This window comes from Mustela nivalis (assembly GCF_964662115.1).
Source record: "Mustela nivalis genome assembly, chromosome: 1".
Classification (NCBI taxonomy): domain Eukaryota; kingdom Metazoa; phylum Chordata; class Mammalia; order Carnivora; family Mustelidae; genus Mustela; species Mustela nivalis.
Window position 1 is genome coordinate 158871344 of NC_139020.1, and position 492788 is coordinate 159364131.

The 492788-nt window shown below is 46.9% G+C and overlaps 8 protein-coding genes, 4 long non-coding RNA genes and 1 pseudogene across 28 annotated transcripts; 9 read left to right on the top strand and 4 right to left on the bottom strand.

Annotated features, from left to right (window-relative positions):
- Positions 1-4779: 4779 nt before the first annotated feature.
- TPRA1 (transmembrane protein adipocyte associated 1) lies at positions 4780-23849 on the bottom strand. 6 transcript variants are annotated; one of them, XM_082747068.1, is made up of 12 exons: positions 23588-23849; positions 14313-14452; positions 10473-10614; positions 10205-10337; positions 8441-8527; positions 8267-8339; positions 8076-8155; positions 7439-7549; positions 7218-7278; positions 6942-7044; positions 6754-6834; positions 4780-5460 (listed from the first exon to the last, which is right to left on the bottom strand). In XM_082747068.1, the coding sequence occupies exons 3-12, from the start codon at positions 10595-10597 to the stop codon at positions 5217-5219; spliced, it is 1098 nt and encodes a 365-aa protein (XP_082603194.1). In that variant the 5' UTR covers positions 10598-10614; positions 14313-14452; positions 23588-23849; the 3' UTR covers positions 4780-5216. The 6 variants fall into 6 exon arrangements, with proteins under 6 accessions (XP_082603194.1, XP_082603189.1, XP_082603193.1 ...); XM_082747063.1 differs by lacking the exon at positions 14313-14452 and adding an exon at positions 11126-11215 and having other exon boundaries at positions 23545-23849; XM_082747067.1 differs by lacking the exon at positions 23588-23849 and adding an exon at positions 17474-18179.
- A 191-nt stretch (positions 23850-24040) lies between these two features.
- MCM2 (minichromosome maintenance complex component 2) lies at positions 24041-45933 on the top strand. Its single transcript, XM_082691706.1, has 16 exons — positions 24041-24149; positions 25109-25338; positions 28606-28781; positions 28905-29165; positions 29935-30154; positions 30364-30571; positions 32636-32770; positions 33079-33270; positions 39511-39604; positions 40390-40640; positions 40754-40880; positions 41452-41564; positions 42455-42703; positions 44089-44271; positions 44471-44626; positions 45041-45933. Exons 1-16 carry the CDS (start codon positions 24144-24146, stop codon positions 45149-45151), a joined length of 2712 nt encoding a protein of 903 aa, XP_082547832.1. The 5' UTR covers positions 24041-24143; the 3' UTR covers positions 45152-45933.
- Positions 45934-58229: 12296 nt separating this feature from the next.
- Positions 58230-94510, top strand: PODXL2 (podocalyxin like 2). The gene is made up of 8 exons (XM_082714319.1): positions 58230-58351; positions 64451-64729; positions 79800-80602; positions 81360-81434; positions 90258-90414; positions 90981-91042; positions 93294-93473; positions 93975-94510. Exons 1-8 carry the CDS (start codon positions 58282-58284, stop codon positions 94185-94187), a joined length of 1839 nt encoding a protein of 612 aa, XP_082570445.1. The 5' UTR covers positions 58230-58281; the 3' UTR covers positions 94188-94510.
- A 56-nt stretch (positions 94511-94566) lies between these two features.
- On the top strand, positions 94567-102343 carry ABTB1 (ankyrin repeat and BTB domain containing 1). Of its 8 annotated transcripts, none has more exons than XM_082746949.1 (12): positions 94567-94794; positions 96068-96130; positions 96231-96286; positions 97324-97468; positions 97583-97742; positions 97831-97876; positions 98225-98341; positions 98428-98546; positions 99080-99178; positions 99286-99453; positions 101476-101676; positions 101754-102343. In XM_082746949.1, the coding sequence occupies exons 1-12, from the start codon at positions 94739-94741 to the stop codon at positions 101958-101960; spliced, it is 1437 nt and encodes a 478-aa protein (XP_082603075.1). In that variant the 5' UTR covers positions 94567-94738; the 3' UTR covers positions 101961-102343. The 8 variants fall into 8 exon arrangements, with proteins under 8 accessions (XP_082603075.1, XP_082603076.1, XP_082603077.1 ...); XM_082746950.1 differs by having other exon boundaries at positions 94587-94794; positions 96068-96095; XM_082746953.1 differs by lacking the exon at positions 94567-94794 and adding an exon at positions 95079-95101.
- Positions 102344-108046: 5703 nt separating this feature from the next.
- Positions 108047-333505, bottom strand: MGLL (monoglyceride lipase). Of its 3 annotated transcripts, none has more exons than XM_082747138.1 (8): positions 333485-333505; positions 212293-212437; positions 174867-174973; positions 137889-138025; positions 136440-136550; positions 126538-126627; positions 114475-114690; positions 108047-111131 (listed from the first exon to the last, which is right to left on the bottom strand). In XM_082747138.1, the coding sequence occupies exons 2-8, from the start codon at positions 212415-212417 to the stop codon at positions 111006-111008; spliced, it is 912 nt and encodes a 303-aa protein (XP_082603264.1). In that variant the 5' UTR covers positions 212418-212437; positions 333485-333505; the 3' UTR covers positions 108047-111005. The 3 variants fall into 3 exon arrangements, with proteins under 3 accessions (XP_082603264.1, XP_082603263.1, XP_082603262.1); XM_082747137.1 differs by lacking the exon at positions 333485-333505 and adding an exon at positions 213727-214014; XM_082747136.1 differs by lacking the exon at positions 333485-333505 and adding an exon at positions 212922-213493.
- On the top strand, positions 243319-247390 carry LOC309846203. Its single transcript, XR_014301784.1, has 3 exons — positions 243319-243508; positions 244478-244587; positions 246485-247390. It is a non-coding gene; the product is annotated as an uncharacterized lncRNA (long non-coding RNA).
- On the top strand, positions 255167-257780 carry LOC309846209. Its single transcript, XR_014301791.1, has 3 exons — positions 255167-255388; positions 256440-256595; positions 256847-257780. It is a non-coding gene; the product is annotated as an uncharacterized lncRNA (long non-coding RNA).
- Positions 287030-363344, top strand: KBTBD12 (kelch repeat and BTB domain containing 12). Of its 2 annotated transcripts, XM_082746921.1 has the most exons (8): positions 287030-287388; positions 289387-289441; positions 295438-296598; positions 301286-301556; positions 303678-303828; positions 334478-334675; positions 360667-360849; positions 362991-363344. In XM_082746921.1, exons 3-7 carry the CDS (start codon positions 295529-295531, stop codon positions 360846-360848), a joined length of 1872 nt encoding a protein of 623 aa, XP_082603047.1. In that variant the 5' UTR covers positions 287030-287388; positions 289387-289441; positions 295438-295528; the 3' UTR covers position 360849; positions 362991-363344. The 2 variants fall into 2 exon arrangements, 1 of the variants encoding a protein (XP_082603047.1); XR_014315957.1 differs by lacking the exons at positions 301286-301556; positions 303678-303828; positions 334478-334675; positions 360667-360849; positions 362991-363344 and having other exon boundaries at positions 289387-289450; positions 295443-295507.
- LOC309842345 (large ribosomal subunit protein uL11 pseudogene) lies at positions 348899-349467 on the top strand (annotated as a pseudogene). Its single transcript has one exon. The product of its transcript is annotated as a large ribosomal subunit protein uL11 pseudogene (transcript).
- LOC309872657 lies at positions 359505-408872 on the bottom strand. The gene is made up of 4 exons (XR_014316039.1): positions 408750-408872; positions 404134-404242; positions 386523-386609; positions 359505-359746 (listed from the first exon to the last, which is right to left on the bottom strand). It is a non-coding gene; the product is annotated as an uncharacterized lncRNA (long non-coding RNA).
- A 62-nt stretch (positions 408873-408934) lies between these two features.
- On the top strand, positions 408935-426248 carry SEC61A1 (SEC61 translocon subunit alpha 1). The gene is made up of 12 exons (XM_082747024.1): positions 408935-409238; positions 409509-409576; positions 412456-412521; positions 412611-412689; positions 413629-413760; positions 415619-415728; positions 416019-416172; positions 419797-419957; positions 421608-421805; positions 422082-422273; positions 422683-422759; positions 424188-426248. Exons 1-12 carry the CDS (start codon positions 409232-409234, stop codon positions 424372-424374), a joined length of 1431 nt encoding a protein of 476 aa, XP_082603150.1. The 5' UTR covers positions 408935-409231; the 3' UTR covers positions 424375-426248.
- A 5577-nt stretch (positions 426249-431825) lies between these two features.
- LOC309844429 lies at positions 431826-433587 on the top strand. The gene is made up of 3 exons (XR_014300678.1): positions 431826-432133; positions 432503-432910; positions 433462-433587. It is a non-coding gene; the product is annotated as an uncharacterized lncRNA (long non-coding RNA).
- A 1860-nt stretch (positions 433588-435447) lies between these two features.
- Positions 435448-479342, bottom strand: RUVBL1 (RuvB like AAA ATPase 1). The gene is made up of 11 exons (XM_082747030.1): positions 479094-479342; positions 475119-475205; positions 467585-467717; positions 458761-458912; positions 454874-454963; positions 453916-454065; positions 452126-452189; positions 450368-450566; positions 441390-441492; positions 437037-437128; positions 435448-435812 (listed from the first exon to the last, which is right to left on the bottom strand). The coding sequence occupies exons 1-11, from the start codon at positions 479232-479234 to the stop codon at positions 435653-435655; spliced, it is 1371 nt and encodes a 456-aa protein (XP_082603156.1). The 5' UTR covers positions 479235-479342; the 3' UTR covers positions 435448-435652.
- Positions 479343-492788: the final 13446 nt, after the last annotated feature.

The following is a 492788-nucleotide window of genomic DNA, read 5'->3' on the forward strand; positions in this document are numbered from 1 at the left end:
GGCCAAGTGGAACTGATTTTGCATCCCAGAGCCTCCCGGAGCTCCTAACGAGATCTTGACTGGAGCCTGGCTTTAAACATTCTTTACAGCGGGTGATTGGGTCTTGATTTGCTGGGTGCATTCAGCTGAGTCACTGTCCCCAAACAATATGAGAAATAAAATGCTGGCCACGCTTGGATGGCCAGCAGATACCTCCTGATCCGTGGGGCCAATTACACGGGCCGCTCCCCGCAAGCAGGCCCAGTGCCCCCACCTCCAAAATAGTCCTGCTTAGAAACAGAAGGTGAACAGCCCCAGAGACAGAAAAGCTGTTTAGTGCCAGGCCCTGTGCAGGAATGGGGGGTGGGCATGGTTGGTGCTCTATTACAGGTGGGGAAACTGAGGCATGGAGAGTAAGGGGCCCTGTCAAGGTCACATGTGAGGGAAAGGCAGACTTGGGCCAAGGCCACATGTGAGGGAGAGGCAGACCTGGGCCAAGGTCACATGTGAGGGAGAGGCAGACCTGGGCCAAGGTCACATGTGAGGGAGAGGAAGACCTGGGTCTAGGAACCAGGTTGTCTGCTTGATGTTCAAATGGTGTGCATTCTGGACCCAGCTCTTCCATAAGCACCCCAGGGGGCTCTTGCTACCCTCACAAGTCCCTGCATAACAACTGTCATTCTCCCCCAGGGACAACCAGCCAACGACACGCAGGCCTGCCAATGGCTCTGGCTTTCTCTCTGGACAGCTCCCCTTCACAACCCTGACACCTGCTGCTGCTGGGGGCACGCTGGGGCAGCCCACGTTCCTGGGTCTACCTCTCAGCTCCACTTCCCACGAGACAGTCGCTGGCCCTGTCAGAGCCTCCAAGCCCTCACCTGTAAGATGGGAGTGACAGAGAATGCCCGTCTCGGGGGGGGTCCTTTGCAGGGCTTTAGCAGAATTGCCTGCTGTGAATGACCCGTGACTGAAGAGCAGACCAGCTCTCTGGGAGACAGCAGTCCCCCCAAGATCCGAAAGAGTGTGGCCCCTGCAAGGTCTGGAGGCAGAGCTCCTACCTGCACCCCTGGCTTGACAGGTGCTGCCATGACTTGGCAGGACGGAGTCACATGCTAGCCATCAAGTGCTTCCACCCAGAAGGGACATGTGCCACTTCTCCTGGCATCTCACTGACCATGTCGTGAGTCACCCCGTGGCATTACACGTCTCCCTGAGGGGGATGGATGAGGACAATAATCCTGTCGATGTGTTCAGGAGGAAGAGAAGCAGGACATGTGGGCAATCTGCCAGAGGAACCCCCACTCCACACAGGCACCATGAATCCCAGTCCACACACATACAAGTGGCTTTCTAGAATGTCACTTAGTGTCCTACTTCACCCTATCCTGCTGAGTGGGTGGAAGATTTCACCCCTGTCATTCTTTGGAGCTTTCTGCCTGGTCTGTGGTTCTGGTCAAGTTCCCAGGGTCTGGTGCAGTGCCAGGCTGTCAGGAGAAGAAAGCTCTAGTACCCTTTATCCCAGGCTGAATTGTGTCCTCCCCGCAATTAGGAGAAGTCCTAAGCCTCAGCACCTCAGAATCTGATGGTATTTGGATACAAGGCCTTTGAGAACTGATTAAATTAAAATAAGGCCATCAGGGTGGCCTTGGAAGAAGAGGAAATGTAGGCCCCCAGAGAGGCAGCAGGAATGTGCATGCGCAGAAGAAAGGCCAGCTGAGGATTGAACAAGTGTGCCAGAGAGAGACTGGACTCCAGGGAAGCCGACTCTGCCCACATCTTGATCCCAGACTTCCAGCCTCTGGAGCCAGGAGAAAAAATTATCTTTTTTTAGCCACCCAGTCTGTGGTACTTTGTTGCAGCAACACCAGCAGGCCAATACCCCAATGGTCCTGTGTTCACACCTGTTATCACTGAGGCCTCTGGTGCTCCTGGCTATGGGGACCTGCAGATTTCAGAGTTTGGCTGCGTCCACATCACACTTGGGCCAGGGGACCCCTTGGCAGCAGCCAAGGACCCTGTGCCCAGGGTCTTCCTTCCTATGCTCACAAGAGTGCTGTGTTATCCAGAGCCTGCCCTTATCCATGCTTGGGTCCTCAACATCCAGGGACACATAGACCTCATTCCCAAGGGAATCCCCACCTGTTTCTTTCCACCAGTCCCTGCTGCCTTCTGTAACCCAAGGGATTTGTGACAAAGTCAGGAGGTCATCCACCAGCTGTGGGCTTCCCTGGGCAAGGAAGGATAAGACTAAACTCCCACTGACATGGGAGAGAGAAGAAGGTGAAGATCAGGAAGGAAAAGACACAATTACCATCTCAAAATATTGTCCTGTCTCCTGCAAGTGACCCCTTGGGAAGACATGTTCTGATCCTCACGTTTCCATTAGGGCGAAGTTTGCTATAAACAAGATGGGTTTTCTCCCATGTTAAAGAAGCCTGTTGGTAGCAGCCCACTGCTGGTAGAGCAATACCACCATCCTTAGGGACAGGGATTATCGTTTTGTCTATTTGAGCATCCTTGATGGATGAGGGTGAACTTCCCAATGTCACCTCATCATCCAGAATGGCTGCTGGAGAAGCAGCCATCACATCTGCATTCCGGGAAGCAGGAAGGAAAAAGACAAGAGAACAAAGGAGCAGAGCTCCTAGCTGAGTTAGCTCCCCTTAAACAGTCTGTGCTAAAGAAAGTTTCTCCTATTTCTGCTAACACCCCACTGACCAGACTTTAGTCACATGAGTAACTACAGTGGGGGCAGAGAATATCACCTTATACCCAGGTGCTTCCCTGAACCACAAAACATCAGGGCGAGGTCACTAAGACAGGGAAATTAGGTATTAGGTGGCAATTGGTCATCTGATACCCTAGGACACTATGAGGAACTTGAAGGTCAGAGAGAAGACATGACTTGCCCCCCCCCCCAGTCCACACCCCGTGAGTGGCAGCAGTAGGGATGTAGAACTGGCACTTGGGCCACATACAATGAGCCCCATCACCATACCAAGGTCTCAGAAACCCCTGCATTCTGGTCAGTCTTCGGCATGATGTTTGTTACCATCCAGATACAACACACAGAATGAGGTCCTGGCAGAATAGAAGCGAGCAGGTCTTTTCAGGAAAATCAAAAATATGAATGGCAGACAGTGTCGGTGAGGCCTACTGGTAGAAGTTAACAGTGGTCCAGCCTCTTTGAAGAGCCTGTTGGCTCAGATTAGTTTCAACTATAAGAGAAAAATCCAAAGGGGTTGAAATCGAGTAGCCATTATTTCTCACTCATCCTCAAAAAGTCATCCTAAGGTGCAAAGTCCAAGGCGACTGCAGACGCATCAGCATCAGGACATGGGCTCCTTCTATCTTGCTGCACTTCCGTGAAAGGCTTTCATTACCAAGATGCTCTGTGACTCAAGATGGCTGCTACGATGCCAGCCTAGAAGAAAGGCACAGAGCCTGTCCTCTCCATAAGGAAGTTGCATGCATGCTTGTATTCCATTGGCCAGAACTTAGTCCCATGGCCACACCCACCCACAGGGACGGCTGGAAAATGTAGTCTTGATCCAGGAAGCTCTTTACCCAGCTTTTTAAAAAATCAGGGATTCGATTACAATGGAAGAAAAGGGGGGCACACTGGAGGACTCTGCCAAAAGACTGTAAGACTAATTAAAACTAATTAAGACTTTGTGCTCCAGTAATTCCACGTGCATGAGTTACTGAAAGCATATTTGAAAGGATGTTTGTCACTGAGTTGTCTACTGTCGCAAAATGTATCAGGAACAAAAACCGCCCTGCCACCTGACACGAAGGATCCCGAGATCAAGTGTCAAGTGAAGAACAGACAGACAGAACATCTACATTCCCAGAACAGGGTTAAGCGCATACACAAGTGTGAACACACACAGGAACCTCCAGCCTGCAGCAAAGCTCCTGGCCTTGGCAGTGCTTCTGGGGCAGGGGACAGGGAAAGTGAGGCCAGGGCGGGGAGGAGATTCATGCTCCACTGTGCACCTCCCTGCACAGGGTGAACTTTTCTTATGCATGTTACCTATTAAAAAACAAATTTTAAGATGGGCAGTAGGCTTCAAGCCTCTTTTTGTCTATGGGTGCCTCTCTGTTGACAGGGCTATTTGCTCAGGCATCGCACTGAGCAAACCCAGGCTATCACTCTGGCTTCTCAGATGGCACTGGCCTGTCCAGGCCTCTCTACCCAGCCCCCAATATGTGCCCTGCTTGGAATGCCCAGCAGGCTTCTAAGAAAGCTCTGAGGAGGAACCTCCTGGCCCACTCCTGGCCAGCTTTCTGTCCCGGATCCTGGGGAGCATGGCACTTTGGCCCCACAGTCACAACCTGTGTTGGTAATCCTTACAGCAGGCCTTGCAACACAGGCTTCTTTATCCCCATTTCACAGATGGTGAGCTGAAGCTAGGGGAGAGGAAGCAGCCAGTCCAGGAGAGCAGAGCAGAAGGTGCAGAGAAAGGACAGGACCTGCAGGGCGTACTCCAAACCCCACGCTCCCCAACAGGGTTGGGAAACGGCAACTCACAGAACCATGTTTCCCTTTCCACGATCCTCTTGTCTGCTCGGATGGGGACCCGAGATATGGGGCACTGGGATCCGACTGTCCTCCACTTCTCCAGCAGCCAGTCCAGGGCCTGAGCACTGGCCAGTGTTCCTCCATTGAACAAATGAAGGAGCCCAGAGCCTCCCAGGCGTTGGGACACAGAAGGACCTGCCAGGACCTCTGATCATCACAGGGTCTCACCCCAGCCCTCGGGCTCCTAAGAGGAACCTCTACAGCGACACCTTCTGTTCCTTTTTTTTTTTATTAAAAAATAGATCCAGAAAATATACACACTTCCGTCCACCTGCCGGAGTGGGCTTTGAGGAGGCCAAAGCGCAATGGGGAAGAGGCAGAGGGATGAGAAGAGCCAGACTGGTCCTAGTGCCCAGGCTTTGGAGAAAGGAGGTGCCCCCAGCCAGCCAGACCTGCCCCGGAGAGATCAGAGTCTGGGCCAGCAGAACAGGGAGAGAGCAGGTGGAAGGGGGAGGCAGCCCCCAGCTAGAGCAGAGGTGGCCAAAAGCAACTGGGGGCACAGAGGGCGAGACAGGGCCTGCCTGGGGCTGCTGCCCACACAAGGTCCCATGACCTCGTCCTCCTCCCCACCAGGGATTTGGCACTCCCTAGTCTTCTCTCCAACCTGCCCTCCATGGGCCCCACTAGGCCTTCTGGGCCACAGTGGCCATACTCAGGCATTGATGGCCTTCCAGCGCTCACTGTCTGTGCTGTTGATGCTACCCGTGTGGCAGGGCATGGAAGCAATGTCATCCAGGTAGGCCACCCCACCGGCTGAGTCAAACTGCGTGCTGGCGGCTCCTGCCGCCTCCAGGCCTTCCCGCCGGGCCACAGCGTAGGGCTGGGGCAGGTGCACATCTGGTTCTTCCGTCTCATCTACTTGGCATTTGTAGGAGAAGAGGATCTTGGGCTCCGAGCTGGTGGGGAGGAGAGAGGGGTGGTGGAGCCCCACTGTGTGGTCAGGAGAGGCCTCCTTCTCCAAACAGTAAGCCTTGCTGTCCAATGGCGACCCCAGGAGGTCCCCAAAGCTTGGACTCTGGAGTCCAATGGGACCTGTTTTAAAACTCAGCCTATGTGTGAGCTTGGACAAGGACACGTTTCTCACTTGCTTGTTTCTCACTGTAAAATGGGTACAACTCTGATCTCAAAAGGCTCTTTGCAAAGGGTAAACAAAGGTAAATTCTGGCCCGAGGGGCTCAGCAAACACCAGTGGCAACCTCCACCATGGCAGCTTTTATGACCACCTACTTGGTGCTCTCCTGGGCCATGCTGCTGAGCAAGGAGAGGGCAGGTGGAAGGGGGTCCCTCAATGCTCAGGGTAACTCTGACAGGGAAGAGCTGTACCCAATTTACAAAAAGAAGCCCAAGGCCAGGGAGATAAATGCGTGTGCAAGGTCCCACACAGATCAGGGCTGGGCTGATGAGAGCCAATCCAACCCCTCTCACCCCTCCTCTGATGCCTTGCCCACCCCCCTCCAGTCCCCCGCCACCTCTTCAGATCCAGCTTTTCCACCACATCAGAGGCCCAGGATCCAACCATCAATCCCCCATGTCCTTAGCATCCGGTCTCCCTGACAGGCATCCAAACACAAACAGGCACCTACGTGCACCTCCCCCATTATCCACTCCACACCAGCCTCCCGCAATCCTGCTCCCCTTCCCAGCCACTCCCAGTGAGCATCCAGGAGCGTGGTGATTTGTCTTCTCTGTTCCCTGTCAGAACGTGGCAGCTGCAGCAGTGCCCAGCATCTAATAGGTGCTCAGTGAATGCTTGCTGAAAGAGTGAGCGGAGTCTTCTAAAATGAAAAGCAAGCAAGTGTAGAACACTCCACATAGACACTCTCTTGTGGGGAAAGTGTATATGCCTGTGTGTGTTGCATACAGAATGTGTATATGCATGTATGTGCATGCATGTGTGCATATGCATATATGTGTGTATGCACGCGTGGGTACAGACATATACACACCATCTGTCTCATCCTTCCCAGTGCCTGAACTGGGTGGGAGTAGGGAGCCAGGGGACCCTGAAGCGGATGATGCGCATGCGCAGGGAGCTGGAGGCACAGTTCTGCAGGCAGCCACGCGGGGGCGCCCGTGGCCCTCAAACCACCAGCCGCTGGGTGGTGAGCAGGGCACGAGCTACCACCCCCCACCACTTCCCACGCCCCCTGCCTGCGCCACGCCCGCCCCATCCCGGTGGGAAAACTCACCCAAAGAAGCCTCGCAGGAAGGCCACGTAGATGAGGGGCGCAAAGAAGCTGAAGTAGAGAAATGTGGTGGCATCTACACAGCTGGGGGCGGGGCAGGAGGAGCGGATCAGGGAGGGGCCTTCTCTGAATGGGACCTGGGCTTAGCCTCCCCCTGCCCACCGCTCCCAGTCCCGCCCCGCCCCACCTACCAGAGCCCCTCGATGATGTCCGCACAGAGCAGCGCACTTCCCAGCCCCTGTAGCAGGTTGAGTAAGGCCAGGATGCCCGCGTACACATAGAAGCTCCTTCGTGCTGGGGGGTTGGGGACCGTGAGGCCCTGCCCTTGCCTCCACCCTTCATCCCCAGGAGTCACCTGAGGCCCTTCTGGGCCGCCAAGAAGACCCCTCCCTCTCACCAAGGGCTCTCCAGCAGAAGACCCTCCCCTACACCCAGCACCGACCCAGAGCCACCCACTGGCTGCTTACAAGGCAGGGAGATGCGCTCCTTCAGTGGGGTCTTGGGGAGCACGACCACCAGAGAGTAGACCTGCAGAGACAGAGCACGGCTGAGAAGGATGCTAGGGACACCAAGCCCAGAGCTAAGCCGGGGACCAAGACATCCAGACCCCTGCCTCAGGCTCTGAGACCCATGTAGCCACCCCCAGGGTGCCAGGCCCAGAAAGGGGGAGGGGTCCTCTCCACCTCACCAGGAAGAAGAAGCAGGAGCTGACCAGCCAGAACTGGCGGCCCCCATGCCCATAGATGTTGAAGTCCTCGGCCGACAGGTGGGCGTCAGGGTACAGGATTTCCAGAGTCCCCTGCAGGGGCAGGCAGGGGATGGCCTCAGTCTCCTACCACCCAGAAATCCTGGGGTCTCCCTAATACAAAGCACTCAAGAGCTCTCCACCACAGCAAGCTCAGCTCCCTGGCCGGGCCTGCTCCAGACTGCTCGTGGCCTCGCTCTACTCCCTACCCACTTGGCTCCAACACCCAGAGGAGGCCCTTGCCGTGGAACAGGGAACTGAGCTCGACAGGAGGTAGCCACTGCCAACTCTAAGGAAGGAGTCTCTAGATGTATAACTCTCAGTGTGGTCTGCAAACCTGTATGTTAGGGAACCTGGGCTGCTGTGACAACGGCAGTTCCAGGCATCCTCCCCGCCCCCACCCCAGGCTACTAGACTAGAATGGTCAGTGGGGGGTCAGAACCTGCCTTGTTAACAAGCACCCTAGGTAATTCAAACCTGGACCCAGAGCCAGGGAGCAGAGGATGCTCGGCCCTCAGTGACCCCTGGCCTCCTCCAGGGAGCCCCCCTAGCTGGCCCAGCCCCCTACCTCCCCTTTTACCTGGGTGACCGAGTAAGCCAGGGACAGCACCGTGGTGATGGCCAGCACCCGTTTGATGCTTGACTTGCTCTCCAGGTGACCTGGAAGAAACATGCTGGTCAGGGAGACAGAGCCAGCCGTGGGAGATTGTGGTGGGGTCAGTGCCCGCTAGGGAGGGACAGGGAGAGCGCTGGCCCCAGCAGCACACGCACCAAAGGCAAGGCCCAGGATGACCACACTCAGCTCGATGGCCAACAGGAAGAAGCGGGTAATCTCCCACAGGATCTGGACACAGAGTGGGCAGAGTGTCAGCCTGGGGGCCCAGTCACCCCTCTCCCTAGCGCCCCACACCACCCCCCCACCCTTGTCAGCAGGCCCAGCCACACCTTATCAGCAACAGTTGCAGCATCCGAGGTGCTGACCGTCATGGACACCACGGCTCGGGCGATGCCCACCAGCGCCACCACAAACACCTGGTAGGCAAGAGTGGGGATGCTATGATGGGGTCAGGGAATGAGACCACTGCGAGGCACAGTGCATCGCAGGAGCCTCAGATTCTCTGAGAACGGAAGGATTCCAAACTCAGAGTCAGGAGTGGGATGCAGGGAGGTGGGGTGACCCTCCACGGCCAGTAACCTCCACCTGGCCTTTCCCTCTCCGGCCTCAGTTTCCTGGCTATACCGGCAGCCTTAGAATGGCTAATGGGGTGACATGGAAGAGCCCCACAGCCAGGCTGGAATGCGAGCCCTGCTGCTTCCTGCCTCTGTGACCTCAGCCAAGGACCTGCACCTTTGTGCCTCAGTTTCCTCATCTATGAACTGGAGTGAATCCAGGACCTACTGTATTTGATGGCTCTGAGGAGCAAATGGGTAAATCGATGTAGCGGAAGTGAGCCTGGTAGCCGGTAAGGGCTGGGTACATATTTTCCTTCAGTGCCGTCATATTAGCACTTTTAATACCCAGCCATGGAGGAGAGGAGGCTGCAGGGAAGAGACCTCAGAGACCCTGGGGAACACTGCTGCCCTGATTTGGGGATGGGGTGAGACCCAAGGGAGTCTAGTGACAGGCACAGCTAGAACACCAGGTGCAGCCATTGGAAAGGAAGCTGGTGGGGCAGGGGGGTTGGTGGGGAGCAGGTTGTAAGTCCGGAGCTGCTGGGCTGCCTGGCTCCATGAGCACAAGACTGCTGACAAGGCCACCAGAGAGACCCCAGCTGAGAGGGAGACTAAGACTGTGCCCCCACAGTCTTATGGAGCCCCTGAATCCAGCCAGTCTGAAGCCCCGGGACTTGTCAGTTTCTCCATCAATACATTCCCTCCAGCTTCCATGAGTTTCACTTTGTTTTTCTGATACATGCAAACACAAGAGTCCTGATACATACACAGTCTGTCCTTTGTGCCACGAACCCCGTGTGGAACTCTCGGGGAGGCTGACACCACTCAAGAGGACAGGCTATAGAAGCAGCCAAATGCTGTGTGCCTACTGTATGGCTGGCTGCCAGCGGGCTAAGGCTAAGGGCGTGGTCTTCTTTGGTGCCGCAGGCTAAAGCAGGCCCAGCACACATGATATAGGAAGGAGGGCACCGAGGAACAGAAAGGCCAAGCCACCAGTGCAGGGTCATTTGGCACAGCTGGGGCCTGGAGGCAATCTGCCTGAGCCAATGCTCACCACTGTCTCCTGAGCTCTCTAGAAAGAAGTCCCCAGGAATACGAGGGCAGGGGCAGCACTGAGTCCCCTGGTACTGCTTCATGGAGGCATCAGTGGGTGTTCTGTCTGCGAGCATCTCTTCCCCTGCCTTCTACAAACGGCTCCCCAATTTTCCTCCAAGGGCCACCACCCTCTGCAGTGCACATGGCCTGGCTGAGTTGACGCCACCCTCCCAGTCCCCGAGTGCCCCTTTCCTGCTAGTCACAGAGATTGGCTCAGCGACCAACAGGGGATCCAAGGCAGGCCAGTCAGAGGGAGTCCCAGGTCTATACTAGCACCACCAGGAAAGCGGTCCTCTTCCATTGGCATGGGCAAAGAGACAGGATATCAGCTTACAGCTGCTCTTAGCTAATTTGGACACCGGCAAGGGAGGGTTCAATTCCCCTTTTCACCTACGCCCGTTGGAGTTAGGTTTTTCTGTCACCCGTCGGGAGTGAACTCACCAGGATATAGAAGGTGATAAAAATGGGGCTGGAGGTGACACGGATCTTGGCCCGAGCAAACGGAAGCTTCCAGAGCAGGAAGATGAAGAAGAGCACATTGGGGATGAGCAGCAAGAGGTCCCAGTACCGGACCCTGGCAGATGGGGACAGAAGCCAGCCACCTGGTAAAGTTCTGTCTGCAATCCCCCGTCCCCGCCCCCATCACACACACCACACCCATGCATGCTGCGCACAGGGGAAACCCACTCAGGGCCATAGCCTGCCTCACCTGGAGGTTCCGATATCCTTGTAGAGCAGCAGCAGACAGCGATGTGGCACACTGATGTTGGGTGCCACCGGTGGGGGCAAGGCTGTGCTCCCGTTGGCCCAAATCACCTCTTCCAGGATGTCCATTCTGCCAGCAGCCGGCCCTGGGGGAGTGAGAGCCCCCACGTCAGTAGCGCAGTGGCTGTGTGGCCTTGCATCTCTCGTATCAGGTTCCCAGTAGATCCCAAGAGTGGTTACCTACCATGGGCTGGTGGACCACTCTCCCGCCGACCAGGCAGAAGTTGAGGTGTGGCTCCCCCACATGCCACAACACAAGACCCGGACAGGGGCCCAGTCCGCTGCCTTGGCCTCTGTCTCATGACCCACACACAGTAAAGGCCACTCCCAGTGACTGAGGCTTCCTCTGTGCCAGGCACAAAAAAGCTGGCTACTCGGCATGACCCCAGCTCCTCCCCCTGACCCTGGGGGTCTGGGAGATAGACAGGGAGCAGAGGGGCAAGGTCCCTGTGTCCTTGGAACCGGACTAACGACAGCGTCCACCCTGGGAGGCTGTGGTGGGCACTGAAGTGAGATCTAGCGCCCCCTACAGCCCGCATACACGCAGTCCTCAGAGTCCTCCGCACACAGCCCATTGGAGGAAGGCGGGGTACTGACTGTTTGCAATCCCGCAGCCACTGAGCGCCAGAGTGGGGCACCGTGTGCACCTCAGGCAGACCACACCCCTTGCCATCCTCTGCTGCCTCCCTGGAAAGGGAGACACAAACCAGGGGGACATGCATTGTGCCAGGAAGATGCACAGGAGGTCTCCAAGTGGAAAGGGGGAGGAGAGACATGGCATAAGGGGCCCCCCCTGGCAGAGGGAGCTGTGTCTGCAAAGGCAATGATAGGGAGGATGCCAGGAGACATGGGAGTCAGCAGGGGAACCCACATCCAAGAGCCTCTGAATGAGAGGTGAAGAGTCCAGCCTTGAAGACAGGAGAGCTGGTGGCGTGGGGCCTTAGGAGCCCCCTGGACCAGACAGGCTCCCAGGTCGCTGGACTCTCAGGGACTGGACCAGAGCTGGGTCCACAGTGACAGCAACAGGGACTTCCTTGGGGAACTCAGGGGGGTGCAGGGCAGGCGAGCCTGCCGTGGCCTGGGCATCAGGACATAACAGACACCAGAGTTAAAAATAATGACCAGAAGAGATGAAGCCTTATGACCTGGAATCTCCACTTCTGGGTACATTGTAACTGCCCAGGGCTAGCAATGGCCCAGACGCCCGCCCTCAGCAGTATGCACACGTACGTGGTGCCACTCATACAAGCAGAACAGAAAGAGAAAAAACAGGCCACTCCTATGTCAGCGACATGACAGGGCCTCATGGGTATGGGGCCAAGTGGGGCTAGCTACGAGTGCATGTGTGCGGCCTGAGCCACGCACCAACCCAGGTGAGGGTCACCTTTGTGGAGGATGGAGGGCATAGTGGGGGCGGGGGGGGCATTCCAGCTTCTAGTGCTTGATGGTGGAGTGGGTAACACAGGTGTGCTCACTGTGGCAAAATTCATTGAGTCTATGGTCTGCGACTTTTCTAATACTGATTTACACGTCAGTAAGTTTTAAAAAAAATTAGAAAGAGGTATTCTGTTCACACTCTAACAGCACAGGTCTCCCATTCAGCAAGGAGCAGGCCAGGTCGCTGGGTCCTTGCACCCTGTTGCCATGGGCAAATGCCCTCAAATGCCATGGGCACCCATGTCTATGCTGTCACTAAGGCTACCCCTCAAATGCCATGGGCACCCATGTCTGTGCTGTCACTAAGGCTACCCCTGAGCACCAAGAGGCCCGGGATGAGGGCTGCAGGGGACACAGGGCCTCCCAGCTACTGTTCCAAGCCACGGAACACAAGTGCTGCCTCTGGCTGAAAGGGACAGGAGACCAAAGCAGATGGGCTGAGACCTGGGGCACCGACCCCTCGTCCTTCTCCTCAACAGGCCAGTCTCTGGCTCTGGGGTCACATCCCCACCTGCAACTTGAGGCCAAACCAACAGGGAAAAAGAACATATGCCCAACACACATAGTAGGTCCAAAGAAAGGATGCATTCTTCATGCATTCTTCCACCAGCCAGGTAGCCAGCATGAAAACCATGTTAACGGAGGAGTGGGACCAAACGATGAATGGGTGACACAGTAGAGACTACCAGGGTCCTCAATACCCACCCCTACCCTTTAGTACTGGGGCCCATGGATTTTACCTTACATATGGCTTCCCAGGATGATGGCTATTTTCCGAGCTTCTATTGCCACCATATGGCCTCATGACCAAGTTTTATTGAGTAGTTAATTTAATGAGTTGGTCCATTTTAGGCCAAGCAATCTCCTTTCCTATTGCCTGGAATAGGGATGTGGTGGCAGGAGCAACAGCAGCCACCTTAGACCGCAAAACTGAAACCATGTATTGAGAACAAGAGAGAAAAGAGAAAAAGTGTCTGGGTCCCAGACCAACATGCCTCCAGGCATATCTTGGACAGCTTGAAAACAGACCATCACGCAATATGCAGGAATAATCTACTGTCTTGTTTCCTGACCTTTGTTTCAACAGCTAAGCCAGAATCCCAATGAATATGAAGAGGTACTGCTTTGGACTGGGTTGTCAGACAAGCTGACATTTGCACTAGATCTACATAATTGAGAAGGAACCAGACTTGGGAAAATATGGACAAAAAGCACACCTGGGAGAGAACAGTGAAAGCAAATGCCATGAGGTACAAACAGGCTTGGCCTGGTCAAAGGGCAAGAAGCAGGCCAGTGTGGGTGGTGGGGAGATTAGAAAGGCCAGCAGGGCCAGGTCACACAGGACCATATGGCCACCTACACTGTGACTGCAGTCTGAATGCAATGAGAAGGGTGTTACAAAGGCAGGTGAGAGGGTCCCATGTCCACATGGAGAGGATCCCTCAGAATGCCAAGGAACATGGAATGGAACCGGGGGAGGGAGGCAGGGAGACCAAGGAGCCACTGTACCAGTGCAGGCAGGAGGATGGTGGCTCGACCAGTGGCTGCGGTGGGAGTGGAGTGGAGGGATCTGGGATACCCCTGGGAGGGTCAGCCAACATGAACAGCCCACAGACCCCGAGGGAATGCGGGAAGAGAGCAAGAACTGGTGACTTCTGGCCTGGCTACTGGGTATTTTATACCAGTTAGCCCAATGCTGCTAACGTGTCCCCAACAAACACGGCCCCCTTCTCCCCAGCTATCAAGGTGTAATTTTATTCCAGGACCCCTCCGTGATGCCCTGCTGCATAGGCAGGGGCCCTGCCCCTGGGCCAGAAGCTAAATCTTAACAACAGTAAGCTAATGGCCTTGGGAAAGGGCAGTGTGGAACAGAACTGGACACCTCAGTAGCACACAGGAGTTCTCCAGATTGACATGGGGATGGAGGGGGTGGGGTGCTACGATTTTTCGTGGACAGGGTCCAAGGCTGCCACATGTCCTGCAACACGTGGGACAGCCCACCAAATGAATGATCGTCTTTCCCTTTGCCAACAGTGCCCCGAAGGGAGACTCTGATCCACGTGTGGAGGGGCATTCTCCTTGCTGGTGCCAAGTTTAGGCAACGGCAGGTGATGAAATATGGGGCAAGTCTCCCAAGAAACATTCTCCTCGCTGACAGTCAGACACCCTCCAGGAGGAAAGCCCTTTCTTGGCACCTGCATGGGGCCCTTGAGGGTCTGCTGTGTGAACATGGCCATGCTGAGCATGGGGTGTGCCACTCCCCCCAAGACTTCTGTGACCTGGGAGGATGACTGATAAGTGACCTGAGTTGAAGGAGACAGATTCCACCTCCCCCTGCGCCCCTCACCATTCTCTGTGGAGCAAACTTCAGGTCCCAACAACCCAACACCAGCTCTGGCCTAGGACGGGGTGTCAAGCAGTCCTAGGAGAGGCAGGCCCCAGAGGGCAGGCGAAGCACCCAGTAACTGCTGAGAAGCCGAGAGGTCTCTTGTGGCCAAAAAAAAAAAAAAAAAAAAAAGCCAGTGAGGATGACCAGGGCCAAGCAGCAGGAAGAATCAGATAGAGTCTGATGGGGGAAGCATCACTTGGTTTTGCCTGTCCAGCCCCTCATTTTCCTGACAGGGTAACCTCAGCTCCCCAGGTTTCTGTCCATGAAATTGAGGGACAGCTGACTCAAGCCCTTCACAACGCCCAAGGAGTGTGCTCATGATCTAAGCCTGGCTTATCAGGACACTCCACTGTCCTGGCCAATGAGAATCAGCACAGGACTTGCTGTCATTGCTAGGAACAGATACTTTCCACTCCAAGTGTCATGGTACCAGACAGCTGGACCACTCTGACCCCACATGTGGGTACCCACCTGAGAATAAAGCCAACACAGAGGGATGCAGAGCTGAGAGGCAGATGGAAATCCATACTGGGATAGAGCCTCACATGAGCTCCTGGATCTAGCCAGACCTGAAGCTAGTACTACTCCTGCACTCTTTTTAGGCATAAAATCCCACAAATTCCCTTCTCTACTTACATCTAGTTGAGTCTGATGTCTCTAATTCACTAAGGAGAACCTTCTGGCTGACATGGGTTATGGAGTCAGACAGATTTGGGCTGCACTTCTGGCTCAGCCATTATGTGGCTGTGTGACCTTGAGTGAGTCATTTCTCCTCTCCCCGTGTCACAGGGACAAATAACACCTTCCCAACAAAGTTGTCAGGAGGATCAAACAAGAACAGAGAAGTAAATGCCTAAGAAAGGTCACACCTCGGTAACTGCTGCCTTTTTTTCCCAAGAGGAAGGGTTGGGGGATGTAAAGGGAAGAAGGATTCACTTGGAGGGCAAGGGCCCCTTTGGAAGGTGACTGCTCCACCAGTGCCCCCTGCTGACTCAGTGGCTGCAGCAGACACCCTCCCTGAGCCCTCCCAGCTGCGAGGGAAGGACTTCTGTTATCTCCTTGGACAAAGCTCTGGGCCTCCCAGCTACCTGCCAGGTTGTCTATTTCCAGTGCCCAGGCCCCCAAGTGGTGACTTGCCAAGTGCCCGTCTCTGGGAGCCAGTTTCTCCACCTATAGATGGAAGGCTCTGGGCTCTAGAGCGACGCTTCTCACACCTGAACGTCATGAACGTGCAGATTCTGATGCAGCAGGCCAAGGGCGGGGATGACGGCCCACATTGCTAATATGATCCCAGCTGGTGCCTTTTCTCTGCTGGTCAAAGAAGCACTGTTGGCTTATGAGGCTGTTGGCCTTACCAGAATTATCACTGTGTGTCAAAGCTTGTAAAATAACTGAAGCAACAATAAAAAATAAAACAACAATGCACACTACCCTCAGACACAGGGCTAGATGCTTTACACACTTAGTGACACTCTCAACTATTACACTACCTCTGCGTGAGATGGAACTACTCTTGTGCCCATTGTACAGAGGGGGAAAGGAGAGGCACAAGAGGGTTAAGTCACTGGCCCCATATTCTCCTCCCCACACCTTGGGCAAGCTCCAGGGCTTGGGAGCAGAAGCCTGGGTGGTGACAGAGAAGTAAGGGGTCTGCAGGCTCAGGAAATGGGGGACAGAAGATGGGACAGGGGACAGGAGACAGTGAGAAGGCTGGCTGAGGGCAAGAAGAAGTAGAGCCCAGATTCGAGGGATGGAATTCGCAGAGGAGTTTCCTGGAGGCTGAGTGGCTTAAGGCAAACGCAGGTCTTTCAGGACCAGGGAAACCGGAACAGACTGTTTCTTCCACCTGGGAGGTACTTTCCTGACCTTGTTAACATTCCAGAGGCCATCTTCCCACTCTCCACTTGGGCCTCCAGCTCCTTTCCATCCTCCCTCTGTGGCCAGCCTATGGGGCAGGACCGGCTCCAGTCACACAGTGACTGGTAATGAACCCCTGGAGAAGATCTTCCCTTCTCTGGGCTTCAGCTTTCCCGTCTCTCATCTGTGCAATGGGGTTAACCAGGACTAGATGGAAAACCCCAGAGAAGACAGAAAGCCCTGAGCAAAAAGGGAGAGGCTATACTTCGTAGTTGCTGCAATGCCCCCTCAGTGCTTCTGACCCTTAGCAGACAGGCGAGATTATCGTAACCCTGGAAACAAAACAGATTAAGAAGTTTCCATAGGACAGACGCCAGCCCCTCATCCTTCAGGCTTGCAGGTGTGGGGAGGGGAACGCTGTTCCAGACAGGCCACTCTTGGTAAACTGCCAGGAGCCCAGGCAGGAGTCCCCAGGACGAAGGGAAGCCCCTCCTGATTTGCCCCCTGCCTGCTGCCGTGCCTCATGCCTTCCATCCTCCAGCCCCCTGGCTTCCACCTTGTTCTCCAAGCTGCTAAGCTTCCTCCTACCTCAAGGCTCTTGTTCTGGCCTTTCTGCCGGTCTCATCATTCAGGCCACCTCCTCAAAGCCCTCCTTAACACATCTCCCTCAGCTAGCCCGCCCTGAGGCCTCCATCTGAAGTGGGTCCTGATGTGTTTACTGGCTGCCCACCCCAGGCGTGCTCATGACCCAATCCTCTAGAATAGTCCCTGGTACAGAATAAGTTCTCAACAAAATGTTACGATGGGGACAGATGAACCTCCAGCAGAGTGCAGCCAAGCCCTTCCAGGGGAGTGGGAGAAGGATCACCTGGGAAGACCCTCAGCCCCTCCACTACCACAGATGCAGAAAGCAAAGTACCCCTCCACCCTCCTTCCCCTGGTCCCATGGACGCAGCACTTCTGAGCTTCCCAGAAGGCCCCTGCTGCAACAGCAGCCCTAGCTGCATAACCACCACCTCCTGCCCCTTTCCGGCTGCTGAAGGCCATGGCAAAGTTGGAGGCAGGTCCTGGCTCCTGTCTGTGGACCGAGGCACAGGCCCAAATGCAGGGCCACTGACTCTAGACTCTTCCTGCACAGTCTCAAGCCACTGGGTCCACCATCCCTGCTGGCTGGCCAGCCCTGGCCCTGCGCAGCTGTAGGTGTGCTCACTGCCCCTCACCGAGCGCTCTGCCACCCCTACCCCTCCGGGCCTTCCCATTACCCGTCGCCTCTTCCTGTGAGTCCTCACCCAAGGGGCCCCCTTGGCCCTCTGAAACCTCTCCAAGGGGGTCCTCTGAGGCTTCGCCCTGAGCGGGAAGGGGTCACTCCCGGAAGAAGGAGCGGCGACAGGTGGGCCCCGGTCGAGCCGTGGGGATGGCAGTGGAGGTCCTGGTCAGCTCCCGGCTCTCCCGCAGCTGTCGCGGGTAGTCACTAGATGCACCCGGGCTCTGGGTGCTCCCTGCCGGGTAGGGGCTGTAGGTGCGGCGGAGGCCAGGGGGCGTCCCTGCAGTGGCGGTCCCAGCCGCGAAAGAGGGAGGGGGCGCCCAGCCCCGCCGTAGGGCTTCAGGACGGGCGGCGACGGGGCTCCCCCTCCAGGTGTGGCGGGAAAAGATTCCCTTCTTACCTGAGGGCCCCGGGCCGTGCTCAGGCCCCGCAGCCCGGGCCGCTCATTCGCCACCGAAGAGAGCGCCGACGAGGCGCCGGCCCCGGGAGTCTGGCCTCCAGCGCCCTGGGCAGGCTGTGGGGCCAGGGAGCGTCGCGCAAGAGCCGCTGGCAGCCGGCTCCGCAGAAATGGGGGTCCGGCAGGAAAGGGGAAACGCGGTCAGCGCACCGGGCCCACCGGCCCCCAAAGAGCAAGCAGCCTCTCCGGGCAGCGGCGACCGGAAAGCAGCAGCGACCTTTTCGTTGGGCCAAAACTGCGAAAACAGCCACGGCCCCTACTTATAGCACTCAGGCCCGCCCCCAGACCCCAGTAGCCTATAGAAATGGAGCTCCACCAAAAAGAGGGCGCAAGCCGCGGGAAAAGCCAATTAGATCCCTAAGAGGCGGGGCGACCCGCTGACCTCTTAAAGAGACAGGAAGCTAGCACTGCCGGGGAGGAAAGCAGCGCCGGGGTAGGGACGCTGCTGCGTACCTTGCCCTGAAGGCGGCCAGGATCGCGGACCCGAGAGCCGAGGACGCTGCCGCCTCTTGGCCCCCGCGCCTGCCAGCTGTCAGCAGCTGTCAACGGACCCTCTCGCTCCAGCCTGCGCTCCTCCTCCCGGGCCCGGCGGCGGCCCGACCGTCCAGGGAGGAGCCTCCGCGGACCGCCCCCTCGCGTGCCACCGCCTCGGGCGCCCCGCAGCGGCTGTGGGGCCGGGTGACCTTTGGTCACCTGGCTGAGGAAGGAAGGGTAGGGACAACCCCTCCCCCGGAACGACGCGCTTCCACAGCACGCCACGCCGCCTCCACGTCCACCATCAAAGCGCGCTGGCATCCGGGTTTCAGGCACTCATTTTCACAACCTTGCAGGGTGGTTGTTATTAGTCGCCTTTTCAAAGGAGGAACCTGCGGCTTAGGGACGTTAAATAACTTGCCCAAAGCACACAACTAGGAAGTGGCAGAGCCTGGACGCGGGGGGTTTGAACCGCTCCTCGTCTCATCTCTAACTTCGACGGTTCTTCAGACAACTTCCTCTGGGAAGCCTTCGGCGATTGCCCCATCCTTACGCTTCTGACATCTATGCTGTGTTCCTGGCGGGCTCCTCACGCTGGCCCTGCGTGGCCCTCCCACGTCTGAGACCTCCTCTCCCACCCATTCCCCTCCTCAGTCGGCATGCTCCAGCCCACAGTGCTTTCTGTTTCTCTTCTTTGAATATACCGAAGCTTGTCCTGCCTCCCTCTCTTGCACCCGTCCCATAGGGCTGGCTTCTTGTCACATGACAAGGACTCCTTCCTGACTCCCTAGCTGAAGTAACTGTGCAGTCTCTGTCACATAATGCCCCTCTATTTCCTTCCAAGCACCATCTCTCTAACATGATTATATTCATTTACTTGCTTCCCAGTTCATCAGCCACCCTCCACTAGAATTGTCAGTGTCATGAGGACAAAACCATGTTTGTCACATTCCTTGCAACATCCTGAGGCTGACTTGGCGCCTGGTGCATATTGTAGACACCCACTTATCACAGTAACCCCAAGACACACACCCCGTGATAACACAGCTGCTTGACAGTTGGGCTGGAATGAGATTGGCCCCATTCTTCTAAAACAGGAGATGGAGTCACCACCTCATTACAGTTTGGGATTCGGTTAGTCTGGGACTTTCCCAGCCTGGACCATGGTCAGCTCAGTGTGCACAGTTTCTGTAGGTGCCAAGAGGGGCCATGCTCCAGGGCTGTGTGGGGAGTCAAGGTCAACTTCTAGAGTTGCCAGGAAGCTAAGAGCATCACCACTATTCACAATTAATTGGCAAAAACAAGTCCTAGGCCACTCCTAACCTCCAGGGGGCAGGAAACGTCCCTCCTACCATGTTCCAGGAAGAAGAAATGGAATAACTGTGACCAGCCCAAAAGACTACCCTCCATCTTGTGTGCGTGTGTGTGTTAACACAGTACAGACTTTCCAGGGCAGGGAATTTGCTATTACTATTGCAATGGCCAATTCTGCATTCGGTATTCTGAGTTTGGGACCTCATGTGTAGGGATTTCATCTGTGGTGTAACTGAGGGTATCTATTTCATCCTCTCCCCTTCGGGGCAGAATCGGTCTTATTCACTGCAGTATCCCCTACATATAGGACAAAGTGTGGTGTCAATGAAGTTCAAGAAATGGTGGTTTGAGAAACAAAGATCTGACTCCCAAGTTCAAGCCCTACACAGGGCTCAAGGGTGGCCATGCTCTCTGGGCCATTGCTGCTACAGGGCCAGACTCCATGAAAGCAATGGAAATCTGCAAATAACAGAAACAACACATGGCCCTCAGCTGTCAGAAGAAAAGTCAGGGCAATTATTGTGTAATCATCGAGGACAAAGGAGCAGCCAGCAAGGCTGAATTTTCCCAGAGTTTTGAGGTCTGAGTTCTGAGGTTTCCCAGAGGTGAAGGTCCAGTGAAAGACCCTAAAACTTGTCCCCATCCACCCACCCACCTCAGCCAGAATAGTAAGTACAAAAAACATTATCACCTAGCAGGGGAAATGCAGAGATGAGCGCTATCCATGAAGACCTAAAGCATATGGAGTTGCGGGTAAACCCCATCATATCCCTAATGAATTAATCAGTCTGAACTTAAAACAATACAGAGAGTGGCAGTGGATTGCTATAGACTCAATCAAGGAGTAGCCTCAGTTGCAACTTCCGAGCTGGTGTCCTTACCGGCATCCATTGGCATGGCCTCAAACACCCAGCAGGGGCCTGCGATCTGACCATATGTATCAGAAAGTGTTGGCATTCACAGGGAAAGATAGCCGCTCACATTCACGGTCTTGCCCCAGGCCAGTGGTCCCTCTACCACCTTTGTCATAATATGGTCCAAAGGGCCCTAGCCATCTGGACATTTGAGAGAACATTGCATTGGTTTACTGTATCCATGATATCCTACTACTCTGGCCAGCTGAATGAGAAGTAATAAGTATATGAATACCTCAATGAGACCTAGGTGCTCCAGAAGGTGGAGGATAAGCCCTGTGAAGACATGGTGTCTTGCCACGTCAGTGGAGTCTAGCGGTCCAGGACATACCAAGATGTCCCTTCCAAAGGACAAATGATTGCATCTCACACACCCCATTGCAGGGAATGAGGCACAATGCCAGAACCCACTCTTTGGGTTCTGAAAGCAGTATATTCTACACCTGAGAATTCTGCTCTGACCTATACATCCCTGGTCAATGTAAAAGCTTTCAGCTTTGAGTGAGGCTCACAGCAGGAAGGGGCTGTCCCCTAGGTCACAGGAACCATGGACTCTGTAATATTAGGGCCATATAGGGCAGGTAAATGTGCTGTGTATATTTATGGCAAGCCCTCATGGGAAAACCAGAATGTATACCTCTAGGGTTCTAGAGGCAGGCCAGGCTACCTACACCCAAAAATCATATACAAATTCAAAAAGCAATTCCACTGGGGCACCTGGATGCTCAGTGGGTTAAGCCTTTGCCTTCAGCTCAAGCCATGATCCCAGGGTCCTGGGAACAAGCCCCGCCTTGGGCTCTCTGTTCAGCAGGGAGCCTGCTTTCCCCCCTCTCTCTGTCTGCCTCTCTGCCTACTTGTGATCTCTCTCTGTCAAATAAATAAATAAAATCTTTAAAAAAAAAAATTCCACTAGGCTGCTGGCTTCTCATGGAGATAACTAGGGGACATCAAGTAACCATGAGGCCAGGGCTGTCCCTGATGAACTGGGTTCTATTGGGCTTGCTAAGTTGTAAATTCAGGTGGGCCCAGCAGATTATAAGCGACCCACTGTAGCTCCACATCACCTGCCCCTGTCACACCAGCCACCTCTCCCTCACTCACACCTATGACCTACTGGGAGGCCCCTCATGACCAGTTGACAAAGGGGAAAGGCCAAGTTCAATCAGAGATGAGTTGGCTCCTTATTGGATACAGTGCCTAGACCAGGAGCAGCCAGAGGGAGATCTTGAGGATGAAAGCCACAGGGTGAAGTTCCCCACTGGGGTCCCCAGTTCTCCATTCCATGGGCATGTTCACAGGGTTGGCTGTGTGGCCTCAGGACATGGCAGCTGGGTTCCACGTGACTGAGTAATTTGACAGAGAGAGGGAGACAGAAAGGGAGAGCAAAGCCACAATCCTTTTATAGCTTAAAATGACAAAATGACATCCAGTCACTTCTGCCATGTGCTATTGGTCACACAGATCGATGTTGATCAGTGTGGCAAAAGATTACCCAAAGGTGTGACTATAAGACGGTGATCATCAGGGACCATAACAGGCTTCCCCAACCCTCTTCCACATTTACATTTCTCCTACCCTCCTCCCATTAGTATGTAAACATGCCCAAGTATCATCTCAAAAAACAGCCCTTCCTCAGAGACCTCACATCCCACTCTCCTACTGCTCTGCCATTGCCCAACTTCCCCAGAGTTGTTCATCTTCACCCCCTATTACTTCCCAGCACCTTCCTCCTTAACCCACTCCAGTGTGGTGTTCAACACTGACCCAGAACAGACCTGCTCTCGCCGGGGCCACCAGTGTGGTTCCTGAACCCTACCAAACATGACTCTTGGCAGCTTGTCACCTGCTGACCTCATCTACCATCTTTATATCCACAAAGATTTCATTTTTTTACTATTTATTTGACAGAGAGAGAGAGTGTGTGCACAAGAAGTGAGAGCAGGAGAGGGAGAAGCAGGCTCCCCGCCAAGCAGGGGGTGTGTGAGTTTCCATCCCAAGACCCTGGGACCACGACCCGAGCCAAAGGCAGTCACCTAACCTAACCAACTGAGCCACCCAGACACCCCTCCATCTACCAGCACTGTGAGAGATCTCGAGGCAGAGGCACCCAGCTAAACCACAGCCAAATCCTGGACCCACAGACACTCAGATAATACACAGTCATCGTTTTAAGTTGCTGGATTCCAGGATAATTTGCTATGCGGAAATAGATAACTAATATAATCCCACCCATGATCTCTTCTCCGGCTTCTCCTCAGCAGCTTTCAGTATCCCATCTCCTGACGAGTCCTTTGTTGGTGCTTCCTGTCTTCCAGGGTTTCCCAAGTCTGGGAAACCTCTCTGGGCCTTCTCTTCTCACTGCACTCACTCCCTGGGCGGTCCAGCCACTCTCCAAATGATCAACAACCACCGCCTGAACCCTCTCTCAAGCCCCAGACCTGAACACTGAATGGCCTCCTGGATATCTCTACTCAGGGCCCATGTTTAACACAGCCAGAAACAAACTTCTCCTCTTTCCCCCCAAAACAACACAGTCGGATACAAACTTTTCCTCTTTCCCTCCCGCACTCCCCATCTCAAGTGGTGCCATCATCCACCCCTCTCCCGAGTCAGAATCCTGGTGTCTTGCTGGATGTCTTCCTGCCATTTTGCTGTCCTTAATACCCAACGCCAGTAGATTCTATCTCCTAAATGTTCTTGGATATTTCCAGTGCTCACAATCCCTCCCGCACCTACACGGGATTCCATCCAGAGATGCTGGGTCCGTACAGAAGTACAGGGACTGACGGACATCCAGCCCCACCCTCCTCACCAGGGGCCCTGCCCTAGCCTGAGGTGCTGGTCTAGTTGGAGAAAGAACAGCCGCCACAACTCACAGCTTGGGTCAATCCACCACCACCCAGGAGCAACCTGAGCGATTTCCATCACAAGCTGTTTAACCCAAACTACAGACTTGCTCAGAGATCCCCGCTGTGCCAGGCTCTCTCCATCTTTACAAATGACGTTCTTTCTGTCTGGACCGCCTCTGCATCTCTGCTTTCCTCTGTGAAAACAGCTCCCACTGGAATATCAAACTGTGGCTGACAATCCTGGGGCTGTTTGGGCGCTCTAAGAATTCAGCCTGAGAGCTTCCGGAGTAGTTAAAAGAGACCTGCGGCTGATGAGACCTCAGAAAACAGGCCTCAGCTGCCTCCTCTGTAAAAAGGCCACAGGGCGAGCGAGGTCACGCCGGCAGCAGGCGAGGCTGGTCCCCACCGCCCCCTGGCTGGAGGTCAAAGCCGCGCTGAGGTTCCCGGACTCGCGCGCCAAGGCAGGGAGGGGCGGGGGATCCTGGGAGGCGTGGGCGGGGCCTCTTCCTCTGGCCCGCCCCCCGGGCACGCAGATGAGGCTGACGTCATGACGCAGTGTTTCCTGAGTCGCCTCCCGGGCTCCGGAGGGTCACGTGAGCCGGTTTTCGCGCGAAAACTGGTTGTTGCTGGAGTGCCGGCGGGGAGCGTGGTACTGCTGCGATGGCGGTGAGCGCGCGGGGTTTCCCCGGCGGGCTGCGGGCCTGCGGTGCGGGACTGAGGCGCAGGCGGGGGTGGGGGCCGGCGGCTGGTCCTGGCGAGTCGGCATGTCCGCGGGAGCCGGGGGCGTGGGCGGGCCGGGCGCGCGCCGGGACCCGGGGCCAGGGGCTGCGCGCTTCTAGTCCTCAGGCCCTCACCCTACTCCGCCCGGTCCGGATCGGACCTCCAGATGGGGTTGGGTCCCTGGGCTCTGGTTTGAAGCGGATTTCTCTCCCATACTGCTCCCTTGCGGACCCCCAAACCGCTCGAATCCCGGGGGATTCGGGGAATGCCTCCTCTTCCCTGCCCTCCAAGCTGGGAGCCCCGAATTCCGTAACCCGCGCTCAGTGGCCGACTTGGCTACTATCATTTACTCACTCCGCAAATGTTTGTGGGGCTCCCTCCCTGTGTTTGGCGCTGGGTTTAATACAAGATGGATAAGGCCCCGCATCTTCGGCCACGTATTATTGTAGTGGTTTTTTGTCCCTTTGTTTTATTTATTGTTTTTCCCCTCCACCAGCCTGTACATTCCAGATTTCTTGTGCTTTGGTCACTGTCGTGTTTTGTCTCCTTTTGCAGTGGCTTGCATATTGTGGGTGGGAAGGCATGCTTACAGGAGAGAAAGGCTGGAGGAGTAGAGGGATAGGTACACAGATAAATAAGGTATTCTTAGTGACTTGTCATGGAGAAAACACTGGGAAATGTCAGTGCCTGGAGTTTTTGAGTAAGTGATACTTGAGCTGGTTCCTGTATGTCGAGAAGCCATTGGCTCAGAGAGCTTACAGGAGGGGGTTCCAGGCAGAGGGAACCTGAGATGCAAAGTCCTGAGGCTGGAGGGCTTTGGAGTGTCAGGGGACAGAGTCACAGGTGGAGAGGGCTGCCTTAAAGGATGTTAAGTCAGCCCTCACCTTCTCGGTCCTCTCCTGCAGGAATCATCAGAGTCCTTCACGGTGGCCTCCAGCCCAGCCCAGCGGCTTCGAAGTGATCCTCTCACCTCTAGTCCCGGGCGAAGTTCCCGTCGCACAGATGCCCTGACCTCCAGCCCTGGCCGTGATCTTCCCCCCTTTGAGGATGAGTCTGAGGGACTTCTAGGTACAGAGGGACCCCTGGATGAAGAGGAAGAAGATGGAGAGGAGCTTATCGGAGATGGCATGGAGAGGTATTTGCATGCAAGGCCGAGCATTCAGATAGTTTTGCTGAGCACCCATGGTGTGTCCAGTGACCTTGCTTTGGGTACTGGGGAGGCAGAGGAATCCGTATCCTTGCCTATGAGTGCACCTTGATGCAGGACCTAGGGGGAGGCAAACAGGTCCAAGGAACCATAACATAGGCCTGAGTAACTTGCAGTATAATACATAGTCCTGGGTAAACCTTGGCTCTGTAAGATGTACCCCTCAGGGGACGCAAGGAGTCTCTCCTGTGGTGGACCACATCAGGGATGCTGAGATTGACTTGGAAGAACAGGAAGCAAGCAGCTGAGTGTTACTGTGCAGTTGCAACTTAAAAGCAATGTTGGGGGTGGAGGCTGGTGAATCAAGATTTCAGTGCATTTCAGCAAACATTTATTATGCCTAATCTGTACCAGGCCCTGGGTTAGATTGTTTCACACTTATTAATAAAAATACAAACACTTAGGGGCGCCTGGGTGGCTCAGTGGGTTAAAGCCTTTGCCTTCGGCTCAGGACATGATCCCAGGGTCCTGGGATTGAACCCCGCATAGGGCTCTCTGCTAAGTGGGGAGCCTGCTTCCTCCCCTCTCTCTGCCTGCCTCTCTCACTACTTGTGGTCTCTCTGTCCTGTCAAATAAATAAATAAAATCTTTAAAAAAAAATACAGGGGTGCCTGGGTGGCTCAGTGGGTTAAGCCGCTGCCTTTGGCTCAGGTCATGATCCCAGGGTCCTGGGATCGAGTCCCACATTGGGCTCTCTGCTCGGCAGGGAGCCTGCTTCTTTCTCTCTCTCTTTCAGCCTGCCTCTCTGCCTACTTGTGATCCCTGTCTGTCAAATAAATACATAAAATCTTTTTAAAAAACAAACAAACAAATAAATAAATAAATAAAATACAAACACGTATTAAAGGTTTTGAGACTTGGTGGTAAGGTCATGGAGTAGGCTATGCAAGGGAGCAAGGTTAGAGTTCTGCTGCTCTGCCCCATATTTACAACCAGGATTTGGTAGATATACTACTGGTAGAATTGTTTGAATCCCCACAGCCTTATGAAGACACTCTTTTGGGGCCTTCTTTGACTCTGACTCTGGGGTTCCAAACGTGGGGTGTAGGAGAATACCGTACAGGCTTTCCCACGGTCCAAGGCGGGTTGGTGGTTGTGAAGCGATGGTGATCTCTGTGAGCCACTGGAGAGACTTGCAAGGGCTCCTTGGGCCTTTCGGGTCTTTGCATTAAATATCATCACCCAGGTGATTGTGGATGTGCCATATACCCCACACTCTGGAAGGAATCGGGAGCCTTTGGACAAATCAGCTCCAAAGTGTTAGACGAACATACGTTTTTAATTCTCTTCAGCATACTCTAGGGATGAGATCATTGGCTCGTATTTTAACTCTGTAGTTCACATTCTGAGGAACTCCTAGACTGTTTTCTGAAAGAGAGCCACCATTTTATGTTCCCACAAGTGGTGTATGAGGCTGCAAATTCCTCCAGTTCTTGCTGACACCTGTTATTTTTTGGGTTTTGGTGATAGCTATCCTAGTAGGTGTGATGTGATGTCTCATGGGGGTTTTGGTTTCCATTTCCCTGGTGGTAAATGACGTGGAACATCTTTTTATGTGTTTATTGGCCATTTGTGTATCTTTGGAGAACTGTCTGTTAAGATCTTTCGGCCATTTTATGATTGGATTGCTTGATTTTTTTTTTTTATTATTATCGAGTTGTAAGAGGTTTTAAAATTTTATTCTGGGTACAGTTCCTTTACCAGATACATGATTTGCAAATATTTTCTTTTCACTTTTTTTTTTAATGGTGTCTTTTGAGGCACAGAAGTTTTTTTAAATTTTGATAAAACCTAATTTATTAATTTTTTTTAAGATTTTATTTATTTGACACAGCAAAAGAGGGAACACAAGCAGGGGGATTGGGACAGGGAGAAGCAGGCTTTCCGCGGAACAGGGAACCCGATGGAGGGCTCGATCCCAGAACCCTGGGATCATGACCCAAGCCGAAGGCAGACACTTAACCAACTGAGCCACCCAGGTGCCCCATTTATTAATTTTTTTATGGACTGATTAGAATTTCACTGGGGATGGAGGACATCTCATGTGACTCAAAATTTTCTTAAAGAGTCAGGCAGATACCTTTTAACTGAGAGCATTTAAGAATTCAGAAATGGGTCAGCCCACACATTTACCTGGCTCCTGTAGGATCTGTTTCTGGCATCAACAATATGGAATTACTTATTCTGAATTTATTTAAAAAAAAAAATAGCCTGTCCCCCCAGTCACCATTTACCCTGAAAAATTGGAGAATTCCAGAGGATCATCTTGGGGAGGTAGTGTGGTATTAGGGAACGAGCCTGCAGGTTGTGGTTGGACCACATTTTGACACCGAGCTCTGCTGAGTGGCTCTTGGCAAAAGCCCTATCATCCTCATTTTTCCTCATCTTTCAGATAGAGTAATGATGTCTCCTTCCCAGAGTTGTCCTTGCTCTCAGTGGGTTCTTTGTCCAGACAGCATTCCCCTTCACATACCTGCCCAGGGACATCGTGGAAAACGAGGCCACGAGGCCTTGGAGAGGTGTTGGAGTAGCTGAGAGGGTTAATTGAGTGGCCGGGCGTTTCTGAGAGGCTGGTTTGGCTGATGTTAATAGAAAACCTTCCCAGTACTTCAAGGGGTTTGAGGCAGCATTGTCTTGAGGGTGGGTGGTACAGGGAGAATTTGTTGGGAAGTTGGGGTCAGCTGTCTGAAGGGCCTTTCTGCCTGAAGGTTTTGTGGTTCCTCAAATTCCTATTTCTGACTGGATGCTCAAAGCTGTCTGGAGGTCCCTCTTCCCGTTTTTATGGTGGTAAACACACATAACACAGAATTTACCATCTTAACCATCTTCACGTGTCCAGTTTGAGGGCGTTGAGTTCACTCTTGTTGTGAAACCATCTCCAGCACTTTCTTATGTCCCCAAGCTGAATCTTGCAGTGTTTGTCCTTTGTGTGGCTTAGTTCACTGAATCCATTGTCCTCAAGATTCGCCCACAGTCAGACTTTCTTCCTTTTGAAGACTGAGTGATACTACATTGTATGCACAGAGCACACTTTGTCTCTGTTGGAGATCCTTTTGGAGCCTTTTGTATTTCTAGCTTGGAGACTCTTATGGCCTGGGCAGGCTGGGGTTCCCGAGTCTTCTGGAGCAGGCCCAGTTCCTGGGGCGGCTTTTGTTTTGTTTTTTATACTAACGGTCTGTTTGGGGGCTCCCTCAGGGACTATCGCGCCATCCCGGAACTGGATGTCTACGAGGCTGAGGGCCTGGCCCTGGACGACGAGGATGTGGAGGAGCTGACAGCCAGTCAGAGGGAGGCGGCAGAGCGGGCCATGCGGCAGCGTGACCGAGAGGCCGGCCGGGGCCTGGGCCGCATGCGCCGCGGGCTTCTGTATGGTAGGCTCCAATGTCTGTACCTCCAAGCTTCCAGAGCCTTGGGGCCCTGGAAAGGGAGTTCTGGGGAAGGCAGATGGAAGGTGGTGGGAAAATTTCACTGGAGGGTATCCGTTTGGCCCCCAGACAGCGATGAGGAGGATGAGGAGCGCCCCTCCCGGAAACGACGCCATGTAGAGAGGGCCACAGAGGATGGCGAGGAGGATGAAGACATGATCGAGAGCATAGAGAACCTGGAGGACCTCAAAGGCCACTCTGTGCGTGAGTGGGTGAGCATGGCAGGCCCACGCCTGGAGATCCACCACCGCTTTAAGAACTTCCTACGCACCCATGTGGATGGCCATGGCCACAACGTCTTCAAGGAGCGCATCAGCGACATGTGTAAAGGTGCAGCTCCTGTGTGTCCCCGCTGCCTCTCCACTCGCTGCCGTCCACCTTGCCGATTCTTCCCTGGGGTGGGGTCATTCCCTTGGGCCTTCAACTGCACGTTGACTCGAGATGTGAAGTGCAGGGAATACTGGGCCCCTTGCCCATGGCTGGACAGGAAGTGGCACCTGCAGCCCGAGATGTCCGTCCTCGGGCAAAACACAAAAAGCACTGCATGTCTGTGCTAGGGACGGTGCTATCCAGGAACGACATCCGGACCACAGAAGCATTGTTTGACATACTTAAAATGTGGCAGGTTTAATGTCAAAGTCTGGATTACTACTTCAGGTAGAAAATAGCACATTTCTGTGGGACAGGAATTACATTTAAAAAGAGGCTTGTGAATCTTTCTGCTATTGTCCATGTCGCTCCTTTTTGTCTCGTATCTGATGTGGTTTATTCATGGGTTTCCTCCTCGGCTCTTTTAGGCATTTTGAGTTTGCGGCCCTTCTGTGAGAGGCACCCCGCATGTATCGTTTCACGTAGTGTGACTTCCTACATTGTGCGGTGTTGCATTTTACAGATTGGGAAGTTGAGGCATAGGATGTGTCACTTACTGCCAGAGCCACACAGCTAAAGCAGGGCAGGCTTCAAAGTTGGGGCTGGGGCTTTCAGCTCCAGGTCAAGGATTGGAGGGGGCAGGTAGGCCTGCCTCGTTGCACAGGGAGAGGGATGTCACCTGCCATGTCCCCTGCCAAGCTCTGTGCTCAGTCTCTCTTCCCTCCTGCAGAGAACCGCGAGAGCCTGGTGGTGAACTACGAGGACCTGGCGGCCCGGGAGCATGTCCTGGCGTACTTCCTGCCAGAGGCGCCTGCAGAGCTGCTGCAGATCTTTGACGAGGCTGCACTGGAAGTCGTGCTGGCCATGTACCCAAAGTACGACCGTATCGCCAGCCACATCCACGTGCGCATCTCCCACCTGCCTCTAGTAGAGGAACTGCGCTCGTTGAGGTGAGCCGGGGGCTGGGCAGGAGCTGAGGCCCCGGGGCCAAGGAGCCCCCACTCACCACCGGGCCCTCTGGCTTGGACCAGCTGTGGTGCTGTGGATCTGGTGGTCTCCCAAGTTTTCCTGGACCCATCTCACATCAGACGCTGATCTCTGGAGGCCACAGGTCAGGCTTTGGCCTCCAGTCCTCTGAAGGGCCCTCCTGTCTCCACAGGCAACTGCACCTGAACCAACTGATCCGCACCAGTGGTGTGGTGACCAGCTGCACGGGCGTCCTGCCCCAGCTCAGCATGGTCAAGTACAACTGCAACAAGTGTAACTTCGTGCTAGGGCCCTTCTGTCAGTCCCAGAACCAGGAGGTGAAGCCGGGCTCCTGCCCTGAGTGCCAATCAGCCGGACCTTTCGAAGTCAACATGGAGGAGGTAAGAGGCCGCGCCCGCCAGTGGCTGCCCTTCCTGTCTACCCTGGTCCCGCCCCGTGGCTAAGGCAGGTGCATGAGCTCAGCAGCCAGGGGAAACAAGGTGGGCTTCTGTGCTGGCCACACCCTCAGGTGAACCAGAGCTCCCTGGCCAGCCTGCTTAGTTTGGCCTATGGGCTGTTTTTCAAGAATTCGGGCCAATATTTTTTTTTAATTTGTTTTTTTGTTTTGTTTTGTTTTAACATTTTACTTGTTTGACAGAGAGAGAGGAACCACAAGTAGGCAGAGAGGAGGTGGGGTTGGAGGGAAGCAGGCTCCCTGTTGAGCAGAGAGCCTGATGTGGGGCTCAATTCCAGGACCCTGAGATCATACCTAAGCTGAAGGCAGAGGCTTAAGCCACTGAGCCACTCAGGTGCCCCACGAGCCAATATTTTAAAACGAGGCCATTTTGCTTAAAATGTCGAAGTTAATGGTTTTTATTAAAAAAAAAAAAAAAAGGCAGGGAAGCTCTGGCAAAACTGGGCTCACTTCTCATTCAGCTAGATCCTTAGTAAGGCACCTGCTTTCCCATCCCTCACTCCCATGGGGCTTTCCCTTGGCATTTCTGGTACCTGCCTCTCAGTGGGGGGCTCTAGGTCATAGCTAAGACATTGCTGCACTGGATTCAGGAGGCCCTGCTTAAAGCTGCTGGGCCATTTGCCTTTGTGTTTAAATGATTTCTTCTGTAGAGTTGGGGTCATCGCAGTACCTGCGGGGGGTTGGGGGTTGCCCAGACCCCTTTATTGCCTTGCGGCCGTGAATGCTGGCTGCCACGCTCCCAGCACTCTGCACTTCTGAAAAGTGCCCTAGCTGGGACCTTCTTACCAGAAAGCTCCTGAGAATTCCTGCTTGTGGCAGCCCACAGCCGAAAACAGACCTGCTCAAAAGCTCAGGTGCACCTTGCCCTGAGGAGGATGAGCCGACTCCTTGCCCAGAGTCTTCCCCTGCCTGCTTTGCGCATCCTCAAGAATCCACTTGCCCTGGAAGCTCCTTGAGAAAGCTCTGACACAGGAGCAGGGTTTCAGGCTCTGCTTCTACATGAGGAATACCTACAGCTCAAGTTTCTGGAGTACTTGCAAGGCCCCTAGTGGGTGGGTGATGTATAGTTCAGTTTTCCTCATACCTTTTGAGGCAAGTGGCATTATTGACCCTGAAGTCAACCAGCTAGAAAGAGGCCCAAAAGATTAGAGCTCTGGCATTTGGATCCAGAGCATCTGCTTTTAACTGCTGCATTATGTGGTCTCTTCTCTAGACTATAAATAAAATAAGGGACATTAATTAAATTGCACGGCACGACATTGCCATGTAATGTTTGGCCACAGAGGCCACACTTGGTGGAGCTCACTGTCTTGTTGGGCATTGATTTGAGTGCTTTTGATGTATGGCATGACTTTTTTTTTTTTTTTTTTTTTTTTTTTTTAAGATTTTATTTACTTGAGAGAAAGCATGCATGAGTGGAGGTCGGGGGTGCAAACTGTCTGCCACGCATGGAGCCCCATGTGGGGCTCACGCCCAGGACCCTAAGATCGTGGCCTGAACCAAAGGCAGATGCTTAACTAAGCCCCCCAGGCTTCTCTGTATGACGTGATTTAATCTTCACTGTGAGATTGCTCTTAGAGCGTTAGCATTCTCATTCTGCAAAGAAGATATAGAGTGGGGACATCGCTTCCCCAGCATCACACAGCTGAAGCCACGGAGCTAGGGTTTGAACTCAGGCAGTGTGGCTTTGGCATCCATATGCACTAGCGCTCGGCTACAAGCAGGTGCGTGACTGTCTAGCAGTAAGGATGCACCCACAATGGTAGAGGCGAGAATGGGGACTGTCCATGTGTCAGTCACAGCAGTCTCATCCTCTGCTGGCTTCAGCTCTCCGTTTTCTGGTTCATTGATGGAGATCGGAATTCTGTCCGTTGTCCTTACTCATGGGGCCATGACCAGGGTCAGGTGACGTAGCAAATCCGGGCTTAGAAGAGTGCAAAGTCAACCATACAGAGACAGGTTCCTGTGACCTTCTGTTTGTCCCACGCAGACCATCTATCAGAACTACCAGCGCATCCGAATTCAGGAGAGTCCTGGCAAAGTGGCGGCCGGCCGGCTGCCTCGTTCCAAGGATGCCATCCTCCTTGCCGATCTGGTGGACAGCTGCAAGCCAGGAGATGAGATAGTAAGTGGCCCAGGAGCAGGCCTGGAGGGAGACGAGTTGCTTAGGACATCAGCATGAGCATCTGTGGTGCAGAAAGGGTTGCTGGCCGCGGGAGGAGTAGGCTGAGTTCAGTTCTTCGGTCACTGGGAGGAGAAGAGCCTTGCCTCTTGGGTCGGAATGTAGGGAGGAGTAGTTTTGCTTTGGTCTGGGTTACTCATCTCGTCTGGCAGGAAGGAGTTGAGAAATCAGATGATGGTGGTAGCGGGGAAGAGGACCTTGCCCCTGAGCCTAACCCTGGACTGGCCCTCTGGGTTGTCTCCCTCTCTCAGGAGCTGACTGGCATCTACCACAATAACTACGATGGCTCCCTCAACACGGCCAATGGCTTCCCCGTCTTTGCCACTGTCATCTTGGCCAACCATGTAGCCAAGAAGGACAACAAGGTCGCCGTGGGGGAACTGACAGATGAAGACGTGAAGATGATCACTAGCCTCTCCAAGGACCAGCAGATCGGGGAGAAGGCAGGTGGAAGTCCGGGCAGGGTTGTCATGCTCCCAGAGGAGGCCCCAGAACATGGTGCTGATTCCTGGGTCCTAGGATCTGGGCTCTGTCCATTCTTTCCCTTCCTGGCATCAGCTCGGTAACCGTGCCTTGACCAGGGGGTGCCTGTGCTTTGGGGGAGGAGCTGGAGTGCTGGATTCGTTCCCGACCCCTCAATGGGATGGGGCTGTGATGAGTGGGGCTGTGATGAGTGGGGCTGTGATGAGTGGGTTGGGTCGAGCCCAGGCTCAGAGCTGAAACGGACAGAGCATTAGGAATAATTCGTCTCGTGAGCGTGTCCCTTGGTGTCAGACTCCTACCGACACTGGTTTCTCCAGGAGGAACTCTACCCCAAGGGGGTTTTAGGCTTTTGGGTTTTTGTAATAGTAGATGTTTTTGCCAAAGGTTGGAGAGCTAGGGATTAAAGAGCCAGAGCCTCAGTTCAGGTGACTCGGCAGGGGCTCTGTCTGACTTGATGATCATTCCCTTGAGGGAGGGGCCACATCTGGTGCACTCACCTTTGTCACCTCCACCTGGGCCACTGAGATTTGGGGTTTCAGCAGGAGAACTAGGGGCTTCCCCAGCCTTGGGATGACAAGAACTTCATTGTGCCAGCGTACTCAGTCCTTGAATACCTCATAGGGTGTTCTAGCATCGTGGTGGAAGTCAGACACAGTCCTTCCCTTCCTGGGGCTTATAGTGAATTAGGATCCCCAATAGTAAAGTCTTTTCATGGGATCAGTAACATGGGAAGACAGCCACAGCCCGTGATTGTTTGCTTCCTGTTCTTCCCAGAGGAAAATTAGTACTAACACAATGCACATGATTTTGGACCCCTCACCGGTATTTGAGCCAGTTTCTCCAGGGCTGGTGATCCGGGCCTCGCTGCCTATGACCTGATGTGTGTCAGTTGTGTGCACGTGCGCCAGAGCTGCTAAAGGAGCAGTGTGTTTCTAGAACATTCTGCTAGTGCTCTCTTTACCTCTGCTTCAGTTCTCAGCCACTGCTCTCCCACTCTGTTGAGGAGACAGGAACGGTGGCAGATAGAGTGTGGGAGGTGGGGTGTGCTTGACTTAAGGCTTTGGACAGGGCAGGCCCTATGTGTGCCTTGGGCCCCGGACTTCAGAACTGCCCCCAGCGGCCCTAACATAGAAGGCTCTGCCACACTTCTGATAGCTGCTATTTTGTCTGCCTCCTTGTCCATGAAGCTGACTGTGCCAGGCAGGCATGTCCCGGTGTCATGGTAGTGACTGTTCCAAGTTCAGTTACACTTGGACACTTATACCATGATCCCATCAGGGTTGGAGATGGTGACTTCTAAACAGAGATCCTGGGGCACCTGGGTGGCTCAGTGGGTTAATCGTCTGCCTTTGGCTCAGGTCATGATCTCTGGGTCCTGGGATCAAGCCCTGCACTGGGCTTTCTGCTCAGCAGGGAGCCTGCTTCTCCCTCTTTCTCTCTCTGCCTCTCTGCCTACTTGTGATCTCTCACTCTCTGTCAAATAAATAAAATAAATCCTTTAGAAGGATCTAGAGGGGATCCTTCTAGAGAGGATGAGATCTCTGTGGGACACTTTTCTAAGCCTCATCAAGGAAGGAAGGCTGTGTGATACCAGGGAGGGTTGATCTGTCCTGACCCCTTTAGACCACTCTCAGGGTGGGTATTTTCACTAAGAACTTGGACAAAGACAGGAACCATACTCGGTAGTTTTGGGGACAAACTGAGAGGAGGAGAGTGTTGTCACGAGGGGGCTCATTTGAACTATTTAAGCCACAGGTTTGCAATTTGGTGGCCTGTGGGCCATCTACGGCTTGCTGATGGGTTGGTGGGTGGTTCTGTGTTTCCTTTTCTTTTGGTTTGCTTTTATTTTTGAAGTAATTATCGTCCTCTAGGCATCGAGATGCCACAAAAAAATCTGGAAGCCCTGGTTTGTGACCATCCAAGCATCTGCCATTGCTAGGTCTTTGTTTCTGTCTAGTGATGACTGATGGGAGAGCTGAGGGCAGCTGCCCTTGCCGATAGAACATGCTCCCTGCCATCTGTCCTCGCCACCCCCTGCTCCCTCCTCTGCAGCCTGATGAACTCAGCTTGCCTTCCTGTCCATTTGGTTTTTGTGGGCCCTGGCCACTGACAGGTAGAAATCATAAAGGGGTAAGTGCCCTCCCTGCCTAGCACTTAGATTTTAAAGGATAATCAGTCTGGAGCCAGACTCCTTGGGTTTAGCTTTTGGCTTGATCCTCAGTTTGATCAGGTGAGGTGTAGGTACTCTCCGGATGAGCTGAGGGTAGGCGGTACCCCTGGGTAGAGCTGTCACAAGGGTTACATGGACATATGTGCACGAATGCTGCGCTAAGCGGCTAGTTATTGCACGTCAGTACAAAGTCTAAACTACTGGTACAAACACTGGATGGGCGTGCCGGCCAGGACAGTGGATGTTAAAAACTTTAAGGACTATAGGAGGATTAAAAATAACTTTGGGGCACAGTAGACATTTCCTGTGCATTGTCTGGTCCCAGTGGCTATGCAGGTGGGAACCTGGCCTCCCTTTGTGGCAGGCTATTCTGAGCTGGGGGATAAGGCAGTGCGTGCTGAGAATTAAAGAGCATGGGCTCCAGATTCAGAGGAATATGGGGTCATGTCCTGCCTCTCTCATTTAGGAACAGACAGAGTGACAAAAGCCTTGGTTTATTTCCTCCTTTTTGATGTGGGGGAACCCGGATCATTATGGGGGTTAAGTGGAATACTTCATGGCAGGTGTGTCATTTCTTGGTAGGTCTGGGCTTGAGTTTACCTTTTTTTTTTTTAAAGATTTTGTTTATTTGAGATGGAGAGAGCACGTGGGGGAACAGAGGCAGAGGGAGAAGCAGACTCCCCACTGAGCAGGGAGCCCGACGTGGGGCCTGATCCCAGGACCCTGGTATCACAAGCCAAAGGCAGATGCTTAACCGACTGAACCACGCAGGAACCCCTGACTTTTTCCTTCTTCCTAGGGGGTACCTTCGCCTGTTACTCTCTCGAACCACCTGGTCGGCAACAGGCAGTATGAGCTTTAGCATGGTGGCCTCCTTGTCCTCCAGACTCTAAGGATGCCTGTCTGGATGCAGTGGGTGATTTACAGGAAGGGAGCTGAGCTTGGGCAGCTGGTGCATGACAGGCAGGAAGGGAGCCTGCTGCTCTTGGTCCTGGAGAGAGACATTACCTCACCCTTGCAGGGGTGCCTGCTGTAGGAACAGCTTTGAGAATCGGTCTGGGTAAGGAGAGGTCAGGGACAGGCACCCTTGCACGCCCACAAGACATACAGGAGAATGAGACATCCATGGTGGCTTGTCTCTCCCGACATTCCCAGCACAGGTAGGGGTACAGTGGAAGAGGCCTGCATACTGAGCCCAGAGTATCTACTTGACACCGTGTAGGTAATTTCTAGGTAGTAACCATGGTAACGGTCCTATAATGGAGGTGTCTTGGGTGCCCATTTTATTGATGAATAAACTGAGGCCCAGCTAAGTAAGCCGCCATGTAGCATAACTGCTGATGACAGAACTGGGATCTCCACCCAGGCAGTCTGGTCTGACTTCACTCTGGTGACTACTCTCTGCTCCCTCTCCCTGTTACTGCAGCTCAGGAAGGATGTGTGTGTATGTGTGTGTGTTGGGGGCGGCGGGGTGGGGGGGCTTGAGTGTGTGAGTTCTGTGACCACCTAAGCATGAGTCCTGGTCTGAACATCAAAACTTTATTACAGACACTCGCAGACATACGCATGGAGTGGTTACAGTGAACCCCACGTGTCCTACCCCTGGCTCCACCTTTGGCTGGAGTCGGACCACCCCTGTGTCCTATCTACTCGTGCCCAGTCCCCTCAACAACTGTAGACAGTTGCCCATGTGGCATCTGACCTGCAACTGTGGATCTCTAATGGGCTCTCCCTGTTGCACCGAACCACAGCACTGCAGCCACACTTTAAAAATGTTCGCGGTTCCGTGGTAGCAAGTATTTCGTTGGTGGCCACGTTTCCCTGATTATCCTACTTCTTTCTTTCTTTAAAAGTCTCTTGGTGTCCGTGTCCAAGGAAGGCCCACATATTGGGACCAACCGATCTGCCTCTTCAGTTTGTCTTCAGGTCCCCTCTCCCTCTCCTCTTTTTGTGGAAGAACATAGGTCGTTTGTCCCGTTGAGATTTTCGGTGTGGATGGTGCTGATGAGGTCTTTGTCGAACATGTCCCTGGGCTTCCTGTTTTTCTGTGAATTGTCACCGTGATGCACACACTTAATCAGTCTCCAGGCTGATTTCTTTTTAGGTGGGCTCCGTGGCGAGATGGGCCAGTGGTCTGTGTTCCCACATGTCACCTCACATCTCCTTGTTTCCTTGTGATTTTAGCCGCTGCTGATGATCCTTGGCCAAACCCACTCACATTTATTAGGGCTTGTGAAATGACAGTCTTCTAACTCCAAATCCTCCTTCATTTATTTTTTGAAATGCTTCTACATAGAGAAACTTAGCTTTATTAACTACTGGACTATGCTCAGATAGAGGTCCTATAGTAAAAGGAGGATCGTGCTTGATCCTTTCCCTTCACTGACCAATTTTCAAAATCACGAATGGTTCTCCTGAGGTGACCACTGAGTGTCATCACAGATGAGCAGACTTAAATGTCATCAAAGCTTTGGCGTTACGGTGACCATCCAGGTGATGCCTGGCTAGTTGCCAAGCGTGAAGCCCATCACACCTATTGGTGTGACCCTGGGTCTCTGATACTTTCTTCTTTGTTTTATATAAGACACTGTGGGTTCTTTTTGCCCATTTCCTGCCCCAGACCTGGGATTGGCCATTTCTCCTAATAGCCCCGTGGGGAGTAGAATTTTCTTTCCGTGGGAAATAGTGTTTTGGGAGGCCAGCCTCTATGGGCATCAGGCCCCCATCTCCAGGAATCAATTAATGCAATCCTACCTCCCCTTGGGCTAGGTTTTGTAGGGAACGTTAGGGCCAAGAAAAGAACCAGCCAAAGTGTCCAAGTGGAAACTGACTTCCACCCCTGACTTATTATATAAAGTAACAGCAGCAGGCATGCCTGGCTCAGTACCAGTGGTACTGGCAGATTCTCTTTCCAGAAGGACCTGCTGGTCACTCTCCCCCCTGGTAGCAGCGCCCAGTGGCTGTCCGCAGGATAAACTGCTGAGCCCTGACTCCAGCTCTAAGGACTGGATGTCTCCCACCTACCTTTATGCTTCCAGGGAGCCCCGAGGAAGCAGTTCTTCCCTCTGCCTGCTGGGCAGGTGGGACAACCAGATCCAATACAGTGTGGGGGTGGGTGGGCACCCTCTTGATTTTCAGCACTGACTTTCCTGCTTCCAGGCTCCCTTTCCCCCGAGGCCTGCTGCATTACAAGCCACCTCGGCGTGACCTGTAAGGGGGAAAGGAGGTGCACGCAGTGCTTCTGTGGAGCCCCTCCGTGCAGGTGGCAGAAAGGTTGAGAACAGTAAAAGCGTGCAGGTGGAGATGGAAGCTGCTTCCTACTGGCAGGACATTTCTATGTCTTCGCTGGTTCTGTCTTTAAAAACCACACAGATTTTGAGATTCTCTTTTTTCCTCTTCCCTGCCCTGTCTTTTTCTCTCAGGCACAAGTAGATGTCTCCGTAACTTACCAGTTGAAATGACGACTTCCCAATGGGCCCATTGCCTGAATGTTCTATATTTATCATGTTTGGCTACCACAGCATAGCCATGAGCCAGGTGCTTGTGTAAACCTCTCACTTGGGGCCCACCCAGTCCTCTGAATTGGCTTGTGATACCTGTCTCCCATCTGAGGAGACCGAGGCTCAGGCAGTCACAGAGCCCAGGGGAGGGGTCTTGCTGCATCTGTGTTGTCAAAGCCACCATTGCACTGTTTCGTGGGCCTGGGCCTTCTTTCTGCTACCTTAGGGTAGTCCTTTCTTATGTATGACCAAAAAGGGGGTCCACCTGAGGTTCTGTCAGGCTGTGAAGTTCTGTGATTCTCAGGAAGAGCCAACTCATTGCCTGGCCCAAGGTCAGAGGGCAGAGTTTAGTGCTGGGGCCTGGTGGGACTTTGGCAGCTGTGGTGTGTGCACTCTGGGGCTGGAGACATCCCTGTTCGCTAAGATTGGAGCAGGTGGGGGAGCATACCATGTGTGTGTGTGTTGACGGGGGGGTTGGCCCAGACTCAGAGCAGAGGCACCTCTTCTCACTGGCTCTTCCTCCCTTGCAGATTTTTGCCAGTATTGCTCCTTCCATCTATGGGCACGAAGACATCAAGAGAGGCCTGGCGCTGGCTCTGTTTGGAGGGGAGCCCAAAAATCCAGGTGAGCGGCATTGGGCACCACCCTCCCCTTCTTGCAGGAATCAGACAAGACAGGACACTGGGTGCCTGGGGAGAAAGTACAAGTTAGCAGATGGCCAGACCACATGTGGTTCAGTTGTTGTAGGGAGAGCGTAGCCCATGGCTGTGGCACCTTGGGCTGTTTTAGCTATAAAAATAATATGTTAATATGCAGAGGTAATTACACCCTCTTCTTAAATTGTCAGAAGCCACAGAAAGGTGGAGGTCCCCACTGACCACCATTTCTAGTCCAGTCCCCTCCTGGCAGGTCACTCGTGGACCTTTGTGTGGCCATTCACAAAGACTTACACATGTACTTACACAATGACACAGTTCCGTGGTGTGCATACGTTTCTGCTTATAAGCACAGTGTTTCCTGTGCCTGCGTTAAGTGACTGTGGAAAGTGCGCAGCTTACCTCTCCCTGCCCATGAGCTTGTGTGGGGCGTCCTTTCTGCATTGGCGTGTACTGAGCAGATTCATTCTCCTAAGCAACCGTATCAAGGTCCCCATAGCACAATGTACATAGCTATTCGTCTCGCTGGAGATCAGTCTTTACTAGGGGCATCTTTATGCTTGCTGCCCTGTGCCCCCATCACTCTGGGTTTGGTTCTCGGCAGTGGGATTGCTCATCCTAGGGCCTTGTATCCCTTTCTAGAAGAGTATGTTTTGCCCTCAGCATAAGCAGCCTGAGAAATTAGGGATAACCCGGCTATGTCTTGCACCCCACCCTCCCTTTCATCCCCACTTCCGGCCTTGCCTTCTCCAGGGGGTAAGCACAAGGTGCGAGGTGACATCAATGTGCTCTTGTGTGGAGATCCCGGCACAGCCAAGTCTCAGTTCCTGAAATACATCGAGAAAGTTTCTAGCCGAGCCATCTTCACCACTGGGCAGGGGGCTTCGGCTGTGGGCCTCACGGCGTATGTCCAGCGGCACCCCGTCAGCAGAGAATGGACGTTGGAGGCAGGAGCCCTGGTTTTGGCTGACAGAGGAGTGTGTCTCATCGATGAATTCGACAAGGTGGGTCCTTAGGCTATAGGATTCGGGACGTGTTGGCTTAGTCCTCAGTAGGGGAAACAGGTATAGTGGGATAGCCGTTGGGGCCAAGCATCATGCATTTGAACCTCCTGTAGATGAATGACCAGGACAGAACCAGCATTCACGAGGCCATGGAGCAGCAGAGCATCTCCATTTCCAAGGCCGGCATCGTCACTTCCCTCCAGGCTCGCTGCACCATCATCGCTGCGGCCAACCCCATAGGTACGCCAGGCACGACAGCCGTGGGGGTAGGGGTGTGCCACAGAGAGGCCTCTCCTCAGGGAATAGAAGCTCACAGTGTCCCTTGGCCAGTCCTGACATCTGAGGAAGGAACTGAACACCAGAAAACCTTTCTCTCTCCCATGGTTCTTGCTAGGGGCGCACAGAAGCAAGACTTGGGGTCTTTTGTTGCACCATGTTCTCAGAACCACTTGAACATTTTCTTCAGAAGACAAGAGAAAAATCCAGTGCGTTGTCTCAGTTGGTTGTTGATCCCAGCCAGCATGTGTGGACAGAGAGACTGGTACCTTGCCCACCTTATTCTTGGTTTTTCCTGCTGGGAGTTGATTGGACTTTTAGTCTCAAGGCTGTTTCAGGCCAGTGCTCCAGGAAAGTTGTTTTCCATGTCTTGTCGAGAATACCTGGCAGATAGCAGGCACTAAGCCTTCCTTTCCCAAAGTCATCTTCCTCTCCTGTCGCTGAAGCAGCGTGAGATTGGCGAGAACTTTGTGCTCAGAAGAAGAGCAGGTCGAGGGAGCGTGCACTCTGATGGACAGGTGCCTTTGTGTTGCAGGAGGCCGCTATGACCCCTCGCTTACCTTCTCAGAAAACGTGGACCTCACAGAGCCTATCATTTCCCGCTTCGACGTACTGTGTGTGGTGAGGGACACGGTGGACCCAGTCCAGGTACACCACCCCATGTCCTGGGCCTCATGCAGTGAGTTCCAGGAACCTTAAGTAAGGTGTGAGGGCCTGGGTCGTGTCAGGCGCGGAGATAGGGATGCTGCTCAGATGGTGGCGTTTGACCGAAAGTCAGCCTTGGTTTCTCTTTCCCTCACTGGCCCGTGTCCGCTGCCCTCTGGCATCGCCCACTGTCTGCCACTGGGCCCTGCTGGCCCAACCGTGGGCTCCCACCTGCCTCTCACTGCATCCCTGCTGCAGCTGAGTCCTTGGCTTCTCTTGCTCTGACCCAGAGTACTGCGGTTGGGATGTTGCCTTCCACTCCTATGCCCGTTTAAGTTCTCCAGTTGGAGGCCAGCCTGTCTTCTGAAACACAGAAGGTGAATTAATGCCTTTTTTCCACTTGCTGGCAGCTTCCATTGTAACCAGCAGAGAATGCCCTGGGCCCCAAGAGGCCTCCTGGGCCTGTCTCTCCTCCTTGTTCCCTTCATTTCACCCACCCTGGCCACAGCTGCTGGGCCTCGGCTTGTCATCATACTCTTATCTCTTCCCGGAAATTCCTCCTAGATTGCTGACTGGCTGAGGCACTCTGGCAGCCTCGGCTGGAGGGGTCTCCTCGGGCCCTCCCTCCTGGGCACATTCCTCTCTGTGGCTATTGGGAAAACTGCGCCTGTCCCCTCTGCTCTCCCTGAGAGGCAAGCTTGAGCTTTGTCATGTGCAGCGGTGACCTCCCCCCGCACCCTGTGCTGCCTGGCACGTAGTAGACATCAGATGGTGCTGTTGCGAGAATGTTCTCCTCTGGCACCTGCAGCTTCCACTCCTTCCAGCGAGCCGGCTTTCTCCATGCCGGGTCACAAGACTCACCCTGCAACGTGCCCTCATCTGTCTTGTCTTAGGATGAGATGCTGGCCCGCTTTGTGGTTGGCAGCCATGTCAGACACCACCCCAGCAACAAGGAGGAGGGGCTGGGTGGCAGTGGCACCCAGGAGCCCGCCATGCCCAACACATACGGTGTGGAGCCCCTGCCACAGGAGGTCCTGAAAAAGTACATCATCTATGCCAAGGAGAGGGTCCACCCGAAGCTCAACCAGATGGACCAGGACAAGGTGGCCAAGATGTACAGTGACTTGAGGAAAGAGTCCATGGTGAGGACCCAAGGCTCTGCCGGGCCTAGGGGAGTGGGGCAGGGCGCGCACAGGGGGGAACTCAGCAGAAGCTTCTTTAGCTGTGCGGTCCATTCATCGAAGAATCACTAGAGCTAGAATGCCTGTCCAAAATGATAACATGGATACCTTGACCACTTTGTTTCAGATGGAATGTAGATGTACGTGCATTTGTCTGTCTGGGTATGGGGCCAAGGTCTCCGGAGTGTTGGCCACTGGTTAGGTTCTGTGCTAACTTTGTGAATCTCACCACCTAAACAGGTGGTCTGAAGAAGTATGCATTCTTTTTTTGTTGTTTTTTTGGTTTTGTTTTAAGATTTTATTTATTTATTTGACAGAGCTCACAAGTAGGCAGAGAGGCAGGGAAGCAGGCTCCTCACTGAGCAGAGAGCCCGATGTAGGGCTCGATCCCAGGACCCTGAGATCATGACCTGAGCTGAAGGCAGAGGCTCAACAAACTGAGCCACCCAGGTGCCCCGCTTATGCGTTCTTTTGTCGTGGAGTGAAATTTAATAATAGCAGCTAGCATGCCACTGGAATGCAGAACCCTTTTTTTTTTTTCTTTAAAGATTTATTTGTTTATTTCAGAGAGAGAGAGAGCTTGGGTGAGCGAGGGGAGGGGCAGAGGGAGAGAGTGAATCCCTGTACAGACTCCCTGACATGGGGCTCGATCTCATGACCCTGAGATCATGACCTGAGCTGAAATCAGGAGTGGGCCACTTACCCGACTGAGCCACCCAGGTGCCCTTGGATTGCAGAATTCTTGTGGATTGGTAGGTCTCACCTACCTAACCAAGAGAGCAGCTTCTTTGTTTTTTTTAATTCATTTGTTCGATTTTTTTTTTTTTTAACCTTTCAACTTCATGAGGTCCTTGGAGAGCATTTGGCTTACTTTTTTTACAAACAGCTTTTTTTCTGCACACGTCGCACAGTATGTGCAGCACTCACATGAGATAGAAACAAGCACAACTGGGCGCCTGGGTGGCTCAGTGGGTTAAGCCGCTGCCTTCGGCTCAGGTCATGATCTCAGGGTCCTGGGATCGAGTCCCACATCGGGCTCTCTGCTCAGCAGGGAGCCTGCTTCCTCTCTCTCTCTGCCTGCCTCTCTGCCTACTTGTGATCTCTCTCTGTCAAATAAATAAATAAAATATTTAAAAAAAAAAAAAGAAAAGAAAAGAAACAAGCACAACTGGTCACAGGCCTCTCGGACTCTGGGATGCACACAGTGAGCGGTGGGAGGGAAGGTGCAGGTGGGATGGCGCCAGGCCCCGAGCGTGTGGCCTATGTAGGAGCCGCTGGTAGCGCTACTTCTGTTTTCCTTGCCTCTGTCTCCGGCCTGAGGAGCCCTGACACCGTCCTTCCCCCAGGCCACAGGCAGCATCCCCATCACTGTGCGGCACATTGAGTCCATGATCCGCATGGCAGAAGCCCACGCACGCATCCACCTGCGGGACTACGTGATTGAGGATGACGTCAGCATGGCCATCCGCGTGATGCTGGAGAGCTTCATCGACACGCAGAAGTTCAGCGTCATGCGCAGCATGCGGAAGGTGGGTGGGAGCCTTGGCGAGGGACTGGGGGCATGGCAGCCAAGGTGGGCATCTTGAGGCTCTGGATCTGGTCTCTGCTGTCCTACCTGGCTGCTCGGGCCAGTCGCGGGGTGAGCCGTGGTGGGGACTGGTCATCCTCTGGTAGCCTGGAGGGTCCTCGTGAGAAAGAGCGTCGCTTGACTTCGGCTGTCCTCTGCAGACTTTTGCCCGCTACCTTTCATTCCGGCGTGATAACAACGAGCTGCTGCTCTTCATACTGAAGCAGTTAGTGGCAGAACAGGTGACATACCAGCGCAACCGCTTCGGGGCCCAGCAGGACACTATCGAAGTGCCTGAGAAGGACTTGGTGGACAAGGTAGGGACACAGCTGGGAGGGAGGGCTGCTTCCTGGGGAGCTAGCTGTCTGGCATCCCTGGGGGTGGGAAGTCCTTGCTGCATGGTAAAGCAGGCAGGCCTCGGATGGGAGCGATTCCTTAAATGTTCGCGATGTGCCAAGCCCCGTTCTGTGTAGTTATACCTGACCGTGGTGAGCCCTGTTACTGCCATCCCGTCTCACAGAGGAGATAGACACACGGCAACTGAGGACAGAGCTTGTCCACGTTTACAGGCAGTGGCAGAGCTAAGATTTCAAGCCTCGTGTCTGCCACCAGACCCCGACTCAGTTTACCCCCACCAGGGATGGCCTTCAGACATGCACCAGCGTCATAGGCTTTGCTGCGGACCGGCTAGAGCTCATTTTCATGGCTCTCTTGATGTTTTCTCTTTTTAGGCTCGTCAGATCAACATCCACAACCTGTCTGCTTTTTATGACAGTGAACTCTTCAGGATGAACAGGTTCAGCCATGACCTGAAACGGAAAGTGATCCTTCAGCAGTTCTGAGGCTTGGGGCCATCCACAGCAGCTCGCTGAGATCCTGGTGGGGCCGACTTCACCCGCTCTCAGGCATACAACAGCTGACCACTAAGGGACCCCAGAGGGTGTATGGAGCCCCAGAGGGTGTATGGAGCCCTGCGGCTGAACCACTCAGCTCCCACCACCGCTTCCTGGGCTCAGGCAGGGCTGGGAATGAGGCCCTTTGTTTCTATGGCTCCACTCCCTGCCCTTCATGCTGTCCTATGTGGGCACACTCTTCCAGTGTCCCTCTGTCATGTTCTTGGCAGCCCACCGCCTATGGAAGCTTGGTCTCCGCTTTGTCCCTTAGACCAGAGTCCCTTGTATTTTGGGTTCCGCAGTCCATTTTAGATGACCGAGCATATGAGGGTATTCCGAGAACTTGTTGCCCTCTTGGTGTGAGTTCTGGTCCTGGATGTTTCTATGCTTTGGCCAAAGAGCAAGTTCAAGGTATTTGTAGTGTGTTCCTGAACTCTGTCCCACAGGTTTCTCTGGGCTTCTGTGAGTAGAGAAAATGTAGGCAGAAGAGCATACAACGTGTGACATGGCCCCTTCCCCAGCCCCCAGCTTCCACCCTGGGGCCAGGGATTGCTTGGGTTGGGAGGTAGGAATGAGGCTTGTCCCTGATACCAGTTGTGCCTAGCCAGGACTGGTGGTCACCATTGCTGTGCTCGTTGGTTTTCTTTTACTAGCTAGTCCCCATTCTCTCATTGTACATTCAATTTTGTTTCTGTAGTTTTTATTTTTAATAAAATAAAGTCTAAACAGTGGTGGCTGTTAGTCTGAATTGTGTCTTCGTGTTATCACGCGGGCTTTCCTGCACTCTCCTTGAAGACCTTTCCCATTTTTTGTTTTTGGTGTTTGTTGGAGGTAGATTTGGCTGTAAGAGCTGTCTTATTTGTGGATGTGCAAAAAGCCAAAATGGTGTTGCTTTTCCTAGGGAATTCAGTTGGCAGTTGCTGCCTCTGTGAATCCACAAGAACCAGAGAACAGACTTGTACACCTGAAGGGACTGGAGGAAATCTGGCCCTGCTTCCAAAGGGAGCCCTATTGTTCATCTCGACAGCATCGCCATCTGGCCTCTACCTGGAAACACCCAGCTCCGATCAGCTGCCCTCAGGAGGGGTGGACACCTACCATTCTTAGTGTTTCTTACCTGAGGTGTAGCAGAAATGTCTCCTTACAGCTTCACTCTGGTTCAAATGATCCTTTCTGGAGACTTTCAGGATGAGTCCTTCCTGTGAAAGTCCTGCAGATATTCAATGAACCTCTTGTTTGATTTCCTTATTCCGTTCCTTGCACATCTCCTGGTGAGTCTGATAAGGGGAAGGCCCTGAGGGATGTGGGGTGATCTCAAAGGAAGCAGTCAAGAATTGGGGAACTGAATTGGGGAGGGATGGGATGAGGAAGTGTCCCCTGTAAATGTGAGATCTTTGGGAGGAAGAATGGGAAGGAGCCAGTCCCCAGGAAAAAGCAGTTGGTGTGGCTGAAGCTTGAGGGGTGGCAGGGAAGGGCTGGGGCAGGAGCTGGGCCTTGGAGGGCTTACAGCCTGAAAGAAAAGAGTCTCTATGCAGAGAACACATCTGTCACCAGATGTGTGGGTTCTCTATACCACCTCAATTCACTTCACAGTCCGACATTAGGTGTCCTACAGTTTTTTCCTTTAAAGATTATTTGAGAGAAAGAGAGTGCATGAGCAGAGGGGGAGGGACAGAGGGAGAAGGAGAGGCAAACTCCCCACCGACCAGGGAGCCCCAGACGGACATGGGGCTGGATCCCAGGACCCCTGAGATCATGACCTGAGCCAAAGGCAGACACTGAACCAACTGAGCCACCAAGGCGTCCCTGGGTGTCCTACGATATAAGGCAGCTCGGACACGATCTGGGATCAGCATGCAGACCCCTGAGGGTAAGGGCTCAGTCCTGTAGCACTGCACCCACTTCAGTCACTGGTTGCATGTAGTGGGGCCCCAGGTTTCCCACACTTAGGTTCAACTTGCCTGCAAATCACAGATTCCCACGACCTGCCCCCAGGTTTGATAATTTGCTTTAACAGCTCCCAGAGCCCAGGACAGCAATTAGCTTATTAGGACCGATGTAATTACTACATATTGAGGGATACAAATGATCAGTCAGAGGGAGAGAGACATGGGGTGGGGTGGGATCCCAAAGAGTTCTGCATGCAGGAGCTTCTGTCCCTGTGGAGTTTAGGGAGGTGACACCCTCCTGGCACATGGCTGTGTTCTTGTTTGCCAAGCCAGAAGATCCTCAAACCCCTTTAGTTAGGGGTTTTTCTGGAGGCTTCATTCCCTAGGCATGATGATTAAATCATTGGCCATTTGTAATTAGCTCAGCCTCTAGTCCTCCCCTCCCCAGAGGCCAGGGACTGGGGATGAAGGTTCCAACCCTTCCATCCTAGGGTTGGTTCCCAAGGCATCCTTGGGGCTTTCCGAAAGTCACCTCTTTAAGCTCTTGTGTAATTGAAAGGGTTTGTTAGGAGTAAGTAACAACGTTCTTTCCACCTTTATTACTTGGAGCTTTAGGAGCTAAGATAAAACTGAGATATTAGAACGAAAGATGCTCCTATCCTCCTATCACTTAGTAAATTATAAAGACGTCAGGAGTCGGGGGTGAACACAAAATATGTATACTATACATTGTTCTGTTCTTTAGGAACCAAGATGAGAGATCTGATTGTTTTTTTCATTGAGATATAATTGATGCATAAGATTCTATTGGTTTCAGACGTACAACGTGATTGGATCTCTGTACATGCTGCAGAGTGATCACGGGGAGTCTAGTTAACATCTGTCACCCCACATAGCTACAGATGCTTTTCCTGTGATGGGGAATTTTAAGGACTCTTTTACTCCAAGCAACATTTAAATCCACCATCCAGCACTGTGAGCTATGGTCACAACTTTACAGGACAGTATCACATGGGCCTAATTAGGGCTTGACTCTGAGACTCTGACTGCTGGAGCCAGCCCTTGAGGGGTGATAAGCCGGGGAGTAAAAGGGTTCCATGTATTTTACAGGGGCTCCTCCTGGGCCCTGTCGACTGCAGGGAGAAAGGAGGAAGAGGTCAGCGGAAGGCTCTGGAGCCACCTGCCAATGTCAGTGGTCTGAACTAGGGGGTGGAAGAAGGTGGATGCCGTTTAGCTGGATTTTGCAATTTCAGCAAGATTTATTGATGGATAAGAAGAGGGAGTGGGAGAAAAGAAGAAACGGTAGATAATGATGACCAGGTTTCCTCACTCGATAAACAGATTAAGGTTTAGTGGGTAGCTTCGCTGTGGGTGTGTTGGCTAGAAATGCCTTGTAGACGTCAAGTAGCATTGTGAACTTTGCAGGCAGATTTGAGTCTGGACTGCTGATAGAGTTTCGGGCATGAGCTATAATCATCTGACAGCCATCACAGTGGGACTGGGTATAATCACCCAGCAGAGCACGATGAGAAATGAGCACCGAAGGAGACTTGAGGGCCCATTATCTGAACCAGTGAAGGACACTTAGGAGTAGGCAGAAGGCGGGAGGAAAATGATGTGTTTACGGAAGCCAGAAGAAAGTAATTCAGGAAGGTTGAGGTCACTTGGGGCCAACATAGCTGTACGTTCAGGTGAAATGACAAGCCTGTCCACCGTACCAAGTTTCATTGCATCTAAGATGCCATCTATTATAAAAATCACCATTATTTTATGTGCTGCTAAGACAAAAATGCTAACATTTAGAATGATTAGATGCCATCAACCATAACACATCCCAGCTTAGAAATGCTGGGGAATTGTTTCAAATAGGCATCTTAAGTGGAAATGAGGTATTTATGGTAACATGGAGGCTGGCAGTGACCTTGAGCGGTTTTAATGCACTGTTCATAGAATAAGGGGGGATTAAGTGGTAAAGCAATAGAAGTTGCATAATAAGAAAAGTCTTGGGAAGTTTGGCTCTGAAGGGGGAGCAGGGAAATGGGCAATTGGCAAGATGTATAGGGTCAAAAGAGTTCATGTATTTTAGAACTGGATAATCAAAGTTTGTATTCACACAATAAAAGAGTTTACTAATGGATTAGTCTGAAACATGACTGTGAGTGAAAAAACAAGATGCCAAAGGATATGATCCCAAATATGTAAAATTGAAAAGTATACTGATATTATGTACTGTTAATGGGTGTGCATGTGTTAAAGATAATGCAAAACAGGAGTTCCTGGGTGGCTGTCCGTTAAGTGTCTGACTCTTGATTTCGGCTCAGGTCACTATCTCAGGGTCATGAGATCAAGACCCACACTGGGCTCTATGCTCAGCATGGACTCTGTTTCAGATTCCCTCCTTCTGCCCTACCACTTTCCCCTGAACATTCTTTCTCACACAAAAGAAAAAAAAAAAGATAATATGAAGCATATGCTTATGTTCTTATGTTTTTTTATATAAAAGGCTTATTGAGATAGAATTTACATACCATATGATTTAAAATGTACAATCCAATGGTGTTAACATATTTCAAGTTGTACAACTGTCATCATAATCAATTTTAGAACATTCTAGAATTTTAGAATATTCATCACCTCCCCAAAACCAATACCTAATAGTCAACTCCCCTCCCATTCTCTCCCCAGCCCGAATCAAACACTAATCCACTTTCTGTCTCTATGGTATGCCTATTCTGGACATTTCTTGTAAATGGAATCTTAACAATACACATGGTATTGTGATGGGCTATTTCCACTGAACATAATGTTCTTAATTTCCATCCTTACTGTAGTCTGTATAAGCTCTTCCTTCCTTTTCATGGCTGAATAACATCCCATTGGATGGATACACCACATTTTGTGTACCTGCTCATTGGTTGATAAGCATTTGGGTTGTTTCCACCTTTTCACTATTACAAGTCATGCGACCATGAATATTCCTGTAACATGTTTTTGTATGGACACATGTTCTCCGTTCTCTGGGATCGTACCTAGGACTGGAATTGCTGGGTCATTAGCAACTCTAGGTTTTAATCTTGTGAGGAGCCACCAGCCTGTTTTCCAAACAGCTATGCCATTTTGCATTATCATCTAGGACATGAGGGTTTTGAATTCTCCACATCCTGCCTGACACAAATTGTCTTTTTTGATTTTGTTGTCTCTGTGCAAGTAAAGTGCTTTCTTGTTGTGATTCCGTTTTGCATTTTCCTGAGACTAATGCATATTTCCTAAGCTAGCATATTTTTATGTGCTTATTGGTCCTTGGTATATCTTCTTTGGAGAAATACCTGTTCAGATTTTTGCCCATTTTTAATTGGGTTGTCTCTTTATTATTGAATTGTAAGAGTTATGTGTTCTAGAAACAAGCACCTTACCAGATTTATGAATTCCAAATTTTTCTTAAAAGATTTTATTTATTTATTTGACAGAGAGAGACACAGCAAGAGAGGGAACATGAGCAAGGGGAGTGGGAGAGGGAGAAGCAGGCTTCCTGCTGAGCAGGGAGCCTGATTTGGGGCTCGATCCCAAGACCCCAAGGGACCTGAGCCAAAGGCAGATGCTTAACAGACTGAGCCACCCAGGTGCCCCCTGCTATATTTTCTTTTAATTGTTTTGTAGTTTTAGCTCCTACATTTAGGCCTTTAGTCCATTTGGAGTTTATTTTTGTATGTAGTGTGAGGTAGGGGTCCAATTTCATTCTTTCACATATGGATATCCCTAAGTCCCCGCATGATTTCTGGAGACTATGCTTTCCCCGTTGAATTGCTTTGACACTCTTGTCAAAAATCAAGTGACCGGGACTCCTGGGTGGCTCAGTTGGTTAAGTGACTGCCTTCAGCTCAGGTCATGATCCTGGAGTCCCAGGATCGAGTCCCGCATCGGGCTCCCTGCTCCGCAGGGAGACTGCTTCTCCCTCTGGCCCTCCCTCTTCTCATGCTCTCTCTCTCTCATTCTCTCTCTCTCGAATAAATAAAATCTTAAAATTTTTTTAAAAAATCAAGTGACCATAATGTGAGGGCTTATTTCTAAACTCCTAATTTCATCCAAGGATGTGATTATCCTTGTGCCAATGCCTGCCTCCTTCCATCCTTCCTTCCTTCCTTTTTCTTTTCTTCCTTTCTTTCTTTCTCTTTCTTTCTTTTCTTTCCTCCTTTCCTTTCCTTTCCCCTTCCCATTCTTCCTCCCTCCTCTCCCCTCCTCTCCCTCCCTTTTACTTTTCCTTCTTTCCTTCCTTCCTTTCCTTTTCTTTTCCTTCTTCCTTCCTTCCTTTCTTTCTTGGCAATGTGTATACCCAATGTGAGGTTCAAACTCATGACTCCAAATTCAAGAGCCGCATACTCTACCAACTTAGGCATCCCGGCACCCCTCCTTCTTCCCTCTTTCAATTTTAAGGATCCTGTAATTATATTGGGCCCACCTATATAATCCAGGATACTTTCCCACTTTAAGATCCTTGACGTAGTCACATCTGAAAGTCCCTTTTGCCATGTGAGGTAGTGTATTCACAAACTCTGGTGATCAGGACAGGGGACATCTTTGGAGGGGCATGATTCTGCCTACTACAGAAGTATATAGAAACACATTTGATTTTGTATATTGATTTTGTATCCTGCTAAATGCTTTTATTCTAATAATTTTTTTACTGGATGAATCTTTAGGATTTTCAATATGAAAGATTATGTTATCTCTAAATGGAGATGGTTTACTTCTTCCTTTCTAATCTGGATAACTTTTGTTTGATTTTCTTGCCTAATTGTCTTGGCCAGAACCAGACAATGTTGTACAATATTGAATATAAGCAGCAAGAGTGGACATCTTTGTTTTGTTCCTGATCTTAGCTGAAAAGCATTCAGTCTTTCACCATTCAGTATGATGTTGGCTGGAGGTTCTCATAGGTGTCTTTATCAGGTTGAGAAAAGTCCCTTCTATTTTTCTAGTTTCTTAAGTAATTTTTTTTTTATCATGAAGGGCTGTTGAATTATGTAAAATATATTTTCTGCACCTGTTGGCCCTTATGCTATTGATATGGTATATTGTATTAGTTCATTTTCAGGTCTTTTTCAGATTTCGAATTACCCTTCATTCCTGGGATATATCTCGGTTGGTTATAATGTAAAATTCTTCTATGTTGCTGGATTTGGTTTTCTAGTACTTTGTTGAATATTTTTGCATCTATGATCACAGGAGATACTAGTCTATAGTTGTTATTGTTGTAGTTGTTGTTGTTGTCGTTGTAGTTGTTGTTGTTTTTTCCTTATCATATCTGTGGCTGGTTTTGGTATCAGAGTAATACTGGCCTCATGTGATGAGCTGAGAAGTGTTTTCTCCTCTTCTATTTTTTTGGAAGAGTTTGTGAAAAATTGCTATTGACTCTTCTTTAAATGCTTGGTGTTTATTTTTATGTGGTGATAAAACTCAATAACTTCATTTGTGCATTTTGTTGGCTAATATGTTTCCTGTATTACTTATCATTACTTAGAGTAGCTTTCAAAGATTATTACATTCAGTTCTTCAGTCTGATACTGTGATAGGAAGTACGGATCTAAATTCATGTTTTCAAGTAGTATAATTGACACAACACCATTTACTGAGTGAGTAGCTATTCCCCACTACATTGAAAAGCTTTCTTTATCATGAATTTCCAAGTGTACTGAGGTCTGCTTTTGACTTCTCTGTTTTATTTCATTGATTTATGCATCTGTTCTGGTTTTAATACCACACTATTTTAATTTCTATATTTTATACTATGTTTTGATAAAAATGTGCTTGGCTCTTCTTGGATGTTGTCTGTTCTAGATGAATTTTAAAATCTTCTTTTCAAATTTCCATAAAACAGTCTCAGGGGTTTTTTGTTGTCATTTCATCAAATTTTATTAATCTGACACCTTTATAATACTGAATCATCCTATCCAGGGACAAGATACATTTTTGCCTTTTTGGAAGTATTATATGGAAGTCTAGCATTTTCTTCATTTAGTTCTCTTACATCTAGTTGGGTTTATTCTTGGCTTGTTGTTGTGACTGGGATCTTTTCTCCTCCTATTTTGATTATACATAGGAAATTATTGATTTCTATGTCTTGTATCCAGAAATCTTGCTGAACCCTTTTAAAAAAATTATTTATTTATTAGAGAGAGAGAGCAGGGGGAGGGACAGAGGGACAGAATCCCCAAGCATACTCCCACTAAGTGCAAAGCCTGGCATGGGCTCAATCCCATGAACCATAATATCATGACCTGAGCTGAAACCAAGAGTTGGACACTCAAAAAACTGAGCCACACAGGCACCCATTGCTGAACTCCTAATAAATGTTTTCAATTAGTGATTCTGTTGATTGTCTTGCATTTTCTCAGTACACTTGCAAATAATTAGTTTTACCAAATTTTCCCAAATATTTTTCCCCAATATTTTTAATCCATTTCCTTTATCATGCCTTATTGCATTGTCTCTTACAGAATACTCAATATTTGTGTTGATAATGATTATTCTTTCCTTATTCCTCACTTAAATGAGAATGCCTCTGATGTTTCTTCATTAAGTTTGGTGATAGCTGTAGGTTTCTGGGAGATACCCTTTTTGGAGTTTTTTGTTTGTTTGTTTTTAAAGATTTTATTTTTATTTATTTGACAGAGAGGGGAATCACAAGTAGGCAGAGAGGCATGCCGGGAGAGAGAGAGAGAAGCAGGCTCCCTGCTGAGCAGGGATACAGGGCTTGATCCCAGGACCCTGAGATCATGACCTGAGCCGAAAGCAGAGGCTTTTAATCCACTGAGCCACCAAGGTGCCCCGAGATATCCTTTTTGAATGAAAGAAGTTTCCTTCTAGTTCTGGTTTACTTCTTACATTTTCATTTGCTCCTTATAAAAGGCGTGGGTTTTAAGTCTCATCACATGTTCCTTTTGGGGGCATCTCTTAAGATTTTTTTCTTGACTCACTTTATGCAGAGAACTATATTAGTGACTTTTGCTAATACTCAACCAATCTTAGGTCCCTGGGTTAAGCCCTATTTAATCAAACATATTTTTAATACATTGTTGCAATCAACTTGCTTATATTTTCTTTAAGCAAGTTGCATCTGTGTTAAGGGAGTTGCTTAGTTGGTTTTGGCATTGGGGTTACACAAACCTCATAAAGTGAATTGGGACACTTTCTAACTTTCTAAGAGTTTATACGTTGAAGGTTTGACAGAATACTCTCATTCCAAAAGGAGCTTATGTCTTTTTTTTTTTTAAGATTTTATTTATTTATTTGACAGAAAGAGACACAGCAAGAGAGGGAGCACAAGCAGGGGAAGTGGGAGAGGGAGAAGCAGGCTTCCCACTGAGCAGGGAGCCCAATGTGGGACTCAGTCCCAGGACCCTGGAATCATGACCTGAACCAAAGCAGAGGCTTAGCTACTGAGCCACCTAGGCAGTCCCACTTATGTCTTTTTTAACGATCGATTTTTTTTTAAGATTTTATTTATTTATTTGACAGAGAGAGAGAGAGAGAGAGATCACAAGCAGGCAGAGAGGCAGGCAGAGAGAGAGGGGAGAAGCAGGCTCCCTGCTGAGCAGAGAGCCCGATGTGGGACTTGAACCCAGGACCCTGAGATCATGACCTGAGCCGACGGCAGAGGCTCAACCCACTGAGCCACCCAGGCGCCCCTTAACAGTCAATTTTTTACTGTCTCCCCCCCCACACACTGTTATTTGTTTGTTTAGCTTTTCTACTATTTGAATCAATTTTTTAGTAGTTTGTGTGTTCCTTAAAAGCATTCAATTACACTTTAAATTTTATTGATATATATCAAGTTTTGCTTATAATTTTGAAATCTTATTTCTAGTTTTGTTCCCTTTTTCATTCTTAATGGTATTTACTTATGTCTTCTCTTTTTTATCTTATACTAAAGATTTGACTGTTTTATTTATGTTTTCAAACAACAGGCTTTTAACAATCAGTTCTACTGGGGTTTTTTTGTTATTTTAACAACAATAGAAATTTAATGATTCATGTGTATATGGGGGTGTGTGTTTTTGTGAGTTTAAACCTTCTTAAATTGAATGCTTAGTTCGTTTACATTTAACCTGTGTTTTTTCCCCCTAATAAATACATTTACAACTATAAAGCCTCTCTGAATTGTTGGCTGTATCTTATGGGTTTTGATGTGCAATGTTCTCACATTGTCATTAATGAATGAATAGACTAAAATTTATATTGTGATTTACTCTTTAACCTAAGATTATTTAGACAGGTATGCATTTTGGGTTGCAGTTTCCTCCATCAATTAAATCTCATTTGCTTTTTATCTTTCAAGCAATTCTTCCTCATTTTAGACCACCAATTGATCTCATCTTGTTTTCCAGTGCTGTTTTGGACTTAGGTGTATATATTTAGCTTTCTTCTCATTTCTAGGAGTCAAAAGCAAGAGGGGAAAGCAGGGACATGTATTCAGTGTACCAGCATGATTTCATATCCCTCAATCAACCTTTCTTGCTTGCTTGCTTGCTTGCTTACTTGCATTCAAGGTGGAAGTACTGGACCACATTTGTATCTAATAAAAATGATCCAGAGAAAGGAAAACTGATGCTGTCAGAAAAGGAATACCTTAATATGGAAGTCCTTGAATAGGAGATAAAGAATGCAATGGTGGAGGAGACTGGCCAGTGATAAAGAGAGGATGTTTCATTCATTGTAACAGAGGAAAGAAGGAAATAAATGATGGGTCTAGATGCACCCTACTTTTCTCTTTTCCAAGTCAGATATTCCCAGTTTTAACAATTGGTTTTCATGACATCATTCTGGATTTATCATCTGTTACTTGTTTCTTCCAAAAAATAAAAGTTATTATAAAAAGATAATGCTAACAAAGTTAAAACAGTTTAGAATAATGGAACCATTAATTTCCTTTTTCTGAATACTGTATCATTTTAAGTTCAAAATTGCTTTACACTTTGTAGCCATTACCTATTCATGGGCTTTTTGTATGAACTATTTTTTTAAGCTTTTATTTATTTATTTGACAAAGTAAGAGAGGGGGAAAGAGAACACACACAAGCAGGGGGAGTGGCAGGCAAAGGGAGAGGGAAAGGGAGAAGCAGGATTTCCCCTGAGCAGAGAGCTGACATGGGGCTTGATCCCAGGACCCTGGGATCATGACCTGAGCTAAAGGTAGACACTTATCGGACTGAGTAACCCAGGCGCTCGCATATGAACCGTTTTAGATTAGGTCTCCTTTAACTTGTACTTGCATAGAAAATAGCACCCCAAAATGCAGTCAACATGACTCAATTCAGTCATTCTCCAAGTCCTGTTGGTTGCCTCTGGAGTGTTTTCTCTAATCTGCTATGTCAGCTCTAGGTCAGACTTCTACCATTTGCCACTGAGACTACTACAGCACTCTCTCCACTGGCCATTTTGCTCTTCCTCCCTGCTGCCCTCAGAATTCTCTAAAATACATGCCATGGTTCCTACAGAAGAAAAGGAAGTCTAAACCTACGATGTTCAAAATCTTTTACTACTAGGTTCTCACTTAATTTTCTAGAACACATCATGTTCATTGACTCAAATGGCCTGTGGAGTTTAAATTGACTATGGGCTAAATAAAATGATGTAGTTCTGTTAATTAAATGAGAATATCTTTATCAATGTTCTAATTTTATGGTACAACTTTTTGATATGTACTTAGACCCATCACTTTCTCCTTGTGTTTCTTCATTTATAATGTAAGGACTTACTACAGATTAACCAAGAATTCATCAAGATATTTAGCTCATAAGCCATGTACCTTTCTAACCTTATCTCTTGCCCCATGCTAATCATGAAACTCATTATCCCCCTTAGTATGGTACATCATTTATTACCATACCATGCTCATGTTCTTTCCTTTTCCAGGGACCCATTTCTGCCCTATCCCCTTCCTCCCCAACTCCTATTTCTCCTAACTATTTAGTCCTAGGAAAATCCTTTGGGATTATCTACAATATCTAGTGATAACACCCCTGGATAGAGGGATGGGAATATAATTTGAAAAAGAAGATTCAATATAATAATTTATTTTAAAGCAATGTTTTCTGAGTATACTACATATAAAGTAAAACTCAGGAAATTATTGCTTCTGCAGATGTTTAAATTTCACTCATCCCCAAAGGGTCAGGACTTTTCCTCTGTTCCTTATAGAGGCTGAGCTCTATCCTAACTCAGCAATTACGAATGCACTTTTCTCTCTGCCTGGAAGATTCTCTCCCTAACCCGATTTCCTACCTAATACCCATTCATCCATGCAGGTGCCAACTTAAATGTCGTTTCTCCAGGAAGGCATGTGTGAAGGTCCTTTTCTCTACTGTCTCATATTCCCTTATACATCTTAACAGACCTTACAATTTAATCATGCAATCATATGTGTGTCGTGTTGGTCTTTAGGTTTGTCTTCTCCACTAGACTAAGCTCTAAGGATAAGGGTTGTGGCTGTTTTGTTCACAACTGTGGAGCCCCGCATATGAAAGAACTTTTGTTGCCAAAAGGGACCAAACACTTTACAGAAGTTAAGCAACACTGCTCTGATAACAGGAAGCCCATACGTAACAGTTGAGGCAACTGAGGCACAAAGGATTGCTTGCCCAGATGACGTGCCCTGGAGAAGCCTTCCCTGACCCCACTCCGTCTAAAGTGCTTTGATGTAGGATTAAAGCCACTCTTCGTGTCAACTGCATCAGGGGTCACTCCTGTCTTCTCTGATCAGTGTCCTTCCATGCAAGTGACCCTCCGCTGCCTTTTGGGCGCTCAGGAAATGTTTCCAGGGGAATGGATAACTAGATGGCTCTGGCGTTCCCTCCTCCGTTGAGGCACCTCAGGCAGGTGGCCGCAGCTCCTGAAGTCGCGAGGTGCGAGGCCGAGACCTCCAGGCGGTCGCAGCCGCGGCCCCGCCCCTACAGGCCTCTGCGGTGCTGATTGGCCGGCCGGGCGCCCGGGCCCAAGAAGAGGGGCGGCCGCCCGCGCGCCCGCCTCGTCTTCGCGGGGGCGCGCCCGCGGCACGCGGCCGGGCGGGGCCGGGGGTGAGTGACGGCCACGCGGGCCAATGGGGCGGGCGCGCGCCGCCGCCTCCGCCCGCGCGGCCCCTGACGCCGGCCGAGGCGCCGCGCCGCTGCGGCTGCGGGCGGCGACGGCTGCACCATGGGTTGGCTGCTGCTGGCCGCCCGGCTGCCGCCGCTCCTGCCGCCGTTGCTGCTGCTGCTGGCCGGGGGTGAGTGCGCGCTGCGCGGGCGGGCGGCCGCGGGGCCGGGGCCGGCGGGTGGCGGCAGTGACGGCGGGCCGCGGTGCTGGACAGCTCCCCGGCCGCCAACAAAGGGGCCGGCGCGCGAGGCGCGGGAGCGCGGGGCTCGGCTGGGCTGCTGCGCCGTCCGCGACACGCGCGCTCCCAGGGCGGGGGGCGTGGGGCCACGGCGTGTGCCTCGTGTGAAAGCGGTCCCCGGCGCGGGGGCGTACGTGTGTGTGCGCGCGCACACACACACACACACACACACACACTCTCAGGAGTGTGGTGGCGGGCGCGCTGCACGCGCTCCCTGGGGGCTCTGTTCGGGAGGCGTTTGGAGAGGGCGGGAGCACGAGCGAGAGGAGGACAGACCCTGGCTGCCAGTCCCGCGATAGCCACTCAGGGATGGGGAGGCGGCATTTACAGGTCCCGTGGGGTCACTACAGTGAGCGTGGGCGCCAGTGTCTTGCGGCTCCGAGGGGGAAAGTGCCAAAGAGCCGTACACACAGCTGCTGCGACAATGTGGGGTGTGTGTTTACGCGCGTATGGTGCTACCGGACAGGAGGAGGGGTGTGTCATTGCGAATGGCTGTCTAGACTGTGCTAGGCAACTTTATTAGGAGCTGACAAAGAGGAGGTATGTCAGCACCCAGGTCTCTGCTTGTGACAGTGACACTGCTGGATAGCTCCTGCGCAGCTGCCACGCAGGGATGGGTGTGAGAGACACTCTGAGATGTGGTTTTAGTTCAGCAGTGCCCAAGGGCAGTGTGTGGGTGATGACAGGCTCGGTGTGGGGGGCAGGTGTGAAATAGATGTGCCTGTGTCAGAGCCTGCTGGAAGCTTCCCAGGGGGATACATGGGATTCAGGTGTTTGCTGGCGGGTGGTCACAAGGTATGTGGCAGCCTCCCAGACAGGCCACCACCACTGAATGCGGGTGGGTAGAAGTGCTGTCTGCAGGAGTGGGTCAAATAAGGACATGACTGAACAGCTTCTCCATGTGCCAGACACAGCAGAGAGGGGACGGTATGCAACGAGTGCATATTAAGGGGCAATTGCTAATTGGTGTTGGTAGAGAGACACACCGGAATGAGTGTGTGCACACATGTGTGTATATAGTGTATGTGTTCACTCATCAGATGGCCTTGAGTGATTCCACTTCTGATGGACATGCAGGAGTATAACGTGTGTGTGTGTATGTGGGAGTTGACCAGGGACACTGGCTACTTAGTCACCTCCTGTGAGGTTAACCCCCAAAGACACAGGCACAGGTGTGCATCTTTGTGACGAAGGAGAGGCCTTTGAAGGGTCTCTGCCCGAGAGGAGAGAGCAGTCTTTGCTTGACAGTGGCAGTGAGATGGGCCATTGCCATGGGCCTATAGTGACAGAATCCCAGGGAAAATGACTGGACAGGGAAAGGGATCTCTTGCACCTGAGCTTGTCCTAGGAAGGCTCAGTTCAGCAGGGGGTACTTTTTCTCCACCATCAGTCCAGGGATGGGTAAGGACCTAAGTGTGTGCACAGAAGTATGTCCATTGGTGTTTGTCTCATGTGCTCACACACATCTATGTCTATGTTTGCATAGCTTGAATCATCTCTGGAAGAGGTGAGATTCAACAAATAAATTAAATATTGATTAGTTTGCTCTTTCTTTGTGCAACAGCCATACCAGAACTGGCAAGCAGCGTGTGGCGGGACCCATGTCCAGCTGTGGCTAGGCATGGATGATTGTGGGCAGCTTTACTCCTTCTGTGTTCCCTCCCAACTCCTCCCTCCCGTACACACTTTGTGGTGTACATTATTACTTCCCTCTTGGTGACACATATGTCTCTGGTAGTACGTCTTTTTTTTATACACCTTTCTGTAGAAACCTTTCAAGAGCGCTTGGGCATTGCTTCTCAGATTATCCAGACATGCACACTAGTGTGAGTGTGTATGTGGTAGGGTGATTGTGCTAGACAATTTCTGTTGTAGCTGACACTTACGGGTGTGGGGGCTGTGTGGCAGATGCTGCCGGGCAGCCCCCGTATTGATGTCTGGCAAGGGCTTAGGGAGAGCTGTACTTCAAAGCTGCTGATGAGGAGAAGGATGGGGGTGTAGTGGATGGTGGAAATCAGAAAGGGATGTTTGGATCAGGAGCAGATTGCAGGGGAGATAAAACATGCGGATTACTAAGGCCTTGTTTTTTTTTTTTATCCCCTGAGATAGAAACCTGCTTCCTCTGCCTCTTTTTCTGAGTTTGGGTCAGGTTTTCAGTTCTTTGAGGCTGGTCACCAAATCCTTTTCACATGCCTTCTTTTTCTCTCCCTCTTTCTGTTGGGAGTGATGAAATATCAGAAAATTATAGATGCTAGAAGAGAACAAAAGAAAATCAGGGGCGCCTGGGTGGCACACCTGGTTAAGTGTCCACCTTTTGCTGTCAGCTCAGGTTGTGATTCTGTGACATCAAGCCCTGTGTCGGGCTCCATGTTCAGCATGGCATCTGCTTAAGATTCTCTCTCCCTCTCCTGCTGCCCCCCTCCCCATGTGCTAGTGTGCCCTCTCTCTGAAGATAAGTAAGTCTTTAAATATTTTATTTATTTATTTATTTGACTGACAGAGATCACAAGCAGGCAAAGAGGCAGGCAGAGAGAGAGGGGGAAGCAGGCTCCCTGCTGAGCAGAGAGCCCAATGCAGAGCTTGATCCCAGGACTCTGGGATCATAACCTGAGCAGAAGGCAGAGGCTTTAACCCACTAAGCCACCCAGGCACCCCAAAGATAAGTAAGTCTTTAAAAGGAAAAAAGAATCAGTCACAAAGAGTATAAATCTGAAATTTTAAATCAGATGGAGTCTCAGTTAAGGCAGATTAATTATTAAGTGTAAAAGCAATTATACACAGAATGCTTAGGGCTCAGCTACTATTTTGGTAGGCAAGTTGGAAAATAAGCAAGCTCTTACGGTTACTAAATAATTATCCATTGCTAGGCTTTTGAAAATATCAAGGTCTATATAAAGAAAAAATAACCATCACAGGGACAAAGAAGTTCAAGAAAATGGAACTGTTTACTGGAGAAGAGTGAGGACCCAGATTCCTTTTTTCACAATAGCTTTTTGGCAAGATTATCAAAATTTCTGTTCATTCATATCAGAAGTTTGAGAAAGGAAGAGAAGGAGGGAGGAGGAGGTGGAAGGAGATGGTGGTGTCTCTGCCTGACAGGTGGAGGAGAGAGTTTCAGAGAATGGAGAAACTCGCCTCATTGTGGAAATGGTAGGGAGTGGTCCCAGGGAATTCCACAGACTGCAGTTTCCTGAACAGGGAGCTTCACACAGTATTTGATTTCCAAAAGTGGGAAATCAACAGGACTGCTGGTCAGACTTTCCTTGAGAGGGCTCACACAGTTTCCTCAAGATCCATGCCACTGTGGAGAGAAGGCCCAGGGCCTAGAAGGGAGTGACTTCTCTCCCACCAGGCCCCAGTTCAGCTCCAAGAGAGGTAACACTCCGGTTTTGAAGAGGCAATGCAAGTTTGAGCCTCCAGAGGCTAAAATCCCAAGAATTCCTAAATAAAACTAGTTTGTACTTTTCTAAAGAGGCTGACATAATGTCTTTCCCAAGGTACCCGCTAGAGACTGGTTCATGTAGATACAGATATTCACCCAATGACTTTTTCAAAGATTGGCTGCTCAGGTGACCTAGAGATCTGTAAAATGTTTATTTAATTATTACAAACATTTCTTGTCAATTGACTTTTTTTCTCTGTGGACTGCATGAGTTTTTTTCAGGTAAGTTTATTGCATTTGGCTCCCCCAGTCTTGGGGGTACCACTTCTACAGTTGTATCTGCTGGTTTAAAATTTAGACTACACTTTTCAAACCGTGCTCATTTTTGAGGGGAGAAAGCACTTCTATTAACTGGCTGTGTGATTGTGACCTTTTCACTTATTTCGTCTGTGAAACAAGAAGGTTATTTATTCAAACACCTGTTGTGTTCCTGTCATATTTCAGAGTCTTTCAAGGCACTGGGCCGACCAAGTTGACTCAGACACGAGGCATACAGAGTGAGGGAAGGAGGCCATAGATGGCCAGCTCCAGTTTGAGAGAAAAGTGCAGTGATTGGTTCAGAAGGCTATGGTACTAAGTGTGGTGCCTAGCCTACACTGGGAATACCAGGGAGAGCTTCTCAGAAGCAGGGACTGGAAGCAGAAGCAGGAGCTGGGCGGGTGGGGGCAGGTGGCCCTAGGCATTACCTGTTTTTGGTTAAAGGTTTTTTGAAGCTTGCATGCTGTCCCACATTTCCAACCATTAGTCCTGGTTTTGTTTTGTTTTTGAAGTCTCATAAAATAACTCTGATTTCTATGACTCACATCAACCTTTTATTTTAATATATTTGAAGATACTGACCATTGTCTCTCTTGCATGTTCTTTTTTCGTGGCCAAGAACATCCCAGTTCTCTGTTCTTTATAAAGGATAATAATACTTAGATTTCTGGAATGCAGTCTGCTCATTATGGCACAGTCTGCATGGAGCTGCCCTCCTTTGAGGCCCCTGCCTTCCTGAGGGCTGTGGAATTTTTGCTTTACCAATGAGGAACCTGGGGCCCCTGGTGAAGTAGCTTACCCAGAGCAGATCCCCCAGGGAAGCCAGAACCCAAACCTGTTTCCCTGGCCCAAGCTCTCTCTACTAGACCGTCCTCCTGTGTTTGAGATCAAGACCTGTTTATCCTCATCCACACAACTTTTAACTGTGTTAAACCCCTTTCCCTTGGGGCTCTCCTTTCGGTCAGATGCTGTATTCGCGGTACCGTGTCGCCTGACCATGCACACATAACTCACGGGGTCTCCACCACGCTTCCGGTGCCAAGCTTAGGGCCTATCACAACTGCAGAAGGCAGTTGTGAAGCTTCAGATTCAGACCATGCGGAGCATGGAGCATGAAGCACAAATAGTGTTAGCTCTCACTTTTTATTCTAAACATCATGAAAGTTTTCCATGAACTATTCAGGCCGGGGCCCGGTGTGCAACGGGGGAGAGCAGGATATAACTCTTGATCGTATCACTGAATGTTAGTCTTGGAAAAGAGAACTTGGAGATCATTTTAACCACCTTCCTTATTTTTAAGGATGAGGAGATAGACCCAGAGGTTTTAAGCAATTTTCCAGAAGACATAGAGCAAGTTAGTAGTATTTGTGTGATTAAGCTAGTACTTAAGGTGTGAAGCTGGCCCATAGGGCTGTCTTCCTCTTCTCAGTGAATGGAAGTGAGAGATGCAAGAAAGATGCCCTTTAATTTATTGGGTTTTGTTCGTTTGTTTTATAAATTAGGAAAGAGGGATCCAAGATGCTAAACAAAGATGTTAGGACCAATGCTGGCTGAATCTGACCTGTGGTCTCACCTAGAGACTGTTCAGGAGATCGGATTGCTGACATCCGAATCTCATTCTTTTTTTTTTTTTTTTTAAAGATTTTATTTATTTATTTGACAGAGAGAAATCACAAGTAGATGGAGAGGCAGGCAGAGAGAGAGAGAGAGGGAAGCAGGCTACCTGCTGAGCAGAGAGCCCGATGTGGGACTCGATCCCAGGACCCTGAGATCATAACCTGAGCTGAAGGCAGCAGCTTAACCCACTGAGCCACCCAGGAGCCCCCGAATCTCATTCTTAATGCACTTTTGGAAAATGTTCAGCTTAGGACAGATGCCTGGGGACCGGTACGCACACGAGGTCTTTCAGAGCAGGGACTTGTTCTTCACTGCATCTGTGCCCGCTGCAGCCCAGCACAGCTGTAGGGAAGGTGGCCACTGGTGGCCTTTTCTGAGTGAACAAATACTACCCCCGCTGCTACGGTCAAGCCGGTGCTGAGTCTAATGACGCTCTCCGGCCCATCTCCCTCGGGCTTGCCTTTGGTCCTGCCACCGGGAGGGCTGAACAGCTTGGCCTTTGTGGAGTGAGAACAGCATCTCAGAATCCCCCGGCAGCCCCGGATGTCAGGAGTGTCTCCCCCCAAGTCCCCACAGGCACCCCTGTGTTCTTTGCTGTTGGAGGCGTGTCCTAACCGTATGCCAGTCTTGCCTTTCTGGCCTCTTCTAACCATCCGGCTTTCATGTCTGTGCAGGAGCGTCCCTGGGCACGTGTGCAGCAGGGTCTGATGAGCCTGGCCCAGAGGGCCTCACCTCCACCTCCTTGCTGGATCTCCTGCCGCCCACGGGTCTGGAGCCGCTGGACTCGGAGGAGCCCAGTGAGGCCATGGGACTGGGAGCAGGCCTGGGAGCCCCAGGCTCGGGTTTCCCCAGTGAAGAGAGTGAAGAGTCACGCATTCTGCAGCCGCCACAGTACTTCTGGGAAGAGGAGGAGGCGCTGAATGACTCCAGTCTGGACCTGGGACCCACTGCAGGTAGCTTTTCTTACCTGAGACTGGGTGCACCTCGCAGCTGGGAGGGAGGTTGGCTAGGCCAAATGCCAGAGGACCGTTTCCTTGCTCAAATCCTATCTCTTGTCTCTCCCTGCCAGCTTTTATGTGCCGCCAGAGCCAAGTCTCTGGGACCCCTGGTGTCTTACTGGTCCCCGAGGCTCTTTTTTCTTTAACGTTTGCTGCTGTTTAGGGAGCCCATGTTCTGCTCTCATGTAACACCATAGAATGCAACAGCCTGGGAGGGTAACTTTCCCCCCATGTAAACATGCAAAAACCACTGCTCAGAGGGGTTGAGAGCATCCTTAAATTCATCAGCTGCTCATCTGCTCAGCCATGATCCAAGCCAGGGCTTCCCAAGGTCTAGGGGTTCATCCCCTGCTGTGCTATGTTGTCCCTGTTGAAGGTTCCTGTACCCCTCCTGAGGTCTCTCTGACCCCAGATCAAGGCACCACCCTTCTCTCAGTCATGCCCCAGAGCTAGTTTCCAGAGCATGGCTGATGGACCCATGTGGGCCAGCCACCTGGGGCCAGAGCCCAAGCTGGAATGCATGCAGTTAGGAGCTGGATGCAGACGCGGTGAAGCACATTGGCCATGCTCCTGGCTTCAGCAGCTGTGCACGTTCTTGGCCAGCAGGAGCCTGTTTGTAAATGCCAGATTGCCACATTGTGTGTGTGCCTGCTCGTGCACACGGGGGCAGGCTGTTATAGAACGCAGTTTGAATTTTTTTCTTTAGCATGTATAATATTTTGGGTTTGTGTCCTCTAATTATGAAAATAGTACTTGGAAATTGTAGAAAATACAAAAGATGCAAAGAAGGAAATGAAAGTCACCCGTAACCTCACAACAAAAAGAGAATCACTAGTCATAGTTTGGGATACATCCTTGTAGTCCCTTTTACATGCCAAATTGGGATCATAATATTTTCACTTAAAATATTTAATAAATGTATTTCCACATAATTGAATACTCTTTTTAAATCTGATTGTTAGTGACTATGTAGTATTTCGTCATGTGGCTCATCACAGGTTTAAAACCAGCTCCCTATTGTTGAATATTTAGGTTGTTCCCAGTTTTAATGCTGCTGAAACTATCATCATATATTTTTACACGTCTCTGATTGTCTCCTCATGATACATTTCTAGAATAAAATTCTAGGTGTAAAGATGTATCAATCGGCATCCTAGACGGAAAAAGAAGATATGATCAAACTGAGATAACCCAGAGAGAGTTTATTTATAGAATAAGGAACTTAGAAAGGTATGGGTAAGAGATAGGCCAACCACAGAGGAGTCCAGGGTCCTGGGCAGCAGAGCACTCAGTTTTCCTACACCCAAAGGGATGGAGGGAGAGATGGATGAAAGGAACCAGGAGGGACAGAGAGTGCTGGCAAGCAAGTGATCCTGGCAAGAGCTGTGACCCAGCAGGGGAGAAACCAGGGGAGGAAGTACCTGACCCCCTCTCCTCCTATCTTCTGCCAGGATCCCTGTCAATCTCTCTTCCCCTGCCTCTTTCGGGGAGTCTGGTCAGGAAGCAGGGACACTTGGCCTGTTGTGGTAACTCCCAGGGTCCATCTCTCAGGGCAGAGGACAGGGTAGAGAAGGGTAGAGAGATGATCTGGAGGGGATGGAACATGTCTGGCACAAAGAATAGGAATCTTTCCACGGGCTTTTGTTAAATATTTCCAAACCAGCCTTGAGGAAGATCTTTCCAGGTTGCATACCCACCGGAGGTGGAATGAGGGGCAGGTTGTTGGACCCTCCTCACCACTGCGTTTTGTCATTTAGAAATCTTGGTCAACTTGATAGGGAAATTATAATGGCTTTTGATTGCCAGGGAATGTTAACATGTGTGTGTGTGTGTGTGTATGTATGTATGTATGTATGTACGTATTCTGATCTCTTATGGTCCTCTCCGATTTGAGGCATAGTATAATGAAATCAGGCTCTGGGGTCAGGCAGATCCCAATGTTTCAGCACCAACACCTAACGGCTATGTGATTTTTGGCAAGGAGCAACCTGAGCCTGTTTCCCCATCCAGAAAATAGTATCATAGGGTTGTGAGGTTTAAATGCAGTGGTTCATTGAACACTCCCAGTATAGCACTTGGTACTTCTATGTACTCTGTATTACGTATTATTGCTTTTCCATTTTTTTCTATTGGGGTTTTAATTATTTTTATCACTGTACCAATCCTCACATAAAAGGAATACATTCTCTGATGTGTATAGAAAACATTTTTCCAGTTTATCAATTACTTTTGTTATTATAGTAATTTTTGACATACATTAGTTTTTTTTTTTTCAAAAGTCACAGTCTTTCTTTTGAAATGTTTTTATGTTTTTCTTTGCTTTATGTTTAGAAAAATCCTTTCCCTCCCTGAGATATATGTACCTTTATTTCCTCTATTTTTTTAACATTAAATTTTTACATTTAACTCTTTATTCTAGCAGTAATTTACTTTGGTATGTGGTATAAGATAGGGATTTAGTTCATTTCCCCCATTAAGCTAGCCTGTTACCGCAGCAGAATAGGCTGATAAATCTATCCCCCTGTCGGAAAAGAAGCACTAGACAATTAGATGTGCTTGGGTCTTTCTCTGGAAAGACCCTTGAGAATCTAGTCTAAGACAAGCAGTCATTCCAAGGGCCTTAGCCAAGAAAGCCACAGTGCTGAGCCTAGGACCTTCCTCAGGATCACAGTGGGTTGGCCCTGAGGCTTTGCTGAACTCATTTTCTTTGCCTCTCACTTCCCTTTCCCTCCTTTTCCTCTCTCTCTTCTTCTCCCATTCACCTCTCTGCGTCTCTTAATAGTGAAAATAGAAAGTCATCGAATACGTGTTCTGTCACTGACACTTGGCATCTGTTCTCCTCCTTGTGCTGGCTCTACAGAGTGGTCTGTCTCCTCTTCTCTGCTCTATACCCCGAACAACTGTGAGATGGGGACTCAGGTGCCCTGCACGAAGAACGGGTGAGAGCTCTGGAGGAGGGAGAGTGAGGAAGGCCACTTTTCCCAGGCTTCCACATCTCTTACCTTTCCATGGGGCCCTTACCTTTCCTTGGGTCAGTCTCTTCTCTGTACACCTCCGAGGCAATTTGTGAAAACACAGTACCCACAGGATAAAAGTGAAGCATCTTAGTATTGCAGAAAGTGTTCTTAATGCTCTGGCCCAGCCCCTTGGCCTCATCTCCTTCCCTGCTCCTGCAAGCCTCGGTTCACTAGCCTATTATCACTGGTGAATGCGGGACTGAGGCACAGGGAAGCTAAGTGCTTTAACAAGGTCGCACTTGGTATGAGACAGAGCTGGATCAAGGATCTGTGTGTTCTCAGGCCTGTTCCCTGTGCCTGTGGTGCCCTTCCTCCTGTCCCATCTGCCTGGAGCGCTCTTCTCCATCCCAGCTGCCAGGCAGACTTGTCATCATCCTGCAGCACCTAGCTCAGAAGACATAGCTTCTGAGAGGCCTTTGGATCTCTACCAAGTGGGCAGGACTGCACATGGTTGTGCGCATGGTGCCCTGTCCAGGGGCGCCTTGCCGAGCAGGGGAGCTAGGGCTCAAGTCGGGCCTGCATGCTACTCACGCAGTCAGGCCAGATGGAAGGAGTGCCTTCTTCTAAGTCATCTGCCTAGAGGGGCATCTCCGTGAGCTTAGTGGCCCTGACGTGAAGCTAGTTGTTTCTGCTTCTGCATCCTCACGGTACCTTGATAATATGGCGTGAGGTCATCCCAGAGACAGAGCGTGTTCGAGGTGTGAGGCTCCTTTGTAGGGGGAGGAAGCCCAGAGAGGACAGTATGTGCCAGCCCCCTCTGCCTGCTTCTGCTCCTGACCCTAAAAGTCAGAGGCTTCCGTCTAGTGTTCTCTGGAAGGAAAGAGGGCATTGCCTCTTTGGGTTTGTCCCTCAGGTTAGAGGAGACCCAAGGAAACTTCAAAGGGCCTGCCCGGAGGAAGAGTGTGTCCAGAGGTCAGAGTGACCATGCAAAGGGCTGTCCTAACAGCCCATGGGGACATGGCTGCATCCATGTCCAAGAGCAATGACTGCTGAAAGCCAGGCGGTGGATGGGCCTAATCTCAGACCCTATACCCTTCTATTAATTATGACATCAACCCATACATGAACACCTAGTGTGTGCCAGGCTCCATGCTAGGTGTTTCTGTATACTATCTCATTTAATCTCAACAGAAACAAGTATATATTGTTACTCCCATTTGATCAGTGAACAAACTTGAGGCTCCAGGAGTTTGCATAACAGCCCAGCTACCAAGTGTAAGAACCAGGAATCAAACCCAAGTTTCCAGACTCTATAGTCTTGGCTCTTTCTATGCAACCTATGCCTCTCAGCTCAATTATTTATTAGAGAATAGCAGTAATGTCTTGTATTTTACATAGTAAATATTCCCGTTTTTTTCCTTAGAATATTCTCTGTGATTAGCTCATTTGAACTTTACAACTCTGTGCACTCTGTAGGGTCCACAGGCAGGAGTTGTCACTGCTTCACAGATGCTGAAACCCAGGCCTGGAGAGAGTAAGAGCTTTGCCCAAGGCTACATAGCTTGTGTACAGCAGAGCTGAGTCTGGAATCAGTGGCTCCTGAGCACCTGGGCCTAGTGACCCACTGTAGGAGCACAGAGATAGCGTGTGTTAGAAAGGAAACCAGTGTGCTTTGTTGTCACAAGTACTTTGCTATATTTTTCATTGCTAGTTTGCTGGACCTAGAAGAGCCAGAGCTAGAGCCTTCCTTCTACAGTGACGATCCTGAGGTCCCACAGCAAAAACAGGCACTGGTCTTTCTGCTCGGCTGATGATGAGGGATGTGACCTTGAGCGCATGTTCCTTGTCTGATCTTGGCTTCAATCTCTCCTCTGTAAGTGAGGAATAATAGACTGAAGCCTTCTCCAGATTTAAAACATTACAGTTTTCTGACATTCCAGGTGAGAAGAGTGATCTCAGCAAAGTAGGGGCAAAGAAGTAGAATGTAGATCGGCCCTTTACCAACTAGCATCAAGCCAACTTAAGACCCCATCAAATAATTCAGATAAGATTGTTAATGATTAAGAACACTTTCCCGGGTTACCCACTCATCCCAAAGCTGTCTCTCCTGTCACCCTCCACCCTTTCATTCTCCGATATCCTCAATGAAATTCTCTGCATGCGATTTTAATTTTCCTAGTGAACAAGCTACTAATTAGTGTTCTACAAGAAAAGCAACAACTCTTTAGGGTCGGCAAGTTCTAGACACCCAACTCAAACATGCTGACAGCCCTGTGTAAAAAGAGGGTGTTGATTGGCTCAGTAACTGCATAAGCTAGGCAGGTTGGGATCCAAATATTGAAATAGGGCATAGACAACTGTCTTCCTCCATCAGGCCTAGCATTCCCTGGCTGGCTTCATTCTCAGGCACGTTGTCCCTGTGCGGTGGCTCAGAGAGCACTCCACTCCAGTCACTCCAGTGTCCTTTCTTTCACTCAGCAGCCGCAGCAGAGAGAGAACTGTGCTTCCCCAGCACTTCTGGAAAAGTCTCAGATGGAAACTTGTTTGTCTTTCCTGTGTCATGAGCCTATCTATGACCCAATCCTGAGGCCAGAGGGACTGGGTTCTCTGGTCCGTACTAGCTCTTGAGCACCCCTTGAAGCCAGGGGGTAGCGCCCCATACTCCTGTACCAAGAGGAGGGAAGTACATGCCAAATGATGGTTGGTTGGGCATAAAAGAACATTCATGAGTACTTATATTATTATATATTTCATTTTCACATCATTTTTTTAACTCACAGCAGCCTGATGAAAACTGTAAAAGCAGGCATTGTTAGGATCCCTGTTTTATAACTAAGGAAACCAGCTCGGAGAGGTTTAAACGTGGCACTAAATCACACAGGTAATGGGCTGCAGAGTGAAATCTCAAATTTGAGATTTCTGCTTTAAGATCTGCTACCCCTCCATGTAAAATCATTGATTAGACCCCTTGAATTATTATTGCCTGTGAAGAATTTTGTAGAAAGCAGATCATCAAAGCCAGTCTGCTGGGACCTGGAAATGGCTCCTATGCATTGATACCATACCTGCTGTTGAATGATTTGGGGGTCACAGCACACGCATCAGGCATGTTTGCTAAGAAGACCAGCTGACAGAAGCACTTACACCTAGATGCCCACAAGAAACTGTACTTTTGTTTTACACTAGTAATAAGTATTGTTATGTGAAAATCCGAAAATGCAGAAAAGAGGAAAGTAAAAACCACTCCTAATCCCATCAGCCAGAATTGGCAAATGTTAACATTTTGGCATGTATCTTTCTGGGAATTTTTCCTACATGGGAAATACATAAAATACGCCTTTTTAAAAATGGAATTACAGTGCACAGGTTCTGCTGTTTCACTTTCCAGTGTCTCTCCAAGCCAGCTAAGGGAGCTGTCTGCCCTCACTGTTAAGGCAGGAGTAGTCTCCCAAGCCCGGCCCAGCCACCGCCCTTTCGGACAGTGGCCTGCCGCCTGAGCGCTGGATGGTCCCCAGTCTTGTTCTGCAAACTGCGCCATGATGGGAGTCCTTGAAACCAAGTCCTTACCAGCATCCTCATTGTTTCCTTAGCGTGTATTTCAAGGAGTGAAATGACAGGTTCAGAATGTCTCTTCTTAAAGCTTTTCATATGTATTAAGCTCCCCCACCCCCAATGTGGCCTGATTTCCATTTCCATCAGTAGCAGATGGAGTGCCTGTTTCCTGCATTCATCCAATACTCGGTATTATCTTTAAATATATACGTATATTGTCAGGTTGGCACCCCCAAAACTGTATCATCATGTTTAATTTACATTTCTTTGATGACTACTGAGGTTGACCATTAAAAAGTCATTTTTAATTATACTGAAAGCTTCTCCCCTTGAGCTTCCTTTTTATGCCAGTCTGTTGTGAATTTTGTGAGGGTTTTCGTATCAACACTGAGTTGAATAACTGGCTTGAGTGTTGCACTCAGGGGGGCAATTTTCAGTGATTTGACATTAAGCGAAAGGGACATTTACGTGATCTTCCAAGGCCGCTGGCTTGGTGCCTGCCTTAATTTCACATCTTAAGCAGGGGGAGTCGGTTCATTAATATTTCAGTGGATGCCAGGGGTCATCCATGAGATTATGGCAACCTCGGAAGGCAGAAACAAAGTCTAGTGTGACCTTGATAAGCTGGAGAAAGAGACTTAACAAAACTGATGAAACACAGGAGGGAGAAAATGCAACACGATCTATTTAGGGAACAAAAGCCAGCCCCCAGAGTGAGATTAAAAGAAAAAGAAAAAGCCGGGAGAATCCAAGCTGTCCAAAGGTCTGGAGCTTCATCAGGGTGGCCTCCTGCTGCCTCCAAGCCACAAGATCACCTCCAATGGGGAGAGAGCAGCTTGAGTGCTGTGTTAAATTCAGACCGTGCTGCCTGAGTCCGGAAACCTTACTTTCCAGCTCGCATAAGCTAGCTTGTCGCCCAGGAATCTTGTTCACTTTTCAGCAGCTCACTCAGCAAATATTTACTGTGTACCTACTCTGCTGATTTTGTGACCACTGGAACAACTGTGTGGCGAATCCAGAGTTTTCACAAGACATGAAGAATGACAGGGAGAGGGGGCTGAGAATGAGGGATAATCCCAGTTGTCGAGCCCCAGGCAAAGGAGGCTAAATTGGAACAACTGAGAAAATACGTAGGTTTTTATCCCGAGGAAGATGCTTCCCAGAAGTTTCTCACGTAAATAGACAAAACAGAAATGGGCTAAAGTTGTACAGGAACCACAGCAGTTGGGTTTAAGGAATTTGGGGAGAAAACAAAAGCCACCAACACAGAAATGCCTCTCTAAGGAGGTATATTCTCGAAGAGGGTGGCAGCCCACCTTACCTAGACTTAGCCATCTCCTGTCCAGATGACCTCCCAGGTCCCTTCTTTTTTTTTTTTTTTTTTTTTTTAAAGATTTTATTTGTTTATTTGACAGAGAGAGATTGCAAGTAGTCAGAGGCAGGCAGAGAGAGAGAGAGGAGGAAACAGGCTCCCTGCCAAGCAGAGAGCCTGATGCGGAACTTGATCCCAGGACCCTGAGATCATGACCTGAGCCAAAGGCAGAGGCTTAATCCACTGAGCCACCCAGGCACCCCTCCCAGGTCCCTTCTTGAGCTAGAATCCTAGGTCCTTGAAGGTTGTAGGGCATTCAGTAGAGTCCCATTGTAGGAACACGTGCCCGCGGATTCACCTGCAGTGAGCTGGGGCATGTGGAGTGTGACAGCAGTGTGACTTGAAGATATGGCCTGAGGGAGAAGAGCAGGCCTTCTGGGAGAGCTGATCTGAATGCATTATGTCATTTCACCTCAGCCTCAAGGTCCCAGGGGGTGGTAGGCGGGCCTAGAAGCTGGTTAGCCAGCATTCTAGCCCCTGCCTGTAGAACCTTGAAGCTGCACCTTGAGCCCTTACTTGTCAACTAGTCTGGTGATCCACGCCCAGCTTCTAAGAGATGGGCCATAGCTTGTGGTGCAGATGGAGGGGGAGAGAGGATGCTCCCCTGTCAGTTTGCTCCTCCTCCTGCGTCTGAAGCCGAGTCTGGGCATTGGCCTAATGGAGCAGGTCTGTCTGGAAAGACTGGCTAACCACGCACAAGCCTGGGTTTTACAACTTTACAGCTGTGATAAGTGTAGTTTCACAATTTAGAGCAAGTGTCCTCGCCTCTGTGAGCTTCACTTTTCCTCAACTGTAAAAGGAATTCTGTGTCCTTTGGAAGCCTGGTTTCCTTTGAGGGTGGGGGGTGGTTTGGGAAGATGTCGTTTCCAATGTAAGCCACCAGGGGGTACTACACCTTCACAGAGCTGCTGCCCTGCGTTCAGGGAGGGACGCTGTGGAGGCAGGAGGAAGAGGTTGGTGGAGGTCCCAAGCGTTCCTCTGCAGTCTCACCGATGGAGAGGTGAGACCTTGCGGTGTCCTTGCAGTGCAGTCACTTCCTGACCTCCCATGCTTTGAGGCCAGGCTGGAGCTCCCTCTGGAGGGTCTGAGCTGTGAGGCACCTCTCACCTCTTTTTAGTGTCCCAACTGTCACTATCTTCCTGGGGTTTTGACCGACTTTCCTGCTGTCTTGACTGTGTCTCCTGGGCATCTCTGCTTGTACCAGATGTGGGGGGTGTGGCGAGTGCCCTGCTGGTATGCCTTCGTCCCAGACAGGTTTCAGGGTGTGCGGACCCCTGCCTGTCCTGACTCCAGATGCTGAAATAGATGGGCTAGGAAGCAAAGTCTAGGGCACTAAGCAGAACAGGCTCACGCCATGTGGAGTCATAGTTGTCGGTGACAGCCATGGACAGGGCTCAGGACATACTGCTGTCACTGCACTTGGAGACCAGGGGCTGGGGCAGCCACCTGCCTTGCCAGGCCCTTTGTGCCTTCCCCACTGTGGAGCCATCCTTTCCCGTATCCCTCTCCTTTTCCTGCTCCGTTCCCCTGCTATCCTTCTCTTCCTCCATTGCCAGTTTACCCCGTTATCCTCCTCTCCAAAATGACTGCCCCAGCTTTCTCTCCCAGGCCAGTGTCACAAGTCTCTGGAAGCCTGGTCTCCTTCCCTGGACACCAGAATGGGAAAAGCACATTCTTCCCCGTCCACGGAGACTGTTCGCCTCTCACAGCAACTTTGTTCCTTCCTCCTGGAGCTTTTCGAAGCTCCTAGTTCAGGATGGCCTGCCCTGTCTCCCCTGCCACGTTTCACTTCTCTTCTGGTGGCCCTGGCATTTTCACTAGCCAGTACTTAAAGTGATGTGGGCGCTCTCTCTGTGTAATTCCTTATTTAAAATATAATTTCAAATTTACAGAAGATTTGCAAGAATAATTCCCACACACCCTTCACTCAGATTCCCTCACTGTTAATATTTTACCAAATATGTGTATGTGCTTATGAACATACAATTTCTTTCTGAACCATTTGATAGTAGCTTGCAGACACAGTGCCCCTTTACATACACTGCATACTTCAGTGTCCGTTTCTTAAGAACAGAGACATTCTCTTACAGAATCACCGTACAGTGACCATCAGGAAATCAACACGGACACAAGACTACTGTATGATGACAAACTCTGTTCAAACTTGCCACTCCCCCACCCCCTGGTGTCTGCTGTAGCAAAAGAAAACAAAATTATTTTTTATAGTTCACTGTCCAGTCTAAAATCAGGTACTGTGTTTGTTGTCATGCCTCATTAGTCATTTTTATTCTGGAAAATCCTCCAGTCTTTGTCTTTCATGACCCCAACAGTTTTGAAAGAGATAGGCTAGTTATTTTGTAGACTACCCCTTAGTTTTGTCTCTTGTTTCCCCATGACTCAGGGTCTACATTTTTGGCAGGGATGGCACAGAAGTACTGTTGTATCTTTCTCAGTTAAGCAGACTATGGTTCTCTTCTTGAACTGAACATGGCTTCTTTACTGGTCAGTTCACATTCATGTTTGGATCCCGTCTCATTCCCCACTCTTCTGGCATCCCCATTTTCTTTTCTTTTCTTATTTTTTTTAATGATTTTATTTATTTATTTGACAAACAGGGATCACAAGTAGGCAGAGAGGCAGGCAGAGAGAGAGAGGAAGGGAAGCAGGTTCCCTGCTGAGCAGACAGCCCTATGTGGGGCTCCATCCCAGGACTCTGGGATCATGACCTGAGCTGAAGGCAGAGGCTTTAACCCACTGAGCCACCCAGGCACCCCTAGCACCCCCATTTTTGTCCCCCTTGTGTCTGTCCCCCACCTGCTCACCTTCCACTTCCCACCACACCTCTGGTTCACAGTCTGCGCCTCCACTGGGTCTCCCATTAATTTCTTGTTTCTGTGTAAGAGACCTTTCTGATACTCAGTTCATATCTAGGCTTGTCCTTCCCTACCCTTCCCTCTTCCCTTGATTCATGTTGATTTATTTATCATACAGCCACTTATCCTGTCTGTCAGCCTGTGGAGCAGACTTCCAAAATGGTGCCATTTTTCCCCTTACGATTTTACCATATAAAAATTTAATGATAATAAGAAGGAGGAGGAGATAGAGGAATACTTAAAATCAATCACGCATTTGCTGTGTAGTGTGGGCTGTGTCCAGGTTTTATCTCAGTGCCTCCTGACCACAGCCCTGGGTGCTAGGTACTGTTGTTATCTTATAGAGAAGGAAAACGAGACACAGGAACGTCAAGCGCATGTCCAAGGGCACACTGCTGATTAGCAGTGGGACCAAGATCACACAATAAGAGAAGAAGGAGTAACTCTGGATGCTGGGAGGTGGTTTAAAAAAAAAAGTGGGAAAAAATCCTGCTGAGTCTGCGTTCAGGGTGTGGCGTTTACTGATTTGTCAAGTCTCGGGAAACCATAGAGCTGGAGAAGGCCAAGGCCTGGTGGGTGATGTAAATTTAGGAGTCTTTAGCAGAGGAGGAAATAGATAAAGTCTTTGGAACCCATGAACTCGCTGAGAAAGGATGAGTCAGGGGCTGGCTATCTTGGAGTGATCACACAGTAGGGAGCCTAATGAAGGGCAGTCTGTGCCCTTAGAGGCTCTTTTCTCTCCCTAAGAGGGCAGGTCATGGGTTCAGGAGGCAAGCTGGCAGTCAAGGGTTTACCTAATACATATTGTTAAGGGATTTCTATGCACTTTGCCTCTAGACTAGACCATTTCTGCTACGGGCATGGCTGCCCCCACCTTTAGCCAGAGTGCCCCCTTCTTCCTGTTAGTCAGCCAGTGCACATAGGGTATCAAGTCTACCCTTGATTCGCTTTGATTTATCATCTTTCTTTTCTTTTCTTTTTTTAAAGATTTTATCTATTTATTTGACACAGAGAGAGCACAAGTAGACAGAGCGGCAGGTAGAGGGAGAGGGAGAAGCAGGCTCTCTGCTGAGCAGAGAGCCTGACACGGGGTTGGATCCCAGGACCCTTGGGATCATGACCTGAGCCAAAGGCAGCCGCTTAACTGACTGAGCCACCCAGGTGCTCCTGGGGTCATCTCTTGAACCTGTTCTCTCCTCATTCCAATGTCATCATCTGTGTTTATCTCTCCCAGAACATTGCAGCAAGACCCCAACTCTTTCTCTGCTTTCATTTGTCCCCTCTGTCATCAAATTCTTGCACATTTCTGTCAGGGCAATCTTCTAGCCCTAAAATCTTGTGCCTGTAAGGGGTCGTATATGTCCATTCCCCAGCATCCATATGGTGTGCTATTATATCATCTTCCTGTCAAGTGGCCATCCTGTCCATTCCAATTATGTTTTTATGCATTGTATTTCAATTGTAAACAGATCTATTAAAAAGTGCTTACTTCTATTGAAGTAAAATACTTCTATTCTTTTATAAACTTGTTTTATGGGTGTAATTTCCTCGAGTCTCTCTACAGATGTTAATAAGAAATGTTTCTAAGTTTTCTTTGTTTACTAGATTAACTCTTCTCTCAGAAGTGAGTTGCTTTGCTTTCTCTCCTTCATGCTTCTTCATGAGCGTGGCTTTCCCCTAATATCCTGTGTATTTTGATCATTCTTTGATATTTTTAAAGGTGATACTAGATTGTGCAGTATCAGAGGCTGATGTGGGTCTCCACAGTATTCTGTGGTCTCTGTTCCAGAAACATACCTCTCCCCTGAACACCATGGCTGCTTTGTGTAAGGAATAGGTAAGCTTCCCTACAGAGTGTGTGCAGGGGCTGGGGAGAGGAAGATGTTAAGTTACCAATCACTTCTACTCAAAAAGAGTACACTTAACAAAAGTAGATTGGGTAGAATATTTTAATTATTCATTTAAATAAATATTCATTTATTTGTTTAAATGATATTTGATTATTCAGTTAAAGATTATAATTTAATATATAATATTATATAATTATAATTTAATTATTATAATTATCACTAAGATCATTCAGCTTCAAAAAATTATACTTTTTCTTAATAGGGAATCGGTTTTGCTTTTTGTAATAACTCTCAGAGCTATATAGATCCATGTTCTAATTTGAATGCTTGTTCTCTAGGCCCATTGCACAGCTTCCTTCAAGAGATTTATTTTTATGACTTCCTCTCATGTTTCTTGATTCCATGTCTTCTTTGGATTTCTTGGAGAACTTCCTTAAGTACTTTCTCAGAATCTGTGGATTGAAAAACTTTTAAGTCTTTTGCATATATGAAAATGTCTGTATTTTGTAATCACATTTATACCCACTTTAGTTGGGTATAAAATACCAGGTTCAAAATACAGTCATTTCAGAGTTCTGAATGCATTTTCAATTCAGCTTCCTGCAGTCTAGTGTTATGAATTAGAAGCTTGGAGATAATTTGATTATTACTTTATAGGTTAACCTGTTCTTTCTCTGAGAACTTTTAGGATCTTATCTTGCTCTTTAGAATTCTGAAATATGAGAATGAGGCTAGGTGTGAGTCTTTTATCGCTTACCTCAATTATATGCCCTTTCAATGTAAAGATTCCCACTGTGGGATATGGGAAATTTTCTTCTTTGTTTGGTTATTTATTCTTTCCATTTTAAGGGTTCTTCTCTTTTTGGAATAGTTAGTTAGATATTAGATCTCTTGCACTGGTCATCTGTATTTTTTAACTTTTCTATCTTTTCTTTTTACTTTTGCTCTTGAGGCTTTTCCTAGACTTTTTTTCTTCCAGCTGTTCTATTGAATTTTTATATTTTGACAATTTAATTTCAGTTTCCACAAACCTTTTTTCCTTCTCCTCCTCCTCCTCCTCCTCCTCCTCCTCCTCCTCCTCCTTCTTCTTCTTCTTCTAGAGATTACTTGATTCTCTTATTACCCTGTTCTTATTTTAGGGAGACAATATCTTTTGATCTCTCTGAGATATTAACTGGAATTTAAAAATTATCTTCCATTACCTGAATGTTCTGTGTTCTTGCTGTTCCCATAGTTGCTCTCTCTCCTTAATTCTGCTGGGAAGAGGGCCTCTCTTCTCCAGTATCTTTCCTGGTGTTTGTATTGGCTGAATGGTTAATTTGTTCTTGTGATCTCATCCGCTTTCCATATTCCCAGAAATTTATCTAAACCTTTAAAACTTTAATTTGACAGTTGAGAAGCCATTCTATCATTTGATAGAAATTTTGAAGGAGGAGGCCCTGTTCACTACTTTAAACTGCCTCTCAGGTCTAAAGAGTATTTTAAAATAGCCTTTGATACTTATTTTGCAACAAAATGGCAGCCAATTAAAGTTGCTACCTAGAAATCACTTCTAGTATTTTGAAGAATCTCCCAACCGAACAGGCCCATGAGTTTCCTATGTTGTTACCCTGAAGAGGCCTAGGGTTCACTGCAAAACCAGAACAAGTCCTGCTTGTCCAGGAGGCCTCCTAAGTCCCGCATTTCGAGATATGGTTCCCAGGAATGGCAGGAAGGATAAAATTCCCTGTCATTGCCAACAGTGACCCCCTCCATTCTGGGAGGCTCTGGGCTCAGCTGGTGGGCTCTGTTGAGCTCTCCTGATATCTTTTTTTTATTTCCCAGCCAGGGCCTAAATCTCAGCAAAAGAGCACGGTTTAGGAACAATGGTAATGATCTCTGTGTCTTGTCTGTCTCTGTGATCAGAAGGTTCTCAGACCTCATTGAGGGTTTTACCAAGAGGCCTCCCATTACAACCCACTGGGAAAGAGATAAAGGGACCCTTTTCTAATGGCTTGTCTGGGGTCTTCTTGGCAAAATCCCCAGAAGAGGAAACACAAATGCATTGTAAGAACCATAGAGATGTTAACTTCTTGTCATGGACTGTTAACGAGGGCTATCTCCCAGGGGTGCGATCATAAACACTTTCTTTCTATGTTATACATTCCTGTATTCACAGAATTTTAGTGGCAGATTTGTGTCATTTTCGTCATGAAGGAAAGAAGGACTAGCCTGGCCCTCGTCTCTCCCATAGTCTGCCCCACCCCTGACCCTCACTGTCTAGCTTTATTTCCCACTTCTTTCCAAAAGGACTGGTAATCCGACTCCCTGCTGTCCCCCTGTGGGTCTCATGGTTGCTTTATGTCATCTGCTCTGTGAATACTGAACAGATCAGTGATGGATGATGAAACTAGCAAATGAGGTTTCTGTCTCTGTCCTTAGATTACGTCTTTCCAGACTTGACTGAGAAAGCGGGTCCAATAGAAGACACCAGCCAGGGTCAAGAGGTGCCGAGTCTGCCCTCTCCCTTGCCCAAGATGAACCTGGTGGAGCCACCATGGCATATGGCTCCTGGAGAGGAGGAAGAGGAGGAGGAGGAAGAGGAGGAAGAGGAGGAGGAAGAGAGGGAGAAGGAGGAGATAGAGAAGGAAGAGGAAGAGGAAGAGGAAGAAGAGGAGCTCCTGCCTGTGAACGGATCCCAAGAAGAAGCCCATACTCAGGTCCACAGCTTTTCTCCCACCAGCAGCAGCCAGATGCCAGGGGCTGCCAAACACAGGCATGAAGAATCTGGGGACCAGGCCTCCTCAGGTGTGGAAGTGGGGAGCAGCATGGAGCCCAGCCTGTCACCTCCTGCAGTCACCCCGAGTACAGCGACCCTGGGGGGTCAGGACTTCATCAGCCAGGAGGCAGGGGGCACAATGCTGCCAACCGAGGGGCATGGGGTAGAGTTTGAGGCCCCTCGGGAAGCAAGCGAGGAGGCCACTGTGGGAGCAGTGGGGCTGACTGGGAAGCAGGGGGAGGCGCCGTCCTTGGCATCATTTCCCCAAACAGAAGCTCCCAGTGGCGCTGAGAGCCCAGATGAAGATCCCCTTTACCCTGGAGCCTCAGCATCTTTCCCCCTAGCCCCCCGAGATGTGGAACTAACCCCTTCCTCTGCTACTTTGGGGCAAGAAGACCTTAGCCAGCAGCCCCAAGAAGGACAGGCCGCCGAAGCCCAGTCCAGAATACCCTGGGATTCTACTCAGGTAAAGTGAGAACACATGAAGGCCATTTGGCAGCACCTTTCTCTAAGGGGTCTGGTCATCCCCTGGCTGCACAGTGGGGATGGAAAGGTCTGCCAGGCTGAGGTGGGAGGCCCTTGGATAGCACGTAGAACCCCAGCAGAACTTTTGGGATGCACACCTCACAGCCCTGTACGGGTGTTCTCACCACACTTAACACGCAAAGCTCTTGGAAGAGCTCAGCTTCCCTAGCTTGGCCTCGTTCAGTGCTACTGCTGCCTCCCGTGGCCTTCCCACCGCCTGACCCACCCCCCATCTCCACACCCACCCTGGATGTGCAGTTGCCCTCTGCTCTCCTCCTCACCCCTGCCCAGCACACACACCCGAGGCCAGTGTTCGCACCTGGGAAGGGAGAGAAGGGAAGGGGAGTCCCAAATTGCCAGCCTGTGCATCTGGCCTTCAGGCCTGTTTTCCTTTGGCCTAGGGCACGTGAAACCCCCACAATGTTGCCACTGAAGGCCTGTAGCTCAGGCAAAGCCCTGTCAGGCCCCTCCTCTCATTGAAGACATCTTCAGTGTGATACCTAGAGACATCTGCGTTTGTGAGCCTGTGGCTGGAGCTTGCCACCCTGCAGAGGCTGTTGACCCCCACCTAGCTGTCACAGACCTGCAGCTGGCCTTCCCATCCGGCTTCTCAAAGGGTTTCCATCTGTGCTTTCTCCAGTTGCCTTTCCTTGTCAAGCCTTTGTAACTGTGGCCCTTCTTTTGGTCTCACTGTCCAGGTGATCTGCAAAGACTGGAGCAATCTGGCTGGGAAGAACTACATCATTCTGAACATGACGGAGAACATAGACTGTGTGAGTGCTGAGCCAGGCGGGGGCCACGGAAAAGGATGGGAGGGGGTGTGTGGCCAAACCTGGGCAGAGGGGAGCATGCTGGGTGTGGGGAGGGGCCTAGACTAAACCAGGGGAGGAGCCAGCCCCCACCCAAGTCTAAAAGAGGAGTGCCTTCATATGTTTAAATTCCTAAGGGCTCTTTTATTCTTGCCCTACTCTGTTTAATTTCAAGGAATAGGTTTTTTGTGTGTGTGTGGTTTTTTTTTTTAGATTCTATTTATTTATTTGACAGAGATCACAAGTAGGAAGAGAGGCAGGCAGAGAGAGACAGAGAAGCAGGCTCCCTGCTGCGCAGAGAGCCCGATGCGGGACTCGATGCCAGGACCCTGGGATCATGACTTGAGCCGAAGGCAGAGGCTTTAACCCACTGAGACACCCAGGAGCCCTCAAGGAATAGTTTTGTTCACGTGTGCAATGTCTTATCGCCTGGAACATATTGAAACTGTCTTTAAAAAGTTGCTTTCCTTATTTGTTGGTTTTGGCCTTGGTTTTCTCACTTGCCTTTGCTCCCCAGATGTCTGGTAGGTTCTTTCAGAGCTATTTAAGGAGGGCCATCAACAAGCTGGTATGAAGCTTTGAGCTTGGAGTGGGGTTTATTAACTGACTTCTCAGGAGGGTGGACTGGCTAGGCCATTTGAGTTTTTAATGTCAACATTTTTAGGTCCTTCCTCTTGGGCGACTAGATTCTTTGAAAAAGGAATGTCTGTCCTACTGGGAGCATAAAGGGCTGGTTGTCAGTGTTCTGGGAGGCAGGGTGGGGAGAGGGCTTGGCACCTCAGTGTTAGGGCAAATTCATAGAGCACAGACAAATTCATTTACTCCCTCTTTGACCAAGAGCCCCCTACCACAGTGGTGCCCCATGTCCTCTGGGTCAGAGGGCCTCTCTTTTACCCTCTTTGCAGAATCAATTTCCAGGCTTCTACCAGGGGGCAGGGACATTTGTCAGCTCTACAGTGCTGGGAAGAGGAATTAGGGATCCAGCTGCTTCTTAAACAGCCTCTCAAATAGTTCTCCTATTTTTAGAACCATTTTCATCCTCCCTTCAGAAGGTAACCCATGCTGCCTATTCAAGAGCATGTTGGGGGTTTGACAGGGTACGTGTGATTCCTTCTTAGCTTGTCCCATTTCAGCTGAGGATCTGGCTCTTTGGGGCTTGCTAGATCAGGAAATTCTAACTCATCCATATGCCTCCAGTTCCCAGATTTTGTTGTTCTTGTTTCCTCTTCCATTTTGTTTTGTTTTTGTCTTTGTGCTTTTAGACCTTGAAAAAATTCTTTACTCTCGTTTAGTGGGTTTGGGGAAAAGTGAAAGTATATGCCTGTGTTTAATTCAAAAGTGATCCAGAAGATTGTTTTCTTTTTTTCCCACTATAAATAATAAACAAGTAGATTTTTTAAAAACATGATTGATACATTTGAATCTATTACAGTGACTATTTATTCTTACTGATGCTTTTACATGCCCCATCTCTGGCCAGCGAGAACCTCTTTGAGTTGGCTTCTAAGTTTTTTTGGCCAACTAATTAATGTTTGATAGTTTCCTTGATTTCTGGTGTGACAGGATGTTTGGACTCATTTGTACTTTCCTTCCCCCAGGCATGAAATCAACATTTCTCCAAGCCCTCATTCCTTTTATTGGGAAATGGTACTTAGAGACCACAGTAAGGGTCCTTGAGACCCTTAAATTTTGTATGTGCATATTTGAACAATAAAGTCTAAAGATATTGTCTGTCTTCTTTCCAAGTAACACATACATATATAAAAATGCTTTCATTCTGCTTTCCCTGTTTTTGTCTTGACAGTTTTTCTCATTTACTATTTGATCACTGCCTAATTAGTCATTACTTTTTTTTTTTGATGGATTTTTTTTACCAGGGTAAAAAGATTTAACAAAAATTGATCATCTTAACCATTTTAAGGTACTACAATGGTGTTAAGTATGTCATTGTTATGAAACAAATCTCCAGAATTTCCATCTTGAAAAATATATTCTGTCCCCATTAATCATTCTCCCAGGCCCCTGATAACCACTGTCCTAGAAATTGGGCTACTCTGAGTACGTCTTATAAGTGGACTCAAACAGTATCTGTTCGTCTGCAGCTGCCTTATTCCATTCAGTAGAACATTCTCAAGGTCCATCCATGTTGCAGTGTGTGTCAGAATTTCCTCCTTTTTTAAGTTTGAATAATATTCCATGGTATCTATAGGCCACATTTTGTGTATGTATTTGTCTATCGATGGATATTCAGGTAGCTTCCCCCATTTTGGCTGTTGTGAATAATGCTGCTATGAATGTGAATCCACCAATATCACTTTGAGACCCTGTTTCAATTATTTTGGGTATGTACACCCAGAAGTGAAATTGCTGGATCATATAGTGCCTCTATTTTTTTTATTTTTAGAGAAATCTGTGGTGTTTTCCACAGTGACTACACCATTTCACATTCCCACCAGCAGTGGACCAAGGTTCCAGTTTCTCACATCCTCACCAACACTTGTTTTCTATTTATGTGTGTGTGTCTGTGTGTGTGTGTGTGTTTAAAGATTTTATTTATTTGAGAGAGAGAGTATGGGGAGGATGGGGAAAGGAGAAGCAGGTTCCCTGCTGAGCGGGGAGCCTGATGTGGGGCTTGATCCCAGGACCCTGGGATCCTGACCCGAACTGAAGGCAGAAGCTTGACCAACTGAGCCACCCAGGTGCCCCTATTTTCTGGGGTTTTGTTTTTTTTTGTTTGGTTGGTTTTTTTTTTTTTTTTTTGAGTAGTGGTCATTGTAATGGGTATGAAGTGGAATCTCATTATGGGTTTGATTTTCATTTCTCTGATGATTAGTGGTGTTGAGGATCAGTCATTATTATTATCAGTCAGTGCTTATTTTACTTTATTAATACATTTGTTTCTTTGCTTACATGTCTTTTCACATTCCCATTCCTTTCTTGCAAATTTAATTGCCTTTTCCGTGAAATATACCCTTTAGCAGCTCTTTCTACAAGGATATGTCTGTATCAGCCCTTATTAGTGTAAAGAATGTCCTTAATTTTCTCATGTTCTTTTTTGGTAGCTTTTCATTTTGATATAATTTCAGAAGACTAGTGCAAAGATATCCTTTGTATCTTTCAGCCAGATTCAACAGCTTTTAGCATTTTTCCAGACCATCTGAGAGTAAGTTGAGACACATTTGAGACATAGTTAGGTTTATTTGTTACTGTTTATATTCAGTTTTGGACCTTACCCCCCTCATCCTTGTTGATTCAGTTGTATTTTCGACCGTGTAAAACATCAATGTGGTTCTAAACATCTAAATGACACAAAAATGTGTGCTTAGAGAAATACCCCTCTCCCCCATCACCTCTTGCCCTCCATTCCCACCCACTCCGTCTAGGTAACCAATTTCATTAGTTTCTGCTTATTCTTCCTGGGTTTCTTTTTATAGCAATAAGCAGACAGATATTTCATTTCTTCCATTCTTTCTTTCAGGAAATGTAGCATATATTTATATTTTTATTAGTTTGCTAGGGCTGTCATAACAAAGTACCACCCTGGGTAGCTTAAAAACATAAATTTATTCACTCACTGTTTTGAAGGCTGGAAGTCCAAGATCAAGGTGTCAGGAGAGTTGGTTTCTCCTGAAGCTTCTCTCCTTGCCTTGCAGATGGTCATCCTCCCTCTGTGTTTTTACATCGTGGTCCCTCTGTGTGTGACTGTGTCGTTAATCTCCTCCTCTTGTAAGGACCCCATCTGATCGGATAGGGCCACCCTAATGAGCTCATTTTAACTTAATCACCTCTTGAAAGATCCTGTCTTCAAATACAGTCACAGTCTGAGGCACTGGGGGTTAGACTTCAACATATGAATTATTGGGGGAACGCAACTCCGTTCATACATAACACTTCTCTTTTGTGTTTTGCTTTTCTTGCTTAACAATGTATGCTGGAAATCACTTCATGTTAGTTCATGGAGATTATTCTCAATCATTTTATTTTTACAACTGAATAATAATCTTTACAACTGAATAATAATAACCCCATGAAGTGTATGTATTTTGGATTGTTTATTAAATTTCCTTTGTGGTGGGCATTTGGGTGGTTTCCAGTATCGTGCAGTTATGTATAAGGCTGCTTTGAATGACTGTGTGTGTATGTATTTTTCTGCTGTTGGGATGTACCTTCAGGGTAAATTCCTGGGAGTAGGATTGAATATGCTACCGATTTCCCATTTCTCTCTCATTCTCATTAGAAGTTTATTGGGCCTTATTTTTCTATCTATAAGGTCTCTTAATGCTTTCATGCTTTCTCTTTTTAAAATTTCTCTGATGAGGGATGCCTCGGTGGCTCAGTGGGTTAGCATCCAACTCTTGGTTTTAGCTCTTCAGGGTCCTGGGATGCAGCCTTACATGGGGCTCCATGCTCAGCCGGGAGGCTACTTGAGGATTCTCTCTCTCTCACTCTCTCTCTGTCCCTTCCCCTGCTCACACTTTCTCTCCAAAATATAAATAAACAAATATCTCTGATGCATTCTGAATAATTTCCTAGCTTTATCTTTTAAATTAATAACTCTCTTCAGTAGTGTCTAATCATTTGTCTGATCCATCCATTGAATCTTTAATATAGATAACTGTTTTATATTTTTAGAATTTCTCCTTGGTTCCAAATCCTTCCCTTTGTTCTTCATTTTGTTCCTTTCTATCATTATGGTTTCTATTCCTTCATTTTCTGAATTAGCTTAAGTATATTGATTTCATGATTTCTTTCCTTTTGTTTTAGTAACAGGACATCCTGGAATGTCAGTTCTCCTGTTTATGGCTTTGTACCTTGTTCCCTTGTATAGATCGTTCTTTATTATTGTGATCTCCTCTTCAGCCCCAGGTTGTAAAAGATTTCCACCAGAGTGGTTTCAGGGAAACTTTGGAAGTTCCAGCATTCATAGGTCAGCTTTCATCTTAATTTCTTGGTTTGGATTTTCATATCATGAAGGACATTTGGACTCCAAACCCAGGTAAAGCACAAGCCTGAGTTTTTAAGTGATCTTGGATGACATTTTTCTCCTCCCCATGGACCTGGGCAGATGGGAGAGCCCATGACAGCTCCTCCAGGTGAGCAGGAATGTTTTTGAGTCCAATTTCACTGAAAGGGCAGGTCTTTGGGGCTTCAGGCTCCATCGTGGTACTCTGCTGTAGTTCTTCATTTCATGGGGGCCAAGAATGTGCAACATTTAAAGCCAAGTCTCCAGCTCCTGGGTTCCATTTCTGGGTCTTGCACCCCTGCGAACTGCTGTAGCTTTAGCACCTACTCACTCTTCTGGCTTTGAGTTCCCTCTGTTCCTGCCTATATTTTCCCCCCAGTGTTTGTCTGTGTTTATAGCAAGGTGAAAGAGCAGGACTTTCATCAGTTCTATCTGCTGTAATGCCACAAGTCAAAATGATGGGCTGGGTTACGTGTCCCTTCCTGTTTGCCATCAGGACCATACCAGACACTTCGAGGAGTTACATGTAACTTTAGTGCATTGGATACAACGGCTTGGATGGTAGCAGGAGAGCTGGAACCTTGACTGTGGGAGAAACAGTGTGATATGAGGGAAAGACCATCCACCCAGGAGTCAGCAGGGAAGAGAGCATTGCACTTCAGAAAAGTTCTAATGAATTACAGTGTATGTCCAGAAAAGCACGCAGATCCTAAGCGTTCAGCTTGATGGATAATCACAAAAGAACCACACCTATGTAATCAGCACCCTCACCAAGACGTGGCACACGATCAGCACTGCCAAAAGCCCTTCTCACTCTCCTTTCCAGACACTGTTCCCTCAAAGGAAACCATTTTCTTGGTTTATAACCCCATACACTGATTTTGCATGCTCTTTCACTTTGTATAAAGAGTCATTCAGTAGGCACTATTTTGTGTCTGGCTATTTGCCCTCAGCGTTTTCTTTTTGAGATTCATCTAGATGGCGGCACATAATGAAGTTTGTTCACTGTGCTTCTGTCTAGTGTTCCATTCATGTATCCACTCTAATGTTGCTGGGTCTTGGAGTAGTTCCGCTTCAGGCTATGGGGCGTGGGCTACCGTGGATGTTCTCAGACACATATTTGGTGAGCATCTGGACACTGTTCTCATGGGTGACACTGCGGGGCCATGGTCTCTGCCTCTCTTCACCCTGAACAGATGCTGTCCCGCAACTTCCCAAAGTGTTTGCACAACTTCTTCTGCCTCCAGCAGCACATGACATGTCTGGTTCTCCCCTGTCGCCATCACCCCTTCCCCTTGTCTTCTTCATTTAATTTAATTAATTTTCAAGCTGTATATTGTACTGGTATCACTTTGTGGTTTTATTTTGCATATTCCTGATTCATGAAGTTGAGCACCCTTTCATATGTGTTTTGGCTGACTGCATCCAATTGGGTCATCTTGACTATTTTTAATTGATTTCTGTGAATTATTTCTATATCCTGGATATGAGATGTCTGTGTGTGTGTGTGTGTGTGTGTACACACATCACATATATATCTCATAAATATTTGCTGCTATTCGGTGGGCTGCCCTTTTCCTCTCTCAATGGTACCTTCTGATAAATGGAAGTTCTCAATTTCTAAAAAATAGATCATAAAATAATCTAACTTACCAATTTTTTCCTTCTTGGTTAGTGTTTTTAAGTCCATTTTAGAAATCTTTGCCTACTCAGAGGTCATGAAGATAGCTTTCTTTTTTTTAAGGATTTATTTATTTTAGAGAGAGACAGAGAAAGAGAGAGAGAGAGCACACACAGGGGAGAGGGACAGAGGGAGAGGAAGAGAGAAACTCAGGCAGACCCTGCACTGAGCATGGAGCCCAATATGGGGCTGGATCTCATGATCCTGAGATGTCTGTGTGACCCGAGTTGGATGCTCAACAGAGTGCACCACCCAGGCACCCCTGAAGATAGCTTTCTTTGCTTACCTCTAAACGCTTTAGATCTGGTGTCCATCTGGAATTGACTATAGTGTGATTTTTTTTTCTTTTACACTGGGATAATCAGTTGTCCTGGCACCTGTGACTGAATAAGCACTTCTCTTTTAATCCTCACATTAAGTGCATGGTGTTAGGACCAAAGCTACATCTTCAGAGGGGGAAGCCGAGACTCAGAGAGGTGCAGTGTTGTGCTAAAAGTCACAGAGCTAATGAATGGCAGAACCGGGATCTGAACCCAGATTTCTTTGACTCCAAATTCAGGGCTTTCTCCCCAGGCCTCTGACACTCAGTTCCCATCAACAGAATAAATGGCACGAAATGTATAGTCATCAGATGCTGCCAGAATGGACACTGTGGGTCTGTGGGCTTAAGCCAGGCAGACATCTTGACCCAGAACATGGGTCTGCACACATGGGGGATCACAGGCCTGTGGCATGGGGGAAAGTATTGCCTGTGGTGGGGATGTGTTCCTTTTGTAAGCAGGGAGGCTGCTGGGTACAGAGCCTGCTGCTCAGGCAGATGCAGGTGTGTACCCCATCCCTACACACATATGCACACACGTGCACATGAAGACGGTAAGAACTATTTCGGGAATAGGCGCATGTGACTATCTCCATGTATCGGTTCTCTCCCAAATTCAGAACCAAGTTGACTTTCTGTTCAGCCAGTGAGGGCCAACGTTCACGTTTGCACCTGGCACTTGCCGTGGTAACAAGTCCCCTTGGTGGCCTTTATGCTGGGATGATGACCAGGAAGCCTCGCTAGCTTGGGCTTTACCAGAAAGGAGATGGGAATGTCAGGGCCCCACATGGTCTGATATGATGCCTGGGCCTGGCAGGCAGCCCTGGGTCAAAGTTCTAAGGCCGGGCACTCAAGAGAAAGCGTAACAGCTGGGACAGGTGTGCTGCTAGAAGGTTTGGAGGCCAGGAACTGGGGTCAGTGATTTCCTGGTTACTGGAGGAAGAAGGCTGCTGGAGAGGAGCCTGGGGGTGGGGAGCAGCTGCAGGGCCAGTGGAAGGTCTCTTCCCTGATGGGACTAGGTCGTAGCCTGCCTGGGTTTCTGCCACTCACTGAGTTCCTGGCCAGTACCTGCCTCTTGTTGTTGTTTTTTAAATTACATAATCATATCTACACAAGGTCAGGAAAATCTAAACAGTACAAGCTAGCAGGTGAGAACAAAATCTGCTTATATCCCTCCTCCTGCCCCTGGCCGCTGCTTCCAGGAGTTACCATTTTAACTGCATCTGTTTTAGTTCCTCTGGCCACCAGTGCCACTGTAAGAGTACTCAGACAGCTTTCTTGACTCCCCTGCTTTGGGCTGTATCTCTGCAATGATGGGAGAGAGGTGAGCCTATTACTGCTCCCCACTTCTCCTCCTGGGTTTGGGGTGCATCTTTGGTCTGTTGATGCCTGACCTCCCAGTATGTTCATCCCTTGCGCTATACACTTGAATACTCAGGCCTGATCAGCAGACTTCCGTAGGCCATCACACATGACACAGCCACTTCAAGACTTGTTGCACTGGAATGCATCTGTCCTCAAGTTCAATAGCAAGTATCCCCTGGCAGTCCCCACACCCTCCTCATGTGATTGGCTCAGGCAGGAAGGAGCATCTGGATGCCCAGTGGATATGACATTCCCACAGTTCTGCCCAAAGGCTGGGCTCAGAGCCTCTCGATGGTCTCCAGGTCTATAAGAGCAGTCCCCTCTAGAATAGCCAGATGGCCTTTCCCAGGGTTTGACCACTGGGAGGTTGGAGGTTGGAGTGGGGGCTAGACCTGGAGGTAGGGTGTCAGTAGAGCCCTCTCGCTTACTGGGTTGGGGGCTCTCTTTCTGTCCTTGCAGGAAGTGTTCCGGCAGCACCGAGGGCTGCAGCTCCTGGCCCTGGTGGAGGAGGTGCTGCCCCGCCATGGCAGTGGCCGCCATGGGGACTGGCACATCTCCCTGAGCAAGCCCAGTGAGAAGGAGCAGCATCTTCTGATGACCTTGGTGGGCGAGCAGGGTGAGTGGGGGCAGCACAGGGAAGGGAGGGCCCAGGGAGGCAGCATCAAACCACTTCTTGCGGGCTGCAGGAGGTCTACAGAAACACAGGAAAGCATCCAGAGGTTTTGACCTTGGAACTTAGGATTGCAACAAGAGGTAGTGGTTGGGCCCCTAATGTAGGGTTCAACTGGAGTTGAACTGGAGTTCGGGCAAAGAAGAGGAGGGTGCAAACGTGGGGACCAGGAGGGGAAGAGGTGTGGTTTCAGCACCATGGCAGGAGACAATAGGCACTGCACAGGAGTGGTGGGCTACAGAAGGGGCGTATTCAGAATGCAGAAGTGTGGGGCTGTGGGAGTGACCGCCCGGTGTCCCACCTGTCACATGGTGCCCAGTCACTCACTCCTTTGCAATGAGGCAGCCTGTGGAAAGCGAGCATTGGGGAGAGGGGGAGTGCATACACCATAGGGTCTACATGTGGTCAGGAGCAGGGAAACAAGCCTCTGGAGTCTTAGGCCAGAGGATATCCTAGGGAGTTGGGTGTGCCCCAGTGGCCAAGGCTGTGCTGATGATGGTGTCTTCCCCCAGGGGTGGTGCCCACTCAAGACGTCCTTTCCATGCTGGGTGACATCCGCAGGAATCTGGTGGAGGTAAGAAGGCAGGGACCTACTCTGCTCTCATTCCTTACAGCTCTGGGAGCAGGGCTGCCTTCCCTGAGGGTGGGAGATAACCAGCACGTGGTGCAAAGGAGCAGAAGTCCAGCTCTTGCTCTGCACAGCTCCTCCTTTCAGTCCTCCTAAGACACAGTTTCCGCGGGAGAGATGGAGTGCACGAATGCTTCGGAATGTGTATGCACCACCGCAGTTTGCGAAAGGGCCCGGAGCGGGTGGTGGTCAGGATAGGACTCAGAATGGGACCTCCGAGGGGGATCTGGACTGGTCAGTGGGAGTCTTGTGGGTAAGTGGGAATTGCCCTAGGAATTGGGTAGAGGCCTCGTGGGGTAGGAGAGCATGATGCAGTTTCAGAAACCACAAAAGAAAACACAACAGGTGTGGGCATGCTTCAGAAGCCATCAGTCAGGCACCATCTGGCAGGACAGGGCTCGTGCTCAGGGGACAGTCCCACCATCTTGAGGAGCAGCCCTGACCCAGTGCAGTTGGCCAGCTGCACGGCCGGTCCTAGAGACATGGGCTGAGCAACACTCTGGCCAGCTTGTCCTTCTGCACTGCCAGCCACCCCTGTTGAGCACCCCGGTTGAACAGAGCCGGGGCCTGTGGGTGGGCAACCCCCCTTGGTCCTTCTCCTTGGTCTTCCTGCTCCTTGTTCTACTTTCTTTAATGGGGAGGACCTTGGGTTCCTCTCCTCCTTTCCCCAGGACAGCCACCATGCCAACTGTTCACTGTGAAACCCAGTGACCTGGCATCAGCCCTCTCCCTTCTCCCAGGCTCTGCAGTATTTCACAGCTGGGAAAGATGAGCTGTGCATGACCGTGCACCCCACCTCCTTATCTGTCACACGCAAGGCGGAAAGGTGGTGGTGCTGGTGGTTTGGGGTTTTTTGTGATAAGCACACTGAACACTTACTGAGTGCCAGACTGCGCTGGGTTCTCTGCGCTGGGTTCTCAGCCCTCAGTGCCAGCCCTTGCCTCATGAGGATTAAACAGGGTTCCCTGTTGAGTACCATTGGTGTCCTATTTAAGATGGGAGCTGTAGCCCACAGAAGGGAAGTGATTCGCCTGAGAACGCACAGCCAGAAAGCAGCAGAGCCAGGCTTTGGACCAGGCCTGAAGGATTTAAGAGGCCTTTAAGCACAATGCCACAATGCTGTCCTTACTACCTGGATGGTTACCAAGGGACTTCCCAGCTGTTAAGTTCTGGATTCATGAACACAGGGTGCTGGGATGGGCGGACAGGTGGAAACTTGGGCTGGTCTTCATCTTTTTTTTCCCACAGAAACTTCCTGCCTCTCCCTGCCTCTGGGTGTTCTAGCTTTGCTGGGCACTATTCAGACTGACCTCGTCTGGCAAATTTAGCAATTTCAGTTAGGTGGCTGAACCTAGCAAGAGAAACTGACCTTTGATCATTTAAAAAGTCAGTAAAGAAAAGTACTGGAAATAGACAGGATGTTCACAGACACCCAGGCAGTGATGAGACCTGGCCTCATGTAGAGGAGTTCCAGGCAGAAAGGGTGGCTCCCAGGCCGCTGCATTGGAAGCTAGTAGATAGCCCCCTCACCCTGGCACCTGTCATCCTACGAGGATAGCACCTCCCTTTTCCTGCTCTCTGCTTGAGGTGCTCATTTGTGGAGAGTGCACCTGCCTGGCCCAGTAGGGGTGCAGCAACCTCTAGGCCTGAGAAGAGCAGCCCACCCAGGACAGCTTGCAGTGTAGTGGAGGTACCGGCCAGCCAAATGGGTGGTGGGCCATTGGTCACCACCCACTCTTAGTGGGAAAAGGGGGGAAGCTGGGAGGCTGGTGGTGGCCCAGGATGTGGGCTGTCCCCAGCATCCTGATCTGCACTGTCCATAATGGTGACAGAACACCTCCACACTCAAGGTAGAAGCTGTGTTTCAGGGACCTGAATCATTAAGGGAGGCAGACGTCTGCCCCAACAGGGACAGGATCAGGGCAGAGCCATGGAGGGGATGTAAGGGGAGGTTGGGAATGGAGGCATGGCATCAAGAGGCTTGGGGCTGCCATCCAGTGAACAGATGGCAATTGGGCAGAGACAGGGATGGGAGTCCCAGATGAGCACAGGTCCAGGCCTCTGAGAGTGCATAGTCAGGAGCATGCCAGCTCTTCTCAAAGCCTGCCCCCTGTCCCTGAGCCCCAACCCTACAGCCCCGTGGGGAGCCCTGACACCCAGGACCTCAGCTGGGGAAACTGGCCCCTCCCACCCCCAGATTGGCATCCAGAACTACTCCACTACAAGCAGCTGCCAGGCACGGGCCAGCCAGGTGCGCAGTGACTATGGGACGCTCTTTGTGGTGCTGGTGGTCATCGGTGCCATCTGTGTCATCATCATCGTGCTGGGCCTGCTCTATAACTGCTGGCAGCGCCGGCTGCCCAAGCTCAAACATGTGGTGAGCATGGGGACACATTGGCAGGAGGGCTTGGGCTGGGGGTCCTGCCTATGGAGGAGAGCGTACCCAGAGGGTTCAGTCATCTGAGACTCACTGTCCACACTGCAGGTGGGGTGGCAGTAATTGTCCTGGGATGGGGGTCCGCTCCTGAAGCTGCTTGTCCAGAGCCTCCCCGCAGTTTATCCCTCCTGTCTGCAGGGCACCTGCCCAGTCATAGGGGATAGACGTGCAGTGGGGGCTGTGGGGGCTGTGGGGAGAGATCAGATGGTGTCAGGGAGGCCCCCCGCTTGCTGAGTGCAAAGTCTCATCAGGAGTTTGGTTGTGGGAACAGGACAGAAGGGACAGACATCTTTTGAGGGTCTGCTGGGGGTTCCCTGTGTCCGGTCTCACAGACCAGGGAAGGAACAGTGAATGGTTCCAGGCCTTGTGCTCGGAGCTGTTCGGGCGGGTGGGGGCTTGGGTTGGGGCGCTCGCCCAGCGGCCCTCTCCCAACCGCCACAGTCACACGGCGAGGAGCTGCGCTTCGTAGAGAACGGCTGCCACGACAACCCCACGCTGGACGTGGCCAGCGACAGCCAGTCGGAGATGCAGGAGAAGCAGCCCAGCCTGAACGGCGGCGGGGCCGTCAACGGCCCGGGGGGCTGGAGCGCTCTCATGGGGGGCAAGCGGGACCCCGAGGACTCGGACGTGTTCGAGGAGGACACGCACCTGTGAGGGAGCCCGCCCGCCAGCAGCTCTGGCCCGCTGTGACCCCGCGACCGTGCCCTCGTCCCGTTGGGGCTGCGCCGGGACGAGCCGGGCGGACCCGGAGCGGTCAGCCGCGCCTCCCCTCCCCTCCCGGTCCCGGCCGCTCTCCCGCAGCCCGGCCCTCGGTGCGGGGTCCTCCCGCTTCCCACCGACTCATGGAACAGTCTCGGCACAGCCCTCCCCACTCCCACCTGACGCCCCAAGGGGCCGGTCCCGGAACAGCCCCGCTTCCCCGGCCGCGTCCCGGGACCCCCATTAAACCCGCCCGGAGACCACGCCGGGCCCAGCCAGTTCTCCTGCCGGACTCATTCTTGCTCCGGGGCGGGGCGGGGCGGGGCGGGCGCGCAGGGGGCGGGGCGGCGCGGCCCGGGTTGGTCCTCCGGGCGCCAGGCGCCGCTGCGGAGCGGGGCGGGATCGCGTGTGTTTACATCCGGCCGGGGCGCGTCGCCGCCGCCGCCGCCGCCGCTGCAGCCACCGACGCCTGAGGTCGTTCGGCCGGGGTCCGAGCTGCCCGCATCATGGACACCAGCGACCTCTTCGCCAGCTGCAGAAAGGGGGATGTGGGCCGAGTGCGGTGAGGACCCCGCGGCCCCCCGGGTGCGGGGTGGGAGGGGCGCCGCCGGCCCCGGTGCGTGCGGTGGACCGGCTCCGGACAGGCGCGCGCCTCTGCGCCGCTGCAGCCCCCGCGCCGGACCCACCATAGACGGCCACATCCGGCAAGAGCGCCTGGGCGCCCCAGCAGGGGGCCGAGGCAGCTTTCGGAGCCGGGGTTCTCCAGGACGGAGTGCTGGGGTGTTTTACTCCCTGGGGTCCTGGAGGAGAGGACTGCTACGCGGAGCCGCGGAGAGGAGGGTCGCCCTCTGAGTGCTCGGGACCGGGAGGTCAGACCCCGAGGCGGGCCCGGGGCTCTAAACGTGGCTCTTCGCGCTGATGCGCTCCGGGACTGGCATGCTGGGAACACCTAGGACCTAGAATTAACCTCTGATCCCTGGATTGGAAACTCCAGTTTGGAGTTTGGAAACTCCTAAGTGTAGTTAAAGCAAACCTGCGTAGAAGTCGCCATAGAACAGGGAGTGACGGGGTGCCTGTTTGGGATGTGGGGCATCTCACTTCGTGGGCCCTTCCGTCCCTGTTCCTTGTATCTGACCCACCACTACCTCGCTTGGGCTGGTCTCAGGCTTCCAGACTCCCACAGCGTCCCTGGTCCCCGCCCCCCTGCCCCCCAGCAGCAGCTGTCACCTAGGAGTTAGCTGATCACCCCTGAAGCTGAGTGCAACTCAAGAGCACTCCCCGCCAGCATGGACGTCTACCCCAGGCTTCCTGCCCTCAGTGATGGCTTCATCACCATCCATGATGGCCCCCTTCGCCTCCTACATGCCATTGGCTACCATGTTCCTGACTTCTGGCTTCTAGAATCTGTTCACTTCTTTTCACGCTTCCACACCACCCGGACACCTGCAGCAGCCTTCTTGGTCTCCCTGACTCCAGTCTCCCTGATCCATTCTGCTGGCCCAAGCAGCCAGAGGGCTCTGGCAGAACAGATGCCCGTCATCAGCTCCTCTCTCCCAAATGCCTTCAGGCCAGACTCTCGACCTCCTGGGCTCTGGGGTCCTGCTTCTGAGGCTCAGTGTTTGCCTTTTGAGTTCCCAGCTCTACACCCTGTCTACCTATGTTGGTCCGTTTGCTTCGAATGCCTTTCCTGCTCTGGTCTGCCTGTCATCTGCCCTCACCTAGGGGAGACTTCCCTCAGCCAAAAGGGATGTTTTCTCTCTTTCCCTAGTCTGTGGGTCTTCTCTCACAGACCATGAACGTGTCCTGACTCGAGCTCTGACCTCCTCCCTGCCTAGGTACCTGCTGGAGCAACGGGACGTGGAGGTGAATGTGCGGGACAAGTGGGACAGCACCCCTTTGTGAGTGCCGGCTGGGTGGGTGGTCATGGCAGGTGTGGGGCGGGGGCTTTCAGTCCTGGTAACTCCCTCCTGTACTCCTTTTTCTCTTTTTCTCCCTCAGGTACTATGCCTGCCTGTGTGGGCACGAGGAGCTAGTACTCTATCTTCTGGCCAATGGTGAGAGAGGGGTGCTGAGGCTGTGTGTGTGTGTGTGTGTGTGTGTGTGTGTGTGGATTGCATTTGCAAACAACATCAAGTCCTGTCTTTCCATCACCCCCACACATATCCAATCAGCAAGTCTTGTTGGTTCTACTTTCAGAACCTATTTTCTGCCTTGTCCACTTCCCCATCTCCACTGCCACCACCCAGCCCAACTATAGCACACCTCTCTCCAGCCTCAAAGCCAGCCTTCTCTGGTCTCCTGACTGTCCCTTTTGCCCCACCTATAGTCTGTTCTCCATAATGCAGCCTGGTGGGTCTCCTAAGCCTGATAGGCTTTAAGTTCTCCAAAGATTGCCTTTGTATTTAGCATAAAACTAGAATGCCTTGCCAGTCTTTGTGCTTCTGTTGACCTGCTGTTCCTGCTCTGGCCTCACCTCCTTTGGTTCCCCAAGTGCTCAGTCTTCCAGCCATACTTGCTTCTCCAGTGCTCTGGCACTCCAAGTCTGCCTCTACCTCAGGGTCTTTGCACTTGCTCTTTCTGTTTAGATGGCCCTTTCTCAGATCTTTGCGTGGCTGATTTCCTCATTCCATTCAGGTTTCTGCATGCGGTCACAGCCCCAGTAACCTTCCATGGCCTCACTACGTGACAACCACAACTGCTGTTACCATTTGTCTTACTTGCTTTTTCTTCATAGCACCTGCCATTTATTAACCTGTTTATTGGCCACTGACCCACTAGAATGTCAGCTTAGTTAGAACAGGTACTTGTCTGTTTATGGTTGTCCCTCCAGTGCATAGAACAGGGCAGTCTCTGAGCCTGCTCTATTTTTAGTGTGTGGTGCTCAGATGTGCCTATGTGCCTATGTCCTGGCAGGGGAGAGTATAGTGTCAGAGTGGGCCCAGGGTAATTCGGAAGGGGCTCCACATTACAGGACTAGGCCCTACATGTGGGAAGGTTGCAGGGGGAGAGATGAGGATTTCCTCCAGGCCCTATCCCAGCCACGGTGTGCATGTTCCTGACCCTGCTGACCGGTGAGCCCTGCTACCCCCAGGAGCCCGCTGTGAGGCCAACACCTTTGATGGGGAACGCTGCCTCTATGGAGCACTGAGTGACCCCATTCGCCGGGCCCTGCGTGACTATAAGCAGGTGACAGCCTCCTGCAGGAGGCGGGACTACTACGACGACTTCCTGCAGCGGTGAGATGGGGTGCAGGGCTGGGTGTGCGTGGAGTGGGACAGTGGGATAGGGGCTGCTGTGCTGAGACTGGGGGGAGTCGCACACTGAACACCCCCTGCGCATCCCCCTCCCAGGCTCCTGGAGCAAGGCATCCATAGCGATGTGGTTTTTGTTGTGCATGGGAAGCCCTTCCGGGCACATCGCTGTGTCCTGGGCGTGCGCAGTGCCTACTTTGCCAACATGCTGGACACCAAATGGAAGGGCAAGAACGTCGTGGTCCTGAGGCACCCACTGGTGCGTCCATCCCGGGGGGCATTGAGACAGCAGGGGGCTTGTGCTGGGTCGCCACCTCTGACCTCTCCTCCTGGCTGTCTGCTTACAGATCAACCCCGTGGCCTTTGGGGCCCTGCTGCAGTACCTCTACACAGGTGAATCTCTGGGCCAGGGTGGGCAGGCAGGGACGGTGTTTCTGTCCAGCAGCAGACCCACCTGTAGCCTTGGACCCCCCATTTTATCTCCTGGTACTTATCCCCTGCAGTGTGGGGCAGTTCCACCTGTCTCCTGGATGGGCTAGGAGACAATGAGCCAGGGTGTCTGCTCAGGAAGAGCTTGTCCTGCCTGCAAACTGAGCCCTCTTCCTGTCTGTCCCGGGGCCTGTAGAACTCAGGCAGTGGCTCCCGATAGGAAACCCAAGGCAGCAAGTAGATCCAGGAGTCCCAGTGCTGGGGACAGTGGAGGGCTCTTCTCAGGTCCTGAGCCTCCTGTGTCGCACCTAGGCCGCCTGGACATTGGTGTGGAACATGTTAGCGACTGTGAGCGCCTGGCCAAGCAGTGCCAGCTCTGGGACCTGCTCAGTGACCTGGAGGCCAAGTGCGAGAAGGTGTCCGAGTTCGGTGCGTCCAGGCTTGAGGTCCAGGGCATCAGGTGGGAACTGGCGAGGCCCACCTGGGTCCCTGAAGCTATACCCTCCCCTCCACAGTGGCATCCAAGCCAGGCACATGTGTGAAGGTGCTGACTATCGAGCCCCCCCCAGCAGACCCCCGGCTCCGGGAGGACATGGCCCTGCTGGCCGACTGCGCCCTGCCCCTTGAGCTCCGTGTAAGTGCAAGGCACCCTGGGATGGGGCCCGATGTGGGCATAGCTGTGGTAGACAGGTCCCACTCTCCGGTTCAACCCTTCTGTGACCTGAAGTCAGTCACTTTCCTTTTCTTTTTCTTTCTTTCTTTCCTTCCTTCCTTCCTTCCTTCTTTCCTTCCTTCTTTCTTTCTTTTTTTTTTTAAGATTTTATTTATTTGACAGCACACAGGAACAGTGGGAGAGATAGGAGAGGAAAAAGCAGGCTTCCCCTCTGAGCAGGGAGCCCCATGCATGGCTTGATCCCAGAACCCTGGGATCATGACCCGAGCCAAAGGCAGGCGCTTAACTCACTGAGCCACCCACGCACCCCAGTTGCTTCCCTTTTCTGAGCCTACTTTACTTTTGTTGTTGGTGTTGTACTCGAATCTTCAAATGGGGCAGTAGTCCAGCCCTCAGGGGTTTAGCTAGAACAGGCTTTTGACTGGGGCTGGCTACTCTCCCTTGTCCCCCCCTGCTCTGAGGGTGTCTTTTTTTTCCCATTCCCCCCGACCCAGGGTGATCTCGGGGAGCTGCCCTTCCCTTGCCCTGACGGCTTCAACAGCTGTCCCGATGTCTGCTTCCGGGTGGAAGGTTGCAGCTTTCTCTGCCACAAGGTGCCGTCCCTTCCCCTCTACACCACCGCCCCCTTGCCTTAAGTCCCCGGCCAGCTCTCTGGGCATGGGCCCCAACCCTTGCCCTTCCTGAGCCCAGCCTCCCCCAGGCCTTCTTCTGCGGCCGCAGTGACTACTTCCGGGCCCTGCTGGATGACCACTTCCGAGAGAACGAGGAGTTGGAGGCCTCAGGTGGCCTCCCAGCCATCACCCTCCACGGCATCTCGCCCGACATCTTCACGCACGTGCTCTACTACATCTACAGCGACCACACAGAGGTGCAGGGCTCGGGCAGGCCAGGGGCACTGGTCTGGGGGGTGTGACAGTCAGGACAGGGCCACAGCCGGCTCTTCACAGGGCTTAAAGGGAGGACCCAGGTCCTGCTTGGCTCCATGGGGCTGGTTTTCCAGGAGACTGGAGAGGAAGTGTGGGACATGTCTGAATTTGTCTTTCAGGCAGAGGGGCCTCAGTCGGTTCCAGAGCAGGAAGGAATGGTGGGAGCCACACCATGAGCACATGCCACCTGGGGTCCCTGAGTTCTCCAGTTGGAGGGTGGGTGGGGGAGTAACCCTGAATTACAACAGTGGGGTACCCTGAGCCTCCTGCCTCTAGATAGCAATCCACGCCCAAGGTTCTGGATTTCTGTGCCCTGTTCTTTTGTGTCCCTGGGTCTTCAGCTGCCCCAGAGCATCCCTAACATGTGGGTGACACGGGCAGCCAGAGCTAGTGCTGAAGGGATGTGTGTGTGTGTGTGTGTGTGTGTGTGTGTGTGTGTAAAAGGCCACTGGGACAAACGATAAACAGAGCACCCACATCTGGTAACTTAAAGGAGAGAGAAGTTTGTTTCTCCTTGTCTGAGGTGCGTGCACCAAGTGTGTGCTCTGGGACCCAGGTTGTCCCCTCCATCTTGTCCCCGTGACCCGGCCTAGGGCAGGGGTCTGTAGACCTCCAAGGACCAGGTATAAGTGCTGTGTGCACGAGCATCCTTGCCCCAGCCCGTCCACGCTGCCGTCGCGCCAAGCACCCTCTAGCTGGGGTAGAAGTGAGCCGGTGTGGCTGTGTTCCACTCACACTTCCTTGGGAAAGAGCGGGCTGGACCCGGTCCTCAGCACCTGAGGTGGCGTTCTGCTCTGCATCTGGAGGTTGGGGTGTGGGCTAACTCATGTGTCAGGAGGAAGAGGAAGACGAAGCAAGCAGTTTCCCTTGTCATAGGCCAGGTGGAGGCCACACACGCCAGTTTTGTGGCTCTGGAGAGAACTCACTTGCCAGAGCGCAGGCTGGGACATGTGGCCTGGTCAGGAGGAAGGCGCAGGAGACCGGCTGGGCTGTGATGTTAGCCCTGTGCTTGCCGCATTTAGCGCCCCCATCCCTAAGGCCAGCCGCCACTGCACTCAGACACCCTTTCTGGCCTCCATTCCTCCTGCCTCAACTTCATTCCTCCTGTGGCACAGCTCTTTGGTTCCTGTCATCTGGGGTCCATGACAACCCCCCCCAAATTCCTGAGGGAGCTTTGCCACTGAGGATAGCTGTTAATGGCTATAAGTGTGGACTTGGGCTGCAAACCTGGTTTGATACTGGGGTTAGCCGTCCACAAGTTGTGTGTTACCTCAGATCCAGTTACTCAGCTGCTCTGTGCCTTAGTTTTCCCTGTCTAGAGAGCAGAGGCGCTGATAACTGTTCTCTTTCAAGGGCTCATGGGGAGGGATGTGTGTGTCCCAGGCAAAGTGTCTGGCCTGGTGGAGCAGTGCGTGTGGCCTGGACGTGCGAGCAGAGGTCCTGCCTACCCTGTCTCCAGCCTGTTGCCTGTGCCTATCCGAAGTCTGGATGGGAGCTGAGCCCACTCCCAGTGTGCAGTCCCGGCGTGGGGGTGTGGGAGAAGGTGAAGAGTTACTGCACCGCCTTAGTGGGGGACCCCTGCCTCAGTTTAGAGGAGCACCTTCTGTTTTCTGACAGTCTTTTGAGGTGGGCATGGTTGTGCCTCCCAGAGAGGGGGAAACTGAGGCACACAGAGATGAAGTGACTTGCCTAGGAGGGTCCCACAGCTAGAATTTCAGAAGACGTTCTGTGTGATTCACAGCTCAGCCTCTTTCCCCTGCTGAGGCCCTGCTGCTTCTGGCCTGCAAGCCTGCCTGGGGCCCGGGAACCCCAGTCCCCTTCAGCCTTTCTGGTCCCACAGTGCCTGCAGCAGTCTGGGCCCTGTGAGGTGTGGGTTGGAGCTCCTGGTCTGCCTTGCTGCCAGGGCCCTGAGTGGCCTCGGTGACCTTGGGGCACACCCTCCCTCACCCCTTCTTTCACTGCAGCTGCCCCCCGAGGCGGCCTATGATGTGCTGAGCGTCGCTGACATGTACCTGCTGCCAGGCCTGAAGCGGCTGTGTGGCCGCAGTCTGGCCCAGCTGCTGGATGAGGACAGCGTGGTGGGCGTGTGGCGTGTGGCCAAGCTGTTCCGCTTGGCGCGCCTTGAGGACCAGTGCACAGAGTACATGGCCAAGGTCATCGAGAAGGTGGGCCCATGGGAGCCATGGTGGGTGGGGCAGTCTGAGGGCGGGTGGCGGGCGGCTCTGAGCTGGCTTTTCCGCAGCTGGTGGAGCGGGAAGACTTCGTGGATGCCGTGCGGGAGGAGGCGGCAGCCGTGGCTTCCCGGCAGGAGACAGACTCCATCCCACTGGTGGACGACATCCGTTTCCACGTGGCTAGCACGGTGCAGACCTACAGTGCCATTGAGGAGGCCCAGCAGCGGCTACGGGCACTGGAGGACCTGCTGGTGTCCATCGGCCTGGACTGCTGACTGTCCACACATGGCATGGGCACACACATGCATGCGTGTGCACATTTGCAGCTCGTCTTGAGGGCATCGTGGTGGGCTGAGGGGGCTCCGTGGGGTACCCCTCTCCCCACGTGCCTGGGAACCCCAGGGGAGGGTCAGGGTGAGCTCCCCTCCCCCAACACAAGCCAGCCCCCAAGGCCCTGGGGCTGGGCACTGCTCAGGGAAACCTGGGGTAGGGGTCTCTGGGCCTCCCTCCCCTGGAACCCCTCCACACCCCCTCTCTCCTGGCCCTGGCTTGTTTGCTTCCAAGCCAAGCCAGCAAGCAGGCTTCCCTGAGGTGCAGAGTTGGCCCACAGGGAGCAAAAAAGACTGTGTGTGGCAATAAAGCTTGATTCACTGTGGGAGCCTGAGCCTGTGTCTTGGGTGGGCTCCAGGGATGGCGCTGGAGAGGGCCAGGGAGGAAGCTCTGGGTTTAGATCCCCTCATCCAAGTTGGGAAGGGCTTGGTGCCCAACGGGGCTCCTTGGGGGCTGGGAGTGTGTGTGGGTCTGAGTAGGCAGCCCCTTTTTGCTGGGCCCAGCCTCCCCAGCAGTGGGACTCCCCTCAGGCACAGCAATTGTTCTGGGGTCCTCTTGGTGAAGTCCGACCCCTCCCCTCTCCTCCCCACCCCCCTGCCCTCAGTGGTCTTGGGGGAGGTTTAGTGGGAGGGCTGACTGGGCCACTGCAGAGGCTGCTTCCCCCTCACACCAGGAAAGGACTGGTCTCCAAGGCAGACTGGTTTCTAGCACTTGTTTATTGAGCAGTGCCTATATACCAGAGGCTGTTCATCCCGCCATGGTGTCTCCCCACAAGCACCTGTGTTTTCCACCTTCAAGGACCAACGCTGGGTGGTGGGCAGGGCCAGAAGGGAGAGGCCTCCGTCAGCCCTGCAGCAGCAGCTTGCTCTGCAGCTCCAAGAGGAGAGCCAGGGAGCAAGGGTAGAAGTGGAAAGGGTAGGAGGAAGCCCAGTGACCCCAGCTAGCCCCAGCCTGGCTCCCTCTACTCCCCAGCCCACTGGCCACTGGCTGTGGGGAGCCCTTACCCAGGGCCAGCCTCCCTCCTGGGGCAACCTCCTGGGCTCTGCCACAGGGGTTGTGGTTATCAAGGATGTCAGAGGTGGCTTTCTAGGATGTCCTGTAACTGGTCCCTCACCCCAGTCCCTGGGGTCCTGAGGCCCAGGCACAAATACCCTGACGCTTGCCCCCTTCTGCCCGGGGCAGAGCAGTCGGGCTCCTGGCCCTCCCTGCAGTTGTTGTTCTGGCCCTTTGCGCCTTTTCACTCTTGGTCGTCAGCTCCACAACTCCTGGGGTCTTTTCCTTAAGTCCCCCATGCATTTCATCCATATTGGTCTGGCACAGTGCTCACATGGGGTCAGCTGTAAGGTCGGATGGGTCAGTTGAACAAGGTATGCAGTTGGTAAGGAGGTGATGTGTGGGAGGGAGGGGGAGAGGAACTTGCCGAGTGGACGGTGGGGCATGCTGGGTGGAGGGCGGCTGGACCTAGGAGCCTAAAGAGGCCCAGGATGAGACCAAGGGAGGCCAGCATGGCCAGAGTTCCCACCCTGGCTCTACATCTTACTGCCTGGTTACAGCTCTGTGCCTCAGTTTACCAGCTGTCAATTGGGATGACTCTGATTGTACCTCCCCTCCTTGCTTGGGGCATTTAAGGTGAGTTCTTGCTACTTGGGAAGGGGCCCACACAGGCCCACAGAGTGAGCTTGTTGTGTATTTGTGAAATGCTGGGCTCCACCCAGGGTGAGGGAGAGCCGAGGAGGGTGCGGCAGGGGCTGATTTAAGCTTTGCAAGGTCACTCTGCTTGCTCTGGGCACCCAGACAGGAAGGGTGGGTCCAGGCTGGTGGCACAAGAGCCACAGGTCCCACCTTAGACCCCACACCAACTCCTACATGCGCCAAGGTATGTAGTAAGTTTAAACGTTAGAAAAAATTTTTTTTAATTATGATGCATTTACTTTAAAAAAATTTTTTTTACAGATTTTATTTATTTGACAGAGATCAAATAAAGTAGGCAGAGAGGCAGGCAGAGAAAGAGGGGGAAGCAGGCTCCCTGCTGAGCCAGAGAGTCAGTCACAGGGCTTGATCCCAGGACCCTGAGATCATGACCTGAGCTGAAGGCAAAGGCTTAACCCACTGAGCCATCCAAGCGCCCCTTATGATGCATTTTTTTAAAGATTTTATTTATTAGAAAGTGAGCACGAGTGGGGGGAGGGGCAAAAGGAGAGGGAGAGAATCCCAAGCAGATTCCACGCTGGGTACCAGCCCAACATGGGACTTGATCCCATGACCCCAAGATCAGACCTGAGCTGAAACCAAGAGTCGGATCCCTAACCGACTGCACCCCCTACCCCAGACACCCTGATTACGATGCATTTTTTTTTTTTTTAATAGATGCTACAAGGACACCTGGGTTAAGCCGCTGCCTTCGGCTCAGGTCATGATCCCAGAGTCCGATTGAGTCCCGCATGGGGGTCCTTTTTCAGCGGGGAGGCTGCCTTTCTCTCTGCCTCTGCCTGCCACTTTGCCTGCTTGTGCAAGCGCGCTCGCTCTCTCTCTCTGTCAAATAAATAAAATCTTTAAAAAAAATAAAAATAAAAAATAGATACTAGGGACAAAAGTGAACTCACACAGCGAACCCATCTTTTAAAATATTTGAAAGCGTATTTGTTTTGGAACAGATTGTAAGGAAAAACCTAAGGGGGGAGGTTTTGGGGAAATGCTCTGCAGGTCCCTGAGAGAGTGAGACTGGTGAGCTGTGCCTGCCAGCGAGGCACTGGGGCCTGGAGAGTCCGGGTTCCCTGGGACGGTGGCCAGTCCCCTCAGCAGTTCGGCCACAGGGGCGTTCACCAACCACCTCATCACACCTTCCTCCTGTTCTCAGCCGCTTGTGGTCTAAGGTGGGGAAGGTGTTCAGCGCGGTGTTGCAACAATGAAAACAGCCTCAGAGAGCCGTGGGGGAAGGAAATGGTAGTAAGCCAGTGTGGCTCAGCTTCCCGCGGCCCTGAGGTGGCTAGGAGCGCCCTCTGCGCCAACTCAAGATCCTGGTACAGGTTTCACAGAAGGAAAACTGGATTAGCTGAACTCTGACCCGAATAGCAACAGACATGGCTTGTGGTCGGCTTGTCCCCCCCACCCCCACCCCCGGGGAGAGAAAAAGGAGCCACGGTGGGCTGTTGGTGGGGAGGCAAGGTCAGTAAAGTGCTGTGTGCTGAGTCATGCCAGAGCTGGGAGAAGCATTAGGAATCCTGATCCTGTCTTTAAAGTGCTGCTATTTGGTTCATCATGCATTTTTTACATTACTTTTAATTTACATCACATGAGAGCATTACTTATCTTGCTCATGAAAATTCTTGGTGCCCCTTTTACATTGTGTCCAAGGCAAGGGCCTTACTTGGCTTCACCCTGGTCCTGGTCCTGACCCAAACAGTCATTACATGAGGCAGGTCTATAACGGAAATAGAACATATTTTTTCAACCATCAATTAAAATCTTCCCCACTTGCAAAGTGATAGAAATTTAAAAAAAAAAAGAGAGTGATGGTTCTGCATATGTTCTTTCGTCCACCTGGAAAACTGCACAGTCCTCAATGTCCCATCTCACTGCATCGGACCCAAGAGCCCCTGTTGGGGGCTGACGTCTGGTGCTGGCGTCATACAGTTGGATGTGCTCTTGCTAGCACTAGGAGTGGCCTTCATCCCCGAGCAGACATCCTGAAGGCATAAAAATTTCTCACTTGGGGAAAGTCTCACTGGCAGGCCTCAGAGGGAGGGCTGGGGCTTTTAGGCCTCTGGGAGTTTCTATGTCTGAGCCAGCAAGCCACGCTCAGGCTATCCCAGGCCCTTATACAGATGGCTTAAGATCTGAGCATTGCATTGGCGGTGCTGCAACTGGGGCTCTGTCATCGCCTGCCTTCTCTGGTAGGGAGGAGGTATCCTGCACCAGAGTCTTGGACACCTGGGCTGGAGCTCTGAATCTGCTCTGTTTTTGAGCCCATCACTGAATCCCTTGGAGCCTTTGCTGACCAGTCTGAATGAGAACAACACGACCAACCAGCGGAACTCGTGTAGAAATTCCACGGGGCCCCCATGAGGAAGCTCCTGCCAGGAGTGGCAGCTCAAGCAATGTGAATTTCAGTGTGAATTTCCAGTCTTTCCTGGAAGATATAACAGGGACATTTTAGGGCTTACTTTGTAAGTTTTTCTTATCTGTAGCATTTTGGGAATATGCATGCGTTCCTTCTGTTCCCTCTAGACCCCTTTGCCCTCAAGGGTCACCAAACCTTGTTGATTTTACCTCTTCAGTAGCCACGGATTCCCTTTGTCCCCAGTGTCCCCGCCCCAGTCAGGCCTGGCCTCACCTCCACTCATTCTCGCCCCATTGGCATCCTCCAGGCAGATACCGACCCTGGGCCTCCTGTCTTTGAAAGCCTCAGTGCAGGCACGTTGTTCTCAGGCACAGCCTGCTCTCTCCCCTGATACCTGAGCCTGTCCTGCTCTGTGGGCACCTGGCCCACCACCTCCCAGCCTCCCATGCATTTAGCTGTGGCTTCTGGATGTGATCCGAGATACTAAGTGCAGGCTCTGGTTTATTCCTTGAAAGGTACATGCCTGCCCCTTCCTTTCTTCCCCTCGAACAGGCTGGAACAAGGATGCAGTCACCGGAGCTGGAGCAGCCATCTTGGGCCATGTAGTTAAGACTTCCCTGCAGTGAGAGGGGAAGGTAGGAGGAGAAAGAGGCCAGCCTGCCCTTCCCTGCTAGCTTCTATTTTGTTCACGGTTGTGTCCTCTACCCGAGGCCACAGCCTGACAGGTGACCCCCCTCCTACAGGGGCAGCACTGTGTTCCACCAATACCCTCTTCAGTCAGGGCTGTGGGCTCTCTGTGGCTGGTCCTGACTCTGCAGCCACCCCCATGGACCCCTTCACTACACTATCCTTGGGTGCTGCTGTGGGTGCCAACCTGAGCTCCCTCCACCCTCAAGTCCTGCCCTGAGCCCCGTTGCCACAGGGCCTGTGTACTCCACTGCTACTCATCTTTCTGCTCTCCTGCAGGGCTGCCTCTGGGCTGGTCCCCTGTGCTCTCATCGCCCCTCTTCCTGCCCCCACAACTGTTGGACACCGGGTGGCAGGTTTGTGTCCCCCTGTGCTCATTCTGGGGGGCAGCACCAGGACCTGCATCGTGCCCGGTGCAGCAGGCCTCCCTCCCTTCTTGCTCCCCTCCCTCCCTCACTGGACAAGTCTGGAGACCAAAGGCCTAAGCAAGCCCACAGTGTCCTGCAGCTCGGCTCTGGTGGAGGGACAGAGCTACTGTGTAGTCAGGCAGAGAACTCAGATCCTGTCAGAGGGCAGTAGTGTGCTGGCGGTACAGAAGGTGGGGAAGGAACCAGGGAGAGTGTGCTGGCTTTGGACCGGGTGGTTAGGAAAGGCCTCCGAGGTCACCAGCAGGGAGGCTGGTGTGTGGGGGCCCAGGGACACGGGAGGAAGAGGGTGAAGGCCGGGAGGCTAGAAGGCCACCTCTGACTCACTTAACGCCCCCTCCTGTGGCTGTATGGGGATGGCTGAAAGGGCACCCGCTCCCTTCCCTCGAGTCGGGCGCTGTCGCCCTCTGGAAGGAGGGGAAGGCAACAGCCGTTGGGTCAGAGGGAAGTGGCCTATGGCCCTACCCAGGAGGCAGAGTGGAGGCAGAGCTGACTGTGGGACCCCAGACTGGAGGAGGACATGCCCTGAGCCCAGCAGCAGGAGAGCCAAGAGCTGAGTGGACTGGAGCCGCCCGGGGGTTGGGGGTGGGCACTAGCCGTGGAGTCCAGAGCTGTGGGAGGCCCAGGCTCCCCATTACCGGGGGTGGCAAAGTCGGGAGGAGCAAGCCCGCAAGCCACCTGCTCCACGCACAAGTCCCCAAGAATGGAGGCGGGAAAGCCCAGTCCCCACCCACCTGCTTGGGTCAGATGACTCGCTCAGCCCAGACAGCAACACTGCCTCGCAAGGGGGCCCGCTCTTCTCCGTGCCGCACTCCGGGAGCTCTGTAGCGTCGGATGGGACAGACAGACCACACCCACGTGCAGAAAACACCCGGTTTATTAGGATTAGCTGTAACATACATGGTTCCTTTGATAGTTCTGAACGGATCGCGAGTCCCAGTAACGGTACACACAGAGGGTTGTGGCTGAGCTGCAGGGACAGTAAGTGGCAAACTGCTTAGATCACGATAACCCCAATGAGTTTATGTTAGTGATTGGTGAAAGAGAGAAAAGGTAGCATGGGACCTTGCCACAGTGCAGAACAGAGCAGGCGGGTTTCCCAGGCATCCTTTGGTGCCCCCTGGAAGCTGGGAGGGGGGACCTGTGACCATCCACCCCCATCCCTGCAAAGGAGCAACCACCGCCCCCCTCCATTCCCACTGCAAAGGACATCTTTTCCTAGAAGGACTGCCAGGCCTGAACCCCATGGTTTCTGTATGAACCGGGGTGACCTCCGATTTCCAGAGGAAGGGGCTGCCTCCACGTCAGTGCTTGGACCTCGGGTCCCAGGAGGTGTGCGTCTCCGGGGTCCTTCTCTCCTTCTCAAGGCTGGGCCAAGAATGACCTCGCTTCCCTTCCAAACTCAGCTCCTCATCGTGGTGAAGGGATGACTCTGAAGCTCCCAATGTCCGCATGGAGCCGTCACCACTGAGAATGAACTCGAGCCTTGCATAGCTCCCCCAGGACAGGCGGGCCCATAGCCCTGGTGCGGCCCCAGTGGGACAACAGACGCAGCTGGTGTCTGCCTCCCACACCTGCTCCCATTCAGCAGTGGGTGTAGCCATGTCCTTGTCCCCTCCTGTTTTAGGAGACAGTCCTGCTTCCAAATAATTCTTTTTTCTTTTTAATATAGGCAATTTTTAAACCTTTAACCAGATATGTAAATGTGACTGAATATGCCTCTGTCAGAGCTTTCATATGAATAAATCCATGCGTCCAAATCACTCCTGGTCAAACCATGGGCCTGATATTTAATTAGGGAAATGGCCAAGCGGGCACATGTTCTGGGAGAGGCGTCAGGGGTGGGAGGTGAGGTGGCTTCGTGTGACTTGCGTTATCCCAGCTCTGAGCGAGAATTCCTGATCTGGATTTAGGGGTGCCCGAGGTTTGGGGGGTTTGTGGGTGGCATTTCTGTTTTTCCTCAGGCGAGGAGCAGAAACATTCATACAGTGGCCCAATTTGAACAGGCAGGGGCTGACCTTCTCTTTCAGTGCATATTTTACATTTTTCTCCTCCGAAAGAGAAGCCAGAGAAGGGAGATGGGTCACAGAAAGCTTCTTTCTGTGGGGCCATGGGCCCTGCCCTCTCCCTGCCCCTACCCCCACCCCCCGCCCACTGCCCAGAAGGGCAGGAGAACACAGACCTCACCCCCAGGTCAGCATGACTTCTCATTGGGGCCAGGGGTCTGCCCTCTGGAGGGTGACCAGTGCTTGGCTATGCCATGGTCAGGGCCCCTGGAAGGAGAGCAGGGGGACCCTCCCCTCTGGGGACCCAGAGCAAGTCCCAGAACAGGGCGTGGGTGAAGGGCAACAGTTCCCACCACTGCAGGAAGAGAGGTGGGAGACCCAACTCCCAGTCCCCAAATTCAGAGGGCCTGGCCCGGGAGCAGCCGCCTCATCCAGGGCCTTGAGGTCCCTGGACTGCACCCTGCGGGCGGAGCAGGCGTCCCCCTCGCGGGTCCACCCCCACCCAGGGTCATATGTGCACTAAGGAGCTTCGAGGTAACAACAGTCCCATTTGAAAGTGAAAGGTTTCCCCCCCTACCCCCGCCGCAGTGGCCGGTGTTCCCCATTTATTGCTGGCGCTAAGGGAAGGCCCAGGGTGGGCAGGCGGGGTTTGGCACCTGAGAAAGGCAGGTCAGGCGCTGCGGGGCCCTCTGCTGGGAAAGGTGGGCCCATGCCAGCCCTCGCTGGCCCCTCCTGTCCCAGCCTCCGGGAAAGGGGGTTGTGAGTGGGGGGTCGGTGCTGCAGCCCTGGGCAGGGCCATGGAGTCAGGACTCTCCTCTTCTGCCACCAGAGGGAGCTATGCTGCCAGAACTGAGGCTCCCAGGGTGGCTGTGGGCAGGCCAGGACCAGGGACACGCCTGGCACCGCCCACTGCTGGCCCTGCTTCCAGGGGTCACCCCTCAACCTAGGGCCCTGCGGCCAGTTTGTCCCATCCTGTGCAGGGGCATCAGGCTCCCACACTTGGTCCCACCCACCCACCCACCCAAATAATCCCTGCTTTAGAATATACATTATATATTAAATGTTTCCTCTTCAATACATTTCCCTCTCATAGTGTCAGGTCCAACCAGTCCCACAGGGGAGAGCAGCCTCTGAATGTGTAAAGCACTCAGTGGGCAGCCTCGGGTTCCCCAGGCAACAAGGAGGGGTTCCTGCCCAGTCCTCTTCGTGTGGGCCAAACCTCATCCCGTCCCAAAGCCTAGCTCCAGGCTGACAAGGAGCTGACATGGGTGGCATGGGCGGCTCCTCGTGCCAAGGAAGTCCCGGGCATGTTCTGGGCCTCGGAGTGCAAGGGAGTCTGCCCCGGGGGAGCTGTCCCTGCCACCACATCCCACAGCCAGAGAAAGGCCACAGAGCGGGGCTAGTTGGGGAGGGTCCTGGGGTGGGGGCTGGAGGGAAGGGCGGTGGGGGGTGCTGGGAGACTCCTCTAATTATTGCAGTCAGGTGTTCGAGGAACACCAGGAGTTCCTGGGAACCTTGTTGGGGGAGGGGCGCGGGGGAGGAGGCAGGGCAGAGGCTTCACTTGGTTTTAAGGACATCGGAGCACATCTCCTCCCTGTGACCCCTCTCCATTTTTTCGCAACGTGTCTACACCTTAAGGTAGACCCAGTAGCAGGCAGCCTGGTATACAACAAAATCGACAAAATCGTGCTAGGGATTCCTCCAGTCTGTGATTTCCTCCCCCCTCCCCCGGCAAGCCACGCGTGAGAAGCCAGCCTCTGCCCGTCCTCTGCCCAGGTCCCCGACCGTGCGCCGGCCACGTAGCCGGTGCGCTCAGGGTGGGGACCCCGTTCCCGCCGCCCCTGTTCTTTGGGAGACCCACATGTTTATTTCACGGAAGACGGAGTTGGTTACTTCAGGAAGCTCTTTGTGGAGAATGTGGTAGGCACCTTCGTAAATCTGCAAATTGGGAAAGACAGGAGGTCAGGGCCACAGGAGGGGACAGGTGCAGCACGGCCGGGGCTCCAGGCACACCCCCCTGCGCCAAGGGCTCCCTTCTATATGCTGTCATTGCCTTCTGATCAGGTGGTGGTTCAGATACATTTAAATGTCCCATCCTGTTCCAGCAGTCCCTTCTTAAATCAACTCACACCCTTCTTTGACTCTCTCTCTCCAGCTATGGACCTGTCTGTGCCTCCATCTCAAAAGGGTGATTTCCACTCTCTGTCTACACATCCCTGCCTTCTGTCTGGTGCGCATCTTATTCCATCCTCACTTTCCCTCCCACCAGCGCTCAGGAGCGTTCTTGGCACGGGCTCCGGTGACCTTCACGTTGCAGGAGTCAGGGAACACTTTCTGCTTTCATATGATTTGACTACTCAGCGTCTTTCAAAAGTTGGCCAGTGTTAACCTTCTAGAAACCCTCTCCTCTTGTGGTTTGCACGGATTTCTACCCTTCTGGTTGTTTCCCTGCCTTGCCAGCAGCCCCTTCTCAGTCTAAGCTTACCCATGGCCCTGCCGACCTCTGTGGGCTGGTGTGGCCTACAGGCATGGCCGTGGCCCTCCGCCTCCCTCCCTGGAGTAACCCCGTCCGGTCTCGTGGTTTGAAAACCATCCATGTGGTGGTGACTCAGGAATTTCTGTCTCCAGCCAGACCTCTCTCTGAACTCTAGATGTGTATATTTGACTGTTGAATTGCCATTTCCAGTGGGACTGCTAATAGGCACCTCCAAATTTCCTATTTTTAATACCGTGTTAAGAAATATAGCATAAAACTTGCCACCTTAATCATTTTCAAGTGCATAGTTCAGTAGTGCTAAGTATATTCACGTGGTTGGGCAAGAGATCTCTAGAACTTTTTCATCTTGCAAAACTGAAACTCTGGCCCCATTAAATTCCCTCTCCTCATTCCCCATTGCCCTGGGCAACCACCATGCTACTTTCTATTTCTATGGTTTTTTGACTACTTTAGATATTGCATACAAGTGCAATCATACAGTACTTTTTCTTTTGCAATTGGCTTATTTTATTGAACATAATGTTCCTAAGGTTCACCCATGTTGTGACATGAGTCAGAATTTCATTCATTTTTAAGGCTGAATACTATTCTATTGTTGGTCTGGACCACATCTGATTTATCCACTCATCCATCGATGGACAACTGGATTGATTCCACCTCTTAGCTACTGTGAACAATGTCTCTATGAACATGGATGTGCGAATACCTTTTAGAGACACCGCTTTCCTTTCTTTTTCTGAGTTTTCTTTCTTCCTTCCTTCATTCCTTCCTTCCTTCCTTCCTTTCTTTTTCTTTTCTTTCTTTCTTTCCTTCCTTCCTTCTTTCTCTCTCTCTCTCCCTCCCTCCCTTTCTCTCTCTCTCTTTTGAAAGCATGGGGGGAGGGGCAGAGGGCGAGGAAGAGAGAATCTCAAGCAGGCTCTGAGCTGAGCGCAGGGCTGGATCTCACCACCCTTAGATCATGACCTGAGCTGAAATCAAGGTTTCAGCTGACTGAGCCACCCAGATGCCCCAGTCTTTTTCCGAATTTCTATTGAAACTCTCTAATAGGTAGCTCCAAATGAAATTCTTGATATTCCCCAGATCTCGCTCCCATGTTACCCATCTCAGAACACATGCCGCACCTCCTCTCTGTACAAGCCTACCGCCCAGGACTCGCCCTGGTCCCTCTATCACCATCCCTCCCAGCCGGCTCCCGCCCTCCACTCGTGTCTCCACATGGCAGCTGTGAGGCCACCTGGAGAATTGAAGTCAGCACAGGCCACTCTCCAGCCCCAGACACGCCAGTGGCCCCTCGTGGATCCGAGAGAAAATGTCCTGACTCTCCAGGGACACACAGGACAGGACTCCCCGTCCTTGCTCAGCTCACACACCATGATCTCACCAACTGGGGGTCTTCGTGATCGTTCTCCTTTGGTCTGGAATGCTCTTCGGCCATTCTCCCTGAGCACCCCATCTGAAGTAAGAGCTTCACCATTGCCTCTGGTCACCCAGCCCACCCCTGGCACCAACCCCCTGCCTCATCAACCCAGTCAGATTTCTGTTTATTGCTCATTCTGCTGGGATGCAGGCCACATGGGAGAGTAGGACTCGGCCTGTATGTTCCCCAGACCTGGCACAGAGTAGGTGCCTGTGAGTGGCTGAATTAATGATTAACCAAGTGGTCTTCCTGGTGCCAAGGCCAGGGTGGGCCGTGGGAGGCTCCTACTTTCTGGCTGCAGGCCGGCCTGCTTTTTCATGCCCCACCCCCCGACCCTGGGCAGTAACAGCAGCCAGCCTTCCTTTCTCTTTTCTCCTTTCTCTTCATCCACAGACCCACATCTGATGGTTGGTGTTGGCTGGGGTCTGTACTTCCTAATGGTGCAAGGGGAGCACCTGATGGCCGGTAGGGATGCGAGCATCCCTGTCAGCAAGGTGCAGGGAGGAGAGGGCCAGGAGCTCGAGCCGAGGACCTGAGTTCGAATCCCGACTCTGCCACTCAGTAGGCGTGGAATCTGTGTGACTTGTCTCCTCTCCCTACAAGCCCCAGGTGCAGGGCCCCCACATGTGGTGGCTGGGGCTGCGGTATCACCGTCAAAGATGTGTCTGCTCAGGAATGCACCCCGGGGCTGTGTCTGTCCAGCCAGCCACGGAGAGCCACTTTAAGGAGCAGCTGTCCCCTGACGGGTACCCAGCAGACGTTCCTCTAGCTGGGACTCTTCCCAGTTCCATCAGGCAAACAAGATGGGCTCATCTCAACCCCACGACAACATGTGCCATTGTGAAAGCTACTCCGAGGTGGTGCCTTGTGGTCTGTTGTGTCTGACATGGCACGCGGCTAAGCCACAGGTGCTGTCCCCTCTGCAGGGCATGCTCTTAAAGAATCCCTCGAAGACCAGATCCCAGCAGGAACCCTGCCCATGTGTGCTCAGTGGCCCCGGTGATGGCAGCTGAGCTGGGACCTACTGCTGCTGCTGCTGCTGCCGCCGCCGCTGCCTCAGGGAGCCGGGCAGAACACAGGCCCTTGACCTTGGTCACGACAGAGCTGAACACACCCCCTCTGGGGCTTCTTTTGCTCAGTGCCTGGCTGCAAGTGTTCTTTCTGAACTGCTAACTTCTCAGTATTCCCTCCTTCTCCCTTTAAGCTCTGTCATGAGAACGGTCAGCCAGTGGTTCACGCACTCCCTTAGAATTAACACATCCCTGGGATTTCTGGTGCTTATTCCCAGGGCGGGGAACAGGGGTCACCAGTGCCACCTTCCCCCAGCCTTGGGGGATTGGTGCCGGGGTAAGGGGGCAGCTGCTCACCTTGAGCGTCTTGTCCTGGCTCTTGGCGGATTCCATGAGCAGGTAGGCCCCTTTGCTGTCACAAAGGCGGTCGGCAGAGCCCTGGAGCAGCAAGAAGGGCAAGGTCAGCTTGGGGAGGGCCCGCTCCACCCGTGTGACGGCGTTGAGCAGCTGGATGCCGAAGCACACCTTCAGACCTGCCCGACAGATGAGTGGGTCCGTGTTGTAAAGCTCCACCTGCAGGCAGAAGAGACAGAGATTTCCATCAGTCTGTGGCTAGGGTTGCGGGCTCCAGGTCCAGAGAAGCAGACCTATTCCCCAGCAGTCTTCCTTCTGCTCAGGCCTGAATAGCTGGTTCCATTCGGGTGAGCTGGGTCTACGGTGTGGGTGCCAAGAGCTGGCAGCGTGGCCGGCCCTTCCAGAACCCAGACTTGCACTCCTTCCGGAGCCTCTTCTTCCGGGCTCTGCCGCAGTCCACATTCATACACGTGCGCACAGACTGTTCCAAAGCACGCACTGGTCACTCAAAAGGTGTAAGCAGTGTCCTGTTGTTTTCTGTGATGATTTCACTCAGGGATGGCTCTGAAGATGTTCTGGTGTTAGCTTGTGTGGATTTGGTTTTCTTCCCTTAGTGTCTGCCTGGCTGCAGCGGGTGAGGAGAGCCCACGTGAGCTGAAGGCCCTGGGGCTGGTGGGAGGGGTTCCGAAGGCACATGGGAGCAGCGAGCCTAGCGGCAAGTCTGGGGTCCAGAGGTTGCCTGCTGCCCTGACTAGGAGCCTGTTGACGCCTTTATCATGTCTGCGCCTTCGTGGGATGTGCCTGGAGGCAGGTCCTCCCTCCTAACCGTCAGCCCACTGGACCTGACCCTGACACCCTGTTCCCTGTTCATGGCTCCTAAGCCCACCCAGTCTTTGGTGGGGCAGCCCTGGAACCCTGTCCTGCTCTTTCTAGCCCAGATTACTTTCTGCCTTGACTCTTTCTGCCTTTGAGGGAACAGTGAGCTGCCTGTTCCCTCTGGCCTGAGATGGGGTATCTGTCAGAATCTGGGTACCAAGTTTCTGGAACTCTCTGAGGCCCATATAGGCAGGTGGGAGACCACAATGCCCCTTCACTCACTTTCCTCATCCTCGCCAACAGGATCTTAGATAGTTGGAGAAGTGCCTTGTGATGTCAGGACTGGGTGAGGGAGCAGAGAAGCTATGGGGACAAGATGTCCAGGAACAGTGGTCTCGTGAGGCGCCAGAGTGTCCACAGTGTCCGGACTCTGATTCTCTGAACGAGGGGGCTCCATCTCCCCTTCCTCACTACCCCCTACAGGGCCTGGGCCAGAATCCTGGATCCGTGCCAAAGGGGACAGGCTGTCCTGGGTTAGTGCTGGCATCCCCGGACTCCTCGCATGCTGGGGACTGAGCACAGCAAACCAGACCATTTGTGAAAAGCCATGCAAGAGGGAATAGCCACTTTCTGCAGCTGAGCTGGTATGACTCTTGCAGGGCTGGGCCATCTGTCTGGGGGCAGGGTGGGGACAGTGCATGGCCACAGCAAGGGATCAATAGGGGTCTGTAAGGAAACCTCTTAGAGAGAGGGCTGTCGGGTCCACGATAGCTCTGGGCTGAAAGTGTGTCTCAAACTGACGCTAACAGGAACAATGGCAACGGCAGCACCCATGACCTGACACATGACCCAGGGTGTCACATGTAGGATCACATTTGGTAAAAAGAAATAAGGACAGCTAACATTTATTTCTGAGCTCTCCCACCAGTTTGGCCCTAAGTGCTCAACCCGTTTAAGCTTCACGACCTTCATAAGCACACTGCGTGAAGAGGAATGGTTCTTGTGATCCCTGTTTTGCAGAGGAAGAACCTGTCATTAGCTTCCCAATTCTTGTTCTCCCCTATAGAACCCTGGATGTTTGGTTTGGAACACTACCACTCAGAATAAAGAACTACATTTCCCAGCCTCCCTTGCAGTAGTGTGATCATGTGACCATATCCTAGCCAATAGGAAGTGAGCACCAATGCCAGGTGCAACTTCTCATCAAGGCTTGTCTTCCTGTTGCCCCCTTTCCTCCTCCTACCAACGAGGGCAGAACACAGCAGGAGAAGGGAGAGAGGTGAGGCCACACAGACAAGGGCTGCACCCTGGAAACAGCGAGAAAAAGATGAGAGCCTTTGGCTGTGAGAAGTCACTGTGCAGAGAAATGAGCGTCTCTCCTATTAAACCCCTGCTGTTGTGGTCTGGTCCTGGCAGGCTGGTGAGCCCAGGCTAGCCGTGCTCCATGTGATCCTGCAGGTCCCTGTCTGCCAGGAATGTGTGCTAATGTGAGCACAGGGCCAGAGCCCATTATGTCCTTCCCAAAGCCGCCCAACACTTTGCCCTGCTGACCCAGACCTTCCTGGGCATGCGAGGGCCCTGGAGGAATCTGTTTAATTGCTCTGACAGCCCAAGTGTCTTCCTGTCACGTCTTCCTGCTTCGTTTTTCCATGTCTTGATCACGTAGGCCCTGTTTACACAATGGTCTTATTATGGGCCCAGGGAAGGAACTAGCAGATGTGTTGGGGAAAGGGCAGGCCCTGGTGTGAACCTGGGTGGAAGCCGAGGGGCAGAGGGAAACTGGGACCAGGAGGGAAAGGAGGACCATACCATGCAGAAAAACTGAGGCTCAGAGGGCCCAACCCTCCCTTCCTCCCCGCAAGTAACCATCTGGCCCAATCATGGCAGACTTTGTTTGTTGAGAGCTTAAGATCTAAATCTTCCCAAAGTCCTCCTTTTGGGTGGGAATGTCTCCTGTCACCCCCAGGAAGGAGACAGACAGGGGTCTCCCTCCTACACCAGCCCCAAGCCCTGAGCACTTGTCAGGAGAACTTGCCCATTCAAAACCAGAGACCAAAGAGTCAGTCCCAATCGATGACTTACTGTAGCATTCCATCTCCATGACATTCTTGAAATGACAAAATGAGAGAACAGGTTAGTGGTTGTCAGAGCTCAGGAGGGGTGAGGTGGGTGGGAAGTGGAGTAGATGTGGCCATAATGGGCAAAAAGAGGAATACTGTGGTCATGGGGATGTTCTGGGGCTTGACTGTATCAATGTCAGTATCCTGGTTATGATACTATCCTATGGCTTTGCAAGATGTCACCAACAGGGGGGACCTGGGTAAGGGTACCTGGGATCCCTCTGTACTGTTTTATTTTTAGAAGTACATATGAATCATAATTTTCTCCAAATTAATTAAAATAATTAAAAACACATACCAGGGCGCCTGGGTGGCTCAGTCAGTTAAGCGGCTCAGATCATGATCCTGGAGTCCCAGGATCGAGTGGCTCCCTGCTCAGTGGGGAGTCTGCTTCTCCCTCTGACCCTTCCCCCCTCACGCTCGCTCTCTCTCTCTAAAATAAATAAATAAAATCTTTAAAACACACACACACACACACACACACACACACACACACACACCGCAAAGAACCAGTCTTTGGTACTCTCTCTCACACCCAGCTCCCTCTATTTTTGGACCACAGCTGGTCCTGCCAGCTGAGAACAGTGTCTGCTGGGAACATAGCAGCCAGAGGCTGATCTGAGTCCAAGGGACTGAATTCCTGCTCCAGACAAATGACTCCTGGGGCACCTCCACTGGCTGAAACTTGAAGTCTCAGAACAACATAAGGAAGACTAGAGGAGTGAGGCCTACCAACCTTGATACCTCCTAGCTATGTGATCTGGACAAGGCTCTTCTCTCCTAGACCCAGTTTGCTAATCTTGTGAAATGGGATGATGGTAGAAGTGCCTTGGGAGATTCAGTGAGATGATAAAGCCCTAGTGCCAAGCCCAGTGTCTGGGCCACAGCGGTGGAGATGATGTGTGGGTGGCATCTGAGTCTGACACTGGGAAGCAAGGAGAGGAGAACCGCTCTTTGCTGGAGCAGAACAGGGTCTGCTTCAGAAACCCCAACCCACGAGGTCTTGGATGAGGCCCTTCTACTTCCTGGGCCTCAGTTTCCCTGTAGAGGGGACCTCAAAGATTCTCCTTGGGTTATAAGTCTGATAAGCTGAGAGTATTTTCCTGGCCTCCTAGGTGTGTTTAGTGACCCTCTAGCCCCTCGCTGTTTTCTGAGGCTCTGAGGGCTGTTAGCAAGGTTGAACTTGACAGTCAGGGAGGGATGTGGCCACTGGGACTTCTGACTTCTGCACATAGTGTCCCTGTGGGAAGAAAACTTTGCCCCAAAGCACAGTAAATATAGCTGCAATCCACAGCTGGGAGTTTTCTTAAACTTTTGGTCGAGCAAATTCTGGGCCCCACCCCTATTGTCAACTCTCGTGACCTATTTTTAGAAAATCAGTTCTGTGATGAAAAGCTGAATTCATTTTTGATTAGAATTATATTAAAAATAACTCACATACTGAGCCCTTAACTCTGCCCCAGATGTTATATTAAGTGCTTTTCTTGTATTTGCTCATAGAAACTTCTCAGGAACCCTATGCAGCGACTAGTGTTATTACCGCCATTCTGTACGTGAGGAGCCCAAAGCCCAGAGGGGCTAGGTGACTCACCCAAAGTTACACAGCAAGTAAGGGGCAGAGCCAGGATAAGAACATAGGCCACTGGGCTCCATATAAGCGTTCTTAACCACTCACCAGGCTAGGCTCCCTGTCCAGAGAAGAGAAAGTACAAGTGGGTCTTGTGCACAAAGAGGGCCAGGAGTTGTGGAGGTGGCCCTCCCCAGAGAAGGAAGGGGTGGGTCCTTGGTGAGGACAAGAAACCTCCAGGCCTGAGAGATAATGAAGTGACCTGGTGGGCCGCAGAGGTTGCCTTCCTTCACAGGCTGCCCAAGGGGATCGGGGGGGCTCCCTCGGGGCTCAGACCCACATGACACCATCTGCAGGATGGCAGAGGGGAGGCAGGGGTCTTGCCTAACTTGGCACAAAGCCTCCCCAACTCAGTTGACTGAAGGCAAGCCCTGTTCACCAGGATGCCCAAGGCTATGACTACTGGAGTGGGCGCCCAACTTTGGTGCTTGAAGTTCTTGAACTAGCCAAGAACCACCAGAAATAAGGACACTTCCGTTCCATTGTGGTTATAAAAAGGATTAATTGGGATCAGCTTTTGTGGATGAGTTACCACTTAATCAGAAATATATGAATTATTGAACATTCTTTCCCAAGAATTACTTTTTCTATTAAGCTTGAACTCGTGGACATTCTGGTCTCTGCCTTTTGGAGCCATGAGATGGGCTGGCAGGTCATGACCCTGGGCCTGTGGTTGCAGGTGGTTTGCACAAACCCAGCATGAGTGATATAGACAAACAGCCCTGCTCGTTCCTTTGGAGTGGGGCTCCCTGAACTGTGACCCCCAAAATCCAGACACAGCTACTGAGTGGTCACCAAAAGAAGGGGAAAAGCAGCCACCATATTCACCACCCAGTCACATTGGCCACAGCCACCTTTTCAGAGGCCCAGGGACCAACTAAATGGTAAGGGGAATAAGAAAGCATTACAGAGATCTCACAAGACCAACTCCCTAACAGCTGGTCACAAAATAGCAAGATATGTGATCATGAGTCTTAAAATCAAAAGTTGGAGGCAACTAAGGAAATCAGAATATGGTGTAGCTAGACGATGGGGTAGGGAATTCCTATCACTTTTCCAGCGTGAGATAATGGCATGGGGTTACGTGTAAATATCCTCCTTCTGGTTTCTTCCTCTTGGGCAACACAGGCTGAAGTATTCAGGAGTTTAGGATCCTGGTGTCTGCAATGTAACTTCCAAAAGGTTCAGCCAAAACAGCGTATCCAATTTATGACACTGGACTGGGCAATGATTTCTTGAATATAATATCAGAAGCATAGGCAACATAAGAAAAAAGTAGGTAAATGGGACCACATGAAAATGGAGACCTTCTGTGCATCCAAGAACACTACCAACATAGTAGAAAGGCAAGCTACAGAATGCAAGACAATACTTGCAAATAATATACAGCATTAGGATCTAGAATATATAAAGAGCTCCTGCAACTCAACAACAACAAAACACAAAAAGCAGAGAGAACTTGAACAGACGCTTCTCCAGGGAAGATACAGAAATAGTTGATAAACACATGAAAAGATACTCAACATCATTATCCATTAGAGAAATGCATAAACTCAAAAGTATCAAAAGCAGGGTCTCGAAGAGATATTTGCACACCCATGTTCACAGCAGCATCATTGACAGTAACCAAAAGGTGGAAGCCACCTAGGCATCCATCGATGGACAAATGGATTAATAAGGCATGGTCTGTGTGTACTATGGACTATTATCCCATTATCCCACCCTATAAAGATGGTTGTGACACCTGCTACAGCTGAATGAGTTTTTTAAAGAAATGGTGCTAAGCAAAATGAGCTAGTCACAAGAGGACACCTACTATATGGTCACAGTCATACAAGGGCCTTAGAATAGTCTAGTTCCTAGTGACAGAAAGTAGGATGGTGGCTGCCAAGGCCTGGAGAGAACGGGGAACAGAGAATTACTATTTACTCAGGACAGAGTGTCTGTTTGGGAAGATGAGAAAGTTCTAGAGATGGTGGTGGTTAAGGCTGAATAACACTGGGACTGTAATTTATGCCCTTGATCTATACATGTAAAAATGGTTAAGATGGTAAATTTTATGTTCTGTATATAGTACCACCATAAATTTTTAAAGAGATAAAATAGATATCCATACTGATATTTTCATATTTAAGCATGGATTCAACAAGCACAGCGGAATATTTCCAGTTGGTGGATGTCGGGGAAGAGTCTATGGGAGAGCTTGTACTACCATGGGGACTTTTCTGTAGATCTGCAATTTTCCATGATTAAAGTTGGAGGACAAAGGTCATCTCCCCCACACTCCAAGTTTTTAGGTTCTTTATTTGGTTTCCCTTTGCCAGTGGAAGCCAAACATCCCTCAGGTAGGCCTGCGGCAGGGAGACCCCTGTGGGCAGAGTCCACTATTCAGGGTTAGTGTGTGCCTAGGTCATTTCATGCCAAGGCTTGGCAAGTTGGCTGCATCCTCACGTGATTGGGGGTCCAGATCTTAGCTCCTGTGTGGCTTCGAGGTAATTGAGTGTGTTCTGAGAGAGTGAGGCCCAGGGTTATTCCCATGTGAACCTAGCCAAGGGCGTGGCTTCTTTCTTCTTGGATCCCATGAAGGTACTTGGGAGAGAAGCCGCAGGGCAGGGAGAGCACCCCATGGTCTCTGGTCTAGCTGGCAGCTGGGACGACCCCTGACGGTCTCCCTGCCAACTCACTGGCTTGTCCATTGCCGTTTGAGCTGCTGCCCAGAGGAACCTGCCTCTCTCAGAGTTGGTGGCAGAAGGAGAGCAGAAGGAGAGGCAGAGAAGGTGGGCAGCAAGCATGCGAGGGGGTGGAGTGGGTCAGGTGCGTGGACCCCTCGTGTGCAAGGGCCGAGAACCAAGCTAGACCAAGCCCTGTGCTCCCTGTTGGGCACTCCCATATGGACACAGACATTCCAAGAGACATTCTAACAGCCTGTTTTTTTGTTTTGTTTTGTTTTGTTTTGTTTTAAGGTGTTAGTAAATTATTAGCTACTTCAAACAGACAAGTCCTCTGCGGGGCACGTGAGCTAGGAATGATGGAGAATCACAAAATAAAATCAGCTAACCAAACCGGGCATACTGGAAAGTTAATAACCAGTTCTCAGAGGGGTTTTCTGTGGGAGGCTGTGTCCTGGGGACAGAGTGGGAGGCTGGGCCTATCTTTAGCTGTGGGGACAATTAGTCAAAAGCCTCGGTGATGGCCAAGCTTTCCAAACCCAGGCGGGAGCCATCCGAGGGCCCTGGGCAGATAGGGCCTCCTCACAGAGGGGGTGGGAGTCATGCGGGCAAGAGGGGCAAGGGAGCCTCATCCTCAGCCTGGGGGTACCTCTGAAATGCCGGGCAGGGGTCTGGGGCGGCGCCCCCCACCCCCAGGAGGAACGAAAGGAAGAGAGCTGGCCACCGCTAACAGCAATCCGGGTGCCTGGAACCCACCATATGGCCCCACTGGCAGGAGCGCTGGCAGCCAGGATGCGCTTGGAGGGCAGCCAGCATATTTATAGAAAACAGACGTGGTCCCGAAGATAAATCGCCTCCATGTACACACAGTGGATGCCCCTCGCAGAGGGGATGATCAGAATCACAGCCCGGCCTTCCTCCCAGTCTCCACCTGCTCCACAGGCAGGATGGAGCTCAGAGACAGCAGGGTCTTCTGCACGTGTGGATTTGGGGGGTTATCTGTGGTTTGAGGGTGTGAGGAGATCGTCAGCAACCTCCTCCCTTCACCTCTTGCCCCAACATCCTTGGCCGGAGAACTATTTAGAACATTTGAGGCTTTTCAGAGTGGGAGGGATTCATCCCATTGTGAAACCCCCACGACTGCGGGGGGGTATGGTGACCACATCAGCACTCCAGTGTTCTGGTCAAGGATGCTAAATGTGTAGACAAACACAAAAAAACTGCCCAAGTGGCAACTTCTTTGTTCTCAAGATTTTTGTGCCAAGGGCACTTGGCTCAGAGTAGAGAGATCTGGGCTCAAATCCTTACTTAGTAGCTGTGTGTCCTTGGGGAAGTGACTTGCCCTCTCTGCGCCCATGCTGCACAGATCCAGAGACTGGTAGCAAGCTGGCATCCGGGAGCTGTGGCAGGATACAAGGGCTCCAGGTGTGACTCGGAAGAAGGCTACGACCGCTGCACACTGGCTGGTGTCAGGACAATTATAAGGCATTTTGGGCTGTATTCCCAGAGGCTTCGCACCTCCTGGGAGAACGTGCCTCCGTGGGCTGGCTAGTGACCGTGCCGTGGTGCTGTGAGTAAAGGGTGTCATGCTGACAGGCCTGGGTGGCTTGTGAGAACACCTGCCACAGCAAAGCCCAGATGCACGTTGGGCTTTTGACACTCAGAGCCGCCTGCTTCCCCACAGACAGACTTCCAGACCTTCCAAGAGCCTGCGGCCCCTTCCACCGGGTCCTGCTTTAGTGAGCTTGTTAGGCGAATGTCTCTTTTCTTTTGGGGGCTTTTATAACTGCAGGGCTCCGTGAGAAATATCTTAGCTAAAGATGTGCCTTAAGACACCCTGATGTTAGATCCGGGGAGGTGCCTTTTCTGAACATATTTTCCCCCTGGGCGTTGCTATTTTTAAGGCTCAGCAGAATGTTCAAAGGGAGTTTCAGAGCAGCGAGGAGCGAGGGGCCGATTCTCTCCGTGGAAGAATGGAAACTCTTGCTCCTTGTTTATTTCAACTGGAGTCCAGCCTTCAGGCTGACTGGCTACCTCCCTTCCTCTGAGTTTCCCAGCAGGGAAATGGATTAGCATTTCTAAAGAATCACCCCTTCAGCTTGACCACTCAGAAACCTGAGAAATGAGGGTGCGCAGCTGCGGGGTGCGGGCTGGACGGAGCAGGGAGGGAAGAGCCTGCTTTGCTCTGTGCTCACACGACTCCCGGTTTCTGTAAGGCCTTCAGTGGAATTTTCCATGATCTCAAAAATGAGATAAAAGCTCTGAAATTTGCTCCTTTTAAACAAAGAGGGTTTGGAACTTCATTATCTTTTTTCCCCCTGCCTTTATGCCCAAGTACCTTCAGATAGATAAACAATTTGAATTTGCACCTGGACGTTTCATCCAAAAGATGTCAAAGGGAGTGGGCTCTCTCTCTCTCTCTTCCTTATTGTTGTGCCAGCACAGCTGAGACAAAGATAATTGGTTTTACTAGAGATTGCACATTCAAGCCATTATTCAGGACGCCAGCAGGTGGAGGAGACCCTGCCCCCTCGGGCCTCTGTCACAAAGTGAATCCTGCCCACAGGCCAGCTATTGTAAGACAGGAAAGAGCTTAGGGATTGTCGATAGAGGCTGGGACAGGCCACCAGGCGTGGGCTTCTCAATCAGATGGGTTCAGCTCTGGTCCTGATGAGTTGTGCCTCTCAGCACATAAAACCCTACTTAATCCCTGAGCCTCAATCTCCTCATCTGTGAAATGGGGTTAATGTCAACCTCGTTCACACACATCATCAGTATTAGATCGAATAGCACGAGTTCGGCTTTTGTGTTTCTGGGTCCTAAAGTGGTGCCTTTTCGCTATATAGATTGGCCTTTGGAAATGAAATTTTTTGTCTTTTCTCAAATATTCTTTGATCCCGGTGGGTCAAATTTGGCCCCAAGGTTTGGCTTTGGGAGGCACTGTGGGTTTTTAAAATGAATTAAAAATTTCAATTGAAAATGGATGACTTGGGCAGATGGGACATCCCAGAGGTGGGGGGTGGTTGCCTACAGACCCCGCCATCCCCTAGGGTCTCTTGCTGGTGTCATTTACAAACAGGTGGCCCTCAGCTGTCTGGGAGTCAGACCTCTGGTCAACACTTCTTCCCATTAAGGCTGATCACCATTTAGTTGTCCATCCTCTAAGTGACTCAGAGGGCCAGGAGGTCACATTCTATAATGAAGCTACAACCTGAGTGCCCAGGTCCTGAGGAAACCCAGAAAGGCCACTGGAATACCAGAGCGAGCACCCCACTCCATTTTCCAGGGGTCTTGGGAAGTCAGTGATTCCATGGTTTCCAATTCCTAAGGCAAGAGGGGAAACTGAGGCAGAAGAGTAGCAAAATGATTTGCTTAATGCTGAAGATAATTCAGGTGTCTTCCAGATGCCCAGGGCTGCCTCCTATCTGCTGGCTATAAGCCCACCAGGGTCCCTGACCCCACAGATAGACCAGGTGGAAGAGCACACCCACCTACGCTCTCAGGCTAGGTCTGAGACCTAGATCAGGCTAGGTCCCTGTGGCAGATCTGTGGCGTCTCCATGTGCTCACCTGCAGCCTGGGGCTGCCGTGTGGCAGGTGAGTTCCCAGCACCTGGCCGGCACCCAGTCAAAGGCGGAATACAAGGTGCAGGACTTCAGCTAGATGGGAAGTGCACTGGCTCACTGAGCAGTCTCTTAATAGACCAACCCAAATCTCTGGGGTTTGGGACTATACTCAGACCCAGTATCTGAGGTACATGAGTTGACCTTGACCTCTTCTCCTTGCTGACCTTGGTGCCTGGTCCTGGAGGTGGTGACATTAACCAGATGGCACAACCTCCCAGCCTCTTTCTTTCAAAGCCACCTGGCCTTTTCTGAGCTCCTTTCGGCTGGTTTTGCTCTTACAGAAGGTAAGAAGGTAATAGCTCTGCTTGGGGGGCTGTGATGGATTTCTGGCAGGGCAGTGGCTCTTAGGAGAAGGGGTTCACGAGGTGCCTTGTGATCTGACCTCAGTTCACCCCTTGCCGGTCACCCGCTGCCCTCTCTGCTGTGGCCAAACTGAGCTATTGACTGGTCTGCAAATGGGCCATCCTCCCTTCATGCCAGGTCTTTATCAGCACAGTTACCATTGCCAGGAACCCTCTTCCTCTGAACTTCCTCCAGCTCCAGCACTAGCTCCCACCTCCCAAGCCATGGACGTAGTTCAATCTGTGTTCAATCTGTTACCTTCATCCCAATGAGTCCTCTAGGGACTGCCCCTCTATACACTGAACCCATGAGGTTGGGTGGGGTGAACATCATGATTTTTCCTGGACAGTAAGTCAGGCCTGGACAGTATGCCAATAAAAATCAGCCCTGAGATGTTTGTTGGCTTTTCAACAAACTGTCTTTCTGCTGGGGTTGCTTAGGTAAAGCTGCTGGTGGCCATCTTTGCTTCCACTCTGGGAAAGTTTGCCTGGGAGTGAAGCCAAGCCAGGGGATTGGAGCGCTGGGGAGAGATGGATGGTGCATAAGACTTTTGAGTCCCTAGATCCAGCCATGCCTGAAGGTTTTAGTTCCATCTATCAATAAATACCTCTTTTTGCTTGAATCACTTTGAGTTGGGTTTCTTTCACTTGTGGCCACAAGAGACCTCGCTGGTTCACACAATTTCCTCTGATTTGCTCCTGTCCCTTCCCGCCTCATTCTGAAGCTACACGGCACCTCGCGCATCTTCATGTCCCCATCACTTCACACAGGGAAAGGGATGGAGCCATCACTCAGCTTTCCCACAGGGCTGCTGCCTTCAGTCCCTCAGCAGCACCCAGGTGCCCCCAGGTTTTCAGAAAGACTCACCTCCGTCTTATTCCGAGAGAGCACACTGGAGTCAATTGGGCCCAGGGACAGGTTTGGCAAGACAAGGTTGAGAACTTTCGCAGCGAAGACCTAGCAGGGAGGGGAAAACAAAGGGTGTGAGTTCGGTGGCATCCATGCCCAGCTCTGCCCACAGGACAGTTTACAATAAATTAAGGAAAGTGACACCCGAGCTGAACATCAGCCAGGTCCACTTCCCCAGGCTGAACACCCCGGGACTCTGCCTGCTCTGATTCAGACAACCTCCAGTTAGTCTGGCTCAGATCTGTGCCGTGGGGGGAGCCGGGCGGGAGGTGGGCCGCCGCAGCTGACGGCAGGAATGCCATATCTATTTTTTGCCTGTTCCGGATCATGTGTGGCCGCCCTCCCCACAGTCACTCATCAGTTGCGGTTCGGAATTCTTTGCGGGAGCTGCCTAGCTGAGGTCTTAGGCACGAGTCACTTCTGTGAGGTTCCTAAAAATACACAGCAGGAGCAGAACCACCCAGATCACCTGTGAAGCGGGATAGCTCGGAAGATCCCAGAGAAGCCTGCTCTGATAGGGAAGAATCTGTGGATGGCCTTGGTTTGTCTCAGAGGGAGACAGAAATCGTCACCAGCTTGATCAGGAGATGCGTGGCAGAAGGAAAGAGACCTGATTTGATCCCCGGCAGTGCTGACTTGCACACTTGGATGCGAGATCAGAGCATCACGGAGCCCCCATTCCCTTAGCTGTCAGTGGGGACCTTGGCGTTCCCCCAGAGGACCACCGTGTGATAAAGCACCTGGCACACAGTAGGTGCTTAATCCGTGCTCCTTAAACTTGAGCCCAATGCAGGGACGAGCTGCGCCTCCCCACCCATCTCTCCTGCAGGATCTGGTGTTTACCCAGGAAGAGTGTGAGCCTGGATCTCACACTTCTCCCCGCAGAGGGGGGCTGTTCGCGTTTCTGCACTGGGCACAGACACTCAGGGGGGAGAGATGCTATTTCACAAGTGAGCTGTGACTTGCTGAAATTAGAATCGCAGGGAAGGTGGCAAGCAGTGAGTTCTCAGTCTTTGTGGAAGGCGCATATCATGGAGCCGAGAGGTGATGTCCCCTTGGTACCCTCAGCAGGGGTGAGGGCACTCACATCAACTGAAGGACAATCTTTGCTGTGTCGCATACAGCCGTAGATGCCCAGACTTTTAATCTTGATACAGATGCCGCGAGGGTTCATCTTTATTGCACAAGGAAATAGGCTCAGCAGTGTACCACACAGCCAGCTGGGATGGGGACAACGGTCTGGGCGACACTGTGCTTTTCCCTTACACCACTGGCCTTGGTTATTCTCTCTCCATATGAGCGTTAAGTGGGGGCCTGAATTTCCTGGGGGTGACCACACACAGCTGCCATTGGGGCTCTCTGTGGAGTCACGTGCTGGACCCCGCTACCTGTTTGACACTCAGAGCTATAAAACATCCTGTGTCCTCGGGCTGTACGAGCTGGATGTCCTCTCACATGGCTAGGAATCAGGCAGAGAAGAAAAAAGGGCTTTGTTCACAGGTGCAAAGGTGCTCACAGGTACACACAGGTGCACCCAGCCACTCTGAGGTCCACAGGGTCAAGTGTGCATGCTTCAGGAAAAGATGGGAGCTCCCTGCCTTGAAGACCAGCCTCACTCCCAGCCCCCCACGCCTGGGGTCCAAGCCGGCGATCCCCAAGCATGTCAACTCACTGCTGTCAACACACCAGGTGCCACGAAGCACCCTGAGCTGACGTGTGAGAGTCTAGTAGAGAAATAGAAGAGAATACAACTGGGAGCACTGGGAAGGGCCTGGGCTTGGCCATACAGTGTGCAGCCTCATGGGATGGATAGAACCTGTGGGGCAGGGCTCAATTGTCAAGGCAGGGTCGTGAAGCAGCCCTGCAGACAAGCACATGACCGGGATGGCTTGGAGTCTGGAGAAAGGAAAGGGTTAAGGTGTTTCCAAATGTCTATGAACTCCAGAAATTGGAGGCTCCTCTGGGAACCTAAATTCAGGAGTTGGGATGTATGCTTTTAAAGGTTAAAGGAAAAGTTTAAATGAAGAGCAAATATAGCAGATGAGTGTGTGGTCAGGGAGGGAGGCAAGGTGCTGTGCCCTCTGGTCCCTACTGGGGTCCAACTGCTTCAGGAGGGTGGAGGACTCCGTGGGACTTCTTCCCTCCAGGAGGACTGACCCAAGGGCGACACTATTGGGGAAGGACTTAATGTGTAGCCCAAAGCTTGAGCAACTGTCATCTGGACATCTTGCCGTCCTTGGTGACCCTCACCATGGCTCCTTGAGTGGGCCTGAGGGCTGACGGTTGACGGTGTGTGGCCCTGCCATGCTTTGGAATCAAAGGCCCGTGTGCCTGTCTGGTCTGGCCCAGCGTGCTCAAGGACACCACTGTCTTCCCACCCTTCAGTTTCCCACCCATTTCCCGTTTAGATGGCAGACAGCCAGGGAAAGGCCTGGGGGCGTACCAGCTCCACAGCCAAGCCACCCTCCAGCAAAGTGAAGGAGGGAGTCCACACAGCCTCCATGCCCGCACTCCTAAGACCACCACCAGATTTCTTGTTCACCAACAATTTACGTTTTGTGACCGTCACCCGATTCCGCATGGACCTGGGCACACAAGGGCCGGCCCAGGGGTGAGGAGACAGACTTACCTTCATCTTCGAATCTATGCTCTTGCCACTGGTGCTTCTTAAACCAACATATTTATGCCCCAAAGTACCAAGACCCCCACTTCCAGGAGAAGATGTTGTGAGATTAGGTTTGACAAGGATCAGAAAAGGCAGCACAGTGGCTCAAACCATCCTTGCTCTGGATTCACAGGGCAGAGGGAGGGGACAAGAGGGCCAGGAAGGACTCTGCCCGCAGGACAGGATGATAGTCCTCTCTCCTAGAGAACACTTTTCTTTCTCTTAACAGAAGAGCTTTCTACAGCTAAAGGAAACTTTTAGGGAAAGAGTTTTGGAAGAAAACTAAAAGAAGAGGGCCATTTCTGGAGAAGTGTTTGCTTTGTACAAAATGAACAAAGCCAGGGGTGCCTGGGGAGGCTCAGTCGGTTAAGTGTCTGCCTTTGGCTCGGGTCGTAATCCAGGCGTCCTGGGATTGAGCTCTGCATCCGGCTCCCTGCTCAGCGAGGAGCCTGCTTCTCCCTCTCCCTCTGCTCCGCCTTCTCCTCCCTCTCACCACACTCGTGCACGCGCACTCTCTCTCTTTCTCTCTCAAATAAATGAAATCTTAAACAAATAAACAAAAATCCCAAAATGAACAATGGCAAGGTTTGGTCTCTGTGGAGGAAACTAACCAGTTACAGCCAGACCAGTCGGCTGCTATGCCTCCCTCTTCCAAGTACAGTGAGCCAAGTGCTGGGGAGACAGCTCCCTCCCACAGCTGCCAAAGGCCTTTCCCCCAAAGAATAAGTAGGAGGAGACAGCGTAAGGGTGCACGGGGGCTCAGGAGGAGAGGTGGCAGGTGGCTGGACCTGCCTTCTTGAAGGTAGAGGCAAATATTTTGATGACAATAATGTGGCTTAAAAAAACAAAAAGAATTAGGTGCTTAGCCACTTCCCCACAAAAAAATCCAAGACGTTGCAGGGGCAGGATGCTTGGAACAGGTGCGAAAGAAAACCCTTTCCCCTGCTATTCTTCTAGGGGTTGTTTATTCCATTAGCCTAGAGGTTGGTGGGGGAGGAAAGGGTGAGGCAGGGCTGAATGAATCGAGCAGGGGCAGTGGGTTGATTGTAGTAATGCAGAGAGCCAGAAGGGCTGAGAAGGGGGTATGAAGTAAGGAAGGGCCATGTAGTAAGGAAAGAGTAGGGATGGAAACGGCCTGACAGAGCCCACACCCTGAGGATCAATTTGGTTCAGGCTGCCCGGGTCGGTGCTGCTGCATCCCACCATGATCTCCTTAAGCCTCCACCATCGGTCTCCCTAAGCCTCTACCATCAGCTGGGAGAGGCCTCCATCACCTTTAAGGGAAGGCAAGAAAAGCCGGCAGAGGCCCCAGTGAGAGGTGCAGCTCACCCATAAGGAAGTTGGAATCAAACAGAATAAACTTCTCGTTCCCAGTTCGCTCACGCTCTTCGGATAATCCTGCAGGAGTGTGGAGAGAGCCTTGGATCCAGCTCCAAGGAGGAGTGACCCCAGACAGCCCCCACTGAGGTGAGATTCCCCCTTCAAATCATGACCCCTGCAGGCTGAGTCAGGTTTGTGCCACCCAGTGGTGCTGACTCAGCAGGGACCCCAGGTCTCATCACCGGAGGATAATTTGGGGGTAGACTTACAGCTAATGGGCCCCAAGTTGCCAGCCTCCCAGCCCCAGAAAGAGGAGACTGAGAGCCAGGCAAATTTTGATTCAAACTCTGGTTCTGAATCACCAAGAAGTCTGTGGTCCTCAGTTTCTTCATCTCTCACATGGGGATAATGAAACAAACCTCAAAGTATTGCTGGGAAAGTTACTTGAGAACTGGTTTCCACAGAGTTCCTCCCTAATTGCCCTTCTGGCTTCTGTCCCCAGGAGAAACTCAACAAATTCTCCTAGTCTGACTGCAGAGAGAGCACCGCCAGTGTTTTTCAGAGTGACGGATTGCAACAAGCCTACCGTCACAGCTAGAACCCTGAAAACTATTGCGCCCCCCAAAAAGAATAACTCTTCCAGAAGTGAGGTCCACCTCCCGATGAGCCAGGGACCAGAGTGTGTCACTGGCCCTTGACATGCCCTTGGGCCATTCCTGGATGAAATGCTGAGCCCATCCCTTTAAATACTAGTGACTAGTGACAATAGAGGCGCAAATGCCTCTATTGATCCAAAAGGTTTTAATGGCTCCCTAAGATCATTTTGAAGCTTCTGCGGCTGACATGAGGGAGGAAATTATAATTGCGATCTTCTAAAGTGGCTCCGGCAAGCCAACTTGTGCAAAAGGGGGCCAGAGAGCTAGGCCTTCTGTGAGGATGCCTTCTGCAAGGGTCAGCCCAGAAACTCTCGGTGGGGGAGGAACGCGGCCTTAGGCCAGTGGAGACTAGAAAGTGCCTTGTGCCTTTTCTGCATGCCGAGCTGGGAAGTGGGGAGCAGCGGCTCACCGCTGTCTGCCCTGTGGCTGACCTACAGCAGGGGCTCCCCAAAGATGTGTTGGGGAGATGACTTGTTTCTTGAATGCCAGCGTCTAGAAGTCTGAACCCCCAGCTACGACAGCTCGGGCACCTGTAGGACAGAAGTAACACCCCCTATCCCAGGCACATCCCAGCTGCCAGATTCATGGGCCCGTTCATGACTGTAGTTAAGTCCTGGTTCCTGGGTCTAACTTCACAGCACATGTGAAAGAGGGGCAATCCCCTCCCCCCACCCATTGCCTCCTGTTTTCCCTCCACTCCCAGCACCCAGATTGTTCCCAGGGCCTTCTAGAGCCTGGTGACTACAAACAGATGAGAAGACGCTCCAGTCAAGGGCAGCTGACCGCTGGCAGGCATGCTTTGGGGTGAAAGGGAGTATCTTGCCTCGCTCGCCGACCAGGGTTGGGGCACAAGCTGACCTTGAGCAAAACAATTGGCCCCACGTTCTTGTCTGTGAATTGGGAATGGCTTTCTCTCCTTACTGGGCGGTGGCCGAAAGGAACCCAGATAGGGCGGCTCATGCACTGAGGGCCTGGTTCATGGCGGCTCTCTCCTCTCTACTTGGCCAGGTGCCCTGATTGATAGGGATTGGAAGCATCTGGAATTGGGTGGGCTGGCTCCTGTGTCCCTGACCCTGGATCCCCAGGGACAACCTCGAGGCAAGAGGCAAAGAAGATCATTTAGAAGATTACCCTCTGTGCAGGCTGAGCTCCCCCACCCCACCAACAACCCCAGGCACTGCCCATGGGGATTTCAGCTGTTCCTCATCTCACCCACCTAGAAAAGTGAGTGGTTCTGCACCCCACCCCACGTTCCTGCATGCTATCCCTGGGGCTAGGCCAAGGCCGAATCTCCTTCACACACACACCTAGCTGGGCAGCCCAGGGTTTCACCTCTGCTCCTGGGAAGGACTCTAGCTCTGCACCGCCCCAGGTGTAGGACGTGGAGAGAATCCCCAGGAAACAGCCTCATAAGCAGCTGAGACTGGTTCTGATACACTGGATATTGTTTCCAAATTTCTCCTGTGGTCCCTTCCCTTGTACAATAACATTCTAAACACAGACAGTGTTTGGGGGCCAGACCCCTGTCCTCCTTGTCTGTCCTCCAGGCTAAACATACCCCAGCTTGTGGAAAAGGGAGTGTGGAGCTAAGACCAGCCCTGTGCAGGTCTGGTGGGGTGTATGTGGGCAGGGGGTGTGGTCTGGCACGGGGATCCGGTGTTCCTACAATCCAGGGGGTAGGGACTGTCCTCTTCCACGTTCCTGTCTGTACTCAAAGCTGCCCACTTCGATGATTTGGAGAATCTCTTCAGCAGGCGTTCGGTGCCATGAAACAAACCACCGCACAGTCCACTGGGAGGAGGGGCGCAGCCAGGACTTGACTTTGCCCTCTGTCTTGGCCACGGCAAGGCCCCCTCTTCCACCTCAGCCCTCTCAGGTGGTAGTGGTCTCTGGGAAGCCAGTCCTCTTGGAGGTCTGTAAGGGAGACCTTACCTATTCCAGGACCTAGCCTGCACTATTCCAGTTAATGCTGATGGGAATAACTACTCCTGAATCCTGAAGGAGGCGCAAGTGGTATCATATGCTGAGTAAAACAACCAAACTAAAGCCGAACCCACAAAAATGAAGCCAGCAGAAAGAACAAAGCCTGCAGAAGTCACAGAGAGGGTATTCTCGTTTGTGTAAAACACAGCAACGAGTAGCACGTGCCTGTGCATCCCAGTAGATGGAGACTCCAGCGGCTGGCCTCCACCAGGCAGAGACAGCCCCCTGTCTGTCCTCTCCTCAACTTTTAACGTTTGAACTCTGTGAAAGTGTTATTCTAACAATGTTTAAATTTTAAACAAAGGTTCTCGGAGACGCTTTCAGGAAGGTTGTCCCACTAGACTAGCTGTGTACAGGGTAATCCAGTCACCCTGGGGGCAGGTAGGCAGATGAATCAGGGACTCTGTCAGTCAAAACTGCCCAAGACCCAGGGGCAGCAACAGATTTCGTGGTGGGGAAGATGTGTCCTCAGGTCTGGGGGCAACAGGAAATCCAATTTGTCTTGGTTAATAAGAGGAGACCAACACCCCCCAGGGACGGCTGGTTCCTGATTTGACAAGGTGATCTATTAGCACAGGGCTTGGAGAGGTCACACTGGTAGCCTTGCCTGGAAGTTCCACTTCTGCTAGAGACTCTGATGGGAAGCCTTGGGGCCCACCTCTGGGCCCTGCTGCCATGACCCCCTTGTGCATTTTATCTGGAAAGCCCCAAGGTCTCTGGCTTGTCTCTAAGGAAGAACATTCACGTCAGAAAATACCTATTTTCTTCTCTAGGGAAACATTCTAGAGGGACAGTGGACAGCCCTGGATTCAGATCAATCAGGCAAGCTGTGTGATCCTGGCAGGTCACTCGCCCTGCCCAAGCCTCAGTGTTCCCTTTCACAAAACAAGGTCACAACCTCTCCCGGGGGTGATAAGGCAGAGGAAAGCAGGGCACATGCTGGGCGCTCACTGAACTGAGTACACCTTCCTGAGTCAGAGCACATGGGTGCCGTGAGAACTCCCCGCTCCACTGTGATCCTGGTCTTGCTCGTTCTACGTGGAAAAGAATCCTTGATGTGAGTGATTTGCCCTCGTGCTATATAGTTGATTACAGTCATGAGGGGAGCCATCCAGGAGGTCACACATCCTCTTGCACATGTCAGTGACCAGGAAGTAGCCCATCTGGGCATTACCTATGGTTCTGGGAATGACCTTCATTTCTTTCCCTGGCAGAAACAGGGTGGCGTCCACCTGCACTGCTGTCCGCCTACACAGCACTGAAATTTACTAATGACAGTTGGTTCCAACAAGTCAGTGGTGATTTCCTTCCAATGGAGCAACACTCAAAGATGCGAGACATCTCTATTCTTCGGTGGATTAAGTAAATCGCTGTTCTCTGGTTAAACTATCAGATAGTTCCAGGTTTCTCTCTGGCTCAGCCTGTCTCCATTTCTCTGTATGTAAAGGAAAGGCTCTCCACTGGACCTGCCCACCCACCTCTGGCCGTGGGCTGAAGGAAACACTTTGAAAACATTCTTACAAGCCTTTATTCCTGTCCAATGCTCCTCTACTTGGGTGCTCGGGAGGAACTGGAGGTATCAATGCTACTGGGCAATTATTTAGAAGTCCTGCCGCCGTTTGACGGTGAGGCCAGAGAAAGGAGGGTAAGCCACCGGCGGATAGCTGCCAGTTCCCCAAGGCCCCATGACCCCCACCTCACCTTCTGAGTCCTTTGAGAGTCCTGACAACTGGCTCAGAGGGCAGCCCCACTGGCACTGGCATAAGATTAACCCTTCCCTGGGGATGCACGGGGTTGGGATTCTCCAACTCTCATTCACTTATGTTCTCTCTTAAACCTCACGCCACTAAAGGATAGGTCCAGAACATTCACAGCCCACGTTCACGGCAAGCAGTCCTGAGACGCCACGCTCTCATCTCCCTTCTCTGAGACGAAGCACCTGTTCTGCTCCTAGGCAGTTCAGTTGACCCCTGAACAATTTGAGGCTAGGGGCGCTGAGCCTCTGTCCAGCTGAAAACCAAACATAATGTTGACCCTCCCTGCCCCGCCCCCCGCCCACAAAACCCAACTAATAATAGCCTACTGTTGCCTGGAAACCTTACCCATTACATCAATAGGTGATTAGCACATATTTTGTATGGATTACATAGCATACGTTATATTCCTACGCTAAAGTAAACTGAAGAAATAATGTGATTAAGAAAATCATCAGGAAGGAAAAAAGAAAATCGTAAGGAAGAGAAAATATATTTACATCCCTATATGTTTTTTTTTCTTTTTTCTTTTCTTATTAATTTCTTTTCAGTGTAACAGAATTCATTGTTTTTGCACCACACCCAGTGCTCCATGCCATATGTGCCCTCCATAACACCCACCACATGGCTCCCCCTACCTCCCACCCCCCGCCCCTTCAAACCCCTCAGATTGTTTTTCAGAGTCTATAGTCTCTCATGGTTCACCTCCCCTTTCAATTTCCCTCAACTCCCTTCTCCTCGCCATCTCCCCTTGTCCTCCATGCTATTTGTTATGCTCCACAAATAAGTGACACCATATGATAATTGCCTTTATCTGTTGAAAGACATCCATGCATGAGTAGACTCATGTAGTTCACACCTGTGTTGTTCAGAGATCAACTGAATGTTAGCTCGTGTACCATGTGCATGCACATCGCCCGGAGCCCCAGAACCAAGAGCATGTCCATGCATGCCACCGCATACCAGGACAACAAAATGATGGCTCCAACAGAGGGATGCATCCTTAGAGCAAAGGAAAACGTGCTCCAGGCTGGAGGAGAGCTGCTGCTCAGAGGACCCCCCTACGTCACCACCACAGACTGCTGGCCGTTCCCCTCAGCATGTACTTTTAGCTCAAGCTGGAAAATAGTCAATGAAAATCAGCCCAGGCCCTCAACACAAACTGTTAACAAAGGGTATTTTGCTAGATTCCCAACATGTGTCACTTTTTCCCTCTTCAACTTTCACCAAGAAAACACACAAAAACAGGAAACCGTTCTTCTCTCATAGCTAAGGGAGAAAACACACCTGACTTCAGACATCACGGAACCCCCATGGCAACAAGGTTTGGTATTTGTCCAAACCTTCACACGGCGAAGGATGAGGTCCGAAAACGGACTCCGGCCCTTCCCCCCAGACTTTAGCCAGTAAAGGACGTGCCCATGGACGCCCAGGGACCCCCCCGGCCCTGCAGGACTCACCCAGAACCGGAAGTCTGTTTACCTTGAAAGTTGTCGCAGACTCAGGATTGGCCAGAACCAAGGGCGAAATAAGGACCATACCAGAGAAGTGGCTTGGCCTCTCCGCGGCCGTGAGAATGACAATGGCACCTCCCTGCAAAGCAAAACAGGCCAGGATGGGCACATGCCAGCTTGGGCCAGCGCACATATTTCTAATAAACCACCATCAACACACTCCCCCGAAGCTGCAGGCCTGGCCCGGAGCCCCAGGTGGGGTGGGGGTGGGGGGCTTACCTTGGAGTAGACTCCACCGAATGTTGGATAAACTGGATCTGCAATTATTTTATTACACACATTTTTTTCCCCCCTCAGGGTTTTCCAAGAGCAAACATTTCAGAGAGATATAAATAAGGTTCCTGCTTGTGGGCTGCCAGTTAAACAACACATTCCTACTTCGTTTCCAGCCAAAAGCTGGCAGACCCCCAATGCATTCATGCCATCAGCCTTAATATGAGATTTTTGTTTTGGTAATCGGATTATAAGAAGAGATGGCTATACTTTTTTTTTTTTTTTCCTTCTTGGTTCAGTCAAGGTCCCAGAAATTTTGGTTCCAAGAAAAATACTTAGTGAGCATGAACAGTGCTGGAAGCATGAGGCTTTGGTTGTGGGCCTGAGGATGAGGGTAGGTGGGACCACAAAGGCAGATAGAGGCCGGGCAGGTAAGAGACGTGCAGGAAGCAAGACAGGCTGTTATAAAGGGGGCGGAAGCCCGGCCCCAAAGGGAAAAGTCCCCCGCCACCCCCCACCTTCACATATCATCAGTTCAAAATTCTCTGCCAGCCAACCTGTCAGGATGCCCAGGGGGAGACGTGCTGCCCATTTGCAGGCTGTGGACTTAAAGATTATACTTGATGGATTCTTAGGGGATTAGATACATGTAAAAGGTGGAGAGGATTCTGAATGGTGTTTAAGGACTTGTTTCCCTGGGGAGACCGTGTCCCCAGTTCCCATTCGTACTGTACAGGCTGGAGCAAGCATCCAGGGTTTGGGCACTTTCCCTGGGCTTCTCACTGACGGAAGAGCCATCCCTGCTCTGAGAAATGGCTCTGCAGGGAGAGGCGCCCTTGGGAGTCTCACCGTGAAATGGCACTGAGGGGCCAACAGAGCCTGAAAAGAAAAGATTTGTTTCCGAAGAGGCCCTGCAGCAGAGGTCCTCAGAAAGGATGGGCAGGCAGCCTCTTGGCATCTTGGGTCTCAATGAGAAGCTCCCTCTTGGACTGTCTCCAGGACACTGAACCTGGCTTGTCCTGAGTGCAAAAATGCCTGGGAGCTCCAAGTTCAGGGCACGCAGAGAGGGGGCGTGCCAGCCAGGCAGAGAGCGGGTGGGGTGGGGAGCACCTTGTCTTTTCATCACGGGGGTCTCACCCCTCCCACCCACAGCGAGGCTGGGGACCGGGCTTGATTTGGGTGGGGTCTTCTGCGGTCTGCTTACCATGGAGTGGCCCAGAAGGAAGACAGGAAGCCCTGGGTAGTCTTTCTGCATGATATCCACGTGCTGTAACACATCCCTGATGAAAACGTGGAAGTCGGACACTACCATCCTCTCCCCTTCGCTCTGTCCGTGGCCAACTGGAAGGGAATGGGAAATGAGAGAATCACAGTTACCAGGAGGCCGTGGGCCACCTGAGCCCAGTGGTTTCCCCACCGGAATTACCGACCACTCTTGACCGAGGACCCAAATGTATCATCCCGTGGGATCCTCTCTTTCCAACCACTCTCCCACATGGGAGTTCTCTCCCCGTTTTACAGCTTCAGAAGTCAAAGCACAGACTGGTTAAGGAACTTTCCCAAGATCCTACAGCCTAGAAGTGAGATAAGGAAGGACAGAAACATTGCAAAGCCTGTCCACGCAGCCAGGATGCTTTCCTTGTGGCTGTTTCCAAGGAAGGAAGAACAGACAGGTGCACAGAGTCTCAACAGGGTCTGATTTTCTACCAAGTGGCCGGGAGTGAAATTGATGGGGCTCAGAATTTTCTGGGGTCTTCCCAGCTCCTTGGTCCTCACAGTTGTGTTTCAACATTAGACTTTCACCGGGTCAAAGTGTTGCATCTTGTCACCTCACTCACAGCTTTCAGCAATGACAATCTGACAAACACACAATGGGATAAAACAGCCTGGGGTGTTTGCCAGGAGCCTCCACGAAGCCGTGCTAAAACTAGGTCACAGTGTATTCCTCCTGGACTTTATCATCTGTCGCGTTTCTGCGCTGTTCGTTTCCCCTGGTTCTTTTCTTAGGGCCTCTCCACGTTTTCCCTCTGAAGGACATCAGTCGCTATAGAAACAGCGTGCTAGCGGCTGCGGCTTCCTTATTCAGGCTGCAAGCCCCTCACGAGACTGTTTGAAAATCACAAAAAGAAAGAGATCCCAAAGAACAGGGGCCACGCAGCCAGGGTATCTGCCCAAACTCTTCCTGCCATCTCTGCGGGGACAAGCTGTCACGGGAGTAACAATGGCAGCACTCATTTCGTAGATAGAAAGGGGAAGCTACTGCTTAGAGCTGATAGGCTGCCCGCACCTCAAATTCAGGACCCACCTCGTTGGGCAGGGGACAAGCTCCTGTGCCCTGCTGTCCTGCTGTCCACCACGCACAACATGCCCCAGCCCTGCCACCTTCCTGACCATCGCGTGGTGGCGGAAGCCCACCAGCAGTCACTGTCTCAATAGCACCCTCTGCTCCTTCGCCCCCGGAGGGTTTCTTCCCTCCTTAAATTGATTATTATTTTTTTATTGTGGCAAAATAAAGATACCATGCAATTTACCATCTCAACTATTTTTTAGTGTACAGTTGGTTCAGTGGGCTTGAGTACATTCACCAAGTTGTGCTGCTGTCACCACCATCCACGTCCAGAACGTCCCTGAATTGAAGCTCCATACTCCTTATCAGGGTCTGAATTGTGTCCCCCGCCACCCCTAAACTCTTATGTTGAAGTCCTAGACCCCTGTGGCTCATAATGGGACTGCCTTTGGAGACAGGTTCAAAGAGGTGACTTAATTAAAATGAGGCCGTTCTGGTGGGTCTTAACCCTATCTGACCCCTGTTCTTATAGGCAGAGGAGATTAGGACACAGAGACGTCAAGGGCATGTGCACAGTGGAAAGACCATGGGAGGACACAGCAAGAAGTGGCCACCTGCAGGCCAAGGAGAAAGGCCTTGGAAGAAACTAGCCCTGCAATACCTCAGTCTTGGGCTTCGAGCCTCCGGGTGTGCGAGTAAATAAATGTCTGTTGTTTAAGATGTCCCGTCTATGGCGCTTTGTCATGGCAGCTGGAGAGGACTGATAACACCCATTCCACGTTAATTCCCCATCCTCCCTCCCCCATCCTTAGAATATACTTCAGTAATGATATGCCAGAGTCTTGTCTTTAAAGTTCAAGTTATTGCAAATATGTCCTAATTATTTCCTCCGTGGGCTTGTTTTCCTAATTTGATATACAATGATGTTTGTTAATTTCAGAATAAATTTGTTTCCACCTATAAGTTTTGCTTTTCAATTTAATTTTCTTTCCTGAATAGATACACACTGACCTGGTACAACAATTAGAAATTTATAAGAAGGTTCACTCAGTGAAGTCTTACTTCTATGCCTATCTACTCCACCTCTCCTCTCTTGTTCCCTATGGTTAACCATTTTAGTTAATTTCCAGATTTTTCTCAAAGCATTTCTTTTTTGCAAAAATATGTTGCCATGCGTGGTAGGTACCCCTTGGTGTGAGTAAAGGGAAATTTCTGCAAGCAGTCTCTCGTCGGAAACTATCTGTGTGCTAGCCGATCTCTGGTTTCTTTAACAGCAGGCTGTAATAAATTGCCTGGGGGTATTCTAATTCACCTTGGTGAAGGGGCATCTTTGGGGTGTATGTCTAGACATGAGGTTGCTCGATTGAAAGGTACATGCCTGTGTCACTTTGGCAGTTTCTGCCAAATTCCCCTCATGTGGGATATCCGGTCTTGACTCAAACCCCCAGGTATGGGAACAGACTCATTCCCTCAGCCAACAAAGCATGTCTACTGGCATTTGGGTTTTTACCCATAAGATAGGGGAGAACGTGTAGTTTGAACATCTTCTCATTCTTCAAGAGCCATCTGTATTTCTTTTGTGGTGAACTGAGAATTCATGTCTTTGCTTATTTTTTTCTGTCTCGCATTTTGTCTTGATATTGAAGAGCTTCTTCTCTACGAGTTGATCTTTTGTCCTTTTACTTTGTTTATGTTGTGTTTAGCTGTGCGGATGATTCTTATTTTTAAATGGCCAAATAATAAGTCCTCTCTTCTAATGGCTTCTGAACTTTGATTCTTGGTTATAAAGGCTTTCTCTATTTCAAGGTTCTAAAGGGTGTTGTCAGTCATATGTTGTAAGTCCTTCTACGGCTTCATTTCTTTTTTTGTAGTAACATGCACATAACATGAAATTTACTTGCATCACTTCTAAGTGTTCAGCTCAGTGGCCTGAAGGACACTCACAATATTGTGAAACTGTCACTCCTATCGAGCTGCAACGTGGAGGTGGGTCTTAATGTCTTAACGGAAGTCATGAAAAATTCCTTCATTACGTCACTGGATTGTGAGGTCATCCTTGTCATACTCCATAGTTCCCACTTTCACTTGAATCTAGTCTATTTCTGGATTTCTGCCCAGTTCCGCCAGTCTGCTTACTCTGGGGCTAGCTCCTGTTATTAAGTATTACAATATCTGCCTCTCCTCTCTACGGACACGTGCAGGAGGCCCTGGGCACTCCCCCGGCTCGCCCTCTTTTCCGTGTGTGGATCCCATGCTCTGGCTCTCCTCCGATTATATACATCTCTACTAACTACACAGTCTCTGGCTCCAACGCTTCCAGACTGCAGATCTGGTCAGAAAGTCTCCCGGTTGTCCTGTGGCTCCTCAAACTGCTTCCAGACGGGCTCTCCTACTCACATGGGGCTTCATGTTGCCTTTGACTTTAATTCTGTCCCTATGGCTAGTTGATCCCTGATTCCTTCTGGATTTCCAGCGGCAGAGCCTCTTGAATCAGTCGCTCCCAAGGGATGAGGCCCCTGTTGGGTTTCACTGGCCACGGCCTCCTGACCAGCCTCCCTGTCTGCTGCAAGCTCTCCCGGCTTTAAGCGGCTCGGCACTGCCCTGCTCCCCTTCTGGAAGGTGCTCTGAGCCCACAGTAGCCCGAGATCCCCACTGCACTGTGCCGCGGGGGATTCTAAGGCGAGTCTGCCTGGCCTGGGCAGAGGAGAGTGCTGTGTGTGATGAGTGATGTCTGCTAAGGACATGAAGGAGGAAGTTCAGCATGCATGTACCCCATATTTGCCAGGCTGTCCTGGGGAGCGGGGATCCCCTTGTAGTCACTTGCACTTCCTTGGGGCTCTGTGCACAAGCCTGGCAAAATGGAGGGGCTTGATGAATGTCCATTGAAATGAACTGTAGGCAGTATTTCCATAATGGCCACGCATCAAAGAGCTTTACTCCACGACTCCAGCTACAGTGGATGTGATCCATTTCCTTTCCCACCATACGGGCGGAGCCTCCAAAACCACAAACAGTCCACGTGTGCAACTCAGATTCTCCTTTCCCTTGTGTCTTTTCAAGAACCCTTTTTCAGAAGGCTGATGATCCTGTTAATGTTCGAATAAAAAGAAAGGACTACCCCACATCCCTTTCATTAGGGAACCAGTCCTACTCAATATTCATTTTCTTATAGAAGAAAACGCTGGGACAAGATGGCTTGAAGTAAGGGAAGACAGAATAAAGGCTCACAAAGCGGGAATAACAACACCCGATGTTTGAGTGGCCGTTTATCATTTACAAAGCCCTTTTCCCAGAGTTTATTCCCTGTGATCCTCACGACTGCGAGTTAGGGTTCCAGCGCCCCACTTTCCAGAGGAAAGGGACCCTCTGGCCGACTGAATGGAGCTCGGTGCTGCGGTGAGTCAGGTCCAGACTCCACATCCAGTGTCTTTCATTATCCATGGGAAACATGGGCAGGAAGTGGGAGCTCGGAAGGCGATGGAATGAAGAGAAAAGCCCTTCCTCACTGGGTAAGAAACTGCCACCAGCACACAAGGTGGGCACCTTCCCTCCAGGCTTGTGTCAAGAGCTGCTCGCACCTGAGGCAAGCCCCGGGAGTGGCCCATCAGCTGCGGTTCACACGGGGTGGGTCACACTCGCCAAGCAGCTGAGCTTGTTACTACCTGCAGATGTGCAAACACGGGCCGCAGGAAGCATCTGTTGCAAGCCTTCCCAAATATTTGAGAGCAGAGCACAGCGGGAACACGCAGGCTGGGCAGAGACATCGAAATTAACCACAGCAAACAGCAAACAGCGACAGAGGCTCACCGGAGACCTCATGTCTAGGAGAGCACTGTGTTCGAGGGTGTTCGCATGGACACGATGACCCGTCCCTGTTCAGCTGATGGGGCCTTCGCTCTGGCTGCCAGGAGTTAGGAGGGAATGCTTCACCTCCGGGTGGAGGGAGGGAGTCAGCAGGGTGGGGAGAGGCCCCCGGATAGGGGGTGCAGATAGAAGACACAGCGAACTGGAGACTTTCCTTAATGAAGCAGGATACAGGGTCCTGCCTGAGGTCCTGGTCCTGGTCTCTGGTTCTGCCTCCACCCACCAGGCTCCCACATGGAGGAGGGCAGCCCTCAGCTCCAGGGCTGGCCTGCAGCAGCACCTACTTCCCCTGCTGACCAAGAGACCCACAGAAGCTGCTAAGTCCACGGGAAGCCTCAGTGTGGCAGAGCTAGCCAGCCACAACTTACCCTCCCCTGGCTTGTGTTATTTAAAATGCAGGCGTGTGACTACAGGTGTTAACATCAGACCAGCGTTTTCCCGCAGTCCCTGTGGCTTCTGAAAGTCATAGGCCAGCCCGGAAAGTCTAGAATGCTGCCAAGGGCTCCACGAGACCTCAGGGTGCCCAGGTCCCAGCTTGGACATCTGTCCTATGAAGCGACGCCCGGACATCTCCAGGGAGGTGTCTGTGGCGGAGGGGTAGGGGGGTGCCCTACGGCGTTGGTTTTCCTAGCCTCCTACCTATGTAAGGGCTTCTGTACAAGCAGAAATCTCTCCCAGTTTCTGCTTCTTCAGAAGTGTTATTTTCCATGCCGTTGTGTTTCTGCAGTTCTGTGAGTTCTCTGTTCTGGATTTTCTGGAGGAGCTTTCTTCCCATGGGCAAGGCAGCCTTGGGAGGCACGTGGAGCTAACTCAGAGCCTAGGCTCTGGGGAGCTCGTGTTGGTCTCCCTGGGGACATCCATTGGTGAGAGAATGGGCACTTCCTCCCACCACAATTAGGGTATTGGCCTTGCATTCCTGGCTAACCCACTGGAGGTCAGCAAGCACTGGGCTGGGGGGGGGGTGCGCTCACAAGGTGTGTGGTCAGGCCAACCAGAGAGATGATCACTGATCATCGTGGAGCCTCTGGCCTTGCAAGTCATATGCCTCGACCAGCCGAAGTGAGATGTGAGCGTCACAGCCCCTCAAACCCAGCGGGAAAATTGGCTGTAGCTGACTGCCAGGGTGGAATGGACACTGTTAGGAGCAAGGTGAAGGCCCTCTCGAGGCCCCCACTTCTAAGTCTAATGGAATTATTAACTCATATGTATCACAGGAAGGAGAGACACTGGTATAGCCACTTTGGAAAACATTTTGGCATCTCATAGGGTGGAAATTCTGTACTCTACAACCCAACGATTTCACCCCAGGTATAAATACCTGCAAGAGAAATCCTTGTGCACCCTCCAGGAGACAGGCATAGGGTTGTAGCAGCCTGATCATAACCAGAGATGGATATATTGTAGCAAAAGGGATCTGCTACAGTCAGATGAATAAGCTTTGAATAAGCTTGAATGAGCTAAAGCTACGTGTAGCAACATGAACGAATCTTAGACAACAAAATATAAGGTGAACAAAAGCAAGTCACGGAAGATGGCGTAACTGTGCAGATCAGCCGTTTCCTATAAAGCTAAAAAGCAAAAGCAATAACAAAACCTCCCAGCAAAAGTAAACAATGTACTCTTTGAGAGTGCCATGCCTATGTGATAAAAGCATAAAATAGCAAAGTGAGGGAAGGGAACACGAAGTTTATGATGGTAGTTACCTTGATTACTTGCCCAGGTGTAAAATGGGTAAAGCGTGTACCCATCTTCTGCAGGTGTTGGGGGGTAAAGGAAATGGTATAACCTACTGGGCATACAGCAGGCCGTCAGCGTATGCTCACTATCACCCGCCCACCCCAACCTTGGCCCTACATACAATTTCAGATGAGAAAACTTGTGAACTATCTCGGGGTTCAGCCCTCTTCTGTGCCAGCCTTCTTCTGCACATCTGACCTTTATTTCTCACACTTATAAGGATTTAGTCTTGTCCAGCTCTCCAAAGAGACAGAGGGCAGCTGGTCTGCGTCCCCGGGACAAGCATGGCTTTCTTAGACATGAAATATGAAATCACCTTTCAGCTCAGTTTCCTACAAACAAAAATTCCCCAGGTTTCACACGTCACAGACTCCTCTTCCCCTTCCAAAACAGTAAGTTAGATCTGTCATGTCCTTTCCTGATTCCAGAAGCCCCCAGGGATGTTCTTCAGTGCTGGGAGCTTGTTTGGAGTGTGTTTAGGTAAACACGACAAAAACACAGAAATGCAGCGACCCAAGTCCAGCGCCTGTGGAAACTCGACCGAGGGCTGCTCAGAAAAAACAAAGGAGGATGCGCATGATACCCTGCATGGCTTTGAAACACGCACAGATGCATTTCGCCAAGATGTGAGATGCTCCACTTTTAATATATACAAAGCGGAGCTTACTGAAAGCCTCGGAGAGGGACAAGTCCCCAAGACCAGCTGAGGTCACCGTCCCAGAGCTTTCAGAGAAGGCAGGAGGTGGAGGTTCTCAGCCCCATGAAGTAAGTGGGGTGCAAATTCAAGATGTGGACCTAAGACGGTACGAAGGCAAAAAGAAAAGAGACTCATTCGTCAAGTTTTCTCATGAGCTCGTGCCTATGCCAGCCTCCTGCACTGTGACTCCTGCAGTGACTCCTGCACTGTGGTAATAAGAACACTAAGGATCACTGTCCAGTGCAAGAAGAGGAGGCAAAAGCCAGAGAGGGCCGGGCACTAGAGGACTGGGGTTAGGGGTGGAGGGCTGGAGTCAGCTCAGCCTCCATGTGACCTGGAACAGGTGGCTTCACCCCCAAAGGCTCAGCTTCCTCGCCTGCTGTAAGGGACACTCATGGAGCCCACTCCATGGGGTGCCATGAGTATGGAGTGAAAGCCTGAGTGTAAGGTGTTGGCACTATGTGGGAGTGTGCAGGTGGGCTCAATAAATACCTACGGTCATGATCACGTTATTATGAGGACAGGGTCCGGACCCAAAGCTGCCCTGCATTCTTTGCACTGGGACATCTGCTTTGTTATTTTTTTATTTGGGCGCATCACCGACCCCCTCCAGGATGCAGGGAGGTCCTCTGCTCCTCAAACCCGGCATTCACTCTGTACTAACATGGCCCAAGGCGTTATGATGTCAGAAGTGCCTGTGATCCCTGGAAATTTGTAAACGATGACTTAAATCTTTCCTGTGGATTCCTCTAGCAAATGTGAGGGCAAGCCACACCCCAGGAAGCTTTGTTTCCCGAACCAAGTCTCCCCCTCCCAAGGAGCAAGCAGGGTGGGGGTCCCACATGGTAATGGTGGAGGGGTGGAGGCTGAGGGCCCTGGAATCTGGCCTCAGGCATCCCCCCACCAACTCGGTCTTGTCAGAATAAGGGATGAGGCAAAGGGAGGCCTTGGACAGAAGCCGCCAGCCATAAGCATCAGTTAAACTTACAGTAATACATGTTCAAGGCAGCTATCTGGGAAAAACCAGACAAGCATGGAGGTAGCCATGGAGTGTGGGGTCAGGGGTGGGGGAGCAACTCTGGGGTTAGACTTCCTCAGGTCAAATTTGGCTTCATTCTAGCAAGGCATCATGCAAGGTTTTCAACTCCTTGGAGCTGTAAAGTGCGGGTAATCGTAGCCCCACCCGACTTGGATTGTTGCTAAGATTAAGGGCGATCATCTACGTAAAGTGTTGGGGTCAGTGCTGGGCACAGAGGAAGTCATCGGTAGGTACTGGCTGCAGAAATATGAAACCACATGAACAAACGAATGGAAAACAACAAACCACTCCTGCCCTCGCCAACCAGAAATGAGCATTATTAAAGTTCGGTCTCATTTCAACAGCCTGCCAACATGAACCGTGTGAACTGACCTAGGACGCATTGCTGGGAGAAAAACCTCAAATTGTGGCAGGCTGCCTAAAGAGCTCACTGCTTATGTTTTTAACAACCCACAGAATCATTCTATTCCCTACGGCCCCTGGGAGGCCACCTGCCTTGCATGCCACTCTGGACATGACCCCCCACAGGGCCACGGCAGGCTGGCAAGGGCTTCTCAGGCTCTTCCCAGCCTGGGATGCAGGTGCCTTGCTCTTTGTCAGGCACAGGTCTCCTGCTGGGCCACCTAGGATGCACCTTACAAAGGGGCAGAAGGCTTAGGAGGAGGTGGCCTTAGATGTGATTTCCAGCAATTACACTCCAGCAAGGGAGTATAATTCGACCCCACTTCCAGTCCCCAGGGGCATGGGTGCCAGGGCGTGATTGGGGAGGAGATCAGTCCTGTGAACCAACCTGGACTTCTCTAACAGGGCTGCTGCAGGAAGATGGAAACACAGCTCATTTCAACCAAATAAGTATTTCCTAAACACCTGCTGTGTGCCCATTCTTGGCTGGGGACTGGGAACCTAAAGTTGATTTGTAATTTTATATATGATATATGAATATCCCCCTTGCATTGTTACCTAATTTGTACTTGTGATTTCTACTGACTGCCTGCTATCCCAGCAAGGGGGTCAAATCAGGACTCAACTATTTTCAATGCAAGGCTTTGAGAGTGCTTTCAATCTTTGGTGTTATCAATAACACTGGGTGAACATCTTGTTACAGATGTTTATAGAATTATTAGGATTAACTTGCCAAGATGGGGTTTCTGGACCAAAAGATAGGAATATTTGGGGGAGTCCCCATTCATAGAAACCTAAAATACTTTTCTAAATGGGCAGTTTTCCTCATCCCCCACAAAGTCCGGAAGTGTGAGTTTCATCACATCTTTGTCTGCACAGGGAGCTGGGTCTTTGTTTATTACAAGGGAGGTAGAAATTCACTTGGTTTCCATGCAGGCACCCCAGGGGAAGCTATCATTTTGGTCTGAAGAACATGGAGCTCCAGTCATGTTTTTTCTTCTCTGCTTTTGGTGGGGAGTGAGCATAGGATATAAATGGGACCCAAACAGTGGTTCATAAAATCCTCCAGGCTCAGAGTTGATTCATTTGGAAGCTCTGGAGCAGGCAGCTGTATTGAATGCACTGCAAGGTGAGGTGACAGAAATCCAGCTCAGAGGCTCAGAGCCACAGTCTTCCAGTTCCAGAAGATTTCCCCAGACTATGCTGTCTGCTCCCAGTGTTAACCTCAGGGCTTTAATGGAATGACATGCCTACACCCCCATATTTCCTTCCTACTTTAGAGATCATGGTCTCAAAGCCTGTTTTGCAATGAAGGTCTGGCTTGCTTTCTGCGCTACCAAAGGGTAAGAGTGGAAGACCAATGACAAATGAAAAGTAAAGGAATAGCAGCCTAAGGCTGAAGGCCGTTTGCTGCCACCCAAGGGGGGGGCACAAAATGGTCATCAGCCTACACACGCCTCTCGTGCTAAAAATGCCCTTGTTAGGTTCCAAGAGCAGAGTGTGGGAACAAAGTGTGATTCAAAGTCCTAGGGCCCAGGAACCACAGAGACGATGTGATCCCGGTGAGGAGGCGTCTATCCCCCACCAGGGCAAGGAAGAGCATGTGACCAGGGAGGTCCAGCTCCTGTCTCTTGCTCTTTCTCTTTTACAGAACGTGCATATGGCGAAAAGTCCAAGATCACAGCTTGCTGGCTTGAAAAACGGTTTGTTTCCCTCAACAAAAGCCATTTCCTCCTCTTGTGTTTGCTGCCGGTCCAGGCTTCCTTGCACGGACACTAGGAACAGCATTTTGGCCCCTGGCTAGCAGTGCACCGAGTTCCCTTCCACCGAAGGAAACTGCCTTCCATTCTAGCTCTCCACAGCATCCAAGCACACACTCAACTTTACAAAGGACTTAAAGGCGAAAATTAATTTCTTTACTAATTGACAACAGCTTGAAAAAGGTATAAAGATGCCAGCATTCAGCATATGGGCAATGGAAACACATTTTGGCTCAGTTTTTTTTTTTTTTTAACTGTTACAACATGCTTTATAATGTAACCAGCTAAAAGGCTGTTAACGGTGTAGCATTTTACAAATAATACACTTTCAGGATTTCATGTTTAGAGGGCTTATTTGAAAACATCCTACTCTCCACTGTATAAATAAGAGAAAACAGCATGACAAAAAGTGTCATAACTCAGGTTCTTGGCGTCTAGCATGAGGATATCTCTCTTGCATCACACCGTAAGATGACAGCTCGGTTTTGGAGAGCCGAGGGAGGCTGGTTCCCACTCTGGAACTAGCGATCACTCTCCCACGTGTCATGCCTGTGGGGGCCGTCCTCCTGTTCGTATTCTGCCTCCCAAACAGATCCTGGGTTAGCCCAAATCATCCAGAAATACCAGACCTTTCACCCAGATCTTTCCGACGAATGTCACGTTGAATATACAGAAAGTTTATAAAAACAGGTAACAGCTGTGGGGTGGGGCAAGGCGTTCATGCTCAGAAACTTCCAGGATGCAATGAGATCAAGGAATAAAAATTCTGTGAGAAAAATAACAGGACGCTCTGCAAATTCTGAATAATGCTTGAGGCAAATTACAGCATGCCAGGAGATTACTCCATGAGATCAGCAACCCCAAGGGTTTGAGACTTCAGGAAAATGGTAAATGTATTTTTAAAAACCTTCATATATTTAGAGGCAGGAAAAGGGCAAAAGGTCAGAGGGATGGGAGAAAATGTGCCAAATCGGGCAGATTCCTGACCTGACATGGCTTTCGCAGAATATTTCATGTTAAAACTATTTTTCTCCATGTCCTTCAGCCGGCCTTGATTTTTGTTAGGGGACAGATTAAACAGACTATGTTTTGAATAATGTATGTGACTGCATTCTGTAAACCCACTGGCTGGCAGAGCTCCTGGAAGACCACAGAAGGGGTCTGGGTTCAAATCCTGACTCCTGCTTTGTAACTGGGGGAGTGTGGGGGCCAGCCACCTTGCTGCTATGGTCCCGGTTTCTTATGGGTTAAAACTGCCCTTGGGGACAGGTGTATCCGGCGGGCAGGTGGCTGAAGTTTACACAGGGAGCAGGTAGAGGCAGCTGTTGGCAGCTTGGTGTTTGTTCAGCCTTCCCAGCACAGCCTTCCTCCCTCAGGCCGAGCACGGCTGGACAGGGGTGCTGCGCCCAGAGCGAGATCCCCTCCAGAGATGGTTGTCAGAAACTCTCTCTGTGGGCGGGGCCAGGTGAGCCACTGAGGCTGAACAGAGAAGGCTAAGTGGGGCGCTGACTTCTTAAAAGACCAGCTGTGGGGGCGCCTGGGCGGCTCAGTGGGTTAAAGCCTCTGCCTTCGACTCGGGTCATGGTCCCAGGGTCCTGGGATTGAGCCCCACATCAGGCTCTCTGCTCAGCAGGGAGCCTGCTTTCCTTCCTCTCTCTCTGCCTGCCTCTCTGCTTACTTGTGATCTCTGTCAAATAAATAAATAAATAAATCTATTAAAAAAAAAAAAAAAAAAGACCAGCTGTCAAACTGCCTATATTTTCCCACTGTGTTCACAAAAGTGCTTGTTACTTTTCAGAGTTCAAATAGAAGGGGACACCTGTCAGCCAGGAGCTTGCAAGAGAGTGGCCCGGACCGGAACAGGTGGAAATGGCTAATGTGACAGCAGTGCGGAGCCGGGCAGAAGAGACAGGGCTCCCAGGATTGCTGACATGAGCCCATGTCCTGCTCAAGTGGGAAAGTCTTCCTCACTCTGCTTCAGGGAAAAAAACCCTAACCAAGATACAGGCGACCACTTGCACTGAGTCTTCTCCTATGGGAGCCCCACACATCACTGTTGCTACGGTTTTCCAGGTGTGTCTGAGCTGCTTCATCACCCCTATGCAGACGGTGGCCACCCTCCTTCTGAGAGTGAAACTCTCGCCTACCTAGGCCCACAGATATGCCGTGTCCTCCCATCTCGCTGGCCTAGAGGGTCCTTTGTCATCCCCTCCCCACCCCCTCGCTCTGTGTGGAAGTTGGCTCATCTTGTCTGTCCCCTAGAAGGCCCTCAGTTTCTCCCCATGTGCTCAGGCTCCCTATTCCCAGTGTCCCCACTCCGTAGTGTAATTAGACTTCACGATGTAGAACCACACACCCCACCCCACCCCAGAGATGGTGTGCCCCTCAGGGCAGGGTGCTTAGAAAGTGCCAGACCTATAGCAAATTCTCAGGAGTAAGAGAACTAACCAGAACCAGAGACTGCGGTTCATTGGGTCACAAATTAGAGGTTCATTCCGGGTAAACTGGCTGCAGTCTCTCAAAGCCAGACTGGCCCCAAATGGGCACAGTCAGAGGTATGTTTCATCAGGTGGCTGTCCAAAGACTTAGGACACACGGTCCCAGGCTCCCTGAGGACACCAGCTTCCACGATGACACCTCTCCATTTCCTCAAAGACTATCTCAAAGGAAACACCCAGAAACTGCTGGGGCTGGAGCCCTGTTCCACACCCGAGGGTCCTGGGACTGGCTCACAGACTCCTGAGCCTGTCACTCAGTCACAGCCCAGAAAGGGGAGGCATTCCTGGCAGGAGCAGGATTTCATGAGGGAAGGGGCCCCAAAGGTTTGACACAGAGTAAAGAGTAATTCGTGAGAAGATTCAGAAGTGTTCTCCCAAATGCCACGTGTTAAAAGTAATTGGAAGCAAATAGCAAACGACTTGTGGCCATACTTTGTGACTCCCACTGGTGTGGCATACAGAGGGCGATTTTAGTCCTTTCTTCCATAAAAACATGTCTGCCTTCCGTGGCCTCGGAACTTTTTTCCTCTACACCAAGAGGAGGCATTTGGCGCTCAAAGGAACCTCGGAGACCAATCTGAGTGCTTCTGAATTCAGCGTTGGGCCACAGAATCTGTTGACACTTTCCTCCCTCAATAACCCCCAGGGAGAAAGCCCGCAGAGCTGGCCACAGCCCCCCAAGCTGGCCACACTCACCTAACTCACTCCTGTGTGAGGTGCTAAGCTGTGGCCCCCACAAAGTCTTAGGCTGAAGTCCTAAACCCCCAGTACCTTAGGATGTGACAGTGTTTGGACCCAGGGCCTTTCAAGAGGTGATTAAGTTAAAAAGAGGTTCAAGGGGCACGCCCTCTGCAGTCTGACTGGTGTCCTTACTAGGACACAGACACACTCAGATGGCCGACAACTCGAGGACACGGAGAAGACGGCCATCTGCACACCATGGAGAGAGGCCTCAGACGAAACCAACCCTGCCAATGTAGGACTTCCAGAACCACCAGGAAGTCAATGTGTGTTATTGAATTTCCTCCCTCTGGGCCTGCGATGCTTGTCAGGACAGCGGGAGCCAAGCCAACTAGTGTGCATGGCACCCTTTCCCTTATGTTCCTGCAACCACAGACGGTCTGCCTTCCCTCCACACAGCTCAGTTATGACTCTGTTCTGGTGCAAAGGTAACTCTCTGCTCAGAATGCCACCATCCTCTGCCTACCTCACAAGGTTGGCCTCCACCATTAGACCTCCCCGCAGACACGACGGCTTCTGTGCTCCTCGTGGTGCCATGGGCCCCTGCCACAGGGGGTGCTCCCTCCACTTTGCGTGGAAGGCCCCATTATGCTTGCAGCCTGCAAATGGTCCTTTGCCGAGATGCCCGTGATCTGGGTGCAAAGCCTGATCCTCGAACCCCGGGATTCTGACCATTATCAAACTGAACCGGAGCAATGTGAAAGTTCCAGAGGGTTTTCCCATTATAACACTTTTAGAATATATAAATTCAGATAATGCCCATTTTAACAGAGCCCCCCTCCACACCCCCAAACAGGCCTGCTGTCATTCCAGTGGAATCAGATGAGAGACACAGAAAATGCAGAGCAGGTCTGCTGGTGGGAGGAAGCCGAGCAGGGGGCATGCGGGCAGGGCACATATGTGGTGTGGATAGGAGGGTGACAATTTCAGAGTCTCGTGAGAAGGTGGTGTTCCAGTAAAGATGGGAAGGAGGGGACAGGGGAAGCTAGCAGACGTCTAGGGATGCATGCTCCCAGTACCCAGGGCTCCAGGAGCACAGGGAGGCGGATCTGGAGCGGGCAGGGAGGGGAGGGTCCCTGGAAGAGATTCCCAGTGGAGCAAGGGAGTGGTGCGGACAGAGGCTCCCTGCCAAGTTGTAACCTCTATGTCCAAACTGGTGAAATTCAGGGCCCTTTTCCTTCTGGGTTTGCTGTGGAGATGAAGTCAAGCATCCCCATTCTGCCTGCAGCCTCGTGGCTGGCTCTGAGCTAGACCCTTGCCCTCTCTGTGTCCTTGGCATCCTCCTATGTACAGGGAAAGAGAGAGTCTCTAGATCTGCTCCCGACAAGCTTCAGTCTCTGCACTCCCCTTTTCCAAGGTCAGAAATGACTAACAATAACATAGAGGAAAGTACACCACCAAGGGAGTGAGTCCCAGGACCCGCGGGAGGGGAACAGAGCATGCCTCTGAAGCTGGTGGGAGGCTAGACCTGCAGGGACTCAAGGCAACAGCAGCCTGTTCTGCCAGCAAAATCACTGGCCTCAGTCACTCACAAGCACACGCACAAACATGCACACACACGTATACACATGCACATGCACAAGGGTACACACGTGTATGCATGCATGCACACACACACACTCCCCATAAATTCGTGCACATAGCTACAAGGATATACCACACAAGAGGGTACTGGTTGTTTCTGAGTAGTCTGATTAAGGTTAATTTGTTTTTCCTTCTTTTATATTTTCCAAAATTTGTACAATGAACTAGTATTTTGCCATTAGGAGCAGAAAATAAAGGCTTTTTTTTTTTTTTTGAAGTCACGCTTATACCTATGTACAGACACATAAAGCATGAACACAAAATCCCCCAGCTCAGCAATCAGCCTACAATCATATCTGCTCTCAAGAAATGATGGTAATTGGAGTTCGCGCATCCGTGCATTAAACCGACGCGCGGGGACCCGGCTAGGGGATGAGGATATGAAAATTAATGAGCGGGGGCAGGGGGGAATATAGTGACAATCAATCTCCAGGGTCCTTTAACATAGCAATGATGCTTCTGCTGGCTTTGATCAGAGCCATCAAGACCAGACCTTAACCTCCACCGAGATGCCCTTGGTTGGAAAAAAGCACTTATCAAAATAGCTCTGAGAAATGCTTTCCATTCTATTCTGCCTGCTCTGGCTTCTCAGAAACACACCTGGAAGCTTATCTTAGTCACGTGGTTGACTTACAGCAAACGTAGCGCCAAGTCTTCCCTCTCATCATCCCCCCACCCCACTCCCCTTTCCCAGGGGCCCCTGCAGCTCCTCCCAGCCAGGCTTGAATCCAGGCTCAGAACCTGCTTTGAGCAACACAATGTAGAGCAGGTGTTATATGGCCAGCTCTGAGCCTAGGCTCAAAAAGGTCTTGCAGCATCTGGAAACTCTGCTCACCTGCTGGCTGACGTAGACCAGCCCAGCCACCTCCATGGCCCCACCAACCCCAGTCCGCAGCCCACGACCCTCAGGCCCTAGGTTTCTTGCTGAGGACCTACAGCGGAGCCAGGCCTCACACAGGAACTCTCAGGGTCATGAGCTAGAGGAAGGGCTGTTGTCTTATGCCACTCAGCTCTGGGGTGCTTTTTTGAGAGCAAAAGCTAATGACTGCCATCATGAACGACCCTGGGCAAGAAAACCTTGGCTCGATTTTTCTTTCTTTCTTTTTTAAGATTTATGTATTTGTTTGAGAGAGTGGGGCATAGAGACAGAAGGAGGGAGAGAGAGAATCTCAAGCAACTCCCCGCTGAGCACAGAGCCCAACGAGGGGCTTGACCTCAAGCACTGAGATGGTGACCTGAGTTGAAGTCGAGAGTCAGGCACTTTACTGACTGAGTCACCCATGCCCCCCAACCTTGGTTCAGTCTAAACTGGCCCTTAGAGGATTTTGTTTTAGGCTGTGAGGCTCTAGCAAGGGAACTGTTCTCCTGTGCGGGGTGTCTGGGGCCTTCAGGTCCATAACGGGGCCTTTTGGAGGTCAGGCACTAATGGCAGGTAAAGGGCCACAAATAATATCTTGTCAACAAGCACTGTATCTCTTGATTATTATTAAAAATTTTTATTTATTTCTAAATTACAAAAGACCCGCATGCAATCTAAGATTTGCTCACCTGATCGCCCTGGTGTGTTTCTACACACTCACAGTCTTGGGTCCGTAACTCCATATAATTTCGTGTTATGATCTTCTTTTTCTTTCCAAAAAACAGCTCTCTACTTTTACCCTTAACAATAGACCTTGGAGAACTTTCCAAAGCCAAAATTATAGTTGATTCTCCTTCTTTTTAACCAGCAACATATGAATGTGCCCTAGTCTATCTAACTGTTCCTCTGTTGGCAGGCACATGGGTTGTTCTGGACTGTTCACTAGAACAAGGCTGGTCTCTCTGGGCACACCTCACAGGTCCCTCTAGGTTGGAAGCAGAAATGTCTTCTCATTGGCTAAGTGAGCATTTTAAAGGGAAGATAGCGGCAGAAGGAGACTTCCCAACACAGACCAATGAGCCACCCTTCCTGCAAAACCTGCAAAACCCAGTGTTTTCTGGTTTCCGTCACCTCCCCCTCTGCTGGGCTCCTTCCCTTTCCTCTTTTCCCACAGCCTCAAGTGTACTTGGCATGAGACTCCTCAAACCGTGTCGTCTTTCCTGCCTTAATCTAAAAAGCATGTGAGGGGTTCCTGGGTGGCTTATGGGTTAAAGCCTCTGCCGTCAGCTCAGGTCATGATCCCAGGGTTGGGCTCTCTGTTCAGCAGGGAGCCTGCTTCCTCCTCTCTCTGCCTGCTTCTCTGCCTACTTGTGATCTCCGTCTGTCCATAAAAATAAATAAATAAATAAATAAAAATAAAAAGCATGTGAACTGAAGTTGCTCTATTTTTCTACAAAGGGAAAAGAAATCATGCTCCCCCTGCATTTACTTATTCTTGTGCCCTTACTATTTTTTTTTCCCCCTGAGTCAGCAGTCTAGCATTAAGGGAAAAAAAAAAAAAAAAATCTACCATTGCTTTATAGAATAACACCAGATTCTTCTGGGAAGACTGTAAAAGGAATCACAGCAAAGATGAGAGACACAATATGCACAGAAATAAGTATAAAAGAAATCCAAACAGAAGAAAAGAAGAAGACAAGAGGTAACAGAACAGTGGAGAAGCACAGAGCACCCTTGCCCCGTAACGCTGTCTGGAGGGGCGAGGGCTCTGGACCAGGGAGGGCTGCAGGTGTTGGGGGCCAACAATGGGGATGGCAATGTACCCTTTTCCTGGCAGTTGTGAGAACCCAGTGATGTTCTCAGGGCCTCAGGGGTCAGGCATGAGGCTATGGGCCCCCACACAAAATGGCCCAAATGAGCACAGCTCTGCTCCCACGGTCACATCCCACTGACTCCCCCACCGTTGCTGAGAGCAGAACACAGGTCAGCTGAGCCGAGGAGGTTTCCAGCATCGGACATTCCTCCGCCTGAGTTTTTGCTCTGTCCTTGGAAGCGTGGTACATAAATGCCCTCTGATGCTCACCGTGCTCCTTGCAAAGGGTGACCCTAATAAGGACAGCATGTAGCCCTCAGGGGAGTGGGGAGAGGGGGACAGTTCCTTCTGCGAATAACTTGAGGCCCAGAAGCCACTCGATGACTTCATCAAAGTCATATGCACTAAGGCGGCAAAGAACTCGGTCCAGGGGGACATGTGGGGCACATGGACATGACCCCCACGCAGCAGGACCCCAACCCCTTTGCTTGGTGACTGCTCTCCTTCTCCACCCCTGCTCCTGACCTGGAATGCCAACATGGACCGGCCTGGACTAGCCTTGAGTGGGCCGGGACCACACCCCTGAGCCTCTCAGTTGTTTTCTCTGTTTCTGGAGGCCCTCCCTCCCCCTGTGGTGTTCTGTTTCAGTCACTTCTAGGGGGTGGCTGGTTCAGCACGTGCATGGGGGCGGACTCCACGCCCCGGAGAGGAGGCCACACTCTCACTCCTCCCCAAGCCCCGGTTTCACTCCGCATCTTGGAGATTCCTTCTCCCACTGGCGCCTCCTTCTGTGAACTCAGGGCCCAGCCTGCGCGAGGCACCCACAGCTGACCCCCAAAGCATGAAACCTGCCAGGCTCGGTTGTCCACATTCCCACCAAGGTCATGGCAAGCTTCTCTGATCCCCTTGCAAGAAGAAGACACCTGGATGAAACGAGAAAATCTCTCCCTTTTAGGGAATCAGTCCTGCTGTTTCCCTCACAACCATAAAAGGCAAAATAAGGAAGGAAAAATATATAAAAAGCTTCATACCAATATGTTCTGAAACTGTAAGAAATGCTTAACTTCTGTTCCAGTTTCCTCAACTGTAAAATGACAAATCTGAAGCCAAGTTTGCCAAGCCGGAAACTGAGGCACGGAGGGCTCATGTGACCGGCAGAATCCACCTCCAGCCGGTTCCAAGCCTGGGCTGCTAGTCCTTAAGGCCAGGGTCCTGGAACTATGGCCTGGGCTCCCCTCCCAAACTGGCCTCACACCCTGCCGCCCCCCCAACCCCCGCAGCAACTGACAACCACGGGGAGAGTGGAGGGGGGATGTCAGAATGAAAGGGGTTTTGAGGGGAGGCATCTTGTAAGATGTATTCTTAACGGTGTGTCATCCTCTGGTTCGCATATCCTAGCCCATTCCACAGTAACATTCTCTCGACTCTGTGCATTTCTGTTCTATGAATTTACCTTGACCCCAAGGGAGAAAATTGTCTAGGAATGACACCTGGGTTTGGGTGTTGACCCAGCGGTGGCAGCAAGGAGGGACCATGCTAAGATGGGCCCCTCAGACACAGGGGCTGTTCTTTTGGCCTACACCACCCCATCTGCATGGGGGAGGTTCCCTAAGTTGCTCAACGCTAAGAAGAAAAGCAGAAGATGAAACCTTAAATCAAACAATTTCACTTCTCATGAGCCACTGTGACCTGGAAACACGGGAGAAACCAAAGTTAAAACTATGTGCACATTAGCCATACTCTGTTCTTTATGAAAGGGAGAAGGAGTTGATTAAAAAAAAAAATAGAAAGGTTTGAATATTTGTTCACAGCTTCCTAAAAGATAAGATTGCCTCCCAACCCAGCCTGCCTTCCTGTGTCTCATCCCTCTACCCACCAGCCACCACAGTCTCAGCCAAGGTCATTATCTCAGGGTTGGGAGCTCAGGCCCCATATCTAGCACCATACTTAGCAGGGTGTTAGAGATTCTCTCCCTCTCTGTCCCCCTCTGCCCCTTCCCCGCCTTCTCTCTCAAGTAAGTAAATTTAAAAAAAAAAAACCACAAAAAAAATATACTTTCTATCACTACTGTTAATGGAAAACCAGTTACTTCCCATAAACAGAGAGTAACTGTCAGAGACTACTATTTGCCTACCCAGTACCTATTTTCTCCTTCTTAGTAACTTAACCCCAATTGTATTCAGTCTGGCAATGTACCTGGCTAAAGCACTCAGTCTCCCTAGCAATTAGGGGTGGCCATGTGACCAAGTTTTAGTCTTTAAGATAGAAAAGGAAGTTGATATATGGAACTTTCAGGAAAGCTTCTTAATAAGAAGGTAGCCATTCTTTCTGATGTCTGAAACATACATGTGATGTGATGGCTGGAACTCTAGCAGCCATTTTGGACCAAGAGGGAAACTTGAGGCTGGATGTTCTAAGGGGAGAAGAGCAGATAGAAGAAAGCTGGTTTCTTCATAATACAATGAAACCATAATCTCAGGGTATATTAAGCATGTCTTTTATTCTGCTATTTTGACATGTGAGGCCTGACCAACCCTGGGGAAACTCTCCCTCCTGGGGATAGCCAATTCCTAGAGAATACCAAAGAACTTGCTTTTGAGGGCATCTTTCATATGCAAACTAACCAATACAAAGCCCACTCCCTGCGACTACCTCTGATCTCCTCTATCAAGCTCTCCCATTTCAGGCCAATATCCCTCTGCCCTACTCACTCCAGGGTCAAGTATCAGACCACTAGCGACCACCCCTACACTCCAGAGTGGTCCCTACCCTCCAGAGTCATAAAATTATTCCAACTAGCCAATCCTAAACCTGCTTTACCCTGCCTCACCCATTCCTTCCTGTGGAAACCACAATAAAAGCTCCTGCCTACAGTTACCCTGCTTCCTCTGCCTCCTGACCCATGCCACTGCTCCCCCCCCCCCCCCCCCCCCCCCGCCCTGCCTGGTGTGGAGTAGCCCCTCCTCTAGGAACTGGGAGTGACAAACTATTGTTCCAATGGTGGTGATGTCCTGATCTGTTGACCCCACCATGCCTGAGTAATAATTAAAACATCGGCTCAGAATATCTCCAGACTGCTTTTCAGTGAGAAGGAAAGTAACTTTTTTCGCTTAATCCACTGCCATAACTAATCTCTCTTCTAGCAGCCAAACTTAATCCCTAACTCATACAGAAATCATAACATAAATACATATGACTTAAATCAAACAGAGGTTGCCTGTGTCCTATTTAAAATCACCTTGAGTTCCACCCCGATGGTTCACTCGGTCAACAGCAGGACGGGTCCTAGGTCTTTTCTAGGGTGACCTCCCTCAGCCCTGCTCTTTGTCACAGGTTATGCAGAATCCTCCCACCAGGCGAGGAACATACCATCCTCAGCCTGTGAATGTTGTGCTTGGCCATATGACTTGCTCTGCGCGGAACTGATGATGGGACAGTCTGAGAACTTAGGCTTAAAAAGCATCACACGACTCCACCACTCTCTGTGTCCCTGACGTCACTGGCCAAAGGAGGAGGAGAGACAGGTGGAGAAAACTGGAAATCAGCTGACCTACAGACATATAAGAAAAAGCTGTTGTCTTCAGCTGATCAGCTTCTGGAGACTTTGTTACACAGTATCATTGTGGTGATTGACAACTGATTGAGGCAGGAAAAGCATCCATCTAAAAAACACTGGTAGACTTCTTACTGTTAGAGGCTGCCTTAGGCATATCCCAGTGCCTGTATGTAATATATATGAAACATATTAATACATAAGACACAATAAACACACACACACACACACACACACACACACACACACACAAAATCAGCGACATGGTTCCTGGCCTCAAGGGTCTTATCTTAGCTTCGGAACTCTCCACTTTTAAAGACCACTGAGATCAGCCTGATGCCCGGTCATAAGCTCCAGCAGGATTATATGCTCAGTCCCCAGATGAATCAATTCTATCAGAGAAAGATGCTCTTTATTGGACCCCCTGAAAGATAATGCCACTGCAGGGCCTTGGGGATAGCTGAAGAAGCTGCAAGGGTGTTGCAAAGCTGGGGCGGGGGAGTCCTGCTAATGAGAGAGTACCCCCTGATGCCCATCAGGTGAGTCTGAACCCAAGCTCACCCTGACTGGACTGCAGCATCCACACAGTGCTGACACCTTGGGAATGAACAGCTAGGTGGCTTCCTGCATCTCTGATGTAGGAGAGCAATGCACGCTTGCTCCTACTTGGTCAATGCCTAGCATGCGTGCAGGTGCTTGGTATGTATTGTTCCATCAAATCTGTACAACAGACATGTGGGTCTTTTGTTTGTTTTACAGATGGGGACACTGAAGCTCCCTGGACCCTACATGAGCCATTCCTTATCTTCTGTTAGATCTGCCACTCCATTTCCTCCCCCAGCACCCCCTATCTCCTGACTGCTCCTCTCATCAGCCAGACACTTTCCTACCCCAGGACCTTTGTACTGGCTATATCTCTTCCCCTCAAACACCCATTGCTCCTCTTCCTCTCCCTTTGTCAGGTTGCCACTTTCCCAGGGGGACTGGCCTCTTTAGAATGGCACCTAGCACCGGCTGCACTTCCCTGCTCTACCACTCTTTTGGCTTTTCTTCCTCACCCTTACCTCTAAGTTATAGACTCTCAAGTCATTCATTCCCACTTAGGGTCTAACAAGGGCACAGATTTTTATCTGTCTCATTTACAGCTGTGGGCAGGTGCTCCACAAATTACAGAGGAACAAATAATCCATAAGTGAGGCTCGGGGATATGAAAGACATTGTCAATGGTCAATAGCAAGAAATCTTCCTAGCAAACTGAACCCCCACGGTCTGCCTGGTCACCTTGCAAAATTAAACCTACAGCCACACTTCCCTTCCCACCACATTCCCTTGTTAGCTCTGAAAGACAGTGTCAGTCTCTTTTCCTAACAATTCTGCGGCACGGAGGGAGGAGAATGGGGAAGCGGCAATTTTCTTTTCTCTCTCTTGCTTTTTCAAAAAGGCCTTAAGAATCAGATCCATTTTATGGGAAAAGCAGTCTATCTATCACATCAATGACAAGCTATTACTAAAGGGGAAATATCATCCTTGAAGAGGTGAGTATAAACGTCACTCTTGGCAGGTGAGGACAATTTGGGAGGCCCCCAGGAAGCAATTTCGAATAGCTCCTGTTACAAACCAGCGCCCCTATTCTGTTATGGGGGCAGCTGTAACACCATAGGCCAGGCGGGTCTCAACCCTGTCTTGAGGCCCCCAGCTGATGGGCCACCATCTCAAACCTCTCCAGGCCCGTCCTCACCCCTCTCTTGGTCCCTAGACTACACATGCACGTGTGACAAAACCCAACACTGTGCCTGGCACGCGGCAGGTGTTCTGTGAAGCTCTGGGTCTTTGCTCAAAGGGATGTCTGCGTCCACCTGTGGTCTTTTGGATATCTTGACCATGGGTGTGTTCCCACATCTCATCTCACCTTCTGCTCAAAGAGGCGCTTTTTTTTTTTTTTTTAAGCTCACAGAGACAGTGCCATTTTATTGTTTCGAGCCTAGAGAGCCTGATCGTTTCAGGGGCTCTTGGTTGGTGGGTCAGCTGGGAGGAGTGGGGGGCTCTGCCCCAGAGCCCTACCTGCTGTTGAGCAGCCCAGACCCTCCTACCTCCCTGCATCCAGGGGCCTTGGAATCTGTCCCTTTGGCCTTCAAACGAAGAGCTGCGGACAATTCCTCTCTTTTTTTTTTGTAAAAGACAAAGTTTGTACTGAATAAACCCTCTGAGCGATTCTTCCCATCCGGTGACATCTGTACAATAACCGGGAAAAGAAATAATTATTATTATGGTGCCTAAATGATCCACCACTTCTCCCCAACTCCAGGAAAAGAGACAGCTGGCCCCCGCCTCTCACACTCTCAATCTTTGCTGGCAACCCTGCCCTGCAGGCCTGGTTTTCAGCACTGGAGGAAGGTAGCCAGGGGCATGGTAGAGAGAGTGCCACCTTCCAGATGAGAGCAGTGCGGAAGGAAGGGACAGAACTGTGTCGACGGCATGCAGAGTTTGTGCTGGGTTCTTTGATTCAAGATTTCTAGGGGATCTCTCCAGCTCATTACACAGATGGGAAAACTGAGGCTCAGAGAGGTCAACTGACTGGTCGCAGCCACAGAACCAAAAACAGAGGGCCAGACCCCAAGCCCAAGTCCTTCTGCCTCTATCCAGGGGAGTCCCATAGCAAAACACCTGTGGCTGAGCTCAAGCTTAAACCAGGAAGCCAGCCCCTGGGTGAGGCCTGCAGGAGGCACTCTGTGTGGCCGCCGGCGGAGGTGCTGAGGCATGGGGGGAAAGCACTGTGTTTCTACTGCTGACTTCAGCCCTTGCCACTGTATTGGGCTCAGGTGCCACCTCTGGGAGTCTGAGCATCTCTGAGCAGAGCCTCGGCAGAAGGTGCGCACCAGGGAGCTGGCACCACACCCCGACAGACTGTGCGTCACAAGCTATTCCTAGAGCCGCTCTGTGCTTCTGTCAGATGGTGTAGACACCCCAGGGCACCTGCGGGGGGCTGCACGACAAGCCAGGCTGCTTAGGAGGCAGAGGACCAAGAGGGGGCCTCACCGCCTGGACAGCGCCTGCTGCGTAGGCACCCTGCACCCAGAACAGTCTTCCAAAAGTGGAAAATCCCAGCAAGGTGGAAGAGCACATGGATTTGAATTGGTTTTGGCACTGGAAGGCTGTGTAGCCCTGGACAAGGTACTCTGCATTTCTGAGCTTGGTTGTTCAATGGGCACACAGGCTGACTCGCCACATTGCTGCAAGGGTGGTGATCCAAGAAAAAAGCGCAGAGATGACAGATTTTCCCAGGTGGTAAAGTGTTACTTGGTTTCTTTAAATAGGGCTCATCCTCTGATCCAAGTTCATACAGGCAGGTATGCAATGCTCCAGTCTGAACAGGGGCAAACCCAGAGAAACCACTGTTTCTATCAAAATGCCTTGAAATGCACTCACAGAGCAGCTATTGTACCCTGGGTCCCCAGAAGGATGCAGAGATCCACAAGCCTCCGTTGTTTGGTGTTCTCCAAGCACTTACTGTGCCGAGGGAGGGATGGATGCTCTGTGAGAGAAGGAGCCACAGGGATGCCAATGGCCAGACGGCCCTGCTTTCTGGAACTCTCCAGGCAGACCCAGTTCTTCTTGGTGGCTGTGTCTCTTTAGAGCCTCTGCATGGGGGCTGCTGGCTTGGTTCAGGGCTGGGGTGAGATGCTACGAGTGAGGGGGTGTCTCACTCCGGCAGGCAGTGCCACCTGCTGCCCAACCTCTGCTTCCAGGTTTGGGGTAGAAGCCCGCAGAGCAGCAGGGGAAACAACTTTCTGCATGCACGGCTCTGTGGAATGGCCTGGAACCCTCAGCACACAGACTATCAGGCATCATCCCGGCCACTTCCCGCTGGGTCCGTGCGTTACAACAGCCCAGGATGAGGGGGCGGCTGGTCTCGCTACGTGCAGATGAGGAAACCCAGGCCCAGAGAGGCCCCGTGCACAGCTGGCCGGCCACTGAACAGGGTTTGGCTCCAGAGCTCAAGGCAGGGCCCCTCAGGCCACCTGGGGTCTCTCACATCCTATCCTCTCACTTCACAGGGCTGGCCTCTGGGGGATCAGAGCTGCCCTATGTTCACACACAGGGTTCCTCATTCTCGAAGATTCCAGACAAGCATCAAACGTGCATGGCACCCCAGACTGCTTGCCAAAGAGATCTAAATGCCCCTCAGCATCCCAGGCAAGGTTGGGGTCCCTGGGTTGGCTTTAATTTTTTTCTTTGACCACTAATAGGAGAGAAATCAAGGCATTGAGGGTGAGAATTCACGGAGTCACGAGCTAGAGCCCCAGAGAAGAGTGTCAGAACCGTGCAGCTACTTACTTACTTTTTCCATGCTAGTAACATGGGTACCTGAAAACTGCCCCCAGACTGAGGAAGCCCCTTGCCTGCTGTCATGAGGTCCATTGCCCCCCTCGCTCCCTTGCCTGTGTTCTCCTGGCCTGCCCTGCCAGTTGGCAGCGTGGCGGACGGTTATTTTTAGTTCTCAGTGGGCCAGCCATTTCCTGGTCATGTGCTGTTTGAGCTCCGGCTTCAGGAAGGCTCACAAGCCTGAGACGTCCCCTCCCCCAGGCAGCCCCGGAGGTCCCCTGAGGCCTCCAGTGCAGGCCTGGCAGAGCTGTTGAGCCTCTCCCAGCGACATGCAAATGCAGCCAGCCCCGGCCCTACCTGTTCCAAATCTCTGGAAGTAGCTTCTTTTTCTGGTCCATCTGCAGCCAGAGTTATTTTGAATGTTCATTTACAAAAGGGCGGTGGTGGCCATTTCCAAGCCTGAGAGATGCCCAAGGACCTGTTCCTGGGAAGCTGGAGTCCAGGCCCAACCCTGCCATTTGCTGTCAGGACCTTGAACCCGCACTGCCCCCTGTGCCCCCACCCCAAACCCCACGTCCCCCTGGAAAAGAAGAGAGGCCTTCCTTGCACGTTCGCTGCAGCTAGCTGCTTTGTCAGTGACCAAGAAGTGACTGTCATTATGACCGTTATTTCGGCCTCCGTTAGGAGCATTCTGTAAGAATATGCATAGCTTGCTGACCTGCGTAGGGTCCTGCCAAGTGCTTTTCAGATGGTAACTCACAGGGGCTCTGTGGCCAGGACTGATATAACCAGTTCTACCTCGAGGGTAAGGAAATGGGGGTCCCCGGGGGTCTGGTCTTTGGCCATGCCCTTCAACTGGTGAGTGCCAGAGCTGGGATTTAACCCAGGTGGTCACTCCGGGGTCACGTTAGTTCACTCCCGTCCATGTACCCTTGGTCTCAACGTGTGCTTCAAGAGGCTGCATGACTCCCCTTACCGATTAGGGTCCCGTGTGTGTTTCACCCAACTGGGATGCCTTTCGGAAAACACTCAGTATTTGCAAATGGGATTAGTTTTATAATCCAAGGTAATTGCTACCTAAACAGGGGGGGCAGACTGTTTAAATTTAGAAGGTACCCAGCGCATGGCAGTGGGGAACTGGTCTCATGAAGCCTGCGGCTGTGCATAAGCTGATGTGTTCTCGGCGCTCTGCTAAACCTGCCCGCACTGCACCCAGCCACAGAACAGGTGTGCTGGGCTCTAGAAGGCACATCATCTCCAAAGCACATGCCTTCTAAGGCACCAGTGGGGGCATCTACTGGTGCGATGACTAAGGATATTATAAAATGATCGCTTAAGTCATCATCCCTCCTGACAGCCTGAAGCTGCTCTGGACACTGAAAATGTCTGGCCGGCATCCAGCTGTCATGAGCTCTGTGAGCTCAAGGCCAGCCCTGACCTCAGCTGCAGTGAGAATCTCCAGGATGGGCCCAAGGCCTCCAGGCACACCCAAGAGTATGTCCTCTGCTTCCTAGGGACCTGCTGTGGCCAAGGCCACCTGGGGTGTGAGAACCCTGCCCTGATCCAGCTGGGGACCTCCACTGACCCAGCACAGTGCCCTCCCGGACAAGTTCAGCTGCAGACTGGGTACAGACCCAGTGCACGTGTGGGGGGCGGGGGATAATCGATCTCCTCCTCTGCTCTACGCTCTGCCACCACAACCCTGCCTTCCACAAGTTCTCTTCGAGTTTCATTCCTTCCCCCTTCCACAACTCTATCACTCCCATAGCTCCACCATCCTGAGAACTCCCAGAGATGGAACCCTACTCGACAGGGGGTAGACTGCTGTCCTTGGGGAGCTGTTAAGCTCATTTAATTCACAAAACCATTACACCTCCCCCCAGTAAGGGACCAGAATCTCAGCTGTGCTGGGGAAACAGAAATAAAGATAAGACAAGGTTCCGGTGCTGGGGGAAATGCCGCAGAAATTAAGAGTCTAGCAGGGGAGGCGAACGTATGAACAAATAACTAAAAAAAGGGGCACCTGGGTGGCTCAGTGGGTTAAAGCCTCTGTCTTTGGCTCAGGTCATGATCCCAGGGTCCTGGGATCAAGCCCCGCATTGGGCTCTCTGCTCAGCAGGGAACCTGCTTCCTCCTCTCTCTCTGCCTGCCTCTCCACCTACTTGTGATCTCTGTCTGTCAAATAAAATATTTAAAAAAAAAAAAAAAACTAAACTAAAAAAACACCATGGGAGAAGAGTTATCCTCCAGCAAGTGAAAGACGGTACAGGAGCGTGGAAGGCAAAGAAGGGAAGGAAAGCTGCAGGGAGACGTGAGCAAGGCCCGAGAGCTGGGCTCGGTGGGGACGGGCAGGCCAGAGGCGGCCACGGGAGGTGGCCAGGTCCCTGGGGAGGCTACAGCCCAGGTGTGGGCATGGCTGTTGGCCAGCGTCTGCACAGAGCTAGCTATATGTTAAGAGGCAGCTGATGCTTCCAGGGCCTTGAAATACCCTTGGCCGCTGTGGGCAACTCTGAGCTGCTTGAAGGTGGTGATTGAAGTTCAGCAGCTGATCCGTTTGACAGTAGCTAAGCCCTGCCTCCAAGCCCAGGTCCCAGCCATCGGTGAGGCTCTCCACAGCAGCACATCGTCCTCCTCCTGTGTGGCTGGACAGTCCTCCCCCAAATCCTGCCCACACTCTGTCACCTGGTTCCCAGGCTTTGACCACTGAACTCAATGGTGGCTTCTCAGCCATGAACACCCTGGACCAGGGAGGGAATCCAGGGTGCTCTTCCTACCATGCACCTGTTGTTCTGCTTCCCCAAAGCTCGGTATGCCCACCTTTAAAGTGGGACGACACGTCCACGACTCGTGGTGCCAGCCTGTGACAGAGAAGCTCTTTTCCACGTGCTGCCCCTACCTCTCCACCTTTGCCTAGGGGGGCCTGTTCTCCCACCCCACCCCTGCCAGGGGGTGTGAGGGCCATGCAGTGGAGGAAGCCTCAGCCTTCATGGGGCTTCCTCTGCAAGGACAGCCAAGGCCCTGCCCTCCCTCCTGCAGTCATCCTCCCTCCTGGCTATGTCGAGGGCCACCTGTCTCGGAGTTGGTGGGGGCCCCTGGCCCTACCCTGACAACATGCGCCTTGTGCAAGGGTGGGGTCTGTCTGAGTTCTGGGTGTCCCATCCTCCAACAGGGCCTCCTGGGTCGCGCCCCTGCTTGTTTGCTGAGGCAACCCTCACCTGGGCCAGCTGCCCTCCCTTCTCTGCCTTGATGCGGGAAACCCACGCTCCAACATAAGGGAGGAACTCGGGGAGAACACACTCTCCTTCAAGAACATCCACACAGCATACCCCTGGCACTCTGTGAAGCCTAAAAGAAGAGCGGGTGTGGCACGTCTGCGGGGGAGGGGCCAAGAGCAGGGGCTCTGGGACTGCAGGCCTCCGGCACCTGTGTCCTTGTCCTCTGCTGCCCTGTGTGGAGACGGGGCCTCCAGATGCCGAGGCTAGCAGTCTGCCGTGCAGAATTCGTGAGATGAAATGCCCCGAGTTAGCATCGGCCGACAGTTAGCATCCATGCAGTAACTAACTTCCGGCCCTGGGTCGTGGGGAGCAGGGCAGGTGGCACTTGGGGTGCTCACAAGCTCTGTTCACCTATGACAACTGTACCTATTTTTAGGCGGTCAGTAAGGTCACACGGGCAGTGTTTCAAAAAGACTTTTGTGTGGATAGTCAGGGGTACAGTAATTATTAATAAATATTAATCAGATGCAAATATCATCTCATCCTGTGATGACTCTTATAAATGCCCCATGGCAAAAGTCACATGACCTCCACTTTCAAAATCTGGACTCGGCCCTCGGGAGTGAGAAGTGGCAACCGGTGTCAGACTCAGGTTTTCCTAGGACTATGAAGTAGTCATCTCACCGTAGCCAGAACCTATGGAGTCCTTAAAGTGAGCCAGGCCCTCTACGTGGATAATCTCCCTTAATCCTCCCAGCCCTGATGCCAGGGAATAGGTAGAGATTTTGATGAGTCTTCTCTGTTGTCCATGAGAAAACAGAGATTCCGAGAAGTTAAGTAACTTGCTTGGAGAGAGTGAGTGGTTGAATGGACTCAGACCTGGGTCTTGCAGACACCGAGGTCTACATTTTTGTTCTACTTCCAAGTAAAACCTATGTATACACTCTAATTATATATATCTTTTCTCAGTTCCTGAACCACGACAAAGAGTGTCCGTGGTGCTGAGAAGAATTTCCTTCCCTAGAATTATTCAGTCTTTTTTTTTAAACATAGCATCACATATAAGTAATTTCACTTTTCTTTCCTCCTCCAAGTGACTCATTTGAACACTTCAGAAACTGTGTCTTCCAGAGACACAAAATTATGTCTGTTTTCTCCTTAACCAGAAAACCTTAAATATTTCCTTCTCTGGGGACATGTGAATAATTTTGAAATGAATGAATACTCCCTTGGGGTAAATTCCTTTTGAAAAATAACTGGGTGGTAAATAATCAGGCCAGCACTGAGACAAGAAAGGTGGCACTGACTTTTCGGAAGCATCCATTTGGCTTTTGAAGCCCCTAACACAAACTCCTGATTCAGGATTCAGACCTGTAGGCCTCAAAAGGGCAACTGGGTTTTGTTGCTTCCATAAAGCAGAGCAAACAATGTGCCTGATTCCCATGTGAAGAAGTCACTTTCTACATTTCTGACAAAATGAAATCAGGGGCCTGGGTGGCTCAGTGAGTTAAGCGTCTGCCTTTGGCTCAGGTCCTGATCTTGGGGTCCTGGGATCAAGCTGGGCTCCCTGCTCAGCAGGGAGTCTGCTTCTTCCTTTAGCTCTACCGCTCCCCCCATATAAATAAATAAAGTCTCAAAAAAAGAAAAATGTTACATTTCAAATTTTAGCTCTATCTACACTGTAGTTTAAAGGAAATTGTACATAAGAAATATCTGCAGTGAACTGGCTCCCTTTCTCCTCGCAGTCTGCCTTCTTGAATCAGAACGTCGGGGGTCAGAGTCCGGCCATGCGGGTTTCCGTGGGCCTTCTGGAACACTGCAGTCCACTAGAGTGTGAGAACCTTGCTTCCTCTCATTCTATCCTTCTCATTCTATCAACAACCATATAGCCTCATTATTATTATCACGTCATTTTATAAATGAGCAAACCGAGGCCACAGAAATTTTTATATTTTGTTCAAGAAAGATACAAGTGATCAAATAAACTCATGTCAGATATTTATACCCAAGATGGAAGGTTTGGGTGTACTTACCTCTGAAGGAAGGAGGAAGAGGTAGGGGAGACGGAGAAAGGAAACTGCAAAGTCCTTGTGGGATACAGAGGGCGCCCAGGCTACCTCCTATACCTGCCACCGCAGAGGCAAGGTCATGGTGGCCTGTCCTCAGAGCTGGGGCCCCTGAACGCCTCATATCAAAATGCAACTCCCTCCATTATTCTCACTTGCGTATTTACTAAAGCCAAGAAATGCTGACACATTTTTCAAACATTTCAAATAAAAACCCATTACCATAACTGATAGTGACCAATTTTTAGAATAGGTCCAGCAAGGGACCTTGACTCAAAACTGTCTCCTTGTTTATAAAACACACATATCATCTCCCCCAACCCTGAATTTCCTCAACACCCTTCGTGGGACCAGGTAGAGCCTCCTCATGAACAGAATAGGGCATAGCTGTCGCCCACAAACCTTCCCTCAGAACTTCCTCTTCTCACACACTCCGGCTGAGTTAGAAAAAATAAAACAAACAAACCCCCTTTAACACTTTCCCTCAAATATTTGTACGTAATTAATTCACTGTTAATCAGTTGAAGATGGCTGTTTGATACTTTGGAAATAGAAACAGAGTGGCTCGGGCCTCAGCAAATGTATTTTTCAGGCAGCCAGGTCCAGAGTCAGGAGACTGCTCCGCCTTGCAGCAGCTAGGTCACCTGGGGCCGGCCAACGTGCCCACATTCCAGGGGGGACCCGGTCAGTGTCCGGGGCCCTCCACCTGCGGCAGCGCCTGCCAGTGGGACAGGGGAGCCCACCCCAGTGCCTTGCCCTCTCCCCTGCTCACACCAGCCGCTCGGCTCCTGTGGAAGGCAGAGGGATTTCCAGTGAGTCACCGCGAGCAGCTGGTGACCGAGGGACGGCGTAAGCATGAGCCCTGGTTTTCTTGGCACTATATTTAGAATGGCACAGAAAATCCCATCCTCTGGTGTTTCCACCTGTTCAGACGTGCCAGAAGCTCCTTCACCTTGGTCTGCCCTCACCTCTCCCTTGCTGGGTCCCGCCCACCTGCCTACTGGTGGCCCTCCCTGCTCCCAGCAGCCAGCCTGTCTCTCCCTGCATCAACCCCCTCATGGGCTCCAAGTATCTAGAGGGATTCATCAGCCTGCCAGGGGCCCGCTCCCCCGCACCCCCTCCCCCACCCCCTGGTAACTGTTGCTAAACTTCAGGGTCCACTGAGTCCTTGGGCTCAAATGTCTCCCCGAACATGACATAAGCATGTCATATCGTGCATCAACTTTTCCCTGTACAGTCTCCTCTGCCTGGAACTGTGCTTCTTAACCTTGACTGTACATGAGACCCCACTGGGGTCATTTTGAAGTTTCCATACCCCAGACACATCAAAGACATAAGAAATCCAAGACTCTCTGGAGAGAGGGCCCAGGCATTCGTATTTTTCAAAACTCCCCAAGGATTTCAACAGGCAGTCAAGGTCAGAGCCAACTGCTCTCAGTGACGGGTGCCTCTCTCCACACCTTGCTTCTCCTGGCAGGCTCCTACTCATCCAACAAGACCCAGCCCCCCTGCCAGTGCTCTGGGCGTCAGGTGAAGCCTGTGTACCTCTGAGACATTGTGTCCTACTCAGCACACCCAAGTTACAGGTCTCCTCTGTTCTGGCTTCCAACCGCATCGCTTTCAAGTTTCACTGGACTGTTGTCCCAATCTTGGCCACCAGACTGGCCACTCTTGTGTTCCAGTGGCCACTCTGCTGGGTCTTCTCCACAAGGCCAACACCCAACAGTGCCCAGCGGTTGTGGATACTCTTCTATTGATATTCTGCTGTGGGTGCTTAAAACATTTCTGGTCTGGTGGTTTTGGGATCACAAAGGGTGATCAGCAGAGGGGTGAGGGCTCCCCTCTGCTCAGTCCTGGGCCCCACATGGGAGACGAGAAGGTTGCTGGGGAGAGCAAGGGGCTGACATGTGATGACTCAGTAAGTCTATTTCCTCCAAAGGAAGGAGTTACCACTCAGGATACTGATTATTTTAGTGAAACTGGACACGTAACAGGGGCTGCTTAATTTTTCTGGGGAACACAGGTCGGTCTACCAGCAGATTGTCAGTTTCTGCATCCATGACTCTGTCCTTGCACGGCACTGAGCCCAGGCCTGCTGGACTATTAGGAATGTTACCCACCACTTACTGATGCTACCAATCATGACCTTGGCACCGAAACCTTCTGAAAGAACAAAAGGATGGACGGATGAGGTGCTGTTATAACCCAAAACACAGACAGTAAGATGGTTGGGTAATGCCCCTTTCGGTGACAAACCTGAATGAATGAGATTTCACTGCCTCCCTTGCAGCTAGGGGCGTAGCCCTGCAATGCAGCACTGGCCAAGGAGATGTAGCTGGAATGCTGGTGAGCTCTCCTGGTATGAGCCCAGCCCCTGCCATGCCATGTTGTGCCCCGTCTCCCTCCTGATGAGAACAGGAGGCTGGAGCTGGCTGCCATGGGCGGGAAAGCCACACTAACAAGAACCGAGCAAGACCACAGATGGAGCTTCCCGTACTGGAGGCACTGTGGGGTCCCCCTTACCCTCGCCCTCCCTCCCTCCCCACTCCCCCAGTCTTAGACATTTTTTGTGAAGCTCCTATGGTCAGGGTTCTGTGGCCTGAAAACTGCCCCCTACTGGTGTGGATGTTTCACTGCCATCAGAATGGGCCCTTTGGCAATAAAGCCTCAGAATCCTCACGCCTAAAATGGGGTCGTAATATTCATCATTAAGGGAGGGTAGAATGTACCAGAAGTGCCCCTTGACCAAGGGCAGGAATCACAGCTCTCGTTTGTGGTCACGCCCATGCAGTCTGTCATCCTGCAAAATCCTAAAACAGCAAAGTTCAATGGGATACTGACTGAGCACGGCGATGTGCTTGCCATTCTCCCCGGCATGCTGGGAAACACAGTCAGACGGCTACAGGCACAGTGTCTCCGGCCCTCTGCCTAAACCATGAGATAGCAGAACGTACTTAGACAATGAGAGGGAACTTGAAAGCAAGCTACCGGAGGATTTACAGAAACCCGCATTTCTACAAACTGCATTATAGAAACCGGCTGCAGCAGGTCTGTTCACTTTGTAAAGGTTTTGAAAATCTATCCTTGCCAGCCTCTCTGGGCCAGACAGAGGACCAGCTCAGGGCAGCAACAGGGGCCCCAGAACCCAGCACCCCTGGTTCCCAGCTCCCAGCTTAGCTGTTCCTGCTTAGGGCCTTGGAGTCCCTCGTGTGGGTACCTGGCACAGTGGGCGGTCTGCACTGTGGCTGGAAGGGGTCAGGGAGAGGGCAGAGTGCAGGGGGACACCTTACCATGCTCTGCCAGGCACTCTCTAAGCATTATGGCACAAAAATCCTGGCTATGGGACAGCACTGCCTTGCCCATTTGGTGGATGAGAAAACAGAGGCTTGGAATGGTTTGATATGGTATCTGAGATCACAGGTCTGGAGTCACAGCCTAGGGGGCATTTGGACCAGGTACATTTGCACCCAAGCCCGCTTGCTATCTGGCATGAATGTTTTAGCAGCACGCCTCTGACAACAGGATGACAACATGCCTGAGTACATGGGATGGAGGGTGGGGTAGGGTCTGAGGTCACGCTGGCCCTGGAGAGGCCACGGGCTCTAGAACAGTCTTTCTCAGCTCTGCATTTTTAATCCTTTGTGTACCTCCAACTGGCCCAGTAAGTGCCTGACATTCTCCCACTCTCTGCTCTATTTAAATTGAAAATCTATGTAGGAAAGAAAGAAGCCTGCCTGTGTCTCTGTATGTAATCATTCCTGGTACGGCTACTGAATCAACCACATCTTGTCATCAAGGAGGCAGGCTTCAGAACCTGCAGGTCTGGGTTCGAATCCCTCCTTCTCTACACGTGTCAGCAAGAAGGAATAAAGAACAGATCACTAACCACCAGGATCCAGCCGCACGAGACCCTGCAATGATGGCCGGCTTGCTCACGAGGCTTTGTCCTACTAAGTGAGCTATGGTCACTTTCATCCACAGACGACGACCAAAGTCACACGCACATTCAACTGGGTTCATTTCTTGAATAAAACACCACCCTCTGGCACTAGCCAGGGAGATTTCCAATGAGTCATGGGAAGAAGACAATAAACCAAGGGATTCAGAGCAGGTGAATATCAATGACCACTTTTGAACTAACTTTAGAACATCTAGGATGCGTCCATCCTAGATGTTATTTTGGAAACATCAATAGGTAGGCTGTTTCTTTTCTCCTTTTCCTCAAACAGGGAAGCCTTTTAAACTTGTTTTTTAAAGTTCTGCCATCAGACCAAATAAATAGGGCACAACAGGTATGTGCTCCCACAGGTGTGGCCCAGGGGAGTTCCTAAGAAGGAAAAAGACTCCAAGGTTCACAACCCTCCTTGGATTCTGGGTGAAGGTGTTCGCTGTTTGCCAAGCCTGATTATTCTTTTCTGCCAGTATGTCCCTAGGTTGCTCAGTCTGAAGAGGGAGGGGATGATTGCAGCAGATATTAACAGAAACAAAGACAACCAGAAGAGCAGTGTTCCCATCTTGGGCTTTTACACTCTGTACAAAGTCCCCAGGCTCATACCAACACAGTCCCCAGAGAGAAAATCAGGACAGTGCTCAAATATGACATCTCAAACAGCCTCACAAATATTACCGCAACCATTTGCCAAGCCCTAAAGAACATTACGACCATAACAAGAAAGGAATTTAGTCAATATTCGCAGTTATGAAGATGTTTGCTCATAGCTGGCTTAAAAAGGGCTCTTGGTAAATCCACATTTCCTAATTCTTTATGGTCAAAACGTCCCAGCGGCTTCTCATCCCCGGCTCTCGCGGTCCCTCCCTTTCGCAAGGACTCCGGGGCCCTGTCACTGCTCCCCTTTCCCTCTTTGCAGCAATGCCACTTAATTATCTATTTTCAAATCACATAAAATAGCAACCACATGGCTGGATCTGAGCCGGGACGCAAGATTTCTACACTGCGGCTGTAGAGAAATCACCGTGTTCAGTCACAGGGAACACTTCATTCTTCAAGACTGTTAAGCAGGGGAAGAGCTAAATCGGGAGCCTTCCAAACCATGAGGAATGTCACAAAAATGATGAAGGGATGACATACGGGCTTAGGCAATAAACACTGCACTTGGATGGTTAGTGTGGATTTTGTTATAGGAAGAAGAATCAAAAAATCGGGCTGGGGAACACGTGTGTGCATGTATTTACATGTGTACGCACACATGTGTGTGTTTGGGGTTTTCTTGGGACCGATACAGCCTCTGAGAGTTTTCCTATTTTCCTGGCTTGAAATGCTTCCTAAGTGTCTTAAGGTGGAAGGGGTTGAGCTGTACTTGGCGGACTATTACCACATCCATCTGAAGTCCCTTGGGAGAAAACTGGGGCCCGTTTTGCGCAGAAAGCCCTTTATAAATGCAAGAGAGGATTCCTTGGCCTGAGGCAAGTTCTTGTATAACCAGATTCTGGCTTTGGTTTTTTTTTTCTCAGCTGAGATTTCTAATCAGCCTGCATTCAATCCCAGACGCAACAGAAAGTGCTGGTCAGACATATTTTTTTGTTTACATAACTACATATTATTATTACTTTTTTTTTTACTCAGAAACATCCCATGGAGAGCGTCTTTTCCTAGTGTCACCGCGGGAATCACAGAATAACAGAGGAGGAGGGATGAGGGAGGTGGGGTGGTGGAAAGTGGGGGGTCCCCCAAACTGTCGGGCGCCGGCCAGCAGCGTGGGCCCTGTCCCCCCGGGGGTACTCACCGTGGTCGTGGGCGAACACCAGCAGCCCCAGCCCCATCAGCATCTGAGCCAGCTCGTCATAGCGGCCACAGTGCTCCCCGGCTCCATGCGACACAAAGATGAGGGCCCTGCAGGGGTGAGAGGGAGCTGGGTTAGGAGGGCTGCACGGCTTGAGCAATACGGAGCTTTCAGGACACCAGCAATGAGTGGAGACCAAGTCTCTGGTGAGCCAGCCCTCAGCCTACCAGGACATGCTGTGGTTGTGGCCACTGCGGTTGCGTCAGGGACAAGGCAGGGGACTAAAGGCGATCGGAGCGGACCCTGGAGCTCTGGCCCTAGGTAGCCAGGAGAAGGTGGCTTTAGCTTCTGCCAAGTGTGAGCCACAAAGGCTGTGGGCATTGAGCGGCTCCAGCCTTCTGGCCGAAATGGATGATGAGCCAATCCAAGTGGAGAGACCACAACAGGAGGGGATAGCAAGTCCTAAAAAGAGGTGCTGGAGCCCTGAATCCAGCCTGACCTGAAGCCCACGCTCTCCCCCGGCCCCACCTTCTGTCATGCTCTTTTTAGCCCCTTGTGAGGAGAAGAATCCTGACTGACATCCAGCCCTTTCCATTCCTGTGTGTGGAAGGCTTACTTCTCTGGGTTGTTGGAATTTGCCTCACTGGCCCTCTTGTATTCCTGTCCCCCTTTCTCCAGCGGGCAAATGCCTGTCCTTCCTTCAAGACCCAGCCAGGATGGGGCGTCTGGGTATCTCAGTGGGTTAAAGCCTCTGCCTTTGTCTCAGGTCATGATCTCAGGGTCCTGGGATCGAGCCCCGCATTGGACTCTCTGCTCAGCAGGGAGCCTGCTTCCCCCTCTCTCTCTGCCTGCCTCACTGCCTACTTGCAATCTGTCAAATAAATAAATAAATAAATAAAATCTTAAAAAAAAAAAAAGACCCAGCCCTGAGGTTCCCTCCTCTGAGAGGATTTCAGAGCCTCCAGCAGGCTCTGCTAAGTCTCTCTCTCCCCACGGCTTCTGTAATCCCTCTGTTGACACGGGGGCAACAGCAGCTTTCTGCCTGGCACCACCACCAGTTACAACCTTCTTGAGGACATGTGAAGACTTGGCCTTTGCCTTTTCTTTAGTAGCTAACAGGGTGGAGATCCTGCACGAAGGAAGTTTGTGCGGTTTTCCAAGAAGCAGCTGTCTTTTGCACCCTAGATCTGTGCAGGAGAAGCCCCGGGATCCAGAAACAGAGCTTGGCTGGGCACTCAGTCACCCCAGAAAACCTCCAACGTGGCAGGGTGACTCTGGGACCCGAAGAGTAGCACCCCCATGCTATGGCTCACCCCAGCTCTGAACTAGCCAGAGTCAGCCTACCCGTGGTGGGGGTTAATGAAAGAGCATTGAGAGTCTCAGACAGTTGTCAAGACTCCTATTCTTGGCATAAGACCCACGGGATGCTAGGTTCCCCTTCGGGCGAAGAGTGAGTGCTATGAACAACACCCATCTGATTTCTGCCAATAATGAGAGGAGGGAGGAGGGGAAGACTGAGAAGGGGGAGAAGGGAGGAGGGAGAGCCACAGCTGCCATTTCCCAACACATCAGTTCCTCTATTAATTCTACACATACGATTTCTAACCCTCATCATCATCATCCCGGGCTTTGGTTTCTTTACAGCTGAGAATGAAAATCAGAGAAGTTAAGTTTATAGCCCAAGACGCACAGCAAGTTGGTAACATGTAGATCTGAGCATGTCACTGACGGCTTTCAGGCCTCCAGCGAACCACCGGTGGGCTCAGAATACAAGTCGTCCTTTCCCTTGCCTGCCTCCCCACTCCTTCTGGCCCCGGCTTACCTCCCTGTCCTCATGAGGGGCTCCGTTCTTCCTGCCTCAGGGCCTTTGGGCTTGCCAATCCTCTCTGAGTGCTCTGGTTGTGTTCTCCCATTGCTGCTGGTTGTGCTCTGGTCCCAGGACAGACATCACCTCAAAGAGGCTTCTCCTCCATCTCACCTAGGGTGGCCTCCCCTACTCCGGTCTTTCTAACCCACACAGGCCCTTACCAGGCAGCTCGGTTGGCCATCACTCATACTGGTTTGTAACTGCTCACACAGGATGCCGTCATTTTGCCATTCACTTGCTTTCTTGGTTCCTGGCCCTCTCCTCCTCTTCAAGGCCAGCTCAAGAGGCCGGGAGCCTCGTCGACCTTGCCACTGGCAAAACCCTGGGGCTGGATCCCAGCCTCGTGGCACCCAACAGGGACGAGCAAATGTGTGCGACTGGAGCGAACACCTCATTCAAAAGCCTGTGTTCCTTCTCCAACTCCTCTCTGCCAGGCTGTGTAGGGGCAGAGCTGTGCCTGTTCGTTTCGCCCTGCATACCCATTTTATTCTTTGAGCAGTGCACAAAATAGCAGCATGAACCTCATTTGCCTTTGGTATCTGTCCTAACTTTTCCCTAAGAATACGTTTCACACCCTCTTTGCTGCCTCCTGGGATGCCCAGCCACCTGCTCCAGATCAGACATCAACCCGGGCAGATTCCAACTGCCCATCTGATGCTTCTGGGGTCTTTCTCTCAGCTGCTGAGGATTAAGCCAGAAGTTCTAAATAGTCCACTCCCATCTGCAAAAGGGGCGGGGCTTCCAAAAAGGATGGTGCAAGCCTTTTAACATCCTTGGGGAATGTGGCAGCCCACAGTTAATGCCCAGGAACCGGGACTCCAGTGGTGTCAGGCTGCAGCCAGCTTCTCCCTGTGGTCAAGGTCCCCCTCGGTGGAGGAGCCCTGCAGGGTCTCACTTAGCGCCCGAACGAGAGGCGCGAGGCATGCCATTCTGCCTGGACTTGCTTGTTAATAGAATCCTACCCCCAGAGACGTGATGTGGAAAAATACTTGGCCTCTGACTCCACAGAAATTTCTTCCAATCCAGCGGTTCTCGATTTTGCCTACAACTTGAAATCTCCTGGCGAGATTTCCCGCAATGCTGAGGCTGGGTCTCACCCCCCCAGAAGCAGCTCTAGGTTTAATTGGTCCAGGGTGGGAAAAGCTCTCCAGGGCGTTCTGATGCGCAGCAGCCGAGGTGGAAAAGCACCTGCTCTCATCACAGCATGGGGCGTGGTCTAGGATGCGTGGCTCAGATGCCACTGGGAGCTCACCAGTGGCAAGAATGTAGCCATTTTGGCCTGGAGACTCATAGCCACTTTGGAGCCATTCATCTCCCCGGGGAACATGCTGGGTAAACCACAGCTTCTTTCTGTAGAGATGCAGAGGCTTCCAGAACTTGCTGCTGCCTTCCCTTTGGGAACAAAGCTGACTGGCCTGGCTTCCCCCCACAGCAGGCAGCAGAGGCTTCTGTGGGCCTTCTCTGCATGGGTGAAGCAGCAGGGCAGGCTCGGCTCCCTCCCCCCAACCCACCTCCCCAGAGCTAGACCAGCCATTTCAGAAGACTAATGGTCTTAAGCTGCCCCTGTGGTAAGGGCGGGGGTGGGGTGGGGTGGGGTGGAGTGGGGTGGAGTGGGGGGAGGGTTCTCTTTAGTTTGTACATTGGCCTCCTGCCTGGGTCCCAGTTCTGATTATTCGTCTCTCCTCCCCCTTCCTGCACGTACTTGCTCCCTGGACCTAAGTCTTTGTTTTGTAGAATCTGTCTGGCAAAGTGAACATCAAATTGCATTACTCCTCTGCCTTAAAGCCTTCAGAGACTTCTCACCGCAAGAGAACAAAGCTATTGCCTCTGTGATAACATCCTCTCCTCCCTCCTCCCTCTGCCTGTGGCCTCCTTTCCAATGCTCAGATATGCGGATTGTGATGCACTGCTGGGGGGGGGGGGTGTTCCTGATTTGCAGCATTTGCCTATCTCCACGTGTCAATGCTCTCTCACAGCCGGCTTCAGGCTAACCACAGAACACAGGGTTGGAGGGTGTGTACACCCCAGCAAGTCCTGGCAAGCCCATTCCAGCCCAGGATCCTCAGCCTCCACCCAGGCACGGACCAGGGACCCCGCCCCCAATCTGCACGTGGTGGTGGCTTTGACCATCACGTGGAGGCCGTCTGTGGGAGCTGCACTGAAAAGGGGCCCTTGAGCACGGGTCACTGTCCAAAACTACTTCTCTACTACTACTTTTCCTTCCCTCTCCTCTAACTAGAATGTGTTCTTGATGGCCGCGGTGTCATCTATGTGGTTTACTGCTGTATCCTCGGCTGGCAAAAATGCGGGCACACAGCAGGAGCTTAGTAAGGATTTGTTGGCTGACTGCATGACCCCCAGGGCCTGGATCTCTTTGCCCTCCCTTGCCAACCCCATAGCCCCCGAGTTTTGGAGTTCACACCCTGGGGAAGGCACTTTGGGAAGTCAGTCTGGTATGGAGTTTTCCAAGGCTTTGTCCCCTACTCCCATCAGGACACCCCTGCTCTCCCATCAGACCTTCCTCCTGCCCCAAGCACCTGCTGTAGGTGTGACACCAGCTGTCTGTCTGCTCTTCAGTCACTGGCGGCCCACCTCCAGGTCCCACCCCTGCCAGCACCAGGGGCACGTCCAGCTGCACCCCAAGCTGTGGGCACTTAGGCTCTGGCTCTCTGGGAGAAGGGGAACCCCCGGCCTGGAGCTGTCTGATAGAGCTCCCTCCTTTACCACTGGATGCTGACCTCCACTTAGAACTTCCCCTTTGGGGTTTTGCAAAATGTGATTGTTGTTGTTTCTGCTCTGAAAACCTTCAGCACCAAGGAACCAAGATGTGGTTAAATAAACACCCCAGTTGCTGGGAGGCTGGGAATAGAGCAGGCGGAAGCCAGGATGACTGGGTTTGGTTCCAGGTGTCCCCATGCATGGCCCTGGACACAAGACACCTGGTGGCTCAGAGCCGCAGGACGGCAGCAACTGGAGACCTTAACTGAGGCCATCCAGAGATATTGACTCGAGGTTTATCACATGCCAGGCGCCAGGGACCCAGAGAGAGCCAAACAGCACTGTCCCTGCCCTCAACACAGCTCTCAGTCAGGACAGACAGGTGCTCAGCAGAGAATATGCAGGTGTGTATTATGAGGGGCACCAGGGACAGGTGGGAGTGGCCGGGAAGGGCTCTGAGAAGGAAGGCAGCCAAAGCCCGGAGGGCCCCTGGAGTAAAGAACGGGGTGGGGGTGGGGGTGGGGGCGGGGGGGGGGTTCTGCCTACAGATGGCTCAGCACAGGGCAGTGAATGGATCTGACCTTCTGAAGCTTCTAGGGCTGCTGTGGAGAACTGAGGGAGAGAGGGAGGGTGGTGTTTGTCAAGGAACCTGCAGTCTGGGCTCTCAGCAGGTGCCAGGCACAGTGTGGTGCCCTCCCTCCCCTCCCGCCCTGGCATTCTGCAACCTCGACGAAGAACAGCAACAGAAAACTGGGAGGGCCATTTACAGAGACAAGGCAATACCCACAGCGGCAGAAATTAGGTTGCAGAAGAGGCTGGCGAAAATCTTTTTCCTGGAACTTCTTTAATGGCTGCAGCCCGTTGGGAGACAGTCATTCCGGGAGAAGGCAATGGCTGTCAGAGGGGGAGGCCCAGCCCCAGGAGCAGATGGCCTGCCTGGCATCCGGCCCTGGAGGCGGGGCAGCTCCCAGCAAAGCATAAGCAGCCCTTGATATGAACATGCCGCAGAACTTCGCAGAATGCCTAAACTGTGGCTTATGCGGCCATGCCCCAGGTTTGACAAAGCTGAATTTCCCCGGCGTCCAAAAAGGATTTCTCCCTTTATTCCTTTGTTTAGTCACCATTTCCGGGACCAAACTTTCTAGGTCTCAGTGTGCTCACCTGTAAAATGGGGATAATCCTACCACCACCAACCTCGGGGGACACTATGACATAAATGACCAAATGCATATGGGATGAGAGGCTCCCATCTGGGGTTTCCTAGAAGACAGAAAGCACTCTGTAACTGCCTGCCGTGAAGCTGTTTCCTCCGAAGGCACAGATGTCCTGCCTGCGGTCCAGAGCCCTGGCTTTATACTCCAGCCCTTCCAGAAACTGGTTTCCAGATTTCTTTGGGCCTCAGTTTCTCCACCTGTGAAACGGGTCACGGCACCTCTTCACTGGGGTTTGAGATGATGAGAACATGGATGTAAAGGTGTGCAGCTCAAGGCTGAGGTCCCTTGACTTTCCTGTCACATTCTCTACTGGCTTACCACCCCCCTCCCAAGAAGGTGAGGCTCATTCATGGACCCACACTGGGCAGGGACCTGGGAAATGGGCGGGAAACAAGCCTGTAGCCACCAATGCCTCGAAAGACGGGGACGGGTGCTGGAATGAAAAGCATTCCCTTCTACCAAGGACACCCCCACCTGTCACCTACAGGACTGTGGTACTTGGCTGGGACCTCTTCCCCTCCATGTGCCCATCTGCGGAGGGGGGAGGGGGGATCACAAGGCCTCCCTCCCAGGGCTGTCAGGAGATTAAAATGAACCACCTCTTTCTCGCCTGGAAAAGAGTGGAAAACATCAGCCTCTTTCTCACCTGCCCTTTCCAGAAACGCCATGACAAAGCTCCATCAAAGGAGGGGCTGAATGCTCCACTGAGGAAATGTTCTGCTCATTTTATTAGGAGAAATTCAGGAAACCCGGGATTTGAGGGAGGAACCCCATGTGTCGGGTGGACCCCATCCTGCCCTTCGATCGTCCTCAGACCAAGGGGGTGGGAGGGCGTTTGCCGGCCTGATCTGGGGAGAGGATGTGCTGTGAGTCCTCGTTCCTCCCCAGGGTGTCCCACTCAAGCAGCTGGGTGGCTCACTTCATTATCCACATTCACCCAAATCCTTCCTGCCAAGTTTTAGGACTTGAAAAAAAAATTCGCCCGGCATGTTTGTCATCGGGCCCATGAGTGGGATCGTCAGGCTCCGCTTGGACCCCTTTGCCATAGCTAAAGTGGAAGCCTGACGGGCTCCGCTGGAATCCAGATTTAACCGTTTCCCTCCTCTCGCAGAGCGCCGGGCTGACTTTGTTCCTCTCCGTCGCTGGCAGGGCTCGCGTGGCACAAACAGTGTGCGGCGGGGACAGAAATAGAACATAACCGGCGAAGGGGGTCTAAAATATCAGAGGGAGAGCTAGAAATAGACTTCTCATTTGTAAAACAGATCAATAATGCCTATCTCCCGGGGTCTTTTTGAGGGTTGATTGAGAGAATTTATGGAAAATAACCCGGCAGGATGCTTGTTGCCGAATCAGGCATTACTTAATAGTCAGTGCTGACAGCTGATATTCACCTGGGCTCGCTGTTGGTCTAAGTGTGTTAGGCGCTAACTCGTTTCACCCTCATAACCACCCCCGTGAGGTGGGTCTGGCGATCTTCCCCATTTTTCCTATGAGAAAAGTGAGGCCCTAAGAGACTAAGCAGCTTGCCTGAGGTCACACAGACAGTAGGTTCAGAACTCAGTAGAACCTGAACGCAGCCAGGCTGGCTCTCAGGTGCACATTCTGGACCACGGTGTGATGGCATTGCGAGAGGAAGATGCCAGGCAATAATGTCACGGTGCTTGGTCGGGTGGTCCCCAAAGCCCCTTGCCCTGACCAGCTTCTCCCTCCGGTCTCCTGCCCCAGCCCATTCCTTCTCCCACCCTGTACACCAACCAAAGAAGAACATCTGGTTCTTCAACCCCCCATCTCTGCCCCTGCCCGTGATTTGGCTCAGGTTCGACTCCTACCCTCTCGGAACTCTGGAGCCTTTCCTAGGGTCCCCCAGGCTGAGCCAGTGGATTCCTCCCGAAGTCCTAATAACACTCCATTCCTGTTTCTTTTATCCTGGACTCATCGAAATCTGGTGTGAGTAGACCACGAGTTCTTTGAGGACAAGGGCTATGTTTTATTGATTCATCCTGGTGTCCTGTCCGTAGCAGCTAGGATGGCCTCCGTTCTGTAAATGCTGACTGATGAATGACAGAATGAATGAAGGAGGGAATTAAGTGGCTCAGGGGTAACAGAGACAACCGTGGGCTGGAACAGCCAGGGGAGAGCTCCTGGAGGTCCACAGGCCACACCTGCAGACCCTCCAACTATTTTGAAAGCCTCTGATTCCCCCTAGTAAATTCCCTTTTGCCTTGCCTGGCTATGGAAGTTTCTGTCATTTGCACTGGATCCAAAGACTTCAACTGAGAGCTTGGGACTGCCGTTGGCCCCAAGGGATGGGAGAAGGAGGATAGCAAGGAGGACCCAAGCAGGGCGTTGGAGGTGATGGGGGACCCCGGAGAAGCTCGCAGGTGCCAAGACAGACTCATGAGACTCTGAGGAAGGGGGTGGCCCAGAGGAGGGCAAAAGCCAGCAATGCTCAGCAGAGTGGGGACAGTGCGGACAGGAGCTAGACTGCAGGGGCCCTCAGATGCAGGAACGGAACCTGATTACACCCTCAGGGGCGTGGACGTGCTGAAGGTTTCTGGCTAGGCGTGATAAGCCAGAGGGACACACGCCTGTCACTGGAAGGCAAACTCAAGATTCAGAAGCATGATAGGAATCAGACGACTCATCACTGAAACCCAACCCCCATCTTAGTTTTTTTTTTTTTTTTAAGCAGATCTCCAATAGAGGAGAAGATAAAATTACAATAATTTTTAAAATTTTTTTAAAAATCTTAGGTTTTTTTTTTTTAAAGCAGATCTGCAATAGAGGAGAAGATAAAATTACAATAATTTTTAAACGGCTACAGAGGAAGTTTCCTTAACCATTTGATCATTTAATGTGCCTTTTGAAATGTGTACAACCTTGAACACAGAACAGCTTTGTGACCAGTATATTTAACTCAGATGCTGCTGTCAGCCTCCACATTTTATTTATTTATTTACTTATTATCATAAGGAACCTATAAAATAGAAGAGCTTGTCTAGGTAGATAAGGCATTCAGTACAGATCACGGAAAGAAGATAAACTGGCCCCTCCCCCACCAGCAACAGCAGTGCTAACAGATCAGTACAGGGAGGCAGCATGGGGTGGGCTGGAGCCCTGGAGTCACTGGACCTGAATCCCGGCTCTGGCCTTTACTAGCCACAGGCCTCAGATGAGGGACTCAGCTGCTCTCTGACTCATTTTTCTCATCTGTAAAATGGGCACTGACAATAGCACCTACCTGTCAGGTTCCTGAGGGTGAGGTCAGGAATCCCCACAGGCCACGCAAGCTTTTGGTGTTGTATCATTGGGTATGATCTAAAAGTTACTTAACTATTATCTGCTGTAATCTTACACATTAGGGAATGGGCACACAGACATTCAATCAGATGTCAACCTTTGAGGGAAGAAAATTCGATCGGAAGCCCCTCTTTCATAACCAGGATGCTAAATTCTGATGATCTCACAGGAGAGGGAAATGGGGTGCCCTTTGGGTTTTAGAGAAGCGGTGGGCTCTGAGTGGCTTCTACTCAGAGGGGCCTCCACAAAGGACATTAGTAACCCCAAACTGGCCAGACATTACCTATCCAAGGCCTGCTTCTATTGTACGAGCCTGAAATAAATGTGCTGAGCCATTTATTCATTCATCATTGATTTGCCAGACCAGCTATATGTCAAGTCACCTAAGGATCCTATGAATAAAATAATTCCACTGCTCCAGGGAGGTCAGAGTGGGAAAAACTCCCCTCATCTCCCCATGACTCACAGTGTAGCCTCCCCACTCCGCACCCGGCGCAATGCCTAGGTCTCTAGTTCCGGGCCCCTACTCTGCCCAGTCCCTTCTGCCTGCCCATCTCCTGTGTGACTCTGGTCTTGAGCCTACACACCTTCTCCCACATGTGCTCCCTCACGCCCTACTAACCCCTAGAGCCCACAGTGACCCCAAGCCACCACACCACCCACTTCTCCCTTCCGCACTGGAGAACCCTGCTGGGGTCCCCAAAGTGCATGCTTCAGGTTGGCTGGCCGAGCACCTGGTCTGTCTGCCTCTTCCTTTTGAGGAAGCACATGCTCCCAATGCCAAAATGCTCCTGGAGATAGAGCTCTTGAGGCCACTGAGCTCTATTCCCACGTTCCCACGTTCTGAGCTTCGCATGCCCTCAAGAGCTCGTTCGTGGATCATTTAAAAGAGCAGGATCCTAGAAAGGTCTGCCAGGTCATCCTGTCCCCCACTGGGCCCAGGAACTAGAAAGCCACCCCCTCCCTGCCCCTTCTCTTTCTTTTCTTGTCTGTGTACCCTCCTATTTTAAGACACCCTGGGAGTTCAAACTTCACGTCCTGACTATTCCACACAGTAGCACCGGGTTCTTTTTGTGTTTGTGTTGCAAGTGTCTGTGCATTTCTTATTTGTCCTGCTCTGCAAAAGCCAAAAAATTCTTCTTTGTGGAGCGAGGCTCTTTGTATATGTTTCGTTGTTGATTAGTCCACCCCAGCTTCTTCCTAGGACTAGGACCAGGGCATTTTAGTACCAGCACAGTCCAAACCCTACCTTTGGTGTCTAAGAAAGTCACTCACTGTCTCAACTGCCTTCCTTACAAAAGAAGAATGAGAATCCCTTCCTTGCACAGGCGTTTCCAAGTTTAAATGACAGTTAGCGTTGCACCTGCCTGAATGCTGGTTTTCTTCTTTGGGCTTCCCTTTCCCCTTCTGTGCGTGTCAGGATGGTATGAGTTGAGTCATGTGAGAACATGCAAAGGAGGCTTGCACTTGGAAAGAATACTCCAGACAATCGTTTAGTTACATGCCAGATCACCTTCTGGGTTTCTGGTCTGTGTGTTTGGGTTTTTCTATCTCTGACTCACATCAGGCAGAGATAGAAAATCTGTGTCATCAATGGACTGTCATCACATCTGTGTCAACAATGAACTGAACCTCATCCGCCCCGGGGCAGTGGGGGGAGGGTCATACTTGAAACATTTGTATTTGGGGCAGTGATGATGACTGTCCGCTTACCCAAGTCCAAAGGAATTCTGCATTCCCCCGGCTGTGAGCCAGATGGAACTCTTCCTAGCTCCAACATGCGAACTACGATGGCTCCCCCAGAGAAACTATCAGAGTAGCACCAGGCACGTGGCGGGACAACGGTCACCTTTGGCCCCTGCTGGTTCAGCAGCTCCCACTGCCACCGTCGGGGCTTGCTCCGCAGCCAGCCTGTGTCTACAGAGAAGGAAGGCAGACCCTGGGTTGGCCGATTTGCCCAAACTGGATGGTTTCAAAGACCCCACTTAGCATAATTCCTCAGAAGCCAAAGTTACTAAATCGTTAGAAAAATAGGTTATGTATGTATTGGTTATAACAGAAATGTTATTTTATTGTAAAATGTATAACAACATGGGTAGAGGGGGATGGGTGAAGCAGGTGATGGGAATTCAGGCGGGCACATGTGATGAGCCCCAGGCGATGTATGGAAGTGATGAATCACTAAATTGTACACCTGAAACTAACATTACATTGCATCTTAACTACCTGGAAATTGCAATAAAAACTTAAAAGAGTTATAACCGTGTATTTTTCTCCTCTCTGTGCCAGCCGCTGGGCTTTGCCCTCTATACGCACAGTCTCAGCTCTCCTGGCTGGAAAAAGCTCAGAGCTCTCGATTCTGTGCAATTTTTTCAGGTGTCAGTTTATTCCTTCCTCATAAGTGCCCACTCTTAGCTTATGGAAGCCAAGTCTTCCTGGATCATGCCAGAAGTTCCTGACAAGTTTCTCTGTTTCTCGTAGCAATGCCATCTCCTAAGATCCTTGCTTCTGTGACTCCTTAGAAGGGAGTCCTTCTTTGGGATTGCTAAGTCTTTTGGATCGCTGGTGATTTTTCATCTTTTTTTCAGCTTTTCCAAAGAAAGTCAAGATTTGTTCAGTACTAGAAATTGGGAGATAATTGGGAGGGTGCGGGGGGGGGGCGGTTCTTGCCCAAAGTTTTCAGTCTAGATGAAGGAAAAGGCTTAGCATTACTCTAAGTAGCTACCTTAGTACACTGTGAAGGAGTAATTAATGTTCCTGGTGCATTCATGAAGAGAAAAAGCATGCCACCAAATCTTTCTCTATATATAATATTTTAAAATGCACACACCCACATCCACACACATAATTTATGTATGTTTAAAAAGGGAATGTGGGTCATTCTGAAAAATGGAAAAATACAGACAAGCCTAAAGGAAAATAAAATCTATCCATAACCTCACTATCCAGTGATAACCAGCATGAACATTCTATCTCCTTCCTGGTTCTTCCTCTCCACATATATTAATATTTGTTTGTTATTGCTAACAGTTCAATTATAAATGTATAGTTATGACTTTCAATTGTAATTATAATTTATAGCATGCTGCATGTTTCATTTCGGATCCTGCTTTCGATTCCTTAGCTTCTTTCCACAAACAGTTGCTCACTGGAAGAACACTGCCACCTCCTTTCAGAGTCCCTCTGAGAGTGAATGGGGGCAAAGTCTGAGAAAGCCCCCAGCACAGGGCCCAGCACCTGGGAGGTACCTAAGAAGTGATTAAGCATGGCACTCAGACCCATATTCCCTTCCTGAACCCAGAGCAGACATTACTAATCAATCACAGCTCCCTGCTCTGCCGAACACCAGGCAGCCTATGAGCCTTTTTTTTCAGCACCATACTCTGGACAGCCACAGATTATATTCCTACCTGTATTATATTCCCTGGCTGTGTGATACCTGGTCCTTCGGATTTTCAGTCCCCAATTTCCCCCTAGGATGATGTCACTGCTACTTGGAGCAGCCATCCTCCTGCATTTCATGGATCAGTAGCTGACTCTTTTACACTTAATTTGGGTGTTCCCTACAAAGCAATGTAGAGCTAATGCAGTCGGGTTGCCAAAATCAGGGTCTGGCTTCAAAAACTCTAGTTAGGTGTCCAGTGGATGAGAGATTCTTCTGCTACACAACGGTGGCCACGCAGAATTTAGTTTAAGACTGGTCCATCTCCATTCCTGCACCATCAAAAGCACGTTATCTCACAACCCTCAAAACAGCAACATACTGAAGCCACGGGTGCTCCTTAGTATCACAAGATGCCTGGGGCCATCCAGTCTCCTGAGCACTGAATCTCAGTAAAGCCTTCCCAGCGCAAGGATAATTAAATTCCAAAGTGGGCCCGCCCTGAAGCTGTTCAACTAGAAAATTACAAGCCACAGCAACGATGTATTTTCATATAAATGTGCAAAAGCAAATCCAGCATCAACCAGCTCGAGACAGAGGGGGATAAACAGTTTGATGCATTTTAACACCTAATTTATCATACTGCTAACATCTCTCTTTGGACACTTAGCGCGTTCCCCTCCCTGGGCCACCCAGATGCCTGCTTATCTAGCCTGCTAAACGGAGGGGTTCTGGAAGGCAATGCCTTACTCACATCGCAGGGTCTCATGGGAGCCTGCGAGCAACTGTGGTGCCTGCAGTCATGGCTGGCAGAAGAGAAGCAGGTCATGCAGCTCTGTCGCCAGCACATGTGGGCTGTGGGCTGCATGACCACACCAACATCACCCCCAGCCCCATCCCTACTGTCCTTGTTTCTCTGTGGAGGACAATTCCCAGGGGTGTTCTCCACTCAGCCTCTGGGACAGTCACTCTCTGCTGGCTCGTCTCACTCCTGCATCCCACCCATGTGGCTATCCCAAGCAGAGTTGGGGACAGTGGAGCAAGGCCAAGTCTCTAGCTGGGCCCATGGTCATCAGCTTGCTTTCTGTAGGCAAAGAAAAATGTCCCCTGGATACACGGGAGTACCATCTCTCCTCAATAATATTTCCTTTCACATTTCAATACTCAGTCTAGCCTTCCTCGGCACACAGCCCATTTTACAAGCTGGGAGGCCTCTGAAAGCAGAAATCCAAGGCAGAAGGATTGAGACCTACAACGTCCTTTTATTGTGGTTTTCTACAACTCCTTATCACATCCCTGAGATGTTGTATATTCAGAATATCACTCATCTCCTAAAATATTCCAGATTAGGAAAACAACAAAAATTCTTTATATTGCACAGAAGAGCCTTCCCAAGATGTCTCCAGCACCATCTCCAGGTGCATCCCAGCCCCTATCCCAATTACACCAAGGTCAGTGTTGCCAGGTCAGCAAGGCTGGTGTGATTTCTTATTGTGAATTTACCTGTGCAGATTAAATAATCATCCCAAAACTGACAGAACATCACAGGACTGCAGAAGTAAGTGTGCACCTCCTTCCCTCTCAAGACATCACCACTAACTTGTCCTGACTCCTGGGATAATCACTGCTTCACTTTCTTCACAGCTTAACCACCTATGCAGGTAGGTAAATGATGATCTGTTAAGTTTTGCCCGTGTTTGAACTTTTACATGAATAGACTTATCCTGACACTTTTTTCCCTGGGTCTTGATTGTTTCTTTTATTTGGCATGCTTGGGGAGTTCATCCACGTAGATATCTGGAGTCCTTTTTCACTACCGTATACTATTCTGCCTGAAGGCTCTTTTATGATGTGTTTATCCATCTTCCTATGGACGGGCATTTGGATTGTTTCCAATGTGGGTTTGTTACAAGTCTTGTTGCAATGGCCATCCTTGTGTGGCTCCTGGTGCTCATAGGCAAGAGTGTCTCCGGCATGTGTATCTGGTAATAGAGTCACTGGAGAGGGTGTGAAGCTGTTCAGCCTCTACCAGATGATGACAAATTATTTTCCAAAGAGGTGGGACCAATTTACACTCTTCCTTAGAGATAAGAGCCTTCCTTTGCCCACCACCTCACCACCACTTGGTAATGTCAGACTTCAGATTTGCCAGTCAAATTGGGTGTGCAATGGTATTTCAATTCCCATTTTCCCCATTACTGATGAGTTTGAGTGTCTCTGGCACATTATAAGCCTTCTGGGCTACACCACCTCACGCCACGGTGATCCCATTTTAGAGTCCCTCTCCCTCCTCTCAGCTGGTGAGCTCCTGCTCATTCTGCAACACCCAGCTCAGATGAGACCTTTTGGGTGACAACATCCTTTTGGTTCACACTTCTTCTCACTGGGTTCCCACGGCCCTGGGCTCTGCGGTGTCGAGCGCCCCGTCACTTTGGGCTGGGATAACCTGCTTCCTTGCTGTCTCCGCCAGTCGGCGGCCGCCTCCCTCGTTTCCCTCACTTGCGTCCCGCAGAGCCGCACTTGGCCCAGGACGTCTGCTCATTATACCTGCTGATGCATTTCATCGGCTTTAGAGAAAAACGGATTATTTCCAGTACAGGGTAGTTCAGACTTAGGGAGAAAGGAGGTTTGGATTTAGATAAAAAGAAAGGTCTGTACTCCTTATAAGATCAGTGTGCATCCGACTGGTGCCCAAGGTAGATTACTGGAACGCTGGACAGGCGCTCATCCCTGTGGGTTCCAGTCTCTGACTTTGGGCTCCAAGCCCTGGGTCCCCTCTGGCTCCAAGGGCCCAGTGTGGACTCCAGCCTCATTCTCACATCGGTGACCATGCCTGTGGCTCCCGCAGCTGGCCCCCAGACAGGGAGCCCCAGGACCGACTCCCCAAGACAGGCCCTCCCCCAGTGCCCACTCCTTTCCTATTTGTTCTCACCACTCCCTCTGCTGTCACCCTCCCCACCCCGCCCATGCTACCCCAGACCTGGACTCTTGCAACAGCCTCTAGCTCAACACCCTGCTCCCAGCCTCTCCCACTCAAATCTGTGCTGACACAATCCCCAGCTTTCTATTGTGTTCACAAAAGTTGTCCACTGCTCTGCTCCCACAAATGACTCATTCGGCCTCGGTCCTCACCTAGCCAGCCCCTCTCCTGCCCCTCCCAGCCTCTTTACTCTGCCCAAGTCTCCCATCCCAATAGCCTCTGCTCTGGGGTCTTCCCAGCGTGCTCCAACTGCCGGGGCCCTGGTGAGGGTGGAGTGGTGAGTGGGCCCACAGTGAGCTGAGGCCACAGATGACGTGAGCATGCCTGGGAGCACCCGAGAGAAGTCTGGAGCAGAGCAGCAGGACGTGCAAGCAATTCCAAAACAGGACTGCAGGTAACCAGGGTGGGGATGAGAGAGCAACCCAGCTCCCAGGAGGAGGGAGGGGCAGGGAGGAGAGGACTGGGAGGGACAGGCAGGGCCATCTGCCTAGCTTCCTGAAGTCTGTGGCCTCCAGGTCCTCCCGGTGCATTCTCAGGAGCATGCAGGACCAAGTGCCCCATAGAAGCCAGAAGGCAAGGACCTGCCTACCTAGGGAGCATCCACTTAACCAAAGTCGAGTCCATTCCGCCCAGAGATTCTTTCATAAGAAAGCGTAGCATCAGTTTTAAAGCTGAGGACCCTGAGAGTCTCAGAGAAGTGAGGTTGTTTGCTAGCAGAAAAGTCAGAACTCGACTTTGGATATACCTGACCTTGAACTTGTGCTGTGCTCATTTCATCACACTACCCTAGAGGCCTGGCTCCTAATGCTGGCTCCAATTCCCCACCAGCCACGTGATTTCTTGGAACCTGCCCCACCTCTCCCAGGGAGGGGGAGAACATGAAAGAGAAGGTGGGTGTCCATAGCACTTGCCAACGGTGCCCCGCTATACTGACGCTACCTCCGTCCCCTCTTGGAAAGACAAGTGTGAATAAGTGAGAATGAATGAATGCAACCATGAACCCACTCTCTCTGTTCCCTTGGGCTTCGTGGCTGAGGTCTCACCTCCTCACCGTGACACAGGTAGAAACAGTGACTCTGGCTTCTCAGGGGCCCCCAAGCTCCTCACCCCAGAGCTGCCCATGACGGAAGCCCCAAGAACGTTTTTTAAGTGAATAAAGGACCACATGCGTGAGTGAGAATAATGAACATAGATAGCACTTTCCTTGCAACAGACCAGCATTAACACTCACGAAAGAGGAGCCCATCTTCACAGGAGACTGCAAATGTGCTGCCCCCAACTCCATCCTCCCTTTCATCCGGAGTGATAGACTTTGACCTGAGCACAGGGCTGCCTAGGCAGAGACCAACTTCCCCAGGCTTGCCTGTGGCTAGGTGTGGCCACATCACTGATTTAGGTCGGTGGAATGCGAGCGTTGGTGATGTATGCAACTTCCAAGACACCCACTTTGAAACAATTTGCTTGTTTTACACTTGCTCTCTTTCTTCTTCCCCCGAACTTGGAAGACAGAAATGGCGATGGCCCAGCTTTGGTCGTGATCCCATACTTATGGGGGTGGTGGAGCAACAGAGGGGAAGGAACCTGGGCCCCTGAACGACTGCGTGGAGCAGGCTAGGTCACCAACTTGGCCCACTTACCCCTGGACTGCTAAGGGAGAGGGAGTCTGAATCTTCATCTCAAAAAAGCCACTGTGTTTGGAGGTCTCTTTTCACATTGCTTGGTCTGTACCCAGACAAAGCCAGACTCATTACCAACTTTCCTCACATGTGTAGCAGCAAGCAGATCTGGGTTCAGATCCAGACTAACTCTGACTTTGGGCTGCTGACCTCACTGTTTCCTCCTCTGTAAAATAGGGAAACAACAGGACCTGCAGGGAGAATTAAATGACATTGGATACGCACAACAAAGCCAGCTGTTGTCCTTATCATCACATCAAAATGTTTTCCTATCAGCCAGCCAGGCCACCCTGGGTGCGGCCTCCTATGCCAGAGGAAGTAGCTTTTATGTTGGTCCCCTGTGTGATTAGCTATGATCTTCCTGCCACAACTGATTTTCCCATCCTCACATCCATTTTAAAGCAAGAACCCCGAAAATCATGGTAATAAGAACCTCAGGGTAAAGTTCAGATGCATGTAAGATTCTGGAATATTTCCCAAAGCATCGATTTTCTTTAAAATATATATATTTATGTGTGTGTGGTTTTTTTCCTCCTAGAAAAGACAAAGCCCCACGAGCCTGGAGGGCTGCTAAGATCACACCCATAAAGCTACACAAAGGAACAGAAGGACTGCCTGTCATTAATCTGATGCCCACGCAGCTTTCAGTCCTTCATTTCTTCACTAACAGAGTTGTTGAGCGTGTTGTCGGGGCCGCGCACTCGCTGAGGCTCCAGGGACACATCTGAATTAAATAAAGTCCCTACCTTTGTGGAGATTTCGATCTAGTGCCAGAGCCAGAATACTTACCTAATAAATATCTTCTGAGCCGTGTCAAGCACCTGGAGAAACACTGTCAAGGTGAAGGTTCAGAAGGATATTCTGCCCCACCCCTAACAACACAGAATTTCTTCCCACACTACGGGTCATACTAGATACTAGATTCAAGACTGCTGTGAGATTTTTTCCCAGTGATCACGAGCGACCAACAGGTGCATGAAAGGTGCTCAATCTCACAGTCAGCAGGGAAATGCAAATTGAAACACAATGAGCTCTTATGTCACACCACTCAGAATGGCGCATCTCAAAAAGACAGGTGACAACAGGTGACAAGGAGTCAAGAATCTAGAACCTTGAGCTCTATTGGTGGGATTGTCCATTGGGGCTGCCACTAAGGAAAACAGTATGGCGCTTTTTCAAATGCTAAAAATAGAACTACCCTAGGATCCGGCAATTCCCCTTCTGGAAATATATCCCAAGGCAATGAAAACTATGGGAAAGAGACATCTGCAACCCGTGTTCACTGCCACATTATTCACGATAGCCAAGCCATGGAAGCAGCTGACGCGTCCACTGATGGAAGAATGGATAAAGACGGTGTGGGGGATATATACCAACATACACAATGGAATATTCCTCGGCCATAAAAAGAAGGAAATCCTGCCCTGTGTGACAAGATGGATAGACTTTGTGGGCACTGCGTTCAATACTGTACCATCTCACTTATATGTGGAATCCAAAAAAAAAGAAAGAAAAAGAGAAAAACCAAACTCATAGCAAAAGAGATCAGTCTGTGGTCACCAGAGGGGAGGGGGTACCGGAGAAGGGGACCAAAGGGTACACACTTCCAGTTACAAGAGAAGTAAGTCCCAGGCAGCGAGGAAGCTGAAGTTAGCATTGCTGTGCAGCATACAGGCTAGGTGTTAAGATCCTGAGGGGGCTTGTCACAAGGAAAACACCTTTTTCTACTCCTATACTTTTTGTTACCGCTGCGTGAGGTGGTGGATGCTAGCCGAACTTGCTGCGGTGATGGGTTTTCACTGAAGGGGGGTGGTCAACAGCTACGTGGTACGCCTCTGCCTTCCGCCACACCGTGTGTCAATGGCATGGACTAAATCTGGACAGCGACAGCAAGAGTTGGGTCAGAGACGACTTTAGAACCTTAAGTGTTACTGCTGCCAATAACAGTGCAGAAATGACCGCCCAGGGGGCCCACGGAGGCACTTAGCTCCCAGCAGTCCCAGCGTCCAGAATGCGAACAGAAGTGACATCCTGGCTTCCCTAATTAAACCGGATCAGCCCCTCCCACCCTCCGCCCCTCTTCCTGCAATTTCCTGCAGCTGTGCCGGAAACACGCTGATTCTGGGGATGTGAGACAGGTATTGGCCTTACTCAAATGAAGTTAGAAGATTCTATGGAAATGGCTATTCCTCCAACATCACTTCTGTCCCACCTGAAAATAATTCCCTACGCTTGGAGGCAGGCAACCTCCAGAAGTGATTTTTTAATGGCAAAGCAGTTCTATAAAAGGCCAAGAGATTAAGCACCTTCATTAGCATGCATAGTCTCTTCAGAGACCTCTTCTGCTCTGAACAGGCCCTCACGCCAAAGGGCCCCTCAGAGGCCACCGTCCAGATCAATATTTGGAACAGGCCTTCTGGGAAATCACTAATGGTCTGTAGAAGGCACATGGCGTGATTTTTAGGACCGTCCATTAATGAAGAGCTTCCCAGCTGTCCCACGATTCCAGAACAGGCAGGCCAAGGGGCCAGATGTTGCTGTGACGGACTCGGATTCTGTGTGGAGGCGCTCCGAGCTCGGCCTTCCAAGCCTGGTCTCTTTCTTACCGCACAGAAAAGGGCGTGTGTTTGCCTTTCTTCCCAACTGGGGAGGGGTGGCGGGGCGTTGCCTACCTGCAGACCACCTGAAGGAGCACAGGGGAGGGCCTGGCCTCCAGCTGCTCCCCTGCCTCCTCCCAGGTGCCAGCCAGGTTTGCCGCAATGGCCAGGGCACAGGAGAGTTCAGGCCATCTGGGAAGGTTTCGCTGTATCTGGACACGCCATCAGAAAAGGGGAAGAGAAGGCACGCTCATCTATTTCTAGCATGACTCTTGACTGCAGGGGTGTGTACACACCTGGGATGGGGGAAATGTGTAAGAGAGCTCGACTGTCAGTCTCCTGCAGGGATGGTCCACAAACTGTCCACATTTACTAGTCGGTACGATGAACTTGGAGAAGCCAAACTACCACAACACCACAAACGCAACTTGTAAGGCCCCCGGGCCTGGTGGCGCTTGGGACAAGGGAGGTCCAGTGACAACCTTAAATGACATGAAAGCACATGAGGGCAAGGTTCTTTATTCCAGTCTGGGGGCACGGGAAGGAGGGTCCCAGGGAGGTGCTGTTTTAAATATGTCTCAAATGCAAGCCGATCTCCAGGACACGGGGAGTTGGTGGGGCTGCGGGCTCGGGGATCTGGGGCTAGCCCAGTGGGGAGCGGAAGTTAGCACTATGGCTGGCTTTTCTCCTGTGGTCTCTCCTTCTATTGATGGCATCTGATACCAGTTTTTCTATTTCCTGAGTTAGAATAACGTTTCCTCTTAAAATAGATTTGAAATGAAAAAGAAAGCGAGTCAAAGACAGCTCGAGGAAATCACATTCAACTCAAAGGGCTGCAGTGAAAATCACACAGGTGACGTGTGAACACCCGACGTGTGGGCGACACAGGTCTCCTGAGGACGTGCCAGCTCTTTCTCTGCGGTAGACCCACAGAACCGACCAGGCCCTGCGGGGTCTCCAGGCCCCCCGGGTCCCTGCCCAGCTGCTCGCTGCCACCTTTGGGAAGCCCTTGAGGACTCATAGGAGACTAGAGATGCGGAAAGGAGGCATGGGGCAGGGATGACTCGAATGAGAGGTGGTCAGGTAGCAGGCGAACCTCCAAAATGCTCTTGGGAGGAAGAAGCAAAAGGCCCTGTGCCGATGAGGCCAGCTCTAGCGTGGGCTCCAGGCCTGTCCTGTCACTGGCCAGCAGGTTCTAGTCCAGACCCACGTAACCATGGCTCAAAGCCGCCCCAGCCACCGGCAGAGTCAGCCAATCCCTCCGCTCCCTTACGCCTAGTCCACATTCCCCCCACTGGTCACGGAGCCCTTGATGGTTTCCTGGCCTGCCAGCCGACTTCTGGCTTCCTGAGAATGAGGACCTTGGTGCACTTCGCTCAGACTCTCCAACGCCTGTTGCTGTTACCTACGTCTCTGAGAGGGAATGCATGACCCTAATGTCTGTGCCTCAATTTCCCATCTGTAGAGCCAAGAGTTGGAACTAGCTCATCCTTTGGGTGCTTTCCAACTTGTCAGAGTCTGCCACTGTTAATACAATTCTGCTGTGGTGGTCAGGGGTTCTAGCTTTCTGCTTCCCCTTCATTTCACCATGGCTTCTAGTGATATGTTCACCCCCCAAAAAAGAGCAAATTTTATGTACAACCACAAAATTAAATGACCTAAGAGGAAAGAGTGAAGGAAGAGCCTGTTCCACAAGGGGGATATGGCAAGAGTCTGGCCAGCCAGGAACCCCAGAGAGGATCCACGGCAACCTTCCTCCTCCCCCCAAGATGCCCCCCTCGCTGCCTGAAGGACAAAGTAGCCAGCACAGACTGCCATGAGGAAGGCCCCGAGTTCTCCAGAAGAAGCCTCTGCTCACAGACCCAACAGAGGCCTTGGAGAGAGAGCCATTCTATGCAGGCACAGTGATATCATTTAGATTCTTTTCAAAGGCTTTGCAAGGGAAAATATTTAAAGAGACAGCTGTGATGCGGTTTTGGACCTGGATGAAGCAGGAAACAGGGAGTGGAGCTAGCAGGGGGTTTCTTTAGTCAGATGAGGCTCTCCGACCTTCCTATACCCGTGTGCTGGGCTCCATCTTATGTAACACTTTTTTTTTTTTTTTTTCCTGGAAGGAGAACAGCATGAACTTTCCAAGTATGCAGATGGCTCTAAGTTCTTCTGGGTGGTGAAATGCCAAACGGATGGCAATAAACGATCAGGAATTTATTGAGAATGCGGGAGAGGTGAGATGGGCACACAGTGATGAATTTAAGAGAAATGATTACAATTTTATGGGCTCCATGAGGCTTCTGAGCTTGGGTATCGTCCCAACGGGCAGCTACAGCTGGGCTGGCATGATCAGAGCCCACACTGGAGTTGGACACCCATGTGTGTGGAGGGGTGGACAATGGACCACTGGCTCACACCACAGATCTGTCATCCCATGGTGGGACTTCATCAGAACCACTGAGCCTTTCTGAGCCTCAATCCTCTCCTCTGTAAAATGGGGTTATCATCCCTACTTCTGTGGGTCATGGTGAGCTTTGAATAGCACCTGTGCACACAGCAGGGTTATATGAGTGGCCCTGGAAGGGTTTCAGGAGGCAGAGCTGCATGTTAGAGCAAGAACAGTGTCTTTAAAGCAGACGGATATGGGTTCAGATCCTGGCTCTGCCATTTATGAGCATGTGGCTCTCTGAGACTCTGTTTCCCCATCAACAACACAACAGGAATGATTCTCACCACCTACAGTGACATGAGATTCAGGGAGGGAGAGCCAAGAAGTATGTAGCAAAGTGCTGGATGCGGGCTTGGGCCCTTCTGAAGATGCATTTTCCTTCCTTTTCAAACACCATACGGGCTCAAAGATGCATATTCAACGAGGTCTGGCTTTGCTGCTGCACTTTGAAGTTCAGCCACGGAGATGAGCCAGGCTCTCTCCCCAGCTCTCTGCTGGGGTCTGCTGAGATGGAACCTGACAATGCCCATCTTAGATGTGGTGTGTGGGGTTCTGAATGCACCCAGTGGCTGGGCGGGGCGTGAGCTGGGACTGCAAGGGGAAAACCCTCGGTGAAGCTCTCAAGCTTCCCCAAGCAAAGCACCTGGCCTAGAACCCAGATCGCCCTGGGCCTTAGCACATGTGCAAGGGACTTGTCTTCCTGCCTTGTTCTCTGTCCTGTGGGTCCTCCAAAGGCAGGGACCATGGGGTCTCAATGGTTTCTCTCTCTCTCAAGGCTCAGCAAAAGACATGACATAGAGTTGGTGCTCAGTGAATGTTGGTTGAATGAAGTGGATGGATGGTTGGATGGATGGATGAACGGATGGTTGGATGGATGATGAACAGACGACGGAGGCATACAGATGGACGGATAAATGAGGGGACTGATGGGAGGATGGATGGGTGGCTGGCTGCATGGGCAGATGGTTCCAGCTACATGTTTATCTCTTCCTTCACAGGTGTTGTGAGTTATGCATACTCTCTCTCTGAGACATTAAAGCCAAGGGCCTACTGACATCCAATACCCCTCTCTCTGGGAGTTCCCAAATCATTTTCAGAAGAGCTGTAAGGAGCGCCATAGGGCCCCTGGGGGGCTCAATCGGTTAAGCATCAGCCTTTATCAGGTTGTGGGTCCTGGGATCAAACCCCATGATGGGCTTCCTGCGCAGCGGGGAGTCTGCTTCTCCTCCCTCTGCTCCCCCCACCCAGCTGTGCGCTCTCTCTATCTGTCTCAAATAAATACGTTAAATCTTTATTTTAAAAAAAAAAAAAAGGATTGTTATGGTGAGGTCATCCTTTTAGCCCTCTCCATGTTTTGTGGCTGACACCACCCAAGTTGGAGGGACAGGACTCCCAGGCCAGCTGCTTGTCCACGGGAGCCCAAGCCAGCAACCCACTGCTCTCCTGTGACACTGCTCTCTACAAGTTCTCCCTCCAACTACCTACTAGGTTTTTTCGTCTCCCTTTACATGCTTCCCGCTGCTCTGTCTGCTGTGGGTCTCTCTGCAGCAAGGGTGTCTACTCTTCTCCCTGTATTAATTCCCACCAAATCCCGACAAGGGAGTCTTTGAGCCTCCCCAATGCCCGCAAGTAGGAGTCCAAACAAAGCACGTGAGCCCTTTCCAATGGGATGGGCACCTGCCTTCAGAGCCTCGTCCCTCAGGCTCCAGCCATTTCCTCTGTCCCCACCATGCCCAGTCCTGCCAGGGACACACTTCCCTTTTTGCTCGATTCTATCACCCCTCAAGACCTGGCCCAGGTCTCAAGACCTCCAAAGCCTTCCTGCAAACAGCTCCTTTTAGAAAATGTGGGAAAACCAGAGAAGTCTGAAGAAGAAAATGAAAATTGCCCATCACAATTCCACAACCTAGAAATGACCACTATACATATGTCTTCTCTTTTTTTCCCCATGATCATATTTTTAATATGACTAAGATCACAGTTTTATATTGTAATCCCCATGGATCATTATCTCCTAAACAACTTTCTGTACTATTGTATTTTTTGATGGTAAACGTCATTTAAAATATTTGCATAATAATCCTTAACTCATTTCCCTAGGTAACAGATTTATTGAAATATAATTCACAGAGCACACAATTCACTCTTTTAAAGGTACAATGCATGGTTTCTAGTATATTCACACAGTAGTGAAGCATCACCATAATCAATTTTAGGACATTTTCATCGCCCCAGAAAGAAACCCTATACTCATTAACTATCACCCCTTACTTCCCCAAGCTCCACCCCAGCTCTCAAGAAACACTCTTCTACTTTCTGCCTCAGTAGATTTACCTTTGCTGGATACTTTGTAGAAATAAAATCATATAATATGTAGTCTTTTGTGACTGGCTTCTGTCACTCGGTAGAACGGCTTCTGCTTCACCGCTGTTGGGCTGTGTATCAGCATTTTATTCCTTTCTATGCCCAAGTAATAGTCCATTTGTCTGGAGATACCACGTTTTATTTATCCATTGGTTAGTAGACAGACATTTGATTTGTTCCTACATCTTGACTGCTAGGAATGATGCTGCCCTGAGCGTTCATGTTCCAGCGTTTGTGTGGACATATGTTTTCAGTTGCCTTTGGAATTGAATGGAGCAGCTGGGTCGTATGGTAACCTCGTCGAAACTTTGAGGAACTGTCAGACTCTTTTTCCAAAGTGGCTGCACCTTTTCAAGCTCCCTTCAGGAGAGCGTGAGGATCTCGATTTTTCCACAGCCTCACCAATGTCACTTACCGTCTGTGTTTTTGATTCTAGCCTCCTAGTGGGTATGAAGTGGTCATTCATTGTGCTTTTGATACCATCTTCCTGTGGACTAGCGATGTTAAGCATCTTTTCACGTGCCCATTGGCCATTCCTAGATCTTTGCAGAAATGTTTTCAGGTCTTTGCCCATTTTTTCAATTGAGTCATTTGCCTTTTTATCATGAGTTGTAAGAGTTCTTTTTATATTCTGGGTATGATTCCCCATGAAGAAAAATGATTTGTAAATATTTTCTTCTAATTGTCTTTTCACTTTCTTGATAGTTTTTACTTTGAAGCACAAAGGTGTGTAACACTGATGAAGTCCAATTTATCAATTTTTTCTTCTGTTACTTATGCTTTTGGTGTCTGAAGAAACCACCATCGTCAAATCCAAGGTTGCGAAAATGACGCATATGTTTTTTTCTAAGATTTTTATAGTTTGAGCTCTGACATTTAGGTTTCTTAGTTTATTTTTGCATATGGTATAAAGAAGAGGTCTAACTTCAAGTCCTTTGTATGTTGATATCCAACTGTCCCTGCACCATTTATTGAGAAGACTATATTTCCTATTGAATTATTGAGACCTTCTTTTCAAAAATTAATTGATCATAGATGCATTTTTTTTTTTCTGGGCCCCTGATTCTTTTCCATCCTTACACACATTGTCTTGACTATAGTAATTTCATGCTAAGTGTTGAAATCAGAAAATATACATCCTTCAACTTGGTTGTTCTTTTGCAAGTTTGATTGGCTTTTTGGGCCCCCTGAGTTTTCACATGAATTTTCAGACCAGTCTGTCAATTTCTAGAAAGAAGTCTTAAACCTGTAGATCAATTTGGGGAATATTGTCATCTTAACAATATTGTCTTCTAGCCCATTGATATGGTGATGTCTTCTACTCATTTGGATTTTCTTAATTTCCCTGAGAATGTTTTGCAGTTTCCAGAGTATAAATTTTGCATTTCTTTGGTTCAGCTTAGGCCTAAGTATTTCTACTCTCTTGGATGTTCTTGTAAATGGAATTGTTTTCTTCAGTTCGTTTTCTGGTTGTTCACTGCAAGTATGTAGAAATACAGATGATTTGTGTCTGTATCTTATCTCGTCATGTGCATTTATCAGTTCCAATTTTTTTTTAATGGATTCCTTAGGATTTTCCATATACAAGATCGTGTCATCTGCAAATATAGTTTTACTTCTTTTTTTCCAATCTGGATGTCTTTTGTTTCTTTTTCTCACCTGACTGCCCTGACTAGATCCTCTAGTACAATGCTGAAGAGCAACGGGAGATGACCACCCTTGCGTTGTTCCTGACTTTACGGGAAAAGAATATAGTCTTTCATCATTAAGTGTGATGCTAGCTTGAGCTGTTTGTCATCGCCCTTCACCAGGTTGAGGAAGGTTCCTTCTACTTGGTTGCACGTTTTTATCATAAAAGTGTGTTGAATTTTTATCAAATACATTTCCTACTTATTTTTGATGATCTTTTTTTCTTTATTCTACCAATATGGTGTGTTGTAGTAATTACTGTCCAGATATTAAACTACTCTTGCATGCCAGGGATTAAACCTCCCTTGGTAATGGTGTATAATTCTGTATAATGGTGCTGGGTTCTGTTTGCTAGTATTTTATTGAGGACTTTTGCATGTATATACATATCAAACATTGGCCTCTGTTTTGTTTCCTTGTATGTCTTTGTTCGCTTTTGGTATCCAGATGACACTAACCACTTGGGAGTTAAGAAGTGTTCCCTCTTCTCTTAGAAGGTTGTGTGAAGAATGGATATTCATTCCCTACATGTTTGGTAGATTTCAACAGTAAAGCCATCTGGGCTTGGGCTTTTCTTTGTGAATAGTTTTCTGCTTACTAATTCAGTCTCTTGTGAATTGATTCAGAATTTCTATTTCTCTCAAGTCAGTTTCTTTTTTTTTTTTTTTAAGATTTTATTTATTAATTTGACAGAGAGAGAGAGATCACAAGCAGGCAGAGAGGCAGGCAGAGGGAGAGTTCCCCACTCAGCATGGAATCTGCTTGAGATTCTCTCCCCTCCTCTCCCCCTGCCCCACTCCCCACTCACACACACACACTCTCTCTCAAATAAATAAATTAAATGTTTTTTTTTAAAACAAGAAACAACGTAAACATGACTTCTGCCGTGTAGAAGCTCAGGGGCTGTTCTACCATCATATGAAATGCAAAGCCCTCTGGGAACTTGCCTGAAGGTCTAAGAGATGGTACCTTGTCTAAAGGTACTCAGGAGCAGAGGCAGAAATAAAACATCGAGGCTGGTTTTCTGAATCTGAGGGACAAAGATCTTTTCCCCATGTGGAAGAACGTCGAAAGTGGTCTCATTTATGTCCTCCCTCATCCTGGCTCCTTGGATGCGCCCTCACACACCGCCTCCGGGCTGACTCACTCTGATGGCGGGACCCTTAAATGCTGTACCCCAGCAGACTTGGAAAGCATGTGCACACTGGGGTTTGCTGCCTTGTTGCTCTTGGAACATGGCCACCCTCAGAAGAGATAAAGGGTGCCCAACCACATGCAGAAGAACCAATGAACTCCTGCCAACAGTGTGCTGACACCAGCCTGTGAGTAAAACCATTAGAGACCAGTAACCCCAAGCTGGCCCGCCATTGCCCACAGACCCTGCAGCTAACCCCAGATGCATGAGAAGCCCAGCCAAGGTCGGCAGAAGAACTGCCTGGCTGAGCCCCACACAAATCGTCAATCTGCAGAATCTTGAACTGAGTACCCTTTGTTACATAGCAACAGATGACTAATGCCCCAGACTGCCCCGCCCACTGCCCCACCCACTCCATGCAGTAAATGGCAGGATGGCACTTGTACCAGTTAACTGTGTCTCTTGCAATAGAAACATTCCACACCACCCCAATACACAATCAGGACCAAAGGAGACATACATGCCCGAGACAGAAGTGCCTTAACACGCAGACCACTAGAAATGGAGTGGATGCTTCTACTCAGGTTTGCTTGCACAGACTTCCAGCCTTATTTGCCAAGGCTGGTTTGGTCTCCCAGCCAGGCAAGAGTATACTCACATACTATCACGGAGCTTTTGCGTGAGATAAACGTATCTCGTGGTCCTAACCATGTGTTATCTCAAAAAGAATTTCACCACCAACGGCTCCCTCACGGCTTTCTTGGTTCCTTTATCTTGTAAACTATGCACCCAGCATCTATTTCTATTAAACTTCTGTTATTTAGGGAGTTTGAAATCCCACTGAAATGGAACTGAGGCTTTTTTGTTTTCAGTTGTCTTTGCATCCAACGTGGGGCTCCAACTCAAGACCCTAAGATCAAGAGTCGTACGCTCCATGGGCTGAGCCAGCCAGGTGCCCCAAAACAGAAATGAATTGTTGTTTAACTGTTAAGGAAAAAAAAAAGCAGTAAATAGGCTGAAGACTGGGGGAAAGCAGGCAGCCTGCAGTCATGGGGCAGAGCTATAAAGGTGGAATTTATAAAGATCATTCTTGCAGGGCGCCTGGGTGGCTCAGTCGGTTAAGCATCTGCCTTTGGTTCAGGTCATGATCTCAGGGTCCTGGGATCGAGCCCCATATGGGGCTCCCTGCTCAGTGGGGAGTCTGCTTCTCCCTCTCCCTCTGTCCCCTACACCCCCACCCCTGCTCATGTTCTCTCTCTCTCTGTCTCAAAGAAATCAATAAAAAATCTTTAAAAAAAAAAAAAAAAAGATCATTATTGCTTTCACTTATTTGCCAAGGCTGGTTTGGTCTCCCAGCCAGGCAAGAGTATACTCACATACTATCACGGAGCTTTTGCGTGAGATAAACGTATCTCGTGGTCCTAACCATGTGTGGCTGAATCTTGCCAGGAGGGTGTTGGTGTTGGGAAATAAGAGATAATGGTGGGTCACAGACCAGCCCACCACACACTCCTTCCTCTTGGCCTCCCAGACTGATGGTGGAGGCAAGCAAGGAGCTCAAACTAAGTGATAAGAGCCCACACTCACCCTTCATTTACTACGTGCCCGACATGAACTGCAACACATATCTGACCTGTGTGACCACCCTAGGGAAAAGGGGCTGGTGCCCCCTATTTTTAAGATGCAGAGATTGGTCAAGGAAGGCCTACAGCCCCATGCCTCATCCACGTGGAAGCAGTCTGTTCCCCGCGGTCTGGCTCTGTGGCCTACACTGTTCTCCACTATGCCATCTTGCTTTGCATCCCAGAGAGACCAGCTTTCCCTGGAACATGTCTCTTTAAGATCAGCTGAACAGGATAAACAGAGCAAAACTTCCAACCAAGTGAAGGCAGCAATTCCCTAGCAGGTATCTTCTACAATCCAGTAGCGTGTAAGTGGCCTGAGGAGACTGACCTGCTTTGACAAGGTGAGATTAACCAGAGGCAATGTGAGACCAAAGATACAGTTTTCTCCTTCCCTTCGAGGGTTTCTCCTTCTGTTCTTCCCCCTCCTTCCCCTCTGTATTAGGTGGCCCCGTACCTCCTTACCACATTGTCCTCTTATTCTCCTAGTGGCTTTCTGGTCTTCTTTTCCTTCTGGAATGTATGGCCCTTGTCTTCGGGCCTCTAAGTGAGTCTACTGCCATCTTTCTGAAGTCCATCAACATCCTTTACTCAGCATTCTGGGGCATCGCCTAGGTGCCCACATGCTTCTAACCAGGAAAAGCAGAACCACCAAAATGAAGATGTTGTCAAAAGGCTTCCAGCAGTGAGGAGGGAGGTGGCCAATTGAGGCCTCTCCAAGCCCTGCCCCAAATTGGACATCTGTTGATACCCCTACTGTGAAGGCCTACCTTGTGGCTTAAACACATGAGAAGAAGGCATGGGAGCAACTCCTGGGAGACAGCATGGCACAGAGGAGATCCTGTGGGCAGGAGCTCATCCCTGGGTCCACGCCAACCCCCCTAGGTGACCACATGTTTACCCTCTGAGCCTCAGTCTTCCCATCAGCAACATAATGACACCTACACAGAACTTTGAGGTCAGGGACCACCCCAATTTTGAGAGTCTGATGGAACCCAAGTTCCCTCTTTCTCTCCAGAAAAAGGCATATACTTAACCTACCCATGATGTCAAAAGGCCCACAGACTCTAACCCCCTAAAACTCCCCACCACCTGCTTGGGGGAGTCCCCAGGGCTTGGGAGAACTGGGGACCTCTACGGAAACCTTGGCACCCCAGTATGACATCCTCCACCAGGAGAGAGCTCTGCTGGGGACAGGCTCACATGCTTCTTTACTCTCTCAGAGTAGAGTCATTCACTCATTAACAGGCACTCATCAAGCTTCTGCCGAGGGCTGGTGGCTGTTCTGGGCACCTGGGACCCAACACACGTGCACAGAGAAACAAAATACTGGTGCGCCTGCATTTTGGTGGGAGAAGCACACCACCACCTCGGGAATCTAAGCCTCGTTCCGGGACATTGCATCTGACATCTGCTCTCTGGAGGCAGCAGAACACAGGTGTGACTTCACACAGTCATCCATTTCACTCCGACCTCTACAAATCCCACCCCACGGAAATGTAAATATCTCTGGTTTGGGAAATTTGTTCAAGGAAAAAGGAAGGTCCAATTCCCCTCTATCCTAACACCAACTGCAAATGTATTTTTCCAAACCTTCTTTCCTTCCTTCTGTTCATCCCCTTCTCCTCTTCCCTCCTCCATACTTCCTCCCACCCACCCTCCCTCCTTCTCCTTCCTTCCAGAAATGTGACTAGAGCTGTGATCCCATGAGAAACAGCTTGTTTGCACCTTTTTGAGGAAGGGGAGGGATGGTGTTTCATCACTGCACAGTGAAGGATTTGCTGGGCGCCAAGAGAAGAAAGGAGTGGTCAGCACCTGCGGGAGAGGCTGGAAACAGATGTGGAATGGGACAGCTGCAAATGGAGTGATGGGGCTCACCGCTTTCGTGGTGGCCCTCCTGGCTCCACACAGTCCCCTGCTATGTGTGTCTCCAACACAGAGAGAACAACGTGACCACCGTCAGCATCCCCACCCCCACCCCCGATGAACAAGGCTGTGTGATATGAACAAGAACCTTGGATGACCTTAAAATATGGGACAAGGGTCGTCTTGTAATCTCAGCTGTAAAAATTGGCACCACTGAAGACCATTTCCTCCATGTATGTAATCACCAACGGTTTGGCTTGCGTTCACGGACACAGCGCCTCGGGGATTAAGATCTGAACCTTCCAGGTGCCGATAAATAGACAGTGGTGGACACGGGTGCTATTCAAGAAGCAGCTTATTTTGCTATTTTTTTTTCCCTTAGATTCCACCACAGAACAAAGCCAGATCTGTATCGGCAGAACATTCTTATAGCAACTGGAAGAAATTATCCCTAAACGAAGCTGCTGGAAAAATCAACTGCAAAGATAGCAGTCGGCCCTTCCTCTGGCCATCAAAAAATCTTTGCTATTCGAAGAGTCTTTTAAAAAAAAGAAAGCGCCCAGAAGCAATGCCCTATTTAAAAATAAGGCAGTTTGCTATGCTATAACAAAGGCAGAGGCACCAGAAGGAGAAACAACAGCTCCTACAAGAGAAAGAAACTTCTGGAACTCCTTAAAATAGGCAGAAGAAAATCAGATTGCTACTGAAAAGCTGATTGATCTGACTGAAAATAGTGTCGTTGCTATAAATTCAGAGTGAGGTCCACTTTCTCAGAGTTTAGGTGTGAATTTCGTAAAACACATTCAGTCAAAGGCGCTTCATTTCTGAGTCCTCATTGCGGACAGCTAATGTAAGATGGGATTCCCTTCTCACCTGCATGAAAATGAACTTGACCCCGTCATTAATATTTTACTGGGAATTCGGTTTGCTTGGCCATGCTCCCTCTTCTCCGTTTCTCCTATTGGTTTACTCCAGGGAAGCATCCCATGGGGCCCCTCCTGTCCTCACCATCAGAGAGCAGAGCAGGCATCTTCAGATCAGAGATAATAAAGGGGTGTGCGGGGAAGGAAAACCCTATATTCCCCATGCCCCCATCCCTTGGGACACCTGGGAGCTGTCCTTCCCCACCTCTACTGCCATCGTCACCAGGAGTGGGCAACTTTAGTCTTCCCACTGCTATCACGTGGACCCACTGCTATATGGAGACTCCACCCTCTTCACCTGTCCTCTGGATTATGGCAAACACCTCCAACCAGCTGGCTATCCAAGTTACAAATCTGACTACAGCATTTCTGACTTAAAACCTACCTACGGGGCCCCCACTCTCTGAAGGTTCAAGGCCAAGCCCAGAGCACAGCCCAGAGACTCCCCTGCCCACCCCAACCACCAGGGATTGGCCCCTCCTACCTCTCTAGCTTCCTTAGGCTCCTTCCTGCCTTCTGACCCAGTAATACCACTGCTGGGGCTCCTGAACATCTCGTGCAGCCCATGCCTTCCTGCCCCAACTCCCTCTCCTGGCATGCCCTTCCTGAAGGCCAAGGGCACTGACTAAAAGGATGACTAGGAGCTGAAATGCAGCCCACATTCTGCTTCCCAGCCACACACCCGAGGGGCTGGGTCTACCCGGATGGACCTCTTTTCCTCATTTGCACACAGGCTCTGCCGGGCTTGGCTGTGGTCCTATCCCTAGGGGCTTGCCAGATCACACTGCAATTATCCATGAGCTCTCCTACCCCCAGCCCTTCATTAAACAAAGCTGTCTTTGCCACCCTCTCCCCACCCTGGTGCCCAACACAATGCCTTGAACGTGTAGACGTCAATAACTAAGTGTTGGCTGAACAGGCTGGTTGAATGGGAGCATGATGGCGGCTGAGCCAGAAGAGCAGAAGGTGGGCCCTGAGAGCCTGTGCTGTTACAGAGGCTTCCGAAGAGCCCCACAGCTTGCCAGCGCCGTACAACTAGGGAGCAGGTCTCAGGGGCTGGCTGTCGGAGGAGCTGAACTGTCCTCACACCCGTGGAGACCAAGAGGATGGAGTTCAAGATGGTTCCTTGTAGGGACAAAGAAGGGATGTGATCTGGTCCACACTGAGGAGGTAGCAACCAAACGCAAGTGATGCAGTAACACCCAGTCCCACAGGTGGCAGGAGTCCAAAGTGTGGACAGGTCATGAGAGCTGCAGGAGTCAGCAGGGGACATACAGGGTGGTAGAGATACTCAAAGCTGTAGGCAGAACTCGTGCAACCTTGCCCAGAACACTGGACCAATGATATCGGCTGGGGGGCAGGGACAGGGGCACTAAATCACTGACTTACAACCTGATTAGAAAACTGAAGGGGGAGGGGAGCACCAGAAAAGCCAGTCTGATCTAGGAGAACAAAATTCCAGAAGGCAGTAGGGATCGAATTTATGTCCAGTCCGATGGTGGAGATGCTACCTCGCCGGGGTCTGGATCCCGTCGGCTGGGAGGGAGCCCTTATCTTCTGGAGCCACTGGTGCCACGCCCAAGGGGCTGGTGGCTGTTGAGAGGAGGACGTTATGAGGGTGTCAGGAAGGGAGCGTGTTTTGTAGCCTTTAAATATATCCCAGCTTTGAGGAACCACTTCTTCTCCAGGTAAATTTGCATAGGTGGGAGGAAGTGTCCTAAAACGGCATGCCCAAAAATGCAGCTACAGGTTGTGACAGCTTCGTGGAGAAAGGGGTCCATGTGACCCAGGGCAGAGGTAGAGCATGTCAGCTGAGCCCATCTCCGAGGAATAAGGGACAGGAGGGGAGTAGTGGGAGCAGGGACCTTGGTTTATTGATTCTAGATCCACTGAGAATGGCCAAGATTGAGACCTTGCAGAGGTTCCAGAAATGATGCCACATGACCCTTATTAGCCCTTTCCTGCTATGTGTCCCACTCCCAGCCCCAACTCTGTCACCAAGAGGAAAGCCCTGAAAACCACACTAACTGTGCACCACTCCCTTCACAGCCCAGACTGGTGGAACTGGGAGGGGAGAGGCACTGGCGGCCACAAATGGGTGTGGCTGCGGGGTGACTGGGGGGAAAAACCAGGTGGTTACTGAGACCGAAGTCAGACACCAGAAAGGGAAAGAGCACAAAGCCAGCAAGGTCTGGAGAAGGAACTCTGGGGGCTTCTGTTCTGAAAGGTCTTGGAAAATGTAGGGGAATCTGGAACAAAATGCCAAATAAAACTTTCAAAATTGAGTCCCTTGTGTATTCCAGTAGTCTCTAGGCAGGGTGTGTGCATGGGGACCTCTGTGAGCCCAGGGACAAGGGACAACCGCTCTTTGGAACAGCTCCCCCAGTAGGCCACAGGAGCTAAAGACAGAACGCTTGTCTGCTCTTCAGAGCTGAGGGGCTGCCCAGAGACCAAGTGCACGGAGGGAAGTACCGACTTTAAAGAAAGATGGAGGGCACCCATCTGTGTATCCAACACACGCCCACTGTGGAAACAGGTGGAAGAACCAGGATGGTCAAAGTTCGGAATATGGCGTCTGGATAAAGCAGCCTCACCGCTGGGGGCCTCCCAAGATTTTTGGTTGCCAAACGGATCCGTATCGTTCCTCTATTTCCCACTTTCAGTAATTATGAGCAAACGATTAGGGAGAATTCATTATTCTATTACTCTTCCCCACCGGTAAAGTGATCTTTAACCCTAATCAGAAATGCAAGAATTGATCAGGAAGACTGCTTAAAACGACGCAAGTCTGTCTTTCTCGGTGGTGCATTCAGAGCACCCGACTTGGAACCAGAGGACTTTGACCTGCACCCAGCTACCCTAGCTGGGTCTTCTTGGGCCTGTGCTCCCACACATAAAATGGAAATAGTCATGCTATGTGTGCCTAGAGCCGAATCCAGATCCCGGCACGTATTTGAAACTCAATTAACATGAGACACTCAGCCGATAGAATTCTGCTCTACCTTAAGTATAAGGTTTGTTATCTCTGGAAGTACTACCCGAGGAGCGTGAATTGGCCGTGACGCTGCCCAATGCAAGCTTAAAATTTTCTGGCATGAAATGAATCAAGGCAGAGCCTCTGTCCTGCCTTATTAAACACAGCGTCCTATCTGGACACACACATTAGAATGACCATCCCAAGAAATGCTTTCTTCTTCCAGTTGGAGAGAGAAGCCCGGCATTTATAAAGACATCCTCTGTTTCCACAAGCAGGTTAGGCCGGTTTCCCAGCTATGGCTGACACCTGTGACCCAGGGTTGCTCTGAGCCGCCCGTGGGGCTGCTGTTGGAGCCTAGCAAGTCCCATGAGAGCAGAAAGTTCCAGGAGCTCTGAGGCAGGCCCCAGGAGCTGCAGCAACTCGCTGACCACAAAACCAACCCAAAGCAGTGAGACCAAGAGGGGTGCCCACAGACCCTTTGTGGCAGGTGACACCCAGGGTGGCTTCTGAGATCTCAAGGTCTTCGGTGAGAAAGATTTTTTTGTTAAGGGAGCAGAGTGGAAGGATAGAAGGTGACATTAGTCTGGGTTTTCGCCACAGATTAGGTAGAGCAGAGAAGGCCCTGAGCTTAACTGGGAAAGGGCCTTGACGACACTCCCCGGAGGCCAATGGTGACCTGCGGTCCCCTCCCTCCTTCCTGAAAGCAACAGGCAACAGTGTTGAAACTCCATAGCAGAGATGTTCCAGAACACGCAAGAAGGCAGGCCTGCAGAGTAGCGGCTAGCTGCCCAAGCAGCTGCTCTCGGTTATTAATACACGGACATGCTCTCATCCAGTTGGCATAAACCTCTGCCTCGAGGCCCTCACTGCTCCCCATCACTCTGGCTGCCACAACACCTCCTCCAGGAAGCCCTAGCTCTCCTCAAGATCCAGAGAGGCAAGCCACAGGTTTAACACCTGCCTCCAGGAATTTCTGATTGGTCGGGACTAGTGGTAAAATGGTTTGAAGATCACTCCTGACGTTGGCCCCAACTCCCCATTATCTCTGCCATCTCCAGGGGGTAGAGGCAGGGGAGGGGGCAGCGGTAGCCTCCTGGTCACATTTCTCTCCCAACTCTCAGGACCCAACTGCCTCAGCCACCCACCCACCCACATTCTTACAGCCACGGGCAGCTACCACAACACAAACCCTGAACTTCTCAGTTCAAACTACTGGAGGTGGGGCAGGGGCAGAGGCTGTTGCTGCATCTAAGTGGAGCAAAAGTAAAGGAGCCAGCAGAATTCCCCACAGCGAGATTGTGAAAACCACTCACAGCCAAGGAAGGGCAGCCAATTCGGCCTTTCCCAACCCGCTCGCCCACCGCCCTGCGCGGCCCCCTCTGGAGGCCCTCCTTATTTCCTTGACCTCAAACTAGGATGGCCTCTCCACTCAACCAAGGAAAGCTCCCAAAGTCCAGGACCTGGGCATTAAAAACATGTCCTTCTGATTCTTTGTCCTCTTTTTGTACATTGATCAAATAATGCACCACATACCACAAAGTTCTTCGAAACTGAACCAAGAATATGCAATTCTATAGCCAGTTAAGTCAGAGTGGAGAATTAAGGATAATGCCTGACAACCCTTTCTCTCCCTCTCCCCCCCCATTTCCTCCCTCCTTCCTTCCCTCCCTGCCCCACTCTCTCCATTTGACACACATGCAGACATACACACTTTCTTCTTGAGGAAATCTTTGAGAAAGATTTTGCCAGAACTGGAAGGAACTATTATCAGCCCATTATGATAGCCAATTTACACCTCCCCTGAGGCTATGATTTAAACCAGGTCCTTAAAAGTCCCTGTCTCTGTGTTTTTCATGGGCAGCTACCTGGATTACACACACCTTGTTGAAAACACAGGCGAGACTATATGGCTGTCCTAGGGTCAGGTGATTACTGAAACAGAGACATAATCCACACCAGACCTTGTCTGCTAGGAGACCAGAGGCCTGAGAGGCAGGTAAGATATCCATGGGACAGGAGATGCTCCCCCGTCCCCAGGCCGATTGGGCACCACAAATAATTTCTTTCCCTGAATAACACAAACAAGCAGGGTTTTCCCTGTTTTGTACAAGAGGAGGGGAGCAGCAGGAGACCAGCTGTCTGATGGAGTATAGTCCCGACTATCATAGCAAGACAAATACTTGATGGAAAATGGACGAAGTAATCAAGCTGGCAAGAAATCAGAAGGAAATACCCAGGCCCCTTTCTTCCTAGGTGTACACCTAGGGCACCTCAGAAGCTTAAAACTGAGCAGGTAAAGAGAGGGAAGATTACTCTATGGATACAGTTTTGATTTTCTTATCTGCTTAGGTGGCTTTCTGGAGTCATTGGGTTTGATTTTTTTAAAGGAATGCCTGAACCACAGGAAATCAACGCCAGCACAAAAAATAAAGTCATGTGGAATTTTTGAACACTGCCATACGGTAGAATCAGTATCCTAGTTGTTATAATGAAAATAGAACTCCTGCTTCTTAATTAAAAAAAAAAAAAAAAAAAAAGATCAAGTATAAATCTCAGCTTTGTTAGCACCGCTGTGCCTGACGTGAAGTAGGTCATGAAGAAAGTGGCCCCAAAGGAGATGCCACGTGAAGGAGGAGAGGCAGGTGAGAATGTTCCCGTGAGCATCTGAGGCAGACTTACTTGGGTGTGCCCGTGGGTTTCCAGTATCTGCAGAAAAGGTACTGCCCGTCGGCATTGACCAGGTGAGGCAGGTCCTGGTATGGAATGCTCTGTGGGGTCCGCCTGGGAGAACTTTCCTCCGGCATTCTGGAAGGATCGTCAAGCCCTTGAAAGAAAAGAGGACATATTCCTAAGTCAGAGATATGGCAAAACACACAAAGATGGGGAGAAAAGCGTTATTCAGTGTCAGTAATATTTTTTAAGCAGTACAAAAAAAACCACAAAAACCAAAAAACCTCCATTTCAAAGATTCTTAAAAACCCATATATTTTTTGCAATCTCTCCAAGACTGAAAAATCCCATTTGTTCTTAAGAAAATGCTCACTTTATTTTTTAAGTGCCTCATTACAGCTTTTTCCCCCTTCCCATCTGTGTTTATTTTAAATCATTTCAGGAAACTTCATCTTAAAGACTATTTTAGCAGTAATCAAGTGGAAATTATAGTCAGCTCTGTGGGTATAAAGACCCAGCTGCAAGAAGACCCATCTATCTCAAAATCCCCAAGGAAGTTTCAAAGGGGCACAATAATGAGGTGGATGATACTCCAATTAATTCCTCCTGTCTGAAATTCCAAAGATTCCGTGACAAACCTGTTTCCATCATGTCCTGGCTTTTGCATTCCACAACCACGACAGCATGGAGGATCAGAGCCAGGCAAATAAGGGCTGTTTCCTCATCTCGGCGGTCACAGGGCAGCATTCAAGCAGTTCCCCAGCTCCTGTCCCCCCCACCCCACGCCCTGCCCCCAGAGCCTGCCTTTCGGGCTTTAGGGGGTGCGGAGCCAGGCAGTCTGCGACCAGAACTGACAAGCCCTCCGGGGCTCCCCTCCTTCCCTAGGGGCGGGGAACATGCGCCTGCTATGCCCCACTACTAGTTTAGGTCATCACTTTCCCTAGACAAACCCATGGAGGGGTTCAGTGCGGGGAGGGGCTCCGAGCCCCGCACCCCCTGCCCAAGGAAACTGGGAAACTAGCACCGCGCACCCCGAGGCACCTCGCACACGCACAAATGCGGGTCCCCGGGGCAAAGTCACCCCCGAGGCTCCTGACAAACTTTGCTTTCCTGCCTGTCTCCGAGGAGCCCCGCAGCTGTCACTGGGAAAGCCACGGGAAAAACCAGGAGACTTCGCCGGGCGTGTGCACGGGGACGGCGGGGGACCGGGAAGATGGAGTTGACGCGGACAAGTTGGTTTGGGGGCTGGTGCGAGGGAGCAGGGGAGGGCGCGCGCACACACGCGCGCACACAAACACGCGCACCACACAGACACGCGCGCACACACGCGCGCGCACCAGGGGGCGCGGGAGCACACGCCGAGCGTGCGGGGGACCCCCGAGGCTGCTCCCCACCCCTGGGGACGGCACTTGCTGGCTGGGGCAGGGGACGGGAGGCAGTTACCGGGGCCACGAGCGCCGCTGTCGCGTTCCCCGAGTGCTGCGGGTCCTCGTCTGCGGCGGGCCGGTGTCGGGCCGAGCTGCGCGCCGCCGGCTCCGCGGCGACAGGGCGCGGTGTCTGCGCTGCCACTTTATCCCCGGGCCGGCTTGGCGGCGGGGGCGGCCCGAGGTGGGTGGGGACGCGCGGGACCGGCAGGCGGTGCGGAGAGGCGGCGCCCGGGGCCCACGTGTGCCCGGCCCCGCGGGGAGGAGCGGGGGGCACAGCCCGCGGACCCGGCCACGCGCTCCTCCCCGCCCGGCCTCGCGGGAGGCCGCGCCCCGGGGTGGCCGCCCCGGGGACCATCACCAGGCCTGGAATCCAGCTGGGCTCACCAGAGTGTTAGCGCGCGCGGGAGGACTTGCCACACCCACGCGCAACACATCTAGCGCACACAGACCCACGTAGGGACCCACGCGCACACCAAACATACAGACTGCAAGCATACATACACACGGACCAGATACGTGCCCAGACCCACACCCAGGTACTACACGTACAGACACAGACAACACACAGGGACACATACAGATAACATGTAGACGCTCCATGTTCACAAGGACACACATACATACAGGCATGTGCATAGACGTGCCTACAGATATACATGCATGGACACATATAGACACGTAAATGACATACCACACACACAGACAGACACACAAGCACATACATACTCAGTACACAAAGACCGAGGTGTGGGGGCCACAGAGATACACAAACCTACACAGACACACACAGAAAGGAACACAGTGTGACACACTCATGTGCAGACACCCGTAGACCTCACCAAGCACACAAACATGACATGCACATATGGGCAGACAAGCATGTCGTGCGCATACACACACACACACACACACACACACATTCACACCCCCACAGAGACACACATGGTCAGACACACATAAAAAGCTGGGGCGGGGGTGCACCTAGGTGGTATGGTAGAGGCAGACTGGTGGAGGACTTGTTCCTCTGCTTGCATCCCCAGCAACCGTCCCCCAGTCCCCAGAGGTCGGCCCCCAAACAAAATTTCTGGTGCATCTACACAAGCCAAAGGAAGGTCTGAACGCTCTCCAGTACAACTAGCAATGTAGCCTGTGGGGTTATAGCAACCAGCACTGCACTTAGAGTCAGAACACCTGTTCTAGCTCCTCCATTTGTCCTGTGGGACTTAATCTCCTCACTGGCAGCCTGGGTAGGACAATACCTGTGTCCCCAAGGAGTGTGACAAATGTCCTCAGCTCACACTGACCTCAGCTGGCCTCTGTGCCTTTCCTTCTTTCACAAATAACTTTACACCATAGCAATGATGAAAAGAACTGCTGTCCTCCAGAAACCCGTATCTCAATGTCACATTGTGGGAGTGTAGGGGGCCCAGGCTGCTTAGAGCCTGTGATCTAACTTAAGAACTAAAACAATAGCCTTTGAGAAGCTCTGGGTTTTAAGTGCCGCCCAGTGGCTCGCCAGCTCTCTGGCCTCAGGCAGTTCATCAGGCTTAGGACAGAGAAGGGACAGCTAAGTGACTTCACTGAGGGGCAGTTTATAACAGCTGTGCAGGACCAGTCCAGAGCCAGCAGCCCTGGGGGCCCGGCCTTCCCGCTGGCCCTGCTAAGTACATTGTATTTACTTGGATGGTAATTTCTTCAAGGCAGGGCAATTGGGGATCTGATAGAGGTTGGAGGGGCGATAGCCCACCAATAAACCTTGGCTGCATCTGTTCTTTTGGTTTTTTCCAGTTCCAACATTCCAAAACTTTAGTGAGAAAGTTTGGAGGACATATTTTGTTGAAGTTATCAGCAGAGCCTCTGTAGAAATGGTGGTAGAGAGTTTGAGGATTTGTTTGCTCAGTTACCAGCATAAATGAGAGCGTGGTGTGCCATCAGCAGGTTGGGAAACCAGGACTGAAGAGACTGAGACTCTGCTGTTGTAGATCTGGCTTTTTTTTTTTTTTTTTTTGAAGTAAACTTTTTATTTTGAGATACTGGTAGATTCACAGCAGTTGGTAACAAATAATACAGAGAAATACTATGTGTCCTTTACCCAGTTTTCCCCAGTGGTAACATCTTGGGAAACTGTAGGACGGTATCATAGTCAGAATACCGACATTGATACAGAGCTACTTCCTTCCCACCCCGTTTCCTTTATAACCCATGCCAGGTGCTTAATTGTTCTGTTACTAAAATTTTCTCATTTCGAGAACGTTCTATGACTTAAATCACACAGTACGTGATCATTTAGGATTCACTGTTTTCTTTCAGCATTTCCGGTGTTGTGTGTAGCATTCTATGGTATGGATGAACCACACAGTTCATTGAGGGACTTTTGTGTCATTACCCTTTTGAGCTATCATGAATAAAGCTGCTTTTGCAGCCCATGTAGAGGTTTTTGTGGGAACATGAGTCTTCATTTTCCGAGAGGGTAATTGCTGGGCCATACAGAAATTGCATGTTGTTGGGGGAACAGCTCAGGGGTAGAGCATTTGATTGCAGAAATTGCATGTTGTTTAAGAGCCTGCCCAGGGATGCCTGGGTGGCTCAGTGGGTTAAAGCCTCTGCCTTCGGCTCATGTCATGATCTCAGGGTCCTGGGACTAAGTTCCACATCGGGCTCTCTGCTCTGCCTGCTTGTCTGCTTACTTGTGACCTCCGTCTGTCAAATAAATAAATGAAATCTTTAAAAAAAAAAAAAAAAAAAAAAAAAGAGCCTGCCCAAATGTGTTCCAGTGCGGCTGTGCCCTTTTACATACTCACCCGGAATGTGTGAGAGGGCCATTCTCTCTGTGTCCTTATTAGCTTTCAGTGTTGTCTCTTTCTTTACTTTAACCTTGTCCTTCCCACTGTCTTTTCTCTTCCTCTCCCTCTGGGACACAATGATATGATGTTAGATCTCTTGTTATAGTCCTATAGGTCTCTGAGGCTCTCTTCATTTGTTTTCCTATTTTCTCTCTATTGTCCAGATGAGGTAATTTCTAGTGCCCTGTCTTCCAGTTCACTGCTTCTTTTTTCTCTCCCCTCCATTCTGCCTCTGAACCCATCCTCTGAGCTTTTTGAATTCAGCTATTGAATTTGTCAGCTCTACAATTTCCCCCTTTGGTTCTTCCTCAGCTGAGACTTTCTATTTTCCATTAGTTTCAGCTATGTTTGTAATGGTCCCTTGAAGCATTTTTATCATGGCTGCCTTAAAGTCTCTGTTCTTTCTTATGCCGTCTAGTCATTGTCTTTTTTCATTCAATTTCAGGTCTTCTGTGGTTCTTGATGAGCTGTGTGATTTTCTATGGAAACCCCGATGGTCTGGACTTGTATTATGTGGTGAGACTCTGGATTTTATTGAAATCTGCTGTCTTAGCTGGTCCTCTCTGACACTGCTGCAGGCCAGAGGATGGGTGGGTGTGGCCTCATTACTCCGAGGTAGAGATAGAAGCCCAGGTTGCCTATTCAGCCTTGGTGGGTGGAACTGCACCATGTTTTTCTTCCTTGTTATTTGACTAGTATAGAAAGGTCAATATCTGAAACTTCTGTCTTGTTCAGCTTTTTCTCTCCTGGTCCTTTGGCTTGAAAGAGCGGGCTTTGATTGGTTGGGTATTGTTTGGTCTGTGCCCATGATGTTTCTGGGTTGCTGGCTTCTCCAGCTCCAAGACTGGAATATCTGAGGCAAAACAAAAATCCAGGCACTCACCTCCATGTTGTTCCTTTGTGCCAAGGTCTCTGGCTGGTCTGCCTTTTCTCTCCCCTTTCAGAGTCTCCTTCACTTTGTTTTATATATGATGTACAGGGTTTTTAGTTGGACTTACTGGGAGGAGTAGGGAAAAGCACATTTCCTGTGCTATTGCAAATACAGATGTTCCATATCTGCTATATAATCCAGAATTCCTTGCCTACCCATGTGCCCACAGAGACCTCAGGGCCCAGTCTCTCTAGACCAGAACACTCTAGAGACAATCATCTTCCAGAAGAGTGCCAGTTGGCAGGGTCTGTCCCTACAGCTTGGGATGAAAGGATAGGGCAGCAATTCAAATAAAAGCGGTATCTTTCTGCTACCACTGGTGTCTTGTGTGGCCTTCCAGAAATGCTCTAAGGTTTGAGCTGAGTGGAACATGCTGGAAATAGCTGTGGGGAGGAAGGAAGTAGGAAAAAACTAGGAGACAATAAGAAAGCCAAGAGTTTCTCTTATTAGAAATTTTGGCAAGGGCAAATTAACTTCTATAGCTTTTTACAATCACAGGACTTTGGGGTGCTGTATACCTCAATTCTGGGCCACTTCTGGACGGAGAGAGGTAGAGGCTGGGAATGGAGATGGTTATTAGAGTGAATGATAGAGAAGAGGTAAGACTTTGAACAAACTCAGAAGGAAAATCAGATTAAAATACCTAAACTCTGAAATATGCTCCATTGGCCAGTTGTGTAACTTCCAGCAACTTACTTGGCCTTCCTGAGACTGTCTCCTCACCTGAAATGGGGGGATACGAATACCCACTGCTGGCCTTGGCCATGGTCAGTTGAGATCATGTCTGTCTAGCACTAAGCTCAGTGCCTGGTGGGCAGTCAGCTTGCCTAACTGCAGGGTGACACCTCAGTGGCCCATAAAAGATACTTTTTGTCCGAAGAAAAAAAATTTAAGATTTTTAAAAATCTACTTATTAGAGAGAGTGTGTGTGTGAGAGAAAGAGGGAGAGCATGCACAAGTAGGGGGGTGGGGCAGGAGGAGAGGGAGAAGCGGACTCCCTGCTGAGCAGGGAGCCCAATGTGGGACTCCATCCCGGAACCCTGGGATCATGACCTGAGGCAAAGGCAGATGCTTAACTGACTAAGACCCCTGGCGCCCTGAAGAAAATTTTTCATTTGGATTTTTTAAATTGGTAATTTCACATGCAAATCCAGATTTCCAGCTTCTCTTGACAAGCGGAGAGATGTGGTCACAAGGGGCCATAGTGCTGGATATGTTGGGACAAGATAAGGGAGTCTGGACTTGTGGGTCTCAAACTGAAAAGAAAGGTTAGGCCAGAGATGTGGGAGTTGCACCTTGCACTGGGCTAGAGCACACTGACGTCAGGAGAGTGGGCAGGCAGAAGTGTAACTTGGCAGCCTGTGCATTGTATCTGGTCTGCAGGAGGTTGAGATTGGCCATTGCTGTGCTTTCGAAATATTTGCATTAGTAGTCCACATTCCATGTGATAGTGTTGGTCTCTGGATTTCCTCTAAAAGGCCAACAGCCTGGCAACACGAGGGCCACATTTGTGCCTGATGGTGGTCAGCACTGCGGCTGGATGGAAACTGCTGGCTTCAGGTGGTGTATGCTTCTGCCCTTTTGCTAGACCCTCTGCTGCACCCAACTAAAGAAAAACTAACTCTCCAAGTTCATTCTATGAGGCCAGCATTAGCCTGATCCTAAACAGGATGAAGACAATACAAAAAGGAGAACTATAGGCCAATATTTCTGATGAATATAAGTACAAAACTCCTCAATAAAATATTAGCAAACTGAATCCAACAGTACATTAAAAAGAATCATTCACCAGGATCAAGTGAGCTTTGTTCCTGATTGCAAGGATGGTTCAATATTTGCAAATCAGTCAATGTGACACATTACATCAATAAGAGAAAGGATAAAAACCATATAATCACTTCAATAGATGCAGAAAAAACATTTGACCAAGTACAACATCCATTCATGACAAAAACCTTCAACAAAGTAGGTTTAGAGGGAACATACCTCAATTTAATAAAGGCCAGACAGATATTTTAAAAAACCCACACATAACATCACACTCAGTGGAGAAAAACTGATAACTTTTCCCTAAGGTCAGGAACAAGACCAGGACGTCCATTCTTACCACTTATTTTCAACATAATACTGGAAGTCCTCGCCACAGCAATCAGACAAGAAAAAGGAATAAAAGGCATCTGAATTGGTAAGGAAGAAGTAGAACTTTCACTATTTGCAGATGACATGATACTATATAGAAGAAACCCTAAAGACTCCACCAAAAAAAATACGAGAATTTAGTAAGGTCACAGGATACAGCACCTGTCACCTTTGTGTTAAAAAACAAAGAAACAACAAGGGTTGGCCAGAATGTGGAGTAAAAGGAACATTTGTGCACTATTGGTGGGACAACAACCAACAAACTGGGGCAGCCACTGTGGAAAACTCTATAGAGGCTCCTGAAGAAGTTAAACTTAGAACTGCCCTATGATCCAGTAGTTACACTACTACATATTTGCCCAAAGAATTCAAAAACGCTAAATCAGAGGGATACATTTGTCCCTATGTTTATAGCAGCGCTATTAACAATAGCCAAGATATGGAAGGAGCCCAAGTGTCCAACAAATGGGGATGAAGAGATAAAGATGTAATGTATGTACAGAGTGGAATATTATTCAGCCACAAAAATAGTGAAATCTTGCCATTTGCAATGACATGGATGGAACTAGGGAGTGTAATGCTAACCAAAAGCAGTCAGAGAAAGACAAATACCATATGATCTCACTCATATGTGGAATTTAAGAAAGAAAAACAAGTAAAGGGAAAAGGGGGGCGGGCAAAGACAGGCTCTTTGATCATTGAGGGCTACCAGAGTGAAGATGGGAGGGAGACTTGTTTGGTGCAGGGAAAACCCCACGTTTGGTGACCAGGAGCGCCAGAAAGGAAGTGTTCTGTGTAAAAGTAAAGGAGACACTACCGGAGAGAACTGGGGTTTTCCCCTACTCAGGGTGACCACTGGGTTTTTCCAAAACAAAGGGAAAGGAAAAAAGAAACACTTTGTACTCTATACAATACCTACAAAAAAAGAATTTACTGGAGGACAGAACCAACCAAGTCATGTACCCAGTGTTGTTACGGAGAGGTCATAAATATTCTTAATGTTGTTGTGACAAGGTGTGTTGATTTTGTTGTTCCGTCTTATTGAAATGGTTGTAAAAATTTTCCCCAAATCATTTCTGCCTTGGCCCCTTTCCCTATTTTTTTTCCATAAAAAAGATCCTTCTTCATAAATTCTTCCTGTAGGAGCACCTGGGCAGCTCCATCGGCTAAGTATCTACCTTCTGCTCAGGTCATGATCTCAGGGTCCTGGGATCGAGCCCCATGTTGGGCTCCCTGCTCAGTGAGGAGTCTGCTCCTCCCTCACCCTCTGCCCCTCCCTGCCCCTTGTGATTTCTCTCTCTCTCTCTCAAATAAATATACGGTCTTTAAAAAAATAAAAATAGGGGCGCCTGGGTGGCTCAGTGGGTTAAGCCGCTGCCTTCGGCTCAGGTCATGATCTCAGGGTCCTGGGATCGAGTCCCACATCGGGCTCTCTGCTCAGCAGGGAGCCTGCTTCCTTCTCTCTCTCTCTCTCTGCCTGCCTCTCAGTGTACTTGTAATTTCTCTCTGTCAAATAAATAAATAAAATCTTAAAAAAAATAAAAATAAAAATAGAGGTGCCTGGGTGGCTCAGTTGGTTAAGTGACTGCCTTCAGCTCAGGTCATGATCCTGGGGTCCTGAGATGGAGCCCCCCATTAGGCTCCCCACTCAGTGGGAATCTTGCTTCTCCCTCTCCCACTCCCCCTGCTTGTGTTCCCTCTTTTGCTGTGTCTTTCTCTGTCAGATAAATAAATAAAATCTTTAAAACAAATAAAAATAAAAAATTTTCTGTAGAGATTTGGGGCCTCTGATCTCCATAGTTAAGAGAGGGCTGCTGGGTACTAAATGTGAAATAAGTTCTAGCACATGTGTGGGTGCAGTAAGTTCCAGAAAGCTGGCTCTGCCCTCCATCTACCCTTCCACGTCAATGGAAGGGCAATGTCATTAGAAGAGATAATCCCAGAACAGCAGGTGTAGCAGTCAAGGCAATTTCCAGCCTTTCCTTGACCACTAGGAATTGAGCAGGAAAAACAAAATAGGGAATTTCTGATCTTTTACTGTGGTTCCCACAGAAGTTGCATCTGTTGGAATCCAAATAGAGAAGTAGATGAATAGCTACCTTTGTCAACACTAGCACCATTGCCACAGAGGCCCTGGGAGGGCCCCCACAGGGATTTTACAGCTGAGGAAACCGTGCTGGTCCTTTGACTTGCCTAAGGCTGTATGTGGGGAAGGGGAAGAGCCAGTCTCTGGATCCGACGTGTGCACCTGCTGTGTTCTGTCTTTTGCGACAGGCTGGTGTGAGCCCAGGCTGCTAGGGAAAATGGATATAGGTGTTCAACACTCGGGGATTAAATAACACTCAGCTTCACAGTGAGAAAGACCCTCTTCTCTTTCATCTTTCTGATGAGCCAAAAACAAAGTCTTTGTTGGGTTTTTACTCGTGGGTAACGTTCCAATGTTCGCGCCTCTCCCTTTTACACCACTTGGCTTTGTTCCTGTTATCATTCATTTTATTTATAGGGTTACCTTAAATGTGTGGCAAGGGTTCATTTTCTATTTACAGAAAACTTTGAAAAAGACAAAGAGTTTAAAACAGGGATTGATTTAAAGAAAGATATCAGGTAAATTGCAGAGCACATGGGACATAGAGAATGCAAAGCTATGGTGTCCATGGTGGGGACACAGAGGTGGGGTCTTGGTGGGAGAGTTGTGTGTGGGCCTGGCCTCCCTGCCTCTCGTGCTGGTCCTCAAATCTGCCTTTTCTAGTGAGGGCTCCTTCCATACCAGCCTACTACTGCACTTCTGGGCTTCGGCTTCCTGTGGGGTCAGCATAGGATTGGCCCAGAGGTTCTCCCAGGGTCGCTTCAAGCTCTCAGAGACATTCTGTGGCTGGCTATTTTTGCTATGTATTTAAGCACCAGGGCCAGCCCTATTAGGAAAGGCCATTAAGCACAATCAAATTTACCAAGATGGAAATACTGGTCCCCCACCTACACACCACCTTCTTTAAATGCATTTGGCAAGTCCAGAAAGCCAGCAATTAGTAAGTGGGCCCAATCACTATAACGAGATCTGTTCTCAGCGGTAAAGGAGAAATTCCTGCACTGACTAATCTGGTTAATGGAGCGGTTAAAAGTTCTGCATGCTGAAAAATATTCCTTTGGGGTCATTATAAGCACAAATAAAATGGACCCCTGCTGGCAAGTAACAGTGGCATGTCACACACATATGTCTTTCTACTTTGTTTTTTGAAAAAAAAAAAAAAAAAAAACTTTTTTTTGTTCCTGTTATCATTCATTTTATTTATAGGGTTACCTTAAATGTGTGGCAAGGGTTCATTTTCTATTTACAGAAAAAACTTTTTTTTTTTTTTTTGGCTTCTTTTGAAATAGAAGCGATTGACCTAATGCTAGGTTTTGGTCTTTGAAGGCAAATGAGGTAGTGGTTATGATTAGGCAGGGAAAGTCCAGGGATGGGTTGAGTAACTGCAGACTGCTGCATATGCATAGAAATTTCCATATAATCTAGGCAAGGCTGGGGCAGGGGAGAAGCACACTGCAGGGTTTTTCTAAACAGTAGCTCTCTCTTTCCCCCCCACCCCCTGATTTGTTTTTAATTGGCTGGTTTGGGTTAAAGAGGCCATGTGGTGTGATTGTTAAAGGCACAGACCCCGGGGTCTGACTCAGCTCTCGGATTTAGAAGCTGTGTGACCTTGGGCAAGTTACTTAGCCTCCCTGTGCTTCCATTTCCTTATCAGTAAAATGGAAGTAATAATAGAACTTGCTTCACAGAATTATTGTGAAGATTTAATGAACTAATACATTAACATGCTCAGAACAATGCTTGGCATCTAACAAATCCTTTATGTATGAAGTACATCGTTATAATTATTGTTACTATTATTTGTAGCACAACATCAAGTCTCCCTTCTAAGTTGCCTTTGCAAATACCACACACCTGAGAATTCTGAGTACATCGTTATAATTATTGTTACTATTATTTGTAGCACAACATCAAGTCTCCCCTCTAAGTTGCCTTTGCAAATACCACACACCTGAGAATTCTGAGTACATCGTTATAATTATTGTTACTATTATTTGTAGCACAACATCAAGTCTCCCCTCTAAGTTGCCTTTGCAAATACCACACACCTGAGAACTCTGTGTCTTCTGAAATCGTGTTACCTTATACAATATTAAATGTATATTTCAGTGTAAAAACAAAATTGGCAAGCTTTGGGGAGGATTTTGTAGCTGGAAGAAGTCCTAGATGTCACAGAATCTAAGGCCATCATTTTATAGGTAAAGCAACTGAGACAAAGAGGTGAGGTGACTTACCCAAGGTTGCACAGCAATTTGGTGGCCAGATCTGAATTAGAAAAAGAGCCTGGGCCCCACCTTTTGTATCTTGGGGGAACTACATTCCTAATGGGTTCTTAGTGTTTCTGTTATGGAAAGCAACTGGAAAGAATGAAGATACTCAAAGGTCTCTCAGCCACATCCTGCCAGAGACCTGCCTCAGATTTCCCCTCATTTCCTTCAAATCTGGAAGAGGGCGGACATTGGTTTTCTTTGATTTGTTTGTTTGCTGAGCACCAGGCAATACTTGCTCCTTTCCAACCACAGCTGTATTTCCTTTTAAGGAGCCCTCCACCGTTGTGGAAATTCTTGGGGCAACTATCAAAGTGCCTGCATGATTCTGGCCAACCAGGGACATAGAAGCCCCCGCACTGTCTGTGACTAACTCTTGAGCAGAATGACGCGGGCTGGGAGGCCAAGGCAGAGCTCACTCGTTCTCAGGCTTTCTTTCTGAGTACCTCTGTTGCACGCCCCAGTTGTCACGCCAAGCCAGGCCTTCTAGTCTTTAGTGTGTTCTATGAGCAACCCAACGGACCTCTAAGAAAGGTCCCTCGGGCTTACATCAGCCATATTTGATTTCTGTTGCTTGCCATCAAAGAACATTGATCAATACAACTTAACTGGTTGTCTTTGGCTTTCAGAGCCATTCGGAACTGGCAGGTAGAAGGAAGGTCAGAGATGCAGGGAGCAGGAGCTGCCGGGCTTGCTGTTGAGATGTCTGGGGAAAAGGAAAAAAGCTAAAGAGACCAAAGACCAAGGAGTCTCTCCAGATCAGCGTGGAGAAGGCTCCAGCAGCTGGAACACTGGGAAATGGGAATTCTGTCAAGTGGAGAAGTTGGCCTATTTAAGTTTCCAAGAGTGGGGGAGGTGGATGGGATGAGGCAGCTGACAACTCAGGAATAGGAGAACAGGAAACAGAGGGAAACTTCCCAGGACTCATTCCTCCCCTTGGAAAGTCCACCCATGGCCACAGCAAAACAACCCTGCACAGGGAGCCCTTGAAAGTGAATCAAAACATGGCTTCAAGGACCATCTTGGCAATAGAAGTCAGTATTTGTTTCTTCTTTCTTTCCTTCACGTAACTTGAATTTCCTCAGCAGCTGCTTCAGGCCCGACATGGTGCTGGATGCTGGGGTGCGGAGCTAAACCCACCATCTTTCCTCTCTTGTGATTTGCAGTCTAATGAGCAAGAGGGCCAAGAATGCTACCATCACAGCCAGATCGGGGCGCACCCCAAGGAGGGTGTACATGTAAACAGGCTGTGAAGGATAGCGCCACGGTCCATGCAAGAAGTCATGTGATGGCAGCGTTCATCTTCAACAACCATGAAGGATGTGTGAAGATTCCGGCAGAATCCCAATCCTGTGACCTGAAGCTTATCTTCTCTCTAATGCAGGCTTTTGTCCCCTGCCAGGCATTGACATGGAGGAAAGGAACATGAGTAGGCCATCTTGGGCTCTGGTTCCCAAAGTCTGGTTTGACACCCAGGCCCCCTAGGGATGAGCACAGGCACCCAGCAGGTCCTTACTACTGGAATATGGTCCATGGACCAGCGGCATGAGCTTGTGGCAGGAGCTTGTTAGAAATCGGGAATTCCACATCCCACCCCAGACCCACCGTAACAGTCTGCCATTTCAACAGGCTGCCAGGTCATTCATGAACATGTTAGCATTTGAGAAGTGTTAGTTAAACCCTTACGTGAAATACTGAGATATTCATTAAAGGATAGCTTATTTGGAAAGACTCAGGTCAAGAACTGAGCCATGCTGGCTGGGCATTGTGTAACCAATGTCCTTGTGCCTAACGGGGACAAGGGCAGAGGAGTGAGGGAGGGCAGGAAGACTCAGTCAAGACATGTTCCTGTAGGTGGTCTGACAAGACGCAGGAAGCTTGTTCCATCTATTTATTTGGGTCTTTTCTCTTTTCTTTTTGATAACTCTGGCCAGGGGGTTATCAATTTTATTAATTCTTTAAAGAACCAGCTCCTTAATTTTGTTGATCCATTCTACTGTTTTGTTTGTTTCTAGATCATTTATTTCTGTTCTACCTTTATTAGTTCGCTTCTTCTGCTGGTTTTCAGCTTTATTTGCTATTCCTTTTCTAACTAGCTCCACCTAAATTTCAGATAAACAGTGACTTAATTTTCAGTTTATTAGTACATCCCAGGCATTATTTGGAACATATTTATTAAAAAGTTACTCATTGTTTATTCAAAATGCAAATGTAACCAAGCATCCTATACTTTTATTTGCCAAATCTGGCAACCCTAGTCTACCAGGACCCAGGTGTTACCTCTCAACACTTAAAAGAGCTTCAGACTATTAAAACAAAGGGATTAAGAATATCCAAAATGACAGAATGTGTGACTTAAATTTAGGGATGTGTATATAATTGATCATAATATTTTCAACCCAGATATGAATGCCATTGAATCACCAGCTTCTCCCCACAAACAAGAAAGAGCCAGAGGTGGCAAAGAACCTAGTAAATGGTATTGGAAAAATAACACTGAATCTCCACTTACTGTCACTTGGACAGGATGCCCAAAAGTGAAAGATAAACTTAAAAAATTAATAGAAGGCAAGAGAATATCTTTGTTACCCAGGTGAAGGAAAGAATGTCTTCAATTAAATCTTAAAAACAAAAACTGTCAGAAAGCAAGTAAGTAAGCAAGCAAGGAGGGAGGCAGAGAATGAGGAAGGAAGGAAGGAAGGAAGGAAGGAAGGAAGGAAGGAAGGAAGGAAGGAAGGAAGGAGAAAAGAGAGAGAGAAAGAAAAAAAAAAGGATTTGATTACATTAAAATAAAGGATTTTCTTCCAACAAGGGACACCAAGGGACAAATGAGGGAGACAAAGAAAAGGTAAGAATATTTGCCAAAATAAAGGATTCATTTATAAAGGTTACATGGAACTCTTGCAAGTCAACGAGAAAAAGACAACTGTCCTCATTTTTAAGAAATAGGCAATGAATATGAACAGGGAATTTCTAGGAAGAAAATCTCAAAAAGCTAACAAGCATATTGAAGAGATGCTCCAATTCAGCAGTCAGTCATTAGAGAATCGCACAACTAGATAACATTAGCACATCATTAGCTTGGCACCAAGTGAAAGTCAAGCCATGGGAATTCGTAGCAGGTACAAGACTGGGGGTGGGGAGCTGGTGGGAGTGGATAGCCACTCTCAGGGAAGTATGTGTACCCTATGGCCAGCCTCTCACATTCCAGTTCTCACACAGGTCCAGAGGGGGCAGCACAATTCTTTGTGGAGGGCTGTCTACACATCCAGAGTGGCCATCACTGGGAGAGTAGATACATCAGAGGAAGTCACACTGAATTCCAAGCAATGGTCAGACACACCCAAAGTAAAAGGATGGATCTTACAGAGCACTTGGTGAACACAGTGAAAAACAATGAAATCTAGAGCATACTTCCATTTATATGAGTTTTAAAACATAGACACTCTGTAAGAAACATATATTTAAAACATGAAATATAAACAGGATAGGAGGGCTATATTTCCTTGGAAGGAGAACTGGGAGAGGGATGGGAGATACAAAAAAAATGATAAATGAAAAATAATACAAAAAAATAAACAGCAAACAATAAAATAATAAATGAAGAAGAGAGAAGAAAAATGTAAATAAAAGAAGAAAGAACCAACCGTGATAAAGTAGCATGGAGTGAGGGGATGATTGGCTCAGCTCTGTGCACCTGAAGTTCAAGAATAAACATGTAGGGCGCCTGGGTGGCTCAGTGGGTTAAGCCGCTGCCTTCGGCTCAGGTCATGATCTCAGGGTCCTGGGATCGAGTCCCGCATCGGGCTCTCTGCTCAGCAGGGAGCCTGCTTCCTTCTCTCTCTCTCTCTGCCTGCCTCTCAGTGTACTTGTGATTTCTCTCTGTCAAATAAATAAATAAAATCTTTAAAAAAAATAAAAAATAAAAAAAAAAAAAGAATAAACATGTAAATCTATAAACAAGTAATGACAGGTGTCTACAGTCACTGTGCTGCTCCCCTTTGGGGCTTACTCCGAGGTCTTCCCTTCTCCCCAGGACTTGGAGGGCCGGGCCCCCGGACCTGGTTTTCTGTTCAGTGTCCAGTTCTGCTGCCCAAGGCTGCTGTACCATTTGTAGATGTGCATCTCTGTAGTTTGAATGTTCATGCTTGGCCCAGCCCCACTATGACTCATGGTCTGAGCTACTCACAGTGTGGGTCTTAATCAGTGGGTTTTGACCAGAGAAGCAGAGTGGTGCTAAAACTCTCCTTCCCTGACCTCCTCCTGCAACCTTGGGTTGGGGAGGGAACCTCAGCATCTCTATTGGGAAGTATTCCTTAGGTGGCTCTCGGGAAATTTGCATGTTGAAAACTACTGATGTTGAAAAAAAAATTCCATAAGAGAGCAGAATATAAAATTAGCACATAGAAATCAATAGCCTTTAAGTACACACGTATATATGTATTTATATTTATATACATGAAATAATCAGAGGATACTAAGGAAGAAAAAATCCCTTTACAATGACAACAAAGAAGGCAAAATATTTAGGAATAAACTGAAGAATATACATAACCCATATAAACACCTTTGAAAGATGAAAAATGCAAAGAAATGGAAAGGCATTCCTTGTTCTTGGATAGAATGACATCATAAAGATGCTGATTTTCCTTAAATTAATTTATAAAGTTTGAACAATCCCAATAAAAATAGCAACATGCTTCTTTGTGGAGTTAGCCAATTGATTCTAAAACTCTTAATTTGAAAAATGCAAGAATAGCATTGAATGTCTGAGAGGCAAGAATGTCTTACCAGATGTTAAAGCATACCTTTTTAGACAGCGTGGTGCTGGCACATAGAGACCAGCAGACCAGCGGAAAAGAACAGAAAGTCCAAAAATAGCCTCAGCCACATAAAGGAATTTGGTATTTGATAAAGATGCCATCTCAAATCACTGAGTCTTTTTAACAAACAGCCTTGGGAAACTGTTAGGTTGTTTGGGAACAGGTAACACAGCTCACAGCTTACCCAAGAACAAATTCCAAAGGCATCAGGGATCCAGACGTGAAAACAGGAAATCGCACGGCTATTAGAAAACCACCTCTATAAAGGGGTTCTCAGGTCCCTTCTAATTGTCCACTGCTGGGATTCAACTCTCCAGCAAAGTGACTTAAGGCAGAGTGTTCCCCAAAGAACAGATACATTCTTCGTAGTTTTCAAGCCCCCTCTGACTCATCTACCTGTATAGCAGGAGATAGCTCTGTGAGATGCATGATGTATTTAACCTGCATTTGTGGTGAAGATCGCCAGCATTCATGGGCACAGATGTATTTAACCTGCATTTGTGGTGAAGATCGCCAGCATTCATGGGCACACAGCTGGACTGCACTTCTCAGACACCTCGCAGCATCAGGAGTTCCTGGCCAGTGGAATATGGAGGGAAGTGAGCCGCATGCCAGCCTGTAAAAGTCTCCCTTTCCCTGTCTGCCAGCCAGAGGAAGAGCGAAAGATATCTAAAAGCTGGTGTGGAGCCACAAATGGGAAGAGCCTTGGCTCCTGAATGACCACGTGGAGCAGAGAGATGCCCTGCCACCAGCAACCTGCATTGAGCCGTGGAGCAAAGGAGAAATAAAAGCCTCCTGCCACATGAGGCCACTGAGACTCTGGGTTTTGTCTGTTACAGCAGCTGGCATTCCTTGCTCTGACGAATATGGTGTCTGAACTGTTGCTATTCCAGCAGGAAACACTTCCGGCCCTTTAAAACCTTACCAATCTTTCCCACCTCAGTATATATGTGTGAAGTGTCAACCCAAAACACCCAGGTTTGAAGCTGAATAGGTAGTTGCGCACCAAGTTCCCGTCTGTGCTCAGGAAACACAAGAAGAGAGGGACACCCCGGGCATGTGACAAAGGGAAAAGAGATGCTGGAAGACACAAGATCCTTTAAATTCTGGCACAGAGAACAAGTTCACAAAAATGTTGGAAAGAACGTGTGGTTCTTCACCGAAGTTAAAACTCTGTTTGCTTAGAAATTAAGTTGGAACAGTAGGGAGCATTTCTGTAGTAACCTCCCCCCGACCCCTGCCAACAGACTTCAGAACAGGAAGAGAGAGATGGTGGCCTGGCGCAGGAAACGGGGCACCAGTACCCTAAATCTGTCCCTATAGGCCACAGCAACATTTAGCACTTCTCTGTGAGAGGTTAGAAAAAACATGGTTTTCTCGTAGCCAGCAGCCCCACACTTGTAGTAATAGGAGTGCGGGTTCTCCCCATCAGAGTTGGGGACAGGGCACAGCCCCTAACATCTTACATCACTTTATGAGCATGATGAGCATAACTTGGCTGACTCCGCAAGGATGGGTCAGAGCTTGCCCGAAAGCAGGAAGAGGAGGAGGCCATACACTGACCTCCCAGAGAGCTAGCAAGAGTTTATGGAGCCAATGGGGACAGGCAATGCAGGTGAAGGGGGGGGGGGAGAGAAGGGGTGACCAAAATGCATCGGCAATGTACTGGGGAAGTCTAAGGAAAGAAACAGCAGGGGCTTCTCAGACCACCTTAGGGATGCATGCTCCCTCCCACAGGTGCTCACTGACCTCACCAGATGCACAGCCCTGGGGATGGTGTCTAGTGGTCCCTGTGCTACAAATGCCACCGGTGTTCAGAGTGTGGGGACTAAGTTGATCAGTGGCAAGAAGATGAGCTGGTGAAGTCAGGCTTCCTGGGGTAAGAGAAAGGACAAAACCGTTCCGCGTGTCTGACCCTAGAAAAAAGCTGATAATGCATTTGTAGCTCTCTTTCTAAACATGACTGTGATGTGTGCAAATACAAAGGGCATGCTAGTGACACGTGACACCTTGCAGGGAGAAAATGCCTTTGAACAGTTGTACGTTGGCCTCTGCTGCCCTCCAAACCCCAGATGTGCTGTGCCTGGGTCCAGGGCATGTGACTGTAGCTGTAATACAGAAACTGTTAGAGACCCTGAATGAGAAGACACACCAACCACTACATTTAAAGGGCTGTTGTCCTAAGACAGTAGCAGAGAGAGGCTTGTAGACTTTTGCTGTTCAACACGGGGGAAGAAAATGGAACATCTAGGAAACAGGAGTGTGGATTCATGTCCCCCAGAAACAAGACAGGGCTATGGTAGGCCGAACTCTCTGCCTGGCCTGCAGGGTTCCTGGGGTCAGACCCTAGCTGTGATAGCTCTAAACTGGTTTCCCCAATTATCACCCTTCCTTTGTTCCAGCCACACCTCCCATCTTGCCTGGGCTTGACCACTCCATATGGGGTCCCAACTTAGGGCCTTTGCTCTTGCTGAGCCCTCCACCTAGGATGTTCTCTCTCTAGCCCCAGCAAGTCTCCCTCCCTCCCTCCCTCCCTCCCTTCCTCCAGTCTCTGCACAAGCATCAGCTCCACAGAGAGCAGCCCAGCCAGATGGCCCCTTTATCCTCTTGGTTTTCTTGCTAATACCTTACTGTTAAGAATACTTCATAATATATCACAATACTTGATACTAAAATTACACAATTGATAAGTAAACTTACTATATATTACATCTTTATTATCTAGAATGGCACCATTCAACAAGGTAGCCACTGGCCACATGTGGCTATGGAGCACTTGAAACATGGCTCATCTGAACTGAAGAGGGTTTTAAGTGTAACATACACACTGGATTTCAAAGACTTAGCCTAAAAAAAGAATACAAAGTATACATCTAAAAAGTAGACATCTACGTATACATCTAAGAATCTTATATGTATTATATGACTGACTGCATGAACCCAATATATTGGGTTAACCATAATTTAGTCTTGAAATTAATTTCATTTACTTCTTTTTACTTTGTCCGTGTGTCTACTTGAAGATTTGCAGTTCCACATGGCGCTTGCATCTGTGACTTTCAGTCGGTTTCCATTGGACAGTGGTGATCTAGGATGAGCATTCCATGACAATAGGGACTTTGTCTCTCTTGTTCTGGGGTCCAGAAGAACACCTGCACATAGGACAGGCTTAGTCCACACTTAGTCAACCATTGAGGGTGCACACAATGGCCATTCAGCCATTGCACTTGTTGAATGGAACTCTGTGTTTGTGGAAAACTTCATGATAGGCAGTCTCGCCCTTTGCCCTCAATCTCTGTCTTTCTCTCTCTTCCCCCATCCAACCCTCCTTCCATCCCTTCCCCTCTGACATCATCATTACATAAAAAACTGACAGCCTACCCTACAACCCAGCAATTGCACTATTGGTTATTTACCCTAAAGATACAAATGTAGTGATCTGAAAGGGCACGTGCACCCCACTGTTTATAGCAGCAATGTCCACAATAGTCAAACTATGGAAAGAGCCTAGATGTCCATCAACAGATGAATGGATAAAGAAGCTATGGTATGTAGCTACAATGAAATACTATGCAGCCATCAAAAACCCTGAAATCTTGCCATTTGCAATGATGTGGATGGAACTAGAGGGTAGTATGCTAAGGGAAATAAGTCAACCAGAGAATGATAATTCTCATATGATATCTCTGATATGAGGAATTTGAGAGACAGGGCAGGAGGTCGTGGAGGGTAGGGAGGGAAAAAATGAAACAAGATAGGACCAGGGAGGGAGCCAAACCATAGGAGACACTTAATCTCGGGAAACAAATTGAGGGTTGCTGGCGGGTGGGGTTGGGAAGGGATAGGGCGTCTGGGTGATGGACACTAGGGAGGGTGCACACTATGGTGAGTGCTGTGAAATGTGTAAGACTGAGGATTCACAGTCATGTACCCCTGAAGCAAATGATACATTATATGTTAAAAAAAATAAAATAAAGAAACCGACCACCTTCCTTGTCTGCTTTCTGAAGCCCCTGTCCTGATTTAGGCCCTTCTTGTCAGGTTCAAAAACATGTTTTAAAAATGCTGTCTTCTGAAAATAAGCTCAGTTCTCTTCCAAAATAGTTACTGTATTTTGGATAGCTCATCTTTTTTTTTTTTTTTAAAGATAACTGGACATTTTAATTCATAAGAGTGACCAGAAAGCTCAGAGGTCTGTCAAAGATGTTATTAAGGGATAGATTTACCAGAGCTTGAGAAAAAAGATTGTAGGCGAAACATACCATGGTTGCATCCCATCAATTTCAATCTGGTCAATAAAACTGTTACAAACTTCCACTGACAGACCACAAAGTGTATACTCTACCCACAGATAATCAGGGACTGAACATAGATTCTTCTCATTCACATTTGTGGATGGCTCATCTTATGGACAAATTAGTTAATCTAATTAAACTGAGAGAACACCTAGAAGAAAGCAAAAGAAAACACAAACAAACACTCATCCCACGGCAGATAGCATGGCAAAGCAGCAGGCCAGGGGTCAGAAATGTGTCTGGTACCGCCAACTCTGGGAGGGGTGAGGAGTGAAGGGCGAGGGGTGAGCACAGAGAACAAGATTCTTCCCGCATTCGGAGAGGCAGGCCCCACTCAGAGCAGCTGGCTAACGCAGCAAATGTGTCTACAAAAGGAGAGACACAATCCATTCAGCCATTGCACAGATGTACTGAGCACCTCCCATATACGTGCCAGGTGCTGAGGAGACAGCCAGAATAAAACAGACAGGATGCCTCTCTTACTGCAGCTTATGTTCTCTGTCTGGAGGACACAAAAAATGGGCAAATAAGCTCATGATTAAATATATGCTTTCTACACACCTTAATATTGCATGATCAGAGAAGAGAATCCACTTTGCCAATTAATTCTTTTTAAATCCACAACTTGGGGGAAAAAAAAATTGGGCAGGGGAAAATTTGTAGGATTTTTACAAATGAGGGACATTTAAGATAAATCTCTGCAAAAATAAAGCCCAGGCTACATACAAGAATACACAGGCCACCACCTTAAGAGGCATCCAGGATGGGTGGCGATTCAGTCCCATCAGTGTGGGAGAGCTTGAAGACTCATCACACATGTTGCATGTTGAAACCTAGAAAATGCTAACCTCGTATTTCTAGAGAGGAGATAACTAATTTTAATACCACTATTAGCATTAGGACAAAAGTAGTATCAGATGCACCTGCAGGGTTGCTGGAGTTGGTAGCATATTTGGCACAGAATAAAAGAAAGGCAAAACATGACACCCACTGGAACAGAACACACTAGCCTGAAAAGCCCTTGAACTCCACAGTGTTTCAGGGCAGGAAAACATGCCAGGCTCTTTGTTAGCTCTGAGCACGCGCCTGAGCATTTTCTGGAAACAGCTAGGACTGTAACCCAGATCGCCTGCTTGCAACTGAAAGGAGACAGAAACCAACAGAGCAACGGCATTGATTTAACTAGTATTCTGCAGTCATGCCAATGCCAGGGTGGGGGAGCCCATTCCTAGGATTGCAGCTAAGGACATCTGACAAATCTATTGTGCAAGCTCTTAGGCAATGTATAATCGGCCCCTGGTTTATAAGTTACACAATAGTAAATTTATGCTCACTGAACTTCTGTGGGAGGAATGGGGGTGCTATTAACAAGAGGTGTCAGGTAAAGAAGGAAACACTTTTGTAAAGAATAAGGGTTTGTATGCGTATACGTGTAATTATATCATCTGTGTTCATTCATCCATTCACCAAAGATCTATTAGTGCCTTTTACAACTCTGCTGTTGGGGATACAAAAAAGAATAAAATATGGCTCCTGACTTTAAGAAGATGACGGTCTAGTTGGAGAGCTCAACATGTGAGCCAATCATTACTGTAAGCATAGGGTAAGTGCCAATAACAATTTGGACACTTTCACATGGACTCAGAGAAGAGAATAGAATGAATCCTACCCGGCAAAGGATGGGAGTCAGGGAAGGCTCCCAGGGAGGAAGATAATCCACTCTGAGTGGGGTATCAGAGGATGAGGAGTTTACCAGGCAGAAGAGGGGAGGGGAAGGAAAAACTCACAAGCAAAACCATGTGCAGTCATAATGGCCTTGATCTCACATGTGACAGGAGGGAGGAGAGCCAGGTAGCATGAAATTGAGTGTGGCCCAGCTGTTACATTGGAAATATGTTCAGCTGTCCTAAAAAAATAAGTCGCCAAATAAAAGTGGTTTAAAAATGAAGTTGTTTCTTTTTTTTTTTTTTTCCTCACATAATCATATGACCATGGGCAGAGTTGGGCTGGCAGGAAGGTGACCTTTGGCAAGGTGACCCTTGCTATGGCTGTAACCCGTGGGCACTCTCTATTCACCCCAATGCGATGCCAATGCACTCTCCATTCACCCCTACATGGTTCCAGTGTGTTCTCTAGTCCCCACATCCATACTCTACCCCTACCTCATCTATATCCAAATGCATTGTAACTCACTCCTACCACTTTTATGTATTCACATTCCATATTCTGAAGGGACATGCAGAGCACAAACCTCTTCCTTCTAAGGGTACAACTTGGAAATTGCACCCATGGCTCACTCATGCAGCATACAGACATGGTTTAAGAACGTGGCTGCAAGGAAGCCTGGGAAACGTAGTTCTTGTTTTGGGCAGCCATTTAGCAGCCATCTGCCAAGTTCAAAGTGGGAGGTCCTATTTCCATGAAGGGGAGAATAGAGACTATAGTGACTGCTAGCAGCCTCTGCCTTTGCATGCTGTACCGGTGATCTCTGGACTATCTTGGCGAAAGACTGATATAACAGGCTTGCGTCTTCTGCTTGATTTATTCTGACCTGCCAGCTTAAGAGTGATTTTTTGATTTCTCAAAAGTAGAATGTCAGGATGCCAGAGGTTACTCAATGTCAGCAAATAATAAATGAGTGTGCCCCAATCACATGTGCTTTGTAAGCACTAATTCCAGCATTGTCTTAAAGAACACTTTCTAATGTCTCTGACCTGAAGGTGTTTTAAGAGCTCTGCTGTATCCACCGTCCTTGTGTTGAGCATTTCCATCACCCCCCTCCACCCCCCACCCAGAGTAAGGAGATAGGAACAGACTTCTCGGCAGGGTAGGGCAGGGAAATAAGGCAGATGTCCACTTTACACCACCTTGGGTCTGAATCCCAGTGCATCACCTATGTGCCACTTGGAACAAATCACTTCTCTTTCTAGGTCTCAACTGCCTTGTCTGTAAATGGGAATAAATGAGGACATTCCACAGCCCAGTTAAATGAGATACTACATGTGGCCCTTAGAGGGAGCTCAACAAATGTTTGCTTTTCACTGGAGGAGATCACAGCACCTGGGTAGAAACTAAAGCCCAAGAAAAAATGGAAAAGCCCAGTTTCCCATATAGCACCATATGTTAATTATAAGTGAATAAAATACATTAAACCAACTTAAAATAAATTTTTAAAATGAATATAGTTTCTTAAAAAGAGATAAGGGCCCCTTTACAGTAATACCTTAGCCAAATGATCATGAGTAAGGTACAAAGTGACAGACATCAGGTGTCATAGCATCACTTCTATGGTATTGCTTCAAAAAATATATGATCTGAATGTAAGCATAAAGAAACATAAAACAAGCTCAAATCAAGGGACATTCTGGAGAAAACAGGACTGGACTTAGTCATATGGATATCCTTAAATGCACACACACACACACACACACACACAGAAGCGCACACATGAGCCTGCAAAGGAAAGGGAACTCATCCGGCTTAAAGGAGGTGAAGAAATAGAACAAATTAATGCAAAATTTGATTAAATCGTTGATCAAAAAAACTGCAAAGGACATTGTTGGGATAATTGGAGAAATGTGAATACAAGATATATGCTAAATAGCAGTGTATATCAAAGGCAAATTCATTGGCTGAGATCATTGTGTGGTGATTACATAGGGGAATGTCCTCTCTCAGTAAATACATGCTGATGTAGTTAGAGGTGAAATATCGTGATGACAAAATTGACTTTCCAATGATTTTTTAAAAATATGTATTTGTACAGAAGTGTATGAGGAAAAAGAGAGAAAGATAAAGAGGAAGGGAGGAGGGGAAAGTGTTGCAAAATGTTAACAACTGGTACACAGATACAGATCATGTACTTTTCCACTGTATCATTCTTTTAACTTTTGGGATAGATTTGAAATTTGTCAGAATGGGAGTTGGAGAAGAAAAATAAGATGTTATTAGGGAAAGAATTTCCTTAATATATATATTCCCTAATATAAGGGGGTCAACTTGAGATAATGTATTCAAGAGAGCTTCCAGATCCTTCTTCCAATGACAATGCAGAAAATAAAGAAAAGTATTTACATTAAAGAAAAAGAAAAAAGCAAGGTGTCCTAGTTCATTTTGGCTGCTATAGCTAAGTACCAGAGACAGAATGACTTAGAAACTACAAAAGTTTGTTTCTCATGGGGCTCAAAGTCCAAGTTCAGGGACCCCGCCTGGTCAAGTTCTGGTGAAAACCCTCTTCCTGGTTGCAAGTGGCTGACTTCTCACTGTGTCCTCACATGGTGAAAAGGGGAGCTAGAAAGCTCGCTGAGGTCTCTTTCATGAGGGCACGAATTCCATTCATGAGGCCTCCCCCTTCATCACCTGGTCACCTCCAGAAGGCCCTGCCTCCTAATACCATCGCATGGGGTTGAGGTTTCAACATAAGACTTCTGGAAACATGAACATTCAGTCTACAGCCCAAGGGTTCCTTGCTCACAATGGGCTTGGCAATTGTCAGGGGGCAGCGGAATCCACAGGACAGGAGACATGGTCTGGGACATCGTCTAGTTTGTCACTGATCACACACAATGAGGTTCACAAGCTGACGCAGAAGAGTAAGGGGATAACTGTCTTGTAAAATATAATTACACTAACATGAGCTTCCACAAGTGACATGCAAAGCCATCAAGGGCCCTGTGACAAGGCTGAGCCAGTGACAGACTTCTTATGAATGAGCCATGAGTTCTGGTGGCTGGATGGGAGGGGAACCAAGGGGACAAAATTTCTCAGGGGGATTGAAAATCCCTCCCTCAGTTCTCCACACATTTGTAGACATCATTTACTCATGCAGCTGAATGGTGGGGTTACCCACAACCCAACTTCATTAGGGGAGGATATTCCATCTCAGCATTGAAATGTGGGCTCAGCTGATGAGGAACTGCCTGACCTAGTAGGGAGTGAATATTGCCGAAATCATTGGAAGAGGACTCAACTAAATATACCATATAAAGAGAACATAGCTGAAAGCTCTGTCAGTATGTGGAGTACAGTAGGCAGTCCACAAATCTTACATTAAAAATAATTTTAGAATCTTCTAGAACATGACGTTTATCCTAAAGGCAGTGGGAACAGATCACCCAGTTCCTTCAGGGAACTCCCAAGTCCCAAGGGCAGGCAGGTCCACCACCACCAGAAGTCTGGAGTCATTTGCGCTCCCTTCGAGCTCCTGTCTTCAGCGCATCCTCTGTGCAAACAGTCCATGTTCTGCTTTTGAACAGTAGTTTCAAAACGAACAGTGATGGCACAGTGATTTCACAGAGGAGAAAAGGGAACTTGAGTTACTTCAGTTCTGCTATTCTTTTACATGATGACTTGGGGGTTTTCTTTCTTTTTTTTTTTTTTTTTAAGATTCATTTTTATTTATTTGAGAGAGAGAAAGAGAGAGTAAGTGGGGAAGGAAGGGCAGAGGGAGAGGGAGAGGGAGTGGAAGAGAATCCTAAGCAGACTCCAAGCTGAGCACAGAGCCCCATGCGGGTCTGGAACCCACAACCCTGAGAGCACCACCTGAGCCAAAACCAAGACTCATCGCGGGCGTTCAACCGACTTTGCCACCCAGGAAGGATCCATTGCGATTTTTACTTCTGCTTAAAATTCAAAACACTGAAAGAGAGTATGAATGCAGTGTAAATTTACCCTTTAAAGGTAATGTAATTAGGGTGCCTGGGTGGCTCAGTCACTTAAGCATGTGTCTTTGGCTCAGGTCATGATCCCAGGGTCCTTCTCTCCCTCTGCCTGCCGCTTCTCCTGCTGTGCTCTCTCTCAAATAAATAAAGAAGATCTCTTTTAAAAATTAAAAAAATAAAATTAATGTAATTAAAATATTAACCCAATGCTTTTTCCTTGTTCATGTTTATGGGCCCTGACATGATTTAACAATGAAGTTCAATAAAAAAAATTTTCCCTGCAATATTTCTCTTCTAGATAGTCTTCTTTGTATTATATTATTATTATTATCATTATTATTATTATTCCATGATTGTTAATGAAAAGGATTTTGTATAAGAGAGCTGTTAAAAGAAATGTTTTCCTGGGGTACCCAATATGTTACACCAGGTAGAGAGAGCAGATTGAACATAGACATTTCTCTTGCTCCCTTCCAAACCTCTTTGAGATGCCAAGAAGAGGGTGGCTTTAAAGCCAGAACCTGCAGAGAAAGGAGGAAGGAAAGAGATGATAGGGACCCAGCTTTGGCAGCAGGAATGCAGAGGGCAGGGAGGTAAATGACATGCTTAGCAGCCACAGGAACACTAAGCTGGCAGTGGAGAAACGAGGATTTACCCAGCAGAATTCCAGGAGGCCCAGGAATAAGGGGCACTGGACACTTCTGGACATAGGGGTGACATCGATGGTGATAAGGGGGGGGTCCAACAGTGGCCAGCCGCTGAGACCCCCTCCCCATTCTGCATCTTTTGTTACTGCCTTTCTCCCATCCTAGCAGAGGATGAGAAATGTTCTGGGAGGGAAGGATAATAAAAGTGAGTCTTCTGCGCTGGGAAGCACAAGGCATAGTTGAGGCCAGCGTTGTCATTCCAAAAATACAAAAAGATTATGTGTATATTGGATGCTGAAATCCCCAGTCCTGCTCTCAACTCATTTTCCAGAAATCTTCTCCTTGAGGCAGAGACCAGAGGATCTTTCTGGATGGAATCTGTGGAATGACACTGGGACAGCCCCAACTAGGTGACCTAGCTACACCACCCTGCAGTGAAGCTCAAAGTTAACAGGCCCCACTTATGGCCCCTGGTTTCCAATAACCATTTTAGTGCCATTCCTGAATATGAAGAGACGTAGGGGCATGTCAGAGGGGAAACTCTGACACAAAGATGGACACCAAGGTACAGATGGAGATGGATCAAGATGGAGACAGAGAATAAGAATTTGGAGGAAACAGATTTTTGCAAGAAGAATGTTGAAAACAAAAAGATTATTAATAGCCTCAGAAAGATAAAAGAAGATATTGCAACCAGACAAGATGTCATAAAAATTAATATTCAGAGAACAAAAAGGAAATCCTAGAAATTAAAGTCATGATAGCTGAAATGAAAAGCTCAATAGAAAGTTGAGAAGATAAAAAGACACAAAATAGATAAAAAGATTAAAAAGCTGGAAGTTAAGGACAAATTTTTTTCAAATTAAAGGACTAGTCCGTGAGGTCCAGTATTCAAATAACATGTCTTTTGGATTTTGTTTTTTTTCTTAAGATTTATTTATTTATTTGACAGACAGAGATCATAAGTAGGCAGAGAGGCAGGCAGAGAGAGAGAGAGAGAGAGAAGCAGGCTCCCCGCTGAGCAGAGAGCCTGACTTGAGGCTCTATCCCAGGACGCTGGGATCATGACCCGAGCCGAAGGCAGAGGCCTTAACCCATTGACCTACCCAGGTGCCCCATCAAATAACATGCATTTTGGAAAAAAAAAGATAATCAAATAGAGATTGGGTGGGGACACATGAGGGAGGAATCTAAAACCCCCAGAAGATGAATTGCCCATCATAACGACCCATCAAGTGCCCACCTTGGCACAGCACCCCAAAACCTCAGGATGCAAGAGGCAAAAAAGATCCTATAAGTTTCCAGAGACAGAGAAAGACTGAAGAGAAAAGATCAAGAATCAGATTGTTATCCACCTGGAATCGGCTATCTATCAGACCACCACTGGATGGCATTTATATTTGTCTCCCATTGCTGCTACAAAAGATAACCACACATTTGATGCCTTATGACAACATAAACTTCTTATCTCTACAGTTGTGGCGGTCAGGAATCCCAAACCGGTCTCAGTGGACTGAACTCAACCAGCAGGCTAAGCTGCATTTCTTCTGGAAACTCTGGAAAATCTGATTCTTTGCCTTTTCTAGCTTTTGGAGGTCACCTGTATTCTTTGGCTCATGGCCCCTCTATCTTCAAAGCCAGCGAAAACACATCCTCAAGTCTCTCTCTCTCTTTCCCCCACCCCACCTCTGTCTCTACTCTCACATCTTCTTCTGTGACTCTAACTCTCCTGCCTCTCTCTTATGAGGACCCTTGTGGCTATATTTGAGCCACCAGGATAATCTCCTTGTTTCAAAATCCTTAATTTAATCGCACCTGTAAAGTCCCTTTTGTCATGTAAAATAAGAGGTTCACAGGTTCCAGGGATTATGGCCAGGGCATCTTTGGGATGGGGCATTATTCTACTCACCCACAGCTTTGGACTTTTAAAGAGCAACACTAGAACCTAGCTGGCAGGGAATTAAGCCTCTTTTCCTGCCTGGAAGACCTCTCTCTCCGCAAACTATCAGTCAAGTGTGAGAGTAAAATAAAGAAATTTTCAAATGTAAGATTCTCAAGAAATTTGCCTCCCACACATCCTATCTGAAGAGGCTCTTGGAGGATGTTCTCAAACAAATGACTCAACCAAGAAAGAGAAGGCACTAGGGATCCAGGAAATAGTAGATCCCACATAGGGACAAAGGAAAGGGTACAGGCAACATGGTGTTGGAGAGGCATTCCAGAAGGACAGCTGTGCAGCAGTAAGTTGGAGTGGTTCAGAAGATTCCAGAAGAGACTTCCTCAGAGAGATGAACTGAGAGCATATCTGAGGTATGTGACCTGATTGTGAGAAAATATAGACAATGGGTACAGAGTCTGGGATTGAATTAATAATAAATTCATGAAAACAAAGACAATTTTAAGGCCAGGGAAAACAAGAGTTGTGGAGAGGGGAGAAAAAAAGTAAAACGTAAAAATTTACTACATTCGGCAGTTCCATAGTTGTAAATAGAATTCTATGATAGTGTGAGCACTGATCACCCACTTAATTGAGCTAAAACCTTGGGAGGGTGAGGGATAGGCCAGAGTGGGAAGCAGAGCCCACCTTGAGTTTTGGAGTGAGGATCAGTAATCAGTGAGAACAACTGAAAAGGAAGGAGAGATACAAGACATTTTTTTTTTTAGGGACCTGGAGGCACAGTCCAGAATTATCATCCAGAAGAGGTGAAGGCTAAGGAAATTTTGATGCAGAAAGGGAGATGGGGCTATCTAGTACAAGGTCAGCAAACGTTTACTGCAAATAGCCCCATAGTAAATATTTACACCACAAATCTGTATTCCTGCTCTAGGCTACATAACAGATGATCTCAAACATAGAGACTTAAAACAATACCTGTTTCTTAGCTCTCAGCTCTGTAGGTCAGAAGTCTGAGACCGCATGTCTAGGTTCTCTGTTCAGTGCCCACAAGTCAGAAATCAAGATGTTGACTGCTAGCCTCTTATCTAAAATCTCTGGGGAAGAACCTGCTTCCAGAACCCAGCTCCTTTTGGGGATAGGACTGAGGGTCCTGTTTCCAGCCACGTGGCCTCCTCTATCTTCAATCCCCCTTGTGCTTGGAATTTCTCTACTTTCCTTTTCCACTCTCCGCCACTGCCCCCCAGACCCCTTCTGCCGCCAATTCAGGAATAACTGACACGCAACATTATATTAGTTTCAGGCGTACACCGTAATGATTCCTGTTTGTATACATTGTGAAACGGTCACCACAGTAAATCTAGTTAATGTCCATCATCATACGTAGTTACAAAAGAAATTTTTTTCATGTGATGAGAACTTTTGAGATCTACTTCTTCTGCTGCTTTTAAGGGCCCACGTATTTCCATTGGACCCACCCAGATAACTGACAGTTCACCTGAATTACATCTGCAAAACACCTTTGCCAAGCAAAGTGACGTATCTATGGGAGTGATGCCAGGTGGTGAAGGTCACATCAATGTTTGTCTCACCAACTCAATTCCACAGCTCTAGGACAAAAACAGCCCTCAGCAAAATGTAAATGAACATGTTCATAGGTGCACAAATGCTTAGGGAAAGAACTGGAAAGACACATTCCAAATGCTTAACTGTTACCACTCCTAAGGAAGGAGGTGAAGGCTGAGGGTGGGCATGCCCGTCCACGTTTTATTCCACATGCTCACTGCTCTGATTACTTCACAGTGTACTGATTAAGTAATAAAATTTTTTAAACTGTACCTGCATATAAGTGTATGAATGTTAATAGATGTATATTAAAGCTCCGCCCATGATAGTGATCTGAAGAGAAGAAGTATAAGGAATTTACTCTTTCCAAATTACATTTTCCTGTCATCTTTGATTTTTTTTGTTGTTGTTATTACAATGAGCTTCTATTGCTGTGTTTTTTCCCTGTTCTTTTTAGAGAGAGACAGAGAGAGTGAGAGAGACAGAATGAGTAGGGGGAGGGGCAGAAGATGAGAGAATCCCAAGCAGACTCCCTGCTGAGCACTGAGCCTGACCCGGGACTCAATCCCATGACCCTGAGATCATGACCTGAGCCGAAATCAAGAGTTGGACACTCAACTAACTGAGCCACCCCGGCTCCCCAAAAGGTAAATATACTTCGAATTGTACTGATGTTTCTAGAGAGTTTAAGCAAAAATCTAAAAAAAAAAGGTAAGAAGTGAGATAGTAAATATCTACAGTCATCCATCACAGACACATGTTCGTGTTATAACTTCAAGTTAAAAGTGCAAGAAGAAGAGTGTCCTGGAAAATAAATCCAACTATATAAATATTCATAGAAAATGACTGGAAGGAAATCCACTAAAATGTTAACAGTGGGTGTTCTAGGCAGTGAAATCATGAATAATTATTTCTTCCTTTCTAGTTTTTAATACTTCCCCATTTTCTATTATAAGCATGTATTATTTTTATAATTGAAAAAATGAGCACTTTTTTTTTTTTTTTTAAACTAAATGTAATTGCCAAGTATATGGCAGTATTCATGTTGGCGGGCTGGCTGGTTTTCCTCCCAGGACAGAAGCTTGCTTGAAAAACAGTAGAAATCAGAGAGGGATCTTGGCGAGTGTGGGAAAAGGAAAAGGAAACTTATCCAAGGAAAAGGAACCCGAGGCTTCAGGGGTGAGAAATCATGTCATTTGACAATTGGGTGGGGTGTTCTCCTACCCAGTGACCCGAACACTCAGGGTTGTTGAGCAAGCCACCCCTGGTCCAGGTCCACATCTGACACATGCTAATGAGTGTTTTCCATATAGATCAGATTTCCAATTCTCATATTCTTAACAACACCTACTCTTTCAACACCCCCATTTGGTGTGATATTCTCAGCAGGTGGCTTTCTGGGTATTCCTGAAGTGGCTGCCTCTGCAGGGCCATGATAGGCTTTGTCTGTGGTTATTTTTACCACTCAGGGGAGCAGGCAGGCGCCGAAATGCAGCTCTCACCAGCTCCTACCCAACAGACCCATTCCCAGACACACCAATCGGTGACAGTTCAGTCCCCACCCCACAGATTTTCAGTCCTTGCAAGAGTAACGTGGGGCCCCTGCTTCCTGCCAGGTGCCATGGGAGAACAGAGGACACAAAGGGTAGGACGCCTGCCCTCACAGGAGTTCACAGCCTATGAGACATAAAACGTGTCCAGAAAAGGAGCCCATGCGTGGAGAATGGTGAGTGCCCTGAGTCCGGTCAAGGAGAGTGCCTCTAGAGGGGAGGGAGAGATTCAATCAGTTTTAATGGACAGGGTGCGCATTGAAGGGTGCCTTAAAATATTCAGAGGGTTGTTCCTAGTGGGATGGAAAGAAGAGGCAAAAATATTCCAGCCCACTCCCAAAAAGGCAGCATGAACAAAATTGGGATTTCCTGACTCTCCGGGATCTGAAATGTTAAAATATTTATCACTGCACTCTGGACAGCTGCAACCTCCCTACACACCATTGTCTTGGGCAGAGACGCCCCCAGGTTGGAGCAAATAAAACTGCCAATATGCCTCCAAAGCACTCTAAAAAGTCCCCAATAAACAGGCTGTGAAAAGTCCACTTTGCTCAAATTTGAGAGGTTCAGATAAAAACCACACTGGTGGGGAGAGGGCACCTGGGTGGCTCAGTGGGTTGGGCCTCTGCCTTCAGCTCTGATCATGATTCAGGGTCCTGGGATCGGGCCCTCATCGGGCTCTCTGCTCAGCGGGGAGCCTGCTTCCCCCTCTCTCTCTGCCTGCCTCTCTGCCTACTTGTGATCTCTCTCTCTGTCAAATACATACATTTTTTTAAAAGATTAAAAAAAAAACACACTGGGAATCCAATGAGCCTTATCAGTGTGTATATATTAAATTTAAAAATAGATGGGAACCTTGGAAATCATCTGCTTCACTCTCATGTCAGAAGGGACAACTGGGATTCAATGGCAGGAAAGTCTCAAGGTCACACCCCAAGCTCGTGGCAGAGCAAGGGTAAAATCCATGGTTCCTCAACTTCAGAGTAGCTGATCTTCAGCTGGGACAGGACCCACTTCTGACTTAATTAGTAAATAGCTATTTCCCTGAGCCCTCTAAGGGCCATGGCCCATCCCAGCTGCTCTGTCTTCTACCCTAGAACCTGCCAGACATGTTCACAGTCTGCAACCTACAGGCCTAGCCACCAGAACGCTAAAATGTAAAAGACTGATGGTAACTTATGCTAGTCGAGGGATAGCATGACTGGAAGTCTCACACGTCATTGGTCAGAGTGTAAAATGATATGACTACTTTAGAAAAAAGTCTGACACTTTCTTATAAAACAAAACACACACCTCAGCCATGCCCGGACAAAATCACACCTGGTGTTTGCCAAAAGAAATGAAAGCACATGTCCATACAAACATTAGTGCAAGAATATCCACAGGAACACTGTTCATAATGGCCCCAAGCTGGAAGCAACCCACGTGTAGTCAACTGATGACTGGGTACATAACTTGTGGGGCATCCTTGAGTGGATGAACGGCCTTGGACAAAACAGCTTGCGTGCAGTGATTCCATTTGTTCTAGAACAGGCAAAACTTATCCATGGTGAAGTTAGATAGTGCTTGCCTCTGGAGGGTGGGGATGGGTGACTTGGAACGAGCAAGAACAAATTCCTGGTATCTCTCTTTTTTTTTAATTGAATTATAATTGACATGAAACATATTAGTTTCCAATGTACAACATAATGATTCAATATTTATATGTGTTGCAAAATGATCATGGTGGGCTGAATTACCACCCACCACCACATATAGTTACAGAATTTTTTTTCTTGTGATAAGTTTCAAGAACAACTCTTTTAGCAACTTTCATATATGCAATGCTGTATTATTAACTATAGTCACTATGTAGTACATTACATCCCCATGACCTATTTATTTTGTAAGTGGAAGTTTGTACCTTTGGACCCCCTGGGTGATGGTATCTTGATGAGGATCTCGGTTACATAGGTATGCACATTGGTCAGAACCCATGCTTAAAACTGGGGCATTTCCCTGGATGTTAATTTCTCCTCCAAGGAAAAAGAGGAAACAAACATGGAACCCTGCTTAATGATATTCATGCTGAAGTGTTTCAGGGTGAAGTCCTGATGCCCGCAACCCACTTTGAAATGCACCATGATAAGCTGGACGTGTTTAGAGGTACAGATGGACAGAGTGGTGATGAGGCAAGTAAGTGTATAGTAAATATTTAAAAATCTAGGTGATGGATAAATGGGAGTTCCCTATACAAGTCTTTCAACTATTCTGTATGTTGAAGCATTTTCATGATAAAATCGTGGGGGGAAATCTGTAGGTCAACTAACAAAGGAGGCATGGACAGCAGCTTCCAGGATCTTACTCAAGTGCCCTACTCAAGCATCCCTGCTGTACCAGTTACGGACCAGATATTAATCAAACAGATAGTAATCAAAACTGTCCCAGTTCAACATGCTTCCCTCTGCCCACTGGATCATGCTGCCTCCCTCCTCAGTCCAGCCCCCAGGCACCTGAGGGATAACAAATACATTATTCACCGAAATAATCTTCTCATTAAGGTTACCTGGCTGCCCTTGGTAATAACACTAGTCTCCCTGAACCCTCTAGTTTGTGAATTCATCTCTCTCTCTCTCTCTCTTTCTCTCTCTCTCTTTGGAACGTCTATTTATCTTTTGGATGTAGATCAAAGCAAAATTGAGATGTCCATTTAACTGACATTTGTCGAGTGTCTAGACAGTGAGGCTGCAGGACACAATAAGAAATGGCTAGGAATTGCTTTAGTGGCGAACGGGAAGTTTTGGAGGTGGGGAAGGCGTGGGTGAGGAGAAGGAAAGGAGAACCGACACCAGACCATGAGCTCATCTTTCATGTCATGCTGAGAGGTTCGACTTCTAGTCGCAAAGTCAGAGTTCTCCAAGCCCTCCTGAAAAGCTGTGTGTAAATCCTTTTGTGTTTCAAACATTTTATGGAAATGTCAAGAAGATTTTGAAATTTCAAAAACAATATGGGAGATATTTTTGGAAATAAAGAAAATATTTTATATTGAAAATCATTCAGCTTTACTTTTTTTTTTTAATCTCAGATTTGAACCTATCCCTTGCCATAAAGTGAGGTGTCCTAATTATTAGACCCCCTATCTTCACATGGTCTTTATGACATCAGTGGGCAATCTGATTAAACATGCAATGAGGCCATAGCTCTTGGTTGACTCGATTCAATCTCAAACACATAGTAGTTTAACATAGGACTGCATCCTAACCAGGTTCAGAGGGCTGGAGGAAGCACCTGATCCAATGCCTACTTACTCTTTGGAGAAAGAAGATAAAACAAGGCAATATAAATGTGACTCAGAGCTATGGGCTGGTGAGAGGCAAGACTGAGACTCAGATCCAAATTCCAAATTCCATGTTCACATTATCAGTCAGCTATCATTAAACCACCATTGTCTGTTCCTTCCCCCCCACCAATCCATATTTTTCACATTTCTTGAGGCACAGATATAAGTAAAACTTAATTCTAAATATTTTAAGATATTCTATTATTTTAAAACTTCTTGTAAGAAAAAAATGCTTGAGGAGGAATAATTACTCAAAATGGCTAAACCTCTTAAATTCCACATATGAGTGAAATCATCAGGGCACTTGACATAATGAGCACTGGGTGTTCTATGCAACTGATGAATCACTAAATTCTACCTCTAAAACTAATAATACACTGGATGTCAATTAAGTTGAATTTAAATTTAAAAAATTTTTAAATAAATACCAAAAATTAAAGCTCACAATCTATGATCCAATTCAGTCACCTACATTTCACATGGCTTTCCTTTCAGAGAGAAACTTCCCATTGATTTATGGATTCTGAAAACATGAACTACCTCACTAAAAGCTATTAAAATAGCTTTCCATAAAGTCAAGTTTCCACCAAATGAGAAAAGAGTTTTTAAAATAGGGTGACTTCCCTGAGTGCCTTATTGTTCTTAAGACACCAGAAAGGATGAATGTTTCAGGCACGATTCTGAGGACCAGGCATGCATTAACTCACTTAGCCTTACGACAACCCTGTGAGGTGTTGCTCATAGTTCGACTTCAGTGGGGAAACTGAGGCACAGCCATCCCTGCCCTGCTACGAGGCAAAGATTGAACCGGGTGGTCTGGCCACTGAGCTATTTCTGAAACTCCCATGCAAGCCACTCAATAAGACCTGATTACCAGTTCCCCTGCAACTTCCTTGCTTCAGGGGAGTTGGTCCTTTGGGATGTTTCAACCTTATCCTTTCTTGTCCCCCCTTATGCTGTAGGGGATGGAAGCAAGAAAGACCTTGCCCAGGTGCCGCTAACAGCTGGCATCCAGCTGGGCTCTTCCAGGGGGAGGCACTTAGGCCACTCAGATGCCAAAGGCAGCTTCCAGCGATGTGCAGCAGCAAAGGGAGCCTCGGCATCTGCAGCGACAAGCAACAGGCAGGCTCCATAGTGACAGCGTGGTGGACACCAACGGGGGCACCGGCACATTCATTTACGCCCTGGTCTCTGGGCACCAACACCTTCCCCCCTTCATGTACCTCTAACCCTTCCTTAGTGAAAAACCAATTTCCTTCATATAATCTCTCTCTGCTTGAAATATGTAGGTCAATGGTTGTGTGTGTGTGTGTGTGTGTGTGTGTGTGTGTTTCTGGAATACTGATTGATTCTGACACCTTACTTAAATGTATCACATTTCCCTGTCTTCTGAAATGAATATATTGAACCTGTGCACCCTCGACTTGACAAATCACAACCCAGTACCAGAGAGGTCCCTGGGACCTATTTCAGGAGTATGCACACCTGCCTCCCCTGCTTCCCAACATCCCTTTGTAATGATGGGAGAAAAAATTATTTTTCCACTTATGAGCTATCACAACGTTGGAAGGCAAGAAAGGGTGCCCCCTGCAGACCAGAGCCTTAGAGGAATTTTAGGAAGGGAGCAAGCCACTGGAGCCTGATGGATGGAGAAATCAGGGCAAAGGATGAAGCTGTTTTGTTCTTCCTGAGGGAGCCCTGGAAAAGCCCTCTGAAGTGCATCAGTAGGTACAGAGAGCAGGAGCGAACCACTCTTGGGCATCTGAACCACATCCAGAACCGCTGGGGAAATCTGAGTCCTCTTCTCTCTGTACATTCATTTCCTGGCAGTGAAGGCGCTCCAGAGAAAGGGCAGGACCCCAGCTGAGGTCCTTGATGAGAGAAGCAGAGCAGAGCACAAGCAGACACAGGGAAGATGCAGGAGGAAAAGGCAAGCTGCTCAACCAAGGACTGGGATATAGCAGAACACAGCTCTCTTCCCGTGGTGCCTGTGGACAGCTCCCTGACCTGCGCCCACATGGGCTTCCGCTGCCGGTTCACACAGAAGCTGCCATCACAAAATCCAGCCCTGGAGGAGAGAAGCCCACACCAGGGGGACCAACACAGCCCAGGATCATTCTTCCTTAAGAAATACACATGGCGGGGTGCCTAGGTGGCTCAGTGGGTTAAGCCTCTGCCTTTGGCTCAGGTCGTGATCCCAAGGTTCTGGGATGAAGCCCCACACTGGGCTCTCTGCACAGCAGGGAACGTGCTTCCCTCTCTCTCTCTGCTTGCCTCTCTTCCTACTTGTGATCTCTCTCTGTCAAATAAATAAATAAAATCTTAAAAAAAAAAAGAAAAGAAAAGATATACACACGGCAACAAATAGTCATGAAACGTTTGATGAGAGCTACCACCAAATGAGAGGAAGATGGACAGAAACTTGAAGGACAACTGATCCTGACAGAATCAGAGATGGTTCAGAACATTCAAGAAAAACAGAATTAATCCTAAATTCATTTTAATGTTTAACTTTTAAAATCTGTGCTATCGTCACATGATTCAAAAACCAAAGAAAAAGAAGAAGGGATACACTGAGAAGTTTCGGTCCCACCCTCACCCTTCAGCCCTACTTTGTGTGCAAATGCAAACAAATATGAAAAACATATACTTCTTTTCCTCTTTGTCTTACACAGAATGTGGCATGTTACCTGCATGAACAAAGCAGGTGGCTTCAACAACAGAAATCTGCCATCTCTGTTTGAGTCTAGAAGTCCAAAATCAAGGTGGGCCAAAAGGGAAGGGTCTACTCCATCCTTCTGTCCTTGGCTTATAGATGGCCATCTTCTTGTTCATCTTCTTGTTCTTCTTGTGCTCTTCTTATATGCATGTCTGTCTCCAGATTTCCCCTTTTTATAAAGATACCAGTCATATTGGGTTAGGGTTCATCCTAATGACTATCTGCACTTGGTCACCTCTTTAAAGACCCTATCCCTATATAAGGTACCACTGTGGCATTCTGAGGGTTAGGACATCAACATATGAATTTCAAAGGGACACAATTCAATCCCCGACCTTACAATACCATTCTGCTTTTTTTCCCACTTACTAATATGTCCCTCCCTAGAGACTTTCCCACATCAATACATAGAGAGTTTTTTCATTTTTTTGAAAATGAGAGGATTACTGTGGTATATCTGATCACTCCTTCATCCATGAATACCTAGGTTGCTTTTTCAGTCTGTCACTATTATAAACAAGCTTCACTTCCTAAGTGTGTTGGGCATGTCTGTATGATATGATCATAGCCATGAGATTGCCTGGCCAAAGGGTCAAGGCATCTGTAATCTTGATAGATATTGCCAAAAAGTTCTCCTTGGGGGGCTCGGCCATTTTGCACTTCCCCCAACATTGTAGGGGAGGGCTTGTTTCCCTCAGAGACTCACCAACGGACTATGTTGGAAATCTTTGGATTTCAGTCCATCCCATAGTTAAGAGATGCTTTCTTCATACAATCTCACTCTCATTTCTCTTCTGAGTGAGGTTAAGCATATTTCATATACTTTAGAGCTATTTAGATTTCTTTTTTTGCCAACTGGAAATTTTTTATTGGGTTGTTACTTCATTTTGCTGGAGATTCCTAGCCATTCCACCCATTAGCCAGATTAACCCTGTGTCTGTGATGTACGATGAAAGTATTTCCATAGATTTTTCATTTGTCTTTTCACTTTGCTTTTTAAGCTTTTTATTTGGAAAATTTCAAACACTGGCATAGGTAGAGATATTATATAGTGAACCCATATACCCATCACTCAAATGCACCTGTTACTAATGCATGGCCAATTTTCCTCTGTCTGTAATCCCACTGACTCCCATCCCAGATTATTTTATTTTTTTTTAAGATTTATTTATCTATTTTAGAGAAACAGAGAAAGCATGAGTGGGAGGAGCAGAGGTAGGGAGAGACTCTCAAGCAGGCTCCCTGCTGAGCACAGAGCTTGGCACAGGGCTTGATCTCACAACCCTGAGATCATGACCTGAGAAAAAATCAAGAGTCAGATGCCTTAACCGACTACACAACCCAGGCACCCCCCTTCCAAGATTATTTTAAAGTACATCCCACTCATCACAGCCTTCATTTGTAGATAGCCCAATCTCTAAAAGATTCTGCTTGTGTCTCTTAAAAAAAAAAAAAAAAAGCATAATCACAATACCATTATCCCATATGCAAAATTAATGTTTCTTTTATATTATTGGATAACCAAATGGTATTCAAATTTCCCAAACATGCATGATTAGTTAATAATGTTTCTTAAGACCCTTTTAATCTATAGCTTCAGTCTCTGTCACTGTTTCTTCTTTCCTTTGAAATACATTTTTGAAGAATCCATTGGGTTGTCGGTCTGGCAGAAACTGCCCCCCGCAAGGTCTGGATTTTGCGGAATGTGTCTCCATTGTGTCTCTGAACGTTTTCCTCTGTTGCCTCTATCTTCTGTAGACTGGTAGCTAGGTCTAGAGGCACTGTTAGATTTTGATTTGATTTTGGCTGGGGGCTGGGGTGAAAAGACAATTTCACAGGAAGTGTTGTGAACTTCCTTCCTTCTAGAGGCACTTCATGTCTGGCTGTCCCTATTTTTGTGAGGCTGGCAGCTGTTGATGATCATTGCCAAAATCCACTGGTACTTTTTGATGTTGTAAAACAATGCCTTTCAGATTCTAGCATCCCTTCTTTTTATTTGCTGGAATACACCTATAATGGGAAACACCATCTCTTCACTTAACTAGAGGAACAGTTTACGTTCCTCTAAGTAAAGTAAGTAAGTAAACGAAGTTCCTCTAAGTTCTAGAAGCAAAGTAAGTGTCTGTTTCTTTTCCTCTACTGCCACTTTAAAAAATAATGACTGGTTCCCTAGGACACTCCAGAGAAGGCTACTGTATGCTTGCCATTATGAACTCATTTCTTCTAACATATATTATGTTTCCATTCATTACAGTTATTATCCCTCTTGATGCTCCATTTGTCCCATCTTTGGTCAGTGGGAACCTCTCCAGGTTGGCTCCCGGGTGCTCCAGACACAATCTCAATCCTCATCATGACTTTCCCTGCTGTCTAATGAGTTGCTGTGGTTCATCTTGCATATTTCTTGCTCCAGACCTGGAATCAGCTTTTCCTCCAAGAAGCCTGCTTTCTTTTTTGTGAGAATGGTATTGAGAGACCACAGTATGGACATACTTATGATATCATCCATTTCAAGTACTGCACATGGCATTATTTCCTACTATGTAAAAGGAATCATCTGAACCCTAAAGTTCTCAGAAATCAGAACATGCTTCCTGAAATAAGACATTAAGTGGGTATAGGGAAATACCAACTTAGTGATCTGGAAAATGAAACCAAATAAATCTAAGAGCAAAAAGACAGTGATGTAAAGGATGAAAGAAGAAAATTCAGAGACATAGAAGATGGATCCAAGGTTTAGTACTCAACTCTTAGGAATTCTAGACAAAATGGAAAGAAACAATGGCATAAAGAAAATAATTTCTTAAAGATTTTATTTATTAGAGAGGGAGAATGAGACCATAAGCAAAGGGAGCAGCAGTCAGAGGGAGAAGCAGACTCCCCACTGAGCAGGGAACTCCATGTGGGGTTTGAGCCAAGGAAGCTGGTGTCAGACCTGGGCCTAAGGCAGATGCTTAACTGACTGAGCTACTCAGGCACCGAAGAAAATAATTTTTAAAATGATAATTGTAAATGCTGTTCAGCCTACGGACACCATCTTGGACATGGAGCAGTAACTGAATCAGCTTCATTGTGAAAATGTAAAAAAAAAAAAAAAAATGTAAACTGTGGAGATGTGTTTCTGATATGCTAATTTATTACCTGGGATCAGCATTCAGTTACATCTTTCTCTTCTTTTGTTATAATCACTTATATAACTCTGTAAAATTAGAGAACCCAGGTCTACCTGAGTTGAATCCATCCCACATAAGGTCCTTCCCTTGGAGTGACCAAAATATCCCCAACAGCAAGCTGGTTTACCCTTTCAAAAGACATCTATTTTGGGGGGAATCAAAGAGCTTGCTGTTAGGAAAGGGGGTGTTAATGGCAGAAAAAAAAAATCATACAGAGCAAACAAAATAAATACACTGAAGAGAGCCTCTCAAACTGGGAAAAATACAGTATCACGCTTTCTCTGTTGGCCTAGAGCAGGGGTGGCCAAAGTCATGTCTGCAGACCAAAACCAAGTCTGCCTATTTCTGTAGATCCTGCAAGCTTCAAATACCTCTTCCATAGCTGGGGGAGAAAGTCTAAATGAGAGTAATATTTTGTGACATGTGAAAATATATGCAATTCGAATCTCAGCCTGTAAAGGTAAAGGTTCACTGGGACACAGCCACAGATGTTGGTTGCCATTTGGCAATGGAGGAGTGGAGTAGTATTGCCAGAGGCCCCCTAGCGGGCAGCATGGCCCTGGGAGCCTCCCATATGATCTAAAATGCTTACTTTCCCAAAAAAAGTTTGCCCCCGTCTGGCCTAGAGGGTGTGGTAGATTCCCAACCTCCCCCCTTCAGCCCAAGGCTCTATGGAAGACCGTCTTCAAGCTAAAAGAGAATTGAAGGCCAAGCAGGATTTCATTTTACATGAAACTCACAGGCAGACATATTCGGGTGAAAATTCAGCACGAAGGTCAAGAAGCCCTCAGAGATAAAGCAGGCCTTGAGAAAGGTAAGGGAATTAGGCTTTTCCACCAGACTTATCACTGGCAATCCTAGCCACAAGATGACCGTGGAGCCACGTTTCAAAATTCTGGGGTGAAGACTTTGGAACCCAGAGTCCTAAACCCACCCAGACCTTAGATCAATGTGAAGGTAAGAGAAAGACGTGTAAAAAGAAAAGAACTCATAATTTATTGGCCACAGTCTCCATACTTAAAGAAAATCTATCCCAGGGATGCCTGGGTGGCTCAGTCGAGTTAAGCGTCTGCGTTCGGCTAGGGTCATGGTCCCAGGGTCCTGAGATCAAGTCCCATATCAAGCCCCTTGCTCAACAGGGAGCCTGATTCTCCCTCTGCCACTTCCCCTGCTCGTGCACTCTCTCTCTCTCTCTGAAATAAATAAATAAAATCTTTTTAAAAAATCTATCCTAGGTATTCTAGCAAAACAAACAAGGCTCTAATAAAAAGACCTCATAGGATATAGCAAATTGTGGCATCTGTATGTGGCCCAGAAAGAATGAGTGAGAATGAAAATAAAAGGATCCAGCAGGATGAGGAGTGTCCATCTTTAATGTGTGGAGAACCACACTAAGTGCCTGTGAGAGATGCAGATTGCCAGCAGCTCTTTCAGAAATCCCGGTGTGGTAGTCTGGGGTAAGACGATGGATTTTAAGCAAGTTCCTTGGTCACTTCCTTAGCTCTCTTGGAGGAACTGCACTGTATTCTGGCCTCTCGCCAGCCACAGTATTAATGACAAAGAATGACATTTTCTTCTCTGTGGGTCCAATCATACCACTGAGTATTTTCACTTATTCAGCAAATGCTCACTCAAATATTTATTCAGTGCTTCCTTCTAGGCTCTCTTCTAGGTTTTTGTGCTATATTCATGTTAAGCAGATGAAAACCCCTGCCTCTGGTGTTTTTTCCAAAATCCAGAAGGAATGTTTACATGATCATCATGCGGTAAGTGAAGTTTATTGGCTTTCCATTTTTAGAATCAGAGCACCAAAGACTTGTTCACCATGATAAAACAGATGTAAATAATATAAACCATGGCAACCTAAAAATAATAGGACTTACACAAAATTGTCTGATCAGGGATAAGTGGAAGGGGGAAGTGAGCATAAATTTCATCATCTCTCCTGGTAGTAATCAGAAGGGTGAGGATGAGAAAAATGTATGGAACAGCTGGGGAGAAGTTCTCAATTATCATGAACAATGCAGTTAAATTATTATTATTATTATTTTGCACAGTATTCAGCCTATTTCTTTAGAAATAGTGTTGGGTGAAAGGTTTTGATAGAATGAACTGCTACATGGTCCTAAAAAATTGTACAATTTCGTCCATCCTAGGTACAAACTTCCAGTTATAAAATAAATAAGCCATGGAGTTAAAAACTACAGCATAGGAAATATAGTCAATAATATTTAAAATAAGGTTTATGGTGACAGTGACTATACTATCATGATGATTATTTCAAAATGAACAGGATTGTCGAATCATCCTGGTGTACACCTGAAACTGATATAATATTGTATTTCAACTATATTTCAATTAAGAGAAAAGAATAATATGGTCAGGTCCACACAAAATATTAAGCTTCAACCATAAAAAAATATTGTACTACATTATACTTCTGCTAGGAGTGCAGGAGAGTACACATTACCTGAAACTTCACCTACCTTGAGTTTTATCCAATTTTTAAAATTTCTTACTTTGAGATATATATGTATATCATATATATATATGATATACATATTATACTTACTTTGTTGTATATTTATATGATATATGTATTATACTTACTTTGTTATATATATATGCATATACATATACATATACAAAAAAAATCTTGACATCCCATAGTTTGAAAATTACATTTATTTGTCTACAAGAAAAAAGAACTATTTGCTTCATTTTCACTTTTTTAATGTTTCCTGTCTTTGCGACTAGTCTGTTCATGCCATTCATTTCTTATTCTTTTTTTTTAAATTTTATTTATTTATTTGACAGAGATCACAAGTAGGCAGAGAGGCAGGCAGAGAGAGAGAGAGAGGAGGAAGCAGGCTCCCTGCTGAGCACAGAGCCCGATGTGGCGGGACTCCATCCCAGGACCCTGAGATCATGACCTGAGCCGAAGGCAGAGGCTTAACCCACTGAGCCACCCAGGTGCCCCTTCTTATTCATTTTTGCAAGTGCTTTTATGTTAAAGATATTAATTAGATACATATTATCTATCTATTGATAGATATCTATTATCTATTGATAGATAATATGTACCCATTAGATAGACACATACACACATAGATTTCCCCAGTTCACATTTGATTTTAATCATTTGTGTGGTGGTTTGTCACAAACAAATATTTAAAATTTCAAGTAGTCAATCTTATCACCATTTTCATTTGTCTTTCTTCTAGAGACATCAAAATGACAAAGTCCTTCCTTACCCAGAAATCACCTATAATTTCCTCATCTTGGGTTGCATCCTCTTATTCTTCCTTTTTTAAATTCTTAGATTCCTAAAGTATTAAAGACCTATTGTGTTACATGTTATGAGACAGTGTTTCAACCTATTCTTCAAATACCTAACATATTTATTAAATAATATCTAATAGTCATCAATTCCTGTAAAAGCATGAGTCAGGATATAGACTCCATTCTGGTCCAGTGAAATAGTTACCTGTTCTTCCCCCCGCCACACCACATTGCTTTATTTCCTGCGATTGCATCATAATGTTTTAGTATTTGGTAGGGCCAGTCACCCTCTTTGCTGTTGTCTTCTTCTTTTTTTATTTTTTTAAAGTAGGCCCCATGCCCACCATGGAGCCCAACTCAAAACCCTGAGATCAAGACCTGAGGTGAGATCAAGAGCCAGGTGCTTAACCAACTGAGCCACCCAGTTGCCCCTGGTGCTGTCTTTTCTAAATTGTATATTTATTTCAAAAACTTACTAAATTTCAGTTAAATGAAAAATAAAAATAAAAAATAAGATAATTTTTTTAAAAAATTAAATAATTTTAAAAGCATAGAAAACATTTTAAAAGAAAACAAAAACCAACAAAACAAAACAAAAATCTGCCCCAAACTCCACCACCAGGAAAATAAAACAGTGTTAAGCATGGCATAAATATCATTCCAGACCTGCACAGAAGATATATACAAATTGAAGGATTTTTACTTAATATTTGACTTCACCAAAAGAATAAAAATGTGTGAAATTTAAGAAATTGCTGAACTTCAGAAAGATGTCCCTAAAAGATTTCTCTAAGTTTGTAAAACCACCGAAAAGTTGAATTTATTGTATGTATTTCTACATGCCTCAATTTTTGAATAAAAAGTATTGATTCCCTACTATGATATATGAGATTTTATTCTTACGCCTCCGTCACCCACCGACATCTTGATAGCTCTATTTTCATTTTGTGAAGTGTTCTAACATTTACATTTAGTTCAATAAACATTTCCCCAGTTGCTCAGTTTTAGCTTGTTTTTATATGAATTTAACACATAACATTGACCTTTTTTTAACTGAATAAAAGTAGAAAAAATAAATCTCATCATTGGTTCCATTTATTGTCAAGTCATTTTTATTTTTCTTTACAAGAAGTGCCATATGCAATATTTCTTGGACTCCTTCATGGTTGAGTGTGACTTCCTGTTTCCTTCCTACTAAAAGAACTGTGTGGCTGCTTTTCATCACCTTGGGTCAAAACTTCTTCCCCTCAGAATGCTATCAGTATTACGCACTGCAATGTGTACTGGAAATGAATGCTACTGTAGAGAAATCAGAAGTGATGTCTTCCCTCATAAGTGACATCTTTATCCATCTGGATGCCTGAAAAATTATGTCTTTAGTCTCAAAGTCCAATAACTCCAATGTGTAAGATATTGATTGTTCTGTATAAATTTTCCCCTAGATAATATGTGACCCTATGAGCCAAAGATGCTACTGTTCTTTCATTACATGGGATGGGGATGTTTTCTTCTCTCATATTTATGAAAATTCTTTCTGGTCAATATCTTGAGTTCCATATTTGACTAACTCTAGTTATCTTTACATTGGTTCATTTCAAATGAATCAAATCCATTACCTTTTTTTTTTTTTTTTCAAGATTTACTTACTTATTTTAAGAGGAAGAGAGAGCATGAGAGCGAGCGAGTTGGGGAGGGGCAAAGGGAGAGAAATCTCAGGCAGACTCCCAGCCAAGCACAGCACCTGTGGCTCTATCCCACACCCCTGAGATCATGATCTGAGCCAAAACCAAGAGTCAAATGCTTAACCGGCTAAGCGACCCAGTGGCTTCTCCATCATCTTCTTAATTGCTTTAGTCCTTTCATACTCTTCCTTTGAAGTTACTGTGATTATCTCAAACTTCTTTTTTTTCCTGTTAGGAATTTTATTTTTAGCTCTTTCTAAATTATGTATCAGATCTGTAATAGTGTTTGGAGTCTCACTGTTCTTCCACATCTCTTTCCTTTGCATCCCTATTATTTTATTACCCCAGTATTGAGCTAGTTATATTGTGTTCATACCCTCTTGCAGTTCTTCCATATCATGAAAAACACCTGGAGGTTTCCTTCTGTTCCTTAGATTTTGTTTGCTTCCAGACTGGGTTCTTTGTTATTTCCATGCAACATTTTGTGCATTTTTGTTGTTATAAACTTGCATAGCTACATGCCATTTCTTTTCCTCTTGCACACGCTAATGATGGTACACATCTGTCCAGATCTTCTATTTGTTCCACTACCATGTGGATAAGTTCCCCTTGCTATTTTTCCACCTGATCTGACACTCCTTTGTCTTCCCCTCTGAGCCACAATCTATAGCCCAAGAATTGTTTTATATTAAATTATATATGACTTGAAGGCCTGTGCCGTGTGGGTGGAGGGCAAGGTTGAGCCAGCTGGAGGTTCCTAAAGCCCTTACCTGGGCACTGACCATCACTCTCTCTTTTAAGCATTCATTTAGTGTCCTGTATGTGGGACAACCATCCTCACAGAGATATGTCCCATTCTCATGGGCACTGAGTCATTTTCTTCATGTTTTGGGCAAAATACCAAAGAATCCTAGAAAATGGCCCTTTCTGGCCTCCTCTATCGTCTGTGCTGATATGTGAGATGTCTCACTTTCAAAGACTCTCCTTTTCTCTTCTCCAGGGTTGCACAGTTACATATTCCATCCACTTTTCTTCCAGTTGGAGGATGTTTATCTGAATTTTCCATATTTCTTTGTGTGGAAGGAGGTGAAAGGGAGGATATTCATGGGTTTGAGATCCCTTTCAAGAATCTCTGTAGATATGTTAGGGGACCATCTAACATGTTGAAAGTTAGACCTCAGAGCCCAGCCTGGATTGGTGATCAGGGTACTACAAATAACTACAAAGTGAAACGGAGCTCTGGGGATTGCAGCAAGCCAAGGAGGGGAAGAGGAGAAGTGGAAAGGAGAGAGCTCAGCTATATGGCCAGATGCTTGATAGCAAATGTAAAAAATGACCAATGAAAGATCCACAGAAACATATCCATCATTTGATGTGTAATGTTCAATGTTAAACTGTTCCATGGCTTCAAAAGTTCAGCCAAATGGACTCCATACACAATCTTGAGTGAAAATACTGTGTTAGTTTTGTGGATGTTATCCCAGGAAAAAGAGTGTGAAAAGAGCAAAGGTAGCAACAATCTAGGATACAAAATCAGTACAAGCAGAGATTTCAAGTCAGCAGTGATCACAAAAATCGTAATTCCTCCTTCTTTATTAAGCCCCAAAAATATTGCCAGGGGAAAGTAGGTTTTAAGATCTCTTACCACGCAAAGGGAGGATGGGGTAACACCCAAGATATTGACAGTTACAGATGTTTAATAATAAGAGTTACAAACTGCTCTTGAAACAGGTGTGGTCGCATTCATGTTTTCTGAGTGCTGATAATGTGGAATTGTAGTTTTTAGTGCTTCCTACATTATTAATGTGGGACTACATCAGAAGACTTCTGAAGACCTCTCATATGTAAATATTAGATGAAACTACCATTTCTTGGGAATTTGGCACTTTCTTTCATTGAAGTAAAATTTACATACAGTGAAATGCACAGATCAAAGTATGCAATTCAATGCATTTTGGAAAAATATCTACACCCATGTAACTAACATGCAGTCAAGATACAGAACATCTCCATCACCCCCCAAAATTCCCCTGTACCCACTTCTAGTCAACTCTCCCCATTCAAACCAACCACTACTCTGATTTCTGTCTCTGTAGATCATTTTGCTTATTCTAGAATTCCATATAAATGGAATCATGCATATATACTGTTTTGTGCCGAGCTTCTTTTACTCACATTTTGAGATTTTTGCTCATATTACTTTTGAGATTCATTATTTCGAGATTCAGTAGCTTGTTCCCCTTTATTACTGATTTTTCCATTCTATGGATATCCTGCAAATTGTATGTCTATTCTCCTACTATTGGACATTTGCATTGTTTTCAGTTTTTACTATTTTTTCTGTGTATCTTCGGGTGAACCTACATTTTTATTTCACTTTGGTAAAAACTGTAAGTTACATTTCCAAAGTTGTTGTACCATTTTATACTCCCACAAGTCATATATGAGACTTTTGTTGTTCCATATCCTTGTCAATACTTGATATTGTCTGTCATTTTAATGTTAGCCACTTGGTTGGACATACAACAGGACCTCATTTGGGGTTTCAAATTGCATTTCTCTGGTGCCTAAGAGGTGAGCATCTCTTCATGTGCTCATGGACTATTTCTGTTTGTTTGTTTGTTTGTTTTCTTTTTGAAGGACCTGTTAAAGTCTTTCACCCATTTTGAAAATTTGGGTTCCAGTGCCATTTGCTAAAGAATCAATTGATTATGTATATGTGGAATCTCTTCTATTCCAATAATCCATTTGTCCATTGTTACACCAAATACCATGCTGGGTGTGATTGTGTTAGCTTTAAAGTAAGTTCTGAAATTAGACTGTGAGGTCTTTAGATTTGCTGTAGTTTTTAAAGGTTGTTTTGGTTACTCCATGTTCTTTGCACTTCATATAAGTTTTAGAATTCACTTATCAATTATTTCTGGGCTTTTGATTGAGATCAGATTAAATCTAAAGATCAGTCTGGGGGCGCCTGGGTGACTCAGTGGGTGGGTTAAGCCTCTGCCTTCGGCTCAGGTCATGATCTCAAGGTCCTGGGATCAAGTCCCGCATCGGGCTCTCTGCTTGGCGGAGAGCCTGCTTCCCTCTCTCTCTCTCTTTGCCTGCCTCTTCGTCTACTTGTGATCTCTCTCTGTCAAATAAATAAATAAATAAAATCTTTTAAAAAAAAATAAAGATCAGTTTGGGAAGATTTGACATTTTAACTAAATTGAGCCTTCCAATTTATAAGCATGGTATATTTTTCCCACTTACTTAGATCTTTAATTTCTCTGTCATACATGCAAGTGACTTTGAGATACACACACACACACGCAATTTATATGCAAATAGTCAACAAAACTATGTGATTAAAAAATTCTGGAGTTCTATTTTCTTTTTTTTAAAAAGATTTTATTTATCTACTTAGAGAGAGAGGGAGAGGGAGATTGAGAAAGCACACAAGCTAGGGGATGGGCAGAGAAGAAGACTCCCCACTGAACAGGGAGCCCCATGCAGGACTCAATCCCAGGACCCTGGGATCATGACCTGAGCCAAAGGCAGACACTTAACCACCTGAACCACCCAGGTGCCCTAAATTCTGGAGTTCTAAATGAACTGATAAAAGACTTGGCACAGAAGGAGAAAGCAGTCAGTGAACACTATATAGAATTTTTAAGTGCTACTATAATAATGATCATTTGATTTTTAAACATGGTAGAAGATTTTAGTGAAGAAAATAATATTGGAGAGAAGACATTAGTCTCATGGTAGCCGTGTATGAAACATCCTTTCCATCCTTACGTCTCATGACTTGTCGCTCCGCTTATCATCTGGTCCTCTCAAAGGTCTCTCCTCATTGCCACCAAGGCTCTCTCCTTGCTTTCAACTGAGCACCACTGCCTGGGGTCAGGTGCTCCTTGCCTCCTTCCCAAACCATTGAAATAATGTCCTAACTGGTCTCTGTGCCTGTGGTCTTTTAGGTGCCAATTCACCCCACATGCTGGACCCCAACATTACTTTAAAAAATATACACCTGCACATTTAATGTATGTTTGTTACTTCTGTTAAATAAAGTGGCGCAGACACATTTTGTTGTTGTTTTTGTTTTTAATATGGCATGCCAAAAATATTCCCCACATATCTGTGGTTATTTGGTTAAATTGGAAATGATTGGGGCACCTGGGTGGCTCAGTTGGTTAAGCAACTGATTCTTAATGTCAGCTCAGGTCATGATCTCAGGGTTGTGAAGTTGAGCCCTGCATCGGGGGCAGGGAGGGGCATGAAGCTGGCTTGAGATTTTCTCTCTCCCTCTTCCCCATCCCCCCTCGCCCCTAATTTCTCAATCTCTAAAAATAAGGAAAGAAAGAAAGAAAGAAAAGGAAAGGAAAGGATAGAAATGATTAATCCCCCAGCAAATAAAAGGATATGCTATGAATACTTTGGTTTTTAAAATACCTGAATCATCACTCTGATTTCTTATTTAGTTACAAAAACATATGAAATTTAAATACTATATTAAAACAGAATGCACCTTCCACCTCTCTGCAGAACACCTGTTAACTTACCAGCAACCAAACCACTAGAATGCACACTCTGTGGAAGAACAAGTAGAAACCAAGTCTCCCTGATTGATGATTTGAGTCTTCCTGATTGTGACATAAATCATGAATTAAAATGTGATTAGCGTAGATCAGATGTGAATAAAACCCACACTACTGGGAAGCCACATATTCAAAGATGGATGGTTTACCATCATGTAAATTACCCTCAGAGAAGACCCCCATGGAATTTTCCAAATATAGATAAGTAACAGGAAATTCCTAGTCAATAGAATTACAGCTCTGTGCCTTAAAAGGGTGTATCTGCTTTATTTTCATTATCAATGACTCTCCTATCCATTCTACAAAACCTGACATAATCTCGTTGAGAAAAAAAAAATACAAAATAAAATGAGGTGGTCTGCTGCTTCGTTTCTGCTTGCCAAGTTGGGAAAGAAAACAGAGTTATTATGCCACCCAGCTCTACTGCAACATTCCAGCAGTTCCAATCGACAAAACAGCATCCATCATGCTCTGCATCGCAATTTTTCCTTGCCATTTTCTCCCAGCTCATCATGACATAATTACATTTCATTTCTTTCCAGCCAGGGGCCTGTGTTTTCTTTCACCCAGGACAGCAGCTGGAAGGCTAAACCTTGATGCTTCCTCAAAATGGTGACATGTGCTTGCTTTTTGTTGCAGTCTTGACAATTCCAATTCTCACACTCCTGCTTGACAAATTTTCTTGCTGCCAAAAAAAATGCAATCAGCCCTGAAACTTTCACAGGGCTGTGCAAAGGAGTTTCCAGGGGGACCTTAGTACTTGTCTGTACTGTAATTGATCCTTGAGCCAACTTGTTTGGAAATGTGTTGAGAACACTAGCTGCTCCCATTCTTTTTATAGCTTCGTAATTGCTAAAAGAGAATTGTCTTTGTGTCAAACCCATCTGAACATTTTTATTCTTCTTTCTATTTATGTCTACTCATGTATACTCACATCAACATTTTCTGAGGGATGGGGGACGTCAGGCCAAAGCCTTGTCAATAAAAATCCAATGCTTCATAGCAAAAACTCTAAGACCTTGTGTGAGTGGTAAGAATAGCTAACAGCTTTTTGAGTGTTATTGTGTGATAGACGTTCTAAATGCTTTCGGTAAAACACCTAATCTATGCTTCACAAAAACCATGAGGTAGGTGCTACTAGGATTCTCCTTTTTTTCCGAGGAGGGCGAACAGGCCAAGAGGGATTGGGGAAACCACATCCCCTGAGAGCCCACAGCAGATGTGGTTGTGCTGGGAGTTAAATCCAGGCAGCCAGAGCCCCGATCACGTGCCTTGCCCTCCCGCCTTCTGCAGTGCTCATCACCAGCTTCCAAAACACAGACTGTCCAGACTTATCCCCTCCCGGGCTTTTTCCTCAGGAAGCAGTACAACGATATTGAAAACCCGATGGCCTATCAAAGACTGGTTACCTTTTGTATACTAGATGCCTTCTTGAAACTTCTCTTCCTGATTGTATAGAATTTAAACAGCTGTGGTCCCGATTGCACACTATTTATGTGAGTATTAAACAGTTTCCTTTCATCCCCATGTGGTGAAACTGAATAGGAAAGGCAGAGATTCACAAACCACCAGTGAATGGAGGCTTTGGTTGTCATGTAAAGAGGCTCCATACTGGTGAGACCACTTGTGGGAAGATCAGACAGAGATGCCTACGGGATGCCTGCCATTCTTCCCAGCCCAGGCGCCAGACATGGGACTCAAGAGGCTTTCAGACGAGCCAGCCCCAGACACCAACTACCTACAACCTCATAAGAGACCCCAAGCAAGGACCACCTAGCTGACACCGTCAACCCCCCAACTCATGGACTTTGACTCCTTTTAAGACCAGTGGTGGGGATGTTTTGTTACTCAGCCATAAATAACTAAAACACTGGGCAAAACAGCAGCAGAGAACATGGGAGAGAAAAACCCCCCAGCAGGCTCACATTTTAACCAAATGTTTGGAGAAGGACCCACAACTGCGATGTACTCATAACATCTATTCCATTGGGGCTGGGGTTGGTACGTGGGTAGGCAACGCTACTTGTGGGACTTATATCCCATGGAGTAGGGCAGACTTGAGTGAGATAATCCATTATGTCAGTTACCAAAATTCGACCTATCATCTGGGGACTGGGAGGAGTCAATCAATCCAGAAACAAGAACAAAGAGGAAGGGCTTTATAAAGGCAGATAAAGTAGAATCACTCTTTTGACCAGGCAGTGAGCAATTTACCAAGTCTGAGAGGCTGAGTCTGTGAGCTGTTGGTGATGCCTTCTGCAATGGACACAGGCAGGAACAGGGAATTAAAAGCCCATGTCGAGAGCCTGTCTAGATGTACCAGCCAATGGGCTGGAGAAGGAAGAAGTGAGTGGCACATGGCCTATGTCCCAATCAAGTCTGTTAAACTAAGATGTTTTATAAGTTGAACTCTTTTTATGCTTCTTGTATATTCCCGGTTTTCACTTTTATTCTCCTTGATATTTAACAAGGTCTTTTTGAAAACTCCATCCTGCTTTGGTGATGTTATGGTAAATCACATTTGGGCCACAGTTTTATTGCGCTTCCTTTTAAAATTTTATTCCAAAGTAATCTCTATACCCAATGTAGGGTTCAAACCCACAACCCCAAGATCAAGAGTGGCATGCTCCACTGACTGAGCCAGCCAGGCGCCACTGAGCAACAGTTTTAAAAAGGGAGTAATATAATGCCAACACAACAACAACAACAAATAATCCAATTAAAAATAAGCAAAACACCCAGATAAACATTTTTTCAAAAAAGATATACAAAAGGCCAACAAGTACATGAAAGGGACATATAAATCAAAACCAAAATGAGATGGCACCTCACACTTGTTAGAATGGACATCATCAAAAAGACAAAAGAGAACACATGCTGGCAAGAATGTGGAGAAAAGAGAACCCTCGTGCACTGTGGGTGGGAATGTAAACAGGTGCACCCACTAGGGAAAACAGTATGGAGGTTCCTTATAAAATTAAAAATAGAACTACCATATGATCCAGCAATCCCACTTCTGGGAATATATCCAAAGGAAATGAAATCACTAACTTGAAAAGATATCACTATAGCATTATACACAAGAGGCAAGACATGGAAACAACCCAAGTGTCCATTCGTGGTTTAATAGATAAAGAAGTTGTGATATGTGTATACACACACACACACACACACACCAAACAATGTATACACACAATAATATGTACACACAATTTTATATAAATGTGTATTATATACATATACACATACAAATTGAATATTATTCAGCCATAGAAAACAAGAAAATCCTGCCATTTGCAACAACATGGTGGAACCTAAGGGTATAATGGTGGGTGAAATAAATCAGACAGAGAAAGACAAATACTGTATGATTTCACTTCTATGTCTAAAAAATTCAAATCTAAAAAAGCCAGAAACATAGAGTAGAGTGACAGAGAGTAGAGTGACGGTCACAGGAGACTGAGGTCTAGGGGAAGTTGGGAGATATTGGTCGAAGGCTATAAATTTCCAGCTGCGAGATGAACAGCTCCCGGAGCGCTAACGTGCAGCACGGTGACCACAGCTAATAAAACCGTATTAAGTACTTGAAGTTGGCTAAGAGAGTAGATCCCAAGTGTTCTCACCACAAAAAAGAAACGGTAATTATGTGATTAGGGTATTATTTTCCTGCATTGTGGTTTGCAAATCACACCCAAGTGGAAGGCCAAGGTAAACATGGAAGTCAGCTCAAGGGTTTCCCTTGGCTCAAAGATCATGGCTCTAAGCTACTCACTGTCCAATGCCTGAAAAGCATTGCTTACATTTTGTCCATTTTTAAAATAGTTATTAGGGGTAGAAGGTTACACCTAATACCAGCTACTCCATCATGACCAGACTGGAAGTCTGTTGAGTAGGTAAATATCAAAATAGGGCAGCTCCAAGTCACCTAACATAACTGAACACAGAAACATAACTTGCAGGCTGTCTCCCTCTTGGCCCATCGCATAGCTGACCTGCTGTCTTGAGCACAGGTCCCAGTCTCCTCTTTCTTACCAGCATGTCCTACAACTGGTCCCATCCCAGCTGACACTCTATCCTTTTCCCTATCTCCTTCCCGGAGACACAGGAATTATAAAACGGCCATTGTTTGAAGGAAAGTGAAATTCAAGAAAAAAAGCTCAAAAGGGTCTCAAAATACAAAGATCATATAACATAATACGAAGCAGGACAATGGCTTCTAAACATAGGAATGTATTCTATTGAAGGCCAATACAACATGAGAAATTAGAAACCCCTGAGTAGCTGTTGGCTCGCATTGCATTTTAACAAGGCAGAAAATCCCCTGGATGATACGCTACGCTCTAACAGAGGAACAGCAAGGACAATTCAAACTCAATACAACTCTTCAATGCAAAAGAGGAAAGCAGATACATAGCATACACACACACACACACACACACATATATTATGTATCGATTATAAGTATATATACAGATCTTACACTTGAAGTGGTACTGAATGACCTCCCATTCCCAGTCTCCAGCTGAGGTTAAATAGACCAAAAAAAAAAGCATGTTCAGTGGGCTGCCTGGGGGGTGCAGTGAGTTAAGCATCTGCCTTCAGCTCGGGTCATGATCCCAGGGTCCTGGACTAAGTCTCACATCAAGCTTCCGGCTCAGCAGGGAGTCGGCCCCTCCCTGTGCCCCTGCCCTCCACGCCTGCGCAGAATATTCTGGGCACCTGCTGTAGCAGGCCAATACTGGGATTGAAGTTCTGTCACAAAGAGTCTATAAAATGGAAATAAACATATAGACAATTGACATTAACAACACATTCTATGCAAAACTGGGCACACTCCAGGTTCTTTAAAGTATTTCTGAATAAACATCTATAAGCCAAATCTTCAAGCATTCATTCCAAAGACTTCCCTTCACGAGCCACACTTAGATTCTTCCCTGGTTCCCTCCGTTGACCCGAGATCTTATCCACTCACCCTGTTTACTGTTTTTGAAAATTTGTTTAACTTGGAAACCACTGTTGCATCTCTCCCCAGCATTCTAGCCTCACATCTGGCTTCGGGGACCATCAGCTTTCTGAGTGCATTCATGCCTGCTAATGTTTCTACAATCTTTATTTTGGGGAAATTTGGTGCACTTTGGCTTTGAAACATGTGTACAGAAGATTTTTAACATAAGAAGCCCTGCATGCATTGTTATTTTTAAATGAATGTATACAACTGTTAAATTTTGTACATCTTGGGTTTTGTTTTCCACAGCTGACTAGCACATTCCAAGTCAGGAAATGAGGTCGATGAGACAGCTGCCATGAACAAGGGGACCCGTGACCACAAGAAAACTGATGACAAAGTCTGCTACTGTATTGACATGATGTTGTAGGAAGATATGAAATACTAAGGCATGAGACTTCCATACAAGACTTCTTAAAGGTTCAGAAAATCAAAAATGTATGGATTCTAACACATACATAGTCTAACACATGAAATGTAACATTTATCTTAAACTATGGTTGGTTCTAAGTCTCATGAATATCCAGGTGGTGGAGCTGGAAGAAATTTAACATTTTTCCTTTCTGGAAAGCAGGAATTTTGTTCTAATCTCAATCCTGCTTCTACCTAGCTGAGTGACCACAGGGGAGTCATTTAAACAATCTGAGTTTCCTTGTTTGAAACCAATGATTCCTCAGAATTTCCTTATTGTACCCTTCATCCCTCCCCATCCCATGTCCCTGGAAATCTGTAATTCTCTGGGAATTTAGTATTATTTGTTTCAGACACTTCCATTCTTTTAGCTAAGTGTTACAGATTGCAGTGAAAGAATAGCTGGTAGGAAATATTTTTCACATGTCAAGGCTAATGTTTAGAGCACAGAAAACAACGAGCAAATATCCCACTCAGTGTCCTGATTACACTGTCTTTGTTCGGTTTTAAGTCAGATGCTCTGGGGTTAGTCATATGATGAATGAATTCATAAATGACTGTATTTCATGTTTGGATGTCTTTACGTGTACCCTCAACGGGTCAGTGTTGCTGTAGCAGTTCTCTACAAGGAGTATCCAGATTTATGCTAAATAGCTAATTAGCATTTTCCTTAAAATACTGAAATCATCAAAACTATTTGCTAAAATCTATAGACTCTCAATTCTTTTTGCTCAAACAATGAATTACGCTTTTTTGTGGCTCTTCCAATCTTTACGCACCTCTAATTACCCAATTTGCAGGTTATAATGAGATAACACAGTTACACATGTGTGATGTATTTTTTTCTCATACGTTGCACACTTTTCCTCTAGAACTATATAATCTTCATTTGCAATGGCTACGACATATTTAATGGAGTGGATATAACAATTTTTCATCAGCTTTATCTGTATTCCATTGAAATAAATGAGTAAAGATCTAGGATCGGTGCATTTTGCCTACTTCTCCTTAAGTCTCCTTTGTTTATGCTTAATAGAAGATGCTACAATTTGATGCATAGATTGTGTAACTGCTGTATTTCCATGGTAGTCTGTGGCATGGCAAAGTGCCAGCTTTTGTCTTATTTAATACTTTGGGGCCTGAATTTTACCTTGTTTTATACTAAGATTATGACCCCCACCCCCAACACACATACCCACTTCATTTTTTTGCTGGTGTATCTTTGTGTATGTTTTTTATTTTATTTTATTTTATTGAAACACAATTGGGACGCCTGGGTGGCTCAGTTGGTTAAGCAGCTGCATTCGGCTCAGGTCATGATCCCAGCGTCCTGGGATCGAGTCCCACATCGGGCTCCTTGCTCCGCAGGGAGCCTGCTTCTCCCTCTGACTCTGCCTGCCATTCTGTTTGCCTGTGCTCCCTCTCGTTCGCTCTCTCTCTGACAAATAAATAAATAAAATTTAAAAAAAAAAAAAAAAAAGAAACACAATTAACATACAGTGTTATATTAGTTCCAGGAGCACAATATAGTGATGTGACAATTCTGTGCCTTACTCAGTCTCATCACCATAAGTATACTCTAAATCCCTCCACCTACTTCACCCCCCCCTCCGACTCACCTCCCCTCTGGCTCTCACTGGTTAACAAAATAACTCAGAAGGGAGAGGCTTACAGCAGTGAACATTCATTATTTGTCATAGTCCTGTGGGTTGGCTGAGCAGCTAGCTCCTCGAGGCCAGCTTGGTCACATGGTCTAGTTAAGGGGTTGACAGCAAGAGGGGTCTTGAGGGGGCTCCCTCAGGGGTCTGGCAGTGGCCGGATGTCAACTGAGACAACAGCCATCCACCTCTATTCATCCAGCAGGCTAGCCTGGGCTTGTTCCCATGGCCAGATGGCCGCGGATGGGCTTCCGGCAGCCAGAGAAGCAAGTGTTAACCCCCGAGTGTTTTCAGGTCCCTGCTTGGACTACACTTACTATGATGCCATTGACCAAACAAGTCATGTGGCCAAGCCCAGAGTCGGTGTGGGAGAAAAGCCATTTTGCACGGTCTACCCCACACTCTGTTCCATTCATCTCATCCCCTTCCTTGCTTGTGCCTTTTGTCTCTTGTCAAATATTTCCAATGTTCAATCCTTTTGTGAGGTCTCCTCTGCCATCTCTTGGTTGTTGAAGTTCATCTTCCAGTGGCTCCCCGAAAAGGATGGGCTACCTTCCTCCAATCTGTGTGAAGGTACTGTACGTGATGGCTGAAGCCAGGGCCTGAGTCTGAGAAGTGGGCAGATGTGGCTAGAATATACAGGCAGGAGGGCAGCCCACTTGTCTGGCCAAACTTCTGTTTCTGGGCTGCTCTATGTTACTCAAAGTCAGCTCCAGCCCTCAGGTCTCAACTGGATGCAGACAGACTTTTTCATACCCAGGAGCCCGAGCTACGGTCTCAGGCCCTAAATGAAATCTACATTCCTGCAAGGGAGTTGGCATCATCACCCTGGGATCCTAGAGGGGGCCCTTCCCACAATGTGTCAGACTAGACTATGGTTCTAGCTCTTTACTGGCTCCCCAGTTACAAGAGTAGACAGACATGCCCGTTGTTAGGTAACATCCACCCACAAGGACCCAGGTAGAGTTTCCCATCCTTTGACATGATTTGGCTGAGGGGATGTTAGCAGATGACACGCAAGCACAGGCTTGCAAGATGCCATTTTAGCCTCTGTCATATCCATAAGAAGAACATTCCTGGGGAGTCTGCTGGGCCAGAGAAGATGAGCGACATGTAAGCCAAGATGCTCCAGCCCACTCACAGATGGGAAGTGGGAGGCAGAGCTGCCCCAGCAGCCATGACCTGAGGCAGGGCCACCTGCTGAGCCTAGATCAGATCACCCCAGGCCAACCTAAGGTAAAAAATGAATATTGATTTAAGCACCTGAGTTTTGAGGTGCTTTGATAGGCAGCAATGTTATAGTTGCAAACTAATGGATACATGTCAGAATTTCATCTGTGAGTGTCAGTGTCCCAGGCAAAACCCTCAAGGGCCCCACTGAAGAAAGGTGACCTACTTTCCAGCTGGAGCCACCTCCCCTCTCAGGCTCAAGCTGACACTGCTCCTCCCACAGCCATTGAAAGCTGGTGACAGAATTCTGCCCAAGGATTAGCCAGGAGCGGCACCAACAATAAAAGTTTTCTATCTTCTCCAAATTCTCTTATCCCTTATCACTCCCATTCTGTAAAGTATCTCCCGCTCTTCACTCTCAGCACAGCACTAAAGATTCGAAAGTCCTCTAATACCTATGATTTGAATAATCAACGAATACCCTTGAAAGTCATTTTCTGAAAATGTCCCTTAAAAGGTCCACCATTCATTGTATTGTATCTAACACACTTATGTTATGTTATGTATCTAACCACTGATGTTATGAATAAATAAGCCAAGTTATATTTCAAAGGAATTTGACTCTGATTGCATTTCATTTAAAATCTAGCTCTAGTATTCTGACACTGCCGCACATTTTAACGGACTGCTGGAACCCTGTGACAAAAGAGGGGGTAAAATTCCATTAAATCTGGTCCAGTCCTTCCAAAGTTGGTGTTAAGAGAAACCTGTTTGGCCCAAAAGGAAACTATCCCTTCCACTAATATACTTGCTTAATCACTCAGCAGAATTAAAACCGGATCCTTTCCTGCTGTACTTCTCAGTACTTTTAATATGCTAATGCACATTGTAGCGCTCTGAGAGGGGAATTAGCAGGCAGCATTTCCTAAGCCAACTTGGCCCCGGAACCCTGAGAACTTTCTGTGCTTAGGGCATTTGTATGATTAATATCAGCTCGTGGAACACAGTTTGAGAAATTCTGGTCTTTTCCAATGACCTACAAAGTAATAAATCATTTTGTCAGCTACACAGTTATATTTAAATCCCACCTTCCTGGACCTAAATTGACTATCCACCCCCACTCCTTGGTAACCTTTTTATGGCTCTAGCACACTTGAAGGGAATAAAGGATCAAGGCAGGGGGCGGGTAGGAAACCACTAAACAGGTCAGAAATAATTACAGTGAAAACACTTTTTTCAGTTGAACAAAGTCTCACAGGTTTATAAAAGAATCCACGGTTATCTCGCTATTCACCCTACAACACTGGGTCTTTGAGGGAAGCTTGTGACTCGATCTGCACTAATAAGGAAAAGTTTTGAAGCGTTCCAAGGAATGCTGGATTTTTTGGCACCCGCCAAGGTTACAAGACACCATTTAACTCTTATTGGTAAAAAGTGGTATATTGCATCTTACAACCTGATCCATTGCCACAGCTGCATATAGGCCCACTTGGAGTGTAACAAATTTGCACAAGTTTAACATTTAACAGACACCTAGCTGCCTTCAGAAGTTACAGTACTTCTGCAGCGAGCTCCCAGAAACCAAAGGGGAACCACTGAGCTGATCATGGCAAATTACATAGCACCAAAAACTACATAAGTGCTCTGGATTAAATGGTATCCAGATAGAGCACTATTTTCCTCAATGGTACTCGGTTTAATTTAGTTATTTCAGTATAAACAAACACAAAAATAAAGATGAGAATGAAAATGCCTCTAGCCCACTTGGCCCTCCAGAGGTCACTGGAACAGTACACATGATTTTGTACCCACATGGGTTGGGTACTAAAGTCTGTATGTATGGAAAAATTACTGATAGTCCAAATTGCCCTTTAAAGTCTTAAATTTTTTCTAAGGTGCATGATGCATGGTGTGTGTCCCCTCAGTGAGATCCACCCAGGCCAAAACTAGAGGCACTTTTCATGAAAAAAAAAAAAAAAAAATGATGCTATCAAGGACTATCATGGAAGTCTCCAACAAATGGAGTGGCATGTCTGAATCTTGGACAAAGTACCCAACATGGTAAAATTATTTTGTTTCCCCAAATAATATATTAAAAAATTATTTTGTTTCCCCAAATAATATTCCCCAAATAAAATTATTTTGTTTCCCAAAAAATACATTTTTTGCAATTCTTAATAAAATTACAAAGTGCTTTTTCTTGGACACCTGACAAAATGATGCTAAAACTGAAGTCAAAAAAGTTATATAAGGAGAGTCAAGAAAATATTGAAAATAAAAAGAAACTTATCCTAGCATGAGTTAAAGAATATTTTAAAGCTAGGGGAGGTAAAGTATTATGTTACTGTGACAAGACAAACAGACAGTCCCGTAGGAAAAAAGAGAGTACAGAAATGGGCAGAATAAGGAAATCTGATATAGGAAAAAGTTAGAATTTCAAATCAGAACACTCCAGATGGAGTGATCAATAAATAGAATTGGAATAACTAACTCAACACTTGGGGAAAAATAATAATAAATCTGAATCCCCATGTCATTCTTGGGGATGACATAAAATAAATCCCAAATTTATTCTTGGAGATGACAAAATAAATCCCAAATGGTCAAAAATCTAAAGATTTTAAATAGACAAAGCCACAAGCACACTGGAAGAAATAATGATACATTTTTTTAAAACAATCTTGGGATTGGGGAAAAACATTTCTAACCATATTGCAAAACCCAGAAAACAACAGAACTTAAAAAAAACTCCATAAAGTTGATAGACAAAGGAGGAGGGGAAGAATATTTGTAATGCATTAGAGGAAAAAAAGCTTGATGTTTGATATCATTCTATCTCAAATAAGCCAATAATAAAACAAAGCAAACCCATAAAAGGAAACTGGGCAAAGAAATTGGGCAAGAAAAGTTAGAAAAAAAAAAACAAAGTTGGGCAAGAATAGTTACAAAAGAATACAAATGAACAGTAATCATATGCAAAGATGTTCAACTTTGTTAACAACACAAAGCAAAAATAAAATCAGGATAATAATTCTCGCCTAACAGAATAGTACAGATGAAAGACCACAGAGGCTGGCACTGGCCAAGATGGAGGCCTTCAGTGCTCTGATACCCTCTGCACACAGGCTGCTGGTGAAAATCCTGAAGGTAAAGTATACACACTTTAACAATATCCAGTGGGAAAAGGACAGTTTCTTCAACAAATGCTGCTGGGGGAAATAGGATAACAATGTGCCAAAGAAAGAAACTGGACCAGGTTCTTATACCACATATAAATAAATAAATAAATAAATTCAAAATGGATTAAAGATCTAAATGTGAGATCTGAAACCATTAAAATCCTAGAAAGAGGGCACAGGCAGTAACTTCTTTGGCATTGGCCATAGCAACTTTTTTTCTAGATGTATCTCCTTGAGGCAAGAGAAAAAAAAATACACTATTGGGACTATCAAAATCAAAAGCTTCTGCACAGCAAAGGAAACAATCAATACATCTAAAAGGAAACTTATAGAATGGGATAATATATTTGCAAATGACATAAGAGGTTAGTATCCAAAACATATAAAGAAATTCTATAAATCAACACCCCAATCTAAAAATCGTCAGAAGACAGGAATATATATTTCTTCAAAGAGGACATGCAGTTGGCCAAGAGACACATGAGAAGGGCTCATTATTACTTATCATCAGGGAAAGTCAGATCAAAACTACAGTGAGAATCCTCATACCTATCCAATGGCTAAAATCAGCAACACAAGAAACAACGGGTGTTGGCGAGGATGTGGAGAAAAAGGAACTCTCATGCACGGTTGGTGGGAATGCAAACTGGGACAGCCACTGTGTAAAACGATATGGAGTTTCCTCAAAAAGTTAAAAATACAACTACCCTACAATCCAGTAATTGCACTACTGTGTATTTACCCAAAGAATACAAAAACACCAACTCAGAGGGATACATGTACCTCTATGTTTATATATACATATATACAGAATGGAATATTACTTAGCCATAAAAAAGAACGAAATCTTGCCATTTACCATGACATGGTTGGACCTAGAGAGTATAATGCTAAGTGAAATCCATCAGTCAGAGAAAGAAATATACCATATGATTTCACTCATATGTGGAATTTAGGAAACAAAGCAAACAAGCAAAGGGGAAAGAAAGAGAAAAAGAAACGAAGAAACAGACTCTTAACTGTAGAGAACAAACTGATGATCAACAGAGGAGAGGTGGGTGGGAGGGATGGGTGAAATAGGTGATGGGAATTGAGAAGGCACTTGTGATGAGTAACTGGTGTTGTATGGAAGTGATGAATCACTATATTGTATACCTGAAACTGACATTACACTGCATATTAACTAATTGGAATTAAAAACTTTAAACAAACTACTAAAAATTATAAAACCAAAAAGAAGGTATGTACACCTTTTGCCCAAGAAATTCCACTTCTAAGAATCTATCAGAAGAAGAAAATTATTAGAAGCACAAAAAGCTGCACATACAAGGAAATTCATCACCATATTTACAATTGCTAGGAAAAAACCGAAATGGAATGAGATCAGTGAGAAACAGTTACGGAGATTCTGGTCCACTCCGTGCACTAGACCATGCAGATGCCAGAAACAATGGTCTGTGTCACTGACATGTCTATTAACTGTCAAAGCATCAAACCAAGTTACAGAAAAGGAAGGGTGATTCCTTTTGGCAAATAGTGTGTACATTTATCAAAACAAGTACATGCTTCATTGTCTAGAGCAATGCTTGTCAAAAGGCTTTTGTTGTTTTTATTTTTTGGGATACAGTTTCAATTAAGTTACTGTGCTCACATAACGTTTTCCATAACCAATTTTTTTTAAAGATTTTTATTTATTTATTTTGAGAGAGAGAGAGAGACAAAATGAGAGAGAGCATGAGAGGGGAGCTCAGAGGGTGAAGCAGACTCCCCATGGAGCTGGGAGCCTGATGTGGGACTTGATCCCAGGACTCTGGGACCATGACCTGAGCCGAAGGCAGTCTCTTAACCAACTGAGCCACCCAGGTGCCCCTAACCAATGTTTTCAAAAGAGAAAAAAGTCATGCCTAAATGGGCAAGGAAAGCCCATGCTGCAGGTGTGGGCAAAAATCTGCCCACACTCTCTCACACACATGCATACACACACACACACACACATGCACCTTGATGGATGGGAAGACACCTATAAAAATATTGGGAGTTTGATTTATTCTTCTCGTACCCACTTAAGCCCCCATGTTGCATCACCACTTCCTCATATCAGGGAGATCATATGATAGTTGTCTTTCTCTGGAGGGAGACAAACCATAAGTGACTCTTAATCTCACAAAACAAACTGAGGGTTGCTGGGGGGAGGGGGTTTGGGAGAAGGGGGTGGGATTATGGACACTGGGGAGGGTACGTGCTTTGGTGAGTGCTGTGAAGTATGTAAACCTGGTGATTCACAGACCTGTACCCCTGGGGATAAAAATATATGTTTATAAGAAATAAAAAATTATATTTAAAAAAAATAAAATAAAATAAAATAAAATATTGGGAGTTTGGATGAGTTCTACTCATTTCCTCGGATTTTTTGCTCTCTCTCTGTCAAATAACTTCTCTTTAAAAAAAATTTTTAAAAGGAGAAGAGGAGGTTATAATTTTCAGTAGCTTTTTGTTTTTGTTCTTTTTTTTCCCAAAATGAATGACATAAATTAAGGTCAGAGACTTCCTCGTGAAACACATATGAGCCATACGAGTCTCTGGCTCTTCCAAACTGTCTCAAAGTGGAGGTCTTTGTACACCCTCAACAACAACATGGGAGGCAGGCTGCCCTCAGGGAGGGGGAGGACCTTGAGCGAGACACATCTGGGTCTAGAGCAATTCCAAGAGGGAACTGAACTATGGGTCCCAGCAGCTCACATTCAGCTGGTGGAATCAGTCAGTGGAATGTACTTCCTTGCTGGAGTGGGGAATCTCAGTGGTGTACGAGGGCATATACTACACCAGGGACCGATACGAGGCGTGACCAGAAGAAGAAGGAAAGAAAGGAAAGTCAGAAATATCATTCTACACATACTATGTGCCTTGTGTTTGTCACTGTGCATGTTTCCTTCTTCAGTTCAATAATGTTGCAAGCTGAGTGCTTACGTTCAACATTTTTATATGTGTGAAAACTGAAGTTCAAGGATATTAGGAAAACTTGTCCAAGAAGAGGCAAAAGAGAAATAATAGAACAAGGATTCAAACTCAGACAGGATATTTTATTGCAAAGCCACTCATTACCTCCAACATTAAGTCATGAAAATTGGGACCTTGTTTAGTTTGATTTGAATGAGAATTGTTAACAGCATCACAAAAGACTTTCAAATCCATGTTGACAATGAGGACAAAGAAGTGAAATTCTGGTATAAGGGAAAAGTAGTGAAAACAAATTAATAAATAAAAGAGGAACACCTGGGTGGCTCAGTCAGTTAAGCAACTGACTCTTGTTTTCCACTCAGGTCATGATCTCGGGGCTGTGGGATCGAGCCCCTCATCAGGCTCCCTGCTCAGTGGGGAGTCTGCTTCTCCCTCTCCACCCCCGTTCATGCTGTCTCTTTCTCACTAAAATAAATAAATAAAATCTTTTAAAATAAATAAATAAATGCAACATGTGCTCTTGCATTGAGGGAAATGGTATAAAGGGTAACATGAGGGCTTAGGCATAAAGTCAGTATGGATTGTAGGTATGGTAACAGTTTTGTTATTGATGCTAAATTTCCTGATTTTAATAATCACACCATGGACATGTAAAATAATATTTCTGTTCTTAAAATTACATATGTAAGTGTTAAGGGGTGAGGGTCATGATATCTGGAGTTTATTCTCAAATACTCAGAAAACAATTATCTGTAAAATAAAAAATAAAAGTATCTATGATATACACATGGAGAGAAAGTAAATGCAGCAAAAAGTTAATAACTGGTCAACCTAGGTGGAAAAATATATGAGAATTTATTGTAATAGTCTTGAAACCATTTAGTATGTTTGAAATTCTTTCAAAATGAAAGGAGAAGGAGAAAGACCCCCAAACAGGAGAGCCAACAGCACAAGAGAATTTCCAGGCCTCCTAAAGGAACTCACATCTAGTAAGTCTCCTATGGGCAAGTGTTGCAATTGATAAAAAGTGGATTATGATCCTTAGGATTGACAAACTTGAAGTTGATCCTTGGGAAAATTCTGGGATATATTTTCAAATGGATAGGCTATGAACATTTAGAAAAGACTGTGATCTCTAACAGTCAATATGAACTCCCCCCCAAAAACAAATAAATGTATGCAAATTAGGTCAAACTAAACTCATTTTCTTTTGTAAAGTAAATTAAAGACGTGATCATCGCACAGTGTGTCCTGATTTGGGCAAAGCTATTGACTAAGTTGTTCATAACATGTTCATGGATCAGAAGACAATACAACACTTGCAGGGATTTTTATAGTAACCTGAACACCAGCACTCACAATGAAGACTGAATCTGCTTGGGGCTAGGGGTGGGGTGGTAGGGAAGTTTCTAGAGCTGCTATAAGAAAGCATCACACAGTAGTACCACTACAGCATGAAATTTATCTTCTGGCAGAGCTGGAGGCTGGAAGTCTGAAATTAAGATGATGGCAAGGGCAGCAGTTTCCTTCTGAGGACTGGAAAGGGTCTATTTCAGCCCTCTTTCCTTGCCTTGTAGAAGCCAGCTTCACTTGTATGGGCAATCACACTGTGTGCCTGTCTGTCTTAAGTCTCCCCACTCCTTTTTTTTTTTTTTTTAGATTAGTTATTTGACAGAGCGAGAGAGAGCAAGCACAAGCAGGGGGAGGAGCAGAAGGAGAAGAAGAAGCAGGCTCCCCACTGAGCTGGGAGCTCAATTGGGGCTCAATCCTAGGGCCCTGAGATCATGACATGAGATGAAGGCAGGCAGATGCTTAACTGACTGAGCCATGCAGGTGCCTCCAAGTCTCCCCTTTTGATAAGGACACCAGTCATTTGGATTAAGACCCACATTTAATGACCTCATTTTAACTGGATTACCTCTGTACAGACTCTATCCCAAATAAGGTCACATTCTGAGTTGCCAGAGAGTTAGGACTCCCATGTATGAACTGGGCAGGACACAGTTCAACCCATAATAGTAGAGGTGGTGGGGGTTATTTAGCGAAGTGCCACAAAGCCTTGCTCTGTTAAGCTCTAGCAAGAAAAGACCACAGGAGACCCTCTCTTCACACTCAGGGACTATCAAGAAGATGCAAAGGTAAAATAATCAGTAGATGATGAAGCAGCTGGTATAACAGATATGGAATGAGGGGGCGGGGTTCCGTGGCCCATCCCTCTCTAGCCAGTGGCAATGCCCTATTATTCCCCACACATGCTCTTGGAAGGCATGAGGATTAAATGAGAACTGGGTAGGCAGGAGGCATAAAGCAAACAGCAAGGCTCACATGACCCACTAATCACTGGCACCACCACCTCCTGGAGACGGAGTCAGAGCCCCAGCAGGAGAGCCAGGCAGAAGACAGCATCAACATGCATGAGGGACGGCATTCTGTCATTTCCTTTCCAGCTGTCTTTAGTAGGGTTGGGAGATGGGGGGGCGGGGTGGTGGTTGTGCCACTTTAGCTTCTGGTTCCTTCCTACCTCCCTGCCTTGATCCCATAATCTTCCACCTCTCTGTCACTTGGGATCTCCCCCTTTCCTAGGATGTCTCTCGGCTCTTGCCTTTCTAGAGATCTAAGGCTTCTATATGAACATATTCTAAACTTACCCTGAGGTCCTCTTCCACACCTGTTTCCCAGGCGTGTCCCCGAGGGTCTTAGCGTGCATCATACCCAGACCCATACTCACGTCATTGATCTAGAGTCAAGAACGTTAAGGAAATCCTTTGCATCTTTACTGCAAGATTCATCAGAAACTTTAATTCTGCATTCCGATTCTCCAATAAGGGTTATGGAACACAGCCTTTCTCAAACTGTTCAGACTCAGAACTCCATTTTCTAAACATCTCAAGGAACCAGTGTCCTCCGTTCGTCAATGCTGGTTTGCACTCAGTGTCTCTCCTTCTGGTTGGTCCACAACAGACAGCTACCTACCAAAATCCTTTCTGTCTTTTTTTTTTTTTTTTTGGACATAGAACTAGATTCCACTTCCCACCCTTCCTCAAAGGTAGGCATGACCATATGCCCTCATGCTATCCAAAGGGATGTGAGCAGGTGTGAGATTTGCCCCTTCTGGGCCTGATCCACAAAACTGCTACACATCTTGGGGCGCCTGGGTGGCTCAGTGGGTTAAGCCGCTGCCTTCGGCTCAGGTCATGATCTCAGGGTCCTGGGATCGAGTCCCGCATCGGCCTCTCTGCTCAGCAGGGAGCCTGCTTCCTTCTCTCTCTCTCTCTCTCTGCCTGCCTCTCAGTGTACTTGTAATTTCTCTCTGTGAAATAAATAAAATCTTTAAAAAAAAAAAAACTGCTACACATCTTTTTCTGCATCCTTTTCTTTCTAGCTGGCCAGGAAATGAAGACCTGGGAGCCCTCAGCAGGGCCACTGACAGCCAGAGTCCCAGAACCACTAGATGAAGGACAGCTACCTTGATCTGAATACCTATCTCAGGCTTTGCATAAGCAAAAGATCACTTCTATCATGTAAAGTCATGAAACACTGAGGCCTGTTATTCTTGTAGCCTAACTCACACTGCCCCATTTGCTTCTTTGATCCCTGTAATTCTGCATGAAAGAGAAACAAGCTTCCTTTTGCACTAGGCAACTATCAATCAGATTCGTTGTTAGAGCAGCAAAACCTATATACTTTAACTTACATCGTATATAAATATTGGTCACTGTATAATAATGCAACAGAAAGCAAAATCAGTTATACCTGCTTGCTAAAAAAGCAAGGTTTGATGGTTCATATACTCAGGATCTGAGGATTTCATTGCTGGGGAAAATGAAATAATCTTGGGGTATAGAGAGAAATTTGGTTTCCAGAAAGTTCACAATCTTTAAAAACCCCTCAGATCTATTGGATTTAGGGTACAGCCTTGAACAGCGGCAGGCTGAAGGCTGGAATGTCTGAGCATGGTTTATCATCATAGAAGGGGGGAAGCCCGGCTTAGCAGCTAGATAACTCCCTTCCCCATGCTTCCCTGTGATGGATTCTGGAAGCGGAAGAACCTCCAAAGGAAATATGGTCCATATCTCTACCTCAAGACAGCATCCGATCAATATCATGGGGAAGAAAATGGCTTTCTGTCCCATTTTCAAGATCTTAGGGGAAAGGAGTTTCCAGTGAATATCACACGCCACATCAGGGAAAATGATGGTGAGTTATTTTATAGTTTATCAAAGCAGTTTTCCACATCTGTTTGCTCTCCTCGCTCATCCTTCTAATAACTAGGCTGTGAGGTAGACGCATTATTACTTTGCCTTCTTCCTCCAGAAGTTCGAGTGTCCAGAGGCCATGAGGCCTTCAGAAGCAGTGCCAGGTTAGGACACCCGGTGTCCCATCCCCAGCCCTGCTTTCCTGTCGCTTACCAGCCTTGCCTCTGTCATCCAAATCAGTGAACGGTCCCCGACCCCGTTTTCTGGAGGGCCTGAGGCAGGCGTGTGAATGTGTCACAAAGGTGAACAGGACAGAGCCCTTGGCCTCTGGGAGTTTTCAGGCTTGATGGGAAACTATGACAGGTGTGCACACATGCTACAGAATGGAGCTCTGGAGGGAGAGTGCCATGTGACAGCCACAGGCCACAATGCTTAGAGCCCTTTGGACCCAAACAACCGGTGAGAATAGCAAAATGAAGGTGTTGCAATTTCTACAACCTCCACCTTCCCATACCCACAGGTGCTGAGCCAAAGCTGCAGGCGTAAATATCACCCCCACTATCCCCCACACACGCCTCTGGTCCCATCAGGTCCTGGTGGCCTCATTCCTCACCGCCCACAAACCTCAGGAGGAGGAGATGTGGCAACACACATCCCAAACTTCCAACTATAAGAGCTGGAAAGTACAAAAATACTTGTTTCTCCAGGTTCCATTTCTCAGCTCTCTCAAAGCCAGCGTGTGGAGAGGGGACTTGGCTTCCATGGTCATGATGAAATTCTAGAACCTAGGTGAGGTTCAGTGGGCTGAGGTCTGGAGCCGATGACCAAGAAAGAATTCTTGAGTCATCTTTGGTGCAAAATGGTGGTTTATTAAAGCACGGGGACAGGACCGTGGGCAGGAAGAGCTGCTACGCCGGCCATGTGAGGAGTAGCTGGTTATATACACAGGAGTTGGGTAGGTGAGGACAAAGGGTTGTTCAGAAGGGCTACTGGGGTAAAGAAGACTGTCAGGATATTGAAGGCCCGGTTACTATCAAGCCAAGGCCGCTTTCCCTCTAATGGGGCACTAACATAAAGACAATTGGGAGTCTCCTGGTGGAATGTTACATTCCTGCTATCAAGTGTCCTTGTTAGTGTGATTTGGGTTTAGAAGAAATTTAACTTTATTTAGGGGCTTGAGGAACTGAGTTATTTGCCTCTGGAAATTGTGCTATTGTTAGATAGCTTCTTTGTTGTAAATCTCTAGGACATTGGTAAACCAAGGGAGACTCTTGTCTTGCAGGACTGTGATCTCTGCAATTTAACTATTTGTTTTTCTTTTAGGGCAGCCAGAGGTGCCTGAGGAATGTCACACGTATTACTGAGGGGAGTGGGTGGAGAGGGGGTGCAAGGTGCCAGCTTTTGCTTTGTCCTCAGTCAGCCTCCTGCTCCCTCATCAGTCAGAGGCACACCCACAGGTCACCTGGCGGTGAATCAGGTCCTCTGACAAGCTCTGTGGGAGAGCATGAAGCAGCTGTGGAACTTTCTGAAGTCCATGCGCTCTCAGGGCAGAGCAGCAGGCAATGGGGGCCTATCTGCAGACTGTGGCCGCGGGACACACAGTCCCCAGTGCTCTAACATCCAACCCTGCTTCCTGGGCATTCCACACTAGCTGAACTGAATTCCACTACCCACACAAAGCGGCTCTGACCCGCTTACTGGTTCATTCCCTAATAATTATTGAGCACGCCTTTGTGCCTAGCACTTTTCCAGATGCTGAGGATCTAGCAAAGAAGGAGGGAGACCAACTACACTCCCTTCAGGGGGCTAACATTCTGCATGAAAAAAGAACCAGCTACAGACAAAAGGCAAAATCAACGGTGTGATAACTTGGGTTCCTGTTTTTTACCTCTCCCTTTCAAGTTGCTCCTGGTTGCTTGCTGAAACTAAAGCTGAAAGAAGAATCTCGGGGTTCCCTGCATCCCTTTCCCCACAGGGTGACAAGCCAATTCTGCTGATGCTCATGCTTCCGCACCAGACTCCGTGGGGGGAGGGGGTGTCAAGCTCTTGGTCCAAAAACTACTGTGTGGGTGAAATACTACTTTCTTAGTGCCAACACATTCTAGTGGAAGTTCCCATGCCATCAGTATGGCCAAACCTTCCTTTTTCCAGAGTCACATCTAAGTTCTGGTGCAGGGGCAAGAGTGTCTGACCAACACAATGGAGTCAGGCCAAGGGGCATGCATTTGTATGCTCAAAGTCTGCCACTTGTCTGCACTGACCCACCAGAGGTCCATTGCCCCAAGGTCCTTGGTCTTGCACAAGTCTCCGCCTACCAGTCTGCACCAGCCTCTCTGGTTCAGTGGGTCTCTCCACCACTGGGGCCCCAGCAGGATATGCCAGCCTCTGGAATGGTTACCTGAAGCCCTCACTGGCCAAGATGCTATGGAGTCTTCCTCTCTTTGGGTTCTGGCTGCCAAATTGCCCCACACCTAGTCTGGCTCAACAGGGCGTGATCTTTGTTACTTCTCCTCCAGAGACCTCCCTGTTTCTCATTTGGGGAAAGGAGTACTATGGGAAGAAGATCCATTACTGTAAGTTAGGTTTCCTCCCAAATGTATTACACATGCCAATAATTCATTTCTCTCTTGATTGAAAGAGGCCGGGCTCCTAGAATCAGAAGAGAGCATTTCTCCCATTCCCCACCTGCCAGGTTTTCTGAGTCCTGATTCCCCCATGCACACACACCGCCGCACCCCCCCCCCCAGAGGAAATGAGCCTAGAATGCTTTCAACCTTGAAATGGTATAGAGAAGCAAAGCATCATAAGGAAATACATGACGAAGGAAGGAGGGCGGGAAGAAATAGATAATATTTCAAAAATATCACTCCATAGACAAGAAGACAGAGCAGAAGAACTACAGCAGGAGAGTAAGAATGAAGACCAAGAAAAGAAAGCTGATACCGCTGGTGTGTATCCATTTGTCATTCTGTGGCCAGCTGGGTTTTTTTTTTTTTTTTTTTTGGTGGTTGGTAGGGGAGATGAATTAAGTTTAAAATAATCAGGTTGGTTGTTCATTTTTTCACTTAGATGCCTGGTTTTCCCTAGTTAAGGAACTGCTCAACCCAAGTGATAGATAGTAGTTCAAGATAGGAACCAGTGTCAGGAGTAGTAGTTCAGATGTGTGTACTTTTCCTTTAAAAGGTGGAGGTGTCATGGAACAGGATTGGATATGTGAGGAGAAAAGTGACTTCTCTATCAAGGAATAGCTGCCCAGAGGCAATCACCATCAAAGGGAGCCAGGCACAGGGTAGATTAGCTTCAAGGCGCAAGAAGGAGGAATAAATTAAACTGAAATGGCAAAATATACCCAAAGGAACACAGGAAAAGCAACTCAACATGGGAAGAAAGTGAAGGCTAAAAATGAAGCAGTAAGTCACTCCCAAGTAAAGTACATATTCATATATAATCTATTCAAAAAGCACATTCCCTAAAACAAATTTTTGGTACATCAGTCTATTCGATAATATTAATCCTTCATTAATCATCTGGCAAATCATTTGAGAATCAGCTAACATCCCAGAGAGGCCAGCAGCTTCAAGCTTAGCCTCTCCACCCACAGGCAGCCCTAGCTTTTAACACCAAGTTTTACTTCCTCTAGAAACAAATGAACGAGGGGAAATAAAGTAGCCACAGGAGACATCAAACAGTCTTTAGAGCAGACTAAGAAAGAGTCATTAACTTAGCACAATCATCTGGTAAGCAAAGCCAGAAGCAGGAATAGAATCAGGTGTAGAAGGACCTAAACAGGGCTCACAGATCAGGAGCTTGTGGGAAAGGGAGACAAAGGTTTTATCAAACAACTCTAATATGTACATGGAAATATAAATGCATGCAAGGATTGACATGAGCTTCTAAAACGCTTAAAGGAATTTTACTTACCAACATGAAATGTGTTTTGTTTTAAATATGACATGTGCACACACACAATGGAATATTATTCAACTTTTAAAAGAAATGAAATACGGGTATCTATTACGACATGGATAAATCTTGGGGTTTCTATGCTAGCTAAAATAAGCCAGGCACCTATGAACAAATACTGTATGATTCTACTTGTGTGAAGCACCTAAAATAGGCAAATTCATAGAGACAGAAAGTGGAATAGAGGTCTCCAGGTGTTGGGGGGAGGGGGAAACCCTGGAGCAAGGGTGGGGGGTGGCCGGGACTTAATGGGTATACAGTTGCTGTTTGGGAAACTTTTTTTCTTTCTGATGATGAAATTTTGGAAATGGTTAGAGATGGCTGCACAACATTGTGAATGTATTTAATGTCACTGAATTGTACACTTAAAAATGGTTAAAATTTTATGTATATGGTAAACGGTCACCTTTATGTATATTTAACCACAATTTAAATAAAAAAAAGAAAGAGGGAAGCAGAAAAATCAGTACCAAGGGCAGTCCGGGAAAGGCTCAGCTGTGTTTCCAGCTGTGAATAAGGGGGAAAGGGCCAAGAGCTGCAGAGAGAATGAGGACAGTTAATAGAAGCTGGAAAGGCAAGGAAACAGATTCTCCCCTAGGGCCTCCAAAAAAAAAAAAAAAAAAAAAAAAAGGCGCAGCCCTGCAGGCACTTTGCTTTTACCGCAGAGAGACCCATTTTGGACGTCTGACTGTCAGAATACAAGAAATAAAATTTTGTTAAAAGAACAATTTTGTATTACCACAATTTTGTTTTATTTTAAACCGGCTGACCTAATACTACTCCCTTATCCACACAGCAGATATTGTTACACTTCCCTCCAGGGAACATTCTTCTTCCCTGCCCCACCCCAAACCTGGGCATAACTAATCAATCTTTTCTCAGGCTGCCAGGGGACCTCCCACTTGAGACCAAAGGTCATGGGGCTGCTGGTTTTTCCAGGTACACTTGCCAGACGTAGCAAATAAAAGTACAGATCCCAAAAGAAGCAACAAGCACCCAAATTCCGTTAAATGAGAATTGATCATGCAGTATTTAGGATATTTACTTTAAAAACTGTTGGTTATCTGAAATTCATATTTAATTGGACATTTCATCTGGCAACCCTATTTCCTGGCCACATTCAGTGAGCCCACACATAGTGGGTTTGGGTCGTTTTGCATTTTTTTAAATGATTAAGCGTATAGATGTGTTATTTTTTGAAAATCTGATTTCCAGGTTCATTTTAATCCATATCGTCGCCCGCTTCCAGCGGACGTTCAGCGGTCCTGGCACGCGGGCCTGCGCGGGAAGAGTGGCGCAGGCGCAGAGCGGCGTGCAGGCCTGCCACTTGTGCATTGCCGTCGCGGACCTCAAGGATGACCCGCGCAGGCGCAGAGCGGCCGGAGCCCGGGCTCCCGGGGCGCCGAGGGCGAGCACCTGTTGCTTCTGAGGAGCTGCCAGCGCTCACCCTCCCCCTCCGCAGGGCGCGGGCCGTCGGTGCCCTGCGCTCCCAGCGCGGTCTATTTATATCGCCGGGGCCTCACAGGCCCATATTGGGCAGTGCCCGCCGGTTCAGCCCGCTAGCTGCCCCGCCCCGGCCAGCCCGGCTCCGTCTGTGCGGCCACAGGGCCGGGTCACGGCGCCATCGCGGCAGCCTCTGCGGAGCGAGTGGGGCAGTGCCTCAAGCCGGGGGTCAGCAGCTTGTAAGTAATGGTGACAGAGGGAACGCGGCCCCTGCTGAGGGCCTTGTCTTAGCTCTAGGGCCAGGCCAACGGAGAAAGGTCGAGGGCCAGAGTTGAGGGGCAGCCTCCCCGGCCCTTGGCACTGGCGGGGCCACTGCGCTTCCCTCCTGTCATCCTGGGGCTGGCTCCTGCCTTCACAGATCAGCAGTCACTTCCTTCTCGAGACCGGTTTTGCTCAGCCAGCAGTCGCTTCCCTTCCCTTCCCTTTTTTTTTTTTTTTTTTTAAGGTTTTATTTATTTATTTGAAAGAGACACAGAGAGGGAGCACAAGCAGGGGGAGTGGGAGGAGGAGAAGCAGGCTCCCCACCCAGCAGGGAGCCCCATGCAGGGCTCAATCCCAGGACCCCAGGATCATGACCTAGGTCTAAGGCAGACGCCCAACGACTGAGCCTCCCAGGTGCCCCTCTTCCCTCTTTAATGTGGCTGCAGTCACTGCCCTAGCATTAATTACGTTAACGTTTGCCTCCCTCGCTCGACTGTAAGCTCCATAAAGGTAGGAAGCGCCTTCTGTCTTTCCCTTCCTGGCTGTCTGCCCAGGGCCTTGGCACTTTAAAAAGCCTCAATAAGCATCGAAAGTATTCCCAGGCAACTCTCTCAACTTTAAAGCCAGGAATATAATTGTCCTGCATCCCCCCCCCCCAACGTGATTCTTAAGAGGAACTAATGAGCTACTGCATAATGCACAGTAAAGCATTTTGAAAAGTATAAAGCACCTGAGAATGCAAAACAGTGTGAATTCCTTAAAGGAAAGCAAAAAGGAAACTTGTCTTATTTAGCTTTATCACTTATAGGCCTGGTGGTTATTAAACACCTAGTGTGTGGGATGGATTATTGCTATTAAGTGAATAGGTGTTCATAGAAGTGGGAGACTCAAAGTGCATTTAGGGTAGTGTGGGTATTCTGAGCCATTTCTTACCAGTGTCTATGCAAAGTTGTTATACCGAAGCAAAGTAAGGTGTGAGGATGGAATGGTGAAAACCAGAGGTCATAAATAAGTGGCTGTAAGTGAACTAAAAGGGGTGTGGGGGGGGAAGCAGCAATGTGAGAAGAATTATAAATGAGGACTAACATTCACGATAATGGGGGCTGGGGAAAGGAGAGTAGATGTGCCATCTGAGAGGTGGCAGCTGTCTACTCAGGTCCCGCACACCGTTGTCACCATGGGAATTAAGTCTCCACTGTTGCCATATCTTCCTTTTTTTTTTCAGTAGATGTTACAATGTGGCAGTTTTGTGTGTAGACAGCAACTTTGCCATCCTCCCCACCAAAAAGTCTGTGACCAGCCAATTTGTGATCTCTGGCTTCAGTTCTCTAAAAACATTAGGAGCTTAAAGAATCAAACAAAACTTTTGAGGGTAGAAAAGAATCTTCAAGATAATCATTTATTAACTGGTCTAAAACACGAAGGAAAAAAAGGTTATCATCAACCTGTAATTTAGGACGAAGGAAAACCTTTAATTGCACAGACCTTATTGAGCAACCGTAAGGTAGCAGGCATCTTCACAGACAGATGTTAAGAGTATGGAAATGACTAAAACATGAGCCCCCCTGCTCTCAGTGTGCTCATCATTGGAAGGGGAGGCAGGGAGATGCAACAGTCACTATGTTCAAGGTGCAAGCAAGGAAGGACAGAGGAAGCTTCAGTGGGGGAGTGAAGTCTGAGCTGAATTTGGAAGAGCCACTTGTATTTCTTCAGGTTGAAGGGGGAGAAGTATATTCCAGACAGACCAACATGTGTAAAGGTAATGTATGCATTAGAATTGTTAGTGGTTTGGTGCTATTAAAAGACTGAAAAGTGTAAGGAAGAAAAGCCAGGAGATGAGGCAGGAAAGGTGGGGAGATGCTGGATTGTGAAGGGCCTTGTGATGTTTAAGGGGCGGTGTTGGTGAAAATAGGCTTCGGATATATTTTTTTAAATCTTTGTTATTGAAGTATGTTTGACATAGCATGTTATGTCAGTTTCAGGTGTACAAAGTTGTGACTGGACAATTTCAGACATGCAGTGCTCACCATGGTAAGTGCAGTTCTCCAACAGTATCCCTTCCTTCCATACTTCCTCAAGGCAGCCCTATCCTAAATTTGATATTTTTTATAATTAGCCTTCATTTCTTTATATTCCACCACAGTCCTATGTATTCTTAAAATATATATAATTTTTTTAACTTTTTATTTTTTGGTTTTTGAAAGATTTCTTTATGAGGGGAGAGCTAGAATGGGAGGAAGAACAGAGGGAGAGAGAGAGAATCTCAAGCAGACTCCCCACTGAAGGGGATCCCCACTCAGGGCTCTTATGACTGAGATCATGACCTGAGACCATGACCTGAGCCGAAATCAAGAGCCAGATGCTTAACTGACTGAGCCACCCAGGCACTCCTCATTTTTTATTTTGGTGTAATTCCAAATTCACTGAACAATTCTAAGAATGGTATTTTTAAAAACTCCCATATACCTTTCCCTGGATTTACCAATTGTTTATATTTATTTTTTCAGAATATATTGTCTATATTTACCCTATTTAGAACATAACTATTTTGCATATTTTAAACATGAGATCCGTGGTATGTAGCATCTATTCTTCTAAGTCTATGATGTTCTTGAAATTTCCGTTGATACATGTAGCTCTACTTCATTCTTTGTTTATGCTGTGCAATATTCTCTTGAGTGATATCCTCCAGTTTTTCTCCTCTCATGTTAATCAGTATTAAGGTTATTTCCAAATTTTTGCTATTTCAAACAGTGCTACTGTGAATTTAAACTAGTTTGGACTTCCACAAAACATGGAAGCAAGCTCATGCATCATCCCTTATGTAGAAAAAGTAGCAACTTTAAAGATAATGTAAAGATTATAATATTAAGCATTATAAAAGCAAATCCTTGGCAGCTTAAATTAACATTTTTATGCCACATTAAAATTTGTAGCAGTCCGTCTCTGAAAACTAAATATACTGGACATGGGTATAACTGCATTTTGGATTTGCAAAATAATTAGGCTTTATTCTTGTGATTTGTATTTATCTTTGCTACTCATTTTTTCTCTATTATTATGGGTACTATTAATATGAATGCACCAGTTCAGTCTTCTATAAATTGGAGCAGAGAATAACTTCCCATTGATATCATTGAGAACATTTATACAGTTTTGTTTTGCTGATGAGAGTAGAATGCCCTCCCTGCCCTCATTACAAGAAAAAGTTGCTGTCAGCTCTCTCTTATTTATGAGCTGTGTCTGTACCCACAAGCAATTTGTATATGGACCCAAACATTGTTATTATTAGAAAAGTATTTATACAGGTGTATCCCACTTCAGCTGTACCAAGCAGATTTTACCAGGCAAATGGTGTATTGTGCATACATGGCCTTATTTCGTTCTCCCAACTCTTAAATAGTTTTCAAAGCTAATCTCAAGTGAGGAAACTGAACAAGGCTAAGAAACTTGCTCATGTTAATTGATAGCAGAGCAAGGATTCAAAGCCAGGCCTCAGTAACCAGCCAAAGTCTGTGTTTCTAGTGTCTGATCTGTACTCTGTTACACTACTGTAAAATAACAATAATTTCCATTTATGGAACACTTGGATGCCAAGAACTGACCTAACTGCTTTTATATACATTCTTCCCATTTTACAGATGAACAAACCAAGGTTTAGAAAGGTTAAATCATTTTAGGATTATAGCAAGTAAGTGGCTAAACTGAGATTCAAACCCAGGACTCTCTCCCTTCAAAGTCCCCATCTGCAATGCTAGTACCTTCTCTGTACCTTATAGATACAGGACCCAATATTGAGAATGTCTTGGAAGTGTGGCGGTGCATTCAACTGCATGGGTATTTTTCAGGGTTTCCATCAGTAAATTCATTTGGTCCATAAATCCATAGAAATTTTGAGTGGCTTTCAGGAGGTGTATAAAAGGCAAGTAGAAGGAGGGGATACTTAGTAAATATATGTGCCCATCTAAAAATGTATAAATGTTCCCTCAGAAAGTTGGGAACAATTATTTCTGTTTTAAAAGTGTTTGTTTTTGTTGAAGCCAATGTTTGGGGCAGACAGGCTGTATCTAAATAAAGTATTTATTCAAGAAATTGATTTCTAGTTGGGAACCTTGGGAACCAGATGATCTTTTTGAATCAAAACTCTTTAACTGGACTTAAGCAGAGAAGTGGAGGTTAGGCACCCAGATGAGATATTATCCTACTCAGGCTCTAGAGAGTGGATTTATTTATAACAGTAGAGGAAGAGTCGTTTTCTGTATAGCCCAAAAGCTAAGAATGGATTTTATCATTACAAATCGCTTTTAAAAATCAAAAGAATACTGTTTCGTGACACGTGAAAATATATGAAATTCAAGTTTCAATAGCCCTAAAACATTTCATTGGCACACAGCCATGCCCATTTGTTTATGTATTGTTTATGCCTGCTTTTTCATTACAAAAGCAGAGTTGAGTTGTTAGGACAGAGACCCTAGAGCCGACAGAGCCTGAAATATTTACTCTCTGGCCCTAATTTGCCCACACTTGCACGAAAGTGAGTGGTTAAGGGTGTAGACTTTGGAGTCAGATAGAACTGGGTTCAAAACTCAGTTCCTGCACCTGTAAGATGTTGTGGCTATTTAATGAGAAGAGGTAAACTTAGAAGAGTGACTTAAGGTATATTGTCTTCTATCAAGAAGGAATGAAGGAGCGCCTGGGTGGCTCAGCTGGCTAAGCATCTGACTCGGTTTCGGCTCAGGTCACGATCTCAGGGTTGTGAGATCAAGCCCGGCATTAGCTCTGCGCTCAGTGAAGCGTCTTCCTGAGATTCTTTCCCCCTTCTCTTCCCTCCTTTTCTGCTCTTCCCTGTCACACATGCACACTCTTTCTAATAAATAAATAAATCTTTTTAAAGAATAAAGATAATTAGAAGTTCCTCTATTTTACTTGACAGTATACTAATAGAAGACATAAGAATATACCAGAAGTGGGGGTGCCTGGGTTGCTCAGTGGTTAAGCCTCTGCCTTCAGCTCAGGTCATGATCTCAGGGTCCTGGGATCGAGCCCCGAATTGGGCTCTCTGCTCAGTGGGGAGCCTGCTTCCCCCTCTCTCTCTGCCTGCTGCTCTGCCTACTTGTGATATCTCTTTCTGTGTCAGATAAATAAATACAGTCTTAAAGTATATATATACCAAAAGTGGAATTTTACAAAATATATCATTGCAATTACCATAAGCAACCTTTTCTCAACCTGTTCCCATATGCCAGTCATACCAGTAAGGACTTTTGAGTGTCAGTTACAGCAATCCTAATTCAAGCCAGCTTCAACAATAAAAGAATGGTTTGTCACTGAAAACTGAAAAATATAGATCTAAAGCATGTTCCAGACCCATTGCTCTGGATTCTCTGCCGCCTTCTCTGTATTTGCTTTGTCCTTGTGCTGGCTTATAGGGACATGGCTGCAGCAGACCTCTCATCTGGGTAACACCTGGACATGCCCCCTGTTGAACCAGAGACCTGAGCTTCACTCTGATTAAGCCCATCTCTGGTCTCACACTCATCCCTGAACCAGTCACAGTGGACCTACCCCATCCATTCCATCAGAATACAGATTGGATCCTGGGGGAAATCCAATATTGTCCACCGTAAAGTTGTTTATAAGGCACTACTGTATTTATAGAGAAGAGAAACACATACTGTACTAGTTATTCAACTTTTAACTTCTCTTTGAAACTAATGCTGCCTTTGCTTTTATTAAGGTAGTCTCATGCCACAAAGTTCAACAAGGTGGTTTGGTTCTTGTCTTAAAGATACAAAATACTGAGGCACCTCGGTGGCTCAGTCAGTTAAGCATCTGCCTTTGGTTCAGGTCATGGTCCAGGGGTCCTGGGATCCAGCCCTGTGTCAGGCTCCTTGCTCAGCGGAGAATCTGCTTCTCCCTCTTCTTCTGCTCCAAAACCCTCTGGTGATCTATCTCACACTCTCTCTCAAATAAATAAATAAATCTTAAAAAAAAAAAATACAAAATCCTAGGTTTGCGGTCATAACATTTGAGCCCCTAGAATTTCATTTCTTCCTAGCAACATCAAGGTCAACACTTTGGAAACTAAGGAGTCTGGACTGCCTGCATTGTACCAGATCTAGTGATCCTACCTGGAAACTGCTCTTGGCTTTCTAGCACTGGTATTGGTATCCTCTGAGTGAGTCTTAGGTATCAGTACAAATGGAATAGGAGAAACTTGTTAATATTTATCTCCTTATAAGGAAACTTTTCTGGTTTTCAGCTCAAAGTAACAGCTGCCATCTATAAAGTTGATTGATGTGTTTATGTACAAAGAGGCCCACATAATATGATTTGGGCTACTCATAATGTGTTGTAGGAGAGCTCAGAAATATAATGACCTCTTAATTACCCGTAATTGGATTCTCTTGGTAAAAATCTAAACAAATGAAAGTAAAAAACAAGGGTTCACTTCTAACCTACAAGGCCTCACAAAGATAGTCTTAAGCTTTTACTGAAGTCAAGCTGAGGCATTAATGCTGGAAAATCTAGCAAGGAGAATTTTATTCCTTTTTCAGTTACACAGATTCTTAGATCAGCTAGTTGTTATCATTTCACACACTCCTGCAGTGATTTTTAGGTCTTATAGTTGCCATTGTATTCTTAAACATTTCTCTCATGCTTAATACTTTGATTCAATGAACTTTAATTCAACACTGAAAAAAGTGTCATTTCTCATTGAGATACAGTGAGAATTGAGATAGAGAAATCTCACTGAGATTTCTAAATTTGATAGGATTATAGAAATGTAGAACTTTGACAGCTGACAAATTATGCTTTCGAATGATTAAAATCATCACTTCTCTTCCTCTCTTAATTCCTAAGAGTGGCTTTTCTACCATGGTTCATTCTTAACCTCATACAACTTCTAGCCAAGTAAGAACTAGAAAGGGTGTCAGGATCTGAAGACCTGCTCCTCAATATAAAGGTTGCTGACTCTAGGAATTCCTTCTTTAAATCCAAACAGCTGATTAGCTTCCTTGAAACACTGTTTCTATTCCCCTGGGCAAGGGGAAGACAGACAATTAGCTTAAAGAGACTTCTGATTAGAAGAGGGCTTTTTAAGGGGAGAAGTGAGTCCATCTCTGCCACTGTGAAGTAAGGAACCAGGAGAAGCTGAGCAAGAAGTGGGGATAGAGAAACAGGTTGGCTTTTGTGCACTTTCTAAGTTTAGGATGATTTAGCTCTAAGTTTCAAGTCTTGTGAATTCTCGGATCAGCAGACATTTGGTTATGTTTTTTAAAGCACTGTTTTGAATTATTTGCCCCATAGGAAAAGTTTGAACATAATTTTAATGGACTTTTTTTCTCAGCCATCCTGCGTGGTTCTGGGTCCGTTATAACATTTGAGGGTGTTTTGGGTTTGTTTGTTTTTTTTAAGATTTTATTTATTTATCAGAAAGAGAGAGGGAGAGAGATCGAGTTCAGGCAGACAGAATAGCAGGGAGAGGCAGAGGGAGAAGCAGGCTCCCTGCCAAGCAAGGAGCCTGATGTGGGACTCAATCCCAGGACGGTGGGATCATGACCTGAGCCGAAGGCAGCTGCTTAACCAACTGAGCCACCCAGGTGTCCCTGTTTGGGGTTTTTTGTTTGTTTGTTTCAGCAGGTATACATGACATTTGCAGTGATGCATCTCTCCTCAGAGAGCAGGTTAACCTAATTTCCCTACCCCCTTGGCCTGCAGGCAGCTAGCAACTGCAGTTGCTATACAGGCTTCTCTTACTTCTCTCTTCATTCACCTTGGGAGGGAGGACTTTCCAGCCCTCCTAGAAAGATCTCTGCTGTTGATTAGGTGAAATGTTATTAGTAGTTGATAATTTACTGCTTATACAATTACTGACATTATTCCTAGACACAAAAGTTGTCTTAAACTACTGCATTTGGGGTGAATAGCATTTATTTATAAATACTTCTTAGCACTAATACTGCATATTTAAATCACCAAGAATTGTGTTCTTATAGGAAACCCGATTCTTTTCTTTCCCTCAGGAAAGCACATCTCTGTTGCTCTGTGAGTAATCAGACATGCAAATAGCCCCACAAGAATCCAGCTACACTTAGAAGCACTGAAAAGTGTATCATGGAGTGCAAAGCTGAGGGAAAAGAAAAATACCAACATAGTTTGAATTTATTGAATCAAGTTAAGAACATGAAAGAATTAGCAGAAATGATTGATGTTGTACTCATAGCAGAAGGGGAGAAATTTCCTTGCCACAGGCTGGTCCTGGCTGCATTTAGTCCTTATTTCAAAGCTATGTTCACCTGTGGACTACTTGAATGTACTCAAAGGGAAGTCATACTTTATGATATCACAGCAGAAAGTGTGTCCGTGATACTGAATTACATGTACAATGCGGCTTTAGAGATCAATAACAACAATGTGCAGACCGTAGCTATGGCTGCCTATTTTATGCAGATGGAAGAAATCTTCAACGTGTGTCAAAAATATATGATGGACCATATGGATGCCTCGAACTGTGTGGGTATCTATTATTTTGCAAAGCAGATTGGAGCTGAAGATTTATCTGATCAGTCGAAGAAATATTTGTATCAGCATTTTGCTGAGGTGAGCTTACATGAAGAAATACTAGAAATCGAAGCACACCAATTTCTGACGCTTATTAAATCGGATGACCTTAACATATCCAGGGAGGAGAGCATTCTGGACTTAGTCCTAAAATGGGTAAATCATAACCAAGAATTGCGCACAGAGCATCTGGTTGAACTTTTGAAGCAAGTCCGGTTGGAACTTATAAATCCTTCTTTTTTAAGACAAGCCCTAAAAAGGAACACAATGCTTCTGTGTGACGCGGATTGCATTGACATAATTCAGAACGCATTCAAAGCCATCAAGACACCCCAGCAGCACTCTCTGAATCTTCGTTACGGCATGGAGACTACCAGTCTTTTGCTTTGCATTGGCAACAATTCTTCAGGCATCAGGTCAAGACACAGGAACTATGGGGACGCCAGTTTTTGTTACGATCCCGCTTCACGAAAGACCTATTTTGTCTCGTCTCCCAAGTATGGAGAGGGCTTGGGAACCGTGTGTGCCGGTGTGGTCATGGAAAACAACACCATAATTGTGTCTGGAGAAGCAAGTGCCTCTAAACTCTCTAGACAAAAGAATAAGAATGTTGAAATCTATAGGTTTGTATGTCTCCAATATTTGCAAATTTCTCTGACATTAGCAAGGGTAGAAGAAAGTCCTCCTGAAAGAGGATCATCTCTTCGATGACATGTAGTCAAAATTACCCTGTAATTGACATATTTTACATGTACAGAAAATTCATAATGAAATCACCCACATTTTAAAATTATTCTTTCTCCTTTTATTTGTGATGCACATACAGCTGGATTTCCATAAGTTAAATGTATATATGTTGTGATTCCACTGTACAGTTTCATGCTCAGCTTTCATTATTGGTCCATATGAAAGGGTACAATTGCTTGGTTACAAGTTTGGAGAATGTAAGGTGACTTTTAACAAGAAGAAAAGTTGGTTCATATGCATTTCTTTGAAAAGATTTTTCAGTACATAATTCAGAGTAGTAAATAATTACTAATTTTCTTCACCCCAAAATTGCTAATTATCTGTCAGTTTTCACTCTGTATCCCTAATTTGTAAATCTTTCCTGAACCTACAAGAGCATAAAATGTTCATGGCCTAAGAGTTCTAGGCTTCAAGGCCCAGAATCGCAGGAGAAGTGAGTGTCTGCTAAGAGGTAGCATGTCCTCTAGGTCTCCTGTGTGAGGACTATACATTTGTTTACTGTTTCTTCAAGTATTCAGTGAGCATTTGGGGCTTCTGTCTAACTGGGTAAATAAGAAATAGGTACATAGAATAAGCACTAGGTAGTAAAGCTGTCCTTCAGCGTCTTCCCCTTCTCAGTTCTCTCTTAGGAGGATTTGTTCAGACTTTTCAGTGAGAAAGGAATTCTTCTTGCTGACAAAGTTGGGACAAAGAAAGAATTAAGAGGTCTACTGTTTTCCTGTCATCTTTTAACATTCCATTATCTGCTTTAAGTGATAGGCCTGTCCCCTTTTCACCTTCGTCTCCCCTGGTAGAGATGGGGGAGGGACGGCAGAGCCCTGGCTGAGTGACCAGGCCCTGTTCCCTTAAGGGCCAAGCATGTCCTGGGCAGTAAGCACAGCCTTCTTCAGAATAACCAGATCCCAATAATCAGAATAATCAGATGTCAGATCCCAAGGGCCCTTCTTTTCATCATAGAGTTACTTATACAAGTATCTCAGGTTCTTTGCAAAGCTTCTTCTTCCTCATCAAGATGGTGCACAGTTCTGCTATTGTTTTAATTTTTTATTTAAATTCAATTAATATATAGTACATTTCAGAGGTAGAGTTTAGTGATTCATCAGAAGCATATAATACCCAGTGCTCACTATATCATGTGCCCTCCTTAATTCCCATCACCCAGTTACCCTATCCCCTCTCCCACCTCCCTCCAGCAACCCTCAGTTTGTTTCCTAGACTTAAGAGTCTCTTATGGTTTGTCTCCCTCTCTGATTATGTCCTATTTTATTTTTCCCTTCCTTCCCCTATGATCCTCCATTTTGTTTTTTTAAATACTATGAGTGAAATCGTATAATTGTCTTTTCTGATTGACTTATTTCACTTAACATAATACCCTCTAGTTCCATCCACATTGTTGCAAATGGTAAGATTTCATTTTTTGGTGGCTCAGTAATATATAAATATAAATTTTATATATGTAAAATTTTAACATATATATAATTTACATATATATCACATCTTTATCCATTCATCTGTCATACACACACACACTCGTGCGCGCGCATATATATATACATATATATATATATATACACATATATATATATATATATACACATATATATATATCACATCTTCTTTATCCATTCATCTGTTGATGGACCTCCAAGCTCTTTCCATACTTGTAGAGGTTGCTGCTATAAACATCAGGGTACAGATGCCCTTTCAAATCACTATGTTTGTATCCTTTGGATACCTAGTAATGCAATTGCTGGGTCATAGAGTAGCTGTATTTTTAACTTTTTGAGGACCCTCCATACTATTTTCCAGAGTGGCTGTACGAGCTTCCATTCCCACCGACAGTGTAAAAGGGTTTCCCTCTCTCTGCATCCTCACTAATATTTGCTGTTTCCTGATTTGTAAATTTTAGCCATTCTGACCAGTGTGAGGAAGAATTTCATTGTGGTTTTCATTTGTATTTCCCTGATGCTGAGTGATGTGGAGCATTTTTTCATGTGTCTGTTGACCATTTGTGTATCTTCTTTGGAGAAATGTCTGTTCCTGTCTTCTGCCCATTTCTTGACTGCCATTATTTTTAATAAATATCCATCCCTGTCCAAGTGTCTTTTTCTTAAGATCCTCAGGCATCTTTCCTCTTAACTTTTTTCTTAAAGATTTTATTTATTTATTTGACAGACAGAGATCACAAGTAGGCAGTGAGACAGGCAGAGAGAGGGGGAAGCCAGCTCCCTGCCGTGCAGAGACCCCAATATGGGGCTCAATCCCAGGACCCTGAGATCATGACCTGAGCCAAAGGCAGCGGCTTAACCCACTGAGCCACCTTAACTTTTTTTGAAAGCCTACTTCCCTTTCTGATGACACATGTCTAACTATATACTCTGTGTTTTCCTTCTTACCTGTATTCAACTCAGCCATGTTCCCATCACCAACCAGCTCATCCTCAGGGCTCAGTGTTAGGGCCAAAGTATCAGTTACCCTGCTCACCTCCTCCAATAATGAAATGGTCAGCATGGCAAATAATGAAATTTTCAGATGCATTGCTTTGGGCTTCAGTGAGCCAGACTTCCAGCAGATATCTGGATAATTAAATCTTAGAGCACTCCTGAAGGTCATATTAGTGCCAGTTTTGTGATATGTGTGAGAAATGGTCATCTTGCGGTACATTCCTACTCTATTATTTCTGTTCTTATCCCTTTTATCTTTGCCTAAATGATCTTCAACTTGCCTCCATATAGTTCATAGATTACTATGCAGATCTATTTCTTCTTGACTTAGGAAGGATACCTGTACACTCAATAGGCCATTTCTTTTCAGAAAAGATATACCTTTCTGTGTTCTGTAACTCTCTCTCTTACTTAGGTGTACACACCATTGAGGATGTAAGTGTTGTCTTAACACTATCAACCTCTGTGAATGTCGAGCCACTTTTGTCACTATTTCCTTTTCATGTCATATCCATTTTTCTTAATAAGATGTTTTATAGTTTTATCTGGGTGTTTTCTCTCCCCACTTTCAGTTCAAGGTGTTAAAAATCAGATTAGCAAGCTTGCCCAACAAACACATACTTCCCAACCTTCATTGGATATGTTTCATACTTGACCTTTTTTCTTAACCCATGTATCAGAAAGCCAAAATCCCATTTTTTAGTTCTGTTGATATACTTTCCACTGGCTTTACTTCAGTATCCCCCATGCTTGCCACCTAATCCTCCTTCCTCTTCTAAAATCCAGTACAATTAAAAGTCATGGTAAAAATATCAGCTGTGATTCTAGGGACTGGTTTCCTACCTACATTACACAGAAAGACAGTGATGACTGGGTTTGTTGAGTTTCTGCATTTAGACTATGACAAGCCAGACATGCCCTCCAGGAAGGGAATATCTTCCAGCTTCCCTGTTAAGCCTAAAGTAAGGAGTTCTCTCTAGGGAAGAATGTAAGAGTTGACTCAGAACAACTGGGTAAAACTCCAATAATCCAATTTACTGTCAAGTGTTTGATACGAAATAAGTAGCATACTTTAAACTGTACGTTACTCTGTACTTTAAAACTGTACTCTGTGTAGAACATTCATCATTTCTTCATTTATTTCCAAACAGAACAGCTTTTTTTTTTCTTATTTTCCATATTTTCCTGGTTTTGTTTTAGTTTCGAATTCCAGAATATATTCTGGATTTTCTGGGACAGATCTAATTTCACATCCCACTGTCCTCATAAATACTTTTATTCTTCTTAGACTATGCATCCCAAATCAGGATTGGAGAAAACAGACTTACCGTTATCAAGAGGCAAGACAAAGGATACCCACAAAATCATACGTTTAATGACTACATAATGCCACACACACACACACCATCAGTTAATGTGTTGGACTCTAGGAGGTATTGAAAGACCGTATATCCTGATGTCCCTACCTCCCAAAACCCTTTCCAGACTGAGATAATTTCAGTAATATTATACCCAGACTATGAAAAGAGATGTTAAATATAGCAGACACTTACATGTGCTCTTGACTCTGTTCTAAGTCAGAACTACAAGAACAAACCTTAAAATTCTACATCCCTTACCTTGTCCCATCAGAAATCTCTGAATTGAGATATTTTGAGATTCTCTACTGGAAAGTTGATTGCTTAAATATAGTATTAAAGTGAGACTTCTAGCCCACAAAATAAGTCATTTTTTTTATTCTTCATTTTTGCTTATTCCTTTTTTTTAGTAAAATTACAAATGACTTGCTGCAAGCATTCCTGTTTGTTCTAGATTTTCTTTCCCAGAATTAGGTAATGAAAGCTAGTCTAAGATAATCTATACTTTGTCAATATATTTTCTAAAATTCTGCAGGGAGATCTGGTTAATTATTTCCATGCATATTACAGTTTGTTCTTCAACCCTTGCCAAAAAAAAAAAAAAAGCACAAACCTACATTACGATCTTGTATTAATGTTTCTTCCTCTCCCGTTAGATGAACCAAATCGTTTTGTTTCTAGCTGGAAAAGAAATTTAAGTGTGTTTCTTGGGTAAGTTTTCCAGTTAACACTAATCCTGGGTTCTCTCTCTCAATTTTCAGATATCACGACAGAGGAAACCAGTTTTGGGAAAAGTTATGCACCGCGGAATTTCGAGAGCTCTATGCTCTGGGCAGTGTCCATAATGACCTCTATGTTATAGGAGGACAGATGAAAGTCAAAAACCAGTATCTCATTACAAACTGTGTGGATAAGTACTCTGTAGAACGGGACAGTTGGAGAAGGGTGTGTCCCCTTCCACTGCAGTTGGCATGCCATGCCGTAGTAACCGTGAATAATAAACTTTACGTGATCGGAGGCTGGACCCCTCAGGTTAAGAAATTTCCTGTATACTTAATTGGCATGGCTGTGCTATGTCTGGCCGCTGGGTTGAAAAATATTGTAGTTGCTGAACACTAAAAGAGCATGTCTTACATCTTGGTAAAATGCCTTTTATTTTATAGAATATTAAACTTAAGATTGTAAAGTGTTAAAGCAGTTTAGGAGAATGAATTTTAAAGTGTGTTATTCATAGACATGACTGCATTCAGTATTCATGCTATGCTCTTTATAATCCTTCCCATTCTTGCTAATTATGAAAGATGCTTATGTTGAGAAATTATCTGTAGGGAGCATCTAAGTAAGAGATAGAGACACCGGCTCCTCATCCCACTTCTGTCTGCTTAATGGTTGCATGAGGTGGGACAAGGAACTCTCAGGTCTTTTCCAAATTTAAAGTTCTTACTCTACATGGGAAACCAGAATATTCAACCCGTGATGGCTCAACATTTCCACAAAAGTAGATTGTGATTTTAAACATTTTATGCCTTTGCTGGGCACCAGCGGATAGAGAAACCAGGATACCATTTGCATGGAAGCCCAGTGAAGAGATGGCAAGCCAAGACTGCAAAGTCAATAAAGGGCAACCACAGTGGTTCTTCCTCTTCTCTCTGGGTGTGTCCCCCCAGTGCCTTCAGTTTTCATGGTAGTAACAGCAGTCCAGCTGCCTTCTGCCCTGGCCTGCCAGTCGTTCTCATGAGATGAATCTTACTAACTCATTGTCCATCCCCATGACAAAAAGTAAACTTATTTTTGCCTGTATGCTTTCTTATTTTGGCAATTTGCTTTGTGATAATAACTGATAAAACTGGTGCTTTTGGCATTCATTTCATAAGCTTGAATTTTGCCATTTATAGCATATCATACCTGTTTTTAAACCGTAAACTTCACATTTAATACATTTTGGCAGGTGTCCTGTGTACCAAAAAGTAGTACAGATTTAATCACAGCAAGTGGCTGAAACCTGACCAATTATTTGTAATTAAGCATTTTCAGAGCTATACATTACTTAGTTAATCTTGCATGAATAAGCTCCAAAGACAATGTAGAAGCTTTTCTTTGGTTTTTCTTGCCACTAAAATAAAGATCAAATACTTAAAACTTAGAAGGAAAATTAAAACAATAAAGTCAAACATGCTATGTATAATGTCTTAGAACAAATGACATGTGGGTATTTATTGCATAACAAAAGCTTTTGCTGGTCTCTACCTAAAACACTACATTAAGTTGCAAGATAACCTGGGGTTGTGAATGCATCACAATGATCATAATTCCTGGTGTATTTAAAGTAATTAAATTAATTACAACTTTCATAAGTATGGCAATTATTTCTGTGTCAAACACCTGCATCCAAAACAAAAGACACTTGAAAAGCATCCTTAGACTGAAGTCATAAAAGTTCTTGAGACATTGAAGACAAAAAAAACAGAAACACTACTTTGCCTGAAGTTTATGATAGAGGAAACCATATTCATGTGTGTAAGAATAAATTGTTCAATTTTTACTATCTCTAGTCATTAAAAATGTATATAAAAATAAATACATAATAGTAACAGCAAATAATGTATATTAATCCATCAATCTTGAAGATGAAGTTCAGACCATTCCCATATAGGTCATAATTTTGGTATAAAAATACTCTAATTACTAAAACACTAAAATGTTTTCTTAATTTTGTTCCATTTGGATCAGAAAAATATAAAGAAAATGCCTTATGAATTATTAAACTTAGTTTCTCAAAAAAATCATTAAACTCTAGTACTATAAAGTTTGTTGAAACAAAATTGCACTTTAAATATTGTTCAAGAAAGTTGGGTTTCATTTTCAAGGCTCTGCAGTTGCTTCATTTTTGTAAAAAGTGCTTTCTTGTCTCCTTGCTCAGATCCCAGGCTATGAGCCAATCCCCCAGCCCCATTATTACAGGATATAAATTCCTCTGACATTGGCAATAGACTTATCATCCCAAGTCAGGGGATCCGGTGTGTTTGTGAGTATGAGGCTCAGCAGCTAAGTCCCCTTCATCTCCTTGGTCGCCTGCTTGGATTAATTGCACTCACATACTCACAGAGCTTTCCCAGTGGTATGTTATTATATCGGCTGTCATATTTCACACAGATGGATCTCCCTGATGAAGAACCAGATCGACTAAGCAACAGACTGTTGCAGTATGACCCCGGCCAAGATCAATGGAGAGAGCGGGCGCCCATGAAGTTCTCTAAATACCGATTCAGTACAGCAGTAGTCAACAGTGAGATTTATGTTTTGGGTAAGAAGAAGCAGATTGCTAAAAGAGTATGACTACTTTTATTTTTCTCTGTACTTTGCCTCAGTAAAAGCGACCTGGTCTCCCTTCCTCTCGCATCCCAGTTCTGGTGTATCTACTAGCCGAAAATGTCCCTTTGTTTCTTGTTTTCCTAGAGCACAGTCAGGTAAGATTAAATGGAATTCCACTGACTTAAGGAAAGCAAAATTATTTGTATGGAATTTTCAAGAACCTTGGAATTCAAGATCATTAGTGAAACATCTTTATATTTAGTATCAAGTAAAATATTTTGAAATGGGAATAAGTCCTTGGCCACCTTTAGTTGATGAAGTGTGGGTGTTTGCAATCAGCTGTGATTTTCTGTGCTCATAAGGTAAGCCATCATAGGTAAGACACACATTATACCAGCTCTCTTCATTTTGTTTCACCCACCAAACTTCTGTAGAGGTGTTATCAAATAATTCTCATCCGAATGTATTTTTCTTATTTCTTAAATATATGTGGTCTTGTACTAACCAGTAGGAGTTAGTGAAAGACTGGTTCATTTCCACTAAAGTGGGTAAAAGTTCTAGAACATCTCCTATGTTTCCCTTATACTTATTCACTTCTTATTTTTTGCTCTTTTATTACGTCCATTGCTTTTCTAAGCACATTTTATCACCTTTCCTCCCTCTCCCGTTGTCCCTGTCCTGTGTGGGAAAGGGTGAGACTGGGACAAGGAGGCTGACCAGCTGGTAAACTGATTAGTATTCCAGTATTCTTACTTCACCCCATGCACATTGATGACTAACTGGCAAAAACATAGGGAAGGTGATGGGCACCAAAAAGATGGCAAAAAAACATGAGATATGGGCTGAGAGCAAACCAAGCGTTTGAATAGCATTTGGGGTTTTTGGGTTTTGGGTGTTTGTTTGTTTGTTTGGGGGAGTTTTTTCGCTAAAGGGAAGCCATTATCTCTTGGCTGCCTGCATAGCATGAAGCAAAATAATTAATGCACTCAAATATTAGTCGTTTATAATTTTAAGAACATTATGCAACATAATTTATGACTACCTCAGTTATGAGACTCATAATTATAATTAAGTTTTTCCTCTGGCAGTATATTTGTTACTTTGTTATAACCATATGCTGTGTCATAGGTCCAGAAGAGACAATATCTAAACCAGAATAGATTGCCTAAATAGATGTATAACTCCGGGGAGACAAGGGCAGATCTCCTAATTATATTAAAGTTGGAGGTAGTCAAAAGTGGGATAAAAGTGATTTATCAACTCAACAAAAATGAGATTTCTGCTTAATGTGGAGCCACAACTAGGCTAGATGTGGGATAAAAATGTAGTGTTTTGTTTGTTTTTTGAGAAGTTACAGGGGGAAATGCACCTTAGAGACAACCTTTGGAGCTCACCCTTGTTGGCATGAACAAGTGTCCACTACATGAATGAAAGAAGGCAGATGTTGCAGGACCAGTAAGATCTGGATAGGTGAAAAAAAAAAAAAAAAAAAAGATCTGGATAGGTGACAGAGAGAGAAGTGTACACCCAGGAAGGGAGATGGGGCAGAGCAGTAGGGGAGAAGATGAGGAGGAGAAAGCTCTACAAAAGCTTGGAGGAACCCACCAGGCACAGGCAGCTGCAGGAAGGAGTTTATAGGTATACCAGGAGCCAGGTTACAAAGGACTATAGTGGAGAATCAAGAGTATAATAGTACTGAAAAACTATGCAGAAGCAACATGATTAAAGAATGTTTGGGGAGTACTGGTGAGGTGAGGGTTAAAGAACAGATCAAAGGTGCGGAGAGACTGGAAATGGAGAGACCAGTCAAGTCTCTTGCTAGTCTTAGAACTGGCAAGTAGTTCTAAGCTACTACTTTTGTAGTAGCTTAGAATCTGGTTTCTGGATATTCAGAACTGAGGACCAGATTCATAATCACTCAAATAAATGTCCCCATCTTGTAAGATTTGATCCAAAAGAGGCCACATTCCCAACATTTGCTACTTAATTCCCAAATATACTTGGAAGCTTTGAAATGGAATGAAGTTCAGTTGTTCAGGTGTTGCTGTGGCAGCCTCAGTTCAGATTTCGTTGTTCATTGTATGTATAATTGGAATTTGGGCAAATACCATATAGAACCCTAAAACTTTATCTGTTTCAATGGTCTGTACAGGTGTGTTACAGTCATTTGTTAGTTAGTTAGCCCTGTCTGCTTTTGGGAATCAATGGTTGCCTCACTATGATGGGGGTCACTGCCAATTATTATTATAACCCCTCTCCCTCATATTGTAATAGGTTTAATTTCTTACTATCTCCTAATTACTCTAGAGGCTGCCCCCAAATAACAGCCTCTGAAATTTCCTTCCCCGTGGAAGCAGTGTGGTAAAGTGGGGAATGTCCCCGCTTTGGAGTTAAGTGGATTTGGATTGAGATTCTGGCTCCACCATTAGACCTGCATGTCCTGGATCTAGTAAATCATTTTTTGGCTCATATTAAAGTTGGAATGCCTACCTATTAGAGCCATGATTAAATAAAAGTTGTAAAATCCCTACAATTTAAGTGTTCAAACTTGGTTATAATTACTGGTTGGTTTTTTTTTTTTTTTGAGCCCCTTTGTGTTCTAGACACTTTGCTGAATTTTTTGCATAAAGAAATTCATTTAATGGTCATAAAAAACTGATAAAGTAGTAACTCTTCTGTATAGCAGACTAGATATCTAGACTAATCCTTCCACTGAAAATACTAAAAAACAAATGTTGGGAAAACATTTTTTTTTTAATTTTCTAAAGAGCTTCTAAGACCTGTTATGGCAGTAGGAATTTGGCAGACCAAAAGGGAAGTGAAAAGCAGGAGGCTCCCAGTTACAAAGAAGTGAATGAGTCGACATCCTCTCCCCCAAAAGCTACTGTAAAACCAGACAGATTTTTCAGAAACAACCATTTCAGGTCTCTAGAAACCAGCCAAAAACAACAAACTGAGAAGAGCTTAGCTTCTCAAAAGAGCTGAACTTGAGGTAAATCTTCAGGCAGTCCTTGGCATTCTTTCCTGAGCTGTCCCAGTTCCCTACCTCAGTTGATCCAGCATGGGAATTCTAGCAGAGCGGGCTCGCTGTAAAAACCAGTAACTTTGTTTGCCATAGGGGGCTGACATGTTTGGGAGTAAAGGGTGGGAAACCCACACTCACGGTGACAAATGGGAAAAGCCAGCATCTTACCTAACCTGAGATTTTAGTCCTGCTTGGGACAGCAATGGATGGGAGAATTAGCCAGAAACTGCATAGTGACTTTCCAGGAAAAACCTGGTTATGAGAGTACTAGACAGTCTTGATAAATTCTTCACACATCCCTGGAGACTAGGGAAGCTGCTCAGACATGGAGCCCATAAGAGGATATAAGCTCTTCATACATCCCTGGGTGACTGGGAGTATGAGCGCATGTACAGAGATCTGAGAAGGCCAGGCAGAAAGTAAAAGTCATGGTAGACTTGCAAACTATCTGAGCTTTGAATGTGCTCCCAACACACAAAACCTACACACAGATCAACAAAGCGAGGTTGGAAGCCTTACTAATGTTGGGAGTATAAACAATTAGTCTTGACTAGACCTGAGCCATGAAGTAATAAGAGTAACCCATATGCTTTTTTTTTTTTTTAAGATTTTATTTATTTATTTGACAGACAGAGATTACAAGTAGGCAGAGAGGCAGTCAGAGAGAGGAGGAAGCAGGCTCCCCACCTAGCAGAGAGCCCAATGCGGGGCCCAGGACCCTGGGATCATGACCCCAGCCGAAGGCAGAGGCTTTAACCCACTGAGCCACCCAGGTGCTCCAACCTATATGCTTTTAAAGAGAGAGAGGGAATTTTTTTTTAATGGAGTAGAGACCAAAGCAAACCATAGGAGAGGCATATTAAAGCTAAGCAAATTAGTTAAAAACAACAGTAACAATAACAAAAGAGAAAAATAACCTAGCAGGAAAAATAAAATTAAAAGTTGCTACACTATATTATTTTAAATTTCTAGTTACCAACAGAAGTTTACATACAAAGGAAAATAAACAAGGAAGTGAAACCCATTCTGGGGCAGAGACGGGGAAACATTCAATAAACCTATCTCTCTAAGGGGCCCCCAATGTTGGATTTAGCAGGCATAGAATTCAGATTAGCTATTAAATATATGTTCATTAAATGAACAAAAACTATTTTTAAAGAATTTTAAAGAATTAAAGGAAAATAAAATGACATTGGCTCCCCAATGATATCAACGAAGAAGTAGAAACTATCTAAAAGAAACAAATGAAAAATGTGCTAAGTGGGCTCAAAAATAGATTTGAGCTGACAGAAGAAAGAATCTGTGCATTTTAAATAGATCAGGGAAATTATTAATCTGAAGAGGAGAGGGAGGTAATTGGAGGAAAATTAGGAAAACCTCAGAGACTATATGAAATATCATCAAGTCTACCAACAAAGTATGATTCCCAAAAGAAGACAGAGAGGAACAGAATTTTTTTTTTCAAATAATAATGGTCAAAAGCTTCTTAAACTTGATGGAAAAAACTTTATACATATAAGAGGTTCATCAAACTCCAAGTAAGATAAATTCACAGAGATCCTCACCTAAACACAATGTAGACTAATCATTAAAATACATCATAGACAAAAAATTCTTACAAACAGTAAGAAAAGAGTGACATCATGTAAAGGGGAACAATAATATGCTGAACAGGTGACTATCATCAGAAATAGTGGAGGCAAGATAGTACTGAACTAATATATTCAAAATACTGGAAGGAAAATAACAAAGAATGTTTCTGTGTCCATCTTTTATGTTCAGCAAAATTATTCTTTTAAAATGAAAGTGCAGGGGCCCCTGGGTGGCTCAGAGGGTTGGGCCTCTGCCTTCGGCTCAGGTCATGATCTCAGGGTCCTAGGATCGAGCCCCACAGGCTCTCTGCTCGGCGGGGAGCCTGCTCCCCCCCGCACCTGCCTCTCTGCCTACTTGGGATCTCTGTCAAATAAATAAATAAAATCCTTAAAAATAAAATAAAATAAAATGAAATGAAAGTGCAGCAAAGACATACTCTGATAAATAAAGGCTGAGATAATTTGTGGCTACCAGACTTACAAGAAATACTAAAGGATTATTAAAGAAGTACTGAAATCCTTAACATTAAAAAGAAATACACCAGAATAACTCTAATCCACAAAAGAAATGAAAGGCACTGGAAATGACAAATATGTAGGTAAATAAAGAAGACTTCACACATATTCTATTTTTTCATCTCTTAACTTCTTTGAATGATATAAAAGGAGATAAAACAATAATCATGGAGCTATACTGTTGGATTTATTACATATATAGATATAGTACATATAGCAATATCAGAATTGGAGAGGAAAAGATAAATTGGAACAGTGTTGCTATATTTTAATAAAATTAAAACCATATTAATCTGAAGTAGATTGTGATAAAGTAACACACACATTAGAATTTCTAGAGCAACTAAAAATATTTCGAACAGTTTAAAAATCAAAAGATTTACCATGGTACACTTAGAAAATGAAAAACAAAAGAAGGCAGTGAAGAAGGAACAGGAACAAAAACGACATGAGACAGAAAACAAATAGCAATATAACAGTTGTAAATCTAACTGTATAAAAAATTACATTAAATGGGAATGGACCAAGTACCTCTATCAAAAGGCAGAGATTTCAGACTGAATAAGAAAATAAGACCAAATATACGCTGTCTATAAGAGACACACCTTATATTCAAATACATAAGTAAGTTGAAAGTTTTATTATTTTATAGAGAAAGATGTACTATGCACAGAGTAATTTTAAGAGGATTGAAGATAGTATGTCATTATCATCCAAAATCAACTTTAAGAAAATAACGTAATATTACTTCAAAGAGAAATTTTATAATAAAATGATCAATATATCAGGAATATATCACACTGAACAACAGAGTTCTAAAATACATGAGGCAAAATTTAGAACTAGAAAATCACCATTAGGAGATTTGTATCCCACCTTCAATAATTGATTGAACAACTGGACAGAACATCAGCAAAATTATAAAGACTTGAACAACACTATCGACCAACTTAAACTACCTGACGTTTATAGTACACATAATTGCAAAATACATGTTCTTTTCAAGTGTACAAGGAACACTCTCCAGGCTTTATCATATGCCAGGTCATAAAATAAGTCTCTAGATTTTTTAAAAAATTTTAAAAGATTTTATTTGTTTATGGGTGGGGGAGCACAAGTAGGGGCAGAGGGAGAGGTAGAATCAGAAGCCTGACATGGGGCTTGATCTCAGGACCTGGGGATCATGATCTGGGGATCATGACCTAAGCTGAAGACAGACACCCAAATGACTGAGCCACCCAGGTGTCCCTCAATAGATTTTTTAAAAATTGATGTTATTTGGGGTGCCTGGGTGGCTCAGTGGGTTAAGCCTCTGCCTTCGGCTCAGGTCACCATCCCAGGGTCCTGGGATCGAGCCCCACATCAGGCTTCTCTGCTCAATGGGGAGCCTGCTTCTCCCTCTCTCTCTCTGCCTGCCTCTCTGCCTACTTATGATCTCTATCTGTCGAATAAATAAATAAAATCTTTTTAAAAAATTGATGTTATTCAAAGTAAATAATTAAGTTATAAATCAAAGACAGAAAAAAGGAAATCCTCAAATATATGGAAATTACACAGCATAATTCTAAAATATTGAGTAAAAAATCACAGAGGAAATAAAATATTTTAAATTGAATGAAAACCATAGGTGCATATCCCTCATGACCATAGATTCAAAAATCTTTAAGAAACACTTAGCAAATTGAATCTAACAACATAAAAAATAATTATGTGTCATAAAAAACCCTTAAGAAACAGTAACCAAACTGAATCCAGCAACAAAAAATGATTATATGCCATGGACAAGTGGGATTTAATCCAGAAATGCAGGAATGCAAGGTTGGTTCAATATCTGAAACTCAATTAATACACCATATTAATAAAGGATAAAAACCAAATGATCATCTCAATAGATGTAGAAAAAGCATTTGACAGAATTCAACCCCCATTATTGGTAAAATTATCAACAAATTAGGAATAGAAGGGAATTTCCTCAACTTGTTAAAAAGTGTCTGTGAATTTCCTCAACTTGTTAGGTTTCTATGAAAAACCTACAGCTAACATGATACTTAGTGGTGATCTTTCTACCTCCAATCAGGAACAGGGAAAGATACCTGCTCTTGCTCCTCCCAGTCAACATTGAACCAGAGGTTCCAACTCATGCAATAAGGCAAGAGAAAGAAGTTAAGGGTATACAGATTAGAAAGGAAGAATTAAAAAGTTCATATTCCTTGATTATGTATTCAAAGATTTGACATTGTTAAGATAGGAAATTCCCCCAAATTGAGCTATATGTTCAGTACAACCCCTATAATATCCCAGCACTGTTTTTATTTCTATTTTTTGTCTTGAGTCTTTTTAAAATTTCTTTAATTCCAGTATAGTTAACATACAATGTTAGTTTCAAGTGTACAGTATAGTGATTCACCAATTCTGTATATTAGTCAGCGCTCAACAAGATGACTGTACTCTTCAGTTCTTATTCACAGATTATATATTCTTGTGTGTAAAAAAGTCCTAATGAAGGTACAAAAAGTAAATTAAAAAAAGAAAGACTACTAAAGCTAATAATTTTAGCCAACATCACAGATTAAAGAGATCACAGGATATGAGGTCAGTATACAAAAATTAATTGTATTTCTATGTGCTATAAATGAACATTCTAAAAACAAAATTGAGAAAATAATTATATGTCCAACAGTATCAAAAAGAAGAGGGGCACGTGGGTAATGCAGTTAAGCATCCAACTCTTGATCTTAGCTCAGGTCTTTATCTCAGGGTCATGAGTTCAAGTCCTGTATTGGGCTCCACTCTGCATGGAGCCTACTTAAAAGAAGGAGAAGGAGAAATATATTAATACATTTAACCCCCAAACTGTGAGAATCATATGCCGAAAACTATAAAAGACTCCTGAGAGTTAAAGAAGATCCAAATAAATGGAGATATATTCCTTGATTATGTATTCAAAGATTTGACATTGTTAAGATAGGAAATTCCCCCAAATTGAGCTATATGTTCAGTACAACCCCTATAATATCCCAGCACTGTTTTTATTTCTATTTTTTGTCTTGAGTCTTTTTAAAATTTCTTTAATTCCAGTATAGTTAACATACAATGTTAGTTTCAAGTGTACAGTATAGTGATTCACCAATTCTGTATATTAGTCAGCGCTCAACAAGATGACTGTACTCTTCATCCCCTTCACCTATTTCACCCATCCCCCACCCACCTCCCCTCTGGTAACCATGTTTGTTCTTTTTTTTTTTTTCCATATTTGTTATTTATAATTAAAAGTCTGTTTTTGGTTTATCTCTTTTTTTTTCTTTGCTAATTTTCTTAAATTCCATGTATGAGTGAAATCATATGGTATTTGTCTTTCTCTGACTAACTTATTTCACTTAACATTATACTCTGTAGCTTGTTGCCAATGGCAAAATTTCCCTTTTATGGCTGAATAAGATTTGATTGCATTATATATATGCCATACCTTCTTTATCCATTCATCTATCAGTGGGGGCTGTTTCCATAATTTGGCTATTGTAAATAACCAACATTTTTTAAAAATTTTTTAATTTAATTTATTTTTTTTCAGTGTTATGCACCACACCCAGTGCTCCATGCAATATGTACTCCCCACAATACCCACCAACATTTTTTTAGTTGACAAGCTAATTCTAAAATTATGTGAAAACATAAGGGATGTAGAATAACAAAAATGACTTTGAAAAAGAAGAAAGTTTGAGGACTTAACTCATTTTAAATACCTATTACATAGTAATTATGATATAGTGGTATTAGCCTAAAGACAGGCAGCTAAATCAATAGAACATAAAAAGAGAGTCTAGTAATAAATTTTTATATTTATAGTCAATTGGTCTTTGACAAAGTTGTCAAGGCAATTCAGTGGAGAAAGATGAACTTCTCAACAAATACTCCAAGATAATTTGATATCTATATACAAACCAATGAGCTTAACCCAATACCTCACACCACAGGGTGACGAAAGGAGGAAAAAATAAAGAAAAAAACACAAAACTTCTGTATGGATTCCAGACTTAAGAAAACATAGGACAAAATGTGGTGACTTTGGATAAGCAAAAATATGAAACTAAAAGCATGATGCATAAGAGGAAAAGTGTTGAGTTTGGACTTTCTTAAAATTAAAAAAAATTTTGTTCTTCAAAGGGCAACATTAAAAAAAAGGAAAACACAAGCCAGAGACTGGGAGAAAATAACTATAAATCATATATCTGATAAAAGATTTGTATTCAGGGGGTGCCTGGGTGGCTCATTCGATTGAGCATCTAACTCTTGGTCTCAGCTCAGATTGTGGTCTCCTGCTTGTGATATCAAGCCCTGTTTTGGGCTCTGTGCTCAATGCTCAGCGTGGACTCTACTTCAGATTCTTTTTCCGTCCCCCTCTGCCTCTCCCTGCTTTCTATCTCTCAAATAAATAAACAAATCTTTTTTTTTAATTGTATTCAGAATACAAATAGCTTGTAAATAATTTTTGCAACTCAATTATAAGAAAACAATCCAGTTTAAGATAGACAAAAGGTTTGAATAGACCTTCCACATAAGAAGATACATGCCTATCTGGTAAACACATGAAAAGATGATGATTTCTCATCAAAAACCACAAGAGCACGTCAGCAGTGGAAAAACACTACATCAAAACTAGTGATGTACTGTATGGTGACTAACATAACATAATAAAATAATAATTAAAAAAAGAAAAACATTTTTAAAGTGTTAGGAAACTGTCGACATAGAATTGTATATTTCATGAAATATCTTTCAGAAGTAGAAACGAAATACTTTCAAAGAAAGAAAACTAAAATGCATGGGAATAGATATACTCTAAAACAATTTAGCAAGTAGCAAGTAACAAGAGATTTACTCCAAAAGAATTGTTTAAGGAAGTTCTTCAGACAGAGGGACATGATGACAAAAGGAAACTGGAAATATCAGGAATGAAAATAGAAGAATAGAAAATTCTTCTTTTGAGTGCTTTAGAATGCCTTTAATGATTGAAAGTAAAAAATACATTTTCTGATGGGGTTTTCAATGCATGTAATAGATGAGACATCTATTTATATAGCATAAAGAGGGAAGGTTAACAGGACTTAGAGGGGGGCAAGTTTTCTACATTCCAATTACAATGACAAAATACTGATTCTAAGTAGATTATGAAATGTTAAGTAACTTATTAATCCCCAAACCAGTGACTGGAAGAACTATAAAGAGCTAGTCAAATCACAATAAATTCATTAAGATAGAAAACTAAAAAATGTTCAAATAATCTGAGAGTAGAGAAGGAAAAAAAGAGGAACAGCAACAACAGAGAGCAGAAGGAATAGACAGAACACGAACAATAAAATGGTAGACCTTATTCCAGCCATAAAAATACTTTCCTTAAATGCAAATGGAATAATGATATCCATCAGAAGACAGAAACTGTCAGGATGGATTAAAATTAGAATGATTTAATAATATGCTGTCTACAAGAAATCCACTGCAACTATAATGATGCAGATAACTTTAGAGTGAAAGGATGGAAAAAAATAAATGATGCAAAACTATTTAAGTGAAAGCTGGATTGGCTCTATTAATGTCAAAGAAAATTACCAGGGATAAAGGAAGACATTACATAATGATAAAATGATTGATTTACCAAGAAGACATAACAACAGTAAAGGTATATGCATCTAACCAATAGAATTTACAAATACGTGTAGGAAAAACTGACTGGACCAAAAGGCAAAAGAGACAAATCAACAAAGATTTATTTAACATTCCTCTCAGTAATAAACAGGCCCTTAACTATAGAGAACAAACTGATGATTACCAGAAGGGAGGTGAGGGGGTGGGTTAAGTAGGTGATGGGGATTAAGGAGTGCACTTGTGATGAGCACAGGTGTTGTACAAAAGTGTTAAATTACTAGATTATACACCTAAAACTAATATTATGCTGTACATTAACTAGAATTTAGATAAAAACTTTAAAAAAGAAAAGAAAATACATTGCGCTGAATGAAAATACACTGTATCAAAAATTATGGAGTGCTGTGAAAGTACTGCTTAGAATTTAATTTGTAGCATTTAGTGCTTACATTAGAAAAAAGGAAAGGTCTTAAATATCTAAGCACTCACCTTAGAAAACTATAAAAAGAAGAGCAACATAAATCCAAATTAAGAAGAAGAATGGAGGGGCACCTGGGTGGTTGAGTGGGTTAAACCTCTGCCTTCAGCTCAGGTCATGATCTCAGAGTCCTGGGATCAAGCCCTGCATCTGGCTCTCTGCTTAGCAGGGAGCCTGCTCCCCCCACCCACCCACCCCCACTTACCTGTGATCTGTCTCTCTGTCATATAAATAAATAAAATCTTTTAAAGAAAGAAGAAGAAGAAGGGACGCCTGGGTGGCTCAGCTGGTTAAGCAACTGCCTTCGGCTCAGGTCATGATCCTGGAGTCCCAGCATCAAGCCCCGCATCAGGCAGGGAGTCTGCTTCTCCCTCTGACCCTCCCACTTTTCATGCTTATTCTCTCTGTCACACACTCTCTCTCTCTCAAATAAATAACTAAATAAATTTTTAAAAAAGAAGAAGAAGAAAGGAAATAAAGGAAAACAATGAAATTGAAAGCTAAAAGTAAAAACAAAAAATTGAGATGATCAATGAAACTAAAGCTGTTTCTTTGAAAAGATTGATACAGTTGATAAACTTCTAGCAAAAGTGACAAATAAAAAGAGAAATAAGGTGCAAACTATCAGTATCAGAAATGAGATAGGGCATATTATTACAGTCTTCACAGACATCAAAAGGATAATAGAGCAGTGCTACAAACAACTCTAGACATATATTCAACAACTTAAATGAAATTGACCAATTCCTTGAAAACCACAAACTACATAAAGCCACTCAAGATGAAATCAGTAACTCAAAACTATTAAACATGTTGAATTCTTAGTTTATAACATTCCAAAAAATAAATGACTAGGCTTTGAAGTTTCCACTGATAAATTTAGCCAAACACTTAAGAAAGAAATAACACCAATTCTGTAACCTCTTTCCGAACATATAGGGAGGAAAACACTCCACAACTCATTTTATGAGGCAGCGCTGCCTGATATGAAACCAAAGATGGCACAGAAAAAGAAAATTACAGACAAATATCCCTCATGAACATAGACACAAAAATGCTCAAGAAAGCATTGGCAAGTTCAACACCGCAATATATAAAAGAATAATGCACCATGATCAAAAATTAGTTTCATCCTGGGAATGCAAGATTTGTTCAATTTTCAGAAATTGATCAATGTACTCTACTATATTAAGTCTATAGAAGAAACACATGATCACGTCAAATTGACACAGAAAAATCCCCTTAACACCCATCCACGATTAGAAACTCTTAGCAAGTAAAGTGTGTAAACCTGGAGATTCACAGACCTGTACCCCTGGAGCTAATAATACATTATATGTTTATTAAAATTTTTTTAAATATTAAAAAAAGAAAGAAACTCTCAACAAACTCAGAAGAGAAGGGAACTTCCTCAACTTCTCAACCTGTTAAAGGGGATCTATGAAAAAGTTACAGTTAACATTATTCTTAATGGGAAAATTAAATGCTTTCCCTCTAACTTCACTCAGAAGGCAAGAATGTCCACAGTCACTATTCAACATCATACTAGGAATCTTAATGCAGTAAGGAAAGAAAAAGAAATAAAAGGCAAAGAAAAAGAAGAACTAAAATTCTGTTTTAAATGACATCTACATAGAATCGTCTGTGTAGAAAATCTCAAAGAATCGATTTCTTAAATTCTTAGAATTAATGGATTTAGTGTTGCCAAAGAATACAAAAGATCAATCTTATTTCCATACTTTGGCAAAGTACAAAAACAATTTGAAAAATCAATTTACAATTGCTCCCCCAAAATGGAATATTTACATATAAATCTAACAAAACATGTATAGGACCTATATGCTAAACTTACAAAATGCTGATGAAATCAAGGAGGATTGGAAGATGCAAGTAAAAATGTCAATTCTCCCCCAAATTGTTCTATAATCTTAATGCCATCAACTATAATCAAAATGCCAGAAATTCTTTTGCAGCTGTAGACAATGTCATCTAAAATTTATATGGGAAGACAAAGAAACTAGAGTAGTTAAAACAATTTTGAAAAAGAATGAAGTTGGAAGAATCACACTATTTGGTTGTAAGGTCTTTCTATAAAGCTAAAATGAAGACAGTGTGGCATTCACACAAAATTAGGTAGATAATCCATGGAACATAATACAGAGCCCCAAAAATATGTCCACACAAGTATGGTCAGTTGGGTTTTGACAAAGATGCAAAAGAAATTCAGTGAAGAAAGGGTAGTCTTTCAACAGAGAGCATTGGTGTTCTAATGGACTTTCATAGTTTCTGTCATTTAAGATTTGGCTTCTTGATCATAGGACCAAACTAACTGCCAAAGTTTACATCCCTCTTGCCTTCTGGGTTTTGTGGATGTTTGAAAATGATATAACAAATCATTTCCAACCACAGTTCCTAACATCTGTGTTTCTCTTCGTGCCAAATAGGGGCTATCTCGACCTAACAACTTCCTGCCCTGTAGTAAAAAGAGCTTGCATATATGCTTTCCCTTTGCCCTTTCTGCCTCCTGACTGACCTTGTTTCTTCTCCCTGTGGCCCCTAGTGGCATGGCATGCCCACTTCTCTTAGGAATTGTAACTAATTATTCTTATTTCAATGTCATTGATCTCTCCTCACTCAGCCACCTCTATAAATTAAAATCTTATACAATCAAGATAATTGGAACAATCAGTCATATGTAAGAGAATAAAAGAACTTCAGCCTAAACTTCATACTTACACAAAAATTAACTGAAAATAGATCATGTATATAAATGTAAAACAATGGGGTATCTCAGTGGCTCAGTTGGTTAAGGGTCCAAATCCTGGTTTTGGCTCATGTCATGATCTCAGGGTTGTGAGATCGAGCCCTGCATTGGGCTCCAGGTTGAGCGTGGAGCCTGCATAAGATTCTCTCTCTCTCTCACTCCCTTTGCAACACCTTCCAACTTACACATGCTCTCTCTCTCTCTCTCAAAAAAAAGTACAACACAAGAATTTAAAACTTCCAGAGTAATAAAATCTTCATGACCTTGAGATATGCAATGAGTTATTATATATAGCACTAAAACCTTAATCTATGAAAGAAAATATTGATATATTAGACTTTATCATACTTTAAAACTTTCATTCTCTGAAAGACATTGTTAAGAAATTGAAGATACACTGTAGACTGGGGGGAAATATTTCCTTTAATACTTTCTCTTTACCTTTGTTTTCTGCAATTTCACTGAGATCTGCCTAAGTGTGATGTCTTTGTTTTCCTTCTGTTTGGGGTTCACTGAGCTTTTGGAATTTACAGATTGATGTTTTTATCAGTCTGGGGAAAATCTTCAGCTGTTATCTTGCTGAATATTGCTTCTACTTTTTTCTCTCCCTTCTTTCCCTTTGTGAGACTCTAATTAGCTGTATGTTTGACTTTAGATGTAAGCCATGATCTTATCTGGACTCTCCATTCATACTTTTTTCTTCCTATACTTCAGATTGAGTATTTTTATTGAGCTACTTCAGATTCACTTATCCCATCTTCCACAGTGTTCAGACTGCTGTTAACTATCCTATGAGTTCTTATTTTCAGATATGATTTTTGTGTTTCCAGAATGTCCACCTTATTCTTTTTCATGGATTCCAACTCTTGCATGAATTTCTTCAATATTTCATTCTCCTTTGTCCATTTTTCCTCTATTTTATATTATTAATGAGTTGTTTTAACAGTCTACTACTTCAAATATTTGAATAATTCAGGAGTCTACTCCTATTATTTTTTTTTTCTTTTTATTGGCCCTTGCCTACTAACACGCCTGGTAATTCATTGTCTGCTGAACAATGGGAAGGCACCAAAGAGGTCCCCAGTGCTGTCCTTCCACCAGGGAAGACTCTGCCCTTCACTGGTAAGACAGAGCAAAGAACTAGTCACCTAAAGCCAATCACGGATTGAGCTGGCCAGGGCTGGGTCAAGCTTTAGTAACACTCAGTTTGCCTGTTGTGTGTCCCTGTTCCCTGGTCTTCCAGGCTTTGGACTGAGCAATTCACGGATCTCTGTCCTCTCCCCTAAGATTGTGGGAATTCAGTTCTTCCCTTGAGTTTTTTTTAGCTTTGCCCTTTAGCTTTCATGAACAGCTTTAAGACCTGACAATATCTCAAGGGGAGACCTCTCCTTTATAGCAGGGCCCCTCACTTTAGTTGGGTTTGGTCTTCTACATACCATGCAATTCTGGGATGTTCCTTTGACCATTAAAAGTATTTGGCCCAGAATCCCAGATTGCCTTTATAACCCAGCATTTTCGAATTAAAAAAAAAAAAAATTGGCCACATGTGGGAAGTTCCTCTTTGCAGATTCTCTAGTTTTCAATCTGTCACACTAGCCCCACACAACTCCCCCCTGCCCCCCACCCTGGTTTCTAATCCCCTCACCAGAGTACCCCCGTCTGTGTCCAATCCAGCTCTTTGCCTTGGTCCAAAATAAGCAAATATCCCAGGTACAAAAAAATGGCCCAGAAAGGGCTCTTTCTTCTCTGGAATTTTAGCTCATCCAGTCCTTATTTTTTTCAAGGCCTAACATCTTTAAAAATATGATTTTTTTTTCAATTTACCCACTTTCTTTACCCATTTTTTTCTCGTTGCGTTAGGATCATTAGCCTGCCAATACCTACTACTACATGTTACCAAGAAGTGGAAAAATGATTGCTGTATTTCATTTCTTTAGATGGAATTCTTTTTGTATGATATGTTTTTTTTTTTTGACAATTTTATAAAGGGAAAAAAGGAAAAGAACAAGATCTCAGGGTAAGTGCCTTATTCAAGCTCACAGGTATTAAATGGCATAGCAGAAACAGAACCAGTCATCTGACAACAGAGCCTTACTTTCTACCTTCTTACATCAAGGTTACTGATTTTGGTCCAGCCATTCAACTAAGACTGCTTCAGTAGCCATCATCAGGGGTTTACAGAGGCCCTTAGGAAAGTACCTGGTTCTGTCTCTATGTTGAGTCAGCTGAGGGTGGGGGTCAGTAACCCTGCTGAGTTATATATTGGGTGGTGCTGACCCTGAAACTCTCTGCCTTCAAGATTAGGGCTTTAGAAAAAAAAAAAAAAAAAAGATTAGGGCTTTAGGGTTTCACTATTTCCTTACTTCTTGCCAAAAATCATAAGCTAGACGCTCTCCGTAGGCGCTGACTTAGGAAATCTTGTTTACCACTATGTAAGCATGTAAGTCCTGTGACATCTCATCTCTAAGTCCTGTTTAACAGGCTCCGTAGGGTCTTCTCACAAAATCCAAGTTGAGAAACAGAATGGTTGCATGTTTGAAGTAAGAGTTCTAACTGTGTCTCTTAAGAAATTCTCACTCTTGGGGCACCTGGGTGGCTCAGTGGGTTAAGCCTCTGCCTTTGGCTCAGGGATCGAGCCCCGCATCAGGCTGTCTGCTCGGCAGGGAGCCTGCTTCCTCCTCTCTCTCTGCCTACTTCTCTGCTTAGTTGTGATCTCTGTCTGTCAAATAAATAAATGAAATCTTAAAAAAAAAAAAATTCTTACTCTTTAGAGACTGAAGCAAGTGAAGTCTCTGCTTCTTCTTTCCAGTACCTGAATTTTATTTGCTATACAGTTGGATGTGCAAGCTGGATGGTGAGGCAGAGAAAGGAAAGGAGCTAAAAAATCAAATTTAGGGGGCGCCTGGGTGGCTCAGCGGGTTAAAGCCTCTGCTTTCAGCCCAGGTCATGATCCCAGGACCCTGGGATCAAGCCCCGCATCGGGCTCTCTGCTCAGTGTAGAGCCTGCTTCTCTCTCTCTCTCTCTCTCTCTCTCTCTCTCTCTCTGCCTGCCTCTGTGCCTACTTGTGTTCTCTTTCAAATAAATAAATAAGGTCTTTAAAAAAATCCAATTTAGCTAATTTCGCCCTCTGACTCTAATAACTTTTGTAATGGTTTGCCAGGGCAGTAGCTAAATTATGGCTTGGGTAAAATGCAAGTTTTATTATCTATGCTTGCTTTCTTTCCAGTTTAAGGATTGGCTTTATAGTTTGACCCATAGGGTATGGGTAAGAATATAATGTGATTTCTGTTACTTCTGTAGTTTTTAAATTTTGTTTATTGTTATCTGAACTTATAATAATATTGGCAATATGTATAAAAATTAAAATTACAAACCCCTTACCAGATACATGGTATGCAAATATTTCCTCCCATTTCAGGATGCCTTTTCACCCTGCTAATTATTTCCTTTGTTGTGCAGAAACTCAATAGTTTGATGTAGTCCCATTTGTTTATTTTTGTTTTTGTTGCCTGTGCTTTTGGTGTCATATCCATGAAACCACTGTAAAACCAATGTCGCTAAGTTCTTCTCCTAAGTATTCGTCTAAGAGTTTTATAGTTTCATGTCTTATACTTAAGTCCTTAATCCATTTTAAGTTGGTTTTTGTGTATGGTGTGAGATAAGGGTTCAATTTCAATTTTTTGCATGTGAATAAGTGTTGGCCAGGATGTGAAGTAATTGGAACCCTTACTTGCTATTAGTAATAATCCAAAATAGTGTAGTCACTATGGAAAATAGTATGGAGGTTCCCCCCAAAATTAAAAATAAATTAAAAGAAATTCAAAAATAAAAATAAAGGAAATTAATTTAATTAATTTAAATAAAAAATTAAAAAATACCATATGATCCAGCAATCCCAGAACTTATTCTGGCATTTTATCCAAATATGGATATTCATCCAAATATTTGAAATTAGGATCTCAAAGAGATATTAGCACTCTCATGTTTGTTGAAGCACTATTCACAATAGCCAAGGGTTGGAAACAACCTAAGGGTTCATTGACAGATGAACAAATAAAATGTAGCATGTACATGCAATGGACTATTATTCAACCTTAAAAAAGAAGAAAATTCTGTAATATGCAAAAATATGGATGAACCTTGAGGATATTAGGCTAAGTGAAATAAGCCAGTCACAGAAAGACAAAAACTGCATGATTTCACTTATCTGAGGTATCGTTAATAGTAAAATTCACAGAATCAAAGAGTAGAATGGTGTTGCCAGGGTCTGGGGAAGGAGAAAATGAGGGTTATTAATCAATGGGCATAAAGTCTTAGTTAAGCAAGATAGATACAATCAGAGAGCTACTGTACAACATTGTATCTAGAGTCAACAATACTGTATTGCACATTCTTAAATGTGTTAAGAGAATAGATCGCATGTTAAACGTTCTTACTACAATAAAATTTTTTAAAAATTAAAATTATAAAACATGTCATTGAGCTAAAAACGTGTAAAGGGGAGGGGGATACACACTTAGTAAGGAAAGAAAATATGGTATAGAAACCCATAATTTGTATAGTGAGAGAAGTGGGAAGAAGGAGGTAGAAAGAGCCTGGGCTAATGGGAAAGAAGCAACATCAAGAGACTTAGGAATGAAAACAGTTCTTAGGAACTAGATGAATGAAAACGAGCAAAATTTGGCCTTTCTGAATTAAGGGGAGAAATAATTCAGTGGAAGGTAAGCCTTTTTAAATAATAGGCAAGATTCAATTGCATAATATTGACATCAGATAGACTAATAATTTCCATTGGAGAGATACTGTATTTTCTTATCATATTGTAATTCGAGTTTTTCAACAAATACCTGTTGGGCATATGATATGTCAGACTCTGCGCTGGGTGCTGAGCATCTAGAAACGAAATCACACTATATGTCCAGAAGGACCTGGTGGACCAGAAGAAGATACAGTCAAATCAGTTGTGCATACAGTTAAGTACACCCGTGGGGACATATGGAGGGTAAAGTCACTCACTCTATAGGTAGGACTTAGTCAGCAGAAGGAAAAGGAGAAAGATGCTTGGCACCAGGGACAACATAAGTCAAAGCTTGGTAGAGGAAGGTGAGCTTGAGTTACTTTCATGCTTTAATATCTGAGTGCATCATAAATTAGTCTGTTTCTCAATTAAGTGTCAATTATTGATCACTGTTCAAGGATGAGATCAGCACTTAGTATCTGGAATTTAAAAAAAAAAAAAAGTGGAGCATATTCCTTCCTTATGTGTAGGAATGGCTAACTGGTCAGAGATCCCGCGACTGAACAGAGCTGACTACTATCTCAGGGTTGTGGGCAGGAGTTTATTTTGGATTGTCTTTGTTACACAGGTGGGAGTGGGTTGCTGTCAGCGTTAGAAGTCTGGTTGGTGTTCATTATAGAGACAGGGATGGGTCCTGCCAGTCGTAGCTGAGGAGTCAGTGAGCGGGTCAGCTGACTCAGAGTCTGCAGCTCCCCATAACTGACTGGTTCTAGAAGTAGCTTAACTGAAGCATGTTGTCACTGATTGATTAATCAGGCTGAAAATCACTTCTGATACTGATTGGTTACTCTAGCCACAGAACAGGTAGGCTTTTGCTAGGAGTGTGGAAATTTGATATATTCTCATTCTCCCCCTTTCTAGTCTTTTACTACCCTAAGCAGCAGGAGACACTATTGGGACTGTCCAGATGCTCTCCACTATTGTTGATCCTTTTTGAAGACAAGGTTTTACTAGTGGGTCTGATTTTTAATTTGCTTGTCGCTTGGCATGAATTCATCCTGTTTTTGTCTTCAAATCAGTTGTTGAAACATTTGTTAGAACAGTGCCTACATGGTCTACATGGCACTGTAGACTTAAGACTCTGGAAAAATAAATCAAGCTGTATGATATATAAGTATAACAAAGTAATACAAGAAGGGAGTGGAGGACATTCTCATGGCACGATCTCAACTTTTCCAGGTCGCATCATCAAAACAAGGCCCAGCAATTCCCTAAGTCTTCCTTAAGAGTTTGCCTCTTCTTTTTGCATGGATAGAAGTTGTTCTACCACCTCTGTGGTAATTGAGGTACAAAATGAAGTGTCAGCAATAGCACAGACTCTTCTGGGTTAGCAATAGAAAACCAAAGGTTATGCTAATTTCCATAGCTATTTGAGCAAAGGAGTTTTAATAGTAAACAATAGTTTGTTTACTATTTTCTATATCCGCCAAAGCGAGGGAGAAATTTTCAAGGATCACCGGAGTTGAGCAGCACCTGGGGATGGGATTGTTATCCTTAGGAATCTGTCCCATCAGCGTGGGAAGGGTTTTATCCCTTCAGACTCTTTATAAGAAAACACAGCCTGCCAGAGGGTATTGGAGGGTCATACACCTCATCTAACAGACTGATAGAACAATTAATTGGTCCCGGTCCTGGGTGGGCAAAGAGCCTGACTCCCACCCAGAAAGAAAGAACCTGAACATTGCAATGGAAATGTGATTGGCTTTACTGGAGCCAGAGGTATTTTGTCTCTAGAGCTCATGATAAACAGTCACTATTACATCCTGTTAAATAACAAAATTCACCCAAATAAAACTGAAGATGTAATTGGCTTTATTCAACAATTCGTGATGGGGCAGCACCCCATCTAGCAAGTGGAGAGGCACTCTGAGGATTGGTACATAATGGAAGGTTGTTACAGACAGAAGGTAGGGACAAGAAAGTTATTAGCAAAAAGGAGAGGCTTGTTTTAGGCAAGGCTGCTTTCTAGGGGGAAAAGCAAGGTGTCTGATTGTGCAGATGATCTCATCTTTCCTAGGGGGGCTGGAGAGGACCCAAGGGCAGACTCAGGGCAGGGACTAAAAAATTCCCGCCTGACCAGTTAAGGCCACATTTCCGGGGGAGGTTGAAACTGCAATGAGGTTATGGCGTAAGCACCAGTGTGAGAACTTGGTCTAAATGACACCATTTGGAGGGACCTGTGTGTATATTTTGTGGGTTGTTCTTTTTTTTTTTTTAAACAATCTCGAGAAAATTGTTATCCCCCTCTCTGGGCACAGGGACATCTTTTTCATGTTTGTGTTGCATCATTATTGGTAACATCAGCTTGACATATCTTCATAGCATACTAGCTGCATAGGCAATCACTTAGAGAGGCAAATTTAAAAGTTAGGATGGTCATCAGCCCTTGGTACACCAGTAAAGGGAAAAAAAAAATATGATCAAAGGAGTAAAGACTAAAATTACACAAAGGAGAACATGACAGTGGTTATAACAGAATCTTGTTCTGATGGTCTCCTCCGTCTAAGGATGCCCCATCAAGTAAATACTTCTGGGGCAGGGTGGGAGTGGGGGGGGGGGATAAACTCAATTTAAGATCCCCAGTGGCTGTGTGTCCAGTTCTACCCTCTTTCTAAAGCTCTTTGAAAATGTTCAGCCGATCCACTGTTTTCATTCCCTCCCATTATAAATATGCACCAACGACATCCTACTCGTTCACGCAGACGGCTTTTCTGTGTAGAGCAGGTGCACGTTTGCACATGAGGGACTCTTGGAAAATATTGTCTGGAATGTATTCTTTCTGTTTGAACCACCGGACGCCGTGGCCATGGCTAACCTAGAGGTTTGATGGGAGTTCTCGAGATGTTTGAATATTGGCTTCAGTTAACATGTCTTAAGTTTCTACAGAAATGTCTTTGAAAAGTGTCTTGCCACACAAAACAACTTGAACTTAGTTGAAAACAGCTCCTGGGATTATGGCAATCTAGCCAAGAGGCTTATTTGTCAGATATTTGATAGTTTTTCCTGGAAATTTCTCAGTTGCCTTCTTAACATAAAAATACAGATTGTTTGGGTAAGTGACTCCACTGTTCACTTTGTCACATGTGTATTTTATCAGTTTTGCACACTATAGCTGGCCCTTCTGTTGCATAAGTTCCTGGAGAGTCTACAATAATTTCCAAGAGTTTATATAAGCCTTATGAGTTAATGACACCCTATTGAAAACCCAGGGATTTAAAACTGACTGATTTTCATTTTGGCTTTTTTTCTGAGGACTTTCTCAGGAGTGCAGCCATTTTCACTGGGATGCGCTGAAGGGAGTGGGCCGTGGGTTTTTAAGAACAATCTTTTGTCATGTGTACTATGAAGGCTTATTATAAGAGACAGTAAGCTACTTTAACTCATATATATCCTAGTCTTCCAAAAAATGTCCTTTAAACGGGCAGCCTAAAAAATTTAGGGTAATATGTCCTATTGCTGTGAGAAAATGTTAACTCCTTGTTTTCAAGGTTTAAAATTATATTTTTAAAAGTAATAATGTAGGAGATGATTAAATGCAGACTCCTATTGGTAAACTTCTGAGAAATACCAAAACTTCTGAAAAATAAAATAAGAAATAAAAAACCTCTGGGCTCCACCCCATGAAACCCTAGCCATGAGCTCTTGTTGAGTGTCTGTATTACAAAAAATTGATTTTAAATATGGTACCGGGGGTTTCTTTGAAAAAAAACGAAAGCCGTTGTGAAATAAACTAGCAAGCATTTTAGATCTCCTACTTTTGAATTAATTACACTTGCTTCTGAAATGACAATGGATACTCATAAATATGGATTTCTGGCAAGTGTTCTTAAAAAGCCAAATTGTATTCAGAAGGTGCTTCAGCTTGGTGGATCAGGAAAATCCAATACAGAAAGTGAGCACCAGCATCTATTTGAGGAAATGTTCAGACATGTCCCAAACTGGCCGCAGCCTGTCTATTCAGCCTCATCTCCTCCAGCCTCTTCCCTCCCAACCCCACAAGACCTAAATTCCAGCCACGGGAACTGACAGTCATTTCCTGAACACACCTCCACTCTGTGCCTATGCTATTCCCCCGCCTCTGTTTTTAATGCCTCCACCTCCATTTCACTAACTCCTACACATCCTTCAACGTCTGGCAAAAAACGCCCTTGGTGGTTGTGGGAGCACTAAGTGAGGGTTAATTGCGCTGGTTCCCTGCACAAGCGGCTCTGGGTTGGTCATCGCCCTCCTCACACTAGAGTCAGATGGCTTACGGGAAGAGATCTTGCATCTTCCGTGTCCACATCCCTTCCAAGAGCCAGCCCAGGGCCTGGCTTCTGTGATAGGAGCTTGGTCAATACTGGTTTACCGCACTGACTTCTCTCATCTCTACAGTTTGTCCTGTTCTTCCACCCCCTAAAAAGCCACAAAGATCATCAGAGTTACAGGCATTGTGGGTAATTTTTTAAAGTTGAACTTTTCCTTTCCCTGTCTGGGGAGCCAGCCAACAAAAGTCTTCCTGCACAGCTGATGCCCCAAACCACTGGTGTCACTTTCTCCAGGAGACCACTCTAGGCCTCACTAGCTTACTGAAAGGGTCGCACTGCCGTCTGCCTCCCAGCTGGAGAGCCACTGCAGGTGGCACAGGGCAAGTCACCCTGAAGGTTCCGCTCACTAGAGTAAATGCACTTCAAAGATCTCTCTAGAGTTGAATGATTGTATGAGATCAAAGAAGTTAAGTTTCATTATGGTAAACTTTTGCCTTTATCTTTCTTTGGATAAAACTCTCTAAGCACTTTTTTAAAAGTTAACGTAAGTATTTCTGAAATTACCTCAGTTTGTTAAAATGGCAGCTCCCTGACCCTCACACTCGGCATACTCTGAGCTAGGAGGTTTGGAGTGGGACTTAGTAATCTGAATGGTAGGAAGCATCCAGGCAGTTCTGGCATGAATAATCATAGGACACTACATTTGGAGAAATACAAATAAGGGTGAGAACAGTGAAGAGGTGGAGGGATCACACGCCCAGAATATTTACTAAGCACGTACAGCCTAAACCAGCCCCAGGGCCAGTTTGTAGAACAGATGCAGAGATGAACAAGTCAAACTCCCTTCCCCTGGGCAGAGTGTAGTCAGATACCCTAGGAGGATGGCAAGCTCATTTGGTCAAAGTATCCTGGCATTGGGGGCCATCTGCCTTCTGCTCAGGTCATGGTCTCAGGGTCTTGGGATCGAGCCCTGCATCAGGCTCTCTGCTCAGCAGGGAGCCTGCTTCTGCCTCCCTGCTGTGCATGCTCTCTCTCATGCTCACTCTTTCTGTCAAATAAATAAATAAATTCTTTTTTTTTAAAAGTATTCTGGCATTCATAAGTTATCAGAGCAGGCTGTTGGGTATGATCTGATCAAATCCCAGAAGTGTTCTGGTCTTAGATAGACATTTCTTAAGTTCATGCAGGACCAAAAAAAAAAAAAAAGGAGAAGAAGAAGAAAGAGAGAAAGAAAAGAAAAAAAGGGGGGCACTATGTTTTTACAATGGCCAAAGACGTCAGACAAGCTATTCTTTGTGTCATCTTTCTCTGAGAAAAGGCTGGGATTTAGAGATTCATCAGCTGAGGGGACTTTGAACTGGAGTGAAACCTCATCATCTTTTTGTTGTGGATGTCCACGAAATGTGTTTCCAGTTAATCAATGAAGGATTCTTAAAAAGATTTATTTGTGTACTTGAAAGAGAGAGAGGGAGACTCAGCAGGAGGAAAGGCCGCAGAAAGGGAGAGAATCTCAAACAGACTCCCCGCTGAGCACAGAGCTCAATGCGGGGCTCAGTCTCATGACCCTGACATCATGACCTGAGCCGAAGTCAAGAGTCAGACCCTTAACTAACTAAGCCACCCAGTCGCCCCCATCTGAAGGATTTTAACCTTGATTATCTGGCACTCTCAGCAGGGAATCCCGAAATAAGTCTCTAAGAGACCGAAGTTTGCCTGTGGCTCCCAAATTGCAATTTAGCTATTAGGAATTTTTATCACTGATACCCTAAAAGTTCACGGAGAGTTGACAGTCCCACATTTCATTATGACCGTTAGTTAGAAATTCTGCTTTATTCAATCCATGTATAATTATAGTGCTATATCACTTATGGTTTCATATTTGCCTTTGGTTTCCCAGTAGACTGTGTCTTAAGGACAAAAGAATCTTAAACATGTTATTTTCTGATATCTAGGACAAACACAAGGGGGATATTTAAAACATACACTGCTTAAAATTAATTAGAAGTTTAAAGTGTTCCTTATCCTGAAGTCAAAGTTGGAAGCTCCTACAACGAGAAAGCTGCTGATGAAAAAGTGCTGAAAATGAATGAGAAGTGTCTTTGAGAGGGTTGTCTTGGCCACTGATGTAGTTGCATATGTTTGCAGAAAAGCATAGTGTTCGTAGCAAAAGGATTGTGCAACTATACATTCTATGCTTTTTTCTACGAGAAGAGATAAATTGCTAAAAGCCACACCAATGGCAAGGATTTGTTCAAGAAAGTAAATCTTAGGTCTGTTCTCATGAAGCCTGAGGTATAGAGTCAACTAGTCCATATATATGGCATATTAATGACAACAGGTCATATGGTTACTCCTGAATCCTTAAGAAAATCTTTAATTACATCTGGTATCTTCAACTCACTAAGCCAGAGATAACATAATATATGTTTTAAAACATCATAAAGGAGTAGAATGTATTACCTTCCTCAACTAGTTTATCCTAATTCATAGATGTGATCATTTTTTATCACTCTCTTTCTCTATTAGTCCTTGGGCAAATATGGAAATGAGCACAAAATGATGACTTCCTGCAAATCATTTTGTTTACACATGAGATAAATATGCCAAAGATTAATAGTCAGTAAATATTATTAAGATCCCTTACAAAGAAGACATTATACTTAGTGGCTCAGAGAAGGATTCATATCCTGTGTATCCACATTTTTCAGCTGTGCACTGTATCCGGAGACTAGTTCTCACAAGGCCACTTCCTGTCCTGTCAGATTAGGTCCACCCCGGGTTAAGAGAAGTGACTGATTCTTTAGGCAGGCCAACCTGGGGGTAGAGACAACCCCAACAACAGACTGGACCTAGAGTCCTAGATCCTGAAGAAGATGACCTTTCTAAACTGACTGGAAGTGAGTTTTCAGCTCTCTGGACTCAGGGCTTGTCCCGTTCTGGGAAGAAAGTCATTGCTTTTTGTTTTGACAAGAAAAAATTATAAGAAGATAAGATACCTGGGGTGAGGGTGAGGAGCTGATCCTTTTATACATTTAGTTAAATTTTTATTTCTTAACTATCTCTAAAAAGGGTTGAGAATACAGATGTAAATTAGACACGATTCTGCCCTCATGTGACTTATAATCTAAACTAATAGCAAGACAAACCTAAATAAAGAACAATATATCTTATAAGAATCTGATTTCTGTTCGAAAGATAGTGGGAGCCAAGAAAGGAATGAACAATTTTGTGTAGAGAGACATGAGAGTCTTCTTTATTTTTATTTTTATTTTTTATTTTTAAGTAATCTCTACACCCAGCTTGGGGCTCTAACTCACAACCCGGAGATCAAGAGTCACATGCTGTATGGACTGAGCCAGCCAGGTCCCCTGGACATGAAGGATTTCTTAGTGGTGACTATTGAACTGAGCCTTAAAAGAGAAGTAGGAGGTTATGAAGTGGGGGAGGCAGAGAAGAGGTCATTTTAGGCAAAGACCAGGCCAAGCAAAGGCCAAGAGCTATACAGCTGTAACCTGTTTGGGGAACAGCACGCAGCCCACCGTGCCCACAGCCCAAGGCGGTGGAGTGCGCTGGAGGAAAGGTGAGGCTCCAGGCCGTGTCTGGGTCATGAAAGCTTGCGCATCTTTCAAGGGAGGAACAGACAGGAGACCGCGTTGAGGCGCAACCAACAGAATTGGGCGATGGCTGAGATACAGAGGGTGCTGAACCAAGCTGGATAGTGGCGCTACTTATCTGAGGCTGTGCCTTGTCACCTCTGACCTGCTGTGACATCTCTACGTCACCAGGTACACTTGCTGCTACCCAGCGTTCCCAGGCTCTCCCTTGTTCTCCCTAGACCGGCTCAGCCTTCAGACCTGCCAGGGCCTGCAGGACAAGCTCATGAAGAGGAACAGGGAAGGAACAAGGGAAAGATCTGTCCAGGGCTTGAAAGAACTGACAGGATGGGGCCAGACTTCACTCACACAGTGAAATCCACTGACGCCCAGTACCGGATTAAGATGTGAAGCCCAGGGGCCATTCAGAATCAGAGGAGACAGCAATTTTGTAACTGCAGCTTATTTGGCACCCACAGGCTCAGTGCCAGAATTTACTTATCCCGCTACCCACATTTCCACTGGGAAATGTATTTCTTATTCTGGTGGAAGCGTGAGATCTTTCAAACAGCTGATTTTCCCTCAAAAATCAAGCAAAATGAAGCTTTAACAAATGGAACTTGGTCTTCCTTTTCAGCTCTTTAATTTGATTTTCATGGTAGTGTTTTGAAGAGCAAAGCAAATGCAGAGAGTTGATTGTTTTCTTAACCTGGTGAGAAAAAAAAAAAACTGGCAAAGCACGGTAAAGGGTTAGCAGGTGAAGAGGAAGGCCTTATCATAAATGAGGACTACCAGCCCACGATCTGTGAGCCAAGACACACTAAATAAGCAAGGCCAGCACCACCCAGAATTTTGTAAATGGCAGATAAGTGTGCTTTCAACCCAATCCTCGACTTTTTTTTCTAAAAACACCAGAGACGCCTGGTTAGACTAAGAAAGGTATAAGATTTTGTCTTCCAGGGTCTTGGGCTCTGCATTGGGAACTCTAAAATGAGAGTAGAAAAAGCTCAGAGAGCAGACAACTCCAGTGAGAACAAATGGTCACAGGCATCGTATCAGCAGTGAATAGATTGCCTTTGACGTGCGAGTCAGGAAGTAGTCTGTGGGCCAGCTTCCCTCCTGGAGGCCTGGGATTGCAAAATCCTTGCCTGGCCTTTAGGATATCACCTGCCAGAGTCTACCTCTCTCAGATGTTCACCAACAAATGAATTCCTCTAAATCTTGTCAGGGAGCTTTCCTCCCCAACCAATGGTTGAGGTGAACACTTGGCCTATTTAAATGGTAGCCCTTTGACATTTTGATTGTCTCTATCCAACCTTGGAAGAAAATTTTAAGAGAGATTTCACCATACAGTCAGTAGGCCATCAACTGTAAACCTAGAAAATAGTTAAATTCGGAGTAAGCAAATGTAAGATTTCAGCCACTTCGGTGAACACTGGCTTATTTACCCAACACTCTAGAACATGCAGGAGAAAGAATTAACATGACCGAATGCTTGCTAGGTGCCAAACACTTTGTTCACAAGCAATACACGAGAATAAAGAAATTCCCAGAGTAATGGCTTTTTACCCCGTTACAGTTATGTAATCACTTAATCTTTGCCACAACTTATGAACGTGATCTTATTATCTTTAATTTACAGATGAGAAAGTTGAGGCTTAGAGCGATCAAAGGGACCCATGTTAGGAAATGGACACAAGCATATGAACCAAGATCTGTCTGTTCCCAAAAGCTTACCTGCTTTTTCTGTGTCACAAGGGAGGCTACGACAGCAAAGACATTTACTAAAGCTTGTTTCAAAAGCTTCTTTGGCAATGCAAGCAACTTTGAGAGCTTGACAGACCAATTACACAATCCCCTTCCTCTTTTGGATCCAGCCCAGGGAAGAACAGAGTAAGCCTGCCACCTGAAGGCAGCTCAGCAGGCAAGAGCCAGGAGCCAGGGCCACTCCACTGTAGGCAGGGAGCTGAGAACAGGGAGTCCTAGGCCGGAGGCTCACGTCTGCCCTCAGCCAGCTCCCTGACAGGCTTTGCATGTGAGCCTGCAAAGAAGAGGAAAGAAAGGGATGAATCTGTAGCAGCCAAACCCAAGAAGAGCGGGTCTTCATCTTTGAAGAAACAGAAACGAGGGAGGGAGGCACTGTCCTGTCATTTTCTCCCTCCCCTCCCCCACCACCACTAAAACACTGAGGTGCAGAGTTGGCGTTCAAGGTCCATTTGGGCATGACTCGCAAAGACAGTTTCTATCCATTGGCCTGTTTTGAATACAGAAAAGTCAGGCTGAGAGGTTCTGGTAGCATATAAATTAAAGATATGGAGGTATCTCATTGAAATTCTGAAGATGTACTGATCCTACCCTAGATTTCTCTCATCAAAAGAGTTCTCTTGTAGTGCTGCTGCTGACTTATTAATAAAGATCACGCTTATATTTGATTATTTATCTAATCAGGATTCACCTTCAGTTTAAGCTCATTAGTCTGCTGTTAGAGTGATGCTCTAAGTGTACTTGATGGTGGGATTACATCCAAGTGAGAAGGAGAACGCATTCAGGCGTTAATGGTCAGAAGCTGAGACAATACTCCGCCAGCCATGGCACCCTCAAGGGGAGCGTGTGTGCTGTCTGCCAACCAAACAGAAAGGGCACATGTTTCCAAGAGCGGAGGAAGGGCTGAACGTTATAATTAAATACACTCAGTAACAGAGAAACAAAAACGGCAAGCGCTCTAATTATTTCAAAAACCGAAAGAATAATGCCCATTCTTCGTATGCACGATGTTGGGGAAGCTTTTCTAATGGACCTTCATTGAAACATCTAAGTTATGTTCAGGATGCTGGTTGCTCCGCGTGCCCCAGCCTGGCTCCCAGGGACTTGCACTTAACCTGTTCGCTTCCCCTTATTCATAGGTCTTCTGAAGTGGTTGTAATATCATCCAGCCTAGCAATATCTCTCCTGGGTCTTGGGGAGCAGGTAACTAAAGCATCTCGTTCTTACCTGTTGGGAAGTGGCCAGGTTTAGCTGCTGGGAAGAAGTCCTCTTCTCCAAGCCGTCTTGCCCCACAAACTGGAAATGCCACTTTTTGCTGGACTAGGAAACCTCCAGCTACCACAGCGCCACCCTGGAAGAGGGCCGTGAAGCGCAGAGCCGTGCAGTTAACCAAGGCCAGTGTGTTCCCCTCCTCCGAAAGGCTGCGGCTCAGACTTGGCAGGGTAACGGGCTAAATTATTTATCCAGTCGGATAAGAGAGAAAGCTGCTAAGAGCTTCCTGAGTTGATAGCCTCACGCCCTGAATCCACACAGGAAACAGGCTGGGCTCCGTCAGCAAAGGGGGGAAAAATAAATAATAAAAATTTTATAAAAGAGCCTTCCTCCAAAGTCCTCTGCCATCACCACTCTCACTTACTACCAGTATCTGTTCAATGAACTGTATCATCTGAAAATGGAAGAGGCACCGGGCATTTGGGTTTGGAGCCTTTCTTTGACCCCCGACCTGAAATTTGTCAAAGGATGGCCCTTCCCTAACGGGGAAAAGTCCCCGCAACTTAGGAGAGGAAGAGACAGGTTTACATCCATGAGGAACAGAAAGGACGCCCCCTACTGGCAGGTCAGTGAAATCGCTGGCAAGGATCATCTGAAAGACAGATGTCCAGAGTCAAGCTGCCCTGGCAAGCAAACATGAAACAACCCCTAATGGGGTTTTTCATGGTGTGAACTAGCGTTGGATGTTGTAGAACATAAAGCCTGCAGTAGATCAGTTTCATGCATAAGCACAAACAGAACACTCTAAAAATAGGTGATATTCAACTTGGCTATGGAGCACAGAACAGACATCACTATTGCTTAGAAATTACCTGAGAAGGAGCACCAGGCAAGACAGAAAAGTCAAAGGCCTGTAATGTGTGATACAAATTGTAGGTGGAAGGGGGTGCGAGTCACAGGGAAATTGAAGTTCTCAGTCATCTCATTTCCATGTACTGTTCTCTGTAGGTGGAATTGGCTGTGTAGGTCGAGACAAAGGCCAGGTTCGAAAGTGCCTTGATGTGGTGGAGATCTATAACCCTGATGGGGACTTCTGGAGAGAGGGCCCACCTATGCCAAGTCCCCTGCTCTCCCTCCGAACCAATTCCACCAATGCAGGAGCCGTGGATGGGAAGCTCTATGTCTGCGGGGGATTCCACGGAGCAGGTATTGATCCCATTGCAAATGCTTGATAACCTCCCTCGGCATTGACTTTAACCTCTCTCCTTAATTGACACAGCCACCAAAGAATAATCCTGAGAGCAGGGTGAGCCCTGGCAAAAGCCCGGCCTTCAGAGCCAAGGTCTGAACTTGGCTTTTCACATCAGCAAAAGAGGGCTACTACCTTCACAGGCTACTGTTCGGGTGAAATGAGATCTAGTTTATAATGCGTCTGCCATAGAGCAGACACTCGGTAACTCTTAGCTGAGTACGAGAACAGAGTTGGGAAAAGCAAGTCAAATCCTCATTGCAGGGCTGACGCTTGAAGAACACGTGGAAGTGGATCGCGACCGGAAGTGCTGGGTTTTATTGCTGTCCTTGTTGACCAAGAGAGCCGGCCCTCAGAGGACGTGTTTCTCCCTTCTCCACTGCTCCCACTTCAAATAAATTGCTTGAAAGCATTTCTAAAGTAATGCCTAATGCATGTATTTATTACCACACTTAGTTCCCACCTATCAAATTGTACCATCTTTGCAATATACAGTATGGATTTATCATTTTTAACGTAACGGGGACATTTTTAAATACGCACAAAGCTAATAAGCAACTTCCTGCAAAGCTTGATTGGTTGCATCAGTAAATAAGGCAGAGTGCAGTTATATTAAAATGACTAACTGTTCAATTCTAACCTCGCTAATAGAAGCACTAGGCCAGTACATAGCCATGAAAAGCATGCCTTGAGAGCACTTCAAACTTTGGAAGGGTGCCAGATTCAAATAAAGCTGACATTGCAACAAGGCCAAGTCTTTAATAAGCCCACCTTCATTTTTAATGTACATTGTTATATGGAAGTTAAAGAATGAGGTTATCATTAAGAACTAAAAGAGACAGGAGATAAATGAACCAAATACAATGGGTGGGACTTATTTGGCTCTTGATCTGGACAAATTTTTGCATAAAAAGATATTTTTCAGATAGTCTGGAAAATTTTAACATGGACTAGAATATTAGAGGATAGTAGGGAATTGTTCATTGTTAGGTTATGATAATAGTGACATTGTGGGTTTGTATAAAGGAGAAAGGAAAAAGAAGAATGTGAACAATTAGAGATCATTTAAAAGTATTCATGGGTGACAAGAATATGCTGTCTGAAACTCACTTTCATCTACTCCAGCAAATACTTTTTTTAAAAAGTCAATGGAGTGAGGAGGGCAAGAGCAGATTTTATGGCATTGGTAAAATGTCAATAATTGTTAAAGTTGGCTAATGGATGCATCAGCACATCATTTCACTACTTCTGTGTACGCTTGAACATTCCCATAATAAAAAGCTTTCATTTCCCTTTTCCCTCTCTTTCTTCAAAGGACTTTCCAAAGAGGTTTTTTAAAAACTATTTTAATATCTTTTATATGAAACATCACATCCTTGTGTAAAGGAATCTATCATGGTAGCAAGAAACCTGGCTCAGGAAGGAGATCTGATGGATTTCCCCTGGTTCATGCTCTGGGCGCAAGCCAGGACACAAGGAGCCAGGAGAGAGATCCCAGCTGCTGGACCCGCACACCCAACCAGGGCTCTCCTCCAGCTGCGATCACAAATCTCCTCTCCATCCTCTGGCTTTTGGCTTTCTCCAGACCAGAAGAGAAAAACAGAGAATTACAAAAGGTAGCCCCAGGGCATCCAGAGGGATGGGTGGCAATTAGCATCTAAGGACCTAAAAGATAATTCTGTTTCGTCTTCCATCTTTATCTTATCTTTCCTTGTATAATATCAAGTTAGAGAATTGATACCCTCCAGCTTTTCAAACCTGTCTACACTCATACCAAGAAACAATCTCTTTTCTTGGTACTGTAATGATGCTTTCAGCCAGAGGGAAAGGGATTTACCATATGACTCTCAAAGTCCATTTTAATTATTTGGTTCTAACACAGTGGATTTTCTGGGATAAGCTAAACGAATCATCACTGGGGTTTTGTGAAAATGGAGCAATTGTATAATAGCGTGCTCGTGATGAACCAGCAACCTCAGCATCAGATCTAAAAACAGGCACTGAATTTTCTCTCCTCGTGTGACACGAACCTAGTCATCCCATTTATTTAGTCAGAAAACCACAATCAAGAAATTAATCTTTTTATAATCTACTCAGTGAATTCAGTAAAAAGGTGATTGAAATGTAACTTTTGATAAGCATTTGGGATGCCAGCAGTATGTCCAACATGTCAAGAAAGACAGATTCATAAACATGTGATAAATTTAATAGTTTGGTTTTGGTTAAAATACTAGTTTGAACACCTCTATTTTCTCCCCAAGCCCCACTAAAATGACAGTGAAAGGAATAAACCCAGTCGGACAAAGGAAAGAAGAGGGAGGGCAACAGCAACCAAATTCTGGAAGCTGGAGGGCCAAGGAATAAGTAGTAATTAACCAGACCTGAGAAAGTTCCATCCTGAACTGGCCACAGGAAAAGCAAGCATACAGACAAAACCCCCAGATTTGTAGCACAGAACCCTGGGCAACCTCAGGGACTGGCAACAACAGGCACCTCTGGAGGAGGGAAGGAAGGTGATGCTGCCAGAGGAAAGGAAGACCTGACTCTCCTCCTTACTCTCAGTAGAGACGCGGAGCCCTGCCTCCACCCTAATGGAGACCAAGGCTGAGGCCAGGAGCAAAAGGCGGGTGCTCAGTACTGAAGCAGGCAGAGTAAGTGAACAGCTGCACACAGAATATTGAGATCCCCACTTTTCTTCCTTCCTGGCTTCCAGAATGTGGACAACCATATCCTCCAGGCATGGGACTGGAAGACTTGTCTTTGGCCAGCCCTGATAAGGGAAAGCCAAATCACCCCGTGGAGAACCTCACAGAGAAAGCTTCCACAACATCCCACTCTTAAAGATGAACAAACAGCTGGAGGATCTCAGAGATTTGAGGAAAGTGTGTAAATCAGAGAAAAAGTCAAAACAAATAAAAAAGAGCAACTTGGAGGAAACGGAAATTATAACAGAAGTGTCCTCAGAGACATAAGAGAAAACACTGCCGTCAATGAACGGGAAAAGCATATTTCAAAGAGTTCTTGGAAATTAAAAGTATGATAGGCAAAATTAAATATACAATAGGAAATTTGGAGGATAGAGTGGAGGAACTTCTCAGAAAGCAGAGCGAAAACCAGTTCAATGGAAAGTAAGACAGGAAACAAGTCCAAAGTGTCCATCGTTTGAATAAGAAGAGTTCCAGTAGAAAAGAGCAGAGAACATGGGGAGGAATAAATCATCTGTAAAATAAATTAAGAAATTTTCCCAGAACTGAAGTCACCAGTTCACAAGGATACACCACATGAAATACACACAGTGAATGAAAACCAACCCAAACTAAAGCACTTAGGGACAAATAAAAGTTCCCAAAAACTTCCAGAGAGAGAGGGGAATAGGTTTCATACAAAATGTCAAGAATCAGAACGGCTTCCAATTCTGAACCAAGACCTTGGAATCCAGAAGAAAATGAAACAAATGCCTTCAAAGGTCCTATGGGGAAATTATTTTCCACCTACACTTCTATACCTGCTGAATTATTCATTAAGCGGGAGGGCACAAATTCAGCCAAGAAATGTCTCAAAATATGTAACTCCTCTGTGCCCTTTTATTAGGATACGATTCACCAAAAATGGACAGATAAACCAAAAAAGAATTGACACTGGATCCAGGGAACAGGGTCAAACACGATAGAAAAGAAGAAATTCCCAGGAAGATGTTGAGGGACGATCTGAGGGGAGATCAGCACAGAATGGGGTGGCTCGAAAGGCTTAGCGGGAGAAGACTGCCAGCAGAGAAAACGGATGAGATCTTCAGGTTTTGGAAGATCCAGACATTTAGACATTTGGAGAAGAGCAATGAAAACGAACCAAACCGAGCAATTGGCGTGGAGAAAACAAGAAGCTGCACAGGAAAGGAGAAGTATGGCACATGGCTCATCTGTGAAGAGCTTTTATAATAATAGCGTCTAATAATGTAAGTATTAAACCCTGCGCTGACCAACATCACACCTTAACTATTCGGGAAAAACAGGAAACCAGGAAGTAGGCAAACACGGGGATGTGAAAGAAAGGTAGAACCGCATTTTCCATTTTCCATGGTGGGCGCCGAGAGTCAATACCTTCATCTGAGAAATCAAGCAGCATCAGTAGTGTAAAAAGTATTATTTACAGAAACAATACCCAATGCCAGCAGACTCAGCCAAGTTGAAAGAGGAGCAGTAAATGTGGGGGAGGGGAGGAGATGACTGTTTTTAAGGAATACACCTTGTAAAGCTGTTTGACTCTTTTACATCATGTGCATGTAGAACTGATAAATCAAAAACTAAACTTAAAATGTATAAATAATAGTACATATAATGCAGGAGTACTGGGGTTTGGGGGGAGGGATATGAAGGAAAATATTATCTAGGACGTCTGCTGGGAGCTGATTCTCCATGAGTCTCAGGCATGTCTTGTGAGCAGAAGCACTGACTGTCTTTGTCCTGGACTATCTTTTTAAGCATGTTTTTATAGCATACAGCCCAGAAAACAGAAACAGTGTCTCCCTCTGCAGCAAAAGGCAGGTATACTTACTGGCCATTATAAAAGATTCAGGGTCCTGGGGTGGCTCTGTCAGTTAGGCACCTGACTCCTGATTTTGGCTTAGGTCATGATCTCAGGGCCGTGGGATCAAGCCCCACATCAGGGTCCATGCTCAGTGGCGAGTCTGCTATGTCCCTCTCTCTGTCCCTCTGCCCCCCTAAATAAATAAATAAATCTTTTAAAAAAAAAATGATTTAGGGTCCCTAAGCTCAGGGTTCCTCTCCTATAATGCAGCCCATTGACTACACAGGTATCACCTGTCACTCTTCATGCTGTTCTGTGGGAACTGGGTCTCAAATAAAGAATGCTGATGCATTGGCTACTACTCTCTCTGTGAATGACATTGCCCTTCATCTCAGACCTTGGGGGTTCACATCATCTCTCGGTGTCCACAAAACTGTAACAAGCAACCCTGTAAAATCTCATTCTCTGCACAGTTCTTGACAGAGTCCTGGAACTCACCAGCGCAGAATGGGGTCAGGGGACAGAAACAAACACAAAAGCAACTACAAAACCTCTTTCTCCACCTCCAACAGAGTGAGGAAACCAGCATTATGTTTCATAAACATCAGAGCTCATTAACCCCAGTCCTTCACAAACTTACAAAATAGAGAAGAGAGAGCATTTTCCAATTCATCCTGATACCAAAACTAGACAAAGACATTGCAAAGCAACTATAGGCCAATACCCTTAAGAATAAGGATGCAAAAATCCTCAACAAAATACAAGCAAACTGAATCCAGCAACATACAAAAAAAATTATACATCATGCCAAGCAGGATTATCCCATGAATGAAAAGTTGGTTCACCATGTGAAAGTTAACCAATTCAAGACATCGTATTTGTAGAGTAAAGGGCAAAAAAGAGGTCAATCATTTCAATACATGCAGAAAAAGATCTGTCAGAATCCAATACCCTTCCATGACAGTAACACCTAGCAAATTAGAAATGGAATGGAATTTCCACAACCTGATAAGGGCCAACCCAGCTAACATCATACTTAGTGGTCAAGGACTGAAAGCTTCCTCCCTAAAATCGGGAACAGGACAAGAATTTTATTTTTGCCACTTATATTCAACATTATACTAGAGGTTCCAATGAAGGCAATTGGGAAAGAAAAACAAACAAAACGCACTGAGATCAGAAAAGAATAAATAATTGTATACAACATGATCTTTTATTTAGAAAAATCCCAAAGAATCCAAACACAAAAAAAACTTTTAGAGCTAATGAATTCAACAAGGTTGCAGGATGCAAGACCAATATACAAAAAAAAAAATTGTATTTTCTATACCCTCACAATGAACAATCTGAAAATGGAATTAAGAAAACAGTGCCATTTATAATAGTATCAAAAAGAATAAAATGCATAGTAATCTAAGTGACCTAAAAAGTGCAGGACTTGTTCACTGAAAAGTGCAGAACATCATGAAAAGAAATTAAAACCTAAACAAAATCCAAAAGATTGCACAGAAAAATTAACAAACCGATCCTAAAATTTATATGGAAATGCAAGAGACAGAGACTATACAAAAGTCTTGAACAAAATTAGAAGACTCATGCTTCCTAATTTCAAAACTCCCTTCAAAGCTATAATAATCAAGACTGTGTGGAACCAGCACAATAGCAGACATACAGATCAGTGGAATACACTTGACGTTCCAGGGCGGTACGAGGGTGCCAAGACAACTCAATGAAGAAAGGATCCCTTTTCAACAAATGGTGCAGGAATAATTGGATGTCCACATGCAAGTGAATGAATTTGGACTCCTACCTCACCCATGGACAAAAATGAACTCAAAGTAGATCCACAACCCAAACATAAGAGCTAAAACTGTGAAACTCTTAGGAGAAAACTCGCACATAAATCTTTGTGATCCCAAATGAGGCCATGGTTTCTTAGGTACGTCTGAGCACAAACAAAAAAGAGAAAGTGAGGAAATTGTGCATGGAAATTAAAAACTTTTGTGCTTCAAAGGGCACCACCAAGGAAATGAAAAGACAACCCACAGGAAAAGAGAAAATATTTGCAAACCGCATATCTGATAAGAAGATTTGTATCTAGAATATATTAAGAACTCTTACAATTCAATCATAAAAAGAAAAAGAACCCTTTTTTTTTTAATTGACAAAGGACCTGAACAGACATTTCTCCAACGAATATAAACAAATGGCCCGTGCTCAGCCTCATGAGCCATCGGGGAAATGCAAATCAAAACCATAATGAGGTTAACACTTCACCACCACTGGGATGTCTATGACAAAGAAAATCAATAACAAATATTGACAAGGATTGGAGAAACTGGAGCCCTCCTGCACTGCTGATGAAAATGTAAAATAGGGCAGCTGCTTTAGAAAACTCCCGCAGTTCCTCAGAAGGTTAAACACAGAGTTGTCCTAGGACCCAGCAATTCCACTCCTAGGTATAGACCCAAGAGAATTAAAGATAGACATCCACACAAACACCCATACACAAATGTTCACAACAGCAGTATTTTTAACAGCCTGAAAGTAGAACCCAAATCGCTATCAACTAATGAATGTACAAAGGAAATGTGGTGCATTCATACAGTGAAATATTATTTGGCAATAAAAAGGAACAGCATACTAACACAAACTACCACATAACTGAAGCTTGGAAACATTATATGAAGTAAAAGAAGGCTGCCGCAAAAGACCTTGTATGATTCCATTTATATGAAATGTGCAGAAAAGGCAAATGCATAGAGATAGAAAGTAGACTTGTGGTTGTCAGGGGGACTCAGGAACAAGAAATGACTGCTAATGGGTACAAGGTACAGGGCTGCTTTTTAAGGAGAAATGTTTTGAAATTAGATGTGGTGACAGTTGCACAGCTCTGTGAATATACTAAAACACACTGAATTATACATTTTTTAAAAGATTAATTTTATGGCATGTATATTATATCACAATAAATCTGGTATTAAGGGGAAAGGAGCTCTTCTTTCTTTTCCCCCCAAAGTAATTTGGCTTTTGTGTTTGGCACTTATGAGGAGAATTAGCTGAATTGCCCACAGGAAAAGTGCAGGGGGGCGAGTTCTTTGCTTGGAAGAGGCAGAAATGGCTCATCTAGGGACAGAAATGTAGGTTTCTGGAGACCGAGAGAGAGAGACAGTGGTGGCAGGTGACCCCTAGAGGCAGGAAACTATTTGCTGCTCATAAAAGCCTCTAGGAGGAGAGGACAACCTAGTGGCTGTAGGATCTTGCAAAAGACCCCAGTGTCAATATTGGACACACAGAAATCTTGCCTTTCAAGGGACCAGGGGACCCTGGGGAGCAGACATCTCGGTAACAGCTGTAATGAACTGAATACTGAAGACCCACTCCCATGTTCTCTAGCTCCAGTGAGCCCCCAGGATTACTCGGCTATCCCACGAGGAGGGGCTGCTACCAGAGGGCCCAGTTGCCTTCCCGCTGGCAAAGCCCCCACTTCAGCTCTTTCCAGCTACTGGCTCTTTGAGACTCAGCTTTCCTCCAGCCTCTGGTTTTAGCATGTTTCCCCCTAAATCTCTGGTGGAGGATCTCCTCACCTCCTACCCCCGCCCTAGCCGGTTGGCACCCATATTTGCAATCTGTAGCTACTCTCCCATTCCTTCCAAGGTGACACGGGACCTCCGTGAGCAAGTTGAGGGAGCCCGTGGTTTTCTCCATTTCAGCTCTGTCTGGCTACCCTAGTGGGCGAGGCTCTGGCAGAGAGGTTCCCCCAGAGTCCAGCCCTAAGTCCCTTCTGCTTCCAGTCCCCCTTAGCCCATCTGACACATTTTCACCATCTTCCTTGGATAATTCTAGGAATCTGTCCTTCCTCCACCCAGGACCTGAGAGCTCTCTGCCTCCCCTCGCTCCAGCAAGATTTCCTCTCAAACCACCCCTCTGTCTTCTCTCATTCAGCCTCTCAGGGCCCAGTCCTAAAGGTAGAAAGGCTGCCAAGGACAACCCGGAGTTATCAAAAAGAGAAAACACATTGGGAAGCACTTCAAAAAATTAATCACCTCGCTAACAAATGTAGACTCCAATGGACAGCTAAGGAGTGCCTGGGTGGCTCAGTCATCGGGCATCTGCCTTAGGCTCAGGTCCTGCTCCCCTGCTCCCCTGCTTACCCTCTCTCTCTCCCTCTCCCCCTGCTCGTGTTCCCTTTCTCACTGCCTCTCTCTCTGTCAAATAGATAAAATCTAAAAAAAAAAAAAAAAAAAAAAAAATGGACAGCTAACAGTTAGCTGGTGTAGACTCTGCCAGGAGCTATTCTGAGCACTTTGCATATGTTAATTGATTTAATTCTCACAGGAGCCTGTGAGGTGGATCCTCACAGCAGAAACAGAAGCCACCGAAAGAGGTCACACAGAGGGTAAATGTCGAATCTGGAGTCCAAAATCCAGATCATCTGGCCCCGAAGTCTGCATTTTTTTAACCAGGTGGCTATATTGTCTCTCCGTGCCAAACAAATTAAATGGGAATATTTGGGTATGTGACCTGGGCATCCACATGTTCTCAAAGCTCTTCAGATTCTTCTAATATGCAGTCGGAATTGAGAACCACTACGCTGGCTGATGTCCGCTCTTCATTCATTCAACAAAGCTTTGTTGAGTGACTTCTGGGTAATAAACCTATGTTAAGCCCTGGAGAACGAATGTATGTGGTCCCAGCCCTGAAGGAGGAAAGTGAGAGCAAAACTGGAAGTTGCTACGTTAGTGGAATAACGTTTTCAGCCAGAGGCTTAGACGGTAGCTGTGCTCCATAGAGAAAGAGCTGATTCCAGGTTTGGAGCACAAAAACTGTGATCTTGTACTGCCAGAAAGCATACCAGAAAACGCTTAAGGGAGTCATATCAAAAGACAGAGAAGCCAGCCTAAAAGGGTAGTCAGTGGCCAAATTTGGAATAATCTAAACATCCAAAGTCATTACTGACTGTAATTGATTGAATATATAATAAATGTAAAAGGAACGATCGAAGGATACATGGACTTGTCATTTTGCAACCCCTAATATAGTAATTGGTTCAGGCAAATCATCAGTGGATATAAAAAGCATTGACTGAAAGGTTATGAAGAACAGGATCCGGACATAGCACCGAAGTACTGCCCAATATTAACCACAATACTGATACTAACTATGAGGAAAAATACAGACTTCCTCAACAGTGATATTGGACGGTCACCATTGTAACCAAATAATCATCATTAAAAATAGGATAATTGTATGATACAGTTGACCCTTGAACAATGCAGGAGTGGGAGGTGCCGACCCCCACCCCCATGCAGTCAAAAACCCATGTATAAGTTTGGACTCTCCCAAAACTTATCTAATAACCTCCTCTTGACCAGAAGCCTTACTGATAACACAGTCAATTAACACATATTTTGTATGTTATATGCATTATATACTAAAATAGTTATATTAAAGTAAGCTAGAGAAAATAAAATATGGTTAAAATAATGAGAAGGAGAAAATATACTTATAGTACTATTTATCGAAACAAATCTGTATATAAGCAGACTCATGTGATTCAAACCCATGTTGTTCAAGGATCGACTGTGTATTCTTTCTGGGTAATACAGTAGGAAGGTCTTGCCTACCTCCCATCACCAAATTTATTAACTTGTGTCTAATCAAGCCTCCAGACTTCCAGTTTATAGGGAATACAAGGAGAGGAACAGCTAAATGACCCTCTGCGGGAACAGACAGATTCAGAATGTGGACATTCAAACAAGAAAACTGGTCCAAACCCAAAAAAGTTATTTAGTGTCATGGGAAATTTAAAAAACAAACAAACAAAAACAGTGCCATCCTAAATGAAAAGCAATCAGAAAGACATAAAAACCAAATATAAAGTGTGAGTGTTTATTGCATTCTGATTGAAAAGAGTAGTCATATAAGGACAGTTTGGGGACAAGTGCAGAAATCAGAACATGGACAGGATATTATTTAATATGATGGAATTAATGTTTTTTTCTTAGGTCTGATAACGGTATTGTAATTATGTAAAGAAATATTTTTATTCTTAGAAGAAGCATGGTGAGTATTTAGGGGTGAAGTGTCATGTCTGCTACTAATTTTTAAATGTTTCAGAAAAAGAAAATGTGTGTTCATGTGTACACATGAGGGAAGCAGTAAAAATATGGAGACATGTTAACTATTATTAAATCCAGATGGAAAGTCTGCTGGTATTCTCTGTACTCCACTTTCCACTACTTCCAGTTTCTCAAAATAAAAAGTTGAGAAAGGAACAAAAAGATTTGGTGGCAACTACACGATCAACTTCTGTTTTATCTTAGGACTATCAGCCACAGAAAGAAATATAGTATAATTGAATTTGTCTGTTTTACCATCGTTATTTCAATCTTCCCTGGAGAAACTGTACTAAAATTGTAATATCCTGAAGGAGACTTGCTACTTTTGTTTTTTATATGTCGTATCTACCGTTTGTACTTACAAAAAGAATGGAGACCATTTAAAGAATAAGCATAGGAGCAATGAAACTAAAAACATGCCTCGTATTAAGTGGAGAGGATAGTTTTATCAGAAAACCTAAGCTAAGGGAAATTTCCAGAATTTAGCTCAGCTTGCTGGCCACCAAGGCAAAGAAGCCAAAATGATGGGTTCTCAAACTCTTTTTGAGGGAGTCATACAAGTGTCTTCTTCTACTGCTTCTCATCCCAAGTCTGCCTTACTCTTTTCTCACTTCCATCTGTGTTCTTCCCAGAGACCTTCCATGATACAGGCCAAGATGGCGCAACAGCCATCAGTTTCACCTTGTTCTGGCACTCCGGTCATCCAGCACTGTTCTCTAGACACCAGAGCAATGGAGTGGGGGTCAATTCATGTGCAGGGGATCAGGAAGTAGTATCCTCCAACAGATAGGACCTCCTGTCACTAGACAGTGACAGGCTAACATATCATCCCAAAATCCTGCAGCCTTACTGCATCGCTCCTGTCCTGACTGCTAAGGGACATTAGTTCGCTCTTCCACACCAGCTTTTCCCTCCACACTGATTGGCCTCATTTTCCAATTAAGTTTCCAATAAATAAAAGTAACCATCTGCTTTAGGCTGAGCTCCTCCAAAGATAAACAGTGAGACAGGATTTGAGTTTACATAGTTCTGGGAGGCATTAAGAGAGGAGACGCGAGTGAGACAGGAAAGGAAAGAGGCCATGAGGAAGAATTAACTGGCGGATTACTGCCATGGGCCACTGGCATTCAATCTTGTTGGAAAACTCAAGAGACAGTGTGGATCAGCCTCCGGGTTGTTCCCTGTGGTGGGGAATCTGAGGTACTTATCCTCAGATTGACTCCCAACTTGCCCCCCTTGAGCTGAGAGAAAATCCTCAGGCAAAGAGTAGCAGGAGGATGTGATCAGCATGTTCTGGAACAAACATCACCGAGAGGATGTGGCTGACAGCGGATCTGTCACTGATGCCACCGATGGTGGCATCCTAACCACCCACCTTCAAACAAAGACGCTTTATTACTTCTAACTAAAATGCTGCCTCTGAACAGATTCGGCTTCTGGTGGTTTTAGCCGACTGTTCACTGTTTTCATCTTGCACAAGTTTCTTCTTACCATGTAATCACTGGTTTCGCGTTCTTTTTTCTAGAACGCATCCCAGAATAGGAATGCAGCCTCAGTGTTCTGTGCTGAGTTGGCATACCAATCTATCTATGTTTTAGAAGTTTTTGCGAACTGGAAAGACTGACATTGATTGATTAGCATGACATACGACTTTCTCTCCAGTCTCCAAGCCAGGAAACACTGGGCCAGTCTACTATCGCACGGGACTGCAGGCAGCAGAAAGGGCCTGGGAGCCGGCAGCATTGACATCACAATGGCCAAGACAGAATAGGATTTAGGGAACTGTGTTCTTTTTAAAATGACTCAGAATTAGTTTCAAGCTTACAGAAAAGTGGCAAAACAAAAACATAATCAATACAGCATAATCAATACACAGATTCACCTATTGCTAACATGTTGCCCCTTTTGCTTTATTTAGCATTTGCTTAGTCACAGCAGACAGATACAGAATTTTCTGTATCTGCAGACAGATACAGAATTTTGTTCTATTCATATTTGAGAAGTTGTATGTATCACAGTCCTTACCCCTAGATATTGGAGTGTGCAGAATAAAAAGAATATTCTCTTACATAACCATAGTGTAACTAACAATTTTAGGAATTTTAACATTGATTCATACTTTAATATATTCTACTCTTAGTATTCTAATTTTGTCAACTGACTTAATAATGTCCCTCACACCATTTTTTTCCTTTCCATACCCATCTACCATCAGGTATAGCATTTTCTTGATATGTCTCTTCAGTTTGCTTAACTCTGAAATATTTCTACATACATCTTTTTGCCTTTTATAACACTGACATTTTAAAATAATACAGTCTTTCCTCCTTTTAAATAAAATATTCCTCTTCTGAGATCCAGTTGAAGATCCCTTGTAATTAAACCTGGGTTATGCATTTCAGGCTAGAATATTACATCCCTGCTATGTCCTTCTCAGCACATGACATCTAGAGACAATTCAAGTCCATTGCCCCTCACTGGCAATGTTATTTTTATTTACCTGGTCAATATATTGCCTAACTTCACTTAGAGTTACTTCACTTGAGGCGATTCTTTAAAACCATGCATTTTTATTTTTTCACTAAACAACATCTCCCAGGGGTCATTCCGAATCAGGTAACAGAGGTCATCCTTGCTCAGTGTTACAGCTGGGTAGTGTCCATTGCATGTATGTGTCATAGGAACTCTGTTCTTTATTTTTTTGCTAAGGTAGCTCCCAACATCTCTTTGGACCAAAAGCTAGGGCCATCTCCCCGATTCCCACTAGAGACTGTAAGCTGGGTTCCAGTCAAGATGGAGTCTGCATTCCCATTTTGAATGCAAGCAATGCCCCTGGGCAGAATGCATGGAGCAGTTACCTGAGAGCTCTGAAACTAAATGGTCATAGGCAGATTGGGGAAGAAAAAACCAGAACATGCAGTACCAGCAAATCAATGATAAGTTCCCACATTTGTTTCCCTTGGTACCTATTGGTTGATACTCAAAGGCGACCTGAAACCCAGAACTTTGCACCAAGGGTGGACAGAAAGAGCTCTAAGGGAAGCCCTCTACTTCTGTTTCAAGGAACAAGAAAGAGGACCACATGGGTCAGAGGAAGTGGGGGATATTGTCTTCTTCTTTTTCCATTCTCTCCCACCCCAGTCCTCAGGCAACGCCAGGTGATGACTGACAACAGCAGAGACTGGGCTGGCACCCCTTTCTCTTGACCAGGGGACCTTTGGTCCTAAGAATGGGAGGAAAGACCCCATTGCCTTTCTCTCTCAAGTTACTGGCCCTTAGACTTGGAAGCAAACAAATTCAAGGAAAGTGGGCAGCACCATGGGGAATCTAAAGCCCCAGCTTTTTAGCCAGAAGACCAAGAAGGGGAACAAGGGAATTCCTACGGGGGGGTAAAAGGTGTCAGGAAGATTGAAGGTAGGGACAAGCTCAAGAAAATGATCCCATAGCTTTTGGCTTCTGACTTGGAGGAAGTGAAGGTGCAACGGTCTTCATTTGCCCCAAATCCAGGTTCATCTGACACCAGCCACCTCCACCATGTCCCCTAAGTTCAACCCCACGGATGTCAAAGTCATATACCTGAGGTGGATGGGTGGGGCAGTCCATGCCACATCAGCCACCTGGGTCTGTCCCCCAAAAATGTTGGTGATGGCATTAGCAAGGCAAACCGTCATTGGAAGGGTCTAAGGATTACAGTGAAACTGATCATTCGGAACAGAGAGACTCAGAATGAAGTGGTACCTTCTGCCTCTACCCTGATTGTCAAAGCCCTTAAGGAACTGCCAAGAGACAGAAAGAAGCAGAAAAACATGAAGCACAGTGGAAATATCACTTTTGATGAGATTGTCGACCTTGCTTGACAGATGCAGCACCAAGCTTTAGCCACTAAAGCCACTTAGCGTTAGCCAAGTTCCATCTCTGGAACCACTAAAGAGATCCTGGGGACTGCCCACTCTGTGGGCTGCAATGTTGATGGCCGCCACCTTCATGGCCTCATAGATGACATCAACAGTGGTGCAGTGGAATGCTGGTTAGTTAGAACTGCAGAGGAAAATATTTCAATAAAGGATCATTTGACAACAACAACAACAAAATCAATCCCATAAAGTTGGTTATGAGTTCCTGGGCTCATACCTCACCTGCACATGGATGGTTTAGTCCTAAATGGTATACTAAAGTCTTTGAGAATTGAATAGTAATCACTGCCCAGTTCCTGCCTGGCCACTGCATAACACACACACACACACACACACACACACACACACACACACACAGCCCAGTGACACTGTGAGGGCTTTGAACCCTAAGCTGACATCAGGAGCACAGCCCACAAAAGGTAGGTGGGAACTGGTGTTGTACCTCACTGGGTCAGTTTTCTGCTTAAAAAAAAAATCAATATTTTCCATAGGATTTAAACAAGACCCAGAATCATAATATTAACAATGCTTATATATAATTCAAAATTACTTGACATACCAAGAACCAAGAAAATATCAACATCTCACAAGGGAGAAGACAAGACAACATGCCAACTCCGAGATGTCACAAATTTTGAAATAACTAGGCAGATGCTTTAAAGCAGTTATTAAAATGGTGCTCCAGGGTGCCTGGGTGGCTCAGTGGGTTAAGCCGCTGCCTTCAGCTCAGGTCATGATCTCAGGGTCCTGGGATCGAGTCCCGCATCGGGCTCTCTGCTCAGCAGGGAGCCTGCTTCCTCCTCTCTCTCTGTCTGCCTGCTTCTCTGCCTACTTGTGATGTCTCTCTGTCAAATAAATAAAATTAAAAAAATAATCTTTAAAATGGTGCTCCAAGAAGCGACTACTTTTGAAAGGTATGTAAAGATAGAAAGTCTCAGTAGAGAAGCAGAAGTAATTAAAAAAAGAAGAAGAAGAACCAAATGGAAATTTTAGAACAGAAAAACAAAATAACAGATTACTGAATGGACTCAATTTGAAGACAGATAAAATTATCCATTCAGAAAAACAAAGAGAAAAAGTTGGGGAAAAAAACTGAACAGAGCTTTGGGGACCTATGAGGCAATGCTAAGAGGTCTAATACTCATGTCATGATCCCAGAAGGAAAGAAGAAATATCGGTGAAGAAAAGATATTTAAGGAATAATGAAAAATTGCCAAATTTGACTATGAAATGCACTTATAGAGTCAAGAAACTCAGCAAACTGAAATAAGTCAATCTTTCTGATTGTCCTATTTCAGAATGAGATCTATCATATGATTTCATTCATGTGGAATTTAAGAAACAAAACAGAGGATCATAAGGGAAGGGAGGGAAAATAAAACAAGATGAAATCAGTAAGGGAGACAAACCATAAGAGACTCTTAATCATAGGAAACAAATTGAGGTTGCTGGAGGCAGGGCAGGGGAATGGGGTAAATGGGTGATGGACATTAAGGAGGGCACGTGATATAATGAGCGCTGAGTATTATATAAAACTGATGAATCACTAAACTCTACCTCTGAAACTAATAATACACTATATGTTAATTAATTAAATTTAAATTTAAATAAAGAAACTCAGCGAACTAAAAACAGGATAGGGTGTCTGGGTGGCTCAGTGGGTTAAGCCTCTGCCTTCAGCTCAGGTCATGATCTCAGAGTCCTGGGATCGAGCCCCACATCAGGCTCTCTGCTCAGCGGGGATCCTGCTTCCCCCCCCCTCTCTGCCTGCCTCTCTGCCTACTTGTGATCTCTATCTGTCAAATAAATAAATAAAATCTTAAAAATAATAATAATAATAATAAATAAAAATAAAACAGGATAAACTTGGAAAAACCCACACCCATACACATCATAACCAAACTTCTAAAAACTAAAGATAAGGAGAAGATCTTGAAGAAGCCAGAGAAGAACAACAGATAACATATGAAGGGAAAGTATTAAAATGAGTGTGAATTTCTCAAGCTAGGTCATAAGGCAATGAAACAAAGCTTTTAAGCTCTGAAAAAAAATAATTATCTGGAATTGTGTAAGAAGCAAAAATACCCTTCAGGAATGAGGGCAAAATTAAGATAAAATATTCTCTGATGGAGAAGAACTAAGAGATTTATGGCCAACAGACCTGCCAACAGAAAGTTAAAGAAAATTCCTCAGATCAAAGGCAAATGATTCAGAGAAAGTTGGAACTTCAGGAATCAAGGAAGAGAAACAGAATCCCCAACACCTATTTCATCCATCCACCAACTCATTTCCCTTCTGGTAACCATCAGTTTGTTCTCTAAAGTTAAGGATTTCTTTGCCTCTCTCTCTCTCCCCTTTACTTAAATTCCATACATGAGTGAAATCATGTGATATTTGTCTTTCTCTGACTGACTTATTTCACTTAGTGTAATACTCTTTAGCTCCAGCCACGTCATTGCAAATGGCAAGATTTCATTCTTTTTATGGCTAAGTAATATTCCATTACCTATCAATCAATTGATCAATTGATAGATAAATATGGCATCCATCATTGATGAACACTTGAGCTGCTTCTGTATCTTGACTATTGTAAATAATGCTGCTATAAACATAAGAGTATATGTATCCATTTGGATTAGTGTTCTTGTATTCTTTGGGTAAATACCCAATAGTGCGATTACTGGGTCGCAACCTCCATACTGTTTTCCACAGTGACTGCACCATTTGGTATTCCCACCAACAAAGCACAAGTATTTCTTTTTCTCCACATCCTCTCCAACACCTGTTGTTTCTTGGGTTATTGATTTTAGCCATTGTTACAGGTGTAAGGTGATATTTCATTGAAGTTTTGATTTGCATTTCCCTGGTGAGTGATGTTGAGGATCTTTTCATGTGTCTGTTGGACATCTGGGGTTTTCTTTGGAGAAATGTCTGTTCATGTCTTCTGCCCATTTTTAAGTTGGAATTTTTGGTTTTGGGGTGTTGAGTCTGATAAGTTTATATATATATATTGATTTTACATATTGTAGACTCTTTATTGGATATGTCATTTGCAAATATCTTCTCTCCTTCTGTAGGTTGTCCTTTAATTCACTGATTGTTTCCTTCACTGTGCAGAAACTTTTTATCTTGATGAAGTCCCAATAGTTGATTTTTGCTTTTGTTTCCCTTGCCTCAGGAGACATGCTTGTTGCTATGGTGAATGAAGTTGCTATGGTGAATGGTCTGACAGTGTTTTCAGTTTATGGGGTTTTTTTAAAATTTATTTTAGAGAGAGAGAGAGAGGAAGAGAGAGTGAGCACAAGCAGGGAGAGGGGGAGGGGAAGAGATAGAGAAGAAGCAGACTCCCCACTAACTGGAGAGCCTGACTTGGGGCTCAGTCCCAGAACCCTGAGATCATGACCTGAGCCAAAGGCAGACACTTAACCTGAGCTCCCAGGTGCCCCATTTTCAGTGTATATTAATGTTATACAGAGAGGACCATTTCCCCAAAGGTAGACATAGGAACTATATGGTAATAAGCTTCCTGTTTTCCACTGGAAATATATTAATTAGTCTGTTATAAATATGTATATTGCAGGACGCCTGGGTGGCTCAGTCATTAGGTGTCTGCCTTCGGCTCGGGTCATGATCCCAAGGTCCTGGGTTTGAGTCACACATCTGGCACTGTGCTCGGTGGGAAGCCTGCTTATCCCTTTCCCACTCTCCCTGCTTGTATTCCCTCTCTTGCTGTGTCTCTCTCTGTGTCAGATAAATAAATAAAATCTTTTTTAAAAATATGCATATTGCAATCCTTAGGACAACTACTTAAAAAAAAAAAAAACATAGGGCGCCTGGGTGGCTCAGTGGGTTAAGCCACTGTCTTCGCGAAGCTCAGGTCATGATCTCAGGGTCCTGGGATCGAGTCCTGCGTCGGGCTCTCTGCTCAGCAGGGGGTCTGCTTCCCTTCCTCTCTCTCTGCCTGCCTCTCTGCCTACTTGTGATCTCTCTCTGTCAAATAAATAAATAAAATCTTTAAAAAAATATATAAGCAGGTGTGGCTAAAAACTGAAGATAAATTAAAATGGGGTATTAAGAATATTCAAATAATTCAAAATGAAGGAAAGGAGAAATTAAGGTACAAAAATAAAAGAAATAATAAAATAGTGACCTAAATCCAAACATACCAATATTTACATTAAATACAATGGTCTGTATCGGTTAATTTTGTCTCCTAGATCTTCTACTTGTGCTTAAAGAAAGCATAATCCCATTTTTATTTTTTTAAAGGTTTGAGTAACACATTTTTTAAATTTTATTTGTTTATTTGACACAGAGAGAGAGAGAGAAAAAAAATGCAAGCACAAGCACAAGCAGGGACAGCTGGAGACAGGAAGAAAGGGGGAACCAGGCTCCCTGCTTAGGGAGGCTCAATCCCAGGACCCTGAGATCATGACCTGAGCTGAAGGCAGATGCTTATCTGACTGAGTCACCCAGGTGCCCCATAATCCCATTTTTTTTTTTTTTTTTGAGAGAGAGTGAGAGTGAGCACAGGCAGACAGAGTGGAAGGCAGAGTCAGAGGGAGAAGCAGGCTCCCTGCGGAGCAAGGAGCCCGATGTGGGACTTGATCCCAGGACGCTGGGATCATGACCTGAGCTGAAGGCAGCTGCTTAACCAACTGAGCCACCCAGGCGTCCCCATAATCCCATTTTTTAAAATGATGTCTTCCTCTTGGGAAAATAAAAGTAAAAAAAATTCTTGAAAGAATCATTTCCTATCTGAACTCCTACATGCACATTTAAGCATACAACACATTCTGTATTTCTCATAAATAATCCCAGGATACTTAGTAGGAGTTCATTTACAATCCATTATGTTGAATAAAAATTATCCCTTGATCAAAAGAGGCTTTACTTATCCATTCCTTCAACTTGGTGGAAAATATAAAATCTTTGATCAACTCATTGAATTTATACACAAAGACTGTAACTATGTAACATGATTTTGTAATTACACTGAAATCTCTAGAGGGCCATAAAGAGCCATTGCTCTCCCTTTCACATCCTTTGCAGATAGACAACTACATATACTCAGCCATTCATTTGTTTCTTTTTTGCCCTTTTGAATGAACTCTTGGCCTCCTCCACCAGCCGAGGCCATTAGCTACTGGTTATGCCTTTTTGCGACACTCATGATCCTCCTCTTCCTGCTTGAGTCAGGGGCATTTAAAGGCCCCTTTCACTGGCCGTCCTGGAGAGGATAGGTAACACCCCTCAGCTGGGGACAAACCACTTGGCCTGGGGTCCATTATTCATTCTATAATTGATTATTTATTCACATGTCCATTCATTCAAAATGAAATCGAATTTGAGATGGCTATTAGAGAGGCATATTCCACAATAAGATAGAAATTAAAATAAATTGGGAAAATGAATGGAGGGAAAATAAAGATAGAAAAGCAAGATAAGGTGACATTGTTACATAAAAGTGCCTAAAGGTTTTTTTCATTGGCAATCTATGGACTGCCATCTTATCTCTGAGGTCACTAGAGGCCAGAGCAGAAAGGAGAAATGTCCTGTTTGCAGTGTCCTCAAGGGAAGAACAAACCACGGTTTAGAAGGTACATATCTTCTAAACGTGGGAGAAACTTCTCCCCGTAGCCTCATTTAGAGTTGTGGGAAATGCCCTCAATAGTACTCTTATAATGAATAAAATAGCAGTTAACATTTCACAGAAGAGCAAGTCAAAGGGAAACAATTCTACAGAGGACAAAAAATATCCTAAGACTTTGGGTTTTTCACTAGTCTGATTGAATTCAAGGATGACATTTAGACTGAAGTCTCCTCCAATTTTTCCACAGAAGAACCTTCAACATGGGAGAGCACCCCCTAAAACACCTGGGGGTACAGCCCAAGGCAGTCTACCACACAGATGGAGTTCCTTTGCCATATCATCATTTATTTCAAAAAAAAAAAAAACCATGTGCATTTTTTATACTTCATGTAAAATGGTGTTTTAAATTGCTTACTACTGGAGGTGTCAAGATGCAGGGAGAGATTCCTAACTCCTTCAATAATTAAGATGCTGTTGCATTAAGTGTGTCTATTTTTGGAAAATTAACTGCCTTGAAAAAAGCTGACACTGAGTTCAGCCTCCAGTTTCTTGCCCCTTCTTAGTCTCATAATGTTTCCAGAACCCAAACTCACATAATTAGGTAAACACAAATGCCAACCACTGATTCCTCGCTTTATGAGCTCCGTTCGTAGAAATTTAGGACAGCGTTCAGGATGGCCCCACATAGGCCTGAGGTGCTGCCACATGATTCTGGGTGACAGCTGTGGCGGGGTCCGCACTCTTCCTGAGAGTTCAAGTCTCCACAGTCAGACCTGTGTTCTAGTACACTATCTCAGAGCTTTCATACTCAAGAAAACTCTCAGGGCCCCTGGGTGGCTCAGTAGGTTGAGCATCTGCCTTCTACTCGGGTCATGATCCCAGGATACCGGGATCAAGCCCTACCTCGGGCTCTCCACTCAGTGGGGAGTCTGCTTCTCCCTCTGTCTCTCACCCCACTTGTGCTCTATTTCTCTCTCTCTCTCTCTCAAATAAATAAATATAATATTTAAAATAAATAAAACTCACTGGTTGGTCTCTTTGCCACTGAGGCTATAATTTTCATTCCATGTAAATAAAGTAACAGATTTCTAGAAATCTGTTAGATTAACGGATTAGTGGATTAATATGTTAGATTAGTGGCTTAATATGTTAGAAAGCATAGATGGCTTTTAAAAAATATCTCCCAGGGGCACCTGAGTGGCATAGTTGGTTAAGCATCTGACTCTTGCTTTCAACTCAGGTCATGATCTCAGGTTCCTGGGATCAAGTCCCACATTGGGCTCTGCACTGGGCATGGAGTCAGCTTGAGGATTCTCTCTCTCCTCCCTCTTCCTCTGCCCCTCCCTGCCAGATGTTCACTCTCTCTCAAATAAATAAATCTTTTTAAAAAATGTCTCCCCAATAAACACTGAAATGAGCAGAAGGAAGCAAAATTAGTGAAGAAAACTGTTTACTCTGAAATTGTAAAAGGGCCCAGCCTGCATTAATTTGAATAAGGACACCAGAAGCCTTCCCCAGCTAAAACAAAGCAAAACAAAAACAGTTAGTGGGTGTGTCAATGGTAAAAGATGCATTCCAAGATGATGGCAGTAGCTAAGATGGAAAAGGCTGTTTCATCTCCATAGGAGTAACAAGCAAGAAGATAGAACACCTGTACTGGACACCTGTCAGGTTTTTCCGCACTGGCAGCCTTTCTAGAAGTAGTGTCCATAGCCACAGTAGCCAGCCACGGGAAGGAGCCTGGTAGTGCTCTACCCTGTCAGAGCCTCCTGCCAAGCCTCCAGCTCTCCTCAATCTGTTGAGCTCTCTTCCTTCCAATAAATCCCCATTTTGCTAAAGCCCACCCTAATTGGTTTCTGCTGTTGCTACCAAGAACCTTAACCAATACAACAGGCATGACCCTTTTGCATTTAATGACTTTGAAATATATAAAACAGAAACTTCTACAAATCATAAGATAAAAGGATAAATCCACAAAAATTGCATGGACTTTAAGATACTGTTCTCAGAAATTGATAGATCAAAGAGATATTTTTTAAAACTGAAACAAAAAGAGATTTAGAGCTTTGTGTTAATTCAAGCTAATACAATTAAATAAGAGTTCAAAATCAGTTCTTCAGTCTCACTAGCTACATTTTAAATTATTCAATACCATATGTGTCTAATGGTTGCTCTATTGCACAGCGTGGATTATATGACATTTCCTTCATCACAGAAAGTTTAGCTAGACAGAGTTGTTGTAAAGAAAATGTGATAAAGGGGTGCCTGGGTGGCTCAGTGGGTTAAGCCTCTGCCTTCTGCTCAGGTCATGATCCTGGAGTCCTGGCATCGAGCCCCGCATCGGACTCTCTGCTCAGTGGGGAGCCTGCTTCCCCCTCACCCTCTGCCTGCCTCTCTGCCTACTTGTGATCTCTCTCTCTCTCTCTCTGTCTCTCTGCCAAATAAGTAAATTTTTTTAAAAATCTTTTAAAAAAGAAAGAAAGAAAGAAAGAAAGAAAGAAAGAAAGAAAGAAAGAAAGAAAATGTGATAAACACACGTGCATGCACCAGGGACTGTTACTCAATCATTAAAAGGAAAGAAATCCTGTCCATTTACAACAAGGATGAACCTGGAAGACAATATGCTAAATGAAATAATCTGGACACACACAAATAAACCCCAAATACTATACCATCTCACTTATATGTGGAATCTAAAATAGTCAATTTCACAGAGGTGGAGTGTGGAATGGTAGTTGCCAGGGACTTCGGGTAGAGGGAATGGTGACGGTTGTCAAAGGCTAAAAACTTTCAGTTATAAGATGAGTAAGTTCTGAAAATGCATAGCATGATGACTATAGTTAACAACACTGTATCATATACTTGAAATTTGCTTTAGTGTTCTCACCACACACGTGCACATACACACACACACACACACAAAGGTAACTACGTGGGGTTATGGATCTATTAATTAGCTTGATTCTGGTATTCATTTCACAATGTGTACCATAAACAGAGACAGTTTTTGTCAATCAACTTCAGGAAAGCTGGAAAAAAGCGAATCTTTATTTTCATACCTAATTTTGGTTTTGTAATTTTGTAATATTTCCTTAAAGAGAACCACCAAATTTGTACAAGATTTACACCCCACTTATTGGTCTCATCAACAAGCTGTGAAAAATACAGTGATACCATGATGTCCTCCTTCATTCAACAGCTTAGTAGTTATGAGCAAGGGTCTTGAGGGCCACACATCTGGATGTATTTTGTGGTTCTGCCACTTCTAATGTAGGTACAGCATTCAATTGCTGTAAGTCTTTCCTAACCTATAAAACTGGAATAACAATAGTACCTGCTTGCAGGCTTACTGTGTGGATGATATAGCATAATGTCTGAAATGCAACCAGCACATTAGACACAGTACACAGTATGCACAGAATGAATAGCTACTCTTACTATTTTATGGTGTTTGGGGAGTGAGAATTCTCTCAGAAAAGGCAGGTGAAAAAAGACATTTTCAAGGAAACAACATGCTAGACCTCTTAGAAATATACTTGAGGCACAAGAGAAGTATCTTAGATGAACTCTAAGATGCAAGAAATAATGAAGAGCAATGAAGTATAAATGTGTGGGTTAATTCTGAATGAGCATTTACTGTATAAAACAATAATGATAATGTCTTGCAGAGCTGAAAGATATATAGAATTAAAATGCACATCAATAATAGCTAATACATCAGGATGACAGTAAATATAATTAAACTATTATAAAGCTCTCCAAAAAGAGGGTCAAGTATTGATTATGTTTAGGTCTTGATAAGTTAATTATGCATGTTTTATTTTTTAGAATAACCACCAAAAAAATAGAAACAGGGATTATAACTTCTAAATCAGTAGAGAGAAGGAAATGGAATGATAAAAAATACTCCGCCAATCCAAAAGTTGGCATTAAAGGAGAAAAGAAAGAATAAGTAAGATAGGGACAATCCACAAATGAGGGAGTAGATTTAAACCAAAATATATGAGTAATTGCATTAAATGTAAACAGACTAAATGCTCCAGGTTAAAAGATGAAGATCATTAGAGTGGTTCTTGAAAATACTACTTTTCAGAATTTATAATATCAGTCAAGAGAATGCTGATGGAGCGGCACCTGGGTAGCTTGGTTGGTTGAGTGACTGCCTTCAGCTCAGGTCATGATCCCAGGGTCCTGGAATGGAGTCCTGCATTGGGCTTCCTGCTCTGCGGGTGAGCCTGCTTTTCCCTCTCCCTCTGCTTGCCGCTCTCCCTGCTTGTGCTCTCTCTCTCTCTGTCAAATAAATAAAATCTTAAAAAGAAAAAAAGAATGCTGACGGAACTTATCCTAGAGTACAAGGATCACTCATAATGATAAATTTATAAATGGTAAAATTTATATGTTCTTAATAACAGACTCAAAATGTGTAGACTAAAAATTGACAGTACTAAAGGGGAAAACAGACAAATCCACAATCTAAGTGAGATATTTTAACACAGTTCCCTCAGTAACTAGAAGAATAAGCCCACAAACATCCATAAATACACAGGAGGGTTGGCTAACATGACCCAATGAATGCACATGGAACACTGCACCAACAACTACAAAATAACCATCATTTGCAAGCATGCATGGATCATTTTCAAAAATTGACTTTAATATGCCAGGATTGGGCACTTATGCATACATTATCTCCTCTTATCATCATAAAATTGTGAAATAATCATCTAGGCTGGAAATCCTCCAGACTCACTCTGCCCCATTCTCTGTCATGCTCTATGTCCTGTGAAGTTGACAAATAATGAATGGGTGCATTCGCAGATGTCTTTCTCCTCTAGCTTCTGGTTGAGTCCATCCAGTGGGAGCCAAGAACAGAGACTGTTGGTTAAAAGAAGGGTAGAGTCAGGGAATTTACTGTCCCTGCCCCCTCCCTGTGGGCTTGCTGAGGATGGCTGCTCCATCTTCCCTGCCTACGTCAGCTCCTGGCAGGCTGCACTCTTTAGACAGCTGCCCTCTCCGAGCCCAGTACCCATTCCTCCCCTTGCTGCCTCTCAGGTCTAAGGGTGGTAATGGCTGTTCTTAGTGGGTCTTCCTGAGCCCTGTCCGCACCCTTCCAATGGTCCCTTCACTAAATTCTCTTCAAATTACTCAGCTAGGGTGTGCCATCTATTTCCTGCAAGAACCTTGGGCTGAGTATTAGCATCCCCATCTGCCTTTAAGGAAACATAAGCTCAGGGAGGCCAGCAACTCACACATGGTTACCAGCTGTAACTCCCCTCTAGGTGTAGAAATAAGGGCAATTCCATCCCTAGCTCCCATAATCAATTACTAAATTTGGACAACAGTATGCCCAGTTAATATACCAATTATTAAAATAATTTTGGGGCATGCCTGGGTGGCTCAGTGGGTTGACGCTTCTGCCTTCGGTTCAGGTCATGATCCCAAAGTCCTGGGATTGAGCCCCCGCATCAGGCTCTCTGCTCAGCGGGGAGCCTGCTTCCCCACCCCCTCTGTCTGCTTCTCTGCCTCCTTGTAATCTCTGCCTCCTTGTAATCTCTGCCTGTCAAATAAACAAATAAAATCTTTAAAATAATAATAATAATTTTTGAATGTGCATGATAACATGGCCTTTTTTAGTTTCTTAAACATTAGGGACACCACGCCTTCCATTGAAAGTACGTTTGTTCATTAATTTTTGGTGCTTGATGCCTTTTAGAGGGTGTTTTCCAATAGAGTAAAGATAACCTCTGAATTTCAGACCTCATGCCATTTTGTCTTCCTACTTTGCTATTTTTCAGATCGACATGAGGTTATCTCCAAAGAAATACTAGAGCTGGACCCATGGGAGAACCAATGGAATGTTGTAGCCATCAATGTCCTCATGCATGACAGTTATGACGTTTGTCTGGTGGCCAGGATGAACCCCCGAGACCTCATCCCCCCACCTTCAGATCTGGTGGAAGAAGGCCATGAACACTGAGGTCAGTATTTGCTGTAGGACCTCCTGCTATGTCTAACACGGGAGGCACTAGGAATGGAGAAAGCCCACAGGCACCAGCCAGTCACCCTGAACATGTGTGTTATATGCATAGTGGTCCATGTGCAAAGCAGTGTGTGCTGGATATTGTGATAGGGACCTGCAGTTGGTTAGAATGGACAAAACATTACAAGGTCAAATGTGGCAACAGCACAGGAAGAACACAGGATAAGTGCCATAGGAATCAAGGGATGCAGGGACCTCACACTGCTGGGGACTCAAGGACAGCATTGCCAAGGAGCAGACCTTTTACTGGGGCCTCAGATGGTGAAGAAGCAATCCCATGGGTGCAGATCATGGGGACATCACAGAAACAGCTGAGCAACAGCCCAGAGCTGGGTCAGATTGCCCGGGCCATGGGCTCTGCTACTAAGACTGGAAAAGGAGATTATAGACAAGTGACCAACACCTGTAAACGCAAAGACTGTGGACCTGGTCTCTGAGCAGGGGAATCATCTCACGATCTTGTGATGTTAAAGGAAAACGTCCCTCTGTGCTCTCTTCCAGTTTCAATCTTACAGAGACTTTCTATTCTCATGTAGAATACTCTTCTACCGCAGCAACGTTGCCCAAAATGGGGCTAGCAGTGAACCACAAGTTCCTAACAGCTCAGGCACTCAAGCCCAACCACAGTGAGCAGAGAAACTCTACCCTCATCCAGGCCCTGGCAGTGTCCCGGACTAGACTTATCCAGGCTGCCCTCTAGCTCACATGACCTTGTGCAGGTTGGCCCTGACAAGGCTCTGGAGTGGAGGAGAGAAGAAGCACATCCCTTTGGCTGCCGGCTGCCTGCCCTCTTATCTAGCCTTTGCAGGATCTTCCCCAAGACTACCAATAGGGATGGAGCCGCCTGCTCCAGCCCACAGTTGAGCATAATCAGAAAACAGCCAGTCCCTGAATATACTTTAGGGGTGACATTTAAATGACACATGGGGAATCCATCTATCTGACTTACCATTCATACTTCTGGAAGTACAGTGGATTCAAAGAGTGCACTTTCATAGCTGTTCCTCGACAACTTCTCCAGAGTTTCCCATTGCACAGGGCTCTTTTTTAAAACAGGAGTGCTCAGTAAATTCCCTAGAACCTTCTCAGAGGGAGACAATGCTAGATTGAGACAGCTCTTGTCTGGTGCCAGGTCATGTGACCATGACGACCATGAGCCCATGTTCCCAGGTTCCAGCTGCTGAAGCAGGCTGAAGAGGCAGGCCCAGTGGGAAACCTGCTTCTGCCACCATGACAGGGGTCCACTAAGACCCCATGCAGGTTGTCCCCAAGTAGGCCAGACTCGAGGAGGGCAGCGGCCATGCCTGTCACTTTGCAATGGCGCCACTTGGAACCTGCACTGAGCAAAGTGAAGAGAAGCTAATGCTTCTCCCTGGCCAAGGCTCCTAATCTCTGTGGGGGGGGTGGGGGGGAGGTGGGCGGGGGGTCTTGCTACAAAGGCAGAGTAGTTCCTCTAAGTGGCTGTGCTGGCTGTGGCAACCGTGGGGGCAGAGAGTCTCCCCAGATCTGTTTCCCCGACTTCCTCTTAGCAGAACCGCAGTGCCTGCCCCACCCCTCAAGCACACACTAGAAGCTGCAGCACTTCCTGCATCCAGGAAGCCCTCGTCAGTGTGTCATGATACGACTTATCCATCCATCGGGTTCAAGATCTAGGCTCTCCTGCCAGCCTTGCTGCTTCGCTAGCTGTGTGATCTCTCCAGCAAGATAACCTCTCCAAAGCCTCATTTTCCCCATATGCAGAAAAGGAAGAAAAATGCTTTTTAGTGTTGGTATGAGGACTGAGTGAGAAAGTGCTGAGCAAAGTGGCTGTCAGGTACTGAAACAGCAAACGACCTTTAGCTGCCATTATTTCTAGAACCATTATCATTGTCATCCGCATTTCCCAAAGCACAGTGCCCACAGCAACCCAGGGCTTGAGTGCACTCTGGGGGGACTGTAGGGGAGCTATGCACTGGGTGTGAGATGGTTCTTCATTTCCCAGACTCAGCCCCTCAGCTCCTCCAGGTGGTGGGCAGGGGAATAAGCAAGGTTTTGCTTTTAGTATCCTTGGTGCTTCTTGTCTGACTTTCATATTCGTAGTTAAACACAAGACACCTTTACCCTCCTGTTGTTCGAGATTGTCAGAGATGCCACTTTGAATTCCTACTGCTCCAGTTTTGACCTCAACTGAAGGCCATCTCTTCTTGCGGGGATATGTATGTCATGGAGCACTCTTGACGACTTCAACTCTTTGCTAGTTCTGATCTTCGTGAGGCAAGATTTCTGGACATGGAGCGTAGAACACAGTAGGGAAATGATCTGGATGCTGGGGCTGGCAAAAGATGGAGGCCGCCAGCATATCCGGGTCTGGCTTGCGTGCACCAAGAAAGCACCACTGTTCCCACTGATTGACTTTATAATGAGCAGATGCTTTCAGTTTGAACTTCCAGAATAAAAACCCACTATTGAAAGGTCGCCTTTGTTTTTCTTCATATTGCAATTCAATGTCCATTTCTCTCATTTCCTGTGCCCAGGAAGTACTGAGCATCCCAGGGCACTTCCTTTGGGTCTGAGGCCCAGCATGCCCCACCGATGGCCCCTACTCTGCCCTCGCAATGCTGGGGGTCCCCAGAGCCCATTCTAAGGAGAGTGTGCCAGCCTTGGAGGGGTGGGCCCTGGGAGGGTGGACCAGGAAGAGGGCAGGGGCCAGGAATGTCCCCATGGCACGGATCTGACAGCACCCCGCGCTGGTTGAGCCACTCCCCCAGCCCCAGACCTGGCACTACCAGAGTATCCTGAATAAAGCGGGAGGCCACGGAGGCATTTCTCAGAGGGGTGCTGCATGAGGCAGATCACAAAACACCAGCAGTGGGAGAACCTGGTCTTTCTCATGGTCTGAGCTGTGATGCGGGGCTCTGCCCTCGATGAGTTCACATTCTGGAGGAGGGAAGAAAGCCAACATGGGGACTTGACACCTTATGAGGAAGTAGGGTCTACACCCACAACAGGAAAAGTGCAGTGTAGTTCAGGGTATCTCTGCATTTGTTTCTATTGCACCAGAAAAACAACCACAAATTTAGTAGCTCATTGCCATACAGAGCTGTGATCTCACACTTCCGTAGTCTTGAAATCTGAAATGGACGTCAGTCAGGCGACATCAGGGCGCCCCAGGACTGCGCTCCTCTGGGAGGTGAGGCTCTAGAGTCAAATCCACATCCTTGCCTTTTTCAGTCTCCAGAGGCCACTGGCATGTCTTGGCTTGTATTCCCTTCTTCCATCTTCAAAGCCAAGGATCTCTTCTGTTCTGCCTGCCCAGATTGTCTCCTCTGATCCCTCCCTATTTCTGGTAGTATCCAGGTATCCTGCCCGGGTATCTAGAATCATCTTCCCATCTTAAGGTCACCTGGCCGGCAGTTTAATTTCCCTTGGCCACAAAACGTTCAACAGGCAAGGTTTCCAAGGGTTAGGATGTACACACTTGAGGGACACCATTATTCTGCCTACCATACTAAATGAATGCCTGACTTAGCCATAGAGTACGTCTGTGCACAACATGTGCAGGACTTTCCAGGCTCACTGAAGGTTGGGAGCCCCAGGGGTTACAAGGCAAGTGTAAATGCAGTTGTGTGACTATGAGAGCTGTGGTCTCAGAGACCTCCATGACATTCTTATGGGGGTTGGGGGGTGGGGACCGTGAGAAGGAAAGACCCTCCTTGCCTACAGGATTATTTCCACTCTGCTTTAACATGAAACCTTTGATACTGGCCATAGACTCAAAGAAGTATAGTAACAACTAAACACAAGCCATAACCTAACTTAAATGCTTCTCTGGTACAACCAACGTGACCCAAGGTGCTGGGGGAAGCCCAGGGAAGAGGACCCTTGGTTTTAGAGTGTGCTGCAGGCTCAGAGGGTAGGAGACCCTCAGGCTTGGGTTTGCTGGATAGACAAAGAAGGGTGTCTAGGCTCAGGAACACCTTAGGCAAAGTTCCCAGCATAGGAAAGGGCCTGGTGTGTTCTGGTTACAGAGAGAAGCTCTGTGCCAGCAGTATGTGGATTGGTGCCTGGAGAGGCAGACTGGGCCAGGCTGGGAAGGACCCTGGGTGTGGACGCGTGGAAGCCAGTGTGGGATTTTATAAAGATCACTTTGAAGGTCATACCTCAGGATGGATAGGCGTGGGCCACCTGATAGACAGCTGTTGGCAGAGTCCAGGCAAGAGGCCAACCAAGGGAACAGTGGGAATGAGAAGACTGACCCCCACATTGTTCAACAATTGACTGCACAATGTAAATGAGTAGAAATTTAATTACAGTGTGCCACTTGGGTCTGAAGTGAATGATTTTTTAAAAGACAATTGTCTCAAAAACTGGGCAGAAGACATGAACAGACATTTCTGCAAAGAAGACATCCAGATGGCCAACAGACATGTGAAAAAATGCTCAGCATCACTAGGCATCAGTGAAATACAAATCAAAACCACAATGAGACACCACCTCACACCAGTCAGAATGGCTAAATTTAACAACACAGGAAACAATAAGGACGCAGAGAGAGGGGAATCCTTCTGCACTGTTGGTGGGAATGCAAGCTGGTGCAGCCACTCTGGAAAACAGTATGGAGGTTCCTCAAGAAGTCAAAAATAGAGCTGCCCTATGACCCAGCAATTGCACTACTTAGTTTTTATCCAAAGGATACAAAATTACTGATTCTAAGGGGCACATGCACCCCCAATGTTTATAACAGCAATGTCCACAATAGCCAATTTATGGAAAGAGCCCAGCTGTCCACTAACAGATGAGTGGATAAAGAAGATGTGGTACATATATACAGTGGAATATTAGCCATCCAAAAGAATGTAATCTTGTCATTTGCAACAATGTGGAGGAACTAGAGTATTAGGCTAAAAGAAATAAGTCAGTCAGAGAAAGACAACTATTGTATGATCTCACTTACATGTGGAATTTAAGAAACAAAACAGATGAACACAGGGGAAGGGAAGGAAAATTAAGAGGAAATCAGAGAGGGAGACAAACTACAAGAGACCCTCAGCTAGAGGGATCAAACTGAGGGTTGCTGAGGGGGTGAGTAGGGGGTGGGATAACTGGGTGATGGGCACTAAGGAGGGCACTGGATGCAGTGAGCACCGGGGGTCATATGGAACTGATGAATCACCAAACTCTACCTCTGAAACTAAACAAAATGAAAAATAATAACTAAAAAATAAATACAATGAAAGACCATTGACTAAAGTAAAACTGATAACAGTCATTGTGGGATTCATGATATACACAGAAGTAAATTATGTAAAAAACAACAGAGCAAAGGAAAGGAACTGAGAAATAAAGCATATGCTGTTAGGAGGGCTTTGTGCTGTATCAGAAGAGGTCTAATATTATCTGAAAGTCGAATGCAATAAGTTGACGGCACTTATTGTAAACCCTAGAGCAACTGCAGCAAAATAAAATTTAAAAGTACAGCTAACAATAGTGATGATTAAAGGGAATACTAAAACAATTACTGTGCAAAGGAGGCAGGAAAAGAAGGAAAAGGCACAAAGAACAGAAGACAAATCAAAAACGAAGAGCGAGAGGGGAGATGTAATCACAAACATATGAATACCTACACTAGATATAAATAAGCTAGACATTCAAATAAAAATATTTTTATTATAATTCAGAGATTATCAGACTGGATCTTAAAAAAAAAAAAAAAGCAAGACTTATCTTGAAATAGAAGACACTGGCAAACTCTAAAAAGACATTAGGAAGATCCTAAATGCTATTTCTGTCTTACTGAGAAGTACATAAATCTTCTTTAAAAGTTCAACAAGGGGGCACCTGGCTGCCTCAGTCAGAAGAGCATGTGACGCTTGATCTCAGCGGCATGAGTTCAAGACCCGCACTGGGTGTAGAGATTGCTAGAAAAAATAAGTAAATAAACATTTTAAAAAATAAATAAAAGCTAAATAAGTTTCTTGACAGTTTTGCAACCTAGGACTGGCTTTTTCTCTCTCAAATGTAAACATCCTGGTTGGTGCCGGTCTCCCCTTCTCCCAGGAGTTTAAAGCCAGGCCCCAAGATGCAACTGCCTGCTTGTCAGGGGATAGGAAGAAATTTACTTTTCCTTTGGATAAGGACAACTAGCTTGTGTATGGTGGTTTGTGCCTGCCGGGCTGTAGGAAAGGGTAAGCTTTGCGATCTCTTTAGTAGATCACCTGAGAGGCACATCGCAGATTGGTTCAATGCTTGTGCAATAACAAAACTCTTTTCTTTCTCTTCTCCCTTTGTGGAGAGGTTTTCTGGGTTGACAAGAGATTGTCATTATTTTCCCAATAGTATGTCACTATGTGTGTGTTTATACATGTATAGCACTGACTGTTTGTGTGTGTGTGTGCGGGGAATGGGGATATGTGGCAAGAATCCTAAGAAACTGGTACAGTGCATCCCTCCAGGACTCTGGAACTGGGAGACTGGGATCAGAGACAGAAGGGAGAAACCATATTTTTTTAATGTACTCTGTGTGGCAACTGAACTAAGCACATACTTTGTCTTTCAGAAAGATGCATAATTTCCCATCCCTTCGTACTGCCTGCTGGAGGTTTTTCTTTATGTGATTAATGGCAGTTGACCCAACAGCAGCTCCCTACAGCGCCCTACATGCTCCAGTCATTTAACCTCCGAAGAGCCGCCAGCCCTGTGAGGTAGTTGCTGCTGTTGTGTGCAGCATTTTAGAGACAGGAAACCTGATGCTTGTCCAAGATCACAGGGTTGGGGGCACACTGACGCGGGATTCACACCCAGACTGGCCCTTGTGTGCCAACCACATGCCCGGTGTCCCTCCAACTTGGGGTCCCGGTGGGAGCACCCATGGGCTGCTTCCTGGGGACCCAGAGCCGCCAGCCTGGCAGCCCTGGCTCTCCCGCGCCTGGTCCAGCCCAAGTTCTGCCTGCCATGGTTGTGGGTCAGACAGGAGCCAGCTGCCAGGCGGGATGTGAAACTCAGTGGAGTCAGGACTCCAGAGCCAAGAACACTAATTACATCAGGCTCCCTGGAGAAGGGAGGTCGAGCTGCCGAGATTGCTCTTTGGTTCATTTAAAACCAAGAAGGAGGAAGGATGGTAGAATATTGAGCAGGAAAACCCAAGGGCCACCTGGAAAACAGACTTGGGTCTGGTGGCTCCAGCCCCAGACCCCTGTCTGCTCAGGCAGGGAAGGGATCACTGTCCCGTGGATAAGGGCTGCTCAGGTGCGTCAGGTGCCAGGTAGCAAGAGCCAGCTCAGCCAGCGCCACGCCTCCCGCGCCACCTTCTGGGGGTCTTACTGCGCTGGGTCTTCAGGCCACGCCTCTCCTGGGGCGCTAGCCCCGCCCCGCCTCGCCCCTCTCCTGGAGCCCGCGGCTCCCCCAAGGCGGCAGCGAGCGAGAGACCGCTGTTAGTGAAGCAGCTCCTCCCCCTGGTGGCTGCACCAGATGCCTACCTGCGCCGGAGCCCCAGACTCCAGAACCAGGCTCGCTCCCCAGGCCCCGGCAGTCACCTTGCAGGTGCAGAGCCCCCTCCCGACACCCCCCCACCGCGGGGATCAGGAGAAGTAAGAACAGGAGTGACGAAGTCCCTTAGACGTCGTCTGGAAACAGGGCACAGAAACAAGGTCTACAAAGTGATAAGCAAAAAAGCTGGGGGGGGGGGGGACTGAAAACGAGCAAGAGGGGTGAGCTGATGTCACAGAGCGGGAAACCTGAATGGCTCGTAAACAAATGACAAGGTGCTCAGCCTCACTAGAATTCAGAGAAGAGCAATGCCGACCCCGAAGAGATGACTTTGCAACCCCGCGTTGGCGGAAAGCAAACGGCAAGAACAGAAGGCTGTCCTGACCCCGCCCGGCCCCGCCCCCACTGCCCTACCGGGCATTTCGGGGACGCCGCTTTGGAACATGGCTTGGTGCGGGACATCTCCTAGGTGCACACCGGCGAGAAACCCTTGTCCACCAGGCATTTACAGCAGCACTCTTTGTAGTAAAAGGCAAGGTGTCAGAAAATGACCCCTATGTCCTTCAAAAGGAGAATGGATGGCTTCTCTGGTGCCTTCAACCCTCTGTGGAAGTTAGAACAAACCAGAACGTGCATATCTGTGTGGATAATTCTATTTGCTTGTTTTTATTCAATACAATGTTTCTGAGATTTATCCACACAGATTATAAATATAGAATTATAAAGCTTAAAACATGCAAAACGATGCTGTCTATGGCTTAAAGATGTGTACATATGTCATAAAAGTTGGGGTGCCTGGGTGGCTCAGTGGGTTAAAGCCTCTGCTTTCAGCTGGGGTCATGATCCCAGGGTCCTGGGATGGAGCCCCCGCATCGGGTTCTCTGCTCAGCGGGAAGCCTGCTTCCCCCCCCCCATCTCTCTGTCAAATAAATAAAATCTTAAAAAAAATAATAATAGCACAGATGACAAAGATTCACCATGATCTCAGACAGGGTTGTGTGTGGGGAGAGAGAGAAACGTGATGGAAAAGGACCCAAAGCAGACTTTAGGTTCATCAGAATGTTTCCTGGACTTCAAGGATTCCCAACCAAGTACATGCCACAACGTCAGGATTTGTTTAGCCGAGTGATGGTCACACGAGTATCGGTCGTATTGTTCCCTATGTTTTCCTATCTATTTAAAACATTTTATAAGTGTACAATATTTTTTTAAAACGTGCTTTGGAGTGGGACCTACATAGCATTCCCTGGATCTGACCCCAGCCCCCCATCCCCGGCTGTGTGACGTTGGCCCAGCCACTTAACTTGTCTGAATCTGAGCTTCCTTTTCTGTATTAAGAAAATAGTAAGACTACCCTGTCAAGAGAAATGAAAGGGTCAGTCATTGAGCAAATCCTATGGCTCGCCTGCCACTGGCCAGGCACATTGCAAAGCAGGCGTTGACCATTCCAGGTTGGCTCAGAGGACAGGACAGCAGGACCCCACAGGAGGCTAAGCGGGTGGCTCAGGAGGCTCACCCCTAGTCTCCCACCTTGGGGGCCCACCAACAATAGCAGGCGGCATACCAAGATAAAAGCTCACCAAGCCCTCTGGCAGAATAGTCACTTCTGTTTCAATTCCCTTACAATCCTTCCACATGTGTCCAGGAGATGTCTCCGTGGATCTAACATGCTTCCCATTTCTCCAACACAAGCTCATCTCCCTTTGTACCAGAAAGATCGCAGGCCCCAGCCTCAGAGCCTCTGTAGGCAGACATCTAGAGAAAACATAACGGTCCTACTGGTTTCTCCTCCTCTCCAAAAGTAGGGCATTCCTCTGAAAACTCACACAAGACAGAATGGCTTAAAGCAAGGAGCAATCACCATTCATTTATATGGAAAATTTTTTAGCATATCCAGATTCAAAAAGTAACCTCTCTAAGGCTTTTCTGATACCTCAGGACACGTCTTGCTAACGGATGCACAGAGTGAATCAAGATAAGGCTCAGATGCTCAGGAATACAGGCTTGATCCTGAGATGCTGAGCAGAGTTCTGGCAGAGGGCGCTGGGCAGCTCCTGTCTTGCTGCCCTGAGCAATTATTCTATCATTATTTGTGTGGCAGAAATCACAGGAGGGAAACACAAAAGAAGTTCCAGGGAATCCTGAGGTTGCAGAAGCTCTCTCCAAAGAGCTGAAGCAAAAGGCTTCAACAAACAGGAAGTAGGGTGTGCATTACGGATGAAGAAGACAGGGCATTTGAACTGCATTAAAAATGCAGTTCTTGCATTGAAGCCTCTACCGTAGGCTGATAGAAAGCACCTGGGAACACGCTAACAGTGCAAAAAGTCCCAGTCAGAAAGTCTAGGGAGAAGCCTGAGAATATGCATTTTTCTGTGTACCCTGCCTTCTCCCCAACCCCAACCCTTTCTCTTCTCTCTCTCCACACCCCATCCAGACTCTCCTTCAGGTACTACATGGAACCTGCTTTGAGAAACACTCCAATAGAAGTCTGTCCCCACTTCAGAGTTAACTCTTTTGCACCCAAAAGTCTGTGGCCACTCCCAGTCAGGCCAGTGGGACTTCTGAAAAGCCCACAGTGCCAGAATCTTCTGTGTATGGGCCCGCCATCCCCTCATCCCCTAAGATCATGAGTTCCTTGAGGATGGGGACCAGTTCTGGTCACCTCACACCCCTGGCCTAATTTGCGCAGTCTATAACAGGACTCTGTACATGTTTGTGGCAGAGGCAAGGGCTCTCTTGGAGTGACACACCGCTTTGCCCCTGGCTTCTCGGCTTGCCTTTCCTGGTACAGAATTTCCACCCTGTGAAGGAGCTGGGACAATAGTTATTTTCAGTGTATCATACCTAAGGGAGAGCCTCTACTCCGTGAACGGGAGCTACATGGAAGGAAGGAGCCTTTAACTTGTGGCCACACTCATCTAGAATTTAGCCTCTGCAACAGGTAGCTGAGAGGCAGGGAGAGGTTGGGTGCAAAAGAGTTAACTCTGAAGTCCTCGCTGCTTTGGAAAGGCCTTCTTACAAAGTTGTCCTTGCTCAGCATCTGGCAAGTTGGGTTTGGAAGGTACCCACTCCTCAAACTGATAAGACTGGCTCATGTGCCTCATTGTTTATGCAAAAGCACATGCTTTACACTGAACATCTGACTTCCTTCTCAGGGTCTAGAATTTTGCTATGTACCAGGCAGAAGCTACCTACGTGACCAATCTCCAATAAAAATCCTGGTCACTGCATCTCTCCTGAGCGCCCCTGGTTGGTGGCATTCCCCATGTGTGGTAGAGGACATTGATTGTGTCCTGTGTGACTCCGCTGGGAAGCTGGCGCCTATTTCCATTGGGAGTCTCACCCCCCCCCCGCCACCTTCCTGTGTTCTTTGCTGACTTTGCTTTGCCTTCTTTGACTGTAGTAAATCCCAGCCATGGTATGAGTACTGCTAAGCTGTGTGAGTCCTTTTAGCAAATCACAGCATCTGGGGATGGTCTTAAGACCTTCTGACACAGGACTGATAAGAAATGCTGGCAGCCAGCCCCTCCCAGGGAGAAACCCAAAGTGACCAAGTTCACCTGTCATGTAATAGCTCCCTTTGGAATACAGCTGATCAAAAATAGTTACTTACGCATCCTGCCAATAGTCCTACTCCTGGGAGTATACGTTTTTTAAACAAAATAGTGCATTCATCTACCAAGAATCATATACAAAAGAGTTCATGCCACTCTTCATTATAGCCCAAAACAGCAACTACCAAAATGCCCTTTGATGGTAGAATGGACTAATATATTTTGTATATACACAACCACATACTACACAGCAAAATGAATTAATAAACTAGGGGCGCATGGCTGGCTCAGTCAATAGAGCATGTGGATCTTGATCTCAGGGTTGTGAGTTCAAGCCCCGCACTGAGGATAGAGATTACTTAAAAAAATAAAATCTTAAAAAAGAAAGGAGGGAGGGAGGGAGGAAGGAAAAAATAAATAAAACCTTTAAAAAAATAATTAATAGACTATAACTATAAGCAACAATATGGTTGAATCTCACCAACAAAATGTTGAGGGGAAGAAGACAGACATAAACGAGTATATGCAGCAATATTTCCTTTCTGTAAAGTCTAACAATAGGCAAAGTCATTGCCCAGAACAGAGATCAGCAAACTACAGCCCACAGACAAAATGCTGCCCAAGACTCTGTTGTAAATAAAGTTTTATTGCCATCCAGCCAAGTCCATTATTTACTGTTCCCCATGGCTGCTTTCATGCTACAAGGACAGTGTTCAGTAGCTGCAACAGAGGCCCTCTGGCCTAAAAGGCTTAAGCTATTTACTGTTTGTTCCTTGCAAAATGTTTTTCAAAAGGCAGGGTAGTAGCTATCCTTAAAGAGGTGATAGGGACTAGAATGGGTTTCAGGGGCTCTCTGGGGTACTAATCATGCTTCTTTCTCTTGAGCTGTGTGCTGGTCATGTGGTCGCATTCACCTTGGAAGACTTCATTTCGCTCTGAGCTCATAATTTACACACTTTTCTGGATATCTTTTACCAAAAGTTCACCCCAGAATTCTCTCTGCTCCCTCAGGACACACCTCAGGAATGAGAATCAAAGAATTAAAAAAAAAAAAAAAAAAACACCCACTAGCCAAAGAGAACAAGAAAGAGATGGTAACAGGGGAAAGATGTGAATGGAACTTCCAAATCTGGAAAACAGACAAACACAGAGTCATTTCGTCATCCTCTCTCTGCCCGTTGTGTGCAAGGATGGGGCATGCAGAGGGGGAAGCGTGAGAACTGGAGGGCCACGTCCCTGGAAAGGCAGGGCTGTGCTGGGAGAGGCTGAAGACAGGAGGATCAAGGGCCAAAAATGTCCTCCATCTATTGTTGTCCTCGCGTGAGTTGGGCTGCTCTGTAGAAATCTGGGTTGGAAATCAAAGTCTGTGCGGGTATGCCTCCCCAGCCCTCTCACCTGGGTGACTGACCTCCCCAGACAGGAAAAAAGAGGTTGCCTTGGGATAGGTGTGCCCTATTTAGCAAATTCTAAAAAAAAACAAGATACATAACTGAATTTGAATTTCCGATAAACATCTAATAATTTTTTTTAGTATAAGTGTGTCCCAAGTGTTGCATAGGACACTATCCTAAAACATTCACCATGGTTTCTCTGAAATTCAAATTTAACTAGGAATCTTGTGCTTTATCTGTAGGCCACACTACATCTAGGGACATGAACAAGGGGACCCTGGATGGGGCGCAGAGGCCCAGCCGAAGACAGGGGTTTGCAAGAGAGCCAGAAGTCCCGAACCTCTTCCCCCACTCATCTCCCAGACCCCCAGCTGCCAGGCCTGCACCCCACCTACCCATTTCCACTAAAGGATTCTGGAGGAAATGAAGTAGACACACATGAAGAACCAGCCATCAGAATGACTTCAGGCTTCTCAACAGCAGTGAGGACAGCTTCAAAAATTTGAAGAACAAGTATTTCTAACCGAGATTCTACATAGCAACCAAGCTTTCTCACAAGAGTGAAAGAGAGGCACCTGGGTGGCTCAGTGGGTTAAAGTCTCTGTCTTCGGCTTGGGTCATGATCTCGGGGTCCTGGGATGGAGCCCCGCATCGGCCTCTCTGCTTGGTGGGGAGCCTGCTTCTTCCTCTCTTTCTGCCTGCCTCTCTGCCTACTTGTGATCTCTGTCAAATAAATAAATAAAAATAATTTTTAAAAAAAGAAACTAAGATAAAGACATTTCAGTCCCCCAAGGACCCATGCCGCATGCCTCTAAGATGTGAGAGAGGAAATAGTCCACCAAACCAGGAAGTTCACTGGAAAAGGGGAAGGCTTAATGAAATGAGACTCAGCCCTGAGGAGGCATAAAGGAACATCTCTGTGAGGAGATGGGCACCAGGACACCAGTGGGCTGCAGGCCAGGAAGGCACTAGTCCAAATAGGAACCCAACGAGCAAGAAGGACATCTAAGCAAAGACCCTTTCAGGGTACCTGATTCTTCCCTCTACACTGAGCGTTGTCACTAAGCTCGTCCAAGGATGTGAGGATAAGTGAGAGACTGGCACTTACAAAGTCAAACAAATGAAAAAAATAGTTAACTCGCAGAGGAAAACATGTGTGAAGAAGGAAATGAACGCTATTTTGCCAGGAACAATAGGTACATATTGTGATGACAGTAGCATCAAGTTGACCAAAATGGGGACACAACTATATTGGGAACAAACATGGTGGGGGGGGGGGATGTGGAAGAAGGCCGAAGAAAGCAAACCTAATCTTCAATGTGAGCAAGTCAGTAGAAAGGGTCTAAAGTTGGGGCACCTGGGTAGCTCAGTCAGTTAAGCGTCTGCCTTCAGCTCGAGTCATGATCTCAGGGTCCTGGGATCGACCGCATCAGGCCCTCTGCTTGACAAGGAGCCTGCTTCTCCCTTTCCCTCCGCCTCTGCCTGCTTGCATTCTGTGTGTGTTGTGTGTGTGTCAAATGGATAAATAAAAAATCTTAAATAAACAAACAAACAAAAAGCTTTTAAAAAAAAGTTTCCCAGAAAAAGAAGCAAGATCTGAGGAGAAAACACTGGTGGAGTTCACATACTGGGCAGGGCTGGGGGCCATCCAAGGTCAGGTGGATTCACAGTCAATCCAGTCTGCCCAGTCCCATTCAGCCATGGGCCAGTGCAGGGAAAGCATAGTTGAGATTTTACCAGACATATGCTTTGAAAGACAGAGGTGCGAAGGCATCGGTTCTTTCTTGTGCTTTTGATTTTGGTTTTTTTTTTCGTTTTGTATACATTGTGAAATGATCACCACAGTAAGTCTGGAGATTTGCAGAAAGGGTCTTTTAGGAAGGAAGGAAGGGTGACCTTTCTTCCTTCTCCCTTCCTGCTGGCTACCCTACAGGAATAGGGCTGGCCCTTGAGTAGCCACATTGGACCACGAGGCGCCACACGTGGAAGAGACCTAAGATAGAAGGAGCCTGGGTATCTGAAATCATGCAGCCTGGCAGGGACCCTGGAAAGGCTACTTCCAGACTTCTCAAAAATGAAAGAAATTAATCTTATCATGGATAAGCTGCTGCTATTGGAGGTTTTCAGTAATAAGCAGCCAAACCTAACCATAACTGAACACAAACACCATCGAGGACCATTGAGCAACAGACAGGAGAGCTTTAGAAGCCTGTGGAAGGTGAGCTGGACATGCCACTGGGAGGGAGAAGGAGCAGTTAGAGATGCATGTGTCCTGGCAGACAGTGATATGCCCAAACAAGGGCGGGATGGGGGAGAGGGGTGAACAAAACATTGGGAGGTCAGTATTGGGGTGGAGGGGATGATGACAAGGGGACGGGTTCAAGTTTCCAAACCTGGGCATTGTCAAAGTGATGGTTGGGTTAAGCACAGTTAGGAAACAGGACAAGGAAATTTATGAAGCAAGATAATGACCTTGATTTTCCTTTCTTATTCACGTCCTAATTTTCTGATTTCTTTTTAGACCCATGCTAATTTCCACTGGGTTCATGTTAATGAAGAGCTGCTTTTAACAAAACTCCAGGGGCAGGGGGGGTAATTTGGGGGGCACAGAGAGGAGCTATTAATTATAAACTGCTTTAGAAAGTGCCCAGTGTGCTACGTATTTTACACACTTATGCTCACTGAGCTCTCGCAGCCCTGCAGTGAGGGAGTCTTATTCCATTTGTCCTCTGTACTGGTTCAGGAGATTATGATTCACAGGTTGAGTTGCTTGCCTACTGTGTCAAAGTTCATAGAGACCTGGGTTTGAGGCTGGGCCTTCTGACTGCAACACCTGAGCCCCTAATTCCAACAGCGTAAGACTCTCCCTTAGATTTACCTCTCTGGGACTTTGTCCCAAGCCTCTTCTTTAAGGGGACAGTTATGGAGGCATGACCTCAGATCCAGCAGGCCTGGGTCCCAGCTGTGCTACAAAGGTTGCTAATTCTTCCTATGATCCTATCAGCTAGGTTCCCCCAGGATTCCAGGAAGCAGATGCTGAAATAGAGTTAGGAGCACGCTATCGGGGGTAACTCCTGAGATGGAGCGGGGAGGACCCTTGGACCTGGCAGGGGTAGAAATAGAAGGCCCTCGAATCACAATATCTATCCCTAGGAATGGACCTGAGCCATGCCAGGAGACCACTGCTTGGCTCAGAGGCCCAGGCAGCCCTGCAGGAGCTCACCGCAGGAGGTCGGCGGCCACCCACCGCTCAGGGGTCTCTGAGCACCCATCTCTGCCCTCTGTACTCCTCAGCAGGGCCTGGACCAGCAGGGAATCTCGGTCCTTCTACTACCATGAGGGAGCCGAGAACTACTGACTCCAGACTGCTTCCCTGAATGCTGTGTCTCACCCCAAAGCTGCAGGCTTAGAAACAATTTGAGTAGCCAAAAGCTGGGAGCACCCCAAATGCCCATTGACAGGTGATAGATAAACAGAGTGTGGTTTATACACACAATGGAGCAGTGTTCACCCTTGAAAAGGGCAACATTCTAACACAGGCTACAACACGGATGAACCTTGAACATTATGCCAAATGAAAGAAGCCCACCCCAAGAGGACAAACACTGTCTGATCCCACTTACATGAGGTCTCTGGAGCGGTCACAGTCCTGGAGACAGTAGCGGGGTGGCTGCCAGGGGCAGGGGCGAGGAGGGATTAGGAATCACTGTAATGGGGTCCGAGTGTCAGTTTGGGAGGGCCAGAAAGTTCTGGAAACAGATGGTGGGCATGGTTGCACAAGTGTGAATGTGCTTAACACCAGTGAACTAGATGCTAAGAAATACATTCCTTTCATGCATCCAGTTAAAACGGTTAAGTTTGATGTCATGTGGATTTTACCATTATTTAAAATAAACTAAGAAACAATGTTGCCTCCTCTCAGGGTTATTGTGCAGGCCACATTAAAGGAGGTAATAGACATTAAGTTGCTGGGTCAGGCGTCCTGGCTCAGAGCAGGTGTCTGTCGGTGTAGACCGCCCCTCCTACCCAGTGGCTCCATTGTCCAGCCAGCACACTGAGGGGAGAGGGAAGAAGCAGGCCTTTGATAAGAGGTCGCACAAGGACCTCTTGACCCACAGGGGGGCCTGTCCACCAGCCCACAAAAGACCAGCTTTTCCATGGGGTACCTCAGGGCTGGCTTGGGGCCTGCGGCGGAGCCCCCAGGAACCGTAGGCAGCCAGTGAACGTTTCCACTAGCGCCCCCAGCTGCCTCCCTCTCATTGCCAAGTCAGCGCAGGACAGGACCTGGGAGCCCTGTGGGAACAGCTGGTTTGCTCTACCCACGTCCTGGGTGCTGGTTAGACCCACCTTAAGGTCCTCCTGAACATGCAACCCTCTACAACCAGTACAAAGAGTAACTTCCTATGGTTTGCCTTACTACTGATTCTCCCTAAAGGCAGAACGTGTCAGCACTGGCCACATGTCCCCAGTGTGGGCAGGCCAAGGCAGCAGACAGGGGCATGTGAGCAGGGCCGGCTCAGGAGGGCCACACAACCGGGGGCCGAGTGACCGTCCCTTCATCCTGGGGGTCTCATCCTCACGTGGGGAGGGGGCAGCCAATGCTTTTCCCCTCGCTCTGAGGGGTTGCCCCAACCAGGATATCAGGGTGGGAGGGCAGGTGCAGTGGGAAAGAAGGGGCAGGAGAGCAGAGCAGGAAGCAGACAAGCCTGTCATGGGATCACACAGATTCTCCCACCTCCCCCAAACCCAGGAGAAATTACTTTTTATCTTCCTCTCTAGAACTGACCCAGGCTCCTGCACAAGACCCAGGTCATGGGGAGGAGGGGGGCGGGGAGAGGGATGGGGCTGGGGCAGGGGGAGCCATTCAGATAGTGGGATGGTTTTCCTCTGAACTGGAAGTTTAAACAAGCCCTCTGTGCTTCGTCTCTAGGTAGAATCACTCCGGCACAGGTTCCTGTCCTCCCTTCCTGGCTCTGGCGGGGTACAACGGTGGTTGGTTCAGGCTGCCCCAGAGGACAGGCAGCCTTGGACCTGCCTGTGGCCTCTAGCGCCCCTGCTGTCCAGGCGAGGGATGCCCCTGGGTGTCCCATCCCCAGCTGGAGTGGAAGGACAGATAGTTCCTGTTTTCCTCTCCTCCCTCATCCTTTCTCTCTCCCCTACCCCTCTGCCCTCCACCTCCCTCCCTTCGACCCCCTACCTCTGCCCACCCTCCTTGCTCAGGGCCCAGTATGTCCCAGACAGTCCATCCAGCCCCCCTTTGATGTGGGGTCAGCCAGATCCCACCGGGTCAGACTTACTGTCCTTCAACCAGGGCCTGCTCTCCCATAAGACTGGGGGAAAGCTCAGGGGTGCTAAGGAGCCCCTCACACAGCCCAAGGTATATTCCACCTTGTCAGCATGCTACCCAGCCACCACCCCCCCGAGGAGGACCCCTCAAGGTACCCCCCACGGGGGGACGGAGACCTGGCTCTTTCCCCACCCCTCCCTCCATCCCTCTCCTCGCCACCATCCGGCTGGCCTTGCAAAGCAGGGGGGCCTCTTTTTCATAAAATTAAACTGAACACTAAGACTCTGGCCCAGCCTCACAGGTAGAAGGTGTCCCCCCAACACGGAGCCGGTTCTCAGCTGCCTGCCAATCTGGATCAGTGACACGGGAGCTAAATGAACTAGAAAACCCTTTCTCGCTCCATAGTGCTGGCTTTCAAGCCTATTGTCTCACTGCAAACATCTATTTTTCATATCAGAACATGAATGTAACCATCTTTTTTCCTCTGGATACTTTCTGTAGGAATTCTGATCTCATCCCAGACAGGCCTCCCCAGAGAGAAAGCTGTGGGCTCAGTAGTCAAAAGGGAAAGACAAAGACGTCAACATTTTTCCAAGTACAACCTCCATGCCTGGTTTCCCATTGTTCTCCATTGTTCCCCAGCGCTCGTTGCTTTTGGAAGAGCAAGTGGCAATGGATATTGAGAACTGGGAGCCAAGCCTGAGTAGAGCTGCATCTCAGACCCTACAACTCATAGCAGCCTTGCTTTCTTCAGCCCTTCACCTGTGCAGCAAACACTGACAGACAGAAGACCTCAGCCCCCCAGTGCTGAGGGCTCCCGTCCCCTAAACATGAGACCTCCCTACACAACCCAGTAGAATGCCACCATCCTGCAGAAAACCACAAGCCCCAAGCACCAGAAGGAAGCCATGTGGGTGGGTGGGGGAATATTCTAAAAGTCTCGGGAGGGAGCTGGCCTTGTCAACAAAGTCACCCTAATTGCTAGATGCATATCTATGGCCCTATTTTTTACCTCATTGAAAACTATGGGGCCTTTTTTGTTTAAAATATCATGAGGCTGGGGTGTCTGGCTCGGTTGGTAGAGCTTATGACTCTTGATCTCAGGGTTGTGAGTTCAAGCCCCATGCTGGGTGTAGAGATTACTTAAAGATAAAATCTTTAAAAAGTAAAATAACATACCAGCTGACTGATATCATTTATTAAGAGTCAAGCTAGGTAGAGTCTGTCTTCAAGAAATGTGTTTATATGAATCAAAGGGGAGCCTGGGTGGTTCAGTCCGTTAAATGTCTGACTCTTTGATTTCAGCTCAGGTCCTGATCTCAGAGTTGTGAGATGGAGCCCCGCACCGGGCCCTCTCTCTAAAAAATAAAATAAAGTGTTTATTGCTTTGACCTAGAAATTCTCACTTTGGGGATTCTATCCTAATGACTTAATAGGATATGTAGGCAACATTTTAGTCATGAAGACATTCATCCCAATGTGACTGGGATTTATAAAAGGAAAAAAATGTGAGCGATCTAAATCTACCATTTCAGGGAAATCGTTTCATAAACTGCGGAGGCTCCTTGGCTGTTCCTCCCATGGGCATAGTATTAATATGAAGCCAATGGAAAAACTGTTAGTGACAGGAGGAAAATAATGTGTGAATTATTGAAAATATTTAGAGGACTCATTTAAATATTAAGATACTTTAAAATTTACAATGATTTAAGAGATTATATAGCAGCAATATACAAAATAATATGTGGTCACAATTATGTTAAAAGTAGGTAATGAAGAAAGACAGCGGAAACCGACCCACATTAGAGTCTCTCCCAATGGGGTATTACAGGAGATTCTCAACCATGTGTTTGTATTTTTATGTATCTTCCAATATTCTCTAATGCCCTGAATTATTTTATAATTGGAAAAAGTGAACCAGCTGTGTTGGAGGCTCTTCGGAGTCTTTCTGAAGAGACAGGTCAAGCCTGAATTGGTGCCTCACGACTCCTCACGTATCCAGACCCCTGCTAACTGGGCTACGGGTGGCTGCCAGGACTTGGAATGTCACACAAGCAAGGTGACAACAGGGATTGGTTTTGCACTGTTGTTTGGCACAGAAACCTTGCCTAAAGGGTGATGTGGTTAAATTTACCACGTTGATCGTGGACCAACTCAGATGGAAATCGAGGAGGACAGATGGAGAGAAGCACACAAATCCTAAGCACTCAGAGGGGTGGATTTCCAAAAGTGCGCACACCCTCTGCCCAGCAGCAAGAATAAAAATCAGATCGTGACCAGCCCCCCCAAAACCCCCGTGTCCCTTCCCAACCACTATCCTGAATTTATAATATCATAGATTACCTTCCCATGTTCTTCTGGGGGGGATAGGGGCAGGGAGAGGGCAAGAGAGAATATGGGGCTCAATCTCACGACCCTGAAATCATGACCTGAGCCAAAATCAAGAGTTGACCGCTTAACCAACTGAGCCACATGGAGTCCTGAGCCCCTGTGTTGGTCTGACTAGCCCAAGTCCACCATGCTGCAAGGAAGCCCAGGCCACACAAAGCAGCGGCAAATACTTCTGCCCTGTTCCACAGCCCCTGTGGAAGCACCAGCGGACGGCCAGACATGGGAGTGAGAAGGAATCCAAGGCTAGTGAGTCTAGCCCCCACCTGTCAAGCCATCCCCTAGCCAGGATGACCTGATAGCTAGGGAAATACATAGCTAGGTAGATAGATAGATAGGATAAACAAATAAATAAATTTCAAATGAATTTCAAATTCAAAAAATACTTCTTAGGATAAGTATGTCTCACAATTCCTTGTTGTTGACCTGAAATTCAACTTTTTTTTAAGATTTTATTTGACAGAGAGATCACAAGTAGGCAGAGAGTAGCAGGCAGAGAGAAGCTGCTCAACAGAGAGCCCGATGTGGGGCTCGATCCCAGAACCCCGAGATCATGACCTGAGCTGAAGGCAGAGGCTTAACCCACTAAGCCACCCCAGAGCCCCTGAAATTCAACTTTAACTAAGTGTCCTGTATTTTATCTGGCAGCTTGGCCCCAGTGGCCAAGTTTTCCCAGTGGAGGCCTCAAACACAGAGGAGCAGAGCTGAGCCATTCCCACAGTGACCTGCCCAAAGTCTCAAAACTTACTTGCATGGTAAAATGGTTGCTTTAAAATGCCAAGTTTTGATGTAACTTGTTGTGCAGCAAAAATACCCATATTAGAGGGGGGCCTGGATCGCTCAGTTGGTTGGGTGGCTGGCTCTTGGTTTGGGCTTAGATCATGATCTCAAGGTGGTGAGCTCCAGCCCTATGTAGGGCTTGGTGCTCAGCTGGCAGTACATGTGAGATTCTCTCCCACTCCCTCTCCCTCTGCCCCTTCCACTCATGCTCTCCCCCCATCAAATAAACAAATCTTTTTTTTTTTTTTTAAGTTGTAAGGAAACAGAAAATAGAGAGGCAATTAATACAATGCCACAGGGGAGCAAACAGATCAATCCAAAAAGAGGGACTCTCTCCAAGAAGATATGGCCCCATCTCTGCCACAGGTCAGTGGCATGGACACAACTACAGGTGGGGGAGGGAGGGCTCGAATTGCTTCACCGATTTTTCTGTTTTGTTTTGTTTTGTGCATTCTCTGGCATCCTTGCCCATCCAGGCCAAACCAACCAAGTTGACCCCATGGTTCGCAAGAAGAGCCTTGGAAATGTAAGTCATTACCGGTGTAACACTTCATTTATTCCTAACATGGGAGAATAAAGATTCTCTAATAAGCGTAATTCCTAGACCAACAGTATTTAACTGATACCATTGAGAAATACATAAAATCACCTGTGCCTAGATCATCGTGAACTGCGCTGTGAGAGTTCTCTCGTTAATGACTTGCTTTATTTACATCAGAGTGAACTCATCCTTTGCACTCTGAAGGCAGTTTCTTGGGAGGGAATGAAGGTATTACAGAGGGTAGATGCAAGGTGCTGCCCACAACCCAAGGGACTCCCACCGCCCACAGACGCCCCAGCAGAAACAACACTGGGACTAGGCATTCTGGAGGTCTGGAGTTTATCCTACGATCAACACACTTTTGTATCTGCGACCTAAATTTATACAAAATACACCTTACAATCCCCTGTAAGAAAGCCTAACTACTGTACTAAACTGAACCCCCCATTTTGGGTCTCGCGGTCATCAATGTGACTACTCGTTATAGATTCCCTTCTGCTTGCCTTGGGCTTGGTTTGCTTTTTTTGTGTGTTTCTCTCAGAAAGAATCATCTCAATTGTTCTATCTTTGTGTTTGTGGATTCTTTCACCTGACTGTTGAAATCTGCTGTTGAGCTTCTCTGTGGATTTTTTTTTTTTTTTTCATTTCAGTGACTCCGTTGGGGTCCGTTATCAAAGGAACGAGACTGAGACAAAGTGAAAGTTATGAAAACCTTTATTCTATGCCTAGCATTAGAAGTCAGACTGACCAGCCAGGGCCACCTCCAAAGAGAGCGACGACCCCTCAGCCTTACAGGCTAGTTTTATAGGGCACAACTGCAGACCTCTACATATGTGGCCTTGGCTGATTGGATGTTTCCACCTGTTTGGCCTTGTTTTAGGTGTGTGTTTTAGTAACGGTTACCCGGAACCGAGATCAGTAACTGATGAGGCGTTTATTAGACAACAAAATGGCTACCTAGGCAACATGGAGTCACTATGGCTAAGCAGGCCCAGGCAGGCCCTAGGGGTTTAACAGGTTTTAACTTGGAATCAGCCCCAACATTCCCCCCTTTTCTTTGGCGATTAGTCAATTTCTTGACTCTTCAGCCAGTTCTCTGTCCTCCTGCTATAAGGGGTTATATTGAGTTTGTAGGACTAACATTTTATTGCCCCAATTCTTTTTTTGTACAAATTACATTAGGGCATTAATAATGCAAGGGCCAAAAAGTAGCACTGGTATTAGTAAAACCAGAGGGCCTGTAATTGCTGATATTAGGGAAGTCATCCATGGAGACCAGTTGAACAAACTTTTATATCATCCCTGGGAGTTCCTGCATTGTTGTTCATGCTCATCTACCCAGAAGCAGCATTTGTCTCCCAGGGCTATGCAGAGCTCCCCTTTTTTTAGGAATAGGATGGGAACCACACGCTTTGTTCATTTTATCCCTGCAGTAAGATGTTGGAATCCCTCGGGTCCTTCATAGGATGACAGTAAACGGTCCCTTCTAACAAGGCTCCAAGTTTTCCACTTGGTGGTGGCATATCCAAACTAAGTCTCCAGGTTGGTAAGGATGTGGTTCCACCTCTGTCTCCATCTCAGTGTAGGCAGCTCAGATCCCTGTAGTGCCTGCAGTGACTGGAGTACAGACTGATCATTTTTGCTAGGGTAACCTCTTGTAGCTGTGGGCAGAGTGGAGGGGGTCTCCCAAACATTATTTTAAATGGGGTAACCTTGTTTAAGTAGGGTGTACACTGCGCCCTAAGGAGGGCGAAGGAAAGGAGTCCCACCCATCTACCGCCAGTTTCAAGGGTTTTTTTAAGAGTTCGGTTTATTTTCTTTACTTGTCCAGAACTCGGGCCAGTAGGCACAGTGTAGTTTCCAATTAGTGCCCATGGCCTTGGCCAATGTCTGTGAGACTGAACTCACAAATGCTGGGCCATTGTCTGCCCCGATTGCAAGAGGCAACCCAAACTTAGGAATCATTTTTTCTAGTAGTTTTGTTTTTTTTGGCTACCGCTTCTGCCATCTCATGTTTGGCAGAAAAAGCATCTACTCAGCCTGAAAACGTATCCACAAAAACTAACATATACTTGTGTCCATATTTTCCTCATTTTCTCTCTGTAAAATCCACTTCCCAATAAACTCCTGGTTTTCTACCTTTCTCTTTTTCTAATCCCAACTTAGTTTCTCCCACATTTACCACCTGACATTGAGCATATCTATCAACCACATCCTGAGCCATACGCCCTAATTTAGATACCTGAAACTGCTTGCCCAAGAGCTCTTTAAGCTTGCGTGTTTCTAAATGAGTGCCCTAATTTTTTTTCCTAGTCTTCAAGGAAGAATTACCTTTCCTGTTTTAGTCTTAGCCCAATCCCCTTTATAGTCTAATTTAGTCCATTTTTGTAAATATTTTAAATCTTTCTCTGAATAGTCTGGTTTTTTGGGTAGGGCTGGAGCCAGGAGTGTAACCACTGTTTCTTGCACTGTTTCTTGGGCTGTTTGTTTTGTGGCTCCATCTGCTAGCTGGTTTTCTTTTGAAACCAGATCAGTCCCCCTTTGGTGCCTGGGGCAATGCATAACAGCCACCTCTTTCGGGTCCCAAATAGCTTGGAGGAGAGCCAATATTTTTTCTCTGTTTTTAATTTTTTTTCCTTCAGCTGTTAATAGGCCCCCTTTTTTATACAGTTTTTTTGGGGCCCAGGAAGGAGAGTAGGGTATAGGGGTTAGGCACCATCAGATGGATATATTTAACCCATTTGTTGTTTTCCTGCAAGTTCTGAATGGGTCGGTACTCCCCAATCTCGGCCTTTTAGACGGGCAGCAAAGGTGTGTTCCATGGAGACTTGCAAGGAACTAGGATCCCTTCTCCTCAGAAGCAGTTAATATGTTTTCTGATCCCTTCGTTTCCCAGAGGAGAAACTGCTGGAGGCCATCACTTGGCCAGGCCACGGGGCTTTCCTTCTGCCCAGACTTCAAGAAACTTGATCGTGGGATATGGAGAAGGCTTCCCTCCCCTGTCTCCTCTGGTTTTGAGACTGGGTTATAAAGTAGGTGTTTATCTACTGCTGCCACAAGCATCTGCACAATGGGCTGTCCCAAAGTCAGAGTAACGTCTCCTTCCGAGAACTGAATGTCAGCCCGTAGTTTATGGAGGAGCTCTCTTCCCATCAGGTTATACGAGGTATGAGGGAGGACCAAGAATTGATGCTGGACTTCTCCCGAGGCCAAATTTAAAGTCCTTTTTGTTATTCATTTATGTCTTTTTGTGCCATTTGCCCCTTGTACCCAGACTTCCTCTCCAGATAGTTTTTCCATAGGATTTAGTAATGATGAAAATTGGGCTCCTTCATCCACCAAAAAAATCAATTGATTTTCCCTTTACCTCAATTTTTTTTTAAGATTTTATTTATTTTTATTTATTTGACAGACAGAGATCCAAGTAGGCAGAGAGGCAGGCAGAGAGAGGAGGAAGCAGGCTCCCCACTGAGCAGAGAACCCGATGCGGGGCTCCATCCCAGGACCCCGAGATCATGACCTGAGCTGAAGGCAGAGGCATTAACCCACTGAGCCACCCAGGCGCCCCTTTTACCTCAATTTTAGCCCGAGGTTTGGGGAGGGGCTCCAAAACATGGCCCCTTCAGTTTTTGGTGGCCAGCATTGTTATTTTCCTTTTAGGGCACTCCCTGGTCCAGTGTCCTTTTTCCTTGCAGTAAGCACATTGGTCTGAATGTAAGTCTTTCCGCCTGCTTTTTCTGTGCTTAGGCTTTTCTTTTCACTGACCATCTCCTACCTGCCTTTTCCCTTTTTACTGACCTCTTTACCCCTGTCTTCTTCCCGCCTCATGTAACACCAAAACTTTAACTATTTTTCTAGTCTGTTTTTTATCTTTCTGTGTATCCCTGTTGTTAAACATTTTTTCTGCTGCTCCCACTAACTCAGTCAGTTTTTTTTTCAAATCCTTTCATTTTCTGAAGTTTCCTCTTGTATCTGGGGCTGGCTGACTGGCAAAGGCAATACTTATTGCCCTCTGATTTTTGGGCACCTCAGGGTCGATCGGGCTATACATTTTATAGGCTTCAATAAGCCTTTCTAGGAAAGCTCCTGGACACTCATCCTTACCTTGAGTCACCTCACTAATTTTAGATAAACTTATGAGTCTCCTTGCAGCCCCACAGAGGCCTCCAAGCAGAGCCTGGAGGTAGAAACGTAGGCTCTCCTTACCTTCATCACAGTTTGGATTCCAGTCAGGGGGTTCCTTTGGGCAGTAGTCTTCCATTCGCTGGGGATCACAGTCCCATGTTACTAGTTCTGGAAATTTTTACCCATTTTAGTTTAATATATTGTATACCTGTATTTTGTCCTGAAAGTCCTTTATATGAATCTCCTTGAAGATAACTTTTTTTTACAAGAGAATCAAGATTTTGTTCAAGATTTAAATTTTGGGGAGGGAGGAGTCAAGATGGCGGAGAAGTAGCAAGCTGAGACTGCTTCAGCTAGCCGGAGATTAGCTAGATAGCTTATCTAAAGATTGCAAACACCTGAAAATCCATCGGCAGATCGAAGAGAAGAACAGCAATTCTGGAAACAGAAAAACAACCACTTTCTGAAAGGTAGGACCGGCGGAGAAGTGAATCCAAAGCGACAAGAAGATAGACCCCGGGGGGAGGGGCCAGCTCCCGGCAAGCGGCGGAGCAACCGCGCAAAAAATCAGGACTTTTAAAAGTCTGTTCCGCTGAGGGACATCGCTCCAGAGGCTAAGCCGGGGCGAAGCCCACGCGGGGTCAGCGTGGCCTCAGGTCCCGCAGGGTCACAGAAGGATCGGGGGTGTCTGAGTGTTGCAGAGCTTGCGGGTATCGGAACGGGAAAGCCGGCTACAGAGACAGAGCCGACAGTAAGCTCACAGCTCGGTGTTACCTTGAACCGGTCGCAGGCTCGGTGAGCTCGGAGCGCGGCCGGAGGTCAGGCATACGGGAGTAACTGGGCGCTGTTCTCTGAGGGCGCACTGAGGAGTGGGGCCCTGGGCTCTCGGCTCCTCCGGGCGGGAGACCAGGAGGCCGCCATTTGTATTCCCGTCCTCCGGAACTCTACGGAAAGCGCTCAGGGAACAAAAGCTCCTGAAAGCAAACCTGAGCGAATTACTCACCCCAGCCCCGGGTAAGGGCGGTGTAATTCCGCCTGGGGCAAAGACACTTGAGAATCACTACAACAGGCCCCTCCCCCAGAAGATCAACAAGAAATCCAGCCGAGACCAAGTTCACCTACCAAGGAGTGCGGTTTCAATACCAAGGAGAACAGCAGAATTCCAGAGGAGGAGAAAGACAAGCACGGAACTCATGGCTTTTTTCCTGTGATTTTTTTTAGTCTTGCAGTTAATTTAATTTTTTCTTTTTCATTTTTTTTTTTTCTTCTCGCCTTCGGGTAAAATTTTTTTTTTTTAACTGTTACCTTTTTCTTTTTTAACGATTTTTTACTAGTTTATCTAATATATATATTTTTTCTTTTTTACATTTTTCTTAGGTGTTTTCTTTTTTTAAAAATTCTTTTCTTTTTTTTTTCTTTTCTTTTTTCTTTTTTTTTCTTTCTTCCTTTTTGAACCTCTTTTTATCCCCTTTCTCCCCACTCACGATTTAGAATCTCTTCTAATTTGGTTAAAGCATATTTTCCTGGGGTTGTTGCCACCCTTTTAGTATTTTACTTGCCCCTTCATTTACTCTTATCTGGACAAAATGACAAGACATAAAAATTCAACACAAAAAAAAGAACAAGAGGCAGTACCGAAGGCTAGGGACCTAATCAATACAGACATCGGTAATATGTCAGATCTAGAGTTCAGAATGACAATTCTCAAGGTTCTAGCCGGGCTCGAAAAAGGCATGGAAGATATTAGAGAAACCCTCTCCAGAAATATAAAAGCCCTTTCTGGAGAAATAAAAGAACTAAAATCTAACCAAGTTGAAATCAAAAAAGCTATTAATGAGGTGCAATCAAAAATGGAGGCTCTCACTGCTAGGATAAATGAGGCAGAAGAAAGAATTAGTGATATAGAAGACCAAATGACAGAGAATAAAGAAGCTGAGCAAAAGAGGGACAAACAGCTACTGGACCACGAGGGGAGAATTCGAGAGATAAGTGACACCATAAGACGAAACAACATTAGAATAATTGGGATTCCAGAAGAAGAAAGAGAGAGGGGACCAGAAGGTATACTGGAGAGAATTATGGGGGAGAATTTCCCCAATATGGCAAAGGGAACGAGCATCAAAATTCAGGAGGTTCAGAGAACGCCCCTCAAAATCAATAAGAATAGGCCCACACCCCGTCACCTAATAGTAAAATTTACAAGTCTCAGTGACAAAGAGAAAATCCTGAAAGCAGCCCGGGAAAAGAAGTCTTTAACATACAATGGTAAAAATATTAGATTGGCAGCTGACTTATCCACAGAGACCTGGCAGGCCAGAAAAAGCTGGCATGATATTTTCAGAGCACTAAATGAGAAAAACATGCAGCCAAGAATACTATATCCAGCTAGGCTATCATTGAAAATAGAAGGAGAGATTAAAAGCTTCCAGGACAAACAAAAACTGAAAGAATTTGCAAATACCAAACCAGCTCTACAGGAAATATTGAAAGGGGTCCTCTAAGCAAAGAGAGAGCCTACAAGTGTTTGATCAGAAAGGAACAGAGACAATATACAGTAACAGTCACCTTACAGGCAATACAATGGCACTAAATTCATATCTCTCAATAGTTACCCTGAATGTTAATGGGCTAAATGCCCCTGTAAAAAGACACAGGGTATCAGAATGGATAAAAAAACAAAACCCATCTATATGTTGCCTCCAAGAAACTCATTTTAAGCCCGAAGACACCTCCAGATTTAAAGTGAGGGGGTGGAAAAGAATTTACCATGCTAATGGACATCAGAAGAAAGCAGGAGTGGCAATCCTTATATCAGATCAATTAGATTTTAAGCCAAAGACTATAATAAGAGATGAGGAAGGACACTATATCATACTCAAAGGGTCTGTCCAACAAAAAGATTTAACAATTTTAAATATCTATGCCCCCAACGTGGGAGCAGCCAACTATATAAACCAATTAATAACAAAATCAAAGAAACACATCAACAATAATACAATAATAGTAGGGGACTTTAACACTCCCCTCACTGAAATGGACAGGTCATCCAAGCAAAAGATCAGCAAGGAAATAAAGGCCTTAAACGACACACTGGACCAGATGGACATCACAGATATATTCAGAATATTTCATCCCAAAGCAACAGAATACACATTCTTCTCTAGTGCACATGGAACATTCTCCAGAATAGAGCACATCCTCGGTCCTAAATCAGGACTCAACCGGTATCAAAAGATTGGGATCATTCCCTGCATATTTTCAGACCACAATACTCTAAAGCTAGAACTCAACCACAAAAGGAAGTTTGGAAAGAACCCAAATACATGGAGACTAAACAGTATCTTCTAAAGAATGAATGGGTCAACCGGGAAATTAAAGAAGAATTGAAAAAAATCATGGAAACAAATGATAATGAAAATACAACGGTTCAAAATCTGTGGGACACAACAAAGGCAGTCCTGAGAGGAAAATATATAGCGGTACAAGCCTTTCTCAAGAAACAAGAAAGGTCTCAGGTACACAACCTAACCCTACACCTAAAGGAGCTGGAGAAAGAACAAGAAAGAAACCCTAAGCCCAGCAGGAGAAGAGAAATCATAAAGATCAGAGCAGAAATCAATGAAATAGAAACCAAAAAAACAATAGAACAAATCAACGAAACTAGGAGCTGGTTCTTTGAAAGAATTAATAAAATTGATAAACCCCTGGCCCGACTTATCAAAAAGAAAAGAGAAAGGACCCAAATAAATAAAATCATGAATGAAAGAGGAGAGATCACAACTAACACCAAAGAAATACAAACTATTATAAGAACATACTATGAGCAACTCTACGGCAATAAATTTGACAATCTGGAAGAAATGGATGCATTCCTAGAAACATATAAACTACCACAACTGAACCAGGAAGAAATAGAAAGCCTGAACAGACCCATAACCAGTAAGGAGATTGAAACAGTCATTAAAAATCTCCAAACAAACAAAAGCCCAGGGCCAGACGGCTTCCCGGGGGAATTCTACCAAACATTTAAAGAAGAACTAATTCCTATTCTCCTGAAACTGTTCCAAAAAATAGAAATGGAAGGAAAACTTCCAAAATCATTTTATGAGGCCAGCATCACCTTGATCCCAAAACCAGACAAGGATCCCACCAAAAAAGAGAGCTATAGACCGATATCCTTGATGAACACAGATGCGAAAATACTCAACAAAATACTAGCCAATAGGATTCAACAGTACATTAAAAAGATTATTCACCACGACCAAGTGGGATTTATTCCAGGGCTGCAAGGTTGGTTCAACATCCGCAAATCAGTCAATGTGATACAACACATCAATAAAAGAAAGAACAAGAACCATATGATACTCTCCATAGATGCTGAAAAAGCATTTGACAAAGTACAGCATCCCTTCCTGATCAAAACTCTTCAAAGTGTAGGGATAGAGGGCACATACCTCAATATCATCAAAGCCATCTATGAAAAACCCACCGCAAATATCATTCTCAATGGAGAAAAACTGAAAGCTTTTCCGCTAAGGTCAGGAACACGGCAGGGATGTCCATTATCACCACTGCTATTCAACATAGTACTAGAGGTCCTAGCCTCAGCAATCAGACAACAAAAGGAAATTAAAGGCATCCAAATCGGCAAAGAAGAAGTCAAATTATCACTCTTCGCAGATGATATGATACTATATGTGGAAAACCCAAAAGACTCCACTCCAAAACTGCTAGAACTTATACAGGAATTCAGTAAAGTGTCAGGATATAAAATCAATGCACAGAAATCAGTTGCATTTCTCTACACCAACAGCAAGACAGAAGAAAGAGAAATTAAGGAGTCAATCCTATTTACAATTGCATCCAAAACCATAAGATACCTAGGAATAAACCTAACCAAAGAGACACAGAATCTATACTCAGAAAACTATAAAGTACTCATGAAAGAAATTGAGGAAGACACAAAGAAATGGAAAAATGTTCCATGCTCCTGGATTGGAAGAATAAATATTGTGAAAATGTCTATGCTACCTAAAGCAATCTACACATTTAATGCAATTCCTATCAAAGTACCATCCATCTTTTTCAAAGAAATGGAACAAATAATGCTAAAATTTATATGGAACCAGAAAAGACCTCGAATAGCCAAAGGGATATTGAAAAAGAAAGCCAACGTTGGTGGCATCACAATTCCGGACTTCAAGCTCTATTACAAAGCTGTCATCATCAAGACAGCATGGTACTGGCACAAAAACAGACACATAGATCAATGGAATAGAATAGAGAGCCCAGAAATAGACCCTCAACTCTATGGTCAACTAATCTTCGACAAAGCAGGAAAGAATGTCCAATGGAAAAAAGACAGCCTCTTCAATAAATGGTGCTGGGAAAATTGGACAGCCATATGCAGAAAAATGAAATTGGACCATTTCCTTACACCACACACAAAAATAGACTCAAAATGGATGAAGGACCTCAATGTGCGAAAGGAATCCATCAAAATCCTTGAGGAGAACACAGGCAGCAACCTCTTCGACCTCTGCCGCAGCAACATCTTCCTAGGAACAACGCAAAAGGCAAGGGAAGCAAGGGAAAAAATGAACTATTGGGATTTCATCAAGATCAAAAGCTTTTGCACAGCAAAGGAAACAGTTAACAAAATCAAAAGACAACTGACAGAATGGGAGAAGATATTTGCAAACGACATATCAGATAAAGGACTAGTGTCCAGAATCTATAAAGAACTTAGCAAACTCAACACCCAAAGAACAAATAATCCAATCAAGAAATGGGCAGAGGACATGAACAGACATTTCTGCAAAGAAGACATCCAGATGGCCAACAGACACATGAAAAAGTGCTCCATATCACTCGGCATCAGGGAAATACAAATCAAAACCACAATGAGATATCACCTCACACCAGTCAGAATGGCTAAAATCAACAAGTCAGGAAATGACAGATGCTGGCGAGGATGCGGAGAAAGGGAAACCCTCCTACACTGTTGGTGGGAATGCAAGCTGGTGCAGCCACTCTGGAAAACAGCATGGAGGTTCCTCAAAATGTTGAAAATAGAACTGCCCTATGACCCAGCAATTGCACTATTGGGTATTTACCCTAAAGATACAAATGTAGTGATCCAAAGGGGCACGTGCACCCGAATGTTTATAGCAGCAATGTCCACAATAGCCAAACTATGGAAAGAACCTAGATGTCCATCAACAGATGAATGGATCAAGAAGATGTGGTATATATACACAATGGAATACTATGCAGCCATCAAAAGAAATGAAATCTTGCCATTTGCGACAACATGGATGGAACTAGAGCATATCATGCTTAGCGAAATAAGTCAAGCAGAGAAAGACAACTATCATATGATCTCCCTGATATGAGGAAGTGGTGATGCAACATGGAGGCTTAAGTGGGTAGGAGAAGAATAAATGAAACAAGATGGGATTGGGAGGGAGACAAACCATAAGTGACTCTTAATCTCACAAAACAAACTGAGGGTTGCTGGGGGGAGGGGGTTTGGGAGAAGGGGGTGGGATTATGGACATTGGGGAGGGTATGTGCTTTGGTGAGTGCTGTGAAGTGTGTAAACCTGGTGATTCACAGACCTGTACCCCTGGGGATAGAAATATATGTTTATAAAAAATTAAAAATTAAAAATAATAATAATAATAATAAAATCTTAAAATAAAAAAAAAAGATTTAAATTTTGGGGAAGTTGTTAAAACCTTTTAAAACAAATGCCTAAATAGGATTATGGATGCTTAAGATCTGATAAAACAAAACATAGAAACTGGTTTCTCTGGGCAGGCAAAGAGAAAACCATTTACATTTTCTTCCTAACCAGATTAATTAATTCTAAGAAAACTTTTCCCTTTTAAACAGAGAGAAAACCAGCTTTATTATCTTTTTTTATTTCAATCTTAGTCCATCCTGTCCATACCTAAAATTTTTTTTCTGAAGATTTACCTTCACAAACCTTTTACAACTTTCTTTTGCGTTTAGGTTTTGTCCCAAGCCATTTCCTTTCAAACAACCATCTTATTTAGGACAAAGTTACCTTTTAACTTTAACAAAATGCATTTCCCTTCCTTATCTTTCTTACATATCTACTTTCCCACATACAGAGTTGTTTCCCTTATTTTGATCAGTCTTACAGTTAGCAGAATTTTGTACTCTTAGAAACACCTTAATCTCTAGTGAAGATTAAATATAAACCAATTGTGAACTGTTATAACAGAATTCTTTAGATGGCAAATTTATCAATCAGTTAAGTGCAAAACATGTTTACCAACAGATTTAAATATTCTTAGTTTTTTTGCAGTAAGAAGTCAAAAGTACAAACCTACATCAAGTACTCAATGTTTTAGCGTTTTATCCCATTTGGATAAGACCTAGATGTCCATAATTTAATTCCATTTGTTATCCAACCAGAACTTTAAACTTTCAGGTTATCAAAGACTTTGAAAGATATTTTAATAATTACCCATTAAAACTTTGAGACAGACAATTAGCCATCAGTTCAGTTATTTCTTAGCTAACAGATTTTAACAAATAACATGACCTTATTTGACCTTCAGTAAACTTTGAAGTTTCACATTTACTGCTATTAACTTTAAAAACATGTCTATCTTAATTAAACCAACAAACTTAACTTAGTTCAAATACTGATTTACGTTTCACCTGGGCCCACTCCAATTTTAATGTTTACCTGAGACACGGGTGGGAAGATCTGGAGTGGGGGGGTGTTAGGTCCAGGGGCTGCTTTTCTTGCTCCTTGACAGTGAAGAGGGAAGGAGCCATGGTGCAGGAAGCACTGAGGATGGTCTAGAGGCCAGTTATGCAGGCTGCACCCAAGTTGGTGCAGAAACAGAAGGGGGAGACAGAAGAACAAAGTGCCGCCGGAAGGCAGAGAAAGGGCTCCCAGCCTTAGAGGCCATCAGCCCCAACAGAGGAGTAGACACCATGCTTTCCTGCAAGCAAGGGGGGAGGGGCAAGGCAGTCCACATCAGGCCAGAGAAGACATGGCATTTCCCCGAAACAGAGTTTCAGCAGTTGCTTAGGAATATTCCTTAAAGTCTCTGCCTCAAGTTAGACTAACCACAGTTGGCTTCAGTTATAGCCATTAGCACAAGAAATGAGTAAGGGAGAAGCCCCACCTCTATTAGGAGGAACAGAGAGATAAAAGTCAGAGTCCCCTTACTCTCTGCTTGCCCCAGTCCTTCAAACACAACAAACAACATAACAGACAACAAAAAGACAAGAAAAGACAACCACAGACCCAGCGGCCACTGGGGATTTTCTTGGTCCCCTGCAAACACCAGCTGGTGGGGATTTTCTCAGTCCCCTGAGACCCATAGGGGTCTAGGGGGACCCGTACCCCCTGGCGATCTCCCAGTGGAGGGATGGGGCATCCCCACATCCACTCCAGCCCTGGGGAGCAATGCTGCATCCAGCTTCTCCCTGGTGGGCTATACCCTGTAGCTCTGCAACCAGACAGACAGACCAAATCTCACAGAATAAAATCTCGAGATCTTACCTCTGGAGGCTTTTCCCAGAAATTCTGATGCTGACTTAGGGCTCATCATTTGATCCCAGATGAGCCCCCAAATGTTGGGGTCCATTATCAAAGGAACAAGACTGAGACAAAGTGAAAGTTATGCAAAGCTTTATTCTATGCCAAGCATTAGAAGTCAGACTGGCCGGGCAGGGGAATGAGACTGAGACAAAGTGAAAGTTATGCCAAGTTTTATTCTATGCCAAGCATTAGAAGTCAGACTGACCAGCCAGGACTGCCTCCAAAGAGAGCAACAACCCCTGGGTCTTACAGGCTAGTTTTATAGGGCACTACTGCAGACCTCTATGTATGTGGTTTTGGCTGATTGGATGTTTCCACCTGTTTGGCCTTGTTTTAGGTGTGTGTTTTAGTAACGGTTACCTGGAACCAATATCAGTAACTGCTGAGGCATTTATTAGACAACAAAATGGCTACCTGGGAAACATGGAGTCACTAGGGCTAAGCTGGCCTAGGAAGGCCCTAGGGGTTAAACAGGTTTTAACATGGAATCAGCTCCAACAACTGTGTTTATTTTACTCCATAATTTCTGTTTTTGCGATTTCCAGCTCCTTATTGATATTTTCTATGTGGAGAGATAGTGTTCTCCTAGTTTCTTTTTAATTTTTTAGACATGTTCTAACTCTGTTCATGTGGAAAAGAGCTGATTTAAGGTCATGGAAGTCCAACATCTAGATTTCCCCTGGAACAGCTTCTATGGATTGCCTTTGTTTACTGTGTATGGACTGTATTTTCTCTTTCTCTCTCTTTCTTTTCTTTTCTTTCTTTTTTCTTTCTCTTTCTCTCTTTCTTTCCTTTCTTTTCTCCTTCCTTACTTCCTTTTTATCTTCCTTCTTCTTGCATATTTTCAAGTCTTTGTTGAAAATTGGATATTTTATTTTTTCATCTTTTTTTAAATTTTTTATTTATTTATTTGACAAAGAGCAAGAGGGAGAGAGCACAAGCCTGGGCAGAAGCAGAGGAAGAGGGAGAGGGAAAAGCAGACTCCCTGCTGAGCAGCGAGCCAGACATGGGTATTGATTCCAGGACCCCAAGATCATGACCTAAGCCAAAGGCAGATGCTTAACCAACTGAGCCACCCAGGTGCCCCGAAAGTGGTATATTTTAAACAATATAATGGGACAACCCTGGAGGCAGATTTTGTCCCTCTCTAGTGCTTATATTTATTGATGTTATTGTTTGTTTAGTGGTTTATATGAACTAATTCTGTCTTCTTTGCTGTGGTGTGACCACTGAAGTCTGCTGAGTTATCTGAGTCGTCAGCCCTGTGGTTAGCTTAGTGGTCAGTGGTCGGTGTCAGTGGATTAGACAGAGATTTTCTTAAGCACATATTCTCTCGATCTACACAGAGGGGTTCTCTGCATGGGCAAATCTTCAACATTCAGCTGGTCAGCAGACAACTCCACCTGACCTTCCATTTCCTGCTGGGGTAGATACTCAAGGTCAGCCAGATGTTAGAGTTTAGGGCCCTTCATGTCTTTGCTGAGCACGTGAACAGCCATAATCATGGGAATGCTCAACCCATGCATGTGGCCTTCTAGATTTGCAGGAATATTTCAGAGCTTTTCAAAGCTGCTGTGGAGGACCATTCCCCAGTTCTGCCCTTTAAGCTTTTCAGCTAACCTATTACTTGTCTCAAGCATTATTTGCTACTTCAGGCAGTTGTGAAGCTGAACACTTGCCTGTACATGTTAATGGCGAATGTCCTTGGGGAATAGGTTTTTGGCACTGGGAGTTTCTGAGCTCCAAATCAAGTCAAATAAAATGGATCTTTCAAGCGGGGACTTCTGGAGACCCTCCAAACAAGTTAAATATTGGTAATTCTCTTGAAATGGGGCTTCCAAGGAGTTCCACCCCATACTTTACCCTCCAGTGACTGCCAGGCTATTGGTTTTCATCATGACTGCACCTCCTGATCTCCCCGGAGGAAGAGAAGAGCTGGAGAGCTGGAGAGCTGGAGGCAGCAGGGAGACGAGGACAGGCACATGAAAACACCACAAAGCTCACTACTTTTATCATGATTCAGCTGTTTTTCTTGAATAAATGCTCACCCAGATTGTTGCAAGCCATTGGCTACTTTTCAGAGCTCCAAATAAGTTGATTTTTTTTTTTTTACCATTTTTGGCAGTTTTCTTGTTTTCATGAAGGAGAAAATTGGGAGAGGTCTTTACCAATTGCACTGACATCGGTAGAAGTACAGGTTTAACTACCATGGATATTGTTTTTTCAGGCGATGTCAAGGTAGTAAAGGGGACAGGAAATTACCAGAGAAAGACACTGACAGCAACAGGAAATGAGAGCTGCCACAGGAAGAAAATGCAGACATATCACTCTGAGCCAGCAGTGTGGGGAACAGGACTCCCATCTATCAATTGCTCTTAAGTCTATTGTTATTTCATCCCAGGTGTATTGGTTTGTTAAGGCTGCCATAACAAAATATGGTAGACTGTGTACCTTAAGCAAGAGACATTTACTTCTCATGGTTCTTGGGGGAGGAAGTCGATGATCAAGATGTCGACAGAGTTGGTTTCTTCTGAGTCCTCTCTCCTTGGCTTGTAGATGGCTGTCCTCCTGCTGCCTCCTCACATGACCATCCCTCTATGCGGGTGCTTACCCAGGGTCTCTCCGTGTATCCACACTTTCTCCTCTTACACAGACACCAGTCAGATGATGGGTGAGGGCCCACCCTAATGCCTCCATTTTAACTCAACACTTTCAAGGTCTTACCTCCAAATACAGTCACATACTGAGGTACTGAGGGCTGGTCAGGGCTTCTGCATAAGAATTTGGAGGGGGGGCGCCTGGGTAGCTCCATCAGTTAAAGCATCTGCCTTCGGCTCTGGTCATGATCCCAGGGTCCTGGGATTGAGCCCCATGTCGGGCTTCCTGCTTGGTGGGGAGCCTGCTTCCCCCTCTCTCTCTCTGCCTGCTTCTCTGCCTGCTTGTGATCTCTATCTGTCGAATGAATAAATGAAATCTTTTAAAAAAAAAAAAAAGAATTTGGAGGGAACGAATAGTCTTGTCAACAAATGGTGCAGGGACAATTGGATATGCACATGCAAAGCAGTAAAGATGGACCCGTACCTCACACCACATACAGAAATTAACTCAAATGGATCTGAGAACCCTTAGAACCCTATAAAACCCTTAGAAAAAAATGGGTGTTAATCTTCTTTGCCTTAGATTAGGAAAAAATTTCTTATGGTATCCAAAGCACAAGCAAAAAAAGAAAAATAGGTGAATTAGATTTCCTCAAAAGTAAAAACTTTTGTGCTTCAAAGGTTACTGTTAAGAAAGTGAAAGGACAATTCTCAGAAGGGGAGAAAATATTTACAGGTCATATATTTGTTAAGGGACTTGTATCCAAAATGTATTTTAAAACTTTTGTAACTCAAGAGTAGTAAGGCAACTCAATTTAAAAGTGGGCAAAGAATTCGAACAGATGTCCTCCAAATAAAATATATGAGTAGCCAAAAAGTGTTAAAAAAGAAAATTCTCAGGATCATTAAAGACATTCACATCACTAGCTGTCAAAAATGGAAATCAAAACCTCAACCAGACACCACTTTACACCCACAAAGACGGTAATTTAAAAAAACAACAGACAATACTAACTATTAGGAATGATGTGGAGAAGTTGGACCCTTGTACATAGCCAGCAGGAATGTAAAATGGTGCAGCTGCTTTGGAACATAGTTTGACAATTCCCCAAAGAGTTCAACATGATGATACCGTATGACTTAGCAAGGCCACACCATGTATACATAACTGAGAGAACTGAAAACAAATAGCAACACAAAAACCCATACAGTGACAGCTAATGAGTATGGGGTTTCTTTTGGGGGCAATGAGAATGTTCTGAAGTCAGGTAATGGTAACGTTTGTATGAACATGAGAATACACTAAAATCCACCTTCAATGGGTGGACTTTATGGTTTTTGAATTTTATCTCACTGTACCTCTAGAAGAGCAAATAGATTCTGTCATGTTTCTTTTAAGGTAAGGTGGACACTAGGATCCCTCTCATGGGGGTCCTCCTCTGACTTACTCCCCAGCTGCACTCTTTAGAGCAGAGATTGCTATTAAGTTAGCTGGACAAGTGAGGAGGCATGCTGAGCATTTTATAAGTGTCATATCGAGTACCACGCCAGTGCTGGCTCGGATCTGACATCGGGACAGGGGATGTTTCCCCAAATCTAAGTGTTGAAGGCCAGAGATAACCACTGCAAATGGGTTTATTTGTGATAGATAAACTGTTTTCTTAAAAAGTATCTGGAATTCATTTGCTTTGAAACAAATGACTTTGTGAGGGCTCTTGGCCCTCAAAGAGGTGTTGATCAAGACATCCTGGGGGTGCCTGGGTGACTCAGTGGGTTAAGCCTCTGCCTTCGGCCCAGGTCATGATCTCAGGGTCCTGGGATCAAGCCCCGCATCAGGCTCTCTTCTCAGCAGAGAGCCTGCTTCCTCCTCTCTCTGCTTGCCTCTCTGCCTACTTGTGATCTCTCTCTCTCTGTCAATAAATAAAATATTTAAAAAAAAAAAAAAAAAGACATCCTGTAGCGCACCAGAGTGGCTCAGTCAGTTAAGTGTCTGCCTTCCACTCAGGTCCTGATCTTAGGGTCCTGGGATCAAGTTCCACATCAGGCTCTCTTCTCAGCAGGGACTCTGCTTCTCCCTCTCTCTTTCAAATAAACCAATAAAATCTTTTAAAAATCCTGCAAATAAGAGACAGCAGACAACTAACTCTTTTTGAAGCCAACATGGATGGAACAAAAGTGCTTGAGGTCCTTTCCAAAATTATGAGCATTTATTTTCACAGGAAAAATCCAAGAAGCAGCACCATCTGACCCTGACGGGACCCTGGAAGATGTCTGTGCTACCACACTCAGATTGTGTCTACTGAGTAAATAAATAAACCATATCCTTCCAAAGCTTGTCAATATGACACATTTCACAATTGTTATATTTGCTTCAAATTATTTGGAAGAGGTAGAAGATGCTCCAGACTGTTTATGTTTCTGTCCCTTTCCTAGAGGCTAAGAATAGTAAATGAGACAGTTGGCAATAGTCTCAGCTCCCGGGTTCTGGTAGGCAGTTTTTATTTGGGGGGTTTGGAGATGGTTTTTAAAACTGAAATGGTCTGTCCTCTCCCTCTGCCTCCCCTTCCCTCACTGGAAGACTGTAGTAACTGTGGATCCTGAGATTATTTTTACAGTGCCGCAGCAAGTATCTCCAAAGGATATGGTTTCCATAGGTTTGGGTCCCTGAGTCATTCAGTAACACTGGGCAAGTTCCTTAACCTAAGTCACAAAGTTCTTTGCAAAATAGGTTAATAATACCTGCTTCACAGTATCAGTGAGGACTGATCAGTGCACATGAAACAGGACTGCTGCACCGCCAGCCCCAGGTGACGTCATCCTCATTGGAGTCTGTGACTGGCCTGATGGGGGAGCCCAGTGGCCCAGACTGTGTGGCCCTAGGAGGCATTCCTACCTAACAGTGCACACGGAGCACAGCAAAAAGTAAGTGGTAGCAAGTGCAGTAATGATTATTATAGTCACTTTTTCTTGCAAGAAAGAGGAATTTGCCTCTGGATGCTTCAGAGAGGCTTGGATTAATAGCAAAAAGGAAATTAGCAAGCGTTAGGCTGTCTAGACTTGTTATTTTGTTAGGTGTTCTCATGTGTGTTATTCTACTTAACCTTCACAACCACTCCACAAGGATATTATCACCTCTCTTTGACTAATTAAAATCTGAACTCAGGGGTGCCTGGGTGGCTCAGTCAGTTAAGCATCTGCCTTTGATTCAGGTCATGATCTCGAGGTCCTGGGATCAAGCCCCACGTTGCAGGGGGGAGGTTGTCTCTGCTCAGGGGTATGTCTGTTTCTCCCTATCCTTCTGCCCTTCTCCCCTCTCCTGCTCTCTCTTGTTCACGCTCTCCCTCAAATAAATAAATAATCTTAACAAAATTTTTAAACAAAATAAAAATAGAAAAGAACAATTTCCTCCACAGAAAAGAGAAAACGAACACATTCAATTTGGCAAATCTCCAATCCAAAACTCAATCTCTAGACTTGTATCTAGGGTAATTCCTATGTTAACATCCTACACCACGGTTGTCTCCCAATATCCATTCTCCCCTCCTTCTGAGGTAATTCTGATTTGTAGCCAGTACTTAACTTTCTAGGAAATGACTACATTTCCCAGCCTCCTTTTAAGTGTGGTCACATGACCAGGTGATAGGTAATGGGTTGTGAGCCAAAGTTATGTGCTTGACTTCCAGGTTGTGTGTTAAAAGGGAAGGCATGCCAAATGTAGACACAGTGATATGCCATGATGGATTTTGTGTACAAGGACGCCACTCTAATGTGGGGGGAGTGGTAAGACAGGCAGAGCTTAGCTCTACTGCTACCCAGGCTTCCTTTGGTTTATTGTACTGTCTTTTGGAATCTCTGCAGCGACAGCCAAATTTACATCCTAAGTAGTACAGTCACAATCTTGCCAAAAGAACAACAAGCCCCCTCCATTCAACCTTTCTACTTCTTGAACCACCACTCCTCCTTCTCCTCACCCTTAGATATGGGTGATGCTCTCACTCAAGGTCTTTCCTTATATCTGGTTTCTCTCTGTAATTTGTTCTTTGGAAATCTCATCTACCCTCATAGAAGAGGACTTCAAACCCTTCTAACCCTAACCCATCTCTCAGCACCAGCTCTGCTTACCGACCTCTCCTCCCTGATAGGTACCACCAGCATATCAAACTGTATGTTTAAAATCAAGCCGTGGTTCTCCCTCTCTTTCTCACACACACTCATACACTTGCCCACCCACCATGGAGGTGAGGGTAGACAATCTGTTCTTTTCCTGATTCCTCTGATTTAGTAAGTGGAGCAAATGACACCATCATCCTGCCAGAATCCAGGCTTAAAACTCGAAAGCAAGGGGACGCCTGGGTGGCTCAGTTGGTTAAGCAGCTGCCTTCGGCTCAGGTCATGATCCCAGCATCCTGGGATCGAGTCCCGCATCGGGCTCCTTGCTCCGCAGGGAGCCTGCTTCTCCCTCTGACTCTGCCTTCCACTCTGTCTGCCTGTGCTCGCTCTCACTCTCTCTCTCTCACAAATAAATAAATAAAATCTTAAAAAAAAAAAAAACTCTAAAGCAGGGGCCACAATTTCAAAAATTCATAGAGAGCAGGCAAGTAACAGGCAAAGGTAGAGATGATGGAGAGCTGAAAAGCTCAGGACTGATCAAAAGGGAGCAAACGCAATGTGGCTGAATTCTTACATGTAGGAATGTAGGTGCAATGCTGCAAGGTCTTCTGATTTTTCAAAAGAAGTACAAAATTTAGATTTTATGCTGTATGCAATCTCTCTTGATTTGTAAAAAGACAACAAAAACTATCTCCCGCGGAGATAGGCAAAATCAATATGTGAATCAAAATTTCAAAACATGTCATGCTATTTTCTAAATAAACTATATTATAAAATGATGTTAAAATATAGTTTGTGGCTTTGGAGAACAGTGTGGAGATTCATTAAGAAATTAAAAATAGAGCTTCCCTATGACTCTGCAATTGCCTTACTGGGTATTTATACCAAAGATCCAGATGTAGTGAAAAGAAGGGCCATCTGTACCCCAATGTTTATAGTAGCAATGGCCACAGTCGCCAAACTGTGGAAAGAACCAAGATGCCCTTCAACGGACGAATGGATAAGGAAGATGTGGTCCATATACACTATGGAGTATTATGCCTCCATCAGAAAGGATGAATCCCCAACTTTTGTATCAACATGGATGGGACTGGAAGAGATTATGCTGAGTGAAGTAAGTCAAGCAGAGAGAGTCAATTATCATCTGGTTTCACTTATTTGTGGAGCATAACAAATAACAGGACATGGGGAGATGGAGAGGAGAAGGGAGTTGAGGGAGACTGGAAGGGGAGATGAACCATGAGAGACTATGGACTCTGAGAAACAATCTGAGGGTTATGAAGGGACGAGGGATGGGAGGTGGGGGGAGCCAGGTGGTGGGTGTTATGGAGGGCACGTATTGCATGGAGCACTGGGTGTGGTGCATAAACAATGAATTCTGTTATGCTGAAAAGAAATTTAAAAATATATATAGTTTGTGGCAAAAATATAATTTATCAGATCATTCCAGTAAGGGTAAATCATTTGTTTATATTCAGAAATTATTCGCCTTTTGGTGCAGCTGTCACTAAATTTTGTCCTGTAGAAGTCATGATTTGACATAAGGAGCAAAATCAAATTCTTCCAGCAACCTCTACATTAAATTGATAATCACTAGATAGTTAAATAGACAGTTTTTCTGAACATCAGTGATAGTTCAGTGTTGAATCCGCAGCTTCTGATGAATAGCAGTTACATTTAAACATTTTCCAGACTTCATCTGAGGCTCTTGTATAGTCAGTAGTTATGTTAGTGACTAAATCACAAAAGTCATTTGTTGAAATACCTTTTAGTGAGTTGGCTTAATTGTTCACCCTCAAACTTCAGAACTGCACAAACCAGCTGGCCAGATTTCAGTTGAAAGAATTGAAAAGTTCATTACATTTTTCACGTTTGTCCTCAAATACCTTTTCATCTTAACAGTTTTTCAATTGAAATTGGTACTTTGCTTAGTTTCAAACAGTATACCTATCTTTTTTTTTTTTAATATCTCTACCTTCCACTTCTGTTTCAAAGTTTCCTTTATCTGTTTATGGTATGGACAGAATGTCTCCCCAAAATTCATATTGAAGTCCTACCCGTCTCTTTAATGTCTCTTTAATATCTAACGAATTAGATAAGGACACAACATGGAGGTCATAAGGATTAATGTTCTAATAAGAGTCACTGGAGAGGGGTGCCTGGGTGGCTCAGTTGGTTAAGTATCCATCTGACTCCTGATTTCGGCTTAGGTCATGATCTCAGCATCGTTGACATCTCTGGTTTGTGATACTGAACACCACATTGGGCTCCGCGCTGTGCGTGAGGCCTGCCTGGGATTCTCTCTCTCTCCCTCTACCCAACTCATTCTCTCTCTCTCTCTCTCTCTCTCTCTCTCTCAAACAAACAAAAAAACAGTCACTAGAGACCTTGTTACCTCTGCTCTCCACCATGCGAGGATGCAAAAAGTCTGCTGTCTGCAATCCTGGAAGAGGGCTCTCACCGGAACCTGCCCCATGCTGGCACCTTTATCTGACTTCTAGCCTCTGAAATTGTGAGAAATACATTTCTGTTGTTTATAAGTCACTCAGTCTGTGGCATTCGGTTATAGCAACCCTAACAGACTATGACAGTTTACATACATCCTCCTGTTTCATCTATAGTTCATTAAATTATCAGCCACAATAATTAAAAGCATTTTTCTCATTAAACTGAAACATATTTTGACATTTCCGTGAAAATATCATTAAGGCCAAAACACTTCAAACATGTTTTTGAAATCACTAACCATTCTGTTTTCTCTGACAATATACAGAATTTACTGATTTCCAAACTGCTTTTGAAGCTCTAGCACGTCAAGCTGTCCATCAAGGTTTGATTTTCTTTATGTAATTTGCAGTTCTTTCTGATCTTTATTTGATGTGATAGTAAATACAGCATATTGAGGAAAATACGAGAATTACTTGACTTATATCTTGTATTGCTTTACCCAAAATTAGTTAAATTTGATAACTTAGTGCCAAGTTAATACATCCAAATTTTTTCTAAACTTTTGGCTAGAACCCCAGACTCCAATATTTCACTGGTACTTTTTGTACAAAATCCAATGACTTTTTTTTTTTAGTTGCTGTACAATACTCCAATGACATTTTTATGGAAATATTTTTCAATTAAATATAATTTTTCTTGCCCAATACAAGTTTCTTGTATTGAACTTGTTAAAAAACTTCAATACACTGGGGGCGCCTGGGTGGCTCAGTGGGTTAAGCCTCTGCCTTCGGCTCAGGTCATGATCTCAGGTCCTGGGATCGAGCCCCGCATCGGGCTCTCTGCTCAGTGGGGAGCCTGCTTCCTCCTCTCTCTCTGCCTGCCTCTCTGCCTACCTGTGATCTCTGTCTGTCAAATAAATAAAATCTTTTAAAAAATTTAAAAAAAAAAAAAACTTCAATACACTGTATTAAATGTGGTTCTCAATACCATCAGATCAAGAAAAACCCTTATCTTCAAAACCACAAAATTGGTATTATAAGCAAACTATCCAAACACCTTTAAGCAAAACAAAAGAAGTTTCTTTGGTGGTGATTTAAAATGATCTGCCTGGGTAGAAGGGCTAGAGGTTCAATCAACTGCCAATGGCCAATCATTTAATCAGTTATGCCTATGGTAATGAAGTCTCCATAAAAACCCAAGAGAACAGGGTTTGGAGAGCCTCCCTGTTGGTGAAACATGCAGAGTCAGGGACACTGGCCCACCTGGAGAGGGCAGAGAAGCTGGGTGCCCTTTTCCACATATCTTGCCCTATGCATGTCTCCCATCTGGCTGTTCCAAGTACTCCTTTTTATAATAAACTGGTTATCTAGTAAGTAAAAAAATTAAATGAACTGCCTTGATTTGTTTTCCAAAAAGTTTTCTCATCTATGTTTTGCAACAAGTGGGTCCATAGTACCCAAATCCATATCAATAGCATTCCTTTAGAAATTCTATTAAAGGGGCAACTGGGTGGCTCAGTGGGTTAAGCCTCTGCCTTCCGCACAGGTCATGATCTCAGGGTCCTGAGATCGAGCCCCGCATTGGGCTCTCTGTTCGGCAGGGAGCCTGCTTCCCCCTCTCTCTGCCTGCTTCTCTACCTACTTGTGATTTCTCTCTCTGTCAAATAAACAAATAAAATCTTAAAAAAAAAAAAAAAAAAAGAAATTCAGGGACGCCTGGGTGGCTCAGTTGGTTGAGCAGCTGCCTTCGGCTCAGGTCATGATCCCAGCGTCCTGGGATCGAGTCCCACGTCGGGCTCCTTGCTCAGCAGGGAGCCTGCTTCTCCCTCTGCCTCTGCCTGCCATTCTGTCTGCCTGTGCTCGCTCTCTCCCCCACCTCTCTCTGACAAATAAATAAAATCTTTAAAAAAAAAAAAAAAAGAAAGAAATTCAATTAAATACTTTCATAAAAATGCCCAGTTATATAGTGTCAAAGATTTCACTTGAACAAGTTTTAACAGCATCCTGATGAATTAAACATTTAGAACTTTAATCTTTAAATACAAAACTTTTTTTTTTTTTTTTTTTTTTTTTTTTTTTACAAATTCTAAAGAGGAATTTTAATAATTGTGGACTACTTTGCCTTTTGTCAATCTGTCCCAAACATTCTTTTCAGGTTACTAAAAAATTAACTTTTTAAAAAATTAACATATAATGTATTATTTGTTTCTGGGGTACAGGTCTGTTAATCATCAGTCTTACACAATTCACAGCACTCACCATAGCATATACCCTCCTCCCAATGTCCACAAACCAGCCAACCCCTTCCTCCCACCCCATCCCCCAGCAACCCTGTTTGTTTCCTGAGATTAAGAGTCTCTCATGGTTTGTGGTACCATCTCATTTCATTTTCTCCCTCCCTAAACCCCACAACCCCCCGCCCAATCTCTCAAATTCTTCATATCAGAGATATCATATGATAGTTGTCTTTCTCCAATTACTTATTTCGCTAAGCATGATACCCTCTAGTTCCATCCATGTCATTGCAAATGGCAAGATTTCATTTCTTTTGATGGCTGCAATATATATATATATATAAAGAGATGTGGTATATGCCACATCTCGTTATCCATTCATCTGTTGATGAACATCTAGATTCTTTCCATAGTTTGGCTATTGTGGACATTGCTGCTATAAACATTCAGGTGTACCTTCCCCTTCAGATCACTACATTTTTATCTTTAGTGTAAATACTCAGTAGTAAATACAAAACTTTTGAGCACTATTTGCACCCAACTTTTCTGTCACTACCAAGTGACAGAAGTCAAATTCTTGGTTGGAAAAAAAATCAAGTTATTTTTCATTCCAGACTGCAAATTTTATATAACAAGGTTTATTTATTATGAGTTTCATTTTGTGCAGATTCTTGCACCACACCAAAACAGACAACAGGTGTCAGGCCGGGATTCACTACTATTATAGTTCCTTCCTTGTCCTGTGAATTAACAAGATTCGTGTTTATTATATTTAGAAGTCTTTAAAATTTTATCCAGATTTTCTCTCTTCATTCTAGGTATTGGGTTTTAATATTTTATAATAACACCTTAAGTGTATAAAACACTGCACAACTACTTTCAAAAGAATTACAAAGGGCCAAGAATAAAATTATTTTAAGCCAGTGATTCTCCTGAAGCAATCAATATTTTGTTTCCATGAGCAACTTAGCCAGTCCCTTCAGTGACACATATTAAACTATATCATGAATATTTCTTGGATGTCGCTGTATCATTAATACCATTTCCAATGGTACTAAGATCTTAAAACTATCACCAGTGAGTTTATATTAAAATTTATATTAACTAATTGTAACACTTACCACAATTACTATAATACCCTTTAGTATTAGGTACTTCAATATTTTAACCATCAGTATGGTTCAGGATGCATACTGACTAAATCAGCTCTGGTCTGTCTGCTGGATTTATTTAGTCCAGGGGCTACAAGTTTAGCCTCTGATCAAAACGCCAGAAGAGATTAACAGTGGGTCCTCCATTTCAGAAGCAGCTCCACAAGCAGACTCCGTGGTCACTTTTTTTGTGCTGTGGAGGAGTATCACATGATGTCACACCTGCACCATTTCACTAATTAAAGCTACCTGCCTGCCTCCCGTAGTCATTGTTAACTTCCCACCTCTGGGTTTGGGTCTCAGAAAAAGGCTCTCTGTCCTACCAAAATTTCTGAGGTAAAGATTTGCAAATCCTGGCTACACCCTAGAAATGAGAGGGAGGGGGCAAATAGAAATAGCAATCCCCAAATTAATATTACCCGAGAAGTATCTTGCCACAACTGCACCTCCAACTTAGATCAGTCCAGGTCATGCTTTAGTTCCCTGAAACCTTCCCTAATCCCCAGCCAGCATCACCCACCTCCTCTCCCTCTAAATGATCAACATGAAGTCTCTCTCATCTGTTTTAGAGCACTCACCACATGCTACCTTGTAATTACACATGGCTCGAAAATAAATTCAATTCTCCGTCTAGCATCCCCACCCATTGTCCCCCACGAACGTTAAATCATTGTTTCCCTTCACATAGCCTTTGCTGCAGCCAAACAGGGCATTTTCCCCCCATAGATCTCAGGCGGTCATACCGCCATGCCTTGCTCAAAAGGTTTCCTCAACCTGGTGCACCTTCGTCCCTCATTTCTCGTCGCCGGAATCTGTCAAGGTTGAGCACAAAATCAGCTCTCCTGGGAGGCCTTCCTGGATTCCCCAGCCTATTTCCTGAGCTGTCCCAGTTCTCTGATCCTATCTTCCAGGAATTCATCCCATTCGTCCTCAGATGGCAGGGACTCGGCAGGAGTCATTGCCGAAACCCCGTGTCCAGGGCAAGCCTCCGGATTTGCTGAATGACTCAATAAACCAGGGTGTTCCGTCGGCCTCACCAACCAGGCAACTACTAGGAGCCGGGCATTTCCGTCTGCGCTGGGACACTGGCTCCAGATCAAAGGAGCTTACGCTCTATTCACTAATTCAGAGTTATAAGTACTATGAAGGGCATAGAGGTGACCTGGGACACCGCCTTACTAGCAGGGCTTTGGGCGCAGCTGCCCGAAACAGCGGCCTCAGTTTCTCCACCAGACCGCAACGCCCGGCCTCCGGAGCCACGACACACCCTCCACCCGCGCGTTCCCGCTTGGCCAGGACTGCGCAGCCGCACACTCCCAATCCCGGCGTGCCCCGCGCCCCGCCCCGCCCCGCCCCGGAGTCTCGCACGCTCTTCCCGGGAGGCTCAAGAGCCCCGCTGCATGCCGGGAGTTGTGGTCTCGGCGGCGACGGTGAGGGTCCACGGCTGGCCCACAGCGCGTGGCAGGAAGCGGAAGCAGCCTGCGGTCCGCCCCCAGCTCCGCCCCGCGCTGCGCCGCGCCGCGCCGCTGCCGCGGTGCTAGCACTGACGTGTCTCTCGGCGGAGGTGCAGCGCTCGGGAGCGGGCTGGGCTGCGTACAGCCTCACTTCACTCGGAGTGGAGCGGAGCCGAAGGGGGACCCGGAGCCCGAGCAGCCGCCGCCATGGCGAGTGAGTCCCTCAGGGCAGCCCCGGCAAGGCCGGGAAGGATCAAAATGCCCCTTCCCCTCACCGGTCCAGACGAGCGGCCTCCCCCCAGGCCCGCCCGGCTCCCCTAGACCGTGGCCGGTGCCCCGGCCCTTCCTGGGGTGCCCGCGAGCCCCCGTGCGCGGTCTGCTCCTCTAGTCCCTGCTCCTGCTCACGGTGGGCGGAGGGCTTCCCCAAGGGAGCGGAGAAGGTTTTTTACGTGCCCTAACTCTGCTTTTGTCTCTCCCATCAAAGTCAAATTTCTGGAAGTCATCAAGCCCTTCTGTGTCATCCTGCCGGAAATTCAAAAACCGGAGAGGAAGGTAAGTTCCCGAAATCGCCGTCCACCGAGGTTTCATGAACTGTCTGGGCGCCCGAAGTTTACAGTACAATTAAAATGGCTTCAGCACGCCAGCTGGGAACTCGGTTTCGCACCCCTTCCTCCTGGCGTGTAGCGGTGTGTACTCCTGAGCCTTGTCGGAAGGTGACCTGGTTGTGTGGGAATTTTCTCCGAAATCATGGTGCTATATTTGGAGCTTTTGAGGATATTACTCCAGCAAACAAAGCCTCCGGTTTGCTCGGTCCCAAAAGTGGAACTCGGAGATGAATGAGTAAGGTCCCAGAAGCCTCAGGAGACTCGGATTGAGTTTCCTTTCCTTCTTCACCTCCAGCACGAGCGCTTCGTGGCTGGGTTTTCCCCCCCTCAGGAGGTTTTGGTATGCATGTGTTAAAAGGAGGTAAGAGCAGTCCCTTTATCCTGTGCAAATGAGTTAGGACTCTGACAGTCTCCATAAAAGGTACAGAGAAAAGGGGTGTTTTTGTGAACCCTGCTTTTTACAGCAGACGCATTAAAACATGAGAAGATAAAAATGTAGAACCTTTATCAGAATTCCCGCTCCTACCCAGCTACAGCCCAGGATAGCAAGTTTTGCCAATGCTGGTGTAGTAGTTAAACAGTGGGGAAGTTTTATTTAGATTCTTGCATTCAAGAGAATGAATAGTGAAAGATTTTTGCCTTTAGATTCTTTTAAGACTGTTGTTCATGCATTCACATACACATCTGTGTATTTAAGGTCAATATGGACACTTACGTCTTGAAGTCTCCCCCCTTTTTTTTTAACTTGAAATCATTTTGTGTTAGTGTTCCACATACGTGCCCTTTTCAATGGGCAGAATACAAAGTTGTCCCTTCTACCCCAACTCCCTAGCATAGTAGAAAGGGCATGGCTCTGGAGGTAGACAAGCCTGGAACCCACCCTTCACAAACCTTTTAATAGCTGTCTGACCTTGGCCTTGTAACTAAGTGTGGTAGATGGAGCAGTGAAAATATGTGCAGGTTGTAGCAGTGGCTCAGGAAGGGATTAATTCTGGAAGATGTGGTTTCTGGTGGTTTTAATGGAAGAATAGAAGGGTTTTTTTTGTTTTGTTTTGTTTTGTTTTGTTTTGAGGGAGGGAAAGGAATTCCAGGTATAAAGAATATATGTGTGCAAAGCAGACAAGCAGGTGGGAGGGTGTTAGCTGTAGTTCCCTATTTCTAGAACATAAAGGGTGATGGGGAGCAATGGAAGGGCCAGGTGATGAGAAAATGTTCTAGAAGTCGGTGGAAGATGAGAGTGGTTTCAAAGCTTTTATAACACAGGGTATATGGGGTGGGCTCCCTGTCTCCCCGCTCCGAGTACTTTTTATTACATTGTTTTACCCTTAATTCATAGGAAATACACTGTCGAACTATCACCTATTGCAAATTAGTTAACCTACAGCATTACAAGATTTTATCAATATCAAAAGCTTTTTGATGAGAAGTGATTGTTGGCTGATTCAGCAGCTATTTCAAAGGTAAAGTAGACAGGACTGGGATAAAGAGCTTTTGAAGTTTTGCTGTTGAATTTGGCTGCATCCAGGAAAGGAGACTTGGTTATTAAGAAATGAGGAGTCTTATAAAAATCATCTACTCTTTTTTCCCATGAAGAATCCTTTCAACACAGGCCTGTTATGTCCCTGGTTAGCTGGAAGTGGTGTTGCCTTCCCTTGGCCTCCTAATTTCTTGGTTTGGTGAGGTGACAGATGGGAAGGGGGAGCATTCTCAAGAGGAAGGAGTGTTCTGTGACTTCACCCCAGCTTCATGTGGGGTGTCAGACCCTAAGTAACCGCCGCCTTTGTGTGGTGGTCTCCTTGGGGCCTGCCTAAAGTGGCAGTCATGGAAGAACTCAACTTCTGTTCTAACCAGAGAGCCAGACTCTGTCTTGGAGCTCATCTAGACTTGGGACTCCTCCTCCCGTCCAGTTAAAAAGTACTTTTTCAGAGCACAGTTCTATTCACTTCATGCTGTCGCTCACAAGATATTTTTCCATATCAAAATCCTCAGTCCACACAATAGTGCTTTTTAAGCCCTTTAAACCCTTTCTTGCAGGATAGGCAGCAAGTACTAGGGAATGCAGTCAGTTGAGGCAGAACACCTGGAAAAGCTGCCAGTTCTACTTGGTACCAGGGGGACCTTGGGCAGGGATTCTAAATTTTCCTGATGATACTCACTCATCATCTATAAAATAATTCCCAGTAGTCACTTGGCCTACATGTGTACCCATGGAGATGTGAAAAGTCTTAAGTAGGTGCTGTTGGTAGGCACTGAGTAGGTTAAAGGTGTAACTCTCCCTGCCTCCCCCCTCCCAGTATTTTTTGTTACATTGTTTTATCCTTAATTCATAGCAAATACACTATCAAACTGTCACACATTGCAAATTAGTTAGCTACAGAATTGCAAGATTTTATCAGCTACAGAACCTTTTTGAATGATCACTCTCTTTGGCTCCTTGTAAGGTCTGGTCTGTTTTAGGAATCCCTTGCTGTTGCAACATTGTTCCATCTGGGGTCTGATCCTAAACTGTTAATTCTGGTGACTAAGAGCACAGGCTGTGAGATATGGAACAAGTTAACTTTCCTAAGACCATTCTCTCATTGTAAAGATAACATTAAGTGACATGAGGCTCCAGTGAAATCGTATGTGAAAGGTCTCTGTATGCCTGTCTTGTACATAGAAAGCCTGCAACACACATCCTTACATTTCAGTGCTTATGTTTGGCACTCGGCTTGGAGTGTTCAAGGCTCACTTCTCTGGTGAGCCAGAGAAAGGGATCCAATTCAAGTTCATGTCTATGAACTTGTCTTTGTAAATACTGCCTTAATGCGTTCTCTTCCACTATAGATTCAGTTTAAGGAGAAAGTGCTGTGGACCGCAATCACCCTCTTTATCTTCTTAGTATGCTGCCAGGTAAGTGCAGTTCCTGTTCCAGAATTGGGGTGGGGCGAAGAGCAGGCTGGGGGTCAGCGTGCTGACTCCTTTTCTCTGCTTGTTTCCAGATCCCGCTATTTGGTATCATGTCTTCAGATTCAGCTGACCCTTTCTATTGGATGAGAGTGATTCTTGCCTCGAACAGAGGTAGGACTCTGGCCTTCTGTACCTCCCTCTGGTGTGGATTTGACTGGCCTCCTTTGGTTAAATCACTGGCTTCGGCTTTATGTGGAATTCAGAGTGTTAGGGAGGAATGTTGGCGCGCTGTGCTGAATAGCCTGAGCAGATGGCCAATTCAGCGCTGCAGCATTTGAATGCAACACAAAACCTGTAATAACAAGATAAGTCTAGGTCGTGGAGGATAAAAAAAACATGGAAAAACTAGAATGCTTTTAAACAGCTGAAATGATGACATTTGTACCGGTCTTTCTTCTGTTTTGATAACATTCTTTAGAATATGTAACTTATTTCTGAGCTACATCTTCATATCTATGGGTTGTATATACGTGTCCAAAAAAATATGTAACAGTGTTTTGTATACTCTAACCCATTTACCTATGGGTGGGGAGAATTTGAACATTTATGTTGATAATGCTTTTGATTAACTCACTTTCTGAACATTTCAAATTAAGTTCTAAATCAGTTGGAAGTATAGCTCATTTTAGCATAATGGAAATAGAAGTTTATTCACAACTAGATACAACGGTGCAGACCTTCTTTCCAAACTCCGGAATTTATTTGAATGTTATCCTTTTTTTATTAACTGATGAAGAGACAAACCTTATCTCTGTAAAACCAGAATGAATCTGTTTGGGGTGAATGTAAAGGCTGTCGTCTATTTAAATGCCACGTGACTTCCTAAATAGAATAAGATGTTGCCTGGCAGACTGAATAGAATGAATTGAATTATACGCTAATCATTGATATTTGGGGATTAATTTTGAAATTAAATGCTGCTAGCAAACTGAAACACATCAGATTTGTATACAGGGCACACTGTTGAATTTTGCTCATTCATTTTCTTAATATTATGTGTTGCTTTTCCAAGCTCATACTGGCTGTGTTTTACCTTGCTCTTTCTTCAAGGCACATTGATGGAGCTGGGTATCTCTCCCATTGTCACCTCCGGCCTCATCATGCAGCTCTTGGCTGGCGCCAAAATAATTGAAGTTGGTGATACCCCAAAAGACCGAGCCCTCTTCAATGGAGCCCAAAAGTGTAAGTGAGATTTTGAATAATGTTCACAAGTCTGCAGGTGAGAATTCAAATTTGCTCTGAGTTTAGGGTTTTTTTGTACGATGTAACCTCCTTGGCCCACCAACCCTGTAGGTGTACTGTGGGCTATGTTAACGAGAGAGCACTTGGATAGAGTCGATGAGGCGGGGGGTGGGTGTCACAGGCTGTCATCAAGGGGAAGGAGCAGGGCTTGGAGATCTCGCCCTCCACCAGCCACAAGTTTCTTACCACTTAGAAGGAAAACTTCAGAGCTATTTTAAGACTTCATTTGAATAGCGTGTATAAAACCTCTTTCAGCGCCTGGTGCGCAGTAGCTACCCAACACGTGGTATTTTCTCTCTGCTCAGAGTTTGAAAGGATTCCGCTTAGGGGATAGGGATCCTTTCTGTCCAGCTCTGTCACCTGGGATGAAGTTAGATGACGTCTCTGAAGTCTCAGTCTTTTCATCTGTAACAGTGAAGATAATGTATTGTTTTATAGCAAGTAATGTGTTACTAGTAATAGTAACCAGTTCTCAGAATGAACCACGTACAGCCTCTGGTTGTGAAGCAAAACGCATTAATTAGGAAATCACATTTACAGTTGCCTGCACAGCCTTGTTTTATTCCACATCAGCATGTTTTAGAGATCTTCTGGAGTTAGTAGGTGAAATAAGTGAGCAAGAAAGACTAATCCAGTTCAGACTTGTCAGTTTCAGGTACAAATCAGGATGTATTATTTTTCAAAAGCACAAATTAGCTCTTTTCTCTTTATTCTTGAACAGTTTTTTGAAATTTTTCTGTCTCAAGATAACTGTTTTATTAGACACTTTTTTAAAAAGTTAAATAGAAATTATTTGATGGGTATTTTGGAATAAAATTGTATTTCATGCACAAACTAAGCAGAAAAGCTGAAATTGAATCCCAAACCCATCTAGTATTGTGAAACGAATAAAAACATGTGTATTCCACTGTGCCTAACAACAGAGATTAATGAGCTACAAGAAACAAAGACATGTGCATACAAAAAGAAATGTACCTCGTTGGCCAGAAGAGCTTTGTGGCTGAGGAAATGAAACTAGGAACTAAATTGACTGCTTTGTGAGTTTTTCCTTTAAAACTATATTAACTACAAGCTGAGAAGGGATGGATCATTTTATCCCAGAGATAATTTTCAGTGTGCTGAACTCAGACCCAAATGATAGGCCTGTAGAGGGCCCGGACATGTATTCAAGTTAGGGAGCTCTCCAAAGCCTAAGCGACCTGACTTGAGTTTGGGTGCTGCAGGTTGACACCATCACCAAATCACATGCCTCTGGATGTCATCTTCCTTGCTCCCTGACTCTCCTTTCATAAGAACTGGATTAGTGGGATGCCTGGGTGGCTCAGTTGGTGAAGCGTCTGCTTTGGGCTCAGGTCATAATCCCAGGGTCCTGGAATTCAGCCCCGCATTGGGCCCTCTGCTCAGTGGGGACTCTGTTTCTCCCTCTCCCCTGCTTGTGCTCTCTCGCTTTCTCTCTGTCAGATAAATAAATGAAATCTTAAGGGGAAAAAAGAAAAGAACTGTATTAGTACATTTCAACTCTGCCATCACTGAAAGGAAAGTGATTTTGGAGAAGCTGGAATTGAAGAGGTTGCAGACTTTTGTTAGAAGGCATTTGAGTACTTGTACTCAGTACTCTTGTAGTTTGGCCATGGAGCTGCTGAGCGTTCCTGGATTGAGCTCCTTGCAGGCCATGCCTGCATTCTACATCTCCCATCGTCGTCCTCCCCAGTGCCTGGCACACAGTAGGTGTTCCAGAACTGTTTTCTCCAGACCGTGTAGTGTCCCACTTTGAGAAGACCGTTTCTTGTGATTCCAGTATTTGGCATGATCATTACCATCGGCCAGTCCATCGTGTACGTGATGACAGGAATGTACGGAGATCCTTCTGAAATGGGCGCTGGAATCTGCCTGTTAATCACCATACAGGTCAGTTCGGCTCTAACGTGTCCCCCCTTCTGCGTAGCTCCTCACACTTAAGACTTCCCGAATGACAGATCTGAGGTGAGCATAACAGAAGCATGAGAAGAAGCCAGGGCCCATGTGGTGGCCTTTCCAAGTTCACCAGAGAAAGGCTCTACTGTCCAAGGTCTACCCTGCCTTTAGTGTTGAGAAGCAGAAAAGCTTGGTACTGCAGAAGGAAAGGAACAGGCCTATGAACAGCAGTCTGTGTGGGGTGCTTTATTTTATTTTTTTCTTTTCTTTTTAAATTTTCACAGCTCTTTGTTGCTGGCTTAATTGTCTTACTTTTGGATGAACTTCTGCAAAAAGGATACGGCCTCGGCTCTGGGATCTCCCTCTTCATTGCCACTAACATCTGCGAGACCATCGTGTGGAAGGCATTCAGCCCCACCACTGTCAACACTGGCCGAGGTAAGGGCCCTGGCCTTCCCTGGGGACAGGGTTTAGTAGAAAGTATCAGCGTGTGCAAGACAAGAAACAGAAGTTTCCCCATTCCCAGGAAGAATCAGGTTAGTTTTAGGTACATCTCTTCTGATTTTCCTGTGTGTATCTGCAGAGATTCTGTTTTTGTTTTTTAAAGTGATCTCTATCTATAGAATTTTTAAAACACAGATAGGTCTGTGCTCCTAAAGATGTCTAGCTTGCATTTTTTGTGTATTTCATGGATATTTGCCATCTCAGAATACATAATTTTGCCTCGTTTTCCTCAGTGCAGTGTGGACTTCCATTGCAAGGATGAGGCAGCATTTATTATAGTCTTGTGACAGACATTGAGGTTGTTTCCAGTATCGCTGTTGTTGCAACAGTGAAATAGTGCACATCCTCACAGGTTCATCTTTACATATCTTGGCAATCACTCGCAGTGATTAAGCAGAGATTATGGAACCAACACACTTGCTCAGATCTGGAGCAGTTTTGGGAGAGAGGCCTGAACCCTTGGTTTAAGTCCTGGCTGTTGCTGGTAGTGGTTAAATGGCCTTGGGCACATTCCTCTGCATATCAGCTGTAGGTGCCAGGATTAATGAGAAATAATATGAAATTCCCTGAGTCCTGGCTCAGAGTAGATGCATGTTACATGTAAGTGTTGCATGTTATGCCTACAAAGAAGAGACTCTTGTTACAGGCAGTGTCTTTAATAAAACTTCCTAAATATTTAGGGAAATGTGACTTACTAGGAAAGGAAAATCAGGTTTTATCATCACTAAATATGTTACACACTCTGAGGAGACTCGCGAGAAATAAATATTCATGCGTGTTTGAGTAATTTTTTTTATTTTATTTTTGGGTTTTTTTGTTTGTTTGGAGGTTTGTTTTGTTTTGTTTTGTTTTTGAGTATTTTTCTTTGAGATGAATGCTGGAAACAGTCCCTGGCGTTCAGAGACCACATGATCTCATTAGTGATACTCAAAGTAGGTCCCTGGACAAATGAAGGCCACATGCACCCAGTAGATTACAAGGGAAAGAGCATAGCTTGACGTAGGAACTGTCAGAAGAGCCTCAGAGAAGAGGGATTTGGTTCCTCCCTGGGCACTTCTGGAATTGTAGGAAATTCAGGACAAATTGGGAGAAAGGAGAGGGTAGAGGGTAATATTTTTCAGGGATGGGTGTGAAAAGGCAGGCGGGAGAAAGGATCATAGGGGTTCAAGAGTATGAGGACTGTCACTGTAACTGGCCTGGGGGCATCCTGAAGTCTGAAGATGCGGCACCAGAGTTGGGGCCGGGAGGGGAGGAGTCAGTAAAGGTTCAGAAGCCCCAGCAGAGGAGCCACCTTCCACTGAGGAGCAGGCCAGTGAGGCAGTGGGGGTTGGAGCATGGGAGGGGTGATTCAGCCTGGACTGGAGGGGAAGACAGGCAGAGAACACAGCCCGGCGGCTGTCCCGTTGTCCAGCTTTGACCAGCCAGCCCGTCGTGGAAAGCACAGACCAAGGCACAAGGTGCTAAGAGCGTAATAGACGGGACAGAGGAGGTTCTCTGAAGGGTGACGGAAAATCGCAGAGCAGAGTTGGGTTTGTTTCTGGCTTTAAAAGTGTTGGGCTTTCAGCTGGTTGTGTTTAAGACTGAGCCGGAGAGAAGCGCAGCTGGGAGGGGTCACTCCAAGCTGTTCAAGTGGGCAGTGAGTGTTGCCATGAGAGCTGTGGGTTCAGGGGAGAGGGAAGATTGGGGTCCCGAGGACTGGACCCTGGAGGAAGGCACAGGTCACAGACGTCACAGACCTGTGAAGGGCAAGTGGGAACAGCTCAAATGGAATTAGTGGGACCATGCAGGTACAAAGCTGCCTCTGCGCGTGAAGTAACTCTTCGCACTTGGAAGTTCTCTCTTGTTCCCAGAGATGCAGCAGGTGGCGAATTTTAAGAAATTATGTTAAAAAGTAGGAGAACTAGAGCTTACTCTTGGCATTGCCCTTCACTCAACAAATACTTTACCTGACATCTGTGAAGTGTCAGACACTAGGAATATGGAGTGAGCTGAATGTTCCACATGGCAGGTGTTGGAACAGGTACCTCGGGAAACAACGAGGCAGAGAAAGAAGATGGAGATGCTGGGAGGGTTGTCACAGAGTTAGTCTGGGTGATCAGGAAGACCCCCTCCCAACATCCCCCTACCTTGGAACAAAGTTCTGCAGAAGGTAGGGAGTCTTGCAGCTCTGTGGGAGAAGAATGTCCCATTTAGAGGGAACAAGCAGCTGCAAAGGCCCTGAGGTGGGAGTGTAGTGTTCAGGGTCAGCATGTGTGGCTGGTGCAGATTGAACAAGGTGGAGAGGAAGAGAGGAGTCAGAGCTGTGGTCAGAGGTACGGGAGTGGGAGTCAGTGTGGACGGCAGAAGGGAATAAGTCCTTCCTCCCCAGCAGATGGGGCGGCAGCCTCTGAAGGCCTGTCCCAGCTCCTGCTCTGAGATCCCTGAACTCTGTGCCCTGGGAAGGCAGCATTGTCACAAGCCTGGGAGCGGGGGTATGTGGGGACTGAGCACAGCATCACAGGGTGAGGTGAGGAATTACAGACCGTTAGAACAGTGTTTCTTTCACAGAAGCTGCATTCCAGAAGAGGTCAGTGGTGATCCCCATTGGAAGCATCCTCCTAAAATGGTGTGGGAACAGAGCAGGTGGTGCCAGCCACCATGTGTTCAACACTTGAGCACATGCTGTAGCAGGTGTGCCAAGGCACACCTCATGCCACTGTTACCGGTACCTCCAGCCACCCTCAGAGACCATGGCTCTAGACACTAGCTCAGGCATACGCGCTGCCTGAGTATGTCATGGCATAGACTGTCGTGGGTTAGCAGAGATTACACAGTAACGCAGCACTCTTGTTACCTGCTTTAGCTTTGGTTTGTTTAACTCTATAAACTTCCTGAAAATTAAGACACCTCTAGGCCTTTCTAATGCCCTGTGTGCCCCAAGTTCCTCTAACGTGTCCCTCTGCTGCCTGCTCCTCAGGTCAAGTACCCAGTCTTGTTCTTTCCCTTCATTCTTTGGGAAGCTCAGTCTGCGTCATGGCTGTGGTTTCCCAGCTCATACCGGCTGCCTCCTTCCACATCCTCTCGGGGTAGGGTATGAACTTAGATTTGGATCAGCCATGCGGGGGGCACACATGTGGTCCTTTCCACTTGACCATCAGTGTCAGGAGCGGAGCCCAAGCCCCACCTGCCCCTCAGAGCCTCAGATGCTTGGACTGCCCGGGCATTTCCGGGAAGAGAATCTGGCAGCTTGGAGGCCCCCCTTCAGTGTAGGGCCCCTTCAGCCAGAGTTTAGCAGACCCTGCCCTTATGGTTTTGTAACTGATTGTCATGCCACATGTCCAGTAGCCGCTGATGACTCATGCTGGAGAACTGAGATGAGTTAAATCAAAAGGTAGAATAGCCCTTTCTGCAGGTTTGCATTATCTACAGAAGCAGTAGATGAGAGGACTCTCTCCCTGGGGTTATGGGAGTGAGCACTGTGAAGGGTAGGACTTCGTCTTTTTAGCCACTGAGAAAATCAGTAGAGCCAAATTTAGTTGGTGGTTTGTTTACCACACACATCCTCTCCTTCACCAACAGGAATGGAATTTGAAGGTGCCATCATCGCACTGTTCCATCTACTGGCCACACGCACTGACAAGGTCCGAGCCCTTCGAGAGGCCTTCTACCGCCAGAATCTTCCCAACCTCATGAATCTGATCGCCACCATCTTTGTCTTCGCAGTGGTGATCTATTTCCAGGTGCGTCCAGATCCTAGTGCACCAAGTTTTAATGGTCTGCCTTTGTGTGTCAGCATGCCTTGGCTAGGCATCCCTCACCCACACCCTGGCGGGGCCTGTCCCGTCCCATTGTATTGAAATGAGATGGCATTTAAAGGACACAAGGCCCAAGGCGAGCAGGATAGGTGCCTCCCACTGAGTCAGGGGACTTGCCGGACACACATGAGGCAGAGCTAGTATTTCTGGAATCATGTTACTTTGGGTTGGGGCTGTCGGCAGATAGAGAAGATATTAAGTTCTTGGTTTAAGAGAAATGAAAAGCAAGCAAACTAACACCTTCTCTCTGTCTTAACCAGTTTGTACCATAATTGTAGGCAGGAGCTTCATCTTAGAAAAGGCTTTCCTCTTATCTTTCAGATGATTCGTCTGTGTCACTTGCTTCTGAACAGGAGAGTGGCACTGCTGGTCACTTTTCTGTAGTCGGGCTAATCTTTGTATTTTTTGATCAGCCACTTTGTAGCTCTTCTAATATTTATTGACAAGAAGAGACAGCAGTTGAGAGAGTAATTGAATGCTTGTTGGAAAGGTATTTAAACCAGGCAAGTGCTTTTTCTGAGGAGCAAATGACTGTTCCTTTGGCTGAGACTCAGATGCCTCATTACCAATAAGTGGACTCTTTAGGGGCTTGGCAAGTATGTGTTTGGAGCATGAAGATTTTATTTTAAATCTTACATATTCTGAGTCCTAGGCATTGAAAGTTTGTGAAAATGATATAAAAGAAACCCTTCCTCCAAGGCTTTCTGAGGGAGAGGTCACATTCATAGAAAATCTTGGCTTTGGGGCACCTAGGTGGCTCAGTCGGTTAAGCGGCTGCCTTTAGCTCAGCTTCAAGGCTCACAGCAGACTCCTCGCTCTTCGATGAGCCTGCTTCTCCCTCTCTCTCTGCCTGCCACTCCCCCTGCTTGTGCTCACTCTCTGTCTATCCAATAAATAAGATCTTAGAAAAGAAAAAGAAAAGCTTGGCTTTTCTGCGTATTATCAGAAACCTCTTAAACAGCTGTTCTGGGGTGCAAGGCAGATGCTGTGGTGGCATGGGTCTTGGGGCCACTGAAAGTATAGGCAAGAGAAGCACTGCTAGAACTTGAGCGTGTGTTCTTCAGACTTTTCTAGTATATTCTACATAGAGCTGGATATAATGTGCTGGATTTTGGTTTCTGACAAGTAGGATTATAGGATTATCTCTGCTGGGCTTTGGTGCAGTTTTGAGCCAGTATTTCTGGGAGACCTTTTTTTTTTTTTTTAAGATTTTTATTTATTTGAGAGGAAAGAACAAGAGAGAGAGTGTGAGAGCACACAAGTAGTGGGGAGGAGCAGAAGGAGAAGCAGGCTCTCTGCTGAACAAGGAGCCCACCATGGGGCTTGATCCCAGAACCTGGGATCATGACCTGAGCTGAAGGCAGACACTTAACCGACTGACCCTTTCAGGCACCCCTTCTGGGAACCTTCTGTTCTGATTCCCCCAGGTGCAGAGGTGGGTAAGGCAGGGGAACCACAGCCCTGGAAGCTATGCTTGCAGCCGGCTCCCTGGCAGCTGTCCCCGGCTGGGCTGGGCTTCTGGGCAGCAGGCTGGATGAGGCAGCGAAGGGCATTCCACTCTGTTTGGCGTCTCAGGGCTTCCGCGTGGACCTACCCATCAAGTCAGCCCGTTACCGAGGCCAGTACAACACCTACCCGATCAAGCTCTTCTACACCTCCAACATCCCCATCATCCTGCAGTCCGCCTTGGTGTCCAACCTGTATGTCATCTCCCAGATGCTGTCTGCCCGCTTCAGTGGCAACCTGCTGGTCAGCCTGCTGGGCACCTGGTCTGTAAGTACAGCTGCTCGGGGCTAAAACCATCAGTTTGAGCGCAGGTTGCAGGCTGTGCACCTGTGCGTCTCACTATGAGCATGTATTTCACCCATAGGTATTTGCTGATCATGCCTTTTACACATTCAGCATGTTCAGTTCCCTTTTTGTTGAGGGAACTGTACTATAGGCCCTTGAGCAAAATCGTCATCTGTGTCAACTGCTCAAAACCATTTCTGTCCTGATGCGGAGGTACGACAAAGCGACCTTCACAGGCTTTGTGCGTAACCTTTCCAGGATACTTCCTCCGGGGGCCCGGCACGTGCGTATCCTGTTGGCGGCCTGTGCTACTACCTGTCCCCGCCAGAATCCTTTGGCTCTGTGTTAGAAGATCCCGTCCATGCCGTGGTGTACATAGTGTTCATGCTTGGCTCGTGTGCGTTCTTCTCCAAAACCTGGATTGAGGTCTCGGGCTCCTCTGCCAAAGATGTGAGTATATAGACGTTAACAGCGAATTTCTTGAGAGGAGGTTAATCCAGGAAACAGTAGTCCTCACCCATTTGGGGTCTGAGGGGTCTCTGCCTGTCTCCTCTTGCTAAGAAAGTGGTCTGTGGACACCCACAGATGCTTCATGCTCATGGCGGGGCAGTTGTGAACCCTCAGTGGCCAACGATGAATGCCAGCAGGAAGCCAGTGCTGTGTTGGGGAAGCTAGAGCCACAGTGTACGGTCACATTTCGCCCCATGACTTCTCTGCGGTGAAGTCAGAGTTACCTGTGTGAGGGCTTAGGGCGCAGAAGAGGAAAAGCTGTGAGTGTTGAGCCCCACCAGGAGGCATCCACCTTCCTTCAAGTTCAGGTCTCCAATTTAACGGTGTCTCCTTGGTGGGTGTCATGCAGGTTGCAAAGCAGCTAAAGGAGCAGCAGATGGTGATGCGGGGCCATCGAGAGACTTCCATGGTCCATGAGCTCAATCGGTGAGTGCTGATCCCTGGCCCTCAGATTTTGAATTTGTGGTTTCCTTCCATACCAGGTATCCTGATCTGGCTTAGGGGTTTCCAATCCATTAACTCCTACCCTTGGGTAACGAGATAGAAAAGGCCCCTGTGTCTGTAATTCCTCTATACTCTTGCTTGATGCTAGAGACTGGGGATAGGGTAATAAAAGCATGCCGCCCTCTCCTCAAAGAGAGAGCCGCCAGGGAGTGAGACAGAGGCATGTGGCTCTATGGGTACAAGAGGGTGTAGTAAGGGTATGGGCAGCCAGCTGGCTGCTGGGGGAAGGGGCAGTGTCCGGGGTCTCTTTAGGAGACCCAGTGCTAGAGGCAGAGCCACCAGAGGGAGGGCCAGCTGACTGCTGAGAGGCCGCAGTGGGAATGTGGGCCGGGGGCAGAAGGGCTCCCAGTGCTGCAGGAACCTGGGGACACAGAGGAGAGGCCGGCCGCAGCACTTAGTGACCAGCTGGGTGTTGGGTGCAGGGCAGAAGAGAGCTGTAGGCTGGCCCTTGGGGTGCTCATGGGGGACTTGGCCGTCTGCACCTCCTCTCCACTTACCGTGGAGCTGCCTCAGGCAGCAGGGGTGGTAGTATTAAGTATCTCAGGCTTTTCAAGCCTGTTGTGACTACTTGTTTCCTCCACCGCCACTGGGAAGCGGCTGCTGACAGTACCTACACGGATGAAGGGGCTGTGTTCCCGCAAAACTGTTCCCTAGGTCAGGGGGCCAGCCAGGCTTGTCCCGCTGCCCATAGCTTGCTTGCCGCACCTGAAGGAAGCAACCACGGGAAAAGCCAGTGTTTCAAGTTTCAGGTTGTTTTCAGATCTCTCACAGGGGTGGTTTGCAGTTTCGTTCATTTAATTCCTCTGCGGCCTCTCCATTTACACCCACCGTTCAGTCCTAACAGATTGCGTGCCACTTAGGAAATTTTAAATTTTCTACTAGCCACATTAAAAAGGTAAAAATATACATGAAACTCATAAAACCTTGGGTGTAGGCTATATCTTAAAAAGAAAGTAAAACGAATCTGAGTAAATTTAATGATATATTTTATTTAACTTCCCATGTCTAGAATTTAATTTCAAGTTGTAGATAAACATAAGAAAAAGCATCGTAAATTATTTTATATTCCTGTCTTCAAAACCTCATGTGATGTCTTCAGCATCTCGATTTGGACTAGTCCCATTTCATGAGTGCTGTGTGGCTCATAAGGCACCTACTGGACACCACAGCCCTAGTCCAGACCATCAAGGTGTGTGAGTGGTGAAGGTTCAAGGAGGTAGTGGAGTGACCTCGGAGTCAGGATCTTAAATCAGATGTGGGCATGTCCGAAGCTCTGGTCCCTTCCCGAGGCCAGGCTGGGGCTGGGGGTCTGCATGGTGGCTCGTGGCTCATCGTTCCCCTGTTCCTCAGGTACATTCCCACTGCCGCGGCCTTTGGTGGGCTGTGCATCGGGGCCCTCTCCGTCCTGGCCGACTTCCTGGGTGCCATCGGGTCTGGAACCGGGATCCTGCTCGCAGTCACGATCATCTACCAATACTTTGAAATCTTCGTAAAGGAGCAGAGCGAGGTCGGCAGCATGGGGGCCCTTCTCTTCTGAGCCACGTCTCCCTGGACCAGGAGAGGGGCCCTGCCTGGAATTGCAAGGGAGGGGGACAGTGAGGCCCGTGGGGTGCTCATTGCAGGAGTGCTGCTACAGCACCGGGACTTTTGTTTAATAATGTTTTTGAATTTCATACTCTTTCATTCCACTTTGTAAAGTGCTAGAATTTTTCCAGTTTGAAATTTTGCTTTTTATGCTGGCATTGGCAGAAAGAACGGTAGGAGGGAGGTTTTATGGAGCTGACTGCCAGAGGTGGGGATGGCAAAGGACTGTCCCCAGACAACTTTTTTTTTTAACCTTTGCACCTACTCAGTGCCGTAGGCAGCTGCAGTGGTCTGAGCTGTTCCCCGAGCATGGGAACTTTTTGATTAGAAGCACAAACCTCATAGCTGTGTCTCCGTCGTTGCCATAGGGCACGAGGCTGAGAGCAAATCATGTTTTCTGGTGGACATGACTCACTGGTGAGTCCCTATCACAATCAGGGGTTAGAATACCTGGCTTCAAACTGTTTCTCTGGAAGACACCATTGTTTTCCCCTTTTATAAGTAGTTTTTTAGGAACAAGCCTCTTCGAAAGAAAGGGATGGGTTTTCCAGAAGACATTCTTGGGCCGTCTGTTAATTTTTCTGCATGTGCCTCTTGGCTATTCTCGTTGACTGTTCTGGTTGGGCTTTGAGGCTGAAGAGCACGGAGTCAGCTTGGCTCCATCGTGTCTGGCTGGCTGTCGTCAGTTTGTGTCCTCTGAAGGAGCGAGGCCAGGATTCTCCAGGCTTACAGAGTTGGCGCCTGGCCCAGCCGGGTGGACGCTGCATGACCCTTGAAGTGACGTATGTCTGTACCATCCTTCCGGTTGTCGCTGGATGGACGTGCCACTTGCCTGCAGCAGCCCTCACACGGGGAAAGACAGTGGCTTCACTTTTACAGGCCACTGTGCCTTCCAGGCTGAGAACGTCCCATCATGTTTATAGCACTTTTTTTCACTGTGCCTAGGACCAAGTGCATGTTAAGTAAATGACCAGATGCCAGCTGTCTTCGAGCTTCAGTCAGCACCACCCCGCAGAGAGGAGGGTGCAGGCCCCACATCCGTGGCAAAATCAGGGTCAGAGAGCTTAGGTTTTTGTTTTTGTTTTTGTTTTTTAGTAAGTTGCTCCAGCCTGTGATTGGAAAAGACTCATGGTGATGTCTAGAATGAGTTCTGTTTGTGGTAACAGGGGACCTAGGGTTTAGGCAGTGGAACCTTTTCCGAGGCTGGCGGGGAGGCTCCTCTAGGGACAGGTGGTGCTCGGCAGCAGGGACAGCAGAGTTGGGCGCCACATGCCTGAGGAATTCTCCCTGGAGGAAACCCCAGCTCTAAGGAAGCACCCGGGGCCCTGCGGAGAGAGATGCCCCACCAGCAGCCGGCACACAGTGGCCTTCGAAGCAGAGCCATGGTCACGACTGAGTAGAGCTGAGTCTGAGCTCCTAGGACACCTCACTCACAGCGCTAACCAGGAACAGACCAACCGAGGGACAAGAAGCGACTTGCCTGAATCCACCTGGCAAGTCAGCAGCAGAAGCAGGATGGGCCCGACAGGTCTGTCAACCTCTCAGTCCAGGGCATCCCACCATATCACACGTGGCCTTGTCAGACCCAGTCCTGAGCAGAGACTCAATGCTCCCCCTGCGGCACGCCGTCTGCTCGGCCCCACCCGTGGTTACACTGTGGGCGCCAGCCTCATGGGTGGGGCCCTGCATGGCTCTTGCTCTGTGGTCTGTGATCACAGTGGGTAGGGGGCTGACCCCAGCTTCCAGGGGACTGTCACTGTGGACGCCAAAATGGCATAAATGAGTTAAGGTGAATAAGTGACAAATAAAGCCAATTTTTACAAGCCACTTGGTCACATTCTCTTGGTTTACAGCTCCCAAGAAGGGCAGTGGGTGCAGAGCTGGGGTGTGTGAGGCATGGTCAAGTCCTGCTTTGGCACAGGGCACCCTAGGTCTCCCTGGGATGGAAGTGCCTCCTTAGAAAGGCATTTTGCCTGGGAAACTGCCTTCTGGTGGCATCTGCTGCATTCCCTGGCTTCCGGTGAAGTGAGACGCAGGTGACTGGCTGCTGCGGGGCTGGCATGTGGGCAGCCCCGAGGCCCTCCCGGGAACACGGGAGGGGACTGGCGTCTCACTTGTGACTATGGCCCACCACGCTGTCCCTGTGGCCCACACCACCCCAGCCTTGCAGCCCAGGCCAAGGGGTAGGTACCGTGGCCCTCGGCTGCAGTGGTGGGCATGCCTGCACATCTGGTCCCTGGCCAGCCAGACCCGTCACAAAGCCAGGAGGGTTGCCACCCTGCCCTGGACCCTAGCATCGCGTGGATGGTGGTCGCAGACAGCAGCCATGCAGGAGTCCTCCCAGGGGTTTCCATTCTAATGAGAACAGCAGACAGTGTTTCCAGGATGACGTGAGGAAAACACTTCCCACTCACCCAGACCTGATTTGGAAGGCAACATGCTTGTCGCAGACAAGGCCTCACCCCAAACCCTCCACCACTGCCACTAGCTGGTGCTTCCTCAGTGACTCCCAAGTGACAGGTGAGCAGGGCCTTCCTCAGCTGGGTGTCCCAAGGATAGCCTTAGGCTTTGTCTTAGAAAACTTCAGATTTCCAAGATGGCCTTGGACCAGGGCAATGAGACCACAAGAGGGACAGGGGTTGGAGCCTGGCCCTACAGAAGCCACCTGTTGATGCTGTGCCAAGGCTGCCCCCAGAAAGGGTATGTGGCCCTCTGTCCCATGCTACCTTCTGCCCCCAGCCACAGGAGCAAGCTCGGAGTCCGGAGCCGGACAAGCAGCCACTATGGAATGCTGAGGCAGGCAGGGGCTGGGCTCTGACCTCCCGAAACTTGAAACTCAAAGCTCTGACCCCCAGGGAGGCACCGCCCCCTTCCTCACTGCCAGGAATGTGGCTCCAGGTACCAGGCTCTGCCTCTGCTCACCACGCTGCCAGGTGGGACCTTTGTGTAGCCACCCCTACACGTGGCCTCCTCCCACCTTCAAACCGCCAGAGGCCTTTGGGGAAGCAGCTCTTCCCCATTTGGTGCAGAAACGGAGATGCAGTGTGACCAGATGTCACACAGCCACTTTAGTCGCAGCGTTGGGACACAAAGTCCAAAGACACTGTTCCTGCCCCACATTCCTGTGAGGCTCTGGGTCTGCCTGTGGGTACCTCTGTGAGTGGTATCGTTGGAACCAGGAATGAGGGGCTTCGGAAACCTGCCGCATTCCCGGGAGCTTCCCCATGCTGACCTCAGCTGGGAACCCAGAGGGAACCTGCCCTTGTCTGGGGCGTCCTCAGTCCCAGCTGGTGCCCCTGCTCCAGTCCTCTACCTGTTGACACCCCTGCCCCACGCCCCACCCCATCCTGCTCCTGCTGAAAGCCTGTCCTGGGCCCAAGTCCCAGCCAGGCTGAGAAGTCAAGAACTCAGGCACAGTGTGGAGGACAGACAAGCCTCTGATCCCTGCCTGGAAAGGTAGCCCATGTTCTAGGGAAGAGCGTGGCTTGCTGAGGGCCAGGGCTGGGCATGTGATCACTGTCTAAGGATTAGCAAAAGCTCTAGTTCGAACTTTAACACCCACCAGTGCCTGGTTCTGGAGAGTCCCAGGAGTGCCCCTTGGTGGCAATGTCTTCCTTACTCCCCTGCCCCAAACATTCTGGGGCTTTCCATCACCCTACCCCAGAACCTTTGGCCAGCACACCTCCACATCACCCACTCCTTTCCACTCAACACACATCATTGAGCCCCTGGAGGTAAAGAGGTGAGGATTTTATTGTACCCTCGGAGAACTCACACCCCAGCAATGTGCATTCTGCAACGTCTACTGGACCCCCAGGCCCTCCCCAGTCTCTCTTTGTTGGCCTGGCAAATTCCTGATGCGGGGCTCAATCCCAGGACCCTAGGATCATGACCTGAGCCGAAGGCAGAGGCTTTAACCCACTGAGCCACCCAGGTGCCCCCAAGATGTGCTATTGAGGGAGAAGAAAACTGCCAAGAAGCAGGAAGAGCGTGTGCCACTCTGTGTTTAAGATGTTGGAGAGGGATAGATCATGCATCGGGAACAGGTCTAGCAATTTCTCAGGAATCTGAACATACACCCTACCTACCTACACCTGGCTCTTCCACTCCTGGGTATTTACCCAAGAGAAATAAAAATTTGTGCTTATACAAAGATTTCTGTGAGAATGTTTGGGGCACCTGGCTGGCTCAGAGACACCTCTTTTTTTTTTTTTTAAAGATTTTATTTATTTATTTGACAGACAGAGATCACAAGTAGGCAGAGAGGCAGGCAGAGAGAGAGAAGGAAGCAGGCTCCCTGCTGAGCAGAGAGCCCGATATGGGACTCGATCCCAGGACCCTGAGATCATGACCTGAGCCGAAGGCAGCGGCTTAATCCACTGAGCCACCCAGGCGCCCTCAGAGACACCTCTTGATCTCTGGGTGGTTGAGTTCAAGCTCCACGTTGGGTGTAGAGATTACTTAAAAACAGTGTACATCGCATGCACATTCTTTAATACCGTTCACTATTTTATGAGAATATATTTGATGAATATTGGAAAAGAATTAAAAATAAGACAGGCATCTCTAACATTTTCCTCCTTAAAAGAAATAGCTTATTCATGAAAGCTGAGAAGTGAGAATGGGCCAGCCAACAGCAGGTAAACGGATGAGTAAAGGGTGGTTCACCCAGACAGCGGCATCTCCAGAAATCAGGACCAACCACAGATGCACACCAGAGCGTGGGTGAATCCCAGGAACAGGGGCCTGAGGGACTGAAAGGAACCAGTCACAAGACAGAGCACACACACCACGCAATCCCAGTCCTAAGAAGTCCCAAAGCAGGGGAAGTTTATCTATGGTGAGAACATCCAGAACGGTTTCTCTCTCTCTCTGTCTCTGTCTCTAGTGTGTTTGAGACTCCGAAAAGGCACCAGAGAGAGCTTTCTAGGGCAACAGTAACATCTTTGATAGGGGTTTGGGTTTCATTTGTCAAAACTCAATGGATTGGTCCATTTAGGATTAGTGCATTTCACAGTGTATAAATTAAACCTTAAAAGGAAAACACGGGGTGCCTGGGTGGCTCAGATGGTTAAGCATTTGCCTTCAGCTCAGGTAATGATCCCCGGGTCCTGGGATCAAGCCCAGCATTGCACTCCCTGCTCAGCAGGAAGCCTGTTTCCCCCTCTACCCCTCGTCCTGCTCATGCTCTCTCTCTCTCAAATAAATCTTTAAACACACACACACACACACACACACACACACACACTGAACTCTAGGTCGCTGTATGTATGCTACAGTATTTACACATGAAGTGTAATGGCTACAACTTGATTTGGAATGAATGAAAAAAGATTAGATGGAGTTGGATGCAGGAAAGGCTGGAGAGCGTCTAGATGATATGGGTAGTCACCGTACAGTTCCTGCAACTTTTTACATTTGAAATTTTTTCGTACACGTTGGGAAGCACGCTATGCATGTGGCACTGGCTTGTACACAGAGAACATCTCTGGAGAGTTACGCCCGTGTAAGGCGGGCTGCTTCTGGAGAGGGAAGATAGGATGGGTGAGGGCAGGGGGAGAGGAAGATTCTTCACTGTGTACTCCTTTTGTTTTTTTACATTTTGAACATGATCTAAATTATCCACTTAAATATATACGGATATATATTTTTTGTTATTGTTATATATATATATATATTCTGTTATATATTGTTGTTATTGTTATTATTAATCCCAGCTCAATAATTTTACCTGGCTGCCCTATTCCCACAGCCAATTTTGGACAGACACTCCCTCCCTGCCCGCGCTGGCCTTGGCCTCCATTGTAGGGAAGCAGGCTGGGCAGCTGTGGGTCCGCTGGGATCTCAGACCCTAAGGCCAAGCCCGCCACCCTCCAGACCCGGCATGCGGCGGCCCAGGGTCGAGAGGCACGACGGTGGGCAGGCGCTGTGCGCATCTGGTCGCGCGAGGGCGCTGTGGCTCCGCGGTCACGGGCGCAGCGCCGCGGTGGGAAGCTCTCCAGAACGCCGGGAAGCGAAAAGGGAGAGGGACTGGCATTGTCCCCGCTGTCGCTCGCCCCTGAGACACCGCCGCCCACCAAACAGGCCGCAGCTGGGCCCCCCTCCCGCGCTGCCTTCGGTCACTCTGGCCACTCGGGCTTCCCGCCTGCTAGGCCCCCCGCCCCTGCTATCCCTGGCCTGGGGCGGCTGGCCTCTCCCTGAGCTCTGGTCACCTCCTCTGGGAAGCCCTCCCAGCGCCTTTCTTAGCACCAGGCCCACGGCTCCTTCCTATCAGTTTATCGACGAGTGGGTGCCTCTGAGGCTGACTGTCCCAGGTGGCCTGGCTCTTTCCCCAGGAGAGGCGGGGGGACAGGTCACCTCCGGCGCATCCGTGGACTTCGGCGCTGGCGGTCTGCCGGCTCTTCTCCGCAGTCACCTGGTGTGTTGAGGGCAGGGCAGGCAGGATGAATGAACTCAGGACGCCGAGCTGAAGCGGGGTGTTCTGGATTTGGGGTGTCGCTCAGGGGAGCGCTGTGAGTGTACCCTTCAGGTGCAGGGCTGAGTCGGCAGGCGCAGGGGCAACCGCAAGCCTTACGATTTGTCCCCTGGGCCATGCGGATGTATGCGACGGTTTTGAGTAGGGGTCTGACTGGGTCACACCTGGGCGTTTCCAAAGATGGCTGGGACTGTAGGGATAGACCTGCAAGGGCCGAGGGGCCTGGTGGCCCTGGCGGCAGAGGCCTGGGCCAGGCAGGGGCAGGGAACAGAGGTCACATAACCTGTCCCCCCCAACTCCCAGCCCGCCGTGTGCTAACAGCCGGGGTCACGCAGGCCCCTGTGTGACCAGGGCACGTGGGCCAGAGCAGGCCTTAGCGACACCTCTGTGCCCGCTGTGCACGTCCTTGCCCCAGCCCTCGTGACTGGGTCCCCCGCACGCGTGTCCTGGGTCCTGCCTGGGCTGGTGCACACGCGCAACCAGCGTGTGCCCCCAACCCGCACGCACTCCGTGGCTCCTCGGTGAACCCCGCACCCCGGTAGGAGAGTGCGGTGTGCGCGCCCATGGCTGGTGGCACGCCGGGCTTTAGGGGCTCCAGCCGGCAACCCCCGCCGCCGCCGCGCGTCCCTCCGCTGCGGGGTCCGCGCGCCCGCGCCCTCCCCGCCGCTGCCCGCGTCCCCATTAATCACGCAGCGCTGACGGCGCCGATCTGCGCGCGGGCGGCGTGACGGGGACGGTGACGGCGGGTGACGGAGCGGGCAATCGGCGGGCGCCCATCGGCCCATCTTATCGCGCCGGCCCAGCCGCCGCCCGCCGCGCGCCGCCCATTGATCGCGCCGGGCCGGGGCCGGGGGTCAGCGCGGGCCGGGCCGGCCTGACAGCCGCATCCATCGCCGCCCAGACGCGCGCTGATGGCGGCACGGGCGGCGCGGCCCGGCCATTAATCACTGCGCCTGCCGCCGAGTGACGGGGAGGGGCGACGGGGCCAGCCGGGCCGACAGCCAGCCCCCGCAGCCGGCCCACCCCTTCCCCGGCCCCCCCACCCCCGGCCCCGCTGCACCGCTGTCCCTGCACCCTGGGCTGCCCAGTCACCCTGCGCCGGCCTCCCGCAGGTCCCCGGGGACCAGCCATCCCGGGATGGTTGGGAGGGGGAGGCGTGGTGAGGGCCCAGCAGGTGGGCCCAGGTGGATGGACCCTGGTCTGCTACCTGGCTGGACGGTTTCCCAGACACCATAAGGTAGGGTTGACCTGGTTAAGCGGTTGTCACTATTTGGCTGGTACAAGGGGGCAGCCATTTCTCCACTCCTGCTGCTCCCACCTTGGCTGGTCCTCGCTCAGGAGTTGGGGAGCCCAAGGGGCCCAGTGAGGAGCAGCATATTGTTTCTGGAAGTTGTGGACACCGAGGGAAAAGTGTGTGCCCTGACCGGCTCTCAGCTCCGGAGCTTGTTTGTCCCTGAGCAGGGGCTGGTCCTTCTGGGTTTAACAGAAGGGTCCACCCACCTGGGATTTCTAGGCCTTTTCAAGGCGGCGGCCTGAGATGGGGAGGGATGGAGCCTAGCCAGCTTCTGCCTCCTGTTGGACACACTGTGACCTTCTTTTTTCCCAGGAGGGACAGGGATTGGGAGCTCCCTGAATTTTACTATCTGGAGTGACTGAGGCAAACACACACCACCTCACCATGTCCCCATACCCATCATCCACTGGGATAGACTGCCCCCATCTTCTGGAGGAAGAAACCAAAGCTCAGAGGACCAGAAGGACCAAAGCCCTCATCAGGACCAAGGGCCAAACCCAATCAAAACCACATCCCTGTGTGCCATGTCCCCAGAACCCGTTTGCTCCTGTCTCCCACCTGTTGCCTGTCTGGGACCCCTCAAGCAGTTGCTGCTCAGGTGTGACCAGCTGACATCCCAGGGCTGGCCGTGACAGGCACGGAGAACCACCGGGTGACCGGTGTTTGCGATTTTCCTGGCAGAAGCCTGCTGACGCTGATGTCAGAAATGGAAGCCAACAGGTAGTCCGTCCCGACACTGATGTGCAGCTGTTTTATTAGAAAAACGTTGAGGAGTGTTTGCTAACCAAGATGTCCCTTTCTGGTGCAACACCAGCATCTATCTATTTGGTTCTAAAAACACAGTATCCTATGAACCAATCTAGGGAGGGCACCCTAAGAGGTGTGATGGTATTTGGGAAGGTATTTGGGCTGAGGAGGAGGGGGACAAGCGGTTTTCCCAGCGAGGGCTGGGGACATTGTCTTTCAGGAGCCCTTCTGGTGTTCACATAGCATCTCCAGCATCTCCAGGACCATTAGCACAGGACAGGGAGCTGGGATTTACATGCAAACACTCCTTCCCCTCAGCCACCCAATTGGCTTGCTGGGAGGCCCCCAGACCAGAGCTTAGAATACCAGCCTCTTCTAGGACCAGCCCCCACCCTGACTCACTTTAATATTACCACAATTTTTCACTCTGGAGCTGAAATCGTGCAAAAAATGGGGCTGCTGTAATTGTTGTTAGATTGTGTGTCAGCCTGATAAGATGTAACAAATATTTTCCTCCCCACCAGGGTCTGTTTCCCTCTTGGTAATGGATGGAGAAACTTCTCATAGTCCGCGAGGGATCGGTCGTAAAAACTTCGCCTGGAAGATTAATGTAATAATCACAGGCCTTGCTGGAAAAAATAGGAGGAAAATTAAAATAATCCAACCTTTCTACCTATCCAGAACCATCTCCCTTACTGGAGCAGATGAGTGAAGTGGGCCGGCTCCCCGGCTCCAAGGCCAAGATCCCAGAGGGCTGTGACCACACCCCTCCCCCAATCCCTCCTCACTTGGACTGACTCTAGGACCTAATAGGTCTTGCCACACCTTAGGTGTCATTCTTTTCTACCATAGTTTGGGTTGGGAGGCCAGAGGCCAGAGGCACAGGCACAAAGACAGAAGATCTGGGTAGCCTGGGGAAGGCTGCAGTGCTCAGCCCTGATTTCAGGAAGCGTCCCACCATCTCCCGACTGGACCCGGTCTCCCCTCACTCCCAAGTCCCCCCACAAGGCTCCCATGCGGGCACCTCCCTCGGGGTCCAGGCACACAGAAGATCCACTCTGATCACACAGCTTAGCTGGGGCCTTCCTGGGGATGAGTGTGGTCAGGAGACCCTTGGGGAGCTAGACAGACACCCATGCCAGCTCTCCTGCCTGGAGTGTTCTAGTCATGCTCAGGTGGCTATCACTCATGGAACAACAGTTATGCCTGCCCCACAAGGCCATCAGGGCTGACTAGGATTAAAGCCCTGACTGGATCAAGATACCCATCTTGGTGGGTCCCCTTCTCCTGCCCTCTGGTGGGCAGAAAGCCAATACTGAGCCTTCACTGAGGCATCGCTTTTGTGGCTAAGCCAGCCGACGAGGACTGGCCGGGGAAGGGGCAGAAAGCTGTGTTCTCCCTACCGGGTGAGATGTCCCACTGTGGCATCTGTCCGTCAGGGCTGCTGATGCCCCTTCCTCTCAAAGGGCTAAAAGCCCCACTCAGTGGACTAATATGTCAAAGGAACACAGGAGCTAACCGGAAGAGCTCTCAAGGGTCGAAGCCGAGACAATCGGAGTGACAGAACAGAAAACATAGTACCAGATTATAACCCCAAGTATATGATAAATATCCCGGATTCATCTGGATACAAGTGACTCAGTAAGTACACAAATGGGAGCGAATGGGGAGACCAGTTACCTCCTGTGCAGGATGCCACATAATTTATCCGGATGTCCAGCTCTCAGGAGCCTGGGTGGCTCAGTCGGTTAAGCGTCTGCCTTCAGCTCAGGTCATGATTTCAGGGTCATGGGATTGAGCTCAGCGGGGTGTCTTCTTCTCCCTCTACCCCTCCCCTCTTGTCATGCATGCATGCTCTCTCTCTCAATAAATCTTAAAAAAAAAAAAAAAAAAAAAGCGGGAGATGGAGCACTACTCCTCAGCCTTATAATGTGGGCTGTTTAGTGACTCTTTCAAGAGAGGACACTACAGAGCGCGCATGTGACCACAGCCAGGTGACTGCGGCCAACCATCGACAGGGGAAGGTCACGCCAACACACCCTTGGTGTGGTGTGATGGCAATGGCACTGCATTGCCACCAAGAACCCAAAACCCCGAGAGTCCGTAAGGGACACATCAAACCAACTGCACTGTGGGATATCCGACAGGATGTCCAACAGGCACACTGCTCTCCATTAAGGTAGTGAAAACAAGGAGCGTTTAAGGAACTGTCCAAGCCAAGAGCAAATGAAGGAGGTATAAGGGCGACATGTACCATGGCGTCCTGGGCAGGATCCCAGGCCAGAGGAGGCTGTTCCGGAACCCAGGAAGGGTGAGCGGGGTACAACATAAGAACACTGGCTCCCTAGCTGGGACAAGGAGCCATCCAGCCTTGCAGGATGTTAACATTAAGGAAAGTGGTGATGGGGGGCTGGGAGCTCCCTGTTCTACCTTCACAACAACTCGGGGCCTCTAAAACTGTGCTAAAGAGCAAAGTCTATTTGTAAGAAAAAATTACGAGAGACAGGTCATCAAAATAACCTCGATTTATTAGAAAACATGCCAGGTGAGGCAGGGTTCTTTCAAAGCAACCGCAGAAGTTAAGGATAATTTAAAAAGCAATCCTTTCCACACCGAGCAGGTGCTGCCCATCACGGCTGAAGGGGCCAGCCTCCTGCTCGCAGGTGGCACCCAGCCAGGCATGCCCGGAGTTTCTTGCAGAACACCCAGGCCGTCTCACTTCATGTACTTATCCTGCTGGTCAGCCAGGATTTTGGCCGAGGACTTGGCATCATAGAAGAGCTCGCTGATCTCCTCGACGTGCTCTTTCTCGATACTGTCCTTCCCATTGATCTTGGCCAGCAAGTTGGCTGGGGTCAGCAGCTGCACTGAGTACCTAGAGTGATGGGGGCCAAGGGCAGAGGTGAGACAGGGCCACAGGTGGGAGCCCTCTCACCACACCCACAGGACCTGCCACGGTGACTCCATGAGAGGAAAGAAGTCACCAGCACAACACATCCTAGCCCCTAAATCTCTGTCGGCCTCAAAGTCCCCCATAACTGCAGTAATAGCACTGCTCTTCCGGGAGACTGCAGGAGCTCTGGCCAGCTCAGCCGGTAAAACGTGCAGCTCTCGATCCCAGCATTATGAGTTTGAGCCCCGTATAGCTGGTAGAGATTGCTTAAAAACAAAATCTTTCTGGGATGCCTGGGTGGCTCAGTTGGCTAAGCGTCTCTTGATGTCAGCTCAGGTCTTGATCTCAGGGTCATGAGCTCGAGCCCTATGTTGGGCTCCACACTGGGCATGGAGCCTACTTAGAAAAGTAAATAAAATAAATCTTTTTTTAAAAAAGGAGGGGGAAATCACAGACTGTGGGCACACAGGTGCAGGCCAGGAATGCTAAGGCCCAGACCCAGCACACAGCAGGCAAATGAACACACAGCCAACTAAAAGCATGTTCTCCACACGAAGGCACGAAACACTGGGAGTTCTCAGAGCACCCCTCCACCCAAATGAAATGGCTTGCAGTTCTGCTTCAACCTTGGAGCAACCAACAGACTCAAAGGAAAACAGAACTAGGAACTGATTAGGGGCTGGGAGGTCACGGTTTCAGAAGCACTAAGACGGACATCCTGCAGGCAGTGGGCTTTGGACCACTGGTGAACAGTTAGGAGAGCAATCTGTGTCCACACTCGTCCTTCCCCCTCATCTGCACCCCCTCCCTGCCCCCCCACAGCCTGGAGAAGAGCCCCAGGGGAGAGGCCAAGCAGGGCCTGGCCGATGAGCTGTATGCCTTGGACCCTGATCTCTGGGTCGTCCGTCGCCTGCACCAAGAAAGCTAGCAAGCTCTCCACACAGGGGAGCATCCACTGCAGGACAAGGGGACCCAACCCATTACTCTAGCTCTATGAGCAACTTCACCGGAATATTCTGCATTCGAAATCACAGTGCCCAGGACAAGCCCCATCAGAGCAGTGAGGACAGACGTGGTCCTATGCCCTGAGAGAGGGACCTGCCTTTATGTCGCAGAATGCGGTCCCTGGTGGCCCCCCCAGGGCCCCTGGGCAGACCCCAGCAGGTAGGAGGCAGGTGGGGAGCAGCTCCAGGCAGATGCGCTCACCTCAGAGTCGTCTTTGTACCGATCTCCCCCAGGTGGTTCAGCGCCTCCTCGCTGATGTTGATTCCTTCTGTCTGGGCTCGGATTTTAATGATCTTTTGGAGGAGAAAGACTATGATCAACAGCAACCGGCCTCAAGTGCTCCCTTTTCTCACGTGCTTTAAATGCGACCTTCTCCCATATGTCTTGTCCCGCACCACCAATGCCAAAGAGGCCCAAACCTCTGGAGGGGGAGAGAGCTGGCCTTCACCTGGGGATGCTGGCCTGGCACACCTCGGGGCGCAAGCCACCCCACAGCCCTTGTGAAGAGTTCACAGCTGGGGCTGGCAGTGCCTAGACGGCGGCTGGTACCCCAAGGAGGTGTGCACCAGGGGGCTCAGCTCCTGTCTCTCCATCCTCCCTGATGCAGTCCCAGGATCTGGAGAACACAGGCCCCTCGGAAACCTGCTTCCCTCCAGGGCTCTAACCTTCCTCCCCAGGGTGGGCACCACCACCTATATGAGCACTCAGGCAGGAAGAGACATTTTTTATTTGCTTGATAAATACAATGGTTAAATAAATCAAAAAAGTTACTTTTAAAGATTTACCAGCCCTCATAACATCACTGGGAGATATCTAATCTCTGACGCCCGCTGTGGTGTGAGGATCCTGGGGAAGCTAGAGGGGAGGCGGGCCGGCGGCGGGGCGGCGGTAACACACGCGGCCCCGGGATCCTGCGGGCGCGCCGGTGCTGAGTGATAAGGGGCAGCTGGGATAATGATGTTGTGTGTTGGGGAGCTGAGATAACTCGAGGACTTCGAGCCTCATATAATACAGGAATTTTTCACTTTGGCAGCTTCGTAAACAAGATATCAAGAAGCCCTTGTTTAAATTAAAGCCATAAAAACAGCCGAGGTAGAGGCATAGGAAATGGGAAAGACTGAGCCCTCGGTTAAAGCCTTGCAAGGGGCAGAGAGGGAGGGGCGGTTTAGGAGCGGGACTCCTCACACCCGGCCTGTGGCTCTGGGGCAGAGACCTGCTGGCAGCTCAGCGCCTGGGAACTCCGGTGAGGGCACCTTGCAGGTCAGCTGCCGTGATTGGGAAAAGTCGTACTCCTGAGCAAAGCCGGGTCCCAAAGAACTGGACCAGGCCAGGGGCCGTGCAAGCCAGGGAAGGTGGCCTGTCTGCTGCCGGCTGCTGGTGCCACCAAGGCAGAGGGCAGATAGTCATAGGGAGGTTTCATTCGGTCCAAAGAGACTCCAAACTTAGACTTCTGTATGAAACGTCCCAATTTCTAAACGATGGCAACTTGTTTGAGTCATTCACAATCACAGCACTGGCTACACAGAACTCATTCAGCCAGTGGGCTGCTGGCATCTGACCTCCAGCGAAAGACTCTGTTGTGCGTGAGGAGCTCCACCATCTAGGGGATAAAGCTAAATGCCGCTTAGAAGAGGGAAGTTACGGGATGGGTATAAGGATCGCGCAGAACGGAGCAGAATGAGGGATCCCTGCTTCTGACTCCAGCTGCAGGAGGCCTGTGACCATGACAGCCAGAGCCAGGCAGGTTGGGGCTCTAACAGAAAAGGGCTTTTCCCTGACAGCTGGGGATTAACGAAGCCTCCTGGTCCTGCCAAGAAAAATGTCCCGGGGCGGGGGCAGGGGGGCGGCCTTCAGAAACTCTAGGGAGATGCAAATACTGAATCAGGAAGCCTTCAGTATTACTGAGGGGAGTACATTCAGTGATACTGAAGGGGAGAGCTTCAGCCCAGAGCATCTGGCCTTCAGCAAGTTGTACAGCATTCAAAGTCAGGCTTCAGGAATGTCAGGGCTGCTCGAGAGAGAAAGAGAGAGAGAGAGAGCGAGCAGGTCAGAGCAATCCCAAGAGCTTCTGCTTCAGACTGCTCAGAAACGGACAGTTCATAAATTAGATCTTTAATCATTTAATAACCTGCAGGGATAGTTTATGAGGGTGTCGGTACTGATGGCAGAGTACACAAGTTACATTTACTTTGTTTCTTTAAAAACCTACCCAGGCTAAGTAAAAATGCTGAGGTTATCCCTTGAACCCACCAGAACAAAGCAATGTGCGTCCTGGCAGCTGGTCTGACCTCTGCTCACCCAAGAGAAAGCCTGAGAAGAGGCCCTCCTGACTCCGCCAAGAAGGGAACCAGCCCAGGAGCCAGAGGCACAGCACAGAACATTCCAGGACAGCTCCGACCCAGTATTCCAGGGTTGAATGGAGGCAACAAAGGTGAACTGGCTCTGCGCGGGGTCCCAGCTCCGCAGCTTATCTCTGTGACCACAGGACCCTTGCTGTTCGGGAGCCGCAAAGCCTGCTTACTGGGAGCTGCTGTAAGGCCCCCAGAGGGTGACAGTGAAAACCTATAAGCCATTAGTAGCTGTAATAACTGCACAGGGACAAAGGACCGCCAGCCCAGTCCCCTCCCTCAGTTACTGTCACTTAGTCCTCATAACCTGGAAAAGAGAAAGCAGACCTTCTGGAGGATCAAGAAGGCCAAGGATCACAAAGGTGCGCCAATGGCTAAAGTCACTCGGCCACGAAGCACCTCGAGCAGGTGGGGCTGCCTCTCCTGGCAGGATAACATGGGGCTCTTGTCCCCACAGTAAGGATTGGGGCGGCGATCAACTTTTCCTTTGCTTCTGCCTCTGCTTCTGTTCAGCGAATGCCTTGCCTTCCATCCAGTTTTCACCCTTTCACCAGTTTTCATCTGGTGACGGGGCCCCAGTCATGGACACTCCGTCCCAAACGTGCCCGCGGCCACCCTGCACTACTACCACTCTGGCGGTCTCCAGCTCCCTATATCACCATGGCACTTGGCAGGTGTTGGTCAACAAACGTCCAAGGGGCCAGGCTGGGGGGCCACAGTGAGCAGGGGGGCCACCAAGGAGTGCCTAGGAGAGGCCCTCAGAGCTCCAAAAGGAAAGGCCCTGCAGACAAACTGCCAAAGGGAGTCCCCCCCACAAATGAGCTATTTCTAGCAGGTGGGAGCTGGTGGCGCAGTGATGAAGAACATGGGCTTCCGGACCAGGCAGCCTGGGCCCCAGTTTGTCAGTCCTGTCACTTACTGGCCATTGATAGCTTTACGAACTTGGGCAGATGAGTGGGCCTCGGTGTCTGCATCCTCATCTTTAAGAATGACAATGATAACAGCTCTCCCAACTCACAGGTACTGGGGATCGAATGGAATCCTGCTGGCTAAGTGTGTCCACAGGCCCAGCATGACATCCAACAAAGAGGGCCTGCACTCTGTGAGAGGCGAGGGTGCCGGCAGGGCCCGCTGAGACAATAGTGCAGCCCTGGTCCACCTGGTCTGTGGCCACTTGGAGCCCACAGTGAGAGACCCGTGCCGGCAGCGAGACCCTCCGGCACAAGGACGGGCAGGGCAACAGCATGGCAGTGCTGCCCCAGGGGACACCAACCCAGGGCACAACCCACTACTGGGCATGTGGCCTGGGCTCCGCACCCAGGACTTGCCACTCAGGGACTGAGCCATCCACAGGAAGAGTGGGGATCCAGGACTACCTGGCAGTACCAGGAAGGGGAGTAGAAATCAAACTGTAAAGCACCTGGGCACATGGTACTCCAAATCCAGATCAAGCAAGAGACAAACACTATGGGGAAAGCTGGGACAGAGCCCTTTTGGGGTAAGGCCTGACCACAGACACCTGTCATCTCCCACCCTCAGGCCTAACACAAATTTAGATCACAGAGAATCCTGAGCATATGCTCTGTGTCAGGTATACCTCCTTCAGCCTCTTATAGGTTGGTTTTGGGACTACCACTTCCAGATGCCCCTCTAAGCTGGGACCCTGTGTCACCATCATCTCTATGGCCTCCACAGCCCCCAGGAAACCCACCACTAATCACACTGGTTGCAGCAGACAGGCTCTCACCCTGCTCCAGGTTCTGTGCCCTGTCGGAGCCAGCCTGCTGTGGGTCCTGGTGGGATGGAGCACTTGGCTTTGCCTACTCAGCAGACAAGCCCTGTGATCACTAAATCATATCTTACTGCCTCTGTCCTACAGCTGGTGGCCTCCCTAATGGCTGTCATCAAGCTGATTTTTTCACAATCCCTTTCCTGAAGTTTCTCAGAATGGCTAGAGTAGCAAAGACAAGGGCAAGGACCCACAGATGGCTAAGGTTTTGGGACACCTGAGACACAGCCTCAGCCCACCCATCTTCCAGATGGGATGACTGAACCCCGGAGTACTGCAATTTGCCTAAGGCCAGCAGCTAAGTGCCAGGACGGTGGCGGGAGCCAGGTCTGCTGCATGCAGATCTTTCTGCAGACCATCGGGGAATGCTAGGAGCAGATGAGGGGGGAAGAGAGAAGGGCTGAAAGGGAGCCTCACCTGTTTCATTTCCTGTGGGGTGTATAGCATGGTCCGGATGATCATCACACGGTCCAGAAGGTCAAGGGGGATGCCATGAGGAGAGGTGATGTCCTCAGTACCCCTGCAAGGGCCAGAATGATCACATCACCCAGGCCTCTCTGAGACCAGAAACGAGACTGGAGGTACTCACCATGACAAGGTAGGCAATTCACATCCTCAGTCGACCCATGACCACAGAGTGAACCCACTAACATTCAGATGGCACCAAAAGCAACTTCGTTATTGTAGCAAATATCAAAACAACAGGAAATTGGGGAAAGAGGGAAAAAAGGCCACCTAAAATCCTATTTAAAATACTCATATAGGGGCGCCTGGGTGGCTCAGTGGGTTAAGCCTCTGCCTTGGGCTCAGGTCATGATCTCTGGGTCCTGGGATCGAGCCCCGCATCGGGCTCTCTGCTCAGCGGGGAGCCTTCTTCCCCTCCCCCCGCCTGCCTCTCTGCCTACTTGTGATCTCTGTCTGTCGAATAAATAAATAAAATCTTAAAAATAAATAAACAAAAGTCTTATAGATATTTACCAAATTTTCATAGAGATGCCCTTATTAAGTCACATTAAGTGTGTAGTTTTTGGTTTTTTGTTTTGCTTTTGTCCATGTTGCTTCAGTCTTAATAACCCATAAAGGGGGCACCTGGGTAGCTCAGTCAGTTAAGTATCTGCCTTGGGCTCAAGCTGTGATCCCAGGGTCCTGGGATCGAACCCCATATCCCCACATTGGACTCCCTGCTCCCTAGAGAGTCTGCTTCTCCCCTCTGCCTCTGCCCCTCCCAACTGCTCGTGCGTGCACATGCTCTCTCTCACTATCTCTCAAATAAAATCTTAAAAATATATAAATAAATAACCTATCGAGTATTTTCTGTAACCCAAACCATTGGGCATTTAGGTAGTTTCCAACTTTGGCCATTATTAATGATGTCTGATAAAAAATTTCATGCATACAGCCATGAACATTTCCTCAGCAACTCTGAGTGCCTGCTATAATCCTGCATACGTCTGAAAGAATCCGTGGCTACACGAGTAATCTGATCTCAGTGCACTGTAGCTGGCACCGGGTATGCTAATTCTTAAGGATTTTGCTGCTTTAAGGGTTTAGAAAAAGAAAGGGTGACACTTTGTTTGAATTTACATTTCCTTGATTACTAATGAATCATTTCAATGTTTCCCTTATATCCATTAATTATTTTCTTTCTTTTTGGGAACTGTCTAATCATATACTTTGTGCCTGTTTTTCTCTCGAATCCTTAGCCAAGTCATAGGAAGGGTGGCCCAGGAGGGAGCCCTTCCAACCTAAGAGGCCACGAAACACCAGCTACTCAAGAGGTCATGTGCCGAGCAGAGCTGGCAGCACATGAGGCCAGCTTCAGCCGCTGTGTCTGAAGCCCAATACACTAAGGCGCCCCTGTCCCAGCCTCCGGGAGTCATGGCAGCAGCCACTCGATGTCAGCACTGACTCTAGCATTCCTGAACTTATCCCAGACTGCACATCGTAACTCATCAGTAGAACAAAGAACAAGGCAGGTCTTTTGGGTTTAGTTGTTAATATTATCAGAATATTCAGTTTCAGATATAAGTGAGCTTTCAAGAAATATAACTTCAGTAAAGAAATCTAGCTGATGAAATTCTAGCCAGTCAGTTGAAGTGTAAATGTATACTGACTATCACAGGCCTAAAACGCTTGGAGGCACACGACAACAGCGTGCTAAGTGAAAGAAGCCCGTCATAAGAGGGCAGATGTTGCAGGATTCCTCTGGGGGAATAGCAAGCAAAAGAAAATTCATAGGCACAGAGTACAGTGAAGGTTACTGAGGACTTGGGAAAGGGGAAGCCTGGACTCACTGCTTAACAGGTACAGTGTTTGCAGAGACAGGAACATTTTCAAGACAGGTGTATACTTAAAAAGAACTCAAACTGCAAATTCCATTACAGAAATTTTCTCAAAATAAAAACAATTCAAAGAAAGAATAAAACGCTTAAAATAAAAACATTTAATGAGTAATTGGTACATCTAACATGAAAAAACAATTAAGACCTTTAAAAATAAACAGGGAAATAGACTAGTAGCAAATATAAACTTCAGAGAAAACAAATCTCACCCATCAAAAAATATTTCCAAAATAACAAGGAAGAATTATAAAGATTAAATTCTATCATGATTCAACTCTCAGTGTTTGGGAGGCTTACGATCTTCACATTCAACTTCGTATTCAAAATAACCTTTGAAAATGACAATTGATTTTCAGGTATCTAATTCTGTTTAGGTGGCAAGTTTGGTTTTTTTAAGTTCTACTTGGGATTTCTCTGGAGAATTCTTTACAAGATCTCAACTATGCCATGTTAAATATCCCAAACTCTGTAACACTCATGGTAAATCATCTTCGATTCAGTTGTAATAACAAAGATAAAAAGTCTGAAGGAAAAAAGGTTAAGGGTCTGCCTGTGGCTCAGGTCATGATCCTGGGGTCCTGGGGTGCTGGGCTCAAGTCTCACATCAGGCTCCCTGCTCGGCAGGGAGTCTACTCCCCCCCCCCAATAAATAAATAAAATCTTAAAAAAAAAAAAGAAAAGAAAATTCTTAAAAAGAAGAAGAAAAGGTTAGAAGAAAAATGAAGTACATCTAATCAAATGTCAAAATCTCTCATGGGGGCTTGAACCATGGCAGACAAGGGGAGCAGCAGCAAACCACCAAAACCACCAGCACCGCAGAGCAGTCCCTGGATCTCCACGAGCAGTCCCTGGATCTCTCCCTGGTTCTGCCTGCAGAACAAGGTCACCGCGCATCTAGAAATGTATCAGCCTGGATGAGTGAACTTTTGGGAAGATGAGAAGCAACACAGAGCTTTGAGACAGATTATATGCTTCTCATCAACATTTAAATGTGGTATTAAGAGATGTGGGAGAGACTGTGACTACCACAGAAATTAATGAGGACACATGCGAAGAGATAGGTGAATCAACAAAATGGAATACTCCAATGCTCTTTGTCCAGGCAGATGGTGTTGCACAAGCTGCCCATCCACTGAAAGTTGGCTGGAACAAAGAATTTATTGTGCAGGGGACACAGGAGAGTTTGTAATGATTGCTTCCTTAGACACTCAAAAGAGAAAACTGCATAAATTTTTATATTAAGAACCAAGGATTCTTCTATTCCTAAAATGAGCTGATTTGCAGATAACTTACAAATTCTTTTTTTTTTTTTTTTTAGATTTTTTTATTAGAGAGAGGGAGAGAGAGTGCACGAAGAGAGAGCACAAGCAGGGGGAGCAGCAGAGGGAGAGGGAAAAGCAGACTGTCCACTGAGCAGGGAGCCTGATGGGGGGCTTGATCCTAGGACCCTGGGTTCATGACCCAAGCCGAAGGCAGACACTCAATGAACTGAGCCACCCAGGTGCCTTAACCTACAAATTCTTAAGCTAAAGGGCATCTTCATTTTTCTCCAACCTTCCCAATAAAGTCATTCACCAAGACTCTTTTTCTGGAGCTTATCTGCTCCAGTTTTTTTTTTTTTTTTTTTTTAGATAATTTCTGATTTTCTTCTTTAAATTTAATTTGATATTCCCCTTTTTATGCAAGAAAAAAAAAAACAAGAAAAAGAAAAAATTTTCGTGGTTTTGAATACACAGAACTAAAAATTTAAACAAAAAGTTCCACTTAAAGAGTGCCAAGCAGGGCACCTAGGGTGGCTCAGTTGGTTCAGCCTCTGCCTTCGGCTCAGGTCATGACCTCAGGGTCCTGGGATTGAGCCCCACATTGGGCTCTCTGCTCAGTGACAGCCTGCTTCTCTGCCTACTTGTGCTCTCTCTCTGTCAAACAAATAAGAAAAACTTTGAGAAAAAAAAAAGAGCACCAAGCATTCTTCAGGAATTAAAGCTGAAACATTTGTCCAAGCTTTGAATATTAGGTACAAAGTTTCTTTTAGGAGACATATTAGTAAAAAATGATTTCTGGGATTCTTTTCTGCAAAAGTCCCACATAAGGGTCTGTCACATCACTTGCTAAGTGGGCGAGGGAATGGAAGCCCCTCTCTACCAGTGCTGCCTGCATGGGTGGTGAGCCCAGAAGGAGCTCTCGGTGCAGAGCCCTCACTGCCTAATGAGGCTGCCGTAATTGTCATATCACCAATAATAAACTGTAATAATTACATTTTGGTTAAAACTGCAGATTCGTTCTTGTACCCAGAGGCTCCTTTCCAGCTCTGGTGTCAGCCCAACAGGCCATTTGACAATTGCTCAGACTGCGTTAATGCCTTGCCTCTTCCATAGATGCAGTTTTGTGCTTCGACGTCACAGGCCTAATTCTCCTGGGAATCCAACATGGCCTCCCTGCAGAACAAGGTCACCGCGCATCTAGAAATGTATCCTACAGCTACACCTACCGGTCCAAAGGGCTGACTCATCTGTGAATGCCTCTATCTTACTACTACAACTCAGGGCTCACCTGCTGACACTTTGGACATTGTAGACCAATTAATTTTTGTAGGGGCTGCTCCTGTGCATTGTACAGGATATTCAGCAGCCCCTCTGGCCTCAACCCACCAGAAGCCAGCAGCATCCAAAGTCATGACAAGTCAGAGTATCGCCAGCTGAGAATCACTGCCTGACTGCTTCTTTATATTTCTGTGGCTACAGGAACACAGACACCACAAAGCTTTTCTGATGACAGGAGACACAGTGGACCTGGGCAGAGAGCTAAGAAGGAAACCATTTGCTTTTCTGAGGAGGCTGCCAGGGAGATTCAGTGACGAACAAGTGGTCCCGAGACAGCCAGACATCTACATGCAAAGGAATGAAGCTGGACACACCTCTTATACTACACACAAAACTGACACAAATAATCATTAACCTAAATGTAAGGGCTAAAACTACAGAACTCGTAGAGGAGATCACAGATCTAAATATCTGTGATATTTAAAAGGTTTCTCAGATATGAGACCAAAACACACAAGCAACCAAAGAAATAACAGAAAAACTGGACTGCATCAAAACATAAAGGCACTATGAAGAAACTGAAAAAACCACCCACAGGATGGGAGGATATATTTGCAAATCATACACCTACTACAGGTCTAGTATCCAGAATACACAAAGAACTCGCTAATAAAGACAACCCGAAAAAAAAAAAAAAAAAGACAACCCGAACAACAACAAAAAATGGGCAAATGATAATAACAGACAATTCTCCCAAGAAGATATGCAAATGGCTGAAAACACATGAAAAGATACTCAAACTCAACAGCCAGATGCCAGTCAAAACTACAGTGGGTTACCACATCACACCGCTTGGAAGGTCAGACTGTAAAAGACTGGTGTAAAGGCCAGACTGTAAAAGACTAAGTGTCATCTAGGATGTAGAGAAAGCGACCCCTCAGGCACTGCTGGCGAGAAGAGTGCAGCCACTGTGGAGAATTGTCCAGCTGTTCCTTGAAAGGTTAAAAGGAGTTCCCATCTAACCCAGTAATTCTACTGATAGGTATGTCCCCCCAAAAAATTAAAAACAAAGTCTACACAAAAAGTTGTACACAGATGTTCAGGCAAGAGTATTCATAACAGCCACAGAGAGAAACAACCCAATCACCCAACGTCCATCAACTAAGAAAATACTCAATGTACGACTAAACGTTCCATTTTGGAATACTATGTAGCCTTAAAAACCCACAAAGGCTGACACGGGTTACGACACGGATGGACCTTGAAAACACTATGCTCCATGAAAGAAGCCAGGCACCAAAGAGCACAGGATGTGCGGAACTGTTTATACGAACTGTCTGGAGAAGGCAAATGCATAGAGAAACTAGATGAACGGTTGCTGGGGGCTGTGGGGAGGGAGCGTGGGGGAAACCAGCTGGGGGTGAGGTGTGGCAGCAGGATCACTGTTGATGGATGAAGGATTTCTTTCTGGTGTGACAAAAATGTTCTAAAATGGATAGTGGTGATGTCTGGGTAACTTTGTGACTAAATAAAAAAAACCCTGAACTGTACACTTTAGATGGGTGAATCATAGGTTATGTGAATTCTATATCCATTAAGCTGTTTTCTTCAAATGTATCATCTTCTGCCTCAGGAACACACTGAGTGGAGACCACACTGTTTCTTAAGTTTTGCTCTTTGGTGCAACACTGTGACTTGTGGAGAGAAACTCCTGCAGACTCCTTAACCCCAGGAGCTATTCCCCACAGGAGAAGACGACCTCCCAAGTCTGGGGAGCTGGGACCAAGGCTAGGCTCTCATTTAATGGCTGAGGGTCCTGGCACAGAAGGGCCTTCTTAGGGCGGCAAGGGAGGGCGCCCAGGAGTGCCCAGGAGGAGCCTGAGGCCTCAAGGTGCTCCTGCAGGAATGGCCTCCCTCTCTCCTGTGCACAAGGAAACAAGACCTAGAGTAAGAGGGGGCAATTTGCACTTTCACAGACCTGCACCAGCTCAACCCCACACCATCAAGAAACAGTGCAGGAGAACCGGGGCGGCAGGAAATTTGGAGTCAGCCGACTCTCAGACTTGTGGCCCATTCACGTCACCTCCTGTGTGACCTTATTTCCACCTCCCTGGAAATAAGGTCACCTGCCTACAGAATCGTCAGGATGCTATGTAGAGTGCTGTGGACTGTTTTGGGCATAGAGAAAGCCCTCAGTTACAGAGAACTCCCTCCCTCCTCTTCCCTTTCCTTTCGAGCTCTGAAGGTCAGATACAGTTTTGAAGGGCAAGGAAGGTCAACAGTTCCCTCCAGAAGTAAAGTCTATCAGGAAGCAAGTCAGATGTTGCCCAAACTATGCCAATATTCCAGAAATGTCATCACTTCACATCTTGTTGGGAGCATTGGCTCTGAAGTCCAACACCTTAGATTCAAATCCCAGCCTTATTGCTGAGCTGTATGACCTTGGCCAAGTCCTCATCTGAACAATGAGAACACCGATGCCTTCCTCAGTAAGTTGAGATGTGATCAGCAGTGTGCACAGAAGGTGCAAAGCATGGGGCGCCTGGGTGGCTCAGTGGGTGAAAGCCTCTGCCTTCAGCTCAGGTCATGATCCCAGGGTTCTGGGATCAAGCCCCGAATTGGGCTCTCTGTTCAGCAGGGAGCTGGATCCCTCCGCCCCCTTCATCTGCCTGCTATTCTGCCTGCTTGTGATCTCTGTCAAATAAATAAAAATACAATCTTAAAAAAAAAAAAAAAGGTGCAAAGAAGGACCAACTCAGTATATGCTGGCTCTTATTTCTACTGTTGCTAACTGCACATCACTCTCAGCACTACAACAAAATCCCTACCTGCTCCAGGGCTTCGCACCAAAACCCTCATCTAGAGCAGATGCCCCGATCCTGGTTGCTTCAGCAGAGCTGCAGAAAGCGCCACACTCCGAGCACCTTCCTCCCACTGGGGTGACTGCAGTCTGGCAGCTGTGGGCAGCCAGAGCCCCCAGCAGCCCTCAGTGAACTCTGTCTGGGGATGCTGGGGTCACGTTTCCCAGGTTTCGGGCGGACCAGAGCTCCATCCCCACTGAGCATGTCCTGAGTTGAGAACCACCTTCCTGGGTACTTTGTCCTGGGTGGGACAGGTCTGAGAGAAGGTACTCTGAGTCCTAAGAGTCTGCTCCTGTCAGAAGATGCCAGGCTCCATGGGCATCTGCTGGGCTGGGTGATGTGTGAGAGAGAGGAGCCTGTTAGCAGACCTCCCCAGCAGGGGGTGCCATCAGCCCAGGCTAAGCCTTTCATTAACTCCAGACTGAAGCCGGGCCAGACCAAAGCAAGCACAAGTCCAGCAAAGCTACAGGGTCTATGCGACAGGGGTGCCAGGCTCGCGAGGCACCAGGCCACAAACCAGGATTCCAGAGGCTGCCCAGGCAGCCAGCTCCTCTCACCAACGGCTGGCCTGGCCCTGGAACAAGCTGCCTTCTCCCCAAGAATGCAGAAAACACCTGGGATGATGGTCTTGTCAAGACACCAATACAGGAATTCAAAGAGTAACTACAAGCTGCTTCTACATGAACTTGAACCATGTAAGCAAATCCTAATTCTCTGCCAGAGCAATCACCTGAGAGGTGAGCTGCCCCTGAGCCAGCAGCACAGCTCTGGAACAATCAATGGAGACAAAGCCCTGTCAAGAGCCAGCTAAAGTCCTGGATACAACCCACCATCATTCAGAGGCCAGTCTAGGTGAATCAGCAATTTGGGTTCCTAACTTGGTCTGACTCCAGCTCTGTGCTGAAATACCCATGGGCCTTAGGGTCTCTTTCTAGATTCCTACCACCCCTACTGCCAAGGAGCACCCAGTGTAGAATAGGGCTCTGTTCTCCACTGCTCCCTGGCAGGCTTGAAAAGGGCTTCTCGCCACCCCGCTTCATGCCCCAGCACTGTCGGGACCAGGCCCCAGCATTCAAACAGGAGCACAAAAAATCAGAAGAGTGAGAAAACAACCAAGGACGGGGCCCTTGAGAGCTCAGAAGATAGTGTGTTGTCTGGGCTCACCTGCTCGTTTGCAGAGTACTTAGGAGAAAAAGAATCTCAAGAAAGTCCTCTGACCTTGACCAGGAGTTATTCTGCCATTGTTTCTTCATCTAAAACACAAAGCCACGAATACTTACCCCCCACAGCTAATATGAGGATAGAAATTCATATACGTAAGGTCACTCTAGACCAGCCTATCTGACCTTGCCTTTGCTCATTCCAACGGAATGACCAAATCACACCACAATGTTAACCCCAGAAACCATGCAGGAGGCCCTCATATTTAGTTAACAGGTGACTGTTGCCTTTGGTGGCCATGATGGAACGTGACTAATGCATGAACTGCCTGTGAAGACAAGCCACTTTGACGGGTTGCTCTCAGAATGAACATGATCTCCCTTCACCTCCATCCTGACCCATGACATTATGGGTTGAAAGTGATCCCAGAGGAAAACATGAATCCAGATGGAAGGTGGAAAAGCCCCACAGCCAGCAGGGAGCCACCCTACCTGATGACACAGTTGCCTCGGTTGGATGCAAAGATGACGATGGGGGCAATAGAAGATTCCAGGGCCCGGTGCAGGTAGGTGAAGCACTCGATGTCCAGCATGTGGACCTCATCGACAAAGAGTACACCTGGAACCAGCTCAGCGATGCCCTGATCAATGTACTTATTCACCACCTTGTTAATTTCCCCTCGAAGTTTGTCTAGGAGACAGTAAGAAGACACAGGCAAGGTGAGGTGGGGAAGCAGTCACCTCTTCTCCTCTTCCCCCAGCCCAATTGATCCAAAGCCAAGTTTGGGGCCCACTTAACTGCTAACTATATGACTCCAGGCAGGTTACATACTCACTTCAGTATCATGATCTGAAAATGGGGATAATCACCACGGAGAAGTCACAGAACTGGCAGCCTCCTTTGCCAACAGGTTCTGTTAAGCCCTCAAATGGCTTTTACAGTTTTGCGTGTCTTCGCAGAGGCGTGCATCCCCTGGTCACTCTCCACTTTGCCTTATTACTCACACCCACCCACCCAGGGCCCTGCCACATCCCACAGACAAGAAGTTGGGGAGCCCTGCGTGAAATGAGTTTTTCTATGTAAATTGTCCTATTCTGCACTCAGCTAGGACAAAGCTTAGGTTAATTAACTTTCAATCAAGTGCCTAGATAGAGGAATCAGGTGCACACAGAATCCTTTCCAGAAAGCAGCCTGTGAGGAATGCAGGTTTATTTTTTTTTTTAATTTGACAGAGATCACAAGCAGGCAGAGAGAGAGGAAGGGAAGCAGGCCCCCTGCTGAGCAGAGAGCCCAATATGGGACTCGATCCCAGGACCCTGAGATCATGACCTGAGCCAAAGGCAGTGGCTTAACCCACTGAGCCACCCATGCACCCCGAGGAATGCAGGTTTTGAGGAAAGGTCCAACCTCAGAGCTCTAGAGGGATGGTTGTCTCAAGAGTTACAGCTAAGGTCACCATTCTCGTTCTCCGAGCCAGCCCCTGCACTTCCACGAGAGGGAGCTGCTCCCAAACACAGAGCACGAGGACCTGCTGCTGCATCTCCCACAACCAGGAGGCTGGGATGCACAAAAGAGGAGGTCATGGTGGAAACACAGAAACTGCTCTTGGCAACTCTACTAGAAAGGTCTCAGATCACGCCACTGCCTCACATGGAACAGACAACAGAGGCTTTAATGTCTCACATTTTAAAGTGACAGAGCTATAGGTGGGGCTTCGAAAAAAGACAGATGTAGCCATTGGGAAGAGAAGCAGGGTACACTCAAGGCCCACAAGGAAGCAGCAACATTCCTGCCAGACTCTGGGAGGTGCCCAGGCGGCTGAGCCAGGCAGGCTGCGAGCGGCCTTGCAGCTGCAGGGTGAGGGGACGTAGGACTGAGTCCGTGGGGCTTACTGTGCTTGGGAGTGCCTGGCAGGAACCATCCTGCACAGCCGGAGTGACACCATCCCCGTTTCCAAGACCTCGAAGGGACCAGAGATTGCGACAGCCTCCATCTTCAAAGAAGAGAGCAAGGATACTGAATGCACTCTTGGGTGTGCCAGCATCCAGGCCAGATGGCACACGGTATGCTCTACCGAGAGCAGCCTAAAGCAGCCGCAGACTGCAAGGGGGAACTCAGGCTCCGAATGACAAGGGAGAAAGAACCGGTCCCAAGGCATTTCCTCAGGCCCGGAAAAGCCTTACACGGTACATCAGAATCCAGGGCCCTAGGTTCTGGTTTTTGCTCACAGGCCTTGCTATTTCTCTTACCTGTGATTTCTGTCTTCTTCGGCTTCATTAGCTGGCCCATCATAGACAGGATGTCTTGTCCCCCCTGCAAAACAGAAGATTCACAGAGTCAGTCCTGCTTTCTGAGGCAGCTGCAGAAGTTTCACTGCCACCATCACCACACTGCTTCCCAATGTCAACCAGACACGGGCTCCTGGGTATGGAGGCCCCAGATACCTTCACGGGAAAGCGTGAGGAGCTTCTAAACACAGAGGAATTTTTAAGAGGCTCCCCTTGGCCTATAAGAAGGAGCACAATTTCTTCATGGGAAGTCCCAGCTCTGTGAGGCCTGCCCCAATCTCCTTCTCCAGCCCGTACCCTCTTCAGATCCCGAATTCCCTGATTAGCACACAGGACCATACTCTTCTCTGAACACCCGTGCTCTTGTACGATTCAGTGCTTCTGCATTCTAGTCCGCCTGCCAGGAAGCACGGTCTCTTTTCTGGGAAGCTCCAGTTGCCCATGAGAGCTCAGGTCAAATGCCCTCATGGGGCATCCAACGCCTACCCTCTGCCAATGCTCTGGTTCCCAAGGGGACGAATGGACTGTTGCAGGAAGCAACTTATCTGTGTTCCCACGCCTCCCCTCTCTAGACTTGACTGTACAGTCACTTTCAGTAAGTCCTGGCCTAGAGCGTGGTCAGGAAGCTGACCCTGCAGGATGGCCGGTTGCTAACATGCTCACCACCCACCACGCCCTCCCGCCGGCCCCTCCCAGTGTGGTCCACAAGAGGGGCTGTTCTGTCACCTGCCTAGCATTTCGTCAGCCCATTCTGGCCAGGCCTGGAGACAGAGGTGGAGGTGTTCACTAAAAGCTCAGTTGTAAAATGTAGTGAGTGTTTCCTGAGAACCTACAATATCTGATGCTGCAGGGTAGGAACTATTAGGCCTGCTTCACAGAGGAGGAAACTCAAAACCAGAGCGCCCTAAATCACACAAAACCCAGGGACACCAAGCGACTAAACAGCCGAGCTAATTAGTGTCGGAGTGACACAATCCCTGAATCTAACCAAGGTGAAGGCTCCCAGGAGGCTGGCTTGGGGACAGCAATTCCACACACGGAGGGACCTATTGTCTCCAAAACGATTCTTCAGCAATCCTCTGGCCAGGGCTCTAAGCAGCGAAACACCCAGGAATCAACTTTTCGGTTATAAAGCCTATTCCCTACTAGTGCAGAGATGGACTCTTTAAGGATGAATAGGAAATCACACTGAAGGACTAGCAGCAGAGGAGAGCTGGGGTTTTACAATCATACATCTCGCAGAGACGTCATAGTCATAGTGTACTTGCCCCACATTCTCCAAGTCAAGGCATAAGGACCCATCCGGTGGACATAAGGAACAGACACAACTCCCGCTCTGAGCTAAAACACTGAAGATTTGCTAAGCAGGGGGAAAGACACAGCTTTGTCAGGCTTTCAGAAATCCTGCAAAGGGCTCAAAGAACACTCCTGCCCTCCACCGTTAACACCCAGAGAATCCCAGGCGTGAGACCGCTTGCTGGAGGGAAGCCACGGAAGAAGCTGGCTAGTGCAGGGCCAGAGGCTTGGCTGGGATAAGAAACAATACACATGAAATCATCTGTGACTAGAGCATTTGAGTCGGAACAAAAGAGTCCCTCGTAGCTCATGTCGATGTTAATTGCTGAACATTACAGATAGAAAAGGACCGTCTGCCCTAAGAAACAGCAGCAAGACTGACAATTCATTCCCAGAGCTTCCGCGCGCACACAAAAGGGCTCGTGCGCCAGATCACGCCGGCCTCAAAGCGGTACCTGCGGCCGTGCGTTGGCCACATCCAAGTCGTGCAAGGTCACATCCTGGATGATTTCTTTCTTCTTGTGCACATCCCCCTTTGGCAAGGGGACATACTCTTCAGCTTCAAGGTCGAATTCAGTGGCGTAGGTATCACACCTGCCCTGCCTCTGCAGAAAGAAAGAAACCTGAGTGCCCGGTAAGCGGTGGCTGCCAAGTCCCCAAATGGCACAGCGCTAAGTGAGATAAAAGTCTCCGTTCCCAGCCACAGGCCTGACAGCCTACTTGACAAACTCCAAGTGCACCCCACGCCCCTGCTGCCAAGAGAAGGAAGCTATCTGCTCATCACCGGGCTCCAAAAACCCAGTTGAAAAACACCCGATACTTTCTCCAAGAATCTTTCCCCCCACTCTCTTTCTTTTAACTGTATGCAATTCCTGATAAAGGGCAAATCCAGTAGATTAACTGGAGACGGAGGGAGCCGTTCAGACTCTTTTGTAGGTGGGTGATTTATCGTATGATATGAAGTATTATGCTCATCCATTAAACAGTGAGGAACACTGTACAGGACACTGAAAATCAGATATAAAAAGAATGCCAACTAATGCAGCATTCCTTTCCACATGCATATATCTTGGGAAGAAAATACCAAAGAGATAAAAGGAAGATTAAACACACTGCACACTTCAATTTGAAAATGACTACAGTTGTTCTGCTTTCTCTGCCGGTACTCCCCCTCTAAACAGGCTTTTTAGTATTTTTCGAACAGACTGTCTGTTTTAATCATGAGAAGGTTAAAGAATGAAGATAAAGGGAAAGCAAACTTTATTCAACATGGAGGGGCAACTGCTGACCTTCCCTCAGCACCCCCACCAGACGCCAGCCCCTCCCCATACCCCATACCCCCTGAAGATAGCACCCCTACCCCCCCACTCCCCATCACCTAGGCCTCCTCATGCGAACCAAGAGTGGTGTTACCTTCACGGCCCCACTGTTGGCTTCAATGTAGATCACATCTCCAGCCTCTACCCGTTCTTTCTGCAAACTTTCAAAAATGCTGGGGTCCAGCTTAAAAGAAAAAAACAAACAAACTCAAATACATTTAACTCAGGGAACTATAATACAGGTACCTATTTCTGACATGCTGTAAGGCCCCTTTCCACAAGAGACCTGAGGTAACTGATGACTATGGAGAAAGTTTATCTATGCAGGGGTGGGGTACGTGTGTGCATCTGTGGATATGTATGTGTGTGCCTGTGGACATATGAGACAACTGGCTTTGGGGATGTGTGTCCTAGAGACAGTCGGAGAGTGAGTGCACATAAGGGGAACACAAGGAGAGACCTGTTATCTTCCTTCCTCTTACTCCTGAGGTTGCAAACTGACAAATATGGCTCTGATTGCTTTCGGGTGAGGTCCGCACTATCTGCGTGATCACAGGCCCTATGACCCCTTTTGAGATTGCGCTCCCTACTTCAGCTCCTCTCCTCCTCACCTCGGGTGGGGGTAGAACTGCCCGCATGTGAAGCACCTACTGGAACCTGCTTGCTCTTTGTGGCTGGCACTTGGTGGTCCTCTGATTTTAGACAAGGCTCTCTGAGCCTCAGTTTCCTCATGTGTACAACAGCACCCAGGTGTAATCATCCAGAGGGAAACAAAGCAAACCTTCTGATCCAAATCTCTGTCTACTCCCCAGGGCCTGCCTGCTTATACCTCCAGGAAAGGAGGGAAGCATATTTTTGACCACAGCTTTTCTTCTGGTTGTCCAAATTCAGGCTACCTTTCATGTTCAATATTCTAAAACAGCATCTTTTGTCAGGACTCAGGATTTGAACATAAGTTTCCGTTAAACTTCAAGGAGAGCTGTTTTTCTCAAACTTTGTTTTTATTTTATAATGTGAAAAAGACTTGGGCTTTGTCTCAAACAAAATTAGAAAGTAAAAACTCAGGACTCAGTGAAAGAAACCAGACATGAAAGAACACATGCTGTGTGATTCCGCTAATACTGAAATGTTCAGAAAAGACAAACACATACAAACAGAAAGTGATCAGTGGTTACAAGGCATGTGGGTGGGAATGGGTGCTACTGTCACCAGGCAGGAGGTTTCTTTCGGGGTGATGAAAATGTTCTAAAATTGAAAAAATAAAAATAAAAATAAAATTAAAATAAATAAAATAAAATTGGACCGTAGCGCTACCTGTACCATTCTGTAAACAGACTAAAATTCCTAGAGTTGTATGCTCAAGATGGGTGAATTTTATTTAAAATTAAAACTCAAGGGGCACCTGGGTGGCTCAGTGGTTAAGCCTCTGCCTTCGGCTCAGGTCATGATCTCAGGGTCCTGGAACCGAGCCCTGCATCGGGCTCTCTGCTCAGCAGGGAGCCTGCTTCCCCCTCTCCCTCTCTGCCTGCCTCTCTGACTACTTGTGATTTCTGTAAAATAAAAATCAATCACGACCCGAGCCAAAGGCAGCGGCTTAACCCACTGAGCCACCCAGGCGCCCCATCCGAGCCCTGCATCGGGCTCTCTGCTCGGCCGGGAGCCTGCTTCCTTCTCTCTCTCTCTGCCTGCCTCTCTGCCTGCTTCTGATCTCTTTCTGTCAAATAAATAAATAAATAAATATAAAAAAAAAAAAAAGAAAAGAAAAGAAAAAGAAAAAAAAATCAATCAATCAATCAATAAATAAATAAATTAAAACTCAAAAAGCTGTTAGAGACAGCAATCACAAGAGTAAACCCGGGGCTCTGTGTCATTGGCTGGGTAGGGCCCAGCAGCCTCCTAGAGCATGAGAACAGTGCTTGGTAAGCCCCTGATGTAAGGCCTGGCATGACTGAGGCACACAATAATGATGGCAAGTATGATCATTCTCCTTTGCAATTCAATACCTACACCAAGGATCTGAGCTCCGTTTGTCCAAATACCTTGTACATACGCTCAAAGTAGCTAGAAGTACTCATTTGGGAAGAAAAAAAAATTCGCTTTCTCCCTTAGGTTATCTTCTTGAAGAAAGTGTGCAAAGCATCCCGGTGGAGAGCTGGAATGTAAACTGCGTGCCTTACTTCAGCTCTCCTACACTGGGGAGTATTCCTTTTTTTTTCCTCAAGCATTTTAATATCGGTTAATTTCCCAAATGAATTGACTGAAGATGTAATTACTGGAAAAGCGGCAGATCCTACCAAGAAATCTAATTAATACAGAATGGGAGAGATGAGGGGGAGGTTTAAAAGAGATATTTGCAGAGGCAAGCTCCTGAGATGGAAACCCTGTTAGGAAAAAGAAAAATGACCCTCTGAAGAAGTGACATTTTTATGATCTCCATAAAGCAGTGACCAAGAAACCACCTTAAAGAATCAAAGAACCATAAAATCCATAAAAAAACATTTAAAAAGGAGAGTGAAGATGGAGAAATTATATGGCCAATCTACCACAGTTCGCAGAGGGGCAAACAGAGGCCCAGAGAACTCAACGGACTCCCAAAGGTTCCCCAGCAAGTTGGAGGGTGGACAGCATAATGGCTGGGACTCGGACAGTCCGCTCTGCCACTTAACCAGCTGTGCAAGCCTAGGATAAGCGCTTAACTTCCTGATGAGGCCTCAGTTCCTTCATCTGGAACATGAGGGAAATTACACACACAGCACACATACATGTAGAAAGCTAGACATGACAACAGACTAAATATCTGTTAAAGCACTTAGCCTGGGCCTGGCACACCCAGCTGAGATGCTATTATAATTACTATGATATTGTTTATTATAAATAAGGCAAAGCCTAGGGGTGCCTGGGTGGTTCAGTGGGTTGAGCCTCTGCCTTCGGCTCAGGTCATGATCTCAGAGTTCTGGGATCGAGCCCCACATTGGGCTCTTTGCTCAACAGGAAGCCTGCATCCCCCGCCTGCCTCTCTACCTACTTGTGATCTGTCTGTCAAATAAATAAATAAAATCTTTTTAAAAATAAATAAATAAATAGATAAGGCAAAGCCTACAATCCCAATTGTGGCGTTTCTCTAACTGAAGGCTCTCACAATAACATCAAGAGTTACCACTTCTCAGATAACTAGACGCTACCCCAAAGCTACAACTTCTATATCCTTCTAAGAACACTACAAGATAGGCAATCATTATCCCCATTTAATGGATAAAGAAACTATTGCTCAGAGATTAAGTCACCTGCCAAAAGCCACACTGGTGTCAGCAGCACAGCCTGGTATCCCTTTCAGACTTTGCTGCACACTCCAAACCACACTCCTCCCCTCACTGGGCGCCCCTATACCCAAGGCTGACAGGACAAGTGTCTGAGGAGGGTGATGGAGGACCTCTCACACCGCCACCACCAGGGCTTCTCCACAAAGCTCTGGCTGAGCAGAGTCAACTGAAGCCACTAAAGTTTCTAGGCCCTGACACATAAAAGGAACTGCAGTCAGAATTCTGTGTTTGGTCTCTTGGGATGTCCATCCGACATCTGTTCTACAACTCTTACCAGATGACTCAATGCTGCTTCTTTCTGTGAGCATGAACATTAATCCGCAGGTTCAGAGACAGAGCCAGGGCCTTTGATACATGGTCAGATTATGGAATACAGGATGGCAAAAGGTAGACACGACTAGCCACACAGCTCACGTTTTAACTTACTGCATCCTAGGAGTCAATGAGAAAAGTAAGAGCTATCCTGACGGGGTCTTCTTGTGTACTCACCCTGTTCTAGGTAGTGCTTAATACACGTAACATCACCAAACAGCCCTCTGACGTATGATCACCCAGACCATACAGAAAAAAGTGAGACACAGAGAGGTTACATCACTTGAACAAGGCCACACAGTGCCAAGAGATTCTGAGGCAAGACAAGAGTCCACACACAGGTACTCACTTTCAACTGCTTGGTTCCTTTGGCTGTTTTAAGTCCTATGATCACATGGCTAATGGTTTTGCCGTACCCTCCCATGGGGTTCTCTGTCTCACATGGAGTCAGCTCTGTGACTTCGCCTTCATAAACCTCCTTGGTCTCCTTTATCCGCAGCCCTGGAAGAGATGGCAGGTGAGCCCTGGTGAAGCACAATTCTCTCTCACACATTCACATTCTCTCTCCTTACTCAATAGCCTTTTTAGCCACAAAACTTCCGTGTCACCAAGACACCAGCCTTACTAATGCCCACTCAAGGGTATCCCTCTGGGGAGAAAAACACTGCAGACATAAACGTAACCTGGAGGAGCTCTTCACAATGTGGAAAAAAATGTATTTCAACTTTCCAAAAGGACTTTCTAGGTTCAAATCTAGAACTACAGAGACAAGCTAGCATTCTCAAATGCTCAAATCCTTGTTTCTGACATCGGCTACACTTCCACAGGGATGAAATTCAGCTTTAGTCTTTAACCCAGTCTCTGAACCCAAACCCTTCTACTCCACTAGAGCAGTGGCCTTCTATGCCCTCGTTTCCTGCCAATTTTGACTCTCGAAAAAAATTTAAAACCAATGGAGTAACTACCCACATCCTTGCAACACAATCAGGCCTCAGCTAGGTATAGTTAGAGGTCCGTGCCAACAGCAAGTGATACGTGACCTGCCCGGTGCCCCAGGCCTTTGGCTGACCCTCTGGGCACACCCAAAGAAAGACCCAGTTTGTCATTCCATATTTGCAATGGGTTGGTTGTTTTACAAGTTTTCCAAGGCCACAATTTCCAAAGCAAACCCTCAATAATAAAGCACAATTTTCAGATTAGAATATTAACAGCAAAGGCAAATGTCTCTCCTTGTTCTAAACATCAAGAACATTAGCTGTTCAATAAATGTTGTCAGACAAACTAAGAACTATTAGCAAATTGATTTTTTTAAACTTTTTTTTATTTATTTTTCGGGGGTGGAAAGAGAGAGAGAGAGAGAGCGTGCACAAGCAGGCAGAGAGGCAGGCAGAGGCGGAGAGGGAAGCAGGATCCCTGCTGAGCAAGGAGACCCATGCAGGACTCGACCCCAGAATCCTGGGATCATGACCTGAGCCGAAGGCAGTGGCTTAACTGACTAAGCCACCCAGGAGTCCCAGGAAATTAATTTTTAGAACAAGATCTCAGTGCCTTTTTATGAAATGTTTTCACTGCCTGAAGTACTTCCCTCCATTTTGGCTTTGCCAACTCCCCAGTTCAAATACCTACTCCTTTCTTTCTATCTTTCTTTCTTTGACAGAGAGAGAAAGCACAAGCAGGGGGAGCAGCAGGCAGAGGGAGAGCGAGAAGCAGTGGGGCTTGATCCCATGACCCCAGAATCATGACCTGAGCCAAAGGCAGACACTTAAAAGACTGTGCCACCCAGGCGCCCCCAAATACCTACTCCTTCTAGAAAGCCTGCCTGACACACCTTCTTCTTTACCCTCCAGATGACTCCCAGTCATCTGTGCCTCCTACCCAGCACTCATACATGGGACTGCTGGCACTCAGGAAACCCGACTCTCTCTCTGCTAGACTGTCAACAACAGCCACATATGTAATTGAATGAATGGAGGAAGTTACTTGAGGGGGTGGGAGGTGTCATCAGGCAGAACATCTAGCACCCAAGAAATATGTCTACAGATACTTCCGCACATCCTCTGTAATGAGCTCTCTAAGGAGGCTGCCAGGTGATGCAACAGCCCAGGTCCACCATAACACCCCCAACCCTAAAACCGAGGTCTAGTCTGGATCAAACCTATCTGACTCCTCCAAAGTAAACACAGGCATGTCCCTGCTCACTGGTGCAGAGGGACAGGGAGGAGTGACTGGAGGGGACACAAGAAGCTTCGGGAGTGCTTTTTTTAAGGAGCTTCTCAAGTTCTAATGTGTCTCTTGATCTCAGTGCTGGTTACATGAGTGTGTTGACTTTATGAAAACTCATTGAGCTAAACATCTATGACTGTGGTTTTGTGTGTGTGTGTGTGTGTGTGTACACACCCATACGTATATATTACACTTTAATAATATGCTAAAATAACAAAAAGAAGATTGGGTTTGTCTAACAAAGCAATGATAATTAACAGTAAGTAAAGGTTTCCTTACAACAAGTAAACAAATGTATACCACTGAACACCGCTTCTCCGAAAACACATGTGCACACAGAAGCTCTCCCAAATTCCCAAAGTCTCGGTGTCAAGGGACACAAAATGCTTTTCTCCAAAACCACAGAAGTATTTCAGGTAAGTTAGCCAATAAATCTGTTTTCCAAGGATTCTACATCAAAAGAAAATCATTTTCTTTTTTTAAAAATATTTTTATTTATTTATTTGACAGCGAGAGAGAGCAGAAGCAGGCAGAGCAGCAGGCAGAGGGAGAGGGAGAAGCAGGCTTCCCTCTGAGCAGGGAGCCCAAGACGCAGGGCTCGATCCCAGGACCCTGGGATCATGACCCGAGCCGAAGGCCGAGGCTTAACTTGCTGAGCCACCCAGGCGCCCCAAGAAAATAATTTTCAATCACTGTACTTGCCATCAACCCAGAGGCAAGGAGGGAAACATCCTTGAGTCAAACTAGTTGAAGATGCATCCAGAAGGAGTCCCTACATTTAAGGAAAGCTGCAGGCCACACCAGGAGGCGCACACTATAAACCTCTAACTGTGGCGGCCTGCACAAGCGGCCTTCCCACCCATTCTACAGAGGGCACACGCGTCACTGCCTCATTTCATCCTACACTGGAATCGTGAGGACGAGAGGAGGGGCAAGGACATCCCAACCCAGCCCTGTGAAAACAACCAGAGTCAGCACTCCTATGTCCTTTTACAGATTTGATAGAGGGAGGTCAGCTCTAAGAGATGGAGTCAAGGGTCCTTTCCTCCCTCATGGTAGACCCCAGACTAGAGTCCAAGTCTTTGGCTCTGAGACCAGCTTCTTCCCACCAGGCCACACCACATCACACCACACCACAGTGCCCGAGTGGTTGACAACCTTTCCCACAACACTTGGCTCTGTCCTTTCCCCTTCAGGTAACATGTGCCCACTGACCTCAGAAGGCCCTTTCTGCCAGTCCCTGGGTGTGAGCCTAGTCTCCATCTAATTTATGCTTTGCCCAAAGGAAAAAACAGAAATGTAAGGGAAACCCATAGTTAAAAATATATAAAGACACATATCAACCAAGCTATCATACAAACCCTTATTTGTATCCTGATTCAAATAATAATTAAAAATTAAAAAAAAAAAAAACACACTAACACGGGACAACTGGAAATCTGAATACTAAGTAGGTATTTGATGACATCAAGGAATATATTGTTCATTTTTTCTAGGCATTGACAGTGGTACAGTGGGGTTTTCTGTAAGTCCTCATTTTGTAGAGATGCATGGGGAAATATTTATGGATGAAAAAGGTTTGCAATTAACTTCAAAGGATCTGGGAGGGGAATGATGGGGGCTATAGATCACTCAAGATTAAGTATGAGCTGAAGCCTGGTGATAGGACCAGGAGGGAAGGTCATCACTTGACTCCTTTTTGTACATTTGAAACTTACCAAACTAAAAGAAAAAAGCAATGAAATACTGTTCTACAACCTACAGTTAAAAGCTAACCATGTGAGCTTGTGAGGATATAGAAGAGCAGGAAGGTTTCCACTGCAAATAGAGGTGTAAACTGATACAAATACTTTAGACACAAGATGGTATCATCTCCTAAAGTTGAAAACATGGATACCTTATATTCCTGGAACTCCGCCCCTTAAGGTATATATGCACCAGGTATGGGCATGCTATGTGCAGCAATCCTGATGAATCTCACACACCATCCCACAGACCACCTAGTACCCAAGTATTTTGGAAAAGTTATTTTATGGAAAAGAAGTCAAGCACAGAATATATACACCTATACCTCCTGATTACATATATGAGGTTCAGAAACAGGCATGACTACTATAATGTTAGAAGCAAGGCAGTCATTAATTTGGAAAAGGAAGGACGGAGATTGGGGGTGGACACAAAGGGTACTTGGGGTATTGGCAATTCTCTTTCTTGAATGGGTGCTGACTGCAGGGGTTTTCAGTTTATGATAATTCACTGAGCTATCTACACTTATGATCCACGCACTTTTTTGTTATGTACACACAAAATGACCAAGTCACTTTAAAAAAGAAAAATTTAAGTAATACTAGTGAGACCTGGCAAAGGAGGAACACTGATGGCTCGCATTTAGAAAACAGTATTCTACAGCTCAGCTGGAGTCTACATCATGGTTCTCTCACCTTCCAGCATCACGACAGGCCTCTACAATTCTTCAGGCCCTGGCTGGACGTGGACCATTTGCCTCTGAATCTCAGGGGTTGGGACTGCCATCATCATTCATTTCAAGCTCCCCCAGTGATTCTAATGTCCAGCCACAGCTGTAAATCACTCATTTTAGGAGTAAAGAACTCCATCCTACACACAATGTAGGGCCGTAAACTGCTTCTGATGACAGGTGGCCCAGATAGGGTTCAGGTGTGCTCACCACCAAGCCACCTCTGTTCCGATATGGAAACAGCCCAATGGCACAAAGAAACAAGGCCAACGGTGTCCGACACTCTCGATCACTTCCCACTTTTAAACGTGCTTCTTATCTTATTACTGGGTCGGTTACCTTCTTTCCCCAGAAACCCAACCAGGACAAAGGCTCTGAGATGTTAAAGTTAAGGAGACGTTCTGCTCTACCTTCATTCAATCTGATAGCCTACAAATGGAAGTTTTGGAATGGCCCCAAATCCTGCCTTTCCAAATTCTTAGTTCCTAAACATCAAGACAAAAATTTCTGAAACCTACATGAATATATCAGAAGACTGTGACATACTCAGGAAATTCTATACTTTTAAAATGAACTTTGATTTTTTTTTTTAATCAAAACTTTTATATCCCACAGAGATAAATGCCTTCCAATGGAATGCTCCCTCTATTTCCTGTTAATGACCATGACATGAAATTCCTTGAGTGGGGAAGAAAGGCATTCCCATCTCTCACTAGTCCCCGTATTTGTTTAGAAGTCGCTGTGTGCTGACAAGCAGGCAGGGGATGTGGTTGACGGACAATGAAAGCGGCTGTTAGCCAGGGCAGGGGCCGAGCTGGCGCTATCTCTGGCAACGGCAACACAAATGACACAGGTTTCATCTGCTGGCTCAGGTTTCTAAATCCCTGACAGGGACCTTCATCACGTCAAGGAAACAGCACAGACTCCTTGCTTTTTATTTCTGGTCAGCTTACCGCTTCCTCCCCACCCCTCTGCCAACTTCATAGGAATTCAAAGGCAGAGGAAGATGGGCAGGGTTCCTTTTTGAAGACAGTCAATGGCCTGCCTTTTTATTCTGTGGCAGGATCAAGAAATTCTCTTTACCTCACTGCCATCAAAAGAACTGCACTGCCCCCTTCCCTCAAAAATCGCGGATCACAAAGAAGATGCCCAGGAAATGTACCTCTATTTTTTCCAATTTAAAAGCATTAAAGTTACTTTTAAGTGACCTAAACACATGCACTTATGTAAAAGTCAGTTTTGTCAGATTGTTGATGTCAGAAAAATACTTTTCAGTAAATAAAAATACATTTTAGATGTACTCTGATAATTGAGTCAGTTCTAGTATCTTACAGTTTATCTCATGAACTAGTAGTTGAACAAAATCTTTAGCACATGTTCACGGATTTTTTTTGTTTTTTTAAGATTTTATTTATTTATTTGACAGAGAGACACAGCGAGAGAGGGAACACAAGCAGGGGGAGCGGGAGAAGGAGAAGTAGGCTTCCCGCCCAGCAGGGAGCCTGATGCGGGGCTCGATTCCACCCTGGGATCATGACACGATCATGATAAGATCATGGTAAGCCAAAGGCAGACACTTCACTGAGCCACCCAGGTGCCCTGCTCACGAGTTTTTAAAAAGGACTCAGAAAGATTTTAAATCCTGAAAAGGGTCTTGCGAGCCATGTCCACTGTTACTGCATATATGATGCAAGTTCAAAGACAGTAGGACACATTAAGAACGCTGGCTGAACCTCACAAACATGAACACTGCTCAAAAAGCTACACCTGCAGTAGGTTCCATTTAGATAAAAGGTAAGGGGCAAAATTCAGCCCAACTGCCATTACGCACTGACGCACACAGAAGTGTAAACACACAGTTCTGGCACCCACGGGCTGGCGTGAAAGAGGTGAGGGGCTATGGCCAGCCAGGGCCTGGCAAGAGCTGCGTGCTGGCCCTGCTCTGTACCACGAGCTGACTGGTAACTGTGTTTACCTCATAATTAATTGTTAAACTACATGTGTGCTGCACCTACTTTTCTATATGTACATGGTATTTCAGTTTAAAACAGCCACCAAAACAAAACAAAACAAAACAAAACAAAAAAATGCAGTGTTTCCAGTAACAAAGATTTCCAGCAAGGAATATTTTGCAGTTTAAAAAACCCCGTATCTACATAACACAAAGCTTAGCCTCCAGACATGGCTCACAATCCCTCTAGCTTAGAACAAGAGCCCCACACTGGGGTGCTTGCAGGGACCCAGTGAATGTCCAGGAGCAGCACAGACCCCCCCGCTCTGCCAAGGAGCACCTCTCAGCCCCAACCTGACTCAGCCCCAACCTGGCTATCACTCACTGTGTGGGAATGAACGCTTCTCTCCAAAAGCCAGAAAGGAGGATTTTATAGGACATTCCCCAACTTCTAAACACTGGCAACTAACTCCAACTCAGTGGGGCGCCTGGGTGGCTCAGTCCTTAGGTGTCTGCCTTCAGCTCAGGTCATGATCCCAGGGTCCTGGGTTTGAGCCCCGAATTGGGTTCCCTGCTCAGCAGGGGGCCTCACTCTCCCTTTCCCGCTCCCCTGCTCGCGCACTCTCTCTCTCTCTCCCTCTCTCTGTCAAATAAATAAATAAATAAAATCTCCAAAAAATTTTTTTAAAAAATAAAAGCCCTGTGTAAACCAAAGTATATCTATTACCATACACACACTGAGGGCTATCTTTAGCTAAAGGCTTCTGTTTTCTACCAGCTTTATAGTCCATCCCCTTTTCTCATTCGGAAAAACTTTACTAAGCATTCACTCTGTGCCCGGAACTGGGGCTGCAGTGGATATTCTATCCACAGCAGAGATTTAATAAATACCCAATCTGCTCCTCTCCATTCTTTCCCACCCCCCAACATGGCCACCTCTCTTTCTTACACACCATCTAATCCTTCAGGAAATTCTGTCAGCTCTACATCCAGAATCTGACCACTTCTTATCACCTCTGCCATCACCACCCTGGCCCAAGGCCCCACCATCTGCTCAGACTCCTCACAGTCTCCCTGCTACCCGCCTCACTCTCCTCACTGTCCACTTTTCCATCCCCCAACCAGCGGGATTCTTGGACAACCGAAACTACTCTCCAACTGCTTTTCCTTTCACTCAGTGAAAAATGCAAAGCCCTAATCATGGCCTCAGGCCCTACATGATCGTACCCCTGACCTAGACTTTAGCAGTCTCAAGGCAAGGATTGTGGGCTAGACAAATCTACTCTTTCTTACTTTCCTCATTTCCTCGAAGTTTTCTAGCAATTTTCCTTCTTAAGAATGTTTACCTTGGGGGCACCTGGCTGGCTCAGTTGGTGAAGTGTTTGCCTTCAGCTCAGGTCATGACTAGGGTCCTAGGATTGAGCCCCGAGTCAGACTCCCTGCTCAGCAGGAAGTCTGCTGCTCCCCCTACCCACCTCTCAACTTGTGTTCTCTCTCTCACACTTTCTCTCAAATAACTAAAATCTTAAAAAAAAAAAAAAAAAAAGACTGTTTACCTTGTTTTGACAACCAAAGGGCCTGGAAAACTGTACAGGCACTCTGACAAGTGTTCATAACCCATGACTCAGCAACTGTATCCTAAAGACAGACGCCCACGTATGCAGACAAACATCACGTAGTATCTGATATCTTAGAAGGAATAAGCTATTTCTACATAGATATGAGGGAAGCTGGGATTTTCCCAGAGCTAGTCCAACAAAAATGGGGCAAGGAGACTGACCCAGGCATCATGGCTGACAAGAAGTAAATATTTGGGAAAGGCCATTTTTTTTTTCCACAGCAGATCTTCATAGCATGGACTCCAGAACCAGACACAGGATCAGACTGTAGTCCTGCTACTTACTAGGTGGGTGACTGTAGACAAGTCATTTAACTTCTTGAAACTCTGTTTCATCAGATGCAAAATGAGTCAGAGAGCTTTCTCTTGGGGAACAAAAGGCTATAATCAATGTTGGAGGGGCCTGGCATATAACAAGCACTTGATATGGTTGCCCCCAGCCCCACGAGGGTGGCACCATAAGCCTGAAATCTCTGCCTGTCCCCACATGGTTTCTGCGCTCTCTGACAGGCCACAATTCTGGCTCGATATCCAGGATCAGGGGCATTCCAGCATCACGACACACAAAGCTTTTGGCTTAAGTCCAAGCCTTTTCAGTGGACAGTCATCTCTAAAAGCATAAGGCTGCCAGGAAAATCTGACTTGTTTTTCTAAAAAATCACTTCACAGCCACATGTATTTTGGCAGGTGAGAAACCCCAGCCCCAAGCCAGGGCCCACATTTGCCAACTGCTAAAGTGCTTCAGTTAGAAAAGTTGGGTACTTGTTTGGCTTGCAAAGATAACACTAATGGTGCCAAAAGAAAAATGGTAGTACAACAAATAAAAGTCATAAAGGCATTCATACAACAAAGCGGCTTCAGAGCACTGGGCAAGTGAGAACTCTTGCCACAGACGCAATACTCACCAATGGCTCTGCGGAAGTTCTCCATCAGCACCTCCGTCTTCTTGATCTCCGTGGAGTAAACTTCACTTCCCACCATCGGGCAGAAAGGGACCTTACTACCCAGCTCCTGAGCAATAGCCAGAGCTAGCGCTGTCTACAGAAAAAGTGGAAATGCACTTGTTTTACATTCTTGAAAATAGAATAATTCAGAAACATATGCTATTAAAAAATATGAACCAGGAAAAACTGAAAATCTAGTCCTAATTGTAACATCATTTGATGTGTTTCACACAATAAATGCTGAAAGACTTCTGTGGACAGGCAATTTATAACCCAAATGGCATCTTTAATCATCCCTGTAATTACAACAGTTAACACTCACTGACACTTATAGCGTGGCCCCAACTCTAAGTACTTCACGTGACCCTCTACTCACCCTACAAAGTAGACACTAAGCTCTCCCCACTTTACAAATGAGGAAACGGAGGCATGGGAGAGATTAAATAACACATCCTGAGAACCATAATCTAGAAAATGGCAGACTGGGAACTTGAAGTCTGGCAGTAGGTTCCAGAGATTATGTTCCCTTCGTAATCAGTAGTCTTCTAAAACACCTTCTTCAGTATCAAAACAGGGCCCTGTCCTAATTGCTCTGAACACTACTCCAGGGTGGTTTTTATAGGCACAAGGACACCAACCTCCAGCCCATCAGAAAACCACTAATCAAAGAATGAATCACATGGCATTCACTTTGTATTAAGTGGCCCACACACGGTGAAGGATGACATGGGAGCTAAGTTCTAAAGTTATGAGCTGGTCCTAGGTTACACTTGAACATGCCCTTGTGAACTACAAACTGATTTTTAGTCAGAGAGCTACAGTTGGCAGATGCTAAACACAAGCAGACTTAAGAGTTCCATGGTCATGTATCGAGTATGAAAATCCAAATTGTTAGAGCTCGTACAGGACAGGGAAATGCCACAGTGTCTGAATGCCTATTTTCATCTTTGCTCAACTTTGTGTTCTGTGTCTCTCTCTGCCAAATAAATAGATTAATAATCTTTAAAAAAAAAAAAAAAAGGAAAGGAAAAAAAAGCATTAGCAGGCAGGGCAAAAACTGGGTTATAGTCCTCATTCTGCAACTAATTTTCATGATGACCCTGGGTACATGGCAAATCTCTGGTGCTCTGATTTCCCCACCTGCCAAATCGAAGTCCTAGCTTAAGTCATGTAAGTCCCCAATCAGTCGCCCACAGCCTGGTTCTGTTTCACCCTGCTGAGTCTCATACGTGTTTTTAAACTCAATTTGTTGCCCAGTTTTTAATGTTGGGAAATTTCACATAAAAATCCAGGTATTTGCTTCTTTTGAGGAATGAGGTCTGGCCACAGTGAGCACTCATTACCACGTCGTGGCACCTGGTGTGGGCCTCTGGAACAGCTGCCACCTTGGGTGAGGGCAGGCGACTCTGGCCTCTCTCGTGCTTGTACTCAGGCACTTCCCTCACCCCCATGACCTGAGGGGGCATCTGAGTTTGTGCCCTTGAGGCCGACACCTCTAAAACTGTTATTCTCTGGGATTCTAAAAGCAAAGAGAAAGCCTCTGGAGCGTGACAGGGTACAGTGTGAGAAGCAGACTCTAGTACCACATCTACCTTCTATCCAAAGCCACCACCTTCTCAGCTGCTCCTCTCTCACCCAGGTTATCTCCACAGGCCCTGCCTCCACACCTTCAACTGTGAACTTCGAAGACAGAAACTATATCTAGTTCAATGGCATCCCCCCATCCTCCACCTAATACAGAAGAGATGATCAGTATCCTCCCACTAAAGTAAGACAACTACTTGGTTAAGAAGTGCTTCAGGTGGGGCGCCTGGGTGGCTCAGTGGGTTAAGCTGCTGCCTTCGGCTCAGGTCATGATCTCAGGGTCCTGGGATCGAGTCCCGCATCGGGCTCTCTGCTTAGCAGGGGGCCTGCTTCCCTCTCTCTCTGCCTGCCTCTCCATCTACTTGTGATCTCTGTCAAATAAATAAATAAATAAATAATCTTAAAAAAATAATAAAAAAAAAAAAGAAGTGCTTCAGGTGTGTCTAGTTTCTTCCATTTAATGGTTCCCAGAAGGTAGGTATACAATATAGCTACTACACCCACATCTGTGCTAGATGGTGCTTGATCACGTGCATGAGGTCTCACTGAATCCTCCCAATTAGCCTATGAACTTGATGATCTAGTATTTGATATTGTATTTGATATCTGATATTGTATTTGATAGATTTAGAAAATGAAACACACAAACAACTCTCCCAAGGTCAGTTACCAAGCAGCAAAGCCAAGATGCAAACCCCACGCCCCAAGACACAATTTCTTTGTGAGCACCCCTACGTAAGTGGCAAGTGGCACACAAAAAAGAGCCTGTTGCCAAAAGAAGTCTGAAGAAACCTATTTTCAATCTGATCTGAACTTCTCCTTTCTCCAGGGCCCAAATATAAAGCCCCATTATTAATAACGTGAGGTCCTCAAGAGTAGATTTTCCATACGAACCATATATTTGCAGCTCTAGAACAAGCACATTTCTGCCTGCCACTTAGTTAAGCTGCCTGAACCATGGGTCCCATAGTGCACTGTAAAGTAGGAGAGTTACCACACACCTTCATACACATGGAAAGGAACTATAGTGCTGAGAACTTCTCTTATTTCCTAGGAGGAAAATGCTACAATATTACAAAAGGAACAAAGGGATTGGGAGGGAGACAAACCATAAGTGACTCTTAATCTCACAAAACAAACTGAGGGTTGCTGGGGGGAGGGGGGTTTGGGAGAAGGGGGGTGGAGCTATGGACATTGGGGAGTGCTATGGTGAGTGCTGTGAAGTGTGTAAACCTGGCGATTCACAGACCTGTGAAATATATTACGTACTTACAAAAAATAAATAAATAATGAGAAAAAAAAGGAACAAAGGAGGCACCTGGGAACTCAGTTAAGCCTCAAACTCTTGATTTTGGCTCAGGTCATGATCTCAGGGTCATGAGATCAAGCCCAGAATCTGCTTGTCCCTTTCCCTCTGCCCCTCCCCAGTGCTTGCACTAACACATGTGCTCTTGCTCTTTCTCTCTCTCAAATAAATAAATGAAAGGAATGAAGAATTTATGCTACCAGGAATATGACACATCAGAAAGAGCCACGGAAAATCCTTCCTGTTACAAAACACCGAGAAATAAAGAAATAATAATAAAAAATCCAGAGTAGTAAACTACTGTCACCTGGAAAGTTCAGAAGGTTTGACAGGAGAAGCTTCAGCAAGATATAGTGGTAAGAGAAATCCTGAATAAAACGGAGGCCCGAAGGACCATGCATGACTAGAGAAGTGGAGCCATAACAAAAAATACCCTGACGTACAAGGTATAAACTTATCTGTCCTGCCATGGCTCTGGATGAGGAGTAAAGTCTCCACAGCATGCCTTCTTTCTGTTTTTTTTTTTTTTTTTTAAGATTTTATTTATTTATTTGACAGACAGAGATCACAAGTAGGCAGAGAGGCAGGCAGAGAGAAAGGTGAAGGCAGGTTCCGCGCTGAGCAGAGAGCCCGATGCAGGGCTCAATCCCAGGACCCTGGGATCATGACCTGAGCTGAAGGCAGAGGCTTAACCCACTGAGCCACCCAGGCGCCCCCACAGCATGCTTTCAAACCACCTTCAGATTACTCTTTACATGGCTGACCAAAAACCCATGCCACAAAATTCACTGCAAGTGCCCTGGGTAGGGCAGTCGGGCCCCTTACAAGCACTCTCAGAAGAAGCCTCGCAGACTTGATCAGCCAAACATGAGCTCATAAGCAGACAGAGAGTACAGAAAAAAATGAAGACACTGAGTCATGAACAAGGAACAAGAGGTTATCAAAAACAGCCAGATTTGGGCGCCTGGGTGGCTCAGTTGGTTGAGCGACTGCTCAGGTCATGATCCCGGACTTCCAGGATCAAGTCCCACATTGGGCTCCCAGCTCTTTGGGGAGTCTGCTTCTCCCTCTGATCTTCTACTCTCTCATGCTCTCTCTCACTCATTCTCTCTCAAATAAAATAAATAAAATTTAAAAAAAAAAAAAAGCCAGATTTTTTTTTTTAAATCCGTATTTTACAGGAAAAAAAATTTCAAACTTAAGAGAGGGATGTTCCTTTTTTACCAAAAACAAAACCAAAAGCAAGCTAATACATGTGGAATGACAGATTTGGAAAATCACCATTTAGCAACCAGCTATGTGGTAACTAATATAGCAATAACCATGAGGCAGGGCTACACCCTTACAGTGAAAAGATATTCACAACATCTCAGTGTGTCACTTCTGATTACTAACTAATTACAAAGGGAACCATGACCTTCACAGCAGAACTTGGCCTCTGGCCCGCCTGTCCTATCAGCTCCTGCTGGGATACAGTGGGATACAACATCACCAGTGCAGGGTTCCATTAAGTGTTTAATGTTTCCTACTGATGAAACAATCAGACAATCACTGTAGACCAGCTGTAGGACATTCTTACAAAAGAACTGTCCTGGACTCTTCAAAACTGCCAATGTCAAAAAAGAAAACAAAATGAAGAAAGGCCAGGAAGGGTAACTGCTTAGTTAAAAAGAGACTAAAGACACAATTATATTCTGAATTTAAAAATATAAAAAATGAAACAACCCCAACCTGGAATGACTTGGGAGAAATTTTAATATACACTAGGCATCAGCTAATAATATTAGCAACATTAAATTTTCTTAGGCGGACACTAGTACTTTGGTGTCATAGGAGAATGCCTTTGCACTGACTTTCACATGGTTCAGAAATAGCAAAAATGCAAATGTTACAAAATATTTACAATTACTTATTTACATGTGGGGTATAAAAGGGATCATCATCCCATTCTTCCAACTCTGTTTAGGTTTCAAATTTTTCAAAATGAAAAAAAGAAGAATATTCAATGGGATGAATTAAACAGCAGCTTAGTTATAGCCTACAAAACAATTAGACTGGAACAAAGGTCTAAAGAAATTGCTCAGAATGCAGCAGAGCCAGAAAGAGAGAAAATATGAAAAAGAGGCTGAAAGACAAAGAAGACAAAATAAGACGCTCTGGCCCAGGGTTTCCCAATGTTGGCACTACTGGAGCTTTGTGCTGGATAATTCCTTCCTGTAAGGTCCGTCCTGCACACTGCACAGTGTTTGGCAGCACTTGTGGCCTCCACCCATGAGATGCCAACTGCAGTCCCTGCCTAACCAGCTTCTGACAACCAATACTCTCTTTAGACCTGGCCAATGTCCCTTACAGGGGCAAAACTGCCTTGGGTTAAGAACCTCTGCAATCAGACATCATCTGACCAGAGTTCCAGAAGAGCTCAAAGAGAAGGAAAGGCAATGTCTAAAGAGGTGAAACTGTAATAGTACTGCACTCCACAGTGAAGAGGCATCAAGAGACACATCTCATTGTGAGATACCAAACCCAAAAATGTCTCAAAAACAGCCAGAAAGACAAAATCCTCAAAAGTAGACTTTCAGGGCACCTGGCTGGCTCAGTGGGTTAAGCCTCTGCCTTCAGCTCAGGTCATGATCTCAGGGTCCTGGGATTGAGCCCCGCATCAGGCTCTCTGCTTGGCAGGGAGCCTGCTTTCCCCCCTCTCTCTCTGCCTGCCTCTCTGCCTGCTTGTGATCTCTGTCAAATAAATAAATAAAACCTTAAAAAAAACAAAAAAGTAGACTTTCAAAAGCAAAAAGAAAGCCAACAGGTAGCAGGCATCAAGAGAATACAGAATACAAGAGAAAACAGCTCTCCAAAAAATTATATATCCAACATAAAGATCTTTCAAAACAAGGGCAATAGGGACACCTGGGTGGTTTAGTCATTGAGCGTCTGCCTTCAGCTCAGGTCATGATCCCGGGATCCTGGGATGGAGCCCCGAATTGGGCTCCCTGCTCAGCAGGAAGCCTGCTTCTCCTTCTCCCACTCCTCCTGCTTGTATTCCCTCTCTCGCTGTCTCTCTCTATCAAATAAATAAATAAAATCTTTAAAAAACAAAACAAAACAAAAAAACAAGGGCAACAAAATACTTAGAAACCTGAGCTGGTCACCAACAAACTTCTAGAAGCAATTTCTAAATGATGTACTTTAAGAAGAAGAATGGAGGGAGAGGGAAGGTCTAAGATATAAGGAACAGTAAGCAAATAAATGGTAAATACATTGAACAACCAGATGTTGCCTGCAGCGAGATCATTAAAGCTCGCATTTACATGGCACTTTTTTTTAAAACATTTTTTTTAAAAGATTTTATTTATTTATTTGACAGAGAAAGAGACCACAGGTAGGCAGAGAGAGAGGAAGGGAAGCATGCTCCCTGTTGATCAGAGAGCCCAATGTGGGGCTCCATCCCAGGACCCTGAGATCATGACCTGAGCCGAAGGCAAAGACTTTAACCCACTGAGCCACCCAGGCACCCCTTACATGGCACTTTAAAAGCTCCTCACAAATACAGCACTTCCTCCTCTATTATAAGAAACCAGTATAAGATATACCATCAACTCAATTACATGATTTCAAAGTGATAATTCAAGTCATTATCTTACAACTGACCGGTATAACCGCCGTCTGAAATGAGGCGCATGCTCCTTCAGTAAAGGTGAAGATACCTCCCTCGGGTCCCCACGGCAAGTCAACACCAGAGCTGGAATCTAAAGCTTATGTCTTTACAAACACAATCCCAAGCTCCCACATTCCCACAAGTGGCCCTGTTGAGGAAAATGCAGGACTCAGACTGGGGGCTCTGGTCCATTTCGTGTACCTGCCCAGTCCTCTCACAGACCCCAACAAGCCTACTGTCTCCTCTGCCTGGAAGTCCGATATCTCCCCTGCAAAGCCAAACTCTCTCCCAACCCTGCAGGGCAAATGTCAAGTCTCGATCCTTCCTGCTTTACTAGGCCTCAGGACCACCTCTGGCTCACATCCAGCTGCATTTAAGACATTAAATACATAATCGTATATTTATTATGATTACATATTAAAAAGTATAGGTCAGTATCTCACAGCTTAGTGGTCAACTGAAGTATTTTGTGCTCTCATGGTTTATTCTCTCTGCCCTGGACACTGGAAGTCCCTTAAAGATAAAAAGCATCTAATTCCTTTCTTCTTTCTTTTTTCACCATTCCTCACAGAACCTTCAAAAAAATGGTCACTGACTGATTTTCTTTCCCCCACAAGTAAGATGTCATCCCCAAGATTTAATGAAGTCCTAGGCCAACAGAAATTTATTTCCAAGGCAAAGGAGACTAGAAAGAGATAAAGGACAAATTCTAGACACAATGGAGGCCCCTCCAAGGACTTCATCCTCTCTTCTTTGGAGGTCAGCCAGGATAATTTGAATTTTAGGAGCATGGATTTTAGATACTCAATTGTATTACTGCACATTAGATTTTCAAACATACATATAACCAATTTAGCTAAACAAAGACTAGTTAAGACACGAATTCAATTTGGCTTAAACATTAAGATCATTCTCTTGGGTAGATTTGAAAAATGAAAGAAAATGAGTACCTTGCCAGTTCCAGGAGGTCCTGCCAACAAGACAGCTCTTCCAGCCATTTTCTTGCTTTTGATTAATTCTACTATCACACCACATGCCTAGACACCACAATGGAAAGAAATAATAATAAATCAGTATTAAAATGTTTCACATGGGGATAAAGTCCAGTTTCTGGTCCAAACAATTCACATATATTCAGCCAACACCAAGCGCCACAATGCTGCAGGGATTGTTCTAGGTATTGGGAGCGGTGGAGGGTGACAGAAAAGCAAGCCTTGTGGTCTTGGAGCTTGTGGCCAGCCTACTGCAGGATGCCTGGGTGGCTCAGTGAGTTAAGCCTCTGCCTTCGGCTCAGGTCATGATCTCAGGGTCCTCGGATTGAGCCCCGCATCAGGCTCTCTGCTCAGCAGGGAGCCTGCTTCCTCCTCACTCTCTGCCTGCCTCTCTGCCTACTCATGATCTGTCAAATAAATAAATAAAATCTTAAAAAAAAAAAAAAGGGCGGGGTGGGGGGTGGTAATGATCTGGGGAGGCCTCTCTGAGGACTCTGTATTTGATATATGAAGCTCTGGGCAAAGGGGAGGCAGTGTTCCAGACAAAGGAAACAGCAAAATCAAAATGCAGGAATGAGCCTGGCATATCCAAGGGACAGAAAGGTTGCAGTGACCAAAGCATAAGTAAAAGGAGAATGGGAAGATGAGGTTCAACAGGCAGGCAGGGGCCAGGACTCACAACAGGATTTTAGTACTTAACGAAGTTTGGATTTTAATCTACATGTAATAGGAAGTCACTGAAATGGTCTTGGGCTCTGCATCCCATGATGAGTTCTTTTTAAAAGACCTTGATGGTGCTATGTAGAGAATGGTTGGTAGGGGTACTAAAGGGAGCAGTGATTTCTAGCCTGGGAGCCAAGGATAGGACTCCAGGGGCCCACACACATCCCGAGATTGGGAATAAAACTGAAAACAAAACTGTGTACATATGTTCCAGGGAAGAGACTCACAGCTTTCACCAGAGTCCCAAATTAACCCATTAAGGGTTAAGAATCACAGCATACAGTACTAGTTGGCCATCAGTTAATTCCCAGAATGTTGCAAAGCAAATGCTGCACGGAGGTTAAACTGAGAGCACCCTAAGATTAATCAACTGTCTTTCAAATCCTCAAGAGTAAATTACTTGGGGCACCTGGGTGGCTCAGTCGTTAAGTGTCTGCCTTGAGCTCCTGTCTGCCTTTAGGTCCTGGGATGGAGCTCAGCACTGGGTTCCCTGCTCAGCAGGAAGCTGCTTCTCTCTTTCCCACTCTCCTGCTTGTGTTCTTTCTCTCTTTCTGTCAAATAAATAAAACCTTAAAAAAAAAATTTTTTTAAGTAAATTACATGATGATTTGTTGTTAAACCTTAAGTTCATACTAACTCTGGATACTATTAAGCCATTTACAGCATGTACATACATATACATATAGATATATAAATACATGTGTGCAAATTCCACAAATGGGTTACTGATTTTTATATATTTTAGAATATTTAACTTTATACAAAGAAGGCTGGGAGTCACACTTACTGAACACATATCCCAGGACTACAAGGTTTCTTACATTGACTTAATAACCTAATATATGACTTAGGGCACGCCAGAGCTCTTCTCTCTGGAGGAGAAGTACCTTGGTCCCACACTTCCACAGCCGTTCCAAAAATGTGGGTTTAAAGAATACATGTGGACGGGCTGTATTCCATTTTGGGCTCAGTTGGAAAAGCACAGTGCCCTGAATAAAGGCCACAAGCTATTTTTCAGCTGCTGCATTTCTAAGAAGAAATAGGCTACCCACTATGGTCTTTCCCTAGAGCACTATGATATTATAATCCTCAGCATTCTTGGGGAAGAAAGTTTCCAAAGCATGGATGTGTGCTCTTACTGAAACACTAGAACCTCTTCCATTTACTCTCTCTCAGTTTAAGCACCAAATTCTTTCCAGTGAGATATGTTCAGTGAATTCTAAAATTTAAAAAGAACTGGAAAGAGGGAAAGTCTAACTCTCTTCATTTTTCAGATGAGAAGATATTAAAAACCAGGGAGACTGCTGATATGACAAGAGTCATGCCAGGACCCAGAAGCTGCAGCGGGATGCCTATTAATTCAATAAATAAATAAATAAATACTGAGCCCTGATAATGAGTAAGATTTGGTGTATATAATAATACTTCATCAACTCTCTTGTCAGGAAGCTCATATTCGTAAGGAGGCGTAAAGCGTCATCTCAGACGTTAAGAGCACGGATACTAGAGGGGGCCTGGGTGGCTCAGTCAGTTAAGCATCTGCTCTCTGCTCAGGTCATGATCCTGGGGTCCTGGGATGGAGTCCTGCATCAGGCTCCCTGCTTAGCAGGGTGTCTGCTTCTCCCTTGCCCTCTGCTCTGCTCCCCTACTCATGATTTCGCTAATAAATAAGTAAAATCTTAAAAAAAAAAAAAAGAGAGAGAGAGAGAAAGAAAGAAAGAAAAAGAGCATAGATTTTGGAATCAGACAGGCTTGGTTTTAAATTCTGTCTCTACCACTACCCTCTGAATGACCTGAATAATCTACCTACCTAACCTGTGTGAATCAAATCTCCTCCTCTGAAAACAGTTCGTAATAGTGGCACACACTAAGGGCTTAAGGGTAAAGTGTACCACTGTCTGCAACTTACTTTGAAATCCAAAAGTAGATTGATGGATAAATGAACAGATGGAGGATAAACCTACAGAGTAAAATGTTCATTGTAGTATTTACGCCCATTGGTATTCACTATACAAGTCTTTTTCTTTCTTAACATCTGAAAGGAGGCAGAGTCAAGTAGGCCACAGTTATCAGGGTGGAGGTGAAAACTGAACAACGGAAATAAAGCTGCCTGGTATATAGTAAACATTCAGCCAGTGTTAACTATTTTCAGTAACAGGTCCTCAGTAAGCAGAAGCTGGCAAAGAGAAGTTTCAAAGTCCCCCTGACCCAGTCAATGTTTCCATTTTTTTAAAGATGATGCTCAAAATAGAAACCAGAGGCTTTTCTTTGACCCTTTCTTCTAGCCAAATGGCTATAGTCTTAAGCTGGTGTTAAGTGCAGATGTCTGTAGCTACTAAACCTCGGCAAGGCCAAGGGGCATGGATCTCACCTTAGACCACAGAAGGCTAAAATGTGGCTGTAATATCATAGGGAGAGCACTGATTTGAGAGCCAGCAATACCTGTGGATACAAATCCCAGCGCCATCATTACTAAACTGAGTGGCAAATGGGTAGGTGCAGTGACCTCAAGTGGGAACCCTCAATTTTTTCATCTGCAATAAAATAATACAAAGAGTTTGAATGGTTTCATGGTTATAATGTAGGCAAAATGACTTGGCATCATGCCACTTAAGACAAGTGGATTTGATTGGAACGGTCCAAAAGGACGCTGCAGCATGGTTGAAGCAGACTGCTCCTCTCCCTAATTCTCATTTCCCTCCTTCAGCCCCCAAGCCCTGTGAACCAAAGTGAGATTTCTAAGGTTGATCACTTCCCTACTTTAAAATGCCCATGGCTTCCCGCTGCAAAAGAAATCCAAATTCCTTACATTGTCCGACAAGGTCCTGCGGGAACTGACCTCCACCAAAATGTAATAATTATTTTATTTACCGGCTAAACGTTTGTCGTCTCAAACCACACTAAAATGTAAGCTCCAAGAGAGCAAGGACCTTAACTAACTTCTTCCCAGCTTATCGCTGCGTCACGAGGAGAGCAAGGTGCAGAGGGGACTCAACAGCGATGCTGTCAGTAAGGTGAACCGCCCGCGCGGGGTCATCACCGGTTCTCCTGGGACTCCCCCTCTCCCGATCCCAGCGCGGACCTCCCTCGCCGTCCTCCGCCCCATAATCCATTCTCACCGCCCTAAGGAAAGGTCGGCGGGACATCCAAGCGCGCGCCCCGCCCTGAGCCCCCACTTCAGCGGCCTCTCAACTCCCGGGCCCGCCACACCTCTCGCGCGTTCTCCTGGCCCACAAGCCCCGAGGCCGCTTGCTTGGCCAGGCCGCTCTCGTCCAGCCCCAGCCCCTTTACGTGGCTGTGGGAGGCGATGCGCTGCGTCTTCGTGGTGCTCTTCACCTCCTCAATCTTCATCTTGCAGACGCCGGGAGCCAAAACCAGCGTGGAATACCGCGAGCAAGTACCACACGCCCCGCACCTGGGTTACCATGCGGCTGTTACTAGGGCGGTTTGTCAAGGCCCGCCTTACTCGGCTATCCATTGGCGAGAGCGGGAACGCCTCCGCTCTCCATTGGCTCTTGGCTGTGCCCATCGAGGCTGCCGGTAGGGCTCCGCCCACCCACTTCCGGCTGTGTCTCGGGGTTGGCTTCCCCCGCAGCCAGCACTTCCTACTCTGGTCCTAAGGTGAGAAGAGAAGGGATCTTATTCGGGCTTTGATAGTGCGGCAGTGAAGTGGGGTCCTGGAGTCGGGTCCCTAATCCTGCCATCCTGTCATCGCATTTGAACGTCATACCCTTCAGCTCAAGTTATTACCTCCGATTTGGAGATGAAGAAAACAAGTTTAGAGCTTAAGTTTTGACTTTTGCTTCCTTAACAGTTTTCTGACTCCTATGCCTTTGCCTCCGTCGGGAGGCCCCGCTGTCAACCAACCCCTCCCCCCCTGGCTCTGCTAGGGATCCTCCCTGGAACTGTCTTCTTCAGCTTCTCCTGGTCTCCGTCCTCTCCCTTTATTTAAATAATGTTGACAGTGAATATCATGTGTCCAAAACTCTACCTCCTTGTGAGGTAGTCCAACTCCTTGCTCTTTCATCTCTAGTTCTTGACTCCACTTTTCTCCACTCCAAGCTTGACCATCTCAGCTATGTGTTTCTCAACCTCTTCTGCTTCTTCTTTGGTTTGGCTTCTTTTACACTTGACCTTTGAACGCAGAAGCCCAGGTCAATCAAGCCTACCCCTGCCTTCACTGCTGCCTCCTGAAGGCAGAATAAAGAACTCAGTAATGAACTCTCACATGTGTGATCAAGGGTACAAAGACCATTCAGTGGGTCAATGGGAAAGGACAGTCTCTTCCACAAACTGTGCTGGGAAAACTGGATATCCATGTGCAAAACAAAGAAGTTGGTCCTTTATCTTACAAAATATACAAAAAATTAACTCAAAATAGAGCCCAAATCTGCTCTAAGGAACTTAACCTATAAAACTCTTAGAAGAGGCACACCTGGCAGCTCAGTCAGTTAAGTATCTGCCTTTGGCTTATGTCATGGTCCCAGAGTGTTGGGATCGAGCCTGGAGTTGGGCTCTCTGCTCAGCGGGAAGCCTGTTTCTCCCTCTCCCTCTGTAGCGCCCCCCCACCAACCACTGGTGCGCTCTCTCTCAAATGAGTAAATATAATCTTATAAAAAAAAACTCTCAGAAGAAAACATAGTGGCAAATTTTCATAACCTTGTATTTGACAATGGTTTCTCTTTTTTTTTAAATTAGATTTATTTATTTATTAGAGAGAGAGAGAGTGAGAACAGGGGGAAGGGCAGAGGGAGAGGGAAACTCTAAGCAAATTCCATACTGGCCCCATAGCTGGATGTGGGGCTCAATTTCATGACCCTGAGATCATGATCTGAGCTGAAGCCAGGAGTTGGATGCTCAACTGCCTGCACCACCCAAGTGCCCCAAATTTGGCACCAATTTCTTAAATATGGCAACTAACGAAACTAAAGAAACTAACGAAAAAATAGAGAAGTTTGACTTAATCAAAATTTGAAACTTTTGTGCATCAAGCAAGGACTTTATCTCTCAACAGAAGTGAAAAAATAACCCACAAAATAGGAGAAAATAGTTATTAATCACCATTATTTTTTTAAGATTTTTATTTATTTATTTGACAGAGATAGATCACAAGTAGGCAAAGAGGCAGGCAGAGAGAGAAGAAGGGAAGAAGGCTCCCCGCTGAGCAGAGAGCCTGATGTGGCACTTGATCCCAGGACCCTGAGATCATGACCTGAGCCGAAGGCAGTGGCTTAACCCACTGAGCCACCCAGGTGCCCTATTAATCACATTATTATATTCTTATATTCTTTATTTATATATTATATTATATTCTCTTATATTCTTTATATTCTCTCTTTATATATCTCTTTATATTAATCACATTAGTTATTAATCGCATTAATCTTCAAAGAAGAAGAAGAACAAGAACACGTATCTGATGAGTGTTTAATATCTAGGAAATAGAAAGGGCTCCTAAAGTCAACACACAAAAAAAATGAACAACCCTTTAAAAAGTGAGCAAAAGGGCACCTGGGTGGCTCAGTGGGTTAAAGCCTCTACCTTCGGCTCAGGTCATGATCCCAGGGTCCTGGGATAGAGGCCCGCATCAGGCTCTCTGCTCCTCAGAGAGCCTGCTTCCTCCTCTCTCTGCCTGCCTCTCTGCCTACTTGTGATCTTTGTCTGTCAAATAAATAAATAAAATCTTTTTTTTTTTAAAGCGAGCGAAGGACTTGATAGACATGTCTCTCAAGAAGATACACAGATGTCCAATAAGTACATGAAAAGATGATCCATGTCATTGGTCATCAGGGGAGTACTAATCACTGAGATACTTCTTCACCCCATTAGGGTGGCTATCATGAAGAAGAAGAAGTTGGAGGAGGAGGGAGGGAGAGGTTGTGGGGGAGGAGGAGAAGGAGAAGGAGAAGAACAAGAACAAGAACAAGAAGGGGGAGGGGAGGAGGAGAAGGAAGGAGGAAAGAAGGGAAGGAAAGGAAAGAAACAAAATAACAAGTATTGGCAAGGATATGGAGATGTTGGAACACTTGGGGATTGCTGACAGGAGTGCATAATAGCACAGCTGCTGTGGAAAACAATTCATTGCTCCTCAAAAAGTTAAACACAAATTTACCGTACAACCCAGCAATTCTACTCCTAGGTATATATTCCAAAGAACTGAAAACAGGAACTGAGCAGATAGCTGTACACTAATGTTCATAGCAGCACTGTTCACAGAAGCTGTGATACTGTGATTTATAATAAGAAATACATATTTGGTCTGGCAAAAAAGAAACAAGAGATCCAAAATAGAGCCACTTGTTAAGCCCCATGGCAGCAAACCAAGACTAACACTTAACCTAATTGCAGTTTCAACCCCTTCCAGAAATATGATTTTAACCAGTCAGTCTGGGATTATCTGGTTAACACTACTGAGATAATCTGCGTTATAAACCCCTGTCTTCCCCCACAGGAAGCAATCCTCTCCTTCCTAGAAACTTTCTTTTTCTGCCCCCTTCTTCCTATAAAAGCCTTTCATTTTGTACAACTCCCTGGAACTCCCTTCTATGTGCTAAGATGGGATGTTGCTCAATTCATGAATCATTAAATGAAGGCAATTAATCTTCAAATGAATTTTGTTCTTTAACAGGTCTTTGCACTGTTTCTGGCATCAAGCTCCTAAAGCCCTTGGTGTTTCCTAAGTTATGAAAGCTCAAATGTCTATTATGTTAATAAGGTGACTTTTGGACTACACCTTACGATGGGAGCTGGTTACCAGGAGAACCAACCAAGGGATTAAAGGGTCAGCACTTTCAATCCTACCCCCTGGCCTCCAGGGAGATGAGAGGGGTTAGAGGTTGGATCAGTTGCCAATGGCCAATGATTTCATCAATCATGCGTACATAAGCCTCCATAGAAACCCAAAAGGACAGGGTTCAGAGAGCTTGATGAACGCATGGAGATTTGGGGAAGATAATGTGCTTAGATGGTGGGAGCTTTCCCCATACCTTGCCCTATGTGTCTCTCTTCATCTGGCTATTGATCTGTATCGTTTGATATCTTTGCAGTATTAAAAAACACAATTCAACTGAGCACATTTTAAAGATGTTATTGGCTGGATTCAACAATTCATGAATTAGGTAGAACCCAGTTGCAGAAAGGATCTCTGAGGAGCTGCACAAAGTGAAAGAATTTTTAGGCAGAAGGGAGAAGGAATAAGGAAGTCCCAGTTTAAAAAAAAAAAAAAAACAAGGGCGCCTGGGTGGCTCAGTGGGTTAAGCCATTGCCTTCGGCTCAGGTCATGATCTCAGTGTCCTGGGATCGAGTCCCCCATCGGGCTCTCTGCTCAGCAGGGAGCCTGCTTCCCTCTCTCTCTCTCTCTGCCTGCTTGTGATCTCTCTCTATCAAATAAATTAAATAAAAATCTTAAAAAAAAAAAAAAAACTCCCAAAAAATGGGTTGGTTATTGCAAGGTTACATGCTATTAGGGGATTATCTAGCACCGATCAGACGATTCCTGATCATTGGTTTAAGATTCTATTTTTAGGGACGCCTGGGTGGCTCAGTTGGTTAAGCGGCTGCCTTCGGCTCAGGTCATGATCCCAGCATCCTGGGATCGAGTCCCACATCGGGCTCCTTGCTGGGCAGGGAGCCTGCTTCTCCCTCTGCCTCTAGCCTGCCTCTCCGTCTGCCTGTGCTTGCGCTCTGTATCTCTCTCTCTCTAACAGATAAATAAAAATCTTTAAAAAAAAAAAAGATTCTATTTTTAGGGAACCTGCGTGGCTCAGCCAGCTAAGCATCTACCTTCAGCTCAGGTCATTACCTTGGGGTCCTGGAATAGAGCCCCACGTTGGGCTCCCTGCTCAGTGGGGAGTCTGCTTCTCCCTCTCCCTCTGTGCTCTCTCCCTTTGTGTTCTCTCTGAAGATCTCTAGTTCTCTGTCAAATAAATAAAATGAAATTAAAAAAAAAGATTCTATTCCTTGGAGGACCAACAGTAATTAAGTCTTGGTTTGGTGATGTGGGGGTTGGCATAAGTGAGTCCACTGGGAGCTTGTGGTCTCGTTTTTAACAGTCCCCCCCCCTTTTTTTTAAGATTTTATTTATTTATTTGACAGAGAGAAATCACAAGTAGATGGAGAGGCAGGCAGAGAGAGAGAGAGAGGGAAGCAGGCTCCCTGCCGAGCAGAGAGGCCGACGCGGGACCCGATCCCAGGACCCTGAGATCATGACCTGAGCTGAAGGCAGCGGCTTAAACCACTGAGCCACCCAGGTGCCCAGTTTTCCCCTTTTTGATCAGATTTTCAGTCCACCCAAAAGATGTAATCAAAATGTAAAGCATTAGTGCTACTCCCAGATACTGCTCTAGAATCCTGTGTTTTGCTGAATCTTGTATGGTATTCACAGGTCACAATGTCAGGTTTACATTCTTTAGGTCAGTTGTTCTCTTTGTTCCTTACTGGCAGTGGCTGGGAACTTGCATTTAAAGCTTTGGAGAGAATATGGCACACCAAGGAGACTATTATGCTTATTATAAACAGGATAATTCCCAATGTGCGGAGTACACTTCAGAGCCATGGTACCAAGATCCCAGCCAATCAGCATCAAATAAATCAAATACCCAGGTGAAAGAATCACTTTTAAAAACTAATCGGCTTGTTCACTGATCTTGCATTCCTACATCCGCACCAGCATTCAGCGTTCAGAATGATGCCCCTTTCTGGTCATTGCCAGCCTAATTGGCATGCTTGTTATTTCAGCCCGGGCTGATTTCTGGGGACAGAGCAGACAGAGATAATTTTGCTTGTAACTTAGAGGTGGTACAAAGACCTAAAATTAAATAATATTGATTTTTATAGTAGGAACATTATTTCCTTTCTAATTCTCTTTCAACAAGTCTTACACTCTTAGGGGGAAGAGTGTAACTTTAACCCTTTTCTACCACTTGCTCATCTCCCTAAGGACTCTGCAACCAAGGGTTTTGTGGTTCTGCCTACTTATTGCAAGTGATAGTTTTCTGATGTATAGGCAAATCCTTTGATTTAAGCTGAAAAGCAGGTTACTCTAAGGGAACATGTTAAGAGGTAGGTGGTTCCTGGATGGGACCCAGATTATGAAGATGGTGCACATCCTGGGGCTGAAGGAAACTAACAGAACAAGGATCAGCTGGCCGGGAACAGAAGGGTCCTGCATTCCTGGCAGCATGGAGGCCTCCTACTCTGGCTTCAAATCCTGATGTTTTCTGAGCAAGTTATCTCTCTAGGTCCACTTCCCTGTGCCGTGAAACAGCAGTAACAACACTCACATATAGGATCACTAAGAAAATTAAACGAGATCTTTTACATGGGGCTCTAGTGTCGGGAAGGGCACAGAAAGTAGTATCAGAGCCTTGGAATACAAAGGGATGGACTTTTGTCTCCCCTTTTATATCTTCCTTCTCTGTGTGTTTCCTGGACTTAGTGGGTCATTTTTGCCATGCTTTTTTCAGCAGAAACAGCACCCCAGGGAACCCACAGAAACTGCTGTAGGGAGTAGAGGCGGAAGTCAGGCTGGAGACAGGGTCAGGTTAGCAAGGGCTAGTCCTCTGTCTCCTACTGTAACTATTCTGGGGAACAGGTTTTTCCATTTCAGCAGGCATGCCCCACTGCAATGGGGGAAGCTAGTGGCATCTACCGAGTCCCAGTGTCAGCCTAGGAAAACAGCCAGAGCCTGCAGCTTCTGAGGGCTTCAAGGGCTCTGTCCTACTGGTGTCAGACGCACATTGCAGTCAGAGGTCAGGGTAGCCTGGATGAAAGTAGCAGGTCTGAGCAGAAGACAGGCACTGAGTTTGTTTATGGTGTAAGTCTTAGTGATCCTTAGGTCTAAGATGTGGAGCAAGCCTGGTGAAAGCCTCTGATCAGTTGGGAGGGAATTAGGAGATTCTCATTTGTGTAATAAAGATGAAAATAGACTCAGACTTCCAATTAAACGCTTGCATTCATTTCCTGTTGCTGGGGCAACAAATTAGCACACACTCAGTGGCTTAAAACAACATTTATTCTCTTAGAGGTCTGGAGGTCAGTATCCAAAATGGGTCTTAGTGGGCTAAAATCAAGGTGTTGGCAGGGCTTCTTTCCTTTCTGGAGGATCTAGGGGCAAATCCACTGCCCTGCCTTTTCCAGCCTCTGGAGGCTGCCCACATTCCTGGGCTCGCGTCCATCTTCCATCTTCAAAGACAATTATGGCCAGTGGAGCATTTCATGATACCATCTCTCTGATTCTGACCCTCCTGACTCCCTCTGAAAAGGACCCTTGTGATTTGAGCAGGCCCACAGGATAATCCAGGATAACCTTTCCTTCTCAAGATCCTTCACTGAGTCACACCCGCAAAGTCCCTTTTACTATGGGGTAAAAGACTGGGACAGGGACATCTTTGGAGGTCCATTATACTACCCCAGCCAGCCTCCCCTCCTGGGAGCTCACCACAGCCCAGACTGATTTCTACAGGTTGTAGTCCGGTGTCAGGGGACACACTTTTGTATTGCTTGCCCTGGGAAACAATTCCAGGCTTTCCTCCAGTTGTGCTAATTGGATCGCATGCTCCCTACCCAACCAGTTGCTACTGCCGGACCTGGGTCTCAGGTTCACTCTGAAAGTAGAGGGGAGGCAGTCTCCACCGTGACCTGGAAAAGAGGTGGTGTGATGCCTCCAAGGAGAACCAAGGAGACTTTCAGAAAAGGAGGGAGTAGATTCTGGCCAGTATAGACTATAATGATCTTGTAAAACATGATCATGTCCATGCATGGATGGAAGAAATGGTCACACAGCCAGCATGAGCTAGGGCTCTGATCTGAAACTATGTGCGACCAATTCTTGCCAGGACACCCTCTTCTTCACCCTGTGGCTAGTAGCATCAACAGATCTGTTTAGTACTGGGAATGGCATGCAGCAGCTGATGGCCCAAGTGACAGTCTCATCTGAGGTTAGTATGGGGCATATTGAGGAAGGTACATGGTTAACAGAATCGCTGGCAAGGTAGTTACCCTCAGAGAAAAGGGAAATTTCCATTTCACTCCTAAAAGAATCTTTAGAAGCCAAAACCTAAATCAAAGAGCAAAGTATAATAACTTCCTCTGGGCAAATTTATAATTAATCCTGGATTAATTGGCCTTAATGAAGTTGAATTAATTACTAGCTGCTTGTAAAGAACTTTGAACTACCTTAGTACAAAATGGCATTAAAGAAACAGAAAGGAACCAGCATCGCATTAACATTAAGAACAAATCCCAAATAATCACAATTCTGCAGGCCGTTTCCTGCCAATCACTTCCCAGGGACCGTGCCCAGCCTGTGGAACTGTATGAGACCCAGCAGTCTGCTGCAGAGGGGCTTGTATTTGTGGGCTAGAAGTTTTGGCAGGGGGTAAGTCCAGTCAAGAAACACTTAGGGAACATTTGCCTGTGTCAGGTCCTGGGCAGTCAAAGATGTGTAAGGAACCCTCAGCAGACTAGGATTGGGGGTCGCAGGGGGTGGGGGGACTTTAGAGCACCAGACTGGCCTAAAGCAAACTCAATTCAGTGGGATGGATGTCAGGATAGACAACTTTGCAATAGTGAGGCATAGTGTGATTTTATCTTGCTGGCAACAACACCCCCACTCCGCCCAGCCCCGGCCCTTGGAGTGAGCTAATGACTGACACCTGCCTAGGCAGAGCATTTTATGTCTGTGCTTGGTGCAGGGACACACAACTTCATCCGGGACAATGAGACTCAATGTGGGGACTTGCGGTTGCTGAGGATGTAAGCTTGGAGGTGCTGGCAGCTATCCTGTCATCATGAGGAAAGAGTCTGCCTGCAATGGAAGCAACCCAGAGGGGTGAAGAACAAAGCTGGTGGCTTTGTGTCATTGTCTGAGCCCCCGGATGAGGCTGACGTGAAGATGAGTGCTTCCTCTAGACCTTTTAGTTTGGTCGATTTATTGAACTTAACAAACACTAATACAGCAATTACTCTATGTCAGGCGTTGTTCTAGGTTCTACACAAATACCACTTCATCTAATCCTTGCAACCCTGGGAGTTAGGGACTCTTATGTCCTATGTCACACATGACAGAACTGAGGCACAAGAGGTTCTGTAACTTGCCCAAGACTACACAGCTTTCAGGTGGCAGGGTAGGATTCAAGCATGAGTGGACAGCCCCTGGAGCCTGTGATTTTAGCAATAGTGAATAGCCAGCGAATCTCCTTTTATCATTTTTTGCTTTTGCTTCAGGCAGTTTCATGGAGGATTTCTGTCATTTACTAAAACTGTGACTAGTGAGGGAGATATGGAGGAAGCTTTCAGAAGGTGTGCCAGGCAAAGGGCATAGCTGGTGAGCGAGTGCAGGGCAAGCTGGATCAGCATTGTCCATATGCAGGGTCGCAGAGGTTCACGATGGCCAGAGCAAAGAGGGGTGGGCCTGGGGCAGGTGGTGAGAAGTCCATCCACAGGCAACAGCGACTCTTCCACTGACTAAAAACAAAAGGATCTCAGTTCCACTGGTTCCTTTAGGACATTATTTTATATTTAAAAAATATTTACTGGGGCGTCTGGGTGGCTCAGTCATTAAGTGTCTGCCTTCGGCTCAGGTCATGATTGCAGGGTCTTGGGATCTGCAGGGAGCCTGATTCTTCCTCTCCCTCTGCCTGCTTCTCTGCCTGCTTGTGCTCACTTGCTCTCTCTCTCTCTCTCTGTCAAATAAACAAAATCTTTTTAAAAATATTTACTTATTTATCAACTAGGTAATACTTTGACCTAATTTAAAAGTCAAAAATATCAGTGCATTTCTGGTAAAATGTCTTCCTGTCCTTTAGCAGATGAACGGGTAAGCAAATGGTGGTCCATCCATTCAGTGGAATACTGCTCAGCAATGAGAAGGAACTCACAGTGTGGTTACATGCAGCAACATGGATGAATGTCAAATGATTATACTAAGTGGAAGAAGCTAGACTCAGAGGCTACCTACTCCCTTCTTCTATATATATATTATTCTGGGAAAGGCAAGTCTTACAGGGACAGGAACATAGATCAGTGGCTTCCAGGATTTAAAGGTATGGGACGGTTTGATCCCAAAGGGGTTACTCGGAGGGTTGTGGAACTCTTTTGTATCTTGACTGTAGGGGTGGTTATGAGCCGGCATTTGCCAAAGTTCATAGAACCATCTGCCAAAAAGAGTGAATTTTCCCATTGCCGCAATCCAAGTTAAGAGAAGACAGCTTCAGCCAAGTGCTAACAGGTGGTTGGATTCTGGCATCAAAGCAGCAGGATGCTTTCATGAATTGGATATAGGCTATGAAAGGAAGCGAGAACTCATGGGTTGAGCCAGGGTTTGCTGCCCGAGCACCTGGGAGGAGATTAGTCTTCACAAATTGAAATGGGCTGCTGGTGGGATGGGGAGAAGCGGAGGATGAGACAGTTTGTTCCCTACATTCAGTTTGAGGTATCTGTTAGACATTCAGGTTGCATATATAAGCTCTACATTTGAGAGTTGATGGCTCTTAGAGTCATGGCTGGTTCAACTGATTTGGATCACCAGGGAGTGAGTGCACAGAGAGGAAATAAGAGGACTGAGCTCTAGGGACTTCCTGGGTCCATCTTCTGGGATATGCTATGTGTATGCCTTGCAGGGCTGTTCTATACTGTTAAGCAAAGATAGAGAGGGCGTGCCTTTCTCATAGGAGTAAACATATTATACATATGGGTGTGTACCTTGCTTGTTTTTCAGTTACCAATATGTCTTAGACATGGTTCCCAAGTGGTACAGAAATACTGCTTTTCTTCTTTTTGAGGGCTGCATGATATTCCATTCTGTGGACATGCCATAATCTCTCTCTCTCTCTCTCTTCCTGTTTAACATTTGTACTATGGGGCTCCTGGGTGGCTCAGTGGGTTAAGCCTCTGCCTTCAGCTCAGGTCATGATCTCAGGGTCCTGGGATTGAGCCCCACATCAGGCTCTCTGCTCAGGAGGGAGCCTGCTTCCCCCTCTCTCTCTGCCTGCCTCCCTGCCTGCTTGTGATCTCTCTCTCTCTGTTGAATAAAGAAATTTTAAAAATCTTAAAAAAATAAAATTTTTACTATGGGGGCTCTTGGATGGCTCAGCCAATTAAGTGTCTGTCTCCAGCTCAGGTCATGATCCTGGAGTCCTGGGATGGAGCCCCATGTTGGGTTCCCTGTTCAGCAGGAAGACTGCTTCTGTCCCTCACCCTGCTCCTTCTCTCCCCACCTCCTCTCTCTAATAAATGAATAAGCAAAATCTTTTAAAAATAAATAAAATTTTTACTATGGAAAATTTCAAACGTATACAAACACTAGACAGAAAAATAGAATGAATTCTCTCCCCACTCTGACCCATTACCCAACTTCAACTGTGATCAACTTGTGGCTAATTTTATTTCATCTGGACCACAATACGCTCTCTTTCTTCCAAATTATTGTTTCTTGGTAATTTGTTATTTTGATGTAATTGCAAACTTACCATAACATCATTTTTTTTTTTAGTATATGTGTTTCAAGGTGAGCACCATAACATCTATTTTTTTTTTTTTTTTTAGATTTTTTATTTTTATTTATTTGACAGAGAGAAATCACAAGTAGTCGGAGAGACAGGCAGAGAGAGAGAGGGAAGCAGGCTCCCTGCTGAGCAGAGAGCCCGATGCGGGACTCGATCCCAGGACCCTGAGATCATGACCTGAGCCGAAGGCAGCGGCTTAACTCACTGAGCCACCCAGGCGCCCCCATAACATCTATTTTTAAGGATATTTCAATTGTGGATAATAATTTACTGCTGTAAACAGTATAGTAAAGAAATACTACAACATGCCTATTCACAAAGAACACATTCCTGGGTGCCCCAACAGACAAAGTTTGGGAACTGAAATGCTTTCAGAGCATCTCTCTTAAGAAATGGGTCCTGAGCACCGAACACAAATCCCAGCATTGCTAAGATCCTTTTGTTGGGAAAGTCTCCTGGCCTTGGCCTCTACATTTTTGTTGTGCGTTTTTTAAAAAAGATTTATTTATTTATTTATTTGAGAGAGTGAGAGACAGGGAACGAGCAGGAGGGACAGAGGGAGTGGGAAAGAGAATCTGAAGCTGATTCCACGCTGACCATAGAGCCCAGTGAGGGGCTGGATCTCATGAACCTGAGATCGTGACCTGAGCTGAAATTAGGAGTCAGATGCTTCACCAACTGCCCCACCCAGTGCCCATGCCTTTCCATTTCTGGCCCCAATTCCAGTGTGTGGGTTTTCCCACACCACCAAGCAATTGTCTGACACCAGCTGGGTGTTGTTAAAAGACAGAAACTTAGACATATTAGCAATTTACAAGAGTTTGAGCAAAAATTGTTTAGAAGAAGGCAGCACCCTATCTAGAAGATAGAAAAAAGCACCGAGGAGCTGTATGAAAGACTTATATAGGCAAAAGGGAGCAGGAACAAGGAAGTCATACTAGGCAAAAAAGTGGGTTGGTTATCACAAGGTTGCTAAAGTCACTTTCCTTTAAGAGATGATGAGGATCTAGTAAGCTGATTACCTAACTAGTGCTGATCAGGTGATGTCTCATTGACTGGTTTAAGGTTCCACTTCTGGGAGAGCTGAAATTGTAATGAAGTTATTAGCTCTCAGCAAATTGACATAGGGCTTTACATAAGTGACTCCATTTTGGGCCAGTTGTCTTCCTTTTACTTGTGTTGTTGGGGTTCAGGGCAGGCTGCCCCCAATTATGCCGGTTTGACTTTTGGATTATTTTGAATTAAAGTTCCTTAAGAAACAGTGCAACAAGGACATCATGATCCTCTTTTATCTCCCTGAAAGCAAGAAATAAATTTCCCATGTGAAGGGTACCTGGGCAGAAGACATCCTTATCACCAGAGATAGGGAACTGAGGGTCCAGAATGCTTTATATATAAACCTTGCTTACTCCTTCACTACTTTGCTACCCCAAGCCCCAACTTCTTTCTCTTGTCAATTCTTCACAGATTTACTATTTCTTTATCTAAAAGGTAAAAAAAGCTGTCTGCTTTGGTTACTTCTTTGACTCTTATATTTTTATGAGTTCTCATATGTACAACACTAAATTTGCTTAGTTAGCCTGTGACTCCCTCTTATGTCAATTCAATGATTAGGCCAGCCACAGAGCCTAGGAAGGAGGAAGGGAAAAGTTTTTCCTCCCCTATAGTGTCCTCCAACTCAACTCAATTCTGTCACTATTTACCTGGAGATCAGTTCCACATGTTAAGGGTTCAGCCCTATGAGACTGCCTCCACCCCTTCAGAACCCAACAGGAAACTCAGGTTGTCACCTGTGCTTCTGAGGACCAGCTAGCTATAGATGGGATGTTCCAATGACCCTCTCCTCAGCTTCAGTTAATTTGCTACAGCAGCTAACAGAACTCAGAGAAACAACTTAATGGATTGCAAGTTCAGTACAAGAGGATTTAATCCGGGAATAGCCAGGTGGAAGAGATGCATAGGTCAAGGTATGTGGGAAGGGACATGGAGCTTCCATGCCTTATTCAAGCTACTTACTTTCCTTGAGCATCCAAGCTCTCTGCTGAACGCTGTCCTTTTGGGTTTTTAGGGAGGCTTCATGACCCAGGCATGATTGAATAAGTCATTGGCCACTGACGATTGATTGATTGACTCTCCAGTTCCTCTCTTCTACCTTCTCCAAAGGTTAGGGAGTAGGATTGAGAGAGTTCCAACTCTAATCACTCAGTGGGCTCCCCTGGTGGCCAGCCCCCAATCTTAGGTGCTTTCCAAAAGTCACCTCAGGAACATAACAAAAGACGTCTTTCTCACTGTCATCACGGGAAATTCCAAGGGTTTTTGGAGTTCTGTGTCAGGAGCAGGAGTAAGACCAAATAAATATTTCCTACTATAAATCACAATATCACAGCCCATGACTGCCTCT

Bases quoted from the DNA above. Each gene is read 5' to 3' on its own strand.
- TPRA1 (XM_082747063.1), bottom strand. From the start codon at position 11,201: ATGGCAAGGGGTGTGGTCTGCCTGAGGTGCACACGGTGCCCCACTCTG. The intron at 10,338-10,472 runs GTGAGGCAGGCT...CCCATCTGCCAG, and splicing joins AAGGATATCGGAACCTCCAG to GGTCCGGTACTGGGACCTCT. The intron at 6,835-6,941 runs GTAGGTGGGGCG...CCCCGCCCCCAG, and splicing joins GACATCATCGAGGGGCTCTG to CTGTGTAGATGCCACCACAT.
- MCM2 (XM_082691706.1), top strand. The intron at 42,704-44,088 runs GTGAGGACCCAA...TCCTTCCCCCAG, and splicing joins ACTTGAGGAAAGAGTCCATG to GCCACAGGCAGCATCCCCAT. The intron at 44,627-45,040 runs GTAGGGACACAG...TTCTCTTTTTAG, and splicing joins AGAAGGACTTGGTGGACAAG to GCTCGTCAGATCAACATCCA.
- PODXL2 (XM_082714319.1), top strand. From the start codon at position 58,282: ATGGGTTGGCTGCTGCTGGCCGCCCGGCTGCCGCCGCTCCTGCCGCCG. The intron at 81,435-90,257 runs GTGAGTGCTGAG...CTGTCCTTGCAG, and splicing joins TGACGGAGAACATAGACTGT to GAAGTGTTCCGGCAGCACCG. The intron at 91,043-93,293 runs GTAAGAAGGCAG...TCCCACCCCCAG, and splicing joins TCCGCAGGAATCTGGTGGAG to ATTGGCATCCAGAACTACTC.
- ABTB1 (XM_082746949.1), top strand. From the start codon at position 94,739: ATGGACACCAGCGACCTCTTCGCCAGCTGCAGAAAGGGGGATGTGGGC. The intron at 96,287-97,323 runs GTGAGAGAGGGG...TGCTACCCCCAG, and splicing joins ACTCTATCTTCTGGCCAATG to GAGCCCGCTGTGAGGCCAAC. The intron at 99,454-101,475 runs GTGCAGGGCTCG...CTTTCACTGCAG, and splicing joins TCTACAGCGACCACACAGAG to CTGCCCCCCGAGGCGGCCTA.
- MGLL (XM_082747136.1), bottom strand. From the start codon at position 213,030: ATGCTGCCCTGTGACCGCCGAGATGAGGAAACAGCCCTTATTTGCCTG. The intron at 212,438-212,921 runs GTTTGTCACGGA...TTTTCTTTCAAG, and splicing joins CCAGGACATGATGGAAACAG to GGCTTGACGATCCTTCCAGA. The intron at 114,691-126,537 runs GTGAGTCTTTCT...TTCTGCCTGCAG, and splicing joins TCTCTCGGAATAAGACGGAG to GTGGAGCTTTACAACACGGA.
- KBTBD12 (XM_082746921.1), top strand. From the start codon at position 295,529: ATGGAGTGCAAAGCTGAGGGAAAAGAAAAATACCAACATAGTTTGAAT. The intron at 301,557-303,677 runs GTTAAGAAATTT...TATTTCACACAG, and splicing joins TCGGAGGCTGGACCCCTCAG to ATGGATCTCCCTGATGAAGA. The intron at 334,676-360,666 runs GTATTGATCCCA...GCTATTTTTCAG, and splicing joins CGGGGGATTCCACGGAGCAG to ATCGACATGAGGTTATCTCC.
- SEC61A1 (XM_082747024.1), top strand. The intron at 415,729-416,018 runs GTCAGTTCGGCT...AAATTTTCACAG, and splicing joins GCCTGTTAATCACCATACAG to CTCTTTGTTGCTGGCTTAAT. The intron at 422,760-424,187 runs GTGAGTGCTGAT...CCTGTTCCTCAG, and splicing joins ATGGTCCATGAGCTCAATCG to GTACATTCCCACTGCCGCGG.
- RUVBL1 (XM_082747030.1), bottom strand. From the start codon at position 479,234: ATGAAGATTGAGGAGGTGAAGAGCACCACGAAGACGCAGCGCATCGCC. The intron at 454,964-458,760 runs GTGAGTACCTGT...TTTTCTTTTAAG, and splicing joins AAGGAACCAAGCAGTTGAAA to CTGGACCCCAGCATTTTTGA. The intron at 437,129-441,389 runs GTGAGGCTCCCT...CTCCTCCAAAAG, and splicing joins CCCCACAGGAAATGAAACAG to ATCATTAAAATCCGAGCCCA.